General features: G+C 45.4%; 3 protein-coding genes across 3 annotated transcripts; all 3 read right to left on the bottom strand.

The window, feature by feature from the left end:
• Positions 1-176,446: 176,446 nt before the first annotated feature.
• On the bottom strand, positions 176,447-271,648 carry LOC138568755 (mucin-3A-like). Its single transcript, XM_069646541.1, has 11 exons — positions 269,457-271,648; positions 266,565-266,693; positions 262,666-262,784; positions 251,874-251,932; positions 243,607-243,746; positions 197,612-197,671; positions 195,587-195,776; positions 190,698-190,865; positions 187,001-187,098; positions 186,333-186,409; positions 176,447-178,598 (listed from the first exon to the last, which is right to left on the bottom strand). The coding sequence occupies exons 1-11, from the start codon at positions 271,585-271,587 to the stop codon at positions 178,563-178,565; spliced, it is 3,207 nt and encodes a 1,068-aa protein (XP_069502642.1). The 5' UTR covers positions 271,588-271,648; the 3' UTR covers positions 176,447-178,562.
• LOC138473456 (mucin-3B-like) lies at positions 271,614-310,461 on the bottom strand. Its single transcript, XM_069612124.1, has 3 exons — positions 292,424-310,461; positions 271,818-292,330; positions 271,614-271,705 (listed from the first exon to the last, which is right to left on the bottom strand). The coding sequence occupies exons 1-3, from the start codon at positions 310,459-310,461 to the stop codon at positions 271,614-271,616; spliced, it is 38,643 nt and encodes a 12,880-aa protein (XP_069468225.1).
• Positions 310,462-310,561: 100 nt separating this feature from the next.
• On the bottom strand, positions 310,562-510,243 carry LOC138473414 (pneumococcal serine-rich repeat protein-like). Its single transcript, XM_069612086.1, has 3 exons — positions 509,765-510,243; positions 310,692-318,359; positions 310,562-310,602 (listed from the first exon to the last, which is right to left on the bottom strand). Exons 1-3 carry the CDS (start codon positions 509,844-509,846, stop codon positions 310,562-310,564), a joined length of 7,791 nt encoding a protein of 2,596 aa, XP_069468187.1. The 5' UTR covers positions 509,847-510,243.
• Positions 510,244-576,716: the final 66,473 nt, after the last annotated feature.

The raw sequence follows: 576,716 nt of genomic DNA, 5'->3' as shown, positions 1-576,716 counted from the left end.
TTTTAATTGGTGGGAAGCTGCTATCAAGACGAGCTTATCCTCACCTTGTTGTTCAGTCTGAGTACTGCTCATACAGGTGGAAAATTACTGACGGGGGTTAGAAGCCAACCAATTGTAGGGGACCACACAGATAGGGGTCCGATAGTTTGTGTAGCCAATGGGACGTCGCACATTTAGTGATGTTAATAGTGGCCATTTTGGAGGGAAGGCTTAGTTTCCCCACCTGATGTTAGCTATCCTCTTACCTTTCTCTGTCACTCCATACAGATATCGTACCTATGCTTAGTTATTCACTTAGACCCAATCCCACTTCCCGATAAGTTTCTGTAGTTTGCCACGTAGAATGATGTTGGTAATGGCGCAGGTCAACATGTCAGCTATGCCCAATTATGGGTATAAGAACTCAACTTTTTTATGAAGTAGTTAGAGTCAGAGTATCAAGCGATTACTGATGTTCGTTGTACTCCCTGTTTTAAGACTTGCATTAAAACTGACAAACTTTGCCAAACTATTTGTGTCATCTTGATTATTGATGTATGAGTAGAATCTGCAGCCCCACCCATCTCCAGGGTATTGCTACTCATCGTACAGGGCTGGAAGCCTCCATTTGAGTCCTCAAATCAACAAGACAATGGGGAAAGAGAGTCCTGCTTGAATTTCCTCATAATCATTGAAGTAGGGAGATGAGGAGCAAATGGTAAAGAGAGTGAGATGTTAAAATGAACAATGTAATGATCAGATGGAGAGGAGCAAACATCTGTGCTCTTATTCTCACCACCTCCTCAATAGTCCTGATTTCCAGCAGAAATGCTTGTTCCCATATGGACTCTGACAGAGCACAATCTTTGATTTGATCATCCTCCATCTGTTCATCATTATTTTATTATTGTCTCGATTATTAGTAGATGGGGTGGTGGAGTGTCACAGACGGCATAAAACACTCCCAACCTTAAAGGCCGATCCAGGATATTTATTGATATCTTAATGGGCCTTAGAGCAACCCCTCTCTCTAATCTTGCTCTGACCTTCCTCCCTAACTCAGGCAACCTTAACCTCTAGGTTAGTACTTGGTTAGTACAATCAACCTTAATTAGTACTATCAGACCTTTATTACTCTATTAACTTTGTCCTCTGGAATTTCCGTTTGCCCTGTAATAAAGCCCACCGAGTACTTGACATGTTTTCCCGCTTTCACCTCCACATTTTATGTCTCACTGGAACCTGGCTCTCGCCTTCTAATAGGTCCATCCCTGCTGCTTTATGTTCTTTATCTTCCTTTGTCCCTCACACCCACCACCCTTTGGGGGCGTGGTGGTGATGTTGGTATTCTTCTACTGCCCCATCTTGTCCTCCTCTGATTTCCCTTCCTCTTACTCGATTCTTATATTGCTTTCTTGTGTTCTATCGTCCCTCTGGTTCTACTCTTTCCTTCCATGATGATCTTGATACGCTTTTGTCCCTTGAACCCCCTTTTGACTTCCCTCTTTTTCTTATGGGTGACTGCAATCTCCATCTTTCATCTTCGCATTATAAGGTTCCTCGCCTAGCCATTCTCAACTCTTGTTCCTTAATACAAATTCCAATCCTTCCCTCTCATGCCTCTGGTTTGTCCCTCATTCTAATTATTTCCAGAATCCCTATTTTTTTTCTGTAACTTCACTACCAATCTACACGTCCAACCATTTTCTTCTCTCCTTTTCCTTTTTCCCCTATTCGTCTACCTGCCCTATTCCCCATCATCTTCCTTTCATTGTCATGATCTTCGCTCTTTTCAATTACCATCTTTCATTTCCATGGTTATATTTCTTCTTCTCGCATGTATCTCCTGTGTTTCCCTTCCTATTGATGTCTCTACATCCTCTCTTATGTCCAATTTAACTGAGTCTTTCAATCTCCTTTTTTCCCTCTTCACCTTTTTCCCCCACAACTGCTCTTGCTTCTATAATGTATTCCTTAGGTTTCACCTCCCTCCATATTCTACTTTCTTTGTCTTCTCTGATTCGATTCATTCCTCTGTCTGCCTGTCTGTATTTCATACAATCTTGAATGTCGACTCATTACTTCTACCTCAATCCCTCCTCAAGACTGAGCTTCTTTTCTTCCTAGCTTCTACTATTCCCCTTCGCACTCCCCCATTGTCTATTTGTGTTTGCCCATCTTCCATTCTCATCTCTTCCTCTGGCCGCAATTTTGGGCATAATTTCTGATTCAGCACTTTCCTTTCCTCCCATATCTCAGCTACTTTCTGTTCTTATTGTTATCTTCTCTTTAATATTCGCAAGGCCTGATGTTTCTTCACCTCTGAGGCTGTCAAAGTCCTTGTTTCCTCCTTAGTTTTTTCCCATTGTTTGTACTATTTGTCCCTTCTTTTTGATCTTCCTGCTTATTAACTCTCTCCTCTCCATTCTATCACTCTTCGATCCGTACTTTATGTAATTTAACCCCACCTCGTGATTCCATTTCTGCTACCTGGCACTCTTTACACTGACTTTCATTCAAATCTCACCTGGTCTTTAAATTGCTCTGTCTGGCATTTAAGTGTCTGTATGGTCTTACTCCCCTGCATCTTTGTGTTTTATTTCCTTTTGCTCTCCGTCTCGTGCTTTTGGTTCCCAATCTCTTGTCCTCCTGTCTGTTCCTCATCCTTCCTTGCCCACTCTGGTTTTTGCTCATTCTTGGCCTTGGCTCCCAAGCACTGGAATTTTCCTCCTCTTCCTCATCCTTCTATCGCTGCCCTGCCTCTCTTCAAACTGTCTACCTGATTTATCATCATTTATTATATGACCCTAATTGCTCTGTAATGTTGTTTATGTAAAGCGATTAGGCATTAAGTGGAATATCATTTCAATAAAAATACAAATATCGAATATTGACCATTAGTGTCTAACTGCTGACTTGTACCGAGGATGAGTTTCAAATATCGTCTATCTAGTCTCCCTCAGGGACATTGTAACTGTCCCTACTCTATCCAATGGTTAGTGACCTAATGTAAGTTGGAGATTGTGCCTCTAAAATGCCCTGTTTGATTAGGCCATATCTAAAACGCTCCCTCTCACCTCTCTCTGTCTACTCTCTACTCGCCTTCTCTCCTCCCACCAATCTTCTGACCGTTTGATATACTCATTCCTCCTAGCACTTGCCTATGCTATTTATTGATACTCCTCCTTCCACTATCTCACTACTCCACATTATTACTCCCTTCTCTACACTACTCTCTCCATGTCCACCACTACTACTCCTCCACACTCCATTCTACTCAGTCACCCTCCTTTCACCCAGTAATCATTTGCTTCACAATCACTCCTTACATTAGCCTATCTGCACACATGCCACACAGCCACGCACACTCAGACTGTAGTAGCACTTCCACTCTCTAGCCAATATCTCACCTTTTCCACAAATTGTTTACACAAACCGCCGCCTCCTTCCTGATGGTCTCTTGATTGTCCTCTGCCTCTGACCTCACTTGAATAACCCACACATTCTGCTTCTTGTTTATATCCCCCTGTCCTTGCTAGGATTGGTTCCCTTTTACTTGCCAATTTGGTCCTATTTCCCCACCCAAGAAGTATCGAAGAAACAAAATGTTTTAAGCAATGGGCTAAGCCCTGTCCACTTTTCAGCACAGGTCTGTCCCATAAGCATGGTGGCCCATGGTGGTAACTGTTCATTTTTGTGCCGGGGGCTTTTTCCAAATAGCCCCATGGTGGGTCCCATGTGGGTGGTTGTTCTCCCCACCCAGTGCAGTTCCAAGTGGTCTAGGGCGTCTACTTACTACAGGCCAGCCCTTGCCACTTCCTACCGGGAGTAAAACAGAGTGTTGTCCATGTAGGACTGTGGCACCACTCCCTCTCTCACCCTTTAAAAAAAAAGGTTATTTAGCCTTTATTATTAATAAAGAGAAGAACACATACCATACAACCACACCACATAAAACAATTGTTTTCATATTTGCCCCCCACACGCACATCCCTATCCCCGGTGCTTCAAACCATGGTATTCATTTCCTCAGAGATATTTTCCTGGCATTACCTACAAGTGTATGTGTCGGTGAGGTGATGAAATTGATCAAATATCCATCTGTGTCTCTAGAAAGGCAAAGATGTCCCAACCACAGGACAACCTGTGCTCCTAAATAGCTTTGGCTTTTTCACAGTCATTATGGAGGGGCTACTGCCACCCCGACAGTATATTTTAGTGTGAATGGATGGGTGCCCTAACATCATGCAACACTCCTGTAATGTTCTCCAAGTTTTATATCTCCCCTGCCTTCCATGCATTCCATGCATTTGGCAGTCTCCCTCTTCCATGTAATTGTCAAACACGAAGTGAATCATATGTGGGACGGGTTGTGATGAATTGCCATCTGGCAAGGGTGTTAAAACCCCGCGCTTTTTTTGATTTTGATTAATTAATCAAATGATGCAGGTAGTTCCATCTCTGAAAGGGTAATCTGCTGATCAGGTGTCCCTTTCATAAGCTCAATGCCAAAAGCATAGAGTGCACCTGTGCCTTCCTGCATCAGTCGCCTGATCTGCGGCTCCTGCTCTCCAGTGGCACAGAGCATTTGCATAGGCCACAGTTGCCCATTTGACAGCTGCAGTGACTGCCAGGTGTTTGCAGCGCAGGGGCTGCATTTAAGATATGCCCCACTGTACCAATACTATGATGAACATAAGAAGCCCGATATGGTGGCAGGGTTTACTCTAAATATAGGCTATTCCTCGGTTAAGACATGGTGCATGGCACTAGGCATGATCATTACAGACCAGAAGAGGTTAATGTAGCCCAGAGTGACTTACGCTAGAACCTTAAGAGGTGGTTGAGCCCTGTGGGAGAACCCAAGAAAGTTAGTGGGTGGTTGGGCCCTTTGAGAGAGTGCAAGAATGTTATGGAACTGCTGTCCCGAACCCTTAATGGGCGGTCGTGTCCTGTGACTATGGTCTAGAACAGGAGTTGGATGATGCTTTCATTTGACTACATGGAGTTCAGGCATCCTCAGTGCAAACAGAAAATGCAATGACAAATGGCCTGTTTGGTTGCTGCTGATATGTGTTTCTGTTAGGACTGATTTTCTATATTCTGGCCTGGTGGACAGATGTATAGAAGGCCAACCTACATTGTGACAGGGACAACTCTGGGAAGCTGTAGCCAAACCAGTTTAGGTAGCTGTGACAGGCGGTCTAGGCTAAGTTGTTCAGAGGTGGTGAGCTTGTAAAGGGTCACACAATGGGAATCACAGATTACACTTAGACAGAATGTATAAAAAATGCAGTTATTTATTTATGGCCAAAACACACTATAGAAAAATGACTACTAGCAGATAGACGTTTAAAACAACACTATCAAACTAAATACATATATGCATTCACTTTGTTATAGGGCATAAAACACATCAGAAACTCCTGCAAAGGAAAGGTTAGATAAGTAGTATGCACTTGTGGTCCACAGAGAGGATATCTAACTAAAATTGTCCAGCCCTAAATTGTCTGGGGCCTTTTGCCCAATAGTTCAGGTTAAAGTTCTGCAGAAGTTAGGAGGCAGGATAAAATGCAGGTAAGGTCTGTGGGGTCCAGTGAAGGGTTCTTAGGGTTAGGGTTCCAGTTAGACTAATGCCAAATAGTAGCCCCAACAGTCAGCTATCTCATGCAAGCAAGTAATGGCACAGCCAATATAGTTATAAATAAGTTTTATTATAATCCCATTGACTTAGAATGGGAGGATAGGGGTAAGTTAGAAACTCTGTAACTTACCCCCCGTAGTCCGATTCTTCCCCAGACTTGGCAGAACAAAGGAAGATGGTCTTACGTTGCTTTTCCCGCTGAAAGTCGCAGTCCTCGATTCCCAGGGGTTGCAGGTTCGGGCTAATCTCCTGTTAGTGTATTTCACTGTTGCAAGGACTCTTGATTGAAGAATGCAGCAAAACTCGATGTAGCACCCCCCTCAGGACTAGACTCGTATCAGGTAAGCTATTTTGGATGGTGGTCACTGAAGAAGGGTGATGCAAAAAAAGGACTCGGCACCCGCGGTCAGACATTCCCTCCTATTTCGAGTCTGCTCGATGCTAGCAGGAGGCAGTCTTGTAGTCTTGTAGGGCCAGATGAGGATCCCCCAAGTTTCAGACCGAAACTCAGTATGGTGACGCCAGCAGCATGGGAGCCCAAAAACAAAGCTGGTCAACCGCAGGACATTTCCGGGGCACTTTTGAAGGCTTCCTTCAGCGGGGCAACGAGCAGACGTCAGGAATGGATGGCCCCTCCACTCCAAGGGTTGTAGCTCCTTCGCAGGAATATAAAGATCACAAGCAAGACAGGGCTCCTAAAGGACAGCAGCAGAAGTTGGTTGCCAGGCCTCCTTCAGTCAGGTCTCAGGTTTCTTTGTGGGATTCACAGCTGGACAGGATACTTGGCTCCTTCAGGTTTCTCCAGCATCTCTGAAGAATGGGTGCAGGGGTCCTCTTCTTATCTTAAAAGCCAGGTAAGAGCTGCTGCCCTCACTAGTCAATATCAGGACAGGCCCACACACACACCCCAGCAGTGCTCCAATCAGGACCTCTGGCGGTAACATTCATGCATACTACTCAGACACACTGAAACCAGTTTGTGGATTGGGGTCAGATAGACCCAGCCCACATCCTGCCAGCAAACGCACACAGCCTTCGAGTAGCCCGCAAAGATCTCCTGCTTTCCCGGGCACTGGAATTCCTCATAAGGATTTTCCTGGCCTCTCAATCCATCAAGAAGGCTAAAGAACAAGATGGCAAAAGGACAGGCGAAAAACCATGTGGCACGGCCATGTTTGAACACTAGCCACAGTTAGTAGCCAAACAAGGTAAACACGGTAAGGCTAAAACGAAAACACCCAAAAAGTGGGAAAAAGTCACTGCTGCCACCAGTTTATCTTTTTAGCACACCTAGAGTAACCAAACATCCTCTGAGTGTTAGTCTAGGGCAAAACAAAAATGTACCCCATTGTACTGCAGGGTAAGCTGCATTGTGCAATGATAAAAAGTTACCACAAGTGATAAAAAAGTAACCAAAATTAGTACCATAGTAACATGACCCAGTACTGACAGCCGGAAGGACATGTCAGATTCTCCATGACATATGAGCAAAAGCCAGTGCAGTGAAGCTTAATGCTTCACTGCACAGTGATATGATAGGTTATTTATAATACGCTTAATACTCAGAGGTTTCTAAGTGTGGACACAGGGATCGAACCTGTGTTGCTCTGTGTTGTCTTGCTTACAAGGCGAGCATGTTGCCCCTGAGCTATCCTCCCGAGAGGTGAAAAGTACAGGTCACATGAAAAAATAAAAGCAAAATGTTTGTGGGTTCCATAAAGATGGAAGGAAAGGTGCAGTAAAGAGAAATCTTTCCTAATAGGTTCCAAATCTGTAGTCCACTCAGTGAGTGCTGTGTCAGCCGCCGCCCGAATCTCAGCTGCTCCCTACTAGCCCTCAGACTGCACTCCTGAATGCCCGGCTTCGCCTGTTTCTTTCCCAGGTGTTCACCAATGGCATGCGTGTCCACTACTCACCTCAAGATACCGACACTGAATTTGTGTGTCACCTGGCTCCCCAAATCTCTGGTGATGGCCCTTGTTTTGTTTTATCCCATGAAGTAATTCAATGCATCACATAGCGCTGTGTAAGCAAAATCAAGCATACACCTAACCCTCTGCCTTGGTACCCAGTCTCTCCAGTGGTCGAAGTGGGCGGGAGCGGTTGGGAGCAGTGCTCCTCTACTTTCTAAAATTAAGTGTTACTGTTCCTATACTTTTATTTTAAAAAGAAACCGTTCCGGAATGGTTTAGTTTTAAACTAAAACTATAGGAAGAAGTTGAAACGTGCACTTTTAGTGCACTACACTGAACGTTCCCTTAAATAGCAGGTGCATGTGTTTGGTGGTGTGTATTGTATGTGGGAGGTGGCATGGCAATGGGGTTTGTGGGGAGTGGGTGCAGGCCAGCAGGGAAAATAGTTCCACTACTTCTTTTTGTACACTTCGATCACTGAGTCCCTCACTTCCTCTCTCCATCCTACTCAGCTACTTTTAATGCCCTGTTCTTTATTAACCCTTCACTGAAAGTCTCCAGCAACGCCCCCTGCCTCTCCGTAAACTGCATGAGACTGAAAAGGCGTTACAGTCATGTATCCTCCTTTAAGCCACGTGGTCAAACTTATCAAAAGGTTTACTTGAGGTTCAACCTGGTTGAATCACGTGGAACTCGGGCAACGAATTGGTTTGTTTGTGGCAGTTTGTTCAGGCCTAGGCTCAAGGCAGTATTAAGAGCGATGCACAGACCATACGCTTAGTTTTTTCATCGAGACCAAGGGGAGGGAGGGTGTATGCGTGTACAAAGAGAAAGCAGTCCAGATGGTAAGAAAGGGAAATAAAACAATTGAACAGGTCTGGAAGGGACCCGGAAAGAAATGACAGATGAAGGAAGTGAAGGAATGTCCTTGATCCTTCGCAGTGGTCTGGCTTGCTGCGTAATTTCCGCTTTTGGGGCCTGTCTGTGAGATTCGGGCGGTGTTATGCCAGACCTTCTCCTTTTGTATGACTTTGCTGCTCATATCTCTCGTTATCTCTCTTTATGGCTGAATTCGTACAGTAGTCGTTGTTCTGTGAACACGTCATCATCCATGTCTTGGATGGGTGCCTTAGATCGTTATCTTAATGAAAGGGCTTAGAGCTGCACTAGGTTCTGGCGTGACGTCAATTTCAGACATCGGATGTTGTTGCATTGGTGGCGAGCCATACTCTGGGACGCCAAGGTCGAAAGGCTGCCTCTATGACTCAACAAGTCACCAGAGTGTCCTTTTAAAAGTCCCCTAGGAGAACTGAAGCATGTGTGCTGTTATTAGCAGTTTCACCAGAAACATCTTTTCTTTGGATGCAGGAGAAATCATTGGGCAGCCCCATTTGCCCATTATTGGTGAAACACGCATTGGCAAGGGCTGGCTACGTTGTTATGTTACACACATTATTTGTTTAAATCCAATCATAATCCAATTAGTCTTTGTGATTGAAACACGTGTAATGCTACAGGGGTTCTTTTCTCTACGCAGCGCCCCTAATTATGTTTAGCCTCATGGACAGACTGCTAAAGTGTGGATGTTGCAGGCAGTCACTTGCATTATAATCACTGGGTGAAGCACAAGCACTACCTGCCCCTACCATACACATTGGGTTAGAATTCAAGCTATAACTACTATTCCTGCATATGTATAGGACGAATAAGTCCCGGATTCGGACTGCAAGCTACAGGAGGGGACTTGAGATGCCCTGGTCCACGAATCGAGGGGGGCAAATAAGTGAAAATGATGGACCTTATCTCTTGTCGACCCCCATGCCCCACCCCAGGAAGGAAAGATTACATTTACAATGACAAAAGTAGGCATATTAGTTACCAGAAGGGCTTCTCCATCAGACCTCAGCAACATCTTCCAAGCCTTACAGGATAATCCTGGTTCACCTACAGGCCAGTCGACCCATCACTCCTTCCAATAGGCCAAGCTGGTATCCAGTCAAAATATCTGAAAAATAACAGAGTGGTACATTTCAGAGTGGACCAAAACACAGAAAAAACACTGCGACCAGTAATTAAATAAATAAAGGGTAGTGGTGGTAAAGGTGTTGAAATGGGTCGGGATGGGGTTGGGTTGGCGTTTTAAGGGTTAAAACAAGGGGTTTCGGGGGGACACCTCTCCCCCAAATAAACCAAAAAAAATTGGTGTTTTGCTGTATTTTTTCCACAATTAAATGTACCACTCTGTAATTGTGGTTTGTAAAATCACATATAACCGGCATAGCCATGTCGTCCGCAGAAGCCAGCACATGCGGCGCCTTTCTGCAGAGGCAGCACGTCAATTCTGTGCTCGGTGACGTCATAGGCAGGGGCAGAGTCCATTGGCACATTGGTCTTCAGCCTTCACCCACCTGTGAGTCGTCGTATCATTCATGGGAGGTGGCAGGCCAGCTGGACTTTCTTGCGGTGGGCAGAGTGCCAATGATTAACAGTGTCCCGGCAGTGTGGCCAGCACCTTAACCAGGGTCTGGCCATTACATTGGCAACACATCCCCGTTATCAGCAGCACCTGTTATTTTGCAGGAATTGCAAATGGATTAGAACTGCGATGGGACATTTACAAGTGCAAACCTACTTATTTTATGTATGTTTTTATCTATTTATTGATTTTCGGTATCATTTACTAAAACCTTTGACAATATGCAATACATCAACATGAAAGAACAAAAAAAGGTATAAAATAAGTTCATCATTTAACATTACAAAAAACAAAGTTCTTCACTGGATAGACAACTCCAATTCATCATTCATCATCGTTAGAAAGAGAATAACAAGCATATCTAAAAACCATTCCCATAAATTCTTACAGTTCAATTCAAGAAAACAGGTCTAAAATAGGATCTCTCAATTGCCAATTCAATACAGCGCAGTTACTCATCCAAATTAATCAATTTTATCACAGCAGAATGCCATATATTTGCCCTAATCCTAAAGTGCCCCGTGCTAATGGAGAAAAGTGCCCCCTGCTATGTAAAAAAGTGCCAGCTGCTAATGGAGGAAAGTGTCCCATGCTAATGGAGAAAAGTTCCCCATGCTAATGGAGAAAGGTGCCCCATGCTAATGGAGAAAAGTGCCCCGTGCTAATGGAGAAAAGTGCCCCGTGCTAATGGAGAAAGGTGCCCCGTGCTTATGGAGAAAAGTGCCCCGTGCTATGTAGAAAATTGCCCCATGCTATGGAGAAAAGTGCCCCGTACTAATGGAGAAAAGTGCCCAAGCTAATGGAGAAAAGTGCCCCATGCTAATGGAGAAAAGTGCTCTATTCTATGAAGAAAAGTACCCTGTGCTAATGGAGAAAAGTGCCCCGTGCTATGGAGAAAAGTGCTCCGTGCTAATGGAGAAAAGTGCCCCATGCTGATGGAGAAAAGTGGTGCCACGTGCTATGGAGAAAAGTGCCCCGTGCTAATGGAGAAAAGTGTCCTGTGCTAATGGAGAAAAGTGCCCTGTGCTAATGGGGAAAAGTGCCCTGTGCTAATGGAGGAAAGTTCCCCTGCTAATGGAGAAAGGTGCCCCATGCTAATGGAGGAAAGAGCTCCGTGCTAATGGAGAAAAGTGCCCCATGCTATGGAGAAAAGTGCCCCGTAGTGATGGAGCAAAGTGCCCCGTGCTATGGAGAAAAGTGCCATGTGCTAATGGAGAAAAGTGCCCCATTCTTTGGAGAAAAGTGCCCCGTGCTAATGGAGAAATGTGTCCTGTGCTAATGGAGAAAAATGCCCTGTCCTAATGGAGAAAAGCGTCCTGTGCTGTAAGGTACGAGATGCTCCATTGGTCGAGTACAGGGACTATAGTCAGAACATTTTCATCGATTCATATATCAACGCATAAGTCCTCCAGGATCTGCCAAAGTGACATAAGCTAAAACGTGCTCACTGCATCCTGGATCCAACAGTGCTGAACTCTGCACAGTTCTACTAAACATGAGCTTTGAAATACTCGATAGACTTCATACATAGGCATAATTCCATAATGAATCGTAAAAAGAAACATCTATTTTAAGATATGATTTATATAAACAAACTCCGTAAGTGTTGGGTATAATGAGGAATATTGGTGCAATCAATAAGCTCCTATTTCCACCCTTCAATGGGGTGCTCGTGTTCCTTCTCCACAAGACAGTGTTATGATGGTTTGACTATAATACACTGCAAATGACACCACAATCAATTCAGGGAGATGACTATTCTGAAGAGTGAGAAACACGTTGTACGTCCAAGAGGGGTGCTGATATGCGCCCACTCTTAGCTGGTAATCCTCTGTTCCCCAAGGATCTTTACTATTTCCTGTAAGAAGGCAACCAGGGTAAAATGTTAAAAATACAATATGCCCAAAATTCCTCACGTCTCGAAGAAGCCTCGTTCACACCCGACAAAGGGCGCTCAGCCAATCAGGTGGATGGAACAGCGTGCGAGAATACACAGTCTCTGCCTGATGTTTCCAACCACCCGAGGCCCTTCCCCGGGTGGCGCCATCTTTTATTTTTAATGAGGGGAAGTATCATGGAGCCTCTCCGTGTTGCCTCCCCACTGCCCAAACAAACCCAACCACTACCCCAACCCCTCCTCCACTTCCCACTAACCTGCTGGACCGGAGCTTTGGGCTCCGTTCCCGCTGCTCCTACTGCTCCCGGCCACCATAGAACGTAGTCCCTCTTGTGGTGGCGATCTGTGTGTTTTTCTTGAGGGTGTGAGGGTTCTCAGGAGATTGGAATGGCGCAATAAGCGCAGCCAGTCTCGCAAAAATAAAAATAAATCTATTTGCCCACCAAGCAAACCCCTGTGCAAAGCGTACGTGGCCTAGAAGTAGGCCGGCGGGTCGTTAGCGGCCATGTACGCCCCTGTGCTGGGGCGTGATTGCTACATTACGTACATATCATAGGAAATGCCTTATTCTCATGTCTCCAATCGCCCCACAGTCTATTACAAGATGTTTTAAAGACTCTGTGATATCAGGTCTACATAAGATGCACAAACGAATCATTGGTTCTAACTTCCTTCTAGGCACAAAAGCTTCAAGAGTGTTTAGTATGTTGAATCGAAATCTAAAGAAGCAGTAGTGGTAAGAAGAACATGGCCATGTTTTTCACATTCGCCATAGGTGTGCGCAGAAGGGGAGGGTATTTCATATATTCTTTGCGACGTTGGTATTTTGAAAGATGTGACCAACGTTCGGTCACATCCACTCTTTCAGTTGAAGCTCCACCACGTTGGGCTTTTCAAAAAGAAGGTTGGTTTCAATACTCAACTCCTAAAGAGAGCCTTCACAGGCCTGCATGTATGACTGTAAGCCTAAAACATTGTCCTGTTGCCTAGTCACTCTTCCAAACTAGTAAAATAGGATCCTAAGATATAGGTTCATCGTATTCCATTTCACAATAAGCATCAATTAACACAACCCCTGTTATGCTATCTTATTTATTTATTTTGCAATTTGTATAGCGCACCCAACCCGAAGGCATCTGGGCACTGTTCTTAGTAAAAAAAAGCATCAAGGTTACATAGTTGCGTATATACATAAACAGTGAAATTAATGTACAAGATACTTGGTTGAAACGTCATCTTAAATTGTCTTGATCCTAGTTGAAGATACAGTACTGTACTGACTCCTGATCATGACTAATCTAGTAATTCCTGTGAGAAGAGCCAGGCTTTCAGCTGTTTTCAGAAGGTCCAGAAGGAATTAGCTATCTTAATTGGACTTATGCAGAACACCTTCCGCCATGTTCATGGTCTCTTAGCACTTTTGGATTTGCAAGAGCAGGGAGACGGGTGGGGACTAACCTAGGCATAAAGGAAACGGGAAGCTAGCTTTGCTGCAATGCTAATGTGTGAAGAGGTCGAGCTCTGCGTTGTGCGTACATTCCAGGTGTTTTGTGAGTTATCTGGGGCAGTAGTTAATATGCACTCCAAGTCGGTCATGTAAATCACTCGCGTGGATGTCGGCGGCGTCTGGCAGAGGTGTGTTTAATGAGTGTGGAGAATTGTGTTGATGTATGTGTGGTGGGTTGGTGTGGTGCTTATGAAAATTTAGCATCGATATGTGTCTTGGGGTGCTGCATGTTCCATTGTGTCACCTGTGTTGTTTCGTTGCTGGAGTTGTGTGTCAGGATGTGTTGTCAATGAAGGCAGAAGGTTAGATGAGGTACTGCCTATTACATGACTTGGCCAGCAAACTACCAACGTGGCTTTGTCCATGGTTGGCGCCATAAGACCTACACATGTATATAAATAATCTATGCTATGGCATCTAACACTATATCAGCTATGCATTTAACGTCGACAATTACTCAGGCGCCCAATCTTACTGTTCACTAACTCCTCAAAGATGTTCCATCCGTGGCGCAGCACCATTCGGGCTTTCTTGGGGTTATGGTACAAAGCAGCAGAACATGCACCAACAGGTCAACCACACAGCACATCACAACTACTGCATTACCATGTTGAAAAGTACCAACCAAACTGTGCACTCATCTGATGTTTCTGGACGAGATCACAGTCCCAATGTTAATGTGGTACCAATGTGACCTTTGCCATCAGACGCCTAGCGCCCCCCACTCACTCATCCAAAGCAAAGCAATACGTGCTTCCCTTTGTGCCGCAGTTTACATGGAGGATAACCTGCGCTGCTACTAGTCTGAAGAAGAGAGACATGGGGTATAAGCACATGAATTCATGCATCCAGGATCAGGCCATCTGACAGGTGGGGAAGCACTACGCCGTGCTAGTTTCATAAGCATTAAGTGACCTGACGGTGGTTGTGCCATGGGTCTGCACAGCACTGTTATTGGTGTGCACATGTCACCACAAGGAAATCAATGAGGCCAGTGCTGTGGCCTGAGCCGCTAATCAAAGGCATGCTCCAGGGTAGTTTATATGGATGTATTACACTGGCACACTTCAGGGACACAGCATAAGTGTGCTGCATAATAGTCTTAAGTCTCTGAGATGTAGGGAGCCAGCAGCACCAGCATTCCTACTCTTGCTCTGCTCCTCTCTGACTGCCGTGCCCCAGGGCCTCATCGCTCGGGTTCCTCCGAAGTCTTGCAAGACTAGGACTCCACATACCGCCTTTTCTTTAGATGATTTGCTGTCGTCACTCCATCACAATGTCACTACAACATGCCAGTCTTTTTTCACTCTTTGTGGCAAACTGGTGTCTCGCCGTCCTCTCTTCTGATTTCCTTTTCCTCTGGAAAAACTTGCTCTGGTGATACAACTTGGAGGACCCTCGATTCTTCTACCTGGTCTTCAAACTCACAGACCTGTCGATGACCGTCAGTTCCTCTCCATTCTTCTCGATGCCCTCTGGCCCATACTCTCTCTTCTCCTTACACTGGGACGCCCCATTGCTTTTGCCTAGTGCACCTTTTGAGAATATGGGTAATATCTCCAAATTCCATTTCTTGATATCTTGAGTGCACACATGGCTTGTGCCCCTCACCTAGACCTTCTGAGGGTGAGTGTAACAGGACCCCATTATGCTATCTATTTGTGGAAGTTTGATTTTCACAGTATCTCCTTCTTGAACTTCAGTACAGGGAACTGCTCTGTACTGCCCCACGACTGCCATACCATCTCTGTATTATGTCTTGAATATCTTGACCCTCCACACCACATCTTACATATTGGTGGTTCATCCATACTCACCTTGGAGAGCCACAGGGCTGTTAGCGTGTATGTCGCTCTGAGACGAGATCAAGGTGGTGGCATTTGAGGTCAATCTGTGGGCTGCTACAGCTTCGTTGACGGCATCATCTGAGTTCATGCCCGATGCCTTGGTGAGTTAGTTTGCTCCTTTTATGAATCAATGTGTCCTTTTAACTATCCCATGGGCCTGTGGGTAGTACACGGCTGCCTTGCTTTGCCTTGTGTTGTGCCTTAACAGGAATCTAGTCTATTCTGTCAACATAAGTTGGACTCCATTGTGTTTTATCAGCTCCTTTAGTAATCCTTCCATTTGAAACAGTCTCTTTAGTGTTGGGACGAATACTGTTTTGGTCCATTTGGACAGATCGACGACTATCAAAATGCCACTATTATTTTCCATGTTCCTAGCTTCCAATGGACCTATGAAATCCAATCCTCATTTCTCCCATGCACCTTTGACATCTCTGCGGGCAAGGGGGTGCTTGTCTCACCTTTAGATGTTGCATCGGGGTCCATACTGGTCCACCAATCTGATTATCGTTTTGTATGTCTTGCGATGGTACCCTGAGTCATTTAGTAGAGTATTTCCCAACACCTTGGAAGGTATCACCTTGTAATTTCTGAATGACAGACCAATCAATTCATATATTTTGACTGCTTCCTGCCAAAAATGTTGCAGGCATTCCAGGACTACTCTTTCATCTGACCAACCATTGTTTATTCATTTTCCCATTGTGGACATGGTCTCATCTTTGGCACATTATGCCATCCAGTGTTGCTCACTTATCTCTAGAAACTCCTTGCCTCCTAGGTCCTTCAGTGATGCCACTCTACACTCATCATGAAAGATTGAGAGATTTTCTTTATCCGATTCTGTCATTCTGGACATACAATCAGCCTGTCAGTTCTTTCATCCAGGGATGTGTACTATTTTGTGTGTGTATTCCTGTAGTTTTTCCCGCTAAGCGCACCAACCTCGGAGCTGAAGTCTTAGTGCCCCCTTGGGGCACAAACTAATGGTTTGTGATTTCCTACAAAATGTAGCTTTGTTCCTCACACATACGTTCTGAAATATTGCATGGACAAGCAAGCATATCCTTCTCAATCATGGAAATTATCTATTTCCAAAAATGCATTTGCAGGAAACACCACTACATGATCAATATCAGCCTTTTTCTGTGCCATGGTTACTCTTAGTCCAAACGCAATGTCATGTGCAGTGATCTAGGTATTCCACAGTGGATTGAACAGATCTGTGTGATTTTACCGCGGGTAAGTAGCCCGTGACGGAAATGACCGCATGGGAAATGTACGCAATACAAAAATGTCCGTACATTTCCCATTCCGTCATCGATAGTAAAACAAACCCCAAATACATACAAACACACACCCACACCCCCACTGTCAACAAACCCCCAACAGACCCCAGCCCCCTACTTACCTTTCATCCTGGCACGCTGTGTCCCTGTGGCGCCGGTTCCCTTTCACTTCCGTGATCGGGAACCAGCGCTGCAGGGTCCTTTTCCCTTTTTTTTCTTTTTTTTTCTTCGGGCAGCTGCAGGGGTTTCCCCCGCAACCCCCGCTCACTATACCTTATAGTGTAGTGAGCGGGGTGTTGCGGGGGACACCCCCGCAGCCCCCGGCCTTTTTTCTTTTCTTTGTTATCGGTCGAGTGAGCTGCGGGAGTGCCCCCTGCAACCCTGCTCACTATATATTCATAGTATAGTGAGCGGGGTGTTGCTAGGGACAACCACACAGCCTTTTTAAAAAAAAAATCTTTTGACCGACCTCACCAAAAGACTTAAACACATACCAGAAAAAGTTCAAACTTTTGATAGTTCGAACCTTTCGTGGTGTGTGTTTTAGTTCTTTTGGTGAGGTCCGTAATTTTGGATAAGGTAATTTTGGCATATTCCGATTGAACGGTTGTAGACATGGGGCTTCACCACTTTTTCTTTTTACTTCCTCAAACACTACCTTTCGAGCAGGCACCCAGACATATACCGTTTCCTTTTTCATCAGTTCTCTCATTTGTGCCGTTAGTTCTGAGAATCATGGCACAAACTTTGTATAGTACTCTGCAAGGCCCAAAAAGGACCTCAGCTAGTCTTTGCTACTCAGTGTAGGTGCACACACGATGGCTTGTTGAAGACTCTTCTTGAACTGATGTCCTCTGGCGATATCTTATACCCCAACTACTCAACTTCCCTTGCTTTGCTCTTGCACTTATCGTACCTCAACTTTACCCCTGCATCTTGAAGCTTTCTGAGCAAATTTCTCAGCACAATGTCATTCATCTTTTCATCCTTTACATATGTGAGGACATAGCGGGTCATTACAAGGTTGGAGGTAAGGGATTACCGGCACCAGTAAGGACACCGGTGCCGGTAATCACTTACAACCCTATTCTGAGGTCCCTTAGCGGGTCCCTTCCTTAACACCTGGTTTTACCAGGCGTTATGGAAGGGACCCATTAAGGGACTTCAGAGCTAATAACGGTACCGCAAATTGCGGTACCGTTATTAGCTCCATCCCCATTCCCATTGAGCCCTATGGGTATGCTTGCTGGTACCATTGTCACCAGACCAGCAAACTCTGAGTTGTGCCACGGGTGCCTTTCATTCTGCCAGGTCTGCCCTGGCGGAATGAAAGGCACCCGCGAGCACAGCATGCCTGTAGCACCAGCACTGTTATGAATGGTGCCTGTGCTACAGGCATCCCTATTTCCGGGTCCAGCAGGGTCGGAATACCCTGGTAATTGCCCATTCGTGGGTGCCGGACTTTCATGCCGGTATGGAGGTAGCCTTGCTGCTCTTACCACCAAGGCTACCTCCAACCTCGTAATGAGGCCATGAGGTGGGAGTTTGTCTTTGAGCGGGTTAACAGTTGGGGTGTCATGGTTGTACATGCCAACAATATCCATTTTATCAGGAGACACTTTTCCAGGCCTGCTTTTAACTTTGCAGTTTGGGACTTGTAGTCCTTCATTGCTCCATTATGAGCCCAGGACTACAAGTCCAAGAATGCAAAATTAAAACTAGAACAGGAGTAGGGACTCTGGAATTAAATGGCTAAGCTTGGCATGTATGCATATGGGGTGGGGTGGGAGCTGACTGGTACTGCACCTGTTCCGATTCCTCTTAGGGATTTCATATATGGACTTTTATTCGTCTTCTCCGGGGGACTGTAAAGTTACATGACGAATTTTGCTCTTTCTTGGCAGGTGCGGTATTACCGCTCTGCGGCATACCAGAGATACCAAGGCCTGTGCCCTTACAGCAGCATCAGCGCTACCTGCTGATCTGGTAGACACCTTGGAAACAGTGATCGCAATTCTAAGCCGGGCAACGTTTACCTAGTCATGTAGTTTTTTTGGGCGACTGCACCTGCCAAGAAATGTCTGGTGTGTTTTGCAGATTACGGTAATTAAGTTTGTTGTGACATTTTCTGATCACGCACCCATGTGATAACAGTTTATTCCTGCTGCTGCAATTACAATGCACATTGAAAATAAACTCTGGTGCTTTCCAATCCGTTCTTGGTCACGATTTTGACGATTGACTCTGTTGCAATGTGACAATTTGATCTGATATCACGTGTCCTTCTGTTTGATGCATGAATTGCCTCTTTTGACCTTGTCTTAGTTGCATATGCTGTGATGGTGGGCTCCATTCTAAAAAACTCTTTTGAATGTAAGACACTTTTGTTTGCCCAAGGAGGTCAGGATCTGTTTAGTATACCTCTGTAATTTGTCTTTGCTTGTGGAGCTTGTCCTATTGCGCCCTTAAACTGACTGGTCCACGGACCGCGCATTATACATTTATAAAAGTAAAGTACATAAAAGCTGGTATTTTCAGTTAGCACCACATCATGGGAATATGGACTGTGTTGCAATGAAGCATAAGACTAACAGTTTACTTAATCTACTTATACCTCTAAACTACTTCCCTATCCCCTGACTAATGTTCAAGGTCCTGTGTGCAAAACATTGGTGCAGGATAATGGTACAAGCCAATAAATGTGCAGAATGAAAGCTGCTTTCTTGCAAGGAAGAATTGAGGAATGTAAAATCAGTTTTGCTCAAAACAGGCTTATTTATTTAAAGACTTTCAGAGCAGGAACCAGCAAGAAATGTAGATATTTGCATTCATTGCCTGCTGCCTTAATCACGGTCAAAGATGCAGGCTGAACACGGGTTCTCTTGAACCTTCTGGTGGGTTGGTTGGTTTCACAAAAGGAGGTGGTTTTGATTGGCACATGACATCATGGTGAAAGGCAGGCATTATCTTACACTTTGGGCCTCATTACGACCCAGGCGGTAAGTTACCGCCTGGGCCGTGACTTTACCACCATGGCGTAAACTACGTTTACGCCATGGTGGTTGGCGGACTTACCGCCCCATTCCGACATTGGCGGGGCGGTAAGTCCCCAATCCCCATTTACCCTTCCCCATTCCCATTTTTGCCCCATAGGGCATAATGGGAGTGGGGAAGGCGTTAAGTACGCCACCGTAAATTACGGTGGCGTAATTAACTCCATGGTCCCTTAGCGCCATGGATTTTAACACCCGCCAAAAGCGGGTGTTAAAACCTCCATGGCGCTAAGGGACCTCGTAATTGGCGGTAAGGGGTCGGCGCAGCTAACGCTGGCGTTAACCCCTTACCGCCAGGGTCGTAATGAGGCCCTTTATGTAGGCCAACATACATTTGTGGGCAGATCACACAGAGATTATTTAAAAAGGCTGTCTGACAGAGAGAGGGGTTGATATGACATAATTATATGATAGTATATTTATATAGCGCCTATACACTATGGGCCTCATTACGACCCAGGCGCTGGACCATGGTGCTAATAGCACCGGTCTCTGGCATGGTGGATGGCGGAATTACCGCCCCCATCACAAGGTTGGCGGGGGCGGTAATTCCCCATTCACCATTTGCCCTTCCCCATTCCCATTTTGCCCCATAGGGCATAATGGGGATGGGGAAGGCGCTAATTTCGGCATCGTAAATTACGGTTGCCGTAATTAGCTCCAAGGTCCCTTAGCGGGTTGGATTTTAACGCCTGCAAAAAGCAGGCGTTAAAGCCTCCAGCCCGCTAAGGGACTTTGTAATCAGGTGCTAATGGTTTAACGGCGCAGACGCTCTTTACAGCGCCGTTAAACCATTAGCGCCAGGGTCGTAATGAGGCCCTATGTGTTTCAAAAGCGCTTCAAGGCAAGGGAGGGAACAAGGGAAAATACAATGACATTCTTACAGGTCATGAACAGTAAGGATGTGAAATTAACTATCATACTCGGCTTGACAAAATTTCAGATAGTGAAAGAGCTAAGACATAGAAAAGGTAGGGTGGGGGAGAGTGGGAAGGAAATGGAGACAGACAGGCGACTACCATACTAGACCTGACAACATTTCTGGTACAGCCAGAGAAAAACAAAAGGTGAGGGAGGGGGATGCAGAAAGGGAAGGGAGAAACAAAACAAGCGACTATGGTACTAGGCTTGACAACATTTCAGATAGCGCTGGGTGGGGAAGGAAAAAAAACAAGTAAGGAGTTCTCTCTGGCACTCGCTCTGAGTGTCCTATACTTGCTGACGGCAAGCAGGCTGGATGTCTCTCTAGGAAGAGTGTGATGATCTGTTCTGTCGAAAAAAGGGGGAAGCAGATAAAGAACATTTCTGTGCAGGCTCTGTCCAGGCCGATGGGGAAAAGAGATTCTCGCCAGTCCCAGTGGAGGGGTTCCTGCCTTTGAAGTCTGAGGGCACACAGAACCAAATATTATTTAGGTAAGATCCCAGTACAAGCGAGGTGTACGATGTGCTGTTTGTGAGTGCATTTTACAGCATTTGCAGACTGTGGAATTCTGTGTTACAATAACAAACATGGGTAATTCATTGTATTTGTATTATACACTGTCCTGGAAGTAGGTTTTAAGTAAACCAACTGATAATTGTCAAGGTCAGTTTTTACACGACTTTTGGCAGGACCTTTGGCATCTATCACAAAAAGGGTGTTTGAAATCTATTGTGAAAAATGTTATATACTGTGGAGGAAACTTTGCAAATGGAATGTGTTCGTAGCTATGTTAATTTTCATTTCTGAATTGCAGGGATGTCATGTAAAAACTCAGTACATTGTATATGTGATGTGTACTTTTCATAAATCTTAATTACTGATAAAGCACAAAAAAAGAAGTAAGTCTGCCTCGGTTTGTTTATTATGTGAATGGTGATAGCATACAGACATTTGGGTAGATATTGAGGTGTTTTCATTCAACCGCATGTGGTAAAATTCAAGGTGAAACAGGTCACTGTGAAGTGGCTCACATCATAAGGAGCTGATTACATAGGTGACAGTGTCCAGGTGTACTAGTAAGTATATTCTGGAAGGCATAAAGGACAAAATACCACATGATAGTGAAATTATGACTTAGTGCGCACCAGGTCAGGTTTTGGGTAACCGTTTATGATCCCGGTATAAGAATAATATCAGATAGTCTTATGTATTTGGGGCTCAACAAAATACCACAAAATACCCTAGCATATTTATGGTGCATTGGCCCGGAAGCAGTAAAGCAATTAATGGGCATGGCCTTGCATAAACTAGCATAACCATATTGTGCGCTCATTCTCTTACCTAGAGTGCATTATGAGGGAAGTGGCAGCTACTGTGCTGTCTGCACAGCCATTTTATTTATTTTGTAGTTGGCACTAGGTCCCACCATGTCAGACATGGAAGCTGAGTTTTCTGAATGATCTTCTTACCTCAAAACATAACTCTTTGCTACATGACCATCTGAGAATCTGGTAACTTAGAAAGACAGGATGAATACCGAAGTGGGGAAAAGAGTCTGGAAAAGATTTTTGAAAAGGGAAGTATTGTACAAATGTGCCTTATCAGACTCTTTCAAGCAGAAGAATGGAAACATGAAATTGATCTTATCATTGGGTTATGGGCCAAGTTGTCGTTTTCGCTACATAAGTTTACAAACTGCAGGGAAAAGATGCTGATGTCATTACCGAGTTGCAGTGTAGTTTAGATGGAGAACGTGAATGAGAGGGAATCAGATGTGAAACATAGGGAGCTGTACACGGAGCTTTAAAGTAAATGTAACAATCTTAATGCACATTTGGCTCAGAGGGACAACCAATTTGCATTAAGCATAGAATAATTAATACAATTGAAAACTGCATCGGACAGCGTATGAAACAATAAAGATGTGGCCATTTCAGAAATTCAAACACTTCAAAAGGATAGCATTGAAAAAGATAAGGAATTGTGTGCAATGGAAAATGAGATAGTTAAGCTGTTATATGAGAATGAAGAAAAAAAAAAGCAGTTGATCATTACCAGACACAGATTAATTAATTGCAAGGAATAATCATTAAAGTGAGGAATGAAAATTCTGCCCTTTGCCATGAAGCACAACAACTCAGTGCTCAGTGCAGCGATTTGCAGCAGCAAATCTCTAGTTTTGAATCTCAAGAAAAGCAGCAGTTCACCACGTTCACTGAAGCAGAATGTAATAGCCCTAGACAGGGAAGCTTGCCAGCATCTGTCCACACGACAAGGCCTGGCTATGGTCCAGTATTCAAGGCTGAACCACCCATAACTGCTCACCCACATGCTTACCCACAAGAGAACAGGGGTTAGGGAAAAAAGGACACATCCCATAATGCACCATGTATTGCCTTAAAGATTCTATCAAGGCTTTAATCAAACCATTCAAAAAATGTGGAGAAGGTTGTATCAAAGATCATCTCAAAGATATGTCTGATATCTTTAAGATGCTTCAGATTACTAGGGAACAATATGGGTGGGTTTTTCATCTCATATTAGACTCTGCCAGAATCATTTGAGGTCTGAATGAGCAGCAAAAGTTGTCATGGGAGGACTTTGAAAAGAGATTAGATACCAATGTACACCCTATCAGTCTATACAACAAGCCTAAAAGGCTGCTTACAGCATGTCTGCACAGCCAAATTAATCCTCTCACAGATTATTTCAAAACCTAAAAGGGCATTCTCATGTTTTGATGTGACATTCAACCCTCATTCAGTAGAATTCAAGACTGCTTATTTTTATGGGCTTCAGAAAGATATTGTAACTCAGCTAATCTTTGAATTTGACAGAGATAAAAAACACTAGAATGGACCATTGAACAGGCAACTAAGATCAATGAGGTAATATCTAATGAGAAAGAAGAGACAGCTAAGAGTAGATAATCTAAACCAAAAGCTAAAGATTCCACGCCAGCAGATCCAGAGGTAAAGTCTGGAAAGATGCTACTAGAACAGCCCAAATGCAAGCAAAGAATGACACACCACGCAATCAAAAAGGTGTAGCGGCACACAGAACACTGCCCAAAACCCCTGTTTTCCAATCCATAGATCCCAGTGACAGATGTCCATACATTAGTCCTCGGTATCTTGGGCGTTCTCCAAAGGTGGGATTCCACAATGATATGTGAAGGAAAACAATAACCATAATCAGATGTATAGCGACCCATACTCAGCATTATGGGCCCAGAGTAGATTTGACCATAACACAATGGTTCATGGACACCAGAAAAGATCAAGGTATGTGGATTGATTAATTGAAAATGAAAATCAACACAGGGATCAATTCCCACCACATGAAAGACAAAACATGAATTTTGAACCTCACCAATACAGTCAGTCCCCACCTCAGGTTGACCATGGTCAGAGGTGGTCACCCCACGTTCCCCACCTCCTGTGTCATGAAAATTCTGGAGAATCATAAACAGAAATCAATCTCCTGAAAGGTATCTGAACTGGCCTCACCAGGGTGAATTCAACTATTACCGGCCTAGACCACAAAGGGATGAGTTTAGGGACATGGACAGGTTCCACTGCTTAGAGGCCCAGGTCAAAATGTTGTCTGAGCAACTAGGCAAACTATATGCAGTGCAAAAACAGGGACCAAATGAAAGTGCAGAAGGTCATAGGAGTGATTTTGCATGGGGTGAAAACAAGTGACTAGTTATTAATTTCTGCAATGATGTGAACATAGATGCCCATGAATTACCTTTGAATGAAAACACTGTTGTCTAGCGATTTAAAAACAAGAATCGAATGAATGAAATTGAGACCGGGAACAGTTACACGCACAAAAAGGGGGTATGGTTTAACTTATATTTGAATCAGACCATTCAGGTGTGTGAAAATAAGAAGCAAGGAATAGGAAATGAACAGGAAAAATCTAAAGAACAGCATGATAGATGACAATTTAAAAAGAAAATGCAACATGAAAATGAAACCCAAAATGAGAAGTCAGAATCAACTGACAGTCTATCCTTGCTTGATAACCAAAACACTGTTGAAACCTCTGCAGAAATGAAAGGTTACCCAAAGGACAGGTGCTTGTCAGTCAAGTGAAGGGTATTTTGAGCCACAGATATCCCAACACACAGGAATGACAGGTACCGTGCAAAATGCAGGTAAGTGTCACACTCCAAAAACGGACAACTGTCACCTGACACTTGTGAAAATACACAGTCAATAGGTTCCAGAATGGAGGTAAGTGTAAAGGACCCAGATAATGGAGAAAAACCAATGAAGGGATGGGTTTGAACACTAATGGTCCCAAGTCAGAGGGGCAGTCAGTGGCTATACTTCAAATGGGTTCTGAGTCCAGGAAAATAGACAAAGAAACTGAATAAGACATGGGCAAAAGGGGGGAAAAGCTAGGCTGGCCTAAGAAAAGTAAGCCCTGAGATAAGCAACAGTTCACATTTTCTATGCATACTAGAAGAATGTTAGGACGTGTATTATGCATTAAATGCATCTGCAATGATTGACACAGGTGCCCAAGCAACAATAATGTCAAGGGAACTAATGCAAAGCATACATGAGCAGAGATCCACCCACAGCTGTTTAAAGTTGAGGCAGAGTGGATGGTGTCACTGAGGTTGACAAAAAAATAAGGAAGCATAGGATGAGACAGAAAGTGTTGGTCACACCCATTAATGAGATGCCATTCCTTATAGGAATGAATCGTCTGTAGAGGCTGTCACCCCTCATTGATGGCTTGAATGGGGTGTTTGGTCCTTAGCCAAAAATACATGGAAACCTATGAAAATAAAAACTCAGAGAAAAAGCGCAAAAGAATGACACACCATTGCTAAATCAGAAAGTGCAGTGTAAGTATATCTTCAGAATTGTTTTGTGCTTAGTGTCACTGTCATTCTCATGGGTTAGGATGAAATGCGAGGAGACAATGAGAAACAACTTTAGAGATATATTTGTACCCAAAGAAAAGACAGACACAAATAGATGAAAACACATTGCGTTTTTATCTAAATTAGGAAAATTGTAAACCAAAAATGTCTGTAGAGTCAGATCAGGAAAAATACATTTCAACAATTGCAGAGATATGCATGGGAGAAGGACATCCATGGATCCCTTATCCATGTAAATGGGCATCCTGAAATGATTGAAGCCACTTTGGCACTACAGCAGGAAAGAGGTTTCATTAATGAAAAGGTCTTTAGAAAGATACTTGACAAAGAAGAAAGAGCACATAAAACATTTTTGGGCTGGATGACCCTGAATTGGGCCCAGGAACTGTAGGGAAGATGCATGCTAAAGATTACAATTGGCTCTAAAAGCATTAATTAAAATGTATGGATTGAAAGCGGAAACCAAAATAAATTATAGATCAGTAATTACATCATGCACAGAATGTGAAGGTCTTGTCTAGACTGGGTGGAGCGGAACCTGAATTTGAAACCAAAACACAAGCTTATTATTGTGCCCAAATGATCCCATACACAATTGAGCTTCAGGTAAAATAGGATGTCACAATTCTGGATTTTACCAGATAGTTTGCAATAGCATTTCAATACAGAAAGGGACAACAAATGAAAGGGCCTGATGCAGCCATGAGACAGCAAGGGCTAGAAATTAAATTTACACCATTAGTAGAGATTTGGGATGGCCTCATTCGAATACTGGTGGATAACAGATGGATGCCAAGATATTCAATTGAAAGAAAATACAGCATTAGAGATGGCAGGGCAGGAACCCTACTACACTGCTGATTTAAGCAACCGAGTCATTGGGAATATCCTGAAAGGTATGTGACTTCACAGGGTGAATTGTCTGAATAATTGGATTCTAAACCAAAGGGAATTTTTAAAATTCAGTCTGAATATCCCTCTGAGCCTGATGAGGTGATATACTGTTATCGAGATAATTGTGTGCTATTTGAAGTGGGGGAATTTAAAAGAGAAAAGCAGCTAGGTAAAACACAGCAAATTGGGAAGGAGGTCAATGTTCCAAAATATCTGAGGGTGGTGGCTCTCCAAAGAGACACTGCCACATAATTAGAGGAAAGTACAGAGGTTCCCCCTTTGGATGATTTCCCAGAAAGTCCTGAAATGGTAGAGGAACAGATTCAAGCTGTGGGTGCTTGCAGAAATGAATCGGAAAAAGATCAGTTGAGGAAGATTTTCATGGAGTACAAAGAGGTTTTTGCCAAATATGCCTATGATTGTGTGCTGACTGATTTACATGTTGCCGCACTACCAGAAGGATATGGTAGGGATCCAGTATGTGTGCAACAATATAGGTTACCCCAGGCCTGCATGGAGTCCCTGGCAGAAATAATTAAATATCTGGAATCCAGGGGCATCATTATGCCTTTTTGGTATTACTTCAAATACTCCCATATTAGGTGTATTAAAGCCCAATAGCCGATGGCACGTGCATGCAGACTTAAGAATTGAACAAGAGGGTACCTGTTTCAAGGTGGCCCCTTCCATTTATTGATCAAGGCCTTGCACAGGTTCAAGGGCCAAAGGTGTTTACCATTTTGGATCTTACTATATCAATAGTGGGAGTGGTTTTGGAAAATTCCCGAGCAAGGCACTGCCAGATACAGCTGAGAGAGGTACCATAGTTTGTGCTCAGTCCATTACAAAAGGCTGGGGCAAAGTTATCTTTACAGAAAGCACAGTGGTAGAAAAAGGGTAAACCTTCTAGGCCACGAAGTGACAGAATGTGGGTTAAATCTGAAAAAGAAAAAAGTGGAAGCAATTCAGAAACTAAAAGATCCCAATCATTTGAAAAGTCTAAAGAGTTTGCTAGGAATGACAAGTTACGACAGGAAATGTACTCAAAATTATGCAGAGATTACACAGCCTTTGAACAAATTGCTGAAACAGGGTGTAACCTGGAAATGGGAAAAGGAGCAAATTGAGGCAGTGTGCAAGTAAAAAAATGTTTTTGATAAAAGCGCCATGTTTAGCATATCCAATAAAAAAAAGATTTCTTTGTAGAAGTATGATTCACAGATAAATGTATGTCAGCAGTACGATACCAAAAACATGATGCAAATTAAAAAAAACATTGCATATGGCAGCAAAACATTGTCACAGGTGGAGACCAATTTGAGTGAATGTGAAAAGGCACTTTTGGCCACTGTCTGGGCATTACAACATTTCCATCCCATTATTCGAGTGGGAATTTGGCCCAGTCAAGAACTACTGCATGGACGTTAGCACTGTGGATTCCCAATGGAAGTGAGATATGGACAGAACAAAAAGAGCCCAGTCGCTCAAGGGGTAGCAGATTTACATGACTGTGAAGCTGTCTGTGCGCTAAAGACACGGAACTAGAAACAAATTTAGATGAATTTGAGCAATCCCCACAGAAGTCGTCAAATGAAGAAACGTGCAGGGCTCTTCCAACTGTGTATGTAGATGGATGCGCATAACACGTGGGAGATGATTCTGAGAAAGAATTAGTGGCGGGAATAGGAAGCTGGTGGATTAAATGCAATGGAATCCCAAGAGTAAGCATGAGGTTAGGACCCGAAAGCAGTCAAGTTGCAGAATTCGCTGCCATATATAAGGCAATATCCACTGTAGTAGAAAATCAACTTAAAGAAATAGTCTTAGTTACTCATTGTGATTATGCCCGAAATAGTTTTGTGGAATATTTTCCAGGGTGAAAATTGAAAGGAATCCTCATATACAACAAGCAACCACTTAAACATGGCAAACTGATAAACCATAGAAAAACTTGTTTCAGAAAATGACATGAACATTCATTGAAGGAAGATTCAGGGTCATCAGAAAACGCCAGGGAAAGACAAGGAAGGAAACGAAAAGGCAGATTTTTTAGCCAAACTTGGAGCTGCTATGTGGGAATTGATTTCTTTTGAGCACCTGCTGGGTGAAATCCAGGTGGATGCGATAACACGCTCCAAAACTCAAAAAACAGTTGATCAGCCGGTGGCATAGTGGAGCTTTGACACTCTTGATCAAGACTTGATTAAGGCACAGAAAGAAGATTTTATTTTAGGCCCATTTTATAATCTCTTGATAGATGCAGAGCAAAATGCTCTGACTGAGGAAGATTTCTGAGGGAATTAAGAGAGTGTTGTTAAAGAAAAAAAGAGAATTTGATTACAAGATGGACTGATGCTTCAGGAATCCGTGTCAGGCCAGATCCAATGGGTAGTACCTTTGTCATTTCAGGGATTGATTTTGCATCATGCCCATGTTGCCATAATTGTAGGTGACAGGGGTTCACAGAAGATTTTGGAAATCCTAAAATATTATGCCTACTTGCCACACATGTCCCAAGATTTAGAGCTCTATAAAAGGGGATGTTTGGTGTGCGCACAGTTTCAACCTGCTTCCCCAACACATAGGGCACTGTTAATGAAAAGAGGTCTCACACTCCCATGGTCAGATTTACAAATAGACTTCATCAGGCCCATTCAAAGGTCAGCACTGGGAAACATGTATTTGTTGATGGTCTCTTGTTTGATGTCCAAGTGGGTGGAATGCATTCCGGCCCCTGGCTGCAGGCTGCAAATGGCATCCACTTTGCTGGTCAATCATATTTTTTAAAGATTTGGTTCACCTCAGAGAATAGAATCAGACCATGGAAGCAATTTTATAAGTGCAGTAATGACAAAGATGTGGCAAACCTTGTGCGTGAAAAGAAAAATGCACATTTCATACTGGCCCTCTTCTTCTAGGGGTGTGGAACATTGCAACAGGCCAATTGTTGACATATCAAAGAAGTCTGTAGCGAGGCAGGATCCAGTTGGGCTTTGCGACTCTCTCTGGTGCTAATGGCTATTAGGTCAACACCACCTAGATCAACATATCTCAGTCCATATGAGATTTTGACAGGTAGGAAAATGGTTTTGCCACAACACCTGCTTTACAGGACCAATGAGCAGATCCTGGTAAATACAGCCACAATCCACAAATATGTGGAAGAACTGAAAAAGCACTTGCAACATGCTTTTGTATTTGCAGAACTGGAAAAAGCTGCTAACAGTGCAAATCATATTATGACAGGAAAACATCTGTGAAAGAATATGAAGTAGGAGACACAGTTTATTACTTATTATTTGACTTTGGGAACGGTAAGCACAAAAATGCCAAATTCCTTTCATCATGGCGTGGGCCATTTAGGATTGTGGTTAAGGTTTCACCTGTGGTTTAGTGAATCGCTATGAAGGAGGGAGAGTTAACTGTGGAACAATTTGCCCATGTTAACCAGATAAAACCATATCATCCAAAGCATGAGGTAAGGAGATTAGAACAGTTTGGAGAAACCATTAGGGATGAAACGTGTAGTCATGTCTTAAAAATGAAGTAATTTTATCTCAAGGAGATTCATCATAGCAGGTAAGTAGGTATGAATAATATTTAAAAAATATCAAGTTGAAGTGTAACAAAGTGGGGTAAAAGGAGAGATAAATCAGGTAAGTAAATGTGAATACATTTTAAAATGTATAGGAAAAGGAGTAAGAAAAACAGGTGAGTATATATAGGGAAATATAAGATCAAGGTGTATCAAAAATAATATATATATATATATATATATATATATATATATATATATATATATATATAGGAAAAAGGATAAAAATAAGTAAAGAGTTCCAGATTGGCATTTGCTGACTGGTAAGTTTTACAGGTTGATGTATAATTAAGATAGCAGATTTTGAATGGATGCTAAATCTTTGTATCAATATTTCATTTGTTTTTATTGTCCCTTGGTAGAATATATTACCTGTACTTTTGCTCTCTGTCAAGCATCCAAGGAGATGGTATGGTTTCCATCTGTGATCCATGTCTTTATTTCCAGCTAGGTTTGCAGTTTTCCATGCATGGTCAGGCTTATATCTAGGTCATCGTAGAACATTGATGACTAGGTTACAGTTAATACGGTTGTATATATTGTATGATATTCAAGTCAGGAAAGCGGAAATGCCCTTAACATCGGCTGTCTCTCATAGAGATTTGGATATGGACTATAGGAACATTATCATCACCAATGTTGAAAAGTCAGAGAGAGCTGAATCTAGAGAGGTGCTCAGGAACAAGGTTTTGTTTTGGCTTAATTCTAAAGTTGGCTCTGGCTATGTAAGAGGTCGAGATTTCAGACTTCTGTGAAGGACATGCATTAAAGAATAGTGCACTAAGACCAATATTGACTGTATTGTTATTGGCTGTAGCCAGAGTAGCCTTCCTTCATGTTTGAGGCTTTGTAATAATTTGACCGATGTTCCAATCACTTTGAATCTAAGAATTGTGCTCAATTAATTTTAGTCAATAGTTATTTGGTGTCTCTTAAATGCAGATCATAGTTTATATTTTCCTAATTAATTGTTTTGCTCATATAACTTACTCCTGATAGTAGGCCATTTTTGTTATCTGTTGTATGTATTTCTCTGTGCTAACATGCCTAAGGGCTCTGTTCCAGCGTGTTATGAATAAATAAATACAATGAAAATAAAAAGTATATTTTATGTGCATAGGACACATTTTGATTTCAGGTGATCTCCAAAGGAAAGGGAAAAATGAATGAATCAGTGTATTTGGTCACTGCTGGCCCTCTGGGAGTTGGTGGCAGCTGGATTCCGAAGGGGTGCTGCCAGATGAGCTAGTGTCCCCAGGAAAAAAACATTGGACCTAAGAAGGGTGGAGAAGATGGTGAGCCCTGAAGGAAGTCCTGCTTGCAGAGGATGGAAGCCTACTGCACATTAAAGACAGCAATGGCATGGACACGAGCCTGATTGGGTGTTCAGTGTTAGGCTTGTGAAGGCCACCACCAAGTTAAGAGAGCTGTTATTTTGCACTTGGTATTATGCATCCTTTACTGGTCTTTGCTTTGATTCACTGATATTGGGAGTAAGATGTTTTAAACAGAAACATTGATTTCAATTGATTATTTTTGAGAGTTGGACTGATACCATCGAACAGATGCGATGAACATAATGGAAGAGTTCATATTTTCATTCTTGTTTTCTCAAGCAATGGGACTTAATGTTACCTACAGTCTAATGATTTATTTATAAAAAAGGAAACATTCAAAAAGAAAATAAAAAAATATCCAAACGAATTTCAAAAGAATCTCAAAAAGAAAAGAAAAAAAATCAAAGATCACTAAAATAAAAGAAAGAGACAAAAACAAGAAAAAGTGATCAAAAAAATTGAAAGATAAAAAAGAAAATCTAAATCTCAAAAAATATATACATTCAGAGATATATGACATGTGAAGATCTTTCATTTCCAATTGCTTGATTTTTGATGTTATTAAAATTCATGTATGATTTGGCGTATACAATTTTTGCACAAAATCACACATGTGTATAGAACTGTAGCCGGGATTACTGCATGTATCTGCAGTGATTCTTTGGTCAGGCTCCAGCAGAAACAAAGGGGGAGTATGTTGGAAAAAAGGATGCTCCGAATTTTCGCCAGGTCAGCATTTCACTAAAAGATTGAAAACTGATACCATTTACCAACAAGCGTGACAGATTTGTGTGTGAGACTCGGGGACTGAATCTGGTGTGAGTCAGCATTGTGAGAACAAAGAAACATAGAAGGTAAAATGGGGTTTTGAATTTGTCATTACATAAAAGCTGGCATTTCTAGTTAGCACCACACCATGGTAATATGGACTGTGTTGCAATGAAGCATAAGACTAACTGTTTATTTAATCTACTAATATCTCTAAACTAGTAACCTATCCCCTGGCTAATGTTCAAGGGAGCTCAGGCTATAGTCCTGGGGTGAAAAATATTGGTGCTGGATAATGTTCTAAGCCGGCTGGTTTTAAAAGAGAATAAACGTGCAGAATGAAAGCTGCTTTCTTGCAAGAAAGAGCTGAGGAATGTGAGCTTGTGGCCCTTAAGTAACGTGCATGCAATGGATGGGATCGCAGAGAATTTGGAATCCAAATAACCTAACCAACTCCGGAAGATGGCAAAGACACTGTTTTTATTAACAATTATCTAAAACAGGGAGTTTACAACAATCATCAACGGACGTTCGCTCAGCTCTCAATGGTTTCTTCACAAAACATAGACTTTATACTGAAAATACATCAGAGGTGACATCATACTACGTGGCAAATAATGAAAAACATACGAGGGATTGTAATTGGTTCAAGGGGAATATCTAAGTATACTTTCTATAGGAGCTAAGATTGTAATTGGCTGCCCACTGTCAGGTGGACAATATATGCCTACCTCTAAAACATGTCATCATAAAATTCATTAAGTACACAGTTCTAAATTGGCCTTCAAACTATAACCATGTCTTGAACATTCGGTTCGCTTAGCAGCATGTACGCCCAAACCGAGGTACAGGCAGGTGGACCTAACTTTACCTCCCCACCAAATTAACCCAACATCTCTCATCACTCAAGCCTTCTGCCATGGAGATTGTCTTTGAACTTGCCCAAAGTAGCCTTGTCTCTGGGAATATTTTATTTATTTATTTAATTTATTTGCATTTGTATAGCGCACAACTGCTCTCGGGCATCGTGGCGCTGTTAAGAAAACTTACTTAGTTACAAAGTGCATGTGAAGTCTTGGATACAAAGTGCTAGCAAAGACATAGGGCCTCATTAGGACCCTGGCGGAGAGGGTTTTACGCCAGCGTAGTGCATGGCGTACCTCTCCGCCATACTACGAGTTCCCGTAGCGCCATGGCGGCCTTTTCCGCCTGGTTTTACCAGGCGGAGAAAACCATGGCGCTACGGGACCTCGTTGTTAATTACGCCACCGTATTTTACGGTGGCGTAATTAACTCCTTCCCCACTCCCATTATACCCTATGGGGCAAAAATGGGAATGGGGAAGGGCAGAATGGGGATTGGGGATTTACCGCCCCGCCAAGGTCGGAATGGGGCGGTAAATCCGCCAACCCCCATGGCGCTATCGGCGGCTTTCCGCCATGCTTCGCGGTGCATTTAGCACCGCGAAATCCGCCTGGGTCGTAATGAGGCCCATACAGTTTGCGTGGCCTCCTTTTGAAGGGTGGCACCAGCATACAGTGATTGCAGATAGTCAATATATGTGGCACAGACATGATATGCAGCCCCATCTTGAAAGGTGGCATCAGCATACAAGGCAGAAAGTCAATAAACGTGACACATACATGATGCGCAGCCCCATCTTGAGGGTGGCATCAGCATACAATGCAGAAAGTCAATATATGTGGCACAGACATGATGTGCAGCCCCATCGTGAGGGTGGCATCAGTATACAATGCAGAAAGTCAATATATGTGGCACAGACAAGATGCACAGCCCCATCTTGAAGGGTGGCATCAGCATACAATGCAGAAAGTCAATAAACGTGACACATACATGATGCACAGCCCCATCTTGAAGGGTGGCATCAGCATACAATGCAGAAAGTCAATAAACGTGACACATACATGATGCACAGCCCCATCTTGAAGGGTGGCATCAGCATACTATGCAGAAGGTCCGTTTTATGTGGCACAGATGGGGGGGCTCATAGACACACAGGCGACCAGCGGGATGGGGCTTATACACACACCCAGGCGACCAGTGGGACAGGCGAGCTCATACACACCCAGATGACCAGTGGTATGGGGGCTCATACACCCAGACGACCAGTGGGATGGGGGGCTCATACACACACAGGTGACCAGCGGGAAGGGGGGCTCATACACACACTGGTGACAAGTGGGCTGGGGGGGCTCATATGCACCCAGGCGACCAGTGGGATGGGGGCTCATACACACACAGGCGACCAGTGGGCTGGGGGGGCTCATACACACACAGGTGACCAGTGGGGTGGGGGGCTCATACACACCCAGGTGACCTGCCGGATGCGGGGGCTCATACACCCCCAGGCAACCAGCGGGATGGGGTGGGGGGACCCATACACACAGGCAACCAGCGGGATGGGGGGGCTCATACACAACCAGGCGACCAGCAGGATGGACAGCTTATACACATGCAGGCAACCAGCGGGATGGGGGCAAGGAGGACGAGAAAAGGAGGGTCTTGAGGAGCTGCCAGAATTTAGGGAGATATGGCTCAAGCCTGAGAGGGTCAGGGAGGCTATTCCAGTGGGATGCACCTGCGGAGGAGAGAGATCTAACCCCACTCTCTGCTTAGAGAAGCATCTGATCTGCAGAGAGTTGGAGCTAGAAGACCGAAGGGCTCTAGCAGGGAGGTATTTAGGGAGAGAGTTGGATGTTGCGGGGACCAACGCACCAGAAAGTCTTGAGGATGATGCAGAGGGTTTTGAACTTGATCCTTGCAGCAACCGGGAGCCAGTGGAGAGATTTGAGGGCTAGGGAGATGTGATTGCTGGGCTTGAGGCCAAGAACCAGTTTTGCAGTCCTATGCTGGATTAGTTAAAGCAGGGTTGGATTGGTCCCTCGGCCTTTCGGCCTGTAGCCCAGCCGAAGTCGTCCCTGAGGAATGGGGGCCGGGGGCTGGCCGTGCCTGGGCCGGTTTGGAAGAAGACATTTTTTTTTTCTCCGAAAAGCCTTTGATCTTTCTTAGGTCTGTAAATGAGTAGCAACACAGGTTGGGTGATATTGTATGCATATTATTTCCATAAAAAAGAGTTTAAGCATAAGTGCTATAACATATTATCATTTGGCCTTGGACGTCTGCTTGGATTCATAGTAATTTAGTGTATTTAGGGACAATGCTATTTGATGCCTCTTCCTGTTTTGTCAAGGGGTGAAAGGTTGTGTTTCATCGCTTCCCGGAATGTCACTTTGGGGTGGGGTCAAATGACATCACTTCTGTTGATGTCATCAGAGGTCAAGGGTCGTGAGGCGGGGGGTGGGCCCTTTTTTGAGGCGAGGGTAGGCCACTTTTTTTGGGTGACTGGGCCTATTTCTTGTCCCAGTCCGAGCCTGATTTGAAGAGGGCGAAGGGAGGAGTTAGGAGTTAGCAATACACCCTGGAATACCAGGGGATCTTCATGTCTTGGCTGGCAAAGCTCAACAGAATGCGCTATGAGCATTACTATATCATCTCTCCGAGTGGCCCAATGAGTCTGCAGAATAATTGAGGAAAATTGCAAGCTCTGCACATTTTCAATACAATGTTGCAGTTGTCCTGCTGGTTAATGCTACTTTTTGAACGACATTCAAGTGAAAAGCACCAGTCGTTGTTTTTAGTCTGGCGTTTTTATTTTTAATGTTTTTCTAGGTGTCAACATGATTATGTATCAGGGATCGAAACTGCGAGGGGATAAGCAGGAACTAAAAGTATTGCCTTGGCATTTAGCAAAAGCCAGTGACCAGGAGCTACCTCTGGGGAATGAGGAGCTAGTACATAGCGTTCGTCAAATAAGATGCAAACATTTAATTGTGTTCATTATTTATGACCCTGCATGCTTTATCCCAGATCCACAGAGTCAAATTGACATGTATGTTCGACATTAGGATGCCAGGCGAGCTAAAAATAGCTTGTGTGGATGATGGTATGAAGCTAACCACGCACTTCTGGGCAACAAGCACAAGTTCAATACCTCCAAGCACCCCTCAATTTCCAGCCCTGTATATCTATAGTTTCTCCTATTATAGGGCCATATGCCCTGCCTACCATTGCTGCCATGCATGTTTTCGAGATGAACCTAAGGGCACTGAATTTGTAAACGCAAGCCCGGGGCGCCTTGTTGCACCCTCAATGTGTGTGACCTCCAGGCCCATGGAGAGACCAGCTTCCATAACTGGTGGCCATCACCTTCATTTCTAGGATACAGACCTAGTGGATGTCCCAGCCTTGTGTCCCGGCGATATGCAGGATGCAGTGACGCTATCAGTCATAGCGCAGTGATATCATTTCCATGTGCCATGCAGGTGAAGGGCCAGCTGTGCGAGAGCAGGCTTCTTTCGATCTGCTGGTCTAGCAGGGAAAGTTTTAACCACTCACCTGCCTTAGAGTAAGAAGGGGTGCAGCAGTGCCAAGATAGCGGGTAGACGGTACTAGATGGGCCACCTGGTGCCTGGTGGCACCACCGTCTCCATCGTTCCGGGACCTCGGATTTATCCTCCATCTATGGTTGGGCAAAGACATGCAAAACAACAAATACAAATAGTTCATTGGCAGGGTTGGTTGATGCAGACTAGGACCAATGCCCAAAAATGGGGTTGCATTGCTTATTATTAAAAGGCTCCAGCACCACCTGCTGGTGATTACCAGCTGCTGTTTAGATGGTATGGATTGGTAAAAGGTTTTCCAGCGCGCTTAGTCACTCAAAAACAGTATCATTTTACTGAAGTAAACTGAATGAGCAACCGAGGAAGGTCACAACGTGGGCTATGAGGGAGTAAGTGCCTTTTAAGACTGCAGTAAAATAGTAAATGGTCTTTTATGGCTCTGATTGCCAAGAGGGTAGATTCCACAGTGATTCAGCTCGGGCTAAAGAAGCGTCGAGCTCTCCACTTTGACAGTCTTAAACCTAGGAACCATCCATTTCTCGAAAGAGCCACCCCAAAGATGTCGTGGTGGAATAAAGGGCAGGAATCTTTTCGGAATCTCTTCTATGCGTGTATTCTGATCGTAAGAGGGCTTGTCCCTCTGGGCTTCTAAATTAATAATAACGAGATGGTTACAGCCTTTTGAACCCAGGACAAGTGTCGTGTCTTTATTGCATAAATGCGCAGTTATTTATGGCTCAGGTTTAGAAGGTTTTGAATTAATGTAAATGTCTGGCAATGCCCCACCCCGATGATTTTGAGCCTGGCGTGCATTAGAAAAAGGGGAAATAGCCTATGCAATGCAGACTTCAGCTCACCCTGCAAGGGTCAGTCCACCCCAAACTGCAGGGTTACGTTCCTTCTTCACGAGACCACAGGCAACCCCAGACGATTATATGTGGTAATACTGTTATGAAATCATTGATTGTGAAATATATCTAGTAATTAAACATTGTGCCTAGAATGTATACCTTTTGGTCAGTGCCCTCCCTTGGGGCAATACAATACGGGGGGGAGGCCCCTCCCTGTAACCTCCCTTCATACTACTACCTCTTCCAGAACCCCACTACCCTCTGCTGCTTCTCCCTCACTGGATTTTGCTGTTTATTCCTCTGCCTCCTTTCCCCCCTTCCCTCTTTCCCTACATGTCCCCATCCACTTCTGCTAGAAATCCTTACAGAAAGGACTTCTGTCGTCTCTTTGTGGCCACAGTCCCACCACTCCAACTCTAAACTTCTGAATGGTACAGCAGAAAAAAAAGAAATGTAATAATGCGATGTTCAACAACACAATGTCTAATGAAAATGTTATTGTGTGGCTGCTGTTTCTGCTGCACCAATTTATTTATTTATTTATTTATTTATTTATTTCATTTGTATAGTGCCCATACAACCCAGAGGCATTAAGGCGTTGGCACAGGAGAAAGACTAATAGTCAAGCTAGTGTCATACAGACACATTTTTCATCATACAATATCAATGGTACCACAGGTACAATTATCATACATGAACAACAAGCAGTAATAGGTGTGGCATGGGGAAAATCCTGGTGAATAGAGGGGAGATAAGGTTTCATTGAAAAGCCAAATTTTAAGCGCTTTGCGGAAGATCCAATAAGATGTCTCTGCCCTCAGGGAGGGTGGGCGGTCATTCCAAAGTTTGGTGGCAGGTATGGGAAGCTGGAGCCTCCGGCTTTACATCTCTTTACTTTGGAAACAATTAGTCGATCAGTGTAGGGGTCCTAGTTGGTCTAGATGAGTGATCTTTGGTGATTCTTTAGGAGAGGTAGGGTGGCGCTGTTTTAGAAAGACACTTATGGGCAAAGGGCAGTGTTTTGAAGGAAATGCGCTCCTGGGTGGGAAGCCAGTATGCTTCTCCTCTGGCTGTTGAGATGCGCTCTCTTGAGGATATTCAGGGCTGCTCTGAGTGTGTTACTGTGGATGTCTTGGAGTTTGTTGATGTTTCTGGATGAGATGCCATTGAATAGGACATTACAATAATCGATCTTGGAGCCAATGATTGCACGGGCAATGGTTAGGCAGTTGTTTTTGGAGAGGAAGGGTCTGGCCGCTTTGAGGGCCTTGGTGGCGTAGACTGCGGAGGAGGGGTAGGCTGCGGAGGACACAAGAGTGCTTTCTTGTCTGTTCATAGTGAGCCTTAACAGTGTTTGATATTGGAATAGAACAATTGTCAATTTGGAAGGCAGTATATTGGACCGCAGACAAGGCAAGGGAGGAGGTGTTGCACTTATGTGTATATCAAGTCTTAGCTGTCATATATTGCCCCACACCTCACCTGACGGATGTGAATCTCTATGGGTCACTATTAAAACCACCCCTCACACATCCTTAAAGATGCTCACCATCTATCGACCACCTAAGGACATTCCCCTCGTCGAGGAACAACTACTCGACTTGATAGCAAATATTTCCAAATCAAGAAGCCCTATCATCATAATGGGCGATTTCAATCTTTGGGCATGATAATCAGTCTAACAAAATTGGTACCAGGTTATTAGACACCATTGGTTCCTTAGGTTTAAAACAAGGGGTCAACATACCCACACAGAAAAGCGGTCACATACTCGACTGGCTAATTTCACAAAATACAGACATTTCCCAACTGACAGTGGTCCCATGTATTGGTCTGACCATTCTTTGATCCAGGCGCAAGTTACTCTTCCTAATCCACCTCTCAAACTCATTTCTTGCCCACGTATTCGTCAACTGACAAGGAACTTAAAAAATATTACCACCTCCAAATTCTCTAGTATGTTATCATCTAACCTACATTCTTTGGCTACTTTTTCCAGCTCCTCTACACTAATTGACTACCTCACTCAGACCATCAAGCAAGTGGCGCCAATGAGAACGAAAGATATCAAACCAGAAACCTTCAAAAATACATAGTTCTCAGAAGAAATCATTTCAGCCAGACAATATAAAAAGGGCCCTGGAAAGAGCCTGGCAGAAAAACCCCAACGCAGATACTCTGTCTGCCTACAAAAATCTATACAAGAGTTTAAAGCACTCATTATCTCTACTAAAGCAACTTACTACAAAAAAAGAATTATAAATATCCAGTCCAATGTAGGTGAATTGTTTAAAATCCAGGCAGAATTCCAGGACCGGCCCACGCCTTCTAACAATCTCATCAATGACTCAGCATTGTGCCAAGATATCCACAATGGATTTATATCAAAAATCTCAGTTCACAAGGAAAACCTCAATAATTTACTCAAACACCAAGACCCCTTACTCTTGCCTCATAGCGCAAAGTCTCCCATTAATCATCCAGATAATATCCCACAAGTCTCATTTTCCCACTACTCAGAGAAACAGGTGCTTAAAGTGATTCAGGATCTTAAAGCCATATCCTGCCTTGGGGACGATTGCCCCACCAGCATCTTCAAAGAATCAACTGATCTCCTCATTCCTTATCAAGCTGATCAATGTATCTTTTGATGAGGGCATGGTTCCAGACATCTTGAAATCAGCTTGGATAACTCACTTACTGAAAAAGGAAAACCTTGACCCCAATAATAAAGATAATTATCGACCCATCACTAATGTCCTGTTTATTCTGAAAATCTTAGATCAGCTAACTTACAATCAACTTCAAGATCATGTTGAAAAGCACAATATCTTGGGGACTCGTCAATCCGGCTACAGGGCCCGTCATGGCACTGAAACTGCCATGCTTGATCTTAAGTCCACCTTGGCTGGCTCGCAGACAAACACCAAGCTGCTTTGTTGATGTTACTAGACCTCTTCGCAACCTTCAATCCTGTTGATCACATCTTACTAGTGACAAGGCTCAGAGAGGTCGAAAACTGTTCCATGCTCTAGTTTTGACTCTCAGGCCCCTATGCTCGGGAACCTACTACCAGCACCCATATGTCAAATCCAAAACTACTCTCTCTTCAAAAAGGCTGTAAAAACCCATATTTTCAACCTTGACTAAGATTCTTTAATTTTCACCCTCTTTGCTGCTTTATATTTTAGTGTGTCTTGTGTCTTGTTCTGTGTGCGCCCTGAGGCCCATGGGCATGTTGCCGCGTTATAAGGATTAAAATAAATAAATTGATTGTTGAGGTGTTTTAGGGTGCTTGGAGGTCTGTCAATTAAGATTTCGGTTTTTGCACTATTGAGTCAAAGTTTATTGCTGCCATCCAGGTCTGTATTGTAGAGTAGATCTTGTTAAGGGTGTTGGAGCCATCAGTGTAGTTGCCTGTTAGAAGGATCAGGATTTGGGTGTTGTCACCATAGTTGGTGTAAGCTATGCCGAGGCAGTCTAGGATGTTCAATAGGGGCCTGGTAAAGATATTGTAGAGTGTTGGGGTGATTCAGGACCCTTGTGGTACACCACAAGTGATGGGGGAGGCATTAACAATCTCTGAGAAGAATCTCATGACTCTCCCTTCCAGGAAGGAAGTGATCCAGGCCATTGCTGAGGGTGAGAAATGAGTGTGAGTGGAGAGGTGAAGCAACAGAATTTGGTGGTTGATCAGGTTGAATGCCGTTGATAGGTCTAAGAGGAGGAGCTGGCTAGATTTACCCCCGTCCCTGATCTTGTCTAGCTGGTTTTTCAGGTTGAGAAGGACCGATTCAGTATCATGCCCTCGGCAGATGCCAGATTGTTGTATTACAAGGATTTGATTGTCCTCCAAGGACTGTTGGGCTTGCAGGTAGGCTGCTGGGTCCAAAATGTCTAGGAGGAAAGGGACGGGACGGTCGTGATTGGCCTATAGTTTGAGGGAATGGCTGGGTCAAGGGATGTTTTTTTTAGGAGTGGGAGGACCCAAGCTTCTTTGAGACTGGCTGGAACAGAACTTTAGGCAAAGGAGGCGTTTATGATGGCTGTGATGATGGAGGTTAATATGTCAGCGCAGTTTTTGATGAGGGATGCAGGGCAAATATTGCCTTTGCATTTTGACGGTTTTAGAATTTTTTAATCAATTCAGTGACTTCTTTTTTGGAGAGGTCTCTGAAGAAGAACTGAGACGTGGAGGTACTAAGGGTGAGCGAGCTGGTGTCAGTGGCTGTGGGGTCTTTTTTGGATTTTGCTTGTTGTTGGAGGATTTTTATGTTCAAGGTGTCAATTTTGCCGAACAGTGCTGCTTGGATGCTTGTGCACCAGGGCTGGTCTTTCGTGAGGGTTGTGGGGGGTGCTGCTGGGGATTCTAATTCTCTGTAGATGGAAAAAAATCTCTTTAGCGCCTGACTTGGCATTGCTAATTCTTGTACTAAAGGAATTAGATTTGGCTGTGATTATGGCCGATTTGTAGGGTTTGGAGATTTTGGAGGAGTCCTGTTTTGCAGTGTGGTGGGATTCTTTAGCCACATTAGCTGGGCTTGTCATTTCAGGGTGCGTAGTTCTTGAAGGTCGGGGGTAAACCAAGAGTTAGAGTGTCTGACTGTTTTCGATTTGTGAGGAACTAGTGGGGCTAACGTGTTCACTGTGTGAGAAACCTGAGGGTATTCTCCCAAGCGAACCTCGAGGAGCCCTTAATCAGGTGGCCAAAGTAAGCTTCAAATGCTCATATCCCAGCCCTGTAGGCAAAAGGGCGAAAGGGAATCACTCAGGTAAGGGAATCCGGGGTTGAGCTCGGGGAAATGCCCCAGGTGAGGCGTGGTACAGTGCCAGAGAAGGAGAGGATGAGATATCTGAGGCAATCATGGGCCATATTGCATCTGCCTCCCTTCCTCCCTTTAGATCTCTCCTGCTCAGATCAAAAAACCCCTTCATACATAATCAAACCTCCTAGGTCCCAAATCCGCTTGCACCCAAAAAACATAACTACCATAATCCTTGTTTCACTGGTCTCCATTCAAATACTCTCCATTCTTCGTCTTCCCATCGCCATTTGATGATTATTTTCTGCACTCCCAACTTACTCAGGCAAAATACTACAGTTCCCCAACCCCTCTTCTTTATTTCACAGTCCCAGCTATTCCTGTTTGTCTCACAGACCCTACCAATCCCGTCCCTCTGACTGTCCTTTTACGAACACCCAATCCACTAGGACAGAACACTACTGTTCCCACAACCCTCACTGTTCTGTTCTCCATCACGGTCATTCTCGTCCATTTAGCAAACCCTCCAAAACCTACCCTTCCGAGATCACCCCAAACCCAAATACGAAGGATATGATTCTATATAACACTTATTTTCCTTCTGACTCCTTCACACCTTCCCCTTTTCCGACACAAACACTTTCACACATGACAAACAATGGTCAAATAAAACTGTGTACCTCACATGTCCCAACCCAAGGGTCAGACAGAGTTAAATCACACAAACCTGATGGCCCTTCCTTTTTCCCAAAGGGATAAAAGGTGGATCACCAGAGCACAAGGGGAGCAAGGCGAGCACAGCAGACAGCAATGCGAGACGAGTAATCAGGTGTGGCAGTTCAAGAGAAGGAGAAAGGCGGCAGGAATTGAAAGGGTGGTACGGATAAAAGTGAACTTGCCATTTTTGTCCCAGACCTGCGGAACCTTTGAGTAAGTAAGCCTAAGACCGTGAACAATAGCACAAGTGTCTTGCAGCAGATGTCAAGCATACATGGGAAAAGCCTACGCTGATAAGCAGGAGCGAGGGAAGTGGTAGCGGCCTTGACTCCTATGAAGAGGAAAGCCAAGCAGTTCATCACAGCCAGTGGGTCGAGGGGAAAGCCGATACGAATCGGGCGGTATTCATTGATAATAGCCAAGTGGCAAGTTTGAACCAAGTTCGAGGAACTGTGAAAGAACTGTAAAGTGTTAAGGGGAGACCAGCTGCAGAAGGGAACTAGCACCAAACGGGTGTTAACTCAAGAGACTCTGGTCAATTCCCATCTGAGAGAAACTATAGATACCAGCAGGTCATAGGAGAGCCCACTGAATAGGTCAAAGTGGTCATATTGAGGGTCAAGCAAAATCCCTGTACAATTGAAAGCCTTTAATCTACAAACTAAATTAAAGAAAGGGAAGTGATTCCCGCTGTCAGAGGAAACCTGGGAAGCGAAACCCAAGAGGGGCAAAGTCTAACGTCCCAAGAAAGATAGCGTTGACAGACGTAAATCCGGCACCGGGGTGTCCACTATGAACTGTTTGAAAAGTCATTGAGAAAACAAGGGAAGTGAATCCCGCTAAAGAAAAGAGAAGCATCTGAGCCCGACCGAGGGAGATCCAGGGGTGAAGCTATCATCCAAACTTTAATTGAGAGAAGAACTGAAATATATAATTGTGAAATACGATATGTGAGGGGTCAGCGCCCAGAAGAGGGGGACCCAGGGCTGAAGCAATCCTCCCATGTGAACTGTGGTAAACAATATAAAGGGGTCAGTGCCCAGAAGAGGGGGGACCAGAGGTGAACCCATCACCCAGCGAACATTGGAAACTGTACTTCATTTGTTTGTTAAAGGGACTTTTGTTTTTGTTAGTTGAAGACCTCAGGTCCTTGGAGGCAAGAGACTTTCAAAGGAAATGAGACTTGGCCATCGACGGTCCAGAAAACTGCAATTAGAACGGTTGTCTCATGCTGGAGATGCCTGAGACTATACTATGCTCCAAGATCCCCTCTGACCCTGTGCTCAAAACCTGTGGAAGGGAGACCCAGGCTACCATATCATGACATATTATTTGAGAACACTGCTTTCTTTTCTTAAGAACTATCCTATACACGTTTTTGTATTAGTTGTAAGGTTTGGCAGTAGCTTAATATAAGCCTTTTTATATGACACAACGCCACTAGGATTGTCTTATTTTCCATTTGATGGTCGGCACTTACTCCCATCTTAGATTTACGTATAGAATAGGCTTTTTTCCAACCTGGATACAGAATTCATTGTTCAATAAACAACCTTGAATTCTGATCACTTGTGGCTGTCTTTCTTGTTGCCACCATGAGTTTGTCACAACTGCTTCTGTGAGGATCGAAAAGTAGGTGTCCACTAGAGATTTGGTATTGGAGGTGAAAGGGTGCTGGAGGCAAGGATTGTTGAGCAGAGGAAGGATGTAGTCTCTGGTGAGCGTCTGTGTGCTCTGTGTAACAGCAGGAGGAAGTGGGTTGGGTAGTGTTTTGGGGTTTTTAGGCTGCGGGATAGAGAGGTGGATAATATGATAGTCTGACCATGGACAGGGTGAGTTGGCACTGGAGGAGACTTTGCAGTTGTGATCGGCAATCCACTTTAAAGCGCGTCCTTTACTGTGGGCACAGTTGGTGATGCGTTGCGTGAAGCCCAGGGTGTGAAGGACGTCCGATAAAGATTTAGCGGATAGGACATTGGGGTCATGGAGGCCCAGGTTGAGGTCTCCTAGCAATATGATTTTGGAGGAGGCTTTTAAGTTATCTTGGAGAATATGAAGTAGGTTAGCCTCAAAGTTTAGGGAGGGGGCAGGAAGATGGTAGATGAGGTGGATGGTGATTGTGCATGTGGGTGATGGTGAGAGTTTGAGTGATAAGAGGTCTGTATTCCCTTCAGTGGATGTGTTAAACTGTCTGAGAGGAATGGATTATTTAGCAATCAGGGTGACTCCGCCACCCTTGTCGGAGGGTCTGTCTTTCTGGGAGATAGTGTGCCCTGTGGATATGGCTAGAGATAGGACCAAGTCAGAGGCTTCATGAAGCCAGGTCTCTGTGATGGCTAGCATGTCCAGGTTGTGTTTGGTAAGTAGGTCATTGATATCCGGTGCATGGGCCTGAAGCGATTGAGCGTTGATAAGGGCGCAGGTCATTGGGGGTTGAGTGACTGTGGGCAAAGTAATGGTGACCGAATGAAGGGGTGTTTCCCGATTATGAGAAGCTGTGTGGGTAGGTGGGTGAGGTAGCTGGTATCTGGGAAGTGCTTGGTTCCCAATGTTGGGGGGAAAGAAAGGAGTTGCAGAAAGGTATGGGGTCAAGTGGATGGAGTTAAGGGGAGGGCTAGTGCCTTGAGGGTGGGTTTGGCATTCTGATTGCTAGGGGTGGTGAGGTGGTGGGCTGTTGTGTACTGAGTAGAGACTGTTTTTAGGTAGCGTGCAGGGGTGAGAGTGCAGCCTGGGTGGTTGTTGGTTGCTTGTACACTGCATATCTGGGTGACTTTAGAAATTAAATGAGGGAGTAGATTTGCCATGGGATTTCTGTTGGAGCGGTTAGTTGCTGTGCTTAGGGCTGCGGTTAGATAGCCAGAAGTGAGGTGTGAGTTTCTGATTCCTGTATCCTGAGGATTAGAATGGTGTGGTATTCTGCTGAGGCAGGATCCTAGTCTGAGATTTCTATGGAAAAGCAACCCTTCTGTTAGAGTCGGAGCATATGACTAGGAGAGTGGAGGGGACTTGCTCTGGGGGTTTAGCCAGGCAGTGGCTGTGGGAGTTGAGCTCCGGTTGCTTGTGGCACAGAAAGTAATCCCGAGAGGGGCGAGTGAGTAGGCTGCTGTGCGAACCCGCAGCGCGTGTGTCACGGCCCGAGCTGCTCTTCAGAATGCAGTTTGTTTGTACGTCTAAGTGTAAATTGGGAGTGGGTTGCGTCATAGAGCTTGACATGGAGAATCTCAGAGCGTCCGCTAGTGACTTGATGATGGAAGGCACGCTCATGAAGGATTGTGGTGGTGGGGGTGGTAGTTCCTTCAACAGAACAGGCGCGCCGCGTTCGTTTTCTTTACGGGGTGCGCTTGGCAAGAGAGTTCAATTGTTAAGTATGTGAGCAAGCTGGGCATGCGCTGGGCATCTATTTCAGAAAGATGCTTATTTTGGCCTGGGAAGAGGGTGCCTCTTGGAAATAAGGTCGTGCATTTGAAGGGAGCCACCGTGCAGTTAGGAAAATCAACCACGTGGGATACGAGAGATTTGTCTATTGAGACTGTGGGTGACAGTACATCTACTGCTCCTCTCAGTGTATAGCAGACTTGAGGAAGGTGCTGGGAGGGGGCAGAGGGATCCTTGAGTGGCAAAATAGGCAAACATGATGTCAATTAATAACATTTGCCTTCATACCTGATAGCTCAGAATAGAGTTCTTCACGTGCATTAGCAACGAGACTGGTGGTGCATGATATGATTGTTAGAAGTGGTTACTTAGGTTGCTTCCCCGAACTACATGTATATAGTTACTTCAATGTTTACTGTGTCATAGTTACTGTTGCCATATATCTTTATGACAAGCCTCAGGTTGTGGAATGAGAATCTTTACATGTGTTAAGTTCCATGTGTGTCAGTTGATTGTTGTTTCCCTGGCTGGGGGTTGTCACACTTATGAGCTCAATAAATCATCTCTTCTTTTATACTCAGGCTCTGTGAATATCATTCACCAATCATAACAATTACATGATATGATTGGCTATTTATAACGTTCTTAATACCCAGAGGATTCTAAGTGCGGACCCGGCAATCAAACCTGTGTTGCTCCTTGTCATCTTGCTTCCAAGGCGAGCACGTTGCCCCTGTGCTATCCTCCTGAGCATGTGTAGGATAGTACCTTTCTCCTGCCAGCACAGGGGGTTGGTTCACCAGCCAATCATGGTGCTGCAGGCCCAGGGCAGCCTGGGAGCCTGGTGTGCACCAAGGCATGGTGGTGGCCATCTTGGATGTTTCGGGAGGGCCTCCAAAACCAGTGCTTCCTCAAGGGCAGATGGCTTACATGTCTCCCTGTGAAGAATGGGTCTTAATGTTTGAGGAACACGTTATTTTGTTACCACTGTTTCTGCTAATGCTGTTTTTCTCTACAATAATATCACTGGCTACAACCCCTGCCATGTTTCGGCCTCATTGGGCTTCATCAGTGAGCCAGTTTGGGTCTCCTGGAACAGCATGCCCTGAACCCACGCCGGGGCATTCCTGTCTCACACGGGGGTGACATTTTCTAAACAGAAAGGGAACCAATTGCATCTCACTGATTAGGCCAAGTAAAGGCAGGACATTTATGGGGCTGCTTGTGTTTCTGTGAGTAATGGACATGGCTTAACTGATCTTCACGTGGCTGGTCCCTTTCTACAATGGTGCAGACATGCTGAAAGTCTATGGTGTGGAGGGTTGCCGCGAGCAATGGCAGTGGTTAAGCTTAATTCATAACCTTCCACCCATCACAGTTTCTGTCTGCACATATAACAATCATTTTTACATAAGATGATGATATGGTGCCACCACAACTCTCTCCACAAAATAAGGCAGTAGCGGCATCATATCGACAGAAGAGGCGCTCTAGCTGCCTTTACATATTCAGCCACACAATATTTATTGACGTGTAAACATTATTATATGAGGAAGAGAGCACCTCTGAAATGATCAGGAGGTTCCAAAGCTTAATGATGGCACTTACCTCCACCCCTGACTAACACCTACCCTCGCCCTCACCCAATACCCGTGTCTTGTACCACCTTCTTTATCAGCATCATGCCCCATGTGGGGGAGGGGGTGTAACAATATTAGTTCTGCCCCACTGGCATTGTTGCTGTGAAGGAAAAGTAGGAGAAAGGGATTCTGCTCCCAAAGCCTTCTGATGGCATATGGGTGGGGGTGGGGAGTGGAGAGGTATGTTCTACGCCTGTCTTTGTTGGAATGTAAAACGCCCAGTAAGAGCTGCTAATTTCAGGGCGTTTCAAGACCGCTTTTCAGATTTCGAGACATTACAGTCATAAAGTAGCGAAAATGTAACTAAGATGATCAGTGTGTGTCCTTGAGCTGCTGACTTTTACTGTGTGTTATTCTAAATATGGGTCCTGAAGGCTGCCAATAAAAAGTTAGGAGGAGGCAAAGCGGGTAGCAATAAAAGCTTCTGAACTGCATGTCACCTTTCAAAACACCTTGATATGCGAAATGTCACTTAACTGTCGAATGAAACCAAAACAAGCCGAAGACACTACACTGCAAAACCAAAGAAACAGAAGACCACTTAATGACAAACAATACAATGCTTCACCTTCTAGAAAAACAAAACAAAGCAGTCTTCCCCTCTAGCAAAATCATGACAAAACGGCTCTTTAGCTTCTAGCAAAAGTAAAACAACAAAAAAACAATGCACCTTAGGCCAAAATATCACAAAAAAGACTGCTTCATCTTTTAGATAAACCAAAACAAAGAGGACTTCACCTTCTAGCAAAATCATGACAAAGGGACACTTCTCCTTTTAGCAAAAGTAAAACAACAAAGAAATACTGCACCTTCTGCCAAAATATCACAAAAAGTCTGCTTCACCTTCTAGATAAACCAAAACAAAGAGGTCTTCCCCTTCTAGGAAGATCATGACAAAACGGCTCTTTACCTTCTAGCAAAACTAAAACAAGTAAAAACAAATACACCTTCTGCCAAACCAAGACAAAAAACAGAATCACCTTCTAGGAAAATCGAAACAAAGACGACGTCCCCATCTAACAAAATCATGACAAAGGTAGCAAAATCAAAACTACAAGAGACCACTTCAACGTCTGACAAAACATTACAAACAAAAGTCTGTATAATCCCTCAACAGCAATATGCATCTTGAATTCTTTGTATTTAGTTTAATTGTATCAAATTCATGACTACTGATTAGTGCAATCATTTTTATGGAAAAAAGTCTCAATTTAAAAATAAAAATAAATATTTCATAGGAACAATACAACTTCATGGGGATAGAAAAGATTTGTTGAAAGAGTGAAGTGATGTGCCTATACATAACTCGAACACGTGCCCAGAAAACAGAATAGAGACAATTACATCATAAATATTGAACAGTTAAAAAACCTGAATTCGGGGGCATGGCCAAGATGTCGGGCTGAGTTGACATGTGTTGGAGGAGCTCCGTCCAGACCTGCAAAACCGACGAGAATAACTGACATCCGGCACCTCAAGAGAGCAAGGAAACAGTGAGCCGCAGCGGGAAGAACCCTGTGAGGGAGCAGAAATAGTGAAAACTACCCCGACAAAAGAGGCAGAGAGAGAAGCGATTGAGGCAGCAGTGGGAGCATCGGAAGAAAATGGCACCTGGCGTCTGAAAGCTCGGGAGCGAAACATCAGACCCGGTGTGTGAGAAAGTGGAGGAGGCGGAAGATCCACGGAGACGGTCAGATAGATGTAGGATGAGGACCGCAGGGAAAATGGATCTGAAACAACACTCTGGTGGGAGCCAAGAGGTGCAGAGCCGAACGGGGTGAGAGGACACAAGATTAAGGCGGCAGGAAGACCAGAGCAGAGTGCCCCGGCACTGCGGCAGGGGGCCGAGGACAGAGGAGGACAAGGACTGGCACCAGAGAGGGAGCAGAGACCATGCCAGACCTTCGATGGGCAGATACAGAATGGAACAAGAGAGGGAGGGAAGGAACTGCCATGAACAGTAAGAGGCGGAGACACCAACACAGACGAGGAACAGTAACACAGACTGCAGGAAGGGCCTACAGAGACCCGCAACTGGAGCAACGGGGTCCGAATTGAAAAGGGAAGAGGCAAGAGGGAGACCCAGCCGGCTCATCAGAGACCTACATAGGCTGCACAGAAGGGCGGTCGGGAGGAAGCAACAGGATCCGGCAGAGAGCCTCCAGCCATACAGCCACAGCCTGAGAAGCGCAAGGTGACGGAACGTTGAAATTGGACCAGTGAGGCGGCGGGGAGAGATCCACAGGAAAGAAGCAGGAGCGCTGCAGTGACCAGGGAAACCAGCCACCCCGGGAGAGGAGGAAGAAGAAGCTGGGCACAACAAAGGGGGAAGCGCAGCCGGCAGGTACCCCACATAGTAGGCCTAGCATAGCAGAGCAGGAGCAAATCCAGTAGACGCTAAGACCGGCAAGGCCTGCAGAGAGGGGCAGAAAGGAGCCAGACATAGGCAGCACAACTCCCCAGTGTACAAAGGACACAGCAAGCAGGTGAACAACTAGCTCCAAAGCAGAAACCACCCCAGTACAAACCGGGGGAACGACCAGGAGAGCATCTCCTGTGGGGCCAGGGAGGGACTATAGGGGCTACACAACATAAAGCCCCTGGAGGAGAAACAGCCCTCATGGTCAAGGGGGCATAGAAGGACCAATGGAGAGAGAAAGTGGTAGAGCCCCGGAGGCCCAGGGAGAATGTAAATGTGCAAGCCCTGGAACCACAAAGACAGTGCCCAGAGAACATAGGGGAGCTAACCCTAGAGCACACCGAGGGAACATGCCTGATAGGGAAAGAAGGGAGTGAAGACCAGCAAGGAATGAGCCACGTAAGCTGTGAAGCAGGCCAGCCAAAACAGACGGCTGAGGACTACAAATCACCGTGGCACGGAACATTATAGAAAAGCCGGAGACAACAGTATCCGGCGGGCAGGGGAACAGACAGCAAGGAATAGTGGAAAACCGATGAGACCAAAGAAGAGGAATCCTAATCTGGGAGAGCGAGAACAGGAAGGACGCAACACGGGATACATACAAACAAAGCTCTCCTTTGGCAACCCTGCAGAGCAGAACGAAGGAGGAATGGCACTCACCGAAGAAGATATACTCGCTGCATTGTACAAATTCAAAGTCGAACTCACTGAAACCATCAAGACAGAGGGGGCGAGCATAAGAAAAGAACTGTCACAAGCCATCACAAATAATCAGAAAGATATTGACTCACTGGAGAGTGGGTGATGGTAATGGAAGAGCGGCTAGCTTAATGGGACAAGAAGAGGCCCAAATGGACACTACAAGGAAAGGAAACGGAGGACAGACTATGGGCACTAGAAGAGAAGTGCGAGGACCTGGAAAATAGGTCAAGAAGGGAAAATATACAGATCAAGAATCTGGGGGAAGGAGCGGAAGGCCCAGACTTGGAAGCCTGGATATGAGAAATATTTGAGAACTTGGTTGAAGGAGTAGCTGAAAAATGGAGCCGGGGCCGAGACCCCGGGACATATTGGTCAAAATGCACAACTACAAGGACAAAGAGCAGTTGATAGAGGGAGCCAGGTCAAAAGAGAAGATCCGAGAGAGAGAATGCAAAGTGCAGTTGTATGAGGACCTATCCCAAGTCACACTGGTGAAGAGGTGCTCATTCGAGCGACTCACAGAGGAACTGAACAAAAGGAGGCTGAGATATCGATGGCTCTTCCCGACAAAGATCCAATTATGCATGGGCAATGAAGAAAAGACTGTCACCCAGGGAGAGGACGGACTGAGGTCTTTGGGGATGGCCCCAAAGGAGACGAGAAGTGACAGCATAGAAAACAACTCAGGAGAAACCATGTCCAAGACCCGGCACGGGCTGCAGGGCTGGACCACGAAAAAAAGCGAAGAAGACCTGAGGAAGAGCAATGTAAGATAAACCAATGATCACAACTATAAGAACTTAAGGACTAGAATATAGCCTGATGTGCAGTAGGACATTGAGGGGAAAGGCGGGCGAGGGGGCAATACCTTGCACAGGTCACCAAGAGGGGACCACGCCAAGAACCTGGACACGGATCCAGGGACTTTTACAATAAGGGTATAGCAAGTCCAGGGGGCGGTAGTGAGCAAGGGGGCGATGACTCAATGACTCGGAAGAAACGTAAGGTGCCAAAGCCAACAGGGGAAAATGTAATCAAGGTGGGGTGTATAAACTGAAATCTTGGAATGTGAGGGAACTGAACAGCCCCAACAAGAGGGTGGCAGTTCTGAGAGAAATCTATAAGGAGGGGCCTGGAATAGTATGCTTACAAGAGACGCATCTAATGAAGGAATATGAGGGCGCCTACGTAGTAGGAACTACCCACTGCAATATCACGCTATGGCAAGAGCCAAACGTGAGGGGTGGCAATCCTATTCCACAAATGTATACGAATTGAAGGAGCCAATATTAAGTGGGACACGGAAGGGAGATATGTGATGGTAAAAAAGGAGAATGAGGGGCCAGACATACACATGGGTGTCAGTCTACGCTCCCAACCAGGGACAAGAGGGATTCCTAGGAGGATTCCTGGAAGAGCTGAGCATATTCGGGGAGGGAGAGATGATCATATCTGGGGACTTTAACATAGCAGCAGATCCTGTCTGGGATAGGTCTGGGGGCTTGAGGGGGCATGCAACATGGACAATGTCCAGGCAACTGGTGGGCAGGTTCCAAGAGGAGGGAGTCTGTGATGTGTGGATCATGTTTGACAACATAACAAGGGTACTACATGTCATCGACAGTGCGGAAAGAGGGGGGACACCCCTACTTGCTTGATGATGCTAGACGCCGAGACGCCTTATTCGACCGTTTCAACTGGGCCTTCACGGAGCAACTGAAGGTGGGCTTGGACCAAACTTTGTGAAAGTGATACAGGCAAACTATCAGCACCCGCAAGCCAAGGTGAAGGTTAATGGAAAGCTAACAAATCCATTCTCAATAAGGAGGGGGACAGAGCAGGGGTGTCCACTATCGCCACTTCTCTACGCGCTAGTTATTAAGCCCTTTGCGCTCCACATAAGGGAAAACGGGGGGATTCGAGGGGTTAAATGGGCAGGGACACAACGTGAAATAGGACTATTTGCCGACGATGTGATCCTGATGATCCGGGGAAATTGCGGGCAGCAATAATGGGAGAGATAAAAACGTATTCAGTGGTGTCAGGCTTCAAAGTAAATTTTGGGAAGTCAGACATTTGTAACCTATCCATAGGGAAAGTGGAAAGAAGCCAATTGGAGTGAAACAAACCTTTTAGATGGACATCAGGACCAGTCAAATACCTGGGGGTGAACGTAACTGTGTCTATCAGACAAATAGTGGGGAGCAACTATCATCCGTTGATGAAGCAACTCAAAGCAGACCTAGCAAGATGGAGGGGGCTGTACATATCGTGGTTCGGAATGGTGGCTGCGATCAAAATGAATGTACAACCCCAATTACTATGCATGCCTGTTCTAGGCAATTCCCCTAGCAAGCCCCGTGAAATTCATGAAAGATACTCAGGAATGCATCATGAGCTTCATCTAGGGAGGAAAAAATCCGAGGATAGGAAAGAAACATTATTTAGGAATAAGTCACAGGGGGGAGTGGCCTGCCCCAACATAATGAAATATTACCAGGCGACGCAGCTGAGGGTACTGGCAGAATGGGGAGAGGTGGAGAATCAGAAACACTGGATAGGCATGGAACAAGCAGTGGCAGGGGAGCACCTGTGGAAAGTGACAGGATTAAGGAAAGGACACAGGCCAATGGGACTATTTGGGAACCCAATCACGAGCAATACCTTGAGGATCTGGTAAAAGTTGAACGAGAGGCTCGACCTATCGCCTTGGCAACCATCGCACACACCCTTATTTGGGAACCCCACCTTCCCACTGGGCAAAGAATATGGTAGGTTCAAATGATGGACAGAAGGGGGGATGAGGGTGATCAGCGACATCTATCAAGGGATGCAATTCCGGTCATTTGCAGACTGCAAACGAGAAATAGGTCTTAAAGAAGAGGACCGATTTGCATACCAACAACTGAGGCATTGGACGGGAACTCCCACAATGATGGAAGGGGCCTCGAGTGAACGCATAGAATGGGTAAAACTAATGTCATCCGCAGAGAACAACAAGGGTCTGATCTCAGCAATATACAAGATCCTAATACGTGGGGAGAAGGAGGAGGGAAGGGCTTTGAGGGATAAATGGGAGAAGGTAAAAGGGAAGGCGCTCAATGACAAACAATGGGACAGGGTGCTAAGGAACTGGTACACTTCATAAACCTTGCTACAACACCAAGAATTACAATATAAATTTTTACACCACTGGCACTACACTCCTGAGAGGCTCCACAAATTGTTTCCCATGAGGCCCGCAGAGTATTGGAGGAGATGTGGGGGGAAGGGAACGATGGAACATGTACAGTGGGGATTTCAGCAGCTTAACGATTTCTGACAGGAGGTGAAATCCAAGGTGCTGGAAATAATGGAGAAGGATAGTGAGTTTGAGGGGACGGAGATACTCCTAGCACCTTATTTGACAAGCAACAAAGTGTAGTGGGGGAACGCTGGAAAATTGTGGTCAAACTTAATGATGGCAACAAAGAGATGCATAGCAAAACAGTGGAATCAGAAAGAACCCCCATCCATCATACAATGGTACTTTGGAATATGGGACACGGTGAATGTGGAAAAGATGACAGCGGCAATATGAGGGATGCTGAGGACATTTGGTAGAGTTTGGTCCCCTTCCATAAACTATGGAAGTAGGGACTCATTGTGTGAGGTATATGTACAGGCACTAAAAGAAATCCTTCACCTAAAAACCACATTTAAACATTGTCACGAAAAATTGCTGTGTTTTGCTCTCCCTGGCACATGTGTGGCAAGCATTTGAACCCTGCATTGAAAAACGGCCCTGAGTTTGCTTCTCTTTCATCTGCATAATAAGAAGATATGCCCTGCATTCAGAACGGCTCTGCGGTTGCTGTTCTAGCATCGGAATAACAAAAAGTATGAACAACATCCAAAATGGCTTGGTTTGATTGTTAATTCACATGAGGGGCAAGGATTTCTACATTGCAACCCGACATGGCTTTGTTTTCCCTTTCATGTGAAACACAGCGCTCAAAACACTGCAGATAAAAAAAGGCTTGGATTTTCCTTTGTATCCCGTGTCAAATCAAAACAATCCTGTGAAGGGGGCCTAACCCTCCGTGCCCATGAACCAACAGTAAAAACAAAACCACTCAAAAAGACAAACTAAAGGAAAATCCCATGACCTACAGAACCGCATTTCAAATGTTAAATGAAATACGGCGTGTACATGTGTGAAGAAAAATAAGGAAAAATGTCATTTAAAAGCCAACGTAAAATGACAGCTTGTGCTTGCACAGAAATGTTAGTGCATATATGTGGGTGGGGGGGTTGGCTAAGCACATTATGTTTGTACACACAAGATTGCAGTCACTGTGGAAAAAGGCTCAGAATACCAGTAAAACCAGTTTTGGGCTCAGGCACAAAACTCAATTGAAAGCCTGGCCTCCCCCTGGAAGTCACACCAATAAGTGAACGATTCTGCATGTCATGTGATGTGGCCAAGAGTGTGAGGATTATCTGCTCTGACAGACTAGAAGGCAGCACTGGCAGGGATGACAATGAATGCAAGTGTGGCTGCTGCTTGACCAAGAAGTGCAAGTTCCTCCAGCACCCGCTCCAAAGGCCAAACTGACAAGCTTCATAGGGTGTGATAAAAGTATTTTATTGCAAGCTGAGCCAGGGGGAGACATTTGGCTGTGGGAGACATAGCACCACCATCACATATGCTACGGATCCTCCAAATTAACATTAAAGGATTTATTCATTTTAAGCATTTTTCCCAGTGCTCAGATTGAGAAATAATTTTGTTTTATGATATTTTTCCATGGATTTCCAGGCGGATTTTTAGAGACTTAGGGGACGATTTATGGAACAAATGTGTGCCGAAAACCGTGGCGCAAGCGTGAAAAAGCAAGCACACTCGCATGCGTGCGATTCATGGAAGGCCCTGCGTGTGTTTCCCCCGAGAAGTGCGCCAAATCCGTGCGTGGCGCACACAGGCGGACACGTCATTGCAACATCCAAAACGCCGTGCGCGAGGTGCACAGCGAAAGCGCACAACGTCAGCGCACACACCAAAAAGGGGGCGGAACACGGGGCATAACGCACGGAATGGGGAACAACGCGTGAAAATAAGGGCGTAACTGGGGATGTACTCCTGGGAAGTACACGGAACGCTCACACGCACGCAAACCACACATATTCATGGAATCGAATAGGTGAAAACCTGCGCACGGCCCAAGACACGCACAGGCCTAAACACGTCCGCCACACGAAGGCAGGTGGTTGCGTCCCTCGCATTACAAAAGTGTGCGCAAACAAAAAACACGTATACACAGCTACGATGGATGTCCCATTCTGTGGACCCCTAGGAGAAATGACGTTTCACGCAACGCACAGGCATCCCAGAAAAGCAAGAAAAAGAGATAAGCGACCCCTGTTGCCCATGTGCGTGTAAAAAAACACATGCAGTACGCTGTGGCAGCCAGGAGCCCAATAAATACGTACGTGATCAACACGCAGTCTAGTATGCCCGTAAAAAAAGGGGTACGTGACAAACATGGACACCTGCAGTTGGGAAAAAAGCGTGTGCGACTCACCGTCTGCCTTGCGTGTAGAAGAAGAACGCAGAGCCAAAACCCACCCGCTATGAAGTAATCGTGTGTGAACCCCAACGCCTGGAAAACACACGCACTGCTTTCCACAAAAAGCACGTACATAGCGATGGAAACCCATGTGGGACCTACAACCCGTGCCAGGGGAACGCCCGCACGTGTCAAGTCACAGACACGCTTACGCACTAAGGGCCTTTCCTCCAATTACACACTGACGTGGAGTTTTTTCATGTGCAAAATCACTCCGTATCAAGCTGGCTACGTGACAACACACGGAAGACCACACTCCTGCCCAGAAGGCCATTTTCTTGCCCCCCCAGAGTAACGAGCACGCTCCCACCTGCCATCTGCTGCTGCCTGTCTGCCTGCTGGCCACATGCCCTGCTATTTGGTGCCTGCACGTCAGCCATCTGCAGTGGTCCAATTTCTGGGACCACCCCTGCTGGAACAGAAGACTGCCGGCTGGTATTCCATCACTCCACAGCCCAGCCCCAGGGCAGAGTTGTCCACCCACACCTGCCTCGGGGGTTGCCATGTCCAACACAACACCATCTGGCACCAGTGGCAACCCCCCGCAGAGAGGCAGAGGGCTGCCAGCTTCAATGCCAATGAAGTTGGAATCCTGGTGGGGCAAGTCTTGGGGCATTATGATGCCCTCTTTAAAGTTCACGCGCCGACAATGAAGGACATCGTGGCTGCCATCAATGTGGAAGGGGTGGCAGCCCGGGGCATGCAACATGTCCGGAAGCGCTGGGAGGACTTCAGGTCCAGGACCCTCAGCAAGGCCCGGCGCCTCTTGAAGGCAAAGCATGCAGAGGGGTGCCGGGTCTGCCTTAACAACATCCAGATGAGGGTCCTGGAATGCATACATCCAGCGCTCCACCTCCAGATCCTTCAGAGGCAGACCCGTCCAGAGTCGAGCAGTAAGTGTCCATGCGTACTGATTGGACGCTGTGCATGTTGAGGTGTGGCAGGAGTGTGCAGGTTGCACATATGTCTTGGAAAGCCCATGTATGGATGTGTATGTACAGGGACATGAGCCTGCCACATGTGAGGCCAGTCATGTGTGAGGCACATCAATGGTGTATGTGTTCAAATGCATGGGGCCCAATTGCATGTGTCTGTGCACACATGTTTCAATTTCTGTGTATGTACTGTGGCATGGTTGTGGTGTGACACATGGATGCTGGTTCCACCTTCATGTATGTGCACAATGCACATGTGCGAGTGTGTGTATTTGGCATGTGTACCACTGTGATACACCATGAATGCATGTGACACCGACATGTAGGAGGCAGATTGGCAGATGTGACATGGATGGCGATGATTTCACAGCGACAGGTGGTGGAGATGTACAGATGCATGTATGTCTTGTGGCATGTGTGCATGTGTTCGGCACTCCCCGTGTTGCATGTGACGTCATCCTAACCTTCAGATGCTCATGCTGTTGTATGTGTATGGATGGTGCTGCCTGCTGCAACATTCCTGTGAATTTGCGCATGCGTGTGGGTTCAAATGATATGTGTGTTGGGGAGTGTGATGCCATGTGTGAAGTTTGACACTGTCACTCATGTGCAACTGTCATGTGTGTATCAGACCATTGTACAGTGCCCTGATGCCTGTGTTCTGTCTCTCCCTGTCTGCAGCGTCAACTGATGAAGAGGGTGGAGGCGGTGCTGTGGAGCACAGCGGCAGGGATCCCACCGCCAGCCGGAGACGCAAGGCCCAGCTCCCCTCCCAGGTTGTCATCTCGTCGCGGAGTGAGGAGTCTGGTGCCACATCTGTGGCCGCAGCTGCCGAGGGTAGGTCCAAGAGGCGGAGGTCGGATGTGGACTCCTCGGCAGCAGAAGGGGCAGCTGAGACCCCACAGGGGCCTATGGAGGAAGATGGCATGGAGTCATCCAGGTCGGTGGGGGGTTTGGTTGAGGAGGAGGCCGTGGAAGGGCCACACACAGGGTCTGGAGGGGGGATTCCACTGGTGCTAGTGGTGCAGTCCAGGGGCAGGGACAGGAGGCAGCACAGGCGGCCGCGGAGGTGCCTGTGTGTAATCCTGTCCCCAATCCTGTGACTGCATCATCCCACACCAGCAGGGATGCTTTCATCCAGACCCGTTTTCAGGGAGGGGATCCACTAACAACAACTGGCCTTCCTCTCCCTGCGGACGTGGCAATCTGGGACCGTGTTGAGCATGTCCTGGCTGGGGTGGCATTGCGTCAACGTGGCATCCGGGATGATGTGCAAAGTTCTCGTGAGGACTCTGCATTGACCGCGTTGACCTACTAGGATGGGTCACCAGTGATGGGTTCCTCCGTCTGCTGGACCTTCTACCGACCCCCTCCTCAACTTAACCCCCTATGCACCAGTCGTCCTCCGTGCCATCTTCCTGGCCATGTATCACCTGGCCTCCCTGTGGAGCTGCCCCTGACCCAGTGGCCAGGCTGGTGGAGGACATATCCCTGCCACAGTCAGGAGTCGGAGGTCCAGCAGGAGTGGCCACCCCAACAACTGGACCCCAGCAGGAGGAGGACATGCAGGCATCAACAGGCAGGGTACATGCACGGCAGCAGCAGGCTCAAGGTGGGAGCAATGATGGCTCAGGGCCATCAACATCAGAGGGGCAGGCATCGGCCCGAGGGCAGGAGTTCTCTGGATTGGGAGTGTCTTCCGTGTGGCAGCGGTTGGGCCAGCAAATAGATGCGGAGTGGCGGCGGGCAGAAACGGCACGGCTCACTATGGTCAGGGCGGAGAACTCCATGTGCAGGGCGTTGAGGCGGGCTGAGTGCCTCGAGGAAATTCGCAGGGAGTTGGAGGTGGACATGGCTTTATCCCTGCGAGACCTCGGTGCCAGGGAACAGGCCCGCCTCCAGGATATTGAACAGGAGTTCAATGATGCCCTGGCCCGGGAAATCAACAAGCCGTAGGACTCGCCCGCCGCCTTTGCATATAGTTCATTAGTGTTAGGTTTCCTTTCTATTTTTCTTTCATTTGGGGTGCATGGACTATGCCCCACCTTTTTGTATATAGTTATTTATTAAGCAGGGTTTTTTGTAGGTTTCCTTTGGATTATTGGGCTAATGGACCCTTGGATGTTCTTTTGTAAATAGTTTTCGATGTGGATTTCATTTTCTTGGACCCATGGTGGAATGCTTTGCTTTTTTTGAACTGTGATTTTTTTTATGGACAGACCCATAGGAGCCATTTTACTTTGGATTTTATTGGTTGCAGAATTGATTTTTTTTATCAATTTTGGAGTTCCGGCCTTGGATTATTTCTTTTCATTATTGTGTGATTTGGTTTTATTCATTTCGTTGATTCTTCAATACGCATTTTTCTTTACTTTACTTGTGTGATCTTCTATCATTTGTTTTGTGTATGTCACAATGTTGTTTTTCACAGTCATGTCTCACCATTGTGTGAGTCTGAGGGACATGTATTCATGGGCATGCTGGTTATGTATTTTCTATCATGACTTTGGGAATTCAATGTGGGGTGTTTGGACTGGGGTGGCCTGGGGTGGGATTTGGGTGGCCATAAGGGCCATGGGTCTGGAGTGTGATGACGTGTCGGGTGGGGGGACATGAGTCAGGGCCTGCTGGCAGGTGCCTGTCAATGGTGGGTGGGTGAGTGGGTGGGGGACATGAGTCGGGGCTCACAAGTGTGCTAACAAGTGCATGGTGCAATGTGGGCTCCCTGCAGGGCATAGTGAGGGTTGTAGGGTAGTCCCCTGTGGGGTGGACTGCCGCAGGGCATGGGGAGGGGGAAAACCGCACTCCTGCGAGGGCCCGTGATGCCAAATAGCATGTTAAACTCCCTGAGTCCCCCCTAAATACACGTACCCCGTTCGCACCAGGTCTATCGGGTGTAAATCTCCCCACGCACCCCCCGGAATACACGTACCCCGCTCGCACAGGGCCTATTGCGTGTGAAACTACCTGCGCACCCCCAAAATTTGCGCAGGCTGCCAATCCACCCTCCCCATGCCCCACGGGCAGCCCATCCACGCTGGCCATGCCCCAGAGGCAGCCCACACAACAGGGGGGACTTTTTCCACCAAATTTACCTGGCACGAGCGGGGTACGTGTATTCCGAGGGGTGCGTGGAGAGTTTTACATGCGATAGACCTGGTGCGAGTGGGTTACGTGTATTCCAAGGGGTGCGCGGGGAGTTATACACGCGATGGGTCTGGCGTGAGCGGGGTATGCATATTCTGGGGCGTGTGCGGGTAGTTTTACATGCGTTTTCGTGGTTGGGGGGCTGTATGCTGGTCCACTGGCCTTTGCACCATGTACTGGATTTGTGCAATGTTTTTGGCGCATGGGGTGTGGTTGGGGGTGTAACTGGCGCTGCTGCAGGGTCGCTGCGCCACTCTGCGCCATGGCTGCTTATGGATGTATTAATCTATTAATACGCTGTGGGCCTGAATGGGTTTTGGCACACGCGGCTGGTGCAGACTGCCACACGCGCACTCTGTGTGCCAGCCGCGTTTGCCACTTGTGCACCGAATTCTATGAATTACCCCCTAAGTGCATGTTCATAGGACTTTGTGGACTAAAATGGCCAGTAAATACTTGTTTCTGGCCGATTTATAAATGGGACCAATATGAAAATTGCCGAAAAGATGGAGCTGTACATTATGAATATGCTTAATCATTTGCAGAGTTATGATTATTATGCATTTCATGAAAAGGACAAAACGGTGCCAGGGGGCCATGCTACCTCACACAGAGTCGGCGATCGGCTTGTCTAATTCCCAATGACCACTTGAAATCACCTATCTATTTCTTATAGCCGTGTCTAGTATAAGTTTGAAGTTATGATACATTACTCAGTTTTGCTAAAAAGTGGGCAAGAGAACAAAGAACTATAATAAATGACAAAGAGACAGATGATGCTCCCTCCCCTTGAACCAATGATGCAGGGGGCGGAGGGAGCAATGGTAGGCTGTCCTATCCCAGGGTAGGGGTAATTCTTCAGTACTTCCCCCAGATTGTAAAATGAATGATGTAATTTGGGCTATATGAGTGGGGACTGTACTAGACACAGGGACACACAGAGATGAAAGGGGACACACAGACAAGAATCCAGGGAGACAGAAGAAGCAGGCAGCTGATCCCATCCAAGAGAGTGCAGAGACCAGACCCTTGCCTAGCCGATTCCATCCAAGAGAGTGCTGAGACCAAATCCCTTGTCTAGCTGTCCAGATAGTCCTGAAATCCAGTTGTCTTTCCAGAATCCCATCAAGGAAAGTGCGAAGACCAGACCCCTTGTTTAGCTGTCCAGTGGGTCCAGAGATCCAGCTGAATTTTTCAGAATCCCAAACTAAGGCTTACTTTGTAAGTAGCAAATAACCCCATTTCCAAATTGCATACCCCTTTCCTTTTTGCAACCTAACCCCATTGATAATCCCATAGAAAATCCCATTGAAAATTCCAAATTGCCAATATAATTCATTGACCTTTCCATAGAAGAATCTGTATTAGCCTGTGTATGTCGGCATATTCCTTTGATAAATCTTTCAGTTGTCTGTATAAATCCTTAGTATCATTTTGAAATAATTCAATTAATTCCCCAATTGAAACTCGTGCTCAATATTGTTGCCATTCGAAAGCAACAATTTTTTTGAGTATTTTTTCTAATTATAGTCATTAAAGTAGCGCCTCTAATGGATTAGTCTCCTTGTCACTGAAAACTGAATTTGTCAGTGTATTCTGTGCATTCACCAGAAATTCCTATTTGGATCACAACTATTGAAAACCCCAAACCGTAGTCCCATTAAGAACAACCTCTTTTGCTAGCATCGTACCTGTTATGTGCCTCTGTTCTTGTCTGTGCAAACCAATTTCCGATTTTGACAGCTGAACCCCTTCCTTAGCTGCCTGTCATTGCACACCCGTGTGAAACGAATTTCCATTTGCCGTTTATATTTTTCTTTTGAATGTGCTTTCTTCCCCAAAATCGTTTTTCCTACCTTATTTCCACGTTGCCCTGGTGTGCTGATTAATAGTCCTTAAGCTTCATTATCTCCTTAAGCTTAGCAAAACGAATTTCCTCTCTATTTGTCCCATAGCAGTTGTGCGTTGCTATGCAAGTAATAAGCAAAATCCGATAATGCTGTTTTGATTCTAAAACGGGTTTTCATTTTCTTTTCTGACCTCCCATCTTGAGGTGGCAGGCTTTATTCCAAATCAAGCTTTTCTCCCTCTATCCTTACTCCTTGCCACTGCCTTCCTCTCAAAGAGAATTAAGTTAGCTGATGTTTGGGGGAGTGTTGCATAGGGCGTGCTATCTATTGCTTTAAAACCGTTTTTCCTGTTTTGTCATTAAAGATCCATGTGAACTGTGTTAAGATTTTGAACCCATTGTTCTGTAGGAATCACTGCATTTGTGTTGCCACAATATTGTGGCTGTTGTAAAATTGCATTTTGAATATTTTTCCTTTCTCATTAAATGATAAATTAATAAATATGTTATTGATCCATACCGGCCTGGTCCATTGTGACACAGGGTGGTTGTAAAGGTGGGTGTGAGATGGGTTGGTGGCCTACTCAAATAAAAGAAAATGTGGTTTATTAAAGATTTTAAAAAGCATTTTCATTGTGTGCCACATTCATTGTCAGGGGAAGGAGCCCTTGGCTGGAGTGTGCCATGTTCTAAAACCATTACAATTGCGTCTATACCTCCCGAAGAGACTGCAGGCACTGGGAATTCTAGAGGAGGAGGAAGAATGAGCCGATAAATGAGCAACAAGACTGAAAGAGTTGCCCGTAAGGGCTGGAGGGAGGACGGTGGATGGCGGGGGGGGGAGTTCTTGATTACATTGTATACTGATGTTTAAGTTTTAAGAAGATTCCTACAATGTAACATACAGCGTGATATAAAGAGATGCACGTTATCTGTAAATGCAAATCGAGCTGAGAAATAAAGATTTGGTTAAACAAAAAAAATACAATAATTCTTTTTTTTAACTTTACATTTTTTATTGTGTTTTGATGTCAATAAAACCTTTCACAACAATCTAACATAATAATTAATTTAAAATTATCTAAATAACAAGGATATACAAAGTACAGCAATACATGATTTTAAAATACACAGATTAAAAAGTATCAATTCATTATTGTTGATTATAAAATCAAAACACAACAAAGACCATAACTAGTTGCTCAGGCTCAATAAATTCATCAACAATGCGTGGATGTCTCCAAGGAGAACCATAATTTATTTTTAAATAGTTAATAGTGCAGTAGAATGGGACAGCTGACAAGTGCTCATTAAACGAGACCACATATTTTCTGGAAACATATCATCACTTGATTGTGATTAAAATCGATTGAAATAAAAGGTTCTTCTCGACTGGAGTGCTTTAGAATATCAAATCAAACTAGACCATTTTTCAATTTCCCTGGTTTTACAGAGTCTACATGAACGATTCACCAAACTAATGCGGGACCAAAGTCTTCAAGTGTCGGATAACAATTCATCCTGAATATAATCACCCTCTCTCTGTATGATCGCAAAGGCGATTTAAGTAAGTATGGTTGCGGCTGTACGTTTGGGTGCAGCATGAAAAGAACATACAATTTAAATAAGGTCAACTTCTTAAGGTGATCCAAAGCCTCACATCTATCCAGTGCATGCAATATTTCTTTCACTTTTTGGTATCAGTATCAAGCGAAACATTGATCTCTTCTAAAAACCATTTGCACTCCCCCAAAAACAATGATAGAGGCTTGTACAGTTTCACTGTAATAGACTTTCTTATCTTTGGCAAGTTCATATTATTCCCTTCCTGTTTTTTAGGTTACAATAAAGATTTAAAATTTTCCATTTGTAGTAAAAGCACCATGAAAGTAGGCCCAGTTTGAGTCAAATTGCTTCCATCGGAACGTGAGAGGGTAAATTCAGAATATTGCACCAAATCTTTCCTTCACAGATACCCAACTCATGTTTAATTGATATAGTCAGCAATTCACATCCATAAAGTACTGTAGGGGCACTTTTGCTTTATAACATTGGATCACAGTGATAAATAATAAATACAAAACCTCCTTTTCAAATATCTTCATCTGGGTAATCTAAAGCCTCCACTTTAGTCTTTAGATGACCCTTCACCAAATTCAAGTGTTTTTTAGAAGCAAATAAGTAACCCAGATAAATTATACTATTAACCTGGGGGATGGCTTTGCTCTTGATTCACCATGCAAACTAATGAATCCATTGGTGTCAGTACCCACACCATTCCTAAATCCATTCTTGTATAGACTTAGCCATTGTGTTCCCTCAACCCATTTATTCAAGTCCTTTAGAACAAAGCTTGCCAGTACTTTTGATGAAGAATCAAAAAGGGAGATTGGCCTGTAATTAGATGGAGAGGCCTTATCTATTTATTTTAAAAATTGGAATGACAATAGCAACCACCCAGGACTCAGGTAATTACATTTTATGGGTACTTTGATAAAATAAACACCAGAGGGTGTTGCCCATAAACCTCGGGTACTCTTCATAATGTAATTTGAGATTCCATCCGGGCCACAGGCCTTAGAAGGCTTTAAATTCTCCCTCGCATTCTGCCTTTGCCTGGCATCAGTCATGACGATGGTTTTACACCCAGTATCAAAATACCCCAATGCTGCCACACTCGCAAAGACATTCCTGATGTTCTCAAATTCCCTCTGACACTCAGCATTCCAATTAAAGACATTATTTTTCTTGCACAGCTACCTAATGGATATACATCTGTCTGCAAAGTGTCTGACAAACTTAGAGAACTATTCAACCATACCCAAAAATAACATAACACTGTGTCTGTCTGTGGGCTCTTCTAGTTCCAAAATAGCAGTCACCAACTCACCTTTAAGCTCCAATTCTCTGTCCAAGATAATCTATGGACCCTATTCGGAAGCAAAACCTGTCCTTGCGAAGTGTAAGACCAACATTGGCTAGGCACCTGCAAAACCCTGGAGAGTCTTTGGTCATACTCATCCACACTTGCACCAGTGGCAAGGATATCATCCTGGAAGTAAACAACTGACATTCCCTAACATGTTTTGCATCACACTCTAAATAGAACAAAGCCACTGAAACAAGGCCTAAAAGCATTCTCTTGAGCCTCTACGTGCCCTCATGTGTGATAAACGTGGCGAAATCCCTCGAATCAAGGTGACGCTCACCTGATGGTAGACTGAGGCCAAATATTGGGTGCTGAACAACCTTGCACCAGCTCCCCTATATTGGTAAGAGGAAACCTATCTACAACCACACTCAGATTTAAGCCACTGAGGTCCACACACAAACTCACTTGGCCATTGGATTTCCGGACCACCATGATAGGAGACATCCACTCCTATCATGGTGGTCCTTAACAACCTCTATGACACCTTCACTTTCTAGTGTCTTGATTTCCAAGTAATCATCTTCCCTCAATGGGCATGCTCCTAACCTTGGCTGCATCTGGCACAGTATCCACCTTGATGCGTATACAGTGCTGGAAGCCATTTACTGCTTTGGTTGTTCTCCGTCCTGGTCCTATACACGTGGGCGGAGCCTATAACAAACCACTGCACTCCTTCTCTGAGCCCCGGCAGCATAAGACACAGCGTCCAGGGCTCCTGGTAGGTCTTGTCCCACGCCGCCATCCGGTCTTACCCTGGGGTGAGAGCAAACTCCACTGGTGCTAGCAACCCTACTCTCAACACTGGTGCAAGAATCCAATCTGAAATGGGCTTGCTGAATAACCCCCTTTATAAAGTGTTCCATGCTAAAAGCATAGTATATATTGGGACTCGGCTGGGACTCTCCTGGTTTCCCGAGCCCTTGCGTGCAGTGTTGTCAAAGACTCCCCTTTCTACTAAAGGAGGACTGTATGTCTCAAAAGAACCTGGTGGCAGGATAAACTGTACAGATAAGCCCCACCTGAATTTGCATGGTGGCTCTTCAGATCATACAGTTGCACAGCCACAAAGCAATAGTCATATAGTTGTCAACCTGGACCAGAATCTTATTTATGGTAGGGGTATGTGGATAAAGCTTGGCTGGCCTGGATCCCATCTATGCATCCCTGAGTGGAAGTCAGAAGCTTTCCCCCTGTTGATTTTTACTTTGAAAAGGTGTAATCTCTTTCAAAGGGCAGCAAATATCCACAGGGGATGGCCTGGGGACCTTTTTCAAAGACATGCCTGCTAGAATACAGTACGTGTTCACAGCAGGGTGCCCATGGCCAGAGGCACTTTCAAGGTAAGCAAACGGGGGAGGATGCAGAATTAGAATAGCCTGGGGTGACATTTATGTCACTGAGGAGATCCACCATTATGGTTATTTATGTGGCTTTTTTAACTAACTGCCCCTTCCTTCTTCCTGAAGACAGAGAAGCCTGCATGTGATATCAGAGGGCAAAGGATACTTATTACAGCTACCCCAATGCGACCCCTGAAAACAGGCTTGCTTTGGCCCAATCAGCTGCAGTAGTTTGCCTGTATAAGGAGAGGAAACCCTGTCCTTAGTTGATCGATATTTGAACTCTTACACTAAGAAGGATTAAGTGGAGGTCAGTTAGGAATGTACCCTATCCCAAAGTCATGTTCCAATTCCCAGGTAACAGTGGAGTGACACTGTTATATATTAAGATATCTCTGCTGGCTGTGCACTGGAATCAGGTCTCTTCAGACTGGAGCTGAAAGACCCCTGTTGTAGGTGCTAGATAACTTGCTGAAGTGAAAGTGCAGAACTAAGGACTCACCCTGGAGACCCTCGGCTGGACCTCCCAGAAAGAGAACCTGGATTGGACTTCGCAGCAACCTAAAAGTCTAGAAGAAGGTGGACCATATTTCCTCACCTCATGACATCTTTGAGCAGCATGTTTGACCATGATCGATACACTTCAAGCTGCCACAGGCACTGCAGTGCTGCTTTTGGCACTATATGCACCATCGAACCACTTGCTTGCCTTTCAGGCTCGACCCATTTAAGCGGACGGACTCATCTCAAGCCGATTGCCAGCTAAACTCCATAGAAGAAACTGATTAGAATGCTGACTCAACCATCCTAAGGTCATTAACTCGCTCTTTTTGCACGCTGACACAATCAAGCCGAAGCATTCATTCGCCACAGAATCAACTGTCTCCTCAACTGTTCAAAGTCATTGACTCGACCACCTTGAACGCTGACTTGACCTAAAAGGAGTTTTCACATTGAACTGACTTGACTAGCCAGTGGAACCACATGGCGCGAACATCTCGACACTGGCTCAATCACAGTAAAAGTGCCAAGATACCCATCTCTGTGTTGTTGATCCCCAATTACAAGGTACAAACTGCATACACCTAAGCCCCCCTTCTCTGCCTTAAAGACTTAGGCCTTTAACACAGACATTGTTGCTGGAATCCTGCTGCCTGAACACCATTTCCAAAAGTCTGTATTCTCTCTGTTTCTCTTGAAGGGATGGGAGTTTAGTGTTTTTGATTAGTTCATATGCATTGATTGTTTTATTAAAGCCCCTATTTGTATAGAACCTTAATTAGACATTGTTTTATTTGGAAATGGCCCATGCACTCCAAACCATTCCATGTAAGTCACGCAATTCTATGCGCTCCAGTCTGCTCCATGCGCTCCAGTCCACTCCATACGCTCCAGTCCGCTCCATGCACTCCAGTCTGCTCCACGCACTCCAGTCCGCTCCACGCACTCCAATCCGTTCCATGCATTCGAATCTGTTCCATGTACTCCGATCCGTTCTGTGTATTCTAAGTTGTTTTATGCACTCATCCACGTATTTCACCCGTACCATCCACATACGTCATCCGTTCCATCCACATACGTCACCCGTTCTAATCACATACATCACTTGTTCTATCCAGATACGTCACCCGTTCCGTCCACGTACTTCACCCGTTCGGTCTGCTGTACGCACTAAGTGGCTCTACGCACTCATCCACTCTACGCACTCATTCTCTCTAGGCACTCATCTGCTCTACATGCACTCTGCACGCATCCGCTCTACGCACTCATCCGCTCTACGCACTCATCCGCTCTACGCACTCATTCGTTCTAGGCAACTCATCCACTCTACGCAACTGATCCGTTATACACAGTCATCCGCTCTACACATTCATCCGCCCTACGCACTCGTCTGCTCTATGCACTCGTCCGCTCTAGGCACTCGTCCGCTCTAGGCGCTTGTCCGCTTTTTGCTCTTGCATGCTCTACACATTCAACTGCTCTACTCACTCACCCGCTCTATACAGTCATCCGCTCTATACACTCATCCGCTCTGCACATTCATCTGCTCCTGCGTTCTACACACTCCTCCGCACTTCTGCACTCATCCGCTCTACACCCTCGTCGACTCTACACACTCATCTGCTCTACACTCATCCGCTCTGCACATTCATCTGCTCTATGCACTCCTGCGTTCTACACACTTCTCCACAGTTAGGCACTCATCCGCTCTACACACTCGTCCGTTCTACACACTCATCCGCTCTACACACTCATCCACTCTATACACTCATCCGCTCAGCATACTCATCCGTTCTATACACTCATCCGATCTACACACTCATTTTCTCAACGCATTCATCCACTCAGCGCACTCATCCGTTCCATGCGCTTCATCCATTCTAACGATTTCATCCACTCCATTCACTTCGTTCATTCATCATGCATTATCGATTCAGGCCATGTCACTTGTCATACGCACTGGATCCGTTCCGTGCACTCTATCTATTTCATGCACTACACCCGTCACATGTACTTGAATCGTCTATTCTGTACTTTCCATTTATGCCATGCACTCATACAGTCGGAGTCATCTGTCTGTGTACTCATCAGTCTCTTGTATTCATCTTTCCATCCTCTTCTCTTTATTCATTTCGTCCATTTTGTTCATTTTGTCCATTGCACTCATTACATCCATTTCATTAATTTAAACCTCATTACTGTTTTCGTATGATTTATTCTTTTTATCCACTTCACTGCTTAGATCTATTTTACTCGTTCTATTCTGTTTGTCCTTTTAGTTTACATTAGTGGTTATTAGTTGTCGATTTCTCGCATGGATCTTGATGTTGTATTGTTATTTGTCTTATTGTTATTCAAGATCTAGTAGTTTGTTGGATTGGTGTTATTGAGATGCTGATATTCTGTTTGGGTTAGTTTGCGTACGGGTTAGTTTTAGGGGAAGAGCCATGTTTTCAGTAGTTTGCGGAAAGACATAAGATCTTCAGTTAGGCGGATGTGGGGTGGGAGTGCGTTCCACAGTGTGGGGGCCAAGGCTGAGAATGATGATCCGCCTAACCTGACTGAGTTTGTTTTAAGTATGACTAGGAGGCCGGCTGAGCTTGATCTTAGAGTACGTGGAGGGTGATAGGGTTTTAGCTTGTCTTGAAGATATTGATGTCCGGTTTTATGCAATGCTCGATGAGAAATGCATAAGGTTTTGAAAGTCACCCTTCGGGCCACTGGAAGCCAGTCCAGAGTCTTAAGGGCTGGGGAGATGTGGTCTCTCGGGCCGAGCACAAGTAGCAGTTTGGCTGCAGCGTTTTGTGCCCTTTGAAGTTTATTCAGTTGGTAAGCATGGACTCCGAGGTAGAGGGGGTTTGCGTAGTCCAGTCTTGATTTAACAATTGATTGGACCACGGAGAGTCTGTTGGGAAAGGAGAGATATGGAAAGATGCACCTAAGAGTTTTAAGGTGGTAGTGGCAGGCCTTTGAGACATTGTTGACTTGACGCAAGAGTGTTAGATCAGAGTCAAGGGTGCATCCAAGGTTTTTTACTGATTTAGAGGGAGTCGGTGAGTTGCCCATGGCGGATGGCCAGGGTAGTGGGTGTGGAAGAAGTTTGGATTTGCCACATACCATGATTTCAGTTTTGGAGGGGTTTAACAAGAGGTGGCTTTGGGTCATCCAGAGCTCTATGTGAAGGAGGCAGGAGGCGAGGTCAGGTCGGCAGTTGGGTTTTGAGTTCAGGAGTTTAAGAATTAGTTGAGTGTCATCAGCGTAGTTGCGGCACAGGATGTCGTGTGTATGAATTATTGGTGGGAGGGTGATCAAGTAGAGAATGAACAGGAGGGCAGATAGGCATGCTCCTTGTGGGACTCCTGTGTCGACTGGTCGGGCTTGGGAGGAATAGGTAGAAGTAGCTTTATTTGGTACCTATCTTTGAGGAATGAAGCTATCCATTTGAGAGCGGTTCCACGAATTCCTAGGGAGTGGAGGCGGTCATGGAGGATTGATTGATTGATTGTGTCGAAGGCGGCGGATAGGTCAAGAAGGATTCATGCGGCGCATCCCGCAGAGTCAGCCGTGATTTTAAGGCCATCCCAGATTGAGGTTAGGGTGGTTTCAGTTCCGTGACGGGCTCTGAAACCTGATTGTGCGGGATCTAGGAGATTGTTGGCTTCGACAAAGGCATTTAGTTCGGAGTAGGCGGTTCGGTCAATGAGTTTGGCAAAGAACCTGGTGTTTGAGATGGGGCAGGAGTTTTTGGGTTCGAGAGGGTCGAGGGAAGTTTTTTTTATTAGAGGTATGACATGAACCATTTTGAATGCGTGGGGAAAAATACCTGAGGAAAGGGAGTCCTTTATGATGGATCTTGCGTGTTCTCCTGCTCAGGTAGAAGCAAACATTTCTTTGAGGGTTGTGGCCGGGCAAGGGTCTAGCGGAGAGCCGGATGGTTTGTGGGCAGAGAGAAGTTTGAGAAATTCGTTGGGTGATATTAGACTAAAGGAGTCGAAGATTAGCTGCGTAGAGGTCGCAGGCGGTGGGTTGGCGGTATGGGGGAAGGATTGCCTGGTGGATGTGAGCTAGTTTGTTGGGTAGAGCATTTGTTCTTTCGAGAGCCGTGGTGTAAAAGTGGAGAGAGAGTGAGTCGCACAGTGATCGTGAGGGGGTCAGGACGGTGGTAGTGCATGCCGGTTTGGTGAATTCGGTGATGATTTTGTGAAGTTCTTTGCTGGGGTTTTTGCAGTTTAGGATTCAGGAGTTGTAGTGGGCTTTTTTTGCTTTCTGGATTTTGGCCTTGTACTGATGAAGGTCTCGGGCCAAGGTGGCTCTGCTCTCTTGGGTTTTGTCTTTCTGCCATTTACATTCTAGGTATTTATATACTTGTTTAGTGGTCTTCAAATCAGGTGTGAACCATCTAGGTAACAGGCCACGGCAGGCTGATGGTTTGCAAGAGGGTGTGAGCCGAATTAGTGAGGTGTTGAGCCATGAGTCGAAGGCGTCGGGGGGTTAGTTGTTTATTGAGTTAGCAGGTAGGTGGAGGAGACTTGAGGAGTGTGTCGGCTAAGTCAGGAACGATTATTTGTTTTTTCCAGCATTTGCATAGATTCGGAGGTTCAGATTCGAGTACGGGAAGCGGGTCGGGTGAGTGAATGGCGAAAGAAACAATTAAGTGATCAGACCAGATGATAGGGGTGGGGGGGTTTAGATGTATCCGGTTGTGGAAGCTAAAGACGGCATTAAGAGTGTGTCCTTTATAGTGAGTCGGGTCGTTTATGTGGGGTTGGAGCTAAATCGCGTCTAGACCGTCAACCAGAGAGTGTGTCATAGGGTTGGTGGGGATGTCGAGCCATATGTTGATATCTCCAAGAAGGGTGAGGATGGGAAGGTTTAGTTGAAGGGTGGCAATAGAGTCGCAGAGGTTATTTGAGAATTGTCTATCGTAGCCAGGGGGTCTGCAGATTATTAGGAAGCTGTGTGAGAACGACGGGGAGAGGGATAGTTTAATGAGGAGTGATTCACAGGAAGGAATGGAAGGTTGATTTCGATGATTGAGGCGTGGAAGTGAGACTTGAAGACCAATGCTATTCCCCCACCTCTAGAGGGACGGTTCAGTGGGATGAGTGAGTAGTCAGGGTGGAAGGCTTCATTGGCGATTGGGGCGAAGTCGTCAGAGAACCACGTTTCGGTGATGAAAACCAGGTCTGGTTTGTCGGAAGCGAGGAGGTCAAAGATGCTGTGTCTGTTTTTTGCTACAGATCGGGCATTAAATAGGATGCAATTCACTGTGGTAGGTGAGGTTGCTGTCGGAGCTGCAGCGGAAGGGGGTGGTGGGGAGAGAGTGGAAACTGGAGAGGGAGAGGGGTGGGGTGGTTGATGATCGATGGGAAAAGTGGGCGAACAGAAAAGTTGGCGGGTTTCGGGTGGGAGTGGATCGGTGTGTGTGTTAGGGTGATTGGGTTTGGCACGGGGGATTTGAAAGTGGGGTGTGGGCGGTTAGGAGTTTCAGTTGCAGTCGGTGAGAAATCGAGGGTGAGGGGTTTCAGGAAGGGTGAAGTGAGGGGGGATGGTGGTGATTGGGGGAATGAGGTGGTGGGTCGAGACAGGGGAGGTGAGTGCTGAGAGATTGAGGGGGACCAGGTATGTTTCCTCTTTAGTGTCTTTGTTGCGATTGGTGTGTGAAAGAGGGTGGGGGGTCCGAGGGGAGACGGATGAGGCTTCTGTTCTTGCTAGGGCTAGGCATGCAGTTTTTAGAGAGGGGAAGGGGTGCGGTCGGGAGGATGATGGTGGGGGTTACTGGGAAAAGCGGGGGGTGCATGATTGCAGGGCGGGGTGCACCCGGTATGATAGTGAGGGGAGCGGGCATGATCAACGTAGACTGGTCGGTGGTGGGGTTCGGGGGAGCAGTGGTCTTAGGGTGGTTGACTCGCCATCGTGCCCCTCTGGCTTGGTGTTTGGAAAGGGGAAGGGTAGGGGATGTGATGGAGGGTGGGATGATTTGGGAAGGGGGGAAGGGAGGCAAGGCTGACTGGAGAGTGGAAGCGGTCCACGGTGGCCGTTTCCGGCCGACTCTGTTGGAATGGGTGCCCTCATGGTTAGTACGTGCTATTAGGTGTAGTTTCAGGTGCAACTTACACTTTATTGGACTTCATAAGTTTGGCTATATCACTCGGTGAGATTAGTATTGGTTTCAGGGTTCCACTAAGCAGGGTGATATTATTCACTTATTCTAGGTTTTAGTGTACTAATTGTAACTAGGCTGCAGATATTTCACCGTTTTGAAGTGTAGCTAGACCTTAGGATATGCTGTTAGGCGGCCTATTTAGTTGCAACTACAGCACAGTTATGTTGTTGGGTAGACTTTCTTCTAGCAAGCTGGAATATAGGTAAGCTATTAGGGAGAAATTGAATGTAGAAACGCCACAGGTATGCTTTAGGTGGACTTTTAAGTGCAGTTTAGGAGGACTTTCTAATTGTAGTTCTAAATTCAATCGGGGCACGCTATTAGGCACACTTCTAGATTCAAGCAAGGGGCGCTATTAGGCCCACTTCTAAATTTGAGTTTTGTACAGATAGGATATTAGGGATGCTTCTATATTCAACTAATAACTCAACGCTAATGGGCACACTATTGGAGAGGGATATTATGTACACAGAGGGGATATTAGGCACACTTCCAAGTTTAATTTGCACAGAGAAGGTATTAGGGATACGTCTGAAATCAACTAGGGCACGTTATTAGGCACACTTCTAAATTCAGGCAAGGTGCGTTATTAGGTCTACTTCTAAATTTAGCTTTGCACAGAGAGGATATTAGAGACACTTCTAAATTCAACTTCAGACAGAGGGGATATTTAGGCACACTTCTAAATTCAAGTATTGCACAGAGAGGCTTTTAGGCACACTTCTAAATTCAACTTTACACAGAGATGATATTAGACTATTAGGCACACTTCTAAATTCAACTGTACACAGAGATGATATTAGGCACACTTCTAAATTCAACTTTACACAGAGATGATATTAGGCCTACTTCTAAATTCAATTTTGTACAGAGGGGATATTAGACTATTAGGCACACTTCTAAATTCTACATTACACAGAGATGATATTAGGCACACTTCGAAATGAAAGTTTGCACAGAAGGGATATTTAGGCACGCTTCTAACTTCAAGTTTTGCACAGAGAGGCTATTAGGTATACTTTTAATTTCAACTTTACACAGGCCGGAAATTAGGCACTGTTCCAAATTCAACCAGGGTGGACTATTGGGCGCCTTTCCAAATTCAACCAGGGCAAGCTATTAGGCACACTTCTAACTTCAACTTTGTACAGAGAGGCTAATAGGCACACTTCTAAATTCAAGTCTTGGACACAGAGGTTTATTAGGTACAGTTCTAGATTCAACCAGGGCAGGCAATTAGACACACTTCTGAGTTAAGCTTTGCACAGTTCTAAGTTCAGCTTTGCACAGGGGGATATCGGGTACACTTTAGGTTCAGGTTTGCATAGGTAGGATATTAGGAACACTTCTAAAATCAGCCAGGGCACATAGAGGCTATTGGGCACACTTCTAAATTCAACTTTCAGAGAGAGGCTATTGGGCACACTTCTAAATTCAACTTTCCATAGGTATAGGACAGAGTTTCTAAATGCAAGTATGCCACAGATATAGCAAGTTTAAAATAGTGGGGCTTCCTTAGTTGAGTGGTAGGGTAGTATGGCGTGAAGTAATTGCTTCTGGCCCCGCCCTTTTCACACTTACTTATTGTTGGCTTCTTGCTTCGCCTGCGGATACCTGCAGATACGATCTGGAGTCATCTCTGAAGGAGTCGTCCTTTGCCTCAGGTCCTTAGCCGAATAGGCTGCCGGGCAGAGGGCTGCCCTGGGAGAACTGATAATGGATGGGAATCTTTTTGTCTGGACCAATCACAGTACGGGGGCGGGCTGGGAGGAGGGTGGGCTCACAGAGTCAGGAAGCGGGAGTGGGAGGGAGAGGCCGACAACACAGGGCTTAAGGGCTTTAGGACACGGATCAAACAAAAATATATTCAAATTTTAGAGAGCTGCATAAAGGCCTGAGCTCACAGTAGGGAGTATAGCCACCATTCTTCCCTGTAATGCTGCAGAGAACAGTAGTCATTTAGTCACAATTTGAATGTGCACATTCAAATGCTCTCGTCTACCCCCTTTACACATTTGCGTAAATCATGTGGGTGTTACTGTGCTTATTAAAGTGCATTAGGCTTTAATAACAGGGTGCTTAAAAAAAAATGTACAAATAAAAAACATTCCCCTGTTAGATGGAAGAGCAGTGATGTGAACTGCTGCGTGCCTACTTGCATTTCTATCCCTTAAACAGGGTTAGAGACTTTTTTTCTTCTTTTAGCATTTCAGGCCAGTCACTGTGAAATGTGCTGCAAGAATCCACCCAGACACTCGTGTCAGTCACACATTAGTATCTGGAATGGATAGGGCAACTTTTGCTCTGCTGTCCAGCCTCCCTGAAATGGGAAAGACATCAGCGAATCTCTAAAACTAACCCAAAACGTGCATTGTCTGTGATTTCCTTATTGTCATTACTTTATGAGAATTTGCTCCATTGTGCTCCCGTGTAGCCCAGCAGCAAGTGGCAGATGATACCTGTGCTCCAAAGACTAGTCTAACCCTCAACCTCCTCGCTTCACCATCCTCTCACATCCATCAGTCGATGTCACTTGACCCCACCATCCAACCAACCAATCCCCTCATCTCCGCTTCCCATTGGGATCGGCATCACCCTCCTTGTGGTGGCTGGAACTCTGCATTTCCTGAACCCCATTTCCCACTCCCACTCACCTCCTCAAACATGAACAAGGTGGGGGCAGAGTTGCACAAGCCCACTATGTGGAATATCCTCACAATCGAGCGCAAATCAAAAATGCACAGACAATGCTCTATTTTGATTTTCGTGAGTTTTAGAGTTCCGTACAATTATTAATTGGAAGTGTAATTGTTTATTAATTTATAGTGCGCCCCGGGCCTGTAGGCATCTGGGCGCAGTACAGGTTACATAGTTACATATGACAAGGACATAAAATACAGGATGTAGGGAGACACGAGCATATTTCACAGCGACAGGCCCATGAAATGCTAAAAGGTGTAAAAAGCATGATTGTTCCCTATTTGAGGGATAGAAATGCAGGTGGGATAGCAGCAGTTCATACTGCAAAAACAAAGTCAGGAATAATTCTTATCCTGTCCTACGATACACCTCCCCCACCCCTGTTCCAAACAGCTGTAAAATGCGCAGCAACGCCCCTTGACTTGTGTAAATGTGCAAAGGGTGTAAAAGAAAGAGGGCGTTTGAATGTTCACATCGATGATGTGCACAATCAAATGACTTTTCAGAATGGGGGCAGAGAGGACGGCGAGTGTGATAGCTGATCTAGTCCTCTAAGAAACGTTTTTAGAATGTATCCCTATATGTTTATTTAGCGCTGGGTTCGGATATAGAGAGCCCTGTCCTAGTTGAAACAAGTGTTTGGTATCAAACTCGGTGACTCAGAATTGGAACGGGCAGAAGTAAACACGCGTCAAAGGTGACGCTTTGGACCCGTGAAACCTTTGGTGTCATGTGCGCAAGCGCACCATCACAGGGACTAAGACGTGCGCAATGACGTACGTCTCACACTCCACCGTGTCCTTGCGGGACGGCCACCGATGCCAGTTGACGCTTGCTAGTTTTAACGTGCAGAGTGCAACAAAAAGTGTAAGAAGAGATATTGTTAGGAAAGTTCCTGATAGATTCTGGCAGGAAAAGAGCACAATAGCATGCCAAGGGCACAGGAAGATAACGCGCCCCGTCACAGAGGTCCCCTGCGTCATTCGGCAGGGAATATGTAACCTCACACCAACGAGAACCGTACAAGTAGTCGGTCGAAGTCCTAAACAATCTCAAGACTCCATGAGTAATAGCTTTGGCATCTATTTATTTTTTAAGGTTTGACCTTTCTATATAATCATGCCTCTCTTACCTAGGGAGAGGTAGGGGGTGTAATGTGTTACCCCTTTAAACGGGGGCGTGTTTGGCCATGACGAGAAACGTGTCATGACCGTGTCATGCATGTTAACAAAAGGGGCCGCAGCAGGCACTTGCGGCACTGCAGTGGAGACCCAGTTAGTGGCAACTCCTGGCTCCTGTTGTCATTGGTGTGTTTGATTTCCATGTGGTGATCACGGCCCTGGGTTTAGCCTTGGCCTGTGTGCCCACAGTGTCGAAGCGTCATCGTGCTGGGTGCCCCCAGCACAGGAATATCCGCTGGTGACCCAGCTGATAGAAGGTGCCCCCTCTGGTCCCACATACTGCGTGTCTGCAGTGAATCCAGGTGATCCTGGAACTCGTGTCCTGCTCTGGTGCCCCGGAAGCGGGACATAACAGGGGCGAATACCCAGATCAATTCCTATTGTCTGCGCTACCCCAGTTGCTCCCATCCTGCCGTGTGATTTTTTGTTTGAGCTATTGGGTGTCGCTTGCACCACCTATAAGCCGAAACTATTGCATTAGAGTACAGATAGGGAGGAATGGCATATGAGGAGGGACACACAGCCTGTAGGTGTTGTTATGTTATTTACCCACCAATTGACAGCCCATGTCCATGCTAATCCCTTTGGACATTCCTAGCCAGTTCCTGCCCCTTCCCTCCCAAAACACCTCCTCATGGGAACTCATTGAGTTTCCTTTGATTAAGCCTGATCAATAGACTTTGCACTTCCAGTGTTTTTTTAATGCAGTCTTCTGAGAGTTAATGAATTAGTTGGAGATGTAAACCCGCTACTGGTCTAATGAAAATCTCAACCAGGTCTGCCTTCAGCCACTCGATTTATAAGCACTCTGTCCTTCACTGACGTCCTGTTAAAAACAAGCATTGGCAAAGCCAACCGTTTTGGCTCGTGCATAAGTATTAGGCATCTGCCAGGCCCTGCAATTAGAGGCCTAGGTACACGCACCATTTTGCACCTGCTACCTTGCATGGCCACTGAATACCACTACGGCAGACTCTGGCAAGTGCCTTTTCCATGCCTACACAAAAGCCCAATTGTTGCTCTACTATTTTTTGAGCTAATGTACTGATTCGTTTCAGCGTCAGGTCCTTGGTTTGATGCCTCGTCATCTTTAGGGTCAATAAGAAATCATTTTCTTTAAGGAACCTTCATTTTCAACTATTACATACATTCTTGATATCTGGATAACCCCTTTGCTTTAATATTGTAATCCTCTGTCCTATAGTGTAGAGCTCCCCCATCAATGGGTGTCTGTGAGTGGTCCATGTGACTGCTTCTTTTCCATTCATTGGTCAAAAAACCCAAGTGACGTACATAAGAAATCTTGTTTGTTTACATAATACTGGGCAGTTCATCCCAGAATTCACTCTGCCTCACTCAGTAAACATCTCTCCGGCGCTCACAGGGGAGAATGGTGAACCTCACGTGAAACAGTGAACGTGTCAGTGCACCACTGGTACTAAGCATAAGCCCACCCACACTCAGACCCATAGCTTGAGGAGGAGGAAGAGGGTTTAGGGAACGGATGGGCTAGTCACAGAAGAACCAACTCATACAGAGTAGGCATTAGTAGGTTCTATGTTACAATATCCTATGAAAAATCACCCATGTTAAAAATGAAGGTAAATAAAACACGTGTTTTATTCAAATCACTGGAAAAAAGTCATTAGTAAAAATTAAGAAAATAATAAAGAAATGTACATCTGTCCCTAAAACTCCAATTTAAAAACATTATTTCTGTGTAAACCATTATGTTTAAAACAAAAAGGGGAACACATCCAACGCAAACGGCCATGTTATAACCGGGGGACCCCGTACCGCGAGGACCCTAAGTGTTAGGCAGAATTGCATGCAGTACCCTTTGGGATCACCACATACATTTAGGACTACAGGTGTAAGCAAAACCAACCTTTGGTATAAGTCTGTACTACACAGTTTTTGGTAGCGAGTTGAGCAGCCAGGCTTATCTCAAGAGGGAATGTGAGCAGCAAAAGGATGTTACACAAGGTCTTACAATCACAGTGGTTCAAGTAGACACTTAGGGCCTCATTACGACCCAGGCGGTAAGTTACCGCCTGGGTCGTACCTTTACCACCATGGCGTAAACTATGTTTACGCCATGGTGGTTGGCGGACTTACCGCCCCATTCCGAGGTTGGCGGGGCGGTTAGTCCCCAATCCCCATTTACCCTTCCCCATTCCCATTTTTGCCCAATAAGGCATAATGGGAGTGGGGAAGGCGTTAATTACGCCACCGTAAATTACGGTGGCGTAATTAACAACAAGGTCCCTTAGCGCCATGGATTTTAACACCTGCTAAAAGCAGGTGTTAAATCCTCCATGGCGCTAAGGGACCTCGGAATCAGGCGGTAAGGGTCGGCGCTGTTTACGCTGCCGTAAACCCCTTACCGCCTGGGTCGTAATGAGGCCCTTACACTCAAGGATTCTTGGTAAAACACTTGTTAATGTATTACACAGTCATTTAGAAAACCTTCACTAGAAGGAGGCAACTTAATATTATACACAAACACACTTCAATACCAAACCAATAATCTTCTTAGTAAATTAGGCTCCCCTGAAATAGGAGCAAAATGGCATTTCAGACACTTCAAATAAGTACAAAGACACAAGTTAATAAAATAGATTACAAATATTTTCTTAGGCAGTGCAAATAGTTTCAGTTCACTTCAGGACTCGATTCAGTTCAATAGGCCTAGGCCAAAGTCAATGGGCTAGTGTCTTGGATAGGAAAGAGCAGTTCTTGTAGTAAACGGTAAAGTCTTTGCCAAAGTTCTCAGAAGTAGTTTGTACAAAAAAGAATCATATGTTGGGTCACAAGCTGATTAGGCCTGCAAATTGGAAAGTTTCATGAACTTAATATGAAGTAAATATGCAGCTGAAGACGTTGGCTCCTGGTAGTTCCTGCAGATTTCGCTGTTCCTGAGCCTCAGTCGTGGGGACAAGAGGGTGGATGTCGAGGGACTCCTGCACTGCACAGGGATGGGTCAAACAACCTGGCAAATGGAAGATCATCGGTTCGAGTAGCTGTAGTCAAGCAAACAAACTGGTGTCCTTCCCCCTGGTTAATCATAACCAGTGCTGAGAATGGTATCCAGGTGGCTTACGAGTTGATTGGTCCCACCAACTCAAGGGAAGAAGTTGTCCTTGAAGGGGCTTCTCTGTCGAGATGAACTTGGAAATTTGGACCTGCAGCAGGGCTTCACCGGGCAAAGCAACGGTCCAGAAGTTGCAGCAGCCATCCTCTTCCAGCTCGTTCTTTCATTCCAGTGGTCGACTCTGGCTTTCAGTCCAAGAGACTCGCCTTTTAAACAGTTTTCTCCCTTTCATTCCAGCCAAGCTGTCACTCACCCAGCAGGGTGGCTGTCCTTGCCGGACAGTCAGCCAGCCAATCACGCCAGAGTGCATTTACGTCTCCTAGGAGACTAAACACAGGAAGTTTCGGGCACCTCCCTCACTTCCTGCCCACCCCAGACACTCAGGCGCCAGAGGCGGTCTTCAGTCCTGAAGCCCGCCAAAAGCATACAAAGGGACCAAACCTGGTTTGGCGCGCAGGGACAAACTCTAGAAGGACCTTTCCAAAAAGAAACTGCGAAAAAAGAAGACCGGGACCTGTTTAAACAAAGGGGCTTAATGCGCCATCTTGAAAAACATGACTCCCAAGATTTCTAGCTACCGGTTTTCGCAGTCGGGAAAAATCATGGTAGTTTGTTGTAAAACCACTGCCATCAGCCATTTCGATAGGAAAGGGTATCATTTGACTGCTACATGAGTTTCTAGACACAGGGGACACTAGGTAACCTCTCCAGCACTCTATAGGAAGATAGTGTGTGCTGGGTCTAGGAATTTTAAAAGACTAGTAAAGCCAATTTAACCTTACATTCTCTGGGAAACAGTGGTTTATCCCAGAGAAGGTATTTAAACCTTTGGGAAGTGTAAAAGACATCCCTGTGTCACTGCACTGAAGGTGCTGTGTAACCGACAGAAAAAGACGATGCCTATGGAGTTATCTAAAACTCCATAATCAAAGAACACAAGAGTAAAACACACACCAAAATACATGAAAGAGTGGGGGGAAAAAGGCTCACACTCTTTCCAGGTAAAAAAAATCAAGCCCTCAAAATCCAGCAGAGTTGCTGGGGTCTCTAAGGTGAAGGGAATTAGCAAATGTTTGAGAATTCACCCTAACACTAAGGCTTCCCTTTAACGCTCTCTCATACAATATTGTGTGCTTTATTTTGAAAAAATAACACCAACAGATTTTATACAAATTTGACTGGATAACCACTTTGGAAGATATGCACAGGTATGAATCCCTGAATCGCCTGACCCTGGAAGATAAGCGAGTGGGAGTTTTGGCCTCATATCTGGCCATTTACCCAGCTGAGAAGACCAGTCGATCTTTTCTGAAATTTTGACGAAATATAGTTCTGACTGAGGAGGTATTGGCTAGATATGGGTTAATCCAGCCGGAGCAAGTGGATTGCAGGTTCTGTAAACCTATTGACCAAAGAGAGACAGTGATCCACTTAATAACATCATGTACTGCAGTGCAGGGGAAGAAAGTGATATATTTTAGAAGGTTTGAGAGTTTGTTTGGCCGGGTTGATCAAGGAAGCTTTCTGGAATTACTGTTTGGCAGGGCAAGCGACCCCAATCGTGCTGGCGGGATTCTCTTTCATACATGCACTGTTGCCTTAATTTGCATATCGTTTGTACTTATGAATTTGTAAAGAAAAATGTATACATTTGGGGAAACCACCAGAGATGATTGAGAGAGGTAGCCGAGCGAAAAATGCATGATTAATAGCAGCCGCTTGTGTCGGAAGCCATGGTGAAGAAGCAGCCTCGAAGCCATGAATTAAATCCACGTAATATCGCTGAAAATCGAAGAGAAGCCCATCCCCCAGCGGTGCTTCAGAAAATGGTGGCCGGCTCGGTGACGAGAGGACTCGGCCGAGGCTGTGCCCCAATGTAAAGACACGAGAGAGGGGGAAGACGGATGAGACCCCAGGCGTCTCTCAGAAATGGGACACCAAGCAACTGCACCCCCCCCCATCACTGGCACTGTGAAACAGAGTGCGGGGCCGGGGTGAGTTGCGCTCTGTGAAGGGCTGGCGAGCTGAACCGACGAGGCACACAGCCCTGCAGTGGGCCACCCGGAGAGGATCACTAGGGAGCCGGACGATGCCCATCCTGTCGACGGAGAATCCATGTATGGGGATGGCGTCTAGATCAGCCAGCCCCTGCTCTAAAGAGCAGCACAGCGAGGGCATCACGCAGCGACCCAAGAACGAGAGGCTGCCAAACTGCCTAGGAACCACGGCACCAGGAGAGCGGAGCCACAACCGGTAAGGAGTGCATCTGGGTGGGGGACACTGATGTAGGTCCCTTCAGCGCCCCCCCCCCCTGGGCCTCGCAGAAGAGGAGCCAAGGCACCATGAAGAAGGGGAGCCCAGAAGGAGACGCAGAGGATACAGTGAAACCCAGGGCCAGGACAGTGGAGCTGCCGGGGAGAGGGAGGAGGTGCGACCATCTCTGAGAGAGGAGAACCAGTCAGAAGAGGAGTCCCGTAACGTGCAGGGCCATCTCTCAGGCAGTGCCTTCCAAGCACCGAGAAGAGAGACACAAGGAAAGAACCACTAAACAAAGAAGAGGGCTGAACCACCAGCGGGGGTCGGAGGAACCAAGGGAGTCACACATCAAAGAAACAAAGTAGGAATCAGTGCTGGGTCGCTGTGGCATACCGGGAGAGACTGTGAGCACACGGGAGGACAGGGGAGAGGCCCTACCCAGAAAGACATGGAGAAAACATAAAGAGCAAGTCAAACTAAACCATTGAGCCCGTTGCGCAAACGAAAGAAGGTTGAGAGAGTGGGGGAGGAATACCACATCGGCACCATTACTAGACTCTGGGCTGTAAGCGGTAATGACCTGCTGGTTGCTCAGCAGGCACCTAAGTGACACTCGGCGGGGCGGAACCTACTGTGAAGTTCACAAGCGAGGCGCTGCATAAACGAATCGGATAAAGGAGTGACAGGCTCGGTCCAGGAAAGAAAGAGTGCCATCTCCTGACTAAGGCGATCCAGAAGCCCTTAGGGCAGCAGTGTAATAGCAATAGACCTGGAAAAGGGGAAAAGCAGGGGGTGCACCCAGGCAGCAAAGGCTATTGAGAGACTCCAGCAATACAGAAGGGAAGGTCAAGGATTCCGGGTGCAGGCAGAGTCCGAGAGCATCACGATGGCCGCAGCAGCCACGAAGGACGATATAGCGGGGATCATGGCAGAAATCAAGGCACTCAGGTCAGATATTCAGACCTCGATCACCGAAATTAGAAAAAAAATTGACAGAATAGAAGGGAAAGTTGAAAACCTGGAGAACAACCAGCTCAACGTCGACCTCATGGAGATGAAGCTGGGGGCCAGAATGACCGACATAGAACTGAGAGAGGAGGAAATGGCCAGGAAGATGGATGACATGGAAAACAGGGAAAGGGAGTCAAACTTACGCTTCCTGGGCCTGGCAGAAAAAGATGGGGAAACCCCTCAGCAGGTGGAAAATAAAGTGCAGGAAATAGTGGACCTACTTTTCAAGGATGAAGGAGGCAAACAGGTGACAATTGAAAGGGCCCACAGGGGGGGAAGAGCCTTCGGTGGAGGTCCCTGCTCGATTTTGGTCAAGTTCTTGAAATACAAGGAAAAGACGGAAATCCTCACCAGGGCAAAGCAACAACAGGTCACTGAATTTCAAGGGTCACAAATCAAAATATTCCAGGATCTCTAAAGATTCACCCTGGCTAGGAGAAGGGCGTGCAGACCCTTCACTGTGTGGCTCCCGGAACAGAAGATCCGATATGGAAGGGGCTATCCCTTTGACCTAACGTTTGAGCACAAAGGAGAATACTATAGAATCACTACACCGGAGGAAGCCAAGCAAGTCCTAGAGGGCCCACACGCCAACCAGAGGAAAGGCTATGCACCCCTCAAATGCAGAGGAGGGCGAAATCCGGAAGGAAATATTTCAAACCAAATCCCATCTCACCACAGCAACCGCCATGATAAGGTAGGAGAGAACGGAGCGCACAAGAAACAGAAGTGCAGGCTCCGACCAACACACATACTCGCACATAAGGGTACTCACAAGTGGTGGGAGAAATGATCAAGGGTACAACAATTGTATCCCTACGGGGCCAGGGGCAATAAAACTGGGTGGCCCTCGAATTAACAAGGGCATCTCATACTCGAGTACCTGAGCCCACTGTTAGGGCTGCGGTCTGCGCCAGGCTGATGTTTTTCTTATGGGGCTAGTTATTGTTACTGTTTTTGGGGAGGGGTTAGAGGGAACCGAACGGGAAAACATTACAAACCATGATAAATTGAAAGCGAGAAGGCGGCGTCCTCAGCGGGATGACTGTGATCTCTTAAGATTAAAATGGGAACCAACATAATGGGAACGGAGGATAGAGGTCCGCTCGGTGGTAAACAGTGGAAAAGGGTGGGAACCCTGAACGTGAAGGGGCACAACTTGCCAACAAAGAGATCACTACTGGTAAAGGAATTTGAGAGGGCGGAGCTAGATATCCTTTTTGTACAAGAAACCCGGCTCAAGAAGGGAGAAGAAAGGCCACAGAGAGGGAGGACTGTGGGGAAGGTGTATTGGGCCTCAGGAGAGCAGAAAAGGGGGGGAGTGGGTATCCTCCTAAGTAAGAAGCTATGGCTAGAGAACCAGACCATAGAGCCATCAATGGAAGGCTGACGCCTAATAGTCCAGGGAAGGAGAGCCTGCCCGCCTCGTACTAGCTGCAATATACTCCCCCAACCAGGATCAGGGCCTGTTCAACCAGGAGGCTCTACGCAATCTGATGGGCAACGGGGATGATATGATCATAGTAGGGGAGACTTTAACGCTTGGGCCGATCCACAAATGAACAGGCAGCAGACAAAGCTAACGACCAAGAGGAACCCGAAGGAGGAATCTAGTAGATTCTTGGCGACTCTGAGGGAAGAGGGGCTGATAGATATATGGAGGGCCTGCAATCCCAGGAAAAGGGATTTTACCTTCAAATCAGAGGTACATAACACATACACAAAGATTGACTATCTGTTAAGCAACAGGGAGAGCGAAGTTAGTATACAGGAATGCCAAATACGCCCAGTAGCATGGTCGGACCATTATATGGTAATTGCCACGGTAGACATTGAGGGGATAGGCCACAGAGAAACTAAATGGAGATGTAATGAAACCATAGTGTGGGACAAAATTTACGAACAGGATCTGCGATCCGCAATATACGACTACTTCCAAATTAACAATAATGGGGAGGTGGAGTCCAATATGGTGTGGGAGGCGGTTAAGGCGGTTTGGAGGGGGCACATCATGAGAGAGGGGGCGAGACGCAAAAGGGAACGTAAACTCCTCAAAGATAAACTAAGGGGAGAAATTGCACAGCTAGAAGGGAGAGTGCATGCTAAAGGGGTCTATTGGGAGGAACACCTAGCTATCCTAAAAAAGAAGCGGGAAGACCTAAAAGCCATGGGTGAGGTGAGGTTGTTAGAAAATTGAAATTCTTGAAGCAAACTTTCTATGAAAAGGGGGACAGGGCTGACAAAAAGTTGGTGACCAGACTCAGGGCTCAAAGAGAAGAGAGGTGGGTAGAGGAGATCAAGACAGATGGGGGGAGAGGCTGCGCACACCAGGGGACATAACGAAGCAGCTCGTCGACTTTTATGGGAACCTCTACACTTCAGATGTTGGCAGGGCGGACAACCGGATGGAGGAATACATAGAAGCAGTGGGTTTGACTCGCCTTAGGAAACCCTGGAACTGGACATCACGTCAGATGAGGTTGAGACAGCAATACAAAGGCTCCCCACGGGAGGGGCGCCCTGGGGAGGATGGTTTCACCATGGGTTTTTCCAAACACTTCGCAGGCAATCTTGCACCTCACATGGCCTCTCTCTTTAACCACATTAGGGTATCGGGACATGCCCCCCCAATCATTCTCAGCAGCACAGATAATAGTCATCCCCAAGGCAGGAAGGGACCCCACAACTTGTAAGTCATACAGACCGATATCACTCTTGAATGCAGATACGACGATATATGCCAGAATGCACGCCTCCCGTATGGAAAACATTGTGCCCCGCCTGGTGCATTCCGACCAGGTGGGTTTCATAAAAGATAGACAGGGGGAAGATGCGATGAGGAAGACGCTGGTCATATGGAGCACACTGCAGTAGTCAGGGGGACCCATGCCCTCCTCAGCATGGACTCCAAAAAAGCGTTAGACAGGGTGGAATGGGACTTTGTATGGGCTGTATTGAGGAAAATGGGATTCGGGAATACCCCAATATGAGGTATATAAACTCTATATAGAAACCCAAGGGGAAAAGTCATGGTGATCAACAAAACCTTGAGAGAGATCGTCCTAACACGGGGGACCAGACAAGAGTGCCCCCTCTCCCTGCTCCTGTATGTGCTCTCCATCGAACCGCTAGCCAACGACTTTAGGAGAGAGAAAGGAATCTGTGGGATAACAATAGGAGAAGAGGAGTATAAACTTGCAATGTTTGCGGATGACATCCTCCTATAGCTGTCAAACCCGCACTCCGACATACCAATAATATTGCAGTTGATTAGAAAATTCGGCCAGTGGGCCGGGCTAAAAGTCAATGCGCACAAATCATCCCTCGTTCTCTATGAAGCAGCGGAACAACAAGGCCAGAGGGCCATGAACGGCATCCTGATTGCACATGACTCGATTAGATACTTGGGAATGAACATCTCAAGATCACTGGAGGGGCTCTACTGATCCAACCTGCCACCCCTGCTCAGACCCGCACTCCGACATACCAATAATATTGCAGTTGATTAGAAAATTCGGCCAGTGGGCCGGGCTAAAAGTCAATGCACACAAATCATCCCTCTTTCTCTATGAAGCAGCGGAACAACAAGGCCAGAGGGCCATGAACGGCATCCCGATTGCACATGACTCGATCAGATACCTGGGAATGAACATCTCAAGATCACTGGAGGGGCTCTGCCGATCCAACCTGCCACCCCTGCTCTTGGAAATAACCAAGAACTAGGAGAGATGGGCCAAATTAACAATTTCGTGGCTGGGACATCTGAGTGCCATAAAAATGGTGGTGCTTCCAAAACTGCTCTACCAGTGTCAAATGCTGCCCATCACTCTCCCGGAAGAACATTTTATAGAAATAAAAGGGATGATACTTAAATTCCTGTGGATGGGTAAAAAAGCAGAGGATGGTATACTCCACGCTCACTCAGCCAAAAGAAATTGAGGGCGCTGGTATTCCAGATTTATACGCCTACTATGGAGCATCACAATTCAGACCTTAATCCCACATCTGAGGAGAGACAAACAGAAACAGCGGGTAACCATTGAAAAACATAGAATGAGACCGGTTACCTTGGAGGAATGGTTGTGGGCCCCACGGAGATCCTTCCCGAACAGTGTCCTCAATCATTTCGCCATGGGGTCAGTGCTGCGTTAGTGGTGGAACAAAGGAGCAATGAAGGGCCTCACCACTTGGCCTTCCCCCATGAAATGTATCTGGGCCCACCGATCCGCAATGACATAGCAGAACCCCTGAGATTCCAGGACTGGTATGATGCGGGGCTTGAAAGAGTGGGCCAGTTTATAAAGCCACAGGCATGCATAGAAATCCAGGACCTGGAGGCCAGCCTCCAAATAGGGTCACTGGGAGTGTTTAAATTCCTGCAATTAAAGGGAACCATAACTGCAAGGAAATGGAAGGATAAACTGTTGCGCGATCTCTCCCCCTCTTCTGAGCGAGTCAGTTCACACTAAAGACCTTATATCAAAGTTATATGCAGCAATCCTCACCGAGACTCATCCCAAAACAGAAGGGCTTCGCAGAAGATGGGAAAAGGGCTTAGGACCAACATTGACTGATGACCTGTGGTCCAAGATGTGCATGGCAGCGCACAAAACGTCGATCTCAGCACAGTATAAACTCCATGGGCTGAAACTGCTGCACAGGTGGTAGTTCGACCCGCTAAGACTCTCGGCGATGTTCTCTCAGACAAGTCCCATGTGTTGGAGAGGCTGTGGAAGTCAGGTGGATTATTGGCACATGAGGTTGGCCTTTCGCAAGTCGCATGACCTATTGGGCTGGAGTTTCAGGAGGATCATTGGAAGAGAGTACCCCACATGACACACTTCCTGCTGCTGTCGGCGAGGGCCTGCATGACAATTAGATTGAAGCGACCGGACCTGCCTTCGGAGGCCACCTGGGCAGGAAAAGCCAGGGACCTGTACGACATGGAAAATATCACGGCTCTCCTGAAAAACATTGCACAGAAATGGAATGGGCCCCCTTCTTGGAAGCATATGGAGATCGCATGCTTTCCCGATAAGCCGCCGATCCCGACTGAACTCGCTTGCTCTACAGAGCCTAATGGCAAATGTTTCCCGTTGGAACTTGGGGGGCTTTTGGAGGATGGCTGGGGCGGAGGTGGGGGGCGAGGTTTGGGAAGGGGACGTTCTTTCATCATTGTTGCTCGTTGAATGATTCTGTCGCTTATTTGGAAATTGTACAATAAAAACAAATACAAAAAAATGTATACCTTTTAGCTGTATTTATTAGACATTTGTAAGGAATAATTGGGTGAATTTTAATATTTTAAAGGGTATATGAACTGTGTTTTATTGAGTAAAGGTTTATATAGATATGAATGTATTTTAAATTCATGCAATATGTTTCTTCTTTCTTCTGTATGAAACTTGAGTATGCTAAAGGTTATTGTATAACCGTAAAACATGAATAAAAACATGTTTAAAATAAAATAAAATAACACCATTGCATTCTCCATTGTTAATCTCTTTGTTTTAAGAGAACAATATAGTCCTTTGTGTATTTCTTTCATATTAGGTGGTGTCTGGTCCAGCTGGAATAACCACTAGTCTAAACTATTTGCAGATCCAGGTGATCCAGTGATAATGGACAACGAGGGCAGTTCCTCCCCCTGAGACATCCAGGTGGGGAGAGACGATCTAGGTACTAGAATAAGAGGGCTCAGCATGTCGAGAGCAGCTGGCCATACGGCATCTCAAACCAGTTACTCAAACAACAACCTGAGACTGGAGCCAGTTAGATTTCTTGATTTTTAAGCAAATCTTTACGATGAAACGAGTCCCATCCAGCTGGCAGGAGGCGATCATTGTTCCCATATACAAGAAGGGCGATCGAGCTGATCCTAAGAACTATCGGCCGATCGCTCTTCTTGAGTCTATGGGAAAACTGTTTGCCTCTATCCTCTTACCTGATCTCACAAGGTGGGCCTTGAAGATCGGAATGTCTGACCCTCAGCAAACTTTGTGAAGGGTGTGGGCACTGGCCTGAACTTTTTTATTCTTGGAATACTTAAACAAGAGGCGTTAAAATCTGGAACTTCCATGTATATGACCTCGATGGATCTCGAACAGGCATTTGATTGGGTTAACAGGATTAAACTGTGGGTGAAATTGAAACAATGGCGATGTCCCCCAGATCTGTTAAATGCCATTTGAGCCTTATATTTTATGACATCTATTCAAATAAGGCTGAATTCTACAGGTGTTCTGTCTGAGAAAATTTCAACCCATCAAGGCCAAAAGCAAAGTTGTCCCTTGGCCTCGTTTTTGTTGCATCTGTTCATCTCGGATCTTGGTGTTTCTCAGAGTGAGGTCAGAGCCTTCCCACCCATGATAAATGGAGTCCACTTTCCCTGGATCATTCATGCGGACTACATCATGTTCTAGACATGAAAATAAATGTCTTAAAATCCAAAGTCCTGAATATGTCGTCCACATTAAAGAAAATGCCAACTGATCCAACCTGGTGGGTGAAAGGTGTGAGACTTGAAGTGGTTCAATCATTAATATTTTTGGGCATGGTAGTCAATAAAAATATCGACGACTGCCTCCATTACCTTTCGCAGCGAATAAAAGTCATTCAACTGGCTTCCCAAGCTTTGAAAATTCTGTTTCTGTGTTAGCCTTTTATAGCCAAAATGTGATTCCTATTCTCACCTATGCCTCAGAAGGCCTGCTCAGTCTATCTGGGAAGACATGGGACTTGTTAGAAGGGCTTTTTTGGCAGAAGGTGCTTAGATTGCCCAAGTCTCTAGCAATAGCAACCATACAACATGAACTAAGATTACAGTCTCTTGAGTTGATGGGTGATCAAGTAAGTATATGCTTAGCTGTACTCAAATTCCTTGAAAATCTTTTGTTAATTGACGAAATAAGTGAATCTAGAGGGAAATGAGCAATTTAGTTGTCAGCTCATGATAATATTAGTTGAGCAAATGATGATTATGAATGTGTAGCAAGATGATTCTACCGCTGTGAGATGTCTTCAAAAATTTTTTACTTTCTTCTGATGAACTGAAATCTGTTTTTATGATGTGTGAGAAATTGAAGTGGTTTTTAAATTTCCAATGTAAATGGTTAACTTACTTAATTTTCTTGGTTAAGTCCAACCAATAAACATTATTAAAAAAATAAAAAATGCAAATTGGGTGGTGTTTGTCTTGTGGCATTCGATATGAGTGTCAAAGAGTAGATGGCCAGCTCTTGGGAAGGGAATGGGTGACTTCCTCCCTCTGTCTTCACAGCTTTCAGGCTCCCTACCTGAGGGAAGCACACGCAGAACACATAATGAACAACCCGCGGAAATGGAGGCGCCTTCTGCTAACATCACATAATTGCTTTTTGGCATGCCTGAGCCCTTCTATGACATTTTTTATTTTGACTAATAGGTGGCAATAGCCTGTTCTCGTCCAAATATCATCAGCTCTTTCCCAAAGAATAGCTGCTAGGAGACACTTAATATCAACGTTTGCTTGAGAATTTCCCTCTGTCATTTTCTCTAATTCATGAATCCATTTACCCACACCCGCCATTAAACTAGGGAGTTTGCATCTTAAATGATCCTCATCTATTTGTGGCCATGGAATATACTGCGTTCTGGCCCCTCCTTTCTCCAACAAAGGGAACTATGTGAATCCCAATCGGCAGTCGGCTCCCATCGTCTGCCTATCCATAGTGGCGACAATGGTTCCTGATCACTTTCTACCTTGCAATGACCTCAGCCTACTCACATATGGCGGTGACTCTCCCTTCTCACTATATGATTGTCTGCTATCACGCTCTGGATATGCTACAGGATCTGACGTCCTATGCTTAGGTTGCTCTAAATCAGACCAATTTTACTTCCTTGTCTGTCTGCAAACATCTCTCTGGGCCACATGCACTTCCTCCCTCCTCCCCATGGAAGGTTTATCTCTCTTCGTCTAACACATCTAGCTCCCAGCTGGTATGGCTCTCATCCCCTTCACCCTTATCTAAAGTCAGCATGTGTAAGGACAAAGCTCTATGCTCGAGAGTGAACAGGCCTGTTTCGTTGCTTCATGATTGCAAGATGTGGGATCGATCCCCCTTCCCTTGGCTTCCCAATTTAGTCCCTTCTCTTAAGTCTTGATAGGCCTTATTGATCCAATCGCCAATGCTCCCTATGTCAAAATTCTCTTCTAGGCCTACTCTAGATGGCTCTGGTATTGCCTCCTTTAACAGAATAAACTCCTCTATATCGCCCCAGTGTATTACAGGACTCGGTTCCATTAACTCCTTCTGAATGCGATCAATATCGCGCTTCCGCTGCCTCCTTTTTCCTTCCACTTCTTTGTGTAATTCTCTTCGCTTTCTCACATCCCATCTAACTCTTTCTTCTTCTTGTCTTTTCTCCTCTCTTCTTTTGTTCGCTCTTCACTCTTCCTCTTCCCTTTGTCTCTGCATCCTTTTATCCCTTAATTTCTGTGCTTCCTTTTCTCTTTTCCTTTCTTGCCTATCTTGTTCTTCGATTGCTCTCTGCCTGTTGTCATACTTTCTTTGTTCCTCCACCCTTTCTTCCTTCCTATGCTGCTTTTACTGATACATTTGTTCTCGCATTTCCATCTCTTAATCTCTCGTTCTATGTTTGTTGTCATAGTCGATCGCTCACTTTTCTCCTCCTTGTTCTGCATGATCTAAAAGATCTCCTTTTTTCCTTTGCTCTCGTCTGGACTATCATCACTGCTATAAGCAGGTGGTTCATATATCGGATTACTATACTCTATCGCCTCTTTCAGTTCCTTTAACGCATACAATCCTACGTCTTCTGTGCTTTCGCTGTTCACTTCTGGTGAGGTAAGGGGAGCAGAAGGCTTAACACCTTCCTCCCTGCACTGAGTAAGCATCTGCTCCTGGAGTTCTACTTAATCGATTGGTCTTGAACCATCCGGCATGCTACGACTTGAACCATTAGGCCCTTTTAAATGTGGTACCACGTCATTAGATGGATGGGCAGCACCTGCAGTCTATTCACTACGTATGGCCAGCCTTCATGATTACGTAGTCTACTTGCATTGCAGGATCTGTACAGTTATAAAATGACTTATATTTTCTTTGCACGTGCAATCTTCATTACGCACATGAAAGGTTACTACATTCTTTATTTCGTCATCAGATTCCATAAAGTCTATACATTCTCTTCCTTGATCATCCTTCTCAGTGTGTCACTCTCATCTCTTGTGATGTCACCAGCCTCTCTTGTTCACATCTTAACACTTCTTTGGGGGTCTTTTTCAAGAGACCGTCATCTCTCAGTGAGTACATCTTATAGGGCTTTCTCAATGGATACCTTGTTTTGAAGATCTTTCGCGGTATCGGTATCATGAATGGCGTCACAAATTCCGTCTTCCAACATATAGGCAGAACAGGGGTGGGACTTCTGGTAGAAGCATTTGGCTCCTCTTCTACAGTTTAGCATCAGCCAGCAGTTCATATGTATTCTTGTGCAACTTGTGGTTACATAGCATAGCAAGAGTGTGTCTGTCTTCTATCTAGGTGGGTCATAAGCATGTTATTCATCTCAGTCATGAAATCCTCAGCTTCTGCATGGTCATAGTCAGTCGACCTGCTCCGCAAGTGTATCTCCTTAGTTGCATCATCAGGATATGGTGGCTGTCTGAGTAAAGAGCGTTTTGCACACCTGCAGTACATCGACGATGGAGATGAGGGAGCCAAGAACGATGTACACCTTTCATTTCTCTGCCGCTGGGACGAGAGTGGGATACGTGCAACAAGTGCCACATATAGGTCATATAGGTCTCCATCTTCAATCGCCCCTGGTCGACATATTGACCAAACTCCCTTGTATGTTCTCCCTGTTCATGTATGGCTTCTGGATCCACACCTTCATCACTCCTCCCAGGTGACTGTGAAACTTAACTTGTTCATCTAAACTCCAGGTCATATAGCAGCAGTCTCTGTCTAGCTTGCACCATACCCATATTCCCATATAGTTGCGTGGATCTGAGGATAATGAGAACCTTGTACCTGGAGGAAAAAGGAGATATTGCGTTAGGTGTGACTGTAACACTTTGAAAGTCTGTGTCTCTCTGTCTGCTTTTGTCTCTACGTCCAATAATATTTTCATCCCTATTGTCTTTGCGGTGGTCTTCTTGTACTTTGCTATAGCTACTCTATTAAAAGAGAATGCTAGCAGTGCAAGCACTAAGGCAGCTATGAGTACCTATAGTCTGTAAGACAACCATGGTGGTTTCCAGGAAAATATATATGTCAGACAATCTTCATCTTCTCCTGCTAGGCTCGTTATTGGATTTGATTTGATTTATTGATTTATAGAGTGCTTTACACCAAGGCAGTGGAACAACATTATACATAACAACATCAACAATGTAACAGATGAAGCAAAATTATATCATGAATCATTCGATAAAACAGTGACAAGAGCAATTGACTGAAGGGGAGGGGGAATAGGGAGTGGGATTAGGTGGGTGGGAGAGGGCGTGGTGGAGAGTTAGAAGAGGGAAATTGAAGAGAGAGAGAGAGAGGAGGGTAGGAGAGAGGAGAGGAAAATCAAGGGGAAGAAAGAGGGGGGAGGGGGAAGCAGAGAGGGTAGAGGGGGAGGTTTCAAGGAGGGGAATGGAGAAGGAGGGATTTAAGGGAAGTGCGGAAAGAGGGGAAGGACGTAGAGGAGCGGATAGTGAGAGGGAGTGAGTTCCAGTGTTTGGGTGCAAGGAGTTGGAAGGAGCGGAAACGGGAGGAAGCACAGGGGGATGGAGGTACAGTGAGAAGGAAGTGGTCAGCAGAGCGAAGGGAATGGGAGGGGGAGTAGAAGGAGAGAAGGGAGGAGAGATAAGGAGGAGCAAGACCATGGAGGGATTTAAAGACAAGGCAGAGAAAGTAAAATTTTAGCTGGGAGTGAAATGGTAGCCAGCCAAGGTAAGAGAGCGAAGTAGAGATGGAGTCACGGGAGGTGAGGAGACAAAGGGTGCGAACAGCAGAGTGGTAGATGGATTTAAGGGGGGCAAGATGAGATGCTGGTAGTCCAAAGAAAAGAGATGAGCAATAGAAGAGCTGAGAAAAGATGAGAGAGGAGATTAGGAGTTTGGTAGCGTGGAAAGTGAGAGAGGGACAGATTTTGGGAATATTGTAGAGGTGTAGAGGTTATCACCTCCATCTTGGCATGTAGGTCTGATAATTTGCATGATTGCTTCTGTGAGTGTTCCATTCTCTCCATCGTGGGAGGGCACATATGTGCAGCAAGATGGTCCTATCTTTGTGCACACACCTCCTTCCATGACTGCGAGAAGATCCAGAACATATCTGTTCTATGGTGTCATCAGTTGGTCAGCTCTGAGTACTTCTTTGATAGTGTTCAACCCCTTCACCCTTGACTGTTGGGGTTTTTGTCTTCAACAGTTCCTATCTTGTGATTTTGAGCCTTTTAGCGTTCAAGTTGGCCTGATTTCTTGGAATGACTGATGTAAAAAAAGGTTTCAGTTCTTTTGAACAGTCTGTGCTTCTTTGTCAAAATGTAGTTTCCTCTATTCACTCTTGTCAGGTCTGCTGTCCTTTTCTTCCTCTGGTGTGCCTCCATTTTGGGGAACCCATCTACTTGTATGTCTTTTCGAGGCACCACTAAAGCTGGTGTGTTCAGCTGTAGTAGAGAGCATATTCCTCTCCAGTTCCGTGGTAGTTGCATGTAAGCCTTGGAACCACAGGCCCAATAGTGGCCCATTATTACTGAAGTTCCGACATTCATACCCCGATATCTTTGATTTTTTTTGCATCCTTTGTTCACTCCAATTTTTACTGGTCTGTCATTCTGGAAACACAAGGCAGCATTCTTGAGTGGTATGATTGCCATAGGACCTGTTTCATTCTCCACCCACGTGAACAACATGGGGCTTGCCGCCCAATCCTTGAGATAGTCATCATTTTCCTTCTGTACCACTTCTACTGGGACCGTCAGGAGAGCCTGTGCTTTGCACCCCACCATCCCTTCCATGAGTCCTCCTCCTGTGAAGACTTGTCCATACACCAGCAGTTGAGGTCTCTCGCAGCATCCTGACAGCCCTCCTGTCTCCTTTTTCCCTGTCTTCGGACATTGCAACTCCTTTTGTGCTACTACCCTTGCTTCTCCTTTGTTTGGGCAAATAAAATATATTCTATTGTTTTGTCTGAACTCCAATTATCGTCTAGCATTGCTTGAACCTCGATATAGCTGTCTTCATATGGGAACGTCTTATGTGATATCCATTGCAGTGTGGCCCATTTTCCTTGAAATTGGCCGCTTGTGGTACAGAGCGCTAAGTGCAAAAGGCATTGTGCTCTGTTTATTGGAATTTCAGTGGGTATGAATGTTCTGGAAACACTCATGGCATAGGGGATGGGAGAGCATAAATAGCACCTCTCCTTCGTGGCTTCTCTCCCCATATTGAACATGGACTGATACCACACGTTATTGGACATGTGGGCTGAATTAGCTAAATAAGCATTCAGATGCTCAAAATCAATGTATGTGCTTCGCCTGAGTCCTTTTACTTCTTGGGCAGCACTGGTGACCTGGTCAGATGTAGCTGTAGAGATAGTGGGAATTGGGGTTGTGCTAAAATATGCTTCAGTGTGTGAATGAGACAATGCCAACCCTCTGCAATGCAAAGCGGGTAAGGAGATAGAGACAGCAGAATGCAAAAAATATCAACACAACGGCACTGGATGTGGCTTCCATGCCTTTTAGAGCTGTGGCTCCTGGCTTTATGCATTAATTTGACACAAATGCTTACCAGCTCTCTTAAGGTTCAACATTACCATTGTTGGGATAATCAGACTCTTCTGTGATAATGCTGTGCTAATGCAGCAATAAACAGTCATTCAAATAAATATGAATTGGACCTTGGAATGACCGCACAAAGTAATATAATGGGCACTTCTTGTCAGTGTGGGATAGGTGTGTGCAACGTAAAGAAAGAAAGCATAGACAAACACCTTTGCCGGTATCATTTGTTCTGAGGTTACTATGAGTTCATAAAGTGCATTTCAGTTGTTCATGCAAGTGTAAAATTACTCGTCAAAAATCTGTTTGTATATGTGCAATGGACACCTAGTGTGAAGAAAAGACAGTCTGCCTAATCTAGCATTCTATATTTTCTTGTCTTGCTCTGTTTCTTGACCATGTCTGGATCTGCCAATATTCTTCTTCCCCTTCTTCGTGTGGTTTATCGTTTACGAGTTTGGTCTGGGGGGTCTCACCTCTGCAAGGCTTGATGTCTCCTAGATATTTCCAAGCTTTTTTCCCTACCAATTTCACAGCCTTGTCTGTTGCTTGCTCTACGGTGTCGAGATCTTGAAAGCGAGGCGTGTCCCACGCCCTAGTAATGTTCTTTAGCAACACCTGGTCCACAGGGTAGAGAAGAGGTGTTCTGAGCAGTTAATATTGTTATATTGGTGTGCCATCTTCCCCATGCTTCTTCGACCTCCCTGGCATCGAATCCAGCTGTTGACATATACAAGACACACTAGCCATCATCGAAGTGAGATATTCATACATTTCATTACCAAGAACAGTAGCAACATTTTGGGAGTCTGTCAGGACTTTAGTGGGAGGAGCAAGTGGAAGACGCATGCGTTGTCCTGCCACCACCTCAGGAGGAGTTAAATGACAGTCAGATGCAGGCTGATTGTGCAATGTGAATAATGCTATGGGTAGGCAATGAAGCCATCCCACATTGCACAATGCTATGGTTCGACAATGAAGCCATCCCTTTTTCAGTGTCAGTTTTATTTTTGCAATTTTTACTTTTGGCAAGCCATTGAGACATTCACAAATTCCATTTGCTTGCGGCTGTTAGGCACTAGAAAATGTGTGCTTAATCCCCAGCAGGACTGGGATATGCTTGAATACTTCACTTATGAAGTGAGTTCTATTGTTGGATCGTAGGATCTCGCAACATCACTGTCAGGATTCAGGGCTGGCAAAGACGAGGAGTGTTTAGATATGCCTATTAAGCTGGGAAGGTCTAGAAACTACAATTCCCAGCATTCTCTGGGTCTGCGTGTAGTTCAACAAGTGCGCGCTTGACCAGCTGTCTGGAATTAAGGACAGTATATCAACTGATAACAGCAGCGTGCAGGTGTGGCTTATTCTGATTCAGCGGGGAGGCAGGCAGGCCGTGTGCGGAGAGGAGCGATGAAGAGCAGGACTGCATGAACTACAAATGGCCGCATTTCGGAAGGAGCAGGAGAGTGCAGATAAGGATCACGTCTTTACGGTCATTGTCTTGGAAGTCCCGTGGGGCTCCCCAGACCAAAGATAAGTACGGGGAAATGCACAGTGATTGCTTACATTGTTGGGAGTGATTTACAGCGAGTCACATTTTGTCTGGGAAGTCCCGAGGGACTCCCAGACATAAGATAAGTAGCGGCAAACGTTTTTGGAATGTTGTGCTGAGAAAACACAGTGTATGCGCTCATGTACTGCTGCGTTGGGAAATCCAGGGTGTTCACTCATTTACGGTTGTGCTGGGCAAACCCAGTGTGTATCAAGAAATAGTGAATCTGCATCTTTAATGGGTGTCTATGAGTAATGAACTATTTACTGACAAAAGACTCAATATGATACATGGACATTACGTTTACCAAGTTCACCAAATCTTCACTGGTGCAGTAAACCAGTGTAGGAGGGGCATTATTTATGTTATATGTTGCTTTGCTGCCCAAAGGGCCATGTGTCTTGTCTATCATGATGGGAAGTTTTCCTAATGTTTGTTTTCATCATGTTGCTTGCTTATGTGTTTTCTCTTGTGAACCAACAGGGGTTAGTACACGTATTAAGGTGTACTAGGTAGGAAGTCAGGTTATATGCTAGACAGAGTAGGGTTCTTTCCTGGTGTTTCCCCTGTCCCATCCAAAGTAGGAGTTCCTTACCCTTTTTCCGGTGTTCCTAAATTCCCCATCCTATCCACAACCTCTCCCTAACCCCCATTGTCTGCCACGTGGCGACCTGTTTTATATATCAGGCATCTGTGCCAACCACGGTGGGAGGGTCAAGTTCATTCGGCTTCCGTGGTTCGGGGGAGAGTGTCGATCTCTCTTCCTTTCCTTTAAAGTGTGATTGTGACATAATAAGCCACCCCCAGATTGGGATACTCACAACCACCCAAGCCAAATGGACACGACACCTCCACCTTTAGCCGACGTGCTAAAGGCACTACAAGATATCCAAATGGAATTAGCGCATGCTCGGCAGGAAACTACCACTTTGAAGGCACAAGTACAAAGATTGGTGGCCCAAGGTACCCCTTTAGAGGGCACTAGTACAGCTAATACTGGGAGCGTTTCCACTAGTAGAAATCCCACTGTCATTGTGTATCCTCCTAGTAACGTACCCCTGGCAGCACCAGAGCATTTTTCAGGGGATCCTCGAAAATATATGACCTTTCTTACCCAATGTAGACTTCATTTTCTGTGCAAGACTGCGGCATTTGAAACTATCCACGCCAGAACTGCCTTTGTAATATCATATTTAACAGGCGATGCCGCAGCATGGGCGATGCTTCTGGTACAGAAAGATGATCCTTTGTTATATAATTGGGATCATTTCTTATCAGAGTTCGGCAGACTGTTTGATAGACGGGAAGTCTCACTGGCACAAGACAAAGAGTTGTTAGGTTTAAGACAGGGGTCACAAGATCTGGTAACATATGTGACACAGTTTAATAAACTAGTGACTGAAACAGAATTGCCAGTGGCTAAACAGACCGTATTGTTTTATCAAGGTTTACGGGAAGAACTAAAAGATGCAATTGCGCAGGTAGAACCGCAACCAAGCACTTGTACGGCCATGATAGATCTGGCCCTTAGGCTGGATCACCGGATGAATGAGAGAAAAGGAGATAAAAAGAAACCAGAAACTGTTCCATTTTTTAGATTAGAAAGGATTAAGGGAGGAAGGAGTAGTGAGGTAGAACCAATGCAGATTGGCAGTGTGAGAGGACCATTATCAGAGGCAGAAAAAGAACAGGGAAAGCTTAACAAATTGTGTTTGTACTGTGGACAGGCAGGCCATTTTATACGCACTTGTCCTAATACTCCCCAGAGGAGTATAGGAGGGGAACGGAGCAAAAAAGAGGCAGGAAAAGAAGTGGGCCGACCTTAGGGGGAACTCAGGTGACAGGCCCGAAGGAATTAAAGTTCCCCAAATTGCTGGCAAATACAGTTGGGAGTAAGACATCTCATTTGTATATATTAGTGACGTTATGTTGGGCAATATCCAAGCAGACAGTACTGGCTATGATAGACTCAGTGGCCACAGGTAATTTTGTGGACATTACATTGGCCAAACAATTGGGCCTTCCTTTACAAGACAAACAAAGAGTGGAAGGGGTGCGGTCGGTGGATGGGTCTCCTTTAGTTTCAGGGCCTATAAGACAACAAACACAAAAGTTGCGGATGACATTTACATAAGGTCACAATGAAGACATTACTTTTGATTTGATAGCTGCACCACAGTTTGGTTTGATTTTGGGAATGCCTTGGTTAGTGCAACACAATCCAAGGATTGATTGGGAAAAACAGACAGTAGAGTTTGATGAACAGAGGAGTAAAGAACACAGGTTACCAGAAGTTGGCCCCACGGCATGGTTAGTTGAACAGGAAAGCAGAGAGCAATTGGTGGGAGCCGTGGAAGCAGAACTTCCCCTGCAATACCGAGATTTCACCAAGGTATTTGACAAAAGAGGGGCAGAACAATTACCTCCCCATCGACCTTATGATTGTGTCATTGAATTGGAGGAGGGGGCGAAGATACCCTGCAGTAGAATCTATGCCCTTACAGAGACAGAAAATAAACACTTAAAAGAGTATTTGGATGAAATGTTAGAGAAGGGGTTCATTAGACATTCCACGTCCCCGGTCTCTTCTCCTTTGTTTTTTGTTCCAAAAAAGAGGGGACATTACGCACTTATATTGACTATCGCGTATTGAACAAGGTAACCATTAAGAATAGGTTTCCATTGCCTCTAATTTCAGTGTTACTGGATCAGGTGCGGGCGGCAAAAATGTACACTAAATTGGATTTAAGAGGAGCATACCACTTGATAAGAGTAAAAGAGGGGGATGAGTGGAAAACGGCATTTCGGACAAAATTTGGATTGTTCGAATACTTGGTTTTGCTGTTTGGATTATGCAATGCTCCTGCGGCATTTCAATTCTTTATGCAAGAAGTGTTGAGGGACTTTATTGATGTATTTGTTATAGTGTACATTGATGATATTTTGATTTATTCAGTTTCAGGGGAACAGCATGTTCAACACCTGAGGGCAGTGCTTCAGAGGCTGCAGGAGTATCAGCTTTGTGTAAAACTGGAGAAATGTGCTTTTCACACTAGGCAAGTGGAATTTCTGGGGTTCATACTAACTCCAGAGGGTGTAGTGATGGATGCCAAGAAGGTACAGGCTGTGACAGATTGGCCATCACCACAATGCATCAAGGACATACAATCATTTTTAGGATTTGCAAATTTCTATCAGCGTTTTATTAGTAATTTCTCAGCACTAGCAACACCGATTACTCGACTTCTCAAGAAAGCAACACCATTCATTTGGGTTCCTGAAGCAGAAAGGACTTTTCAGGAATTAAAGATTGCTTTTACTACTGCACCTGTGTTGAAACACCCAGACACAAATTAAGCTTTTCAAGTGGAGACAGATGCTAGTAATCTGGCAATAGGGGCGATTTTGTCACAGAAGGATAAGGAGGGGGTATGGCACCCAGTGGCCTTCTATTCTAGAAACCTATCAGGGTGTGAACAGAATTATTCTATCACGGACAAGGAATTGCTGGCTATCTGATCAGCCTTTTTAGAATGGAGGCATTACCTCTTGGAGGCTAAGCATCAGGTGGTGGTGATAAGGTATCACAAGAATTTGCAATACTTTAAGACTGCTCATAAACTTAGTCCCAGGCAATTAGACTGGTCTCAATACTTTAACGAATTCAATTTTGTGGTAACATTCAGACCAGGAAAGAATAATGGCAAGGCAGACGCATTGTCTAGGCAGCAAAATTTGGAGAGTGTGGTGAGTGAAGTAAGAGCAATTATTCCTCCAGAAAAAGTCATTGGAGCTATTACAAAAAATGTAATTGATGAAGTCAAGAAGGCTCTTCCCCCCCGGCAAATCCATAAGTGGCAGGCCAGTCATCCGGCAAGGAAGGTGAGGCAGGGGTTGCCGTACCATCAAGATCGATTGTTTTTACCTAATAAGGAAATACAGGGAAAAGCCCTATATTGGTGCCATAATTCTCCATTAGCGGGACACGCTGGTCAAAGGAAAATGCAAACCATGTTGGAAAAATACTTTTGGTGGCCTACTTTGAGGCAGGATGTGGGCAAATATTTATTACAATGTGAAAATTGCATGAGGAATAAAGCAGATCATGTAAAAAAGAGAGGGTTATGACAACCATTACCCACACCTGAGAAAGTATGGACACACATATAAATGGATTTTATTACAGACCTTCCACCTGATCAGCAGTTTGACACCACTTGGGTAGTGGTGGATTTTATTTCCAAGCAAGCTCATTTCATTCCTTGTGAAGCAATACCTGGAGCAGGCAAGTTAGCAGAGTTGTTCCTTCAACATGTGGTTAGATTACATGGGTTGCCCAAGAGTATTGTCTTGAACAGAGGACCACAGTTGACATAAAAGTTTTGGCAAGCTTTCTGTCGCATGTTGGGAATCAACTGTGCCTTATCTACCAGTTACCACCCTCAAACCGATGGGCAGACAGAACGAGTAAATAAAACACTCGAACAATACTTGCGGGCCTATTTAGGGAATGGCCGAGAGTCTTGGGTGCAGGCATTATGGTTGGCAGAGTCTACTTATAACAACACGCTGCACACTTCTTTGGGTATGTCCCCCAATGAATGTTTATTTGGACAGGAGCAAAACATGATACCAGAACATTTACCTGAAGTAGATAATGTACCAGTTTTACAAGGACGTAAACAGTTGCTTCTTAAGATCAGAAGGAAAGCTTGCACGCATTTGGAAAAGACTAAGGAAACCTATAAAAGACACGCTGACAAACACAGACAGGAGAGTCCTCGCTATAAGGCAGGAGAAAGAGTTTGGTTATCAACCAAGAATCTATCTATAGTAGGATCTCGTAAATTTATGCCTAGCTTTATTGGACCGTATGAAATCGTTACATGTGTGTCATCTACAGCTATGAAATTGCGTTTGCTAAAGACTCTACCTATACACCCGGTGTTCCATGTGTCTTTGCTTAAACCTGCAGCTCCTGGAACGACGACGAAAAAACCTCCAGCCATAGTGAGAGAAGGACAAACGGAATATGAAGTAAAGCGCATTGTGGATTCCAGAAGAAGACCTCAACAATTATGGTATTTGGTGCAATGGGAAGGTTACGGGCCTGAGGATTGTTCTTGGGAACCAGCACGAGATGTCCATGCTCCCAGGTTGGTTAAACAATTTCATGTACGATATCCGGGTAAACCAGGTCCTGGGAGGAGCCCTGGAAGTGGAGGTAATGTCAGGACTCAGTGCTGGCAAAGACGAGGAGTGTTTAGATATGCCTCTTAAGCTGGGCAGGTCTAGAAACTACAATTCCCAGCATTTTCTGGGTCTGAGTATAGTTCAACACGCACGCGTTTGGCCAGCTGTCTGGGATTAAGGACAGCATATTAACTGGTAACGGCAGCGTGCAGGTGTGGCTTATTCTGATTCAGCGTGGAGGCAGGCAGGCCGCGTGCGGAGAGGAGCGATGAAGAGCAGGAGTGCATGAACTACAGACGGCCGCATTTCAGAAGGAGCAGGAGAGTCCAGATAAGGATCATGGCTTTATGGTAATTGTCTGGGAAGTCCCGTGGGGCTCCCCAGACCAAAGATAAGTACGGGGAAATGCACAGTGATTGCTTACATTGTTGGGAGTGATTTACAGTGGGTCGCATTTCGTCTGGGAAGTCCCGAGGGGCTCCCAGACATAAGATAAGTAGCGGTGAACATTTTTGGAATGTTGTGCTGAGAAAACACAGTGTATGCTCTCATGTACTGCTGCGTTGGGAAATCCAGGGTGTTCACTCATTTACGGTTGTGCTGGGCAAACCCAGTGTGTATCAAGCAATAATGAATCTGCATCTTTAATGGGTGTCTATGAGTAATTAACTATTTACTGACAAAAGACTCAATATGATACATGGACATTACGTTTACCAAGTTCACCAAATCTTCACTGGTGCAGTAAACCAGTGTAGAAGGGAAATCATTTATGTTATATGTTGCTTTGCTGCCCAAAGGGCCATGTGTCTTGTCTATCATGATGGGAAGTTTTCCTAATGTTTGTTTTCATCATGTTGCTTGCTTATGTGTTTTCTTGTGAACCAACAGGGGTTAGTACACGTATTAAGGTGTACTAGGTAGGAAGTCAGGTTATATACGTGGACAGTGTTACATGCTGGACAGAGTAGGGTTCTTTCCTGGTGTTTCCCCTGTCCTATCCAAAGTAGGAGTTCCTTACCCTTTTTCCGGTGTTCCTAAATTCCCCATCCTATCCACAACCTCTCCCTAACCCCTCTTCCCCCCATTGGCTGCCACGTGGCAACCTGTTTTATATATCAGGCGTCTGTGCCAACCATGGTGGGAGGGTCGAGTTCATTCGGCTTCCGTGGTTCGGGGAGAGTGATCTCTCTTCCTTTCCTTTAAAGTGTGATTGTGACACCCACCACACGGTGGCAAATCTTCTCTGATGAGGAATTTCACCACCCAGAGGCATCCGGTTGTGAGCATGGACCTGCTTCATCCAGTGATAAAATGGGCACACTACTAGAAGCATATACCTGTAGCCATTACACATTTGAATCATGTCTAGATAATCGATATAAAGGTGTTGGAAGGGCCCATTAGGGCACAGACTTACTCCTCTCACTACACACACTTGTGTTCCACTGCAAACATCTGACACACAAGGCAATTATTTGTAAAGGCAGCAACGTGCTCCGCCCGGTTGGGCAGAACCAGTCTTCTGCTCTCTGTTGCTGAAAGAAATTCTTTACTAAGATGGCTCAGGTAGTGTAGCTGCATAAGCATTATTTGCAAACATCTATGGGAAATGTCTGGCTTTCCAGTGCTCTCCTGACACCACATTGCATCTTTGGTGGATATTTAACACCCTCTCCCTATCCATAGCTCCTTCACCTCTGCTGGTGCCCACCCCTGGGTAATGGGCAATGAACTATATCCTTCCAACAATATCAGGCTGAGTTTCCTCCCCCCTCGTGTGGGCTTGGCATCACTTTCAAGGTCTTGACACCGTAGAGCAAGCAACAGACCTTAACGGCTGCTGGGAGCTGTAGTGCTTCTATGAGCCTGTCCAATAAGGGTGCATGATGCTGGACTGGTGTGCCATCAGAACGTCAGAAGCCCCTCCTTTTCCAATGTGACAGTCCTGCATGTACGGTTGATGTCATGTAGGTAGAGTCGGAGTACACTGTGATCGCCCTCATCCTCATTTATTTCTAGCACTATTATAAGTGCTACTAATTCTGCTGCTTGCACTGAAAAATTAGAGGGTAATCTCAAGCTCTTCGATACTTCAAATGTCCCGCTCTGCTCTAACTTCATGACTGCTGTTCCAGTATGTCATTCTCCCGTCGCCTGGTCAATTGTTGAGGAGCCGTCAATGAAGAGTACCTACCCTCCACTGATGGCATTCTCCAGTGCTCTAGAAATGTTGTCATAATACTCATTATATGTAGCACAGTCGTGTTTACAGTCTCCCTCCTCTATTAGTTCTGCTATGAATGTCGCAAGATTTACAACTCTAAACCTTACTACCTTTATCGCCGGATTCAAGATAATTACCTCATATCCGGATGCTCTCTGTGTGGTCAACGTGCTCTTGGGCTTTTCAAGAATGAAAAGGGCATGCTCCATGTACAGGGTGCTGCTACAGCCCACTGTGACACTTACTGACTTCTCTACTGCAAATGCAGCAGCAGCTCTTGCTTGTTTGCAAGGATAATGGCCTCCCATCATTGGGTCTAAATAACCGCTGTAATCGTTTTGTGCCCTAAGGTAGTCTTCTGTGTGAACACTGCCGTCATTACTGCTTCATTTGTGTGTGAAAACAAATACAATTCTGCACCATAATCAGGGATCCCTAAGAAGGCTTCCATCATCTACCCTGTCCATGTTAGTTTGCCATCTCCACTCTGAGTCTCCTTAAGCCTGTTTAAAAGAGGCCTAGTGAACGTACTGTAGTCGAATACCCAAGTCCTGCAGGGGTCACTTTTCTGCCTTTCTGGGAAATCAGATGTCCATTGTATTGGACCACCTTCTGGCGATACTGTAATGTTGCCCTGTCCACCTTGTAACTCTTTTCTGCCAAAACTGTCAACAGCTGTGTCGAATACATTTGACACGGCTCTTCTGTCCTGCTGCATATTAAGATGTCTTCCCCGTATTGAATGACTGTGCTGACTAAATTTATGTTCCCCAGGTCCATTTGCAAGGCCATATTAAATATAGAAGGTGATTCACAGTACCATTGCGGAAGTCTTTTGTGTTCCTACTTTTTATTTCTATATAAAACAATGTCAAATCCTGAGATTCTTCGTGGAGTGTGATAGAGAAGAATGCGTTCTTCAAATCTATCACCGTGAAGTGAGTGGCCTCTGGCAGGATACTACATAATATTGCCTCTGGATTGGGAACTAACGAAATTCTGCTTCGACAATGTTTTTAAAGGGTGCAAATACTGAGTAAAACACCATGATCCCCCTGTCGCCTTCTTCACTGGGTACATGGCGTGTTACATTGAGATTCGGATGGTACCGAAATTCCTTGCTGCACTAGTGCAAAAATTGTCTAAAAAATACCTTCATCTGCCTCCCAAGATAGAGGGTATTGTTTTTCCCTCAGTAAAATTGCTCCTGGCTTCAGCTTGATTTTATCAGCTACTACCCCTTTTAATAGGCCATCGTCATATGGGCTGTTGGTCCACAATATGCTCGGCACCTGCACCAGATCTTCCTCAAGAAAGGTCTGTGGTGCCTTTTTCCTCATGGCAATTCTCTGTGGGGGTTCCCTGTAATGAATTCTCACCCAGTAAGGGTTGCTCATAAAAACCAAAGCCTCACGATCTGAATAGTCATCCCGAAACAGTTCTTCGTCTGTTAAGTCAGTCATCTGTGCCAACTCCTACTGCAATTACTGCTCACCACGCTCGCCCTGTATCATCGGTCCGTATAATACTATTCTTTCACCTCTTACTATAACTGTCTTCAACTCGAGTGGAAACACTTGCCCTTCTCCCTCGTCTAAGGGAATTTCTGGTCTGAACAACACTTATTTAGGCAAGCAAAGCAGCTTGCCCTGTATCTCTGGAAGCCACGCTAACAGCACTTCCACCCCATATTGAAATAGCTCTGGTCTAATGGCACCCCCCTATGCAACTCTGACGGCAAAATGCATGATACATTCTCGTGCATTCATATAGTGGATTCCTGGGGTAGAACACATTTTCCCTTGCTCAGTGAATGAGATGCTCATGTTGAGTTTGCTCTTCATGTCCCTTCACATTATGTTAACTGGCGTCTGGAAGGAATATGACAGTGGCATGGTGAGATAATGCTCCCCAATGAAGATTAGCGATTTGTCAGTAAACAGAACTAAATCTGTAGCCCCAGAGAATCATTGAGCATTCATGGCAATGCCTGACATCGGGTATCTCCCTTCCCTAATACAGGATCTAGTCGCCCCCACATCTAGGAGAAAAGACAAAGTTGTGTCCCCTATCGTTACCCCTACATGGGGATCCTCATTCGGATTGGGTGTAACAGATTGGATTGAACACATCAAGTCAGCCTGTAGGCTGCCCTATTATGGGTTTAAAGTCATCCCTGTCCCTGTGAAAGCATTCCCTCCCATTAGAGTCGCTCCCCTTAGTCTCTGTGCGAGAGTCTGAATTACAGTGTCAGCGTGTCTCGTGGTTACAGCATTCTGCTGGGTCGGTGCTGGTGACGCTGCTTGTGATAGCTGAGTGTACACCTGAGCCTGCAAGGTATACGTCATGGCTGTTGTGACTGGGCCTGTGCATGTTGTACTGGCGACATTTGCGGCAGATATGTCTGCGTCATAGTGTAATCTTGGGCATAGTAGTCAGGTTGCTCAGTATTGTGTGTTGGGGGTATGTCACCTCCACACTCTGCTGCATTCCCTCCCTGTTTCTACAAACGCGGGATATATGGCCTATCTTCCCACACGTCATATATATTGGTGAACTTTCCATGTGTCTTGGCTATCCCTGGTTAAACCTGTTTCCTGGATGCTGTGCTGGGTGCACTGCTCCTCTCCCCCTGGGCACACCTCCTCTTCCCTATGACCAATAGTTAGTGTCCTCCCGTCTTCAGAATCTTCCCCCTGCCATTTGCTGCTGATACTGAGTGTTCTGGGCAGCCACTCCCTTTCCACGGGTCAACATCACCCCTTCCATTGTATACTTTGACAATTTATTCTGATCTAACTTTTTCCTGTTTTCTATCCTCACGTTTCTTCCTTACGTTCTCCTGCATTAGCCGACAATATTGCACTATAGTCAACTGAATTTCTGACAATGGCTTTGTGTCCATCCCCACACATTTTTTTCAATTGCTTCTGCACCTGTTCGGGTATTCCCTGGCTTAGTTTGTGGTAAAAAAAAACACCATTTAGTCCCACTGTTCACGCATCTCATGACACCAATGTTATTGTATCTCCTGAATATATTGAAGTGGATCACCGTCCTCACGCATTTTGCATACAATAATTCAGCTTATGTCAGATGTGTCTGGGTACTCTACCCTCAGAGCCTGCCAAACGGCTGATTTGCAGTTATTGAACAGTGGCCCATTGTGCGCTGTGTTCTTTGCTGTCACTCCGGCATACCCTGCCCATTTCATACCTTGTCAGCTACCTCCTCAAGAATGGTTGAAAGTAAACTTTTCATGTCACCCACTGCCAGTGTCAAACGTGATGTCAATCTCTCTAGCTCATGAATCCATTTCCCCGCTCCTGCAGTCAACAATGGTAGCTTACACCTCAAATTATCATTGTCCATCTGTTGCCACGGTATGTATTGCAGTTGTCTGCCACTGTTTTCTAGCAATGGAAGCTGTGTCAGCCCCACACCTCTGTCATATCATCCTACGTCTTTCATAACTGTAAATGCTCTCACCATGCTAGTTCTCTTTTGTCCTGGTAAAGCTCTCAACCTGTGTGCATATGGGATAACTTTGTCTGTGCCATGTGATCTTCCTTTGGAGCGCTCAAGGTACCACTCAAGTTCCAGCTTTCCCCTTTCGTTTCTTTCCCTTCATCCCACAGTGTCTCCCACTCTGGGCTTATCCCTCGGAGGGGCAGTGTAGCCTCCTCCCTTCGTCATCATTACTCTCCCCTAATTCTTCATCTGACCCCATTGTCCATAAGCTATCATTGCTGTCTTCACACCCATTATCCTCAAAGTTGAGCCTCCTCAACATGTTCTTCCCTTGTTGTCTCCCCACTACTATGTCCAGTGAGTCGCCCCTCCCTCCTTGGTGGGGACCCCACCTTGTTTTTGCTTGCCTTAGGAGAAGAAGCGCTATCTCTTCTGCTACTATACAGTATCCCAATTCTCCTCTCTATTCCCACTCCCCATTATCGTATAAGCATTTCGGTCACGTCATTATGGCCTCTACCTCCTTGAGGCATCTCTCTCTACTTCTCCTCTCTCGCACTCCTGTTTTTTGTCTCTCTCCTAATACTCTTTGCATCGAAGTGGACCCCTTTGCTCTCTGTGCTCAGAGAGGCACAGCTCCACCTCACTGATTAGGCCCGACAAGGCCAAAACACGTGTCTGGGGTTGCTGTTGGCACTCTTGACTAAAGGAGGTTTGCCAGGCATTTTGGTGCAGAACTGCCTTTGTGGGCAAGGCAAAGACGGATATGAAAATAATATTTCTCCTTTGTGAAAAGTCCATTGAGCAAAATGCATTGGCTGCAGACTCTCAAAGTGGGTAAAAATCACAGAACAGGTTAGCATGCCATGTTCTTTCTAGACAGGGGCACATGCTACCTTTTTTGCATGTAAACACATGTTTGATTTATGCTTTGAAATAAGTGATAACATGCATATTCATGCACCCAGATGTTGAACTCCGCGAGTGGGCAACAAAAACATATTATCAATAATAGTTCCTTATCAGTTAATGGCTGAAACGTGTGACAGAAATCGATTTTAGAACAAAGCAATTTGCAAAGCGTGTCACCGCTGCGCAGCAGTGGCAGCTGCAATTTTGCAATGTGCTGGCTCAAGCAGCAGGCATTGTGATGTCACAACTGAAGCGTAATATCTGATTGCAGAGCAGTTGTGATGTCATTTTCTTATTACATGTCAGCAGCAATGTCATAACTAGCCTGATACAAGAACATATTATTTCCAGGATTTTATACTGGTATTGCCTGCTTCCATGAATGATAGCTGCACTACTTCCAGTTTGTGATATGGAGTAGAGTAGTGACGTAATTTCCGCTACCCCTGGTATTTTGTTGAAATGACGTCCCTGTGACATAAGGCAAATAGTGTGAGCAAGCACCATCGCTAAAACTTACTAAAATTTCAATACGCTGATTAAAAACATTACCATAGACAATGATGTACATGTTCATGCCTTGCTTGTCAGATATTTGGGTAACCATTGAAGACCACTGCATGCACTTCCTAGACAGCATGTAAAATTGCTCTGCTTAATTGCTTGATTAAAATAATCTATTACTTCCAGGCAAAACTGCACAGTAGCACTATGGTGCTGCCTCCTGGCCAATGTCAAGTGGAGGAGGGACAGCGCATCCTTAAGCTTATGCATGCCCACCTGAGTCTGCTGAATAGAGGCTGCTCGCCTCTCAGAACTGCACAAGCATCTTCCCGTTGGAGCCCCTGGCCCAAGGAAACAAACTTGCTTTAGAAACAAGTTTGTTCCAAAGACAAGGTCAGAAACCTAAGACCACCTCTATCTAGTGACTCTCCCCGGAGAGGGCTTTGCCTCCTTATCCACCCTCTTAACCTACCTATCACCTGCCTTAAAGTTAACATGTTTCCTTCGGCCCTTCTCCACTAACCTGCTTCTTTCCCTCACTTCCTCCGCCTCCACTCTAGCACTTCACCCATCATGGTGACATCCCGCGCACAGCTGGCATACGGCCTACCTGCACTTAAAAATGTCTAATGTTGGGTGGCCTTAATGTTTGTAAATCCACCCATGTATTGTCCGAAATGACTGTTTCCTTTGCTCCCCTCCAACAACCTGGTCAGAATGTACCTCAAACTAACCACATTGTGAGAAGCTCACTGCATCCCTTCAAATACGATTTCGTATCTATTTTACACTCTTTTGTGATGAATAAATCATTGTTCCTTCTGTATATATATATATGTATATATATATATATAAAGTTACCCCCAGCAATGCTTAACACTCACCACATCTCAGCCTAGACACTTAGGTGCTCAACCCCACCTTATCACATCAACAACCCTAGTTTAACAAAGAACCCAATTACTCATCCCAGCACCACCATCCACCCACCGTAACTCACTCTGGCTCCACCACTAGCTGCACCAATCCCCCACCTTAACTCTAAAACCCAGGCCTCAATAAGTTTTCTGCTGAATGGATATCTCATGCCTATGCAAGAGCCGGATCCGTTAGCATTGCAATGAAGTATTATTGCCTGGAGTGGCAGGAAATAAAACAATCCTATTAGCCTGGATGCCTGACTTATGAACTTGAGCGTAGCGAGTGTGCACGAGGAGGGCCTAGGGATTTTAAGATACTGTATTGTCCTGCAGCTCCTGGCCATAATTGCCAGAATGAACAGTCTGGTATGGCAGTCGAGCAAAGGGGGCTCAGTGTCCTGCTGGCGAAAGCCTGCTCTCTTTTTTGACTCTATGCCAGAGCTGGAGGCAGCTGCCTGTCACTGGCAACTTTAAGCAGGAGCAGGGCCCCAGCAATGACGAGTGGAGAGGCCAGTAGGTGAGCAATGAAGGAAGCCTTGGGGTCAAGGCAGAAGCCATCCACCAGCATGGAGATTGGAGCAGAAGCAGTTTAAGGGGATTGGCAGAAGGTAAGGGGCGTCAGGGCTGGGGTCGAGAGGTATCATGGCTGGAAGTTGCCTAATTCCAGGACTCCAGAGCAGGATCTTTGTATGCAACCTTATCTGATGAATATTAATGAGGGGTATCCTGAAAGCCCAGCAAAACACTTCTAGAGATCCCAGGAACTTTTGTTTGTGCAGCAGACAGGTTACACTCGGTAACTAAAATTTACGAACACTTGAAACCTGACTGGCTGCTAGAAATACGATGCTATAGACATTCGTTTTACTCATATGAATTTTAATTAGAAAAAAACAATTGAGCAGATACAAGAACACCATTGTTTAAGGTTGAACAAAAAAACAGTAAACAAAACCATTTAGACAACATAAAAATCAATATATACTACAACGCATCCTAAAATCAATCTTAAAGTCTTGTGTGCTATAATGTGAAAGTGCTTCATCCTAAAACATCCTCATTCGTATGTACAACAAATCTTCATAAACAATTCACAAATGTTACTAAAACCCCATACATGGATCTACTTAAACAAAAAGAAAGCCCAACATGTGTTGTCCTCTCACCATTGGCAAACATCCATAGAACTTCATCAGGGACTACAGCTCCTTCTGCAACCTCACATACAATCTGGGTTCCCTCTCTCCAGAAATATGCTGTTTCCTATGCTGCTTAGAACCTTACAATCTTCCAATGTTTACTGTTTTGTAATGCTTTTAACTGAATGTTCCCCCTGTCATATTTTCTACAGGGCTTTTTGTTCCCCCATTTTATTGAATTTGGAATAGGCAGACAGTCTTTAATGCTGCAGGTCTTGTCTTCTTTTTCTGGGGCTCTCTAATTCAGCTCTACAACTTTACGTGACACCTTGCTTCTAGCTATACATTTCCCTCCATTTACTGCGGAAAAAATTAAAAACAGGCATTAACTATCTCAAAAATATGAAATCTGTGCTATCTCAGAACATCATTTGTTGGATGCTTATTGATTTACCTGCGTATACTTATGCCTGTTGTTGTGCTCCCATTTAACATCTTCTGTTTGTCTTTGTAACGCAAGTGCTGTTGGTTCTGTTAGTTGGAAACAAGAATCAAGACTGGCTTAATGACAACACACGATGTCTATGAACAAAGAAATACAGCATATGTACCAATCTACAGATCTTCCATTAGTGTCTAACTCCCCTAAAGTAGAGGTATACGTTCCCACACTTACTTCAGTATTTCGTGGAGAGGATATCTCTCTCCCACCTCTTGATTAAACTGAGGCTCTATGTGCGCCACCTGGAAAACACACAACATCTAAATGACTATATTTCTCTTTCTGCGTTGCAACTACTGCCGTTTATAAGTGCATATGGGTACACAGAAGCATCTTATTTGACCTTTTAGTTATAGCATGTTGTTCGAATTGCGACAGCATCTGCAACAATATGCACTGTGGACGCTGCCGCTCCTTGTGTATGCTTCTGTTTGTGTGTCGCTTAGCAACCAAGCCTCGGCCCTCGTTAAACTCCATTCAGTTACAATAGCAAATCGAAGAGCACCATCATTTAATGTTTAGGCGCCACAGCAAAACACTTGCTTATCCAACATGTTGGGCTGTGAGGCTTGTTTTTATTTATTTATTTTTGCATTTATTACACGCCCAAACCCGGAGGTATCACAGCGTAGATTACATAAACTTGCTTCTCTGGTTACAGGTAAATATAATACAGGTAGGATAAACTGTGGAAACATGTGTTGCAATGCAGAGGCTGGTAAAAAGGATTAGACTAGATGGTTACAGTATGAGCAATAGCATGAGAACAGACAGCCGGTGCCGAGTATTCATTGTGGCATGGAGTGGGTACAGCTTATTAGAATTTGTTGAAAAGCCAGGTCTTGATGAGGTTCTTAAAGCGCTGGTGGGAGGGTTCATTTCTGATATTCATGGGGAGGGAGTTCCAGATTTGAGGTGCCGCTACAGGGAAGCTGACGTCCCCTGCTCTAGAGCAGTTAAACCTTGGGACAAATAGGTGTGTGTTGGAACCCAATCTGAGGGATCTGGATGACTTTTTTAAGGAGACACATTTGTTGATGTAAGATGCAGCATCATTGGTGATACATTTGTGTTTGGTAATCAGTGACTTGAATAAGATTCTGGCTTGGATGGGTAGCCAGTGTACGTCCCTCCTGATGTGCGAGATATGCTTGTTTCTTTTTAAGCCAAAAGCTGCTTTTAATGCTTTGTTTTATAACAGTTGTAGTTTGCCCAGATTCGTCTTAACGGTTCCTAAGAGGAGGATGTTGCAGTAGTCCAATTCCGATAGTATGAGGGCATGAGCAATGGTGAGGCAGTTTTGAGGGGAGAGGAATTGGCGACTAAGTGCGATGAGTTTAGCAGTGTATGCTGTGGAGGATGAGAGGGTGCTAATATGTTTGGTCATCGTGAGGTTGGAGTCTATGTAGACACCCAATGTGTTAACCTGATTGAGTACTGAGATGGGTGTACCATCAATGGAAATGGCTCCATAGTCAGCATGAAGTGAGTTTAGTCAAGAACGGGGACCTACAATGAAAATCTCAGTTTGTTCATCGTTGAGACATAACCTGTTTGACGCCATCCAGTTTTGGATAATGGCATAGATCCTGTTGATGGTGTTGGAGTCATCATCATGGTCACCTGTTATGGGGATAAGGATCTGGGTGTCGTCAGTAAGGTTGGTATAAATGGCACCCATGGAGTCAAGAGCTGCAAATAGCAGTTTAGTATATGCATTACAGAGGGTGGGAGATAGGCATGAACCTAAGGGAACCCCTAGGGGGGAGGGTTGGCAGCTTCATCGCCTATGGAGACTCTAGAAGTTTGTTCAGCGAGGAAGGACTTAATCCACAAAGTAGCCTCTATGGAGAAATTGAAATTATCTGATAGGGCCTCACAGAGTTTGTCATGGTCCACCAGGTCAAAAGCTGCAGATCAAGTAGAAGGAGGATGCACAATTTTCCAGAGTTTCTTATGGGGTCCACTTGGATTTTGAGGTCTAGTAAAGCTGTTTCTGTACTATGCTTGGGATGGAAACCTGACTGGATCCAGGAGGGGATTGCTTTCTAGGTGTTCTTGAACTTGAGTGTAACAGGAAGGGCACTGTGGTAATGGGCTGGTAGTTGATGGGAATAGCGTGGTCCAGCACAGGTTTTTTATGGAGTGAGGTTACCCAGACTTCTTTAATGCTAGCAGGGACCATGTTGGCAGAGTACGATTCATTATTGAAGTTAGTAATGATAGGTGCTAGGCTGGGAGCACAGAGTTTAACTAGGCGTACAGGGAAGGTATCACCTTTACAATTGGATGGTTTCAACGTGGCAATGGTATTCAGGACCTGGTCTTGGGATACAGCTGAGAATCTGGATTGGGTGAAGGTTTTTTCAATGCCAACATCAGGTGCCATGGGCGGCATACTCTTCCCTGCTAGTAGTTTCCTTTTCAATAGAATTTACTTTTGTAGTGAGAGGATTTATGAGGCTAGTGCATTCTGGATAGTCGTGCACCAGGTTTTACTTGAATTAATAGGGGTGAAGGAGGGGATGGTGGCTTCCAGTTCTCTATGTATCGAGAATATTTCTTTGGTGTTGGAGGAGGCGTTGGTGATGCGCGTAGTCAGGGAGTTGGCTTTGTGCATTATGACCGCAGCTTTGTAAGTTTTGCTGGCTGTCACAAATGAGTTTGCAGAGTCAAGAGTAGGTGCCTTTTTGTGTGCGTGCTCCAGGGCTCTCTTGTTATGAGGAAGGACAGTGAGCTCCTCTTTGAAACAAAAGTTTGTTCTTTTGGAAACTCAGGGTGTTTTAAGCATGAGCGGGGCTACTTTATCGATGGTAGATTTTAGACAGTTGTGATAGAAGGAAGAGATACTCTCTGGATTGGTGTTTGTGGCTGGAAATGCCGTGGGGGCATCAGACAGAATAGGGGAGAGAGTTTCTACTGTGAGTTTACGGGTGTTTCTACACACGAGGGGCTGGGGTGTGGGAGGAGGAGGGGTCTGAGCGGCTCTCATGCAAATATTGAAGCTAATAAGGTAGTGATCTGACCAGGACATTTCAGTGGTGGATTCAAGTGAGAGGTTAATGTTTAATGATAAGATCCAGTCCAGGATTCTGCCTTTGGAGTGAGTAGGGGTGCTCACGATCTGGGTAAAGTGCATTTCTTGGAGGGTCATGTAGAAAACTGTAGCTTTGAGCTCAAGTTTATAATTAAATCTGAGGTTAATGTCACAAAGAATAATGAATTTAGTGTTAGGTTTGAGGAGGGGGGTGATAAGTAGGGGGGTGCCTGATTCGGGGTGGTTGGTATTATTTGGAGTTCTGTAGATGATAAGAAAGATAATTGTGGTCTTGGGGTCGGTGGAGAGTTTGAGTTACAGAATTTCGAATCTGATCACTCGGTCTAGAAGGCAGGATCTTAAGTGTAGAGTGGTCTTAGCTATAATAGCTACTCCTCCTCCTATGGTATCCTGGCGGTCTGCCCGGAGGATGGTATAGTCAGGAGGGATGGCCAGCTCCAGTAGAGGTCATGAGGCTTGGTGTAGCCAGGTTTCTGTAATGCCTAAAAAAGCTAGATGTTGGTCGAGGATTAAATCATGTATGTCTCTGGCGTGTGCTCGTAGGGAATGCACATTTAGAAGGCCGCCTTTAAGGCCGGTGTTGGCCATAGGTGGTGGTGCAGTGATATCAGTGTGTGGCTTGCGGGTGTAATGCGGGGTGTGAGTTTTGGGCCAAATGTGAGCTTGGTCACACTGTATAGTGGTGGTAACTGTGGCTTGTCTCTTAGGCTCTGTATATTTCTGGTGAGAATGCAAAGAAGGATAGGGGGTGAGGGGTGGTGAGCCTGCCATGTGCTGCCTAGGGTAGTAGTGGTAGGTTTGTGAGGCTAATCTAGCAAGCCTTGTGGTCCCGAGGATGGGACGGGTAAAGGATGGATGGGTTTTTCATGTTCTTGGTCTAAGGTGCTCGCGCCGAGATATTCCTACACATGGGGTCGAGGACTCTGGAGGGGTTGCAGAGTGGGAGGATAAGGTAGATTTGCAGGGGTTGACTGGGTGTTTGGGGCTTAAAGCAGCTCTAGGCTGGGAAAAAGTTGTTAGGTTATTGTGGGGTCAAGTGGCTAGGGGTTGGGAGGGACAAGCTTTGGGTAGTAAGGGTGTTAATCATGGGAGAGGGTGGTGCCGGTGGCGCCCCAGTCGAGTGAGTTCATTTCCAATCTGGACGATAGTGCCTGTATTGCGGGACAGTGGGTTAGACATGTTGAGAGCAGGGAGGAGTCTGAGAGTAGTTACCTGCACTACGTTCTTGTAGCGATGAATAGTAAGACTAGGTAGGGCTGGGCTTCCTGTTAGTGTAGACATAGTGAGGATCTAAGACTGAGGTGGCAGCAGTTTGTTGAATGTGGAATATGCTGGAGCACTGTGATTCGCAGTGTGAAAGGTGTATGCGGCTGACCTTGGCGAGCAAGTAGCAACTCGATTCGAGCTCTTGGTGAGAAAGTGTGCAATACCGTAACCTGGATTATCTTAAGCGAGCAGGCTAGGGCCGTGGTAGAGTATGAGAGTGGACGACAAAGCAAGATAGCATGGAGTTGGCATTTGTACATCAAGATTTAAGTGGTCAACAGTAGGCTAGAAGCAACCTGAAACAGGCTGGTGGTGACAAGCCCATTGGTCAAGGTAGGTTTCGTGCTAGTGAGCAATGGGAAGCCTGTTTTGGGGTGCAAAGGCCTGCACTAGCATTGTACGCATACTAGCAGTGGCAGTACCGGTATAACTCGAATAAAGTGACCGCTAATGAGAAATATGTGACATAATACACAGTTACTGGGTCTTAATTGGGAAAAAAAAGGCTAAGATGGAATAGGCGGCGGTAATCTAGGCAAATACATGCAGCAGGTTGGTGCTAAGAGACAGTATAAAATAAGTTATACATTGGCGGCAGTAACACACTAAAACTGAGTTGGCATAAGCATGATCTGAGAAAGGTATGTAGTGGAATAATGATGCAGGACGGTGCACAATATATTTTACATTGGCAATGGTAAAACAAGAGTTAATAGGCCCGCTATGGGTATCGGTAATAAATACAAGCAAAACTTAGGTTAGCAAAGTCGTGCACGGCACAGTATGATTTAAAGTAGATGCAGCTGTGACAAGCAGCATGAAACTGTTTATAGGTGGCGAGCACAGGTGCATTTGCTTTGAGAGGATTACTGTGGGCATTAGGTAGTATGTGCTGATATTGCGGTAGTGATGGAGCCAAGAGGGAAGGCTGGAATGCACGTGGGCCAAGCTGGAACAAATCAAGTAGGGTGATGTGAAGTCAAAATTGCAGGGAAGGAATAGTGTAGCTGTCGGATTGACTCAGATAAGTGGTGGCAAGCCGTTGTTCTGGACTAAGTTAGTAGCAAGAGCACCAGTGTGAATAGGAACGTAAGGTCAGCGGTATGTTATTGCTTACTGCTGAGGCTTGATGCCAAACTCTGGGGCTGGTAGGGTGAGGGAGGCTCAAATGCACATCCCTGCTGCAGGATGCTCCCTGCTCCGACAGGCTTAGACAGGAGCCTTTGTTGATGGCCTTCATTGGGGGCCATCTTCCGCCTGCCGGTGATGTGGATAGGCCGATAAGGGTTGTGGCATCCAATCAGCTTATTCGTCGGGTTCGGTCTCCAGTGCTGCTTTCGAGGTGGAATCACACACTGGCCATCTTAGTGCTAATGCAAATTAGCGCGGTTTCAAGGGGATTGGAATGCAAAGCGGGTAGAGAAGCTCACTTTGCATGTTTAAAATATATTTGAAAGATAAGTGAGTTGCAGTAAGTAATATTCACATGCATTGCTCGCGATTCCTGGTGATGTTCCTAAGGGGTGGATGGACCACCGGAAGTGTTGCATAAGCCAGTAGGCTTACCTCTGATACTACAGGATGAGCGCAGCTCCTGCCACGCACAATGAGGAAGGGCTTCTCTGACCAGGCTGTGATACAGGTGTAGATAAATGAGCAGGCTCAGAAAGGAGCCTTTGTTGATGGCCTTCGTTGGGGGATGGCTTCCGCCTGCCGGCGATGTGGATAGGCTGATAAGGGTTGTGGCACCTAATCAGCTTATTGGTCGGGTCGGTGTCCAGTGCTGCTTTCATGGTGGAATCACATGGCGCCCATCTTAGTGCTTGTGGAAATTAGCGCAGCTTCAAGGGGATCGGATTGCAAAGCGGGTAGAGGGGCTCATTACGCACGTTTAGGATATATTTGCAAGATAAGTGAGTTGCAGTATGCAATACTCACATGGGTTGCTCGCGATTCCTGGTGATGTTCCTAAGGGGTGGATGGGCCATGGGAGTTGTTGCATAAAGCCAGTAGGTTTAGCTCTGATACTGCATAATGAACGCAGCTCCTGCTGCGCATGATGAGAAAGGGGTTCTCTGCCCAGGCTGTGCTGCGGGTGTAGATAAATTACCAGGCTCGGACAGGAGCCTTTGTTGATGGCCTTCGTTTCCACCTGCCAGCAATGTGGATACGCTGATAAGGGTTGTGGCACCCAATCAGTTTATTGGTCGGGTCTGGTCTCTAGTGCTGCTTTCGGGTTGGAATCACATGGTGGCCATTTTAGCGCTTGTGGAAATTAGCACGGCTTCAATGGTTTCGGATTGCAAAGAGGGTCTCACTTTGCACGTTAAAAATATTTTTGCAAGATGAGTGAGTTGCAGGTGATGTGCATAAGGGGTGGATGGGCCACCGGAGGTGTTGCATAAAGCCAGTAGGCTTACCTCTGATACTGCAGGATGAGCACAGCTCCTACCATGCACAATGAGGGAGGGCTTCTCTGCCCATTCTGGGCTCCCGGCTTATGCTCATCAATCAAATTATTTTCACTATACCATAGATGTAGCAACTCAATTCTATCTTAACTTCTTAATATCGTGTTGATTACTGTTTTGTATCTTGCATGTATATGTTTTAACCCCAGTTGGCAATTGGTAGATAATCTATATTAACGTGTTTTCCTTTGAGGCCCGGACTTAACTGTTGGTAGGTCTGTGTCATACAGGTCATACAGACTTCACTATCTTTGATTAGTCACTTATGTATTACAGATGTGCATGTACATATATGTCCACAGCCACGCGGGGCGGACCTGCATCTGTTATCCGATCTTGTGCCAATCGAAACTATCATTCAGCCCTATCTGATCGCATTTTGTCAAAAAAATGAGTTCTTGTTGCTTTCTAATGAGCCATGCTTTGTCTGCATTGTTATGCTTACCTCTTGGTAGTTTATACATCACTGTCCTCTTTAGTTGTTCCCAATTGTGTATTGACCCATGGGTGCCTCCATTACTTTATAATGGATACAGCTTTTGTGTTCACTTACCCTCGTTTTGATTTTCCTTATGGATTTTCCAATATATAACAATGGGCACGGGCACCATATAGCGTATATAACCATCTCTGAATTACATTTGGTCAGTATTTCCTGCTGCCACATTGTGTGCAAGCCTATATCCGCCTCTTTTGAATTAATCCTATTTACATCTGGCAAGGCAGCACACCCCTGCATGCCCCTAGGTATAGTGGAAATGAAGTACACTCACTCCTATAAATATCTTGGAGTAGAATTTGACAGCAAAGGTAATTACTTTCTATGCATGCAGGCACGTAAAGTAAAAGCAGCACAATTAACCGCTATGATATATCTGTGTACGTGTGACCACAGGGGTTATTGTATCTGGGGTGCGCGGCAACTCTATATCCAATGTTTTGTGCCTATGGTTACCAATGGTCTCGAATCCCTGAGTAATATGAATCTAAGATGGTTACAGATTCTAGAGGGAACATTCTGGAGGCGAATTCTGGGACTCCCCCAATGCATACCTGTGGCTATCTTGAGATTAAAGCTAGAGATCATTTCCCTTAAGACTATTGTGCTGTGTAAAAGAGCGGAGTTACACATCAAAACTCAGAATAATCCCTCAAATCCCCTGCTGATGTGTGTTATGGAGGATATGGGAGCCATTAAGCAGTCGAAACTAGAGAAAGACATGGCAATTCTGAGTGAAACAATTGGTTGGACCCCACGATGGAGACAAGACAACAAATGCATGTTTTACCATCTTCATGGCAGCCTTACTTTGTGGGATTGGCTGAACAACTATGTGCATTTAGAGAGCTTAAAAAATTACAGGTTTTTGACATATGTCCTACACACATTTAAAAAGAGCCAATTGTATTTAAATCTGTACCCCTCTGCAGCATTGAAGCTATTTATCCTGCTAATGCGTATTAACCATCTGCCCACACTAGAGATCCTTGGGTTGGAAGGTGAACTCTCGGGATTAGTAAAACATTGTAGAATATGTGGGAATCCAACTGAGCCAGAAACGGCGAGACACATATTAACCCCATATCTGAAGATGAGTACTAGCTATAGCAAATACCTCGGGGAATTTGTGCACAGCCTCGAACATGTGGGGGCAAATGAGTTCTGGCACCAGTGTATTAGCACACTTAATCCTAGGCTGCACTTAGCACTCTTTAGAATATGGTCGGATGAAGAAAAACTAATGACCACTAAGGGGTAGCTAGTGTATGCTCCAACTACTGGGGGAGGGAGTTAATTCTGGATCAAGGTAAAGAAACACAAACAATGACATCAGGAATCTGTACTTAAGTTGTAATATACAGTGGAACTGACCCTGACTCTGATGGTAAATGATTTGATCTGTAGGCCTATGCTGATTCTTTTTTCTTTTTCTGCCATACCAGAGAATTTGCTGGTTTGTCTGTGAATCTGCTAATTTGTTAAACTGTGTAATACATTTTATCTATGTATGAATCGATAGTATGTTTTTCTATTTATTTATTGTATGACTTGATCTGTATTGTGTATTATTTGAGTTCTGAAATTATGATTTGTTGAACTGAATGTGTAAAGTTTTATTTTTATAAAACTGCATCACATTAAACAAATAAGTTAGCACTAAGTCAGTCTGGATCGCTGTTTCCAACTAACAGAACCAACAGCACTCGTGCTACTAAAGCAGACAGAAGTTGTTAAATGGGAGCACAATAACAGCCAAAAGTATACACAGGTAAATAAACCGACACCCAATATAATTATGTTGCGAGATAGCACAGATAACATATGTTTGTGGTAGTTAATGCCTGTTTCTTATTTTTTCCGTAGTAAATGGAGGGAGACATATAGCTAGAAGAAAGACATCACCTAAAGTTGTAGGGCTGAATTAGATAGCCCCAGAAAAAGAAACAAGACCTGCAGCATTAAAGACTGTCTGCCTATTGCAAATTCAATAAAATGGGGGAACAAAGAGCCCTGTAGAAAATAGGGCAGGGGGAACATTTGGTTAATAGCATTACAAAATAGTAAACATTGGAAGATTCTAAGGCTCTAAGCACCATAGGAAACAGCAAATTGCTGGAGAGAGGGAACACAGATTGTATATGAATTGTCAGAATGTTAATGTTAAAGGTATTTGTACTGTGCACTGTCACCAACGGAATTGGTCCCCAGTCCTTAGATGGATCAGTAAACAAGAAGGTAGGAAGGAGGTTTAGTAGAGTGAAGAGGGCGTAGGAAAGTGAGAAAGGTGATGTCCTGTTGGCAGCTTCAGTTCGGTTTTCGCTGTCCGCTGAGCTTGGGTGTGCATATCGGATTGTGTGCTGTTGGTGTGACGTATGTTTTGTTTGTTGTTGCGGTATGGTGAAGTGCGTGCAGTTTGCTGTGCGAGAAGGTGATTGTGTGGATTTTTGTGTGAGTTAAGTATGAATAAATATAAGCTTTTGGGTTAGTGGGTTTGTTTTATCCGTATGTATATAGCGCGCAACAGCCCGAGGACATTGTGGCACTAGTTACAGTACAAAGCTTAGTTACTTAGTTACATGGGATTATATGTCTCTTAGTCCATATAATTCTTGTTCTATTTATCTGGTTGTCCTATGGAGTAGAAGGATGGAGCAGTAGTAGCAGTAGCCCCTGATGAAGTTCTATGGATGTTTGCAATGGTGAGAGAACGACACATGTTGGGCTTTCTTTTTGTTTAAGTAGATCCATATGGGGTTTTAGTACCATTTGTGAATTGTGTATGACGATTGGTTGTATATATGAATGAGGATGCTTTAGGATTTAGCACTATAACGTTATAGCACACAAGATTTTAGGATTGATTTTAGGCTGTATGTTGTATCTTTTGATTTTTCTGTAGTCTAAATGGTTTTGTTTACGTTTTTTTGTTGAACCTTAAGCTACAATGGTGTTCTAGTATCTGCTGAATTAGCAGTTTTTTCTAATTAAAATTGAGATGAGTAAAACGTATCCTGATAGCACGACATGGATCTGGCTCTTGATGCCTAGAGTTGGACATCCCTGATGGATCTATTGCTACACTAACAATTAACACCTAGAAGGATTAAACAACGCCAGGATGTTTTAAACAAATCCATTGTGGTTGTTATATTTATGGTGGCATGTATTCAGCTGGGCAGTTCTTCGTGTGTTACTGTTTTAAATCGTGTGGGTGCTTTGTGTGCCCTCCCTGCTGAAGGTTACTCTGGTGGGTAGCCCACTACTGAAAGGTGAGCAGGATTTGGCATGAGAGGGGCAGAGCACCTACCTGTGGGCTCCTCACGTCATCATGTGAAGAGGATGAGGAGTGATTAAGCAGCGAGAAGGCCGTGACTAGGTGACAGGTCATTTGGATGGGCGAGTATATAACACGAAGAATTATTAACTTCGTGCAGGGGCAATGTTCACTAATGGGAAGTAATCTGGCCCACGTGACGTGTCCTCTGTAAAGGGAAGATTGTATGAGGAACAGAAGCAGGAATCCCCCTCAGTTTGTAGATAAGTGGGGCAATTTGTGACACTGTAAAGACAAGGAAAGGCAGGGGAGTCGCACGCCTTACTGAGTCAGTGCCAGGAAAGAAGGAATTGGGTGCACGTATGAGGAAATACACTACAATTATTTATACACTACGGTTATAGTAATGACCGCTTAGTGGGGACAAATAATACTGGCGTGACTGTGCAATATCTGCAACTTTGCCTCGTCACGCAGTGTGTGTAAGTTTCTGTGTGTGTGCTTGTTTGTCTGTAGCCCCCTCCCAGCCCTCCACTTGAGGGGCATGGACTGAGGAGGACCCTTGAGCCTGCTCAAAGTGTACAAGTGGCAGAGTACACAGAAAAATCCACCAATGGAAGACTGGCTTTGGCATAAGGACAATAGGACCAAGGAACCCCCACGCTTTGAAACCTGGTAGCTCAGGGGTGACTCTGGGGTCATTACTTGGGTAGCAATAATTGTCTAAAGAGATGTGCCATTCGTTACTATCTGAGCTGGTCGCGAGAGTGTGATGGCCGCGAGGACAGTTTGAGCGTTGTCCAGAATGTGGAGCCATGCAAAGAAAACACTTCTCTATTTGTCTTTTCTGGATTGCAATTATGTATCTTGAGTCTTGCCTGTGTGTAGCTTCGGATGGGGCAGGATCATTCCCATATTGATAACTGGAGTTTTTAGGATCAGTCCTAGATTGACTACTGAGGGTTATTAGGATCAGTCATAGATTGGTGATTTGGGTTTTAAGGATCCGTCCCAGGTTCCCGACTGATGCTTGTTAGGATAACTCATACATTGGGAACTGATTTTTTTTTAGCATCAGTCATAGATTGAATAGTGAGGTTTGTTAGGATCACTCATAGATTGATGACAGAGGTTTGCTGGTATCAGTTCCACTGTGGAACTTCCACATACATTGAAGGTTATGGAAAGGGATGGCATGAAGATCTGGCTAGTCTGTTGGTGCAGTGTTGAGGCAGGCTAGTATGGCAACGGCCAATAATAAGATGTCTAGGTTATTGTTGTTTGTGTGGCTGTGTTTGGTACGCATGAGATGAGGTTTGGTGAGGTAAGAGTTGAAGGAAGGCTACTATCATGGGTTTCATTTGGGTCTCTTTGTAGGGTGAGGTTCCCTAGGAAGAGATGGTGGGTCCGGGGAATGGTTGCAGTATTGTTTGTCGATCCCTAGTCGTCAGTAGATGAGGTGGAAGGTGGTGGAGTCTGACAAGGAGGGCGATAGAAGTGTGAAGAGGGCTCCAAAAGTTCTTAGTGGGGAAGATTTAAGTGACATTTAATGGCTAGGTGCATTTATTAATGACTGCTCGGCCATGTTCTATCATGTGGTGGTGGTTCTAGTGTGTGTGTGTGTCCATGTGTGTGTCTTTATCTTTTATTTAATTATTTATTGGTCATTTGTTAGGCACTTATACAATTAGCAAAAACTGTTTCAAAGAGCCCACAGGGCAATACGGTGGGGACAGGGGAAGGAGGACATGAATTTATAACATCAATAAATAAACAATTGAATTAATATTTGTTCTGTGTGCGCACAGGAGCAGGTTTGGGAGTTGGTGAGTCTGAGAGGGCTGGCACTGGTAAGCAGGTCTTGCTCTATCAATTTAAAACACAGAGTGCTTTCACAGTCCTTTCTTCGTCTGGTGATGTGACATCACATGACTCACCTTAACCCAATCAGAATCAAGAAGATCTTGTGAAAGGAGAAATGTCTTATATGTATCTCAATGTCAGCAGAACATTTGCCCCTGATCTGGCAAACTCGTGGATGCCGCGCAGTGTCATTTTATTCTTTTTAGTGAGTGCTTGTTCCTTGTTCCTGGTGGCAAGTAGCAGACGTCTTTTTGTTACCATTTTGTATTTTGGTTGGTGAAGGCAATGGGCCTCATTCCGAGTACGGCGCTAACCAATGGCGCTATTAACGCCTTGGTTGACGCCGTACCCGGACCGGCAGCGCCTTGGTGGTTGGCGGAATTACCGCCCCATTCCAAGGTTGGCGGGGCGGTAATTCCCCAATCCCCATTTACCCTTCCCCATTCCCATTCTTGCCCCATAGGGCATAATGGGAGTGGGGAAGGCGTCAATTACGCCACCGTAAATTACGGTGGCGTAATTAACATCAAGGTCCCTTAGCGCCATGGTATTTAACGCCTGCTAAAAGCAGGTGTTAAAAGCACCATGGCGCTAAGGGAACTCGGAGTATGGCGGTAAGGGATTACCGCCACCGCTCTCGTTAGCGGTGGCCGCTATCCCTTACCGCCATACTCGGAATGAGGCCCAATGACCATGATCTCATACAGAACACCCTTCGACGAAGTAGTGATAATCAGAATGATGGTGACTGATGTGATACAGGTAGATTATTACAAAGTCTTGGGGCCTGAAAAGTGAAGGACTGACTACCTTTACTGAGATTACTAAATCTTAACATGAGAGCTGTAAACTGATGGGCCTAAGGGCTCCATGTGTGGAGAACCGAACGAGTTTCAAGAATAGAGGAGCGAGGCCAAATAAGGCCTTTAGACGAAACATGGTCCTTTAAAGAATGTTTCTGCTAAATTCTCAGATGATGAAGGGCTCTGAGCTGAGCAGCTATGGCGCGCTTTCTACCACCAATGAGTGCACGATCAGCGACCATAAACCTTCCATAATACAGTTAAATAGTGAATTCATGGCTCCATTGATACTTGCAGTCATATTTGTTCTTATTTTTTAGGAGATTTAACTTCTTAACATAGATGTCATCGCATTGCTCACCTACATTGCTTTAATTTATTCAACACATACTTTTTAGATTATAAATAGGTATTGTTCAGTAAAATAGATCTCCTCTACATGAGTTTCTTTGGAAGGTATATGATATGCTGCTAAGAACCCTTATCAGTAATAGTTATTGATATAGCTCCTGCTTTTAGTAATCTAAAGTGGGTCAATAGAGTAGAGTCAAAAAGCCTTCTCTCCTTGGGACTTCTTTAGGCAGCCCTGTGTCTTAGTGGGTCAATGGAGTAGAGTCAAACTGCCTTCTCTTCTTGAGTCTTCATGACGGAGCACTGTATCTAAGCGGGCAAATGGAGTAGAGCCAAAACTCCTTCTCTCCTTGAGACATCATTAGGGAGCCCTGTGACTAAGCGGGTAATTGGAGTAGGGTCAAAACTCCTCCTCTCCTTGAGACATCACGACAGAGCCCTTTGTCTAAGCGGGTAACTGGAGTAGGGTCAAAACTCCTTCTCTCCTTGCAACTTCATTAGGAAGCCCTGTGTCTAAGCGGGTAACTGGAGTAGGGTCAAAACTCCTTTTCTGCTTGTGACTTCATGAGGGCACACTGTGTCTAAGTGGGCAACTGTAGAGTCAAAACGCCTCCTCTCCTTGAGACTTCATGAGGGAGCACTGTGTCTAAGCAGGCAATTGGAATAGAGTTGAAACTTCTTTGCTCCTTGAGACTTCATGAGGGAGCCCTGTGTGTAATTGGGTAACTGGAGTAGGGTCAAAACTCCTTCTCTCCTTGAGACTTCATGAGGGAGCCCTGTGTCTACCGGGGAACTGAATAGGGTGAAAACTCCTTCTCGCTTTGAGACTTCATGAGGGAGCACTGTGTCTAAGCAGGCAACTGGAGTAGAATCAACCCCCTTTCTCTCCTTGAGACTTCATGAGGCAGCCCTGTGTCTAAGTGGGTCAATGGAGTATCCTTTTCTCCTTGAGACTTCATGAGGGAGTGTTGTGTATAAGCGGATAACTGGAGCAGGGTCAAAATTCCTTCTCTGCTTGGGGTTTCATGAGGGAGCACTGTGTCTAAGCAGGCAATTGGAATAGAGTAAAAACTCATTCTCTCCTTGAGACTTCATGAAGGAGCCGTGTTTTTAAGCGGGTAACTGAGTAGGGTCAAAACTCCTTCTCTCCTTGAGACTTCATAAAGGAGCCCTGTGTCTAAGCAGGCAATTGGAATAGAGTCAATACTCCTTCGCTCCTTGAGACTTCATGGGGGAGCCCTGTGTCTAATCGGGTAACTGGAGTAGGGTGAAAACTCCTTCTTTCCTTGGGACTTCATGAGGGAGCCCTGTGTCTAAGCGGGTAACTGGAGTAGGGTTAAAACTCCTTTTCTCCTTGAGACTTCATGAGGGAGCCCTGTGTTTAGGCAGGTTACTGGATCAGAGTCAACATTCCTTCTCTGCTTGGGGCTTCATGAGGGAGCACTGTGTCTAAGCAGGCAATTGGAATAGAGTTAATACTCCTTCGCTCCTTGAGACTTCATGAGGGAGCCCTGTGTCTAATTGGGTAACTGGAGTAGGGTGAAAACTCCTTCTTTCCTTGGGACTTCATGAGGGAGCCCTGTGTCTAAGCGGGTAACTGGAGTAGGGTTAAAACTCCTTTTCTCCTTGAGACCTCATGAGGGAGCCCTGTGTCTAGGCAGGCAACTGGAGCTGGGTCAAAATTCCTTCTCTGCGTGTGACTTCATGTGGAAGCACTGTGTCTAAGCAGGCAACTGGAGTTCAGTCAAAACTCCTTCACTACTGGAGGCTTCATGAGGGAGCCTTGTGTCTAAGCGGGGCAATGGAGTAGGGTAAAAACTCCTTTTCTCCTTGAGACTTCATGACGGAGCCCTGTGTCTAAGCGGGCAACTGGAGTTGAGTCAAAACTCCTCTCCGTGACACTTCATGAGGCAGCCCTGTGTCTAAGCGGGCAACTGAAGTAGAGTCGAAAAACGCGCTGCAGGGCCAGAGGACCACTCCAAGGGTGATAATGTGCAGTCCAAATATACTTTAGCATTCACTCCTTGAGACTTGATGAGGCAGCGCTGTGTCTAAGCGGGAAACTGGAGTAGGGTTAAAACGCCTTCTCTCCTTGAGACTTCATGAGGCGGCCCTGTGAAGGCCAGGACAAGGCAGGACAGTGGGACCCACCCCCATCTCTTTTAGTATGAGCGCCATGCCTTTGCACTGTTTGCATAAGCAGCTGCTTTATGGACATCTTATGAGTCTGATCATAGGCAATCATTACTCACAAGAAGGTGGAACTGAGACAATGCAATGGTAGTAAAGCCTTCACAAGCCTGGGCGTTGGCACTGCACGACCACATATTCTGCATGTCTAAGCCTTTGGTGCCGTCCAAAGAATGTCACGGAACACTTCTGCAAGTCAACAAGTTACAACATCATATGAGCTGTAACGAGGTCTTTGATTCACTGCAACTTGGGTTGAAGGTTTGTGGAATCTACAAGAATGAGCATATAAAGGGAAAGGTCCTATGAAAATGCTCACTCACAAACATCAACACCAATCCTCTCACTTTCTGCCATTGGTATGACTATGTCAATATCACTTGGGCTTCTGACTAGCGCAGGCAAGCAAAGAAGGTCTACACCGGCCATTATGAGCTGGGTGGAACTGCACTGTCAGGGGTAACTGAGATCAACACCCTGAAGTACAGACCACCAGGCTCGGAATGGCCTATAGGGCAATAGGGCAATGTCCGAACCAAAAATGCAAAATGCTAGTGTGGGCCAGTTTTCTGGTCGAAGTGGGACACTTTTTTGGCCAACATGAGCCAGTTTGATGAGTTACTTAACCATGCGTCTAGTAGTTTTGACCAGTGTTGCTGAATACATAGGGCCTGATTCATGGAATTATCTGCACGGACAAGAGGGTACTTGCGCGCGCAACTCTATGTAAATCCGCCTTCATCGATTCATGGAACCAAATGTGCGGTACTTTCCCTGGACAAACGTGGATTTCCAGGTCCTTGCGCGAGACTCTTAGCAGAGCTTTGCCATGGCCTGAGCAGAGGCCTGGGATGGGGGAGGAACACCAAAAATGGGGAACTTGCGAAAAAGTGGGCATTCCAAGGGACGACCTGCAGGCAGTCCCTTACACGCCTACAATTGCGCGGCACGAGATGTATTCATGGATTTGATCGCGCAACATCTCGGCTTGGAATTGGCCATGCAAGTCCTTCATATGATCTGCCATCTGAAGGCAGGCGTACATTCACTAGTGCGCAGGGTTTCCAGTGCGCAGGTGCGGTCACATGTTGGATTTTGGGGTGCTTGTATGCAATCAGGCGTCTGATGTAACTTATGGGTGTGCGTAAGCAGTGTAGCGGGGTGCAGGATCGTTTTACGTGGGTTTGCACGCAGATTTTCGGAGTTATATCCAAGTTAAAATTTTTTTATACACATGTTGTCGGGGTGCCAGATACAGTTACTTGGGAACCCGCGCAGGGGCCCCGAGTCACAGGCCTTCTTACGGGGGACCCCACGCACTGTTTGAAGGGTGTGTGTTTTCGGGCCCAGGGGAGCACGCAAAGTTAGCTGTTCTGGCTGTTAATGCTTTGTGTGTGAGCGTGTCGTGGGCGTTCCTGGTGCGACTTGCGAATATGGTTACTTTGCGCTGTCAATTCCAAGAACAGGCAGGGCGTACATTTTTCTTTCTGAGCACAGGCTTGTGCAGTGTCCTTCTGAGCGCGCGGCCCTTGCGAGATTTCTGCCCCCATTTCCATGAATCGGGCCCATATTCTTTAAAATGCACAATTTGCATCACATTTTATCAAAAAACACCCCCTTCGGTACTATTCCAACAATCTGTCATTAAATGAGTGAATTGCCATTTGCAACTGTGGAGCACTTTTTCATTGGTCTCTGAGACAATTTGATGCCCCAGTCCGACCCTGCAGACCGCCAGGTACACACTGCCTAGTGCAGCCCAGCAGTGTTCACTGACGGCAGGGCCCAGTCGTCTGCTCCGCCAGAGGCAGGGTTTTCACAACTGTTTGCTCAGCCAGTGCAGACGAGCAAAATGTCACCATGGGCCCATCAGAGTGAGGCCACTTCCTGGATTTCACACTGCCTAGAGCAGGTTGTGGGCGTGAGAGTCTTCCTCTCACGCACCAGTGCGTGCGTGAAGGGATGCTGATTGCCACAGCCCCCCCCCTTCCCCCGGGGAGGAGACACAGGATATTTATTTATTTGAATTTATAAAGCGCCCAGGGAAATCGCGTCGCTGTTACAGTGAGCTTGCTTGGTTACGGTTTACATGGTGGGTGTGGAGAAAACGTATAGCATAACATTACATTTAGATAGATCCAGTGGAAACATATACCCTCCACGATGGAGGGGCTGGAGGAGGATGAGCACTCACTGATTGTTGCAGATAGAGGACACAAATGTCACATTTGACATTATGTCGGCAGATAATGGAAATTACAATATAGTGGCCATCCTTTAAAATCTTTTAATTCCCAAAATAAACCTTGTTGAGATCTATTCGTCCTTGTGTTTGCTTCTATGTAATGCCTGACCTGAGTGATCTTTTCATTTTTCTTCAGATTTTATTATTATTATTATTATTATTATTATTATTATTATTATTATTGTTGTTATTATTATTATTATTATTATTATTTTTATTATTATTGTTATTATTATTATTGTTATCTTGCTGTTGTTTATTATGTGATTGTTTTTACTTTCCTGTATTTTGCTTTATGGCAGCCCATGCGCCCCATGAGAAAGGTTCATGGATCATAAAATACTGTTAATAAATACATACATTTTTGTGCAATCATTATCTATGTGGAGGTAAACCTGTCAAAAAACTATGGATAAGCAAAAAATCAGCTCTTTAATAATTTCTATCTCTCAAACGATATCAACTGAAATGTTCTTAGCAGGACTGTATTTTCCCTTATACAAACACATTAGGTTATTAAATACCTATGTTCTGTTAGGTGGCATTTGTAAAGTGCTAAGTTTACTATTTTAAGGACTCTGGCTACTGACGGCTGTCTAGATGAGCAAAAAGGTGTTCTCTCTAGGGCAAGATACCCTCTGGTCTGTTCCCTAAGGAGGGAGCAAAAATAGCAATGCCCTACGACCCTTAAGCGGGCGTGAGGAAAGCTGGTTGGCTCAGGATGGGCACGCTTTAAGCAAGGCCTTCGACAGCTCCTTGATATCAGTTCTAGGCTGGCATTGGTCATCAGTGTGGCACCTGAGTGTGGTCTCTTAGCTCAGAAAGGTCTGGCTTTGAGGCAATACTTTGAGGAGAGTGGGAGTATAAGATTGTTCATATATGAGCTTCAGTAGGTGAGTGTGGCCTCTTAGCTCCGAGTGATAATGCTTTGAGGCATTCTGCACTACTTTGAGGACAGTAGTAGTATAAAATTGAACATAGGTGAGGTTCAGTAGGAGAGTATGGCCTCTTAGCTCAGAATGGTCTGGATTTGAGGCATTCTGCAATACTTTGAGGAGAGTGATATTATAAGATTGTTCATATGTGAGCTGCAGTAGGTGAGTGTGCCTCTTAGCTCAGAAAGGTCTTGCTTTGAGGCATTCTGCAATACTTTGAGGAGAGTGTTCGTATAGGTTTGTTCATATGTGAGCTGGAGTAGGTGAGTGTGGCCTCTTAGCTCAGAAAGGTCTTGCTTTGAGGCATTCTGCAATACTTTGAGGAGAGTGGTAGTATAAGATTGTTCATATGTGAGCTGCAGTAGGTGAGTGTGCCTCTTAGCTCAGAAAGGTCTTGCTTTGAGGCATTCTGCAATACTTTGAGGAGAGTGGTAGTATAAGATTGTTCATATGTGAGCTGCAGTAGGTGAGTGTGGCCTCTTAGCTCAGAAAGGTCTTGCTTTGAGGCATTCTGCAATACTTTGAGGAGAGTGGTAGTATAAGATTGTTCATATGTGAGCTGCAGTAGGTGAGTGTGGCCTCTTAGCTCAGATTGGTCAAGCTTTGAGGCATTCTGCAATACTTTGAGGAGAGTGGTAGTATAAGATTGTTCATATGTGAGCTGCAGTAGGAGAGTATGGCCTGTTAGCTCAGAATGGTCTGGATTTGAGGCATTCTGCAATACTTTGAGGAGAGTGATATTATAAGATTGTTCATATGTGAGCTGCAGTAGGTGAGTGTGCCTCTTAGCTCAGAAAGGTCTTGCTTTGAGGCATTCTGCAATACTTTGAGGAGAGTGTTCGTATAAGATTGTTCATATGTGAGCTGCAGTAGGTGAGTGTGGCCTCTTAGATCAGAAAGGTCTTGCTTTGAGGCATTCTGCAATACTTTGAGGAGAGTGGTAGTATAGGATTGTTCATATGTGAGCTGCAGTAGGTGAGTGTGCCTCTTAGCTCAGAAAGGTCTTGCTTTGAGGCATTCTGCAATACTTTGAGGAGAGTGTTCGTATAAGATTGTTCATATGTGAGCTTCAGTAGGTGAGTGTGGCCTCTTAGCTCCGAGTGATAATGCTTTGAGGCATTCTGCACTACTTTGAGGACAGTAGTAGTATAAAATTGAACATAGGTGAGGTTCAGTAGGAGAGTATGGCCTATTAGCTCAGAATGGTCTGGATTTGAGGCATTCTGCAATACTTTGAGGAGAGTGTTCGTATAAGATTGTTCATATGTGTGCTGCAGTAGGTGAGTGTGGCCTCTTAGCTCAGAAAGGTCTTGCTTTGAGGCATTCTGCAATACTTTGAGGAGAGTGATATTATAAGATTGTTCATATGTGAGCTGCAGTAGGTGAGTGTGCCTCTTAGCTCAGAAAGGTCTTGCTTTGAGGCATTCTGCAATACTTTGAGGAGAGTGGTAGTATAAGATTGTTCATATGTGAGCTGCAGTAGGTGAGTGTGGCCTCTTAGCTCAGATTGGTCAAGCTTTGAGGCATTCTGCAATACTTTGAGGAGAGAGGTAGTATAGGATTGTTCATAGGTGAGGTACAGTAGGTGAGTGTGGCCTCTTAGCTCAGAAAGGTCTTGCTTTGAGGCATTCTGCAATACTTTGAGGAGAGTGGTAGTATAAGATTGTTCATATGTGAGCTGCAGTAGGTGAGTGTGGCCTCTCAGATTGGCCAAGCTTTGAGGCATTCTGCAATACTTTGAGGAGAGCGGTAGTATAGGATTGTTCATAGGTGAGGTACAGTAGGCTCCCTGTACTTTACTAGTTAGTGATAGGTGCAAGCAATCTTGACCCCTTGCGCCAAACACCTTCCACTTGACGTCATGTACCTTCCCACACCACCCCACAATGTCACCTAATGCAGGACATATTTGTGCTAACCACCAGAACTTTATTCACTTGCCAGTGGCCGGTTCCCATGAGACCAACAATCCAACCTAGTTTTGGCAATTAAAAATCATCCACACGGCATCCTAACCAATGAGGTGCCCTGCTGACATCTGCAAGGACATACACGCTGATGCACTCTTGGTACACAGAAGCTCTCAATCTGATTTTTCACCTCTCGGCTCATCCCCTCGCCCAACAGCCATCTTGCCAGGCCCATCTGCCAAGGGGCGATTCAAAACCGCTTATCCCACCCTGATCAAGCTCTTGTTTGTTCGAATTTATCAGCGAAATGTCTTCCTTTCCCAGCGAGTGCCCAGGTGCCTAGCTCTCTGATCTCAAAAAAAGTGGCATCGCCAGGAATCAAATTTAGGAAGGGCACAGAGAGGGCCAAAGACAAGAGTAGGGGGGCCACAGACAAAAGTGTGGGGGGCGCCTATGAAAGGAAATGTGTGACGTCACAAGCACTCCTGAAAAGAGGCTTTTGTACACAACTACCCACACCCCACTGCACCTCCCCTCCCATCAGAAAGTAGGCGCAAAACCATTCAGTGGCTAATGGCCCATCATTAGCAGTTTCGTGCTCTATATTCTGATTGCAGGGGCTGGTCTTAGCTGCAGAGGGAGGCAGAGAGTCAAGCCGAGTGCTTATAAAGACGTATGACAGCCTCCGTTCACTGTTTCTGCACAATGCTACACTTTCCTGTTGTTCAACTCCTGTGTTGTGTTGACAGTGGAGATACAGCAGCCCAGCTGAGGTAGGAGGGCACACGGGGAGCAGGATTTCTGCCCCCCCCCCAGCGACGACACTGCTCAAAAGTATCAGTTGAACTCATCTCCCAGTAGCTCCAGTCGTTCATAGTTGTCACCATAACGTGGACACATATTTCAGAGGAGCCCTTGGTATGCAATATGCCGGGTGATCTTCTGACGTCAGTTTTTATTGCCACCAATCTCGTACTCAATAAAGCGGATACATACATTCTTGGATGAGTTGGCGCACTGAGGAACGCGTTGATGGAACATCGGGTTCCTTCCCTGTACACAGTGCAGAAATATCATATTGACTCGGACCTACGCGTTCTATAGGCGGAACGAAGTAGAGTGAAGGTAGCACTCGTCCCTCCCTTAGGCTCGGCTGTTCCCATGTCGTGACCATTGCTTGACTGATAAGAGTCTTTAGGCCACATCAAGGATCAATATCAACCAACTGACGGAAATGCTTTTCTATAATCGGGGACTGCGTCAGGGCCTTTCGACATATTCAAGAGAATGGGACATCGAGCCTCAGAGTGGCCCCCAGCATCTGTCGCCATTTCTTTATATATTTCATTCTCGGGCTTTAAATGTGCTTTTCCAGCACTAGCTTAAGAGCTGTGTTTGGCTGCAATGTCCCTCAGGGTATTCAAAGGCATTAGCACCTGGTTCCCTTTTAACACTGGCTCCTCAACCTAAGCCAATTGCAAATAAAAGGATGTATTGCTTTTCAGAGAGAATTTAGAGATAAACTCCACGCTGGCTGGCCGTCTTGTGATCTTCGCAGCTATTACCCTTATCTTTCTCGCCATTATAATTTATTCAGCCCATGTGTGCCTCAGAGTGTTTTCGCTCTAAGGAGTTTGGGGGGAGCCCAACCATCTTCTTGAAATTCGGCCCCACAGACCTTCAGCCGGGCCTGTCCATAATTGAAACGTGGAGTTATGAGCGATCAATAACCTTCCAATTAACAGACATGTCTATGATAGAGATGTGGTGCGTGTGAAGGCAGACCCGTTCACTGGGGCGGGTGAAGCGGGCGGCTGCCTTGGGAGCAGAGCTAAGGAGCTCCTGGGGCGGAGGGCATAGGAGTACAGAGGCAGGCACAGGAAGGGGCCCAAGCAACGAGCTGCCTCTGAGCTCGCGGCTGGAGAAAACCTTAAGCATTCCTTGGAGACACACACTCTGCACCCCTCGCTCTTTGGGTTGACAGCCTGTAAAGCGGGGGCAATTCATATGTGATGGCACATTCAACAAGCCATTCCTTTTACACAGTATATGCTTAAGAGTTCAGTATAAAGAACTGCACATGGGACATTTCTATTCTGAAGGCCAGCACAAAGAATCAATAAGCTGACGCAATCTGGCATTGGTCCAAGAGAATTAACGTGCCACACAGAAAAAGATTTAAATTATGTTCTTTATTTTCATGTCTATGTTATATATGGCGCATGCCTGGGAAGGTTGTCATTTTCTTGCTTAAGTATTCTAGTGGCTTCTTTGGGACATTGGCCCTCATTACGACCCTGGTGTTAGGGGGTTAACGGCGCCGTAAAAGGTGTTGGTGCCGTTAAACCCTTAACGCCTGATTACGAGGTCCCTTTGCGGCTCCCGACCTTAATGGCTGGTCTGGACCAGCCGTTAAAGTAGGGACCCGCAAAGTGACTTTCGAGGTAATTACAGTATCGCAAATTACCGCCTTCCCCAGTCCCATTGAGCCCTATGGGGCAAAAATGGGAATGGTAAATGGGGAATTACCGCCCCGCCAACCTTGGAATGGGGTGGTAATTCCCCATTTACCATTGGCGGAATCGGTAAGTTACCGGCGTTAACAAATGACGCTATTAGCACCATTGGTTAACGCCGGAGTCGTAATGAGGGCCATTGACTAAATGCGTCTGCTCAGTATCAAAGGTCTTCATTTTCTTAACAAGCCAACCATTACCTGGCGCACATCAGATGACTCTTCAATGTGACTTGGCACCTTGATTAGGAGGGTTCATTGTGTGTCATCATGCAGACAGTAGTCCATGGAAAATCAATGCCACTGCATTGCATGTGTTCAGCAATGATTTGTGCGCTGCCCAAGTCACCTCCCTGCTGGTTAATGGCGTCTATGTGGTGCGGAGTAGAGCCACTGATAAAGATCCAGCGTAATTGGCCGTCCCTATAATAGATCCTTCCGCTCGCTGGTGATAAGATAACTTGTCTATAATCTTAACAGCTCGAATTACTCACACTCCCTGATAAATTATACACATCCTCTGGAGAAACTATGCCTCCATGCATTCCCTATGGCCATAAAGTACCAGCCACCACTATGCACAGCGGTGTGCAATGGATTCCCTCACCCTGGACTCCTTCTCAAGTACACAGCTCTTTGGCTAAATGGGCTACCTGCTGGGGCTCTTCATATCTAGAGCTAGTCGGAGGGTCGTGGGGATCCCTGGCAGGGCCCGGCTCGGGAGTCCGAGCCCCGGCTGCATGCGGGAACGGGAGCCTGTGATTAAGAAACAAAGGGAAGGGTTGGGAGTTTTAAAGGTATAATACCAGTGTGTCCCAGCTCTACTTTTGTTTCTTAAAGGAGGAAGCTATCACCCAGCAGGCAGCCCTTTCATTTGAGGAGCCACGTTGTTAAAGGGCTGTCTGCAGGGGGTCATTAACATCCATAGGCAGCCCTTTAACAATGCAGCTCCTTGACTAAAAGGGCTGCATGCATGGGGTAAGCTCCTCTCACAGGAAAACAGGAGAACTGGGGCGTTCAGCCTCTCTTGTTGTTCCTCGATGAGAGGAGCTGACCCCCAAAAGACAACCCATTTTGCCAAATAGCTGAGCATGGTTAAAGGGCTGCCTGCGGGTGTCACAATTCTGCTTACGAAAAAAGGAGAAGCACCTATCCCTTTTCCTAATGAAAAGCGCGACACCTGCAGGCAGCCCTTTTACCATGAACAGATCTTTGTCTAAATGGTCTGCATCTTTGTCATTGGCGTATCTGGAGCGAGTTGGGGTGCATTGGCAGGGCCCTGGCTCAGGAGTCCTTTAAAGCCCTCTTAATGCCCTGGTGGTGGCGCACAATGCCTACGTGAGAGGGGAGTCCATCCACATGCTGACCTGCATGGAAACATGCCATCATGTGGTTATGCAAGGCAGCGTCACCATGCATAATAAAAGGCATGGCCTGTGCACACAGCTGCAGTGCCGGCGACACCAACTATCAGACTGTATTTGTATTTTATTTATTTGTAAATCGCACAAGGCCCAAGGCACTGTGTCCTCCACTCATTGCTGTTTCAGCACAGCCCAGACAGGGCCCCTTATCACCATGTGCACTACTTCTAGAGACACTGCCCTCTCACTGCGTCCGTGGTCCCTGCTTCCAGGGCCACATTCAACTCCCTCCTAGGCTCCCGCCTGACTGCTACGAAACCAGAGAACCTCTTATCAGAGGACTCCCTTTAAGGCCTCACAGCTGCAGACAGAATTAATCATACACGCGAGACCCGAGACCTCTAGGTCAAGGTGCTGTCCTCAACCAACGGACACTCTCAGGCAAGCGTATACCGTTCTTTCAACGACTGACCTTTTTTTAATGTTTTTTTTTAATGTTTTTTTCTCAAAAACCCTCTGAAAAATATAGGAGGATGGGGAGGTGCCTGGAATCCATAAAGAATAATATGGGAGGGGGGGGGGGTTGGTGGAACGCCCGCAAAAGAAAAAACAAAAAAAATGTTGAGTTTTGTAAAAAAAAAGTAAATCGAAAAAACATCAGTCAACGAAAGAACGTAGAACCCAGACAAGGCTACACCGGTAGCATTCTTTTAGCCTTGCTCTAACCCTGCCCTAGATAAGCTAATCCCAGATCAAAAAGTAATCAATTTCTATGGCATAGGGGTGCAAATACTTTATCTTGTGTCTCTACGGGAGACCATTACAATTATTGATGGACTATAATCCATTTATCCCCATCTTTAAAGGGTCGTCCCTTCGTCCGACCCCGTGTATCGAAAAAGTTCAAGAGTTTAAGTTCATGCGAGAATACTAGTCCACTGGGTCAGGAAACCCAGTGGGCTTTCTCTCACGGCCCACAATTAAGGCAAGGAACGCAGTCAACCTAGAGAGCCATATGAACATGATAATATCGAGCACTGCCACCTAGCGAGATCAAACTGGCGACAGACCAGGATGAATGTATGGGCGTAATCAAAAAGGCACTGGCATCTGCCAAGAGGAACGGATTCCTGAACACCCAGCTACATCACACAACGTCTGCCCAGAACCCTCTCCAGAGCCTCTACGAAGAGTAACTGCCACAATGGGGCTCACTAATTGTAATCCCAGCCTTCCTGGCCAACACGTAGACCATCTCGCACATGCATGACACCATGGACTGTGCACGATCAAGTCACGCCTAAGAGAAACAGGATGGTTCCACTGGATCCAGTTGTCGAAGCACTTATTTCCAGATACATATGGGCCTCATTACATCCCTGGCGTTAAGGGGTTAACGGTGCCGTAAAAGGCTGCAGCGCCATTAAACCCATAACGCCCGATTCACACTTTAACGCCTGCTTTTTGCAGGCATTAAAGTCCAACCCGCTAAGGGACCTTGGTGCTAATTAAAGCACCGTAATTTACGGTGCCGTAATTAGCGCCTTCCCCATTCCCATTGAGCCCTATGGGCCAAAAATGGGAATGGGGAAGGGGCCATTGTGAATGGGGATTTACCGCCCCGCCAAACTTGGAATGGGGCGGTAAATCCGCCATCCACCATGGCGGAATCAAGCATGGACCATGGTGCTAATAGCACCATGGTCCAACGCCAGGGTTGTAATGAGGCCCACACTTCCAAAGAACCTGGGCCGCTTTGCCGCAAGTCCCCCTCCACTATATGCCTACAGGAGAGAGACCCTAGGAAAACCTCTCCATGGACTTAGACTCCTTACAAGATGGAAGACACACGCTTGCAATGATGGATGCATTTTTCCCCTACCCCAAGGTGGAGATTGGTGCCTCCATGGTAATAACAATACTGGAAAACATCTTAGCCAAACACAGCCTGCCTGTGGCCCTCAAGCCGGACAACAGACTGCCATTTCAAGAGAACAAAATAAAGACATTTCTGAGCGACCTGGATATCCAGCATTGAAGGATTACACCATGTTGGCCACAAGCGATTCGAAACGCAGAGTGCTTCATGCACACCCTCAACAAAACCCTCAGATTACTGGTGGAGCGTCAAGAGGACAGAGAGAGCGAGAGATAGTTTAGTTCTTGTGGGACTACCATTCAACACCCCATAGAACTACATGAGTAGTGCCATGGGATCTCTTGCTAGGAGCAGCGCCCAGAACCAACATTGCAATGATGTTGAGGTGGGAGTCCGCTGCTACAGATCCACAGAGATGCCCTGCAAGTAGAATCGTGCACAGTAGGGTCGAAAGCACATACTGAGCAGCCAAGGAGCCCAAACTGGGTGTAGGAGACACAGTTCTATGGAAGAACTCACGTCCGGAAAGCAAGTTCAACCTACCATTTGACCCTCAGGTGCTCATAGAGACCGGAGAAGAAGGTATGATGGTGACCGCTTGCTGCGTACAGTTATCAATCAATATGAGCTCCTTGCATTTCAAGCAAGTGAAGAAGGCGGGAAACAATGGAAGCATCACTGATGACTTGACTCATGCGAGAAATTAACAATTGTGAGAGAAAAGGGAAGCACCAGATATAGAAGACACGATAGAGGACGAAACAGCTAATTGGATGCCCGAGAATAGAAATGTCCTGACCAGGAAGAACCCCCAAGAGAGGCAATACACAGAGAGAAGAACCACCAAACTACCAGAAAAGTTCAAGAGCTTCATTATGGGGTGAGGACGACGACGACAAATTAGCACATGGAAACTGTTATTGAAGGTGGCGAGGGATGTGGTGGCCCACAATGCTTATGCACAGGAGGTGCACCATGCACTGGCCTGCGCGCCAACCTACACACACACACACACACACTCTCTCTCAAAGGCTGCTGTATGTTGCACTGTGCATGCGGCGTGCACCGGAGGACGAGTGCAGTTGCCAGCAGCCCTCTCATTGTGAGCCTGTGTTGCTGAAGGGAGTGCTTTCACTGCAACAAGTTCTTCCTTCCTGGTGCGGAGTGCAGTACGCGGAGGACGCGCGCACTTGCCAGCAGTTGGTGGCAGGTGGGGCAGAGTTGTAATGAGGTGAGACTGTAGCATAATACACACCTGCTCATAATGTACAATCTTCGAGCAAAAGCCCCTCAGAAGATGGGCAATTTATCCGCCCCCGGCCCAATGAAACCTGCATCAGTTAATATGGCAGCACAATGTAGGAAAAACAGTGTTGACTACTCGGGATATAATTCCCAAGCACCCAATACCTCCTCCACAAGTGTTCTGGGCCATAGAACGAAACATCACACATTGCCATCTCGGCCATTGCCGAGAGAATAAATTCAATCTGTGATCTGGCCAGGGTCATTGATTTGGACCCTACGATTCTGAATCCCTCTGGTGGAGAACAGGGGGAGTTTATAAGCACAGCCATTCGGATTTTTCTCCCTCGAACACTCCCGCGATATTCAAAGACAGACTGGCTGAGGTTCCATAACGCATTTTGAGGTTCAGGCAACAGACGGCACTGACCTCGAGTAGGGTGCCCTGCCCGCAAGAAGGGAGTTGTCTCTAACAGTCATGCACTAGATTGACTTCTTCTGTCTTGATAAAAACTCAGTTAAGTTTAGAAGCAGGGGGGCGGAGGGTGGGTTGGTTGGCGGGGCAGAGGGTGGGACCCAATCACGGGTGATCAGTGTTCTCGAATATTGAATGTTGGACAATGTATTCCCCCTTGCCTTGGTGAAAAATCAATAAAAAACGTAATTTTAGAAAACGACCGTCTGGGAGACTATGTAACCATGGCCCCACGCACGTAAGTGGCCATCAGCTTGATCTGGTCTTCTCTATTATTCCTGACTTCCTAGCATTTGGTCCATTACCAGTGCTTTGGTCTGATGATTATCTGATCCCGTTTGCTTTTCCCTGCGCTCAATCAAAAGTTAAACCTATCCATCCCATGAAATTTCAGCGTCGCTGGTCAAAGGTTCCTATTGACTCCCTTTTTGATTCTATTGACACAGTAACCCAAGAGAGTAGAAATAAGGGTATGAGTGCCTGTAGTGCTTTAGTGGCAGCCCTAAAGCACTACAGCTGACAGCCTGGCTCCCTCTCAGTTACTGCCCACTCGTACCGTACCTTGGGCCCCTTGGTACTCTTCGGAGCTGAGGTTGTTGAAGCAAAAGTGCCGCCGCTTTGAACAGAAATTGTGCCTTTTGCCTGACTCCTCTACGAAACTGGCCTACACACAAGTACGGAACACTTATCGTAGTTCCATAAAAATAGCTAAGGCCCAGTACTATGCTAACTGTATCTTGAACGCCCCTTATTCATCTAAAGGGCTTTTCCAGGTAGCCAAAGAGCTGTCCACTCCTGTTCCTCCTCCTCCATGGCTTCTCACTCTCAAATCCATTGGGATCACATTGCTTCTTTTTTTCAAGAAAAGATTTGCGTTATAGGTGTAAAGATATGTGCGGAAAGATCCACTTCTCTTAGTACCACGGACCCGGCTATCTGTTTGATTGAACAATCTTTTAACACGTTCAATGTTGTGACAGTTACAGAAACCATGGTTACACCAGCCCTATCTTCATTGAAATCTGCATCTCTGGCCGACCCAATTCCGCTTTATATTCTTCATGATCTCTCTGAGCATCTTGCTCCCCTCCTCGCTGAAGCACTTGAATACTTGTGCACCAATCGATCTATTCCTAAGTCTCTCAGACATGCCATGATCTCTCCACTGCTAAAATTAAACCATCTTGACCCCGCAGTGACTGAAAATGATCGCCCAATCTCTGGTCTTCCTTCTATGATGAAGCTGCTTGAGTCTATTGTTACTCCTCAGCTCCCTGCCTACTTTGAGACCAATCAGATTCTCCATCCTCTCCAGGCCGGCTTTCACCCTGGCATGGGCACTGAATCTGTGATGGTTGCACTTCATGATAACATTGCAATGTTTCAGGACCACGGAGAGGCGAGAGCTCATATTTTGCTCGACCACTCCGCTGTTTTTGACACAGTTGACCATCAGAGACTTCTTCAGTGCCTCTCTGATGCTGGAATTTCAGGTGTCCCTCTGAAATGGTTTTCTTCCTTTCTTTCTGCCTGGACACAGGCGTTGTCCATTCCCCCCTTCACCTCACTCCCTATGGTTGCGTTGGAAACTCCTCTCAAGTTATGGTGTGCACTTTTTTACCTATGCTGATGATAGCCAGATTCTCTTCCATTTAAATGCCCTCAAGGAAAATCCTCCCCAAATGCTGAAGGAGTCTCTTTCAGCAGTAGGGACGTGGGTGGCCAACAATTGGCTCAAGCTAAACGGAGAGAAGACTCAGGTCTTGGTAGTTGGCCCGGTTTCTGCTGGAGCTTGCTGGACCTCAGAATACTGGCCTTCATCTCTAGGTCCCTGTCTGGAACCTTCTACTGCTGTCAAGAGCCTAGGTATTAAAATCATGGCCTCTGGTTCTAGAGAAGTGCAAATCTCTTCAGTTTGCCAAACAGGTTTTTACCAAACTTAAAATCTTGAAGAAGGTTCTTCTCTTTCTCCCAAACGATGCCAGGGCAAAATGTGTGACCGCTTCCATCATGTGATCAATAGATTATTGCAATGGAATCTATCTTGGTCAACCAGAGGCGTTACTTCAACCAAACTTTCACTCTACCAACCGAACAGACTTCTTGCTGTCTGTCCCCCACTTTTAGCGTGCACGAACAGGTGGCAGATCCTTCTCTGTGCAACCTCTGTCCCTGTGGAATCCCCTTCCTCTTCACATACGGGGCATCCCGGTTCTTGCCACTTTTCGCAAACAGCTTAAGACACTTCTGTTCTAATGCTTGTTGCTGCCTCGCCCTCACGGATTAGCGCCTTGATGCCACCAGGTCTCTGTTGCGCTTTGAAAATCCACATACAATGCAATACTTACTTTTGGAAAATTACTCTATTGCTTCATCTGAATGTAGACATACCTATATGGAAGATGTAATTCCTGGAGATATTAGGAATTTGGGCTCCACTTCCATCCATGCCCTCAATCTAGTTCTTACATCTATAAAAAACCTCTATTAGACTATTAGAACCGAGGTGAAATCGTACGAGCAGACAAGCTAGCCTTGATTCACTTCAATTTGGTCAAGAATTGTGCATTTCTTCTAGTGTGTGGAGCTCTAATCAAACTGTAGGATACAGTAAATCACTTCCCTCTGCACCTTCCCTAATGGATCCACAAGAACAACCAGGACTTTCTCATGAAAATAGCTCAGAATCAGTGGTCCCTGTTGAAGACTCAGAGGCAACTATTGAGGACCTTTTGTGAACTGATACCTTTACCTTCACCTGAGTAGGTTCTTGTTTTCTAAAGGTAAAGGAGTGCAAAATGGGAGGAAATAATAAAAGGAAAGAGAACCGCAATAGAAAATCATCACAAACGTTTGTACGATCTTTAATGATTGAAGAAGCATGGGGTCATATGTCTACGCTCAAAGCCAAAAGCGTGAGAAGAAAGGTACAAATAAATAAAAGAAGATGCCTATGGAAATGACTCCCTCTTCCACTGTGGTGGATAGAGGCTCAGCAGTTGACCAAACGGTTGCTGAGGTGAGTCATCCCTGAAACTCAGAGTAAGGAACGTGTGGGTATATCCTTAAATGAGAGCATGTCTACAGCTAATCTGAGGGATATTAATCTAAAAGGAGCTGCAATTCCAGATTCCTCTTCAAACATGCGCTTAGACCAAGAAAACAAACCCACTATGGTGTTACAAGCAGAGAAATTACACATTCCGGGAGGGCTAATCAGATATGGCTTGTTTAATTAAATAAGCCATATTCTCGCTAGGCAAACGCTAACAAGAGGCCAATTTTGGCCTAAATCAAGACTAAACGATTATCTGTTAGATCATCTGTTAGCTCTAACCAGTCCAGCAGAACAGCCATGCATTCTGTACCGAAACCAATCATTGAATACATACTACAGCACAGTAATGGACCGGTATTTAACTGATCTAACACCCTTGCAGTATTGTGTGATATTCCAAAATAGAGACTAATTACTTTGCAGGATATAACCTAGGTTGAGTTTCCAGAGGATGACTGTATGGACTTGGTGTTACTTGAAATACCTTCAAGACTCATAAGAGACATCTAACTCTCCGCCATTGACATCTTCAGGTCCATGGGATATGCCATTCCGCTCTATTTGGGGACCACTCGGCGTATGTCAATGTTGCATCTAGAGTTGGCGAGTAAGATTGCGAGCCTCTTAGGACTGAAAGATTCGACAATCACTTGTCCCCCGGCTTTGGGACTGAATAGCAATGGTTGTAATGTCAAAAACTCTAAGAGTGACTTGGGGAAGTTTGGGGAATGGTTCTGGCTCCCTGTGGCCCTAATTGATTCCGCTAAGCAGACATAGGTAGACACGATCAGTCTTTAACATAGGGCATTTTCTGAAAGTGTTGTCATGAAACTCTAAAGGGCATAGGCACCTTTGCTTGAAATTGGATCTTTGCAGAGTTCTTGAAAAGTATAATATTATACTGCTGTTAAGGGACCACTGGGCGGAGGTCTCTTGAGGTGGATTATATGGGAATACCACTACCAGGAGTTTTTGGTCATTCAATTCAATCTGCTGATAGGCACTGATAATCTCTCGATTCTTGTCTTGAATGTGCATTGGAACTCTAGGAAATATAACATTGACTCCTTCCTAGCAAATATTACCCCAATACTAGAGGAAAGGGTTTTGGGACCTAATCAAGGTTTGGTCTTTTTAGTGGGTGACCTTAATGCTGTGTTCTGTTAAGTAGGTTTGGATGGGAGGAGTCGTAATATTGACATTATATCTCATGGAAATCATAAATGATTTGATATGGTCTACTCTTCTTCATAAGTGGGATCTCACCAAATTGATGGGGCTGCCACCTGGCGGCGTGGTGGCCTCTCATCATGCATTGATTACATGGACGTGAGTCCAGGCTTGTTAAAAACATTGTCATCGTTTTTATATTATGGAGACTAATTTAATTGACCACAATAAACTCTCTGCTTGATTACAGCTTGAAACGGAAATTGCTGATTCGATGGGAACAAATGAAATAGTTAGTAATCTTGTAGGCAATCGTATTAAATGGACCACTAATAATATATGCACATGTATTTTCTACATATATGAACTAGCTTGTTGAAAGCTATAATGTACATGAGATGAATAGAGCTTTTTCACCTCAATCTATGAATGCATTTTAAAAAGAGAATGTAGGCTTAATTCAAAGGGAAAAGTTGCTGTGCAACTTTGCAATCTACACATCTTTGATAAGAAAGTATCAATTAGGAAAGGAGAACTGTGGAGGGAGTTCTGAGCCATTAAATATGGTACTGTTAATGAAGAGACAAAGGTCAACATATCAAAAGCCTGCAAACAGAAGTACAGGGCTTCCAGGGCATTTACATTATATGTTGGTAGTAATGTGATCTACTCAAGAGCTTAACTTCTAGCTGACGATTAATAATATGCACCATACTCAGATAGAATCACAAATAAATATGATGATTGAAGAGGCATTGGTCCAACACTTTCTTAAGCATTGTACTGGTGGAAACCCAGTGCAAGTTACATCGAATGATTACCCCAGATACCTGGAAAATGTCCTTTGTGATCCCTATTTATAAAAGAGGGAACTGCCTGGACCCATGCAACTATCGGCCAATTATACTATTGGATACCGAAGGCAAAATCTTTTCAGTATTAATTCTGAAAGAGCTTGAAACCTGGGCCATTGGGACCGGCCACCTTACTAGATTTCAGTCAGGCTTTCGTAAAGGGGTTGGGATATCACTGAGTGTTGTGATGGTAAACACCTTTACAGGTTATGTCCATCAGGTCCCACGCCTGAGCCTTTATTTGGGATTCATCAACTTCTCCCAGGCTTTTGACATTGTCAATAGACAAAGGTTGTGGCATAAACGTTCACTCGGGGGTCTTCCTCAAAATGTATTGAATATCGTAATCTACCTCCACACGGTTCATTGTTCCAGGAAGGTGATGGTGATAGAAAAATGAACACATGTTTTCAGTGACACCATTGCACAAAAAGGGATCCTGTTACAATAACCATAGTGCAAAGCAATCAGTTGCTTACAAGGAAGTCAAAGTTAAATGTCACTGCCTCAGAGCAATTACCTTTTAAGAGAGTGTCGCCATACTTTATTGTAGTCTGAGTTTACTCTGAGTCTAAAAGTCGTTGGACGTGTGGAGCTTTCATCACTGAAATATTTTTATCCTGATTTCCTTGTTTCCCAAATTTGCCAGGCAGCTTCTGATCCTAAGCAAACTGAGAGACTGGAATATCTGATGCACCCCGGGCTAATGCGGGCAGAGTTATACAAGCTCCCTCTTTTTGCGCAAATGAGCACCTGTATCTGACTGGGTGCGTGGAGGCTACCTGGTTGTTAGATGTTTTAATAGCTATTCAGGTACAGTTTACAGCTATACTGGGGCGATGCCTACCGTTAGCCCATAAAAGGTCAGTCAGCCCAAGCAGTCAGACCATGCTTCTCCATTGCCATGTAAGCTGCTGGCGTTCTGCCAGTAACTAATTTGTAAGAAAATAAGTGCCAGGGCCAAAATATTTTCTAGGACACTTGTGACACGGCGGGCGGTCTGTTTCCTCGCCATTGCTGCCACCACCCACAGCTGAGCCCCACAGAGTCAACACATTTAGGGTTGAACTACAGCACGCACCTCATTAGGGTTGAGGGATGCTCTGACTATCATCACTTCATAATCAATATGAGTCTGAGACAATAAGTAACAGGGCGCAGAAATAAGGGCCATGGCTGAACCCTGGCAAACACCCCCACGAATTAAGCAGTGCGTGTTCTCTGTCTGGGCTTGCTAGTAGGATATTCACTCGCGTGTATGCCAAGAGGCCCTGCGGGTTTGTGTGATAAGTGCAAATGGGATACATTTGTCCCTGAGTCCACAGGACCCTAAAGTTGGAATGTGTGGATCAGTGTGATTGGGCTTTCCTACCTCAAGACCCTACAAGTAGCTGAGTTTTAAGTGTGATGAATCAACTTCCGGGGCACCATTGGTCCAGGAATAAATATCGGTCTCTAAACCATAAATCAGCCCCACACCTCTAGTACACCAGAAGGGATCCAAACAGATTAGAACACAAGTCAATTCTAAACCTCTTTGTCCAATTTTGGAAACATGGACTGAGCGGCAGGCTTATCTCCGCAAGGTCGTGGATCATTGGTTAGTTGCAACACAGCTAAAATACATTTATTACCCAGTGATAAAATGGACTGTCCAATCAAGGCTGTACTAGCATATCCACTTTATTTTTACCACGACAAACAGTTCTAGCACACTACAAAATACATCCCACCCTGAAAAGCAACACAGAGGACAGACAGTTTCATGAAGGAAAGGGAAGCTCTCTGGATACTGGCAGGAGTGTAGTTGGTAAAACAATCAGTCTTAACTGTTTAGGGTTATTTGGTTTCATCACCAAGGGAGCAAGGGGTTGTATATGTCACTAAGGGCCTTCGGAGAAGGACCAGGGAGACAGAACCACAATATACCTAGTGCCTGCAATGTTCTTGATGTTTGACAGCATTGAGTCAGTTCCAGGACGCTTTTGCAGCTCCTGTAACAGAGTTCAAGATGGTAGACAGTTGCAGGTATCACTGCAGGCAGTTCGGCAAGCGAGGCTGGATGGACGGCTGCAGGCTGGCCTACACGGTGGCCTGGGGTCAAGAATCGTTGTCTCTGTGCTGGTTGGTGGAACTGGAGCGCTGGTTGGATGGCTTTAGTGACTTCAGTATGACAACAGTCATTGGTGCAGTCGGTTGCGGTTCAAGGGCCCGACTGCCTTGAAAATGTCCTTAAAAAACTGACACTGGCTAATTCTTGTGTGGAACTTCTTCTAGTTTCTTCGCAGGGCTTGTGGTGTCCTTTCACGGTGGAAAGGCCAAAGCTGAGGAGAGTGTTTGCAGGCAACAGCCTTGTTCATTGTTCAGAGACTCTCTGGCACTTCCCACCTAGGAAGCTTGCTGGCAGAACCTAGCAGGGCACGCTGTGTGCTGGCTGGGTACCGGTTCTGGAGCTGCTGGACAGGTCCTCTGAGTCCGGTATCTCCCTCTGTTCCCCAGGAGATGTTTAGGGGAATGATCTTGCTTCCCTCTTGGAAATCCTAGCCTTCCTTCACTGCCGAAAGATGTAACGTAGACTGTACCTTCAGCCAGGGTCCAAATAAATCCTTCTTCTTACTCCTTTCAAAGTCATCAGATGATCTGCTATGTCGTGGGTTCAGCCCTCTCTTAAAGCGTGATTGGTGCATGCTAAGCCTACTTTAATGAATCAATCCTGGGTCCCCACCAACAATCTTCTGTTATGCCTGCGGTCAGACCAGAGTGCTCTGCAACAGGAAAGGTAAGGGGTGACAACATATACTTCTAAGTCCCACCCATCTTCCTGTCTGTTGTAGATCAAAGTGTCTCTCTGGTTAATTGAGCCCTCTGTGGCTCTTGATCAAAGTGCAGGTCTCCCTTGAAGTTTGTGATGAGAGCAGACTTCATGTCTCCCTTTATTCTCATACTTCTCCCTCTGAAAGGGGTCCGCTCTGCAGAGGTTACCTATGGTTATGGTGGACCCAGAAATGCCATACCAAACGAAAAATGAGCCGGTTATGGGGTCGCAAATTTGGTTTTGTTTGTTCAAGGAGATTCTTGAGAGACGTCTATTCCCATTATCTTGGAAGACTGCGTTGGTTATTCCATTATTCAAGAGCGGCAGCTAATTATCGACCTATTGCTCTGCTCAACATAGAAAGCAAGATCTTCATGAAGCTCGTACTCAGGGAGGTGACACAGTGGGCAGAAGATCGAGGTATCCTGTCCCGCTACCAAACAGTCTTTAGGAAAGGCATGTCAACCACTGTAAATGGCCTGCTACTAAATTTAATGAGTCAACAGGCAGGTCGGCTATGGAAAAGAGCCTTAGGTCTTCCTGCCTGCACACCCAGTTGGAGTATTAGATTTGAACTCGGATAAAATCTCTGGGATGCATGGCGAACTGGAAGTTAATCCGGGAGATTATGATTGGTAAAGAAGTCACTCTTTATAGTGACATTAAGCATCATATGTCAAACTCCAAATCAGCAATCTTACTGGTATTGGAAAGCAAGGTAACAGAGTGCCTTTCCATGCTCGACCTTGATATAGACACACTCATCTCTAATCCCTTGAAAATTAAGAAGAAATTAGAAACTATGGATTGGACAAGAACAACTGAGAAAGTGAGAATGGGTTCTCCTGTTAACCCCTTTTTAAGGGATGAGAAAAAGCTAGGCTGCCTTTCAAGCTACATTATGAAATTTCCGGACAGCATATTATGTAACAACATCTGGATGAGGTTAAATCTGGTTCAAGTATTTCTTAAACGGAAGCAGGGAGACAGAGCGAAACAGTTGTGTAAAGTGTGTGTTATACCAGCAAAACAATCACTCATACATGTATTAATGGAATGTGAAGGGACCTGGAACTTGCACCTAGCACATCTTAGGAGTTTTGTGAGAAACAAAGAAATTCTTATCACAGAATTCTTTTGGGACAGAATAATCTCAGGTTGTAGTGCGACATTAGCATCTACGGTGGTACATCTCCTAAAAATCAGTGAAATTATTACCTAAGAACTTTTGTGACCATTTAAACAGCATTGGAGGCGAAACTAAAAAGACAGGACATGGTAAACATAACACTGGAAACTTTAAATGCAGAGAAATATGGATTGTAAATTTATGAATTGTGTTTCCTTTTGTTGTATTATTTGTTATATTAATTTTGTAAAGACGTGCGAGTCATAAACAAATAAATTAAAAAAAAATTAAAAAAAGAAATGCCATTCACTGCCTTTCATACCAAGGGGTGTGAACTAGCTTCAAGTTGACATATTGCATTGCAAAAGGTGTGTTAGTTCTGCCTTTCTCTTGTCCGTCCTGCGACATAGCTCTGTCACAGGTTGGTCTTAATTATTTCTCATTAGTATGCACTGCCACCAGCTGAACTAGACAATAAGGAGGCAGATCCGTGGGGCCTTTGATATTTAATTAGGCTGCTCATGGCTGGAGGAAGGCGTGCCTTCCCCCTTTTTGATATGCTTTGATGTACCCCTGGCTCTCACATTGCAGCTGAACATGATGGGGGAGGATGGCACCTGTAGCCTGTGTCCTCCCGGAGTACATGTGACTATGCATTTTATGCATTGAGCAGGGAAAACATGTGCGCAATGGCATCACACATTTTCGGAGGTTGATCTCCCATCATTTATTTTTATTACCAAAAAATCAAAAAAGCCCAGGTGAGTGCACACTCCCAGTGTGGATGGTCGAATTCCTCACACTAAGCCAGTGGGGATTCCCGCTGCCCATCACGGCGAAGACCCTGTGAAGCCAGCCTTACTGTGACAAGTCCACACAGACCATGAAGAAATCAAACACACAACTACACACTCAATCCGAGAGGATGGAGTAATGAGGCTCAAGCCTCGGTATCCGATAATCACTGCTGATGAATAAAATCTGTCAGCAAGAAGAAGAAAGAAGAGCAGTGGGGATGCATGAGGAGCTCAGAACAAGGACCTCCCGCTGCTGGAGCTGAGCAGAGCCGCCTCCAATATTCACAGTAAGAAAAGCCTGGGCCACATCTCTTGATCTATGGAGACTGTTACTGCATAAATGTTGATCAAAGGTAAGGTCCCCTTCCAAACGAAAATCCTGCCCCATGGGTCACAACTGAGCCCCCTAGAATGAGAATCACCTTAGGGGAAGATTCAAGGCAACAAATGCTGGAAACCTGTGCTGTGGGCTCAGCAGCAATGCTAGAATAATTAAACAATGCAGCAAAAGCACCGTTTTAAACAATGTTCTTAATTTGATTTCAAAGTAGGTAAGATAATTAGGTCCATTGGTAAGATTTTTAGAGGTGCGGGGGAGAAGTGCTCAGCCTTGGTATCTAGGCTGGGAAATAAGTCAGAGAAAAGATGATTTCCTAAATAGGAAACCCATGTCCCCTGCACATTCTCAACAAGGCCTAGGCCTAAATGGGTTTTTTAGAGGTTGAAGGATGGTCAACTGTTCGGGAGCCCCACTGGGGGAGCCACCAAATAGGACAACCTTCTATTTACTAAATATTAGACATGTTATGCTTTAGACATTTTTATTGTATTAGATTCAAGGCAGAAAGAGCCATAAATTATACTTGACAATTTTTGGATTAGTTTCGAATACACCATTTTGTATTTATACAAATGATGTAAGAAGGCCCAACGCGTTTCGAGTTTCTATCACTCTTCATCAGGGACATATATTCATTTTCATATACATTTCTATGAGAAAAGAGAACACTTCAATTATTTAGTAGTTTTCAATACGAACATAGATTCAACTTACAATGTTGTTATTACTCAATTCATATGCATACAATCATTATTCATGGACATTTGTTACATTTAACCAGACCCAAATAAGTCATAGGTAATAGTGTTCTGGGTTACCCTTAGTAACATTAGAGAAAAGCTCCTCCCCAGAAATGGTCTTTCTTTTAGTAGCCGTAACAGGAATGTGAGTCTCTTGGTGGGTTAATTAATTGTTCAATAATGGAGTACAAAGTGAGATGCTTACCAAAAAGATCAAAGACTAACTGATTCTTCTCAAGGTAGATTTGCTGAAATATGGAGGTACTTGACTCTCCAAGAGATTGGATCAAGTTGTTTACCCGACCTGAAATAGTAAGTGTTATATTTGTAAACTCATTGGAATCCTGTTTTTATAAAAAATAAAATGGGCTAAAGTTTATTAAAGTAATCTTACCCTGTCTTAATGTGGTAATAGATTTCAGCTTTCTGGTTCACCGGAAAGGCGGGGCTAGGGTGCATGTCCTACTTATTTATAAAGGCTGTTTGGAGTTAGCTTCTGGATTTCTGTCCTAACTGAATCACCAGCGCTGGAGGCTGAAAAGAAGATTAAAAAATATCTATTGGCAGCTCATAATTACCACTATTGTGGATATGTATCCATAGTAAAATAGTGATACACTTACTTAACAATAAAATACCTGCTGTCCCAATGGTGCTATCAAGCGGGAAGTGTTCCAGTTTAATGATGGTCTGCTCCTGGTTGAGAGTTTCTACATGGAGGGAAGACTCTGTGTCTCAGCCTCTGAAATACGTTTCCTATTTGAGGTGGGATAGATAAGGTAAGTATCTAGTAGCTGTCTATTTTTCTAAGAGCTGCTAATTAACTAAATTAACTTACTTGCTTTATTTTCTTGTTGTAGGTCCACTGTGGGAGCTGGTTCCATCGTCTAGAAGACTTGGAAGCAGGAGCCGCGTCTGCCATTATGCAGCCTATTGCTGTTTTTATATGCAGATGAACGGGTGACGCCACACGTGTCTTCAGAGAATAGTCATAGTGGCCCAAAGAAGGTACTGAGAAGGAGTGGCAGAGTATAGCAGTCACCCTTATGTCATATAATGTTATGTTGTTTTGTATGTGTTGTTTTTTTTATGGGTGATACATATAACGCTAGTCTTACTCTGGACTCCAGAATTTTGTCATCTACGTCTCACCTATTCCCTCATCAGACTAAGTCGAAAATAGAGAGAATGGGATGGTAAATTCCATCTCCAATTTACACTTCCACACGTCTTACAACTTCACATGAGAGGTCTTTAAACATGCAAGCCGGATGGCCCTTTTTCTCTAACCTCCTGCTTCTCACACTCTGTGTGTTACATCTGGGGCTAGAGCCAAGATGATCCAGGATACCAGAACAGGTCTTCTGCTTTCCATGCCTGCTATCCTATCCCCCATACTCCTCTACTCAAGAGGGAAGCCTGAATTTCACAGGACGTTTCTTCTTCACAACATTGCATATCTCGCTACCATCAGGCTTGTTGTGTACTATAGCTGAATCTCTTACAAGAATGTTCAATAAATAACTTCGCAATAGCATGTAACAAGTGTCATCTTTATTTCTTATTTTACAGGTGATAGTTATATGTTATAAAAGAGAACCGGGGGCTCAGTTCTGCTTCCTTTGGTTCCTCTCCTCACAAGGCACGCATAACGCGCCTCCGGGACCCAGACTCTGCCTCACAACCCCCGACCCTCTCGGCTGGCATCCGTCATGTTGCACTTGTATGTGCTGCATGTGATGCCACTACAACTTTTGTAACCAAAACAAATAAATGTGTCCAATGCATAGTCTTTGTACCTTTCAGGAACTCTTCTCTCACTAGCTGGCCTCCTTGGGCTTAGTCTATTCATTGTTCCTTCTCAGCCCTCATTTTCTGGTATATTCACATCTCATGTTTCCCCTTTTTTGGATGTATTCATAGTGACAGGATCTTCCTCTCCCGAGACCCCAGTTTCAGCGTTTTCTGAGTTTCTCATCTAAGGCAATGATTCTTCCCTTTCCATAATGCCTTTGTTTCTAAAGCATCCGAGAGTTTAGTTGTATTTGGGTCTTCATGTTTTCTTTTTCCTGCTGATACAGTCCGTTTGTCTTTCTGTTTCAATTTCTCCTATTCGTGGTCCACGTGTGGTGTGCTATTTCCTGCATTGGGCGCTGTAGCAAAATTGTGTCTCCCTGTCTTTGTGTGGTATTCACTTTAACTCAGTCCGCACTTCATAGCTCATGTGTCCTTACAGTTCTTCTTACACCACAAATTCCTATATTTACCACTACAAGTCCTAGACTCACCTCTCGGTTTCTCTTACGCTGGTCCTTTATTCTTTGCTTTGTCAATCGAAGCAGGTAATAATTTAACGTTTGCTTATCTCTTCCACACCAAGAAGAACAGCTGCACGCTGTTACACTGTTAGAAGTGGTCCTGCAGGCTGCTACTTCTTTTTGAGCTTCCTTTTCACAGCCCAGCACACTGCCAAATGCTGCATGGAGTATATCTATTAATAATTTCCACCTGCCCATTTCCTTGTGGATGATAAAGCACCTCCATCAATGAGTGCAAGAAAAGGAATGCCTCTCTAACTCTGCCTAAAACCCTTTTCATCAAACCCCTTGTCAGTCAAGAGCACCTCCCCTTGACCAGATCTTCCCACTAAAATATCAGGCGATTTCCTATGTGCCTTCCCAATTGTGCAAACTGCATTGCTTAAGAGAAAAATTAGACATCTTTCTTGCACTTCTAGCTCCAATACAATGCCATAATTTTAGTACAATGGATCTTCACATTATCATCTTACAACACAGATCCAGTCTGCAGGTTTAAATCATTTTTCTTTCCCATTTTCAGAGCATCATGCATTTTGCTCAATCTGCATTCAGTTTATTTCATGGTCTAATTTACACTAAATGTTATTAAGGGAATCTGTTACATGTTAAATGGGGTTGGGTTAATTAGTATATTAGATTCATGTTAGTGATATTTTTTAGTGAAGCTCAGCTCATTAAAACAGCATCATGGAGCCAAAAGATAATTTTCTATTATATGCTCTGTGCATTGGCATCTATTTAAATTCAGCCTGAGACTCATACCCTTGAGTCCAGCAATGAGTCTCACACCCTTGGCCCTAGTTGATATCCAAACCTCGCTAAAATGTGCATGATGAAATGCAGAGTCTAAATGTTGAAATGCAGAGCCTACATTCTGACTACAAGTAAGAGTGTGGGGGTGTTAAAGAAGGGGGGGACGAAGCAGAAAGCACACGAGCTACAGACTCTAATCCTGTGGCCGACCGCGCAGGGCAAGTGGTACGGGCCTGCTGCGGATTGGACCCGCGGGCAAAAGAGGGAAGCGGAGAGTGACGCTGTGAACAACCCTGCTTGGTATCTGTGTGTGGGCCCCCAAAGAGAAGCTCCTGTTGAATCAAACACTGTCCGTCCCACAGCGATCGTCCCACGCACAGTGCCTTCCTCGGACCTGTGGCCCTGTGGCAGGCGGCGGCCTAGTTTCACACAGCGGCTCCTAGATTGACTACCACAGCAGGCCTCCTCACAGTCCGAGGTGAGCCGCCCCCCAACGGCCACCTTCGATCCTCGCTACAACGGATATTAACATTTGGTGCACCCGTGGGATGCCTGGGAAAAACGCACTCAAGGGCAGGAAGACCGGGCCGATGGACTCTTTCACAAACTCACAAGCAATCGTAGAGGCCTCTGGCCCTTCGACAACAACTGACCTCCCTGCCACGGAAGACTCCAAGTTCGACCATCTGTTGACGACGGTTCAGAACGGATTCCGGATATCAAGCTGGACGATATTGTCTCCACGATAGAATCCCTTAAAGCCAGGGTAGGTAAGGAAAGGTCCAGAATCACTGATGCCGAAAACAGAATAACTGCAAACGAAGACTAGACTCATCAAAATACTCAAGACATAGCTGGCTTGAAAAGCGAAATGAATAAGCTCCGTGATAAGTGTGATGATTTGGAGTTGAGGTCGAGAAGGAACAATATACGTATTGTCGGCTTGGCAGAATCCTTTTTCAAAGGCCCGATGGAAACCCAAATCAAAGCACTTTTGAGGTCCCTCCTAGGTGCTGACTCCTTCTCTTCACAGTTCTTGGTCGAGCGAGCACATCGCACCCTGGCTCCACCGCCCAAACCGGGGGCCCCCCCACACGATAGTGGCAAAACTTCTAAATTACAGAGACAGAGACGCGGTTCTGAGGCTGGCAAGGGAAAAGGGCCCTTTGAGACATGGCAACGACAACATACACATATATCTGGACATCTCTGTGGGAGTCCAAACCCAGCGATGTTCCTACGAATCCATCAAACTACAGCTGCGGGTGAGACAGGTTCCGTATGCGCTGTTGTTTCCAGCAAAGCTACGGATACAACATGGTGGACGTGCGCACTTCTTTGATTCCCCGGCATCTGCGTTGGCCTATGTGGAATCTGCTATTCCTCTACCTCCTGGTAGGAACGAAGATGATCAAAATCTCCTTCAGCAGCCGGTATATTAATCTACACAGTACGATGTCCGACCGCAGCTATGATCCACCCTGTACCTACAACGAATCAGATATTCTCGTCTCACCAAATACAGGCAGAATTGTTCTATTTTTTGTTCTTCTAATTATTCTTCAACATTCAAGGACAGCCGGACGAGATGCGCTCGGCTACGAAGGCGGTGTTGCAGCACTCGCCCCCCTCCACAAGTGAAACCACAGGGTTTTGAATGGGGTTCATCATCAAGTTGGGCCAGATGGTGTGGGTGGGGGTGGGAACCGGGAAGTTGGCTCTGTTTAACCGGCCAGAGGTAAGGTCGAAAGCCCCAGTTGGGCAAGTTGCGAAACAGTTTATTGTAGTGTTTAAAGTTAAAAATGCAATCACAAGTCATGCGCTGATTCCCCCAAGTCGTCATCCTGCTCTCCCAAGATTGTCTCTACACCAATTGACATGGCACATAAACCTCACACTTCCAGCGGGTTGTCGCTTAAGCTGCTAACTTGGAACATCCGGGGTCTGAACAATAGAGCTAAATCCAGCAGGGTGGGGCATACATCGACAGGCACCGTCCCCATGTGGTAATGCTTCAGGAGACTCATGCTCTCCGAGAGACTAACGAGAAGATCTTGAAACAATGGGGTAACAACAGGTATTATACTGAATACTCGTCGCAGAGCAGGGGTGTCCTCACACTAATACATACATCACTGGGGTTCATCCCTGAAAAGAGTAGATCCGACCCGTTGGGTAGATACGTGGTGGTATGGGGCACATTGGCTGGGGAAAGATGGGTGCTGGTCAACTCCTATGGTCCAAACACGGACCACCCCGAATTTTATGCCCATCTCCTCACAGAAATAGACGTGATATCTGACACATAGGTGCTGTGGGGTGGAGACTTTAATACTATCCTAGATGTGCTACTGGACAGGTCTTCCAGTCGACAAAGGTCACTCACCAGATCCGCTAACACTATCCACCAGGCCCTATAGGATAGGGCGTTGACCGATGGCTGGAGAGGGATACATCCCACAGACCGTCAATACACTTTCTATTCGTCAGCCCATGATTCTGAATCTAGGATTGACTATTAGTTCATATCCGCTCCCCTGGTGGGCTGTGAAATCCTCCCCCGTACATTTTCTGATCATTCCCCAGTTACGCTCGAGATGACGCTCCACAATATTAAGCTCCCGTCCCCGCGCTGGAGAATGCCCCCTAACATCCTGAAGGACCCAGCGTGGTTGAATCGTTGCAAACTGAGATGGAGGAGTTATTTCGGCTGAACACGGGGTCGGTGAGGGATTGGGCTACGGTGTGGGAAACGTTTAAGGTCTGGGTGAGGGGTAATCTTATGTCAAAACCACTGGCCTCCTAAAGAGTGTCAGGTCCAACCTCAATATGATCGAAACACAACTGAAAACTCTTGAAAACAACTATAGTGTAACGCATGACAAGAACACATTGGCGGACATCAATGCACACCTCCTCAGATTTAACGAGCTAGCAATCCAAGAACTACAATACATGTCCACTCCGACCAGGGCCCGTAGATACGGTGAAGGAAATAGAGCAGGACATCACTTTGCACGCATATTACGTAACAAACACAATCATCCCCCATCGCAAGCATAATGACAGACAATGGTGATCCCGTGCACACAGAGGAAGAAATCAACGCCGAATTTGCCAAATATATATACTATATATATATTATATATATATAATATAATACACCAACCTATGCGCAAATCATGATACACGGAGTCTTGTAGACATAGCGACATACTTGAACGAGATAGATCTCCCTACCCTTTCACCTGAGGACAATGTTGTCAAGATATAACCAAGGAGGAGATCACTGAGGCAATTAAAGCATTGGCGGCTGGAAAAACCCCAGGCCTCGATGGCCTAAACTCGGACCTCTATAAAACATATACAACAATACTATCCCCTATTCTAACTCATGTATGGGAGGAAGCTCTGAGCTCCGGCTCCCTCCCAGATTCCATAACCGACGCAGTCATAACGGTCCTATTGAAGCCTAGACGTCCGGCCCATGACCGCTCGTCCTATCGTCCACTCTCCCTAATAAATACAGATGCCAAGATATATGGGAAAGTGCTCGCGAATAGACTCCTCCCTAAAATGACTTCCCTAATACACCCTGATCAATGTGGCTTCATCCTGACGAGATCCACTGCCCGAAACCTACGTAGACTGTTCGGTATTATGGCCCAGATCAAGCCTGATGCGCAGGCAGTGGCCGTCTCGTTGGACGCCAAGAAGGCATTCGACTCCGTCTCATGGGCATACATGTTCGAGGTCCTCAAAAAATTCGGCTTTGGCCCGTATTTCACACACTGCGTCAGACTGCTCTACACCTCTCCCAAGGCTAGGGTCCTAACAAATCGCACCCTCTCTACCCACTTTACCTTGCATCGAGGCACCAAGCAGGGTTGCCCCTTGTCCCCCATCCTGTTCGCACTCACTGTCGAACCAATGGCGGCTGCAAGCAGAAGAGAACAAGAATTGAGGGGCATCAAGTTGGCCGGCAGCTACCAATCTATCTCATTATATGCGGACGGTGCTCTATTATATATACGTAAACCGGAAAACAATTTAGAGCCCATATTGGCAGTAATACAGGACTTTACTCTTCATTCAGGGTACAAAATCAACACAGCTAAATCTGAAATCTTCCCATTGACACAGTCCACCTCCTGCCCTTCACGTACACACGGTCTGCAATGGTCCCCGGATTACATCAGATATCTGGGGATCCTTGTATCTAGAGACAAACAGTCGCTATATATAGATAATTACGAATCCACTTTACAGACGATCCATGCCAAACTCCAGATCTGGACAAAGTTGTCCATATCACTGGCCAGTCGGATAGCAGTGCTCAAAATGGGGATCCTCCCCACACTCTTATATATCTTTAATAATGTCCCGATATGGCCAGGCAGACCCTTTTTTGAAAACCTGCGATCCCTGTCAACTACCTTCATTTGGAACGGTGGGGCCAACAGGTTCAAATGGGAAAAAATGGTGGAACCCTACGAAACGGGGGGCTTCGCCGCGCCCGATTATGAGCTGTACTATCTTGTATCTCAGGCTCATTATGCCAAATACTGGCAGAATCCTATTTCGGAACCACCTCATGTCCCCATTGAACGCCACTCGGTCCGCCCTACGGACTTGCGATCTATTATTTTTGCGACATCTTATAAAGACGATTGTAAATTTGACCCAGTGGCTTGCACAATCGCAGCCTGGGCTGCAATCGTCAAGCGCCTCCACATTGATATTCCCTATGACTCCCAAGCTCCATCGTGGAATTTTATGGGCATAGCCCCCTCGTATGACCCCAGTATACAGAAAACCTGGATCACGAACTATGACATTACAACGAAGGCTATGTTCCCAAATGGAAGCTTTGTCACCCCCGAAGACTTCGCTGACAAAGTGGGGAGAGGCCAACTTGTCACGCTACAATATCATTGTATGAAAGCGGCGTTCAAGAAACGCTGGCCATCATTCCCAGCTGAGCCACCCGAGCACCCTTGTTAACAGGCGCTCCACTCACAGGTTCATATAGGCGTCTCCACACTGTACAACATAGTCCAGACACATACGAAGTCCAACAATATAAAGTCCACCTGGGAAGAAGACATGGGTACAACAATAGAGGAAGGAACGTGGTCGAGGTACTGCCTCCTTACAAAGAAGGTCTCCCTCAACGCGTGGCTCAGACTCATACAATTCAAAGTACTCAATAAACTCCACTATACCCCTGTTAAGATGGCTAAAATTAAGGTGTCCACAAGAACGAACTGTCCCAAATGCAATAACCCTCAAGCTGACTCATGCCATATGTACTGGGCCTGCCCTGAAATAATTGGATTCTGGAAGACAGTAGTGAATATGCTGGAAGACATTACGCACAACTTACCCCCAAGAAATATCTGTTTGGCGACATCGGTAAATTCCCAGAAAAAACCAGGAGACTATTCAACGTTGCTTGTGTGGTGGCTAAAACATGTATCTTGCAAAAATGGAAGAATCCCCACGCCCCCTGTGCAGAACAATTCCTAAAATCACTGGCATATGTGCACGAATGTGAAGAAACATACATAGGTCTGGTCCCCTCTCCTCGCAGACCTAAAGACATTTGGTCAGCGTTCAGGTCTTACCTTCGCACCACCCCACCTAATTCGGAAGAGGACGATGCTGATTGAAATGTGTGCCTTCATCCCGCCAACAGATGTTTAATATCTTTAATTGTGATGTTGTTTTATATAGGTATATGTATGGGAGAAAACAAAGTGTATAACATGTATATCCAGTGCCACGGAGTGGTTCATGTGTGTGTATTGTGAACTGCAACTGAAAAATAAAGTTTAAAAAAAAAGAATCGCTGCACAGCCTAAGATCCACTGAAATAATTAACCAGTTACACCTAAAAAGGATCCCATTTGACTGGTCGTTTCTGGTTTGGGAAAACTTAAAATCCCTTTCATTCTTGACTCTGTAAGAGTTCTACTCCCAGCTGTTATATCGTGTACAAATAATGAACCTTCTCCTTACATCACTCATTTTTGCTTGGAAGCCTTGTGTCCCTTTTTGACTGAGGCTGTTAATAACAACAAGTCTTGTTTGCAGGCTTCATAAGAGGGCGATGCAGTGATGCGACCACCAGGTTGTTTACATATGGTACCAATGTTGAACCTCCCAGGAACTTAATATCATCTAGATATTTGTTCAGGGCTTGTGAAAACCACATTTATTTCTAATGATATTCCTGATTCCGCTTCAGTTTCAAAGTGTATTGGGGTTTATGGGCAATGGTTTTGAGGTATCTACCTGAATATATAATGGTTCTATCTAGCATATTATCGCTACTTCAATAACATGCTGCAGCCACAACTCTTAGCGCTTCACTGACAACAGTTGCTCTACATTTCTTTGCTTGTTTTCTTCTACGTTTCTTTCTCATTTTCATACTCTGTATGCAACATAGCTGTCGCTACAGTCTCATGTTCATTTCGGATGTCAAAAAACTATCCATCCAGATTACAATACATAGAATATCATAACTTGGACAACAGGTCACACCCTAACAAATTGACTGGCAACAATGGGCTCAAAGGACATGAACGCTTAGCTGAAATTGGTCCAATTGCATGAGCATAATTATAGGGGGGAACAAGGGGTTTTGTCCCCCCAAACTTCTGTGGTATGCCTTTTTGTCCCCGCCCCATCTTTTGGAGGGAGGGCAAGGGGGCTGTAATCATCAATTATGTAATTGGACAGCGCAAGCCCGGCTGGGGTGCTCAGCAAGGCTTGCCATGTCTCATTACATAATGCACAGATGCCTGTCAGCCGGGCTGCAACACATTCAGGGCTGGGATGCCCTGCGTGTCTCAGTCCCTCACCCTGGCTGGCCTGACTCAAAATTCGCTCTGTCAACCTCCAAACTTAAGGCACTCATCAGGACATTTTGGCCACTGGTCCAAATGAGTCTGCCCGTCGAACCTAGACCCAGGATGGCACTCAAGTGCTCAATAAACCTCAAAGATCTACTGACTGATGCCAGAACCAGCAAGAATACAGCACGTTCAACTTTATGAAACATGGGGGAGATCCGCGGACATTACCCCTGCTGCAGATCCACCGAATGTAAACAAACACGCAAAATCAACTCCTTCTCCATTGATGGCAAAGAATGACAGCTGAAACATTTTTCTAATTGCAAAACAGCAAATGTGATTTATGTGATACAATGCCCCTGTGGACTACGCTACGTAGGGCAAAGCTCCAGACCTATTCACAAACACATAGGAGAACACAAATCCAGGATACGATGTAAGAACTTCAGGGCTCTTTGGTCAACCATTTCCATGAGTTCAAGCACGGCCGACTCTTTCTCTTGGTGGGTGGTCGATAAAGTTCTAGACAAGGTGAACACTGCCAACTCATTGAACTTTAAAGAAGCATGGTGGATGTTTAGACTTAAATCTACCACAAAGGGCCTAAACGAGGCCCAACCAGGCCAATTCAGCACTCATTTCTCCTAGGACCCCTCCTATTCCATTACCAGTCTGTTCCCGCTTTGTCCCACCTGCCCCTGTATCATTGTGAAGACAGAGCACTCCTTAGCTCACCTTTCCTGATCCGCATGACATCTGTCCCCGGATATGGCTGTACAAGGCCACCCTCCCTAGTGAGACCCTTAAAGATACCCACAGCCATTTAGTAGCCCATTCAATTAGACCCCTATAGGTTCTACCTAAATCTGTCATCTTGGCCACCTGTAATTAAGCATTATTCACCTTTATACAGCGGTGGAGATTATTTACTTGCATGAACTGTGGTTATTTATTATCTTGCACACATGCAAAATACTGTTCCATCTGATAATTATTTGTTCGTCTATCCATTTGCCAGTTTCCTATCACTGTTGTTCTTATTGTTTGAAGACAGTAGGAGTATATACATTCTCTTCCTAGAATCATCCTATGTCTATGTGTTCCTGTGCACAGCCTGCCGCCATTAGTTGACCTCACACTTCTATGAGATGCAGTTACACATGCTTAGTAACGGGACTTTGTCCTGATATGTTACAGAGATGCCACTATGGCCGTGCCCTTGTACACAGTACCCATGCTTGATTCATCTCTTAACACCGTAGTGAGTCTCTACAGATGCATCATGTTGATCGGTCTGACTATTGCCTATTGCTCTATTTATTTGAAAGTTTGTAATCACTAACGTGACTATTGCTGGGAGATAGTAGTGGCTCACACAGCTTCTTCCTAGAATCATACTCCTGTCAATGGGTTTTCAGTGCACTGTCTGCCGTCATTACCTTGCCTAAATTTGGAATGCAATGGATTGATACTTTTTCCAGCAACGTAATTCAGGCCCATATTGCTACATTTACGGCTTTGCCCCTGCATACATAATCTCCCGATGCTTCACATTTCTTGCTTGAGAGATTATCACCATCCTGGACTAACTCCCCACACGCGCCCACGCGCCCGATGCCGGGTCACCATCCCCGGATTCATGCGCACGCTTCTACACCAACATTACACACACGCGCATGCGCTAGGCATGGGGACACTACACCAGGACGCCTTCACGTGAGCGCGCTCTTTCACCAAATATAGCACAGCCACAGCTCGATTTCAGAGCCAGCACAGGCTCCCACAGAGGACACTTGCCTCGACTCTCAGCGCCTCGATTTTTTAGGTAACCTTGCTGTTCGCACTCTTATCCACCGGCCCCTCGCTTTCAATGGGCTACTCCAGCTCAGATTACATTGGACACAGCCTTTTGTGTACTAATTACTTACCCGTACTCCTCTTCTACTCTCAGGAGGCGTCTGCATCCCTATCCTTCTCCTTACCAGCCAGATGGACTCCCCATGGGCAGCCAAAACGTCGATCCAGACACAAGTTGTTGATCTAAATTCATGTTGGGCTACAAGGTACGGGTATCATTTGTATCATGATACTACACCCAGATTGCTTCCATCATGTGGACCCCAGGATTGAGTTTGATTTTCACTTTTCAGGGTTCCTGCCTCCATCCAAGTACTCATAGTTTTCTGAGATCATCCTGCAGGACCCCCTCCATCTCCCAGGGAACCCCTTCCATTCCAGACGAGGCCCAGTACTCATGCTGTGGTCCGCCTTCAAACTTCTGCTACACCACCTGCTAAGCCACATCCCCTCCCAAGCTAGCTACCAGTGGTTTTCCCCAGCTCTAGGTGACTGGGCTTGTATTCTGGAACTGCATTGGCTCAGTCACCATATGTATATATTTACCTTTGACCCCCCGAAGCACCCTGCTGCTTTTTTAACACATTTTTATTTTTTACTTGTTCCTCACACAGAGTGACTTGACTCTCATGGCCCCAGAAGAAGGCTCCCATCATCTTAGCAGCATCGATGCCTACCCCTGTGGGCACTTATAAACGGCTGTACCGATATCTCTAAAATAACAGTTAGACATAGACCTATCACGAGGTCAGATTCGACCAAGCACAAGGCCATATTTCAGCCGGGCACAGCAGATCTTGAACCTAAATCTCCCACTCACAAAACTCATTCAGACTCTGAGTTCATAGAACTGTTTCTTATGATGTTCCCACCTATGGATGAGTCATGTTGTCTATATGCTTATGCTTAGTCATAAAGCATTGAAATAATTATGGTTGTGGTTTGCACTTTGGGCACTACTGTTTATTTGTTGACTTGTTGTAGAAACTTTAATTGATTTGTTGAAAGAAAGAAAGTCAAATATCCAGATAAAAAATAAAAAGCTGTGTCAATTCATCTGAAAGTATATGTGTTTTCACAAGTACCTTGCTAAATGGAAAAATGCCTTAAACCCCAATTAGATGTGTCCTCACTAGGGTTTGAACCTACTTGCATCGAATCATTGCATAGATTTAAATTCCAGAGGGTAGGACCAACCCCCAGTTTCAGTGTCTTTCCAGCCTGTTTGTCCTCCCCGTTCTAGGGCTGCCCCTCCTTGTCTCAGTGGCCTGACTCAAAGTCAGCAGCCAGGGTGCTGAACTGGGTGTTGCAGGGCCTGGCGCCTGTGCTGTCAAGCTAGCAGCAGCAATTCCGGGGGCCAGCGGCACAGAGCATCGCTTTCCTGCTTCGTGTTCGTGCGACACCCAGACAGGAACTAGGAAGCTCATTCAGCTTCCTGGTTTCTGTCTGTAGGCGCGTGAGTGCAAGGAGGTTAGATCGGTGTGACATGAGATGTGGCCCGGGCAGCATTTGAAAGCAGAGCAGAGGTATTTCCCAAAAAATAATTTTTCATCGTGTTTCTGTATGTTTGTTGGGGAGCTCTGTCCAAGCCCCCTGAGGCAAAATACATGCAGACATCCTAATTAGCATATGGATTGCACCAACAGAAGTGACTTCACAGAAAAGGACATTGGAAGGTGCATCATCAGTCTTTGATACTTGGAGGCACCGCAGAGTGACTTTAGAATAAGTTGTCATAAATAAGCCAAGTGACAAATAACTTTGTGGTGCAAAATACCGAAATTGCACTATTGTTCCATTATAATAGCATGATACTTTAACATAAGCTTTGAAGTGAATCAGAATCGCTTACAGAGCTGTGGATAAGGCACACTGTGATTAAATAATTTGCTCAGGATCACACACTTGGTAAAATGGTGAAACTGGGATGTGGACAATTTAAGCGACCGTGCGCATCTTTCCAGGCTTAGTTGATATAGATATTTATTAAGGTTTTGCTTTACATTTCATGTGCTTATTATTTATATAATACATATAACATATAATTATTTATTGCAATGCATTGGAACCAAACCACATTACATAATAAACTAGCCTTTCATAGTAAACTAACCATACACTATATACATTGTCATAGAAATATGTTGAGCAATGGGAGTATGGCTTTAGTTTTATTCTCCCCATTCTGCATGGAAAGTCACAATAGCATCATGCAGATTAATGTGAGCCTAACAAATCCTCCCTGGGTTTTAAAGCCACAGGGCCTCATCACGAGTTGGGCGGTAACGCCGGAGGTATTACCGCTGGTGCTATTAGCCCTACCGCCAAACCCCCTGGCCCTATTCGCACCGGATCACGGGTTTGGCGGACCGGTTAGTGCCCTTTTGGCATTGGGCCCATTCGGGAATTTCCCATTCCCCATTGGGCCCAATGGGGAATTTTCACTCTATTACCGCCGGCAGATTTCCCACCCGCAGTGTTAACGCTGAAAATCGGCCAAATTGCAGTGGATTTTCCCCCAGCTCAGAGCTGGGGGGAAATCCGCCAAGGCTGTGATTTGGCGGACCCTTAAATGTGGCGGTAATAGCGTTACCGCCGCATTTAAGGGTTACGGCCAAACTCATGATGAGGTCCATATTCATTATTTCATAAAGCATACAACAGCATGGGCGTAATTTTGGGGGGACAGGGGTGTTTGTCCCCCAACTTTCTTGGCACACCATTTTGTCCCCATTCATTTAGCTGGGCACCTTTTCTTCAGATATCATGTCCCCCCCAACATTTTCAGTAAAGTTACTCCACTGTCCAATTGAATCTGTCAGGGGTTTGGTAACTGGGTGAATCACTGGATTGTTTGAGATTCCTACACCTCGTGCTGTCTCTGAAGACAATGGATCCTTCATATAATCCTTACTCTTAACAGCAGACTGATTGCCCCTGTGTCAGAGAGACATGCCACACCATTTCTATTCATCTTGAAATCTAGAAAAGGTACCTCCTGATTAGTTGGTGATAGAGTTTTCATAATGATATAAAATGGTCTTTATTTTTTGTTTTATGCATGGAAGGGTTTAGCATTCATGTTTGGAAAAGGAATGTCCAAGGAAACAACCACTCCTCCATTTGCATCCGGGGCACTCACACTTCCAATGTCCTTCCTGTTTAAAATTTTACCACACTGTGTTACTTGTCACAAAACCACTTACATAACCCTGTGAGTCGGTGTCACCAAACCAACCCCTTCCAATTCCTCTGGGTCGTCCTGTTCCTTGTGCAGCCACTGGGTCCCCTGACACTCGTATTAACGTGCACTCCCCTCATCCGCTGCTGCAAATTCTGTAATTGAAAGTTCCTTAATTTACATTTGTCAGTTTCTTCCATTTGCTCCTTGCATGAAAAACAATGATTTTCAATGGAAACCAGCCCCTTAAGCGGCTTTGTTTGCCGCCCAGACATATATTTTTAAGTTAAGTCTGAACCTTGGGCACTCATTCTTGAACAAAATCAGCTACTGCCACTTCCTGTACCGTCTCTTTTGGTTTATTTATACCAGCATGATCTGTAAAAACCACATTCAAACAAGAAGAGTAATTAATGCAGCGGGCGAAGTGAGCGCGAGCGGTCGGGAGCGGTGCTCCTCTACTTTGTTTAATTACGTTTTACAGTTCCTATACTTTTATTTTAAAAAGAAACCGTTCCGGAATGGTTTCGTTTTGAAATAACAGTGTAGGAAGAAGTTGAAACTTGCACTTTCAGTGCACTGCACTGAGCGTTCCCTTAAACATCAGGCAAATGTGTTTGGTGGTTTTTATTGTGTGTGGGAGGGGGCAGGGCAATGAGGTTTGTGAGGAGCAGGGCAGGCTAGCAGGGAACATAGTTCCACTACTTTTTTTCTTACACTTCGACCACTGAATTAATGATGGCCCAGTCAGTCTTCCGTGGGCAGACTTTGACAATCTTCTGTTTCAATTGATCTCTTGCCTAAACCAATTGAACACTATGGCCCATATATTCTTTATGCTAGCCAGCCACCCTCTTGAGCCAAACACTGGTGCGCCTCTGCGGGCATAATCACCCCCCTCAGCTGATTCATATCAGCCCCAGAGAAATGATAGCGCTGAATCACAAACTTCTCTGGTTCATCTCTCACATGACTCACCCCACGGAATTCCTTTCACACATTCTTCAAATCTGCAGGTGCCCATAGGGCCTGCCTCATTACCACGTTACCTGCACTGTCAGCAGCCACCCTTGGTGACAGTCTCAGTGGGGCTTGTAGGTCTTGTGCTGAAAATCGTACCTGGGTATGGGATGGGCTAATGGTGACACGTTGGCTGTATGCTCATCCGGGGCTTCAGCTTGCTGCTGTGTGCTTGTGTTTGCTGTATTCTGGGAAGGCATTTGCTGGGAGCCTTGGTGGTGAGATTTCGCGTTTTGCGTTTACTGCATTGCTTGTGCTGTGTGCTTAAGGTTTAGCCCTGGGCTTCCCAATGCCCTAATATTATCGTATACTCATGTTCCCTACCATTCTCCAACGTTGCTCATTGTGGGTATACTTTAGCTATCACCGCTGGCAAACTAGACCTCGCTATTCGTCCTGTGACTTTCTCTGTTTCTGTATTCTGGCTCATTTACTTTTCAGCCTCCCATTAGTATCTTCTAAGCCCCTTATTGTTCATTTCCACCTTGTTTCGATGCCTCTGAAAATCAGTTTAGAAATAAATATACATTGCTGCGGCTTTATGTGTTTGCCCTGGTCTTCTCAGTTGCCTCATAAATAGAAAGTTGTTATGAACTGATGTGCACCGTCTACCAGAAACTGCCACCGCCCATTCCCCTTTAGTTAGAGCACCACTTCACCATATATTTACAGTTCTCTGGACAATAAATCCATGAAGCAAAGAGATGTTCCGCAATCTGGGGCACTTAGCTCTTAAGATTGGTCCCATTTTGTAATATGTCTTCTACTAAATAATTACATATCCATTACTACCTGTTTTCTAGCAGTTATTCCCAGATTCCGTATTTTCTTTTCTGATCCATCATCATAAGTTGTGGCTAACTTTAATTATTTATTTTTGAAAGTACTGCCCTTCCCCAATGGCCCTGCACTCAGTACTCATCTTGCAACCGTTTTATACAATTAGCCTTATACAGAAAGGCCAGAATAATACATTTAGTCTATTGCATTAATAATGAACTTCCTAACTGTACATGCTTCAAACTTGGGGGCATGGTGTCAGTACCATTTTAGGCCTGTAAAATTCCTCTTGGCCTACCCTAGTGATAAAACCCAGTCTTTAGCAGATCTACACAATACAGCCTGATCCAGCATCTAACACCCATTTGACTCTCGTTCCGGTTCTCAGGTGGCGTGGCACGCCTTCAATGATGATGCTGAGCTGGGACCTGGGTGTAACTGTGCCCTGGATAGAGCATTTCATTTCTTATTTGTTTATTTATTTTATTTCTTGTATGGCACCACATGCCCATGGGCCTCATGGCGCAAGCAAGAGTATAGACACAAGAACAATGCACACAAAACATAACAACATGACACAGAGTGGAACAAGAATGGTCATTAAACAGTCCATGGTCAGATACATAGAAGAAGGGATTGTTGAAGATAGTTGAAGATACAGAGAGAACTGGGAATATCAAGCATTAGCCAATAGTAAGCCCAAAAATATAGGTTTTCAGAGCTTTTTTTAACCCTGACATAACATATGCACCGCCGTTTGGGCTTTGGCATGCGTGCCAACCAATCCTAATTCTCTCTGCACTATCCTCCTTATTGTGGCTGCAGTTACCGCGTCATCTGCTATCATGACTGTGGCTTTGCAATGTCACAGCCTGATGTGCATCCATGGCTCATGCAGACACACAATACTGTCGGCTTTCACAACACTATGGAAGCTCTCTTACCTTTTGAGGGGGAGGAGGGGACTACTTTTGCAACACTAAGTAAGAGGTCTCCAACAACAAATAATGAATTTGTGAATGTCCACAGCAATCAGACCATCTTCCTGTCATGAATTGGTCACATCTCACGATTCCTCATTCAACCAACATGAGATAAATCAGCATTAACTGTAACCTGAGCCACCACAGCAAGGGCCTGGGTTAAGTGAGGAGTTGTTGCCCCTCTCATGGAGCGTATTCCGAGTGCAGTAGTGACAAGTAGAGTGCAGTGGCCCGGAGGCAAGTGCAGGACTGGATGGGAGACTGGGACCTGTGAGGCTCTGGAGGTGCACCAGGCGACCAGTCAGTGAACTGAGTAGGTTGGCAAGAGATATAAGGAGGGGAGCAGGGGAGAAGAGAAGGAAGTTAGCAGGGGAGAGGGAGAGAGAAAGAGGAAGAGAAGAGGAAGGTCTTGAGTTTCCATAATTTAAGGAGGTCCGGCGCAAGACGAAGAGAGGGAGGGAGGCTGTTCCAGAGGGAGGCATCAGCCGAGGATAGCGATCCTCCCCCAGATCTCTGTTTGAAAAACTACTCACCCGCAGAGAGATGGAGGAGGCCAAGCAGAGGGCTCTAAAAGGAGAGTATTTAGGAAGAGAACGTTGTAGGTAGTATGGGTCTCGGCCCCAGATGGCCTTGTGGATTATGCAGAGGGACTTGAACTTGATCCTTACAGCCACAGGCAGCCAGTGTAGAGATTTCAGTGGCCGAGAGATGCAGTACCGGGGCCTGAGACCAAGAATAAATCTTGCGGTTCTGTTCTGGATACGTTGAAGAGGTCGGAGCGTGGCAGTAGGAAGATTGAGAAAGAGACTATTGCAGTAGTCCAGTCTGGAGAGAACCCAGGTTTCTGGAGACTGTGAGCCTCTGGCGGAAGGTGAGAAAAGATAGAATGCGTTTGAGGAGGTGCAGCTGATAGTGGGACTTCTTGGAGATGTCCGCAATGTGAGAAAAGAAGGAGAGAGTCGAAGATGACCCTCAGATGTTTTGCCTCACTGGTCGGTGAGGGCACAGGACTAAGAGAGGCCGGTCAGAGTGAAAGTGGGAAAGCGGGAGCAGGGGATCCAGTAAGGACGATCTCTGTTTTACTATCATTAAGGCAGAGATCATTAGTAGCACAGCAGGACTGAATTGCGGCCAGGCAGTCAGGAGTGAGCGAAGAGGAGGAAGCCGGGGCTAGCCTGAAAGAGAGCTGTGTGTCACCCGCATAACACTGAAAGTTGGAGGTGATGACAGAGGTCTGTGGGCCACAGGGGTCATGTAGACATTGAAGAACCCGGGGGATCGATTAGAACACCACAAGTAGAGAGTTCATTACTTTTTTTTAAAGCCCACTGCTCTTTTGTCTTGCGCACTTTCCGCCACAACTCCTTCTTCTAAGGGCTAGGTCAACTGAACTGCATTTGTATATTTCACTTTCAAATATATTCACTACTTATGCTTATATATATGGGTGCCAGCTTTTGATTTTAGCTATGGGGCAAATGTTCCCACATAGAGTGAAGAGAGGAAGCCGTGCTCATCCCCAGTCAAAACAACTAATTTTACAGGACATGTTGCAGAAGGAATACGAAAAATGAGATATGATTTACAGGAAGGTATAAACATATAACATCTCAGCAGTAATCATCTAACCTGCTAAGTTGTCTTTGCAACATTCTGCGCTATGATCCCCTGATATTCCCGTAACCGGGCAACAGTTTTGGCCTGCTCACCCCCTCCAATCAAAGCTCAGGGGGTACATTAATGAGACTCCCTTCTCATTTTCTAGTGAGCAGCACTTGATAAACATAGTTATTATCTGCTTGGAGTTGATTTCTTTTGACAGTCAAAATAATCCTTATCTCCACCAAAGTCTGTGCTCCCTGGCAAATCCTTTCAGCACACAATGCCTCATCTGCCAAAATTAGAAGTCTCTACAATGTGCAAAGGTTGTTTTCACAGATCAAATTCTTCATGGGAAGAAAAGAAAGTGCAAGGAAGGGAAAACAGTCCCTGAAAAAGTATTGTATGATGTACTACCATATTTTTGACTTGTAGAAATGTTAGATATTACTGGATTAACACATTCATCTTTATTCTCCAGAAAGTGTTCATAACATCTCACTTTGAGAGATATTACCCTGCTTATGCACGCAATGAAACAATAAAAATGTGTGTGTTTACACTGGAAAAAAATGTATCTGCAATTTTTTGAAGGGAGCCAATGGAAAAACACTGATAAACACAGATCCTGAACATTTCTGAAAGCACTGAAAAAACACCACTGGAAGTAAAAACAAACACTGAAAATAGGAAACCCTAATCATGATGTAGGTACTATAGAGCTGGAGGTGTAAGGAAGCTAGGAGGCCTGAAGGACCCAAGGGGACAGGAAACCGAAGAATCTGGGGTTCCTGGAAAAGCTGGTAAGTTGAAACTCACTTTTGAACCTGAAAAAGCTGGACACAATACCCGCCGCAGAAGTGAAATGGCCATTGTATCCCTTAGAATTTCCCTAGGCACTATATCTCTGGGATCCTTGGTGCACGAAGAGGTGAGCCTCAGGCTTTCCTCCTGGAAGGATTACACATAGCGTAATGTCCCTGTCACTTTGATTGCACCAAAGAAGCAGAATGGGAGCTATATTTTCCATATGCATTCATCCCAACCTCATCCTGGCAAAGAATGTGTTGAAACTCACACTTTTGTGTCACTTGTTTTGTCGGTGCGCCACAACTGCAAATAAATACATGTTGCATATCACACGTACTGGTGTTGGTGTATTTTACACTAGAGTCCAGCTTACTCCTCAGACCCCACATCTATAAAGGCGATCAATATATATGTGGATGAAGGCACTTAACTAAATCTAGTTGCATTGTATGGGAGCAGGGCTGATAGTCACGCACTTGGGCTGATGACGCAGTCTCATGTGCACATGTCAAATGTCACTGTGAGAAGGCTGAACCATATAGTACAAAGCCATTGCCTTGGTAATTTCAGTTACTACACCATTCCCTTCGAGGCTATCTCTACGGTTCCATGTGATAATAACCCTGTTAAAATATCGCCATACAAGAATGGCGCCTATTTTTGTGGCAATCCTACCCCATGGAACCTGCAGGGGACACCCCTGCAACTCCCATATATTTTTTAAAAGGAGCGGGGTACACCCCTGCAGACCCCGCTCCCATTTGCCCCATAAATTATCCCCATAAATGATGTTGCCTATGCTGTTTCCTGGCGACTATATGTATGGCGACATTATTTATGGAGATAATATTACCCGATACCATCTCTATGCAACAGCCCATACGGGCATGAGCCATCAAGCTGTTGAGTGGTGTGTATTCGGTTCATATCTTTGTGATTGAAAAGCACACCAGACTGCAGAGGGAGGGAAAAGGGGTGGGGAGTCCTTCCTTTTCCCTGGAAGTGTGAACACGATGCAACGATGTACCGAGAGGAAAGAAATGTGCTGAGGGCTTTGGTGTAGGTGTGTGTGTGTGTACGTATGTGTGTGGGGCATGAGACACTTAAAATCTGTCTGTTTTTTCCTTAAGATTTCTGCTCAGTGTTTCATTTTGTCTGAAGCAAAACAGAACTGGAAATGTTGGATATTGGCATGGTAGGTGAGAAGGAGGATTGTTTACTTTAGTGCATTGGGAAGACATATTTCCAGTTTTATGATGTAATATGCTCTTATATTATATGAAATCACCACTGCAGTAGTTTCACAGCAACTAAGAGCCTCATAACACGGTAGGCAGTAAGGGTTTACCGGGGTTTACCGGTACCGGTAAATCCTTACCGCCTTACTACGAGGTCCCTTTGCGGGTTGGGGGATTTAATGCCTGCTTTTTACACCAATCCAAGTCGTTCATGGGAACAAGCAGATACCATTATTATCTGTCCACCAATTCCAGGGTAGTGATCAATAATGTTACATTAGCCATTGGGCCTCATTACGACCCAGGCGGTAAGGGGTTTACGGCAGCGTAAACAGCGCCGACCCTTACCGCCTGAGTACGAGGTCCCTTAGCGCCATGGCGGATTTAACACCTGCTTTTAGCAGGTGTTAAAATCCATGGCGCTAAGGGACCATGGAGTTAATTACGCCACCGTAATTTACGGTGGCGTAATTAACGCCTTCCCCATTCCCATTGAGCCCTATGGGGCAAAAATGGGAATGGGGAAGGGCAATGGTGGAAGGGGGAATTACCTCCCCGCCAACCTTGGAATGGGGCGGTAATTCCCCTTTCTGCCAGGGCGGTGCCGGTATTTTACGGGCATGAACCATGGCGCTAATAGCACCATGGTTCTCCGCCATCTGTGTAATGAGGCCCTAAATCTCCTTCCTCATTTAGGCCTCATCATTGTACAGTTCTATCGTGACTCTTAGCTTACCTGAAAAACTTTCTAAAAACGTTCGTTTTTCCCGGTATGCATCAGTGCCTACAGTTCCTTCCCTCCCACGAACAACTGCATATAAATGCATTTGGAAAATATGTTTGCGATATGCTGTTCAGTTCTGCTTATCTGAATACCTTTTGAACAAGCATTGGCAAAACCAATGGTTTTAGTGTTTGTATAAGTTTATTGCATTTTACATTTAGCATGTAGGGAAGGAATGAGGAATGACAGCACAGGGAGGAGGAAATGACAGCATGGGAGGGGATGAAAGGCAGCACCAGGAAGGTGAGAGGTGCTGTACTACTGATAACATACAGATATCCTCATAAGAAATCAAATGCTAAGGAGCTCATTTTGCTCTGTGGCGTAATGTGAATTAAAGGTGTAAATGGATGGGCAGATCATTTCCACTCCGTGCTGCCCAGATGTGGAACTCTCTCCCTGAGAACCTAAGGCAGGGAAGAAACGTTTTACATTTCAGGAAAATGTTGAATACAATACTTAAATCAACCTCTTCCTACCTGACAGTACCTGCTGTCTCGTTTCTCTGCCTATGTTTTAGCTGCTGTTCCAGTGTTTATGTGCGCCCCGATGCCTGTGGGCTGCGGGCGTGTTAGAAATGTATAAATAAATAAATAAATAAATGCATTGCCTAAACCCTTTTCACCTTTCATTCAGGCCATGCCACATTTCATTTATTTGTATGGCGGAGAAGAGGGGCGGAGTGCAACTTTTGTTTCTGCTTCTCCCTCCATCTCCACCATACACATACTCCAGGAAGGGTGCCTGCAAGCATTTTCAGGCAGGTGCAAATGCTTAGGACCCCTATGGAGCCCAGAGGCTTTTTGCACCAGCAAAATGCAGGCAGACTCCATGGGGATCCATTGCAAACTCTGCCTACCATGCGTACTTGGCGGATGGCGATTACTTCATTTGCATGGCGGAGTTCAAAAGTGCAGGGCACAAGGCCACCATTTTGTACTCTGCCGTACATACAGCGTAAACTTGGCGGCAGTGAGCCTTTTACATTACAGTGTTAACATAGCGGCTACCCGTCGCCAAATTACAGGCTCCTAAGTGTTTTTATTTGAACAGAATGTGATTTTCCGAGAGGTATTTAAACAGAAGGTATTTTTCAGATGGTATTTTTATGTTCCCATGTAAGCCAACGTTGCAAGCAATGGTGCGCCTTACGCTCCCCAAAACATGAAAGCATGGTGCTTGAAGACATATATACAATGATATACACTGAGGAGGGACATAAACACTGCAAAGCGAGAAATGCAACAAGGAGAGAAGTATACACTGAAGAGCGACATGTACACAGATCAGTGACGTATACGCACAGTACATGCGCACCCACAGAAGAAGGCCACTTACATAGGAGCATATATATATATAGTGTAGAAACAGAGACATGTACCCTGATGAGGGATTTACCAATCACTGAGCAGGAATATATTCTCTCAACAGAGATAATTGGGATATGCACACAGTGGAGGAGCACATACATTAAGGAGACACACATAAATGGACAAGGAGGGAGATGTATACACGAAGGAAGAATTACATGGAGGAGCGGCATGTGCGAGCAGATACATAAATACCAAAGAGCGACATATGCACTGAAGATGGCCATACCCTGAGAAAGAATATGTCCTCATGCCGGGGGGAGGACATATACAAAGATCAGGGACACCTCTCCCATTACTTCGCATCCTTCACTGCTAATCATCCTGAGAACCATAATATGGGTTCAACTGCTGTGCAGAATACTATACAAACTAACATAACATGCCTGCGTACCATCTTAATCCTCTCTCCTCATAGTCCCATCATCATGTAAAGTGCAACACAGTCAACCAACATAACCTTACCTGAAAAGAGCAGCCATGTCCTGTATGGCCAAGACATCCTTTGGTAGTTCAACAGAGCTGTTTGGGGCTTTTACAAATTAAATGAATGGAAAGGTAAATTAGCAAGACTCTGCTTCCATGACAGAAGCAAAGCTTCAGCCGTCCCGATCTGCAAAAGATCATACTCACGACGAGAGGGTCTCGCTTCTTAGTATGTTTTCACCCTTTTATTGACAGTGTTGCCTTACAAAAGCCAACATGACTGACATTCTAGTAGCCGATGGTGGTCGGTGCTCTCAGTAACAGACTATTCTTCGTGCTCTAATAAATTATAATTTACAAATTGAATAATTACAATGTTTATTTGTCAGGAAATACATGCTTGAATCACGTAGACTATTCCACACCTCTGCAGACTAGCAACATGCAGAATTGCCTAGAAGCACCTAATCTTTCCAACCTGAAGACCCCTTGCCCTGGTTTGACGATGGATGCTTGAAATTGGTTAATGCTGATTTTGTGTCTTTTCAGAGAGACCGGTTTCTCTTTCTTGAGTTTGTAGAGATGTATGTGTACACTGAGAGGCAACTCGACTCAGTTGTCCTTTGTCACGTGGGCCTGCAGAGACTGTATTTTCTCATGAATACAACTGCATATGGAGAGATCAGGAAGCTTGTATTGTTTTTCGTAGAAGGCCTTTAGAGTGACATCAAGAGGATTGGAATGTGATTATTATGTTTGTAGAATCATGAAAAGTTTTTTTTTGTCTTTTGTGGTACAATAAAGCAGCTTGGGATGTTCTCATTATCATGGCTATCATGCCACGAAGCATCCTTGGGATTTTCCATCATCGGAAGTGTCCATAGAATAAACAGACAAGAATCTCAATAGCGTTCACTGCTGTAAGTCATGATGGAACGAACAATCAAGAGTTGTTTTTTTCTGGTCACTGTTAGTCTCAAGAGAACAAATGTGAAGGATGGGAAATAACATCATATTAAGGGACTGGTGAACCACTGAGAAGCTTAATGTCCAAAATGATCAGTGTCGCCCCCATAACTATATCATATGTTTTCATCGCTGTGTCATAAGAATGTAGAGAAAGCGTGTATGTTTACCTATAATGAGTACAGAATCAACAGAGAAGCATTGCATTTCTTCAACATATGCCAAATATCAAGAGAATGATCCAGTGGATTGATATACCTCATCGTTATATATGGGATAAAGGTCCCCCACACCATAAGTCATATGGAAATTGCAAGTCAAGAAGGAGTTATGTGACCAAATAGAGGAATGTGGCCGAAGACTTATAAGATCACAGAAGTCTGAAGTCACTAGATGGTTTAGGGTGATTTTATCGAATACATTTGGTTGGAGGAGAATTTGTCAAATTATAGTTTTTTTGACAGGTTGAATTGCTGCATATATATATGTTGGGGAGAACCCCTTACAACCCCTTATTTCCCTAAACCAACACCCCCACATATATATGCAGCAAAATTTGCCAAAATAATTCTCCTTCAACCAAATATTCTGCACAGTAATCTGCCGATCCACTTACAATATGCTTTTTACCTATCGTAGCGGATATTTTATTTTTATAATACATGGCCATACACTGTCATCCTCTTCAATACCTAGACTCCTGCTTATCTAATGCAAGAGATCTCCAACTTGATGATACATATAATCAATTTAGAATCTGTTTGAATAAAAAAAAATATGTAGCTTCTAAAGTGTCAGAGAAAAATAGTAGTGTAAGCAATTTTATAAAATGCCAACTCATTTAGTACCACTGTATGTAAGAATAGAAAGATTAAAAGGCTTGGTGACTTCATGGCTCTATGTCTTTATGAAACGATCAAGATAACTGATGTGTTGCTGCGTAATTTAGGTCTCAGCAACCCCGTTGAGATGTCTGGAATGTTCATCAGAATTGTGAAGTTCTGCAAGTGTCGTAAGAACATTGGAGAAGGCTTGGTTGAGCCTTGTAAGTACATCCTGAAGGACTGGGAAGCTTCCTACTCTTTCATCACTGTAGGTACACCACAGTCCAGCATTAGGAGCGTGTGGAGTGGTTAAGGAGATCCATTTGCCCGCTCACTGTATGTGTCTACGAAATGGTAGTGCAGCACAGACCGGAGAGAAATAATTAGCATGTGCTCACCTCTGCCAGTCTCCAGAGAAAGACAGACATAGTTTATGTGTAGTTTACAACTACAGACAGGAAAAGGAGACTAGGTCCCTGCAGTCCAGGGGGCCCTACAATAAGAGCAGACCAGCCCCTTTCTAGACCATCCAAAATATGTGTGCGCCATGCCACCTTTCAACAGGTGTGGCGCTGGTCGTGCCAGTCCATCCAAAGCCACTGCAAGTCCCATACAAGATGTGTATCGGCCACTGGAACCACATTTAAGTCTCTTCCGTAACTGTGATTTTTCTTAGTTTTCCACGACTCAAATCGCTGTTACCTGGGGACGTCCAATTCTCATCTGTGAACAAGAAGAGAAAGAAGCAGCATTAGGCAAACCTCTCCCTAGATTATGATACGATATATGATATGATATGATGGTTTATTTATATAGCGCCTATACACAATGTGTTTCAAAGCACTTCACGACAAGGGAAAATACAAAACATTCTTACAGGTCATGAACAACAAGAATGTGAAGTAAAAAAAAACGATCATACTCGGACAAGAGCTAAGACACAAATAGGAAGGAAATGGGAAACAGACAGGCAACAATCGTACTAGGCCTGACGACATTTCTGGTAGTGCCGAAGAATTATAAGAGGGTAGGGAAAGTGGAGGAGAATGGGGAGAGGAACAAAACAAGCGGCATTCGTACTAGGCCCAACGACATTTCAGAAAGTGTTGGAGAGGGGAGCAGGGGAATTAACAGGCAAGGAGGGCAGGAGGAGATAAACAAGCTACTATCATAATAGGTCCAGGAACCATTCAGATAGAGTAAGTGCATAGAAAAAGAAAGAAGGGGGAGAAGAGGGAGAAAAAAGGGGAAGGGAGACGAGATGAGAACAGAGAATAAATCAGTGATAAGAGCAGAGAAGCAAAGGGGAGAGCGAAAACAGTTGAAGAGGTCAGTGAGGCACATAATGTTACAAGGGAACAAAAAATGTAGGCACAGAATTTTACGAAGACAAGGGCACAGCATGATTCTGGGCTGACCTGAGTTGGAGATCCAGGGAAGGTCCAGCATGTGAGTTATGGGGGTGAAGCCCTAAAGCCCCAAGAGTCAACCCTTTACAAAAAATGTAGGCACAGAATTTTACGAAGACAAGGGCACAGCATGATTCTGGGCTGACCTGAGTTGGAGATCCAGGGAAGGTCCAGCATGTGAGTTATGGGGGTGAAGCCCTAAAGCCCCAAGAGTCAACCCTTTATGGAGAGCCAAACACAACAGTACTGTAGTCCAGGGGCATGTGTGATGTCCAGAAACACATGCGCAATTCCACTGGTCTCCAAGGCAGCTCAAGAGGCAAGGCACTGAGGCGGCACAAAAGTCAAACGCTGCAGCCACAGCTCGCAGGTCAATGATGAGTGGCCGGGCCTCCATCACAGATAATAAGATGTCAGAGTCGCTCGTACGATCTCCAAGTCGGGGCTATGATTGCGCCAACACCACGCCAAGCGACGCCGGGTAGGGGAGAGAAGGAGCCGAGTTTCATTCTGAAAAGGGTCAGCTTCGTGTGTGTTCTGTAAGCAATATACAGGTGAGTCCACCTTCTCATGCATATCACTCACAGACACTGGAGATGTGCATCTGAACCAATAATCTGATAGCCTCTAGTCACTACCACTCACCCGAGAACATCACTGCTAGGAGCCATAGATGCAAAGATGAAACGCTCATGTGATGGATATCACCACCAGACTCTGGAGGTGTACAGGTGAACCCATCATATGCAGCTATTGTTACTAGAGGCTGGAGATGTGCAGGTGGGCCATCATCTCAGTACATCACTAATAAAGAATATAGAGGCAGGAGATGTGCAGATAAACAAATCATGTGATGGTTGTTGCTAACAGATGCTGGCGGTGTATTGATCAACCAATCCTCTGCTGGGCATCACTACTAGAGACTGGATATGTGCAGATTAACCAATCCACTGATTGCCGTCACTGCCAGCAGCTGGGAGGTGTGCAGATCAGCTGATTATCACATGGTATCCTTACTAGAGACTTTAGATGTATGGGTGAACCACTGAAATGATATTTTATTTGTATCGCGCTCATACACAAGTGTTTCAGAGCACGAAGCCCTTCACCTTATGAATAGCACTACTCAAGAGGTGAGCCAGTCAACTGTTGGCGGTCACTACCAGAGGCTGAATTTGCACAAATCAGTTGATTATCTCATCGAGGAAATCCAATCACTTGAGGGATAGCACTATCAGAGTGTATAGTTGTATTATTAGAGACTGGTGCAATCCATTTGAACCAATCATCTGTGGGTATAACTACTAGGAAATAAAGGATTCTCCATGGGATGAACCCTATGGATAATGTTCAACAAAGAGGTTTATTCTCAGTATTGGCAGGTTTCTAGAATAACATGGACTGATTGGCAGGTAATAATTCAACAAGGTGTTCTGGGGCAAATGCCAGGCGGGTCTCTCCCTGCTGTCACTCACAGTCTCTTGGCACAACTTGGCTTGCAAGGTTATTGCCCTAGAGTCCATTGATGTTCCATCTTCGGCCACAGGGTAATGAAGGCCTTTAAAATAAGGGAAGCACTCCTGCTGAAGTGTCACCGTGTGATGGAGCAGGGTCAACAGTGTGTCCCACAGGTGAGGCAGGCCAGGCGGTTCATCCAGTGTCTGGATGTTAGCCTGCCATCTGGGTCCCAGGACCCGATCCTGTCACCTCTTCCAAGCTTACTATCCTCCTCGCCAATCCAAGATTCACCTGCTCCCTTGGACCTGTCCGTCAACTTGGACACTGGCTCTCGAGATTAAATCCTCCCGGTCTGCCTTGTACTCTAACCAGCACCAATTTTGCAGGTGCTGCCTTGCTATCCCACTGTGGCTGTCAATCTTGCTTGTTTAAACTATGAAGTGCAAAAAATGGATGTATATCTGGGCAGACCCAGGTTTACAGCATTTATTTACACTTTGTAGCACAAACAAGTATAAATACCTGCCACCATGGACGCATTTAACATGGATTCCAAAGGAGGTATCTGCCAGCTTTGAGCAAGTGCTAAAAGCTGGCGGATTCCATATGAATTCTACACATCAACAGCAGCATTAAAATAAGATGCTGGAGTAAATTCATAAAATTAGATGCTGGCGTAAATTCATTACTTTTTGGCAGAGTGGGTGGGATAGGCAGATGCGTAGATTCTGGTCGGTGACCCACTCTGCCTGTCAAGAAATGCACACTTCCCCGGAATGCAAAAATAGGCCTAACACCAAACATAATAGTTGTGAGCCATATTTTACACCTATTTTGCACCTTCAGGGATTGGAAAATAAATATATTTATGTGTTTATTAGCCTTCAACAACAAATTGTCATCACCAGCATACAATGTTGCAATTCAGTATCGCTGTAGAATAACCATAAAACCTTGGCAACCAAACCCCTCCTTACCCCCAAACACCCTCACCCACTCATTCTCCCATTACCCGTTACACCCAGTCTATTACTCTGTAGTCTGACACTTTTTAGTCTCCCCAGTTAATCTTGTACAGCAATCTGTTTGGGATTTCTGAATATTTTAGCCTTCCCACCATATGTAAGAATCTATTGTGAGGTTCGCATGGGGGTCCAACGTACGAGGGTTACAATAAGCTGTCGAGTAAAATCGCCCATTCGGTTCTGTTTAAAATATTAACGTTCGTGTACAAAATCTCCAATCTGGCCAGGATTGTTAATTCATCTCCCGCCCATTTTGTCAGGTCTTTGTTCCAATCCTCTATGTTGGGTCCCTCTGCTTTAAACCAGCACATTGCTATCCAAATCTATGTTAAAACCAATCCTAGATTCACCATTTAATTCAGCTGCTGTCTCTGTTTACCTCTAGGGAATGGTCCCAGCAAACATTGGCATGTAGTTTGTCTACCACCGCATCCCAACATTCCCTTAGTTGCCCTCAAGACCAGATCACGTGTTGGAATGCAGCTTCCGCCCTCCCACATCTCTGCCATCTTGTGTCTCTATGTGGATGCATTCTATGTATCCCTTACCGGTGTTAAGTACACTCTATGTAGTACATTGTATTGTATTAGCTTCAGTTGAGCATTTATCGACACTGAGTTCGTCTACATGCATATTTTCTCCCATCGCTCGTCCTCCATGTGTATACCCAAGACCTTTTCCCAGTCTTTCCTAACTTTAATTGTTCCTCTTTTGCCATTCTCTTGAAGTACGTTGCACAAAGTGGAGACCAGTCTGCTCCCAACCTTCAACCCTATAGACATTTCAACCCATATAGACATTTTAACAACGAGCTGTCCTCTAATTCTTCTGACAGAATCTTCGATGTCCCTCGCGCCCTTCCTGTGAATCCTGCATAGTGGAGGAAATACACTTTATGTCCCCATTCCCTGCAGAGATCTGAGTATGGTATGAGCTTTCTGTTTTCGAATAGAACTCTCCAGGTCAACAATCCATTGCTTTCCCATGTCTCCATCCAGTTCTTCTTCACTACTTTCCGACAATTTGAACTCAGTCCCAGTGGTATCTCACCCACCAATTTACATGCCCTGCCCCAAAGTTGTTTACCCAGGGCAAGCATGTATACCTCTTTTGTGTCGCATAGTGTTTGCCACGACATTTCTTTGAGTGTGTAAGGCCTCGTCACCCCAGCTAGCAGTCTTTTTTGCAGGTGTGATCTCATCAGACAGACGTTGAGCTACAAACTGTAGCTGAGCTGCCAAGTAGTACATTTCGAGGTTGGGTACTTGTAAACACCCTTTTTGCATCTTATTTTGCATTTTATTTAATGCCACTCTGTTGGGGAGAATTATCATCTTATGGCTAATTTCCCTTACCTACAGAGTCCCCCAGCAGCTTTTCTGGATTTGAAGGGTTTGTTTCTTTTTCCTGCTAAGAGTGAGACTCTTTTTCCCACTATTAGGCATTTTTGCTATTTGTGTTCTAGGCCTTTTTTGTGTTTAATGTCTATGGGATTTTCTCACCCCCATAGGAACCATCTTTATTCACATGTGTTACACAGCACCCTCAGTGCAGTGACACAGGGGTGTCATAGCAACCCCCAAACAGAGACTCCATACCCTGGGACTGACTACTGTCTCCCAGGGCATGTAAAGTCCCCATTGACTTTACTAGTCCATTTTTATGAACTAAACCAGTACAAACCATCTTACTATGGAAGTACTGGAAAGGGTTAATAGTTTTTCCCTTATGTTCATTTTCGAGAGGGTACCGTACAGTCTCTCTCTCAAATGTTTCTGTCTGGTGGCAGTCGTTACTACCATAAATATTCGACTGCAAATATTTTCCTATGGGATTTTCCCATTGTTCGAGGCTACCACTTTTTCTGACAGCCTCTAACATACCGCCGGTGCATTTTAATATTAACTTGACTCTGGTAGGTTTTATTTGCCAGAACTTTAACATAACTTCTTTCTCGTGTCTTTCTCTAACTCCTAACTCAGGTCAGGGATCCTTTGTTCGTCCTTTTGGCTGGCTTCTACTGAGAAGCCCTCCTTTCGGCGCCACTGAATCTGGGATTGGGTCCATTGTGTGGTAGGGGGAGTAGAACCCCTGGACAGGGTTGCCTTAGCAACCCATGTTGCACTCTATCCTGATAGGCTGGAGGGTCTCCCGCCAAGATGACCACTCCACTGTGTGAGTGATAGCTAGGCTGTATGAATGGGGATCTTTTTGCATAAAAGCAGGGTCCTGAGGACTGGAAGAGCAAGATGTCACCACTGGAAATAAGAAGCCGAAGAGGAGAGGAGCCAAAGACATCTGCAACGACTGAACCACCGGTGAACCCCTGCTGCAGCCACTTTTCTCCACATGACGAGAGAAGTTCTTCATCTGCAAGAGCCTTCTTCCCTTGAGCTGGTGGGGCCAACCAGTTTGCCAATCGCCTTCCCGGACCTGCCTTGGTCGAATCTCCCGTACCCTATACTCGGAGGCCGGATAGCCAGGCACCAGTCCACCCAGGCTGCGATTTAAAGGAGCGTACCTTTTATTCGTCGGGCAGGCGGCTGGTTTCATCCCTGGGTAGTGCAGTAATTCAAACCTTCCTCCATGACGAGAGCCTCTCTTCCTCTGCTGGATCACCCGAACTGCAGGAACTACCAGGAACATCCGCCACCGCAGGAGCCACTTCTTCATTTTAAAGGTACATTGTTCAGCCAGGCCGCCCTTTCTTCGCGGTAGCACTAAAGGTGTTTTAAAACCTTTACCTACCTGCTGGGTCAGCCGCACCTCTCTCTTAACATTGCTTTTCAACTTCTGCATCCACCTTTTCAAAATCGTTAACCAAAGACTTGACTGCAGCTACAAGAACATTTTGCTCCTGGGCCCTTGCCCTGTACCACTGACTCTGGCACAGGCCTACTCTCTCTGGCTACATTTCTTAGACCTGCCTTCTTTGGATTGATTCTCAACTAGAACTGTGTTGGTGCACCTACTTCTGATAACTATCCTTTTTCTTTCCCTTTTTAAACCTTGTGAAATGCCATTTTGCTCAGTTTTCAGTATTGCCTATACTGATGCACTGTCTTGCTTAATCTGGTTCACAAATCTATGGGAAGTGTTGCTAGGGTGTCTAAGAAGCTATTTCTATATAACTTGTGCTTTCCCTCCCTTGTAAGAAATTGATAGAGTATCCCTTGTGTGTAGTTTTCACTGTGCCGTTTTGCTCAGTTTTCACTCTGATTCACTTGGTCTACAATTTAACTAGGGAGTGTGTATATTTTTTCTTTGACTTAATTTAACTTGCTTGATAACTGTGATAAATGTGTTTTACTAGAAGTGTATAAAATAAATATATATCTACTTCTTAATACAAAGCTTTGGTCAGTGTTTCCTTGCGCCATAGTACTGTAGGCCTATTGTGTAAACCCTGAATACTGCTCATCTCCCTCTTGAGATAAGTCTGACTCCTCAGCCACAGCTACCAATCAACTCTTTGTGGTACAGACTGATACCAAAGGGGATTTACTGCTCTCACCTGTAGTCTTAATCTTCTGTAGTGCTCCCTAAGGGAACTGCACAGGATTCTGCCTAACACACTCTCCTGCACCTTCATGAATACAGCAGGCGGGGTAATATAATCATCTTTGTAAGTGACATCCTACCCATTTGAGAAAGGGGCAACGTGCTCCAGAAGGCTACTGATTGCTCAATCCCCTTAATGTCGCTAAGTGTATTTTCCTTGTGTGTGTCCTGGAAGTCCCACCTAATCTGAATACCCAGATATGTAAATATTTCAGTTTCCCAGTAAATAGTCATCTGCATCTTGTTGCTAGCGCAGCCCGCAGGTAAATACAAGATTACATCGTGTTCACTTTAATTCCCGACAATCTACCAAAGGACTCCAATTTTCCCATTACAATGAGCACATTGAATTCCCGGGTTGGAGACATATAGCAGCATGTCATCAGTTTATAGAGATAGCACATGCGTAATCCCTCCCAGTCGTATTCCCCCTTCCTACATATTCAACCTAAGCACACATGCCAACGGTTCCAATGCCATCCCAAACAATTGGGGCAAAGGGACATCCCGGTCTCGCCCCTTTTCCTACTGCCCACTGTTCGGAAATCAACATTCCCAGTTATGGAAGGATATAATAATTTGATCCATCTTAGCAGTACTGGCCCCACATTAAATATATCCAGTACCGCCCACATCCACTGCTTAACTGAGTCAAACGCTTTCTCAGCATCTAATGTTACTACTGCACTGGCCTGCTCATCATCTCTCGTTTGTGCGATGACATGTTATAAACGCTGTAAAGTACATTAACTTGTGAAAGTGTCTAAATAAAAGGTTTCAAACAGTAAATATCACTAGAGAACCAGAATACATTTCATTCTAATCATTCCAAGGATCAAGGAAAGTGAAGTCCAACAGCTATTATTTTCCTTCCATATTGGCACACTGTTCGAAAACCTGCATATTATACATAAATTCAATAACAAAAGGAAGGCATGGTCGATTCAGAGAGGATTGTCAATTTTCAAGTCATAACTTATTTATTGTTTCCCAGTGATTCTTACCTGTGCAGATGTATCCACCCTGTCCAGCGATGGCCGGAATAAGTCTCTACTCGTTGAGGAGCCGCCACTTTCAGACCCTGCGGAACAAGACGTAAGAGACTCAGAAATCAAGGCGCGTGACACAGTTCTTGGAGCGATGGGTACACCAGATTCTATGTGCCATTGCCACAAGCGAATGCCTCTGCCAATGTGCCTGTTCTCTGTTCACAATGAATCCTTCACCGTTCACTTAGCAATCTATGCCCTTGTAAGATGAGTTTAGAACTTCAGACTAATGAGTACTTTATGTACTAAAAAGGCACTTTCCGATTAAAGGTCATTGAAATGCAGTGTTGAGCTGGGAGAGATTTACAGTGGGGTCATGCCAGTGCTGGTATCCCCTTTACGTAAGAGGCTTTGGCTGTCCAGTGAGCATTTAATCTGTCCCGCACCCATCATAGTTACTAAGTAATGTATCCAGACTCTGGGACAATGACAAAGATGTTACTTCTACTTAATCGATAAAGCCCTCTGCCTTGGAAGATCTTCCATTCATGATTGAAGGGTCTTTTGAACATCTCTATCCACTTCACCACATACTGGAAATGGTTGCCCGAGAGGCAGATTGACACCAGCTCCCAGAGTTTTATAGTAGCCTATGCTAGAGTGAGGTGCACTAACGGCCTTACCTGCCCAGCTCACTGACTGCGGGTTTCTGGCTGTGAACCCCTGGGGAACATTGGATTCCCATCCTTCCTCATACCATTTCTCCTCTGGGTTTGTCGCTCTGGAAAGAAAATGCGTATAGAAGTTGTCAACTTAGAACCACCATTGCAATAGATCACAGAATGAAGGACCAATGTCACCATTTTACTGCAAAGATTAGGTGATCGTGGATGAAGATGCTCTGTCAAGGGGGGGTTGTGTTGCGGTGATGACAGATGCTGTACCTAAATGATGGGCTTGCCTTTACCTATGATTACCCTGAGGGCTACACCTACAGTAGTCAGTGGCCTGTCGGCTGAGAAGTGGGGTGTTGAAGTGTATGCTTATGTCAGCAGATATCTCTGCTATTGGGAATGCTGAATGAATGAGTGGAGAGAGAGTTATGCTGCAATGGGTTGTGTAAAGGGAGTTTTTTGTCTCAGGCTGGTACCCATTTTTGCCCTTAACATGCAGTGGAAGCAGGACGCCTCCCAGGAAGGTTATGCAGGGAGTGAGGCCATTGTACATGGATGTGGGAATTGGTGGATGAGGCCAATGCAGAGGGACGGAGAAGTTGAGATTCAGGAGTGCATCCATGATGATATGTGATTGGTGTAGATTAGGGTCCCTTGAGGTAGAGTAGATCATAGACATGACCTGCACTTGGGAGGAAGCGGTGTAGAATGGCTTCCCTTGCTACAGCAAATATAGAGGTTGGTAGTGTCGTTCTGTATATTGTGTTGAGTTACAGGGAGTTGGGTTTTGGGAGTTGCTGCGTCCAGAAGAAGTGCCACATTGAGGGTATATACTGTCGGTGATGAGAGAGGTGTTGGGGTTTCATGCTGGCTGGATGTTTGGAGCTGGTGTCTACTAAATGGATGGTGTTGTGCCATGAACATGTCATATAAGGAAAGAGCGGAAGATTATCGGATGAGTTCAATGAGATATAGTTTAAAGTCCGAGATTTGTTTGATTTCGACTACCTATGGAGTGGCTCACTTACTTGAGTCACCTGGAGACTGATTCTCATAGATAGTCATTACAATTTGTCAACATGTAGATATAGTGCCACTAAGCACTTAATGAGTGTATGCATTTAGTGGAGTAATGTATGTGGGCTGTCCATTCAATTAATCATGCTTGAATAAGTAATGATCTTTATCATAGCAACTCTATCCTTCCTCATGGAAGCACCTGGGTTTGCGGTGGGTGAATTAGTGCAACGCATTATAAAGCTTTATAGAAATCAAATTAGCAATAATATTTTTCACAGTGCATGTGAGAAAGACATGTGCTTGCCAGTGCTATGCACTAGAATAACAGTAAACTTAATGGAAGAGAGTGTCCTAAAATGCCATGTCTAAAAATTGAGACATCATTCCTTCTTAGGTAAGTTTACATGCAACCCTACTTAGATCTCTAACTAAAGAAATGGAAGACAATATAATATTTAAGAACAGTACCAGGCGGATCCCACTGCCTTCTGTTTTTAAAGTTACAGAACAAAAGGTAACAGGCAGCTAATCTGATTTTGAATAGCATTGATTTCAGCCATGGAAGTGGGTGGGGCCTTAAGGAGACATTCAATGGCAGTCAGCCATTTAAGGACGACCTCGAGGGCTCCACTTCTGGAGAGATAATAAGACAATGAAATGAATGCAACACTTTGACTTCCCGACTCCACCTTTTCAGAGTCTCATGTGATTTTTCTGGCCTTCAAAAGCTGTACAAAAATGGCGGTGCCCTAGTTAGCGGTGCTGGAAGGCAGCTCTGCAGCTATGGCCCTAGCTGCTGCTCTGAATTTAGTCCTGGTCCACATGAAAGAACTGATCTGGCCGTGGTGAACCTAAACAGCTCTTCTGTCCGCTGTCCTTGTCCCGCTACAAGAACTTAGTCTGTGTGGGTATGAGGGATTTGTGGCGTGCGTGCAACCTCTCTTACCACAAACACGGTGTGGCTTGGCACTACCCGACTATAATGGGAGGTCTAGAGCTGCAGTGAGTTTGATGTGTGGTAACCCTCCCAGAGAACCCATGTAGGCTGGATGGATCTCCCTTAACCTTAGAATTCATATAGTGTGAATAAGGGCCTCTGCCTATTGATTCCAGGGCAAAAGGGCCTTCACCTTTTATCTTAACACATGCATTAACTCGTTTGCACACTACCCACTAACAACACATGAGATGTGTACAGTGTCTACTTTCAGATGATATAAACAAAAGGAGCATTACATTGTAATGCAGGTAACTTATTTACAAAATCATAGGCTCCAGGATATAACAGTGCAGTTCTAGTTCCATGGTGATGTGCCCTTCTCAATGTAGCTTTCACGGGAGTTATGATATAAATGTTGCTCGCCAAAGTAATAACCTATAATATTTCACCTAAGACGTATAAAGGTGCTCAGATAATTGGGTTACCTGTGGCGTGACACTTTCCCAGGCACTGTGGTTATCCAGGGGCAGGCTCCTACTCCTCAAATGTTGTGATGAGGGGTAAAGCACATACTAGGCTAAGGGTTGCAAGTTAGCTGCCTGTGAGACAACCCTCCTGTACCAAACATGTACCAGAGTTCCTTGATCAGATGCACTTTAAAGTGAGTGGCTGGCTGGCAACCATCTCTCCCATTCCTCTTATGCCCTATCCAGACTTCACTCTGTCTTCTTTGCAAGCTACTTCGAGAAGGCAACGGAACTCCCCTGGTTACAGTGTTAAAGCCACCCCTAATTTCCTTTCTCCTCACATAGTTTGAATTGTTCAATATTTTCTTCAGTCTGTCCTCAAACCAGAAACGTGTCCAATGCCTTTCTTGGGTACCTGACTCATGCCTAAGCACATAGGCAGCCCATCTCCAGGGACCTCTTTCATTTTGGCTCTGCCACATAATGGGACTTTTGCTCTTTTTTCGGGTTATGATTCCCCCGCTCCACACAATGGGACGATTCTGAGGGAATCCTAAGTGGAGTCCCTCTCAGTCAAGGGCCCCATTCACAGCATCACTCACTTGCAAACACTCTGTTCCATTACACTACCTCTCACCTTTTGCAGTCGGACAGCTCCTGCTGTGCTGTCCTGTCTCAAGTCCTCAAAGTCATTGGATCAGCTCACTGTCAGTCAAGAAGTAACCATGATGCATTTACTCCCTTTCTGCTACTCTGGAGATACCATGCTGCTACGTACTGCCAGATCCTTGACACCGCAGTGCAGAGCCATCCCACCAACGCGCCATTAGCATGCCAGCACACCTACCAGGAACTACTAATCTGAAGCCTAACCCCTTAGATCCCAGTAAGCATGTTCCTATCTACTGGCCACACACAATAAATAACGATAAACATTTTTAGTGACACTTCAATAACGAAAAAATGTATTCTTTTTTTATTTTATTTGGAGGGGTCCCCCACAAGCCAATGTTTCATCCACTTTACTAACCTTCCCCAATCCTTTTTTATCCCTTAGTCCACCCCCCACATATACTTTTATTTAAAAAGTCAACATTTTTTTCGCAATTTGGTTTAAGTGAAAATGTTTGTCTTTATTTATTTTTCGTTATTAACACTGTATACTGTCATGTTATGGAGTTATTTGGTGGAATTGTTCGTGCACCGTTGTGGGTGTTAGATCATCTAATGGCAATGTTTGAAGAAACAAGTACTTAAGTCGTGTTATTAGACCTCTCACCTGTGACGTTCTCTCCTCTTCCTATATCTGTACAAGAGAAGAGCCAGGACTAAAATGATAAGTAGAAGCACAGCTAGTCCCAGCGCTACGCCAACTCCGACGCCAACCTTACTGATGGCTTGCTGACACCGTTCTCCGGTGTACCAGTACCAGTAAGAATACTGGCAGCTGTGGAAAAAAAACACAAGGACATGGTCATAGAAATGAAGGAAACAAACTGCACCTTTAAAGCTAACTCTACGCCACACAATAAGCCACTCGAGTGATGGGGTACCCAAACTGCCACATAAGAGCTACTCTGTGAACACTTTGCCCGCAACCCAAAGCCGGGAACCTGAGATTGCAGGAGTTGCCTTGGCCTATTCTGCAACCATGGGGAAGACAAGACATCTAGCCAGCTGATGCAACAGCTACTCTGCGTCGCATCACATCCCGTAAAGCTAGGAGAGAGAAGGCTACCAAACCGGTGAATTTTACCATGTATCCTGTGCCCATCCTGCATTTTTGGTGGGGGGACAGAGTCGAACCTGCCACACTGTGAGTTACCTCGGAGGAGGAAGCAGCCCAACCTGGCATGGTAGGAGTTACTGTGTCTCTGCTGCAGATCATTGGGGGAGAGAAAGGATCCAACCTAGTACGGTAAGAGTTACTCTGGACTTGACACTGCACAGCTGGTGGAGGGATGGAACCCAACCTAGACCTGAGCAGGTCCGCCTGTACCCACCAGGCCCTTCTAAGGGCAGAGATGGAACACAACCAGTGATTGTGAGAGTTACTCTTTGTCCAGCATGCAGCTTAGGGGGAGGAGGGCACCCAAGATGGCTATGTAGGAGCTACTCTTTTCCACACCCTGGAGAAGAGAAGGAACCCAGCCTAGTAGTGTGATATGTGCTCTATGCTCTTCTCCTCAGAGTGAGAGACATAATCCAATCTGGGAATGGAAATGTTATTGTGTGCCATACCTAGTGCCACTTAGAAAAGTAACAATGGACTGCCAGAGGTACTTGGTACTACACATAATGCTACTTAAAGAAATAGCCAGCCCTGGAACTGTAAAATGTATTCTGTGCCACACCCAGTAGCAGCAGAAAGAAACAAGGAAACCTAGGCCTGGAATGAAATAGTAAAAGATTTGGAACACCCCGAGGAAGTGAAGGAGCCTAGCCTGGGACTGCAAGAGTAGGTCCATGCTGCATCCTGAACCTCCGCAGCAGAAAATGATGCATGCCTAGAACTTTAAACAAGTCTAGAACTTTAAAATGTATTCTGTGCTGCACTTAGCATTTCCAGAAAACAGTTACTCTGTGCCTCATCTTGTACTGGGGAGAGAAAAGAGTGCAAGAGGTACTCTCTGTTTGCCCTGCACCCATAAGGTACAAAGGAGCCCAAACATGGCCAGCAGTCGCTATTAGGTGCCTTATCCTACACCAATAGGGAAACAAAGGGAACACAGCCTGTGAGTGGACGAGTGGCTTCGTCCCCCAGCTAGAGTTCTTCTGTACCACACCTGGTGCCACTAAGGTGGAGAAGGTGCGTGTACTGGGTCTGGGAGAGATGGTCTGTGCCACCCTGGGACTGTCTTAGTAAAGCTTTGCCACACTCTGAGGAAGAGAAAGGACCTAGCCTGAAAGGGCTGCTTTATGGTGTACAATGTAACCATGAGGGAACACCACAAAGCAAACCTGGAACTGTGAAATATATTCTCTGCCAGATCAAAAACAAGGTGTGAACTCAAATCCGGACTCTAAGAGTAACTTTGTTCCACATCAAGTAGAAGTCTAATTTAGAGTGGTAGGAGTCACCCTGTAGCACATCCTAGTGCCTCTAGAAAAGCGAGGAAACCAAACCTGTCCTTTTATGTGCTACTCTATGCTCATCGAGTCGTAGGGAGAATAGAATGAACTTAATCTGGACTTGTAAACTTACACTGTGGCACACTCTGCATCCCAGGAAAGGATAGGTAGCATATCTTGCACCTGTAAGAGTTACTCTGTACCACACCCTATGTCTCTTGGCATCCCAGGTGAGGAATTTGAGCCCATCCTGAACATGTAAGGGTTACTCTGTGCCACATTCTGCAAAACTCTCATCCCAGGAAAAGAGCATGAGTCCAGCCTAGGACTGTAACAGTTACTCTATGCAACAATCTCTGTGACCCAGGTGATATGATAGGTTATTTATAACACGTTTAATAGACATAGGTTTCTAAGCGCAGACCCGGGGATCGAGACTGTGTCACTCTGAGTCATCTTGCTTCCAAGGCGAGCATGTTGCCCCTGAGCTATACTTCCGAGACCACTGAGGAATGCGAGTCCACCCTGGACATGCAAGGGTTACTCTGTGCCACATTCTGCAACACTCTCATCCGAGAACAGCATGAGTCCAGCCTAGGATTGTAAGAGTTACTCCATGCCACACTCTCTGTATCCCAGGTGAGGAATGTGAGTCCACCCTGGATATGCAAGGGTTACTCTGTGCCACATTCTGCAACACTCTCATCCCAGTAGAAGAGCATGAGTCCAGTCTAGGACTGTAAGAGTTACTCTATGCCACACTCTCTGTATCCCAGGTGAGGAATGTGAGTCCACCCTGGATATGCAAGGGTTACTCTGTGTCACATTCTGCAACACTCTCATCACATGAGAAGAGCATTTGTCCAGCCTAGGATTGTTAGAGTTACTCTGTGCCACATTCTGCAACACTCTGTATCCCAGTAGACGAGCATAGGTCCAGGCTAGGACTTTAAGAGTTAATCTATGCCACGCTCCCTGTCTCTCTGCATCCCAGGTGAGGAATGTGAGCCTACCGTAGAAATGTTATGTTGACTTATACCGTGCACCACTAGTACCCAGGGGCAGTCTCCAGGCGCTTATGTGGCTCTGCAGGAAAGACAGGGTCAGTTAGTGAGGGTAGAGAGATAGGATAGGATAGGTCCAGAATCAGGAGAAACTGGCATCTGTGTGTGTTGGGTTGCAGATAGGTTGTTTGCAAGCACTGGATTTTTGTCTCTGTAAAGTTGTGGCCCAATGCCTGGGCTGTTTGTTGTATGTGAATGTATGTTATGTTGGGTGTGTGTACGTGTGTGTGTTTTAGGTGCACATTGGCTGGTGTTTATGGTTATGGTTGCGCGCACTGGCTTGTTGCGTCTATAGGGGTAAGGTCCTGTGCCTGGGATTGTTGTTGTATGCAAGTGTTAGTTATGTTGGGTGTGTGTTTGTGTGTACTTTGGCTAGCTTATGGGTGTGTATAGTACAAGGGATGTGTGTAGGAGGAGAGCATGAGTGGTGGGGTTAATACATTGTAGGGGTGCAATGTAAGAGTTACTCTGTGACACATTCTGCAAAACTCTGTATCCCATTAGAAGAGCATGAGTAAAGCTTAAAACTGTGACTCTATGCTCCCTCATTATCCCCCCCTTTTTTTAATTTTTTATACTCAATTGATCTGAGTTATTCGAGCACATAAATTACTTTTATACTAACTTCATTCCAAGTTAATGTTATACATTTCTTAAAGTTAATGAATTTCACCCTATAGCTGTTCCTTAATCATTGCTGTACAGATGCATCTATATGAGCTTGTGTACTTTGTAATAATGTTGATGATATTTCATATATAGTCAGGCTGTAAATGCTTACCCTTATTAAATAAATAAAAATCCTTTAAACTTAAAAAAAAAGTTACTCTATGCCCCGCTCCCTGTCCCTCTGCATCCCAGGTGAGGAATGTGAACCTACAATAGACATGTAAGGGTTTCTCTGTGCCACAGACGGTATACCTCTGCATCCCAAGAACAGAGTGCAAGTCTAACCCAGGCCTGTAAAAGCTGCACTGTGCTGCGGCCCAAGAATGTGAAGGGGCCGACCTGGCCCTTTAATAGCTACTCTAACGCTACTTGCAACTCTGGGTGCTAGAATGAACCCATTTTATGACTGCTCTATGCCACGCCCTTAGTAAGAGAAGACACCCATTCTGGAACTAGAATAGCCTGTCCCACATTGTGTGATTCTGGGCGACAGTTAGAAGCATCCCGTCCTGAGTCTTTAAGCGGTAGTATGTGCCACACTACATACTAGGGGGAGAAGGAACCCATCCTGGAACTTTAAGAGTTACTCTGTGCCACACCCTAGGAAAGGTCAGGAAAATAGCCTGGGACTGTAAGAGCTCCTGGGACCTCCACTGCTGCTTTGACTAAGAGTATGAGCCCAACATTGTCTCGGGAGGATAGCTCGGGGGTAACGTGCTCGCCTTGGAAGCAGGACGACACTGAGCAATACGGGTTCGAACCCTGGGTCCATGCTTCGAAACCTCTGGGTATTAAGTGTGTTATAAATAACCTATCATATCATATCATAACATGGCCCTCTACAAATTGCAGAGTTTAAATCATGTAACCCAGCAGCTAGGGAAAGAACACACACTAGACCTGACCTAAGCTCTAATAGAGTTATGCTATGCCATACCTAGGGACAATAAGCAAGAGAAGAAAACCAGTTCCAATTGCATTGCAAGACACAGCAGGTGTATTTGTGGAGCACAGATTCACTCCCAGCCAGGTCTCCTTGAACTATAACAGGTACGGCCAGGGATAAACACACCACTAAAAACACTAAGCTTGGACATTTCTAAACGATAACCGGGATATGAAACATAACTTTGTCCAAAACATTAATTAAAAAATCATACAATATCAAGGGGAAGAATTGTAAAAACACAGAAATAGAACAGGTAGTCTCCCTGTTCTGTGTAGTTCTATAATTCAACAAAGCGCAACCAGAATATTCTCTGGGACCGGGAAGACAGAAAACGAGAGAGGAGCCCACCCTCTAAGATTGGGTAGTTTATTTGCCCTCACTTAACACTTGGGAAGGCGCTGCACTCTGACTTACAAGCATGCGGGTCCCTCTTGGCCGATGGAACATTCTCCGTTGTAGCAGTTGTAGTAGTAGGGGTTTCCGTTGGTGCAGTTGGACAAACAGACCAGGCTTGTACTGGCTTGTCCAGACTTGTCCAGGGTTGTCCTGTTAACACCATAGTAATACTGGCCATAATCATGTTTGATTTCGGTCAGACATGCCGCTAATAAACAGAAACAAATTTGCAGTTATTATATCAGTTATTATATCGTATATGTTTTTTTTATAACACACGGTTTCGCGATTCGAACCTTTGTTGCTCTGCGCGGTCTTGCTTCCAAGACTAGCACGTTGCCCCAGTGCTATCCTCCTTTCACATGGAAGTGTGTATAACCACCCACTTTGCAGTCCAGTGACCCAATGGCCAAGCTGATCCCACAGTCCCGTTACAACTGCGTGAGCCCCAATATCTACATCCACCGTGAAGGTGCTGGCTCTTGAAGCAGCAATGGCGGGATGGCAGTGTTGACCTCGCAGTTCTATGGCAATAATGGTGGTCCTCATTGCAATGTTCCATGTCCAGCATGACAGCCATACGTGCACAGTGCCATCATAGCCATGGAAGCAATAATACCAACATTTGAAGGCCACCACGATAACCCTGAATCCCCAGCACTATGGTCACCAAGGCAACCCACAATCCAGAGCAGCATGGCTACTACGGCAAATCTGGATCCAGAGCACCACGGCGGCAAACCCAAATCCGCAGAGGCAAGGCCTCATGACAACCGTGATTGCATAGCACTATCATCGCCATGATGGCCCAGACCGCTTACGTCCATAATAACTGTGACAGCCCTTGATCATTGCTCCACTGCCACACAGCCATCATGATAGTTCTGACTCTGCAAGTCAGTAGCTATGAGTTATGACTCCACTACTCCAAACCCAGGGCATCCCCTCACTCCTCAAACAGGGCAACCCCCATTCGCATAGATCTACGTCCCATGGCAGCTCTGAGCTCACATCAACTTGCTCTGAATTCACAGATCCATTTCTGCTTATGACAACATGGCACCAGAACACACATGAAAACCGAGGCCACCAGGAGTCATATCTATTTTGCCACTTACAACACAGCCCCATGATTGCCCTACCCCTGCTTTCCCAGTCCTTCTATATCACCAATGAAAGCCCTGGCCCTTCAGCCTCTTTTACAACTGAAACCCCCAGTTCTAATGACAGCCACATCCATACGGCCCCCAGTGTACGGAGAAAGCGACTCCAGAGACCATCATGACAATCCAGAGCCTGCAATGTACGCTGCTCTGAGTCCGCAGCTGCAGGGCACCAATGATAGCCTTCACCCCACATCCCTCGCCATAAGCCCGAGTCCATAGTCTAAACAGACAGCTTTTTACGCTCCTAACAGTAACTATCCATGGCAGCCTGAAGGCCAGAGACCCCATAAAAGCTACGACCCTGCACTCACAGGGTAGCCCTAATCCTATGTTCCCATATAGCAGTACTGTCCCCTATAGTCTTCCAAGCTATGGCTCTGCAGCCCCAGTTGCTACTTAAGCCTCATAGTCGTGACAGTGTAAACATCCGACCCATAACGATAATGAACTCACAGCCCCCCATGACCACCCAAAACCCACTCCCCATTGCATCCCATCTTATAGCCTTCCGTGAAATCTCATATTGCACAGATCTACAGCCACCACAAGAGCCAGGACCCCCCACACCCCTCACATACACGATAATTAAGCATTGGTGAATAGGGCAGGCCATTTGCAGAATAGTCATTTGCATGACTGTGGTAGGACTCAAAGAGAGAACTGATTGTGGACTCGGCAGAGCAGAGGGAAGGCGTTGATTAAAAACCAGAACCCATGGGTCCCACAGATAGTGAAAGGGCCCACTGATCTTTTACTAGGGAAGTTTCCCCACATGCCTTAACAATCCCCATTCCCATTGGCTGCAAGCATGGTGCCAAATTTGGATGCCAATGAATGTTACGCCAGATGACAGGAGGAACCCCGCGTCATGCCTCACCTGCTACGTCCAGCTTCGTTGAGGTGACGAGGGCCGCACTTGGTTTAAAATGTAGAGTATCTGAAGAAAGACCAAGAGTGCATTAGACATGAAGATATTCTATACATTTCACAGCATGCAGACGGGATAATGGTGAGGATATAAAGTGCCTGATGAAGGTCAGGGGGCAATGTTCCAAGAACATGGGATTACAAAGGCAACAAGGATAGAGCTAATGACAGGATGATATAATCCAAGGGGAGGACCTTCAAACTATGGGAGTTGGGTGAAGTTCTAAATATGGGGTTCTAGAAATTAGGGTTAAATGCCCAGCGGGCTGATGTAATGCCGATGCGGCCACTATCCAAGGATGCAGGCTTAGAAACAGTGGAGGTGGTGGGGAGGACTGATGCTCCTAAATTAGGCGATGGACGACGTGGCAAGGGAGAAGATTGTATAGAAGAATACGGCCATAAGCACAACAGCAACCGTGTTCCAAGAGTAGGGGCTGAAAAGGGACAGGGACATGTCGCGCTTCCCCCTTTTTTTACCCACCTGCAGACAGTATTACCTCCATCAAATGCCCCTTCATCTAAAGGGTGAAAAGAATCCAAGGTCTTCCTGTAAGCATACAGGTAAGAGCCCAACTAGAAAGTCTGAATCGGCCACTTTCCACAGAACCACAATCAATTAAATATCATTACTACCCCTTTGAAATGTGGGAAATCAGGAGAGTCAACCTGCCAAATTCCTGCAACCAATAAATAGGAGCTTGTGGAGAGGAAAAAGGAAGTGGTACGAGTGAGTTGCTTTAAGGAAGCAGGAATGGCACATGCAAAGTACACGCAAATGATGTGGTAATCCTGACAACACAGACACACCATGATGTTTATATTTCCGATGAAAACCTGTTATGAGGAGGCCCTTTGTACTAAATCGCGCCCTATTTCTAGTGCGATTTCTCTCTTAAAATCTGAATACTTAGGCACATGTAAACTGTCCAACAGCATCTTCTTGAATCTGTTATAACTGAAGCATCGCACCTCAGGCTGTGGGAACCAGACAGCTGGCCACACAATACGTTCATCTTCAAAGATGTTCAGCTCGATACTAGGAACTATGGGAACACCGGAGCTAATGATTTTAAAACACTGCGGCAAACAAATGTTCCCATTAGCAATATCTGTGACCAATTTTCTACGTGCATATTAATAAAGTCGTATGGTATTATTTTAGCATTAATCCACGGATTCGGGGGCAGACATGGCAGTCTGCTAAGGCATACCTTTTCTGCCAATGTTAAATTTGACAGGTGGCCCGCCCTGTTTCCCACCCCTAACCACGACCCTGAATCCCTATACATTTTATTGACACCCAACATTTTTATATCAATATGATAATATGATATATCAATATCTTCGACGCCACACTCTCCTTCTCTCCTCACATCTCCGACGTCTCTAAGAAGTCTCAATACCAGCTGCACCTCCTCAGAGGTATCATTCCTTTCCTCTCCTTCCCCAGAAGCTCACTTTCTCCAGAGCCCTGGTTCTCTCTAGGCTGGACTATTGTAACAGCCTCTATCTTAACCTGCCTGCCTCTACTCTCCGCCCTCTGCAACTTATCCAGAACAGGACTGCGAGACTTGTCCTTGGCTCAACCCCAGGGATAGTATCTCTACAGGAGTTAAATCTCTTCATTGGCTCCCAACCTCTGCATTGTCCACAAGGCCGTCTGGGGCCTTGGGCCAAAATACCTTCAACTCTCTCCTCCTAAATATCTTACTTCTCGAGCTCTTCGCTCATCCGCATCCAACTCCCTCAGGGTCAGTCACTTCGCCAAGCAACGAGTTGGTGGCAGATCTCTCTCTTCGGCAGGGGCCTCCCTCTGGAACAGCCTTCCTGTCTCCCTGAAACTTGAGGATTCCGGAAGCACCTCAAAACCTTCCTCTTTGCCTCTGCTTTCTCTCCCCTTATACCCTGCTAAACTCTTGTCAGAAATCGGCACCGGTTACCTGCCCACCCTTTCCAATTCTCGGGCCCAGGCCCCACCAGTTGCCCACCTGCACTGCCTTCCTTGCTACCCCGGCACCTGGGGACTGTTTTCTGTTTCCCTACAGTCCCCCTACCAGCAATTATGTCTGCACTTACCTTGCATTTGCCACCAACGGCCGTTTTTCTTTTCTTTTTATATTTATCTTATTTATTCTACTATCCCTTGTACTGCACTTTTCCCCTCTCCCTTCCCTGCGCACTTTTCCCTCTCCCCCTCCCCATGCACTTGCATGAGCTGAATGACACCTGGCCTAGTAGGATTGTTTTCCGTCCTCCCTTTGTTCCTCCCCGCCTCATCGCGCCTTGAAACACCTGTGTATTAGCGCGTTATAAGTGCCTTATCATATCATAAGAGCCCAGATACGGCTATAAATAGATGATATATTGAACAGCTATAATTGTCATGAATCCCCAAAATTGTAATAAAACCCCTAATCTTTTTTATATACATTTATATTAATTTTATATAAATTGGATATAAAATTAAGGCTATTATCGTAGTGTATTAATAGATGGTGTCATGAAGCCCATGCATTTGATTGCACCCAAAATAACCCTACACATTTGAGATGACTTTATCAAATCATATCAAACCTTTACATACATTTGCTACAAAATAGATAAGCCCATCACCCTAGGTTATAAATAGATTTTGTCATGAAACCCATATGTTTGATCATACCCTATATATTTCAGATCGCTTTACCAAATCATAACATCAAACCTTTATATAAATTGGATATAAAATGTATAAGACTAATATTATAGTGTATTAATAGATGGTGTCATGAAGCCCATGCATTTGACTGCACCCAAAATAACCCTACACATTTGGGAACGCATTATCAAATCGTATCAAACCTTTACATACATTTGATAAAAAATAGATAAGCCCATCATCATAGTGTATACATAGATGACGTCATGAAGCCCATACGTTTGATTGCATCCAACAATATCCCTATACATTTGAGATTGCTTTATCAGCCAGTAACATCATACTTTTCCTGGCACACACCTGCCCAAAAGCCCAAACCGCCAGCTTTGGAAATGCTTGTTCTTTCAGGATCCGACCCCACCATCTCCTCCTGGGATGCTGTGGTCCAAGTGGACGTAGCACAATGCAAATTCAATTCCCAGCTTCCGTACTTAACTATAGTGTGTGATCTTGAGCCAATCCCCTCTGCCCCCAGGAGCGCCATTTTGCTTTCTTTCAAAACACAACGATCCAACAAGTAAGCTGTAAATTACATGTAGGCACTACATGAAGCCGGGGGTGGACACACACACACACACATATATAGTTTATACTATGTTTTACCTCCTGAAGGGGTCCGGCTAAATGTTTCTAAATTAGATTGAATTTCATTGCATTTATGACATGATATTACTGTTTCAAAGCCATCGTAGGACCTACAGGTTATCTGAACAGCAGATGTGCACTATACAATCAGCTGTGAGCTTAGTATAGAGTAAAAAAAGAGCTGTGGACGGCGGAAAGCTTTGCGCTTAGGGTTTCAGATGCCTATAATTATCTGGGAGTGCGAAAGTGACTGCTGTATATTACCCATGCGGTAGACACTCCCCCAGGTCACCAGTGTTTCAGAAGCACCTTCCTTTTTTCTTACAGGTTGCTGAGTCTACACCAGCCCTCCCGATGTTTTCCAGAGCAGTCTCTTCTCGAGTCTTTCCGGCGTCTCAGCATGTCAAAGCATATGTATTTTGCGTTATAATGTTGGCTTAAGCACGTACACATTGAACCGCGCCATCGTGGTTTCCGAAAACGTCATCTTGGCTGCTTTGCTTCCATTTCCGAGTTTTCATTCTGAAGCGCGGTGAGAACTCAAAAAATCACCGCTTCGGAAGCTTCACTAAAATATGCCCCTGCACAGGAATGTTGAAACTGATGAGCACATTTTCTGTCTTTTAACTTAGAGCCTTGAAGTACTGGCACGAACGTAGCTAATCTGTAAATTAGGTGCCATCCAGCCTTCCTTGATTCTTTCGGCCTTTCCACAGCTAATTGTGTCTGTGCATCCAGACAATTAAAGTGAAACACAATTCACTGCATATGTTGTTCTCAAGGATCAAGCTACTGAGTAAAAATACAGACTTACCTTTAAGTCTTGTAATAATATAGATAAAGTAGCGCGAGGAATGTTACCTTGTGTTCAGAATATGATACACTCCTACACCCCTCTCCGCTCTGCTTCCCAGACAGTGAATTGTCTGGGAAGTGACGTTGAGTGTTCTAGCACAATTTGCCATGGTAAAATGCCCACGTCTGTAGGTCTATAGGTCACGAGCAATTATCACGTGATGAGCTAGCCCAAATTCATCATGGTATTCCAAATGTGTATAAAATACATCCACTCCCCCGTGTCTTAGCTCAATTTTTTATGCCTGTACACATTCATTTTGAAACCTGAGACCACGAGTGCGAATAAACTGTTGTTCATATATTTGTTCCTCGTGACTGGTGGGTCTTCATTTCTTTGCAGTAGCCTCATAGCTTTGGACTAACCAGCAGACAATTACTCTGATCTATCTTTAGCTGTGTGGAGTGCCCTGTTATATGCAGCCTCGGATGCAATATAATGACTTGTGGTATTAGGAAGGAAAGGAAGTGGCTGTTTCATAATGTCTGTTGTCATTTGAGCATTCTGAAGCGTTAGCAGAAAACACCTGTTGCTGCTGATAACACTTTAGAGGAAGGGATTGTATTTTGAAAAAGGAAGCATGGGGTAGCTAGATGTCATTCTGAGTTAGCTTGGGACGACAAGACAGTTGTTCTGCGATCCTCTGTCCCAACTGAGTAAACAATGGCATAGGAAAACACATGTGTAATCTATCTTTAGCTGCTTGGGGTGTCCTAATATTTTTAGCTTTTGATACAATGACTCAGGGTGTTAGGCCGGGGAATGGAAACAGATATTTCATAATGCATGTTGATATATTGATCATCTATTTTCATATATATATATATATATATATATATATATATATATATATATTGTGCATTCTGCAGCATCGGCAGGAAGCACATGGGGTGCTGATAAGAAGGGGTATATTTAAAAAAAAAGAGCTGATGCCATGCTTCTGTGACCAGGAAGCACCTGGAATCTAGACAGGACACTGGAACCGTATAAATAAGTTTTGGGGTTTTAACTAACCGGGGTTAAAAGAACATCCGGGGTCATGTTCTGGTCTACATATGTGCACGCCTCATGCATCCTGTCAGAACATCCTCAGCCCTGGGCCCATAGATAATTTCTGGTGCGACCTTGGTACCTGTCTTTACCCCTTAAAAGCAGTGGTTCTGCCTGGTATGGTATCGTCGGGCCCCATTTGGATTCAGTACTTGGAGCAGGAGTTGGATATTTGGCAACTGAAACCACTGACGGCTTTAACATTTGAAAAACCTGGGCTGGATTCTCATACTGGATGATTGATTAGAGCTGCTTGCAAGGACTGTGGCAATACTGCTGTGCTGTCTTGGAGCTAAATTGACCTCTGCACTGTTCAGAGGCCTGCCCACTGTGGAGCCTTGATGCAGGCCCGGGGTGTTTTAACAGGATTACTGAACACAGATTTCAAGAACATTAAAGGTAAGTGGATATTTCATTTCAAACTAAGCATGTATATGGTTTGGAGCAATTTAAGACCTGTGCTTTAATGACAAGTTTAAAATATGATATTATACATTAGTGCTTTCTCTAGCATTTAGTGTGTATGTAAAGAATTCCTCAAAGCCATGACTTTGCATCCTATCTTTGACTTCTGCCATCCCATGTACTTTGTTTCTTGATTTTCAGCCAGCTAGGCATCTATTACCCACATCTAAATATATGATACATGTCTAATAGGTGTGACATACGGATTCACTAAGGACTTAGAGGCTGCTGATTAGTTTAACTGGTTTGTATGCAACCATTAAATACATCCTACAGATGGACCATTATAAATGGAAACACGTGCAGAGGTGAAAATGGCAATGTAAGGCAGAACTTCATTAGATTAACTACAAAATCCTTGGCAGACAGTTTGGGGTTGGGGTGGGGGACTGACCATATTTAGTGCCTGCAATTCTGTTCAGCTATTATTGCCAACTACATTTTTCTATAGCTAAAAAGACAGCCATCTTTCTGAACGTTTGCTTAAAAGTGCTCTAACATGGTAGGTCCCTCTGCGTTTAAAATATATATATTTCACATTTTTAAAGCGCTCACACAGCCTGCGGGCATCGAGACGCTGTTACAGGAATTGTTTGTTTTGTAGTTGCATATTGTGTTTGTCCTAGTTGTGTATTTATAACGCGCTTAAACACCCAAAGGTTTCTAAGCACGGACCTGGGGATCGAACCTGTGTTGCTTCGTGTCGTCTTGGTTGAATACATGTATTTATTTTTAAACAAAGCACGTGTTTAGAACATTGGGCATTTTCCACAACATGGAGGCTTTTTGTTCCCTCGCGAAAGCAGCAAGATCTCCAGGCACAATTAACAGGTTCTCGTGTTTTCTTGGGGTAAGGTCGGTTTCCAAATGAAATAATTGAGATACTTTAGAGAGAGCAGAGTGAATTCAGAATGACCCACATGTTTGAAAGTACCCCATGGATACCTGTTTCCCCACGGTAGTGCCTTTGTTCCCATCTGTCTGTGGTGTTTTATGGTTGTGGTCTGGCTGGAGACTGCAGAGTTACCTAGTTCTTCAGCTTGAGTAACGTTTTGTTCTGTTACGGAGTTGGTGGATACCGAGATGATTATTCTTAGAATTTAGGTTGGATCGAGAGGCAAATAACTACAATTTCAGTGGGTTTCCAGACATTTACAATTCAAGATAGTAAAAAACAAACATACCATCCTAAGCCAGTGAAGGCAACATAAACATTTTTGTTATAAGTGAACTATACTATAATACAGCTGGTTGTAAACTAGACCTGCCTTTGTTAACCATTCTAACCAGTCGGGCCTTGAAACACTTGTGTATGGGCCATATCATATCGTCTCATACATTAATTTCAGCTATACCCGTGTCATGCAATATTTATGCACAATGCCTTATTACACACGTCTTTAGCTGCTGACCAGGCAGTGTGGAGACTTGTGAGATCAAAACATGTTAATGTATTCCATAATCTTGACATTTTGTGCTTAGCAGGTACATGTTTATGAGAAATACGTTAATCATTGCACCGCCCCACACATTTTTGAATGGTCATAAATAATTCTGACTGGGACATGCATGAAAATTCTGACAGGCCGCCCTCTCCTTGAAAATCGGCTAATCGTGCCCTAGTCGTAAACCCGAAATGCACTTTTCGAGAACAGCGCTTCGACAATATTATTTTTCCTAACTAGGAGCTGATCTGCTGCTTTTGATACAGACCAGAACACTTTTCCTGCAATGCAGAGGGTGGCTTCCTTTCAAATTAATATGAGCACTGCCCCCTCCCCATACTCACCAGCTGCTTTAAACAAGCCCATTGCCAGTATATTGCAAACACGAAGATTACTGACTACACCTGCAAAGAGCCGTGGGTTACGGTAGGGTGTGATCATTGCACTCTCAGGGATCAACATAAATATAGGATAAGTTGGAGATAAAAGAATCTTTACTAGGCATCATCCAGTAAGCAGGAACCTATGATGGAGGGCAAGGAAGCCCTACTTACTGTATCACAAATCTAACATCCACATTATATTCAAACTCTAGATTTTTGTGGAGCAATGCTTCCTGGATGTCCAAATTCACATTTCTACAAATTCCAAACAACAAAAGGGCTGACTCACAAAATGTTTTACAATGGGATCAACCCATTGAAAAACAGTTGTGAATGCGTCGAAAACTGCTCGTCCTAGAGGTAATCCCACCTAATCATCACTACAGTGCTGTTGCTGCCTCTATTTTATACATAGCTAAGAAATCCAACAGCACAACACAGGAAAATAAAGACATATTAACCAAAACACTCAATGATCTCTTCTCAAATATATCGATAAACTAGGCTAGCGTATTGTTTACTAGTTGGCCTCCTTTTCCACGGCTTGTGGAAATGGGCGTGGATGTGCCATCTTGTGATTGCACTGCACTCTAGCCGCACTTTGGACTTTATTCATCAGACCACCTGCTAGTTGAGGTCTATGAGCATTTTAGCACACACATTTTATACTGTAGACATACTTTCGGCAAGTTATAATTGTATGAAATGTATGTTTATTTGTATGTGTATTGATAAAGTGTGTGTTTTTGTTAGAACAGTGTGAATGCATCTACTGCATTGTAAGGTCTCTGTTAGATGTAGTGATAGGAGTTTTTTTTCCTCCTATTAATTACTTTTTACAACGTAACTAAAATTATGCATGATACAAAGACATTTAGGAGATGGCTGGTGCAGTATCAATGTGCCGGTAAATCTGTTTACCGCCACGTTACCAGACCGGCCAACTCCAAGTTTGGGTGGGGTTGCAGAATTACCACTAGCTCGTGGCTGGAGGTAATCCCGGCAACCCACCAGCAAAAACTGCCAGTAATACAGGTAACTCCCCTCATGGAGTCTTACTGGACTCCCTGGACTGAGGAGTAACTGTCCTCACTGGCACTCAGAATCTGGCAGTAATTCCACCAGACCGAGTGTCGGTAAGAGTAATTCTGTTTGGTAGTATATCGCCGGATTGACCATCGGGATATCACCAAACTTGTAATGACCCCCATTGGGTTTTAAACATGGCTAGGTTACCTTAGGGCATGTGCAGGAAGCTGCCTGTGCTGTGAACACTGATTCATCAACTTGTAGCCATTCTACTTAGGATGATCAAGAAAGTCGCCTGATTGAACACAAAATCATTTCCATAAAGCTCTATATCGATACTTGAATCCCAACAGGAACAATAACGCAAACTTTGCACGCAGTGTATATAAAAGGGAAAATACTTTGCTATTAGACAAAGGAAAAGGTAAGATCATTATTGCTTTCTTTTAGTCCTGTTTTCTTTTAGCAGGCACACAAAAGTCACATTTCTTCAAAACACAATTCAGCATCAACTAAGAGCATGCCACATGTTAGCGTTGCACCTAGCTACAGGAAGCAATCACAGGGGGAAGACAGGGTGAGGGAAGCTGCAATGGGATTAACCCATTAATACATATCAGATGCAGTATATTATCATAGGGTAGGTGCTGAGGTGTTAACATTGGATTTACGATGCCGACACATACTTTGCAATATGCTGGGTATTGGTGAGGATAGACATTGTATTTGAATATTTCAATGAGGTGATTGGCACTGTGTAAATGATGTCATATTTTGATTCTATATTCTCTTTGTATTTATTTAGAGACACCATGGGTGTCATTACGATTTGGGCGGTAGGGTATACTGGGCACCGGTAAGGAGACCAGTGCCGGTAATCTCCTACTGCCCGATTACGAGGTCCCCTAACGGGAACCGCAAGGGATGTGTGGTCGGACGGTTTAGCGGCTTGGTCCCGTTAGGGGACCAGGCCGCTAATCAGGCCCGTAAACAGCGCCTTCCCCATTCCCATTGAGCCATATGGGGGCTCAATTGGGAATGGGGAATGGTTGGTGCAATGGGGACTTACCGGTCCCGCCAGGGTCGGACTAGACCGGTAAGTCCCCACTGCACCACACCGGACTCGGTCCCGTTATTGGAGGCAGTCATGGCGCAAATAGCGCCATGACTACCTCCAATCTCGGAATGAGGCCCCATGTATTCTTTTGTTTTTAAACTTTTCTTTATTGGCATGGTGAGAGAACAGACAAACAACACAATGTACAGCATAGCAAGGGTATCAGATACATAAATGGTAATGTAATACATGGGAAATGCCAGCAAAGGACAGATAGGACCATGATTCGGATTTATGCGGCGCAACAATGGGTTAGTTTACTTCACAAGGAGGGGGGAGGACGATAGTTCTAAGTCATCTTTGTTATTCAAATAGGTGCAAAATTCCGTCCATACATTCTTGGGTCGAGAGGTCAGCAGGAGGGTATTGATATATTCCTCATCGCACGCTTGAGTCCAGGTGTTGGGCCCCCAACCACATCTCAAATGAAGGGGGGGGGGTTCAGCGCTTCCAACATTGTAATATGCATGTTTTGGCTATTATGGTGGCAACATTCAGAAACCTAGACATCTTCCTCAATTCAGGGCTATCCCACAGGCCGAACAGTATAGCTAGGGGTTCTGGAGGGATATGGAACGCTGTAATATCTGAGAGAGCTTCAATTATGGCTTTCCAGTATGGGCCCAGCGCATCACAGGACCAGAACATATGAGTGTGATCTGCAGCAGGAGCCCCGCACTTAGGGCAGGTGCGGGCCTGGGTGTGTGCAAACCTACCATGCCTCAATGCCTACTACCTGCCTCAATGCATACAATACAAGCTCCTGAACAGACTATACTACATGCCTCAATGCCTTTGAGGCATGTAGTATAGTCTGTTCAGGAGCTTGTATGTTATGCACCTATGTCTGGCATTCAGAGAGGTGGTTTGGGTGTGTATGCACATTTTCCCCCACAATGCGTCAGTGATGTTGAGGCCCAGCTCCTCACTCCACGTATTCCGTGCCTTGAGTGGCATGTCCGTGGGGTCGGCCATCAGCAATTTGTACAGCGAGGACACTATCCCCCTAGCTCCAGCCGAGTTGAATATGTAGTGAATCTCAGGTGAGTCTGGGGCTCATCAGGGTATGAGGGCCACCAGGCGCGGAACACCGCCCTCAACCTATAGTATTGTAGTAGTTCCAACGCAGTACCCAGGTGTCCGGGGGAACCACGTCTTCGGAGTGATAAACTTCACGTCGGGGTAAAAGTCGGTCAGGGCCCGGTAGCCCAGGTCTTGCCAGTGTTTCATTAAGAGTTTATCATGTGTAGGGCTGAGGCCTGGGAACTGCCAGATGGGCAGCCATTTGTAATATGGGTGGTGGTCGGGTTGTGTCTGCAGGATATATTTCCAGGCCCTGATAGTGGGCGCTACAGGGTCTGACGGGGCATCGGCGTGATATGTGTGATGGAGAAAGAGGGAGAGGGTGTTGACACTCTCGCTTGCTAGTTTCTTGAGCTTCACATGCGTGGGGGGGGACGGAGAACGTGTACCAGTATGTGGCGTGTTGGGCCTGCGCGGCTGTCCAGTATTTAGCAAAGTCGGGGGCGGTGAAACCCCCGTTTCCATAGGGAAGAGTCATGTGCTGCCATTTGTTACGAACCGCACCCGAGTGCCATAGAAATTGGGCACATGCAGCGTGCAGGTTCTTGAAATATCGCTTTCCGGGTCAGATCGGCACATTAGTGAAGACGTAGAGAAATTTAGGGACCATAATCATTTTGATTAGAGATAGTCTACCCGACAGAGAGAGTGGAAGACTGCGCCATTTCAACATTTGAGCCTCAGCAAGCTGCGCCACAGCTGCATAGTTGTCAGCCAACAGTGATCTTTAGTGAGGGACACCTGCACTCCAAGGTATCTGATGCCCCTCGGTGACCATCGGAGGGGGAATTCGCAGGGCGGTTGTGTAGTGGACGGGGTGAGCGGGAAGATTTCAGATTTGGAGTAGTTTATGGTGAAGCCCGAGAAAGTGCCAATTTTGGTTATGTCTCTCAATATCGGGTCCAGGTGGGCAGCCGGGTCTCTAATATATAGAAGCATGTCATCGGCATATAGTGAAATGATCTCGGGTGTGTCACGAAGACGTATACATTTACGTGTGTGTTTGTCCCTAACGTTGTCAGCCATGGGTTCTATAGCGAGCGCAAAAAGTATCAGAGAGAACGGGCAGCCCTGGCGGGTACCCCTGTGGAGAGCGAAGGGGGCCGAGGCCCTGGAGTTGACTAGGACTCTGGCTGCGGGGCTTGTGTAGAGAAGTTTGATGTACGATCTCATGCGTGGACCAATTCCCAATTTGTGGAGCACCAGCCACATATATTGCCATGACACCATATCAAACGCCTTCTGGGCATCGAGGGTGACTACCACGGCCTGTGAGTCGGGGTTAATTCTAGCCAAAACATTGAACAGACGACGGATATTGAGGGCGGTGGATCTGCCGGGCACAAAGCCACTCTGGTCGGGGTGGACTAAGTGGGGCATAATGGGGAGAAACCTATTGGCAATAATCTTGGCAAATATTTTCGTGTCAGTGTTAATCAGGGAGAGGGGTCAATAGGACCCACATTCGTCCAACGGTTTACACGGCTTGGGTAGTACAGTTATAAGCGCCTCATGCATGGATTGGGGTAGGATGTTTAACTTTAAGGATTCGTTCCACACCTCCAGGAGTCTGGGTGCCAGAATGGCTACATGTTCCCGATAAAACTCCGGGGTTAGGCCGTCCGGGCCTGGTGCTTTGCCCCTAGGGCAGTTTGAGATGACCGTGGTTATCTCATCGAGGGTGATAGGGGCTTCAAGTAGGTCGCTGGTCGCGCGGGAGAGCAAGGTCATGGGGATTTGATCTAGCAGGGTGTTAGTGTCTTGCAGGCTGTGTTCTTGCTGGGGGCCATACAGGGTCGTGTAGAACGCGGTGAATGTCCCAAGGATGTCATGGTGGGACCAGCACAGGGTGCCTCCTGTGTCTTTGACGCAATCAATGCGGTTCCTGCCCCACTCAGTGTGGACCAGTCTGGACAGTGTGCTACCCGGCCTATCCCCCTCACCATACTTTCTGGCCGCTACGGGACGGGCGAAGTACCGAACTTCTCTTAGAGCATGAGACTCAAATGTTTCTAATTCCGCTCTGATCTGTGCCAGTATGGTCGGGGAAGGGGTGGTGGCATTTGCCCTCTTAAGCTCCTTTAATTTCGCTTCCGACTGCTGCAAGCTATTTTTTATGGCTTTGAGGACCCCAGCCTCCCTAGAGATGCACATCCCTCTGATGAAGACCTTGAATGCCTCCCATCGTACTCCATCGGAGGTGTCATGCCTGTTATTGCAATCAAAGAAGGTGTTGATGTCAGCTAGGATATCGGCTTTGAAGACTATGTCTAGGAGGGTCTCCGACTTAAATCTCCAAGAGGAGCGAGGGGGCTGGTCGTGTCCCAATGTTATCTGAAGTGTTACCGGTGAATGGTCCGATAATGTGCGCGGTAATATCTTGGTCTCTGTGACCCTGCCCATCATGCAGCTCGATATGAGGAAAAGGTCGATCCTGGAGAGGCTATCATGTACCGATGAGTAAAATGTGTACTCTCTAACCTGTGGGTTGAGAGCTCTCCATACATCTCTGAGATCAAGTGTGTCTATGTGGCCATGTAACCTATGGGCTGTGCGTGATGGGGCTCTGCGGGCCGTCCCGGACCTATCCAGGTCTTTATCTAAGATCAGATTCATGTCCCCGCCCCATATGATGGGAATACCAATGTATTTCAGAAGCGTGGTGGTGACGGCATAAAAAAACTCAGGGGCGTCAAAGTTAGGAGCATATGTGTTCACTAGAAGGCATTCCATATTAGCGAGTGAGCAATGGAGGATCACGTATCTACCCTCAGGGTCAATATGGCGGAACGCAGGGAAAACTGGACTGACTTATGGATTAGAGTTAGAACCCCCCTGGATTGGGTGGAGTACTTCGTATAGTATCTATTGTTGCCCCACTTGGGGGCGAGACATGTTGCTAGGCGCCCAAGGGCATGGGTCTTCTTGGAGAAAGAGGTTTTTGGCGCTGTGTCGCTGGGCATAGGCAGTTATCCTGCGGGCCTTAGTGAAATTGCTTAGACCACGGATATTCCATGTTATAATGTTCAGAGCCGTAGTGTCACATTATGGAACATCCCAGTGGTAGTATTCGTTAGCATTCCACCTTTTGCATTTGCCGTGTGCACAGTAGTATTGAGTCGAAGCCATGTATCTCTCAGCCATGTTTCTAACTGTTAACTCAACCCCAACTTCGCCACCCCCCACCCTCACTGCCCAACCCCAACATGCTGTGCAGACCTCCCACCCCAGAACACACATGACTCCCTTTGGATAGGGCCACATACCAGCCCAACAGGGGCCAGTCATTAAAAAGAACAAATTAAAATCAAAAGCAAACATTGCAACTGCAACGGGGGCGCTGGTGCCGTGCGGCTGGCATCTGGAGCTTGGTGTGGGGCAGCAAATGCTGTCCCGAATGTGTTGCTGCGGTAAACGGGTATCACAGACAGCCTCTGAGACCAGAGAGTGCCCTCTGGTAGGTTGACATCGCAGGAGAGAGTAGGACACAGGGATAGCTCTGAGAACCAAGTTGGGGAGGAGGCAGAGTAAGCAGTTCAGGAGCTAGCCTGTGGCCGGCATACATATGATAAGAGGCCGCAGTTGCTGAGTGGACACGGTGAGGTTCCCATCAACACATCATAAGGCATGGATCTGTGGACACCTTATAACATCGTGGGCTGTGCAGTCTATGGCATGTGGTCACCTCGCGGCCCAGGAAGAGGTATATGTAACTCAATGAACTTCACCGCTTCGTCAGGGACAGTGAAGAAGAAGATCTTGCTATCATGAGTGATCTTTAGCCGTGCCGGGAACAGGATGGCGTAGGGGATGTTGCGCTCCCTGAGCAGCTTCTTGACGCCTAAGAATTGGCGCCTCTCCTGCTGCACCGCCAGTGAGAAGTCTGGGAAGATTCTAATGGTATGGGCCTCAAATCGCAGGTCTCCTTTTTCCCACGACAGGCGGAGGATGAGATCTCTGTCGCAGTAATTGAGTATCTTGGCGATAATGGGTCTGGGGATGTCGCCGGGTCTGGGACGCGGCGATAGGGCCCGATGAGCCCTCTCGACTGTGAAATATGGTGATAGGGCAGGGTCATCCAGCAGGTCTTTGAGGAGTTTCTCCACTGCATCTTCCATCCGCCCCTTGAGGGCATTCTCCCCAATGATGCGCAGGTTGTTCCTACGAGAGCGCGATTCCAAATCGTCACATTTCGCCTTGACACTTTTCATGTCACGCGTTAGGGAGGCCACAGTGTCTTGGAGCGCGTTAATACCATCTTCGTTTACCGAGATTCTATTTACAGCCTCAGTGATCCTCGATCCCGCCTGATCTACTCGAGTCTTTAGTGAGGCGACATTTGCGTTGATGTTGTCTAGTTTTTCATAGAAGGAGGCAACGTTTTTAGCGATAGATTCCATTAGTAGGGTGAGGTCAGGTGCTCCGACCACTTGGTGCAGGGTCAAGTCTGGGTCGTCCTGGGGTGATGATGTGCTGGCTGGCTCATCTCGGGGGACCGCTTTAGTGTACTTGTCCATTGCACCTCCTCCTTGGGCCCCCGCCTTGTGTCTGCTAGGCATTGTCCCTGTAGTGAACTCGGTTGCAGAGAGGGCTCACTTAAGAGTAAAATGAAAAGCTGGGGAAGGCAGGGGCCGACAGGCGCAACCGTAGTGTCTTTTTTGCCGGCAGGTGCCACAAGTCGGTTGCGGGGCCACCGCAGATAGCAGAGAGTTACCGGCGGAGCAGCAAAGCTGTGATGGCGGGCGTTCGTGGCCTCCACATGTGCTCAGGTTGCACAGGGGGGCCAGCGGGATCTGTCTCAAGAGGGCGCAAGCGGGGGCGGCGACAATGCCAGCGGGAAAGTGGGCAGACAGTACGGTAAGAAACGCTTCCTTATGGCAGTTCTGGCACCCAGCAGGGGCCCTCAAAGTCACACACAGTAGGCAGAGGCCTTGCCGCCCATGCGTTCCAGCCCCTGCTCACCTGGTTCGCCGCGGCAGCGGGGCAAATAAATCCTCTGTGTTGTCATCGCCGGGGGAGGCCGTGATGATTGCTGGCGCAACAGGTAGCATTCACAGAGTAGCGGCGTCCGCAGCGGGACACCCCAGGGAGCCGCAACAACTCCACAGAGCGGCGGGAAAGAGGATCGGGGGGGATCCGGGAGTCAGGCTGGCCAGAAGGGGGACCGGATGTTAGGCAACCGCCGAGGCCAGGGGGAATGCTAGTCCCAAATACAACAGAGGTGCCAGCTGAGTCCCGGGTGGACCGATTGAGTTCAAAATCGCACAAAATGTCCAGTGCAGTGGCGGCAACAGCACGGCCAGCCGATAGTCCTTCACAGTGTCGGGGACCGCAGATGTGAGCAGATGAACGCCGAGGCCGCATGGAGCTGAAAAGATAGGCAGCCATCTTGGGCTGCTCCACAGCGCCACCGAGGCCCCATGTATTCTAATGGAAATGCGCAATTGTCAATGACGGATCTAGGATTGCCATTGGGTCTGGAAAGTGGAACCTGGCAACCGTCAAAATGATGTAAATATGGAATTTTCTGCATCTGGTTCAACAAACCACAGTGCTTAGGGAGGGGGGGACAACAAGATCTATTGGATGTTGGGCCGTGGATGGGTCCAAATGTTTTATGTGATTCAGCAAAGGGCAATGCTGGATTGGGGCTCCCAACAAGGGTCGGTGGAAACTTTGAGACCCCAACGACGAGGCCCAGCGGTTTCTAAACTGTTTCAGTGATGGAACTTGACAATTGATAACGTGGGGATGTCTCGGGCAAATGGGCAGCAGTCCTGTGCCCCTCAGCTACCCACAAGAAACCATGTGGGCAACGATGCCCATTGTTTTACCATCGCAAGGGGCCAGGCACCGGGACAGCACGTTTAACAGGCCGCCAACCGTGGACCGCTACAGGGGATGATTAGTGATGACAAAGATGCTGCATTAGTCAACTAATCGAGAGAATGTAGTCAGTGTTAGTTCTTAAGAAAATAATACAGCTAGCTGTGCAGCTGGATATATTTAAGATAGCATTGTCAACTCAGCTGTACATGTAACATATATTCAACAGTGTGAGCTTGCACCGCCTCAGCATGAAGAAGACATTAGCATGGCATGAGGGTGACGGGGTGTGGGGTATGTGTAACCATGTGTTACCCATGTTAATCATATTGACAAGCTGAATGAATTAGATGCGCTGATGGCCACTGCGCAGGCTGCTGAGTTACAATTAATTGCCAGGACATCCCCCCCAGGACACTGCACACACTAGCTGCTATACAGGCCTATTGCCATTTCTTAATGACCGCATTACAAATGTACATAATGATGAAAATGTTGCAAGTGATGGTATTCCGCCCAATGTGTTTTATGTTCCCCAGGCAGCTGACGTTGCTGGCTTCATTAATATTGTTGCTGTAAATGAAATAGTTGAATGCATTTATGCAATTACTGACACTCAGAAGGGTGGCTTTAATGGTGTGGGGGAGCGGTATAATAGTTGGACCCCGTTAACATTTCAAATGACCATGTGGTAAGTGAAAGTGATGGTATTCCACCCTAGGTGGTTCATAGCCCTCAGGAGCTTTCACACCTGTGTGGGGAATCCTGCGGTTCCCTCACCAAAACCGTGCCGAAAGTCTTCTCCCAGGTGGCCAGGAGAGGGCAGACACTTCCTGATCCCAATCCTGGGGGAGGTGCACTGCAGGAGGATCGCCAGGGGGGAGACAAGCCCAGGGTAGAGAGGAGAGTCTGTGGGATAAGGCACGGTATCTTTCCTCTCAGAGGGATACTTTTAGAACTAGGTCAGAGGAGGTTTTGGCTTCATATATATCAACCTCATATGAAGACTGAGATGGCGAGCCTGAAGGTTGCAATTCCTCAACCTATTACTTCAACAGAAGCAGTCGTATGTATCCCTGAAAATAAACAGTGTCCTCAATACCAAGGGTGTATCTGTCTCTAATAAGGTTAAGCCCCATAATTTCTCTTCTAAAAATATTAAGGGCAGTAAAACCACCCTATAAAATGTTAAAAAAGTGGAAAAACCAAATTTCCTTAAAATAAATAAATAATGTGTCCCAGAATCCCTCAGGGACTGTTATGAAAAAGAGGGCTGAGGGGGCATGCAGAAGGAAAGGACAGGCACATAGACCTAATAGCCTTTGCCAGGGTAAAGCAATTAACACTAAGGGCCTGCACCTGAAGTCAATTGCCCCAACTGAGAAGCATAAAAGGCTGCAGCAGGAAGGAGCAGTCGGAAGGAGCTGGAAGGTTGGCAGTAGTAGCAGAAGAAGAGGAGCTCAAGGCTGGCAGTTCTCAAGGAAGTGTGACTACTTAAAGGATGCCTAAATGAGAGAAAAACATATTTCACCTGCAGGTTCTGAGTTGCTCTGTGCTCAAAAGCCCTGTCTGGCTGTGACTGCATGGCAAGAGAATGGAAGAAGTTAAGAGTTTACCCAGGTGTGCCCAAAAGTCGTGACTGCAGAGATGAGGTTGTGCAGATACCCGAGACCCGTGTGCAGAAGCAAGCAGAGAGAAGGAGACTCTCTCGTCTGCACCCATGATGAAGAGGGATGTGGGTCCCAAGAGTGCCAGAAGTCATAGTAGCAGGAGGAAAAGTCAGGAAGTGGAAGTCGCACGCAACCGCTGTGTTGTGGAGACGGTGAGTGAAGCTCTGTACTCCAATTCACTAAAAACTCCTTGACAGTAACTCTAACCATCTCTAAATCAACTTGCGTAGCAGTAGAAGCGAGTAAATGTTGTTCATTCCCATGGGAAGTCTTTTTAACAAAGGAAATGTATCACGCACACATTCAACACAAGTCAAAGTGCATGCGTGTGAAACACACCTTTTATTTTCCCTTGTTACCTTAAATAAGTGTACCAGAGTCGTTGCGTGTCTCCAGTTAAGAGGAGGAACATTGATTGATATCACTCGCAATGGTAACAACTGACTTTACCCACATTTTTACAAGAACATTACATCAAAGGAAGGTTGCGTATGAAGGATGGTGATTCTGATCAACATTAAAGCAGCATTCTACGGGAATAAAATGGAACGCAAGTTTTACAGTCCTTTGAAGTGGAATTCTCCATCACAGAGTGGTTGCGTCGACCTAATTCTGTTACCCTTAAAAAACTTGAATCTTGTAACATCTCGAACAAAGTACTTTTTAAGTTGTTACAAATCCAGTGTCCTCTGATACAAGTGTGACAAGGTTATCCAAGACTGGAGGCGTGGCAATACAGCTTTGAGGTAACTGCAGAATCAAGAAGGTGTACATAAAGCTGGGGAAAGGAGCTTGGTGCTTGTTAAAAGAACCAATTAACTATCGGTAGAGCTGAGACTGTTGAAGCAGAGAGAGAGAAGTAGTCAAGATGCCAAGGCAGATTCTAGTGGTAGCTGTAATACAGACATTAAAGGCGAAGAGGCTGCCCCTTTCTTTTGGCCTAGGGAGGAAAAGTGTCTTGCCTACCTGAGAAGGTTGAAGAGTCTTGTCTGTAGGTTTCCTAATAAATCCATAAAGTACCATGTTGCAGCAGAGTTAATAGAACTGTGGTTGTTTTTAAAGTTATCAGAAGAATATTACAATGAAGGTGTTCGAAGCAGTAGTACACTTTAAAGCTAAGGAGCCTGCTTTCACAGTACCAGTAGCAGAAGGGAGTTGGCACAAGGAAAGCAACACCCTTTAAAGAAGCAGCCTGACAAGTTATAGCAAAGATGCTGCAGAGAACTGTTGTTGAAGAAGAAGTGGTTCTTTTATTTGAACTTTGTCAAACTTATCTTGGAAGGAGGTTATCCAGGATTATCATTGGTGCGGTTTTATTTGTGAAAATTGGAAAGGGAACTTTTCAACAAGCGGAGAAAGAACTGTTACCAGTGGATTTTGTTTGGGTGAACTGATTCAAGACTTCATTTCTTTGGGAGAGATTGACCTCGGACATTCTTGGGAAAGGGATCTACCCAGGTCAATTGGAAGCTATCCAAGTCACTGGTTGTTATTTATTTATGTTGAATGTTTTGTTGTTTAGTGTAAGAGCCAGTTTTGTGTATGGTAGGAGATTGTCCCTTAGAACCTATACTAGGTAGGGAACTCCCTGGTAGAGTAGGCTTGATTAGGTTTAATTTGCATTTTCTCATATTAATAAAATGGCAAATACTGAGAAAACTACAAGCAGTTGTCCGCCTCACGTTACTGACCCCTCACACCAGTCACACACTACCTGCGATACACCTATTGAAACATTGCCTAATGATCCTCAGCCAATTATGTAGAGTGATCCTAATGGCGCAACTATGTGATATTTCTGCCAATTTGTTTGATGTTCCCCAGGCCGCTGGTGTTGCTACTCAAGATGCTGGCATCATTAATACAGCCGGTGTGAGTGAAACAGGTGCATGTGTTGTTTGCGCTGCAGACACTCACAGCGGAGTGGTAATGATGCTGGGGAAGGGTACCCTGCTAACATTTCAAATGACTTCAAGACCAATATTATTACTATGGCTACGTGTGAGCGTATATTAGTTATTAGAGTTAAAACACCCATCAGCTCCAACTAGAGATACGTGGAAGACTTTGAAAGAGGAATATAAAGCTAAAATGTTTACAGCGAAAAGGGATTTCTTTAATGAAGAGATTACAGGGGTTGAGAACAAAACTAAGACGCTTTTTGAAATCCTGAAATCTCTTGAGAAACCCAAGCACTGATCCAATCTTTTTATCCTACGGAGGAAGACTATAATGACGTCCAACGGGCATTTGCAAACAAACTCAAAACAGCGGGGGATAAAACCGAAAGCAAGTTATGCAATAGTTCAAATGTCCGGCTGGCAGATGTCCATAATAGCTAACGGGACAACCAAACTTTACTTTCAAGCACGTAACCTCTCCGGAGATAGAATCCATTATAGCCTCAATTCACCACACCTCCTATAGGGAAAATATCATTCCAGTGAAACTGATCCTGGAAATGGTAAAGAATTTGCTCCTTTCTTTTCCAGGTATGTAAATTCTTCCTTTGATCACATCTCAGTCCTGGATAAAATTAAGGTGGTCGCCACCATCCCTCTGGTGAAGAAAGTAGGCCTGAATCCGAAGCATGCAAAAAATCTAAGGCCCATTACCAAATCAAATTTTTTGCTGAAGATTCTAGTCTGAGTGGCCACAAAATAGCTTCAAACCCACCTGGAGTCAGCAGTTATTTTTCACAACAAGCAATCAGGGATCAGATCGGATCATAGGCTCTCCTGGATCTACAAACCAACATGTTAGAGCTAACGGATCAAGGAAATAATTTACTTCTGGTCCCTCTCAACCTGTCTGCTGCTTTTGATTTGCTGATTCATGACTGCCTGGCCGACAGCCTATCTAACACTGGGAATTGTGTTCCTCAGGCCATAAATTGGATTCAATACTTTCTATCCGGGAGACAATCATCGGTCTGTTGGGAAGGTGCTTCATCTCGTTCGGCTCCCATCCCTTGGGGAGTTCCACAGGGAGTATGTACCTCCCCAACACATTTCAATCTATATATTAGACCTCTTTGTAGCCTGCTGGAATGATATGGTGTCACATTTTCCAACTATGCAGACCATACCCAGCTGATCCTAGAAATCAGCGGGGATTATGACACTGACACTAGGAACCTGACTCGAATCTATGGGGTGATAGAGCAATGGACGACTGAAAACTGGCTTTGCCTCAATGGAGCAAAAACTGAACTATTATTGTTTGGTAGCCCTGGGGCATGAGCAAAGTTTGGGAACAAATATCAACAATTTCTCATCAAAGACAGTCCCATTTTTCCAGCGGAAAAGGTGAAAGCTCTGGGGGGTTTTTTTAACGCCTCTCTCAGCACTGAAACACAGACTAGTTACCTAGTAAAAAACTGTAACTATAACCTGAAACCTATTAGGAATATTAAACCCTTAATTTTACAAGTGAATTGTGGCTCGATTGGTCGAGCCATTATTCTCTCATGACTCAACTACTGCAACTCTCTGTGTATTGGGGCCCAAATAAAAAGTATCCATCGTTAGAAAAATTCTCCTGAATTAGTAAGTCCAGATTATCAAGGGTACTCCTGGCAAGAACATATATCATCATGGAGGGAATCCCTTCACTGGCTGCTTATTTCAGCCTGTATCCACTTTAAAACTGCCACTCTAATGCACAAGTGCTTATTTGGAAAAGCATCAATATACCTAAAGGCCCATACGTTCCTTCATAGCCCCAACCATGCCCTCAGGCGGGCTAATGCTTGAACAATTAGATCTCTTAGGTTTAACAAGGCAGAAGAACTTGGCAGGGCCTTCCCTACGAGGGCTTCCCATGTGTGGAACTCACTCCCAAGCATGAGTCACTTGGAAAGAAATGTAAAGATATTTTGTGCCAAATTAAAAACCCTACTTTTCAAAGAAATGAATTCTGACCAAACTAAGAAAAGGTAGATGTCTGTTCTTTCTATGTTTGTCCTGTCTTTAGTTTGGTGTCCTGCGTGTATATGTTGGCACCCTGATGGCTGAGGGTTTTCGGCACGGTATAAACAAATAAATAAAATTAATAGAAAGAACAAGAATAAAAAAGGTGCCAATAGAGTGAGAAAGAGCAGTAGAAAACCGATGAGTACACCTGCTTTAAAACAAAGTTATACAAACGTTGGCCTTGGTCAAAACTCTAAAGCCTTACTGTAAGGAGAAGGAAATTGTGAAGGATGTTATCAAGGTTGCTTTTGAACACGTGGAAGGGGTGGTGCCCACATTAATAAAACAACTGCCTGAGGTTACTGCAGCCTTAGCAAGAGGGTCTTGTGTGGCATCCATGGTGGTGCAGCACTCCCCCAAATGTTTAACATAACACGCTAGCCCCTAGAGGACCCATGGCATTGGTAAACCACAACACCACTTCTGATCCACAGATACCCGATGGTCCTAGTACTGCCAGTCCCCAGTCAATACCTTCCCCAGAAATATCACAATTATCAGATATAGCCGGGGGCAGTAAAGGCTTATGACTAGCGACTAGCAAACTCTCGAGATCCAGCCCTACTACAAAACAGCAAACCGCTCAAGCACAAGCTCCCACCCCCGGTGCAACGAGGAAAAATTAAAAACACAGACATTGTTACCGACATGGCACCTGTCCAGAGTGGGGGTGGGTATCGTTTTCGGACAGCCCCTAAAGGCACTGAGTGAAATATAAAATGGGGCAGGCCTCGAACTCAGAAAGGTCAGCTATTCAAAATCTTGAAAATGGCCAGGCTGGTTATATCCAGACGTGATCGCCCTCGCACACCACAACCCCAGTACCATGAAGAGGGTAAGGACCTATCAAAGGACTTATAAAACCTTGGCAGCCATGGAGCATTATGAGGAGTTTATATTTATGAACCTGGACCAACTGTGCTCCTGCTGTGATATATACTATAAACTGTTGGCCCAATGACTTTATCCAAATACGTATGGCTGCAGAGGGCTCGACCAGACCCATGTTTACAAAGCGCTCTCAGCACAATGTTTTTTGCATTTTACAATTTTTTCAGAGTTTGTGGATGCTCCTGCAGAATGGGACCGAGATCATGTGTTTTGCACTACTGAGAATCATGGCGCTAGTTGTCAGACCACGCTCATGAGGTGCTTATAAACCTTTAAGCAAAGTTATCCACAGCCATATCATAAAATCCAAAAGCAGATGGTTGTTACATTTTGATCAAAGACCCTTAATTCTTTTTCTGGCGTGCGTCTAGTCTCATGGGTTTAATTGAGCCACGGAGCATAACAGATGTCGATTTACGTGCAAAAGCTTTGAAAGCCCCCAAAGAGCTGGGTATTCCGACGGACACCCCTGTAGGATTTTGACAGTTGGCTCTCTTTCAGTATTATTTAGATCGACCCATCAAAATACTCTAACAACGGCGGTGGCGGTATTTCCTGCTAACGGATAAAAAAGCCAGAAACACTCTGTATGTTTTATACCAAAATGCCCATTTCTACGTTATAATCCATCTAAAATGTTTCCTGGGGTAAACACTGTTACCACATTTTCAATAACAAACAGTCAAGCGCTTAAGGAGAAACGTTCAAAATATCTGCAATGTCATGCCTTTGCGAGGTTCTGCGCATGTCTTGAGACGCACATTCAGAAAGTGGAAGTGGACGCTGTTGTGTGCAAGCCATGCATTGACTGCTCCATGTTCAGGAACTTTCTCCCCAAGAGTCACAAGTGTCGCAGGATAATCTGGAGGGTGGTTAAGTACCATTTGTCAACACAGATTAACACATGTGCTCTATGGCGTATGGACGACCGCAGAATAAAAGTGAGGTTTATATCGTGTGTGACATGGAGGCCCGACAGGAGAATATAGCTCACCAGCCAAAATACATTTATCTTTGCCATCTAACAGGCAACAGCTGTTGGGGATTTGTGGGCGATTTGGAACAAGTAAATACAAAGGCTACATATTGTTAGCTCATAATGCCAAAGGGTACGATGACTACTTGATACTCCAACAAATGGTGAAGGAGTGAATTAAAGTGAAACGTATGCCACAGGGTGCTCAGCTTATTGCTGTCTTTGTGGTACCTTTACAAATACAATTGATCAAGTCCTTGAACTTTCAGCCCATGAAGCTCAGCAAGCTCCCAAAAGCTTTTAATTTCCCTGCTTCAAAGGACTACTTTCCACATCTTTTCAACATGGCGGCTAATCAGATCTACATAGGCCTGATCCCACCCCTGGATCAATACACTGTTTAGTACATGATGCCTAGTGACAAAGAACAGTTCATGGCGTTGTACAAGTCGAATGAACGGGGCATGTTTGACTTCCCCAGGAGTTATGGGCTTATTGTCAAAAAGATGTCAACATTTTAAGACAAGCTTGTTATTTGATCAGGGATGGGATCCTAAAAATGACCCGTCGTGAAGCACCTGTAAAGGGAGTCTTACACATGTCATATGTCGATCCTTTTAAAAGTATCACGCTGGCTAGTTGTTGCATGCAGATCTAAAGGCAACTATATCTAAAACCTGAAATAATCGGGCTGCTGCACCAGGTTTCATACCATGGGCAGAAGAAACGTTTTTCCAATGTGCCTTTTCAGTGGCTCTTATAAGTCGCAGAGACAAAGAACATTGCTATACAACATGCCCTAACTAGCTGTGGTGAGAAGCGCTACGGTAAATACTGGCCGGACGGCTATGCTCTTGTTCAGGGCGTGGTAACAGCCTACGAATTCAACAGCTGTTTTTTTATCATGATGTTTCGAATGTTATCCATCCGTGGGTTTTAATACTTTCATGCATACTACTTATGAGCAGCTGTATAGACATAACCTGTTGAAACAGACTTTCATAGCTAGTCAGGGGGATTCGCGTCGTCAGTATTTGGGAGCACAAGTGTCACGCAATGGTGCATGACAATGTAAAAGTGGGCCGTTTTCATAAAGTAAAGAAACTACCTGACCCCCTACAGCCCTGAGATGCATTGTACGGCGGTCGTACAAATGCTTTAAAGTTACACCATTGCATCTCAGAGGCTGAGCAAACACACAACTTAGATTTTACCAGTCTATACCCTTCTGGGAATAATGACAAACCATATCATGTAGGGCATCCTGAGATCATATGTAACAATTCTGGGGATATAGACCAGTATTTTGGTCTGATCAGGTGTGAGGTCTACCCACCCCAAGGCCTTTACTTACCCGGGTTGCCCTATATATGCGTCGGCAATCTGATGTTTCCCGCCTTGTCGTTAATGCATTGAGACAAACCAGGCAGAGTGCGGGCACTCGGATGAAGAGCGAAGGCTGACAGGTACTTGGTGTGGGATCAAATTACAGACAGCTTTAAAACAGGAGTAGCACCTTAAACCAATCACCCTTGAGTTCTTCTGTGGTTTTAATCAGATTTTCTCACAGCAGAGACAAGAGGCCTTTGGCTTCCGGGCATGGTGTGAGCGATAACGCTAAACAGGCCTATAAAGATGATTATTTCACACATCAGGGCATAGGCTTGCATATCAAACACATCGACAACAACCCCGCCTGATGTCTATTGGCAAAACTATGCCTTAATTTTTGTTGTGGGGCAAGTTTGCACAAAGAGTCAATTGGGCAAACACAACCATCGTCACAGACACTGATGTGCTTCAAGCTTATCTATTCGATAATTCTTACGACGTGAGCAGTTGTGTGTTCATAGACTATTAAACGCTTGTTTATGTTGGCGATACTCTATGGAATATCCAACAACTTCAGACAAGCGCTTGAGGCTCTACACTGTGACAAAGCAATTGCAAGAGGGGGTTCTGTATCACGATGATAGCATTATCTTTGTCAGTCACCCCTGGGATGTCAACCCGCTCACTACATTTTATCCAGGGGATCTAACTTCAGAGCTAGCCCCTGATGAATACATTGTGGAGTTTGTATCCGTGGTCCCAAAACATATGCCTATCACACATCTATAAGCACTGTTAGTAAGAAAGTAAAAGGCATAACGCTGAAAGTTACCAAAAGAGCCAAAATAATTGTTGACAGTTTGAAAGATCTGGTACAGTCCTTTGTACTGGGCTATGCGTTGTTACACAGCTGTGTATCGTGCGCCATAAAATTCAATGTGAAATTAGCATACTCTGCAGAAGACACTCAGCATCATGTTTGATAAAAGGACGCTGGCACTGGGAGCTTGACACGACCCTTCAACTATTAAGTATTTGGTGTTAATCTTTACCCACCGCACACAATTCTATGATGACCTCGACTCCTATAGATCAAAACCCTTTTACCTTTCTGTATAAATATTTTGTCAAATAATAAAATGGACTGGTTCTTTATTACGTCCTATTTATTATTTATTAACATGGTTCTTGTTGAATTTAAAAAAAAAAAGGTATTTTATTCATACGTGTAACACTAGGTTGTAGTAGCTACCGCAACTCGATATGGGCTACAAAAGCAGTTTCTATGTTGTTTAATCACACTGTGGAAGTCAAGACACAAACTAGGACTATCTTTCCTGCATTGTTTCAAATGTTGGCTATTTTTTTTATTTGTGATGCATTGTTTTCCAGATATTGAACCAGTACACGTTTAGCCGGCCTGGTATGTTTTTCTGTCAAGCAAACTCAGCCCACACCATGATTTCATTTGGTCAAGGTTCTCCCCCTTTGGGGATGCCTGCTACTAAAAGATTTCCCTTACCCCTCCTTATTTTAAATACTCCATTTGTTTAACTAGACATTATTTGTAGACCATAGGTATAGTCATACAACATTTCTCAGTTTACGATACAAGCTCTTAGCCCCTTCGTAACTACCAACGCCCCTTCATCGTAATATATTTTGGACAGCTTTACACCATACATGTTTACCCCATAACTGCTGAACATAAAGACACAACTAGATTTTATAAACAACAGCATTTAGACCATCAAGTTTCATTTGACTTTTATTCACATTAAATAGTTTGGGTTATCAGATGCCGCACTGTGATCCTTTAAGCTACAAATTCTTCAGTATCAGCAATTATTTCATACACAGACCGCTGATCGATGTGCCTAGAGGTGGCTGACAGAAAGTCATAAAGCTCCTGGACAAACAGCCAATGTCCTTTAACGCATCTGAAATGCTGCTGCATGTTGTCCACCTTCAGTCTCAATTAGGGGTCCGTGTGCGGCCTTAAATCGCCAAAACCTCTTTGTAGTGCTTTCGCCAGTAGTTTTCCATTCGAGGGTGGCTGCTGTTGGAGCATATGTTTGCGATATGAAAAAGATTGTTATATTTACGTTTGTGTACTCCGGTGGTGTTTCCAGATAAAACAACATCCTTGGACATAAAGGTCCTCATCACGATTTGGCTGGTATCCCAGCATTAAATGCGCCAGGATACCACCCAACGCTACTAGCGTTACTGCAACTCGTTCTGTAATTCTGCAATTTGTGCCAGATTGTGAGTTGCAGTGGCGCTGTTAATCCCCAGTTATTTATCTGTTCATAGGACTGATTGTCCTATTATTCATAGGACTATGGGCGGAAAGCTGGAGATTTACTTCCAGCTCAAATCTAGAGGTAAATCTCCAACTTGCAGCCCAAGCTCGGGATTGGGCAGAGCAGTAATAGCGCTGCATGTTTGCTGCTCCGCCCAACCCGTGATGAGGCCCAAAGTACTTAGATATTGATATTTTATTTGTATCGCGCTCGTACACAAGTGGTTCAGAGCGCGACAAGGTAAGGGATGGGAACAAAGGAGAACAATACAACAATCTTACTAGGCCCAGTAACATTGAAAACGTGCAAGTGCATGGGAGAGGGAAAGGGGAAAGGACAAGGGAGAGGGGAGGAGAAGTGGAAAGTGCTGAGCAAAGCAATACAAATAAATAATAACAAAATAATAAAAAAGAACCAAACAGTGATAGTGCAGCCAGCAAGTGGCAAGTGCTAGGTATAAGGCAACCAACAGGGTGTGTCTGATAAGTGCAGAAAGAAAAAGGGGAGGGGGGACTGTAGGGTTACAGATACAGGCCCCAGTGAAACAGGCAGTGCGAGTGGGTGGCATGGTGTGCAGGTACCTCTGCCCGAAAGTCAGATTGTACCAGGTGCACAATGCTGAGACAGTACAGATCAGCAGGGGAGAGGAGGAGCGAAGGCAGAAGCAAAGAGGAAGGTCTTGAGGTGCTTCCGGAACTGGAGATGGTTTTCCTCAAGTGTCAGGGTGGCAGGGAGGCTGTTCCAGAGGGAGGCCCCAGCCGAAGACAGAGATCTAACCCCAGCTTGTTTCTTTGAAAAAAGACTGTCCCTAAGGGAGTTATAGGTGGAGGAGCGAAGAGCTCGGGAGGGAAGGTAAAAATGCGTGTTAAGTAAATCCAGAAATAATTGTTGTATACATCCAATGGTGGGTTTCACATTAAATTGATTGCTTTCCATCAGGTGTTCATTTTGTAGTTATTTCCTGCAAATAGGCACTAAAAGCATCTACATTCTCAACCTTCATTGGTCAGGTTATGGGGCCCGAGCACGTTGCTCTACCATACTGTCTTTGATAAACTTTAACTCCCCATTTGCAAACTGTTTCCTCAATGATAATTCTAACACACATTGGGCACCCACGTCTAAACTGCTTCATTTTCAAAAGGGAGTAATTCGCTGATTGTATAGCCCACAATGTTTTCGACATGCTCAGCATACGACATATTTTATGTAGCAAAATAACTGTGCAAGTTATTTCCAAACATTCGTGAGCATCCTGTTGGGGATCATCAATTTTATGTCCAAAGCAAGATCTGTGAAAGTGTTGTTTTAAACACGTTTTCACCACTATGCTATAAAACACTGAATAGCCAGAATATCAATACAGGTCACAGCCGATGTGTCCACATCGTCTTTAACTCTATCATCGACATTAATAAATCACATTCCTTACATAGCGTGTTATGGCGATTCCTCTGGTTTTCAATTTGGTTCGATGAGCACACACAACAAATACAGATAGTGCCTGCTACAGATTGGCTGTCCTCACTGCCATTCACTTGATCTGTTAGAGGCTGTAAACAAAACAGGGAGGCAGGGTTTTAACTATGGTGAGTTCTCACACCCCTACAATACAAAGGCTGTCCAATATCCACTCCACATGAACCCCCGTTTTTTCCTGAACTCCGAGTGGAGCGGGGTCACTCTCCGTCATCATGACTGCTTCATTCTGCAGAACCATAGATTTGTACCCAGCTGTCTTTAGAGCCCACTTCGCCTGCGGATGGTTGCCCTGACTCCACGAACTGTGGCTGCACCAGAACCACGGCGTCATTCCAGGTAGACATTTCCAGATTAACCGTAGTTATGGGTACATCCTCCTGAATGTTTTTAATGAAATCTCCAACAGACTGGCACATAACCGTGACAATGAGTGGCGACTCGCTGGTGACAGAGTGGAGCCATGTTCTCGCAGAGCTCACCGGTTTTGCAGTCCGCCATCAAATCCTGAGCGTCCTCCATATCATCATTCCCCAAAAGACAATAAGGGGTATAGCTATGATTGGAATCACCAGAAATTCTGCGTGCTGTCTTCCCATTGATGTAACGGTAGTGGTTCATAATCGCAGTTTTCTACGCATCCTGCTAAATAGCCCCTAGAAGACAGAATAGTGCAAGTGTTTTCCAGGCCTACCAGAAGCTATATAGCTTGTTGTAAGCCCCTCCACCCAAAGCCATCATAGCCTTAAAATCACCCTTAGACTTATTTATAGCCCATCCGTTGAAGGTCTTATCCAATTTATATCAAACTTATATAAAAATGATATCAAACATTGTTGGGATTACTAGCATTTTATATGCCTGATTAGGCATTAGGGCGAGGTTGCTGGCACACCATTTTTTAGATCCAGATACTAACTCAAATACCTGATGCCGTCACACAGTAAAACGCAGAAGCCGCGTTATAACCTAAGGAAGGGGGGTGTTAAACAAGATGCCGCTCGTAGGGTACGATCTGGAGGTCCTAATCAATCTAAAAGTAACAACATAGAGACTTCACCAGTGCAAAAGGGCATGATACCAGCATTTTTTCTTGCTCAGAAAGTTAATGCAAAATATCCACCGGTGCAGGAGGTGGCGGAATGTTCTCACCTGGATGGGTGCATATCGCAGGGCTCCTTGAACTTTGAGGATATTGATAACAATTCACTACTGGATCTATGCCTATCCATTCAAAAGTCTATGACACCGCCGGTGAAAGTCTTCCAGTGTGTAAAAGAGATCAAGCAATCATATGTGCACAAGTACTACGCGCCGAAGAGAGCTCTGCACCTATAATGCCCTTGGGACGACTATCTGCATCCCCTAATCTAGTGATTGATTCAGAGGGAGCGGTGCAAATTGAGGAATGAATCTCTAGGAAAGCTTCTCTCAATAATCCAGCGATATTTGCCAAACTACAATCATCTATGGCATCAATTCAGTTTGCAATGAAGATTCTACTTAAATTATGCGGGCGCATTCATGAGAACGTTCAACTGACCTCTAATGTAGGAAGGAAGAACTGGTAGGAAATGTATCTTCGCTACCCAATCAGAATCTATCGGTTGCTTCTCCCATCATATAAATTAATTAAGCCAATCCTGATATTTCAGCAATGCATTTTTCGAGGAAACAGCATTGATTGGCAAAAACGTGCTGCCTTATGGAATATTTCCTGTGAAGTGGCCTCATCACTTCCGAATACCATCCCTCCCGGGAAAAAACCAAAAAAGAGCAGAAAATGGCAGTCAGCACAAAAAAACACTTAAGCAAAGGGATTGGTAGCCTAAAAAGCTGGATAATCCCAGATAAAATCAGAGGTATTTCTAATGCTTGTATGGACCATCATGAATCTGATTTGTCACAAAATATGGGGCAGTCGGTGGCTAATTATTCTACTCCCAATAGGGGAACGAAGAGAACAGCACCTAGCGCTCCTGTACACATAGATTCTCCATTAGGAACTGTTCCTCTTCCTAACAGCAATCCCGAAACTAAGAGCTGCATTATAAAAAATGTAAACCAAAAATGTCGAAAGAAATCTGCCTTTCTAGCCCAACTTCTTTCAATTCCTCAATTACGTGTCTTGCTCACTGAGGATTTCGAGTTCTGCAAACCTTTGAAAGGTAACAATCCCAATGGCTCGGCAATCAATTGCAAGTACTTGGCCACAGCGCAAATGCTCAGCAAACACAATGACTCACTGCTGTCAGTAGAGGTGGAGATAGATGTGGATCATGAACAGATGGACTCATTATTACCGATCAAGGTCAGTTGTTTGGGTGACAATTTAAGAAAGCCACTTCTGTCGGCTAAAGGTGCAGTCCAGATGTCAGATATACAGTCCATGTTAAAGTGGCTTGCAGAATCATTAACTACAGTTATACATGAACAATGAGATTGGACGCTGTTGTCCTGGAATACTCTGGGCTTTACCCACTTTCATCTACTGGATCACTGCCCTATATTACTAACCATAAGTTCTTCTTTCTCCAGGAAACATGGTTAACTGTGCCTATCGTAATAGATGGGTATACTATCCACCAATCTTTGGGTATAAAGGGCCCCTTGGGAAGACCCTTTGGGTGGCTTATCACAGGGGTGATCCATTCCTTGAAGTCTAGTAAGATTGTGACTACTCGAGGAGAATGTTTGTAGGCGGTTGAGGTCATAATTTCAGTTAAAGATCAATGAAAGAAATTACTTTTGGTAAATGTGTATAATCCTCCGGGGGCCGTACAGAGAGAACAGCTCCAAGAGGAGCTGCAAGACGTATTTGTCAACTGGGCTGATAGTCTAACTAATAAACAAAGGGGTAACACTCAAAGCACTTTAGATTATATATTTATAAACTGTGAAGTAGCTTCTAAAGTGGAGGATTTGTTTATCAGTCAAGATTTTGGAGTGACCATGAGGCTCTTATTCTTAGCCTTAGTTGCTCTGCTATAGGTCCCTATATTAAATTATTACGTGATTTGGTGACTAACCATTCAGCCAACAGAATAATCTGGTCCGAGAGAAACATTCTTAATGCTAGCAGAGCCATACATCATCTGACTGCCTTAAACTTTAAGATTTTTGAGTAAATGCCTTCAGATGACATTGAGAGGTGGCTAACCTCTTTTTCTGGCTTTCACGCTACATCGAAAGTCAGATTGACATCAAGTGAACACAAGGTAGGGAAAGCGTAAGGATATTTGGCGTGTTACAGCACAGAGTACAGCACTACTACACAGGTAGCAAACAGCACAGAGTACAGCACTACCACACAGGTAGCAAACAGCACAGAGTACAGCACTACCACACAGGTAGCAAACAGCACAGAGTACAGCACTACTGCACAGGTAGCAATTTTTTTTTGCAGCACCACCACAAGGGTGCGGTGCATTGCTATATGTGTTACCAGATTAACAAGAAAAGACAGGCTATTCAGTCAAAAACGATTTTAACATATAAGATGCAAATCTATTCTTACAGTTAAAAGCACACGTGCTCATTTAAAAATGCACACTATTTTTCACCTGAAATGCCTATGGTGCGAGAGACACATTTGAAAATAACAACTAACATAACTTATTACTAACCTGACTAATGAAACATAATCCACTAATAAAAATGTGTCTCCACTGCAGAATTAGGCCTATTCTGAAAGTGAACTTTTAAACGCACATCCATTTTTTTCTGTTCTCTCTGCTGCCCTGTCCACATAAATACAGGAAGCAAATGGGTTCGAAAGAACAGGAAATCAGTTGGTTACAAAGTATTACTATAAAAATGAGCCATTGTGTAGAGAAGGAGGAGATGGCGTGATTAATTCTGATTGGAGCAGCGTCATAGCAAGTATCATGCTAGAGGGAGTGATCAGGTTTTTGCTGGGGGAGTTTGAGGAAGAAGAAAGGCAGTCAAGATTGGGGAGAGCTGAAAGAAGGACCTTTCCACTGTCTGAGGCATTCCTATCTGCAAAAGCTGAGAATTCCAGGCAATGACCCCAGTTTGAGAAGAAAAGTCGTTCGCTTTCACTGGGGTTAATCTTCAAGGGAGCCACATTCAGAAAGAGAACAGCTGAAGAAAACTCTGAACAGATAAGGTAATTACATAAGTGTGGGAGCTGGGTGTGCACGAAAATATGCAGTCAGTGTAGGAAAGGGGATTCCTGTGCGTGCCTTAATCAAATGCTAATGTTGCAATTTGAGTTCTGTTCTCCGCCACTCTCTTTGCAGTGTGTCATAGACAATGCTTTTACTGTACCATTTTATTTATTTCTGTAAAGAATGAGATCGTGTTTAATTGCAACTTTTATAATACAGAAAAATATTTGAAAACAGACGGGTGGTGTATTTACTATTTACCATTACAATGCTGATGATGTGGGGAGATTTTAAACAGTGCAATGGTCATTTTAAGACAGATGTGTGCATGTCGGATTCAGTATGAACAGTTGTGAGTGACTGTAGCATAGCTCGTTGGAGGTACATGAGCCAACGGGAAGAGAGACTCTCTGAACATAGCTCCCTACCGTATATAAGGTAGTGGAAATTACCACAAGATTACCATATATAGCTCTCTGTCGTAAATAAGTCAGTGAGATCGCCCATGGTGGCACACTAACACTAACACTGAAAAATGTGGTATTCCTAAAATGTAGGTCTGAGGTCTCTCTAGTGATTACACGAAAAATCTAAGCAAAGATAAGGGATTCTGGACATTGGGGCCACGAATAAAACAAGGGAATTATGCTCACCAAAATACCACCAACCACGCCTACCACCCACGCATACCAAATATGCATGCCTGGGTGCTGAAATAATGCATGTCCACTGTATTATTGTTGTACAGGGCCCAATCTGAATACGAGGAGTGATTATTGCTAAGTTATTTTTCGGCGGTAATAAAATACCGTCAGGCCCCAAATCTCCACAAAATACCCTACATATTTATGGTGCATTGCAGGCCGGGAAAGTGATCATAGAGTACCTACTGGGCGTGGCAAGCGTGTCTCACACTGCCATTTGCACATTAAAGGGAACCCATTTTATAATAGCAGTGTGCCACTAAAAACGAATTTCAGAATGTCACAAAGGGAAACCACATTCTCAGATCTAGTGCAATATTTAGAGGCAAAGTTATTTGCACATGGGAATTGGTCATCGAATAGCACGTTGGAATGGAGTAACCGCATTCAGGGTGAGGTGCAGAAAGAAAAATTAGACAATATTTTTGCAGAAGGCAGCATAATTCAGGTCTGCCTTACAAGATTATTGAATGCAGCCGATAAAAGTGCAGAGAAAGACTGTTTAATACGGCTATGCGTCAAAATATGGTTTATTTTAAAAAAGTCCCTGCGAATGCAAGAGAATGATACTCAGCTAATTAACAGGTTAAAGACTGAATTAGAGGGGGCAAATAAAAATCAGGAAATGTTGAGAGCAGAATTGGATGTATGCCAAAAAGACATGCAATTAAAATGCAGAGACTTTGATACTCAGTTATCCAAAAGCAAGAAACAATTTGAAGATAGTGAGCAAGAATTGGCACACTTAAAAGCCTTAGTGGATCACATTAGGCAGGATAAAGATGAGGTTGTTTCAGAAATGCAGATTTTACAAAAAGAACATTGTGAAAAAGAAGGTGATCTCCAGAGTGCAGAACAAGAAATGATTAAAATGATCCAAGAAAGAGACAAGAGAAATAAAGAGTTCAATGAATGCCAAATGCAAATGTGCGAAATGCAGGAGGTGATTAATAAAATGAGTGATGAAAATAATTATTTGCAAAATGAAGCAACCAGACTCCTTAAAAAGTGTAAGGACTTAGAACAGCAAATGTGCATTCCCAGGTCCCAGGAGAGGCGGCAGGGTACCACATTCAATGGAGTGGAGGTGAATTCTAGCTCTGCCCAAAGAGCTAGTGCTCCAGTGACTGGGCCGGTGACTGAACTTGGCTGCAGCGCCCTTGGGGGATTTGATACTCCCATTGGGGGCAGCCACCAATATCATACACCTGAAAACAGGATTGAATCACAAAATAGTGCAATTCCATGTATTGCAACAAGTAGCCCCATAAAAATAATGAAATCCATTAAAGCCCTGATCAAACCATTTAAAAAGGGAGGTGAATGCTGCATTGAGGATCACTTAGAAGCGGTGCATGACATTTTTAAAGCACTCCAGATACCTAAGGAACAGTACAGACAATATTTTCATTTAACTTTAGATGCCCCGACGGCCAGCATCATAAGGGGATTAAATGAACAGCAGAATATGACATGGCTGGAGTTTGAAAAAGAAATTAGGCGTCATTTTTCTCCTTTTCAGTCATTGCAGGAGGCAAAGAAAGTCGCGTACACAATTACTGCTGGACCTAATACATCCCCTCGCCAATTTTTACAAGACTTAAAAAGAGCATTCTCTCGCTTTGATGTATCTTTTGACTCAAATTCCAATGAGTTTAAAACTGCATACTTCTATGGGCTACAGAAAGACATCATATCCCAATTGGTCCGTGAATTTGACCGTGACAAGTCCCTTGAATGGATTGTACATCAAAGCACAAAGCTATATGAGGTACTCTATTGTCAGGGTAGAGAAAGTGATAAAATGAAAGATACTAGGCCTAAATCTAAAGAACCCTCAGCCACAGTAATGGAAATCAGGTCAGCCAAAATGTCCCTTGAGTCTGCTCAAAGCCAAGGTAAAAATAATGGGACACCTGAACAAAGGGGTAATCAACAAAGATCGCCATTCCCTGTACCAATGTTCCAATCACATGATCCTAGTAATAGAGAGAGCTACATCAGCCCTAGGTGTCAAGGGGACCGACCCCGGGTAGGATATCGGCCTGATATGGCAGGTATGAACAATAACCAGAGACAAAATCAAGATCAAAGAAATGATGGTCCCTACCAGTCATTGGGGACACAGAGTAGGTTTGATCCCAACACCATGATATATGGTAATCAGGATAGGCCCCGATATGTGGACCGATTTACTGATAATGGAAATCAACATAGGGGCCAGTACCCACAATCTGAGAGACAGGACATGAGGCAAAACGTGAACTACAGTCCACGCCAGTACAATGATTCCCCACCAGGGGACTATAATCAAAGGATGGGTGCAACCCGCTCCCCTCCACAAATGAATCAAGAGTTCAGAAACCATCCCAACCGACATCAATCACCTGAGAGGTATCAGAATAGATCCAATCAGGGGGAAAACAACCAATATCGACCTAGGCCACAGGAAGAGGATCCTAGAGAGATGGAAAGGTTCCAGTGCCTTGAGGCCCAAGTGAAAATGTTAGCTGAGCAAATAGGAAAGCTCTATACAGCGCAAAAACAACCTTCCAAAGAGGGGGCTGATGGCCATAGCAATGACCGGGGGGCTTCCGAAAAGTGACTAAGTACTCATGATAACTGCAGTGCCAAAATGACAGATTGCTCTGATATAATTTTGCATAACGACTCTGAGATGCCTAATGGATTAAAAATGAAAGTACCAGTAAATGAAATTGTGACAGAAAGTGCAAATACTTCTAAAAAAGAGGTACGGTTTAACTTAGAGCTAAATAAAACAGTAAAGATTTGCACAAATGAAAAAGAAACATTAGGAATTCCAAAAGAACAAAGGGACAGATTTAAGAAAAATGACTCATGCATGGGGAATACCAGTGAACAGGGAGTAAGTGGGGATGCTATAGCTCCTTCCCTGGGCAAGCTAAACAATGACCAAACACAGACAGAAAAAGGAAATACTCACAAGGAGAGTACAAGTCAATCACCTGAAGAATTCTTTGAGCCACATATTTTTGAAGAGGCTGAAAGGGCTGGTATTACACTAAATGATCGCAAATGCACAGAATTAAAAAATGACAAATTGCTGAATGATGTTGTTACACATGTTCAGTTGGAGGATTGTAATGTGGTCTCTGATGTTACCCAGATGGATGGGCGAACAGTGGCCACACTCCAAAAAACCTCTGAACATGGAGAAATGAATAAAATATCTCGCACAGAAATGGGTAAAAAGGAGGGAAAAATGTCTTTTCATTTACCAATGTGCTTAGCCAAAAGTGAAAAAGACCTGAGAAAGGTGAGCCCTGAAATCAGTAAGAATTCACATTTCTTATGTGTATTAGAGGAAGTTGAGGACAGATATTATGCACCCATCACTGTAGAAGAAAAATGCCACACCTTTGCTATGATTGACACTGGCGCACAGGCCACAATTATGTCCAAGGAGCTGGTAAAGAGTATCAATGAAGGGAGACCTCCACAGAGTCAGATCACAGTGAAGGAAAATCAAGGCCCAGTGCATAACTTTAATGGGGAGGAGGTGCCCATCATAGGTGTAACTGAGGTTGACATAAAAATAGGAAAGCACAGAATGAAACAAGAGGTATTGATCACATCTATTTGTGAAATTCCATTTCTGATGGGGACAGATTGCCTGAAAAGATTGTCTCCTCTCATAGATGGGGTGAATGGAGTGCTGTGGTCTTTAACCAAAAAACCATTGAGGCCTAAGAAACTAAAATCACAAAACAGCAATATAAATGAATGTCACACCGTTGCCAAAACAAATGATGCTGTGGAGGTATATCTCCAGAATAGCTGCATACCTAGTGTCACTGTCATATTAATGTGTGAAGACAAAATGCAGAGCGACAATGAAAAACTACCTGTACAAATATACTTGGACCCAAGGAAAGATTGGCAGACTGCCATAGATGAGCACACATTATGTTTTTATCTAAAAGAGAAAACGTGCAAACAGAATATTGCTCCTAAAACAGATTCAGAAAAACACATTACCACTCTAGCAGAAATACACATGGAAGATGAGCAACCATGGGTTCATGTTGGTATAAATGATTATCTTAAAACAATAAAAGCCACTTTAGCGCTTGAACATGAAAGGAGTTTCATTAATGAGAAATTGTTGCAAAAAATAATGGAAAGGGGAATAAATCCCGAAATTTAGGATTAAAAACCAATATGTTTCTGGGTTGGACAGTCCAGACTTTGAAAACCGAATTGCAGGCAGATGCATGCTTAAAATTAGCATTGGGCAGAAAACAATTTACCATAATGTCTGGATAGTGAGTGGAGCACAAAATGAATTTTACATGGGAAATGACATCATGCACAGAATGTGTATGGTGTTAGATTGCCTTAATCAAAAAATATGGTCACGCCTAGGTGGTCCGGCACCTGAATTTGAAGACAAAAGAAGGGCTTATCATTGTGCACAACTGGTTCCTTATGCAGTCGAATTACAAATGAGGAAAAATACTATTATTCCTGCATTTACAAAACAGTTTGCAATAACACTGAAATGCAAAAATGGACAGCAGATGAAAGGCTCTGATGCATTTGTATGCCTGAATGAATCCATAAAACAGCAAGGCCTGGATTATGAATACATTCCATTGGTAGACATTGGTGAGGGATCTGTAAAAATCATGGTAAATAATAAAGGTTGTCAGGATATTCATTTAGAGGAAAACTCCCCATTAGGAATGGCTATACAAAAATCACATTATACGGCAGATTTAAATAACATGGTGATTGGGAATATTCCTGAAAAATATGTAGATGCCAAGGGCGAGTTGCCAGAACACCTGGACTCTCAGCCCAAAGGTATATTTAAAATTCATTCTGTGTATCCTTATGATTCAAATGAGACAGTGTGCTGCCATCAAGAGGATTGCATAATATTTAATTTAAATGAAAATGAAATAGGAAATCAGCCCATTGAAGTGGAAACTGATATGCCAAAATATTTAAAAGTGGCAGCTCTACAAAAAAACAGCAGCCACATTGCTGGTGAACCATGTGTTCTCAAGGTTTGGGTTGCCACAAAGAATTGAGTCAGACAGAGGAAGTCATTTCACAAGTACTCTAATGAGTAAGGTATGGCAAATACTAGGTGTGAAAAGGAAACTACATATCGCATATCGGGCGGCGTCTTCAGGTACAGTTGAAAGAAGCAATAGGTCTGTTGTGGATATTTTAAAGAAATTTGTGGCAGAAGCAGTTTCCAGCTGGGATTTGCGTTTACCATTGGTTTTGATGGCAATCAGGTCGACTCCTGCCAAAGCAACAGGTGTTAGCCCCCATGAGGTCTTAACAGGTAGGAAAATGGTGTTACCACAACACCTACTATACAGAACACATGAGCAAACCCTTGTGAGTGCATCCACAGTTCATGAATATATTGATGAACTGAGGAGGCATTTGCAACATGCATTTGCTTTTGTGCAGAGAAATCTGGAAAGAGCTGCTGACAGTGCAAAGTCATATTATGATAAAAATACATCAGTAAAGGAATACAGTGTAGGGGATCAGGTGTACAAGTTTCATTTTGGAAAAAGTAAACAGAAAAATTCTAAATTTCTAGCGGCCTGGCAGGGGCCATTTCGAATTATAGATAAGGTCTCTCCTGTAGTGTATAAAATTTTGAAAAATGAAGGTGAAACAGCAATAGAGCAGTTTGTCCATGTAAATCAAATCAAACCATGCCATCCCAGACATGAGATCAGGCAGCTTGAGCATGTAGAGACAGATAAAGTCCCTTGAACAAAGAAAAGAGAAAATAAATGTGTGTAATCAGGAGGCAGTGACAAAGAAGTTAAAAAAAAAAGTTGATTGTTATGATGGTACATAAACATTGTAATATATGTAAAAATATATAATATAAATAAATAAATAAATAAATAAATAAATAAATAAATGCACATATAATGGAAGCTCATTGTTGGTGAGCAGAGAGAAAGCGTGTTAAATATTGAATATCTGCTTGTTTTCTTTTAACTTGTGTTTAATTTCAGAAAAAAAAAAAAAAAAATGAAATATTTTTGCCAAGCATGTTTTATTTTTGGCAAAAGGATGAAGTTAGTATTACGATATGTACTTAATTTGTTATTTTCTATTTTGATTTAGACAATTAACATTATTTGGTCGGAGGTTCCGAGATCAGAGCCCACGGGAGAGACGATGGAGTCCTGGAGTCCCCTGGATGAAGACCAAAAGATGCCTGCCTCCAGGTGGAGGTGAAGACAAGATAACCAGAATGCTGAAAAAGATGACTCCTATGGACCAAAGATTGCCAAGATGAAAGTGTACTCGAATGAACCAAATAACATCGCTGGTCGGGACATATCAGAGACAGACAAGAGTGCTGACATATGGAGTTCCACGTATTTATTATTTTAATTATTTATTTTAATTTGTTATATTAATTATTTGTTTTAGTTAGTTGTTTTATTTCTTTGTTTTTAATTGACTTGGAAAATCTAAACTTAAAGTAATGCCACTTCAACTGAGAAGGCAAATGTGGAATATTTTGTAAACTAATGAACTCAGATGAATACTGTGTTGATTGCAAATTTTTCATTGATGCACATGAATATTCATTTTGTTGGATTGCTATATTGTAAAAAAAAAAAAAGAGAGAACAAATTGTTTTTAGGAATTGGCTTGGATTATAGCCAAGTTCTAAAAACAAAAGGAGGGTATGTAAGGATATTTGGCGTGTTACAGCACAGAGTACAGCACTACTACACAGGTAGCAAACAGCACAGAGTACAGCACTACCACACAGGTAGCAAACAGCACAGAGTACAGCACTACCACACAGGTAGCAAACAGCACAGAGTACAGCACTACTGCACAGGTAGCAATTTTTTTTGCAGCACCACCACAAGGGTGCGGTGCATTGCTATATGTGTTACCAGATTAACAAGAAAAGACAGGCTATTCAGTCAAAAACGATTTTAACATATAAGATGCAAATCTATTCTTACAGTTAAAAGCACACGTGCTCATTTAAAAATGCACACTATTTTTCACCTGAAATGCCTATGGTGCGAGAGACACATTTGAAAATAACAACTAACATAACTTATTACTAACCTGACTAATGAAACATAATCCACTAATAAAAATGTGTCTCCACTGCAGAATTAGGCCTATTCTGAAAGTGAACTTTTAAACGCACATCCATTTTTTTTTCTGTTCTCTCTGCTGCCCTGTCCACATAAATACAGGAAGCAAATGGGCTCGAAAGAACAGGAAATCAGTTGGTTACAAAGTATTACTATAAAAATGAGCCATTGTGTAGAGAAGGAGGAGATGGCGTGATTAATTCTGATTGGAGCAGCGTCATAGCAAGTATCATGCTAGAGGGAGTGATCAGGTTTTTGCTGGGGGAGTTTGAGGAAGAAGAAAGGCAGTCAAGATTGGGGAGAGCTGAAAGAAGGACATTTCCACTGGCTGAGGCATTCCTATCTGCAAAAGCTGAGAATTCCAGGCAATGACCCCAGTTTGAGAAGAAAAGTCGTTCGCTTTCACTGGGGTTAATCTTCAAGGGAGCCACATTCAGAAAGAGAACAGCTGAAGAAAACTCTGAACAGATAAGGTAATTACATAAGTGTGGGAGCTGGGTGTGCACGGAAATATGCAGTCAGTGTAGGAAAGGGGATTCCTGTGCGTGCCTTAATCAAATGCTAATGTTGTAATTTGAGTTCTGTTCTCCGCCACTCTCTTTGCAGTGTGCCATAGACAATGCTTTTACTGTACCATTTTATTTATTTCTGTAAAGAATGAGATCGTGTTTAATTGCAACTTTTATAATACAGAAAAATATTTGAAAACAGACGGGTGGTGTATTTACTATTTACCATTACAATGCTGATGATGTGGGGAGATTTTAAACAGTGCAATGGTCATTTTAAGACAGATGTGTGCATGTCAGATTCAGTATGAACAGTTGTGAGTGACTGTAGCATAGCTCGTTGGAGGTACATGAGCCAACGGGAAGAGAGACTCTCTGAACATAGCTCCCTACCGTATATAAGGTAGTGGAAATTACCACAGGATTACCATATATAGCTCTCTGTCGTAAATAAGTCAGTGAGATCGCCCATGGTGGCACACTAACACTAACACTGAAAAATGTGGTATTCCTAAAATGTAGGTCTGAGGTCTCTCTAGTGATTACACGAAAAATCTAAGCAAAGATAAGGGATTCTGGACATTGGGGCCACGAATAAAACAAGGGAATTATGCTCACCAAAATACCACCAACCACGCCTACCACCCACGCATACCAAATATGCATGCCTGGGTGCTGAAATAATGCATGTCCACTGTATTATTGTTGTACAGGGCCCAATCTGAATACGAGGAGTGATTATTGCTAAGTTATTTTTCGGCGGTAATAAAATACCATCAGGCCCCAAATCTCCACAAAATACCCTACAAAAGTTTATGACAAAACAATCAGGGAGGCTAAACATAAATCAAGGGGTGATCTCCAGAAAGCAGAGTCAACAACTCGCTCGTATGCGTCCTTCTCTCAGGAATCAAGAAAGCTAAAAAATCAGTATCATAAAGGGCTTAAACAGTGGAGACTCTCTGGCAAAGATACCCTATGGCAGCAGATGGTAATGACACTTTGTAGTGGCAATTCCCATAGTATCTGGTCTCTACTGGGAGAGGCAAAGGGAAGTCGGGAGCAGGCCCATTAGTGCGCACACATGGACGTCATTTCTGATTAAACATAAGATCCCTGAGCTTTCCCACGGATCCACTTTGATTGACCTTAAGCCTGCCTGCTCTCCTTTCATAGTAAAGGCTGACGATTTAGCAAGGAAAATTAAGAATCTTAAATCCTCTGGGGCCCCCAAGCCGATTGTGTTGGAAAATGTGGTCCTTAAGAACAACCCCTGTTTTGGTCCTATTTACTTAACATTCTTTTTGACAAAGTGCTCTTAGAGGGGAATATTCCCAGTTCAAGGCAAACAGCAATCCTAGTTCCGGTGCTAAAAAAAAGCCAATAAATCAGAGCCTGGGAATTGTTGGCTCCTCTCCATGTTGGATTGCTCTGGGAAACCCTTTACCTCACTACTCCTGCATGAACTACAGGTTTGGGTGGACAAGGGGGGGGCATACTTGACAGATTCCAGTATGGATTTCGGGGGTAATGGCCCAAAATGTCGCCCTCATAATTGCGACAGCCGAAATATCCGACTTTTTAATTACTTTTTAACACCCCCTTTACACCACATATATATATATGTGGGGGGGTTCTGGGATATTATAGTAATATGGGAGGCTGTGGGGGGGTCTTCCTCGCACATCTATGTGGTGTAAAGAGGAATACTGTCTTACCTAAAACTGTTGCATAAGAACACCACAGTGTGCCTAAGACCTGATGCACAGGGAACTATGACGGAATCCATCCGTTAGAATTGCGGGGTAAAACAGGGATGTCAAACGGCACCTTTGTTGTACAAACTATTTGCATCAGACCAGAATTGTCCCCACATAAATTGGCCTCATGCATTGCACAGTACTGGCTTATGCCGACGATTTAGTGATCCTGGATCACACGTTTAATGGCATAGAGATTGGCTGAGGCACTGTGGGCTTATGCAGACACCAATGATTTGATTATCAATGGGGCTAAAACCCTACTGATGCTATTTCTGGTAAAATAATTCCTGGGACTCGCCTTTATATTCAGGCCGCTGAAATTACACCCTGTAATGTAAATAACTAGGTGGTGAATTTGATTCCTGTGGAGACTATAGCACTTGCATTCAGATGCGTATGAGGAAGGCAGCGCAGTTGACACACACTAGTGCATTCATCAGGCAACATCCAATCAGGCTCACAAGCATTCAGGCCATTCATCCGAAACAGTGAATGTGTATTGGAGGCAACACCGAACCTTTCAGAATACACACTGCATTCATTCCAGTTTCAGTCAGGCTCGCTCAAGCAGACAACAGGCATTGTGGCGCACAACCAAAACCAGACACCCACAACACAGAATGTGATTTGACTCCTCTTTCCATTCATACAGGTCCCACTGCAAGTGTGTACCCACAACAAGCAGTCCCTGGGAACGCCCAGCCAATCTGGCTTGGGCAGCCGCAAAGCCATATATGGTCCTTCCACCCAACAGCCATTCAGGGGAAGGGAATAGAGTTAGGGCTTCTCCTGACTTTCAGAAACATGGGGTAAAGGCAAAGGAAACCAAGAGACTACAGTGGCCATCTTGCCTTTGTGTAGCAATCCATTCATTTCTATGGCAGGGCCTGGGTATCCCAACAATGGAAGATATCAGAGCCACTGTCAAGTCTGCATTTAGCTGCCACCAGCCCATACCCTGCTCTGTGGGGAACACACTGGTGCCCAAAAACATACACTTCGGGTACTAACGTGTAGCCCTACCCATGTCTGCCATAGTGCTGTCCCATGGGTATTGTTCACTAAAAGGAAACGATGAAGAGCTGCATTGCCAGGGGTCCAATCTAGACTCCTGTGCAGAAAACAAACAGAAAACACATATAGGGAAGAGGTAGCACAAAGACGAGGAGACTCTGTTCCTCCAAAAGCATTTCCAGCATCACACTCAATGACTCAAGACATAAAATATATGACCCTGAAGATATATTTTAGTGGCCACTTCTCAACTCATGGGCATGGAAAAATTCCTTATCTAACGCCACATGCAGAATCCCTGGTTCTCCAGTGTGAGTCCTCTTTTCTTCCAAACATTGTGTCAAAGTTAAATCAATCACTCAAATTGTTACCAAAAACCGTCCTTTCCTTAAAAGGCACCATGGCACAATCTTGACAAGAGGGTGTTGCATACATACCTGGACAGAACAAACCCCTTCAGGAAATCAGAAAGGTTATTTGTCACCCTTGGTTACTCAGTTGCTGGGAGAAAAGCATCTATCCTGTTCAATCAGCAGACTGATTAGAACAACCATCTCCATGGGATACGCAGAAGTGGGCATTCCTCTACCGGCTGAACCCCAAGGGAGATCAACAAAGTGAAATGGCAACCCAATGGCCAGATGCAGGACAAATGTAGGCAAAAACCTGGCCTGATCCAAACCCGTTCACAAAATACCACCATCTCAACTTGGACTGCTGCGGGACTAGCACCTTTGGCGCGAGAGTAGTAGGGGCTGGCATTCACCAAAAAAGGGTGAAGGTTATGATGTTTCTGGGTATAAGAAAGTGGTGATGGGGAGTGCATGCAGCATGCGTAGTACTTGTAGCTTCTCATAGGCACCTCCATCGCTCTCTTTGGTATTCCCCAAAGACAAGTACTTGGAAAAGGAAGAGAAACGTGGAGGCAATGTTTTGATTACTAAACAGTAATCTTGATTAATCCTACTCCTTCTCTACCACATCACAGTACTTATGAGCTGCAGCACCATCCCCATCTCTGATGGATGGGCTAATGGTAAGCACGGTTAAACATAACTGATGCATGCTGGGATACTAGAGGTATTATACTCTCAGGGGAAAGGGGCGGAAACAAAAAAGTAAAATAAAAATGGGTTCCTGTCATGGAGGGTGATGTCTCAAAATGAAGTACAGTGACGAAACAGAGAAGGGCTGGGTGTAATACCAACAAAGATTGAGGCTTGCATATGACGCAGTACATGCTTGTATAAATGCAAGGATGGCAACACAAAGAACACTGAAAGATGTGTAATATCCACCAGACACAAGCTATAGAAGCAGGATGTATTCAAATGTAAATTTCACCTAATGATGGTAGTGCACAATTTCACAAAATCTTACAGATTCAGTTTGTCAGACACATTGCCACTTTTGTTTAAACCTCACTGACATAAGCTATATAAGCTGTATTGGATACTATATCTGCCCCCACAATTGCAAGCCATGCCATTCCTTGGAACCTACCTGGGCCAGCGGGGCCATTGGAATAATTTTTATTGTGAAGAATTCCCTGGACCTGTTTCACGGCAGTGCTGTATTCCTCCGTGTAGTTGGTGAAGTTCACACTGAGTATGACTTTGTGGTTCACGATGATGCTGCCTTTCCTATGATCAGAGAAGGAGAAGCAGAGAACATGTCATCTACCAAGAAATATGGGAGGCACACTCAGCACACAAGCGGGGGCAGACCGTGAGAATGGAATGCGTTAAGATCTCACGAAAAGCACTTCTGTCAAATGTTTTTCAAACATTGGGACCTTTGCCCTGCAAGGGAGAGTGGCAATTAGCATGGACAGCACAAATCCAGGATATATCTTTTAACTCAGATTTCCTAATGAGCACAGACTTCAGAAATCGACATCAGATTTGTACATTACCCTTCGATTTTGGAAATTACCCGCTGACTTTCTATGAAATGTCTCTGTTTACCTGTCCTCCCATGCCGAGAGAAAGCATGATAACGGAGCAGGAATGACTGGGCCTATGTGGTGAGGCTGCAAACATAGACTAGCAGCAAGGATGGCAGTGACTGAAACACTCATTTATTGCCATTATTTTCACTGTATATTTGGAATGTAATTGAATTGACCATGTATGTCACCGTCTCCTAATGAGGCGGTGGACACAATGTGTTTATCTTCCTGTGGATGATGAAGTAAAGGGGGGCTTCTGTGCCAGGCCAGGGCATTCAGAGACTATTCTTCTGCCATGGATGGGTACACATCAGGTCTAACCTGGCAGGCTGACAGGCACCCGCTCTCAGACCTTGACGGATACACCGGATCCATTCATATATAGTGCCGGTGCATCCGTCCTCCCCATTCCCATTGAGTCCAATGGGACTCGAATAGGGTGTAATCCATTCCGGCGCCCGGTAATGGGAATTACCAGGACCGCCGGGGCTGTATTGGCCCAATGCCTGTGGTTTTGAGTACTTCAACAGCTTCCAGCTATCATCCTCTAATTTCACCAAAAGAATGAGTGAAGCACCAGATTAGAAATACAGTTTGGCCTCTGTTTCACTCAACAAAACCTAGAGAGCTGCAGCTTGTATATCCCCTGTTTCGCCAAAGTGGCTGGTGGTGAAAAGCGGGTGGAAATCACATCAATACTGGGCGAGGCACACCTTACTTCCAGGCTATGGGGTTGCAATACCAACCTCTGTTTCTTCTATGAACTATTTGCTGGTGCTTTAAAATCAGAACCATTATGTGCCTTTTCGGCCAAGACACCCACACCCCATCATCCAGACTGCACCATTTTTCTAGGCCGTCCATCACACTCCGCCTTGGAAGAGCCCTTAATCTTAATAACAGAGTTCAAAATGTAAAGTTACATGCCCTCTTTTATACTATACCAACTGTTTAAATTTGTTCCAGCCATTAACTAGGAGTTGAATGAGGTTTTATTTCGACCAATCTGCTCAAAGTACTGTGTGCGGTCAAAGACGTAGGGAGCAGCGCGCAAATCACAAAGAAGAAGCTGATTCATCTGATGTCTTTCATTGAGGGCACATAACAAAAGCTGTGCCATAGAGCTCGCGGCCACGCTGGGCCATCAACAAAGCCATGTCCACAGCCGTTATTGACTCGTCCCATGACTTTTACGGAGGGAACATTAAAATGGTGTGCCATGTGCAACGGAGCACATCAAAGCCGCGCATGGGATACTTTCTACATTTTCTAGCACAGAAAATTTGCAGTATTGCGTACTTCGGTATTTTTTATTCTACATTTTAGGATGATACCGTTTTACACAGAGCACACATCAAAACAAGGAAATGAAACACAGAGGGGACAGCAGTAATGACTGCTGTCGAAAGTATTTCCATCAGTGTAAAAAAACAAGTCAGATGCCTGTTATTCAAAGATGGCCGCTAGATTCTGTTTGTTTCCAGAGAGCTTCCTCAAAGACAGTCATCCAAGATGGCTGCCTCCATGGAAGAGCTCAAAGAGTTCCGAGATGGGCAGGAATGGGCGGGATTTGCCACAGGGAATAGCATGGCTATTGGCAGGGAATGGGAGGGATTCAACAGCATAACAACGCTGTATCCCTCATCAAATGTCATCTCCATCGGAAAAGCATTACAGACCCTGATTCAAAGCCCCTATTTGAAGCTCTTATATTAAAGCTGTTATGTTAGTGACAATAGATATGGCGCCACCTAATAGCCCAAACTAAAAATGGTAATGAGCTACCTTCAGACATTTTGCGTGCATGGAGCAAATTAACATGTAAGGGCTGCCTTCCAGTTCTCCCCAAAGAATGTTTAGGGACATAAGTGTCAAATTAGCAGTAAATGATGCAATTTAAAGCACATTGGGCCAGTAACATTGCACATTCGAATAGTACCTACCAGAATGGGAATTCATCAGTTGTGATGTGGTGTGTAGTAGGCATGCCCAGCTGCACTGTACCATACCCCCATGAACAATTCAGTGATGCTACAGTTGGAGTGTCTTTAAGGTGCCAATGGTCAGTCAGAAGAAAGGTCCTGGGCAACGGCCTGGAAACTGTGGGCACTGAATCTATGCCATGGCATTGTGTGACATGACATTGCATCACTTAAGACTAACATCACATAAGCTGGCATGATTAGGCATAAAAGCTGGAGAAAGAACGTTATGCAAATATGAAAAAATGCAACCAACTGGGATGCTCCAAAGTGAGAAAGGTTGGACCCGCTGTTTATGGGGTGATCTGTTGGGCAAAGTATTGTAGCAATAACTATCTCATAATAATTCTACCTCCCACCCTCACTGACAACACATCTAGAGGCACACAGTTTACACAATGAAATATACACCACATGAAGACATGGATCAACACTGAATTCCCCTTAAAACCTCACTATCCCAAAACAGATGCAACAATACAACTCTTCACACCACACTGATAGACACCACAGAAAACCCAAACTAATAATGGACATTGGCAGCCTGGAGCACACTTAAAAATTGCTCCAGACAGCTCCCCAAATATCCAAAACATACCCACCATATAGGCAAACCAATTTTTGCAGGTGATCTTATTACATAAATTCGTAAAGCATGTTACAAAGTTCCAACGTTTTGTTATGCATGCTAGGAACATGTGCCTATCCACATAAAGGCAAATACTGTTTTGCCTGGCTGGTAGACATCATGAATACAAAAACGAATCTATAAAAGCGAGATTTTCATGTTATGTTCTTGATTGGTCTTTTCTGGAGCTGTGTGGGGTCTTTCAAGTGGAAATGTCGCATTACGGTTCCAATTAGGCTGTTAAGGTGCTGGTTGCACATCCCCAAACGCTGTTTATCATCTGCATTTGGTCCTGTTCATGACAACTCTGAAGATGAGCACGTTGTTGCGTCTTGCTTTTCCCTGCCCCCTGCTCTGTATGCATGGAATTCTAGAATTCACTTACTCTAACACTGCCTGTTGGTCACTAGTCCTCTGCCACTGAGAACAATCATGCTCCAAGAATAAGGGAAATACTTTGAAGGGATTGGGACTTCTGCCTAGAAAAGAAATCAAGTGTTTTAGTTACTTGAAAAGAGTTGGTTGGTAACTGTAATTCTGAGTGAACAGTTACAAAAGTTCTTGCTGATCTTGAATGTGTGATGCAGTATTCTTAAAAGTATGGTTAACATCTTTTCTTCCTTAGCCACTGTTTTGCCAGTCTAATGGAAAGTAGATGTGAAGGTATTTTACTCTCCTGTGATTAGGTTTTGCCTCTTTACAAAAGTAATGTGTTGATTTCACCAGATTATTCCTGTAGGGTAATTGTATGAGTGTCCTCCAACTGTTGGTATCACCAGGTTAGTCCTGTTAGGATAGCTGTATGAGTGTCCCCCTACTGGGTCTTGCTTCCCCTGACTTGCTGCTAGCCTGTCCTTAATAAGTCTATATTAGGTTGTTGCCTACCTAGAATAACTATTCAGTAAAGTGTGACATTGGGCCTCATTACGACCCAGGCGGTAAGTTACCGCCTGGGCCGTGACTTTACCACCATGGCGTAAACTATGTTTACGCCATGGTGGTTGGCGGACTTACCGCCCCATTCCGACCTTGGCGGGGCGGTAAGTCCCCAATCCCCATTTACCCTTCCCCATTCCCATTTTTGCCCCATAGGGCATAATGGGAGTGGGGAAGGCGTTAATTACGCCACCGTAAATTACGGTGGCTTAATTAACTCCATGGTCCCTTAGCGCCATGGATTTTAACACCTGCTAAAAGCAGGTGTTAAATCTGCCATGGCGCTAAGGGACCTCATACTCAGGAGGTAAGGGTCGGCGCTGTTTACGCTGCCGTAAACCCCTTACCGCCTGGGTCGTAATGAGGCCCATTGTGTTTTACTTTCCCCTTCATTGTGAAGTTAAAGTATGTGGGTTTTACTTACCTTGTGTTAGCTGTGTGCCATCCAAAACAGGTTGCCAGAGTTATTGCTTACCTCAATCTGGGGTTCCCTGATTTCAAAAGCATCTGTAATTGTATTTTACATCCTTAGGTTTTACTCACCTGTTATAACTGTGTGTTATGACAAAGGTAGGTATAGGTTTTTACTGCGCCTAAGATAAGTGTTTCACTATTTACCAAAAGTATATTGTCTAGTTGACTGTTTATGTGATTTGTTCCAAGAGCCACTGTACAACTGGAAGGGCCTATTGCCCTTGTATTACTGAATGTAATCTGAAAGTAACCATTGGTCTATTACTCCCAAAGAATAGGCTTGACCTATACTAAATGTGTATAACAAGGTTGTGACTTTCCTAGAACTACCGTTAGGTGTTCCAAATAAGGTCTATACTTGAGTCTGTGGATTTCAAGTATAGTGTTGTGCTTTTATACTGTGATTTCTTATAATGTTTTAGTACTTACTTACCCCCTAGATTTATCTGGGCCTACCTGTATTTAAATAAATCCTTTATTTTTACAATACACAGTGTTTCAGTGTTTCTTTGGGTAATTTGTATTACAATTTCTCTTGTGCTGTGTCTACTGCCCTCTCTCCCTCCTAAAATAAGCCTGGCTGCTCTGTCTACGCTACCATATACTCATGTTGTACAGCCATATACTAAGAGGGGTGTCTTGTAATGCCTCAGTTGAATGGTTTTGCTAAGCCCTTAGTTGGACTTCAGAAAGTCGTCCTAACATGCATCAACCTATCCACCCACCCGCCCAGCTAAGAGGAAGAGGGAGTGAACAGAATGGGGAAGGAGGAAGGAAACAAATGCTATTGTTACATGGGCAGTGTGCAAGCGGCCAGTATAACTAGAAATACAGAGAAACCAAGCTTTGTGAGAAATGAGGGTGGTGGGTTCGCCCCTCCATGGTGAGGGCCCCCATGAGGCCAATTGGCAAGGGTGCACTAATAACATGAATGCTTGTTTACTTCAACCCAGAATGAACGGCGCTCCTTCCAGCCCAGGACAACCCACAAGGGTAGCACAGTTCTCTCAGACATATGGCTGGGGAGTTTTGGCTAAGTGTGGATTTGTAATCGTTTGCTGTGAATATAATGTAGGGGAGGCATGGTATCAGAAGTACGACACTGACACACAAGGTACAATTTATAAAACCTTTATTAAGGTTTCTGGGTTTGGAAAAACTTCTACTATGCCCTATAACTGGGATTGGGGCGTTCCTCTATCATCAAGTAATAAATAAAACAGTCTTAGTTGAGTCTGTCAAATCAAAATGGCCTATACTTACAAAACCTAATGCCTGCCCTATCTCTTGTACAAAAAGTGCGTAAAGTAGATTTTGTAAAGGAAAATCAATGTTCAAATATAAAGAATAAATGTGGCTGAATCAGCTCTCCTCCCCAGGGAGTAAGGTGGTCCCCGTAGGCAGGATGACACACTTTGGCTTGGGTTCTTAACACAAAAACAGTTCAAAACGTGGATCGAGGCCCATCCTGTCTTCCACGTTAAAGTCTCTCTTTCCAGTCTTCCAAACAACATTCAACAAAAAGTTCATGCCGGTTACCCTCTGTCGGGCTCAGACCTCAAAACAAAAGTTCATGTCGGTCCACCTCAGTCAGGCTCAGCCCTTTCACAACAAAAGTTCAAGAATACCTGCAGCGGGCTCCCTTCCCCAAACTTATTTCATGTCCTTTAGGGGTTCTCTGCCCCAAACTTATTACACTTTGGGTCTCCCTCAGTCGGGCTCAGACTGTTTCGGCAAGTCAAAGACTTTTGAATGTGCGTGACTTTCTCTACAGACTTCCGCAGGACTACTTCGACTCAAATTTCAACGTTCAGCTTTTTACTCTCCCCTTCTCTCTGGGTTAATTTTGATCACTTTGCTTTTACAGTTCATTCACTTTATCGCTACAAACAATTCAATGTTCACAGAAACTTATGAGAGGGCTTTTCCCTCTCCCAGGACCACTTTGTTACTCAGTATTGCTGGTTTCACAGCTATTCTTACTTCGAAGTTCATTCACAGGTTTGCCTTTCTTCGTGTCTCATTCACACATGTGCAGCCTTCACTTCTGATATAATGTTGCAACTTCAATCTTTCCTTAACACATACTGGTCTCTCAGGTCGCTTGCCAACTCTACGGCTGTGTGTGTTTCTTTCTTGTCTTTACAGTTTTCCAATTCATGAGTCAAGGTTAGTACCACAGGCTTGGCCTCACTTCCCCAACTCTGCCGTTCACTCGCGGGGGTTGCTGGTGTCTTTGAAACACAATGCAGTCTTCTGCTTTGGAATTTGGCCATCTGAATGTGTCTTTCGCAGCCTTTCGGAAGCAACAACCTCCTGTAGGGAACTCCTGGGGTTCTCGACCTGTAGCTCTCGTCCCTTGGTCCATCGCTCTGCTCCAGTAGGTTTGTCTTCGCACCAGAAGTTCTGCTGTTCTGCTCTTACTCGTGTTCCAACTTGCTCTGAGTGTGTGTCTATGTACCGTACTTTATCGGTGTGAGGAGAGCTAACTGGTATCAGATGTATGCACTTAAAGTCAAGTGCCTGACTTTGCCTGACCTGATTAGCGGGACATGTCCAGTGCAATGTGTAAGAGTTTTTGTCTTCAGTCTACCTCTTTCTGTGTTTGTGTAGAAAGGGGGGTGGTAGGGTCAGGACATCAGAGAATGCTAAAAAATAGGATTGGGTTAGGTGTACAAAAAAGGGGGGGAATACTGTGTCTCACCATTGGCTGCCTCACCCGCTCTCCCTGAAGACCACTCACCCAGGTGATCCTCCTGCACTGGTCCACCCCCGGGAACTGAACCCAAAAGCGATGGCCCTGTCCTGGCCACCTGGATGACAAGTTCCTGAGGACTAGCGGGTGAGAGACCCTTTGGTTTCTCACAATAAGCATGAAAGTACAATGCAGAAGTAGTGTTTGCAGTGTGAGAAATGGAATACTGTGGCCATGTAAGCCACAAAAAGAACTGTCCCTGCTTAAAAAAATAAGGTAACAAGGAAAAGCAGGTCGCAGGGATATGTGTTTGCTAATGTATGTTGGTGGGGGCGCAAGGAAGTGGCCTAGTGCCACGGTTATGGATATCTGTGCAGCATAGTATAAACATAACATGGGGGTATATTCAGAGGAACAGGAGCCTCGCTGTAAATCTCAGTGTAATCAGAAACAGATGTCTCTGAATAGAGGCACAGTTGCTCTGAGTCACATGGGGGTATACTAAAGGAACACAACATCCAGTGCTTTAAGTGGGGTGGTAAATAGAGGGGGGATCTTGTTAGGGGGCATGGCTTAAGGACAAGCTCTTAGTCCAAGCCCCCCAACAGGAGCCCCTCCCCACCCCTTGCATTCTAGGAGCTGTGGTTAAAGAATTGCCTGCAGGGGTCGCTGGCCCTCTCAGGCAACCTTTTATCCACACGGGTCCTTGAATGCAATGGGCAGCCTGCTGCGTGATGTCTCCTTATTCCGAAACAGGAGGGCACGGTTGGCCAGCCAAGTATTGTTAATGGGCTTCCTGCTGCATGTAAGCTCTTTACTCAGTAACCAAAGTGGCAGGCCAACCCAGCCATCCTCCTGTTTCTGCATAAAGAAACATCACGCAGTAGGTTTAGCCAAAGCGCTGTTCGGTTACATGGCTGCCTTGGAAGGTCGGCGTGGCTGACGCTAGTCGGGCTGAGCCCCGACAGGGCCCTGGCTCCGGAGCCCATCTCAAAGACTGCCGGCTCACTTAATGCCCTGACAACATCCTTGGCAATATTCTGTTATTATTTTACAATGAAAGACAATTACGTGCATCACTAATAGTCACAATTGTGCACTTACCTTATTGAGAGAACTTCCACACCTTTATATCCGATCACTTTCGCGTAAACGATATTCATCTGAAAGAGAAGATAGTCGAGAGATAAACGATGAATGACAAAATTCCCTAGCGTGAGCAGTCAAAAAACGAGGGAAATGTATGTCTAGCTCAAGATTACAAACAATCCTGAACTTCTGCAAGTCGCGGTCTGGGCCTCCTCATTTATGAAGCAGTGCGCAACCTTTTCTATTCACGAAGCGTGCATGCTTTGCTGAGTGAGGATTTACGGTTGGGATAGCGTCAAACCCTCAGGACTCAAACACGGTAAATACCTTGAAGTGGGACCCTTAATCTTTCTGAAGGCCAAAGTTCATTTGTGACACCCGTCGGTGCAGTGCGAGAACGAGCATGCGGGAAGACGTCATACGTTATGTCCTCTTTCTCGTCCGAGCACCCTGTGTTTCTTTTCTGACTCGACGTCTGCCCAGCTGAACAAGTGCGCAGGCGTGGATAGTGACCCTGCAGACCAGCGTTAAACATGACAGCCACCGTGCATCCGGCCTCAGCAGAAAGCACAGTATAATTACAAATAAAATCGATAATGTTGCACCTATAAGCACCACAGAGTGAGTGATAGATCTGCAAGATCCAAGAATGGGTTTATGACTTGGCCAACAAAACCGACGTTCACTGAGTGGACGTGTTACATTTCCTCTTTGGCGTACTGAGGTCCCCTCTGCCTAATTTTTCTCATTGGAGTGCAACAGGGGAGTGTAAAATGGTTATATGTTAAATGTTAATGTTAAATGTATTTGTACCGCGCACCGTAACCAACGGAGTTGGTCCCCAGGCGCTCTGGCGGATCTGCAAACGAGAAGGCAGGATGGGTTAGTAAGGTGAAGAGGGAGTGGTGGTCTGTTGGCAGCTTCAGCTCGGAATACACTGTGCGCTAAACTTTGGTGCGGGTATCGGATCGATGTCAGTCCTCGTGTGCTGTTGGTGCAGTTTATGTGTTGTTGCGGTGTGGTGAAGTGCGTGCGGCTTGCGGTGCGAGAGGCGGTTGTGTGAGCTTTTTGAGTGGGTTAAGTATACAGAACGTTTGAGTTTTTTACTTAGTGTGATATGTGTTTTGCATCTAATCTTCACAGTATGGCTAAATGCCTAGATTTTGGGAATCCTGCATGGTGGGGAGAGGCCCTGGTCCCACAGTACGCTCCGTTTCAGCATACAATGGACAGGTGTGTATGCCACACCTAGATTCGAGTGCCTCGCAAAGTCGTGAAGAAGGCTGGGCCTCACAATAAACTATGTTTCACCATACAGCATGCAAGCTATCCCCAGATACGAGAATCCTGCACAGTGGGAGAAAGGTCCAGGCTCTACAATAGGTGAGCCTCAACATACAACGGGCGGAGACGGATGCCACATCCAGGCTTGAGGGTCCAGCCGAGTGGGAGAGAGGGCCAGGCATCACAATCCATTTAATGCACTTGCTAATATTCATAAATCTGTCTATATGCGACGCAGGCCAGCATCCACAATTCCATCCCAGTATCCATCTAATGTTGTACATGCTAATATTCACATCTCTAAGTGAGTGACTTGCTAACCCTCACAATTCTATCCGAGATGCGATGCAGGCCAACACTCACAACCCCATCCAAATGTGGCACATGCTAATATTCACAGTTCTAAGTGTTTCGGTTGTTGATTTTCACAACACTAATCTAGTGTGGCACTAGCCAACATCCGCAAACCCATCCAGTCATTAAGCAGGCCAACATTTAACAGTTCCATCTAAGTGAGGCACTTACTAACCTTGACAATCCTATCCAGATGAGAAGCAAGCTAATATTCACAATTCTTTCTAAATGTGGCACATGCCAATAATGACTGATCTGTCTAGGTGCGACGCAGGCTAACTTTCGTAATTTTATCCAAGTGTGCTGCTTGCTAACTTTCAAAATTCTATCTAGGTGTGGCACATGCTAATATTCACAAATCTGTCTAGATGCGGCGCAGGCTTACATTCACAATTCTGTCTAAATGGGGCACATGCTAATATTCACAGTACTCTCTAGGTGCGACGCAGGCTAACTTTCATAATTCTATTCAACTGTGGTACCCGCTAATATTCCCAAATCTGTCCAGGTGCGACGCAGGCTATCTTTCAGAATACTTTGTAAGTGTGGCACATGCTGATATTCACAAATCTGCCTAGATGCGACACAGGCTAACATTCACAATTCTGTCTAAGTGTGGCATATGCTAGTATTCATGAATCTGTTTAGATGCGGCACAGGCTAACTTTCATAATTCTATTTAAGTGTGGCAGATGCTAATATTCACAAATCTGTCTAGGTGCGATGCAGGCTAGCTTTCATAATTCTATGTAAGTGTGGCACATGCTAATATATCTAGATGCAACGCATGCTAATATTGAAATTCTACCTAATCGTGTCGATTGCTAATCTTCACAATTCTGTCTAAGTGTGCCACATGCTGAAATTCACTATTCTGTCTAAGTGTGTGGCTAGCTTACATTTACAATTCCATCTAAGTGTGGCACATGCTAGCATTTACAATTCTGTCTAAGTGTGGCGCATTCTAATATCCACAAATCGTCTAAATTTGGCACAGGCTAATATTGAAATTCTATCTAAGTGTGTCAATTGCTAATCTTCACAATTCCGTCTAAGTGTGTTGTTTGCTAGCATTCATAGTTTTGAGGTAACGTAATGCAGGGCTTTCTGGGATAGTGTGATTACTCTACCCCCCACACCCATGCCACACTTACTTTGCTGGTTGATGGCAGGTTGCTGGCTTAAATGGCTTCCCCTGCTGATACCTGCAGACACACCTTGGAGCCGCCACTGTAGGAGCTGCCCTTTGCCTCTGGGCCCTTAGCCGCAGGGGCTGCCGGGCAGAGGGCTGCCCTGGGAATGACTATTAAATACTGGAGCTATCCAATCAGGGGGAGGGACGGGTCAGGGGCATGGAGGGAAAGCTCGAGGCCCATGATACAAGAGCAAGTCTCTCGTCGTGTTTGGTGCGCAGAATCACCAACCAATCACGGGTGGAGGGAGGGGTAGGAGGCGGGCAGGCGGGAGTTTCAGGAGGTGGGTTGGGGGTTCAATGGGAAGGTGCCGAGTGCGCCTGTTTAACTACTTTAAATGGGCCAAATGGGTAATATGCCAATATTTTGCAGCACCTGTGAGGGAGATTCTGCTACTAAAAGCAGGAGAATTGAATCATCTCTTTGGATTTTGCGGGAGACAGTAAAAAACTGAAACATTTTTTATGAAAAAAATTGGGAGTCTCCGTCTCAATCAGGAAGGTTGGCATGTCTGTCATCTGAAATGACAATGGATCTAATTCATACATGCTAACACTCCAACGCACCTGGAAGGGAGATTTTGTCAGAGAAATCAGGAGACATACATTTTCCCATAGGACGGCATGGGGACTCGAAATATTTTCGTCTGTAGAACGTAAAAAATAGCGATGTTTTTCACTGAAAAATAGGAAGTCTCTGGACTAAATAGGGAGGGTTGGCATGTATGCTAATTTTCGAGTCTCCGGATAATTAGGCGGCAGGGACCTGTTACGTTTATACTTTTGTGTAAACAGCTCCCAGGTGCCTAATTGTCCTAATTTGCATGGTGGATTGCAACAGGGGACTGTCAAAAGGAAGTGTCCATGCTTATACACCGCCCTTTTTTCAATGGTTCATGCAAATTAAGTCAACTCTGCTTACCATCTACTCATGGTAGGCTGCGTTTTCAATGGATTCCTATGGAGTCGGTCTGCTTTTTGCTGATGTGAAATGCATTATACAAAAAAGGGGTGCCTGATTAAAGTCCCTGGTCCTCCAGACGTCATATAACAATAATATAATATTGGACCAACAGAACAGGGAATAGCTATTCACAACATTTATTTATTTATCAATACCAATAAATGTTCAATTTGTTGATTTCTAAAAACCTTTATTCTCATATCAAAAATTCATAAAAAATATATAAAATCAAACATAACAAACAAATATCTGCATCAAGCATTCATACTGATTCACTCCTACCAATCTTTCCACTCTTTATTTTGTTATCACAGTATATATATCTTTTTGTCTTTTGGCCTCCAAAATCGACAGCCTCCAATTTTTGTTTACACAATGATCAAAAAAGTCCTCTATCCACTCCTTTGATGGTACTGCCTGCGTGTTCCTAATCACACAGGCCTATGTCTACACGTGTTTCGGTTGTCTTTTTGGGACATCCACATTCGTAGCCCCTTGGATCTTGCAACCTTCTTCAGGACAGAAAATCAGGAGTATCCTTGTTCCCGTAAGCCTCAAGTAGGGTGAGTATCACCACCTAAAATACAATACAGAATATCAACAGACCTGACTAACCATCACTCAAACTTTCCTATATTCTATTTCATTATTATAAGCTATTCCCTCTTATTCACGTCACATTAAATGTGTAGAAAAAATGATTCTAACAAGCAATCATAGTATCAATATTAATGAGCGATGAACTTCTTAACACCCATTCAATCGATTGTCGGATGTAATCCTATCTGCATCATTGCATAATGGCCACCCTAATCTGTCCACATCAAAAGATGCAAATAAACCCAAACTGAACATAATTTAATTCATGTACTTACTCAAATTAATTTGTTGTATTCAAACATCAATGTATTTAATATGGACTCTTCAAGAGAGGTTCTTCATGTTTTAGGCAGGGCTATCAATTGCAAAATAGCTCCTACAAGGAAAAGGGGATTCATTGATACTCTTCATAATTTATACATAATGAAGTGGAAAAACTATGATTAGTGGTGGATTGAAAATACTTACACCTGTTGTAGCGCATTCTCATACAGGGTTTTTTTTTATCCACCTGCAGCCACAAAGTACCGCTCTGGTGATGATCCTACAGAAGGATCTGAAAAAATAGATTACAGGAAGCTGACTGAACAACTGGCCTTTTTACAAACTTATATCGTAATGATACACACATCTTTCTAGGTAACTATTCAAAAATAGACATTTCCGTTATAGCTTGTCACCACTTTTCTCTGTTTCAGTTCTCTGCTAATTCCCATTTCAATACTAGCCCTAAAGAGCATTTTTTGTTAGTTTAAAAATGTCAAATGCCTATCTTTAAGGTTCTTGGGTGTTGAACCCACTCCCTCTGTTCTATATTCCACTTGTTTCCTCCCAGACTGCCACTCGCCCTCTCCTGCTTACCTGATTCATTCTGCTAGCAGAGTCCATCTACGTGCCGTGTCGCATTCGTCTTCCAGCGCCGATCTGCGGGTTTGATCGTAATGTCTCTTCGATCACACAAAACTCTCAACGACTCTCTTTCGTAGGTACTCAAATTGTCTGGTGTGTAGTTCTTTATTTGGATGGCTTTCAAAACTTCTTTAGTTACCCGATTCTCAAATGTCACAATTTCCGGTGGACAAGCATATATTGGAGGATTGAAGCCAGATTTGGTTTTCAGTCCAGTCACATTAGGCACACTTTCAGCTTGATTTGTGGATTGGTTGTCTTTCTTTCGAGACTCAGATCTCTTTTATTTCTCGAAACAGTAGGCAGTCAGTGTCAACTTATCCAGGAAGAGAGTTTTTTTTTTCTCTCCTCTTTGATGGTTACAAATAAAGGAATGAGTCCCATTTCAGTGTTCACACATGGATGATGAACGATAGTCCTCTTTCTGCTTCCATGGATTTGCGAGCATAAATAAACACGCGAGACAGGCATTAAATCGGCGCCGGAAGACGAATGTGACACAGCACGTAGATGGACTCTGCTAGCGGAATGAATCAGGTAAGCAGGAGAGGGCGAATGGCAGTCTGGGAGGAAACGAGGGGAATATAGAACAGAGGGAGAACACCCAAGAACCTTAAAGATAGGCATTTGACATTTTTAAACTAACAAAAAATGCTCTTTAGGGCTAGTATTAAAATGGGAATTAGCAGAGAACTGAAACAGAGAAAAGTGGTGACAAGCTATAACGGAAATGTCTATTTTTGAATAGTTACCTAGAAAGATGTGTGTATCATTACGATATAAGTTTGTAAAAAGGCCAGTTGTTCAGTCAGCTTCCTGTAATCTATTTTTTCAGATCCTGCTGTAGGATCATCACCAGAGCGGTACTTTGTGGCTGCAGGTGGATAAAAACAACCCCCTGCATAAGAATACGTTACAACAGGTGTAAGTATTTTCAATCCACCACTAATCATAGTTTTTCCACTTCATTATGTATAAATTATGCAGAGTATCAATGAATCCCCTTTTCCTTGTAGGAGCTATTTTGCAATTGATAGCCCTGCCTAAAACATGAAGAACCTCTCTTGAAGAGTCCATATTAAATACATTGATGTTTGAATACAACAAATTAATTTGAGTAAGTACATGAATTAAATTATGTTCAGTTTGGGTTTATTTGTATCTTTTGATGTGGACAGATTAGAGTGGCCATTATGCAATGATGCAGATAGGATTAAATCCGACAATCAATTGAATGGGTGTTAAGAAGTTCATCGCTCATTAATATTGATACTATGATTACTTGTTAGAATCATTGTTTCTACACATTTAATGTGACGTGAATAAGAGGGAATAGCTTATAATAATGAAATAGAATATATGAAAGTTTGAGTGATGGTTAGTCAGGTCTGTTGATATTCTGTATTGTATTTTAGGTGGTGATACTCACCCTACTTGAGGCTTACGGGCACAAGGATACTCCCGATTTTCTGTCCTGAAGAAGGTTGCAAGATCCAAGGGGCTACGAATGTGGATGTCCCGAAAAGACAACCGAAACACGTGTAGACATAGGCCTGTGTGATTAGGAACACGCAGGCAGTACCATCACAGGAGTGGATAGAGGACTTTTTTGATCATTGTGTAAACAAAAATTGGAGGCTGTCGATTTTGGAGGCCAAAAGACAAAAAGATATATATACTGTGATAACAAAATAAAGAGTGGAAAGATTGGTAGGAGTGAATCAGTATGAATGCTTGATGCAGATATTTGTTTGTTACGTTTGATTTTATATATTTTTCATGAATTTTTGATATGAGAATAAAGGTTTTTAGAAATCAACAAATGGAACATTTATTGGTATTGATAAATAAACAAATGTTGTGAATAGCTATTCCCTGTTCTGTTGGTCCAATATTATATTATTGTGATGTGAAATGCAGGCGGGCTCATAGGAATTTGCATCAATAGTGCCAGCATGAAAATCCATGCAGGTGCAAATGCTGCAGTATTTGTATGGTGGAGAAGGGGGCGGCAGAATCGCTATGATCCACCTCTCCTCTCCACCATATAAATGGAAGAAAATGGGGTGTGACTAGAATTAAAGGCGTAAAAGCCTTACACAAGGCTTTTATGCCTTTCATTTAAGTACACCTATCTCAGTGGCTCATTTTATTGACCCGGTACCTGTAGACATACACGTAGGCGGGTCCCCACTGCCGGAATTTGGTCATCTGCACGCAGGAATGCATTAGTTCAGGGAAAAAGGCGGCATACACGTGTGTATGCTGCCTTTTGCTTTGCACTCTGGAGTCCGCCTGCTTTTTGCTGGTCCATAAAGCCGTCGGGCCCCCATAGGTTTCCTGAGCATTTGCTGCAGCATGAACATGCATGCCGCCATGAATGCTGGTGCATTTTCTACGGCGGAGAGGAAGGGAGGTTGCAGAAACACACGTTGCGTTCTGCCCCTCCTTTCTGACATGCAAATGGACGAAAATGGGGCGCGATGCTAATAAAAAGCACAAAGGGCTTTTACACAATCCATTAACGTCACGGCAGTCACTAAAATGGGCCCCATAGTGTGTACAGATTCTCAAAGCTTTCATCACTTGCACCAAAAAAAGGAGAAGTGAAATGTGGTCATCTTGGATATTGTGCATTTCTACTTAGTTGCACCTGCAAAAACGTGTCGAATACGATGAAAAGAATGTGTGTTAGTGAAAGTACCTTAAGGGTTCGGGGAAGAGTAACGATTGTTATCTGAAATGACGAATCAGCATGTTTGAATGTAGGAGGCTTTCCTGAATGAGCCTCAGATGTGGGTAGCTGGGAGTGTGGAGTAAAAACAGACTTTGAAGTATAACATGATGTCAATTTGCTAGGAACATGTTATCAAAAAGCACAAGGCCCGACTGAGTTGGAATCCATCTTGAATTAAAATACGATGAGAAAAAATGTATTTACTGAATCTTTTATATACTGTTGCTTTTGCACATATAGATCTGTAGACCGCTGACACGCCATGACTTAAGTAGGACGTATAGCAGGGCTCAAATGTTGCACTGACCACTAGCCATTGGCGGGTGATAATTGACTCATGGTGAGAATAGAATAGTGTGCTGTGTGCAGTGCTTTAAGTGGCCTGCAGAATCCTGGCACACTGAGCAGTTCAGCGCTGCAATCAATAGTCAACACTTACCACACCTGAATGCTGCCTGTTATGCCACGCCCCGGTAAGAGCCCTGGCTTGATTTGGTAAAAGATGCGTGGTCTAACAGGCAGCATTCAAGTCAGGTAAATCTTGCCTCTTAATCGCGGCACTGACACCCTGCCAGGCACCCCTTTGCATCGATCATCACCCTCTCACCTGGGGTGCAAGCGTGCTGATCCCAGCATTTCCAATGAAAGGGCTGTCTCGCAGGTGGTCAGCGACACAATGAAAATGCTACTTCTTTTTGTAAAGCCTGAAGCTCTCACTCATACGCGAAATTGTCAGACTTTCGACAACATTTCTTGGCTTCTAGCGGTCTGGAGTTAGTAGGGGACAGTAGGGAGCCCCAGCAGGGCCCCATCTCAAGACACAATTTTCTGAGCCTGCCGGGAGTCCGCTGTTTCTGAGCCTGCCGGGAGTCCGCTGTTTCTGAGCCTGCTGGGAGTCTGCTGTTTCTGAGCCTGCCGGGAGTCTGCTGTTTCTGAGCCTGCTGGGAGTCCGCTGTTTCTGAGCCTGATGGGAGTCCGCTGTTTCTGAGCCTGATGAGAGTATGCTGTTTCTGAGCCTGCTGGGAGTCAGATGTTTCTGAGCCTGCCGGGAGTCCGCTGTTTCTGAGCCTGCTGGGAGTCCGCTGTTTCTGAGCCTGCTGGGAGTCCGCTGTTTCTGAGCCTGCTGGGAGTCCGCTGTTTCTGAGCCTGCCGGGACTCTGCTCCAGCTCGGCTAGCCTCGGCCCACTTAAAGCCCTGGCTGCGTCCATGCATAGAGTTGAGGTGGTGAGTGACATTTTATGCCTGGCTAGTAGCTTTCAACTTGAGATTTTGACCCCAGCATATAATGTTAATGTCTCCCGGTTCTTCTAGTTTGCATGGATGGGCCAAAGGGCATTCTGTAACTCCCTTGCGCAGCCGCAAGAGTCATCTATCCACTGGCTGTCTTTGACTTTGGGTTCCTGGGTTTGAGTGGCACACACAATGCATTACTGAAAAAGTTAGTTTCACTTTGATTAATGCATAATAAATGCCACTCAGTTGCACTGAATCCTAAACTGTCATGGATGTATACAAACTATTTGGACCGTGAGGGAGGGCCTTTAATTTGTTCTGAGTCTGTCTCTTGCCACCTGTGGAACCAAAGATTCTCCTGAATCTGTCTGACCTAAAATGATCTCTGCTTTCGGTTTACGCGGCATGATTCCGGATTGGTCTAACTGCTACATTACTTTCCATTTCGACTGTTAGGTTATTAAGCATTTATATTGCACCCATCACCGCTGTAGTAGAAAGGCGTTTGTGGAGTTAGATGCGATTGTGATGCTGTGTAAAGAATCGTACTACATTCCACCGTGATCAGCCTTGCTATGTCTGAAGCCCAGCCCTGGCATGCCGGCGGCCCAACCATGTGGCCTCAGCCCAATTCTAACAGCATGTTCAGTGCTTTAGACCCGCCGGAAGGGCCTCTCTTTCTGCCACCATCCGAGACTGCAGCTCAGCACTACCCTCGCCTGCTCAGCTCATTTACGCCTATGGGCACGCTTGCCTCATACATGCAATGAATTGTATAGTGTACTGTACACGTACATGTTCAAAATATAGTAGTATTTATTAATAGACGTTTTAGCTGCACTTAGTTGGTGCGAAACTGCAATGAGGCGTAATAATATATATTTGCCTGCCTGGTTTGTTGGGTGATTTGACGCGCTGCTTGAAGTTGGGTGGATGACGTGTATGAAGTTGACGTGAGCGAGTTGACCTACGCAAAGCAGTGTTCGAAGTGAGCAGGAACGGTCGGGAGCAGTGTTCCACTACTTTTATATTTTACTGTTAACAGCTCCACTACGTTTTTGGTAAACTTCTACCACTGTCTAGAGGAACCCTTCACTGCTGTTTGGTAAACATCTCATAAGTGTCGTGTAAAGGTGACTGGACGTAAGATTATAAACAGTTAAAACAGTTAATCAACTCCCTTTCAATTCACAATCCTTTCACCAGATTTCCAAAGCCACACTTAATGTGAAAACTATAAAGAGGAGGAGATTCCAGAGAACGTAAATTAAGCAAATACACATAGTATGGAGTACCCCCCAAAACAGTAAAACTGAGTTAGTGAACCCTTTTCCAATTACAAACATGAAACATTATAAGTTAATAGCTCTTTGCGAAGCATATTTAGCAATGTATGTTTCACACAAATGTGTCATTCCGGAGGGCAGCAGAACCTACAGCGTGTTGTTCTTGAATTGAACTTCACGCAGACACCTCGTCGTGGCTGCGGACATGGCAATGCCCCCGCGCTTGTGAACAGTGTTTTAAACCGTACCTGCTCTTGGAAGCGCAGCACAAACGCCTTGTAGTCAATAGAGACGGTCTGCGCCAGGCTTGAGTTGTAGACTGCATTCGTCACCGTAACGGTCACATTGATGCTCACTTTGATCGTTTCTGTGGAAAGAAGAAAGGTTCACTGACATACTGTGCATGACACGTCTAACTGGGACATCCCGTCATGCACCTGTGGCGAAGGAGGACTCCACCTATTCACGGGGTCCCCAGATTGGCCCAATAGGCTTGTACTTCTTGGGTGGCATATATGGGGCCCACGCCCCACGGTGGCGCTTTCTTTATATCTGATTCCATTGTGACGCTGGGAAGGAGGGAACACGGGCCCTAGGGTGGAGGAGGAACCTCTTCTCTGCTGCGAGAATATTCGGTTTGGGAAAAGGAAGGACGGCAAGGAATGGCGCACCAGGGGTCTGCTGCGTCTCTTTACAGCTTGTAGAAAGGATGTGGTGTGCGGGAGAAGACCAAGGGAAAAAACACATGTAGATGGCCATGTCCCCCAGAGAAGTACAAAGAGGGGCTTTTGTCAGTAAACTAGGAGAGGCTGATAGTAGCAGTAGAAAGGGGCTAGAGGATAAACAGAGGAAAAAAAAACGATATGCAATCTCTGTAGCAACGCAGAGGAGCATGGCAACATTCAACAGCAGTGAGGCAATGTGCCTGAGCCGCTTGGCAGGAAGCTCGCGCTAAGGAGGAGCTTGTGGACGGGGTGTGTGTGCCGCCCTGTGGTGTAGACCTCAGAGTTAGGCAGCTGAGGTTGGCCACTGGTCAGGCTAAAGATCAGGTACTGGGTTTAGGGCACCAGTCGCTGGCATTGAAGGAGCAATTGGAAGGCAGGACATAGCCGGTCAGTGGAAGGAAGCAAGGGGGAAGGCCAGGGCGCTGCTTCTGGGAACTAAGATGTGGAACGATTAGCCGGCACCTGAGGGCTCGTGAAAGACCAAAGGTCAGGTTTGCGACAACTGCAAGGAGTTATAGTGATAGGTCATCCTGTAGGGGGTGGAAGCACATTTAGGGGGGGCAGATTAGGGCTGTACTAGGAGCTGGAAAGACATGTTAATTGCAATCTGTAGAATTGCTTGAGAAGTCTATAGGGGACACAGAACATCTAGCGAAGAAGAGGGCATCTGGGGTCATAGAGCATCGAAGATTCCAACATGGATGGGCTTCTGCGGGACGGGGTGACCCAGATTAGTGTTCTACATCCATAAAGAGTTGCTCCAGTGAACTGAGCCCCAGTGTCTGGAGGGAACCCTTGAGTAATGAGAACTGTTTTGGGCGAAGTAGTATTCATGGTGCAGAGCCGGCTCGGTGACATATGAGCACAATGTGAACTAAACACAGAGCTGTGTCACTGACATATATGTTTGGTGATAGCCAAGAGAGAGGAAAGCTAGTAGTCAAGGACAGCTTGGTGACTGCTACGAGGGTTTATAAAGAAAACGAGCGACACATGGCTTTGTTTGATTTATTTGGATGGAGATAAAATGGAGCTTACGGAGTCAAGTTAGCTGCAGTGAATTCTTCCTGATATTGGTGGGACTACTTGAGTCTGGGGCAGAAATGAGTAACGGAAAATAGATGGTTGCCGTGGGCCACAAATAGTTCATAGTGGTGGTGACCAGACCAATATGTAAAGAGTTGTGTGTCTTGTGACTGTTATGAAGAACAGTGTTGCAGGGTCTTGGTGATGAAAATTGAGCCTAGGGCCAACCTTGTCACTTGTGTGGACAATAGGTAAGGGGTTTAGATTGTCAACCTTATGCAAAGGGCGCACAGGTTCATTTCCAATGAGGAACACGAAGGGAATGCCTGTGTCTGTTAGGATGGTGAGGACCCAATGAAAGATAGGACAAGTGCTTGGGATGCTGCAGAAGTGTATGGGCCAGTTGGGTTTGTCCCTGAGCAGATATGGCCCACAGTTGTTCTGCAGGTTGCATCGGAAGGCGTGGAGAAGAGTCTCAGCCGGATCAGCTTGAAGAATGGAGGCAGGTGTAGCTCTGTTAGGTATTTGGGTTAGGTTCCTCCTCTGGGGAAGAAGGCTGGTGACAGCAAAGGTATCTAATATGCCCCCTTGTTTATTTTAGAAATACTGGCTCTGGAGTGGTCTAGGAGGCAGAAGTAAGCATGCTATTGTGAAATGGGGGTGCAGCCATGGAGAGAAGAAGCCTCGCAGGAGACAGCTGGGGTTGTCTTACACAGCGACAGAGGTTTTGTGACCTGGAAGAATTGGAGTTTTCGACTGGGTTACACAAAGACAATTTACAGACATTGATGAAGGTAGTAGAAGGGTGCTTGTGGGAGGCTAGTTGATATTGAAGAGAAAAAGAGAAACACCATCTGGTGGTGGTTGGGCTCCTCTAGGTGCTTTTATGTCAGCTAAAAGGGGGTGTTGTTAACTTTCTGATAATTTTGTTGACTTGTGTCGAGGTTAAATTTGGTTTATAGGTGCAGGAAGAATGGCTACCGGAACTATGAACGAGCATGGTGAAAACGGGAGAATAACTGGAAAAATGGGAGCGGAAGCAGTTTATTTATGGGTACGGTGAGGACTGTGATATTGAAGTACACACAAATGGAGAGGGTTTCTTAGCACAAAGGGGATGGGTCCAAGGATGTTAAAACCTACGCAACGAACCAGCCTCATGAAAAAAACCTTTTATCATATAAATGTGTATATTGTGAGTCTTTGCTCTTTGTCCCACAAAATGGTGCTAAGCAGTGTTGGAGAAATTTCCTCCGTGTCTCAGGGACATTGGCGCGAGTAAGAGGAAGGATACAAACTGCGCAACAACACATCTTTTGATCTGCTGGGGTTTCACATCTTTTGATTTGCTGGGGTTTCACATCTTTTGATCTGCTGGGGTATCACATCTTTTGATTTGCTGGGGTATCACATCTTTTGATATGCTGGGGTGTTTGTACTGCAGCGATCATTACACGTCAACAAAAGAAAACTATTGCTGTTCTTGTTGGAGCTCCATAAGAAATAACCTTTCTCCCTCTCCCCCGGATATATATGGATTTGGGGGACAGGAGAATTTCTAGACAGAGTCTTTAGGTCATCTGAAAAAGAGGGGTATGGTTAACATTTAGTTGTTGACCATTGTTGGTCACTTAAATGTCTTGTGTTGTGCTACTAGTAGTTCTAACCAATGTTACTGGTACAATGAAGTTTAAAACCCACCAGACACGTTCTCTACAATTCCACCACTAGGTTCTACTCAAGTAATGTGTTGTGAAATGGCACAATGTGTCACAACTCAATTGTTGTGAGCCACTTTTCGGGTACCCTGGACTATTGTCCAAAAGGCAGTTGAAGTCTGTTGAGTGTGAGCAGAGGGGCAGGGAGAGCTAAGGTATGAGTTGGGTAATCTCTTGACACTTGGGACAGGCCAATGTGACTGCGTGTATGGCTTCATTAAGAAGCTGGTGCTCAGAGCTGCTGTGGAATCCAGTGCCTAGAAGTGTCAAGCTCTGTGGGGTTACGGCAATGAGTGTTCGCATCTTGCATGCAGTGTAGCAGCGGAATTGACCACTTGCCTGTCTTGGTTGAGTACTGGTTGGTATTTTGGTCCTCGTTTAGAAAAACAATGTGAATTGCATGGAAGGTGATCATTGACTCTTGGCGGTTAAGCTTGTGGTGACACCGAATTGCTGTTTGTTTGTTTGTTTGTTTGTTTGTTTGTTTGTTTTATTCGTATTTATATAGTGCACAGCAGCCCAGAGGCATCATGGCACTGTGACATCCCGTGGAGGTCATAGAGGAGTGGGAAGGTTTTTGTGGAATGCCCAACACTGCCTTCAGGCCTAGGACTTCGTGGATGAAACTCAACTCTGAACTGTGCACAATACAGTAAAGAAGTAAAGTCAGCAACTTACCATAGGTAATCACATTGACAGAATATTGACAACGGTTTCCATGGAAATCCGCCAGGCAACTGCACTGGTTGGTGCTATTGTCAACAGTGCCCCCATTCATACACATTGGCCGAACCACAGTGGTGCTTGCTGGAGAGACATGAGAGGGTGAAAGAAGTCATTAGGGGGGAGAGATGAAAGAGAATCAGGTTTATAGATAATTATTACAGAGGCATCTTCTGAGAAATGTCTCAATATCTTAAATCGGTTTAAAATAGTTCTCTGCAATATTTTGGCATCTTGATTTCAATATAATACATTTCGTTATGCTTTTTGACACCAGAATTCTTATCGTAATTATTCCAGGTTCCTCCTATTCTGTAGAATAAATAGCAGATTGTCCCTTTATTCTTATGAAACTTGGTTGAAAGGTGAATCCAGGGTCAGGTATTGCTAACCATACACCTTTTTTCTTGTTCAGAAGTTGGACAGTAATATCTTGCTCAACTGTAAGTTGGTTCTGTGTTGGATAGACTTCCCACACCCAACTTCTTTAGAGGTACACAAAGACTCGCCCGCCCTAGTCTGCAGAACAGGTGAAATCTTCAGCGGTCATTCCCACACAGCTCACCCACCTTCATTAGAGGTACACAAAGACTCGCCCGCCCTAGTCTGCAGAACAGGTGAAATCTTCAGCGGTCATTCCCACACAGCTCACCCACCTTCATTAGAGGTACACAAAGACTCGCCCGCCCTAGCCTGCAGAACAGGTGAAATCTTCAGCGGGTCATTCCCACACAGCTCACCCACCTTCATTAGAGGTACACAAAGACTCGCCCGCCCTAGTCTGCAGAACAGGTGAAATCTTCAGCGGTCATTCCCACACAGCTCACCCACCTTCATTAGAGGTACACAAAGACTCGCCCGCCCTAGCCTGCAGAACAGGTGAAATCTTCAGCGGGTCATTCCCACACAGCTCACCCACCTTCATTAGAGGTACACAAAGACTCGCCCGCCCTAGTCTGCAGAACAGGTGAAATCTTCAGCGGGTCATTCCCACACAGCTCACCCACCTTCATTAGAGGTACACAAAGACTCGCCCGCCCTAGTCTGCAGTACAGGTGGAATCTTCAGTGGTCATTCGTTTCATGAGCTTGCCTGCCTGTACATTCCCATATAAAACTGTGAAAAACATGCCACTAACTCTTAACTTAAGTCCTTCAATCTCCCTGATAGAGATCTAGCAAACTTAGGAACAAGCCTGGGTACAGCCTGGCGCCTTGCACCAGAAAGTGCTCTCCATGTAAAGGCCTTCATAACTCGTTAGTGCACATTGTGAGGTTTCTGTGCTACTCCTGCATAACAACCTACTAATTACAGCTCTGTGTAAATTTAACTGTCTTCCAGTACTAGACAAACCTCGATCACCACCAATTATTGATAGTTCACAATTTAAAGCAGACTCTTTAAAGCAACTTCAAATCTTAGACAAGTAAACATAACATAAACCACATGTCATCACAGCTCACCACCAGGCCAGGTGCCTTGATTTAATTCAACCTTAATTTACGGGGCTCGAGATTAAAATTGGATAAGCAGGAGTTAAAACAGCCCCTGGGCCTCCAGCATTGACCTGTGAGTAGGAGCTACTAATGGGGAACTACGAGCTAGTACACAGCGTCTTCACAAATCTAACTTCCACATAAGATGGAAACATATCATCGTGTACACCATTTCTTACCCCTTATGCTTTAAATGGCCTATAGTTGTGTCCTAAAGTCCAAACGTGCAGAGTTGAATTCATATGGTTGTGTTTGCTTGGCATCAGCTGGCCTGGGGAGCCAAAAGTAGCTCCTGGTAGCTGTTGGTGCAAAGCTAACCAGTCTCTTCCCGCTACAAGCAGGAGCTAAATAGCTCCGCTCAATGTCCAATCCTGATTTACCAACATCCACTACTAGACAAAACTTTTATCAGAACCAATGAATTATAGTTGATCACTTAGGGCAGGCTCTTTAAAGCAACTTCGAACAATGGACTGTTTTTCTTAGCCACATTTAATCACAGCTCACCCCCCCCGGGTGGGTTCCTCAAACCAACTTCCTATAATACAATTCTTCATAATAACTAAGTTATCACAGCTCGTTCCAGGGCTGCACTACTCTTTGTAGTCACCATTACTAGATTAGCGCTTAGGTCATGTTGCACAAGGAACCTTCTGTGCTATCCATCTAAGTCACCACTTAAAGCTCATCCTATGAGCAGGTCAATTATATATTACTTCCTTCACATTGGATCAATTCAGCTCACCTTGTAAGGAGTATAAACAAATTGTTCTTATTATTACTGTTAGGGTATTTATTGAGCGCAGACCTAGCTTTGGGACTGCACAACGGAGCACTTTGCAATCATAGGGTGAAGCACATGGTGAGGGGAGCAGAGAACAAGAGCTAACAACAGGGGAGGGGGGATGAGGGCAACTTGCCAGCAAGTCATCTACAAGCAACCAGGGCAGGAAACCGGGGAGATCAGATCACCCAGTCCCAAGTATGGTAGTGAGAGAAGGGTGCGCAGACCTAGGTGTTAGGGAGGAGCCGTATACATCTGCATAAATCATCTACAAAGTTAGACCTTCATTCATACCCATAGACTACGCCTCATCCCAGAGAGTATAAACCCTGACATATCATCAAGTGCCATCATTCTTCAAAACCTGCGAACTCTGAAAGCACACTGCTTAAACCACCTTGCGCCGTTCTCCATAGCTCCAGGTGACAGCTCAACCCTCAAAATAGCTTCCTTGCTTTCTCTCCTTCATATGCACTGACTACAATGCACTGCTGAAAGCAAGTGTGCAGCTTATACCATGTTTTCATACCACACCATAACATCACACCCATAAATGAGAGCACGTACCTGAGGTTTTCTCAGCTGATGTACGATGGAAGGTTGTTGAAGTTGCAGTTGTCTCTCTAGTGATTGGATGGACGCTGGAAGATGTTGCGGTTGTCTTAGTTACTGTAGAATGGATAATGGTTCGGGTTGCAGGAGTCTGAGTGGAGGTGAGAGGATAGGTGCTCATGGGCAAAGTTGAGGTGGCCTTAGTGTGTGTAGGATAGATGCTGGTTGCATTGTCTGTTTTCTTACTGGTGACAATATGGGAGCTGTGGGATGTTGATGCAGTCACAGTTGTGGAATAAAAATGTGTTGAGGTTTCAGCTATCACATTTGAGATTGGATGGTGGGTGGAAGCGGTTGAGGCTGTCTTAGTGGGTGTAGAATGGAAAGTCGGTAAAGTTGCACTTGTCTCACTTGTGAATTGATGGGTGGTGGGGGAAGATGAGGTTGTCTCAGTTGGTGTAAAATGGATGATTGTTGAGGTTTCTGTTCCTTCACTGGTGTCTTGATGGGTGCTGGGGTGAATTGAAGCTGTTTTGTGTGGTGTAGAATGTGTCATCTGTGAAGTTTCAGTTTTCTCACTGGTAATATGATGTGTGCTTGGCGAAGCTGACATTGTCTCAGTTGGTGATGAATATTCAACTGTTGGTGTTTCTGTTTTCTGACTGGTAGTTAGATGGGTGCTGGGTTGAATTGAAGCTGTCTCTGGCGGTGTAGAATGAGTCAGTTGTGAAGTTTCAATACTTTCGCTTGTTCTTTCATGGCTGCTTTTGGAAGTTGACGATGTTGCTGTTGATGAAGTCTCTGCAACTGTTGAGCTTCTAATTTTCTCACTGGTGATTTGATGGGTGCTGTGGGATATTGGGACTGTCTCACTTGGTGTAGAATGACCTGTTGTTGAAATTTTGATTTTCTCGCTGGTGACTGCGTGGCTGCTAGCAGATGGTGTGCCTGGCTCAGTTGGGGTAACATGGACTATTGTTGAGGTTTCTGTATTCACACTGGTGATTGGATGAGTGCTGGGTGGAGTTGTAGCTGTCTCGGGTGCGGTAGAATGGGGAAATTGTGAGTTTTCAATATTCTCACTTGTTATTTGAGGTGTGCTGTGGGAAGTTGAGGGTGTCTCAGTTGTAATTGAATCCACCATTTTGGATGTTCCGGTTTTCTCACTGGAGATTGCATGGGAGCTAGCAGAGGTTGCTGTCCCAGTTGGGGTAGAATGGACAATTGTGGAAGGTTCTGTTTTATCACTGGTAATTTGATGGCTGTTTGGAGAAGTTGATGCTGTCTCAATAGGGGAAGAGTGTACAAATGTTGAGCTTTCAGTTTTCTCGCAGGTGATTTGATGGGTACTGTGGGATATTGGGACGGTCTCACTTGGTGTAGAATGGCCTGTTGTTGAAATTTCCGTTTTCTCGCTGGTGATTTCATGGCTGCTAGCAGATGGTGTGCCTGGCTCAGTTGGGGTAACATGGAATATTGTTGAGATTTCTGTATTCAAACTTGTTATTTGATGAGTGCTGGGGGGAGTTGAAGCTGTCTCAGGTGTGCTAGAATGGGGAAATTTCGAGGATTCAGAATTCTCACTTGTTATTTGATGGGTGCTGTAGGAAGGTGAGGGTGTCTCAGTTGGCATTGAATACGTCATTTTGGATGTTTCGGTTTTCTCACTGGTTATTGCCTGGGTGCTGGCAGAGGTTGCTGTCCCATTTGGGGTAGAATGGACAGTTGTGGAAGTTTCTGTTTTCTTACTGGTAATTTGATGGCTGCTTGGAGAAGTTGATGCTGTCTCAGTTGGTGAGGAGTATACAAATGTTGAGCTTTCAATTTTCTCGCTGATGATTTGATGGGTGCTGTGGGATATTGGGACTGTCTCACTTGGTGTAGAATGGACTGTTGTGGAAGTTGCTGTTTTCTCGCTGGTGACTGCATGGCTGCTAGCAGATGGTGTGCCTGGCTCAGTTGGGGTGACATGGACTATTGTTGAGGTTTCTGTATTCACACTGGTGATTTCATGAGTGCTGGGGGGAGTTGAAGCTGTCTCGGGTGCGGTAGAATGAGGAATTTGTGAGGTTTCAGTTTTTTCACTGGTTATTTGATGGATGCTGTGGGAAGTGGAGGGTGTCTCAGTTGATATTGAATACGCCATTTTGGATGTTTCGGTTTTCTCACTGGTTATTGCATGGGTGCTGGCAGAGGTTGCTGTCCAAGTTGGGGTAGAATGGACAATTGTGGAAGTTTCTGTTTTCTCACTGGTAATTTGATGGCTGTTTGGAGAAGTTGATGCTGTCTCAATTGGTGAAGAGTGTAAAAATGTTGAGCTTTCAATTTTCTCGCTGGTGATTTTATTGGTGCTGTGGGATATTGGGACTGTCTCACTTGGTGTAGAATGGACTGTTGTTGAAATTTCAGTTTTCTCGCTGGTGATACCATGGCTGCTAGCAGATGGTGTGCCTGGTTCAGTTGGGGTAACATGGACTATTGTTGAGGTTTCTGTATTCACACTGGTGATTTGATGAGTGCTGGGGGGAGTTGAAGCTCTCTCGGGTGCGGTAGAATGAGAAAATTGTGAGGTTTCAGTTTTCTCACTGGTTATTTGATGGGTGCTGTAGGAAGTTGAGGGTGTCTCAGTTGGTATTGAATTCGCCATTTTGGATGTTTCGGTTTTCTCACTGGTCATTGCATGGGTGCTGGAAGAGGTTGCTGTCCCAGTTGGGGTAGAATGGACAATTGTGGAAGTTTCTTTTTTCTCACTGGTAAATTGATGGCTGTTTGGAGAAGTTGATCCTGTCTCAATTGTTGAAGAGTGTACAAATGTTGAGCTTTCAATTTTCTCTCTGGTGATTTGATGAGTGCTGTGGGATATTGGGACTGTGTCACTTGGCGTAGAATGGACTGTTGTTGAAATTTCAGTTTTCTCGCTGGTGATTGCATGGCTGCTAGCAGATGGTGTGCCTGGCTCAGTTGGGGTAGTGTGGACGATTGTAGAGGTTTCTGTATTCACACTGGTGATTTGATGAGTGCTGGGGGGAGTTGAAGCTGTCTCAGTTGGGGTAGAATGGGGAAATTGTGAGGTTTCAGTATTCTCACTTGTTATTTGATGGGTGCTGTGGGAAGTTGAGGGTGTCTCAGTTGGTTTTGAATAGAACATTTTGGATGTTTCGGTTTGCTCACTGGTGATTGCATGGGTGCTGGCAGAGATTGCTGTCCCAATTGGGGTATAATGTACAATTGTGGAAATTTCTGTTTTCTCACTGGTAATTTGATGGCTGTTTGGAGAAATTGATGCTGTCTCACTTGGTGTAGAATGGCCTCTTGTTGAAATTTCCGTTTTCTCGCTGGTGATTTTATGGCTGCTAACAGATGTTGTGCCTGGCTCAGTTGGGGTGACATGGACTATTGTTGAGGTTTCTGTATTCACACTGGTGATTTGATGAGTGCTGGGGGGAGTTGAAGCTGTCTCGGGTGCGGTAGAATGAGAAAATTGTGAGGTTTCGGTTTTCTCACTGGTAATTTGATGGCTGTTTGGAGAAATTGATGCTGTCTCATTTGGTGAAGAGTGTACAAATGTTGAGCTTTCAATTTTCTCGCTGGTGATTTGATGGGTGCTGTGGGATATTGGGACTGTCTCACTTGGTATAGAATGGCCTGTTGTTGAAATTTCGGTTTTCTTGCTGGATACTGCATGGCTGTTAGCAGATGGTCTGCCTGGCTCAGTTGGGGTGAAATTGACTATTGTTGAGGTTTCTGTATTCACACTGGTGATTTGATGAGTGCTGGGGGGAGTTGAACTTGTCTCGGGTGCGGAAGAATGAGGAAATTGCGAGGTTTCAGTTTTATCACTTGTTATTTGATGGGTGCTGTGGGAAGTTGAGGGTGCCTCATATGGTATTGAATATGCCATTTTGGATGTTTCGGTTTTCTCACTGGTGATTGCATTGGTGCTGGCAGAGGTTGCTGTCCCAGTTGGGGTAGAATGGACAATTGTGGAAGTTTCTGTTTTCTCACTGGTAATTTGATGGCTGTTTGGAGAAGTTGATGCTGTCTCAATTGGTGAAGAGTGTACAAAAGTTGAGCTTTCAATTTTCTCGCTGGTGATTTGATGGGTGCTGTGGGTTATTGGGACTGTCTCACCTGGTGTAGAATGGACTGTTGTTGAAATTTCTGTTTTCTCGCTGGTGATAGCATGGCTACTAGCAGATGGTGTGCCTGGCTCAGTTGGGGTAAAGTGGACTATTGTTGAGGTTTCTGTATTCACACTGGCAATTTGATCAGTGCTGGCAGGACTTGAAGCTGTCCCGGGTGCGGCAGAATGGGGAATTTGTGAGGTTTCAGTTTTCTCACTGGTTATTTGATGGGTGCTGTGGGAAGTTGAGGGTGTCTCAGTTGGTATTGAAAATGCCATTTTGGATGTTTCGGTTTTGTCACTGGTGATTGCATGGGTGCTGGCAGAGGTTGCTGTCCCAGTTGGGATAGAATGGACAATTGTGGAAGTTTCAGTTTTCTCACTGGTAATTTGATGGCTGTTTGGAGAAGTTGATGCTGTCTCAATTGGTGAAGACTGTACAAATGTTGAGCTTTCAATTTTCTCGCTGGTGATTTGATGGGTGCTGTGGGATATTGGGACTGTCTCACTTGGTGTAGAATGGTCTGTTGTTGAAATGTTGGTTTTCTCGCTGGTGACTGCATGGCTGCTAGCAGATGGTGTACCTGGCTCAGTTGGCGTGACATGGACTATTGTTGATGTTTCTGTATTCACACTGGGGTTTTGATGAGTGCTGGGGGGAGTTGAAGCTGTCTCGGGTGTGCTAGAATAGGGAAATTTCGTGGTTTCAGTATTCTCACTCGTTTTTTGATGGGTGTTGTAGAAAGATGAGGGTGTCTCAGTTGGCAATGAATACGCCATTTTGGATGTTTCGGTTTTCTCACTGGTGATTGCATGGGTGCTGGCAGAGGTTGCTGTCCAAGTTGGGGTAGAATGGACAATTGTGGAAGTTTCTGTTTTCTCACTGGTAATTTGATGGCTGTTTGGAGAAGTTGATGCTGTCTCAATTGGTGAAGAGTGTAAAATTGTTGAGCTTTCAATTTTCTCGCTGGTGATTTTATTGGTGCTGTGGGATATTGGGAGTGTCTCACTTGGCGTGGAATGGACTGTTGTTGAAATTTCAGTTTTCTCGCTGCTGATACCATCGCTGCTAGCAGATGGTTTTCCTGGCTCAGTTGGGGTAGTGTGGACGATTGTAGAGGTTTCTATATTCACACTGGTGATTTGATGAGTGCTGGGGGTAGTTGAAGCTGTCTCGGGTGCGGTAGAATGAGGAAATTGTGAGGTTTCAGTTTTTTCACTGGTTATTTGATGGGTGCTGTGGGAAGTTGAGGGTGTCTCAGTTGGTACTGAATACGCCATTTTGGATGTTTCGTTTTTCTCACTGGTGATTGCATGGGTGCTGGCAGAGGTTGCTGTCCAAGTTGGGGTAGAATGGACAATTGTGGAAGTTTCTGTTTTCTCACTGGTAATTTGATGGCTGTTTGGAGAAGTTGATGCTGTCTCAATTGGTGAAGAGTGTAAAATTGTTGAGCTTTCAATTTTCTCGCTGGTGATTTTATTGGTGCTGTGGGTTATTGGGACTGTCTCACTTGGTGTAGAATGGCCTGTTGTTGAAATTTTGGTTTTCTCGCTGGTGACTGCATGGCTGCTAGCAGATGGTGTACCTGGCTCAGTTGGCGTGACATGGACTATTGTTGACGTTTCTGTATTCACACTGGTGATTTGATGAGTGCTGGCAGGAGTTGAAGCAGTCTCGGGTGCGGTAGAATGGGGCATTTGTGAGGTTTCAGTTTTTTCACTCGTTATTTGATGGGTGCTGTGGGAAGTTGAGGGTGTCTCAGTTGGTATTGAATACGCCATTTTGGATGTTTCGGTTTTCTCACTGGTGATTGCATGGGTGCTGGGAGAGGTTGCTGTCCAAGTTGGGGTAGAATGGACAATTGTGGAAGTTTCTGTTTTCTCACTGGTAATTTGATGGCTGTTTGGAGAGGTTGATGCTGTCTCAATTGGTGAAGAGTGTAATATTGTTGAGCTTTCAATTTTCTCGCTGGTGATTTTATTGGTGCTGTGGGATATTGGGACTGTCTCACTCGGTGTAGAATGGACTGTTTTTGAAATTTCAGTTTTCTCGCTGGTGATTTCATGGCTGCTAGCAGAGGGTGTGCCTGGCTCAGTTGGGGTAGTGTGGACGATTGTAGAGGTTTCTGTATTCACACTGGTGATTTGATGAGTGCTGGGGGGAGTTGAAGCTGTCTCGGGTGCGGTAGAATGAGGAAATTGTGAGGTTTCAGTTTTCTCACTGGTGATTTGATTGATGCTGTGGGAAGTTGAGGGTGTCTCAGTTGGTATTGAATGCACCATTTTGGATGTTCCGGTTTTCTCACTTGAGATTGCATGGGTGCTGGCAGAGGTTGCTGTCCCAGTTGGGGTAGAATGGACAATTGTGGAAGTTTCTGTTTTCTCACTGGTAATTTGATGGCTGTTTGGAGAAGTTGATGCTGTCTCAATTGGTGAAGAGTGTACAAAAGTTGAGCTTTCAATTTTCTCGCTGGTGATTTGATGGGTGCTGTGGGTTATTGGGACTGTCTCACCTGGTGTAGAATGGACTGTTGTTGAAATTTCTGTTTTCTCGCTGGTGATAGCATGGCTACTAGCAGATGGTGTGCCTGGCTCAGTTGGGGTAAAGTGGACTATTGTTGAGGTTTCTGTATTCACACTGGCAATTTGATCAGTGCTGGCAGGACTTGAAGCTGTCCCGGGTGCGGCAGAATGGGGAATTTGTGAGGTTTCAGTTTTCTCACTGGTTATTTGATGGGTGCTGTGGGAAGTTGAGGGTGTCTCAGTTGGTATTGAAAATGCCATTTTGGATGTTTCGGTTTTGTCACTGGTGATTGCATGGGTGCTGGCAGAGGTTGCTGTCCCAGTTGGGATAGAATGGACAATTGTGGAAGTTTCAGTTTTCTCACTGGTAATTTGATGGCTGTTTGGAGAAGTTGATGCTGTCTCAATTGGTGAAGACTGTACAAATGTTGAGCTTTCAATTTTCTCGCTGGTGATTTGATGGGTGCTGTGGGATATTGGGACTGTCTCACTTGGTGTAGAATGGTCTGTTGTTGAAATGTTGGTTTTCTCGCTGGTGACTGCATGGCTGCTAGCAGATGGTGTACCTGGCTCAGTTGGCGTGACATGGACTATTGTTGATGTTTCTGTATTCACACTGGGGTTTTGATGAGTGCTGGGGGGAGTTGAAGCTGTCTCGGGTGTGCTAGAATAGGGAAATTTCGTGGTTTCAGTATTCTCACTCGTTTTTTGATGGGTGTTGTAGAAAGATGAGGGTGTCTCAGTTGGCAATGAATACGCCATTTTGGATGTTTCGGTTTTCTCACTGGTTATTGCCCGGGTGCTGGCAGAGGATGCTGGCCCAATTGGGGTAGAATGGACAGTTGTGGAAGTTTCTGTTTTCTTACTGGTAATTTGATGGCTGTTTGGAGAAGTTGATTCTGTCTCAATTGGTGAGGAGTATACAAATGTTGAGCTTTCAATTTTCTCGCTGGTGATTTGATGAGTGTTGGGGGTAGTTGAAGCTATCTCGGGTGTGGTAGAATGAGGAATTTGTGAGGTTTCAGTTTTCTCACTGGTTATTTGATGGGTGCTGTGGGAATTTGAGGGTGTCTCAGTTAGTATTGAAAATGCCATTTTGGATGTTTCTGTTTTCTCACTGGTGATTGCATGGGTGCTGGCAGAGGTTGCTGTCCAAGTTGGGGTAGAATGGACAATTGTGGAAGTTTCTGTTTTCTCACTGGTAATTTGATGGCTGTTTGGAGAAGTTGATGCTGTCTCAATTGGTGAAGAGTGTAAAATTGTTGAGCTTTCAATTTTCTCGCTGGTGATTTTATTGGTGCTGTGGGATATTGGGACTGTCTCACTTGGTGTAGAATGGACTGTTGTTGAAATTTCAGTTTTCTCGCTGCTGATACCATGGCTGCTAGCAGATGGTGTTCCTGGCTCAGTTGAGGTAGTGTGGACGATTTTAGAGGTTTCTGTATTCACACTGGTGATTTGATGAGTGCTGGCGGGAGTTGAAGCTGTCTCAGGTGCGGTAGAATGGGGAATTTGTGAGGTTTCAATTTTCTCACTGGTTATTTGATGGGTGCTCTGGGAATTTGAGGGTGTCTCAGATGGTATTGAAAACGCCATTTTGGATGTTTCCTTTTTCTCACTGGTGATTGCATGGGTGCTGGCAGAGGTTGCTGTCCCAGTTGGGATAGAATGGACAATTGTGGAAGTTTCAGCATTCTCACTGGTAATTTGATGGCTTTTTGGAGAAGTTGATGCTGTCTCAATTGTTGAAGACTGTACAAATGTTGAGCTTTCAATTTTCTCGCTGGTGATTTGATGGGTGCTGTGGGTTATTGGTACTGTCTCACTTGGTGTAGAATGGCCTGTTGTTGAAATTTTGGTTTTCTCGCTGGTGACTGCATGGCTGCTAGCAGATGGTGTACCTGGCTCAGTTGGCGTGACATGGACTATTGTTGACGTTTCTGTATTCACACTGGTGATTTGATGAGTGCTGGGGGTAGTTGAAGCTGTCTCGGGTGCGGTAGAATGAGGAAATTGTGAGGTTTCAGTTTTTTCACTGGTTATTTGATGGGTGCTGTGGGAAGTTGAGGGTGTCTTAGTTGGTACTGAATACGCCATTTTGGATGTTTCGGTTTTCTCACTGGTGATTGCATGGGTGCTGGCAGAGGTTGCTGTCCAAGTTGGGGTAGAATGGACAATTGTGGAAGTTTCTGTTTTCTCACTGGTAATTTGATTGCTGTTTGGAGAAGTTGATGCTGTCTCAATTGGTGAAGAGTGTAAAATTGTTGAGCTTTCAATTTTCTCGCTGGTGATTTTATTGGTGCTGTGGGATATTGGGAGTGTCTCACTTGGCGTGGAATGGACTGTTGTTGAAATTTCAGTTTTCTCGCTGCTGATACCATCGCTGCTAGCAGATGGTTTTCCTGGCTCAGTTGGGGTAGTGTGGACGATTGTAGAGGTTTCTATATTCACACTGGTGATTTGATGAGTGCTGGGGGTAGTTGAAGCTGTCTCGGGTGCGGTAGAATGAGGAAATTGTGAGGTTTCAGTTTTTTCACTGGTTATTTGATGGGTGCTGTGGGAAGTTGAGGGTGTCTCAGTTGGTACTGAATACGCCATTTTGGATGTTTCGTTTTTCTCACTGGTGATTGCATGGGTGCTGGCAGAGGTTGCTGTCCAAGTTGGGGTAGAATGGACAATTGTGGAAGTTTCTGTTTTCTCACTGGTAATTTGATGGCTGTTTGGAGAAGTTGATGCTGTCTCAATTGGTGAAGAGTGTAAAATTGTTGAGCTTTCAATTTTCTCGCTGGTGATTTTATTGGTGCTGTGGGTTATTGGGACTGTCTCACTTGGTGTAGAATGGCCTGTTGTTGAAATTTTGGTTTTCTCGCTGGTGACTGCATGGCTGCTAGCAGATGGTGTACCTGGCTCAGTTGGCGTGACATGGACTATTGTTGACGTTTCTGTATTCACACTGGTGATTTGATGAGTGCTGGCAGGAGTTGAAGCAGTCTCGGGTGCGGTAAAATGGGGCATTTGTGAGGTTTCAGTTTTTTCACTCGTTATTTGATGGGTGCTGTGGGAAGTTGAGGGTGTCTCAGTTGGTATTGAATACGCCATTTTGGATGTTTCGGTTTTCTCACTGGTGATTGCATGGGTGCTGGGAGAGGTTGCTGTCCAAGTTGGGGTAGAATGGACAATTGTGGAAGTTTCTGTTTTCTCACTGGTAATTTGATGGCTGTTTGGAGAGGTTGATGCTGTCTCAATTGGTGAAGAGTGTAATATTGTTGAGCTTTCAATTTTCTCGCTGGTGATTTTATTGGTGCTGTGGGATATTGGGACTGTCTCACTCGGTGTAGAATGGACTGTTTTTGAAATTTCAGTTTTCTCGCTGGTGATTTCATGGCTGCTAGCAGAGGGTGTGCCTGGCTCAGTTGGGGTAGTGTGGACGATTGTAGAGGTTTCTGTATTCACACTGGTGATTTGATGAGTGCTGGGGGGAGTTGAAGCTGTCTCGGGTGCGGTAGAATGAGGAAATTGTGAGGTTTCAGTTTTCTCACTGGTGATTTGATTGATGCTGTGGGAAGTTGAGGGTGTCTCAGTTGGTATTGAATGCACCATTTTGGATGTTCCGGTTTTCTCACTTGAGATTGCATGGGTGCTGGCAGAGGTTGCTGTCCCAGTTGGGGTAGAATGGACAATTGTGGAAGTTTCTGTTTTCTCACTGGTAATTTGATGGCTGTTTGGAGAAGATGATGCTGTCACAATTGGTGATGAGTGTACAAATGTTGAACTTTCAATTTTCTCACTGGTGATTTGATGGGTGCTGTAGGATATTGGTACTGTCTCACTTGGTGTAGAATGAACTGTTGTTGAAATTTCAGTTTTCTCGCTGGTGAATGCATGGCTGCTAGCAGATGGTATGCCTGGCTCAGTTTGGGTAAAGTGGACGATTGTAGAATTTTCTATATTCACACTGGTGATTTGATGAGTGCTGAGGGGAGTTGAAGCTATCTCGGGTGTGGTAGATTGAGCAATTTGTGAGGTTTCAGCTTTCTCACTAGTTATTTGATGGGTGCTGTGGGAAGTTGAGGGTGTCTCAGTTGGCAATGGATACGCCATTTTGGATGTTTTGGTTTTCTCACTGGTTATTGCCTGGGTGCTGGCAGAGGATGCTGGCCCAATTGCGGTAGAATGGACAGTTGTGGAAGTTTCTGTTTTCTTACTGGTAATTTGATGGCTGTTTGGAGAAGGTGATTCTGTCTCAATTGGTGAGGAGTATACAAACGTTGAGGTTTCTGTATTCACACTGGTGATTTGATGAGTGCTGAGGGGAGTTGAAGCTATCTCGGGTGTGGTAGAATGAGGAATTTGTGAGGTTTCAGTTTTCTCACTAGTTATTTGCTGGGTGCTGTGGGAAGTTGAGGGTGTCTCAGTTGGTATTGAATACACCATTTTGGATGTTTCGGTTTTCTCACTGGTGATTGCATGGGTGCTGGCAGAGGTTGCTGTCCCAGTTGGCGTAGAATGGACAATTGTGGAAGTTTCTGTTTTCTCACTGGTAATTTGATGGCTTTTTGGAGAAGTTGATGCTGTCTCAATTGGTGAAGAGTGTAAAAATGTTGAGCTTTCAATTTTCTCGCTGGTGATTTGATGGGTGCTTTGGGATATTGGGACTTTCTCACTTGGTGTAGAATGGACTGTTGTTGAAATTTCCGTTTTCTCGCTGGTGATAGCCTGGCTGCTAGCAGATGGTGTGCCTGGCTCAGTTGGGGTGACATGGACTATTGTTGAGGTTTCTGTATTCACAATGGTGATTTGATCAGTGCTGGCAGGACTTGAAGCTGTCTCGGGTGCGGTAGAATGGGGAATTTGAGAGGTTTCAGTTTTCTCACTGGTTATTTGATGGGTGCTGTGGGAAGTTGAGGGTGTCTCAGTTGTTATTGAAAACGCCATTTTGGATGTTTCGGTTTTCTCACTGGTGATTGCATGGGTGCTGGCAGAGGTTGCTGTCCCAGTTGGGATAGAATGTACAATTGTGGAAGTTTCAGTTTTCTCACTGGAAATTTGATGGCTGTTTGGAGAAGTTGATGCTGTCTCGATTGGTGAAGACTGTACAAATGTTGAATTTTCAATTTTCTCACTGGTGATTTGATGGGTGCTGTGGGATATTGGGACTGTCTCACTTGGTGTAGAATGGCCTGTTGTTGAAATTTTGGTTTTCTCACTGGTGACTGCATGGCTGCTAGCAGATGGTGTACCTGGCTCAGTTGCCGTGACATGGACTATTGTTGACGTTTTTGTATTCACACTGGTGTTTTGATGAGTGCTGGGGGGAGTTGTAGCTGTCTCGGGTGTGCTAGAATATGGAAATTTCGAGGTTTCAGTTTTCTCACTCGTTATTTGATGGGTGTTGTAGGAAGATGAGGGTGTCTCAGTTGGCAATGAATACGCCATTTTGGATGTTTTGGTTTTCCCACTGGTTATTGCCTGGGTGCTGGCAGAGGATGCTGGCCCAATTGGGGTAGAATGGACAGTTGTGGAAGTTTCTGTTTTCTTACTGGTAATTTGATGGCTGTTTGGAGAAGATGATTCTGTCTCAATTGGTGAGGAGTATACAAACGTTGAGATTTCAATTTTCTCGCTGGTGATTTGATGAGTGCTGGGGGGAGTTGAAGCTGTCTCGGGTGTGGTAGAATGAGGAATTTGTGAGGTTTCAGTTTTCTCACTAGTTATTTGATGGGTGCTGTGGGAAGTTGAGGGTGTCTCAGTTGGTATTGAATAAGCCATTTTGGATGTTTCGGTTTTCTCACTGGTGATTGCATGGGTGCTGGCAGAGGTTGCTGTCCCAGTTGGGGTAGAATGGACAATTGTGGAAGTTTCTGTTTTCTCACTGGTAATTTGATGGCTGTTTGGAGAATTTGATGCTGTCTCAATTGGTGAAGAGTGTACAAATGTTGAGCTTTCAATTTTCTCGCTGGTGATTTTATTGGTGCTGTGGGATATTGGGACTGTCTCACTTGGTGTAGAATGGACTGTTGTTGAAATTTCTGTTTTCTCACTGCTGATACCATGGCTGCTAGCAGATGGTGTTCCTGGCTCAGTTGGGTTAGTGTGGACGATTGTAGAGGTTTCTGTATTCACACTGGTGATTTGATGAGTGCTGGCGGGAGTTGAAGCTGTCTCGGGTGCGGTAGAATGGGGAATTTTTGAGGTTTTAGTTTTCTCACTGGTTATTTGATGGGTGCTGTGGGAATTTGAGAGTGTCTCAGTTGGTATTGAAAACGCCATTTTGGATGTTTCCGTTTTCTCACTGGTGATTGCATGGGTGCTGGCAGAGGTTGCTGTCCCAGTTGGGATAGAATGGACAATTGTGGAAGTTTCAGTATTCTCACTGGTAATTTGATGGCTTTTTGGAGAAGTTGATGCTGTCTCAATTGGTGAAGACTGTACAAATGTTGAGCTTTCAAATTTCTCGCTGGTGATTTGATGGGTGCTGTGGGTTATTGGGACTGTCTCACTTGGTGTAGAATGGCCTGTTGTTGAAATTTTGGTTTTCTCGCTGGTGACTGCATGGCTGCTAGCAGATGGTGTACCTGGCTCAGTTGGCGTGACATGGACTATTGTTGACGTTTCTGTATTCACACTGGTGATTTGATGAGTGCTGGTGCTAGTTGAAGCTGTCTCGGGTGCGGTAGAATGAGGAAATTGTGAGGTTTCAGTTTTTTCACTGGTTATTTGATGGGTGCTGTGGGAAGTTGAGGGTGTCTCAGTTGGTACTGAATACGCCATTTTGGATGTTTCGGTTTTCTCACTGGTGATTGCATGGGTGCTGGCAGAGGTTGCTGTCCAGGTTGGGGTAGAATGGACACTTGTGGAAGTTTCAGTTTTCTCACTGGTAATTTGATGGCTGTTTGGAGAAGTTGATGCTGTCTCAATTGGTGAAGAGTGTAAAATTGTTGAGCTTTTTTGATGGCTGTTTGGAGAAGTTGATGCTGTCTCAATTGGTGAAGAGTGTAAAATTGTTGAGCTTTCAATTTTCTCGCTGGTGATTTTATTGGTGCTGTGGGATATTGGGACTGTCTCACTTGGTGTAGAATGGACTGTTGTTGAAATTTCAGTTTTCTCGCTGCTGATACCATGGCTGCTAGCAGATGGTGTTCCTGGCTCAGGTGGGGTAGTGTGGACGATTGTAGAGGTTTCTGTATTCACACTGGTGATTTGATGAGTGCTGGCGGGAGTTGAAGCTGTCTCGGGTGCAGTAGAATGGGGAATTTGTGAGGTTTCAGTTTTCTCACTGGTTATTTGATGGGTGCTGTGGGAATTTGAGGGTGTCTCAGTTGGTATTGAAAACGCCATTTTGGATGTTGCGGTTTTCTCACTGGTGATTGCATGGGTGCTGGCAGAGGTTGCTGTCCCAGTTGGGATAGAATGGACAATTGTGGAAGTTTCAGTTTTCTCACTGGTAATTTGATGGCTGTTTGGAGAAGTTGATGCTGTCTCAATTGGTGAAGACTGTACAAATGTTGAGCTTTCAATTTTCTTGCTGGTGATTTGATGGGTGCTGTGGGTCATTGGAACTGTCTCACTTGGTGTAGAATGGCCTGTTGTTGAAATTTTGGTTTTCTCGCTGGTGACTGCATGGCTGCTAGCAGATGGTGTACCTGGCTCAGTTGGCGTGACATGGACTATTGTTGAAGTTTCTGTATTCACACTGGTGATTTGATGAGTCCGTGGGGGAGTTGAAGCTGTCTTGGGTGCGGTAGAATGAGGAAATTGTGAGGTTTCAGTTTTTTCACTGGTTATTTGATGGGTGCTGTGGGAAGTTGAGGGTGTCTCAGTTGGTATTGAATACGCCATTTTGGATGTTTCGGTTTTCTCACTGGTGATTGCATGGGTGCTGGCAGAGGTTGCTGTCCAAGTTGGGGTAGAATGGACAATTGTGGAAGTTTCTGTTTTCTCACTGGTAATTTGATGGCTGTTTGAAGAAGTTGATGCTGTCTCAATTGGTGAAGAGTGTAATATTGTAGACCTTTCAATTTTCTCGCTGGTGATTTTATTGGTGCTGTGGGATATTGGGACTGTCTCACTTGGTGTAGAATGGACTGTTGTTGAAATTTCAGTTTTCTCGCTGCTGATACCATGGCTGCTAGCAGATGGTGTTCCTGGCTCAGTTGGGGTAGTGTGGACGATTGTAGAGGTTTCTGTATTCACACTGGTGATTTGATGAGTGCTGGCGGGAGTTGAAGCAGTCTCGGGTGCGGTAGAATGGGGAATTTGTGAGGTTTCAGTTTTCTCACTGGTTATTTGATGGGTGCTGTGGGAATTTGAGAGTGTCTCAGTTGGTATTGAAAACGCCATTTTGGATGTTTCCGTTTTCTCACTGGTGATTGCATGGGTGCTGGCAGAGGTTGCTGTCCCACTTGGGATAGAATGGACAATTGTGGAAGTTTCAGTATTCTCACTGGTAATTTGATGGCTTTTTGGAGAAGTTGATGCTGTCTCAATTGGTGAAGACTGTACAAATGTTGAGCTTTCAATTTTCTCGCTGGTGATTTGATGGGTGCTGTGGGTTATTGGGACTGTCTCACTTGGTGTAGAATGGCCTGTTGTTGAAATTTTGGTTTTTTCGCTGGTGACTGCATGGCTGCTAGCAGATGGTGTACCTGGCTCAGTTGGCGTGACATGGACTATTGTTGACGTTTCTGTATTCACACTGGTGATTTGATGAGTGCTGGGGGTAGTTGAAGCTGTCTCGGGTGCGGTAGAATGAGGAAATTGTGAGGTTTCAGTTTTTTCACTGGTTATTTGATGGGTGCTGTGGGAAGTTGAGGGTGTCTCAGTTGGTACTGAATACGCCATTTTGGATGTTTCGGTTTTCTCACTGGTGATTGCATGGGTGCTGGCAGAGGTTGCTGTCCAAGTTGGGGTAGAATGGACAATTGTGGAAGTTTCTGTTTTCTCACTGGTAATTTGATGGCTGTTTGGAGAAGTTGATGCTGTCTCAATCGGAGAAGAGTGCAAAATTGTTGAGCTTTCAATTTTCTCGCTGGTGATTTTATTGGTGCTGTGGGATATTGGGACTGTCTCACTTGGTGTAGAATGGACTGTTGTTGAAATTTCAGTTTTCTCGCTGCTGATACCATGGCTGCTAACAGATGGTGTTCCTGGCTCAGTTGGGGTAGTGTGGACGATTGTAGAGGTTTCTGTATTCACACTGGTGATTTGATGAGTGCTGGCGGGAGTTGAAGCAGTCTCGGGTGCGGTAGAATGGGGAATTTGTGAGGTTTCAGTTTTCTCACTGGTAATTTGATGGGTGCTGTGGGAATTTGAGGGTGTCTCAGTTGGTATTGAAAACGCCATTTTGGATGTTTCCGTTTTCTCACTGGTGATTGCATGGGTGCTGGCAGAGGTTGCTGTCCCAGTTGGGATAGAATGGACAATTGTGGAAGTTTCAGTATTCTCACTGGTTATTTGATGGCTTTTTGGAGAAGTTGATGCTGTCTCAATTGGTGAAGACTGTACAAATGTTGAGCTTTCAATTTTCTCGCTGGTGATTTGATGGGTGCTGTGGGATATTGGGACTGTCTCACTTGGTGTAGAATGGACTGTTGTTGAAATTTCAGTTTTCTCGCTGCTGATACCATGGCTGCTAACAGATGGTGTTCCTGGCTCAGTTGGGGTAGTGTGGACGAATGTAGAGGTTTCTGTATTCACACTGGTGATTTGATGAGTGCTGGCGGGAGTTGAAGCAGTCTCGGGTGCGGTAGAATGGGGAATTTGTGAGGTTTCAGTTTTCTCACTGGTAATTTGATGGGTGCTGTGGGAATTTGAGGGTGTCTCAGTTGGTATTGAAAATGCCATTTTGGATGTTTCCGTTTTCTCACTGGTGATTGCATGGGTGCTGGCAGAGGTTGCTGTCCCAGTTGGGATAGAATGGACAATTGTGGAAGTTTCAGTATTCTCACTGGTAATTTGATGGCTTTTTGGAGAAGTTGATGCTGTCTCAATTGGTGAAGACTGTACAAATGTTGAGCTCTCAATTTTCTCACTAGTGATTTGATGGGTGCTGTGGGTTATTGGGACTGTCTCACTTGGTGTAGAATGGCCTGTTGTTGAAATTTTGGTTTTCTCGCTGGTGACTGCATGGCTGCTAGCAGATGGTGTACCTGGCTCAGTTGGCGTGACATGGACTATTGTTGACGTTTCTGTATACATACTGGTGATTTGATGAGTGCTGGGGGTAGTTGAAGCTGTCTCGGGTGCGGTAGAATGAGGAAATTGTGAGGTTTCAGTTTTTTCACTGGTTATTTGATGGGTGCTGTGGGAAGTTGAGGGTGTCTCAGTTGATACTGAATACAGCATTTTGGATGTTTCGGTTTTCTCACTGGTGATTGCATGGGTGCTGGCAGAGGTTGCTGTCCAAGTTGGGGTAGAATGGACAATTGTGGAAGTTTCAGTTTTCTCACTGGTAATTTGATGGCTGTTTGGAGAAGTTGATGCTGTCTCAATTGGTGAAGAGTGTAAAATTGTTGAGCTTTTTTGATGGCTGTTTGGAGAAGTTGATTCTGTCTCAATTGGTGAAGAGTGTAAAATTGTTGAGCTTTCAATTTTCTCGCTGGTGATTTTATTGGTGCTGTGGGATATTGGGACTGTCTCACTTGGTGTAGAATGGACTGTTGTTGAAATTTCAGTTTTCTCACTGCTGATACCATGGCTGCTAGCAGATGGCGTTCCTGGCTCAGTTGGGGTAGTGTGGACGATTGTAGAGGTTTCTGTATTCACACTGGTGATTTGATGAGTGCTGGCGGGAGTTGAAGCTGTCTCGGGTGCGGTAGAATGGGGAATTTGTGAGGTTTCAGTTTTCTCACTGGTTATTTGATGGGTGCTGTGGGAATTTGAGGGTGTCTCAGTTGGTATTGAAAACGCCATTTTGGATGTTGCGGTTTTCTCACTGGTGATTGCATGGGTGCTGGCAGAGGTTGCTGTCCCAGTTGGGATAGAATGGACAATTGTGGAAGTTTCAGTTTTCTCACTGGTAATTTGATGGCTGTTTGGAGAAGTTGATGCTGTCTCAATTGGTGAAGAGTGTAAAATTGTTGAGCTTTCAATTTTCTCGCTGGTGATTTTATTGGTGCTGTGGGATATTGGGACTGTCTCACTTGGTGTAGAATGGACTGTTGTTGAAATTTCAGTTTTCTCGCTGCTGATACCATGGCTGCTAGCAGATGGTGTTCCTGGCTCAGTTGGGGTAGTGTGGACGATTGTAGAGGTTTCTGTATTCACACTGGTGATTTGATGAGTGCTGGCGGGAGTTGAAGCTGTCTCGGGTGCGGTAGAATGGGGAATTTGTGAAGTTTCAGTTTTCTCACTGGTTATTTGATGGGTGCTGTGGGAATTTGAGGGTGTCTCAGTTGGTATTGAAAACGCCATTTTGGATGTTGCGGTTTTCTCACTGGTGATTGCATGGGTGCTGGCAGAGGTTGCTGTCCCAGTTGGGATAGAATTGACAATTGTGGAAGTTTCAGTTTTCTCACTGGTAATTTGATGGCTGTTTGGAGAAGTTGATGCTGTCTCAATTGGTGAAGACTGTACAAATGTTGAGCTTTCAATTTTCTTGCTGGTGATTTGATGGGTGCTGTGGATTATTGGAACTGTCTCACTTGGTGTAGAATGGCCTGTTGTTGAAATTTTGGTTTTCTCGCTGGTGAGTGCATGGCTGCTAGCAGATGGTGTACCTGGCTCATTTGGCGTGACATGGACTATTGTTGACGTTTCTGTATTCACACTGGTGATTTGATGAGTCTGTGGGGGAGTTGAAGCTGTCTCGGGTGTGGTAGAATGAGGAAATTGTGAGGTTTCAGTTTTTTCACTGGTTATTTGATGGGTGCTGTGGGAAGTTGAGGGTGTCTCAGTTGGTATTGAATACGCCATTTTGGATGTTTCGGTTTTCTCACTGGTGATTGCATGGGTGCTGGCAGAGGTTGCTGTCCAAGTTGGGGTAGAATGGACAATTGTGGAAGTTTCTGTTTTCTCACTGGTAATTTGATGGCTGTTTGAAGAAGTTGATGCTGTCTCAATTGGTGAAGAGTGTAATATTGTTGACCTTTCAATTTTCTCGCTGGTGATTTTATTGGTGCTGTGGGATATTGGGACTGTCTCACTTGGTGTAGAATGGACTGTTGTTGAAATTTCAGTTTTCTCGCTGCTGATACCATGGCTGCTAGCAGATGGTGTTCCTGGCTCAGTTGGGGTAGTGTGGACGATTGTAGAGGTTTCTGTATTCACACTGGTGATTTGATGAGTGCTGGCGGGAGTTGAAGCAGTCTCGGGTGCGGTAGAATGGGGAATTTGTGAGGTTTCAGTTTTCTCACTGGTCATTTGATGGGTGCTGTGGGAATTTGAGGGTGTCTCAGTTGGTATTGAAAACGCCATTTTGGATGTTTCTGTTTTCTCACTGGTGATTGCATGGGTGCTGGCAGAGGTTGCTGTCCCAGTTGGGATAGAATGGACAATTGTGGAAGTTTCAGTATTCTCACTGGTAATTTGATGGCTTTTTGGAGAAGTTGATGCTGTCTCAATTGGTGAAGACTGTACAAATGTTGAGCTCTCAATTTTCTCGCTGGTAATTTGATGGGTGCTGTGGGTTATTGGGACTGTCTCACTTGGTGTAGAATGGCGTCTTGTTGAAATTTCCGTTTTCTCGCTGGTGATTTTATGGCTGCTATCAGATGTCGTGCCTGGCTCAGTTGGGGTGACATGGACTATTGTTGACGTTTCTGTATTCACACTGGTGATTTGATGAGTGCTGGGGGTAGTTGAAGCTGTCTCGGGTGCGGTAGAATGAGGAAATTGTGAGGTTTCAGTTTTTTCACTGGTTATTTGATGGGTGCTGTGGGAAGTTGAGGGTGTCTCAGTTGGTACTGAATACGCCATTTTGGATGTTTCGGTTTTCTCACTGGTGATTGCATGGGTGCTGGTAGAGGTTGCTGTCCAAGTTGGGGTAGAATGGACAATTGTGGAAGTTTCTGTTTTCTCACTGGTAATTTGATGGCTGTTTGGAGAAGTTGATGCTGTCTCAATTGGTGAAGACTGTACAAATGTTGAGCTTCCAATTTTCTCGCTGGTGATTTGATGGGTGCTGTGGGTTATTGGGACTGTCTCACTTGGTGTAGAATGGCCTGTTGTTGAAATTTCAGTTTTCTTGCTGCTGATACCATGGCTGCTAGCAGATGGTGTTCCTGGCTCAGTTGGGGTAGTGTGGACGATTTTAGAGGTTTCTGTATTCACACCGGTGATTTGATGAGTGCTGGCGGGAGTTGAAGCTGTCTCGGGTGCGGTAGAATGGGGAATTTGTGAGGTTTCAGTTTTCTCACTGGTTATTTGATGGGTGCTCTGGGAATTTGAGGGTGTCTCAGATGGTATTGAAAACGCCATTTTGGATGTTTCCGTTTTCTCACTGGTGATTGCATGGGTGCTGGCAGAGGTTGCTGTCCCAGTTGGGATAGAATGGACAATTGTGGAAGTTTCAGCATTCTCACTGGTAATTTGATGGCTTTTTGGAGAAGTTGATGCTGTCTCAATTGGTGAAGACTGTACAAATGTTGAGCTTTCAATTTTCTCGCTGGTGATTTGATGGGTGCTGTGGGTTATTGGTACTGTCTCACTTGGTGTAGAATGGCCTGTTGTTGAAATTTTGGTTTTCTCGCTGGTGACTGCATGGCTGCTAGCAGATGGTGTACCTGGCTCAGTTGGCGTGACATGGACTATTGTTGACGTTTCTGTATTCACACTGGTGATTTGATGAGTGCTGTGGGTAGTTGAAGCTGTCTCGGGTGCGGTAGAATGAGGAAATTGTGAGGTTTCAGTTTTTTCACTGGTTATTTGATGGGTGCTGTGGGAAGTTGAGGGTGTCTTAGTTGGTACTGAATACGCCATTTTGGATGTTTCTGTTTTCTCACTGGTAATTTGATGGCTGTTTGGAGAAGTTGATGCTGTCTCAATTGGTGAAGAGTGTAAAATTGTTGAGCTTTCAATTTTCTCGCTGGTGATTGTATTGGTGCTGTGGGATATTAGGAGTGTCTCACTTGGTGTGGAATGGACTGTTGTTGAAATTTCAGTTTTCTCGCTGCTGATACCATGGCTGCTAGCAGATGGTGTTCCTGGCTCAGTTGGGGTAGTGTGGACGATTGTAGAGGTTTCTATATTCACACTGGTGATTTGATGAGTGCTGGCGGGAGTTGAAGCTGTCTGGGGTGCGGTAGAATGGGGAATTTGTGAGGTTTTAGTTTTCTCACTGGTTATTTGATGGGTGCTGTGGGAATTTGAGAGTGTCTCAGTTGGTATTGAAAACGCCATTTTGGATGTTTCCGTTTTCTCACTGGTGATTGCATGGGTGCTGGCAGAGGTTGCTGTCCCAGTTTGGATAGAATGGACAATTGTGGAAGTTTCAGTATTCTCACTGGTAATTTGATGGCTTTTTGGAGAAGTTGATGCTGTCTCAATTGGTGAAGACTGTACAAATGTTGAGCTTTCAATTTTCTCGCTGGTGATTTGATGGGTGCTGTGGGTTATTGGGACTGTCTCACTTGGTGTAGAATTGCCTGTTGTTGAAATTTTGGTTTTCTCGCTGGTGACTGCATGGCTGCTAGCAGATGGTGTACCTGGCTCAGTTGGCGTGACATGGACTATTGTTGACGTTTCTGTATTCACACTGGTGATTTGATGAGTGCTGTGGGTAGTTGAAGCTGTCTCGGGTGCGGTAGAATGAGGAAATTGTGAGGTTTCAGTTTTTTCACTGGTTATTTGATGGGTGCTGTGGGAAGTTGAGGGTGTCTTAGTTGGTACTGAATACGCCATTTTGGATGTTTCGGTTTTCTCACTGGTGATTGCATGGGTGCTGGCAGAGGTTGCTGTCCAAGTTGGGGTAGAATGGACAATTGTGGAAGTTTCTGTTTTCTCACTGGTAATTTGATGGCTGTTTGGAGAAGTTGATGCTGTCTCAATTGGTGAAGAGTGTAAAATTGTTGAGCTTTCAATTTTCTCGCTGGTGATTGTATTGGTGCTGTGGGATATTGGGAGTGTCTCACTTGGTGTGGAATGGACTGTTGTTGAAATTTCAGTTTTCTCGCTGCTGATACCATGGCTGCTAGCAGATGGTGTTCCTGGCTCAGTTGGGGTAGTGTGGACGATTGTAGAGGTTTCTATATTCACACTGGTGATTTGATGAGTGCTGGCGGGAGTTGAAACTGTCTGGGGTGCGGTAGAATGGGGAATTTGTGAGGTTTTAGTTTTCTCACTGGTTATTTGATGGGTGCTCTGGGAATTTGAGAGTGTCTCAGTTGGTATTGAAAACGCCATTTTGGATGTTTCCGTTTTCTCACTGGTGATTGCATGGGTGCTGGCAGAGGTTGCTGTCCCAGTTTGGATAGAATGGACAATTGTGGAAGTTTCAGTATTCTCACTGGTAATTTGATGGCTTTTTGGAGAAGTTGATGCTGTCTCAATTGGTGAAGACTGTACAAATGTTGAGCTTTCAATTTTCTCGCTGGTGATTTGATGGGTGCTGTGGGTTATTGGGACTGTCTCACTTGGTGTAGAATTGCCTGTTGTTGAAATTTTGGTTTTCTCGCTGGTGACTGCATGGCTGCTAGCAGATGGTGTACCTGGCTCAGTTGGCGTGACATGGACTATTGTTGACGTTTCTGTATTCACACTGGTGTTTTGATGAGTGCTGGGGGTAGTTGAAGCTGTCTCGGGTGCGGTAGAATGAGGAAATTGTGAGGTTTCAGTTTTTTCACTGGTTATTTGATGGGTGCTGTGGGAAGTTGAGGGTGTCTCAGTTGGTACTGAATACGCCATTTTGGATGTTTCGGTTTTCTCACTGGTGATTGTATGGGTGCTGGCAGAGGTTGCTGTCCCAGTTGGGATAGAATGGACAATTGAGGAAGTTTCAGTTTTCTCACTGGAAATGTGATGGCTGTTTGGAGAAGTTGATGCTGTCTCAATTGGTGAAGACTGTACAAATGTTGAACTTTCAATTTTCTCACTGGTGATTTGATGGGTGCTGTGGGATATTGGGACTGTCTCACTTGGTGTAGAATGGCCTGTTGTTGAAATTTTGGTTTTCTCACTGGTGACTGCATGGCTGCTAGCAGATGGTGTACCTGGCTCAGTTGGCGTGACATGGACTATTGTTGACGTTTTTGTATTCACACTGGTGTTTTGATGAGTGCTGGGGGGAGTTGAAGCTGTCTCGGGTGTGCTAGAATAGGGAAATTTCGAGGTTTCAGTTTTCTCACTCGTTATTTGATGGGTGTTGTAGGAAGATGAGGGTGTCTCAGTTGGCAATGAATACGCCATTTTGGATGTTTCGGTTTTCTCACTGGTGATTGCATGGGTGCTGGCAGAGGTTGCTGTCCAAGTTGGGGTAGAATGGACAATTGTGGAAGTTTCTGTTTTCTTACTGGTAATGTGATGGCTGTTTGGAGAAGATGATTCTGTCTCAATTGGTGAGGAGTATACAAATGTTGAGATTTCAATTTTCTCGTTGGTGATTTGATGAGTGCTGGGGGGAGTTGAAGCTGTCTCGGGTGTACTAGAATAGGGAAATTTCGAGGTTTCAGTTTTCTCACTAGTTATTTGATGGGTGCTGTGGGAAGTTGAGGGTGTCTCAGTTGGTATTGAATAAGCCATTTTGGATGTTTCGGTTTTCTCACTGGTGATTGCATGGGTGCTGGCAGAGGTTGCTGTCCCAGTTGGGGTAGAATGGACAATTGTGGAAGTTTCTGTTTTCTCACTGGTAATTTGATGGCTGTTTGGAGAATTTGATGCTGTCTCAATTGGTGAAGAGTGTACAAATGTTGAGCTTTCAATTTTCTCGCTGGTGATTTTATTGGTGCTGTGGGATATTGGGACTGTCTCACTTGGTGTAGAATGGACTGTTGTTGAAATTTCTGTTTTCTCACTGCTGATACCATGGCTGCTAGCAGATGGTGTTCCTGGCTCAGTTGGGGTAGTGTGGACGATTGTAGAGGTTTCTGTATTCACACTGGTGATTTGATGAGTGCTGGCGGGAGTTGAAGCTGTCTCGGGTGCGGTAGAATGGGGAATTTGTGTGGTTTTAGTTTTCTCACTGGTTATTTGATGGGTGCTGTGGGAATTTGAGAGTGTCTCAGTTGGTATTGAAAACGCCATTTTGGATGTTTCCGTTTTCTCACTGGTGATTGCATGGGTGCTGGCAGAGGTTGCTGTCCCAGTTTGGATAGAATGGACAATTGTGGAAGTTTCAGTATTCTCACTGGTAATTTGATGGCTTTTTGGAGAAGTTGATGCTGTCTCAATTGGTGAAGACTGTACAAATGTTGAGCTTTCAATTTTCTCGCTGGTGATTTGATGGGTGCTGTGGGTTATTGGGACTGTCTCACTTGGTGTAGAATGGCCTGTTGTTGAAATTTTGGTTTTCTCGCTGGTGACTGCATGGCTGCTAGCAGATGGTGTACCTGGCTCAGTTGGCGTGACATGGACTATTGTTGACGTTTCTGTATTCACACTGGTGATTTGATGAGTGCTGGGGGTAGTTGAAGCTGTCTCGGGTGCGGTAGAATGAGGAAATTGTGAGGTTTCAGTTTTTTCACTGGTTATTTGATGGGTGCTGTGGGAAGTTGAGGGTGTCTCAGTTGGTACTGAATACGCCATTTTGGATGTTTCGGTTTTCTCACTGGTGATTGCATGGGTGCTGGCAGAGGTTGCTGTCCAAGTTGGGGTAGAATGGACAATTGTGGAAGTTTCTGTTTTCTCACTGGTAATTTGATGGCTGTTTGGAGAAGTTGATGCTGTCTCAATCGGAGAAGAGTGCAAAATTGTTGAGCTTTCAATTTTCTCGCTGGTGATTTTATTGGTGCTGTGGGATATTGGGACTGTCTCACTTGGTGTAGAATGGACTGTTGTTGAAATTTCAGTTTTCTCGCTGCTGATACCATGGCTGCTAGCAGATGGTGTTCCTGGCTCAGTTGGGGTAGTGTGGACGATTGTAGAGGTTTCTGTATTCACACTGGTGATTTGATGAGTGCTGGCGGGAGTTGAAGCAGTCTCGGGTGCGGTAGAATGGGGAATTTGTGAGGTTTCAGTTTTCTCACTGGTAATTTGATGGGTGCTGTGGGAATTTGAGGGTGTCTCAGTTGGTATTGAAAACGCCATTTTGGATGTTTCCGTTTTCTCACTGGTGATTGCATGGGTGCTGGCAGAGTTTGCTGTCCCAGTTGGGATAGAATGGACAATTGTGGAAGTTTCAGTATTCTCACTGGTAATTTGATGGCTTTTTGGAGAAGTTGATGCTGTCTCAATTGGTGAAGACTGTACAAATGTTGAGCTTTCAATTTTCTCGCTGGTGATTTGATGGGTGCTGTGGAATATTGGGACTGTCTCACTTGGTGTAGAATGGACTGTTGTTGAAATTTCAGTTTTCTCGCTGCTGATACCATGGCTGCTAACAGATGGTGTTCCTGGCTCTGTTGGGGTAGTGTGGACGATTGTAGAGGTTTCTGTATTCACACTGGTGATTTGATGAGTGCTGGCGGGAGTTGAAGCAGTCTCGGGTGCGGTAGAATGGGGAATTTGTGAGGTTTCAGTTTTCTCACTGGTAATTTGATGGGTGCTGTGGGAATTTGAGGGTGTCTCAGTTGGTATTGAAAACGCCATTTTGGATGTTTCCGTTTTCTCACTGGTGATTGCATGGGTGCTGGCAGAGGTTGCTGTCCCAATTGGGATAGAATGGACAATTGTGGAAGTTTCAGTATTCTCACTGGTAATTTGATGGCTTTTTGGAGAAGTTGATGCTGTCTCAATTGGTGAAGACTGTACAAATGTTGAGCTCTCAATTTTCTCACTGGTGATTTGATGGGTGCTGTGGGTTATTGGGACTGTCTCACTTAGTGTAGAATGGCCTGTTGTTGAAATTTTGGTTTTCTCGCTGGTGACTGCATGGCTGCTAGCAGATGGTGTACCTGGCTCAGTTGGCGTGACATGGACTATTGTTGACGTTTCTGTATTCATACTGGTGATTTGATGAGTGCTGGGGGTAGTTGAAGCTGTCTCGGGTGCGGTAGAATGAGGAAATTGTGAGGTTTCAGTTTTTTCACTGGTTATTTGATGGGTGCTGTGGGAAGTTGCGGGTGTCTCAGTTGGTACTGAATACACCATTTTGGATGTTTCGGTTTTCTCACTGGTGATTGCATGGGTGCTGGCAGAGGTTGCTGTCCAAGTTGGGGTAGAATGGACAATTGTGGAAGTTTCTGTTTTCTCACTGGTAATTTGATGGCTGTTTGGAGAATTTGATGCTGTCTCAATTGGTGAAGAGTGTACAAATGTTGAGCTTTCAATTTTCTCGCTGGTGATTTTATTGGTGCTGTGGGATATTGGGAGTGTCTCACTTGGTGTAGAATGGACTGTTGTTGAAATTTCTGTTTTCTCACTGCTGATACCATGGCTGCTAGCAGATGGTGTTCCTGGCTCAGTTGGGGTAGTGTGGACGATTGTAGAGGTTTCTGTATTCACACTGGTGATTTGATGAGTGCTGGCGGGAGTTGAAGCTGTCTCGGGTGCGGTAGAATGGGGAATTTGTGAGGTTTTAGTTTTCTCACTGGTTATTTGATGGGTGCTGTGGGAATTTGAGAGTGTCTCAGTTGGTATTGAAAACGCCATTTTGGATGTTTCCGTTTTCTCACTGGTGATTGCATGGGTGCTGGCAGAGGTTGCTGTCCCAGTTTGGATAGAATGGACAATTGTGGAAGTTTCAGTATTCTCACTGGTAATTTGATGGCTTTTTGGAGAAGTTGATGCTGTCTCAATTGGTGAAGACTGTACAAATGTTGAGCTTTCAATTTTCTCGCTGGTGATTTGATGGGTGCTGTGGGTTATTGGGACTGTCTCACTTGGTGTAGAATGGCCTGTTGTTGAAATTTTGGTTTTCTCGCTGGTGACTGCATGGCTGCTAGCAGATGGTGTACCTGGCTCAGTTGGCGTGACATGGACTATTGTTGACGTTTCTGTATTCACACTGGTGATTTGATGAGTGCTGGGGGTAGTTGAAGCTGCCTCGGGTGCGGTAGAATGAGGAAATTGTGAGGTTTCAGTTTTTTCACTGGTTATTTGATGGGTGCTGTGGGAAGTTGAGGGTGTCTCAGTTGGTACTGAATACGCCATTTTGGATGTTTCGGTTTTCTCACTGGTGATTGCATGGGTGCTGGCAGAGGTTGCTGTCCAAGTTGGGGTAGAATGGACAATTGTGGAAGTTTCTGTTTTCTCACTGGTAATTTGATGGCTGTTTGGAGAAGTTGATGCTGTCTCAATCGGAGAAGAGTGCAAAATTGTTGAGCTTTCAATTTTCTCGCTGGTGATTTGATGGGTGCTGTGGAATATTGGGACTGTCTCACTTGGTGTAGAATGGACTGTTGTTGAAATTTCAGTTTTCTCGCTGCTGATACCATGGCTGCTAACAGATGGTGTTCCTGGCTCAGTTGGGGTAGTGTGGACGATTGTAGAGGTTTCTGTATTCACACTGGTGATTTGATGAGTGCTGGCGGGAGTTGAAGCAGTCTCGGGTGCGGTAGAATGGGGAATTTGTGAGGTTTCAGTTTTCTCACTGGTAATTTGATGGGTGCTGTGGGAATTTGAGGGTGTCTCAGTTGGTATTGAAAACGCCATTTTGGATGTTTCCGTTTTCTCACTGGTGATTGCATGGGTGCTGGCAGAGGTTGCTGTCCCAATTGGGATAGAATGGACAATTGTGGAAGTTTCAGTATTCTCACTGGTAATTTGATGGCTTTTTGGAGAAGTTGATGCTGTCTCAATTGGTGAAGACTGTACAAATGTTGAGCTCTCAATTTTCTCACTGGTGATTTCATGGGTGCTGTGGGTTATTGGGACTGTCTCACTTGGTGTAGAATGGGCTGTTGTTGAAATTTTGGTTTTCTCGCTGGTGACTGCATGGCTGCTAGCAGATGGTGTACCTGGCTCAGTTGGCGTGACATGGACTATTGTTGAAGTTTCTGTATTCATACTGGTGATTTGATGAGTGCTGGGGGTAGTTGAAGCTGTCTCGGGTGCGGTAGAATGAGGAAATTGTGAGGTTTCAGTTTTTTCACTGGTTATTTGATGGGTGCTGTGGGAAGTTGCGGGTGTCTCAGTTGGTACTGAATACACCATTTTGGATGTTTCGGTTTTCTCACTGGTGATTGCATGGGTGCTGGCAGAGGTTGCTGTCCAAGTTGGGGTAGAATGGACAATTGTGGAAGTTTCTGTTTTCTCACTGGTAATTTGATGGCTGTTTGGAGAAGTTGATGCTGTCTCAATTGGTGAAGAGTGTAAAATTGTTGAGCTTTCAATTTTCTCGCTGGTGATTTTATTGGTGCTGTGGGATATTGGGACTGTCTCACTTGGTGTAGAATGGACTGTTGTTGAAATTTCAGTTTTCTCGCTGCTGATACCATGGCTGCTAGCAGATGGTGTTCCTGGCTCAGTTGGGGTAGTGTGGACGATTGTAGAGGTTTCTGTATTCACACTGGTGATTTCATGAGTGCTGGCGGGAGTTGAAGCTGTCTCGGGTGCGGTAGAATGGGGAATTTGTGAGGTTTCAGTTTTCTCACTGGTAATTTGATGGGTGCTGTGGGAATTTGAGGGTGTCTCAGTTGGTATTGAAAACGCCATTTTGGATGTTTCCGTTTTCTCACTGGTGATTGCATGGGTGCTGGCAGAGGTTGCTGTCCCAGTTGGGATAGAATGGACAATTGTGGAAGTTTCAGTATTCTCACTGGTAATTTGATGGCTTTTTGGAGAAGTTGATGCTGTCTCAATTGGTGAAGACTGTACAAATGTTGAGCTCTCAATTTTCTCGCTGGTGATTTGATGGGTGCTGTGGGTTATTGGGACTGTCTCACTTGGTGTAGAATGGACTGTTGTTGAAATTTCAGTTTTCTCGCTGCTGATACCATGGCTGCTAACAGATGGTGTTCCTGGCTCAGTTGGGGTAGTGTGGACGATTGTAGAGGTTTCTGTATTCACACTGGTGATTTGATGAGTGCTGGCCGGAGTTGAAGCTGTCTCGGGTGCGGTAGAATGAGGAAATTGTGAGGTTTCAGTTTTTTCACTGGTTATTTGATGGGTGCTGTGGGAATTTGAGAGTGTCTCAGTTGGTATTGAAAACGCCATTTTGGATGTTTCCGTTTTCTCACTGGTGATTGCATGGGTGCTGGCAGAGGTTGCTGTCCCAGTTTGGATAGAATGGACAATTGTGGAAGTTTCAGTATTCTCACTGGTAATTTGATGGCTTTTTGGAGAAGTTGATGCTGTCTCAATTGGTGAAGACTGTACAAATGTTGAGCTTTCAATTTTCTCGCTGGTGATTTGATGGGTGCTGTGGGTTATTGGGACTGTCTCACTTGGTGTAGAATTGCCTGTTGTTGAAATTTTGGTTTTCTCGCTGGTGACTGCATGGCTGCTAGCAGATGGTGTACCTGGCTCAGTTGGCGTGACATGGACTATTGTTGACGTTTCTGTATTCACACTGGTGATTTGATGAGTGCTGGGGGTAGTTGAAGCTGTCTCGGGTGCGGTAGAATGAGGAAATTGTGAGGTTTCAGTTTTTTCACTGGTTATTTGATGGGTGCTGTGGGAAGTTGAGGGTGTCTCAGTTGGTACTGAATACGCCATTTTGGATGTTTCGGTTTTCTCACTGGTGATTGCATGGGTGCTGGCAGAGGTTGCTGTCCCAGTTGGGATAGAATGGACAATTGTGGAAGTTTCTGTTTTCTCACTGGTAATTTGATGGCTGTTTGGAGAGGTTGATGCTGTCTCAATTGGTGAAGAGTGTAATATTGTTGAGCTTTCAATTTTCTCGCTGGTGATTTTATTGGTGCTGTGGGATATTGGGACTGTCTCACTCGGTGTAGAATGGACTGTTTTTGAAATTTCAGTTTTCTCGCTGGTGATTTCATGGCTGCTAGCAGAGGGTGTGCCTGGCTCAGTTGGGGTAGTGTGGACGATTGTAGAGGTTTCTGTATTCACACTGGTGATTTGATGAGTGCTGGGGGGAGTTGAAGCTGTCTCGGGTGCGGTAGAATGAGGAAATTGTGAGGTTTCAGTTTTCTCACTGGTGATTTGATTGATGCTGTGGGAAGTTGAGGGTGTCTCAGTTGGTATTGAATGCACCATTTTGGATGTTCCGGTTTTCTCACTTGAGATTGCATGGGTGCTGGCAGAGGTTGCTGTCCCAGTTGGGGTAGAATGGACAATTGTGGAAGTTTCTGTTTTCTCACTGGTAATTTGATGACTGTTTGGAGAAGATGATGCTGTCTCAATTGGTGAAGATTGTAAAAATGTTGAGCTTTCAATTTTCTCGCTGGTGATTTGATCGGTGCTTTGGGATATTGGGACTGTCTCACTTGGTGTAGAATGGACTGTTGTTGAAATTTCTGTTTTCTCGCTGGTGATTTCATGGCTGGTAGCAGATGGTGTGCCTGGCTCAGTTGGGGTAGTGTGGACGAATGTAGAGGTTTCTGTATTCACACCGGTGATTTGATGAGTGCTGGGGGGAGTTGAAGCTGTCTCGGGTGCGGTAGAATGAGGAAATTGTGAGGTTTCAGCTTTCTCACTAGTTATTTGATGGGTGCTGTGGGAAGTTGAGGGTGTCTCAGTTGGCAATGAATACGCCATTTTGGATGTTTTGGTTTTATCACTGGTTATTGCCTGGGTGCTGGCAGAGGATGCTGGCCCAATTGGGGTAGAATGGACAGTTGTGGAAGTTTCTGTTTTCTTACTGGTAATTTGATGGCTGTTTGGAGAAGGTGATTCTGTCTCAATTGGTGAGGAGTATACAAATGTTGAGGTTTCTGTATTCACACTGGTGATTTGATGAGTGCTGGGGGGAGTTGAAGCTATCTCGGGTGTGGTAGAATGAGGAATTTGTGAGGTTTCAGTTTTCTCACTAGTTATTTGATGGGTGCTGTGGGAAGTTGAGGGTGTCTCAGTTGGTATTGAATACACCATTTTGGATGTTTTGGTTTTCTCACTGGTGATTGCATGGGTGCTGGCAGAGGTTGCTGGCCCAGTTGGCGTAGAATGGACAATTGTGGAAGTTTCTGTTTTCTCACTGGTAATTTGATGGCTGTTTGGAGAAGTTGATGCTGTCTCAATTGGTGAAGAGTGTAAAAATGTTGAGCTTTCAATTTTCTCGCTGGTGTTTTGATGGGTGCTTTGGGATATTGGGACTTTCTCACTTGGTGTAGAAAGGACTGTTGTTGAAATTTCCGTTTTCTCGCTGGTGATAGCATGGCTGCTAGCAGATGGTGTGCCTGGCTCAGTTGGGGTGACATGGACTATTGTTGAGGTTTCTGTATTCACAATGGTGATTTGATCAGTGCTAGCAGGACTTGAAGCTGTCTCGGGTGCGGTAGAATGGGGAATTTGAGAGGTTTCAGTTTTCTCACTGGTTATTTGATGGGTGCTGTGGGAAGTTGAGGGTGTCTCAGTTGTTATTGAAAATGCCATTTTGGATGTTTCGGTTTTCTCACTGGTGATTGCATGGGTGCTGGCAGAGGTTGCTGTCCCAGTTGGGATAGAATGGACAATTGAGGAAGTTTCAGTTTTCTCACTGGAAATGTGATGGCTGTTTGGAGAAGTTGATGCTGTCTCAATTGGTGAAGACTGTACAAATGTTGAACTTTCAATTTTCTCACTGGTGATTTGATGGGTGCTGTGGGATATTGGGACTGTCTCACTTGGTGTAGAATGGCCTGTTGTTGAAATTTTGGTTTTCTCACTGGTGACTGCATGGCTGCTAGCAGATGGTGTACCTGGCTCAGTTGGCGTGACATGGACTATTGTTGACGTTTTTGTATTCACACTGGTGTTTTGATGAGTGCTGGGGGGAGTTGAAGCTGTCTCGGGTGTGCTAGAATAGGGAAATTTCGAGGTTTCAGTTTTCTCACTCGTTATTTGATGGGTGTTGTAGGAAGATGAGGGTGTCTCAGTTGGCAATGAATACGCCATTTTGGATGTTTTGGTTTTCCCACTGGTTATTGCCTGGGTGCTGGCAGAGGATGCTGGCCCAATTGGGGTAGAATGGACAGTTGTGGAAGTTTCTGTTTTCTTACTGGTAATTTGATGGCTGTTTGGAGAAGATGATTCTGTCTCATTTGGTGAGGAGTATACAAATGTTGAGATTTCAATTTTCTCGCTGGTGATTTGATGAGTGCTGGGGGGAGTTGAAGCTGTCTCGGGTGTACTAGAATAGGGAAATTTCGAGGTTTCAGTTTTCTCACTAGTTATTTGATGGGTGCTGTGGGAAGTTGAGGGTGTCTCAGTTGGTATTGAATAAGCCATTTTGGATGTTTCGGTTTTCTCACTGGTGATTGCATGGGTGCTGGCAGAGGTTGCTGTCCCAGTTGGGGTAGAATGGACAATTGTGGAAGTTTCTGTTTTCTCACTGGTAATTTGATGGCTGTTTGGAGAATTTGATGCTGTCTCAATTGGTGAAGAGTGTACAAATGTTGAGCTTTCAATTTTCTCGCTGGTGATTTTATTGGTGCTGTGGGATATTGGGACTGTCTCACTTGGTGTAGAATGGACTGTTGTTGAAATTTCTGTTTTCTCACTGCTGATACCATGGCTGCTAGCAGATGGTGTTCCTGGCTCAGTTGGGGTAGTGTGGACGATTGTAGAGGTTTCTTTATTCACACTGGTGATTTGATGAGTGCTGGCGGGAGTTGAAGCTGTCTCGGGTGTGGTAGAATGGGGAATTTGTGAGGTTTTAGTTTTCTCACTGGTTATTTGATGGGTGCTGTGGGAATTTGAGAGTGTCTCAGTTGGTATTGAAAACGCCATTTTGGATGTTTCCGTTTTCTCACTGGTGATTGCATGGGTGCTGGCAGAGGTTGCTGTCCCAGTTTGGATAGAATGGACAATTGTGGAAGTTTCAGTATTCTCACTGGTAATTTGATGGCTTTTTGGAGAAGTTGATGCTGTCTCAATTGGTGAAGACTGTACAAATGTTGAGCTTTCAATTTTCTCGCTGGTGATTTGATGGGTGCTGTGGGTTATTGGGACTGTCTCATTTGGTGTAGAATGGCCTGTTGTTGAAATTTTGGTTTTCTCGCTGGTGACTGCATGGCTGCTAGCAGATGGTGTACCTGGCTCAGTTGGCGTGACATGGACTATTGTTGACGTTTCTGTATTCACACTGGTGATTTGATGAGTGCTGGGGGTAGTTGAAGCTGTCTCGGGTGCGGTAGAATGAGGAAATTGTGAGATTTCAGTTTTTTCACTGGTTATTTGATGGGTGCTGTGGGAAGTTGAGGGTGTCTCAGTTGGTACTGAATACGCCATTTTGGATGTTTCGGTTTTCTCACTGGTGATTGCATGGGTGCTGGCAGAGGTTGCTGTCCAAGTTGGGGTAGAATGGACAATTGTGGAAGTTTCTGTTTTCTCACTGGTAATTTGATGGCTGTTTGGAGAAGTTGATGCTGTCTCAATCGGAGAAGAGTGCAAAATTGTTGAGCTTTCAATTTTCTCGCTGGTGATTTTATTGGTGCTGTGGGATATTGGGACTGTCTCACTTGGTGTAGAATGGACTGTTGTTGAAATTTCAGTTTTCTCGCTGCTGATACCATGGCTGCTAACAGATGGTGTTCCTGGCTCAGTTGGGGTAGTGTGGACGATTGTAGAGGTTTCTGTATTCACACTGGTGATTTGATGAGTGCTGGCGGGAGTTGAAGCAGTCTCGGGTGCGGTAGAATGGGGAATTTGTGAGGTTTCAGTTTTCTCACTGGTAATTTGATGGGTGCTGTGGGAATTTGAGGGTGTCTCAGTTGGTATTGAAAACGCCATTTTGGATGTTTCCGTTTTCTCACTGGTGATTGCATGGGTGCTGGCAGAGGTTGCTGTCCCAGTTGGGATAGAATGGACAATTGTGGAAGTTTCAGTATTCTCACTGGTAATTTGATGGCTTTTTGGAGAAGTTGATGCTGTCTCAATTGGTGAAGACTGTACAAATGTTGAGCTTTCAATTTTCTCGCTGGTGATTTGATGGGTGCTGTGGAATATTGGGACTGTCTCACTTGGTGTAGAATGGACTGTTGTTGAAATTTCAGTTTTCTCGCTGCTGATACCATGGCTGCTAACAGATGGTGTTCCTGGCTCAGTTGGGGTAGTGTGGACGATTGTAGAGGTTTCTGTATTCACACTGGTGATTTGATGAGTGCTGGCGGGAGTTGAAGCAGTCTCGGGTGCGGTAGAATGGGGAATTTGTGAGGTTTCAGTTTTCTCACTGGTAATTTGATGGGTGCTGTGGGAATTTGAGGGTGTCTCAGTTGGTATTGAAAACGCCATTTTGGATGTTTCCGTTTTCTCACTGGTGATTGCATGGGTGCTGGCAGAGGTTGCTGTCCCAATTGGGATAGAATGGACAATTGTGGAAGTTTCAGTATTCTCACTGGTAATTTGATGGCTTTTTGGAGAAGTTGATGCTGTCTCAATTGGTGAAGACTGTACAAATGTTGAGCTCTCAATTTTCTCACTGGTGATTTGATGGGTGCTGTGGGTTATTGGGACTGTCTCACTTGGTGTAGAATGGCCTGTTGTTGAAATTTTGGTTTTCTCGCTGGTGACTGCATGGCTGCTAGCAGATGGTGTACCTGGCTCAGTTGGCGTGACATGGACTATTGTTGACGTTTCTGTATTCATACTGGTGATTTGATGAGTGCTGGTGGTAGTTGAAGCTTTCTCGGGTGCGGTAGAATGAGGAAATTGTGAGGTTTCAGTTTTTTCACTGGTTATTTGATGGGTGCTGTGGGAAGTTGCGGGTGTCTCAGTTGGTACTGAATACACCATTTTGGATGTTTCGGTTTTCTCACTGGTGATTGCATGGGTGCTGGCAGAGGTTGCTGTCCAAGTTGGGGTAGAATGGACAATTGTGGAAGTTTCTGTTTTCTCACTGGTAATTTGATGGCTGTTTGGAGAAGTTGATGCTGTCTCAATTGGTGAAGAGTGTAAAATTGTTGAGCTTTCAATTTTCTCGCTGGTGATTTTATTGGTGCTGTGGGATATTGGGACTGTCTCACTTGGTGTAGAATGGACTGTTGTTGAAATTTCAGTTTTCTCGCTGCTGATACCATGGCTGCTAGCAGATGGTGTTCCTGGCTCAGTTGGGGTAGTGTGGACGATTGTAGAGGTTTCTGTATTCACACTGGTGATTTCATGAGTGCTGGCGGGAGTTGAAGCTGTCTCGGGTGCGGTAGAATGGGGAATTTGTGAGGTTTCAGTTTTCTCACTGGTAATTTGATGGGTGCTGTGGGAATTTGAGGGTGTCTCAGTTGGTATTGAAAACGCCATTTTGGATGTTTCCGTTTTCTCACTGGTGATTGCATGGGTGCTGGCAGAGGTTGCTGTCCCAGTTGGGATAGAATGGACAATTGTGGAAGTTTCAGTATTCTCACTGGTAATTTGATGGCTTTTTGGAGAAGTTGATGCTGTCTCAATTGGTGAAGACTGTACAAATGTTGAGCTCTCAATTTTCTCGTTGGTGATTTGATGGGTGCTGTGGGTTATTGGGACTGTCTCACTTGGTGTAGAATGGACTGTTGTTGAAATTTCAGTTTTCTCGCTAATGATACCATGGCTGCTAACAGATGGTGTTCCTGGCTCAGTTGGGGTAGTGTGGACGATTGTAGAGGTTTCTGTATTCACACTGGTGATTTGATGAGTGCTGGCGGGAGTTGAAGCTGTCTCGGGTGCGGTAGAATGAGGAAATTGTGAGGTTTCAGTTTTTTCACTGGTTATTTGATGGGTGCTGTGGGAAGTTGCGGGTGTCTCAGTTGGTACTGAATACACCATTTTGGATGTTTCGGTTTTCTCACTGGTGATTGCATGGGTGCTGGCAGAGGTTACTGTCCAAGTTGGGGTAGAATGGACAATTGTGGAAGTTTCTGTTTTCTCACTGGTAATTTGATGGCTGTTTGGAGAAGTTGATGCTGTCTCAATGGGTGAAGAGTGTAAAATTGTTGAGCTTTCAATTTTCTCGCTGGTGATTTTATTGGTGCTGTGGGATATTGGGACTGTCTCACTTGGTGTAGAATGGACTGTTGTTGAAATTTCAGTTTTCTCGCTGCTGATACCATGGCTGCTAGCAGATGGTGTTCCTGGCTCAGTTGGGGTAGTGTGGACGATTGTAGAGGTTTCTGTATTCACACTGGTGATTTCATGAGTGCTGGCGGGAGTTGAAGCTGTCTCGGGTGCGGTAGAATGGGGAATTTGTGAGGTTTCAGTTTTCTCACTGGTAATTTGATGGGTGCTGTGGGAATTTGAGGGTGTCTCAGTTGGTATTGAAAACGCCATTTTGGATGTTTCCGTTTTCTCACTGGTGATTGCATGGGTGCTGGAAGAGGTTGCTGTCCCAGTTGGGATAGAATGGACAATTGTGGAAGTTTCAGTATTCTCACTGGTAATTTGATGGCTTTTTGGAGAAGTTGATGCTGTCTCAATTGGTGAAGACTGTACAAATGTTGAGCTCTCAATTTTCTCGCTGGTGATTTGATGGGTGCTGTGGGTTATTGGGACTGTCTCACTTGGTGTAGAATGGACTGTTGTTGAAATTTCAGTTTTCTCGCTGCTGATACCATGGCTGCTAGCAGATGGTGTACCTGGCTCAGTTGGCGTGACATGGACTATTGTTGACGTTTCTGTATTCACACTGGTGATTTGATGAGTGCTGGGGGTAGTTGAAGCTGTCTCGGGTGCGGTAGAATGAGGAAATTGTGAGGTTTCAGTTTTTTCACTGGTTATATGATGGGTGCTGTGGGAAGTTGCGGGTGTCTCAGTTGGTACTGAATACACCATTTTGGATGTTTCGGTTTTCTCACTGGTGATTGCATGGGTGCTGGCAGAGGTTGCTGTCCAAGTTGGGGTAGAATGGACAATTGTGGAAGTTTCTGTTTTCTCACTGGTAATTTGATGGCTGTTTGGAGAAGTTGATGCTGTCTCAATTGGTGAAGAGTGTAAAATTGTTGAGCTTTCAATTTTCTCGCTGGTGATTTTATTGGTGCTGTGGGATATTGGGACTGTCTCACTTGGTGTAGAATGGACTGTTGTTGAAATTTCAGTTTTCTCGCTGCTGATACCATGGCTGCTAGCAGATGGTGTTCCTGGCTCAGTTGGGGTAGTGTGGACGATTGTAGAGGTTTCTGTATTCACACTGGTGATTTCATGAGTGCTGGCGGGAGTTGAAGCTGTCTCGGGTGCAGTAGAATGGGGAATTTGTGAGGTTTCAGTTTTCTCACTGGTAATTTGATGGGTGCTGTGGGAATTTGAGGGTGTCTCAGTTGGTATTGAAAACGCCATTTTGGATGTTTCCGTTTTCTCACTGGTGATTGCATGGGTGCTGGCAGAGGTTGCTGTCCCAGTTGGGATAGAATGGACAATTGTGGAAGTTTCAGTATTCTCACTGGTAATTTGATGGCTTTTTGGAGAAGTTGATGCTGTCTCAATTGGTGAAGACTGTACAAATGTTGAGCTCTCAATTTTCTCACTGGTGATTTGATGGGTGCTGTGGGTTATTGGGACTGTCTCACTTGGTGTAGAATGGCCTGTTGTTGAAAGTTTGGTTTTCTCGCTGGTGACTGCATGGCTGCTAGCAGATGGTGTACCTGGCTCAGTTGGGGTAGTGTGGACGATTGTAGAGGTTTCTGTATTCACACTGGTGATTTGATGAGTGCTGGGGGTAGTTGAAGCTGTCTCGGGTGCGGTAGAATGAGGAAATTGTGAGGTTTCAGTTTTTTCACTGGTTATTTGATGGGTGCTGTGGGAAGTTGAGGGTGTCTCAGTTGGTACTGAATACACCATTTTGGATGTTTCGGTTTTCTCACTGGTGATTGCATGGGTGCTGGCAGAGGTTGCTGTCCAAGTTGGGGTAGAATGGACAATTGTGGAAGTTTCTGTTTTCTCACTGGTAATTTGATGGCTGTTTGGAGAAGTTGATGCTGTCTCAATTGGTGAAGAGTGTAAAATTGTTGAGCTTTCAATTTTCTCGCTGGTGAGTTTATTGGTGCTGTGGGATATTGGGACTGTCTCACTTGGTGTAGAATGGACTGTTGTTGAAATTTCAGTTTTCTCGCTGCTGATACCATGGCTGCTAGCAGATGGTGTTCCTGGCTCAGTTGGGGTAGTGTGGACGATTGTAGAGGTTTCTGTATTCACACTGGTGATTTGATGAGTGCTGGCGGGAGTTGAAGCTGTCTCGGGTGCGGTAGAATGGGGAATTTGTGAGGTTTCAGTTTTCTCACTGGTTATTTGATGGGTGCTGTGGGAATTTGAGGGTGTCTCAGTTGGTATTGAAAACGCCATTTTGGATGTTGCGGTTTTCTCACTGGTGATTGCATGGGTGCTGGCAGAGGTTGCTGTCCCAGTTGGGATAGAATGGACAATTGTGGAAGTTTCTGTTTTCTCACTGGTAATTTGATCGCTGTTTGGAGAAGTTGATGCTGTCTCAATTGGTGAAGACTGTACAAATGTGGAGCTTTCAATTTTCTTGCTGGTGATTTGATGGGTGCTGTGGGTTATTGGAACTGTCTCACTTGGTGTAGAATAGCCTGTTGTTGAAATTTTGGTTTTCTCGCTGGTGACTGCATGGCTGCTAGCAGATGGTGTACCTGGCTCAGTTGGCGTGACATGGACTATTGTTGACGTTTCTGTATTCACACTGGTGATTTGATGAGTCCGTGGGGGAGTTGAAGCTGTCTCGGGTGCGGTAGAATGAGGAAATTGTGAGGTTTCAGTTTTTTCACTGGTTATTTGATGGGTGCTGTGGGAAGTTGAGGGTGTCTCAGTTGGTATTGAATACGCCATTTTGGATGTTTCGGTTTTCTCACTGGTGATTGCATGGGTGCTGGCAGAGGTTGCTGTCCAAGTTGCGGTAGAATGGACAATTGTGGAAGTTTCTGTTTTCTCACTGGTAATTTGATGGCTGTTTGAAGAAGTTGATGCTGTCTCAATTGGTGAAGAGTGTAATATTGTTGAGCTTTCAATTTTCTCGCTGGTGATTTTATTGGTGCTGTGGGATATTGGGACTGTCTCACTTGGTGTAGAATGGACTGTTGTTGAAATTTCAGTTTTCTCGCTGCTGATACCATGGCTGCTAGCAGATGGTGTTCCTGGCTCAGTTGGGGTAGTGTGGACGATTGTAGAGGTTTCTGTATTCACACTGGTGATTTGATGAGTGCTGGCGGGAGTTGAAGCAGTCTCGGGTGCGGTAGAATGGGGAATTTGTGAGGTTTCAGTTTTCTCACTGGTTATTTGATGGGTGCTGTGGGAATCTGAGGGTGTCTCAGTTGGTATTGAAAACGCCATTTTGGATGTTTCTGTTTTCTCACTGGTGATTGCATGGGTGCTGGCAGAAGTTGCTGTCCCAGTTGGGATAGAATGGACAATTGTGGAAGTTTCAGTATTCTCACTGGTAATTTGATGGCTTTTTGGAGAAGTTGATGCTGTCTCAATTGGTGAAGACTGTACAAATGTTGAGCTCTCAATTTTCTCGCTGGTGAATTGATGGGTGCTGTGGGTTATTGGGACTGTCTCACTTGGTGTAGAATGGCGTCTTGTTGAAATTTCCGTTTTCTCGCTGGTGATTTTATGGCTGCTAACAGATGTTGTGCCTGGCTCAGTTGGGGTGACATGGACTATTGTTGATGTTTCTGTATTCACACTGGTGATTTGATGAGTGCTGGGGGTAGTTGAAGCTGTCTCGGGTGCGGTAGGATGAGGAAATTGTGAGGTTTCAGTTTTTTCACTGGTTATTTGATGGGTGCTGTGGGAAGTTGAGGGTGTCTTAGTTGGTACTGAATACGCCATTTTGGATGTTTCGGTTTTCTCACTGGTGATTGCATGGGTGCTGGCAGAGGTTGCTGTCCAAGTTGGGGTAGAATGGACAATTGTGGAAGTTTCTGTTTTCTCACTGGTAATTTGATGGCTGTTTGGAGAAGTTGATGCTGTCTCAATTGGTGAAGAGTGTAAAATTGTTGAGCTTTCAATTTTCTCGCTGGTGATTTTATTGGTGCTGTGGGATATTGGGACTGTCTCACTTGGTGTGGAATGGACTGTTGTTGAAATTTCAGTTTTCTCGCTGCTGGTAGCATGGCTGCTAGCAGATGGTGTTCCTGGCTCAGTTGGGGTAGTGTGGACGATTGTAGAGGTTTCTGTATTCACACTGGTGATTTGATGAGTGCTGGCGGGAGTTGAAGCTGTCTGGGGTGCGGTAGAATGGGGAATTTGTGAGGTTTCAGTTTTCTCACTGGTTATTTGATGGGTGCTGTGGGAATTTGAGGGTGTCTCAGTTGGTATTGGCAACGCCATTTTGGATGTTTCCGTTTTCTCACTGGTGATTGCATGGGTGCTGGCAGAGGTTGCTGTCCCAGTTGGGATAGAATGGACAATTGTGGAAGTTTCAGTATTCTCACTGGTAATTTGATGGCTGTTTGGAGAAGTTGATGCTCTCTCAATTGGTGAAGACTGTACAAATGTTGAGCTTTCAATTTTCTTGCTGGTGATTTGATGGGTGCTGTGGGTTATTGGAACTGTCTCACTTGGTGTAGAATGGCCTGTTGTTGAAATTTTGGTTTTCTCGCTGGTGACTGCATGGCTGCTAGCAGTTGGTGTACCTGGCTCAGTTGGCGTGACATGGACTATTGTTGACGTTTCTGTATTCACACTGGTGATTTTATGAGTGCTGGGGGTAGTTGAAGCTGTCTCGGGTGCGGTAGAATGAGGAAATTGTGAGGTTTCAGTTTTTTCACTGGTTATTTGATGGGTGCTGTGGGAAGTTGAAGGTGTCTCAGTTGGTACTGAATACGCCATTTTGGATGTTTCGTTTTTCTCACTGGTGATTGCATGGGTGCTGGCAGAGGTTGCTTTCCCAGTTGGGATAGAATGGACAATTGTGGAAGTTTCAGTATTCTCACTGGTAATTTGATGGCTTTTTGGAGAAGTTGATGCTCTCTCAATTGGTGAAGACTGTACAAATGTTGAGCTTCCAATTTTCTCGCTGGTGATTTGATGGGTGCTGTGGGTTATTGGGACTGTCTCACTTGGTGTAGAATGGCCTGTTGTTGAAATTTTGGTTTTCTCGCTGGTGACTGCATGGCTGCTAGCAGTTGGTGTACCTGGCTCAGTTGGCGTGACATGGACTATTGTTGACGTTTCTGTATTCACACTGGTGATTTGATGAGTGCTGGGGGTAGTTGAAGCTGTCTCAGGTGCGGTAGAATGAGGAAATTGTGAGGTTTCAGTTTTTTCACTGGTTATTTGATGGGTGCTGTGGGAAGTTGAAGGTGTCTCAGTTGGTACTGAATACGCCATTTTGGATGTTTCGTTTTTCTCACTGGTGATTGCATGGGTGCTGGCAGAGGTTGCTGTCCAAGTTGGGGTAGAATGGACAATTGTGGAAGTTTCTGTTTTCTCACTGGTAATTTGATGGCTGTTTGGAGAAGTTGATGCTGTCTCAATTGGTGAAGAGTGCAAAATTGTTGAGCTTTCAATTTTCTCGCTGGTGATTTTATTGGTGCTGTGGGATATTGGGACTGTCTCACTTGGTGTAGAATGGACTGTTGTTGAAATTTCAGTTTTCTCGCTGCTGATACCATGGCTGCTAGCAGATGGTTTTCCTGGCTCAGTTGGGGTAGTGTGGACGATTGTAGAGGTTTCTGTATCCACACTGGTGATTTGATGAGTGCTGGCGGGAGTTGAAGCTGTCTCGGGTGCGGTAGAATGTGGAATTTGTGAGGTTTCAGTTTTCTCACTGGTTATTTGATGGGTGCTGTGGGAGTTTGAGGGTGTCTCAGTTGGTATTGAAAACGCCATTTTGGATGTTTCGGTTTTCTCACTGGTGATTGCATGGGTGCTGGCAGAGGTTGCTTTCCCAGTTGGGGTAGAATGGACAATTGTGGAAGTTTCTGTTTTCTCACTGGTAATTATATGGCTGTTTGGAGAAGATGATGCTGTCTCAATTGGTGAAGATTGTAAAAATGTTGAGCTTTCAATTTTCTCGCTGGTGATTTGATGGGTGCTTTGGGATATTGGGGCTGTCTCACTTGGTGTAGAATGGACTGTTGTTGAAATTTCTGTTTTCTCGCTGGTGATTTCATGGCTGCTAGCAGATGGTGTGCCTGGCTCAGTTGGGGTAGTGTGGACGATTGTAGAGGTTTCTGTATTCACACCGGTGATTTGATGAGTGCTGGGGGGAGTTGAAGCTGTCTCGGGTGCGGTAGAATGAGGAAATTGTGAGGTTTCAGTTTTCTCACTGGTTATTTGATGGGTGCTGTGGGAGGTTGAGGGTACCTCAGTTGGTATTGAATACCCCATTTTGGATGTTTCGGTTTTCTCACTGGTGATTGCAAGGGTGCTGGCAGAGGTTGCTTTCCCAGTTGGGGTAGAATGGACAATTGTGGAAGTTTCTGTTTTCTCACTGGTAATTTGATGGCTGTTTGGAGAAGTTGATGCTGTCTCAATTGGTGATGAGTGTACAAATGTTGAACTTTCAAATTTCTCACTGGTGATTTGATGGGTGCTGTAGGATATTGGGACTGTCTCACTTGGTGTAGAATGAACTGTTGTTGAAATTTCAGTTTTCTCGCTGGTGAATGCATGGCTGCTAGCAGATGGTGTGCCTGGCTTAGTTTGGGTAAAGTGGACGATTGTAGAATTTTCTATATTCACACTGGTGATTTGATGAGTGCTGAGGGGAGTTGAAGCTATCTCGGGTGTGGTAGAATGAGCAATTTGTGAGGTTTCAGTTTTCTCACTAGTTATTTGATGGGTGCTGTGGGAAGTTGAGGGTGTCTCAGTTGGTATTGAATACGCCATTTTGGATGTTTCAGTTTTCTCACTGGTGATTGCATGGGTGCTGGCAGAGGTTGCTGTCCAAGCTGGGGTAGAATGGACAATCGTGGAAGTTTCTGTTTTCTCACTGGTAATTTGATGGCTGTTTGAAGAAGTTGATGCTGTCTCAATTGGTGAAGAGTGTAATATTGTTGAGCTTTCAATTTTCTCGCTGGTGATTTTATTGGTGCTGTGGGATATTGGGACTGTCTCACTTGGTGTAGAATGGACTGTTTTTGAAATGTCAGTTTTCTCTCTGGTGACTGTATGGCTGCTAGCAGATGGTGTACCTGGCTCAGTTGGCGTGACATGGACTATTGTTGACGTTTCTGTATTCACACTGGTGATTTGATGAGTGCTGGGGGTAGTTGAAGCTGTCTCGGGTGCGGGAGAATGAGGAAATTGTGAGGTTTCAGTTTTTTCACTGGTTATTTGATGGGTGCTGTGGGAAGTTGAGGGTGTCTTAGTTGGTACTGAATACGCCATTTTGGATGTTTCGGTTTTCTCACTGGTGATTGCATGGGTGCGGGCAGAGGTTGCTGTCCAAGTTGGGGTAGAATGGACAATTGTGGAAGTTTCTGTTTTCTCACTGGTAATTTGATGGCTGTTTGGAGAAGTTGATGCTGTCTCAATTGGTGAAGAGTGTAAAATTGTTGAGCTTTCAATTTTCTCGCTGGTGATTTTATTGGTGCTCTGGGATATTGGGACTGTCTCACTTGGTGTGGAATGGACTGTTGTTGAAATTTCAGTTTTCTCGCTGCTGATACCATGGCTGCTAGCAGATGGTGTTCCTGGCTCAGTTGGGGTAGTGTGGACGATTGTAGAGGTCTCTGTATTCACACTGGTGATTTGATGAGTGCTGGCGGGAGTTGAAGCTGTCTGGGGTGCGGTAGAATCGGGAATTTGTGAGGTTTCAGTTTTCTCACTGGTTATTTGATGGGTGCTGTGGGAATTTGAGGGTGTCTCAGTTGGTATTGAAAACGCCATTTTGGATGTTTCCGTTTTCTCACTGGTGATTGCATGGGTGCTGGCAGAGGTTGCTGTCCCAGTTGGGATAGAATGGACAATTGTGGAAGTGTCAGTATTCTCACTGGTAATTTGATGGCTTTGTGGAGAAGTTGATGCTGTCTCAATTGGTGAAGACGGTACAAATGTTGAGCTTCCAATTTTCTCGCTGGTGATTTGATGGGTGCTGTGGGTTATTGGGACTGTCTCACTTGGTGTAGAATGGCCTGTTGTTGAAATTTTGGTTTTCTCGCTGGTGACTGCATGGCTGCTAGCAGATGGTGTGCCTGGCTCAGTTTGGGTAAAGTGGACGATTGTAGAATTTTCTATATTCACACTGGTGATTTGATGAGTGCTGAGGGGAGTTGAAGCTATCTCGGTCGTGGTAGAATGAGCAATTTGTGAGGTTCCAGTTTTCTCACTAGTTATTTGATGGGTGCTGTGGGAAGTTGAGGGTGTCTCAGTTGGTATTGAATACGCCATTTTGGATGTTTCGGTTTTCTCACTGGTGATTGCATGGGTGCTGGCAGAGGTTGCTGTCCCAGTTGGGGTAGAATGGACAATTGTGGAAGTTTCTGTTTTCTCACTGGTAATTTGATGGCTGTTTGGAGAATTTGATGCTGTCTCAATTGGTGAAGAGTGTACAAATGTTGAGCTTTCAGTTTTCCCGCTGGTGATTTTATTGGTGCTGTGGGATATTGGGACTGTCTCACTTGGTGTAGAATGGACTGTTGTTGAAATTTCAGTTTTCTCGCTGCTGATACCATGGCTGCTAGCAGATGGTGTTCCTGGCTCAGTTGGGGTAGTGTGGACGATTCTAGGGGTTTCTGTATTCACACTGGTGATTTGATGAGTGCTGGCGGGAGTTGAAGCTGTCTCGGGTGCGGTAGAATGGGGAATTTGTGAGGTTTCAGTTTTCTCACTGGTTATTTGATGGGTGCTGTGGGAATTTGAGGGTGTCTCAGTTGGTATTGAAAACGCCATTTTGGATGTTTCAGTTTTCTCACTGGTCATTGCATGGGTGCTGGCAGAGGTTGCTGTCCCAGTTGGCGTAGAATGGACAATTGTGGAAGTTTCTGTTTTCTCACTGGTAATTTGATGGCTGTTTGGAGAAGTTGATGCTGTCTCAATTGGTGAAGAGTGTAAAAATGTTGAGCTTTCAATTTTCTCGCTGGTGATTTGTTGGGTGCTTTGGGATATTGGGACTTTCTCACTTGGTGTAGAATGGACTTTTGTTGAAATTTCCGTTTTCTCGCTGGTGATAGCATGGCTGCTAGCAGATGGTGTGCCTGGCTCAGTTCGGGTGACATGGACTATTGTTGAGGTTTCTGTATTCACACTGGTGATTTGATCAGTGCTGGCAGGACTTGAAGTTGTCTCGGGTGCGGTAGAATGGGGAATTTGTGAGGTTTCAGTTTTCTCACTGGTTATTTGATGGGTGCTGTGGGAAGTTGAGGGTGTCTCAGTTGGTATTGAAAACGCCATTTTGGATGTTTCCGTTTTCTCACTCGTGATTGCATGGGTGCTGGCAGAGGTTGCTGTCCCAGTTTGGATAGAATGGACAATTGTGGAAGTTTCAGTTTTCTCACTGGAAATTTGATGGCTGTTTGGAGAAGTTGATGCTGTCTCAATTGGTGAAGACTGTACAAATGTTGAACTTTCAATTTTCTCACTGGTGATTTGATGGGTGCTGTGGGATATTGGGACTGTCTCACTTGGTGTAGAATGGCCTGTTGTTGAAATTTTGGTTTTCTCGCTGGTGACTGCATGGCTGCTAGCAGATGGTGTACCTGGCTCAGTTGGCGTGACATGGACTATTGTTGACGTTTCTGTATTCACACTGGTGTTTTGATGAGTGCTGGGGGGAGTTGAAGCTGTCTCGGGTGTGCTAGAATAGGGAAATTTCGAGGTTTCAGTATTCTCACTCGTTATTTGATGGGTGTTGTAGGAAGATGAGGGTGTCTCAGTTGGCAATGAATACGCCATTTTGGATGTTTTGGTTTTCTCACTGGTTATTGCATGGGTGCTGTGGGAATTTGAGAGTGTCTCAGTTGGTATTGAAAACGCCATTTTGGATGTTTCCGTTTTCTCACTCGTGATTGCATGGGTGCTGGCAGAGGTTGCTGTCCCAGTTTGGATAGAATGGACAATTGTGGAAGTTTCAGTATTCTCACTGGTAATTTGATGGCTTTTTGGAGAAGTTGATGCTGTCTCAATTGGTGAAGACTGTACAAATGTTGAGCTTTCAATTTTCTCGCTGGTGATTTGATGGGTGCTGTGGGTTATTGGGACTGTCTCACTTGGTGTAGAATGGCCTGTTGTTGAAATTTTGGTTTTCTCGCTGGTGACTGCATGGCTGCTAGCAGATGGTGTACCTGGCTCAGTTGGCGTGACATGGACTATTGTTGACGTTTCTGTATTCACACTGGTGTTTTGATGAGTGCTGGGGGGAGTTGAAGCTGTCTCGGGTGTGCTAGAATAGGGAAATTTCGAGGTTTCAGTATTCTCACTCGTTATTTGATGGGTGTTGTAGGAAGATGAGGGTGTCTCAGTTGGCAATGAATACGCCATTTTGGATGTTTTGGTTTTCTCACTGGTTATTGCATGGGTGCTGTGGGAATTTGAGAGTGTCTCAGTTGGTATTGAAAACGCCATTTTGGATGTTTCCGTTTTCTCACTCGTGATTGCATGGGTGCTGGCAGAGGTTGCTGTCCCAGTTTGGATAGAATGGACAATTGTGGAAGTTTCAGTATTCTCACTGGTAATTTGATGGCTTTTTGGAGAAGTTGATGCTGTCTCAATTGGTGAAGACTGTACAAATGTTGAGCTTTCAATTTTCTCGCTGGTGATTTGATGGGTGCTGTGGGTTATTGGGACTGTCTCACTTGGTGTAGAATGGCCTGTTGTTGAAATTTTGGTTTTCTCGCTGGTGACTGCATGGCTGCTAGCAGATGGTGTACCTGGCTCAGTTGGCGTGACATGGACTATTGTTGACGTTTCTGTATTCACACTGGTGATTTGATGAGTGCTGGGGGTAGTTGAAGCTGTCTCGGGTGCGGTAGAATGAGGAAATTGTGAGGTTTCAGTTTTTTCACTGGTTATTTGATGGGTGCTGTGGGAAGTTGAGGGTGTCTCAGTTGGTACTGAATACGCCATTTTGGATGTTTCCATTTTCTCACTGGTGATTGCATGGGTGCTGGCAGAGGTTGCTGTCCAAGTTGGGGTAGAATGGACAATTGTGGAGGTTTCTGTTTTCTCACTGGTAATTTGATGGCTGTTTGGAGAAGTTGATGCTGTCTCAATCGGAGAAGAGTGCAAAATTGTTGAGCTTTCAATTTTCTCGCTGGTGATTTTATTGGTGCTGTGGGATATGGGGACTGTCTCACTTGGTGTAGAATGGACTGTTGTTGAAATTTCAGTTTTCTCACTGCTGATACCATGGCTGCTAGCAGATGGTGTTCCTGGCTCAGTTGGGGTAGTGTGGACGATTGTAGAGGTTTCTGTATTCACACTGGTGATTTGATGAGTGCTGGCGGGAGTTGAAGCAGTCTCGGGTGCGGTAGAATGGGGAATTTGTGTGGTTTCAGTTTTCTCACTGGTAATTTGATGGGTGCTGTGGGAATTTGAGGGCGTCTCAGTTGGTATTGAAAACGCCATTTTGGATGTTTCCGTTTTCTCACTGGTGATTGCATGGGTGCTGGCAGAGGTTGCTGTCCCAGTTGGGATAGAATGGACAATTGTGGAAGTTTCAGTATTCTCACTGGTAATTTGATGGCTTTTTGGAGAAGTTGATGCTGTCTCAATTGGTGAAGACTGTACAAATGTTGAGCTCTCAATTTTCTCGCTGGTGATTTGATGGGTGCTGTGGGTTATTGGGACTGTCTCAGTTGGTGTAGAATGGCCTGTTGTTGAAATTTCGGTTTTCTTGCTGGTGACTATATTCACACTGGTGTTTTGATGAGTGTTGCGGGGAGTTGAAGCTGTCTCAGGTGCGGTAGAATGAGGAAATTGTGAGGTTTCTTTTTTCTCACTGGTAATTTGATGGCTGTTCGGAGAAGTTGATGCTGTCTCAATTGGTGAAGAGTGTACAAATGTTGAGCTTTCAATTTTCTCGCTGCTGATTGGATGGGTGCTGTGGGATATTGGGACTGTCTCACTTGGTGTAGAATGGACTGTTGTTGAAATTTCGGTTTTCTCGCTGGTGATAGCATGGCTGCTAGCAGATGGTGTGCCTGGCTCAGTTAGGGTAACATGGACTATTGTTGAGGTTTCTGTATTCACACTGATGATTTGATGGGTGCTGGAGGGAGTTGAAGCTGTCTCAGGTGCGGTAGAATGGGGAAATTGTGAGGTTTCAGTTTTCTCACTGGTTATTTCATGGGTGCTGTGGGAAGTTGAGGGTATCTCAGTTGGTATTGAATACGCCATTTTGGATGTTTCGGTTTTCTCACTGGTGATTGCATGGGTGCTGGCAGAGGTTGCTGTCTTAGTTGGGGTAGAATGGACAATTGTGGGCGTTTCTGTTTTCTCACTGGTAATTTGATGGCTGTTTGGAGAAGTTGATGCTGTCTCAATTGGTGAAGAGTGTACAAATGGTGAGCTTTCAATTTTCTCACTGGTGATTGGATGGGTGCTGTGGGATATTGGGACTGTCTCACTGGGTGTAGAATGGACTGTTGTTGAAATTTCAGTTTTCTCGCTGGTGATAGCATGGCTGCTAGCAGATGGTGTGCCTGGCTCAGTTGGGGTAACATGGACTATTGTAGAGGTTTCTATATTCACACTGGTGTTTTGATGAGTGCTGGGGGGAGTTGAAGCTGTCTCGGGTGTGGTAGAATGAGGAAATTGTGAGGTTTCATTTTTCTCACTGGTAATTTCATGGCTGTTTGGATAAGTTGATGCTGTCTCAATTGGTGAAGAGTGTACAAATGTTGAGTTTTCAATTTTCTCGCTCGTGATTTGATGGGTGCTGTGGGATATTGGGACTGTCTCACTTGGTGTAGAATGGCCTGTTGTTGAAATTTTGGTTTTCTTGCTGGTGACTACATTCACACTGGTGTTTTGATGAGTGCTGCGGGGAGTTGAAGCTGACTCGGATGCGGTAGAATGAGGAAATTGTGAGGTTTCTGTTTTCTCACTGGTTATTTGATGGGTGCTTTGCAAAGTTGACGCTTCAGTTGGTGAAGAATATGCAACTGTTGGCCATTCTTTTTTCTCACTAGTCCTTGTTGATCTTGAGGTTGTTGTTGTGCTTTTCTCATTAATGTTTGCATGGCTGAGAGAGGTGGACACTGTTCCAGTGAGTGCTGAATGTTCAATTGGGGAAGTTTCATTTTTCTCACTGGTTACAATACTGATGCTTGAAGAAGTTGATACTGGGCGAAAAAAGAAAGAAAATGTATGTTATAAGATGACAATGTATTTCTGCTTCAATATTCACATCAATATGTAGGCTGCTGTAGTAGTTAGACCAGGTCAATATAACTTCGAACTGGCTTTGTTAGATGTTAGACTCCATCTTGGAACTGTCAAATGCTTGCAGACATATGTGTATTTTCACTTGGCACTCACAAGTAAGAATTGTTTGTTTCACATTACTCAGACCCTATACAGTGAAATTGTTTTCTTAAATGGCGTCCACTTATTAAACTAAATAAACTCCAGTAAATCTTTTATAATAAAGCTATGGCCGCAGAATGGCATGTGGGATATGTCGCACAGGGCCTTGAGAAAAGAGTTGTTGTTCAGCTTTGAAGTTCTCGTGATCAACAGGAAACTGAAAGACCTCCTTAGGGCTGACCTAATGAGTGTTTAGGTTCACGCCCTTCTCATTAGTTTCAATGTATTCAAAGGTCTATATGAACTGCTGCAATCTGGGGGATTTTGTTTGTTGAGCCTGTAATGTTGGTGTTTGTTATAGCTTTTTGCTTTTCTGCTATTACAAACATTACCAATTCTACCTCATTCATTATTCGGATCATTTGTCATCAGAGAGCAGATCATTAAATTTGGGATGTCCCAGGGACCTGCGAACGTGCTCCTCAGCTATGACCCGTGGTCCAATTTTGTAAGGCAAGATGCTTGTCCTAGCGGGGAGTTTGTCCCGTAGATTTGAGAAGACTCAGAAGTTAACTCAGAAAAGAACTGCAGTGCTGTGTACATTTCCCTGTCTAGGAGGCCTGTAAATGATAACTGGTCAAATGTATTAAGGAAAAGCTACTCTTTTCCGTTTAAAATCCCTATCTGCTAAAAAGAAAGCTTGGCTACTAAAAAATAAATAAACTGCAACAGTAAAGCATCTGCAACCATGCAGTACATTTAAAGGGAAACATTTTAGTATATGGTGAAGCGTTTCTCCAAATGGGTACTTTTGATAAGGTATGAATACTATACTTATGAGGAGCTTTATAAACGAGGGATTTTAAGGTACACTAGCAATAATGGGACTCTTTCTTTGACTGGTATAGGGAAGCGGCTAAACAGCAGGCCAAAATGAAAGACACCCAAGAAAAAACTTCAGGAACACTTACAAAATTAAAAGGTGAGAAAACTCATATATGAGTTTCAATACAAAATTGGATACAATTGACTGTATCCAGTCCTTCAGATGGCATCCCCAACAAAGGAAACATCTCAGGATATTTTAGATTCATACAAACCTGCTATTTTGAATTTTGTACAGATCAGACAGCTGACTGAATTCAGGCTTCTGCTCTGTCTTTATGGCATGGATGTCATGGCGGGGTTGATAGACCCTGACTTCAGGGGTGAAGTGAAAAATGTTGTTATATAACACTGGGAATAACCGGTACACAGTTAAGGAGGGGGAGAAAATAGCCCAATGGATTTTAGAACAGACCTTATTCCCTGTTCCCTAAGAAGTTGAATTCTTACAAGAGGCAGACAGTGGCTCGAGGGGCTTTGGAAAAGCAGACATCCCCACAGAAGAGATTTACTGAGAAGACACAGAGAATCCTGCCCCACTTCTCGATCTTGCTTTTGCCCAACAAAATGATCCAGCCCTTACAGAGGCCTTTGGCAGGGTGACCACGGAAGAAAGGTTTAGCCAGGCTGGGCCTTTTTGCTTCCTGAAGAAGGATGTATTGCACTGGGATGACTTAGGGACATATAGTGAGTTGAGCAGCATCCATTTTGCCTAGTACTTCAATTCACAATGTATAGTAGTGATTATATGTCCCTGCATTAACAAGTCATGTGTCTCTATCACAGGCCAAATTAAACAGCTGACTGTATGGATATGGATTCCCTAGGTGTATTATGGAGTTTCCAATATCATGTGAGGCACTGCAACAATATCTTAGCTCTAATGCATGTGATTTCAAATTCCAGGTATATATAATTGACCGGAGTGTTCGTTGAAAGATGAAGTAGCCTCTTCAGGGTTGAGTGCCCAACCATACAATAATATAGGAAGGCTCTTTACCAAAGATAGCTTAATATTTGTCCTGTTTGGTATATCCTCCACATTGGTGAGCAAATCCACTGATTGCCCTCATTAACTGTGTCAACTTGATCTGTATGCTGTTTATATGTTTCCGCCAATTGAGTCTGTCATACACCATTAACCCCAAGTATCGATAGACCTTTACTTCATCCGCTGTTACTTGGTTCATTTTCCAGATGTAGTTGCAATATGGATGTGCACCCCGTGGTCTAAACACCATAATTTTGGCTTCCCCAAGGTTATTTTAAGTAAATACTGTTCTGCATATTCTAATAGCTTAACAAGTAAATTCTGCAGACCGTTGGGGGTGCAGTCCAATATGGCAACATCATCTGCATATGTGAGCCATTGAAGCTTTTCATCTCCTAGTGTAGGTGGTATTGACTCTGGACTATGCAATACGTTTCCCAAATCAGCCAGGTATAGATTGAATAAGGTGGGAGCCAGGATACAGCCTTGTTTAAGGCCAGTGTTAGTGTTGATCCAATTAGTGAAAGTGCCATGTTGATCGGTTCAAATTCTCACACGAGTGTCTGTGTCGAAAGCTGTTACATTATTAAGGAGGCCTGCCAGAATGTTCCAGACTCCTCAGTTCTTCACGAAAATCATCTTGAACCAGTCAATATTTGCTATTGTAAAATTTCTGAAATAGTGGATGGCTTGCCTGACACTGAGACGAGGAAAGCCTTAAGAAACTGTGAAGATAACAACTTGCCTGACAATGTGACGAGGAAGTTGAAAGAACTAATAAAGAATGAGAGTCAGATATCTAGAAAGGACTCCTGTTATGTACTGAGGAAGCCTTACAGTAGCGTAACAAAAGGAGGAGTTGAAAAATGATGGAGAGGGACCCAGAAAGTTCAAACCTGCGACTTGCCAGACGCAAGTACAAACCAGGACATCCTCTGTCATGCGGATCAGCATTGGAGATAGAAGACAGAGAGGACCGTGTAATGCTGGGGAAGCAAAACTAGAGAACAGTAGCAGCAGAAGAGCAGTGGGGTGACCTCAGGAAGATGAACATTGCAGTCTGTGACAGACTCTGAGACTTCTCCAACAGTGGAACTACTGAGCCACAACGGAGAGGAACAGAGGACCGGAAGGGATACAGAACTTCTTCCGGAGCAGATGGATAATCCAGTTCCGAGCAACCAACCGGTGTCACTAACCCGTATGGAGAAAGGTAACAGGAAAGGCGGCAGACCCGGGGAGGAACACGGGAGGAAGGGAGAGAGACATCCTACTCATCCCAGTGAAGCTTTAAGTATTTTAAAGTATGTGAATGAATGCAGGACACAGCCTACACATCCCAGAAAAGCAATAACTATTCTGAAGTATGTGAATAAGTTTGGGATATAGCCTGCTCGTCTCAGTGAAGCAGTAACTATTCCGAAGCATGTGAACCAATACGGGCCACAGCCTACTCGTCCCAGTGAAGCTGTGACTGTTCAGAAGTGTGCAAACCAGTGTGGGACACATTCTACTCATCCCAATAAAAAACAGTTACAATTCCTAAGAGTCTGAATACATATGTAACTAATCCTAATACTTCCGTGAACAGACAAGAACCAAGGGAAGTGAATGGTGATATATAGAGAATCACAGTATACAAACTTAACTGAAGAAAATAGCAAAGAGATACTGCAAGTTGCTATCAAGGATAAGGGTCAAAACCCTAAATGTAAAACCAAGTGACTTTTTTCCACGATGAAAATGCGATACCCGGTAGCTGGAAAATACCTCCAGCAGAATTAAAAAAAACTGATTGAGAAAATTAACAAGAACTATTTACGAATATCTTATTAAATCTGAGAAGGCTTGTCCAGAAGAAGGGAGTCATTCTCCTAGACCTTTGTGTAATTTTACTTAGTTGTAGGGTCAGTGTAGATTAACTTTGGGATGAGAGATGGACTATTGTTTTGGACTAGACTATTGACGATGAGCACCCGAGTACGTTTTTTGTTAGATAGTGCAAACCCTTAGGATAGGGACAGAGAGGCCTTTTCTTATCATTTAAATAAAGAAATACATTTTGGAAATGTCACCACTTGGTCTGTCTCATTCTCTTGACCTACCACAATTTACACAATTTGCATACCATCGCCTGTGCCTTCAGAAAAGCAGGCTTGATGGCTAACCCAAGTGTAAAGACTGGTAGAGGGTGTCTGTACTTCTGCTCTCTATATGGTAGAGGAGAGGCACAGAAGACCCCAGCCAAGATTCTCTATAAGGTAGCAATGGACGAGCAATCCAGGCCTAGCTTCTCAGGAGATGATGCAGGTTGGTTCTTAAGTACAGTGTAGTCCCCGAACCCCCTCAAAGGAATGTCCACACACTGTATTACTGAAAACACAGTCTTTATATAATTAATGTTCAAGGGTATGTACACGATCACAATAACACACTTTGTACTTGGAAGTCAATAATGATAAATATATACAATTCTAAAGTGGTACCACTAATGTTATCCAATCTCATTAAAGTGCATGAACTGTACGGTTAAAATGTCACACAGATTAATAACGAGGAGACCAGCAATAGAGATAGGAAGGAACGCAAGTTGGTTGAAACAATAGGCAGAATGCTGGCCCCTACCACGAGGCACAGTTCTGTGTGGAGATCCCCCCACCTGGGCAACCTGTAAATAAAGATATATAGCACAAGCCCAGTCCATATGTTCAATAGTCTCACTTCTTCCTATTAATGTTTTACCCCCCCAATGTACCTGGTGGAGTAGAGTTCTCCGACGATGCGTCGACCGATCCTTCTTGAGTGCCTCCCTTTCAGACGGGAGCCACGGATTGTCGAGAAGTGTCGGGGAACTTGGCGTCTGGCCAGGCCTTCACAACAACACCATATATGGCATTTCCAGCCAACAGCCAGTCAGGGGAAAGGGACAGAGTCAGGGCTCCCCAGGACTTTGGGAAAACAAGGTAATGGGTAATAAAAAGCAAGAGGCCACAGGGACCATCTTGTTTTCCATCAGGAATGAACTGATCCCAATGGCAGGACCGGGGTATCCCAAAATGGAAGATACTCTGCGCACCTGTCAAATTCAGCATGGAGCTGCCACCAGCCCATACCCTGCTCTGTGGGCCACCCACAGGTGCCCAAAAACATACACTAGGGGTACAGGGTTGTATCCCCAAACATGGGTGCCATAAGGGTATCCCACGGGTCCGTTCACCAAACCAAAAGAGAGAGAGCTGCACCGCCAGAAGTCCCACATGAACTCCTGTGCGGAAAACACGACAGAACACGCGATAAAAAGCAGTAAAGGACAAGGATACGGAGGCCCTGTCCCTCTGATGCATTTCCAGCATCACAGTCGCCTCCCCCAGACTGAGGTGGAGGGTGCATAATCTCCCACGGGATAGACACCATCATCCAGACGGTCAACATACCTTCTGGAAAGGCCATCTGCATTATCGTGACTCTTCCTTGGTCTGTGCTCTATGGCGAAGTCTAGCCCTTGCAGGCTAATGGACCACCTGAGCAGTTTCGGGTTTTCACCCTTGATCTGCATAAGCCACTTCAGGGGCTTATGATCTGTTTGGACCTTGAAGGTAGACCCCGTAAGGTAGGGCCTAAAACACCTAAGGCTCCGAACTATACTAAAACATTCCTTTTCAACAGTAGCCCACCTAAGTTCTCTACCCTTGAGTTGTCTACTGATGAATATGATAGGATGTTCTCTCCCTTTGTCATCTAACTGGGACAAGACAGCTCCAATTCCTGTGTCGCAGGCATCCGTCTAGACGATAAAAGGTCGGCTGTAGTCAGGCCACACAACACGGGTGCCCTACACAGACTTTCTTTCAAGCCATCAAAGGCCCTCTGACAGTCTTCAGTCCAATTAACCTTCCTAGGCTGTTCGGGTGAAGTCAGAGCTGTCAGTGGTGCAGCTATGGTTCCATAGTCCGCCATGAAATTGAGATAATACCAGGTGAGGCCCAAAAAGGCTCTCACCTGGGTTTGAGTAGTGGGAGTCTCCCAGTCCTGTACATCCTGTACTTTACTGGGGAGAGGTTGGATTTTACCCCCTCCTACCTCATGACCAAGATATGTGAACTTCCCCTGAGCTATCTAGCACTTGGTGGCCTTGATAGTGAGGTTAGCCCTTTTTAAGGCCTGCAACACTCTACCCAGATGTGTCAAGTGCTCTTCCCAAGTGGAACTGTAGACGGCAATGTCGTCTAAATAAGCCACACAAAAGGCTTCCAGCCCACTGAGAGCATGATTGACCAATCTCAGGAAGGTGGCAGGTGCATTCTTCAACCCAAAAGGCATGACCCTAAACTGGTAGATTCCCTCTGGTGTTGAGAACGCCGTCTTTTCCTTGGCATGGTCCGTCAGAGCTATTTGCCAATAGCCTAAGGTGAGATCAAAGGTGCTCACAAATTTGGCAGCACCTATGGTGTCCACGAGCTCATCAGCCCTGGGGAATGGGTGCGCGTCAGTTTTGGTGACGGCATTGACTCCCCGGTAGTCCACACAGAACCTCCAATCCTTGGTACCTGCCTGGGAACTTGCCTTGGGGACAAGGACCACGGGACTGGACCAGGGACTGGTTGAGGGTTCAATAACACCCAGATCCAACATCTTGGTGACCTCAGCCTGGATGTGGTTCTTAACCGTATCTGACATTCGGTAGCTCCTGCTCTTGACAGGCACGCTGTCACCAGTGTCAATCTCGTGCTTACACCACGGTGTAAGGCCTGGCGTCAGCGAAAACAGAGAGGCATACTGCTGGAGCAAAGTCCTGCAGGCCCTCTGCTGCTTGGTTGTCAAATCTGGAGAGAACTGCACTCCCTCCACTGAGCCATCCTGAGGGTTACTATGCAGCAAATCAGGAAGGGGCTCACTCTCATCCTCTTCTTGTTCGGAAGCTAGCAAGAGACATGAGACTTCTGCTCGCCTGTGGAAAGGCTTGAGCCTATTGACATGGAATACCTGAGGGGCTACCCCTGGGACTCCCATGTCAACCAGATAGTTGACCTCGCCCATCTTGGAAATTATCCCAAAGGGTCCAGACCATTTATCTGCCAATGCCCGTGGCTTGGTAGGCTCCATCACGAGGACCTTCTGTCCCGGAGTCCAATCCACTTGCGATGCTTTAAGGTCATGCCAGTATTTGTTCAATTCCTGGCCGGCCTTGAGCTTGGCTGTTGCTTAACCCATCATCTGTGTCATCCTCCGTCTGAGGCCTAACACATAGTCCCCCACTTGCTTGGCGGGACCTGGAGGGGTGGCTTCCAAACCTTCTCTGATCAAGGCGAGGGGCCCCCTCACGGGATGTCCAAAAAGTAACTCAAAGGGCTGAAACCAACGCCCTCTTGAGGTACCTCTCTGTAAGCAAACAGCAGGCATGGCAGGAGGAGATCCCATTTCCTCCTTAGGGGCTCTTCCAAAGCACCTAGCATGCCCTTGAGAGTTTTATTAAATCTCTCAACTAGACCATTGGTCTGGGGTGGTAAGAGGTGGAGAACTTGTAGGTTACCCCGCACTCTTTCCACATGGTTTTCATGTAACTAGACATGAAGTTGGATCCTCTGTCAGAGACAACCTCCTTGGGGAATCCAACACGGGTGAAAATACCCAGGAGAGCCCTGGCAACCACCTTGGCAGTAACAGTCCGAAGGGGTATCGCCTCAGGGTACCTGGTGGCCTGATCTACCAAAACCAGGATGAACCGATGTCCACCTGACGTGGGAGGGTCAAGGGGACAGACGATGTCGATGCCCACCCTCTCAAACGGTGTGCCAACCACTGGCAATGGCTGCAGTGGGGCAATGACACTGCCTCCAGTCTTGCCAGACAACTGACAAGTTGGGCAGGTCCTGCAGTGGGACTCCACTTCTACTCCCATCCGGGGCCAGTAGAAATGGGCAGAGAGCCTCTGCTTAGTCCTCTTGGTACCAAGATGACCAGCCAAGGGCACCTCATGTGCCAACTGCAGTAGGAAGGGCCTATAAACCTGGGGTACCACCAACCTCTTGAGGGCACCAGGTTCAGGCTTAGTGGGCTCACTAACAAGGAGCTCACCCTCCCAATAAATCTGGAAAGTCCTAGGCACTTCTCCTCGTGCCTGGGACAGGGCCTGGTTCCTCAGACCCTCGAGAGAGGGACACTCTCTCTGCCCTTTACAGAAGTCTGCCAGGGAGGCTCCTCCTTCAGCTAACAAGCATTGAAGATCGGGATGGTCCTCCGGGTTGAGAACCTCTCCCACAGGAGAGTCTTCTGGCTCTTCTCCCACAGGAGTTGAGACGGGGTTTACCACTGGACCCAGCCCGTCCGGAGCATGGATCCCAATGGGTGCTGTAGGAACAGCAGGAAGAGAAGGAGCTCCCTCCATAGAGGCGGCCTTCTTGCTCTTCCTTCGTCTTGCCTTAGGCCGTGCCTTCGGCTCAGGTACCTGACTCACAGCCAGACCCGGTGTCACCGGTGATCTAGTGACCGCAGCAGCAGTCATGGGAAGACCATCCGTGATCAACCCCAACTCTACCAGATCGTTACCTAACAGTATGTTAGCAGGGACATTGTCCTGAACCAGGACAGGAAGCTTTGCTGTCTTGTCTCCAATTACGAGTGTGACTCGGGCTACAGGTGATAATTTGGGAGGCCCACCAGCTAACCTGGCGGTTCTCAGAGGAGCATCTACATAGTCCTCTTGTCAATCTGGAAAAGTGAATACCCCGAAGGCCAACCGTCTTATGCACAGAATTATAGAAATACTGACTGCTATGCTTGACCAACAAGTGGCCATTTTAAACGTAGCAAGAATCGCCATTTTGCTTGTTAACCATTGCTCATTGCTTTCTGTCTAAACTGCTTTGCAGCTTGTAATTCTTGCGAATTCTGCTTACTCTGCTCAACTGTTAACATTGTTGTCTGAATATGAAAGGGCAAGGCCGCAGGACTGAGGAGTTTGTTGAAACTCCTCTTGAGCAGCCCGGAAAGGAATGCCCATGCTCCCTCTCTGTAGCCTTGAGGGAGAGCTGCAGGGCATTTAATCATTTCACAGCTGCCAGCCAGTCTCGTACTGTGGTAGAATATGTTAGAATAAAGCAGCTAAAGGCTTGAATTATGCTCTTCTTACGGCCCCTCTTCACAAAACTCTTTAGAACGTGTCGGCTCCCAGGACACGAATAGCACCTCATAGATAGCAAAGCTAGGAATGTGACTCTTCCCCCGTGTGCAGCTTGCTTCCAAGAACAGAAGCACCATGTTCTGTTCAACAACTAGAAGATGCCTCTGCACTTTCTAAATTGCACATTGTTACTAGAATAGACATTGAAAGTGTCATAATTGTCTCGTCGGAAATGTCCATCATCATCCCGAGTTCAAAGAAACTCAATAAAAGGCGGGTGTTAAACATGTCATAGCTGATTGTATGATGTGCATTTTGTATATATGTAACTGATGTACGTAATTCGCTCTCTTGCGTCCCTCGAGGTCTAGAGAATACACGTCGCGGGGCGTGAGACCATAGTTGGCCAAGTGGGACTATTTTGCTTGCAATAAACCCTAGCATTGGGAATTTTAACCTTGTGTCTGGCGCATCCTTTCGTGTATGGTTATTGCCTTGTTTCCATTTCGCGAGGGCCCCCTAAGGGCCCCTTTCAAGATGGCGCCCGAATAGGGACCCTCCCCCACTTGCCCCTTCGTAGACGTTGTAACGGAGTAGAGGCGGAAGAACGGTGTGGGCGGGACGATCAGGCCGGTATCAAGAGATGTACGGGGCGCCCTGTAGAAGTGAGGAGAGATTCCTTCGCAGATCTGCACACATCTGATCCCTGATCGACGTACCTGGCCAGAGGGCAAAGGAGGCGAGGGTCGTGAAACGAGGCAGAAGCCAGAGAAGCGCAGACACGACGTTGGGAGGGGTTGCATCAGGACACAGGCGACTTGTTTTATCAGATGAGTCATTCCCAGATTCAAACGAAACCCTGATTATTGGTAGAGTGTTGATTTTGCAAATTGAAACATCCAGAGTAAGGTTAGTTAATCAAGGGGAAGGTTAAAAACATGCCTGGAGTACTATCCACTTTAGCGGGGCTTTTCCGCTGCGGTAGACAGTCCTTGGAAAATGGCCAAAGTGCACCGCCTGGGGGAACACCGGCTTATGACATGTATGCAAAATATGGTGTGGGTGCGATAATATTTCGTGAAATTTGGCATAGGCAAACTAGAAAGCAACAGGACCATCAGTGGCCGATTAATGGTAGCTTTGAGATCGCGAGGATAGATAACCTAGAAAGGGTTTTGATAAGGAAAAAGGCGCAACCCGCAGCTTTTGACACTATCAAAGATTGGAGGAGGGAAGCAATGCTCCTACTTAGGAGTAGAGAGAAGCATGCGCTTAGGCACAAATTGAAGCTTGAGGTAGCAGAAGAAAAGGAGGAGGAGGAGTGGACGGCAAGTCTAAGACAGGAAGGGAGACGTGAGCAAATGAACATAGAAGGAATATACCTGCAGCGGGAACTACACATAGACAAATTAATGGAACATTTGTTAACCCATACGGGTCGAGGCCCAAAACCAGGATCAAAACCAAACACGCCAGTAGTGACTGCGCAGGCCCAACCAGTAGCTCTCATAACCACTCCCGCAGCCCAAGCACTTCCCCTCACGCAAGCATTAACCCACGCCCCTCCCACAGCTCGAGCCCTCCCACAAGCGCAGACCGCACACGCGCAATTTCCCTGAACCCAGCAAGGCCCTTCACAGATGCCACCTGTGTCACATGTCCCATCTGCACCTCCCGCTCCAGAGACAGATTCAGCAACATCCGCTCCTCCCGAAGTCGAAATTGAGACCGGGGAGGCGAGAGGCGGGGCTGAAGGAACAGGATTTGGACGGGTAACTCGCAGTGCGATCAGCAAAGAAAGAAAGGTTGAATTACAGCAAGAGGCAGAAATGTACATAGAAGGAAATGATGGGACGGCAGCATTGGCCTCATTATATGGGTACCGAAGAAGCAACGAGAGACAGGTAGTCTTGGAATACATGGGGGAATTTTTAGTGGGAGAATGGAAAAAGTTACTTGGGAATTTACCGCCACAACGATTGTTAGATTTGAATAAGTTAGCACGCAGTGAGCAAAGAGATGAAGATGTAAGAGAACATGTGTACAAACTCATTGAACTGAAAAATGAAATGGAAGATAGATATTCTGAAATGTTTGCTACACCTGAATATAGTCATGAGTGTATTAAGAAAGGTAGGAAGGAGGCGTCGAGGTTGTATATGAAAAAATCGTGGCTGACAGTTTTTCCAGGTGGTGCAAAGCATTTGCCGGCACCGGGACAAATAGGTGATAAACAAAGATTGCAGGCATGGGTGGGGGAAACAATGCGATGGATGTCGAACAAATGAACGTCAGTGGAGGAAGTAAGTGAGATGTGTAATGGGTACCCATTGGAGAAGAGAAAAGAAGCAATGTGAACGATGGTAGGAGAGTAACTGCAGCAGGTAATAGGATACAATAGAGGTAGAGGAAATGCACAAGGCAGGGGAAATTTGAATAATATGCACGGGGTGTCATTGGGATTAAATCAATGTGCGTACTGTAAAGAGGAAGGACAATGGCGAGCGCAATGCCCGCACCTACAGAATAGAGGTGGGTTTGGCCAGAGAAGGCCTCATAGAGGACATCAGGGGTCAAATGGCCCAAGCAGAAATAGCATGCAACAGCAGCAGATATATACCAATGGAGGTAATCAAAACCAATCCCATGGTCAAAACCAAGCTCACAGAACCAGGCATTGAACCAAAGTGTTCGGAACCAAAATCAGGGTGGGCAGGGCCAACAGAGAAATGATCAGAGTGGAGGACAACGAGGGGGAAATGGGAATATTTTTGATACACAGCCAAACACGTATTATAGCAGCAGCGGTGACTACACATCGGACGATGTGTTATTCTTGCAATAGGACAGCCCACGGCAGGGGTGGGAACCAGTGTCTATTCCCGTGAATCAGAGAGGACCCTACGTAGAAATGAGAGTCGGGAATGAGGAGCAGCGTTTCCTTCTAGATACAGGGGCACAAAAGTGTTCTATAGACTACCACTTGGTTCTGGAGATCCCACTGTTGGGGAAAAAGAATGTTTCTGTAGGGTTCGCAGGTACACCAGTAATTAACCCTGTGTCCGAAGCTGTCCCAATTACAATAGAACCATTTACGGAACAGTGTCCATTTCTTCTGACAGAAAATTGTGGGAGAACTTGCTAGGATTACATTTGTTGAGAAAATTGGGGGCAGTTATACATTGTACGGCAGATGGGGTGTTCCTCACGATTCGGCCTCACGATGCACCGGCGAGGGAATTTATGTCAGAAGCATTACCAGAAGAGCTAAGTAGAGTACCAACCTGTCTATGAGCAATGCATGCTAACGATGTAGGATGCTTGAAAATAGAGCCAGCAAACATAACTTTGAAAGAAGGTGTTACATTACCACGAATTCCCCAGTATAAAATTTCTGTTGAAGGTGAGAAGGGATTAAAGAGTATTGTTACTGACATGGTGAGATTGGGGGTGGTTGAAGAAATTGCAGGTAGCACGTGCAACTGCCCGATTCTTCCAGTTTACAAGAAAGGAGGCGATGAAGTACCATATCGTTTCATAATTGATCTGCGAGCATTGAACAAAGTGGTAGACCCACAATTCCCTTTGGTCCCAGATGTCACAACAATACTGACAATGATACCGGCCACTGCAGAATACTTTAGTGTAGTTGATTTGAAGAACGCGTTCTTTAGCATTCCAGTGGATAAAAGCAGTAGATATCTGTTCGCGTTCACGCTAGGATGTCGATCATTCACATTCACACGCATTCCACAAGGATACACAGAAAGCCCGAGCATTTACAGCAGGGCACTAAAGGAACAGCTAGATATGCTAGAACTACCAACAGGTTGCACACTCTTGCAGTACATAGATGACTTGTTACTAGCTGTTGACACAAAAGAGATCTGCAAAGAAAGTACTATATTACTATTGACACACCGAGCGACCCATGGTCACAAGGCAAGTTTGAAGAAATTCCAGTATAATCAAAAGGAGGTGTCTTATTTGGGTTACCTACTTTCGGAAGAAGGGAGAAGATTAACACCAGAACGCATAGAAAGTATTTCTAGTATGCCTATTCCAAAAACTCAAAAAGGAGTGAGAGCTGTAATACGCATGGCCTCTTATTATCGGTAGTGGATCAGTAATTTTGCGTTGATTGTGAAGCTGATGATAAAATTAACTAAAAAGGATGCAGTGATGCCTTTGCAGTGGGATGAAGAATGTCAGAAAGCGTTTGATCAGTTGAAAATGGCTTTATGTTCTGCGCCAGTTTTAGGCACGCCAGATTATGCTAAATTATTTAGACTGTTTATAAATGAGAGTGAAGGATGTGCGTTGGCGGTTTTGACACAGGAACAAGATGGGAGAAATAGGCCGTGTGGCTATTTTTCTTCTGCGCTGGACCCTGTAGCGCGCGCACTACCACAATGTTTACGATCTGTTGCAGAGGCTGCTGCATCAGTGAAACAAACGGAAGGAATGGTATTGGGGCACACTTTAATTCTGATGGTGCCACATGCTATAGACGTTCTATTAAATAGGACCCAGACGCAACACCTCACCTCCGCGAGATTAACAAGATATGAACTCATCCTGTTTGCACCCCACATCCAAATTATGAGGTGTAGCGCATTGAATCCTGCAGAATTAATGCCATTTCCCATAGCAGAAATTGGTGACAATGAATCACCACCCCATGATTGTTTAATGGTCACCGAGGAAGAAACAAAGGGAAGAGTTGATCTGAGTGACAACCCACAAAAAGAGCCAGATAGGGTGTTGTTTTGTGACGGCTCTTGTTTCAAATTACCAGATGGCACGTCAACTGCCGCATATGCTATTACTACTCTAGAAAGGGTTGTGGAAAGTAAAAGAATCCCATATAATTCAACACAAGCCGCGGAAATTATAGCCTTGACTAGAGCTTGTGAACTCTCTGAGAATTTGAACGTGAATATTTATACTGACAGCCAGTACGCCTTTGGCGTGGTTCATAACTTTGGCCGAATCTGGGCTGAGAAGGGCTTCTTGACATCACATGGGGCCAGGATTCAGCATGGCCCTTTGATTGTGCGGTTGTTGTCTGCACTCACGTTTCCAAAGCGCCTGGCAATAGTAAAATGTGAAGTGCATAACAAAGTGACATGCAAAATAGGAGAAGTTAACGCATTTGCAGACAGGATTGCGAAACAAACTGCCACTGACCTACATAATAAGATGATGACAGTACAAACAGAGGAAGTAGCTTGTAAGATAGAGAATGGAGTTGCCGCAGTCAAAGAAATGCAGGCTGAGGCCATGACCGAAGAGATTCAGGGGTGGGCTGAGTTAGATTTGGAAGGATGTTGGGTGGACAAAGAGACCAAGAACTGGATGTTGCCAAATTGTTACGTAACCGCAATGGTTACAATGTCGCATAGCCTTACCCACATTTGCACGAAGAAGATGGTACAGCATTTATCCACAGTATGGAAAAATGAGCACATAAAAAAGAATGCAGAAAGGCTAGTGCAGAATTGTATTACGTGCCTGCAACACAATGTAGGGAAGGGAACCGTGACTCCAGTAGGTAGTTTTGGCCCACCCTCTATGCCATTTGAGGTGATCCATTTTGATTTCATAGAAATGGAAAGGTGCCAGAACTACAACTATGTGTTAGTGGCGATTTGTGCATTTAGCAAGTGGGTGGAGGCATATCCTTTAAAAGACTGTACTGCCATGTCAACGGCAAAAGTAATGTTGAAGGAGTATTTCTCCTGGTTTGGGCTGCCCCGTGTCCTGTGGTCAGATAACGGCCTACTACAGATCTGTGCAGGTCTGCAGATTAACAAGCGATTCCACAGCTCCAGGCATCCGAGTTCCGCCGGACTTGTTGAGAGACATAACGGCATCCGAAAAGCCAAGATGGCAAAAATATGTGCCGGAAGCAAGTTGAGTTGGGTAGATGCATTACCTCTAGCACTTTTATGCATGCGCACATCTGTACAGGCTAAAACTGGACTCTCTCCCTATGAAATTATCATGGGGAGGCCGGCAAATGTATGGTGCGCAACGCAGCCCAAAAGATTATGTGAGGTCGAGCATCCTGTGTTAAGCACGTACTGTGGCCTTTTAATGCAGAAGTTGCGTTTGATTCATCATCAGGTGCAGGAGGCGTTACCAGTGCGATACACCGGACTGGGGCATGCGCTGGAGCCTGGAAGCTGGGTCCTGATTAAAAACTTTCAATGGAAGACGTCATTAGCACCCAGGTGGCGCGGCCCCTACCAAGTACTTTTGGCGACACAGACGGCCATTTGAGTGGATTGTCGCAAGGCATGGATCCATGCGACACATGCCAAAAGATTCCCAGGACTGCTGACAACTTCCGACGACCAGAGAAAGGAAACGTTCTCAGAAACGAAAGAAACTGTTGCCAATCGAATGACACAGCACCAGCCTGAGCGAGAAGTGAAACTCGAAACAAAGCCTGAGCAAGAAGTGAAACAGAAACCAGAGCCTGGAGAAACTGCCAAAAAGGGGGAAGGGCGAAAAGGGCCCCAACGCTGCCCAGCAGAAACAACATCATTGTTGAACGACACAGAATCAGCATTGCAAACAGCTGCAAAAACTGAGCATGTGCCCCTTTGGCACCCATCAGATCTTGTAACCGCACCAGAGCCAAAAACAGAATCTGCATCATTGCCGTGGTGCTCCGCAACATCGATCATTGCGCCGCAGGCTGACACTGAGCCTGATACTGGAAGTGCATCGGCACTGTTCCCCGATCACACAATACCAGGAGTAAAACATTACGATCTCAGACCTCGAAAGGCAAAGTGATCCACTGATTCTTGGTACTTCTTGCCTTTGGTTCCACTCACGAACGGGGGAGGAACCAGGGGTGTAGAGGAGAGAGGTGTGAGAATTGTGCAATCAGACAATTCAAGACTCACGGCTCCTCGGTACGTTTATAACAGAGTACGTGTGTCAGAAGCCAGAGTGGGACAAGCTGGATGCACATAGTACTCTGTCACTAAAAAACTGTTCAGAAATCGTCTGAGCAGTGGGAAAAAAGGAATACTACTAATCTTGCCCAAACCAATGGTAAAGGCTGTGAAGGGCTGGCAGACTGAACTATGACATTTTTCCGTTGAACTTTGGCATCAGAGCAAGTGTAACAACGAGAGATATCCACAAAGAACTTTTCCAGTAAGAAGAAGGACGATGGAGAGCAAATCGAAACTGGTTCCAGCTTCCTCCTGCACCGCTGCTGAGAAAATGATAGTTATAGAGACTGTAAATTCAGGGAAAAGGCATGGTAAAAAAAATGGTGTACTAACTTGGACACTGGTTCTGTGTTTCATAAGTATGGTAGTACCAATGACAATAGCCATTGTATTATGGTGCATGGAGTCAAAGCACCCATTAGAAACACTCTTACCAGAAACAAATGTGTCCACTACTGAAAGCCAGGTTCATGTAATCACTGGTACATTGTCCCCAATTGAAGAGAGACATAGAGAAGGGTATGGCAACAGCACGTTGTTGCTAATAATGAACATGAGCCATGCAGTTTCAAAGAAAAGAAACTGCTGGGTGGGTGCACATTTACCACAGCATGGTGGGAAAGGGATAGGATGGTATGTACAACCGTTGCCATTAGTTCTGCATGCAGAGCATCTTTGGGTGCAATGTTTTTCGGGAAACGGAACAGAAGCAGTACGGGTCAATTAGATAAAACAAATATGAATGATTTCAAGGAAATTATCATGAGACCTGTGGGCTGCTCCATATTCCATAAAACACGTGTAATAATCCAAAAACCCACGCCAAAGAGTACACGAAAAATAACAAAACAATATAGGCAGGATAGATTGTCCCTGCCAGAAAAAACATCAGTAATGACGTTCCGCATGAGAGAAGAATGGAACAAAGACGCTGTGCCACCTTCCTATGCAGTGAATTACAGCCCAAGAACTGTCCCGTTATGCCTGAAGAAAAAAGGTACCTACTTAGTAGGCACATCCTCTGGGTGCATGAATACAGTGGTCCTAAAATATGAAGTTGAACCAGTATACGTAGGAGACCCTGTTTATTTCATATGTGGGGAAAGCGCATATCCATGGTTACCTAGAAACTGGGAGGTACGTGTTACCTGGGTCTACTATTCCCAGGAGTGTTCCTCTTAGAAACTGCAGAAGTAGTGAGGCGATTAAAAGGTAGAACCCGAAGGAGTAGTGAAGATGGAATGATAGCAATGGATGTAGCCAAATCGTTTATACCATTCTTGGCCCAAATAGAAAATTCCTATAATATAAGAAAACTGTCTAGAATATTAAAATTCAACAACGGAAATTTTATTCAATACGACATTAGAAGAGAAAGGAATAAGACTAATGGCACTACAAAACAGAATGGCTCTTGACACAATATTAGTTGATCGTGGGGGAGTTTGCAAACTCGTAAAAACTGCATGCTGTGTGTTCATAGATGACTACACCCCTACCAAATTCAGAGCCATCAGGAAACTACATGTCCTTAGTTCCACACTCTCTACTGAAGAATGGGGTTGGGGGGTAGGATCCTGGTTTTGGGGACTATTGCGGTCCTGGGGATAGAAGCTAATTTCGATACTAGTGGTGGTACTTGGTATATTCATAACATGTTGCTGTTGCATACAATGCCTACCAATAGTTTGCACTGAGATAACTGAGGGATGTACTAAGGGATGTATGCACATGGTATCGAGAGGTAAACAAACGCATGGCCGAAATAACAAAGACACTGATGAAACAAAAACAGTAAAACAATTCATGGCTATAGACATTAATGATGAAGATGATGCTTATGATAGCATGAAAGGTTCAGACATAGATACCCCAGACTTATCCTCATCAGAGGAGGATACAATGAATGAATAAGACGCTTGGCATACGGCCAAAAGGAGGGTTTGTCAATCGGGAAAAGTGAATACCCTTCATTTGGATGATAGACGTATCTTGATGGCCGAAGGCCAACCGTCTTATGCACAGAATTATAGAAATACAGACTGCTATGCTTGACCAACAAGCGGCCATTTTAAACGTAGCAAGAATCGCCATTTTGCTTGTTAACCATTGCTCATTGCTTTCTGTCTAAACTGCTTTGCAGCTTGCAATTCTCGCGAATTCTGCTTACTCTGCTCAACTGTTAACATTGTTGTCTGAATATGAAAGGGGAAGGCCGCGGGACTGAGGAGTTCGTTGAAACTCCTCATGAGCAGCCCAGAAAGGAATGCCCACGCTCCCTCTCTGTAGCCTTGAGGGAGAGCTGCAGGGCATTTAATCATTTCACAGCTGCCAGCCAGTCTCGTACTGTGGTAGAATATGTTAGAATAAAGCAGCTAAAGGCTTGAATTATGTTCTTCTTATGGCCCCCCTTCACAAAACCCTTTAGAGCGTGTCGGCTCCCAGGACACGAATAGCACCTCATAGATAGCAAAGCTTGGAATGTGACTCTTCCCCCGTGTGCAGCTTGCTTCCAAGAACAGAAGCACCGTGTTCTGTTCAACAACTAGAAGATGCCTCAGCACTTTCTAAATTGCACATTGTTACTAGAATAGACATCGAAAGTGTCGTAATTGTCAATCTCGTCGGAAATGTCCATCATCATCCCGAGTTCAAGGAAACTCAATAAAAGGGGGGTGTTAAACATGTCATCGCTGATTGTATGATATGCATTTTGTATATATGTAACTGATGTACGTAATTCGCTCTCTTGCATCCCTCGAGGTCTAGAGAATACACGTCGCGGGGCGTGAGACCATAGTTGGCCAATTGGGACTATTTTGCTTGCAATAAACCCTATCATTGGGAATTTTAACCTTGTGTCTGGTGCATCCTTTCGTGTATGGTTATTGCCTTGTTTCCATATTGCGAGGGACCCCTAAGGGCCCCTTTCACTCTGGCTTGAGCAGGGTCCTGTCCACCACTGTCATGCTTGCCCCAGTGTCTCTCAAACCAGTAGAAGGCTGGCCATTCAGGAGTACACTTCTCAAAAATCTATGGGTGTTCTGTGGGATAGTCGCCAGTACTTCCGCGTACTGGTCCCAGGCCCCAAGGGACACTAAGGAAATCTCTACGGGAGCACCAAAGGTGATCCCTGTAGAGGAGGGGAGGACAGTGGCCTCCACCTCAGACATGGGGTAAGGGTAGGTCAGGCTGACAGCCTGTACTCCGAGTGCCTTACCTTTACACTTGGAGTCACCCCTTTTGTGATCCAGAGCCCCAAAGTCCCAACAAGTGCCGGGAGTGCGGGGTACGGTACTGGAACCACTGGGAGCCTCCTTTGCAGCAGGTGGACCACTACTCTTATTCCCACCGACAGATGACTTATCCCCACTAGTTTTTTGGGTTTAGGAGAGGAGGGTTTAGGTTTATTCGACTGTGACTGCTTTTGGGACTCCTCAGCTTTCTGAGAGGCCCAGTTTCTTTGTCCTTGTCCTTCCGACTGGAGTCCTTAGGGGACACCCGGTGGGAGACCCACTTGTCAGCCAACCTAGCTAGCTTAAAGGGATCCAAAATGTTCTGGTCAGCGACATACTGACGCAGCTCTGGTGAACAGGCTTCAGAAAAAAGCTAAAAAACAACAGGTGGGACAATTCAACAAAAGTTTTCAGCTTGTAACCATCAATCCACCCCATCATATTCATGTGCGCAGCACTCCCCCAGTCAACCCAATACACATTCTCTCTTTTCTTAAAATCCCTGAACCTTTTAAGGTATTGGGTAGGCGTCTTGCCAAACTTGGCAATCAAAGCAGATTTCATACACTCATACTGACCCCTTTCTTCCACACTCAGCTTCAGAATACAGTCATATCCAGTTTGAGGCACTCTGCTTAGCAAACACTTAGCCCAATCTATTTTGTCAACATCATGAATTGCACAAGCCATTTCAAAAGCTTCAATCCATTGGATGATATCAGAACCCTCCGAAAACACACCAACCAAATCCTTCATAAATTTAGTTGCTGGGGACCTGACACTCTCACTGGGTTTCGCTGAAGTCTCCACTCGAGCTTTCTCTAGCTGGATTCTCTGACATTCAGTGTCCTTGTCTTTGAGTTCAAGATCCCTATTCTTGAGTTCAAGATCCCTATTCTTGAGCTCCACTTGTTGAGCCAACTCCTCCTTCTTAAGTTCTGCATCTATTTCCAACTTGCGATATTCAAAGGCCAATTTCATCCTTAATAACTCAAGTTCCAAGGTATTGCTGGGGTTCAGAGCAGAGGCAGCAGGAATGGCAGCATTCCCAGAAACAGATTCAGTAGAAACCCCAGGGGCAGAGTCCTCATTGGTTGCATTCCCCCCCTCATCAAGAGTTTCACCATCGGTCTGGTAGTCCACCAGGGCAGCTATCAGCTCAGCCCTAGACTTATCCATGAAGTCTAACTCCCTGGCTTCACAAACACTCTGGAGAGCCTCTAAGCTCATCCGAGTCAATTTACCATTCGCAATAGACTCCATTGCTTGTAATGCAGTTATTTTGTACACACCCAAACCTTAATCTAATAAAGTGCAGATATTTTGTAAGTGGCACGGTTATGCACTGAGTCTTAAAACCATAAGCATCCCACCGCTGCCACCAGTGTAAAGACTGGTAGGGGGTGTCTGTACTTCTGCTCTCTATATGGTAGAGGAGAGGCACAGAAGACCCCAGCCAAGATTCTCTATAAGGTAGCAATGGACGAGCAATCAAGGCCTAGCTTCTCAGGAGGTGATGCAGGCTGGTTCTTAAGTACAGCGTAGTCCCCGAACCCCCACAAAGGAATGTCCACACACTGTATTACTGAAAACACAGTCTTTATATAATTAATATTCAAGGGTATGTACACGATCACAATAACGCACTTTGTACTTGGAAGTCAATAATGATAAATATATACAATTCTAAAGTGGTACCACTAATGTTATCCAATCTCATTAAAGTGCATCAACTGTACGGTTAAAATGTCACACAGATTAATAATGAGGAGACCAGCAATAGAGATAGGAAGGAACTCAAGATGGTTGAAACAATAGGCAGAATGCTGACCCCTACCGCGAGGCACAGTTCTGTGTGGAGATCCCCCCACCTGTGCAACCTGTAAATAAAGATATATAGCACAAGCCCAGTCCATATGTTCAATAGTCTCACTTCTTCCTATTAAGGTTTTACCCCCCCCAATGTACCTGGTGGAGTAGAGTTCTCCGACGATGCGTCGACAGATCCTTCTTGAGTGCCTCCCTCCTTTCAGGCGGAAGCCACGGATCGTCGAGAGGTGTCGGGGAACTTGGCATTCGGTGTCGGGGAATCGACGGCCCTTCTTGAGTACCCTCACTTTAAGGCAGGAGTCACGGGTCGTCGAACGTCCGACAGGGAACAGGGTGAACTACGGCAGGGAAGTGGCAGTTTTGTTCCTAGCGGTGCTCGTCGATGACAGAGCGTTTGCGTCCTGCAAGGAAGAGGCGTACGGGGCACCTGGTGACGATAGTTCTGGACCGCAAAGAGATGATGAAGAACTGCGGCCAAGCAAGGGTGTCGAGTCATTGGCGTCTCTGTGGTGTTTAGGTGGCGGGAAACCCACCGGTGGATGCTCCTCAGCGCGTTGACGGTCGGGCCTTCTCCAGCGGGAGACAAGCAGGTGACGATGCAGACGAGAGCTTCCGATGATCAATTGAAGTTCTTAGGCAAACGGGAGCACGGCGGCTCCGGTCGGCAACGGCGGTCGTCGACAGTGGCGGACAACAGTTTGAGTGCTTCTCCTTGGAGTTCCGCAGCAGTTCCCGTCTCGGGTCGGCAGCCTGTCAAAGGTCTGTCTACCAGGGAGCTTTGGCAAAGATCAGCTGTGCACGGTAGTCCCTCGTAGCTCGGGAATAGGGCGCCTTACCAGGTCCTCTCTGGGTCAGTCCTTGGAGGCACAACAGCTTTCAGATTGTGAAGGAGAGCAACAGCAATTCTTCTCGTCCAGCAGGGCTTCAAGGTCAAGCGTCAGTTACTCCAGTTACTCGTTGTAGTGGACTTCAGCTTCTGAACACGATTCCTAGCAGTGAGAGGTCCCCAGATATACTGTTGATCTCCCATTCATTCCGCTGGGTCACACCCAAGCATCCAATCACGACTACGGGCATTCATGCAGGCAGGCAGCCAATCAGGCACACGAGGTATTCAGGCCATTCACGTCTCTCCAGACACTCACAACAAGTTATGTGTATTGGGACAAGTACCGAGCAATTCAACACTCCAAGCCGCATTCATACCGGTTTCGGGCAGGGTTGTCTCAGTCATTGTGTCAACCACCAGATACTAGACATCCACAACACAGAATGCATATTTGTCACACACTCTATTCACCCAGGTCCCACCCACAGGAGGTACCCACAACATACATCACCGGGAAGGCTCCAGCTAGTCTGGCCGGGCCTTCACAACAACACCATATATGGCATTTCCACCCAACAGCCAGTCAGGGGGAAGGGACAGAGTCAGGGCTTCCCAGGACTTTGGGAAAACAAGGTAATGAGTAATAGAAAGCAAGAGGCCACAGGGGCCATCTTGTTTTCCATCAGGAATCAACTTATCCCAATGGCAGGGCCGGGGTATCCCGAAATGGCGGATACTCCGTGCACCTGTCAAATTCAGCATGGAGCTGCCACCAGCCCATACCCTGCTCTGTGGGCCACCCACAGGTGCCCAAATACATACACTAGGGGCACAGGGTTGTACCCCCACCCATGGGTGCCATAAGGGTATCCCACGGGTCTGTTCACCAAACCAAAAGAGAGAGAGCTGCACCGCCAGGAGTCCCACATGAACTCCTGTGTGGAAAACACGACAGAACACGCGATAAAAAGCGGTAAAGGACAAGGATACGGAGGCCCTGTCCCTCCGATGCATTTCCAGCATCACACCAAGAAAATGACATTTAGCTCAATCAGCTGTTAAACATGTTGTGGCTTATTTGTCAGAAATGGCCTCATCCAACCCCAGACTGATAAAGTGAAGGCGGTGCAACAAACACCAACCCCTAAATCGAAAAGAGATCTTCGAGCCTTCCTGGGATTAACCAGATACCACTGCAGTTCATTCCTAATTATTCCAACATGGAAGCTAATCTCATGAACAAACTTAAAAACTCACAACCTCAAAAGTTGACCTGGGATTAAGAAGATGAAGATAGTTTAGAGGGCCTAAAACACATCCTCTGTCAGGAGCCAGTATTCAAAATGCCAAAAGTCATTTTAGAGTCAGTACTGTCTCAAGAACATGATGGTATCGAGCATCCACCAGCAGTCAGTTCTTTCCACAGGAACAATCCTATGCCATAGTGGAGCTTGAGACCCTGTTTATCAAATGGGCCGTAGTAAATCTGAGGTATTACCTGACAGGGAGGAAGTTCAAGTTAATCACCAATCATTCACCCTTAACCAGTCATGAGGTGCTTCCTAGACCTACAAACCTTTTGCTTTATGGTGGAACACAGAACGCTGATTCTGTTTTGGGGGCATCCCGCCGGAATAACTCTTGGATAGCACCAAACTCGGAATGAGGGCCTATGTCTTAGCTTGTGACAACTGCCAGAAGACTGCAGTTACTCCGGTTCCACCAGCCCCTTTACAGCCATTACCGTTTACCAAAGTCCCTTTCTCTTGAACAGCTATGGATATAGTTGACCCGCTCGAAACATCCAAGCTAGCGAACAAATTTTATTGATTGTGGATTATGCCAACCGATATCCGGAGGCATTTCCCCTTAGAAATAACACTAGCCACAGATCTTAAAACAATTGTTGTCATTTCTATTTAGAGTACGATTTGCTAAAGAAATCCTTACTGACCAAGGCACCACATTCATGTCCTGTATCATGCAGGAGGTGAAGAAGTTACTCCACATGAAAACACTGCAGACATCGTTCTATCATCTGCAAACTGATGGATTGGTGGAATGATTCAGTGAGACTCTAAAAAGAATCTTGCACAAACTAGTTGAAACTAACAATGAAACTGGGATATTATGATACCTTTGTCCCTATTTGCTGTCTGTAAGACCTCTCAGGCATTCCTGTGATAGGGAGCATTGAGATGTACTAGACATGCTAAAGGAAACATGGGAGGTGAGGGAAGCGGCCACATAACCAATTTCCCAGACCACCCAAAAATGCCAAAAAAGAGCAAGGAAATGTGCACTTTATAAGCAGATTCCCACTCAAAACTGATGGAAAAGCCACACACTTAGGAGGAAGGGTATGTGACAAATCAAATGTATTCGGCACTACTCCCCAGAGGGGAACCATCCCCATTGAGGATCGGGAGGTGAAGCCTCTCCGCAAGACCCTCTCTAGGAGTCTGGGTATGTGGAACATCACTGGGAGGGACTCCCCCTAGGTGACAAGGACTCTAATTCCTTATGCAAGCGCACCTTATCAGCATATATGGGACTGCCTTCTGTAATGGAAAGCATGCCCTCTTCTTGTTTGGCTGTAGGCAATGCTGGATCAACTCTGATGCCTGATTGAAAAGAGAATATCCCTTTAAGAACAAACTATTATGTAACTATGACGAGTGGAACACAAGGGAGTCGAGAGAGCCATATGTAGGGGAAGCCCTCTGATGTAGCTACACCTTGGAGGGGCAGAGCAGAAAGGAGCCACAGAGCCTCTGGCAATCCGAGAAGTGGAGAATGTCAGACTGAGATACCGGAGACCCAGCAAGCCAAACGGCAGAAGACCTGGTGTCAGGACAGAGTGTGGAGGACTCTCCAATGTGGTGGCATAACCAGGGATGCACCGTTGTGGGCCTGGGGCCTGTCCAATGAAGTTGACACATGCAGAGGACCTAGAGATGAAAGCTCCCATCGGCAAACCATCGCAGAGCGTGGCAAGCCACAGAAGCACAGAGGGTGGAGCGGTTAGGCAGTCTTGAGTGCAGAGAGGACCAAGCGCAGCAGGAGACCCGAACGAGAGGCAAAACCTGAAATGCCAACCACTACGAATGAAGGTACCGTGATGGAACGAAGAAGGGGGATGCTGCCGGGGAAGCTTATCTTAAGTAAAGGAACGTGTGAAAACTATGATATTGATGTTGGGACATAGAAAATGTATAAATATATATATTTCAAGAAGCCAAGGAAAGTGAGTGGTGATATTAAACATGATGCTTTGAGAAGGCTGGAAAGAGCATCCTATGAAGGATGGAAGAAGTGGCGAAAGTGAAATAATGAAGAGTTGGGGAATCCTGTATTGAAAGACTTTGAGAAGCAATGTGAGCAGTGGTTAGAGTGAATGAGAAGAAGTAGTGGTACTATGTTCCCTGCTGGCCTGGCGCTGCTCCCCCCAACCCCCACTGCCACGCACACTCCCATGTACAATACAAACCCCCAAACATCTGTGCCTACTGTTTAAGGGAACGTTCAGTGCAAGTTTCAACTTCTTTCTTCACTGTTATTTTAAAACGAAACAATTCCACAATGGTTTCTTTTTAAAATATATATATATAGGAACAGTAAAACTTAATAAAAGAAAGTAGAGGAACACTGCGCCCAACCATTCCCGCCCACTTCGATCACTGAATGTGACTCAATGTTTTATGTTACGCCCAGCACTCAGAGAAAGAGCCTATCAGAAACATCCCAGGAGTGATTGTGTCCCACTCATAATTAGGATATAACAAATACAAATACCAGAATGATTGAGTGGAAAAATAATTAAATAGTCAGAATCAGAGGAAGTACTATAAGAGACTATCTTAAGAAAATCATTCCGAAAAATATTGAGAATACTGATAAACAGTACCTCATCAGGAAAACCAAACCTATGAGTAGTTGGCAGGAGCTACGGGAGCTCATAAATCAGACACTGAAAATCAGAACAGACCATCGTAATGAACTTGTCCTTTTTTCATCAACCACCACAAAAACCATCTCTGTCACTTCCATCGCACTGCTCTTCACCATCCTGCATCCATCCCACTTCCTGTCCCCTTTGCTAGGCCAATGGGCTGCCCATTTTTTGAGGAATATCCAATTCATCCTACATATTTTCTCTTCCTTCATTCATCGTGACAAATTCCATGCATGGTTGCAGCATCACTCTAAAACTGAAGGACTGGTCCCACATCAAAACCTGGTGATCTGTTGCTGTTTGTGGTAGGATCGGCCACATTTAATTTTGGACTGTGTGAGAAGAGTTTGGAGCTTGTGGGAGACAGCAATGTAGACCTCTGGGTAAAATGCAAGGGGACTGGCCCCTGCACTGACCAATGCCCAGGAAATGCCTGACAAATGCCTTGCCCTGCCTCGGCAGACACACGTGCCAGCATGCCCCTTTGAACAGTACCTGAGCATGTTAAAGCGAGTTTTGAGGCAGCTCTTAACCTGTTAAACAACATACTAAGGAGGGTGCAATGGGTGACTCCTGTCCTCAAATGTCAAGCTGTCCTTCCACTGAACCTTAAATTCTTGCCTCCCATAATGCTTATGGAAATGTCTGAGTTTCCACACCACCCTTTCCCTCATCTGCCAAATTGCAGATGCTTGTTTTGATCCTCATGCGGTACAATGTATCTATTTGAGACAGAGCAATGGCTAGGTTTTCCTCTTTAGCTATGGTGCACGCTCCCACCTACGCGGCTAACCAGACCCAAACTCCGTAGCCAAGTCTCTATGTATAACATTCTCCCATGTGTACTTCTGGCCTGCACCCATGAACGCCAGAGGCTTCGCATCTGCCTTTCTCACTGTCCCATTAATTAAACCCATCCCCTTTTACTTACAGAGAAAAACACACTGAGCCAAGCACTATACAAGACTACTTACATTACATTACTTTTAACACCACCTGTTATGAAACACAAGACCCTAGTGCACACCCTTAGGTGAATAGTAAAAACACTTTACTTCATGAAACCTGCCAATACGCATGCATTCTGAATATTTCTGACTGCTGGGTCTGCAATCACTTACCTCACGATCTTGCCGCTGGATTTTCTGTAGCCCCTGTCCCTTTTAACTGAGGTTATGTTTGCAGTCATCTTAGTCTGGTTTCTGGCACCTGAAGCTCCAAACCCATCATTGGTCATCATTTCCAGATGGGATTTACTGGTCCTCCAAAATATCCATCCCCTGATGAGCATCTAAGGAAACCTGCTTCTTTAAACATGCCCGCTCCTGGTACAGGTCTTCTCTGTTATACTAAGCAGAGTTCTGTATTCATGAGTATTAGCCGCTTCCCCCACTACAAGTGTGACTATTAATAGTGTTACCTTTTCTTTGACATGGGCTTCACTTTTGTCGACTCGGGTTACGCCTTATATCGTGGAACATATTTCATCTGTGGGATAAATGCATATTCGTGGTTGCCGAAGGACTGGATTAGGTGATGTTACATAGGCAAGATCCTGCCTGCTTTCAGACATTCTTCTAAATTTCAGCCCCCGGATGAAAAAGAGAATCTGGTTGAGAAACCTTCATTGAAGGCATGGGATACATAATGCCCGGTGAGGGTTTTAAGCTAAATCCTGATAAACACTGAACGCTGTCCCTATTGCTGGAGAAGGTAGCCAATGACACTATAATTTCTCTTCACCTAGGAACTCATGAATAGGTAGCTATCTGTACTATGGTAGTACAAAATGTAATGGCGCTAGACACCATCTTGCCTTCAAAGGTGGTGTTTGTGCGCTGGGATCAGATTGTTGCATATGTACCCTAATTGTTTTAGTTTTCTTGTCTTGTGGCACCTTCAAAAACCTTTTTCTGTATAGGCGCTTTATAAATACTCAATAAATAAAAATAAATAAATAACATCATTGCCCACATCCACAGAACTGTAGTCATAGCTTCCGGATGGGCTTTACAGTACTGCCTGACTGGTTCCGATGGTTCACCATGTAAGGGGTCAGTAATACGGGGCGGACATCTGCTTGTGTTTTCATCGAAATTAAACATTTTATTAACGGTAAAAAGTGCAAAGCAATGTCTAATAAACCTACTTCAACAGGGAGCCCCCTACCTAATCTAAAGTCTAAGGGTGTTACTCCTAGCATCAACAAAACTGGCCCTCACACTAAACAACAAAAGCATTCAAAGTAAACATAAACAATATACATAATAAAATAACTAACGACCAGTAATTAGGATGAGCTTCACCTGTCTTGGGTAGATCCCTTCCCCAGGATCGCTAAAAGTCGATTTCTCCCAAATGTTCAAAAGGAAAAGGAAAGTCTTGAACCAGTTCTTGTAAATTCAAGTGAAACAAAGGTTACCAACCAAAAATCCACTGGTATCAGTTCTATAGATTTCTGTTGAAACGTTCCCCTCTACCAATTCCAGCCAAGAAAACAAACACCAATTGTAATCCTGGATGCCCTCCTTACAGGATTGGGTTGCCACAGTACAACAAATAAAGAAAACAACTTCTGCTTCAAGCACTTCCCCTGTAATTTTGACTTCTATGGTGTCTTTGGTATACTTGTGTCAGGATGCTTCTTCTTAGGATGTTGCTTTCCTTTTGACAACCCCCTTCTACTACTGTTACTGTGGGAACAGGCTCCTTTATTCCACATTATGCCTACTACTTCAACCAACTTCCGGGTAAGATGCACTGACAGTATTATACACAACCACAGTTCTAGAGGTTCTATTCCAACTGGATACTTTAGAATTGTACTATGTTTTAAAGACAAGACTCTTTGACCTCCACAGGTAGGCAAGGCACTCTTCTTTTATTTGCCTCTTCTGTCTGTCTTATTGCCACCACTTTAACCTGCCTCTGCTTCCAGACTGCTCCTCTTTCAACTTCAACAGTATCAGCAGTACAGATTGTTGCCTTAATCTTCTTACAAGCACCAGCTCCCTTCCCCAGCTTCATTCACACTGTCATGGTTTCAGTAGCTACCTTGAAGCTGTATTGACACACTTCCAGCACTGGATAGCAATGCCAAACTTATATGAGAGGACACTGGACCTTCAACAACTTTAACATGTGGGTGAATAGATCTTAATAGGGCTGGTTTCACCATAGAAAGGATTTGCCTACTGGCTTGCTTGTTCTTTTAGTCAGTTCAACCACTTTTACATTTATTGAAGACTTGTTCTGGATGTTACAAGGATTAATATTCCAAATAGAAACAGATTAAGGTACACATGACCATTCATTAAAGAGGGTCTTTAACTTTAAAGACCCATAAAGAATTTAATTCCCCTTTAGTAACACAGATTTATACTCTGGCTCCAGTCGAGAATCACACTTGATCGCACGCAACCCCTCCTAGATGGTTTATACCTTGTAACACCTTGTGAAAGTCAGATCTAGGTTTTCAGAGTGATTTGGAAAGCATTCTCCTTCTTAAGTGCAGACACACGACCACTTCGGTGACGTTCAAACAGGTCAACAATGGAAACTGAAATCTTTCTTTCAAACGCGAACACTCCAACTTGCATTAGAAGTGCGTGGGATACATTTTAATTGTTAATAGGACTCTTCACAGCGACAAGCAACCTCTACTCGCTTCCACTCTTACGCAAGCTATTCAAGGGCCTTTTAACAGTTACCGGCAAGGGATTTAAAGTGAACCTGCACACGGATGTTCACTCACTGGCTCTAGGAACACTGTGCTTGGGGCTGCTTCGACTTCCCAACTTAATTTGCTTCTGCTATTGCACCAGACACTCCTGGGACCCACACCCATCGGCAGCACAGGTGTCTTTGGTCTGGCCATAACCGTGGAGAGTCTCCTGCTCCACACTGTCCCTCAGCTTGTTTCTGTACATGGGCCTCGGGTTGCAGCATGGTCACTAGACACACCTGAGAAGACTTTCAACCTCGGCACGTCACTCTCAGCGCAGCCACGACAACCCAGGGTTTGTGAACACAGGACAGTCTCAGGACTTGCAGAGCGGTTCATTTTTGAGGTTTCCGTTTACTCACTGATTATTTGATGGGTGCTTGCAGAGGTGGATGCTGTCTCACTTGACTTTGTGAAGAATGTGCAAATGTTGTGATTTCTGTCTTGCCTCTGGTGATTTGTTGGGTTCTTGGAGAAGTTGAGGCTACACGAATTGGCTGTTGTGGACGTTTCTGTTTTTTAACGAGTCATTGCATGGGTGTTTCAGAGTGTGCAGAATAGACAATTTTCGAAGTTGCAGTTATTTGAAGAGTGTTTGGGGAAGTTGCTGCTGTCTCAGTTGATAACTAGGCAACAGTTAAGGTTTCGTTTTCTCACTTGATATGAGCTGCGGTGTCCTGAAACTATCCCAGCTTGTCTAGGATGGGTAATTTGTGAAGTTTTAATCTCCTCGCTGTTTTTTTCACGTGTGCTTGGGGAAGTGGATGCTGCCTCATTTGGTGGAGAATCAACAGTTGTAGAGATTGGCCCTCATTACGACCCTTGCGGAAATCGGAAAACGATGGCGGAAATGCAATACCGCCATCGAATAGCGCTCGGTGCGACTATGACCCGTCACCGCAAAGTACGAAGCCATTAGCGACACCGTAGTGAACGCCAACGCTAACTGCACCAAGCACGCGCGCGCGCGCCATGCGAAACCGCAAACACCACCATGGCGCAAGGGTACGCCAATTCCGACCCTAGCGGACATGTACCTAACGCCATCAGGCATGGCGTAATGTACCATTCCGCCATGGTGAGAAGTACGGCATCGCGAATCAACCGTAAACGGCCCCACTGAGTGCCTGTACACCGCTCCCTGCCCACAAAGTACAACTCCCCGTAGGTGCAATGAAGTCACAATGCAACCATTGAAATGTACAAGTCACCCATGCATGGCAACGAACAAAAGAAACACAAGAGGGGCCAATGGGAGCTGCAGGGCACAGATGGCACGAATACAGAAGCCATCCCAATGGACATGACCACAGTCCCCCACCAAGAAACGCACGCAAACACAGGCACCTGTGACCAGCAATATTCCGAGAATCACATCATTCCACCAGTCCACCTGGCTGACCGGCATCTGTTACACAAAACCCAATCCCCCGCCCCTGAGCATGACAACATTCAAACTGTCATATTGGCAGCCCCCATCCCTGACCTCACGGGCTTAGTAGGCAAACGCGCCCAGTACACTACCACGCAACTAAACTCCGAAGCTGGAACCCAATGCAGATCTCCTCACAATACATCGCCCCCCAAATAGGCATATGCCACATCACTTGCAAAGAAAAACGCTACACGGGCCAAATCAGAATAGAAATTTTATGCACATCAAAGTCACCAAGCCCATACCGCCATCAGGCCATGAACTCCAAAACACTAATCACCATTGTGGGCTGCATCCGCAAGAAATGACCAGCCACTACTTGTGTGTCGCCCTGTTCCCCAATGGTACACAGAGCCACATTCACGTACGAAAAGGCAACATGGAAGCGCACAGAACCGCAGGGCCGTCCCAATGGGGAGGCACTAGTCCAGCTGAAAGGCCGAAATGTTGCTCCGAGCCACCAGTACTGCGTAAGGGCATGTGGGCCATTGGCGATCGTCCCATAAGATCGTAATGCTGCTCCACTGATTAACACGAAGCAGCAGGTGTCGGGAGTAAAACCCATCTGCAGGAGTGGCATACAGATGGCAGTGGCAAAAGGGGAGGAGATACCTGTCAACCAAAAGAAAAGAAAAAGAACAGAATGGCCATCAGAACTACATTCCAACAACTCACTTCAATGATCACACGAAATCCACAGCCATATGCATGCTAGCCCACTCCAAAGGATCATCACCACCCCAAAACCACTTGCGACTCATAACCATCTATATCAAGGTGCAAACACCATCACAAACGAGTGTACCTGTGCATGCGTCTGTCAAAACAGAATCCATCAGATGGGAATGTTAACGTGCATGGACACAAGTGTCTGAGGGCGCGTCGAGACAGGGAGGGCTCAACAAGGCCAGATAGACGATGGTCCCACTATGGCAGCCCTGCATCACATAGCGTAGGGGAGGCGGATAGATCCCAAGAAGCCCTGTACATGGCAAACTCTGTATCAAATCACCTGCCCATGCATCCATTCATCATTCCCTCATCCCGGGATCAAAACGCCTGAATAATTACTCACATAACATTAGAAACATCCATTGAGTCTGTGCGTTATGCAGCCTGCAAAATCCACAGTGCCCCAGCCCGTAATTCCAGTGTTGTGAAGTAACATGTATTTGGGAACGGCCGGCCTCATCGCCCACGTAGCTATTGCGCATCCCAAACTATTCATATCAATCATTGCTTCCTCGCCATGGGCCCTGTCTCAAGGACATTGAACAATAGAACGTTATATTTGCAGTCAGACCTGTGGGCATCTCCTCGCCGCTAGCTGGAAACCGAAAGCGCCGCCCTTCGAATTCCTCATTTGCAACATCACGTCGAAAAGGCATCTGTGGCCGTTTGAAATCACTAATTATTCCATCGAGTGCGGCTGTGTGTGAAAATGGCAACTGCCTTCACCCACAAATGGGACGCCCCGCCCGTCGTTGCAACTCGGTACAGTGATGCATGAGGGCCCACCGTTACTCGAGTACTACGTTCCACTGACCCTTCACAAGTGTGTTCGCGACTGCACAGATAGTATGTGAAACAATGGGACCACAGCAGAATGAACATATCAACCAATCTTACACGGCCATCGGGTACAAATACATGATTGCAATAGCAAGATGCCATTCCCCGAATTGCAGCGTTGTGCGCGGGACGTGCTCGGCCAAAGGGGAGAGCAGTTTGCACAGGTGGAATTAATCACCACAGGTGGAGGCCATACAGCCTGAAAACACATAAATTGCACAGCCAGTCTCCTCCCACAACCACACCGAAATGCTACCGGCAGGACTCGCGATGTTGGCCCTGGGGGACCTGATAGCACTGCAAGTGCTCCAACTCCAAGAAGAAGACGAACACCAACTACAACCAGCCGCACGGAGGAGACGCAGGAGGAGGAGGAGGCCAAGGCAGGGCCAGCAAGGCCCACCAGCACAGCCACTACCACCACGCAGGCAGCCCGCAATCCCACGCCTCCGAGCACATCCGTTCAACCTCACTGATGAGCAGATCCACACCCTCTACCGTCTGGACCGGGACACCATAGCCGCCATTGTGGACATGACACAGGCTGACCTTGTCAGCATGATAGATAGCCCAACCGCCATCCCACCCCTACTGAAGGTGGTGTCTGTACTCCACTTCCTGGCCACAGGCACCTACCAGCACACAGTCGGACAGTTGCATGGCATTTCTCAGCCACTGTTCTCACGGACACTATTTCAAGTGCTCGATGCCCTCCTGCAGCACGCAGACGACTACATCTCTCTACCACGCTTGGAGCAGGAAATTACCAACACAAAAGTGGGATTCCATGCACTTGCCGGCATACCGGGTTGCATTGGTGCCATCGACTGCACCCATGTGGAATTGGTCGTCCCACATGCCATGGAGGCCCAGTACCGCAACCGAAAACAATTTCATTCCCTGAATGTACAAATGGTGTGTGACTCCAACAGGATCATTACACATTGTTGTGCCCGATTCCCTGGATCAACCCATGATTCTATGGTCTTGAGGAACTCTACAATACCACGCTACATGGAGCGACACGCAGGGAACAGATCCTGGCTACTCGGTGAGTCTCATTACATGCATGATTATGTGGGGTATGTGATTTGGCAATGACCTGGCAGGAAGGGGGGGGTGTGCGTACGTATCAATGGCATTCCACATCATACGTTTCTCGTCCACATACAGGTGATGCTGGATATCCACTGAAGAGATGGCTCCTCACACCAGTCCGGAACCCACGGGACCAGCATGAGGAGGACTACAACCATGCCCACTCACGTACCCGTGTAGTCATTGAACAGGCATTCGGCCTACTGAAGACTCGTTTCCGCTGCCTCAGCAGGTCTGGCGGGGCACTCCTGTACCGCCATGAGAAGGTTGCAAAGATGGTCATGGCATGTGTCATGCTCCACAACATGTGCGTACGTAGAAATGTGCCCATGCCCCCTGACGCAGAACTGCAAGCACCTGATGATGGTCATGATGAGGGTGGGGATGTGGCTGCACCTCATGGAGTCTGCGAGGCACCGGAGGCCCGTGACATTCGTCAGCATCTCATTGATGCATGCTTCTAGTACTCACGCCTGGTGGCTGATACATGGACACGGGACTCGTGGCACTGCGTGTGTCTGGGACATGCACAATATGGACTGTACGCCTATGATGGCCTAGTACACAAAGATCAATGTCCACACATCTCATTGGTTGATCGTGCACTTTTTATGGCATATGTGATGTCATGTTGAACACCCTATCGACCCGCCACCCAAGTGAGCCCAACACACCCCCTCCACCCTCCTACCTCCCCCCCGAACACCAGTGTCCAAAGATGCTCATTGTCAGTGGGCTGTCGCTATTGCAAGCCCCCTCTGCGGGTATCAGGGGCACCCCTGCCTGTGGAGCGCAGGTTCCTTCCAGATCTACGTTGGGGGCTGCCCTGGACGGAACTTGCAACGGATGATGTGTCTGCCTGCTCACGTCCATGCATGTCCCTAAGGGTTTGCGAGAGCTCAGTGAGCACACGGCGCACTGCGGCAAGTTCGGCACATACGTCTTTGGACGTCGCATGCAGTTCCCCCCTCAGGCTCTCGGTGCTTCTCTCCATTTGGACTCTCAGGCTCTCGGTGCTACTCTCCATTTGGACTCTCAGGCTCTCGGTGCTACTCTCCATTTGTGCCCTTAGCGTCTCTGTACCTCTCTCCATTTCTGCCCTAAGTGTCTCAGTTGATGTTTCTATGTCTGCCTTAGTGCCCCCACATTCATCGGCATGGTCCTTGAGGAGTGTGGCCAGTTGCTGCTGTTGTATGATTAACTGGTCGAGGGACTGTTGCCTCTGCTGGGCCATGGCCATTTGCGGGGGTGCCACAGAGGGGCTGTTGTCCTCATGTTGCCTTGCCACAGGGCTTGTGGGGGATGGCCAGTCGTCGTCTTGTGGGTGCCCCTGCGTGGTATCCTCATGTTGTACGGGATGGGACAGACAGGGGGATTGGGACAGGTCATGGATGGATCTGACTTCGACATCCCCGTTTTCTGTGTCCGAGCATGCTGCCATCAATGGGGTGTCACCTATGGTGCTGCTGCCACCAGAGGCAGTGCCTTCTGTGGCATCCATTGGGGGGACCTGTGGTGGTGGTGTTGTGGGCATGCTGGCTGCTGGGGTGCCTGTTGATGTTCCCTCCTCTGTGCTGCCACCTGATTTGTGCTGCTGCCGTGTCTTGATGCGTGCAGCTGAGGTGGAGGGTCTCTGGCCGTTGGTCTTGGCCCTCTTTGCAGGTGTGCTGGTAGGGGTGTCCTGTAGCTCGTCGTTTGGATCGGACCCTGTGGTGGAGTAAAGGAGGGCGAGGGTTATTGATGGGTCTGTGGGAATTGGAATGGCATTGTATCACATGCTTTGGGGTGGTACCTGAGGGTGATTTGGGTCGGGGCCTTGGAGGTGCTTTAATTTGTGTGTGGAGTGAGGGTGCAGTTGTTTGGCAGCCTGCAGTTAGGGTGTGCCTGCTGCACGTGTAGTGCGTGTATTAGGGGTTTTTAATTATTTATGTATTTATTGTGGGTTTTAACGTGCGCTATCAGGCCGATGTGTGTGGACGTTCTCCTGGACATGTGTTTCTGTTGCACTATGTGGACGCATGGTACTTCACATGGATGGACTGTGTGGATTTGGCATTGTTTTATCTGGCCCACCTACCTGAATCTTCGGATGTCTGCACTCCTTTCTCCATCCCTCCGACTCCCTCTATGCTCTCCATTCCGATGGTGGAGGCACAGATTTCTTCCCAGGGGGTCAACTTGATGGGTGATTCAGGACCTCCCCCGGTGGCTGTGGCAATGTTGCAGTTGGCAGAGAGTATGCTGCGGACGCGTATCCGCAGGTCGTCCCATCGCTTGCGGCATTGCTGTGGGGTGCGGGGTGCGGTCCCCACCGCACTTACCCGCTGTGCCACCAGAGCCCATATGGTCTTCTTGTTTGCAAGTGCCGTTCTGGTCATTTGCGTGGAGAAGACGACGGCAGCATTCTCCTGGAGGGTCTCTGTTAGCACGGTGAGTTCCTCACGGGAGAAGTGGACCTGCCGCTTGCGGTCGCACGCTTTCTTCGCTACTTTTCCCATTTTTCTTGGTTTCGCTAGGGTGGGTGACGGGTTGGGGTGTGTTTCAGGGTAGTGATTTTAGTGGTTGTGTGGTTTTAGTGGTTTTATAGGTGTACGGCGGGATGTTTCCCGTTCCGGGCCCATGTTTTTACTTCCGTTTCCGTATATTTCCAGTCACCGTACTTTCCGGTAGGCGCACACTGCGGTGACCGCTAAGAGGGGTGGCGGTATAGCACCTAGGGTGCCGTACGGGGGCGGTGTGGGCCGTTTTGGGGTCATTTCCGCCATCGCGGACTTTGCACTTCCGCCGTGGCGTGGTGCTCGTGCCCGATGGGTCGGAATGGGCCGCACTTTGCTCCTTCGTGCAATGGCGGAAACGCTATTTACGCTGTGGCGCTCCGGTCAGTCACTTTCCGCCAGGGTCGTAATGAGGGCCATTGTAATTTATCTCACTGGTGATTTGATAGAGTCTTTGGGAAGTTGAGGCTGTCACTTTTGGCTTAGAATGGACCGCTGTGGACATTTTGGATGTCTCACTGGTGATTGCCAATCTGCTGACAACATTTGAGGTTTCCTCAAGTCATTGTGCGAGTTTGCTTTTTCTCACTGCAGATTTGCTGGTTATTTGATGAGTGCATGGTGACTTGAGACAGTCTGTGGTGGTTTAGAATGGGTGGCTGTTGATCTTTAAGTTTAGTTTTCTCGAAGGTTATGAATGTGGGGGGTGAGTGGAGGCTGTCACACTTGTTAAGAATTAGCGGTCATCGGATGAGTGCTGATTATTTTGATGAATGTTGTTTTCATAGTTGTTTCAGAATGGGCAATTGTGAGGTTTTTACTTTTTACCACTGATGGTTTTAAGGGTGCTTGGGGAAGTCAAAGCTGCGTATGCTGCTGTAGACTTAACCATTGTGGAACTTTCAGTTTTCCCACTGGTTATTTGACACAGGTGCTGGGGTGAGTTGAGGCTGCCACAGCTGTCATAGAGGGAGCAGCTTTTGAGGTTTCCAAGTTCTCTCTGATCATTTGATGGGTATTGTGGGAAGTTGAGTCAGTCTCAGTTTGTGTATTATTCACAATTATGGAGGTTTCAGTTTTCCAATTGGTTATTAGATTAGTGCTGGGATGAGTCGAGGCTGTCTCTCTTGGTCCAGAATGGGTAATTATTGAGGGTTCAGTTTTCTGGGCTTAGAGTTCATTCTGTCTCATTGGTGAAGAATGTGCAATTGTTGAGGTATTCATTTTCTCAGTGAATTAATTGTGCTGAAGGCTGATCAGGCTTTCTCGTTGTGTGTAATTGACAATTGTTCCAGTTTTCCCACTGGTGATTGGTGCGTAGGCTGGTTGAGGCTGCCACAGTTCCTGTACATGGGCAATTATTGAGGTTTCAGTTTTCTGGCTTCTAATTAGCTAGTTGATGTGGGAAGATGAGGCTTTCTCGTTTGGTGTAACATGGACATGTGTGTGGTTGTACTTGTCGCATTGAAGATTTGATGTGTGTTTGGTGAGGTTGAAGCTGTCCTTGTTATTGTAGAATGGACAATTGTGTACGTTTCAGTTTTCCCACTGGTAATTTGACGGATGCTTGGGTGAGTTGAGGCTGTATCAAATGGGGTGGAATTGGCATTTGTTGGGGTTCTTGTTTACACACTATTGATTTGATGAGTGCTGGGGAAAGTTAAGGCTATGTTATGTTGTGTAAAACGTACATATATTGTGGCTTATGTTTGTTCACTGGTGATTGAATGGGTGCTGGAGATTGAGGAAGCTTTCTTAGGTGGTGTAGAATGGAGACTTGAGGAGGTATGATGGATGCTGAGGTGCATTACGGCTTGCGCCATTCGCGTATAATAGGCAATTGTTGACGTTTCAGTTTTCTTAACTAGATGATTCTGATGCTGCCTCAGTGGGTGCAGATTGGACATTGATTATGGAGATGGGAGTCTCACTTGCGGTGATCTTCTGGCTGTTGTGGAAAGTTGAGGTGGTCACTGTGATTGTAGGGTGGATGCTGTTTGAGTGTTCTTGTGTTAAAGTGGTGACTAGGTGGTAGCAAGACAATGTTTATTTATTTATTATTTATTGTCCATTTGTAAGGCGCTTTTAGATCAAGTAAATTGTGCTTTAAGCGCCCACAGGGCGTCAGGGAGGGAACATGGGAATGAAATGCAAATATAACAATGAACGATAGACGCGGACCTATTAGGTCTTGTGAGTATTCAGAACGAGCAAGTGCAGAGAGAGAGAAGGGATAAGGGAGTAGGGGTTACGTGCTAGGGAGTGAGCAGCAGCTAAGGGACTTGGTGATTGAGGTCAACTTCCAATAAATAAGTATTTGTGGCTGGCTGGCTGGCAAGTGCTGGGAGCGGACGGTGGCTCAAGGCAATTGGGTGTGGGAGGCCAGGACCCAGGTGGACGCATAAGGGCCCTGGCCACCAATCTCAGCAACTGTGGGGTTTAGCAGAAGAGGGAGGGAGGGAAGAGGAAGGTCTTGATGAGCTTCCAGAATTTGAGGAGATCCGGCTCAAGACAAAGAGGAAGGGAGAGGCTGTTTCATAGGAGATCGGCCCCCAGCTCGCTGTTTAGCGAAACGCTGGACACACAGAGTTGGAGCCGGAGGAATGTAAAGATCTGGAGGGAGTGTTTTTAGTGAGAGGCAACGGTAGAAGCTGTGGCATTTCATACAGAATAGACACTGGCTGAGGTCATCTCATTGTTGATTAGGTGTTTGCTTGCGAGGCTATATTTCATTGTAGAATGTGTGCTTGTAGAGACACCATAACTCATTTGTGCACTGTTTAGGTTTGTAGATGTCTTGCTGCTCAGCGATTTGGAGTGTTTTGGGGTTTCATTTGTCCCACTGGTCCACTTGAAAGGATTGTGGAGGATATTGCAGCAAAGTCTTGGTTGTTGAGGGAGGTTCGTTCCGTCTCACTGTTGCTGGTGTATGTCATGGCCGTCTCACTATTGCTGGTGTATGTCACAGCCGTCTCACTGTTGCTGGTGTATGTCACGGCCGTCTCACAGTTACTAGAGCAGGTTGCAGCCATCTCACTGATGCCGGAATAGTTGTCCACTGCCTCACTGGAGCTAACAGAAATGTCATCTTTCCTTCTAGTGGTGAGGGGAGTCAAAGCAGTCCCATTGTTTGCAGGCCATGGTGTCCATGCACTTTATGTGGGAACATTTTTTACTGTATATATCATGTTTATTGTTTTTGGAACAAGTGAAGGGAATTATTTACGTGTATACATACAAAATGATAAGTACCTCATCAGTTACAGAATCATTTTAAATTATTTATAGATATAGTGAAAACTTGAAATCTCTGGGGTTACGTTTTTAGCACCTGGGACAAAGGCCCCTTCCTTATCCTAGGGACTTCCACCTGAGTGACCAAGGGGCCATGGAGTACCCTCACATAGTGGGAGTTGGCTCCCGGGACGTTATGGGGGATTCCCCTGGTCAACCTCACTTATCCCATAGTATTGGGTAGGAGGCAGTCACATGCCAGTCAAAAGTGGTACTGGACCTTTCATGGCCTTGACGGGAGATCTGCAACCTCAGGAAATACAGTGCAAACCCTCATCAACCCAGTCTCAACAATATTCTGGCCCTGATCTCACCCAATAATAACTCTAATGGAATGACAGCACTTAACTCAGGTCCTACTGCCTACATGGCTTAGCTGCCATCTGTGGCATCAGCAAGCATGTGCAGACTCACCTAAAGAAGAAATCCTAGATGTTGGACCAGCTCTTGTAGCCATGGTGAAACTGAAGCTGGGATTAGACCCTAAAACATGCGCTACAGCTGTGGGGGCAAAGAAATCCCACGGCACCAATCAAATTTCAGCACTAATAAAGAGGCATCCATGCAGCTGCTAACATCCATCCCGTCCTAATGGGAGGACCTGCTAGAATATAAAAGAGGCTTCCCATGAAGGGGAGCTGTCAGCATTTGCGGAAGGAGGTTGTGGAAGGAATTCGGAGGGATTTGCCGATTTCGGAAGGAGGCTGAGGAAGGGGTTTGGATAGAAACAGGCAGGAACAGAAAAATCTGGACACAAGAGCAAGGAAAGAAATATGACTAGGTGGCAAAAAGACAATAATTTGGCCACATCACGAGTTGGGTGGTGCTGTAAAAATGCGGCAGTAATAGTGTTACTGCCGCATTACCGCATCGCCCAATTACAAGTTTGGGGGAAAGTTGGAGGATTCACCACCAGCTCTGTGCTGGAGGTAAATCCGCAGACGTTCCACGCATTTTCGGTCCAATTACTGCAGCACAATTACCGCCACCGTAATTTCGCCGAAAATGCCCCATTGAATCCAATGGACTCCAAAGAAATGGGGACTTACACCGCCACCGCCACTTGTAATCCGGCAGGAATACTGCTGAACCCAGTGGCAGTCACGGTAATTGCATTGGGCCGTATTCCGCAGATTTACCACTGGGATACTGCCCAATGCATGATGAGGCCCATATCAGAAGGTGGTAGGAGAAGGACCAGTCCTATATGGAGTCCCCCATGTATCATGTATCCCCAAACCCTACAATGGCCCTCATTACGACCCTGGCGGAAAGTGACTGACCTGACCGCCATAGCGTAAATAGCGTTTCCGCCATTGCACGACGGAGCAAAGTGCGGCTAATTCCGACCCATCGGGCACGAGCACTACGCCATGGCGGAAGTGCAAAGTCCACGATGGCGGAAATGTCCCCAAAACGCCCCTCACCGCCGTCTTACGGCGCCCTAGGTGCAATTCCGCCACCCATCTTAACGGTCACCGTAATGAGCGGCAATCGGAAAGTACGGTGACCGTAAATATACGGAAACGGAAGTAAAACATGGTCCCGGAACGGGAAACAGCACGCCGTACACCTATAAAATCAGAATTCCCACACAACCATAAAAAATACTACCCTGAGACACATCCCAACCCGTCATCCACCCTAGTGAAAGCAAGAAAAATGGGAAAAGTAGCGAAGAAAGCGTGCGACCGCAAGCGGCAGGTCCACTTCTCCCGTGAGGAACTCACCGTGCTCACAGAGACCCTCCAGGAGAATGCTGCCATCGTCTTCTCGACGCAAATGACCAGGACGGCACTTGCGAACAAGAAGGCCATATGGGCCCTGGTGGCACAGCGGGTAAGTGCGGTGGGGACCGCACCCCGCAACCCACAGCAATGCAGAAAGCGATGGGACGACTTGCGGATACGCGTACGGAGCATACTATCCGCCAACCGTAACATTGCCACAGCTACCGGGGGAGGATCGGAATCACCCATCAAGTTGACCCCCTGGGAAGAAATCTGTGCCTCCACCATTGGAATGGAGAGTATAGAGGGAGTCGGAGGGATGGAGAAAGGAGTGCAGACATCCGAAGAATCAGGTAGGTGGCCCAAATAAAACAATGCGAAATCCACAATGTCCAATCATGTGAAGCACCATGTGTCCACATAGTGCAACAGTAACACATGTCCAGGAGAACGTCCACATACATTGGCCTGATAGCGCACTTAAAAACTAACATTAAATACATAAATAATTAAAAATCCTAAAAACACCCTCTACACATGCAGCAGGCACACCCTAACTGCAGGCTGCAAAACAACTGCATCCTCAATCCAAACAAAAATGAAACCACCTCCAAGGCCCTGACCCAAATCACCCTCAGGTACCACCCCAATGCATGTGATACATTGCCATTCCAATTTCCACAGACCCATTAATAACGCTCGCCCTCCTTTACTCCACCACAGGGTCCGATTCAAACGACGAGCTCCAGGACACCCCTACCAGCACACCTGAAAAGAGGGCCAAGACCAACGGCCAAAGACCCTCCACCTCAGCTGCACGGATCAAGACACGGCAGCAGCACAAATCAAGTGGCAGCACACAGGAGGGAACATCAACAGGCACCCCAGCAGCCAGCATGCCCACAACAGCACCACCACAGGTCCCCCAATGGATGCCACAGAAGGCACTGCTTCTGGTGGCAGCAGCACCATAGGTGACACTGCATTAATGGCAGCATGCTCCGACACAGAAAACGGGGATGTCGATGTAGGATCCATCCATGACCTGTCTCAATCCCCCTGTTTGTTTCATCCCGTACACCATGAGGATACCACGCAGGGGCACCCACAAGATGACGACTGGCCATCCCCCACAAGCCCTGTGGCAAGGCAACATGAGGTGACCAGCCCCTCTGTGACACCACCGCAAATGGCCATGGCACAGCAGAGGCAACAGTCCCTCGACCAGGTGATCGTGCAACAGCAGCAACTGGCCACGCTCCTCAAGGACCATGCTGATGAATGTGGGGGTATTAAGGCAGCCATAGAAACATCAACTGAGACACTTAGGGCAGAAATGGAGAGAAGTACAGAGACACTAAGGGCACAAATGGAGAGAAGCACCGAGAGCCTGAGAGTACAAATGGAGAGAAGCACCGAGAGCCTGAGGGGGGAACTGCATGCGACGTCCAAAGACGTATGTGCTGAACTTGCCGCTGTGCGCCGTGTGCTCACTGAGCTCTCACAAACCCTTAGGGACATGCATGGACGTGAGCAGGCAGAGACATCATCCGTTGCAAGTTCCGTCCAGGGCAGCCCCCAACGTAGATCTGGGAGGAACCTGCGCTCCACAGGCAGGGGTGCCCCTGATACCCGGAGAGGGGGCCTGCAATAGCGTCTGCCCACTGACAATGAGCATCTTTGGACACTGGTGTTCGGGGGGAGGTAGGAGGGTGGAGGGGGTGTGTTGGGCTCTCTTGGGTGGCGGGTCGATGGGGTGTGTAACATAATTTCACATATGCTATAAACAATGCACGATCATCCAATGAGATGTGTGGACATTGATCTTTGTGTACGAGGCCTTTATAGGCGTACAGTCCATATTGTGCATGTTCCAGACACACACAGTGCCACAAGTCCCGTGTCCATGTATTAGCCACCAGGCGTGAGTGCTAGAAGCATGAATCTATGAGAATCTGACGAATGTCACGGCCCTCCTGTGCCTCGCGGACTCCTTGAGGTACTGCCACATCCCCACCCTCATCATGACCATCTTCAGGTGCTTGCAGTTCTGCGTCAGGGGGCATGGGCACATTTCTACGTACGCACATGTTGTGTAGCATGACACATGCCATGACCATCTTTGCAACCTTCTCATGGCGGTACAGGAGTGCCCCGCCAGACCTGCTGAGGCAGCGGAAACGAGTCTTCAGTAGGCCGAATGCCTGTTCTATGACTACACGGGTACGTGAGTGGGCATGGTTGTAGTCCTCCTCATGCTGGTTCTGTGGGTTCCGGAGTGGTGTAAGGAGCCATCTCTTCAGTGGATACCCGGCATCACCTGTATGTGGACAATAAAGGATGTTTGTGGAATGACATTGCTACGTACGCACCCCCCCCTTCCTGCCAGGTCATTGCTGCATCAGATACCCCACATTATCATGCATGAAATGAGACTCACCGAGTAGCCAGGATCTGTTCCCTGCGTGTCGCTCCATGTAGCGTGGTATTGTAGAGTTCCTCAAGACCATAGAATCATGGGTTGATCCAGGAAATCGGGCACAACAATGTGTAATGATCCTGTTGGAGTCACACACCATTTGTACATTAAGAGAATGAAATTGTTTTCGGTTGCGGTACTGGGCCTCCATGGCATGTGGGATGACCAATTCCACATGGGTGCAGTCGATGGCACCAATGCAACCCGGTATGCCGCCAAGTGCATGGAATCCCACTTTTGTGTTCGTAATTTCCTGCTCCGAGCGTGGTAGAGAGATGTAGTCGTCTGCGTGCTTCAGGAGGGCATCGAGCACTTGCAATAGTGTCCGTGAGAACAGTGGCTGTGAAATGCCATGCAACTGTCCGACTGTGTGCTGGTAGGTGCCTGTGGCCAGGAAGTGGAGTACAGACACCACCTTCAGTAGGGGTGGGATGGCGGTTGGGCTATCTATCATGCTGACAAGGTCAGCCTGTGTCATGTCCACAATGGCGGTTATGGTGTCCCGGTCTAAACGGTAGAGGGTGTGGATCTGCTCATCCGTGAGGTTGAACGGATGTGCTCGGAGGCGTGGGATTGCGGGCTGCCTGCGTGGTGGTAGTGGCTGTGCTGGCGGGCCTTGCTGGCCCTGCCTTGCCCTCCTCCTCCTCCTGCGTCTCCTCTGTGCGGCCGGTTGTTGTAGTAGTTGGTGTTCGTCTTCTTCTTGAAGTTGTAGTACTTGCAGTGCTATCAGGTCCCCCAGGGCCAACATCGCTAGTCCTGCCGGTAGCATTTTGGAGTGGGTGTGGTTGTGGGTTGGGTGTGCAATTTATGTGTTTTCAGGCTGTATAGCCTCCACCTGTGGTGATTCATTCCACCTGTGCAAGCTGCAATCCCCTTTGGGCGAGCACGTCCCGCACACAACGCTGCAATTCGACGCATGGCATCTTGCTATTACAATCATGTATTTGATCCCGATGGCAGTGAAATATTGGTTCATATGTTCATTCTGCTATGGTCCCATTGTTTCACATACTATCTTTGCAGTCGCGAACAAACTTGTGTAGGGTCAGTGGAATGTAGTACTCGATTAACGTTGGACCCTCATGCAGCACTGTACCGTGGTTCACCGACGGGCGGGGCGTCCCATTTGTGAGTGAAGCCAGTTGCCATTTTCACACACTGCCGCACTACATGGATGAATTTGTGATTTCGAGCGGTCACAGATGCCTTTTCGACGTGATGTTGCAAATGAGGAATTCGAAGGACAGCGCTTTCGGTTTTCAGCTAGCGGCGAGGAGACGCCCACAGGTCTGACTGCAAATATAACGTTCTATTGTTTAATGTCCTTGGTACAGGGGCCATGGCGAGAATGCAGTGATTGATATGAATAGTATGGGATGCGCAATAGCGTAGTGGACGATAAGGCAGGACGTTTCCAAATACATGTTACTTCACAACACTAGAATTCCGGGCTGGAGCACAGTGGATTTTGCAGACTGCATTACGCACAGACTCAATGGAAATTTCACATGTTATGTGAGTAAATAATCAGGTGTTTTCATTCCAGGATGAGGGCATGATGTATGGATGCATGGACAGATGATTTAATGGAGAGTTCGCCATGTACAGGGCTTTTTGGATTCTATCCACCTCCCCTGCGCTATGTGATGCAGAGCTGCCATAGTGGGACCATCGTCTATCTGCCCTTGTTGAACCCTCCCTGTCTCGACGCGCCTTCAAACACTTGTGTCTATGCACGTTACTAATCCCATCTAATGGATTCTGTTTTGACAGACGCATGCACACAAACACTAGTTTGTAATAGTGTTTTCACCTCGATTTTTATAGTTATGATTCGCAAGTGATTTTTGGGTGGGAATAATCCTTTTGAGTGGGCTAGCATGCATATGGCTGTGGATTTAGTGTGATCATTGAAGTGAGTAATTCAAATGAAGTTCTGATGCCCATACTATTCTTTTTCATTTCATTTGGGTGACAGGTATCTCCTCCCCTTTTGCCGCTGCCATCTGTATGCCACTCCTGCAGATGGCTTTTACTCCCGACACCTGCTGCTTCGTGTTAATCAGTGGAGCACCATTACGATCTTATGGGACGATCGCCAATGGGCCACATGCCCTTACGCAGTACTAGTGGCTAGGAGCAACATATCGACCTTTCAGCTGGACTAGTGCCTACCTAATGGGACGGCCCTGCGGTTCTAGGCGCTTCCATGTTGCCTTTTTGAACGTGAATGTAGCCCCTGTGTACCATGAAGGAACAGGGCGTCACACAAGAAGAAGCTGGTCATTTATTGCGGATGCAGCCCACAATAATGGAATATATTTTGGAGTTCATGACCTAATGGCTGTATGGGCTTGGTGATTTTGTTGTGCATTAAATTTCTATTCTGATATTAACCGTGTAGCGTTCTTCTTTGCAAGTAATGTAGCATATTCCTATTTGTGGAGCGATGTATTGTGTGAAGATCTGCATTGGGTTCCGGCTTCTGAGTATAGTTGCGTGGTACTGTACTGGCCGCGTTTGCCTACGAAGCCCAGTGTGGTCAGGGATAGGGGCTACCATTATGACTGTTTTAATGATGTCATGCTCAGGGGCGGGGGATTAGCTTTTGTGTAACAGATGCCGGTCAGCCAGGTGGATTGGTGGAATGATGTGATTATCAGAATATGGCTGGTCACAGGTGCCTGTGTTTGCGTGCGTTTCTTGGAGGGAGACTGAGGTCATGTCCATTGGAATAGCTTCTGTATTCGTGCCATCTGTGCCCTGCAGCTCCCATTGGCCCCTCTTGAGATGAGCCTGGCTGCTCAGTCACTCTGCCAACTTGTGTGGTACATGCTTATGCTGATGGTTGGTTTGTTTACTGGCAGGAGTACAGGGCTGGTGCAGTCTCACTCAGGATACTGCTTTGAATGTTGCCTTACACTGGTGTCAAGCGATGGGGGCCTGTTGTTGTTTTGTCTCATATTTCAGTTCATATTGCTGTACTTGGACCTTCACATGCCTGTGCTGCATCAGTACGGCAATGGTGACATGGCAAATATGGATGGCCACTCACAAGGCACTTGGAGCCCCTAGATTCATTTGTTCGTTGGCATGCATGGGTGACTTGTACATTTCACTGGTTGCATTGTGTGACTTCATTGCACCTACGAGGAGTTGTGCAATGTGGCCAGGGAGTGGTGTACAGGCACTCAGTAGGGCCGTTTACGGTTGGTTCGCGATGCCGTACTTCTCACCATGGCGGAATGGTACTTTCCGCCATGCTTGATGGCGTTAGGTACATGTCCGCTAGGGTCAGAATTCGCGTACCGTTGCGCCATGGTGGTAATTACGGTTTGGCATGGCGCGCGTGCGCGTACTTGGTGCAGTTAGCGTTGGCGTTCACTACGGTGTCGCTAATGGCATCGTACTTTACGGTGACGGGTCATAATCGCACCGAGCGCTATTCGATGGCGGTATTGCATTTCCGCCATAGTTTTTCGATTTCCGCCAGGGTCGTAATGAGGGCCAATGTGTTTACAAAGCCTCTCTTCGATATCCTCGATCATTTGGGTATCACCTACACAAATTATGCCGTTGACACCCAAATACTCATCCCCATCACCGGAGACCATAAAACAGGCTCAAAAGCACTCAACGACATTTACGTTGTCATTTGGGCTTGGTTGGCACAACACAGGCTCTGTTTTAACCATGATAAGACAGAGTTCTCCTCCTTGGCTCACAACCTAGACTCAAGAAGTTAAAACCAGACTTTGACCACTTCACCATTGATGGTAATACCATCAAGATATCCAAAGAGGTAAAAACCCTTGGGATATACCTCGATTCCACAATATCATTAGCAAAACAAACAATGCTATAACTTCCTCAGCGGCCTATACATGCAAACTCATCGCCGCTTGTCGACCCTTTTCGAAACCAGCATCAACTGCACTACATTAGCCAGAACTTTGGTCCTGTCGAAACTCGACTATTGTAATGCGCTCTACTTAGGGACTTGCCAACGGAATACTAAACAAGTAACTAAAAACCACACCATTAGGGAAGCACTGAATATCCCTAGATCTCATCATATTTCCGACTCCAGACGCAGCTTACACTGGCTACCAGTCAACCACAGAATCACCCTCAAATCATTGTCCCTCACGCACAAATGCCTTGCAAACCGTGCACCAAGCTACCTATCAAATCTATTCATTCAGAACACTTCTGACCATCCCCGCAGAGTGGCCCAAATACACTGCCTCACAATATCAAGATTCAAGCTCCAGTAGGCCTGAGGCAGCAGCTTCCCTGTGCTTGCCGCAAAGCTTTGAACACCTTACCCATCTAACTCAGAACTGAACCCTCTTTCAACTCCTTTAGAAGTAAAGTCAAAATTTGGCTTGCAGCAAAAGACCACTAGCCCTGTGCATTAGATGCCACCTGCATGCCCAACCTATCTATATGTAATTATGTAAACAAAACTATTCAACAACACATCTTGGCCCTATGCTTAGTATATGCTATTTGTAATTAAGGTTTCCTTCTCTTCTCATATCTGTGTACCACGACTATGTATATATTCTCGCTCATGCACTCCATTGTTTTGCACAAGTGTAACTGTAACCATAACCATGATATTGTATATATATTACTGTAACCTCCGGAAGAAATGCGCTCAGATGCCCCTGGGTTTGGCGCGCTATACAAATAAATACATACAAATACAAATACATCAGAAGGTACTAGTAGAAGGATATCAGGAGATGGCAGAAGGAGGACATCACAAGTTGATAAAATTAATGCACCAGGGAGTGGTAGGAGAGAAACATCAGAAAGTGGTAGGATAGAAATATTAGGTGGTAACTGGAATATATCAGGAGGGGATAACCGGAATACATGAGGAGGCGGTCGAAGAATGTAGTAAAAGGTGCCCACCGGTGGCATTAGGGAACCAGGAGAAAGTACGAAGGGATAGCGAGATGGTAGCAGAAATTATCAAAAGGTAACAATAGAGCATCCTTAGCTCTCTTAGCCCAGGGACGGGGCTCGGGGTGAGACCCAGATCTGAAGAGAGAGGAGCAAGCATGTGAATGTCAGTGAGGAATAGCAGAACCAGTGGATGGTGATAGAGAGGTGTTGAAGAGGAACCTAGAAATGAGAAGCAATAAGGCCATCTGAAGCTCCTCTGTGGAAACTGAGAAAATCAAACCCTGCTGGCTATGTCATCAAGTGAAAGCAAAAATCCACTTGTATGTGCAACCTGTGGCAGTGATACAGCACCATCTACAGGACCTAAACGTACTTTGACCGACTACAAGATGAACTGATGACTTGTGACCTTAACCAGAATTTAGCAGCTGGCAAAGGGGTACTCTAGATAGATGGAGAGGGGGCGAGAGGAGTAGGTAGAGAGACAGAGCGAGAGAGAGACAGAGAGAGAGAGAGAGGGAAAGAGAGGGAAAGAGAGAGAGAGAGAGAGAGAGAGGGAGAGAGAGAGAGAGAGAGAGAGAGAGAGAGAGAGAGAGAGAGAGAGAGAATGAGTAAGAGAATATAAGAGGGAGAGAATATGAGCGAGTGAGAGAATGAATGTCACGTGTTTGATTACATTCCCACAGAAGAGGGAAGGAGAAATCATGCTCATCATTCTAGGGAGTACATATGTTTGTTGGAGACTGTTAATCATTGTGAAGAAGAAGTCTAAAGGACCTTTGAGGATGGCTGAAATGGCCAGTCTAAAACAACCTTAGGAGAGGGCTGCAAAATAGGTTGAGTTCTGTCCAAGTCACTGAATGGTTTGTTTTTTTGTACAGCAATCTTTGAGAATAAGACTAACTTTACCGAAGAATGGTGTAAAGTCTGTTATGAGTATAGATACAATTGTATTTAACATGAATAGGCTTTGAAAATGTAAAACCCTATAAGCATCATCCCCTTTCCCCTTTTCCTGCCAGTGCTGCTTTCTCTGTCATTTCTCAATGTTACCCCAGTTTCCAAAGCAAAAGGAAAATCAGCATTACCAATTCTCTAGCGATCTTTTATTTGTTCTCTTTCATCCAGTTTAGCTTGGTCACCCCGTTAACTGTAAAATGACCTTTGCCAGATTACATCTCAAATTAGTCTCAAATACGGATTTTAAAAAATTGGATTATTGAAGACTCCCCACAGAGCAAATCAATGAGCAAAACAAAGGTTTCAAAATGGATGAATTCCAGCATCTCCAGCTCACATTGATATTGTTACTGGCATAATCATGTTCCACATTGTTTAGCTGATTCGTTTTTTTCTCGTACTCACCATTTGGACACATCACTCTTTTTTATCGCCTAAAACAGTGTGACAAATCTGAGGATGTCGTCCCTTCTTCCGTAGAGGGAGACCTTGACCGATGGGGCCAGGGCGGTGTGTCCACAGTAATATAGTCCCCTTTGGGTGGTGTACTGAGGCGGGATTGCATGGGGAATGAAGCACCCTTTGGGATTGGGGATGACTATTCTCAAAGCTAAAAACCAAGGGGGTGTCCTGGGAGTCCCTCTGCCGGACATTAGTCTCGGTTACGAGAGACATACCCAGAGTCTTAAGCTCACTAACTTTCACAGAGGAGTAATATCTAAAACATATCAGATTTTGTCCTGCCCTAGGGCAGTCCAGCACCGAAATACAAAGCAATTCTCCTATGAACAAGAGTACCAACAGCAACCCCAGACACGTGTTTCAGTCTGGTGGTACCGCATCAGTAGGATGGAGCTGTGCCTCTCTAAGAATAGTGAGCAAGGGTTCCACGTCTGGATTCCCCCAGTAACGTAGGGTGAGACCCAAAGTTGCTTAAATATGCAAAAAAACAGGGGTGTCCTGGGTGTCCCTCTGCTGGGCATTAGTCCCAGTTATGAGAGACTTACCCAGAATCTTTAGCTCACTATCTTTCACAGAGGAGACATATCTACAATATATTAGACAACCTAATATACTTGACAAGACAAAAATACCAAAGAATACCAAGTATGTTATATCTGGTTTTAAAATAAGTACTGTGAAGGAGAATGTCATGATCTCTGCTTCCAAAGGATCAGGACTTGCCCGACTCCCTTGGAAGCAGACCCATAACCCCGGTTCCAAGTGCCAGCCAGTCCCAATTGGGACCTTTTGGACCCTGTCCTGGCGCCAGTGGCACCAGGCTCATAAAGATGCCCAGTCCCAGCGCTGGAAGCGCCGGGCTCATAATGCTTGGGTGGACTTACCTGCAGCAGACCATGCTGCTTACATACCTGCCAGTTGAGCCCCCGATCCTCTTCTGTTTGGGACTACTTTTCCTGTTGGGTGGGGCAGGAGCCACTCCCTAGGTTCAGAACACTGGAACTCTTCTGGAAAGCAGGAACTCTTTTCTTACCTAGGCGAGGCTGTGGAAGGAGACACCTAAGCACTACAGGAGGCTATTTAAACCACACCCGATGGATGAATCTTGCTTTGCGTTATTCTGCATTCTCTGCAGCAGAACGCTCATCGTGTCTTCTGCTTCTGATCCTGGGCCTAAGGAAACAAAGGCTTACCATCCTGGAATCCAGTCTTCAGCAGCACCTGTAAAGACAAAGAAAGAACAGGTTAGCACTACGGTCTTGAGTGGCAGCGCATCTCTTACCTGGTCCATCGGCTGTCACCAACGCCTCGCGCTGCATTCCGGCATCTGAAAGACAAAGGCTTACCTACTCTTCGCATGCTCCGGAGGTCTTCGCACTGCATTCCGGCATCTGAAAGACAAAAGCTTACCAGATCTTCACACGCTCCGGAGGCCTTCGGCGCTGCATCCCGCATCTGAAAGACAAAAGAAGGTGCGTTTAAAGACATTGGGCAACTTTATTACTCACGTGCCATAACTCCTTCCCACGCCGAATCCAGTGGGTATTCCAGCACCCTTCAGCTTCTCTAAAGCTCCGAACTTGTACCTGCAAGATAAAAGGGACAGTTAGTGCGCATCGTGAAGCAGGCTACAAGCGCTTACTTACGTGCTTCCAGGCGCTTCTATTCCTCACGCGGGTTCGATCCTCAACTCTCATCAGCCCGCCATCCGCCATCGCCGGAACCCTGCAAAACAAGAGATATCATTACAAAAGACTTTTAAGACATTTGAAGTGCCCAGAACTTACCGTTCGTGCAGTTAACGACGGACAGCAGTCCTCTGAGGTCAAGAGGCCTGCACCCTTATCCAGTGAAGAAACTGGTTACGGCACCCTGCCCCGAGGCAGATGGAGAGCTCGGCGTTCACTTACCTAAGGTGAGGGCGTTAACCTTTGGGGTTCTACAGGTGAAGAGAAAGGGAAGAGGAGAGAGGCACCCAATAACCCCAGTTCATTAATCCCATATTTTCTATCTGCAGACATCTTACTCTTCGAGTGAGACATACAGTGCACAGAGATCCAGCCCAAAGAGCCAACCGTGTGTTACACATCACCTTTGAAGATATGGCATTCACCCAGTCAAGACCGGCGCCTATGCGGGAATCAGGTGTGCGTTACAGAGAAGATGACAGAGAGTCCGAGCATCACTTTAGTAAACCAGAGTGAGCGGTCTAGCTTTTCACGAGAGTTGGTCGGCCCAAACGAATACAACAATCCTGCGTGGGTGTTCAAAAGGATCTCAACTGGGATGCTAGAAGAGAACTGTCCTCTGTGGGAGGAACTGTGGGAGATGTGCACAGGGAGCGAGCAGACGAGACCCGAAAGGGAAGCTGTGAACGGAGGCAAAAGAGAATCCGACTGTGCTCCAAAACAGAAGGACTACTTGGGCCACTGCCGAGACAAACCTCTGGGTGCCCCAGGCCCTGGCAAAGCATCTGAGCGAGAGGACATGCAGAAGGGAAAAGTCAGACATCTGCAGAGCCGCTGCAGACCCTGCCGACAACCTGAACGTTACCAGAACCTCAAGAAGCAACGCAGATGCTCAGGAAATGCTGGTACATGCAAGAAAGAAATAAACAGGTAGCCGGGTTACCCGAGAGACGTTAGAGGTCTGCGAAGGCAAGGGAGTGAAAGCAGAAGCTGGAACAAGAGGGTCTGGGACCCTACCCAATATGAAAGACAACGTATAAGTAGGTCTGGAACCCTGAGAACAGCCAGGATAGAGAAAGAGGAATGTTTGGCAGGAGAGTGAACCAAACTGTAACGCTCACCTGATTCCCGCAGAGGCGCCGGTCTTGACTGGGTGAATGCCCTATCTTCAAAGGTGATGTGTAACACACGGTTGGCTCTTTGGGCTGGACCTCTGTGCACTGTATGTCTGACTCGATGAGTAAGATTTCTGCAGATAGAAAATATAGGATTAATGAACTGGGGTTATTGGGTGCCTCTCTCCTCTTCCCTTTCTCTTCTCCTGTAGAACCCCAAAGGTTAACGCCCTCACCTTAGGTAAGTGAACGCCGAGCTCTCCATCTGCCTCGGGGCAGGGTGCCGTAACCAGTTCCTTCACTGGATAAGGGTGCAGGCCTCTTGACCTCAGAGGACTGCTGTCCGTCGTTAACTGCACGAACGGTAAGTTCTGGGCGCTTCAAATGTCTTAAAAGTCTTTTGTAATGATATCTCTTGTTTTGCAGAGTTCCGGCGATGGCGGATGGCGGGCTGATGAGAGTTGAGGATCGAACCCGCGTGAGGAATAGAAGCGCCTGGAAGCACGTAGGTAAGCGCTTGTAGCCTGCTTCACGATGCGCACTAACTGTCCCTTTTATCTTGCAAGTACAAGTTCGGAGCTTTAGAGAAGCTGAAGGGTGCTGGAATACCCACTGGATTCGGCGTGGGAAGGAGTAATGGCACGTGAGTAATAAAGTTGCCCAATGTCTTTAAACGCACCTTCTTTTGTCTTTCAGATGCGGGATGCAGCGCCGAAGGCCTCCGGAGCGTGCAAAGAGCTGGTAAGCTTTTGTCTTTCAGATGCCGGAATGCAGTGCGAAGACCTCCGGAACATGCGAAGAGTAGGTAAGCCTTTGTCTTTCAGATGCCGGAATGCAGCGCGAGGCGTTGGTGACAGCCGATGGACCAGGTAAGAGATGCGCTGCCACTGAAGACCGTAGTGCTAACCTGTTCTTTCTTTGTCTTTACAGGTGCTGCTGAAGACTGGATTCCAGGATGGTAAGCCTTTGTTTCCTTAGGCCCAGGATCAGAAGCAGAAGACACGATGAGCGTTCTGCTGCAGAGAATGCAGAATAACACAAAGCAAGATTCATCCATCGGGTGTGGTTTAAATAGCCTCCTGTAGTGCTTAGGTGTCTCCTTCCACAGCCACGCCTAGGTAAGAAAAGAGTTCCTGCTTTCCAGAAGAGTTCCAGTGTTCTGAACCTAGGGAGTGGCTCCTGCCCCACCCAACAGGAAAAGTAGTCCCAAACAGAAGAGGATCCGGGGTTCAACTGGCAGGTAAGTAAGCAGCATGGTCTGCTGCAGGTAAGTCCACCCAAGCATTATGAGCCCGGCGCTTCCAGCGCTGGGACTTGGCATCTTTATGAGCCTGGTGCCACTGGCGCCAGGACAGGGTCCAAAAGGTCCCAATTGGGACTGGCTGGCACTCGGAACCGGGGTTATGGGTCTGCTTCCAAGGGAGTCGAGCAAGTCCTGATCTTTTGGAAGCAGAGATCATGATAGCACCCCCCCTCAAGGCCCCTCCCAAACCGGGCTTCTCCGGGGGTTTGGGCTTGTTAGGAAATGTTCGATGAAATCTTTTGATTAGACGAGGCGCGTGGACATATTCTGCAGGTTCCCAGGATCTTTCTTGGGGACCGTAGCCTTTCCAGTCAATCAGGTAAAATAGTTTAGATTTGGAGATCTTGGAATCCAGGATGCTTTTGACTTCAAACTCGAGTTCTCCATCAACTAGAATAGGTTTTGGAGATGTAGTTAGTCGGGTTTGAGGTTGCACGGGTTTTAATAGAGAGACGTGGAAGACCGGATGTATCTTCATGTGAGGGGGCAAGTCCAACTTGACCGCTACTGGATTTACTATGGTAGTGATGGAATAGGGACCAAGGTATCTTGGGTTGAATGTGCGTGGTCCTTTTAGAGGTAGATATTTGGTGGATAACCAGACTTGATCTCCTACTTGATATTGGGGGGCTTCCTTCCGATGTTGGTCTGCTCCTTTCTTGTATTGTTCTTTAGCCCTTTGAAGGTGAGAAACGGCTCCCTTAAAGGCTTGGGTGATTGTAGAATGCAGGTGGTCTACTGCTGGTGTTCCAAGATCTTGGAGTGGATCCAACTCCGAGGTTCGAGGGTGACTACCGTATAAAAGAAAAAACGGGGTCTTCCCAGTTCCCGAGTGGACAGAGTTATTGTAGGCATATTCGGCTATCCAAAGGATATCTTTCCAAGTTTTTTCAGTTTGTTGTAGCATGCAGCGCAAATACTGTTCCAGAGTTTGATTGGTCCTCTCGGTTTGTCCGTCGGTTTGAGGGTGGTGGCTGGTCGAAAGTCTCACATCAATTTGAGCCAACCGACAGCAACTTCGCCAAAAATGAGAAATAAATTGACTACCTCGATCCGAAATTAGAACTGAAGGAAAACCGTGCAGTCGGACGATGTTTTCGAGAAATTCTCGGGCCAGAGTTGCTGCTGTTGGTAAGCCTTTGAGTGGAATGAAATGCGCCATCTTGGAGAATAGGTCCACGATTACTAGGATCGTATTGTATCCGGAGCATGGAGGTAGATCGGTGATGAAGTCCATAGAAAGCGTATGCCAAGGGCGAGGCGGGATGTCAATAGGGCGTAAGAGGCCGGCTGGTTTTTCCTTTTGACTCTTGTTTTGGGCGCATACTCCACAGGACATTATAAAGTCTCTGATATCTTTTTTCCAAGACGGCCACCAGAAGTAGCGCTTGATCTTTTCCGAGGTCTTGGTCATACCGGGATGTCCTTCCATTAAAGAATCGTGATAACAAGAGATTACCTTTTTCTGTAAATCTGTGCTGGGCAGGTATAACCGTTCTTGGAAATATAATAGGTTGTCCTTCACCGTAAAGTCCTTTCCCTGCAGATGCCAATTCTGTATGTCTGCTGGAGTTACCAGTAGCCTGGCTTTATCCTTAACTTCCTCTATGGATTGTGTGGCGATTACACCTAGAATTCTTTGTTCGGGAATGATAGGTACAGGTTTAGGATTGATCAAATGTTCTTCCACTCCCATCCGAGAAAGGGCATCAGCTTTACCGTTTTTTGTACCAGGTCGATAGGTAATTATGAAGTCAAACTCGGCAAAGAATAGTGCCCAACGGAGTTGCCTAGAGGATTGAGCTTTTGCGTTTTTCAAATATTGCAGGTTTCGGTGATCTGTAATCACAGTAACAGTGTGTCGGGCCCCCAGAAGATAATGCCGCCAAGCCTTAAAGGCGGACTTGATAGCTAGAAGTTCCTTATCAGTAATAGTGTAATTGATTTCAGGAGGCGAGAATTTGCGGGACCAAAATGCCACGGGATGCAACTGATTGGTTACTGGGTCCTTTTGTGATAGAACTGCCCCCATGCAAGGCTCGAAGCATCAGTTTCAACGATGTAGGGGAGTTATGGGCGAGGATGTTTTAAGATCGGTGCAGAGATAAATCTAGTCTTCAAATTCTGGAAAGCTTGTTCCGCCTCGGTAGACCATTCAAAACGTTTGTTTTTCTTTAACAAGACGGTGATGGGCTGGACTATTCGAGAGAATTCGGGGATAAACCTGCGGTAAAAGTTAGCGAAGCCTAACATGCTTTGAACACCTTTTACGGAGGATGGCGATGGCCATTTGAGAATTGCATCGACCTTCTTTGAATCCATACGCACTCCGCTAGGTGATAATATGAATCCCAAGAATTCAACTTCAGTCACGTTGAAAACACATTTTTCCAACTTAGCGAAAAGTTTGTGTTGACGCAATCTCTCGAGGACCATTTTCACGTGTTTCCGATGTTCAGTTTCCGATGAAGAATAAACGAGGATGTCGTCAATGTAAACAACAACACACACATCTATGAGCTCTCTGAGGACATCGTTCATAAATAATTGAAAGGCGGCCGGGGCATTGCAAAGTCCGAAGGGCATGACCTGATATTCAAATAGCCCATACTTGGTGCGGAAGGCCGTCTTCCATTCATCGCCCTCTTTTACTCGTACCAAGTGGTTGGCTCCTCTAAGATCCAGCTTTGTATATATGCATGCTTTTCTGACTTGGTCCAGGAGTTCAGGGGTCAAAGGTAACGGATATCTATTCTTAACGGTGATCTGGTTCAGGGCGCGATAATCTATACAAGTTCTAAGGTCCCCTTCTTTTTTTGGAACGAAGAACAAAGCTGAGGAAGCAGGGGACTTGGAAGGACGAATAAACCCATTCGCTAGGTATTGATCCAGGTATTGTCGGAGGTGAAGATTCTCAGGCTCGGTGAGGGCATAAATTCTACTACAAGGAGGAGTAGATCCAGGTATCAGGTCTATCTGGCAGTCATAAGACCTATGAGGAGGTAGAGAGTTAGCCTGAACCTTCCGGAAAACATCTTGGAATTCTAGGTATTCAGGAGGTAACTGGGGAGCCTCTGAGGAAATTGCTGCCAGTGCAACACCAGGTCGAGGGTGACAAGTAGAGACACATTCTGGAAACTGAACCGTTCTTGCTCGCCAATCGATCTGAGGATTGTGCTTCTCTAACCAAGGAATTCCTAGAATAATCTGCAACTGAGGGGACTTGATCACATCGAACACGATCTTCTCATGGTGTCCATCTTGACTTACTAGCGTCACTTCTTGGGTGGTATGCGTTACTGGTCCGAAGGCTATCTCCGTACCATCCACCGTAGTAATGACGTCCTTTACAGCCTTTGGACAAAGAGTCAGATTCATCCTCAAAACTATTTCATGATCCACATAATTGCCAATGGCACCACTGTCGACGTAAGCTTCAATCGCATGTAATCGATCCGGATGTTCAGGGCTAATGAGGACCATAGGTATCACGAAATGCGAGGTCACGGAACTGGTTTTAACGCTCGGCAAGAGGACCTCTATTCTTGTCGGGCGAGGTCGTTTCCCTGCTCAGAGTTTGTGACCCTGGTAACTGCAGCTCCTACTGCCTTCTTGGCTGGTTTCACCGGACAGTCTCGAAGAAAGTGCCCCGAGTTTCCGCAATAGAGGCATAATTGCAGCTGTTTTCTCCTTTCCCGCTCCTTTTGTGTTAGTGGTCCTTTCAGGCCCCCTATTTGCATGGGTACCCCGGAGTCTACTCCTTTGGTAGGAGTTGGTGGTTTGGAAAATACTCGAGCATCAAACTTGGAACGATCGGCCTTCCTGTTCTGCAGTCTGTGGTCAATTTGAACGACTAAGTCAATATAGTCCGAACAGTCTTGCGGGGGATTCACTACTTGGGCTAACACATCTTTGAGCTCTCCACGTAGACCTCTATAAAACAGTGTAATCCTTTTGTCCTCAGGCCATCGAGTTTCCACTATCAGTCTGTTGAAAGACGCAATATAAGCCAAAAGGTCTTGATTACCCTGTCTCAATGAAAGGAGCTCATTGTCCAAGGCCTGCCCCTGTGAATGTCTTGCAAACAGTTTTTCCATACTGAGCTGAAAAGCTTGAAAATCATGGAGAACCGGATCATCTTGATTAACTAGAGGGATCGACCAGTCTGCCGCATTGCCACTAAGGTACGAAAGCACGAAAGCTACCTTAGCTTGATCAGTTGGAAAGGCTGCTGGCCGGCATAAGAAGTGCAACCGGCACTGATTAATGAATACTGCAAACCTCTTTGGGTCACCAGAAAATCGTTCGGGCGGAGCCAGAGGTACATTCCCAGGTAGGTTGATCTGCACTGGGTTCGTAGAGGATGTTGAAGGAAGATTTGCCCCTGATGCGGGTAATGGAGTTTGTCCGTCTTGTGACTGTAGCAATTGTCTAGCGAGATCGTCTGTTCGCTCCTTGGAAATAATCAGTTCCCTTCTTAGAGCATTCGTTTCCTGACGGGCTGCATGCACTTCTGCTCTTAGTTCCCCAAGTAACTGGGCTAGTTGGTCGGTATCCGAGGTTTCCATAGCGCCTGGGTGGGAGTTTTGCGGTAGGCTTTGTGTTCTGTAACGCTCACCTGATTCCCTCAGAGGACTGCTGTCCGTCGTTAACTTCACGAACGGTAAGTTCTGGGCGCTTCAAATGTCTTAAAAGTCTTTTGTAATGATATCTCTTGTTTTGCAGAGTTCCGGCGATGGCGGATGGCGGGCTGATGAGAGTTGAGGATCGAACCCGCGTGAGGAATAGAAGCGCCTGGAAGCACGTAGGTAAGCGCTTGTAGCCTGCTTCACGATGCGCACTAACTGTCCCTTTTATCTTGCAGGTACAAGTTCGGAGCTTTAGAGAAGCTGAAGGGTGCTGGAATACCCACTGGATTCGGCGTGGGAAGGAGTAATGGCACGTGAGTAATAAAGTTGCCCAATGTCTTTAAACGCACCTTCTTTTGTCTTTCAGATGCGGGATGCAGCGCCGAAGGCCTCCGGAGCGTGCGAAGAGCTGGTAAGCTTTTGTCTTTCAGATGCCGGAATGCAGTGCGAAGACCTCCGGAACATGCGAAGAGTAGGTAAGCCTTTGTCTTTCAGATGCCGGAATGCAGCGCGAGGCGTTGGTGACAGCCGATGGACCAGGTAAGAGATGCGCTGCCACTGAAGACCGTAGTGCTAACCTGTTCTTTCTTTGTCTTTACAGGTGCTGCTGAAGACTGGATTCCAGGATGGTAAGCCTTTGTTTCCTTAGGCCCAGGATCAGAAGCAGAAGACACGATGAGCGTTCTGCTGCAGAGAATGCAGAATAACACAAAGCAAGATTCATCCATCGGGTGTGGTTTAAATAGCCTCCTGTAGTGCTTAGGTGTCTCCTTCCACAGCCACGCCTAGGTAAGAAAAGAGTTCCTGCTTTCCAGAAGAGTTCCAGTGTTCTGAACCTAGGGAGTGGCTCCTGCCCCACCCAACAGGAAAAGTAGTCCCAAACAGAAGAGGATCCGGGGTTCAACTGGCAGGTAAGTAAGCAGCATGGTCTGCTGCAGGTAAGTCCACCCAAGCATTATGAGCCCGGCGCTTCCAGCGCTGGGACTGGGCATCTTTATGAGCCTGGTGCCACTGGCGCCAGGACAGGGTCCAAAAGGTCCCAATTGGGACTGGCTGGCACTCGGAACCGGGGTTATGGGTCTGCTTCCAAGGGAGTCGGGCAAGTCCTGATCTTTTGGAAGCAGAGATCATGACACAAACAGATAGAGAATAAGAGGGTCTGGAACCCTGATTGGAAACAAGGAAGAATTGTATGCTTGGCAGGGGAGTAAACCAAGTGGATACAACCTGCCTTGCGAATCTGGGATCGCACCCATGTGAAAGGCATAAGCCTAATGTAGCAAAGAGTAAGACCCTATGAGAGAAAGAGACAATATTTACGGGAGTCATAAGAGGACACTAGCTGGCACTAGCTATGAGATAACACTAGCTATGAGGACACTAACTATGAGAAAACAATTGTGAAGTGATTCATTCCAGACATAAATGAGAAGCGTAGACAGAACTTGTTTTTAATGGGAGCTATTTGGGTTTGCTTTATAGATAGCCACGAGTACAAGAGAGTCTAAGCAGAGGGGCATAGTACAACATCCACTACTGTCCTGAAGGAGGCTGGAGCACTGAATGGCCACAGTGCAAGGCTCATATATTCAGGCTGAAACATGTGTCGAAACAGGGAATACAGCTAGACTGCTGCAGAAGAATGCAGAGTAGGAAACTGGAAACCTTGGCACAGAGGAAGGAAACACGTAATGGACGTGTTTCCAACAACACCAAACGGACCATTAACTGTAATGGAATGTACCAGTATGTCCCTGCATGAGAGGCTTGAATCTGAGTTTCCCTGGAAGTAACCTGTGGAAGAGACGCACCAACCGTGGTGCATGAACATGGGCTGCAGGCTTCCATGTGCGATCCGAGGTTCCATAACCCTTCCAATCCACAAGGTATTGTAACTTGCCCCTGAGATAACGAGAGTCACAAATGCTGGAAACCTTGAATTTGAGTCCTGTGACAATGTCAATAGGAGGTGGTTGAGGTCTAGCATTCATCTTAAATCTATCAGGAACATGTGGTTTAAGTTGAGAAACATGAAATACCTGATTGATTCAGGACCAGGATGGAGGTAAGCGCAATTTGTATGCAACAGGTCCTTTATGAACCAGAATCGTGAAGGGACTAAAACACCTGGGAGAGAGTTTAGATGGAACCAAATGTTGGGGAAGAAAACGAGACTCCAACTAGACCAAATCCACAGATTGAAGAGCAGGTGCAGGAGAGAATTTCAGATCTGCTTTATGTTTGGTTGGAAGACGAGCAGCATTGAGAGAAGTGAGAGCTGCCTTATGACCCTCCTGGATGTCGGACATAAGGGCTGTAACTGAAGGAAATTTAACTTTAGTCGGTATCACAGAAGGAAAGCAGGCAGGATCATAACCATAGGTACAGCGAAATGGACTCACCTCCAGAGCGGACTGTGGAAAATTGTTATAAGCATATTTCGCAAAAGTGAGGAGCTCTGCCAAGTTGTCATGTGCGGCCTTAACAAAACAACACAAGTATCCTTCAAAAGTCTGATTGAGTCTCTCGGTCTGGCCGTTGGTCTGTGGACGGAAGTCAGAACTAAGGGCTCTACGAATACCCAGAGATTTGCAAACAATGCACCAATAAGTGGAGGTGTACTGAGGTCCTCGATCCGAAATAATGAACTCAGGAAGACCATGATGAGAAAAGACAGAGCTGAGGATTAGCCACGCCATCTGCGGTGCAGTAGGAAACCGGGGCAATGCCAAAAAATGAACCATCTTTGTGAAGACGTAAATGTAAATGGACGCGCCTCTAGCGGCTTCCAAATTGTCAGTAATGAGAGGCATGGGATAGGGGTCAGGCACCAGGATCTTATTAAGCCCTCTGAAGTCAATATAGGGACGTAATTCTGTAGTATTATTCTTAGGAATGAAGAATAGAGATGTGCCGGCAGGTGACTTCGACTCAGTAACAAGACCATTTTCGAGATTAGTATGTAGATATTCTTTTAGAGCTGCCTTTTTTTAGGGTTCAAACAAAATATACATGCGACTGAAAGGAACTGGCTTGTCCGGCTGCAAAATGATAGCGCATAAGGAGGTAGCATTTTGTATTGTAGATCCAAAAAGACATCATGAAAATCCCGATAGGGTTCGGGGTTGGTAACAACATTGGGCCTCATTATGAGGATGGCGGCCGCGGAATGAATGAGGGTCCAGCACTGTTGATTCCGGGCTGCCACATTACGAGTTCTGCAGTGGGTCCCACTCTGGACGCCTGGCCAGACCAGACGTGCAGAGCGAGACCCGCTAGCAGTACAGGATGCTAACAACGGGCCCGTCATTAACGGGCCTGTTGTTAGCATCCTCCCCATTCCCATTGAGCCCTATGGGGGCTCAAATGGGAATGGGGACGTACTGGGTCCGGGTCCCGCGAAAGGGAATTACTGGGCCCTCCAAGGTCAGAATGGCCCAGTAAGTCCCCTTTGGCGGGACCCGGACCAAGACCCGAGTTTGGAGGTAGCCATGCCGCTAAAAACGGAATGGTTACTTGCAAACTCGTAATGAGGCCCATTGTCTAACAAGGTGGCAGTGGTGTTTGCAGACACTGATTGGGTAGAAACCTTTAAACCCACTGAACCTTTAGCTAGACTAGAGAGACACAGAATTCAGACCCAAGAAATAACGAACCCGCACTCAAGTTAATAAAGGGGTCATGGCAACGTAACAAGGGTAAACCCAAGATCACCGGATAATGTTCAGCCTTAATGAGATCCAATGAAATTTGTTCTTAGTGTGAGGCTATAGACATTGTTAACATAGAAGTATGTTCTGTAGTGGGACCGGACACCGAAGGGGACCCATCCACCCCTTCAATGGAAACCATAGTCTGGGGTATTCCCTTCGCCTTGGCCTATTTATCATCCATAAATACGCCAGCGGCCCCACAATCTACTAAAGTGGGCACAGTAATCAAAACTAGATCAGACAAGAGGAACAAAACTATGATGACTACCATGTATTGAGCTGTGTTAGGAAGATTCTGTGTTGGGGAACAACACAGACTTTCCCAGAGCGTGGTTCCATCTATGACCGAGAGCTGACGTTTCTCGATCGCCTGGGTGTGGCAATCTCAGATTAGATGGTCTTTTGAGGCGCAATACATACAGAGCCCTTGCATGCGCCTTCTCACCCTCTCATCAGTGGAGAGGGGACCACAAGCCATACCTAGCTGCATAGGTTCTTCTTGATCGTTACCTTTGACTAGGGAGTGAGATACATCAGGGTTCGGACGTACAGAATGGTTCTTTTTGCGCTCTGTTTGACGTTCTTGTAGGCGATAATCTATTTGCATGGTTAATGTAATCATCTCTGCAAGGTTAGCTGCTCTAGGAGCCCAAGAGTAATTGTCTTTCAAATCCTCTGAACGCCCGCTTTGAAACAGGGTAATAAGGGCATCATCAGGCCATGCTGTATCAGTTGCTAACAGTTTAAAGCGTGTTACATATGTCAATATGTCAATTGCACCTTGTTTGAAATCAATAACTGCTCTTGGGCTGACACTGTGATTTCCTGTGGACCAAACATAGGGTGGATGCTGTTAACGAAGGCTAGGTAGTAATCTAATATTGGTTTGCTAGTGGTCACCAAAGTGGTGGCCCATGTTAAGGCCCCACCAGCAATGTTTGATATCATAAAACTGACCCTGTCACGATCCATAGGGAAATAAGTGGATTTCAATGTGAATTGGACTGTACAGGCATCCAGAAATTCCTTTAATTTGTTGAGGTTTCAATCAAACATGCATCCGGGCAGTGGCCCAGGTTGAATATCCATAGGGCCAGGTGCCCTCTTCATCTGTTGGCGTAAAGCCGCATTCTCTTGCTTCAGAGTCTGGACCTCAACCGGGAGGATCTGGACCGCAGCAAATAGTATACAATTCTGTCTGCACTGACCTGATATAAATACCTGCATCAACTGAAACTAATAAGAGATTCCCCCAAAACCTCTTTTCTCCTGGTTAGGTAAAACAGGAAGAAAGAAGTCTCAGGGAAACCCTATGGAGGAAAAAACCCTGAAGACGGAAAGACATTGTCAATCCTCTTCAGTATCAGCGGCTCAGCAGTTCAGTAAGTGCAGCATGATTCAGGGAATGCAGAGACAGGTAACGCCGCATTTGACAGAGAGAAGGCAGAGCATTACCATTAGCGAAGATAAAAGAGGGAAAAGAAGTAGTGAGGATAGGTAAGCAGAAGCACACACGTATAAAGCATCAGTTGCTGAGACGTAGCTACACATCAGGCTGCATGACAGCACAGCCTTTGTTGATTCCTGCAAGCAGAGTTCGGTGTCCTGATGAAGTCACCACGTTGCTCACTGGGTGTAGCAGGATGGGAAACAGCTAGAATGCTGCAGAAGAATGCAGAAGACGTAACTGGAAATCTTGGCACAGAGGAAAGAAACACGTAATGGATGTGTTTCCAATGACGCCAAACAGACTATCGGCTGTGTTGGAATTTAACACTAAACAACAAATATATTAATAAAAGGTATGGCAATTCAACAGAATAAATGTGCATTTCCTCAATTACCTTCTAACGTCCTTGGAGATTTCCCTTCCCCCAGAGATTTCCCTTCCCCAGGATTTAAAGTCACTTCAACAAAATGTTTGACCTTGAAAAGGAAATGTCTTGACTCTGTCCTTAAAGATGTAAAGTTAAGGCATAAATGAATTAATAAAATGTTCCAATGGTAACAATCTCCTCCTTGTGACAAATTTTGTACATTGGGAATCCTGGCCATGATGCTTTGTCAATCCCACAGGAAGATTTGCCACAGTTCAAACAAAAATGCTGCATCCACTGTTAATGGTACACAGTTTCTGATCAACCGTTAGGATTCCTTTAAATATGGTTTCAACAGTCAAAATGGTATAATTGTCAGGATGACTTCTTACTGCTGCTTCTACTATACTATATTTGTTCTTAGTTTTACCATGAGTCACTTTCATCCCACAGTAGTTTACCTTGGTTTTGACAACTGCAATGTATCATCTACTATGTATCCCAGGAATGACTTTGGACTACTGCCACAACTACAGACTAGGAACTCTCCCTTCAAACTGTTCTCTTCAAAGGGGCAGCTTCTTAGCCTCTCTTGTCTAAATGTCAACAATGGTAAGCTGTGTTTGCCTTCAAGACCCCATTATTTCTTGCCTTCACAGTCTTGGCCATCACAAGTTGAGACTACTTCAAAATTGTTCTTCACAAGCAGCCAATCCTCCTTCCCCAATTTTACCTGCACCTTTCTACCAGCTTTCTGCCCAAAAATTACCCAGAAGCCTTTGTGCTACTCTCTTAGCCTCCGGTAACGGTTGCAAACGTGCTGGTTTATGCCAATGAATTGTTAATAACTTCATTGTATTGCTGGATTGGTTTAAATTTTAAGAAATGTTCCGCTTCACAGTTAATAGGGGCACCTCTTGGGTTGAGGTATTGCGTGTTCTCTTCTTCAGTCTTTCATACTCTCTTGAATTAAAGGTATGCCACTTATATTCAGAGTAAAGGGTACAGTCTTTCAGGAGAAACCACAATCAAGCACACGTGACTACTCAAGCTTTAAAGGTGGTTGTGAAATTGTGTTCCCATAGAAGTAAAGGATGGAGTTCAGGCTCCTTGGGGAATCACAATAAGGCACATGTGACCATTCATTATGTAGTTTTTCCACAGTAAAGGTTTAGCTTTAATACTGTCAGCGGTAAGTGTTCTGTGATGGTATTCGCAACGTTCCCTTCTTCTAATTAAGGACACGCGACCAGTCTTTGAACAATTATAGTCTTCGGTTATTAGAGCAATGGGTGTAACAGCGTTAGCTTCCTACGCGAATAAGAAGACTTTTACGTTATATGCATGTTACAATTCCATTGTTCAAGAGATTGTGAATACAGCTGTCCACTTCTACTCACTGTAAGTCTTCCAGCAGTGGCAAAGGAGCTGTTACTGTTACCGGCAGGGTTTACGCAATGCTTTAGAACGCTGTGCTTCACTCACCGGCTTCTGAAGCATTTCCTATGTGGGTAGCACTGCTTCCCCGACTTCAACTACTGGTTACCTTTTCACTCCCAACTCAAATTTAATTTCTTTGTTTTGTTTTTAAATCCCTCTATGGGCATGTCCCTGATTACCTTGCTGCACTTGTATCTTTCTATACCCCATCTCGCACTTTCTGTTCTTCTTCCCTCTTTAGACTCAACGTTACCCATCCTCAATGTGCCCAATCTGGTTTCCGATCTTTCCATCTTCTTGCTCCTCTACACTGGAATGATCTCCCACCCTCTCTCTGCTCCATTACTGTTCACTCTCTTTTTCGTCTCTCCTTGAGAACTCACCTTCTTCAATATCCCTGATTGTTTGCTACCAGGATTGATGTTTATTGCCTATCATTCTTTTGTACCGCAATTTGGTTTTAAAATGTACAGCGTTTTGGTTTAAGGTGCTATACAAAATATAAATAAAATACAAATACAAAATACAAACGTGAAATGCAGATTAAAATATATCCATCCCTTATCTCTTCAGATGTACTTTGTGCCAGAGTTTCTTGACATCCTATCTATGTGATCAGTTCTAAAAGTCATCCATCACCATAGGACGCATTGCTGGGGAAACCTTTGCACGCGCTACATCCTCACCAATAAGGTCATTTTGACAGTGAGACATAGCACAGGTTTCACGGATTATGGTTAAGCATTAGCATGGATAATGAACTTGGACAGAACAGATATTTAAATCTGGTGCCGCTAAATGAATGGGCACATATTCCAGGAATATTCTGTTTTCATGGAAATTCCATATTATAGGTTATGAACAGTTATTGTGAAATTGATGGGGCAACACAGTCTTGATATGCACACCGCATTGCAAATTTGTTTGGGGTAAGTGTACCCAAAGACATAAGCGGCAGAAAGAAGGGCTCATACCACTATGGGGCTAAACTCTGCACTTTTTTCAACAGATCAGATTTCAAGTGAAGAAATATTTGGTAAGAGACTCGCATATCCTTTGTACTAGGGCCAATGGGAGGATAACCAGCACTCCGCCATACCTTATTTTGGGTGCTGACACCCCTATAGCTCCAAGCATGTGCATTCTTTAGTGTTTACTCACACGTTCTGACAGCACCAGACTAACCGATTATACAGGGTTTAATGTCACATGTACAAGTCACACTGGCATGGTTCCATGGGGTGTAGTGCAACCACCCTATGTGCACATGGTTGCCTTTTGTCAATGTGAAAGTACGGAAAACTTGCAATAATGACCTAAAATGCACTATGTGATTATTTTTCAGATGAATCAAAGGTATATAAACCTATGGAATTCAGCTAATTATATTACCCCTATCCACATGTTTCATCATCCAAACCCCGAATGTCCACTGATCATGGATAAAAAAAATTCTTTCATTTTTCTCTAATGACTATTCTTACCTCACATGGGATGAAAATAATGTATCGTATGTATGTATGATGTTATGAATGATGTATTCTGTAATGGGATCGTGCATAGTACAGCCTTGAGGATGACCTGAGGGTCGAAACATGTGTCGGCTGTTACCGAGCACATGAATAAATAAAACTATCAAGCGTTGTATCTGCAAATTATGATATGACTTTTATGTAAATGATGTCTATCTTTTTGGGTGTAGCACAAGCTGACAGGCGCACATTCTAAGAACAAGGGGCAAGGCTTAGGGCCATTTCAACACCATCTCTTTACACACTTTAGACAGCCTTAACTTAAGGTCCCCATTCCGACATTCTAAATGCGGGCAAGAGCATGGGTGCCAACCACAATGGAACTGTTCAGTTATTCCTAAAGCTTTGCATACTTCTCTAATAACTTGACCAGTAAAATGGGTACCTCGGTGACTGTATATAGACTGAGGGGCAGTCCAAACCAAGGTATCTTCATCTTTTTCGATCACAGAGAAATAAAGCTTACCGCGGATGGAAAAAGTCTTTCTTCTAGTAACAAAGACAGGTATAATTTGCAGGTAAAATTGTATAATAGTTCTTGGATTTAGACCAAGAAGAAACACTTGAATAATTGCATCTCTTTGGCTTCGTCAATCCTGACAGAATTTATGGTTTTAAAAGAACTTCAGTGGCCTGAGGTCAGGAGCACTGATATAGTTGACAAAGATCCCTCATTGGGGTTCTGTCCTCCTGAGATTCTTCCCACAGGGTGTTTGGTATCTGCTTGAAATGGGACACGTTCCTGGTGACGGTCTCTGACCCTCGCTTTGTTAGTCTAGAAAAATACCCTACCATAGCATAGACGGTATATTATGTTGGCCGAAAACCAACCGCATCATATGCCCAGCATCGCCAGTACAGAATCATCAGCATAACCATAGAGCATTCATTTTGTACCAACAGAATTTGCCATTTTTGCTTTCCCTTGCTTTTCTGTTCAAACGCTTTGTTAAAATGGATTCTATTTCGTTCTGCCCTGCACAGGGCGAGGCCACAAGTAACATGCTCAGAGACTAGCCCAGACAGAATTTAAAAAAAGTAAGCAGAAAGGCATTTAATCATCAAGCAGGTGCCAGCTGGTATCGCTGAAACGGCAGAAACTGTAGAAATCAATCAATCAATCAATCAAATAGCCAGCTAGAGGCATGAATTATACTCTCTTTCACGGCCCCCCTCTCTGGGCCCCTTTAGATCAAGCTGACCTCTGGGCCCCTTTAGATCAAGCTGACCTCACAAATAGAAACTAGGAGATAGCAGGTCTTGGAATGTGTCTCTCCTACAAAACAGCTCGCTCACAGAACAAGAGCATTATGTTCTCTGTAACAAAGAATAGTGCCTGCGCCTTCGCAGATTGTAACTGTTGCTGAATAAATGTCTTAGAAGGTGTCAATCGCGTCATAATTGTCAATCACTGAACCATTGCTAAGGAAGATACATTTTGGGCGGTTTTGATGTGTCTCTAACTGATAATATGATGGTCTTTTTGTATATATGTTACTGTTGTAGAATGCTCGCTCTCTTGCATCTCACGAGGTCTGGGTAACAGACGTCGCGAGACGTGAGATCCAGTCGGCCGACTGAGACTATTTGCTTTGCAATAAACCCTAGATTTTGGGAATTGAACCTCGTATCTGGCGTATCAGTTTGTGTATGGTGATTGTGCCTTGTTTCCATGTGTGAGGGTCTTCAGGACCCATCAAAATATGGTGCCCGAATAGGGACCCTACCCCATTTGCTCCATCGTGTACGTTGAAATTTGAAGAAGGCGGAAAAAACGAATCGAGGACGAGGCCGTCGAGCCGGGATCGAGAGGTGTTCGGGGTGCCTCTGTGAAAGTGATGAGAGACTCCTTTGCAGATCTGTACACAACCGGTCCCTGATCGACGAGTCCGCCCAGAGAGCAAGAAGGCGAGGGTCCTGAAATGAGGCAGATTGGGCCAGATACGCAGACACGACGATCTTTGGAAACTGGCCAGGCTGCGCCCCCAGTAGGGTCACCATCGTTCGAGATGTATGTGAATTATGAAGTAGGGGCAATAATGTTTTGTGAAATTTGGCATAGGCACGCCAGACACGTAGAAGATTTGCAATGGCCGAAAGATGATAGTTTTGAGATGCACAAATAGAGCATTTGGAATCAGTATTGCTGCGCAAGAAAGCACGCCCTGCGACATTTGACGTCATTAGAGACTGGAGGAAGGAAGCTAACCTCAGCTTAAGAAGCAGAGAGAAACATGCGCGTAGGCACAAATCTAATGCAGATAGAGCACTAGAACAGGAAGAAAAACAGTGGGATGAGGATATCAGGAGAGTGTATAGGAGCCTTCAATTAGGCATAGAAAAAATACATCCTCAACAAGAGTTGCATGCATCAGATGAGCTAATCCATAAGATCTTAAATGAGAAAAGGCAAGAACGCCCCAAAAGTAAGTCTGACACAATTGCATCAGTGCCCATTGCTCAACCAGAACCCAGGTTGCCACCCACCCTTCCAGTTGTCCCATCGGCACCAGCCCCTCCTGAACACCTGATCCCACTCCCCCCCACCTACCGAGCTTGAATCCGCAGCTATCAGAGAAGGCAGCGTTGGAGAGGCGGGGCCTGCACAAAGCGTGTACGCTAGAATAACCCGTAGTGCAATTAGCAGGGAAAGAAAGAGGGCGTCAAAAGAATAGGCAGAAATATATAACGAAAGGAAATGATGAGGCAACAATGCTGGAGTCGATGTATGATTATAAGAAGCTCAGTGAAAAACAGGTATTGTTGGAATGCATGGGAGAATATCTTATGGAAAGATGGAAGCAATTAACTGGTATGGTGCCGCCGCAGAAGTTGTGGGATTTGAATGCCTTTTCACGATTGAAAGTGATTCAGAAATGAAGGAGCATGTGGACAGGTTATTCAAGTTTAAAGTTGAACTTGATGAATTATATTCAGACATGTTTTCTGCTCCTGGGTTTCGGTACAAGGAGGTGAAGAAAGGGAGACAAGGGTCGGTAACATATGTACAGCAGTGATATTGCCCGCCATCAAAACCGGTTAGTGAAGAAATGAAAATATGTACGCGAGAAGCGCTTAGATGGATTATGGATGCTAGTTTTCCTATATTGGAGGTGTATGAAGCGTTTGAACTATATACAATAGAAATGCAAATGAAAGCATTACAAGAAATGATTGAATATTTGCAAGATAAATATGTTGAGCATATGACTGCTGTCCCTCTGAGTTAAGGACAGTATATAAGAGAGTGTGTCCGAAACTGGAAAGACTGCTCTATCCCTTGATCTAGCTATAGTACCTAATAGAAGAGAGAGAGGCGGGAAGCTAGTGCGATATTTCCAATGAGAGAAGTCCCTCCCACTTTTGTGCCAAAAACAGAAATCCCAGGTGTTGATGGAACTCCAGCGCAGGGAACAGAGGCACACTACACAGCACAATATGTACATGTCCCTATCTCTAGACAAGAGGTGAATAATATAAAACAAACAATCCCTGATATAAGAAAGAATCCGGTGGGATTCTTTAAGAAAATTGAATCGTATTTGAAATCAGCAATTTTTAATATGAGCGAAATTGACCTATTATTCCCTGTAATTCTCCCAGCAGATATATGGAAGCAAATTAGGAATGTAGATGATCATGAAAGTTCGGGTGCTACTTGGGAAAATTTTATAAAAGAGGATGCAGACAGAAAAGCTGACGAAAAGCCATCGTCAAATATGTCAGCGGCACGAATAGTACAGAAATTGAAGGTTATAGTGCCTGAAAGAAGAATCATATGGGACAAACTAACTAAATGTGTGCAAGGCAAAAATGAGTTGGCTACTGACTATTTCAATAGATTTGAAGAAGTGTTTACAGATTTTAGTGGTCAAGATTTAAGCACTGAAGCCGGTAAAATATGTGAGAGGGTTCTTACCTCAAATCCAAAATTTGATAATGACATCTGAAAGTGCTTGACAAGCAAAATCACAGAGTGAGGTATTACACATGGGCCAGTACTATGAAAATAGAGTAAATACAGAAAAAGAAACAGAAATGAAAGATAGAGTGAATCTAAAAACAATAGTGTTACTACAGCAGGTAGCGAATAATAATAGGGGTCGAGGAAATACACAAGGAAGAGGGAATTACTCCAACATGCATGGAGGTCCACTTGGATTAAATCAATGTGCATACTGTAAGGAAGAGGGTCTTTGGCGAGCACAGTGCCCACATTTGCAGAATAGAAATGGGAATGGGCTGAGAAGACAGAACAGAAGTCGCCCGGGAGCACAGGGGCAAAATAGAAACACTAGTACACCACAAAATCAGAATAATCAAGGAAGTAGATATCAAAATCAACAGATTGGAGCAGGGGATGGAAATATTTTTGATACTCAATCAAATACATACTATTCTGGTGACTTTACATCAGATGATGCATTGTTCCGCTAGGACAGCGAAAGACAGGGGTCGGAACCAGTGCCTATTCCCGTTGACCAGAAAGGACCCTACGTAGAAATGAAAGTTGGGAATAAGGAGCACACTTTTCTAGTGGACACAGGTGCACAGAAGTGTTCAATAGACCATCACTTGGTTCCAGAAATACCACTGTCAGGGCAAAAGAACGTTTCGGTAGGGTTCGCAGGCACCCCAGTAATTAGCCCTGTGTCACAATCAGTACCGATAACACTAGGACCATTCACTGAGTCTTGCCCGTTTCTGTTAACACAAAATTGCTGCGAGAATCTATTAGGTTTAAACCTGTTGAAAAAACTAAGGCCCTCATTACAACTCAGGCGTTAAGGGTTAACGCCACCGTTAACCCTTAACGCCTGATTCCCACCTTAACGCCTGCTTTTTGCAGGCGTTAAGTTCCATGGTGCTAAGGCACCTTGGTGCTAATTACGGCACCGTAATTTACGGTGCCGTAATTAGCACCTTCCCCACTCCCATTATGCCCTATGGGGCAAAAATGGGAATGGGGAAGGGAAAATGGGAAATGGGGATTTACCGCCCCACTCACCTTGTAATGGGGCGGTAAATCCGCCATCCACCATGGTGTAAATGTAGTTTACACCATGGTGGTAAAGTTGGTGCACTTAGCACCTCAGTTGTAATGAGGGCCTAAGTGTGGTTATTCATTGTTCTCCTGATGGAGTGTTTTTGACGATCTCACCACAAAAAATGCCAGTTGTCCAGTTCCTGTCCAAACCCCTGCCAACAGAGTTAAGTAAGGTACTGACTTGAATATGGGCGATGGATGATAACGATGTTGGTTGTTTGAAAATATAGCCGGTGAGAGTTGTTTTGAAAGAGGGAGTAACATTGCCGCGTATCCCCCCGTATAACATTTCGGTGGAAGGAGAGAAAGCATTGAAATGCATTGTTTCAGATTGGTTAAAAGAAACGCGATTGAAGAGATTACTGGTAGCACTTGTAACAGTCCCATTCTTCCAATTTCTAAGAAAGGAGGTAATGAAATACTGTTCCATTTCATAATTGATTTACGCATGTTGAATAAAGTAGTTGATCCCCAATTTCCGTTGGTTCCAGATGTCACTACCATTTTGACAATGATTCCAGCTTCAGCTTCATATTTGAGTGTAGTTGATTTTAAGAATGCATTTTTTAGCATTCCAGTATACCCAGATAGCAGATACGTATTTGCTTTCACACTAGGAGGGGGTTCTTTCACATTCACACGAATTCCACAAGGTTACACTGAGAGCCCAAGTATTTATAGCAGAGCATTAAAAGAACAACTAGACATGCTAGAGCTATCAGCGGGTTGTGTACTATTGCAGTACACTGATGACTTGTTGATTGCTGTAGACTCAGAAGACATTTGCAAAGAGGGTGCCGTCATGTTGTTGACACATTTAGCATTGCACTGTCATAAAAGGTCTTTAAAAAAATTCCAGTATTGTCGAAAGGAGGTGGCCTATTTGGGCTACCTACTTTCGAAAGAGGGAAGAAGACTGACACCAGAAAGAATAGACAGTATCTCTGGTATGACTATTCCAAAGAGACAGAAAGGAGTCAGAGCCATAATAGGCATGACTTCATATTGCCGGCAGTGGATAGCGAATTTCGCAATTATTGTAAAACCAATGGTGACATTAACAAAAAAGGATGTTGCCCTACCTTTGCCATGGAATGAGGAATGTCAGAATGCATTTGATCTGCTCAAAGTTGCTTTGTGCTCAGCTCCAGTTTTGGGCACACCAAATTATGAAAAGGCTTTTAAATTATTTGTGCATGAGAATGAGGGTTGAGCGCTGGCTCTTTTGACACAGGAACAAGGAGGAAGAAATAGACCATGCTGTTATCTTTCTTCCGCGCTGGACCCTGTAACATGCGCTTTGCCGCGTTGTTTGCGAGCTGTTGCTGCAGCTGCCGCGTCAGTAAAACAAACCGAGGGAATGGTTTTGGGGCACGGCAACACCTTAATTTTGATGGTGCCCCACAGAGTAGACGTTCTTTTAAACAGAACGTAGACGCAACATCTCACATCAGCTAGATGACTAGCTATGAAATTGTCCTGTTTGCACCACATATTCAAATTCAGAGGTGTTGCGCTTTGGATCCTGTAGAATTAATGCCCCCTCCTAATGAAGAAGTGGGTGAAAATGAATCCCCTCCCCATGATTGTTTGATGGTTACTGAGGAAGAAACAAAGGGAGAATTGATCTAACAGACACCCCACAGAAAGAAAGAGCCAGACGGAGAACTGTTTTGTGAGGGTTCCTGTTTTAAATTACCTGATGGCACGTCAACTGCTGCCTACGCCATCACAACACTAAAGAGTATTGCAAATAGCAAAAGAATTCCATACAATTCAGCACAGGCAGCAGAGATAATAGCATTGACAAGAGCATGTGAAATTTCTGAAAATCTAAATATTAACATATATACTTCAGTCAGTATGTATTCAGGGTGGTGCACAATTTTGGCCGACTCTGGGCTGAGAGGGGTTTCCTAACATCACATGGAACTAAAATCCAACATGATTGTTGTCTGCACTTACGTGTCCAAAGCGACTGGCAATAATGAAATGCGAGGTGCATAAGAAAATAACATGTAACGTTGGAAAAGGAAACGCATTCGCAGACAAAATTGCAAAACAAACTGCTACTGATTTACACATGAAAATGTTGATAGTATAGTCAGAAGAGGTGCCCTGCATGATAGAAAATGGGATTGCCACAGTCAAAGAGATGCAGGCAGATGCAACTGCTGATGAAATAAAAGGGTGGGCTAAGGGCTCCGCAGAATTGAGACTTCGAAGGTTGTTGGGTGGACAAAGAAAGTAGAAAGTGGATGCTGCCCAACTCCTATGTAACTGCAATGGTCACCATGGTGCACAGCCCCACTCATATATGCGCGAAAAAAATTATTCAGCATCTGGCCACAGTATGGCAGAACCTGCACATAAGAGGAAATGCTGAGAGACTAGTTCAGAATTGTATGATGTGTTTCCAACACAATATTGGAAGAGTAACAGCTACTCCAACAGGTAGTTTTGCCCCCCCCCATCTATGCCCTTTGAAGGTATCCATTTTGATTTCATATAAATGGAAAGATGTCAGAATCTAAAATACATCTTGGTGGTAGTGTGTGTGTTCACTAAGTGGGTGGAAGCATACCCGCTAAAGGACTGCACAGCAATGAGCACGGCAAAAGTGATGCTAAAAGAATATTTTTCCTGATTCGGCCTGCCACGGGTCATATGGTCAGATAACGGCCCACATTTTTTGCCACCGTAATACTCCCTATTAATTAATAATATTGCCTAAACATCCCCAGATACAAGCTCCAAAAAGCAGGAGGCTCAAGCTTCCCTGTACTGGCCACCAAACTCTGGAACTCACTACCCATTGATCTTAGATCCAAACCATCCTTTTATCGATTCAGACATAGTGCCAAAACTTGGCTTTTGGCCAAAGAAGCCTAGAACGACATTTACTACCTGCTAATGTGCTCATTGCTTGCACAATCTGCACAATTTCAATCCTTGTAAAATTTGTCATGGTATGCACACTAACAGCAATTGTCCTATAATGTTTATATTACCTGTATTGTTTATCCATTGACCATGTTTGTAATATACTGCTATGTTGTAACCATACCAAGCGCCTGGATGCCCCAGGGCCAGGCGGCGCTATACAAATAATAAAACAAACTAAACTAATTGATGGTTGCTCTGGAGTCTTTTGAGCAATGTGCATGAGCACGATAATCTTGCCTTACGCTTAGTAATCCAGGCTGCCGAGAACAGGCCTAAACACTTTGTTAACATTTTTGAACTTGTTGGCGTTTCAACAGGTGCTGCTGCGAGAAGTGTTCACGACGAACATTGTTGGAGAAGAAGAGTCACGCATGATGCCCATACCTGCTTCTGCCCCCTCCTGCACCAAAGCTGATGATGTAATAAATATAGAGACTATAAAATCACCTAGAAAGAATTGCCGGAAAAAATGCATGCTTGTTGTTACAACATTTTTGTGCATTTTGAGTATACCTGCGCCAATATCGGTTCTACCAGTATTATGGTATTTGGAGGAGATAAGTCCATTAGGTGCATTTTTGCCTATTAGTAATGCCTCCGTCACAGAATACCCCGTCCATGTAATCTCTTATACTCTGTCCCCAATGGAAGAAAGACACAGGGAAGGTTATGGTAATAACATGTTACTTTTGCTAATGAATATGACACACTCAATCCTGAACAGAAGCAACTGTTGGGTGTGCACGCATTTACCGCAACATGGTGGAAAAGGAATGGGCTGGTATGTAGAGCCATTGCCGCTTAGTTCAGCATGTTATGCATCATTAAGCGCACTATTTTATGGGAAATGGAATAAGAGTGAAACGGGTCGATTAGACAGGACAAACATGGATGAATTTGAGAAAGTGATAATGGAACCTGTAGGTTGCTCCATATTTAACACAGCAAGGGTGATAAAACCAGTAGTAATGCCACGAGACAGACTGTATGTGCCTTATAAGTAATCTGTAATCACGTGTCACATGAACCCAGTAGGGAACAAAGATGTAGTGCCTCCCTCGTATACAAATTACAGTCCTCGCACTGTTCCGTTTTGTATATGTAAGAAAGGCTCCTATTCAGTAGGGACATTCAATAGATGCATGAATGTTGCAGTACTCGGGAGAGAGGAAGAACCAGTATATGTAGGTGACCCCGTCTATTTCATATGTGGGGAGAAAGGTTATCCCTGTTTGCCTAGAAATTGGGGAGGTACTTGTTACTTAGGGATCATTTTTCCAGGAGTATTCCTTTCCAAAACATCAGACACAGGGAAATTATCCAGATCAAGCCCGCGGCAGGATGAGGAAGCAGGATTTATTTCAGGAGACACAGCAAAATCATTTATAACATTTTGGGGCCAAACAATAAACTCTTATAGTATAAGACAATTGTCCAGAATTTTTGAGAAAACAATAAATGGAACAACGGATTTATTGTATAATAAGACCCTGAAAGAGAAGGCAATTAGATTAATGACATTACAGGATAGGATGGCTCTTGATATAGTTTTGGCTGATCGCGGAGGAGTTTGCAAAATCGTGGGGTCAGCGTGCTGCGTATTTGTAAGTGACTCTTCCCCTATGATTTGTGAGGCAATAAAAAATGTACACGTTCTGAGTTCTGACCTTCATCTCCCAACAGGTGGTTGGGAGCTGATTATAAATTCCTGGTTTTGGGAATTAATACACTCATGTGGATGGAAGCTCATTGCACTTTTGGTAATGATACTCGGGATTGTTATAATGTGTTGTTGTTGCATACGTTGCTTGCCAGACATTTGCTCCGAAATAACTGAGGAATGTGCACACATGATAACAAAGAAACAAACTCCCAATGTGTATACGTATACAAATCACGAAATGCAAACTATGAAAAAGTTCATGTCCATTGATATTAATGATGACGATGATGATTACAGTAGTATGCATAGTTCAGCATTAGATACATGGTCAGAGGAAGACGCGATGTATGGTTGATGCGTTTGGCTTACGGCCTAGAGGAGGGTTTGTTAGTCTAGAAAAATACCCTACCATAGCATAGACGGTATATTATGTTGGCCGAAAACCAACCCCATCATATGCCCAGCATCGCCAGTACAGAATCGTCAGCATAACCATAGAGTGTCCATTTTGTACCAACAGAATTCACCATTTTGCCATTTTTGCTTTCCCTTGCTTTTCTGTTCAAATGCTTTGCTAAAATGGATTCTATTTCGTTCTGCCCCTGAGACTAGCCCAGACAGAAATACACTGTTTTCCTCCTTCAAAAGTCCTTGAAAATAAGCAGAAAGGCATTTAATCACCAAGCAGGTGCCAGCTGGTCTCGCTGAAACTGCAGAAACTGTAGAAATAGACAGCTAGAAGCATGAATTATACTCTCTTTCACGGCCCCCCTCTCTGGGCCCCATTAGATCAAGCTGACCTCTAGCTCACAAATAGAAACTAGGAGATAGCAGGTCTTGGAATGTGTCTCTCCTATGAGCACAGCTCGCTCACAGAACAAGAGCATTATGTTCTCTGCAACAAAGAATAGTGTCTGTGCCTTCGCAGATTGTATCTTTGCTGAATAAATGTCTTAGAAGGTGTCATTCTCGTCATAATAATAGGAAGATACATTATGGGTGATTTTTGATGTGTCACTAACTGATAATATGATGGTATTTTTGTATATATGTTTCTGTTGTAGAATGCTCGCTCTCTTGCATCTCATGAGGTCTGGGTAAGACTGAGACTATTTGCTTTGCAATAAACCCTAGATTTTGGGAAATGAACCTCGTGTCTGGCGTATCAGTTTGTGTATGATGATTGTGCCTTGTTTCCATGTGCGAGGGTCTTCAGGGCCCGTCAGCGTGGTGGTGGCCAGCTGTGCTCTCGGTGGGTGATGGTCCAGGGAAGAGATTCAAAGGGTAGGGTCATCTTCCCGTGCTTCGTTCAGTTCCTCACAAGTGCTGTGTCCCCTACTTGGAGGTGGCTGGGTGTGGCTCTTCTCAAGCTATCTTCTTGTTAATTGCTTCTGGTCTTCTTTGTTCAATTTGTTCCAGGTCTACTTGTGGATGGTGCCAGGAGTGGTGAAAGAGGAGTCCTGCTTGGATGGGTACCCTGAACTTCAGGGCTGTGGGGCTGACCTGGTGGCTAAGTGAGGGCTTTGTCAATATGATTGATGAAACCGGTATAGTTCGGGTAGCAATGGTCGTCCCTTGCCTTTGACGATTCTTAAACACTTTTTGATGGATGCCATAAACAAGGACTTCATTACGGAATGTGCACTTATCCACAACCGTTTCTTGTCAAGAGGCTATGACAGCAGCCTACTTGATAAGGCACAACTGGAGGTTAAGTCTATGAAGAGAGAGGATCTGCTTACTCCCAAAGTACGTCCCCATAGTACTCACAGTAACAAATTGAAATTTATTACCAGGTACAATGCAGATAGTTCTAGTCTGTACAAGATTGTAAACAAACATTGGCATATCTTACAGCTTGACAGAGATATTGGTTCCTGGGTAGATGACTCACCCAACTTCATATACACCAAGGCTAATAACCATAAGAGCATCCTCTCACCTTCTTGCATGTCTAACCCACAACAAAAAAGTACTTGGTTACACCAACCAGACAACAAAGGCTTCTGGAAATGTGGGGGATGCTCTATGTGTGCCTATGCACACGAAACCTGCACAATTGATTTTGGTCATTTGGGCACAGAATTCAATCTTTTATTAATTGCAATACTAAATTTTGTGTATACTGCATTACATGTGTTTGTGGACAGTGCTATATTGGCAGTACAATTCGACCGCTCAAGATCAGGATAAGGGAACACTTAGCATCCATTTCCCAGGTAGATTCTAAGTACCCACTGTCGGTACATTGGCAACAAACTCATCAAATGGATGACAAGGCGCAAATCAAATTTACTGGTATGGCGAAAGTGACCCTGCCACAACGTGGGGTCAACTTAGTCCTTAAACTGAGACAATTAGAGGCTCGCCTCATCTGCCAATACCGTACTGTAACACAAGGCCTCAATACAGACCATGAATTATCTGTATTTTTATGAGCACTGTGCTTTTATTGTGGATTCTCATGTGCAATTTGCTTCATGGACAACAAGTCAGGTTGTCATCATTTTTTGATTTAATGTTGGCTACACAACTAGTTTTCAGTCTATTCAGACTTTAGAAATTCAGTATGCCCGCATGAGGTGGGGATTAAAAGGTAGATGCATTGGGGCATACTTGCACCCGCCACCCATTAATGTGGAAGACATTCACCCTTGCATTTAATTCACCAAATTGGCTCAGGCGCTGAGTTTACAATTGCACGTTCCTTCATATCTTTTCAAGGGCAGCACGGCCCCTATTCAGCCATCCCCTTCGTTCCCATGCGCAAACACTCTTTGATGGGGGACTATCATTCCCCCACCAACTTAAACCCCCTGACCCCCCTCCTTTTTTAATTCAAGGCCAGTATATTGTTCAACGCTTCATGGTCTTTCGCGTAAGGTTGCCTACCTTAATTAAACACCTTCGCCGTATTTCCTTTTCTTTTGCAAACTAATAATTTCTGTGCATTGCCCCATTAGCCTGCCAGCGCTTCTCAGGCTTTTAAGGTTTACTCACCTAAGATGGCGTCCCATGCCTGCCACTCAGACCTTGTTACAACGGTCGGACCTACATCTATTAATGAAAACAGGAGCCACGCACGCCTGGCTCCTGTCCTCATACACAGCGGAGACGCTGGTAAGAACAGTACTTGCGCATAGACCCCTAGCTCTTCAGAGGATCTACGCGCCTTGCTAATGATCAGCTAGACGTGCACCTTTGACCACTTTCTAATTGCCATTTATGCCTTTTTTTTCGTTCTTCCTCATGCTGGGCCCGCACTCCCACGTTCGTTTTACTTTTGTGTTTCGTGTATCCAGTCTCAGCGCGAACTCGCTTTCAATTTGTTCTTGCAACTACATCTGAAGGTATGTAGAATTTTTCTACCGTCGCATTAATGATAATTACTCAAATGTCATCAACTTAATTTACCGCTTCTTTTAAAAGTTATCATTGAATCACTGTATGTTATTTTTACAGTGGAGCCCGCAGTCCTATATTTTGCTTCTATACTGATCACATACCTTTGGTAAATTCAGTTCAAGGCTATTACTCGTGGCATTATGCCCCGCTCTGGGTAAATATCTCCTCTTTTCACAATCATTTCTTTTTCTTATTGCCTGCCTAGTTTCAAAATTAAAGGGAACCCCATTAACAGGTACCTAACCTAGTTTTCGTTCAAAGACCAACTAACTGTGTGGCCAACCTTGATCAACATTGTTAACGTATTCTTCTGTTATTTCTAAACCCTCTCCACCCCTGCCCCTCTTTTTCCTTTCAATATTTTTACGCTCCATCATGACATTGGTTGTTTGTATTATATTGTTCATCTCCCTACGAATTGTGATATTTTGTTTTGCAAATGCATTACTTGACACCATGCATTTTTGGCTGACAACCCCTGCCTTCAATGTTTATTTTGTTTTGGTGTGTTGACTGTCCTCTTGCCTTTTTTCCTCCTTGTTTGGGTCATTCATATATATTAAATTACATGTACTGGTTTATCTCCCATGTACACAAACCTGTAGCCTCAGTAGAAGAGCATGTTGCTCGAAACACGTGTCAGGCTACCTTTTTGAAGATTAAATATACACCAACTTTAATTTAATCTGTGTGTGTGCGCAGTGTGTTTGTAAAAACAATCCTTCTCTGTTCCTTTGTGGTAGGACGTGGCAAGTCACCACCCCTACATTCACCTGCAGCGCTTTTCACACCACCCCATACTATGTAGGTCATTGCGCTGAATCTCGCTGTCCTTCATTTGCCAACCCTGTCTCTGTCTCATGCCATAAACCTCTCTGCATCACCGTTGGCTTGTGGCCAGTATGGTGTGATGTGGTGGTGGCGAATTCCCATGTTATCAATGAAGCGTTTGAACTCCTTGCTTTTAAATGGGGGACCATCGTCACTTTTAATCGATGACGGTATGCCGTGTACAGCAAACAGTTTTTCTAGTGCTGTCATGATGGATGCTGCATCAGTGGAGTTGACTGGCTCGACCTCTGGGTACCTTGTATATTTGTCTACTGCTACCAGGAGGTAGGCTTCGTTGGCGATTGTGCAGAAATCGATGCTCACTGTGTCCCAGCTGCGTTCGTTTCTTGGTGGACAGGCCATGGGCGTTAGTGGTCTGGGTCTGCAGGTGGCTAAGCATGCTGCACAGGTTTCGACAAGGGCAATGACTCTGCTGTATCTGCAGCATCCATACTCTCGATTTGAGGAATGCTTGGGTCTTCATGATCCCCTGTTGCCCTTTGTGTGCAAGTTGGAGCGCTCTCTCAAGCAGGGTGGAGGGAATTAGGATGCAGTGTCCCTTAAGGACCAGGCCTTCCAGAGACATGAATAGTTCATGTCGTATCCCGAACAGGGCTTGAATCATCTATTGTGCCCGGGGCGTCCGGTGCAAAGTTAGTATTGCTTCCTTGGGGATTTGAAGGCAGGGGACTTTGTCTGTTTCTTCTACTATTTCATCTAGCTTCATTGGATTGCGCTTGGAAGGAGAGAACGGGGCCCACCTCTTCAGATCTGAGGTATTAGAGACCATGCCTTCCCAGTACGCCAAGTGAGGTTGGAGGAGATCCACTGCAAGGTCAACAAGGTCAACAGCCCCTTAATTTGGAGGAATCAAAAACCTCCCTTGTCTATGTCTGAAGAGACTTGGTTCAGGAGAACCCTTCCAAGGCTGAGGAAAGAGAGGATGAGAAGAAGAAAAAGAAGAAGAAACATCATTGGCCTTGAATCTAGTTCTTCGCACATGCACCCTTCCTCATCCAGGAAAGGGACCATCTTTTCCAACCTTAGCATCCCCTCCAGAAGAGTGGGAAACCATATGATTTGCCATGATGAAGATGTTCCTGTAAGGCCATTCTTCTGTGACTCTGGCTTTAATGGCTGCTGCTCCTCCCATGGGCAGCACAAGAAAGTCAGATTCTCAGCAGCTGAGGCCTGAAAGCTTGTTTCTGACTTCTGCATTGGCAACGATATTGCCTTCAGTACCACTTCCTTTGTAGGCAGAGCTGGCCAGACATTTGTTTATGTTTATGTTTATATATTTCTATAGTGACTTTGGCGCATAGGCAAACTGGCGCACAACTATGACAAACACACCCAAACACAGCATAAAGGCATAAAAATGTAATAAAATAACAAGGGATATAAAAAGGAGATGAAGTAAAATATGGATGTAGTAATAAAAACATGATCATAAGAAGAAATCAACCAAATAAAACGAGAAAAACCAACAGACAAAGTAAAAAAGAATGTTTTCAAAGCTTTCTCAAAAACCTGCAGAGAAGTCTCAAGTCTAAGTGAAATTAGCAACTTATTTCATGTGGACGGAGCCAAAAAGTCAAAAGCACATCTGCCAGCTCTCTTCACCTTTGTACGAGGTATCACACGAAAATTACTATTACAAGATCTGAAAGGCAGAGTGAAATGTTTCACAGAATTTCTTTTTGCAAGATAACTGGGGCATTTCCCAAAAAGACATTTATGTATGAGGGAGAGAATGCGGAATGTAAGACGTTCTTGCACAGGGAGCCAATGGAGGCCCCCCTGGACCTCTGTGATATGAGCCCTACGACTGATATTGGAAACTTTGCGAACTGTGCTATTCTGTAAAACGTCTAGTTTTGCCAGTTATTTCTGTGTTGCTCCCAAAAGAAGATGTCCGCAATAGTCAATCTTTGCTTCTATAATGGATCGAGACACAATAGCACAGTTCTCGTTGGATAAGAAAGGTTTAATCCGACATAACAACTTTAGATAAAAGGATGCCATGGAACTGATGGAATTGACTTTATCTCACATAGAGAGGGACCAGTCATGGATGACACCAAGGGATTATACATTAGCACTGGGATGAGACAACCTGCGATGGTAACATTTGTGTACGCATCAGACAATCTGCTTCGATTTTGCTGAGTTCATACTAACAATAACTCTGTTTTTGAGTCATTAAGTGCCAAAGAAGTATGTGCCATCCAGCATTGTCTGAGGCTAAAAATCTCATTTACTCTCGGTGGTGTAATATCCACTGAGGTGAATAAAAATCTGCTTGTCATCCGCATAATTAGTGTACAATACACAATGCTCATCTTAAATGTCAAAAAGAGGCTTCATAAATAAGTTAAAAATAGTGGGTGAAAGGCATGAACCCTGTGAAACCCCACAAGGAAGCTCCACAGGGGAGCACTGTGGGTATTATGGAATACTCTTGCCTTGCAACCAGAGAGAAAAGATAAAATCCAAGATGCTGATTGAGACCTAAAATGTGCTATCAACTGAACTCTGACATATCAAATATTAAAATCAACTCAATCGAAAGCCGCCGATAAGTCTAATGAAATAAGAAGTGCCATCTTGCCCTTATCCATCATCTGGTACATAGTGGCCTTTAAGTCTAGGAGGGCAGTTTCTGTGCCGTGGTAGGCACCCAACCCTGATTAACTTTCTCCTAGGAGATTGAATTCTTCTAAGTGCTCTTGGAGCTGCAAACAAGCCAAGCAATCCAGAATCTTAAGCAAAAAGGGAACTCAAGCAATAGGTCTGTAGTTATTTGGGACATTACAATCCAAAGATACTTTCTTTAACAGCAGCGTTTTCTATGCTTGTTTAACACAAGATGGCACAGTGGCTAATTAAAATGACAAATGTACAAGCTCAGAAATGAAAGGCGAGAGAATATTAGCACAAATCTTGACTATCCTAGAGGGACAAGGATCTCCTGGGCGGTTAGTCAGTTTTAGGGTTGGAATCACATTCGGTACCTCCAAAGCTGTTACTGATCTAAAGTCGAAAGGTGAAATTTCTTGTTTGAACACTAGAGTAGAAAGAGTCAGCAGGGATAGAGCTAATATTTTCTGGACAATATTCTCCTTAAATTTAGAAATGTTATCGAACAAAGCATGCTATATTCTAGTACACCAGTCAAGATCTTTGATGTCTATATCAGTGTTCTTGGCCTCAGGGCACTTTTAAAACCAAAAATATTTCTTTCGGGCTTGAAGAAGCCAAAGAGACGCTATTATTCAAGTGTTTCTTCTTATTCTCAATCCAAGTACGTATATGCAATTTTACCTGCAAATTATACCTGTCTTTGTCACTAGAAGAAAGATTTTTTCCATCGACGGTAAGCTTTATTTCTCTGTGATCGGAAAAGATGAAGATACCTTGGTTTGGACTGCCTCTCAGTCTATAGACAGTGACAGAGGTACCCATTTTACTGGTCAAGTTATTAGAAAAGTGCAAAGCTTAAGAATAACTCAACAGGTCCATTGCGCTTACCACCCGTGCTCTTTCCTGCATTTAGAATGCCGAATAGGGACCTTAACTTAAGGCTGTCTAAAGTGTGTAAAGAGATGAGGTTGAAATGTCCCTAAACCTTGCCTCTTGTTCTGCTTGCCTTGCACAAAAATCCACAGCATAAACACAAACTATCTGCCCATGGAATCCTCACTGGTCACCCGATGAGAATGGGAACTGCACGCCCAGCAGTTACCCATATTCAAAGTCTGCCATTAGAGGATGATACACTGCTCCAATATTGTCAATATTGACAAAGCTTATCCCTGGCTACCCATTTATTGAGGAGATCGTTGTTACATGGGGTGCATCCTGCACACAGTTCTTTATACTCCCAACTTTCCTGCCCAGTCCTGCCTCAGAAGTACAACCTGGGAAAACCTTGTTGCAAATATAGTATATCTTATACCAACCCTTGGGACATGAATTGGCACAAGCTAGAAGGACACATATGGAAGATGGTCCTTGGTCTCCCACAGAGTTTGTCAACATCTAGCTTGAGATATGAGTTAGGCTTGAGGTCACTCAGATCTCATGTAGAATGGAAGCTGGTATCCCTGTATCTCCTGATAATAACATCACAGGCGCATTCATCATATTTAGATATCAATGACCATTTTAAGCACTCTAAATCAGCTGTACTATCTAATCTAAGTTATTTGGTACTTAGAATATTGAATGAATCAGATAAGGATGTGGTTATGCTCTTGTGTAATCCACTGAAAGTCAAAAAGGCAATGGAATGAACCGACTGGATCAACACAATTGAAGGAATGCGGAAAGCAGTTCTGGCGAGATCACATTCAATATTTGATAAACTTGGTTATCTTCTGAAATATCTCCCACACTTCCTGCCTGCACACTTGCACAACTTTGAATGCACTAGGCCTAACAAGATCGTTTGTCCTGTCCTCCCTTTGTCTCCCCTCCCTAGCTTGGTTGCACCTGAAATATGTGTACATAGGCATATTATCTATGCTGACCTATCATCAATCAAGCTGAATGTCCACATACCTAGTACGGTAGTTTATTTTTCTGTATGTCCTTTCCTCCTCCTTTTCTCCATACCCCTTGTCATGCACTTGTACTATCTGACAAGTCATTAGGCCTAGTACGGCAGTTTATTGATTGTAGGTCCCCCCTCTCTCCTTACCTCCTGTCATGCACTTGCACTAGCAGAAATGCCTCAGGCCTAGTATGCTAGTTAATTTTGTTAGATCATTCGGAAACTTCAAGGCCTAAGTATGACTATTATATTCCTTTGTTCCCTTCCCGCCTTCAAGCGCTTTGAAACACTTCAATTGCGTATAAGCATTTACAAAAACCAATTACAATTACAATATTTCAACCTCCACCATACACCAAGGAGGAGGGGCAGAAAGGAGTCAGACAGACAGATGATGAGAAAGGAGCACACATCAAACCCAGACAAGCACCAAGCAGGGGCTAGAGTGCATAGCATCAAACAAATGGGTAGGAGGGTAGATACTTCTGAAATTGGATAGGAAGACAACGGGAGAATCAGCAGGGGGGAGTAATGAAATAGAGTGTCATAAGGGGAGCAGCTAAGAGCGAAAATGGGCAGTGATGATGGAGGAAGTGGAAAGGCGAGAGATGGAAGAGAAGAAGAGCGCGAGAGAGTGTGGAGGGACAAGCAAAGGGAAGAATAGAAGGAGCAGAGTAGCGAGAGATGAGGAGGAGGAGGGAGTGTGAAGAGTTAGAGAGATGAAGGCAGGAAGATGAGATGGAAAGGCAAGTTTTATTAAGAAGGGAACAGAGAAAGAAGGAAATAGAGCGACTTGTGAGAGAGCGCAAACGCAAGGAGGAGAAGGAGCACACAGTGAGAGCCATAAGGACAAAGTGGAGAATGTGTACGATAATTGACAAGGTGGAAAGAGATAGGTGAATGAAGCAAGACGCACCGCCACACAGCAGGATCCTCTGGGAGAAGGCATAGGGGGGAACTTTATTGACTTTAAGGGTAAGCTAAGCGAAGACACGAGCTCAAGGAGGCTCAGATTCGTAGACGATATTGACAGTGACATGGGGGACACCGAATCAGATGAGGACGCAGAAGGAAGTGAGGAAGAGGGAAAGTGGTGACCCAGGCATCGATCGACGGGGAGAAGCACAGATGGAAGCGTTACATGTGAAGTAGGAAGGGACACAGAGAGATCTAGGGGTGACAAGGATGACAGATCACGGCAGTCCAGCAGGCATCACACAGTATGAATGGCCTAATACCATATGTGCATAGGCTTAGGGGCCTTCCTGGACAAAGGAAGGGAGAACCGGCAAAGGCATGTACGGACAGTAAAGAAGCCAAGAGATCGGATAGGCAGATCAGGCTGATACGAGGAGCAAATGTGGAGATCGGGTTTACACAGCTGTACTTACTGGAAAAGGGAGGGGGAGACCTCAATACATACCATGGAAGCATATAGATAAGGAAAACTTGAGGTGTAGGCTACCCTCGTTAACCTCAGTTGCGGGGAAATGGATATATAAAATTAAAAGGATGACAGCTGGAGAGAAATTAGCAGTGGGGGATGTAAATGGTCTATTAATGGCGATCCTTGTTGAAGCCACTGATGATGTATGGAAAAGGGCGGGGTACCCAGGAGTAACCACCCAGGACCCGGCGTACAATGACGCACCACTTGCTAACTGCTGTGTGGCCATATCGCAAGGGCTACGGGACAGTAACCAGACACATCAGACATTAGTGCGATTATGGCAGGCAAAATGGGGAAGACGAAGACCCCTCACACTACATTCAGACGATTCAAGAGCTCTGGCGCCTTGAAACGCGAGAACTATGGGATAAAATAGTGGCACTATTCTATCATATACTATGCCAGGGGCTACCAGAACAGGTGCAAAGGCATCTAAAGGAGTTGGTGGGGATGGAAGCCAAACCTTGGCCAGAAATACAACTCACGATAGTGCATTACTGTACAAGAGAACATGAGAAAAAAATGAGGAAAGAAAGCAGGAGGAGGCGGAGTTAGTACAGAATAAGCTATCTAAAAGCACCATAGAAGGGGCAGTAATAACAAGCATGGGAGAGTAAGGGACACCACAGATGCAGCATGGGCTCCGAGGAAGAGGGGGGCTACCAAGGGGATGTGGGTACAGGCATCGTATGCAGCAGAATCAAGGGGAATTTCCAGGGGGGTGTTGAGGGTATGAGCAACAAATGCAGCAGGTCCCAGAAGGGTTTTCTCAGGGGTTCAGAGGCAAGTGAGAGAACCACCTCAGTGTTCGGTGTGTGGACAGATAAGGCATATCTCAAGGGTATGCAGAAGCAGGGGAGGGGCACAACAAAATGGGGGAATGCAAAATCAGCCAACATATTAAAGAGAAGAGAATTAAATATATGGCCAGGACCAAATCCACACTGAGGAAAGACACTGAGCGCATACCAACAGACACACCAGCCCATGATACAGGCACCACAAATGCAAGCACCTATGCAGTGGTATTCACTGGCACCTCAGATACCACTGATGCAAAGTAACAAGCAACACATATACACGGCACAGCAAATACCACAGGTGCTGAACAGCATACAACCAAGTGACAGGACAGTGGCATGCACGTACTCCATGACAACGACTCCCATTAGGAAGTGGGGGGGGTCACTGTAATGGAGGGCAGCCCATTCTTGAAAACAGAATGTCATCTTACCCTCAATAGGACAGCCCACAGATGGATTTGATATGTTCCATCCTATCAATTACACCAAACTCTGCGGAGGAACCACGTTTAGGGGGTGACGATAGGTGACAAAACCTTTTCCTTTCTTGTAGACACAAGGGCGTCTAAATCCTGCATCTGGGTAGGGGAATATAGTATGTCAGGGGATGCCATAAATGCTCAAGGATTCTCTGTGAATAAAGAAGTGGTTCATTTTACAGAAGATATTGCACTTTCTATAGGGGAGCATGACTTAACTCTGCCCCTTCTTTATTCCCGACAGACACTTGTAAACAAACTGGGGAGAGACATCATGTATAGACTTAACATGACCATTTCATTCACTGACCAGGGGATAGTGTGTTCCACACCAGGGCTACAACTTCTAAACTTGAGGGATAATCATGAGATACCATTAGATGAGAAGGAAGGGACAAAAGTGCCACTAGAATTAGAGACAGTGATAGTGGGGGATGAATGGATAGCAGTGCATGGGACAGACGACGCATGGTGACCATGGCGAGCAGTGATCGCCGCGGCAGAAGAATACATGTTGACTACAGTTACAGTCGAAGAACTATTCAAAGACAACAGATTAGACCATGAGATGGTGTTCGAAATGAGAATCACATATTGGGTGAGGATACATTACAGAGAGGTACCACAGAGAATTGTGTTGACGCTGAAAGCACTGCAGACCTTTCTCGAGGAGGACTTGGCATGGGTCCCCAGCATCTTATGGAACACAAGTCCCTATGATGTGGGGCTTCTGAAGGGGATAGGAGCAGTGGAAATAAAGCTGAAGCAAGGAGCAATTTTACCATGAGTTAAGCAATACCCACTTTTGAGAAGGACGGACAAAGGCATTTATGAGACCATTGCAGCAGTAGTGAAGCAGGGCATCCTAGTGCCATCATATCACCATGCAAAGTGGCGGTGTACTCTGTCAAAAAGATGTCAGGGGGTCATGGCATTTTATATACAGAATGTGCACCTTCTTAACCACATTGTAAAAGCAGAACATCCTTTATTTCTGAATCTAGCAACAATTTTATGTAGCATCCCCATGGAAGCTGCCTACTTCACAGTCATAGATTTGAAGAATGCATTCTTCTCTATGCCACTACACCCAGACTCATAGGACTTAATTTAATTTCTATATAGAAATAAGAAGTGGAAACATACAAGACTTCCTCAGGGGTACTGTGAATCGCCTTCCATAGTCAATAGGGTACTCCAAATGGACCTAGGCAATGTACAGATGGAGAGCATAGTTATACATTTTGTAGATGATATATTAATTTGCAGCAAGACAGAAGAACATTGTAGAAATTACTCAGTACACATGTTGACAGTACTCGCAGAAAAGGGGTACAAAGTAGACAAAGCCAAGCTACAATTTAGCCAGACAGTAGTGCTGTACATTGGGCAGATGATATCCCACAATGGCAGAATTGTGACACCAGAAAGGGCGGAAGCAATATGCAGGACAGCAAAACCCATAACTGTAAGACAAATGCAGCAGTTCCTAGGACTGTGTAATTACTACAGGGCATGGTTATTCGACTACAGCACTTACACTGAGCCCTTATTGAGTGCACTGAAAGAAGCACAAAGTGGGGAGAAGACATTGCAGTGGACAACAGAAATGACTCAGGCATTTGACGAGCTGAAGGCTACAATATGCACAGATCCAGGGTTAGGGATCTCAGATTATCAAAAGGAATTTTTCATATTCTCATACTCCGCTGTAATGGTTATGACCGCAGTACTGACACAGAAGACAAGCATGGGGCACAAGCCTCTAGCATATCACAGTGGAAATGTAGACCGAGTCATGAGAGGACACTAACCATTCAAGCAGGCACCAGCCGCAGCCATATTCGCAGTTGACAAATCAGCAAGTATTACCATGGGATGCAGCACCACTCTCTAAGTGGAACATGCTCTCTTTTCAATACTGGAATGATGTGGAGCACACTGACAACACAGAGAGCATTGGGGTATGAGGTGTTACTATCTGACCCGGCTCTCAAGATAGTGAGATGCAGATTTGTCAACCCACCAACCTTTCTCGCCAAAGTTTTACAAAAGGGCGTCTATGGACATGACTGCGCAGCAAACATAGAAGAATTCAGTGACACTTGTAAGGTACAGGAGGACGTACTTGAGGGCATAGAAGTGCTCTACATTGACAGGTCATCAACAATTGACCAAACAACTGGGGAAAGGCATACTGGGACAGCAGTCATGAGACTGAGAGAGGACGGACAAGTGAGGTAGTGGCAAGCACACACCTGCCGTCACATTACTCAGTGCAAGCAGCTGAATTAGTGGCCGTAATATTGGCTTTGGAGCACAGCAGGGAGAAGGATGTGATGATTTACTCCGATCCAGCCTACTTGACATCCACAGTGCATTCTGGGCTTTCAAGTTGGATGAGGAGTAGCTTCAGGCATGCTGATGGGTCACTGGTGCAGCACACACTCCTATTGGGCAGACTGATATAGGTCATAGATCTCCCAGAGAGAATAGCAATAGTGAAGTGCCAAGAACACACAAATGGGGAGGATCCCATCTCCAGGGGTAATGAAGCAGCAGACCTGGAAGCAAAACACACTGCCTATTTTGGGGACATTTTAGAAATGGAGTTCTTATCCCACTCACATAGTTATACAACTACAAGATGGGTACAACACATTACCAGTGACACAGAATATGGAGCTGCAGGGAGCATTGTCTAGTGTGTAAACAATATTGTGCAGGTCATACATTGAGAGTAGTGAGAGGAGGCATACCTCACCCAGTGGGTTAATTTTAACACCTGCACGTTGACGATGTCGATATGATCCAGGTTTGCCAAGGGTACCGCAACATGATAGTGGTTGTGTGTCCATTTTCCCGCTGGATCGTGGCCGGTCCTTTTTCCCACCCTGATGCCCTTAGAACAGTGAAATACCTGGCCCTTGAGATATTTCCACGCTGGGGTGTGTGTGAGGTCCGCAATGCGTCACAAAAAGGGGTAGCCGCCTAGCAAAGTTGAAACATACTATAACTTCTGTATGGGTTGATTATATTGAGAACGGTGGTGTATATAAATTCACCAATGATTCAGCCTAGTGATGTAATCTAAACCCCCTGGGGGGTGTACAAGACAATATAAATTGTATTGTATGGGTATGCTCTATGTTATTACGAGAAACCACTTTTTTTGAGGTGCAGTTTTTATTATTATTGCTGCACTCCACTTTCTTTATCAAAACAGCAAAGACCAAAGTACAGTGTCCTGATGATATGGAAAAGCAAAAAATACAGGCAGTTATAGAGCATAAGTCTCAGACCTGTTCTGTATGCAAAGGAATAGAGTAACCAGAAAGCAAAATAACTAGATTATGATAATAAACTTTTGACCAAAATTCTGCATACATCATCACTTGAGTGGTAGAATTCTTTACCAAAAGCAGCAGAGATACATTTGCTTTAATTACAAAAGAGATTTAAACAAATTATTTTCCCATTCGGGGAATTCTCCAACAAGAGTAAAGCAGGACAGAGTTGTGAGTGTTAGTAAATAGTGTACATAAACATATAGGCAAGGAGCAGTTTTCCTTGCAATGTCAATTGTGAGTCATATATAGTTGTACACTGATTTTTTGAATTATGAGTGACCAATCCTCAGTCGGTCTACGTGTGTGTGAGGTCCTGCGGTCTGACAGCAGCCCTCACTTCACCAATGAGATGTTCTGGCACATCACAACCTTGCTCGGATCCAACACAAATTGTCCTGTGCCTATCACCCGCAAGCAGACCGCGTGTGTGAGCGCCTCAACGACTTGCTCAAGGAGGCTATAGTCAAAACCCAAATAAACCTGAATAAAACTGGCTCCATTGCCTTCCCCTGGCTTTATTTGCACTGCACAATAAGGCCGGGTCCGACCACCATTTAAGCTCACATGAGGTGGGGACAGGACGGTGCATGCGACTTCCCCTGGCTCCTCCTACTAGGGCAATCAAAGATGCAAAAAATGTGTCTAATGTATTGGGTCAAGAAATGTACGAGTATACAACTTCCTTGATTGCTAGTGCCTCTTTTATTTCTCTGCAGCTTCAAAGACAACATGAGAGGCCTGAAGCCTAAGAAGAGAGCGACAGCACGGAAACGAAGGAGGACTTACTTAAGCAGCCACATTTGTATCCTAGTTATTAGGTTCTTTTGTGTAATTATTCCCGCAAATGGGATGTCCCACGGTTCACAGGCTCGCACGTGGTTGAACTAGTGTCTGAGAGAAGAGTGAAACCCGTTGGGAAGACCACTTGCAATCACCTCAGCGACATCAAGCACTACAAAGCAGTGGCCTCTCCTAGCACCGACATCGACAGGTCAAACAATCCACAACAAGAAGAGCAAAACAATAATCTGGCATTAGCACAGCCCAGAAGAGGTCACCCAATGGTTACTCACTCATGGGCAGGAGTTAGGGCAAGGACTTCCTACACCGCCAGAGTGAGGGTACACTGTCTGTTTGTTATTTTTATTTATGCGCACCTTCATCTTGAAAGTGCAACTGTTTTTATTGCATTTCTTGCATGCTTCCCACTGATACCCATCCTGAAACCTTCCAATGCCAGTTTGTCCAATTTGTAGGAGATCCAACAGAACCCAGAGACGTCACCCTAATGTGTATTTCTGTGTCTTCACAGCATATCTGGCCTAAGTTTACCCACAACTCAAAAGAGGAAACCCATCAGTACTTGGCACTACTCTGCAACCCTTGAATTAAAGCTGTGAGGGAACAACTGTTTATTTTTGCTATGGCAGACTTCATGGTCTGCGGGGCTTGAACTAATACAATACTAATTTGATTGTTTTGCGCTTTGCAGGCAGGCAATTGATATCTTCAAGCTGCACCAGGATACAAGCAGCAGAGGTGATGGAGATGGTTATTAAAAAAGTGCTAATCTTGTCTTGTCCCTTATTTCCAAGTGGTGTTTTTGCTTTAACTTTTTGGGGAATATCCCTTGTATCTAGTGCTACCGCTATATCCTCTACTAACATTACCCCAACTTCAGCAGGTGGAACGACCATTTCAGGTGGACAGGGGCGCACTGTAAGCCAAGTAAGTAAAAGTAAGCGCAGTGTTGATACAGAAATGGGAGGGGGATAACCCATATCTCACTGATACTGCTTGAGTATCTAACAACACGTGGTACAAGCACATGGCCAAAGTAGGCAAAGAAACCACTGGGGAAAAATGCTATTTCTGCTCATTAATCTCCTATGCAATGAATGCCTCCAGAACTTTTATAGACACTGAAATACTGGCAGCAGGATCACAATGCCTTATGTACCTATCCATGGTTACAAACCGAGGAAGGCTCCAAGGGAAAACAGCAACTTGGAGATGGATGTCCAAGGCAACATTTCCCTATGAAGACAACTATATAAAGACACTTGACATGATGGCAACTGGATCAGGCCATACAATACATAACTGATGGCCCACAGAAAGGAGAGACAAAAACAATAACACCTAAGGAATTGCCTTGCCTGAAGAGGGGGTTCAAGGAAATAGGAGGAGAACCAGGATGTTAGGAAAGACAACCAATGCATGTGTATGGCCAGGCATACTCTGCGGAAGGATGGAAGGAGGGATGAAGTGGTAGGTGGCAAGGCACACACCCTAGAACAAGCACCGGTAAACACAGTATAAGGAGAAAATGACAAGTAACTAAATGAATGAGACACAAGCACCAAGTTACTGACCTGGGTGGACAATGAAGCTGGACCAATGCCCATAATACCACAAAAGAAACCAGCATTATGTTTTCCAGAATTATGGTGCAGTGAAGGTTGGAGAAAACACAGAGTGCAGGTACACAGAAAAACATCCAGCAATGAAGGTTGGTGCAGCAGTATTAATCAGCATGCGTATCCAGGGCATACGAGAAGCTGTCACCCAACTAGGGAGGAGTTTGCTCATTGGTACACATCAATATGCCAGCACTGGTTATGCAACAAAAGGACATCAAGATAGATGACTTCCCTAAAACGGATGACGACAAAAGAAAGAAGAGATCCGTGGAAGTAGAACAGAAGGGAAGAAAGAAGAGGTCAGTAAAAGTGAGTAGAGTGAAGAGAGACAACTATTTCTCATCAGAAGCATCACTGGACGATGTGCCACCTGAACAGTGACTGTTCAGTAGGACAGAAATGTGTTTCGCGTCAGTAGCTCCAGCTGTGAAAATTTACACAAACGTGAAATGATTGCAGATAATAAGATGGGAGCTGATGCTCAAAATAAACTCACAGTAAATGGCTTTGATGGAATAAAAGAAGAGCTCCGAGCAGTAAGGTTGATGGCTCTCCAGAACAGATATGTTCAGGACCTTCTCATAGCAATGGAAGGAAGGGTTTGAGTCAAGATTGTGAGTTCCTGTTACAGGTGCGTGCCTGCAAACGACAAGAGAATGGCACATTGGCAGAAGCAGTGACAAGATTAGCGAAAAAGCTAAATAAAATGGAGGAGGAATCCAAAGGAACAGGAAAAGACCAAAGCTGGTTGTTAGGATATGGTCATGGATGCCAACATGGCTGTCGGAGGGTCTGAAAGCCTGAAAGTATTACTAGGGGCACTAATATTAGTACCAGTAGGGCTATGTGTGATGAAGATCTGCATTAGAGAATCTCGCAAAACTACTGAGAAGACAATAGGGGTGAAAGTGTTAGTGGATGTAAACATGGAAGAAGAAAAGGACAAGATAGAAGAAAGAAATAACCTCAGAGCAAAGATAAAGGAGTGGCCACTGTTCTCGACTGCGATGATAACATTTGATAATCCATGAGACAGCATCAGATACTGGGAGAAATGGGTATGGTGCAACCCGGAAGCGGACTGCAGTTATATGACCTGGAGTTTCGATGACCATACAAATTACAATGGACTTCTTGGTGGAATAACGAAGATATGGCTACCGAAAGCAAGAGTGACGAAGTATGGTGGTTTGGTCGATAGGTTGACCAGAGTGGGACTGAAGAGAGGGTCCCTTGAATGCCTCTCCTCATCCCCATGAACATTACGACCCGAAGAATTAAAAATGCACGAAGCAATGAACTATTCGGACAGCCCCCAGGAGGGCCAGTGACATCTATATATGCAAAAAGATACCCTCTTAGACAACTATTCACACCTTATCCAGCTAATTTGTTCTTGGACACAGGTGCCTCAACACTGGTCATGAACCCAAATGCCTCGATGGATGACAATGGCTAATAACGAGAAACCAATGTGCTGACATCATTAGTGACCCCACAACATAGCCACATTAGTCACGAAGTACAATCGCAGCCATGCACAAAGTTACACAAACATACACATGAACACACAAAGAACATGCTTACACAGTTCTATAGATAGAGGACAGATACATAAACATACTGTCAAAAGCTTTTATTATTTTTCTCATTAGCCAAGTGCAGAAACACTGAACGCAAGGCAATTGAAGAAATGCATAGCAAGCTTGCAGATGCTTATTGCAACTAACCCTATGGAACCACAGGACCAAATAAGTAGCCTGGAAGGACCAAACAAAATGAACCTATGGGAAACATAGCATGGCATAGATATGTAGAAATCATAGTATAAATATAATGAGGATTTCATGAGGCCACAAGCTGCACGACGAGAGATGAGGGAAAGTAGAACCAGGCTGCACACAACAGCAGGCCAGGGCTTGCAGCCAAGGTCAGAGACAATCAACACATTTCAAACCTAAAACGACAATGGGCCATCTGCAGAAAAACAGAATAAATTCTCATAATTTGCAGACCAGAAGAGCTTGATTTCGTGGTCCTCTACCACGTGATGCAGCCGAGCTAGACAATGGATATTCACCCGCGGTGGGAAGACAAACGGTTCTCAGCAACACAGTCATGAAGTGAAACATAGAAGCGTTAACGTTGCAATGCTGAGGGCACTATCACAGGCAAAACTGGTACTACTAACAGTTACATTGGGAGCACATAGCCATTCTCATCACCTTGAGAAGGTGCACAGAGCACTGAGAACAGAGCTGGGTCCTAGGCCTGGGGAGATCAGATCCAGCCAATCAGGGAACAGAAGTCCAGGGGTGGAAGGCAGAGGGCAAGGGCCAATGGTTATCCTTCGACCTTGCTACAGTGTAATAGACAGTTTCTTGGGGGAGGGGCAGGCCAGCCACCTGACATGCGAGGGCCAATCAACCAAGATCTATAGGTGCTATCCATAAGTGATACCACTCCAATCACCCAACCAGAAGGACCCGTAGGTTTTTCAGGAAAGGTCCCATGTTGTGATGCAGAGGGGAAACAAAATGGCATCAGGAGTGGTGATTATGGGAATTTTCGAATTTCCTGTATAATCCCTTTCGGGTTGTGTAATAAACGACAGTTCTAACTTGCCATTGGCTAAGTCCTCCATTTGTATGCAGGGGGAGGGATGTTGGGGCCTGGGAGCTGAATGGGTACACTCGTAGTAACCTCCAGACCTCTGGCATACCTAAGCCAACTATTCATCCGGTACAGGAAGTATTGAGCATCTTAACTGTAAGTCACACTTAACCTTTTTTGCTTTCTTATGCTATGCTGATGATACTGTCATAAAGAGCGCCATACACAATGACCTCTATCCTACTTTTAAAAACCTCTCAACATTACTGTAAACATAACAAGCTTGACATTAAATACAGTGGAACAGTGTTATGATTTGTATGATTGAAACTCAATTGGGGCATTTTCTAAATACTCTATCTCAGACTTATGGATAGTCATTTGGCATAGATACTGCACTTTAATATGCACTGTTTAATCCAGTTCAAGCGCGGTTGGGGTGTTAAGGCTGATTAATACAATATCTGGCATTTTCAAGTTGTCACTTTTCACACTTTGAACACCATTCAGTCCACATTGTAAAATACTGATTTATGTTTCAACTTAGCTTCAGATAGGGTAGCTAAAGCTGACCCTCTACAGGTTGAGAGGAAGCTGGGTTTAGAGATAAGCGGTGTGAGGACTCTCTAAAAGACCCTATTGTGGGTGACTGCTACACAGGAGCAATACCTTCCATTCAGAAGCACCGTCCACAATCTAAAACGTTTTCAACCTATAATTGTTAAACATTGTACTACATTGGATTATGTAATGTTTATTATACAATATCGATTAGTGTCTCTTGTGAAAAAAGACATTTAAAAAACGTTTCAGCTTTCAAGATTTTCAGGAACAATTACATTTGCTATATTGGCCACCTATGCAACTTTGCTCGCATGTGTTGCCCTCTGTACTTCAGAATGAGGCTTCTCAGGAGTGTTTGTTTACCTATTCCAATCATGTACCTAATGCATGTCTATACCCTTGTATGTAGCACCCCACACCATGAGGCGTGCTTTAACAGACTATGCACCTAGCTGATTTTGTCTTAAATGTATACCTGATGTAGCCCCTGCACCATGAGGCATGCTTTGCAAGACTATGTACCTACCTGATTTTGTCTTAAATGTATACCTGATGTTGCCCCGCAATATGAGGCATGCTTTGCCAGATTATACAACTACATGATTTTGTCTTAAATGTATACCTGATGTAGCCTCGGCACCATGAGGCGTGCCTTGCTAGACTACGCCTACAAGAAACTACTGCATGCTGTAACCTACCTGCATGGTCTCCCATCTTAAAGATTATCTTTTGCAATTACTGTAACTAGTGCTCTGATGCCCGAGGTTTTGGTACACTGCTATAAATGAATGAATAAATAAATAAAATATCTTGGTTTTGGTGCACTGTAAAAAAAAACAAATCATTTCAGGGAGCTCCCCATGCCCCATCTTCCAGTTTCAGTCATATAAATAACTAATGTATTCCTCAGGCTAGTCTCACTTCCTGCTGTCTACGGCAGTCAAATAACTTGCATGTGTTGACTTCAGGGCCTCCATTCCTGAGCAAAGGTTCCAGTGGCTGTCACAGCAGCACATCTGAAAGATAGAACACAGGCACTGTACTTGTACGCATAAACGTATATCACTTTAGCGTGATATGCCAGGATTCAAAAGAGAGGCAAAACTAAAAGTCACAAGTATTTCCAATCCTTTGTGGGCGGTGGTCTTTCTCCTAAAAGCCAAAACCCATATCAATAACTTAGAATGCTAATCATTCATTGCACTCTAGTTTTGTGAACAGGGAGGAGAGGAAGTGGCCCGTTGACTTCTATAGCACTCTTGCCTAGGCTCTAAAGCTCTCTGCCACACGCAGTGCTGACAGGTTTGAAGTGGCACCTATCCATGGACAGGTCCGCTTCTGAAAATGACTCACAAACAAGTTTCATGAAACAGGTTCGATGCTGAAACTAAACCTGGCCTACAGACAGTGCAAGAAACAAGGGTGGCCACCTTACTACTGTGGCTTAGCCATACCAAAAATGTGACCTGTGCAGGAGACAATATAGGATACAATTGTCGACACCTTACTGCTAGAACATTCTCTTTGTGTCTCTGTAATGTCAGCATTTAACATGCTTAGCTGAACACCCCATTACTATGGTCTTGCATTAAATGTGTTTTGGTTGCACCTACTAGTTAGCCCACTGGTATGGTGTTGCACATGGGCACTGATGCCATTCAACCACACTCTACCCCCCACAACCATGAGGGTATACCACTTAACAGAATTTGATTGCTCAGTTTAATTATGAAACTTTAATATCCTAGATTATAATTGTATGTCGCATGCATAACACAACTATGCACATACCATCATGGTGTGTACACCCCTAGTCCTCCCAAAATGTAGTAATCTAGTGGGCCTATAATCTACCTGCCTAGTACTAGGACGTGCTGAGTATCAGGGTCTAGCCCACTGCTAAGTGTGCCACTCCGCCTCTCTTTCATGCCTTGGCTCATTGCACTTATTAAAAATAAACTCTATTGTTGTTTGCTTTGAAAGAGGAGATGCTCAATGTCTCCACTCTTTTTTAGTGCTTACAAGTATTTGATGCCTGTGCATATAAGGTCATTTGAAAACTGTCCTTTCTCCCAAAGTGCACAACTAACGGAGCTGTGACTTTTTAGTTCTGAGTGCGAGACCAATATACCACTCCCAGGATTTTGATTGGTCTACTGGGCATACTTACGTAGTGGTAGCAAGTGATTAGATAAATTACATTGGAGGGATTGCAGTTGTTTAACTTCCTCTGTGTCCTGTAATCCCAACCAACATTTTTATGCAATTGGGCAAATTAGCTCTCACTAAGGACTTCTTTTTGTATGATGACCAGTCCTACATGTAGATTAGTGGGACAGCAATGGGTACTATATTTGCCCCTGTTCTTGGGAATTTTTACATGGATCGCTTTGAGACAAGTTTTCGTCAGCCAACAACCCCTAATATTTTTTTTAACTGTTTTTATTAGCATTTATAAAACAAAAACTGAATTACAACCAATCACATACTGCCACTGCTTTCCATGTTTGCAATATCTGTTTACAATAACATAATAACACATTAACAAACAAAAACCATCTTCACATGTTGGATGGAGGGTCGCTACCAGTGTTTACTTGCCTCTGATGGTTGGGGGAATGGTGAACTACTATTTTTACTCTTCGGTGGGGTATGTAATCCCCGGGGGAGCACAGCTAATTTATAGCTTTCCACAGTTTTTAATATGTTCCTCATATGGGTAGTGTGTATATTCAAGGAGGTTTGTCATCAGACAGGTGAAACATGTCCCATATCAAAGTTTTTTCCAGGCATTGTATGCAACACTCATGCTTTCTTCAGACCTGGATAAATGCTCCCCCCATAGCCCGTCTCTGCCTCCGTCCAATGTTCAAACTCCCTATGCCATCTTGCGGAGTGTGGGCCCACAGCAGCTTTCCACGCCATGGCAATAGTTCTTTTGGCCAAAATGCATACCATGTCCATAAACTTAACAACATTTTTGATTTGACTCATTCTGAGGTAGATGCCAAGTAAGCATTCACCTGGTGTCCACTTGTATCGCATTACTCCAGCCTTTCTGCAGGCTTGTTCTATTCATCCCAAGAGCTGTTGGACCTGCCCACATTCCCAGAACATGTGTATTAGCCCCGCGGCTTCTGCGTTGGACCAAGGGCACAGTGGGCGAGCAGTATTGCTAAACTTGGCCAATCTGAGTGGTGTCATATACGTACGGTATAAAACATTAAGTTGAATCAATCGAAATCTAGCATTTCTAGACACTCTGCGGGGGTACATCAGTGCTCTCTCCCATTCTTTCTCAGTTATATCTCCTCCCAGATCAGTTTCCCACCCGGATTTCAAAGACATGCTCTTGGGGTTGGGTCTATCTGCCAAATGACTGTATATTCTGGACACTGGTCTCCAGCCGTCACTCAAACTGTACATTAGGGTCAGCAGGGGGCCACTTCCGGTTCTTCTGGCCACTTATCACATCTCTTTTTAGCCACCTGTTGGTACCATAGAAACTGCCCCCCAGGCAACCCCTTTTTGTCCCGCAATGATTCAAACCCTCTGAACACGTCTTCATCGTGTACATCTCCCCAGGTGTAGATACCCCACCTTTCCCAGTACCTGCCACTTCTAAATCTGTGTCAATTTTGCAAATGTCAGTGGCTAATGAGATCTCAGGTTTGTAGGGTTGCCTAAACTGCATTAGCACCTTGACTCTATGCTACACTTGCCTTCCCAGTATTTCAATCATGGGGCACCCCGCAGGCATTGCAGCGGCACCCACAATATTGCCTTTAGCTGTGCTGGAGCCACTAGCTGCCGCAGTAGTGCAGTCTCCTATGTGGTCTCATCTGAGAGCCATCTGGTCACAAAGCTGAGTTGTGCCGCTAGGTAATATTTCTCTAAGTCCAACAGTTGTATCCCTCCCTCTATGGGAGAGTCAGCATGGCCAGAGACAGTTTGTGTTGTGCAGTACCCCACATGAACTCCCGCAGTAGCACTTCCAGTAGTCGAAAGAATGAGGCCCTGATAGAACAGTGCACATTGTGAAAGTAGTATAGAAACTGCGGCAAAATAATAATCTTGGTGATGGCTGTTCTGCCCATTATTTATACAGTGGTAGTTTAGACCAGAACATCATAGATTTCTGTATGCTTTTCACCACAGTAGCAGTGTTGCTTTCATGCATCAACTCTGGTGTGTGTCTAATGTTCACTCCCAGGTATTTAAACACTTCTAGCTGCCATTTTAGTCCCACCTTCACACTTTCCCCTCAGTCCCGCCAGCGGAAAAGTGCATGATTTCTCTTTGCTGAAGCAGATTCCTGACACTTTTGCGTAGTTATCCAGCACCTCTATTATTACCGGCACATTGAGATGTGGGTCTTTCAAGTACAGTAGTACGTCGTCCACATATAATGAAATCAAGTGGCTGGATCCACCAACCCAAATTCCCACCTCAAAGAACTGTTTCCTAAAGTAATGCTATTGGTTCCAATCCCAGCACATACAATATAGGTGACAGCGGGCATGCTTGTCATGTTCCTCTCTGAATATCCCACTGCGGTGAAACTACTGTTTCCAACTTTAACCTCGCCACTGGTGCGGTGTATAGTATATTTACCCACCTAATAAAGTATTCTCTAAACCAAAATTCCTTAAGCATTGCAAGTAGCCATTCCCAGTATATTGAATCAAACATCTTTATTGCATCTAATGAAATTATTGCATAGTTTGCCTGTGAATCTGCCGTTTGTGCCATAATATGCTGCAGCCTTCGCAAGTTTTGGGCCTTGTTACAACCTGGTATGAAACCATTCTGTTCTTCATGCACTATTTCTCCAACAACCTTCGATAGTCGCTTTGCTAGTATGGTCGTTAATATCTTGACATCATATTTAGCATTGCTAGTGGGCGGTATGAATCACACTCGTCAGTGGCTTTTTCTGGATTGGGGATTGGGATCACCAGTGTTTCCCTCATGCTCTCTGGTAGCATCCCTTTATCGTATGCTTCCTTAAACGCCTCATGTAGGACTGGGGTCAGGGCTGGTGCATATGTTTTGTAGAACTCCGATGGGAGTACGTCATTACCAGTTGTCTAGCCAGTGGCCAGTGTTTTAATTGCCTCGCTCACATCCTCAGCAGATATTTCTCTTTCTAATGTCTCACACTGCGTTTTGCCTATCTTGGGTAGTCCTATTCCCTCCAATGTACCCAATATGTCCTCCTAGGGAACCTCAGTGCCATGGCTGTACAGGCGGGAGTAGAATTCCATGAAGACTTTGTTAATCGCTTGCTGTGTTCTATGGGTTGTGCCTTTGGTGTCCTTAAGTACCATTGTTAAGTGTCTCGGGTGCTGCCTCCTGCACAGCCATGACAGCAGTCTACCCAGTCTATCTCCCTCCACATGTGCCCTGGTGGTTTTTTACAACATAATCAAAGTCCCTGCTAATTTCAATTCCTACTCTCTAGTTCCATGGGTGTTAGCCTCCATTTGCTGGATTTCCTCTTCCCACCACTCCAGCTCCATTCTCAATGTTTTCCTAATACCTCCTGCGCTAGAAATTACCTCCCCCCTTACCACTACTTTCAATGCCTCCCTCACTGTGCTGCAGGTCTAGACACAAACCCACGTTCCTTTCTGTGTGTTCATCTAATTTGTTTTTAAGATTTTCTCTGAATGCCCGGTCTGTAAGCGCATCTGTAGGCATGCGCCATTACGGGATGGGGCATCTGGGCCCCTCTATCCTCCATTCCAAGAGGAGTGGGGGGTGGTCCGAGACTGATCTTCCTAGATATTGGACCGATTCTATTTGTGTCAGATGGCGTTTGCTTGTAAATACATAATCAATTCTGGTGTATAAACCATGGGGTAGAGAAAAATAAGAATAGCCTTGGTCTGTGGGGTGCAGCTCTCTCCATAAATCAGCTAAATGTAGGTTCTCTATTATCGAGTTTAGTGCTTCTGAGGCCGTTGCCACCTGGCTCATTAGTAGGACAGATCTGTCCAGGTCTATGCCCCAAACACAGTTAAAATCTCCCCCCCCAAATGAAAAAAACATTCCCGGTATGGGGCTATCTTGGCGTGCAACCTGTTGAGGTGAGCTGGGATCCTATGATTGGGGTAAGTAGGCGTTTACTATACTTATTTCAGTTTGTTTAATGCAGCCTCTCAGTATCCGATATCTTCCCCCCGTGTCTGCCTCCATCCCCAGCACCGGAAGAGTACTGTAGTATTTATCCAGGTAAAGACGCCACAGCCATATTTGGAGTACTTTGCTCCGTATCCCTGTCCCACCCAATATTCTATCACCTTGGCCATAGTATCTTTCGGGAGATGTGTCTCTTGCAATAAAGTGATCAACACTTTTTTTCCGATTCTAGAAGGATTTAATCCGGTCTCTCCTCAAGTATGAGCCCAGCCCTCTGATGTTCCATGTTAGTACCTTAATATTGGTAGCCATAGTCCTGCAGTATCTCTTCTCTCTGCCTCCCCAATTCATTCTCTGTCCCCTCACTGAACACACAGCCGTCTCCCTCCCCCGTTCCAGCAAGCCAAACCACCCTCCGCTGATCACTCTCGTAACTGACCATTTCTCCACTTCTGCCGTTTCATGTGAAGTGCATATAACATTCCTTACAACAAACATAACTGAACAACTGCACCCAACTGCAGCCACTCTCCTGCAGCGCTCGGGTGCTCCTGCACCGCTATTGCCCATCTGGGTCTTTGTGTGCGAGTTGTGTCATGCTGGCAACAGGCCAGCAATGATCTCATTGTGGGTTAGACCAATAAGCCCATGTCAGCTGGTCCAACGGCCCTCTCATCAAACTTAATTACTTAACACATCTACAGTGTACATTAGGACTTTTTCAGTTAACCCCAAACAGCCATTTCTAGGAGATTTACCATGCACCCCAGTTTTCTTCTCCTCCACTGGACTGGGTGCGTCTCATGTGACAGTTTCCTCCCCTCTGGCCATGTTGTTGTGCTCCAGCCACATGTTGGCTGCTGCCGGAGTTTCCAAGAAAATAGCCCTTCCCTTATATATCACCTTCAGCTGGGATGGGTGCATCAGCATGTATTTAAGTTTTAACTGTCTGAGTCTGGCCTTAATCGGGACAAAAGAGTTTCTCGCCCTTTGGACTGCCGGTGTATAGTCTGGGTACATAGCAAATATGGAATGGTCTCGGCTGATCTCCCCACCTTCTCGAGAGAATTTTAGTATAATTTCAAAGTTCAGAATATTTGCTACCATTGGGTTGGGAAGTGATCCTGGCGGTGGTCTTTTTTGTAAGGATCTGTGGGCCCTCTCAACCACAAAGCCCGTGAGAGTTTGCTGGTGCCAATCTCTTGAATTCTGTAGGGTTTGGGCCTTCCATCCCCTCAGGAATTCCAAGCAAGCACACATTATTTCATCGGGGCCCGGCCTTCCGCTTCCTCCGACCTTGTTTCCAATGCTGCAGTTCTCTTCTCAAGTTCCTGCACTCTTAATTTCAAATCTTCCGTAGTCTCTGTTGTTTCCTTCAGTACAGCCTCCATGCCAGCTCCTCTTTCCGCCAAATTGCAGATATCTTGTCGCATTAGCTGCATATCCGACTTCACCTCTCCAATTTTCGTGTCTATAATGGATCGCAGCGCTGCTATAGCTTCGAGCAGTTGGTCTTCTTTACTGCAATCTTCTCGGGCCATCCGGTCGCTCTGTGCCCCAGCGTTGCCCAGCTCAGGATCACCTGACTTGGCTGTGGTGAAGGAGTCCATTATCATAGCCTTCCTCTTCCCTTTGGGTGGGGACATGCCCCTTTCCGTTGATGCCAGGATAGGCTGCTAACTGCAGTCTGTTGCCTATACTTCTTGACGATGCATAGTTTTGTTTCTAGGCGTGCGGGAGACGAGCACCAGCCGTGATAGCTCTCTGCCAGGTCCTCAGCGTCTGTGGTTGTGTTGGGTTGTTTGTGGATCAGTGCAGCAGCAACTGTGCTGAGGGCAGTGGCACGCATAGTTTTGGCTTGAGGCTATGTAGCCTTGTGTATTAGAGTCATGCCTGCTCAGCGACCCTGGGCGTTCTGCATGTGGGCGCAATGCTGCGCTATTTCCTGTGAGTTTTCTTTTTGCGCCATTCAATACCTGGATCGTCTATTCCAAGTGAAGGTTCAGCGGCCCACCTCCTGTAAGTCCACCAACCCCTTACATATTGATGATTTGGAATAGCTCTGAGTCCTTGCTGCAGGAAATTCTATGAATTGTTGAACTAAATAACTGATTTCTTAGATTCCCATATACTCAGAGCACATCCCATATGAACTTTCTTGATGTACTGCTCAAGTCAAAGAATGAACAATATTAATTATCTTATGTTGTTTGGTAGTTATCAGAGAAATATTTGAGAATAATTCACTTTTTGGTGTTTTTTTGGCCTTTATGCACAATTGGTTGTCCATCCAGGAATCTGATCACCAGTCAATGCTTTTGACACAACAGTTGTGGAAATGATGTTCCCCATACAGATAATTGAAAAATGCTTATAAAAGGGCAAGAATGACTTCAATAGAAGTTACACAGGAATCTAAAACTGGGTACTATGGCATGGACACATTAACATAAGCATTTTGATTTCCTCTTTTGTTAAGATTGATAGCATACATGGAAACTGGCACATATTGAATATAGTGTCCTACGCCTTGTCTGTGCCAAGGTTTGCCTTCAAAAGAACAAGACAGATAAGAGAATACTTGATCAAAACTATAACTTAACTGTACCTTGATGTATCCTTCATACTTCCATTAACAAAAAACAAAACAAGGAGATCGATTTGGAATTACCGACTCTGCACAGACAGGAAGATAACCAACACAAATACCTCTCATGTCATTTAGATAACTACTGCACCTCTAAACTATGCTATGCAGGTAAGACCAGGTAGCCAATACAAATCCAGATGGGGTACACCAGCCTTGCCTTTCAAACAGAAAAGTTACAGCTCCATTTCAGAGAGAGCAACAATGTATTTTTCAGAGAGGCACAATGAGACCAAGCATGGATGAAGAGGTGAAGTGGCGCTGCCTAGTTTAGGGGAGTGGTACATTGTGTAAACGCCATCTGTGCCCTTGTCCAACAGAATACCAGTAGGCTGACTAATAAGTGCCTCTTAATAAATTTGATGCATTGTAAAATATTTCACCAGGTAGTGCCATCTGAGTTTTCTTTATAAACACTCAACAGGTATTAGAAAATCTCAGTTAAAAATACAAACATTTTAATAGTCACTTCTCTTCATTTCTGCCATAACGTTTGTATCCAATGTATTAATTATAGTCAATTTCTATGATTAACCCATAGACGTCATCAAGGCATCTTGATTTCAGTGTGTCATAAATGTTTTTACCATTACTTAAAACTTATTAATGGTAAATAACGCTAACATTGTATGTGTCCAAAAAATATATCATAGCTTATTTCTGTCGATGTAAAGTCAACAGAATTTGAGAAGTGGCACAAATGTTATGCATGTCACCTTGTGCAATGATGCAATGGCTGTCACTGTGTTGCCAGTTTCTATGTATAACTCAGCTGTATATTTAGTTATGCACTTTGTTTTAACTTTCCTTTCCTAAATTCCATAGATGCGCATGTGATCTGAGTAGCTTATTGTCTGGGACAACACTTTTCTTTAAGTATTTTTGTTAGTATTGTGACACGGCCACTACACTGGCCTTGTCAAGAGGTGAATGGGATGGGGTATGTTCATGGAGGAAGCCAGAGCTAACCCTGACTCTGAGGGCTGAATCTGATGACAAGACAACAAAACCACCCCAACCTTGTGCCAGTATGTGTCTATGCAGACCATTTTCTCCAGCCTTATCTCAATACCACTTAGCTCACTAGAGTTTCTCTGTCTTGTCAAGAATCTCCATAAATCTGACCAGGCAGAGCAAGAAAGATCATGTGGCGCCCCACGAGAGCCACAGCCATGCAGCAGAAATCTGCATCCCTTTATCAGAGGACAACCCTTCCTCTACAGGCACAACTGGCGGAGAGATACAAGCCAAGAGGAAAACTGTGAGGGAGAATGTCAGGAGTCCACTACTACGCAGCCACGAGAGAGATTGTGCTCTGCTCCCGTGCAGCAGTGAATAGCAGCTTCAGGTGAAAGGGAGCCCTCTAAACCATGAGTGACTCATGCTAGGGACCCAGGCACTCCTTGTGGAAACACTTACATAGGGGTAGGAAAATATAATGCCCCAAACACTAATACGGCGGCTCAACATTGAGATACTGGGTGTGGCTCAGTCCCCCATGAAAGACTTCCCCATGCACTTACACATCCTGGAAGGGTAAGACAGGACTTGATTGGCCAGCAAAAACTGTCCAATCAGCACAGAGGGAGGGACATTTAAGCGAGTGACTGGAAGCAGAAGGTGGGTGTTATTCAGGTGAGGTCAGTACTGGAGGTGGAGGTGGGCCAAGAGAGCAGGAGAAAGAAATGAGCAGCAGCTTGTGGAGGAGATAGTTTGAGCAGGTGAGGTATTGGCTGAGGAGTGAAAGTTGTGCTGCAGTTTGAGTTTGTGTGTCTGTGTGATGAGTGAGTAGAAGAGGGTGGTATAAGGAGCTGTGATGCTGGAAATGCCTTGTGGAGGAAAATAGCCTCCTAGTCCTGTGCTACCACTTCTCTGTGTGTGTTTTCTCTATGTTTGCTGTCACTGAGGTCCAGCCTGGACCTCTGGCAGTGCAGCTTTTCATCTTTTCCTTTTGGTGAACAACACCCATGGGATACTCGTTTGGCACCTATGAGTGGTACACCCTTGTACTCCTTATGTGTGTTTTTCTGTCACATGTGTTTTGCACACAAAGCAGGGTATGGGCTGGTAGCAGCTACATGCTGACTTGGCAGTGGCTCTGAGTGCCCTCTATTTTGGGCCGCTCTAGTCCCGCCATAGGAATCAATGGATTCCTGCAAGAAGGCAAGATGGCCCATGACTCTATTGACTTTTACATTGTTTCCCAAAGTCCTGGGAAGCCCTGACTCTGAACCCGCCTACTAACTGGCTGGTGGGTGGAAATACCATATATGGCTTTGGGGATACCTCCTGTCAGACTCACTAGAGCGTTCCCAGAAGCTGTGTGTTGTGGGTACACCCGAGGGCTGGGACATGTGTGAATAGAGTCTGAAGTTAACTCACATTCTGTGTGTGACACAATGACTGAGACAGCCCTGACTGAAACTGACATGAATGCAGTGTAGTGTGCTGAAAGGCTGGGTAGTTACCCAATTCCCATTCTTTGTTATGGGTGTCTGCATGGAGTGAATGGCATGTGAGCCTGATTGGCTGCCTGCCTGCATGAATGCCATTCTGCATGGTTGGTTGACTGAGCCTGGCTAGGCCTGAGTGAATGGGAACTAATGTGTATAACAGGGGGCCTCTCACGCAACAATGTGTTCAGAAGCTGAAACAAGTTGAAGCTGTTCCTTGAAGCCCAGCTGGAGGAGGAGTCTGCTGCCTCATTTCTTCGTGAAATCCAAAAGCTGGTGTGTTCTTACAAGGACTGATCCAGAGAGTACATGGAAAGGAGACCTCTCCCCGAGCTACGAGGGAGCATCATGTAAACTGCTTCTCTTCATTAGAAGTGAGTCCATTGTGCCAGTCATTTGGAGAAGGGGTCTTCAATAGTCCTGAACAGGAGTGTCCAGACATCTTAAGTCAATGAAGTCTATTGGTGTCGCCCAAGGCCCGGAGGTGCATTTCGTAACCGCTGGAAGCCGTTGTTGTCTACAGCCAAGAAGAGGCGGTACGCTGGCATAGTGCTGCTGGACACCCGGAGATGAAAAAGTTCCAAACTGCCTAATAATATTTCAAGGGAAATCCTTGCCATCATTGCTGACCACTTTTTCCCACCAGAGAGAGTCCAGAGTAGCTGAGTGCAGAGGAAGGGCTGTCAGTGGATTTCCTGTTACAAGAAGCTAACAAAGATGTCCCGAGGGTCTAGACTTGGTGAAAGTCTGTGGTACACTGCAGTGGTCGAGTCCAGGTTGCCAGAAGCTGTCTAGAGGTCTGTGCTGTGGCTGCAGCACTGAAGAACCGAAAGTTGGAAAACCACGATATTCCGAAAACTGACACCAAATGTGACCTCTGCATCTATCGCTGTCAGAAGTCATTGAAGGGTCCCTCGGGTCTTACTCTCATCTGCCAAGCCTTTAAGGAGCCCACAGCAAGTTTCACAGGACTTCTACAGTTGATGAACTCATCGACCAGAGGAAAGCACTGCGAAAAATAAAACTGCTGCACTTCAGAAAGACTTTGGTTCCATTTTTCTTCTTGGAATCAGCATCTCAGTGGCTCCTTCTTCCAAGGGGGGTCCATCCTCGATGGAAATCATTGCGTGAAACCGAGAAACTCTGCCACTTCATCTGCCAAGGCACCAAATGTACTGTGTTGAGGAAGAGCATCTTCTAGCCTCAAGAGTTGTCCAGGGGTCCCAGATTCATCTTGGATCCTGTTCTCCTGTGGCCTCTCAGGTACGTTGGGGTGGTACAACCTTTTAAACGAAGCAGAAGGTTTTTGAACATTATTGGACTGGGCTGTAAAAGACAAGATAAGCTACTCTCTAATTGTTCTATTACAGGTTACCCAGGTGGGGGGATCTTCACATGGAATTGCATATGTAGCCTAAAGAAAGCAGTCTGCCACTGTTCACAACTAACTAGCCTTTCTTCCCTAGTCTATTAGTTTAGTTTATTATTTGATAATGCGCTCAAAACCCTGGGGTAACCGGGCGCAGCGGTAACAAAGAATACTTAGGCTTGTTACATACAGTGAATGCATTACATGTTATTACAGTATTTACAGTATTTACAGTACAAGTATATGAGCTGTCAGTACATCACATCACACTAGTCTATAGTACAGGTTTCTATAGATACACCTCATTTAATAATTCCCATGCCTATTTAAAACTGTCTGCAGTTAGTGCATCTATTACCAAATGTAAGTACTGTGCGGTACCACATAGAGTGTATATATTTGCCATTCTTTGAATACGTTTTTCCATGTACAAAGTGTTATTACTTAAATTGATATATATTCCTTAATCCTATTATCCTGAAGCTGTGTTATCAACTAACATAGTGTGTGGACGCTCCTTTGTTGGGGGCTTGGGGACTTACTGTACTTCAGAAACTGTCTGCATCATCTCTTAAAAGTTTAAGCCTAGCTGCTCGCCCATTACTACCAAATTGAGAGCCCTGGCTAGGGTTTACTGTGCCTTTACCCTTCCATACAGAGTGCAGAGGACAAATACCCCTCTCCAGTCTTTACAGGAGCTAAAGTGAATTGACTGTTACATAGTGAAAGATGGATGTTTGTGTAGTTTGGGGGGTGAGGAGAGGAATAGGAGAGTAGCAGTTGTAGGAGGAGAGTGGTAGTAGCAGGAGGAGAGTAGTAGTGGTGGGAGGAGACTAGTAGTTTCGGAGGAGGTGGAATGGTAGTGTGCGAGGAGGAATAGTGGTGTGGGTGGAGGGTGAGTAGAAGAGTGGAAGGAGGAGTAATAGTGTGGGAGGAGGAGTAGTAGTGTAAGACGATGAGTAGTAGAAGTTGACATTAAAGGGTGGAGGCAGCAGACAGGAGGAGTGAAGCATTAGAGGGACAGAAGGTTGGTGGGGAGGAGTCAAGGGAGAGGAAGTAGGTAGAGTAGAATGGTAAAATTCTAGTGATAATGGGTGAAACCAGCTGAATCATACGGGGCAATTGCAAAGCACAACCCTTTCCCAATTAGAACATTAACCTTTGGTCAGAGTAGGGACAGTTAGGAAATCCCTGAATGAGTCGTTGAAACTTAATGCAGGGAAAACATCATTAGACTAAGCCACAATTTAGATAGTAGGTTTAACAATCGATAGCACTAACCAGGGTTACGGACTCCTGGTTTAGGGCAGAGGGTTATGGCAAAGAGAGAGAGAGAGGAGAAGCCATAGGCCCCACAAAATCCCAATAACCATCCTCGAACTGTCCTTGAGTGTTTTCTGTGGCATTTGTGACAATATTTAATTATTTAAGTATTTTCCAATAGGAGAAGTGGAAGAAAATACGTCATTGGCAACACAGGCACATTGACCCGACCTCAGTTGTGTGGAAATTGATGGAGTCATTACATATTCTGGATCATCTTGAACCCAATGGATTGTACCATTTGAGATAAAATGGATTTATCAGAGGGAGGTCCTGCCAAGCAAATCTGGTTGCTGTCTAAGAGACGGTAACAAGGAATTTCAAACAAGGAGTGAAATGGATGCGATCTTCTTAGATTTCTGCAAGTACTTTAACATTATAACACACACTAGACTAATAAAACACAGACATATCCATAAAGAAAGTGGAGGGTGGTACATTGAAATGTTTCTATCTAGCAAGTATATTGCTCAGTGCTCACATTTCACGTGTCACATACTCAGCCAGTCTTGGCTGTGTTGGCATTTGCTGTTTCATGCTGTTATTTGAAGGATCATCTTAGAACTGGGCAACTCACATTGGTAAAGTATCTGGATGCCTGTGGTAGGTATTATGCTTTCCACCACTATAAAGAGCCTTTCAAAAGTTCTCAGACTGGAGAAGGCTCCCTCACTTGCATTGACCATCAGCTTGTGTGACGATGATTTGATTTGATTTTAGTATTTCTAATTCGTGTATCCCGAGGGGAACCTGGCAGAGGACTGCATCTAGGAACAGATGGAAATGAATCAAATATGGTGCCTGTTTTAAACTAGCCACAGAAATTATTTAAACCGATACGTTTTCAGTTGCTTTTGGAACCTGTGTAGGGAATTGATTGCGGATCGTGGGTAGGGGATGGAGTTCTTGCTTGAAGTTGTTCTGCATACGGATTGCCCTTCCTGAGGAACGTCTGGTGTAGTAGTTGTTTGACTTGCCTCCTATTGCCAATCTCCGCCAGGACAAGGACCACACACAGTCCCAACTCTCGCAGTAAGTCAGAGAGAGTCTTTACAATACTGCTTTGATCGCGGCATACATCAACAGCAGCCAACTGTGACATGCTTACTGTCTCAGCTTGACACCGGAGTGCATGACACAACCAACCGATTGCTGAAGCATGTCAGTATACTCAGAGACGTTTTTATGGGAGGGCAAAAGGGGCACTTGCCCAGGGCCCCCATCTTGGAGGGGGCCCCACAAGGATGCCTGATCTAAAGAAGTAAGATTCCTTTGTTCACCAGACTTAAATAGCACACATCAGGATATTTTATGGCATGGTGCAGAGGCTCTAAACCTACTGCCTGTCTCTTTTGGCAAGTACATTCTGCCTCGAATAATTCCTCATGTAATGCTTTCTGTGTTCACTTTGGTATATAGAGTCTGTGTGTTCTTTAAGGCACAACTCCTGTAGCATTATTTCCTTCCTGTGGGAATTATGTTGATCATGTGCAATAGCCAATTTTGAAATGCATATTGGTAAATTGAGTGCCACAATTGTTAAAAGGTTAGCACAGTTTGTTAAGCACTCATTGCAGAGATGTGTTCCTGTGCAAGATTAGAATAGCAGATTCCTGTAAGGCTGGCTGAGCCTTTCCTATGTCTGAAGTTTATAAACCTGCCTGCGTATGTACTTGGTCTTGCAGCACAACCGGTGCTATTATCAGCAATGTACCTGCAACAGATAGGGGTTACTATAAAGACGAACATGTCATCCTTATGATGAACGTCTAGAAATTGGTTTGTTCAGATGGGGTGTTGTAAAAACCTAGGCAATCACATCCGACGATGAGCATAAACTGTTAGTCCAAGAGATGAATATGTTTCCAAATGTGGAACCAAAGCATTCATGCTTGTATCTTGGCTTTGCCAGCAGACAATACAGTGACCCTGTTCAAATCATCTACTATCTAGTATATTACTGTCTTCTGTGAAGTTTGCCTCCTCTCATGCTGGTGGCATTGTTTAGCCCATTACTTGGTCTTTCTTCTTATGTAGGCCATTTGAGTGGAAGGCGTGGTAAACAGAATGGAGCGGACCAGGTGGTGCAGGACTCGTGGAAGCATATTTTAAAGTCTGCCTATTTGACACAAAAAAACGCTTTGCATTTTTGTAAAAGTGAAAGGTTTTTCTGCACGTTTATACATGACAATTTCACAAGCCAGTGTTTTGGAACTATGTAAATCTTTAAAATGCAAAAGACGAACCCAGATTAAAACTGTTAAAATCACACTGATTGGTATGTTGGTATGTATATACTTCTCTTGATGATGGAAGAATGAACCTAGAATCATTCTGTATTACACCCTTCTATAATTTGTTTTTAAAAATGGTCATGCTTGGTAATGTGATTGGTCTACTTTCCAAGTCAGTTTTATAAAATGAGATTGTTTTAGTTCATAGTAAGAAATGGTAATGAAAGTGTTCCAATGCAGAAATTGCAGAGTTGGCACACGTCTGAGATTCACCCCTTAACCAATGTGTGTAATGCTGGGCATCCATCTAATGTAATCTTGTATTGCCTAGCCCCTCGAAATTGCCAGTCCCTAACCCTTTCAAAATTGTCAGCCCTTCAGAGAGATTTCTTTCCCAGGGTATGATCTTCAAAACAGCCTCACTCATGGTTTCACTGGCTATAGTGTTGCTTCCACTATAATAGTGAGCATTCATATATTGCACACCACAGGCACTTTATTCTTTTGATCTCTAATGGCAACACTATTTGAAAACCCTGTCCGATTTATAATCTCAGTCTGTCTGGATACAGACACCTTCTTGGTAGCATCTAATCTGCATCCACTATCCATGGTATGGTATGTGTAACTTTCTCCTTTCTACCAATTGGTCTCCTCTATCAATGCTTGTGCCTGTTTGCGTTCTGTGGGGCAGCAAATGTGAGTTCTCTGTCTATTCTGGTTTACATGTATCTTTTACATAAGGTCCTGTATTAATACTACAGGCTGCATACCTTCCTGGATTCTATTGCTAAAAAGTCTCCTGAATCTATGCTAGAACAGAGGTAACCTCTTCGTAGACTGATAATGTTGGCACTTGTTAATCATTCTGATTAGAGCAAGAATGAAGAGGGTAAGTGGACTTAAAGGTAGTACACATCCTTATTTTTAATGCTGTGAGGCAGCATATCAACCTTTGGGTTGTGATTGTGGCGGGGGCAGGTCGGGGGGGGCATTGCAGATATTCTTGATCACTTAATTCCTTTGGTTTGGTGGAGGCTGGCCCCAAAGATGCCCATACCCAGGCCCCCTAAAGTGCTTAAGATGGCCCTGAGTATACTGCCCTGGCGATTAACAGGAATGCGTGTTCCATTAATGTGCTGCTTTACTATTGGTTGACACAATACACAACCAGTGAAGGGCGGGGAATGGAAGCAACACGTCCATTCATGTGTAAGCAGTCAACTGCCACACACTCTGCTGCACTTGGCCCGAGTTTTCCTTCAGACTTCCACAGGTGGAAACGTATTACTTTTGCAAGACAGTGTTGATCAAATTGAGTGCCAGTGGGCTCTGACTCCTGCATCTGATTGTATTGCCACTGCCTGCACGCTACTTTGGGTGTCAAGATCAAACTCTGGTAGGCAATCTTGGATATAGAACAGTACTTGGAAAGTTATTTTGTTTGTGTCATTGTTTACCTTAGCAGTGGGGTAAGTGTTATTTAGTTACATGTTCTGGGTACTCAACATTCTAAGAGAAAAGTGTTCACTACTTGCCAGAATGTTCATGCCCCCATTGTGTCTTTTCTGAGGGTTTGCCACATCTCCCACACACCCCTGAAGAGAGGTAAATGTAGTGTCATCAAGAGCGGGTTTCCCTAACAGCTATGAAAATCACACAGTGATACAAGAGTGAAGTGTAGGATTATGTTATGATGCACGTACAACATACCTAGTGTGTCACAAGTCAGGGAACAGGGCGCTGAGCTGGAGAAGACATGCGTGACAACCCACAATGTAGATATGGTCCTGAGGTATAGATACACAGGTGAGAGCACGGTGATTGTGAAGAATAATCACACATGTAGCAATAACAATGGTATATGTCCTTTTGTTTTATTTTTATTTTTTAGAGCGCATGTGTGCAGGCTTTTATTGGCACATATGTACATAAGGGTTTGCTTATTGTTTAACTTTATAAGTATAGGTGGAACACAATTTTTGCTGTTAGGTTTTACATTGTTTTTTCAAACACATGATGGTGAGCACCTTTATATTATTGTATAGAAATAAGTAGTGATAGCAGCAAAATAGGAGACCACAGTTCCGCTAGAAGAGCTGACAGAGAATACCATTGTGACCCGGGGCATGGTTTATTTGCGAACCATGGGGAAAGAAGGCTGTTTTTGACTGCCAAGGGCTGACGCTTCCCCAGCCGCTCCGGCTGCATCCATAACATCGGGAGCCACAAACGTATAGCCCTATAGAATGGATTCACCGATTTGCCACGACATCCACACCCTGGAACCCATACCCAGTGAAGGACAGAAACCTGAGACTCGGCGCCCGGCTTCCTCCTCGCAGGCACTCAACTAAAAAGGCACGCTTCACCCATCTCCTAACCAGCCACCAGCTAGTCTTAACCTCAACACAGATAAAATCGTAAAAGCTGCCTTCAGCATAGCTGAACGCCCCTTGATTAGAGGCACCCTCATCAACGCTCTGTCACTGGTCGCAGACGCGCTCGACATTGCAGACCTCATCTCCTCCAACGACCTACACTTGTTGGCTATCACCAAAACCTGGCTGCTCCAGGCAGCAGGCCCAGCTCTCTCCCTTGCCATCCCAGACGGTTACTCAATAGTAAAGAGCAATAAGGAAATGGGCAAAGGAGGCAGAGTAGCCTTTATTGCCAAAACATTGCTAGGCCTCAGAGTGACCCTGTTGACTAGCATCCGGGCCTCTGAACTCCTGACAGTTAAGATCCCACTCTCAACATCTCAAACAATTCTCATGCACCTTATCTACAGGCCTCCAGGCCACATCTCCACATTTGAGGAAGATATCTGTGACTTCCTAACTAACAACACCAAACCAGGATCTCAAATCATCCTGCTTGGGGACTTCAACCTAGGCCTCGGGAATCCCAATGATGCTAATGCCCTATCTCTAGAAAATACAATCTCCCAACTTGGTCACAAACACAGGGTCACAACCCCAACACACAATAAGGGCAGAACCTTGGATTGGGTGGCGGACTATAACTGCACCACAACCATCCTTAAAAATGAACCACCACATCATCTCCTTCTCCATCCAAGGAAATGCGCAGGCCAACACCACTCCGGCCACCGTCCCACAAACCCTCTCTAGGAATACCCGCAACATTACGCTGCAAAACCTCTGCCACTAATCCACAATATCCTTGTCCCAATAAACTACACAGACCTAGATGCAAATAAACTAGTCGACCTCTACAACAAAACACTTGTAATAGGAGAAGACAACATTGCTCCCATCAAACTTACCAAAGCTAAACCGGCTGCCCACCTCAACAAATGGTTCACCCCGGAACTAAAAATCCTTTGGAATGCCAAACGTGCGGCGGAATCCGCATGGAGAAAAACATCTAATTCATCCAACAAAGCACTCTTCGTTGCAGCTGCTACCACCTATAAAAATGCTATCCTCACTGCCAAAAATGAGACCTATGACAACCAAATCTCCAATGCCAAATATAGAACAAAAGAGCTTTTTATTATCCTTAGGGAACTTGAGTCACCGGCTACACCAGCAGAATCCTGCGTAAAAGATGCAGACTGTTGCGAAAGAATCCAATTGCAGACAAAATTGCCCTTCTCCAATCTACAATCGAGCAAAAAAAGAACTGCTTAGCTAAGAATACCAACTCTCCTCCACCACCTACTCATAAAACCCCACCTGCCCACCCTTCTCCTTTGCCCCAGTATCGGCCAAAGAAGTAGAAAACATCATGAAAGGCCCCACGCCATCCAGGTGCCAAGGGGATCTCTGTCCACCCACCATCAAGCAAGAATGTGCCAACGATTTGGCCCTCTTCATAACAGTCTTAATCAACTCATCCTTCGAAACAAGTTCAGTTCCCAACAGCCTCAAGGAGGCTTGGGTCATGCCCCTCCTAAAAACCTAGACCCAAACAACCCCACCAACTATAGGCCCATCACTACTGTCCCTTACATCCAAAAGATCTTAGACAGAGTGGCCTATCTGCAAATTCAGAAAAATCTGGAAGATAACAACCATCTGGGCCTCAGACAATCAGGCTTTAGGCCAAGGCATGGAACGGAAACAGCCCATCTGGGCTTAAAAATCCAGATGGATGAGGCAAAGGGCAACGGCAAACTAGCCATACTCCTGCTGCTTGACCTCTCGGCAGCTTTCGACCTCGTCGATCACCAGATCCTCACCAAACATCTGGCGCCAGCAGCTGCCTCCTCTAGCGAGGCGACCGCTTGGGTACAATCGTTCCTCTCTAACCGCACCACCAGTGTCTTCTCCCCAGTGGCATCAACTCACCCTATCCCCATCCACAGCGGCGTCCCTCAAGGGTCATGCGTATCGCCAATCTTATACAATATCTTCACACAGCTACTGTTTGACCGCCTTGACAACCTGGGTGTCACATACACAAACTATGCTGACGATACCCAGGTTCTCATCACTCTAACAGGATGCTACGAAGAGGACACCAAACTGATCAACAATCTTTACCTGGAGATCCAGGCATGGATGGCTAAACACGGTTCATGCCTCAATGACGAGAACACTGAGCTTCTTCTCGTCTTCTCGTCAGTTCCCAACCACGACTAAACAAACTTGACCCTCGCTACGCCTCAATCAACAGAGATGGTAACCTGATCAAAGTTCACAAAGAAATCAAAACTTTAGGGGTTTACCTGGATTCCACACTCTCTCTCTCAAAAAACAAGTAAATGCCACAGCTTCCTCCACAGCCTGCAAAAATAAGCTCATCAATGCTTGTAAGTCATTCCTCTCACCCAATAGCTGCATCAACTTAGCCAGGGCGTTAGTGCTCTCAAAATTGACTGTTGTAACACCCTCTTCCTTGGCACGTCGGAGCGCAACCTGAACAAGCTCCAAGTGTTGCAGAATAATACCCTCAGAGCTGCTCTGAGCATCCCACGGCACTCCCATATTTCCAGCTTTAGACAAGACGCCCACTGACTCCCAGTACGAGACAGAATCGCCCTTAGATCACTAGTCATCATTCACAAGTATCCCAAGTATTTGGCAGATAAATTCAACAAAGGCCTATCATCTAGACCTACCAGAACAATGTACTCTCATTGCCTCACCATTCCCAAATTCACACTAAAAAAAGTGGGTGGTTCTAGCTCCCGGTCCTAGCAGCTAAACAATGGAACGCTATACCCCTTAACCTTGGAATAGAATCATCGTTCTAGACCTTCAGAGCCAAAACTAAGTGCTGGTTTGCTAACAAGAATTGCTCATCTGTTTGATTAATCACTGCCACTCACTTGTACTGTATTTCACCTGTTATCAATTCTACGACCATCATGTGACCTGGTCACTTGCACCTATCGTTATTGTCTTGTATAGTATGAAAATGCATGTAACTTGTTGAACTCGCTCTAAGCCTCTGACGCCCAGTTACCTCAGGGTTCAGCGCGCGATATAAATAAAGAAACTAAAATAAACTAGGTTTGTATAGGCCACAATTGGGAAAAGCAGCATCCTAGCCAGCCCACAATAAAAGGATGCAGGCCTCATTTTTCCTGTGTTATATTTTTTGAAAACTGAGCAGTGAAGGTCAGGATAACACGTGATGCTAAATTAATGTTGTAAGATTTTCGTAAGAAGAATATACTCCAGCTGGAGTTGCTTCATGCAATATCTTGAAGGCCACTGTGCTAGGCACCTGGAAGCTCAAGCAAGCTTGGGATGCCAGAAAATAATTAAATATAGTACTTTCACTTTCCAGCACAGTGCCGTTGTTTTTAAAAAAAAATCAAAGATGGCACAATGGAAGGGAAAAGATGGGGAGGACTGGCAGGGGCTGTGGGGTGAGGGACAGGGGCCAATCAGGAGGAAAGAACTGCAATACTCATGGCCTTACTCCCCTCACGTTTTCGTCAAACATACCACAGGGTCCAAATTAATTTGTAGCTGTGTATCTATTTGTATGTTGGACTACGCCAGCCTATTAGAGCAAATAGTTTTTCTGCAAGTCATCATAGTGATGTGAATCAGGGGTAGGATTATGATGTTGAAGGGGTCTTGATGTGTTTTGTACCAGGACATGTATTTGCCCAATTGAAGATAAGCAATGTATGTATGTAGCCCTATAGGGCCTCAGGATGTTTCACCAACCATTTCTTTTGACCTGCCCCAAGATGTAACTAACGTGTTATGGAAATGTGTTTTTTCCTTAGAAAATGTGTAACTGTAGTGGCAGAGTTTATGAACTTTTCAACCAGTTCAACTTGCAAGACTGCCTGAATTGCTTTTCTCCTAGCTGTGGGGAGTTAATAAATGTGTGTTTTTTTCTGCACATTCTCACTTTTCTATGGTGTACTTTTTGTACCTTTTTTCAGATTACTTATGTAAAGTAGTCCCTCTTTGCACCCCTCTCTTCTATAGTTCTCTGAACTACCTTGAAGTGAAGTTTGATGCATTACAAAACACCAATTAATAACCAATGTTAGATGCATGGTGTCATGGTTTATTGTTAATGGAATCTTTTTGAGGCATTTTTCAGTTTGGTTTGCTGCTTTGTGGATTTGCATGGTGTAAAACAATCATTAGCACTTCAAAGCACACTGTGGGGGCCCCTCACTTGAATTTTGCAGCACGCTTTGTCAGGCAAGGCTCTGTTAGTTTCAAGTTCTGCATTAGGTAACAACCTGTCCCTTTAAATGTAAACTCCAAGTTGAACCATTTATTGGCCTTTCTGTTGTGAAAGATGGCCTGAATGAAACAGAAAGTTTGCTCCTATTTCAAGGGTTTTTATTATTATCGTACACAGTAGAGCTAGGTTTTGGTTCTTTGAAGCACCATTTCGAATTGCAGAACAGACAGACATTGATTATAACAAGGCATACTGGCTAGAAACGGGGTTTGGGAAGGTGTCCCTAGGGCTGTCCCTCTCTCTCAAACACTCCCCTGGGATTCCCACTCTAGCGCAGGCATCCGTAGCCCCGGTTAGTTTCTACAGATCGGTAGCCCCTACTGTCTGTTCACTAAATCGCTCTAAGGGGGTGTCCGTGAGACGTTGGCTGTCTACTCAGGGAATTCATACCAATTTCTACACTACTACAGATGTTAGTTCTAGAGGGTGGTGTATGTATGCCTCCTGATCTTATCACCCCCTTCTGTTTACTACTCTACTCCTCCCTCCTACTCTCCTCCGTCCTATCAAATCTGCCTACCTACTCTTCCCCACAACACTTTACCTTATCCACGCTACTTCAAGTCTTCCAACTCTACTCCTATTACAACAACTCACAAAACTCAAGGATGTGGTGCGCTGCTCACCCCATTACTGTACAAGCAACTCGGGCATATGGGGCCCTGTTCACCCATTCACTATAAAAGCAACTCAGGGATATCGTGCCCTGTTCAGCCCTTTTGCTATTAAAGCTCTCACTGCTCTCAGCCACTCCCCACTTCCCTAATGCATTGCACTACTTGCACCCCACTTCTACACCCTTCCTACTAGACCCACCCTCTAACAATCACTCATTCTCATTCTAACAACTATCTCTTGCACTTTGTTCAGTTTTTCTCTCTCACTCCCAACTCCTAAACTCCCTCTCCCCACTTCCTGAACTGCAATACACTACACACCACTGATAAAAACTCTCTCTCAAATACCTCACCTGTGCAAAATCCACCTCTCCAACACTCTGATCTGCCGTCCTTCCTCCACCTGATCTCTTGGTCTTTCTCCAGCTCAACCTGTGACCTCATCTGTACAGCCCACACTGTACCTCGGCTGCTGTCTGCTTATTTAGTGCAGGACTCTGTATGCAGGTACTTTCTCGACTCCGCATTGGTTGCAATGCCTAGCTGATTTCCTTCACCAATTGTTGCCTGCCTTTTCCCCTGGAGGAGGGCTACCCAACTGGTAGGCTTTAGAAATCTCTTCTAAGCCCCCCCCCTTTTCCAGCGCGGTTTCACAAGCAGTTTAGTGTTTCTCTGCCATGCTTGTGGCTGAAGGTTTGCTGTTCGGTCTGGAGGGTGCGTTGTCTGCTCCTCTGAGGTGTTGGGTGCGGTTTGATGGTGTTGCCATTTCACAGTATGCTGAAGTTACTGCATTTCGGGACTTTAGGATGTATGCTTCCAGTCTGTGTTTTCCTGGCTGCTTGCTGATGCATGGATTTATTTATTTACTGCATTTGTTGACAGCCCCCATACCCGAAGGTATCACAGTGATAGTGCATAGTTGGTATAAAAAAACAGACAAATAAGTATAACAGGTAGGCAGATCAAAAAAACATAGATAAGGAGGATCCTTAGTCATATTTGTTAAACAGCCAGGTGTTTAGACGTTTCCTAAAAGATAAGTATGATGTTACTTCTTGAATGCATGGTGGTAGGGCATTCCAAAGGGTGCGTGCTGTGACATGAAAGCTTGTTCCAGCTGCTCGCTTTCTAGTGTACCTGGGTGTGAAAAGGGCCAGGGCGGCAGTGGAGCGCAGACAGTGAGGTATATATTTTCTGGCTATGTGCTGGTTCAGGAATGCGGGTGCAGCATTGTGAATGCAGCAGTGAGTTATCAGGATCTTGAACTCAATGCAGGCTTCGACGGGCAGCCAATGGGCCTTCCGGCTGACTTGCAAGATGTGATCAGTTCGCTTCATGCCCCCAGGCAGCCTGTCCCAGTTGTAGTTTGAAGATGTTTTTGGTGGAGGTGCCAGAGAGGTGGGCGTTACAGTAATCCAGTTTGCTATCAGCGATAGCCCTGGCTAAGGTAAGGCAGTTGTCAGAGGACAGACATGTTCTGCTAATGTTGGAGCTTGGTGGAATATGCTGCCGATGAGGCAAGGACAGTGACATGTTTGTGCATAGATAGGTCTGCATCTAGGTACATGCACATGGTTTTCACGTGGCTAGAGACAAGGGTGGGGTCACCTTCGATTGAGAAAGATGTGAAAGCAGGGTCCAATAATTTGAGACGATGGGGGGGGGATCCCACAATGAGCGTTTTCTAAGATACAGGTAGGTGCCAAATAGCTCTCAACTCCCAGTAATTGTTGTTGCTGTTTCACAATCATTGCAGTCATCATGCATGGCTCTAGAGCTGCTTTCAGGGACCTGCCAAGAGAGAGAGAGAATTCCTAGAGAAGCATTCAGCCACTCGTGGGGACACTGGGAGGAGAGTAACTTCAGTATGACTCTTGACAACAACTAGCTTCTAACTCTGACCGATAAGGACTGTTTAATTTAGACATGGTTGGAGCATGCCATAGGCTCAATGCTTCTATGGTTCTATAGTGGGTTTAAAACAGGGCTGCAAAGTTGCTACTTGGGACTCTGAATAGGGCCTGTCCTGTACTGTGAGACTCATTAATGGTTTAAGCATTTGGCCTACTTGGGTAGAACCCTGGGATGAACTTTATGGAAGAGGTACTGTAGTAGGAAGCGAGCAAAGAAAACACACAGACACATACATACACACACACACACACGCCTCACAGATTGTTAAAAATCCCCCTAAACCCGCAGGGCAAGTTCCTTAGATTAAATACTTGACCTGCGATATATGCACTTGTCCCATGGTAATAGGTGACAAATAATTTACCAGTGCTTTCTATAAAATGGTGCATGTCACCATAAATACACTTCATATTTGGTGCTATACTGCCACCCAAAGACTATCCATGCACTGTGGAAAATGTATTTGCCATTTACTGCAAAATTTGCAGTAAATGTCAAATAAAGGTTTCAAACATCTCCACATGCAAATGGTGCTCGCCCTTTATAACGTCTTCTGACCAATGCGAGGGGGCTAGTAGATTTTGCGAGCCCTGCACACACACATGCACACACACCCACACAGACCATCCATACTTTCATGGATATACCCATTAACCCATCTGTGCGATAAAAAATGAAACCATAAATCTGTCCACCAAGCTTTACACCCAAACATGAACTTCCCCCTCCATTCACGCACTAACACAACCGAACAACCACACACATACCCATCAACGTACCATCTACCTATACACACAAATTAATTATTCACCCACATACTAACGCGTCCACAAATCTATGCATCCATCATTTGATATTACAGCTCACACATACATCGAACCGCACATAAACAAACCTGCCATACATCTGTCCACTTACACATACACACAGCTAATAGCCACCCACAAACTCACCCTTCCATTCATCTACTCCTTGCACAATCACACAATTAAATACCAATACATGCCCTTCCTCATCCACACACCTATGTATCCACACAAGCACATCCATCCAGGACCAATATTTCATCTCTGCGCCCCTGCCACGAGGAGCAGGACGGAGAATCCACCTTTTACAATGTTAAGGTGAGGAGAAGGCCCAAGAGGGAGGAGTTCACAAAGGCAGTTGTCAATATACCACAGAAGCATCTACAGGCTACAGATCCCTCCAGACCCAGAGCTCCTTCAGCCTTGAGACTTACTGCCAATAACACTGAGACTAGCGGGAAAGGCTTATGGGGACAAAATACCAAATCACCACAAATTCTGGTGTGTTGCTTGCCTCCTGACTAACACTTTACTTGACCACCTCACCCAGGAATGTTATTCACTTGCAGCCATGTTAGAGACATCTATTTCATCAAAGAAAAGCTGAGAAAAATCAACATGTGTTCCAATATGAATGTTACGCTCTCCTGGTATCCACGGGGACGCCACCCAGCCTTGGTTGGATGATTTGCACTTCCGAACCCTCTCCCGGTCCCTTGGTAAGGCCTATGGTTAAAGATGGGTCTGCAATATAGGAGAGCTGGATTCAATACCAGATTGTCTTTATGTTTTCCCACCTCCCTTGGCCTCAACTCCTCCCTCTTGGGCCTTCTCCTCACCTTAACATTGTAAAAGGTGGATTCTCCGTCCTGCTCCTCGTGGCAGGGGCGCAGAGATGTGGGGGGCGAGCAGCAACCAAGTTATTCACTGGTGCAAGCCCCCCCCTATGGGAATCCAGGCCTGCTGCGACTCCGTAGGTTTGCTGCTTTACAGTCTTTATATGCAGTTCTTATGTTCCTCTTAGTTCGAATAATCATGTCTTGCTTCTTTACTTTTAGGTATGGAAAGGTATTTTGGTGTTGTCATACAGTTTGAAGATGAGCATGGGCCGGTAGGCAAAAGCGTGGTGTGCGCGATGCTCTCTGGTGAGTAATGCGCAAAGCGCTGCGCTGTTTCGCCTTTTATATTGCTAACCTGTGTCTTTTCTCTCCTTGCAGGTTGTGATGTTCCTCGCTGAGGGCCGTAATGTTCCAGCAATGATACTGACCATGAGATGACTACCCAGGTAAGAATTGTGTGGCTTTCTTCATTTGGGAGAAAACGTGAATAAATGCTTACTAATGCTGTCTTTCTTTCTCCTCTTTCCAGGTTATGGTATTCCAGGATGCATGCAGTGCCGGATGATGGAGTTCGTACCTTCAGATGAGTGGAACTGAAGTCGGCGATGGATTGAAGACAGGATACTGTTCCAGGAAAATTTCGCAGTGTTCTTTCTCTCTCTGCAGGTCCTTGGTTTCAGGTAAACTGGCATCAAAGAACTGGATACGATGAGCGTTACGCTGCCCACAGCAGAATAACGCAAAGCATGTTCTGCTGTTTGGGTGCGGTTTAAATAGTCTCATGTAAAGTAGTCCAGGTAAAATAGTCCCAGGCCTGCCACACCCAAAGTAGTCCAGGTAAAGTAGTCTCAGGCCTGCCACACCCAGAAGACTAGTCCGCATAGCTCAGTTCCTTGTAACTGAGCTATGTGTGTGCCTCCACGTTGGCTGAACCCCCCAAGTTAAATAGTCCCAAGTAAATAGTCCCATTTTAATGTTGGTCTTCATGATGGTTATGAGCCTGGCGCCAAAGGCACCAGGACTGACTCCAAGAGAGTGTTGGATGAGGTTTTAAGGCCTTTGATCTGGCCCTAACTGGAAGGCTGACTTGCTAGTGAGGGCCATGGGCAAGGGTCATGACAGCGAATCTGTCTTTCAGTTCTGACAAACTCCTTAGATTCCTGTGACCCTCTTCAGCAGCCGAACAATGGCCATGAACTGCTTAGCAAATCTTGAATGAATCTTCAAAAATAATTTGCACATCTGGAAAAAGCTCTGTGTCTCTCTTATGTTTGTAAGAGATAGCCATGTTTATAGACTTTTGAGTGTGCATCCTGAGATCTAATGTGCAAATCGCGAATCGCACAAGCTCAACTACCTCTACGTGGAATTGATTTCTTTCTAGTTTTGCATAAAGATGATGTCCTGAAGCTTTCTCAACACTGACCTCCCATGATTTTGCTGTTGTTCCAGATTTTGCAGTTATATTAAGATATCATATATTTACACAACTAAAAAAACATAATTGAATTCCTGAAGCACTTTCTTTATAAGTGTAAGGCAGAGGGAGCATCGCAGAGCCCTAATGACATCACTTGATTATTTTATAACTGACACTTAGTTATGCAATCAGCCTTCCGTTGTTCTCCCTCCCCCGTTCTACAAGATGGTAGGCTCTTCGCAAGTCCATCTTTGTAATTAGATGACATCCTCCCAGCATCCATCCTCAAGACCCTCCCCGCAGAAGCTCTCCTTCCCTACCGGGAGATCATGAACAACTTCCTAACTCAAGGCACCTTCCCTTCGGCCCTAAAGACTGGACAAATCCTCCCTCTAGTAAAGAAACCCACTCTGGATCCAGACAACCTAGGTAACTATCTCCCCATCATCCATCTTCTGTTCCTAAGTAAGATAATTGAGAAAGTGGTAGCCACGCACCTGAAGCAACACATCAACACAACCAATCTCACCCAAACAGACCAATCCAGGTTCAGACCCAGGTGCAGCATGTTGACGGCAACCATACAGGTGGTTGAAAACACCCTCAACATCCTTGATGACGGCCACACCTGGGTCCTGGTTCCTGATAGACCACCAGTAAACCACCAGGTGCTCACAGACACCCTACATTGGTGCATGGGGATCAGTGACCTTGTCCTATGCTGGTTCAAGTTCTACCTCATCAACCACCAACAGATTTATTCAGTTTATTCAGATAGGTCGGCATTGCTACCCATCACCTCTGGAGTCCCGCAGGGTTCCATCCTCTCCCCAGTGATCTTCAATCCATACATAGAGCCGATGGAAGCCTTCCTAGCCACACACCTCAGTACCCTGACGACACACATGTATACCTAAACAGCGACTCCATCAAGGACATCCATAGGCTCAAAACCTTCCTCTTGCTGATCCAGTCTTGGATGTTCAGTGCATACTTGAAGCTCAACCCTTCCAAGACTGAATTCCTATTCCTCACCAACAACATTAAAAACCCAGACATACAGAGCTGGCTATGAACCATAAACCCTGAGGGCGTCGCACCCGAGCTAACCTCCTGTGCCAAGTAACTTGGGTTCCACAACGACAAACACCTCTCTTTCAAGACACACATAGCTAAGAAAACTCAGACAGCTTGGTATCAGCTCTCCCTCCTGTGGAACGTCAAGCCCTTCCTCCCTCCGGAAAGCTTTAGTACCACCGTTCAACCACTGGTCCTATCCCACCTGGCTGGGGGAAATGTCCCCCTCGAAGGCCTTCAGTCACCCTCCTTGAGAAATGTCCTGCACGTCTCATCAAGGGTCCTCACAGATATGACCACATCATGCAAGCCATCATTGACCTTCACTGGCTCCCACTGCACAAACGAATCACCTTCAAGGCTTGCTCATCAATAAGATAGTCGTCCTCAAGTCACCCAGCTACCTCGCGGAGAAACTCCGCATTGCTGGTGGACAGTGCCCCACTGCAAGCCAGGACACATGCAGACTTGAAATCTGATGCTGCAAAAAGGAAAGGACCAGAAAACAAGCCTTCTCTGCTTACTCCCCAAGACTATGGAACCTCCCCATCAGCATCAGACGTTCCCCCACGTTCCTACAATTCAGAAAATAACTCAAGAACCACCTCTTCAAGGAGTCTGTCCTCCTCAAAACCTAGGCTGTCACATCGCCCCCTCCCATCTGATTTGCTAGACGCCGTCCGCCCCTCTCCTCCCCACCACCCTGTACAGCTGTAACCCTCCTCTGTGCCCCTCTGTATCCTACCTCCGCCATATATCGGTTCTGTTGTTGCCTCTGAAAAGTGCTCCGTTATGCCTGGGCTCCAAGGGAATTTCCAAATATGCCGTGGTTTAGGTAGGTAAAATCTGACAAGGCAAGATTATGCGCCATAGTACTCAGAGGATGGAGTGAGCACAAACGTCCAGGGTGCTTCCAGGGTGTATGTCGAGTTTCAAGTATGAATTAAACATAACAAAAAGATTAAGTAAGTAAAAAACTAGATAATTTAAATGAATCTAAGCTCTACAATACAGTACACATTTCCAATGTTTGTATCACTTTCCACAAAAACTGTGCTCACACTAGTATGCACTTAATGCAATCACAAGTTAAAAAACTATGTACAAACTAACTTGTACTGATTATAATCACAATAATCACATTTAGAAAATCTACAGGGAATTACTGGCATACACTATTTCTGTATTTGTATACAATTTTCCATGTAGATGTATTATGCTGAGGTAATTGATTTATTCGGTAAAGAACACAAATATCTTTCTGCTTATTTACATTGTTTAACATTCTCTACCTTAGGCATATAATAAAATAATAAAATACTTCCTATGTGGAAATCTATAAAGGTGACAGAAGAATTAAACATGCATTCGGTCCTCTGCCTTCATCATACTACAAGGGCCATTAAGCTGCTTAACTTGAATGTGGCTTTCATGCCCGCCCAGGAGGGTGGACATGGCCGGTAACAGCCGCCAGCCTGAGCTAAGCCGGGCCTGAGCGAGGTGATGGCCTCAGCCAGGCTGTAGGCCATTACCGGTAGGCCATTACCGGTAGGCCATTACCGGCCATGTCCACTGTGCTGAGAGAGCAGGAAAGACATTCACCCCCCCTCCGGGGTTCATCCTGGATGTGAATGGCTGTCAGTATTTTTCCCCTGAAGATTCACGCTGCTTGCGCAGCCAAGAACCTGAGGAAACAATAAAAATAAAATGAACAATAGATGGCCGTTGCCATATGGAAAAGGGACTAAGGGCCTCATCACGAGTTGCGCGGTAGCCGTTAAATGCAGCGGTGACCCTTTTACCACTTCATTTAAGGGCTGGCGCTATTATGTGTTGTGCAGTAAGTTGGGTTTTTACCGCCAACTAAAATGTCCACTTACCGTCCGTTATTGTTAATTTTTGGCGCTTTTACTGCTGGTGGAAATAGCACCGCCCCCAAACCCATTGAGTCCCATTGGGTCCTATTGGGTATTACCTCGGGGATACCGCCAGACTCGAGATGAGGCCCTGAATCCTTTTTTCATGTATATGGTGGTGGCCGAGAGACGGGGGGAGTGCTGGGACCGAAGGTAAGAGTGGATGGAGGGAGGCAGTGGTAAAGGGGATCAGGGGATTTTGGGGGACCATGAGGGGGGGTGGAGAGGCAAAAGGGAGAGGCTCCCTGTTGCCTCCCCATATTAACAAAACAAAAAAAATGGTGCCACCTGGGGAAGGGCCTAGGGTGGCTGGAACAGTGGGCAGAGAATGTCTATTCAATGGCTTTCAAACCAATGAGTGTAGTTCTCAGTTAAAGGGCACAGCTCTATATTGAGATATTGCTTGATTGGTTTCTTAGTCTTTTCTCCATCTAATCTGCGCCAGAATTTACATCCAAAGTAGGTCCCAATTAGTGTTTTAAACTATTTGTCCTACATATAGAGCTCTCGTGGAATATTTGTGGGCAGTCTAAAGAGGTTAGTGATTTTTAATAGCTTGCAGCCATGGGGCTACATGAATCCACAACTCAGGCCACCAAATCCTGGTTCCAAATATCTATGTCTCTGGGCTGGTCAGTGGGGTAGGCATGAGAGCATGGAGTAGAAAATGGAGTGGGCCACCCCACATTAGCATAGGAGTGCTAAGAGCATTTTACTGTGGGTGGCACATGCTATTGCCTACTCCAATTACAATGTATTAATCCAAGTTTTGGAGGTCACGTGAAAGGTTCATGCAGTGCGAGTACACACATGAATGCACTGGCGTAACAAAAAATGTGGGGGCCCTGTGCAAGCCCTGCTGAGGGGGCCACCCACTGCCACTGAACCCTCCCCTCCCCCACATGGCATGGGCAGCATGGGGCCCTCGTTACGCCAGTGCATGAATGAGGCATGTCTGAAGTGGGATGTTTGTGGAGACTGTGTGTGTGCGTGTGCCTGTTTATATTGTCAATGCAGTTTGGAGCTCACTTGAAAGGTTTAATGCAGTGTGAACTTGCACATGAATGAGAGATGTTTGTATGTAGCCTGAAGGGGAATGCATGTTTGGAATGTGTATATGCAATTGTGTCAATGCAGTATGTGTGCTTGCTTAGTGAATGACATATGTGTGAACGTTAGTATTGATGCATGTGTGTTGTGATGAATCCAAGGATGTCATCACTCTTTTCCCTGGGGAAGCCTTCCCACTATGTGGCCTGGGGATGGCAGCCACTACCTGATCCTGACCCTCGCTCTATAAGGGAGGACCAACTGTGGGGAGGTGGACTCTCAGGGAGACCAGGTGACATCAATGGAAGAAATCACATACCCTCCTTTTTCCTTAAAGGATACCTCCACCACCCCATGCCCGCCCTCTGCCCTAATGGCATATTGCTACCCTCACTGCTGCCATCTGTGTAAAGTTGGTGTATCTAAGCTCCAAATTCCTACAAGAGAGGATATGCGGGCCACTGAGATGAGAAAGAGACAAGGAATAGTGAAGGTCACTCGTCCGGTAACTCCATATCCATTCCCTCCGAGTGATCTGAAACTTAATTTGTCATTTAAAACTGTTGACACAACGTCTTCAAACTCTACATACAAATCATCAAAATCATCAAAAGTGTCCTTTTAAACTGCTAAAGATGTTTCTTCAAACTCACCATACAAGTCATCAGGTTTGTCATCCAAAACTACTGACAATACTTCTTCAGACTTTACCTACAAGTTGTTGCAAACTGATTTCCCTTTTTGCCAGTGAAATTAATACTGCCACAAGAAAGTTGAGCTGAGTAATGAAGATCAGTGATGACCGAGAACGCAAGTAGAGCTCTAGTTGTTGCAAGTGCATATCAGCTGGGGGGACATTTAATCTGGGAAACCAGCTGACACAGAAGAGCTCGTTTGAGAGGTTGAGTCCACTCTGTGCTGAATGAGGGGCTGCGGGGCGAGCACAAGATCCTTGTAGCCGGCCAGCTCCTGGGAGAAACCAAAGAAGACAGATTGTGGAGGTTGGTACGCCGCAAGATCATCAGAGGAGGAAGGACGACCTATTGACGCACAGTGGTACTGAAGGGTCACCTCCACATCACGGCAGCCCAGGGAAGCATGGAAAAAGAAAGTGAGAGACGAGAACCACAAGGCAGAGGCAGCGAACCCGAAAAAGGAAATCGTGGCATGAGAGAACCGCTGCAGGTTCACTGCGGGGAAAGTAATACCTGATACTGCAGACCAGTGAGTCCATCTGAGAGAGAAGGGAATACCGGGACATTTTGGAAATGGAAAGGAAAGCAAATAATGATGTAGGATGAAAAAGAGACAAAGGTTGCCATATTTCTTAAAGAAACAGAAGAGAAGATGCATATAAGGAAGCCCTGGTAGGAGATTACACCAGAAATGTCAAGACATTTCAAGCCACAAGTATTTTCTATATGAAAAGAAGTTTTTACTTATTTAGAAAGCCCTGACAGAAGAGCATACCAGGCAGTTCAAGTCACAAGTGTGTTGCACAAGAGAACAAGTGTCTGCCTGTAAAGGAAATCCCTGGCAGGAGAGTGTACACAGCATTGCAAGTCATATTTACGTATGAGAGTTTTCCCAGCAGAAGAGTACATTGGGTAAAAAGAGATTGAACAATCTTTAGAATAGGTTACATGAGAAATTCCTGATAAGGATACATCAAGAAAATAGTCAAAGAGTATAATTTAGATATCAAAAAGTAAGAGGAATCCTGGCAGGAGAGTACACCAGGTAGTCTATCAAGAACCAGACTGTCAGCCAAGCTACTTTGTATATTACGTTTATTTTGATCCAGTGGAACTCAAGGAACCGAGATAAAGCTGAGTGAAGAGAGAACCTGGGGAAGGGATCTACCCTCTGGATTTGTGAACTTTATTTTCATGGAACCTTTGTGTTGGAGTTAAGCTTTCTTCTTTTGGAACATGTGTGCACTTTCCATGGCCATTTCCCTTTTCCCCTTATAGTTGATTTTTAGAATGTGGGGGTCAGAATAGTACTTTGGACACAGGAGAGTTTCCTTTGGACATCTTGACAAAGGATCAGCCAATTAGTTTTGTTTTAGGTAGGGAAAATGTGTCTTAGAGCAGAGACAGAGAGGCCTTTTCCGAACCCAATTCTGTTAAATAAATCTCTATGGGCAAAACCATGAATCGCCTATATCCGAGTTGCATTCCTGACTCCTCACAGTGTGCACCTAAATTGTGTATGATATGTAAAAGTGTTAGTGAATTGTGTAAGTGTAGCATTAATGAAACACATGTGCATGTTGTACACATGTTAGTCAGTCAACATAACTTTATTCACCCAGGAGGTCATCAAAGCAACAAAATACATCCTAACACAAACATGTCCTTAATTTCCCATATGCATTCCAGGGAGTATCAAACAGGAATAGAAAGGAAATAGCAAAGAAGAAATAGCCTGCGGCAGCACAATAATTCAAGAATAAGAGAAAACCCTTACATGATCAGGGCTCAGATCAATGCCCCACAGTCTCAGACCCAGAAAACGTCCCCGTTGGCTTTGACCCCAATAGTGTAAGGTTTTCACCCGATAGTACATGGTTAGTTGACGTGCTTCCGAGTAAGCCTGCAATTCCAGGGTGGGGATGTGCTGATTGCAATCCCACGTTTGCATTCCGGACATAATTCCCCAAGCTGCCCAAGACTCCTCTGGACACACTCTGGTCGCGGATGACTAGTTTTATACAGTCATACGAGGTGTCACCCTTGATGAGCATTCTATAACAACCCAGCAGAGTTTCCCCGGAGACAAGGGTACAACCCCTGGTCATGCAGAGCCAGTGTAGGCATTTATTAAATAGAGCATCCATAGGTTTTCGCTTGTTGGCATGTAATTTAGGCATCTCCATTTTAGCTGCTCCGGGGCTGGCCAGTCAGCATCAGTGGACCTCGAAACCAACTGTAGCTCACCTTACTTTCACCTCGGGATAGCTTTCCAGATGGCGACCGTAGATCTTCCTCCTGATCACTTAGAGACGAAAGTGAAGAAAATGAAGATGGCCCCAATGCAGCCTGCTGTGCTGAACACTTGCGGTGCCAAACACTGGGCCCTTGCCTAGCTGGGGGCTTCGCCTCGGCTAGGCTAGCAGAGTTGTTTTAAATCCAGGGGGCGTGGCCAAAACAGGAGGCAGGAGCAGAGGAGACCCAGGTGCGCCAAACACTGCGCCCTTGCCCCGCAGCAGGCTTCACCACTGCACGGCTATTGAAGGTGTTTTAAATCCAGGGGGGTGCGGCTGAAACAGGAACAAGGAGCAGAGGAGTCCCAGGAGAGCCAAACACTGTGCCCTTGTTCCACAGCTGGCTTCACAGCTGCAGGGCTAGTGGACGTGTTTAAAATGCATGAGGGCATGGCCAAAACAGGAACATGGAGCTGAGGAGTCCCTGGAGTGCCAAATACTGCACCCTTGCCCCACTGCCAATGAAAGAACTATGTGTGATATAATGATGTAGGGGTGTGTGCCTTACAAGTGTGACCAGGGGTGTTGCTAGGGGGGGCCTAAGGGGGCTATAGCCCCTGATCTTTTGGTTGTAGCCCCGGATAGAATCTCAGGAGCTACAGTCAAATGACTAGCTAGCCCCCAGTCCCAACAGTTCCGACATCAGCTTAGCCCCGGGTATTTCCAGACCTAGCAACTCCCCTGAGTGTGACTACATTTCTTGAATGGCCAGAAAATCGAACACTAGGTGCATGCATGCCAGAATAAATTGAGTGATGATTTGATAACTACCATGTACAGCACCATAATAAATATAACTGTGATGGACTATTTAATTGCAGCATTTCGATGGTCACTGGCTAAAGTACTGGTGGAGCCATCCCGCTATGCACGCGTGGTTTGCGTCCCATCCTTGTCACCACTGTGATATTGTGAAGCCTGGGATGTCCACGTATGAAAGGGTTGCACAGAGAGTGGCCCTTTATTGGAGAGACTGGGATCATCCGGGCAGGCAGGTAAAGTTAGTACAGTGGAAAAATAACCACTCACGATCCTGGTGGATTGATGAACACTTTATTAGTAAAGCAATAGCAGGCACACAACCAATGGCAACACAAGATTTCGCTGCAAGTGAACTCCCCTCCCTCCTGTGGCCCGCTCTCTTATACTCACACAAATGCATGGGATTCACTGGCAGGGAGGTGGTCCCAACCTGGCAAGGTCACAGCTTGAAACATTAGGGCTGACAGAGAACAAAACCCTCATTGTTCGGCCTTTGATTCAAGCTGCACTCTGCCGTGCTCGTTAGTGTTATCAGTAAGGATAGCATAGCGTAATACATTTCTACAAGATGAATACACTCCCTAAAGCTTTGCACCTGTTCTGAGGCAGACGAGAGTCCTTGTAATATGATGACTTCCGCCCGCTAAAGCCGCCTTTCAGCAAGAAAGCGAGAGCATAGAACACGCTTAGCTATGCCAAAAGGGATGTACGTCAGAAGCGTCAAGAGTGAAGGCGAGCAATCTTTCAGGATGGCAAAGTGCCTTCCTAACTATGTCATGCGCAGTGCATTCTATCATCTCGCTTTATGCAGGCTAGAGACAGTGGTTTAAACATGGCGAGTGGCAAACAGAGTATAATGGTGCACAATGACATTATGGCAGCGGGTACATAAACGAGTATGCCTTGTTGCTTATTGACCTCCACATTAGCTATCAGGAGGACAGAGCCACAAGGCATCCAAACCAAAGACAGCCGACCCTAACAAACACTGAACACTTTGGGACAGACTCCTCAGGGAACATTCCAATGGACCACATGGTAGCCAGGCTAAGAGCCGTGACAAGCATATACCAGCGACACAAGGAGCCTCGCTTTTGCCCAATCACAAAACTAAAGGCTAGGATGTTTCCCCCATTAAGAAACGGTTGCATATGTTTTCCTTGCATTTCACACTGCAGATCTGTATGGCTTTCAATACTACCTCTGCTGCCCTTACTTTTACTTTTTCTCCATACCTGCTGGATCCTTGTCGCACTGGTCGGTGACTATTTTCTGAGCTCGTTTGCTGTTCCTCGTTTCCTTCTAACACTCGAGATCTGCTTGCCCATACACATGGCCTTATACCCCATAGCCACTTGGTCCAGGAACACTGCTGGCTGCGCTTCATTAGTTACTCAGTGATGACAAGTAGTGCTGCGTAGGCCAAATGGTGAACAATGCCTTCAAATCTGGTGTTCAATAGGAAGAAAATCCCCATCTGGCAGGCCACTGTACCTATTTGGACGGAGCGTGTTCCGCATGCGGTTTCACTTCTCTACTTCTGTGTATGGGAAGGATGGGCAAATCCCTGTGTAGTGTTACTGGGTTACTTGTAAAGGAAGTGGCTCTTCTGCTAAGCTTTCCAAAGAGTGTTGTTTACATTCGTTGTTATATAGGTTAGCAGCAAACACTCTTATTGTTCGAGTCATGTTTACTAATCTGTTTGGCAACTTTTTCTGGAAGATGAAATTCATGGTTCAACTTACTTTAAGAGCGGGATGGTGTCTGGTGGCAGCTGCAGTGCATTAAGGCAGCCTAGTTGCCCTCGTCTCTGATGTGACAGTGGTGTGCAATCAGAGTGACTGAGTGTAAGCTACTGTGACTTCACAGGAACACGTTGGCCCTGAACATCCTTTCTCAAAGCTCAGTACACCCTAATCTCTGACACCTCTTCATTATGACTGCTGCAGCAAGTGGATGAACCTCGATTGGACTACGCAAAAACCTTCATTTTCAGCCCTTAACATCCAAAACACAATTCTATGGCAAGACCGGAGAAACCCATCTTATGCATTCACACCTGGGGAAGGGAGCTCAGCTAATCAGGTGGCTGGAAAAACGGGCAGGAACACACTGTGTACCACCTCCATTTTCCAGCAACCCAATGCCTTGGACAGGTGGCACCATCTTAATTGTAAAATTGAAGCTCGCGTTGCCATGCCCTCATCCCCCACTCGACCCCCAAAGACATCCTGCACTCTTCTATCACCCACTCCCTTCCCACTTACCTTCCAGACCAGGGCACTGTGCTCCAGTCCCGGCTTGCCTTCCAAAAAGCGGCAGCCACCATAGAAATAGAAAAGGGACTAACAGTCCCTTTTCTATTTGCTATTTGTATTTGTATTTGTTTTATTTATATAGCGCAGCCAGGCCCGAGGCAACCGGGCACATATCATAACAGTACATTACATAGCAATGACATATAATCACAGTGGTAAAAACAACTGTGGCAAATTTACAATTAGCGTTACTAATATCATATGCATCAACGAGAGAAGTAATGTGCGGGAGCTATACAGTATCCCAGCAGGCACGTAAGGAGTCAAGTTATACATAATCCAGAAGATGGTTGTTATTGTGAGGTAGCTAGCCAGAGCTTGGCTTTGTGTTGGAATAGGTTAAATGAAGGTAGATTTCTAACGGTGAGTGGTAGGGTGTTCCAAAGCTTGGCACTATGGCGGTTGCCATCTTGTTTTTTTCCCCACAGGAGAATGGACTTGCGTTATATGCACAGAGCTAGTTGTAAAAAATAAATATATAAAAAACTAAACAACGGTGAGGGAGCCCAGCAACTGAGAATGAACATGGGTCAAATATCATGTTCTATGAAATTTATCCCACTCAGGAAGGTCTACAACCACGTTTTAGCTCACTGCACGCTTCACAAAGGAGAAATATCAATTTGCATATGAGTGCCACCCACAAGGGCAGCCAGAACAGAAATGCTAAGCAATTCTCCTCTGAACAAGAGTATCATCAGCAACCTCAGAAATGGGGTAGCTGGTAAGATAGCTCCGAGGGTTGAGCGCTCGCTGCTGAGATCTGAGCATGATCTGTAGGGTCCAATCCCGGCAAGGCCAACTCAGCCTTTCATCCTTCCGAGGTCAATAAATGAGTACCAATTTCGGTTGGGTGATATTGTATGTAAATATGTGCTCTTTAAAGCGCTTTGGATAAAGGTGCTAAATAAATAACACATCACTATCATTAAATGTGTTTTAGCCTAGTCGGGCCTCACCAGTGAGGTGAAGCTGAGCCTCTCTAAGGGACAGTGAGCAAGGGGTCCACGTCTGTGTTACTTAGGGTGAAAGCCTAAGTATAACAAATTAAAGAAGGGTGCGGAAACACCTCTACTGAGAACGAACATGGGTCAAACACCCTGTTCTGTGGAATTTCTCACACTTAGGAGGGTCTACAACCACATTTTAGGGCGAAACATATGTCTGGGGTTGATGATGGTACTCTTGTTCAGAGGAGAATTGCCAGACATTTCGGTTCTGGAATGTCCCTGTGGGTGGGACCAGACTAATATGCAAATGGAGTATGGCATGCAGGTATGATGATCCTTGCTAGTTCCCAGGCCGCTCCCATTTTCCCTATTGGCTGGAAGCATAAGGTGTTGTGTTAAGATTGAGTGTTCCTGGCGGTGTCCTCTTCCACTCCTGGTTTCCCTGCACCCTCACACTGGCCTGGCTCCATCTTCCTTTCCCTTTGGGCCCTGATCTGCATGCAGCATGGGAAGGAGTGGGTTCCGGGTCAGCAGGAGCTCACGGTTCTTCTCGTTTGGTTGTGTGTATGCATAGTGATTTCCCTGGAAACCTCTAGGTGGTGTGGCGCATTGAAAATCGCGAGCCCAGAATGTCCCTCTTTTGTCCAAAATTCTTTTGTTTTCCTTGCTTCCCTGTTTGGACTTGTTTTCCTTCTGACTGTATACCCCCCTTTCCTCGAGCCCTGATTAACATACTGAGGGTCAGTGGTGGTGCTCCAGCTGGATGATGATGAGGGCGGCTTTGACTTTGACTTCTCAGCGATTGAGGGTTATTACCCTGTGACTGTCCTGTGATCTAGCAGTTGGCGAGTGTGAAAGCAGGTGTGACTATCGCTAACATTAGAGATACTCCATTGCCCGGTTCCCCACTCACCTGGTGGATTATTGAAGGCCTTAAATAGTACCATATTCATGATATTTTCACTATCTGCTCGCAGGTAACACTCTCTATGGTAGAAGAGTTTGAGGATCGGCTTGCTCCGTTCTGAAGATAGGAGGTTTTCTTCTTCTACAGTTACCTTGCCATATGTCTGGTTAGCACGGAGCACACCACACCCTCTTTGATGCCGTTAAACTATATGTCTGTTTGTTCATAGAAAGGATCCTATACCCAGTGGGATAGTCGGGCATCTCCATTTCCCTACGGTAGGCTCATATTAATGTGAAGGGGATAAGCATTTCTCTACAGCAACCCCTGGGCCACATCACCCTTTAGGGTTAAGCACACAAATGTATTGCCGGCTCGGTATTGCTTGCCTTGGCATCCCAGTTGTGACATTGAGGGATTGGGTGCACTCGCCAGTCGGTTTGGCTTGGTTCAGCTCTCACTGCCAGCCACTACCACAGTGTTCTACACCCTGGCATCATGCGCGCCTCCATTTCCGCGGATAAGTATTTCCTTATTTCAAGGATTATAATGGGAATAGTTTTTCCCTCCAAAACCTTTGCGTCTTACTGCTGCGTGACATTGCGGTTCTATGTGATTTCATCGAGGAGATTTGGTTGATCCAAATCCATCACATTTTTTTCCTTCTTAAAGCCATTTGGCTACAAATATATACGGGGTGGGGACTCAATCATCCCCCCGCTTCTCCCACCACCTTAATTATTACCCTGACTCACTCCCCACGTATATTTGCGCCAGATTCGGCCAAATAAATTCGATGGATTCGGATTCGACCAAATCTGCTGTGATGAAACCTCCCCATCCCGACATCTCATAGGCAGGCAAGATTCAGTGAGTGATATCTCACAGGCAGGCAAGATTCAGTGGGTGACATCTCATAGGCAGGCAAGATTCAGTGGGTGATATCTCATAGGCAGGCAAGATTCAGTGGGTGATATCTCACAGGCAGGCAAGATTCAGTGGGTGATATCTCATAGCGAGGCAAGCATTGGTATTGCTACTCGACCCGCCCCAACAGTCCTGTCCCGTCCCTCATATACCTTCATGAACGTTCTTTCTTAGGAAGGCGCAGGGTAACAACACTCGCCCTTCTTCTTGCTACTTCGTTTAGGCGGTGCTCTCATTATTACAAAATGTTTTCAATCACTGCCCTTGCAGCTGTTCATGTAATACACAGCTCCAGTTAGAAGTCAAACGTTGCTCTCCTGCCGCTGTTTGTGAGGGGGTTCGAGTTGACTGCTACCTGTATTGCAGCATAGTTGGAGCCCATGCCTTTTCAGGCCTGGTCACTTATCTATGAAATGAATGTGCCCTTTCCATGTGTTCAGCCCCACGGTTGAAGCACCTAAGGGAACAATCAGAACCACACCCTCTCAATAAGCAGAAGTGCATAAGCACATTCAAAAATGTCACTTTGAATTTGGGACTACTGCTTTAAACTTGCATAATAAGACGCCTCCAGTCTTGACACATAAAGACTAACCCCCTTCTTTATTGTGAGTAGGAGTTTACATTCTATTGAAGACAGTGAGCTTATATCACTCCCTCCCTCCTGGTTGGAAAACTAATTTAACACCTGGGATATTACAGTAACAAGGGGTAAAAGGCTGTAGGTTCTATTCTCCCGCACAAGTCCCTGTTCACGAAAGATATAAATATGCAATCTCCCAAGAAATCGTTTTTTTTTTCATAATGGACTCCGTCGTGATTTCTCTCAAGAGCACCATACGACTCATCAGAGGCCAGGATTTGCCAAAAAAGTTCTGGGCTGTGTACCCTGCATAAGAGGTTTGTGATGCTCACGGAGGGCCTCAGTGTGCTGATTAGCAGACGCTAGCATAGCCTTTCTGTTGCCACGTGATTGTCCTGAGCACCTTTGATGCATAGGCCGTATGCCATCACCCCTCTTTCCACTCACCGACACTTGTGAGAATTGCTTTCAGGTAAGAAGTCCATTGTGTGCACTCTGTGATGGCATGCATTTCTGTGCCAGTGGTTCATTTCACACATATGGAGCAGCTAGGTATGCAAGTGCTAGAGTCCCATGACGCGCAGCAGGGCCGTGTTGCGCAGGATCATTGAGCCTTGTGTCGCCCCTGGGAAGCATGCACAAACATGTGTGCGATCCGTTCTGTGTCGCAAGCCGTTTGCATGCTGCTGCTGTGCCGCACGAGCCTGTGTCTGTGCATGGGTCCCTTCTGGAAAACCTGCTTTCGTGCCCTGCGTGGTACAAGAGACATACATGTGTAGTCCACAGCCTGACCATGCTAGGGAACCAAGGTATCTCATAGAATTTAGATTGCATCTCACTGAGAGATGCAGAGTCTGTGGTGGGATGTACGACTCAGCGCTCCTATACCTTTGGGTCTTGTTTCCGCACTCTATAAATAATAAATAAATAAATACATCATGGCGGCCAAAACCTCTCAGTGGATCTGGGAGAAACAGGGGACATCACGTGCAAGTGCCACAGTGCACGGGGGGTATGGCAGTTAGGAGCTCCCTGTTTGCATCGTTGCATCCTAGATTTTAGCCAGAAGTAACTATTGAATGCCCCGGCGGTAGGTGGAACATACACAACCACATTAACCTACTAATCAGTCCAAACGTAAGCTTAATCGATGAGTAATCATGACTGTGCTGGTGTTTCCTGGAGAAAAACACACCCTTCGTTTATGCCCCCAGACAATGAATAGTCCATTCTGATGCCGTAAGAAGCGGGCAGATTTGTATTGCCAGTGTGCACAGCTGACTTTGATTGAGTTAAGGTTTAGGCTCAGTGGCTATTTGTGGCAGGTGTGTATCATTTTGAAGATATGAAATTGCATGTGAAGCAGTCCTTCGTAATGATGTGTGGAACATTGCTCGGATTGATTTTTAAGTTTTGAATAAAGAGTGTATCTGGCTGTGGTAAAGTTAAATGAAAAAGGAGGATGGTCCACCTAGAATTAGGTGGGCTAACACAGGGCACACTTTTGTCTGACTACCATCAGTTTTGACCTTAGAGGCATTCACGGCTGGACAATTATAATGTCAGTTTGATTAAGGATGCCACAATGGTAACGTACTTGTAAATATATATGTATATTTCAAAAAAATGTACATTTCAATTCGAAACAAAACCTTACAAAGTAATTATAAAGTAAATACAATTTGATTTGAAATTTTTAGATGTGAACGGTTTCAACATTTGATCTTCATTTTTTTGTACGTAAAACACTGAAAATTAATTTCATTTTCAATATAAACCAATCTCTCTTGATTTGAAATCATAAAAATGTACGACGCGTTTCGGGACTAGGCCTTCATCAAGTACAGTTTCCAATTTTAGCTCTCCGAAAATAAACAAAATAAATCGATTTCAGTCTGGAATTGAGTTTCAATATTGTTCATTAAGTTGCTGATTCTATTACGAAACCAAAGAATTGACCTGCGTCCTTTAAATATCCATTTGTGACTGGAAATAATTCAATAGAGTGTGATGCACTCTTGGGTTATCTGGGGCTCCACAGTATGTCAAGCTAACACCTAGTGGAGAAATGCATGTTTTACTGATATTTGTCATGATCTTCAGTTTTCTAATACCGTGTGTGGGACACAGTCGCTCAACAATAAGCGCTAGGTCCCACTCCATGATAATTACATCTGTGTTTGCAAAGTATACAGTTCTATCTACTCACTGTCTTTGCGGTGATTCTGGACTTAATATTGTGTGTTGATTTGCCCTCGTAGATGGATGTCTGGTGCTCAATTATATCGGTTTCACTTTCAGTGATTTCTATTTGCTGCCTCAAAAGGATATCCCATCTGTGAATAATTGTATATCAATTAGATCATTGAAATGCTTTATCATAGTTCTTTTGTCTTGAAGGCGTGATGCCATTAGCATTCTGTCAAAAATGCAGCGATACAATCGGAAGATCGATTCCCCACCGGCTTACTTGCTGAACTCCGTCTGCAGGCTCAGGATGTTCGTCTTGTTCAACTTCGTGTGGACGCACAAATAGTGTTGATATTTCGGTATCTTCTATTCTTTTCCTTTGGCATGGTATTCGTGCATCGTGTTGAAAGAACTGAGTAACAGCCTCTGTGTGTTCTGAAAGCCAGACGCAAGTCTCCTCGGTCTGTATTACTCTTGACAACGCCGTTGTCCGGGAAACGGTTGTGGCTCATGGGTAATGCGGACTTCACTGTATTTCCTGTTTGTTCAGGACGCCATCTTGGAAGGCTGTCCAAGTTACTGGTGTTGATCCAGTGACTGAAATCTTCACTTGTTTTAATGTCTGTGACAGTTTGTTCATCGGTTTGATATTTGTTAATACATTGTTATACTATAGATAACATGAATCTGCAATTTATTTTTTTATTGATTTCCAACTTTGGGTCACTGAGATGGCGTTGTTCGCCTCGTAAAAGAGTGCAAGCTGGTGCGTATCTTGTTTTATTATTAAGGAAACACCGAATATGTTAATTTCTCATTAAATTGTTTGTTTGTGGGTGCTGAAAGGCAGATATGTAAGTCGACTATTCATGAAGTAAAGTCACCAGTTTTAATAAAGTATACCTTGTAGCCAATTAAAGTTGAAAACTCATATCCCAATCCGCATTCATTCCTGTTGGATGCATGGAGTTCAATCGGTCAATCCAAAATAATTCCCGTTGTAACAACAATTTTGCCATATTTCCTCCTCTTCTTGACAGTGTTACATGTTCCAAAATGACAAACCGGATTTGAGCTATTGAGTAAATGCTGGGCTACTGGTGAGCGGTCATTCTTTAGTCTAATGTTTGACTTGTATTCGGACCAGCACATTTTCGCTTTTCTAGTTATACCTGCGTAAAAAATTCCGCAGGGACATTTGATTCCATAGATTATATTTTTGGTGTCACAGGTAGATGTGTGTTGTAATTTGATCTTATATCCCCTATGGGGATGGTTGATGTATTCTCGCTTTATCAAATGTTTGCAATTATTGCAATTATTGCATGCATCTGTTCTCTTGTATTTTGGATTTGTGGTTCTTTTTGCTAAGAAATCTGCTCTGATTAGATTGTCTCGTATAGTGCTGCTTTTGCTGTAGGCAAATAATGTTGGAGTTGGAAATAGTTTTGCCAAAGTTGGATCCAAAGGCAGGATTTTCCAATGTTTTTTCACAATCCTCTTTATTTTGCTGCTCTGGTTTGAGTAAGTTATCGCATATACAAGATTGTCAGTCTTTTTCTTTTCTTTAGGGACTAGAGCTTCTTGTCTTTGGATCTGTGTGGCTTTGCTTGCACACTGTTCGATTGTCAAACAATCGTATCCTCTCTCTTCAAATTATTTTGATAAAGTTTGAGTCTTGTTAGTCTAATCCATATTATCTGAGATGATCCTCCAGTATCTCGGAAATTGACTAAGTGGAATACTGGAGAAGGTGTTTTTTGGGTCAAAACTTTTTGCGTGTAGAAGGCTATTTCTATCTGTTTCCTTTGTGAAGATTGTGGTCTGCAGATTGCCTTCTTTTGTGTAGACTCTTACATCTACGAAGTCAATGGATGACTTGCTCACTTTCGAAGTACATTTTATTCTGGGAGCCAGTGTATCTATAAACTTGAAAATTTCGTTGAGTTCTTCGAGGGTGCCTTCCCAAATGCCAAATAGGTCATCGATGTACCTTACCAATAATTTGAGATGTTTATTCCATTTGTTGTTGTTGATGACATTTCACTCTTCTAGATATGACATATATGTATTAGCATAAGTTGGGGCCATTGAGGCCCCCATTGATGTGTCTTTAATGTATGTTGTAAATTTCTGTGTTAGTGGTTGAACTGCTCTGTCAATATATTGGGCTAAAGGCTCTAGCAAGCTATTGGTTGCCGCTATAATCGGCCTCCTCGGTGGATTCAATGGGTTCTTATGTATTTTAGGCAATGTATAGATGACTGGCATTATTGGATGTGAATTTGTAAGGAATTGTTTTGTCAGGTGATTAATGAAGCCTTCAGTTTCTGCTTCTTCTAGGACCAATGCGTTTATGCCTCTTACTGCTTCTGTTGGATTTGTAAAAACTTCTAAGTATGTGTCTTGGTCACGTAGTTGGTTCTCAATTTCCATTTTATATTTCTTAGTGTCCATCAGGACCAGTGTACCGCCTTTATCGGCTGGTTTTATCGTTAGTTCTGGATTACTCCAAAGTCGGTCTAGTACCTGTTGTTCTCGGTGGGAGAAATTGATTTGAGATTTTCTCCGAAAGTTGATTTTAGATAAATCATTAAGTACTTGTTTCTGAAATGAATCTAAAATGGTGTTTTGTATCTGAGGTATGAAGGTACTTGTTGGTCTCATTTCTAACTATTCTGGTTCAATTGTCTGTGTTTCTTCGATTTGATCTGATGCGAAGAATATACTTTCAAATTTTCTCTTTTAGCAGTGAACTGTTGTATTGAGGTACAAAGGACACGCCTTTTTGTAATGTCAGCTTTTCAAATTGTCGTAAAGTTAAAGCCATGTATAGTCATGACGCGTCATTAATTGAACTATGGTGATGACAAGAGAGAGTTTCAATGGGGGTGTGTGTGTTGTAGAGAACAGGGTCCTTCTCCTGGTGATCCTGGTGTGCTGTCTTCTGGGACAGGGTAGGTTGAAGGTACATGTTGGTCAGTCATCTCTAAGGGATAACACGTGGGCCTGTGCACAATTCACATGCACAGCCCTCACACTCTCCTATCTCTCCTCCTCTACTGGTGCTGATGCCTGCGGCACTGAGGAGCTGATTTATGGGATGCCCGCTGTGGTGGGTGCTGGGTGCTGGGTGCTGAGCATGGTGTTGGGCTGCCTGTTTAGGGGGATGTACTGCTTCATGAGGGAGACTGCTATCGGTAGAGGAATTTACCTCAGGGCAATGAAGTGGTGTGGTGTTTCATCATGGTGCTGTATTTCTCATTATGTGGCCTTTTTGCACCCTTTATGTAGACCCCCACCGCTGATTTGTGATGGTTACAGGTGTCAAATGTTTACGAGGCTTTCTGTCCACCCCCAACCACTGATTTGCACATTCAGTTATAAAAACTTTGACTGATCTTGTATATCATTAGAACATATATATTTGAAAAACCTTTTTAAATAGCTATGGTTAATTTAACAAAGCATAACATTTAAAACAGTATGAGTAAGAATGTTAAGGCGCAAACATGGTACACTATTACAAATTCAACCATACAACTAGCACTCACTTCATAGCACTAAAAATCCAACCTTAACATTCACTTGAAATATGGTATTGATGTGCGCGCATCTAGCAGAGTGCACTAACGGGTGCTGTTGGCTGACCGCTGGACCATGGGACCCGTTGGACCTGTGAGTATTTTATTCTACCACTTGCTGTGGACACTTGGAAAATAACAAAGGTACATCTTGTATTGACATGGACATGGCCATAGACTCCTAAAAAGCCCCTATTTACACATAAGAACTAAAATGAATCTCCTTCTCTGCTTTTACTTTAGCGTTCGTGTGGCCATGTCCCATTTAGCCAGAACCAGCAGAAAAAAGCATGCGCGCATCTCTGCGCGTGTGTCTTGCAGATTGCACTAACAAGTGCTGTTGGCTGTTTGCTGAGTGCGGATAAGTCATTGGGTTGCATAGTGTAGGGCACCCTATGTGCACAAGAAAAAGGCATTCTACTGGGCTAAACAGAGGCTGACCGCCGACTTTCCTGGCTTTGGACTGTCTAGCTTCTTGATTTCCTCACAGTTATCTTTTTGCTGACACCATTCTCCCTATTTAAACTAAAGAATATGGGCCCAAAGCTCTGCTCAAAAAACGCAAAAAAGAAAAATGCGAGATCAGAGCGTGACCCCTCCAGACTCCCCTACTGCCTCGAGCTGTGCCCAAAGGAAAAAAGTGCTGTAGTACCAGCAGTATAAGGAACTTGGGAAAAGAGAAACTTGTATAAGAAGAACCAAAAATATCAAGTTTCATGACAGTGTGGCAAGACAGAGTTAGGAAGGAGGAAATAGAGGACCTGAATGAGGAAGGTTTAATGGTGCCTCAAGTAAAAGAAAGATGTGGCGAGTGGGGCATTGAATGAGGAAGATCCAACTCCTCCCAATAACAGCTCCATGATTGACAACAATTAATTATGACATAGGTGCCATGAATTCCGTAGACAATCGCTGAGAATCACAGCAGCATCTCTGCAAGAATTGACAGACAGAAGTATGGAACTATTGCAAAATATGGATAATGTTATCGGATCCAATCTATCTGGGAAACCAGACTTGGAAAAAATGACACAGGACGACTCAATAACAGAGGACAATTCTTGGGAAGACACTAAAACACACATAAAGGGTTCATGAATAGCGCAAGTAAATTGGAGGCAATAGCAGTAACCTTGGATGCTGTTTTTGGCCTCTGCTCCAGCCTTATGAAAGAACACTGAGAGCTGAATTAACTGGTGCCAAGGATTGCCGATAATATTGAAGATAACAGTAAACGAGTAGAAGAGTGTATTGTAGGAAATGTGGGTCAGGAGGGTGAATTGGAAAATAATTTGAGTGAGTTCTGCTTAGCAATAGCAGAGGATGAGTGTGGTGCGGTGACTGAAACAGTGGTGAATGAAGAACAGATCACTGGTGAGAGCTTGAATGTAGCTATTACCTCTGAGGGTGAACAAAGTACAACGTATGGGAGTAAATAATGCGCTCGCCAAAAATGAAAAAAATAAAAACTGGGCAAAGAAAATGTGCAAACCTGGTAGAATTGGTAAGAAAGCCCAAAGCAAAATGAATAGTGCCTTATTAGCCGAGACAGAAAAAATTGACATTATATGTGTGGTCATAGGCAACAGGTTTGATCTGAAAGAGGTCAATAATAATAAGACTGCATCAAGGAAAACCATAAATAATTATTATGGGTTGATGGATAAATGGTTGAATGGGATAGAGAGTAAATTAAATAAGAATGTTGCAGTAATAGAAATGCAAACAGGGGATAGATCAGGAGATGAGGTCCTGAGGGAAATGCATGTGAACTATGTGAACATACCCACAAACAAGTTGGTAGAATCGGCTCTCCTCTAGAAAAAAGGAGATCTATACAGTGGAAATGGAAAGGTTAGCGATGTGTAATATTAATAAGGATTACACTGGGTCATGTTCACCTGAATGTAATGAAGGTGAAGGGGTGACCTTGAGCCTGGGTAAATCCATGAAAATCATAGAGATGAATACATCTGGGCAGAGCCCATTTTTAAATCGGAAGTGGATCCTGGAACGTTTACACACAGTTCCACAACTTTGTGGTATTACTAATGCTGATATTGCGATAGTGACACTCCCTGAATATGGCAGCTGGTAAAATTGGGCAATTGCCAGTCATTGTTAAACTCATTAGCATACTCGCAGGACCACTGTGGTGGAATGGTTATAACATTGTGATTTGTAACAAAGTTATGGACAAAAGGTCTAATAATGTAAGACTAATTAATAGTGGACAGAAGAAAGATACATCTGGATGGGGAAAAAAGAGCAGGGATAAGTGAATCCCGGATGTGGATTTTCTTGAAGAGAATTGAGAATTGGGGTCGGCACATGAGCCGTTAATCATCTCCTGGAACACTAAAGCATTCCTTCCATTCTTTCTTCCACAAAGATGGTAAGTGCTTTGTTGACAACTGCAATATAATCACATTCCAGGAGAACTGGGTGAGCAGTACCATTCTGATCAATGGGTTTAATATATTAGCGAATCCTGCAGTATGCAGAGGGGTTGGTCGCCCGGCAGGAGGATTATACATTGGTGCAAAGAGCCCTGTGACCATCAGGGAGTTTGATACATTTGGCAATTCCCCTATGTGTTATGTGCCACTGTAAAAAACCTGGGAAAGCTCAATGAATTATTAATGATTAATATGTACTCCATATGGAGGCAGTGGTTAAAATGATCTTAGACACTATCGAAGGCAGGATGCTGGAGTCACCTAACTCTGAGATTATGGTATTAGGAGACTTGAATGCGTACTGCGATAAAGCCACAATTATCAGGGATGAATGGGAGGAATTATGTGGTGAATTTGATACAATGATACCATCATAATTGGGCTGGGGTGGGAAATATAACACCTACCTGGCACACATCACTAATGGAAGCATATGGCTAAAATTATTGCAGAATTGGGGACTCGCTTACTTAAATATAGTCAGCACAGATGAACAAGTATCCACATGGACCAATGGAAAAATTGGTAACTGAGTGTGATGCTGGAAATGCATTAGAGGGACAGGGCCTCCCTGTCCTTGTTCTGTAGTCATTTTCTGTGTATGTTCTGTGTTATTTTCTGCTCAGAATTCCACGTGGGACTCCTGGCAGTGAAGCTCTTCCTCTTTTTGGTTTGGTGTACATACCCTTGTGGTACCCTTATGGCACCCATGGGTGGGAGTACAACCCTGTACCCCTAGTGTATGTTTTTGGGCAACTGCGTGTGGCCCACAGAGCAGGGTATGGGCTGGTGGCAGCCTCATGCTGAATTTGACAGGTGCTCTGAGTATCCTCCATTTTGGGATACTTAGGCCCTGTCATTGGAATAAGTTGATTCCTGATAGAAGACAAGATGGCCCCTGTGCCCTCTTGCTTCTATTGCCTGTTACCTTGTGCTCCCGAAGTCCCGGGAAGCCCTGACTATGTCCCTTCCCCCTGACTGGCTGTTGGGTGGAAGTTTCATAAATGGGATTATGGGGAATTCCAGGCCAGACTGACTGGAGCCTTCCCAGTGACTGTATGTTGTGGGTACACCCTTGGGGTGGGACCTGGGTGAATGGAGTGTGTGACCAATATGTATTTCTTGTTATGGGTGTCTGGTTTCTGGTATGTGATACAATGAATGTGACAGCCCTGCCCACAACTGGTATGAATGCAGTGTGGAGTGCTGAATGGCTGGGTACTTGTCCTAATACACATTCCTTGTTATGAGTGTCTGGATGTAGGAGAATGGCCTGTATGTACTGTGAGCCTGATTGGCTGCCTGCCTGCATGAATGCCCTTCTGAATGATTGGTTGCCTGAGTGTGACCCAGCAGAGTGAATGAGAGACCAAACAGTATATCTGGGGACCTCTCACTGATGGAAATTGTTCAGAAGCTGAAGTTGATACTTGATGCTTAACCTTGAAGCCCACTGGAAGAAGAAGAATTGCTGCTGCTGTCCTTCGCTAATATGAAAGATGCGTGACTGTCAAGAAACTGATCGAAGAGAGGATCTGGCTAGGAGACCTCTTACCGAGCTATGAGGGACCATCATGCACCAGCTGATCTTTGCCAAAGCTCCCTTTATGTCAGACACTCGAAAGGCTGCTGACTGGAGAAGGGGACCACGTGTAATCACAAAGTGAAGACCCGGACATTGAAGTCCATCACTGTCGACGACCGTCTTCGTCGACTGGAGCCGCAGTGCTCTTTTGCCAAAGACATTTGATCCAAGGACTCCCTTGCTCATCACCGTCGACAGCTTTCATCCTGCTGGAGAAAGTCAACGCTGCTGGCATCCAAGGAGAATCTGCCGGTGGGTTTCCCACCACCCGAAGACCACAGAGACGCTGATGACCCGATGCCCTTGCTGGGCAAAAGCTCTTCATCGACTCTTTGCGTCAATGAACACTCGTCGCAGAGGTGTACCACACACCTCAGCTTGCAGGACGTTTTTGACCGATCGTCAACAAGCACTGCAAGAACCAAAGCTGCTGCCGCAATGACAGTGTTCACCCTTTTCTTCACCGAATCATGATGACCCATGGCTCCTGCCTTAAAGGGAGTGCACTCAACAAGGGCCCGTTGACGACTCATCAAAGAACTCTGTGAAATCAGATACTTTGGGGTCATTGAACCTTTTAGAAAGGACTTGAGAAGCATAATTGGACTGGGCTTGTCAAATATGCTTTATTTACATGTTGCCCAGGTGGGGGGATGCTCGCACAGTACTGTCTCATGGTAGTGGGATAGACTGTTCTGTCATTGCTTGATTTAACTTTCCTTCTTTCTGTGGTCGTTGATTCATTTTATAATCCGATTTGCATGCTATTTGGAGCTGTTAGCCGTGGACCCATTTTAAAGGAATGGATAGTAAGAGTGGTACCATGTAGAGGTGTATATATTTGCCATTACAGTATTGCCAGAGTACAAAGTGTGTTATTGTGATTGTCTATATAACTTTGAACCTTATTTATATAAAGACTGTGTTTTCACTAACATAGTGTGTGGACATTCCCTTGTGGATGCTTGGGGACTACACTGTACTTAAGAACCAGCCCTCATCCCCTCCTGAGAGCTAAACCTTGATTGCTCGTCCATTGCTACCAACAATAGAGAACCTTGGCTGAGGTGCTCTGTGCCTCTACTGTGCCATATAGAGAACAGGAGTACAGATACCACCCTCCAGTCTTTACACCGAGTTGATTATTTGTTTTTTAAGGGCATACGTGTACAGTTGAAACAATTTGAACATAGTCTGACCCCTCACAGTGACCATATGGTGCTTAAATGTAAATTAAATAAGGCAGATAATAAAAAGACCCACAACATAGGTGTACAAATGAATATCCAGACCTTAGCAGGTGGGACTAGGCTATTATGGGCCGATAAAAACATAATGAAATTGGATGAAATGTTTAACTTCCTTTCTATTGACAGCAAAGACATGGCCCGATCAGGAACAAAGGGGCTGTGTGCAATGCTTTGCATGATATTAATGACTACTAAAGATTCAGTGTCACACAACAAACAGGGAAGAAACACTCTAATATATACAATAGCAATGTACATAACGAAAAAAAAGATTGATTTAGGGAATAAGGAAAATAAAATATGCCGCTGTTATGGACTGGGAACAGAAATGCAAAATGGAAGCTACCCTACGCATGAAATATAAGAATTGGCTAAGGCCCATAAATATGATACTAGAAATGCAAACTGGAGAAAAACTTTCAAGCTATGTAAGAACAATGATTCAAAGAAGTTTTTGGACCTGTTTAGACAACATCTGATTGAGGATGGTAATACAGATGTAAACCTTATACCGGTGGAGGAATGGGTAGAGTATGTTAGCCAATTATATTATGAGAAGCATGAAGAGCACTGTTTGAACATAAAACTATGGGGGGATAACCAGCTAGAACCCCCGCTCAGCTATGTAGATATCCTGAAAGTAATTAATAAAAATAAACACGACTAGAGCCCCTGTGCCAGATGGGTTAGCTAATGTAGTCATCAAACGAAAACCAATAAAATGGGCTAAACTATTCCTAAATATGTTCACTAATATCTGCTGAAGTGGGGACATTCCAGAAAGCTGTAGTAAAGCTATACTAGTACCTATCTTCAAAAAGGGAGTGGGAATGAGCCTGCATAACTATCGTCTGCTGGCCATGGCAGATACCAGAAGTAAGCTCTTTTGCACTCTCTTGCTCAAAACCATTAACACGTGGATTAATGAAATAATTTACCCCTTGCTCACTGTGTTTAGAAAGGTACAGCTTTACTTTACTGATGAGGCCCGACTAGTCGAAAACACCAGTCTGGGGTTGCTGTTGGTACCACTTGTTCAGAGGAGAATTGCCTAGCATTTTGGTGCTGGACTGCCTAAGTGGGTGGGACCAAACTGATGTGCACATGCATATTTCTCTTCTGTGAAAGCTACAGTGAGTTAAAAGGTTGTTGTAGACCCTCCTATAGCCTGTCCCAAACAGCCCTTTAGCATAAGGAGTTGTAGAAGGTTAGCCAGAAGCCTAATTACCTCCATAGACCACAGCTGCTCATGGCATGAGCGATGCTCGCCCATGTCCACTCACGCCCACATAGCTGGGCACAGACAGCGTTTGGCTGCTGTATACCTCAGGCACAATGGGGTGTTGTGCCAGGCTCGCCATATGCCAGTGTCAAGAAATACAGCTTCATGTTTTAAGCATGGGCTGTTTCTACATATTGGTGTCATGCAGTGGTGTTTTTCTCATGGTGTTTAATTTTCAGAATTAACCTTTTTCCCAGAGGTTGGCACCCACACCCCTCCATCGAAAGAACAGCCTTTTGAGACCAGGAGAGCTAGCACTGGTGGCTGGCATAGGACTTGAGAGGTCTTCTGCTAAGAGATGTCCATGGACAGTGCCTGCGCCACAGAAATGCAAATCACAGATTCCTTATCAGGGCAGATTCCCCACCCCTCCCGACACGCAACCGCCCGCTGCGCCTGCACAGAATTGGATGTTTGTTGTCATGACACCTCAGAACTCGGAAGCCTGTAATAAAAGGAACATTTTTAATTTTGATCTCACCTGCTTCTAACCCTTCATCCCACGATGAGATACATCACTGCACTGCTAGGCATCACAAAATCGTTGCCAAGAAATTCAGTGTAACCTTATGTTAGATCAAGAGCTATTTACTTTGCTCCAAATCTCAGCATGTTTCTGCAGCGTACCATTTCATTAGCAGAGACCAATTGAAAGGTGAATCCGTGGAGGTGTTTATTACTGCACAACGTGAATTAGCCCATAAGTGCACATTTGGTCTCACATATGAAGAAAGACAATGGAATCAGTTCATGATCAAGGTGAAGGAAAATAAAATCAGGGAGGAGATATGGACTAAGGGCAATCCCCCACTGGAGGAAGTCCTAGACATAGCTAAACATATAGAACACACCATAGCGTGTGTAAAAGAACTTGATCTGAAATTGAATAGTGCACAACCGCTGAGTGATGTGAATGTTGTTAACAAGGGCCTTCAAGATGTGTCTGGGAAGAAACCTCAGGTCACAAAAGAATAAGGCCAACAAATACAGTGAGCATAACAAACCAAAGTAAGGCAACTGGGGATATCCAGAGGGAGGAAGTGTTTTAGGTGTGGAGCTTTTCACACTATGCAAATGCTGTTGACAGTCCCGCTTTAGCTGTGGTGTGTCTTAAATATAATAAGAATGGTCATTTTGCCAGATGTTGTAAACATTTTGCTAAAGGCATGGTTAGGGAGATTTCCATTTGTCAGAATGGAGAGAGTAGTGAAGAGTGTGATGAAGCCCGAGATAGAGTTGTCTGGTCCGTGAGTGAAATTGGGGGGAAAAGTAAGAAGGGGCGGGAAACTCATGCTAACATACTCATTAAAGGCAAATCCTTTAATATGTTGGTTGACTCTGGCTCAGATTACACAATCCTGGATTACAATCTATGGAAGGAGAATTTCAAATGAGTCTCGCTCTCTAAACACTGAAAGATAAAGTGAGTGCACATGGAGGTACACCCATTGAATTTTTCGGATATTTCAAAGCTGACATTAGTTGGCTTGGGAAAGGTACTGCAGCTGACATGTATGTCGCTAAGAGAGGTGGCAGTCTACTGGGCCGGTTTGAACAGTCAAATTTAGGAACTGCAATAAACCCCAAAGTACCTGGTCTCATAGATGCCATTACATACGTTCCTCTCAAGCCAGAAGATAAGTTTGAAAATATGTTTGAGTAATGAATTGGCTGTTTGAAGGGTTTCTCCCACAAGATTACACTTAAGCGGGATTCCATCCCTGCTTCCGCCAAGGCTCGCTGAGACCCTATTGCACTGAGAGAAGAAGTGTGTCATGATGCCTACCCCCAGGCATCCGGACCAAGCCCATCAGCCCCGGGAGCAGGCATCCAGACATTTAGTAAAACCTCAGCAGCCCCGGCTAGGGGCTATCTGGGTTCAGTCCTGGCACCTTAGGCGCCAGGCTCATAGTAGAAATCAGTCCTGGCGCCTAAGGCGCTAGGCTCATAGTCATTACTTACCTCAGGCAGACCATGCTGCAAATGACTCCAATCCAACATGAAGCCTGAAAGGGACTATTTTTCTAGAGGGACTATTTTTTACTCAGGTGTGGTTCTAGGGACTTCTTACCTGGGACTACTTTTGAGGCTGTTTAAACCACGCCCGACCAGCAACACACGCTTTGCATTATTCTGCATCCAGCAGTGTAACGCTCACCGTGCCTGCAGCCTGCATCCAGTCTTCTGCCACGCCCGCCTCGAATCCGGAGCTCCTAAAACAAAGAGGAAAGAAATGGACAAGGTTAGAAAATGAACTTATTTCTATTCCACACCTGATTCTGGATCCATCTCGTCTCCGGACCTGTAAAGAACATCACTTATGCACGCGCCGCACCTCCATCTTCAGCGCCGCGCCATACTCACAGGATCCTTCGGGTCGGCGCTGCCTCCATCATTTCTTCGCCGAACTCCGACACCTAGGAGACAAAAGAAAAGCACAAGGTGAGCCAAGGGAACCAACAAATATAATTCTTACCACCATAGACTTACCTGATTTACCACCGGAGGAATCCTTTTGTGACTCTCCATATTTTCACGTGCCGCATCTGTAAAGAGAGACAAAACAACACGTTTTCCACATGCAACATTTACTGTACAGCGCCGGGTAATACAGACTCTTACCTGAGCGCCACGAGCTGCCACAAGAGCATCTTTTCACGAGCCAGCTGCAAGACAAGAAAGGAAGGGGGGAACAAGAGTGAACATCGGACACATTGAACTCTATGAACTTAATACTTACTGGTCCTCACCAGGAACCTCAGAGTCAATACTCTCCGGAACTCTCCCGAGCCTTCAAACCAGTGAAGTAACTGGAATCGACGTGCCCCTGCAAATCCACTCAGGATGGAGAGCTCATCTTTCGGGAATATAAGGTGAGATTGCTGTGAGGGCATTACAGAGGTGATTAGTTGGGGAGGACTCTGGGGGTGCCATCACTTGAATCCACAAGTGGCTAAATCCATCTCTCCACTTGCAGGAGAATATTTCTACGGGTTAAGCAGACAGGATTAGGAGGGCAGATCCAGTCAGTCATCGCTGCACTACACATCACATGGGTGGAGACCGCAGCTGTCCGGGTCCGACCGACGCCCCTGTGGAAGCCAGGTGAGCATAACAAACTGCCCAAGGACATACTATTAGCTCAGGCTATCATAGTAGCAGTAGAAGCCTCAGAGTGGGTCTCCCCAGTGGTCATGGTGCATAAGGGGAATGGCAGTGTTAGGCTATGTGTTGACTTAAGAGCATTGGTAGTTGACAGGAATCCTCTACCCAACATTGGGGAGATGGTAGGAATGATGGCTGGTGCCAATGTTTTAGTACCTTGAACCTGGCCTCTGCCTAACACCAGATCTATTTGCACCCATCTTCCAGGGACTTGACCACTTTCACTATGCAGGAGGTGTGGTCTGGTTTTGGCCGCAGCATTTTTTCAACGCATGATGCATAAAGTATTTGGGGAAATTCATGGTGTTTGGTTTTTCCAAGATGATATCTTGGTCACAGGGAGCTCAGTTTAAGAGCATGTTCAAAGACTCCTGACTGTCCTGGAAAACTTAGCAGTGATGGGTTGACCTTACTAAAGAGCATGTGCAGATTCAGGTCTTATGAGATTGATTATCTAGGGTATAAACTCAATGTGCAGAGTGTTGCACCTAAGGATAGCTTGGTTGCTCCCATTGTAGGCATTGAAGTATCTGTTGACAAACAAGGGGTTTTATCATTCCTAGGATTAGTTGAGCATTATGCAAAATGTGTGGATGGGTTTGCAGACAAATCTAGACACATAAGAGAATTGTGTAAGAAAGATGTCCTCTTTGAATGGTCTAGCGAATGTCAAGAGGAATTTGTTAACTTTAACAGCAGTATTGTAAATGCTCCCCTTTTGAGAAATGTTCATAATGTTAGTGAGACCTTTGTGCGAAAAAATGCTAGCAAAGCTGACCTTGGTGCAGTTCTTCTGCAAAAGCATAATGGAAGTGAGAAGATTATAGCGTTTGCCACCAGATGCCTAAAAGGAGGAGAGGAGAGACACTCTGTTATAGAGAAGGAGGCCCTGTGTGTTGCATGGTCGATTAAGAAATGCAAGGCGTTTCTGTGGGCATATTTTTACGCATCACAAATCGCTGTTGAGTATATTCAACTCTAAGGGTTTGGATGGTGAATCGAGAAAGATTATGAGGTGGATCACAGCATTGCAGAGACATCAATTTGCAGTAGAACATATTTCAGCAAAGGATAATGTAATTGCAGATTATTTTGTCTAGAAATAAGAGTTGTCTGGTTGAAGGAGAGACCATCCATGAGGAAGAGGCGGAGGGTGAGATATTTTGGAACTGTGGGCTCTCCATTTTGGAAAATGAGCGCAAAGAGGCTGAAAAAAAGATTCACAATTGTGCCAGGTGAAGGACTTTGTTCAGAATGATTCGGCTAATTGGACAAATGAGGATGGATTAAGTGAATTTAACAGATTTAAAGATGAACTCAGTCTATATTGGGGGGGTCTCTTCTGAGATCAGGTTGTATGATTCGCCCGTAAGACTTCAGGTACAAACTTTTGGAAATTGCCCATGAGCCTCATCTGGGGATGTCTAAGACCAAAGGGCATTTGAGAGCTGACTACTGGTAGCCGGAACTTGACAATCAAGTTGAGAGATTAGTGAAAAAGTGTATCTGTTGTGGGGATGCTGACAAAACTTTAAGGTGCTGTGTTCAGCCATTGAAAGTGGTAGAGATCCCAATATGCCTTGGGAATTAGTAGCTATTGATATCTAAGGGTCCATAACAGGAGCTCATGGAGTGAGAACATATATTATTGTTCTCATGGATGTGTTCTCTAAGTGGGTGCAGACATTTATTATTCAAAGAGCGAACTTGAATGCTGTGGTGACATTTCTTGATCCAGTGTTCCAGAGGGAACGGTTTCCCAGCAGAATGTTGTCTGAAAATGGAGTGCAATTTACATCTCACATAATCAAACAATTTCTTTTTACATAACAATTGTTCTTGTTTTTATAAAAATGGTAACATAACAAACAAACATATGCCATTGGTTAGTTACTCACCACTGGAGACAATAAGGAATTTGGAGGCTCCCCAGCAGGGGGAAATCCGGCGGGTTAAGATTCAACAATGCGTTAGGTACAGAAGTGATGAGGGGCACCAATGCCACTCCGTACCCACCCAGCCTCCAGGGATGTCCTGACATCCCCTCCTCCAGACTGGGAAACGGTAGGATATAGTTTCTCCCATTGTTCAAAAGTCCATGTGATGGTGGATGTAAGCAGATTAAATAAATATGCTCACAGCACGAAGGTATCACGGCATCCCTACCCCTACATCTCTTCTCTGCTAAGACATTGAATTTGTGTCCTTACCAGTTCTCATACATTCCATAATTCTGGTAAATGAAAGTTGTGCCATAAAGGTTGGCCCAATGCCAGTTTCTTCAATATATTGATGAGCTTCGGCCCATACCTGTCGAGTGTGACGTATCATCTGAGGGATGGCCGTCTCCTTCCCATAGAGCACCTGCTTTTGTGGCCTCCCTCCCATCCATCCCATTTCATTTGCAACATGTGGAAGCCTTGGATCCCCATGCAACCAGTCATTTACCACACTTAACTGTGAAGCCCAGTAATATCTACGTAGACATGGCAGGCCCAAGCCTCGCTCCCACATGGAACACTGTAATGTTTTAAGGGCTATGCATGGTTGTCCCTCCTTTCATAGGAGTTTGCGAAGAATACCCTTGATCTTAGAACAGAGTGACTTGGGGATTGGAAGTGGAGCGTTCTGCAGCACGTACAAAAACCGATGGAGTGCCAACATCTGCAAAAGGGCCACCCTATCCATGAGAGTTAGTGGAAGAGCTTGCCAGTGGACAGTATTTAGGGCAAATTTATCTATTATCGGGTGGAGGTTACGCCAGAGAAAACCTGTTGCCCTCAGGCTCACCTGGATATCGAGGTATTTAAATCCTGAGGTTACAACTTGATAGGGGCAGTTCTGGGGAACAGCTCCTTCACAGCCACCTTGCAGGGGGAAGAGCACTGACTTGAGCCAGTTAACCTTTAGCCCGCAAAACCGTTGATATTCCAGCAGTGTTCTGGTCACCGCCCGGAAGGAGATCTCGGGGTCACTCATACATATCAATAGGTAATCCCCATAAAGCAAAACCATATCCCCCCAGGCCATTTAAAACCGTTCCAATCAGGATCCGCTTGCAGATTAATCGCGAGCAGTTCAATAGCCAGAATAAACAGTAGGGGGTAGAAGGGGCACCCATGTCACGTCCCCCCTCCCAGTGTAAAGCTCCAGGAGAATACCCCATTAACTTGGACCACTGCCTCAGAGGATGTGTAGAGTAGGTGAACCCACTTAAGGAATTTCTTCCCAAACCCTATATGCCCCATAATTTCCCACAAGGAAGTCAAGGTAACTGAGTCGAATGCCTTCTTTAAATCATTCGCCAGAAGGGCAGCTGATTCAGGCAGCACTGAGTCTCGGTCAATGGTGAGTTGGATGCTGCAGAGGTTCATCCTCGTAGATCTGCAGGGCATGAACTCGCTTGGATGGTAAAGCGAGTCGATTACCCCAACAAGGCGATTGGCGAGGATCCACGCCAAGATATAAGATTCCCCGTTAATGAGTGATATGGGCCTGTAGGAGGCACATTTCCTGGTCCTGAGCCTCTGCAGAACCACAATGATTGTTCTCATCAGATCCGGAGGGAGGCACTCATCTGTTATGCATTGCTGGAATAGACGATGCATGGGCCCAACAAGTGCCGCCCCAAGTCGCATTCAGACATCTTTCGGGAAGCCATTGGGTCTCAGGGTTTTACCGGACTGCAGTTTCCTAATCGCTGCTGCTACCTCTCTTCCATTATATCAGCTTCTAACCCTAGCCTCTGTTGTGCCGTAAGGCGGGGAAGTGCCACCTGCTCTAGAAAACGCTACCTGCATGGTGTTCCAGCCACCCGTGGGTGGAAATAGAGTGATTAATTGAAAGCTGTGACTGCTTCAGCAATATCTGCAGCTTACATAACTATCCTGCCCAGAGAATCCCGTATCTCCCACATATATCTTGACCCCTGGCCTCACCTCTCCAACCATGCCTGTGCCTTCCGGATTTGACCCCAGTCTCATGAATTTGCCTTCTTCTCGCCCTATGGGGCCGGCTATCTAGAGCCGTGTTCCGTATAACCTCCTGTGCTGTGACCAGCATTTCTTGGGAATCCCAGGAGCCCGAGGCAAGGATGTCCTCCTCTGCCCTAATGGCATTTGCCTCTGCTTCCTCAACCTCTTTCACATGTTTAGTCCTTATTGTGACTAGTCACGATAAGGACTAAACACACAAAAGAGTTTTAGGAAGCAGAGGCAAACCATATTGCTTCCCCGGAGTACAGTTTTGTAACCTTCCCATAGTGTAACCAAACTGTCCACTGACTCCTTATGTAGCTGATAGGAGCCTATGAGTAGCATTCTGGGGGATGAAGAAGTAGTCAATGCGTGACACAGAGCCATGCGCATTAGAGAAGAATGAATAACCTGCTTCAGACCCATGCAACATTCTCCAGGCATCATCCAACTCTGTTTACTGCTGGAATTCATATGTCTCTACTCTGCCCTGAGTCTGAGGGCTCCACAGAGTGCTTCATCCGTAACTTGTATATTTGTATATTATATATTACTGTATCTATATATCTATATATCCTCTATACCCGCACCCCGTATTGTGTGCTGTATCTACTGTAATTACTATTATTATTGCATTTTTGTTTATATTGTATAACTCTGTAAGCCTTGCAACTTCATATTGTGGCGCCCTATTACCTACGGGTCTGGAGCGCGTAATAAGTGAATAAACAAACAAACAAACAAACAAACAAACAAATCAGACTTAGTGCATTGGCAAAGGAGCAAAGTTTGCTGGTCGTGCATGGATTCCTATTTCCTATGTGTATACAATCTAACCCTGGGTCCATGACCTCATTAAAGTCCCCTCCTACTACCCATACATCAGCCTGGGTTTACAACATTAGAGCCTGAATATCATTTAATAGATTAAGCGTGAGCGGTGGTAGAGCATAAACGGCCATAATGTCCGAGGTGACCCCTTATAGTTCCCCCCTAACCAAAATATATCTACCCCTTGAGTCAGCTCCTACCTGGGATCCCTTTGTGGATAAGTATCAGCGTGCCTCTTGCCCCTCTCGAGAATACCACATGAAAGGCGATTGCATTGTTGTCTATTTTTAAAAGGTGGTACTCTGTTCCCACCAGATGCGTTTCAGTTAACAATGCAATGTTTCGAGTACATCTGTTAAGGAATTGAAGCACCAGACGCTGTTTGATACTAGAGCCCAGCCTGTGGACATTCCATGCTAGGAAGGAGACGACCCCTTCATGTGACCCAGGTCCCATTATTATGTAGTGGAAGAACGTTTGAGCTTGCTGCCCTCCCCTCCAATCCACTGGATCTGGTTACCCCGACTGTTCTACAAAACACCAAGCTAGGCAACTCATTGAATTATCCCCCCTCCACTCTGGGGAAAAACCACCCTTCCAACATATCGTACCCAACAAGAACTCCTTTGTCCCACCCCGTACTCCACCCCCGCCGCAATGTGAAGCACCAGTCGCCCGAACATTGCACCAACTGGTCACGGAAAACCAATGTCAAACATTTACAGGGTGTCTCTTGTTGACACCTGTGTGAGCCTCCCTAAATGTTCTGCGACTGCCAATGATCGATTCCCTGTTTCGGCCAGTTCCAATTTCAAAGCTGGGGCCAAGGCCATCACAGCTGCCCCTCAGCCATTTCCCACAGACTCATTCAAAGGGCCTACTGCGTGGGCGGTCCGTCGGTTGTGATTCAGACAGGTCTGAGGACTGGCCATTGTCTGGGTCTTGGCATTGACGCCCCCCTGTCTTTCGCAGCATAGGTAGTGATAATATTTGAGTTTCCAACCATGTCCATGCCTCACATGGGCTGTTGGTGCCCTGATGGTACACCTTAAACTGTGCCAGGAAAAAGAGGGTGTATTTTCTCTTCAGCGAATGCAGCTTCTTTTTGATGGATTCAAACGATTGTCGTGCCCTCTGAACCTCCCTGGTGTAATCGGGGAAGAATCGGACACAGTGGCCATTGTATGTAATGGGTCCAGTGGTGCGCCCCATCTGCAGTATGGCACCCTGGTCGCAGAAGTTCAGGAGTTTTGGAAGGATCGTGCGTGATGGCACCCTGGGGTAGGGTGACCCATTGGGATCCTGTGCACCCGCTCAATAGAAAAGAAATTTGAGAGTTTCTTGGGGGCGCACAGTTCAGTCAGCCATTGCTCCAGGAAGAGCTCTGTACTGGGCCCATCTTCCTTCGCTGGCGCCCAAAAATGCGTATATTAATGTGGCGTGTCCTTCCTTCGGTGTCCTCCGCTCGATTCTCCAGTTGCGTAAGCTTCTGTGTGTCTATTGCGAGCTGCTCCTCCATTTGTTTGATTGCGTCTTCCAAATCCAGGATTCGTTGTTCTGTTTCCCCCACTCTCGAGGCCAGATTCCGTAGGTTTTGCTGCAGGAAGGATATTTCTGAGGTGAGACTACTGTAAGTGACTTCAATCCAGCACTCCAACCAAGTCAATGCTTAGTATGGGATGCCCAATGGAAGCCCTTATTTATATATTTTTATGTCAAAGTTCTTTAAATCTGGATGATTAACCCTTATATATCGCCCCTCTCTTTGAATCTCCCCGACCTCACTGAGCCAAGAAGTAGGTTTGTTTTGCAAATTAAAAGGTTTATTTGAAGAATTGAACAACATATATATATCACACTTTTATGAATAAAATAATATCTGATTAGCACACTTATGAATATGAACGGTAATCAGCAATGGGTAATATTACAATATCAACAATCTCTTTAATCAGTTAGGAGTAGGAATAGGAAGGATAATGTAGCAGAGAATACTTTATATGAATTCAAGGAAATGCAATAATAGGAAAGAATGGAACACAGAAATAAACTTGATATGATTTCAATCAAAAGATAATATGATCACTTTTTCCCCTGTTATTACTCACTCCCCCCACTATGCAATATGAAGAGGTGGAAATGAGGGCACACAGGTTTCAAGAATACAATCAATAATGCAGTTCAATTCCAGTTCCCCCAGCAAGCTTAGAGAAAACAGGTATGATTTTGAAATAGGCAAAAATAGTTTTGAATGTGATTGCAATGTAAGGGAAAATATCCTAAAATTATTTTAATTCACTAAAGGAGATTCAGGATAAATGATATTTACTTTGGATTGGTTCACATCAACACTAGCAATGGCTCATGAATGATTATCGATTGAAAACGAAATTCAGCAGTTAAAAACAAGAAGCAGCTATTTTGACAGGGGGTGAAATGGAGCTAAATTGCAATTCGCTGCAACTTTCCCGTGTGCGGGAATCGCGATTGAAGAATAACTATTGGAATTTCATTTTAGGTTTGTTAGAAAGCTTAGGATCTTAGCTTCAAAATGACAGTTTCGGTTCTAGGACGTGCGGTTCAAAAGTTACAGAGGTTTTTGTGAAGGTAGATTTTTCATAAATTAAGTCAAGATTTCAAAAATGACAGATGCGCTTCAAAGATTTACCAACAAGGATAGGCTTATACTAAGGAGCTATGAAGAAGCAAGACACTCAATGGGCAGCCACCAGAACAGCGGCGCCTCCGCTCTGATCTCTGTCCGTCAAAACACTTGTCCCTCTTCAGAAATATATCAGCGCAAAGATGATTATTGCTACAGTTATCACAGACAATATAATAAGAAGAATTCAGGATGGACACAAGTTTCTATTATGCAGTTCTGGACAGATGGAATAGAATTACTTTAAACTAAGAGATTGATTCTGTACAGTTCTAGACTGGATGCTCACTCCTATGGTTTGGGAATGGAGTGGGCCCCGTCAAAGATCTGGTGAAGGGTTTGGCTGGGAGCCTCTCTCGCCAGCGGACAGGTCTCCGGCACTCTGGTCTCAGCACAGCATTGCGGTCTGCGCGGCTCTTGGACTGGATCTGCCGGGTCTGGGTTACAGCTCTGCTCTGCGGGTCTGGATCTTGGTTCTAGCACAGGGTTCTTGGCTAGAATAGCAAAACAGCACAGCCTGGCTGTTGAATGTGAGAGCCCCTTGGAAGTTTAGGGGTTAGAATCAGGTTGCTAGATTCTGAAGGCCTGCTGAAAAGGGTTCAGCTTTTGGGATTGGGCCTTTCTGCTTCAAGTTCTGGAGTCTGGATTCTAAGTTCTGCTCTATGTCTGGAGCCTGGATCTTCCTGAAGGATGCATCGCCAAGAAATCAGTTGAGAAGTGGAAAGTGTGTGTGTCCTATCTGTCCAAAGCAGTCTCTATTTATGTATTTCCAAAGTGGGTGGGGAGGCTGATTCTACAATGCCCAACCCTCTAAAGATCTGATAGGTTAGAGGATTTCCTTTCCCCTGATTGGAGAAAGGAGCAGCGTGTCATCCTGTGTCATCATGTGTCATGTGTAGTGCTTAGGGGAAAGACCCTCCCCTTTTCTCTGTACAGTATATCTTATTTTTCATAAAAAACACATTTACAATATACACAACTTGTTAATACTACATAAATTACATAACAGATTTACTAAGGTACATTTCTGTTCAACTCGCATCTTCCTAAGAGCTTTGGTTCAGAAATGACCACTTTTTGCACTCTTTTTCTCAATATTATTTCTGCACCAATTTTTATCCATGCATGCACACCCCATCTGAGCACATTTCTGTAATTTTTGATGTTCATAGCATAAACACAGTGGCTACAACATGAATAATTCCAGGGTTTGGTCTCAGAACATCGCACAGAGTCCAGCTTAGTCTTAAACTGTGAGTGAATTTTTCATTTTAGCAATCTCAAAGTTTTACAGTTTTGTCAATTCAGTGCAATTTGTTATAAGCATTTTTCTAAAACATACATTTGCTGTGCTATCTGAATCCACACAATGGTTTGTCTCCGCCTCCAAGGTCTGGACCGACTCAGAGGTCACATGTCTCTCCTTCCTGTTAGCAGTTTGTTGTCAGCCACACCCGAATTAGCATTTTCTATTCAGCCCAAGGATTCCTTTGTCTGCACTGAGAGCAAGAGGCCAGGGTGCCACTCCCAGTTGCTTTTGACACCAGCCTGTCAATCTCTTAGCCAAGGGCAGGGGGAAATCTCCTTTGCCCTGGGAGAAGGTGTGGAATTCGTGTGAACACAGTGTGGGAAACGTTTAACTCTGAAACCCAATGTCCAAAAATTGTCTTATCTTATAATATAAATCACATTTTTAACACATACATTAAACAATGTGTTGCTTCAAGCCTTTTCAGAATATAGTTTCAAATTGTATCCACCTCTTAGGTTTCTGATAGCAAGTCTTTTTTTGGCATAGTTTGGGCTCAATGGACAACTTTACACAAAATGCTTTTAAAACGCTGGCTTCTGTTAGAGGTGAGTAACGGTATTACACCCATTCTTGACAGGTTTCTTCCAGCAAGCAATCCTCAAAAATGGACTTTGTTCAGATATAGATACACAATACTTCTATGGACCTTATATTTATGTAGATTCTTGCGGGAGAATGATGTTGACCACCCAACAAGGAGGTTGGATCTTTTTGGGTGGTTAGTGAGCCATGATTTGTGCAAATCTGACACCAAATAAAAACAGATTTTTGAAACCAGCTCAGTTTCTTTGGAAATGATTTTGCTCTGTGAGCAGCCAAATGATGGGTTTTGGCAGTGGTCTCCTGTGTTACCACTGACATAGGCAAATGTAGATGGTGGCCTATTTTTCAGGTTTTCACTGCTCACTTTCTGGTGATTTCTGGCGAGCAGCATACTTTCCGGCGGCCATCATGATGTTGCCAGCAATGCACAGTGATGTTGCAGGGCTTGGATTAGTGGGTTAAGACATCCCACACCACCAATCTTTTCCTCAGCAGATGACCTGGATTCTCCTATGGCCCCCAAAATGTCCGGAAGAGATATGGGGGTCTGATGCTCTGTCCTGCATGCCTGCCAGTCCCAGAGCTTGAGTCCGTGGGGGTCTGTGGGGTTGCCACCGTATATTGAACAATCTTGCTCTGGAGCACCCCCTTTTTGACTTTGGGCCTCATTACGACCCAGGCGGTAAGTTACCGCCTGGGTCGTACCCTTACCACCATGGTGTAAACTATGTTTACACCATGGTGGATGGCGGATTTACCGCCCCATTCCAAGGTGAGTGGGGCAGTAAATCCCCATTTCCCATTTTACCCTTCCCCATTCCCATTTTTGCCCCATAGGGCATAATGGGAGTGGGGAAGGTGCTAATTACACCAACGTAAATTACGGTGGCGTAATTAGCACCATGGTCCCTTAGCGCCATGGATTTTAACGCCTGCAAAAAGCAGGCGTTAATATCACCATGGCACTAAGGGACCTTGTAATCAGGCGTTAAGGGTCGGCGCCGTATACGGCGCCGTTAACCCCTTAACGCCTGATTCGTAATGAGGCCCTTTGTCTTTAACCATTGTGGTGCTAGGGCTGTCCCCTAAGGCAGGCACTCCCCCATTCACTTGTGCGGGCCAATACACTAAGACTTGCTGGGACCCTCCCAGTTGCTCTTCAGGGGTAGGTGCTCCTCTCTTTTCCACTTCCACCTATTATCACCAGTCCCGTGGCAGCCCACTTCCTCGCCCATCCTACCTCCCCTGGGTCCAGCACAGGAGCCACAGTCAGGATCATTCTCTCCAAGCCTCCGATTTCCCTCTGGATCTTGGAGCTCCTCACCACTTGTCTCTGTGAGGGGCTTTACCCGTTGGTCACAGTGCACAATATCTACTACATGTACTTCAGCAGGGTGAGGATTGATCACAAGGTTGGCAGGTTCCTGGGTCGTTGCCGCATATGTGTGTCGTCCGCTCGGTGTAGCCAAGTCTTTGCTCCACCCCAGTGCCTCAGCTGCCTCCCACTTGCAGTTATTCTCCCTCAGATAACTCAGTAAGATTACCTTGCCTGCATCTCCCAGCCCATCATTTCCGTCTGTCCTAGATCCATGGGGTCATCTGTGTATCAGGGTCCTTGTGACAGCGCAGTTCCACAGCTGGATTCTTGTTTTGCTGCAGCAGCCCCCTTCATCCCTGCATGTCCCACAGCGTGAGTCTCCGCTTCCGCGGCAGGGTGCCCGTCCTTCTCCCTCCTACCGGCTGTGTCTGCTCCCCAATACAGTGCATAGCCCCTGCTGGATCCCTGCAAGACAAAGAGGGGATGCCGGCTCCCTCTGACTTGACTTGATTCCGGCAGGTCCGCCTCCTGGCCCTCACTCAGGGGGTAGCGGTAAATACGATTCATCTCGCGCTACACGGGGGCGATCAGCACCTTTGGCATTGTCTGGCATCTACATACCCACCAGCAATTTTTAAAGGCAGACGGTTTTGCATCGCTGCAAGCGATCCTCCGCTATCGGGCCGCCTGGAACCGCACAGTTCCTGGCTCTTTTATTGGTGGCCTGCTGCTTAGCCTGCGGATGGATTACGGGTGGGTTTTTTCGGATTTGGCAGTGTTTCGAGGGGTTTCTGGCATTGATTTTGCACAGGGCTTAGACAAACGCTGGCACACACCTTCCACCACCTGGGGATGTGGGAGACCTCCATGAATCAATGGCATATCAGGATTCAGTTTGCAGGATTTTGCGCAACAGTGCCGCCAATCAAACAATTCATAACAAGCAATGGCGTCATCCATCTCAAGTCATCTCTGATCCATCCAGAGACCAGTGGGTTGGTTGAGAGATTCAACAGTACGGTCATGCAAGGTATTTACAATGCAGTGAGTGAAGGTAGAAATTAGAAGGGGGAAAGTTGAGAAGAGGGAGTACACCTACAGGTTGGCTCCACATGCCACATTGGGGTTAGTACCGTTTGAGATACTTCGGAGAAGCTAATACTCTACTCCAAGGTGTCCGCCATGGATGTGTGGAATATGACCAGTCTGCCTTGAGAGAAAGGGTGGAAAGCATGAAGGAGGTCATGAAAAAATATATGATGCTCAAAAAAGGGCCAGACTTGTTAGAGTGTCTGAAGGGGACAGGGTTTGGATCCACAAGACAGGATTTGTCCCCAAAAGAGAACGTGGGTATGAAGCTCCTGTGACAATTACAAAAAAGATTTGAGTGGTGCTGTGATTTTGGAGGATGGGAGGATGTTTATCAAAGCCACGGTGGCATGTGAGAGGTGAGCTGTTGTTACTACTTATGTTACATTGTGTACTTGCAATGTGTTACAGTGTTTACTTTCAAGATGTTCTCAAGTTGCATTCACTGGACATGTTAGTGCATTTGTATCTGTTCAAACATGTTTGCTTATCTTCAGTCTGGGGATCCTGCTCAGCTTGTTGCAATAGGACATATTAGAATGTCATGCTTGCTTATATAGAGGCCACCTGATGAAGCTCGGGCATTTGCTGCAGCCTGATAGTGGAAAGGGGCATTTGGATGAACCTAAATACGTCATCTTGTGCTACAGCATTAATGTGCACACCTCATTTCAAGACACCACATATTGTCATTGCAAAGGATTCTGGTTCAGATTTTTTGTTTTTGCTAAAGTAATAATGTCAAGGCCCAAAGTAGGCTACGAAAAGAGATTATTCAAGTTATTGCCCTGGCATCCTTCCTGGGATGGGCGTTTGTTTTACGCTGTGTGTGTGTCCGATCATGGCAGTGGAGCCATTTTAAACCATCTTAATGAGAATGGTGAAGGGCAACCGGCGACCTTTCTCCCTTACCTAGAGCGACGAGGTGGGCCACAATATCGAGGGAGAATGCATCAGATTTATTTGGAGTTCAACGGAAGTGCGACCCTACCCATTTCACTACGCAGAGTGACCGGAGGCCCCTGAAGTGGTGTGTGTGCATTCACCTCCAGGCGCTGGCAATATAGTGGGGCACAGTGAAGGTATGAGCAATTGAAATTCAGACGGCTTGTCTATAATTTATTTTACAAATGTATTTTATTGTGCATGTGTAAGGCGCTTGTACAACAATTAAATTGTGTTTCAAAGCGCTCACTGGGCAACAGGGAGGGCACATGGGAGTAATATTAGATATAACACTGTAAGATAGAGGCAGGCCTACTAGGCCTTGTGAGCATTCAGAACGTGCAAGTGCAGAGAGAGACAGAAGGGGTGGGGGAGAAGAGGGTAAGTGCTAGGTGTACCAAGGTGGAAGTGCTAGGGAGTGAGCAGCTGTAAGTGCCTAGGTGGTGTGGTCAACTACCAATAAATAGGTAAGTGCAAGCCTGTGGTGGCACAAGCCAGTGGATGCCGAGGCAAAGTACTGGGAGAGGAGGAGGCTCTAGACGATTGGGTGTGGGACGCCAGGACCCAGGAGGACACATAAGGGCCTTGGTTACCAATTTCAGCAGCTGTGGGGTTTGGCAGAGGAGGGAGGAAGGGAAGGTGGAGGTGAAATGGAAAGTCTTGCAGCACTTCCTGAATTTGAGGAGATCCGGCTCAAGATGAAGAGGAACGGGGAGGCTGGGAGGAAAGAGATCGGCCAACAACTCGCTGTTTAGTGAAGCGTTTTTTAACACACAGAGAGTTAGTTCTGGAGAGCAAGTTGCAGATAGCGTGGTCCTCAGCTCCAGGCAGCCTTGTGGCTGATGCAGAGGGATTTGAATTGATCCTTCCAGCAACCGGGAGCCAGTGGAGAGTTTTTAGCGCTGGAGAGATGCAGTCCACTCACTATTGAAGGTAAGCAAAGCATCTATACCTATGATTAGCTGCAAGGGAGATCAGACCTGAATAACCTATTCGAGTAAGTCCAAATAATAGCATGTGGTGGCATGTCTAAGTAAAAGCCGTATAGAGGATGCCAGGTTCTGTAGCAACCGGGAGGGATTAGTACGTATTGGGACCGAGTCTCACAGCTACCTGCTAGAATGAGAATCTTGTAGGAGAATGAGAATGATTGTACGCCCCTGATGAAGAAAGTTTCTCAAAACGTGTTGGGCCATATGAACAATACATTTTGTTTGAATTACTGATTGAATTGTGAACTATACATAGATTGAAATATTACAGATGCAATTAATTTGCTGATAAGAGTGTAAACTAAATTAGAACCCGGCGGGGCACAATCAGAATGAAAGAGCCATTCTGATTGGCCCTCGCCGAGGCATTATCCGGCCGGGAATCCCTCAGTCGGGATTCCACTGCCATTGTCTCCAGAGGGGGGGTGGCAGCCCCTCAGCCAATGAGGAGGCTTGAAGCGGGGCCATCCCCGCTCCCAACCACCCCACGGCTGAGAGGCTGCCTTCGATCCCCGCGGGGGACCCAGGTAAGGCTTTTTTTTCTTCCCCTTTCCTCCTCCTCCCTGCCCTCCCCACCCCACTTACCTTCTTGCTTCTTTGTCCCCGGTGGGGGACGATGGCAGCCTCCAGCCATGTGGAGACTCAGAGCAGGCCATCCCCGCTCCGCACCTCCACACGGCTGAAGGTGTCCATCGTCCCCTGCTGGGTACACAGGTAAGTTTTCTTTTTTCTTTTCCTTCCCTGTCGCACCTCCCTCCTTCCCAACCCCACTTACCTTATGTCTTCTTTCGGGAATGGACGCGCTGGGAACACTTCTGTTTCAGCGCATCCGCTCCCAATGGCCGCCATAGGAAGGGAAAACAGATTTTGTTTTCCCTTTCCCGGCGCTCATTTTCTTGGTCGTTTTATTTTTTTTTGTCCCGAAATGCTGCAGCGTTTTGGGGCAAAAAAAATGCTTTTAGTGCCCCGGTCACGCAGATATTGCAGGCCGGGGTACTAATAGCAATATGCCCCTCGTGGCGGGGGCATTACCGACTCAGGTAATGCCCCAGGACCTTCGTTAAGGCCCTCGCTTCGTTCGGGTCTATAAATATGGGCCCCGGGGCATTACCTGAGTCGGTAATGGCCCCACCGCTCGGGGCATATTTCTTAAAGACAACCAAATCTTCATTAATAGGCAATTTGTGTCCTATATAGAAGTGACCATTTGTTACTTAACAGTTTGGCTTACTCATGAGCCCTAGAAAGTGTGCAGGGCACGGGAGTTCCCTAACTGGAAATCTTTTCTCTCATTGTTTCATAGGCAACCCATATGCCAGGGTTGATGCTTTCTCCTCTGCACCTGAAACTACAATATCTATTTTGAAAAAAGTATCCAAATAAGACTACAATCTCTATAAAACACATTTCTTTTACCACAGGGGTGCTTGTTGTTAGGATTTTGGATTCAAAGTATAAATGGTTCTCACCTTTTAAACTCAATAATGAAATATTCTAAGCAAAACAAAATCCAAACAGAAGAGGTTTGTTTGCTTTAATGACACTTTTATGTGGTCTTGTGAGTAAGTGTATGCACTGGAAATATGGCAACCTGGGGTGAAATCTTAGTAGCCGAGGACTTGAGCAAGCAAACCTTTTTTCAAACGCTGGCCTCAGCGTCCGCCCTCTGAAAAAGGTGGCGGACGCTCTCCACACATATGTATCCTTGACTTGTGCCCTGAAAATCAGCACAGGACCAAAATCAGAGAAAATAACCCCTCCAGTCTCTAGGACCGTAACCTCTCCTGCCACATCGTGGGCAAATATTCATGAGTCACTTGCCCCATCATCCTTTGCCCTCAGACTGCCACTTTTGGCTTTCAACAATATTCTTCTTTAAAAAGATAACTTAAAAAGTAGACAACCCATGGTAAATAAATCATACAAATATATAAATCCTTATAGAAATATGCTAGAAAAAAGAGCTTTACAATTGTGGCATTATTCCCCCCACCTTGAATAGAAAACTACTTATACCAGAATGCAATTCTGCAGAAGGCAAAAAATGGCCTGTGGATTATGAAAGTGTACTTTCAAGACGTAAAGACTCATGACCAAATGTAATGTGTGAAAAGGGTACCTATTTGTGTGTTTCAATGATTGACAAAGGCATGCTTGATGTATAATGTAAGAAAAATGTTACATTCTACCTAAAATAAACACTGTAGCATCTGTTAAATATGAACATGTAAGAATAAGGCAGATGGTTTAAAAACGGGTTTGTGTGATATGTTTGTCTTGGAGTAGGGCACAGATTTTAGGCAGCTAACCGGTGCTTTGTGTGTGCTTTAAAAATAAAAATGCACCTTTGCAGTTCCTAACAAGGAAACCGTAAGAACATCTTGTCAGAAACCATGGTCTCTTAAACGGGTCATCACTTGTAAATCTCCCCCATTTAAAATGCCCTCCTTAAAGACAGAAAGTGATGTGCGGTACTCAGAGCACCTTCACCGTCTGATGGGCTGCTGGGAGGGGGGCATTTGTCAGGAGAGCGTCGCAGCAGGAGGTTGAGAGGTGACACATTGCCTCACTAGGGCAAAACAAAAAGGGAGCCTCATACAGTTAGGCAGCAGCACAGGCCTTTCTGAAAACAACATTCATTTATATGCTGAATGCAGGCATCTGGTGATGGGGGCCCCTATGACTGCAGGGCCCTGGTCAGCTGCACAGACTACCCATTCCTAAGGCCGGCCCTGCCTGCACCCACAACTCTGCAAGTCTCCGGGACCTATGCATTAACACTCCACGGTTGGACTCCTGTGCCCCTCTGTTAGAAACAAGCCGCTGCCTGTGGGGCAGTGGGTGGGAACTTTCACCTAAACATCCTTACTTTCCCCTCTATTGCCCCCACCACCAAAAGCCACAAGAGTGAAGAGCCGTGGGTCAGTTCCCCCGGACATATTCCTGTATAATTCCGATACATCCTCAACGGCAGCCATGTCTTTGGCGCCCCCTTCCACGCCCTGGGATTAGAAAGACATTCCGTGTGCAGCATTTGCCACAAACGCGTGAATATCAACACTTCAATCTGTTTTGGCTGGACATCAATTTTTCTTTTACCTCTCTGAGCCTATCTGGGTGGCGTCTAAAACATACGGTTTGGTTAAACATAACCTTCCCCTTCATTCCCCAGAACAAGAGAGCACTGAGTTCGGAATCTGCCACCTCAGCATGTTTTACCCAAATGCCAAATTCAAAGCCTCGTTCCCACGTTGCCATGGCGGGACGGCTGATCACCCTGCCTCGGCAGAAATCCAGGACTTCGGGTCTTGAAGCAGCTACCGTGTCTTAACGCAGCCCCCAGAGTACTCATTAGAACACTGACATGGCGCCACGTCTCTCCCGCCATATTTACATGGGCCAAAAAGGGGCTTCGGCCAGAAACACTTACAAGAGAAACAACTGCTATTGGTTCATTCCTGTAACAGGTGCCTCACAATAGAGGAAAGGTAATAAACAGAGGACTGGTCGATGGTAGGTAACAAATGATGCATGATAGGTTGATCAAGGAAGGGGCTGATGGGTAGGTATAGGGTGATCAAGGAAGGGGGTGGTGGGGTGATCTGTAGGGACAAACAAAGGATTGTGGGTGCACTCCTAATTTCAGTAGCTAAATTCTTAAGGCAAAATTAAATCTAATTTTCTTCAATTCTTAAGGTGCAGGGAAGAAAAAATGGACCTGACACAGAACCACGTTACAAACATGAACAAAGAAAAGAGGATCCAAAGTTGGAACCCTCCCGTCCCCTGCACAATATCAATTCCCATCATAAGACGGTTACGTATTCCATTCGTATATCAAACATTCACATACATACTTTATTCAGAAAAGAGAGATTTTTTTGTTTTTTTGATTAAGAAACACAGAGGTTTAATCAATGAACAATATTCTCAACAAGAATATATAGAAAGTCCAAAACAAATGGCTAACGCGTTTCGAGATTATTCTCTCTTCTTCTTGGCTCAAGAAACGCTTGAAACGCGTACGCCATTCGTTTTGGACTTTGTATGGTCGGGAAAACAGCATAATATATTGGTCCCAAAGAGGTTGGCTCTGAGCTAATGCAGCCCATGGCCCAATTTAGCCCATCTACAATTGGCTTCAAAGCTTGTCCCCTGGGGGAAATATAGAGTTAAAAGCCACAGACACCACGGTGCAGGAAAAATACTTTATTTAGTGTTATGTAGTGTTTGGTGTAAAGGACCATCCAGCCCACCATGATGCTGGATGGAATATTAAAACTTTTTTTTTTTTTAAAGACATAGCTCCCCTACCCAAGAATGGGCTGGGCAGGGGAGTCAAGAGTCTAAAAGAAACCGTTAAGGGAACGGGGAGAACCCTTGAGAGAAGGAAAAGGAGGCAGGGGAGACAGCTGCTCTATGGGGGCTTGTGTCCTCGAGCGGCCCCTAAGGGTCCAATAACATTTGAGGGCATAACATTAAGATCCTGGAATACACATGGCTTTACTCACTTGTTTAGAAATGAGCAATTTAAGTTTGAGGACTTTGATATCCTCTGCCTACAAGAAACCTGGCTAGGTGTCTCCCCGATGTTTAAATGGCTATTTCATCGGTTTGAATCCCACTGTTAAAAGCTCTAGAGGAAGGCCTATTGTTGGCTTTTAGAAGTGGTATGGGATTATAGGTTGTAGAGGTAAAACACCCCAACACCTACATCTAGATGGTCATTATACGTGGCAATACAATGAGATTGACATGTGGAAATCTGTTGGTAGTATTTAATTTGCACTTGAACCAGGCGGCTATAGGAGATGGTAAATTTGTAGATCGTGTCATGGAAATGATTAGTGAGTGCTATACAAATATGACCAACCCAGTAATTTTGATTTGCAGTGATTTAAATATGACTTCTAAGGATGAAAAGTGTCACATGTTGGATGAGGAGAGACCTTCTACTAAGATCTCTCTGAAAAGCGGTCTATTGTGGTTAATGGAAGCTCATTTTAGGGATCTTCATCTATTAAATGGGCAGGTCAGGGGCGATATCCCTGGGCAATCAACTTGGTTATGGGAAACTCAGTCCGAGATTCATCATTATATGTTTGCCTCAAGTAATTTACTGTCTTTTATAGGGAGGTTTGGGATTATCCCATCCTCCAGCAGTGATCATAGTATTTTAAAAATGAATTGGGGATTCTTGAAGAGATGTGATGAGGAACATTATGAGATGCAACTAGAAATCTCAGAAGGTCGGAATAGACTGAGGTTGAAGTCCAATGATATAAGATTATTGAAGTTTGGATACGATTGTATAAGAAATTGGAAGGACCATGATGAACAAATCATACTCAGTTACTCCTCAATCTTGTTGGATTTCACTGAGCTGCATACAAAGGAGGGTAAACAGTCCTTTCGATATAGGCATGTGTTTGACAGCGAGGTAGTCATGAAAAGGAAACTGCTTAGTGCAGATATTAAATGAATTAAAGGTTGTCCCGAGTTAGAGATGCTGTATACATAAGACTTTGATTATTCAGCATTATGCGGAAAACATGTTAAAACTAATTTGTAAAATATCTACTGGGGAAGTCTGGCAATTAATAAATAGTATAAATACTCTGCAAATGGCTCTACAGACGTGGTACCAGAAGAGGCCTGGGTTGCCCACTTGGGAAATGTATATGGTGTCTTAAATAAATCCAACAATGTAGTTGGGGCTAATATAGACAATGAGTGGTCTATCCAATTTGGAAAGGAGGATATCATCACCCTTATAAAGAAGGCAAGCAACTCCTGAGCTCTGGGCCCAGATGTGCTGATGGATGTCATGTTGAAAGAGGACCCAAAACTGTGGGCTGATTATTTACTCCGGTTGTTTGGTGAGATAAAAAAGTTAAGGGAGGTTCCACAAACATGGAACACTTCCGTCATTGTCCACATTTTTAAAAAGGGCAATACGGCTGATCCAAAACATATAGCCCTATTTCCCTTTTGGATAAAATGGGGGAGATATTTGCTGTATTGATTTTAGATGGTCTTGCGAAATGGGTAAAGTCTTCCAACCGGTACGATATCCACCAGTCTGGATTTGTTAAAGGAGTGGGCACGAGTCCGAATGTGTCTATATTAACCATTATGAAAAGTTAAACGCTTAAGAATAATTCGAGGCTATGCCAAGCATTCATCGACTTAGCCTAAGCTTTTGATAGTATATACAGAGAGCTCCTATGGACAGAAATATTGAATTGCGGATGTGCTATCAATCTGCTACAAGCGATTAAGGCTCTATAAACTTTAACATCACAAAGAGTTAGATTGAATTTGACTGGTAGCCTCTCAAGACCGAAAAGAACATTTAAGGGCTTGAAGTGGGGATGCCCACTGGCTCCAGCCCTCTTCAAACTCTTTAGCTCAGATCTGGGTGATAATTTGGGAAGAGCATGATCCTTTCCACCGAGAATGAATGGCATGGCTTTGGGGTGGATGCTGTACGCAATTGGTTTGGTCTTTTTGGACCAGACACCGGATAGTTGGCAGTGAAAACTTGAATTACTTCAAGTTTATATCAAAAAGAATGGTTTGAAGATAAACACAGCAAAGTCTCGAATTTGTATTTTTTCAGTCATTTCAGGGCAAAATAAGATGGGCATGGAATGGCGTTTAAATCAAGAGTCCTTAGAGAAGGTGGAGACCTTCGTGTATTTGCGTATATGCCTGAATGCTAATTTGACAGACACGAGAGAAGGGGCCTCATTACGAGGTTGGAGGCAGCCATGGAGCTATTAGCTCCATGGCTGCCTCCAAAACCCTACCGACTTCGCCCTGGTGAATGGAGCAATTACCGGTCCATTCCAAGGTTGGCGGGAACGGTAATTCCCCATTCACCAGGGCCCGTCCCCATTCCAATTTGAGCCCCTATAGCCCCCATAGGGCTCAATGGGAATGGGGAAGACGCTAATAACGGTACCGCAAATTGCTGTACCGTTATTAGCTCCAGAGTCCCTTTGCGGGTCCCGTCCTTAACGCCTGGAAAAACCAGGCGTTAAGGGAGGACCCGCAAAGGGAACTCGTAGTAGGGCGGTAAGGGATTACCAGCACTGGTGCCCTTACCGGTGCCGGTAATCCCTTACCGGCCGCCTCGTAATGAGGCCCAAGGTCTTAAGAACAAAGGTCAAAAGACTGGCAGCTCAAGGGCTTGCACTGCTGAGGTGGTACTGTCCTTACCCCTTGCTCCCCATCTTGAATTTTTACAAGATGAAAGTTGTGTCTACATTGACATATGGGGCTGAAGCATCATTTGCACTGCCATTCAGAATATGTCCGATTTTGGATGGAATGTTCTGGAAGAAAGTGCTGTGCCTTCCTAAAGGAGTCCCGATTCAGGTCCTATGTCATGAGTTGGGGCTCCTTTCACTCTATGCAATGGTAGTTAGGAAGTGCATAGCCGAGGATATACCATTTGCTTTTCTATTTTGCATTAAGGAGCACATCGGCAAAGGGTAATGAAGGGATCCTTAGGGACTGGAAACATGCGTGTCAAAATATCCTTATGAAATGAAACTCAGTGGAGGATGTACTGGTGGCAAACCCTGGGGCTGTAAAAACAAAGCTATGGAGGAAAGACTGGATCCAAACTCAGGATGAGATGATCAGAATATAAGCTATATCATCGATGTGAGAACATATAACGTGCCACCTAGGTATTTGATTAAGTTCCCCAGTAGTTTTAATCAAAATACATGTTTGCGCTTTCGCTTGAATTTGTATCATATAAAGGACATTTTGGCTTCAAGAAATCTGGGTGGTATAAACATTTCGATGTGTGGGCTCTGTACAGGGAATGAAGTAGAGACCCTGCAGCACCTTTGCGTTTCTTGCATGGGGTTCACAGAGTTGAGGACGTTGCATTGAGGGAGGTTTATCACTGAGGCAAACAGCTTAAGGCCAGAAGACGGTGGTTTCTTAGGTGATCGAAAGACTACCCTTGGTTTTTAGTTTTAATACATTTTTAGAGGATGTTTTTAATATGCCCTCGATTAATGTAAATTCAAATGGAAGTTGAGTTTAATTTTTATAAGTCAGATGCTTATTTTTAAGATGTTGAATAGTATTTAAGAATCTGTGTGAGGAGATGGAACTTGATTGTTTGGAAATCTTCTACTTTTACATTTATATAAGGTGTGTTTGTGAATGGAAATGGATTTGTTTATATTTTTGTATGGATGGTGGAAGGTTTTTAATAAGCTGAACACCGTAAATGCATAAATAAAATAAAGAACTTTTGGAAACTGTGCATTGTGTGGGGAGTGGCACAGGATGATACGTGAAGCAGCCTGGGCACTAACGTGGCAGTAAGTAGATGGCAGCCCGCCCGGGGCCAGACTGGGCATGCCCAAATAAAAAGTCCTGGACTTCGTGCACAGTCCGCTACATGTGAGTCATCCAGTCCAAGCTGAGTGTGTGGGGTGGCCTAGCCCTGCACACCCTGTTGCTCCCCCCTCCCCAGAGACCAGGGAGGGCAGGCCCAGCAGATAAGCCAGGTGTGGCCCTGGAATAGAAGGAGCGAAGGGAGGGGGGTGGTCAAGTCCATCCAGCCCGACTAGTGAAGCAATGAAGGTAGACCAACAAGACCCAGGCCACACTGTCCATGCAGGCCAGGATGAAGCAATGAGAGGAAAGAGATGGAAGTCCTGTCTGCCCACCGAAGAAAGCCACAGGCTGCCTGTGCGCCCTGAGTGAATATGAGTCCTGGGCCACTCTGTCATCGCAGCCCAGGTGATGTGAATAGCTCCAGTACGCCGGACTGATCCCCAGTGAGTGTGTGGCCCTGCCACTGTGCCAAGTGGGTTCAATGAAGACAGGGAGTGGGTTGCAAGACCTTGCAGTGCACTGTGGAGTAATATCATACCTTGCTAATGGCCGACCAGTTTTTACACATGGATTCCTCCAGATCACCAACTCGACCCATCTCCTGTGGAGTCCCACAAGGATGTATCCTCTCCCCCATGGTCTTCAATCTTTACATGGAACCGCTCGGAACACTCCTCCTGCAACACAACATCCACATTCACCAATACACAGATGACACACAAACCTACCTCAAGATATCCTCCATCGAAGACATCCATGGGTTCAAGACCTACCAAACATTGATCCAGTCAAAGCTGTCCAGTGCTTACCTGAGGCTCAACCCCTCCTAGACTGAATCCCTACTCCTGACCAACAACACAGAACACCTGACATCCTGACCTGGCTCTCTGCTATACACCTCAAGGGCTGAAGCTGGTCACCTGTGCAAAGTCCCTTGGGTTCGACATCGATAGACACCTCCCCTGCAAACAGCACATAGCAAGGAAGCTACAAACGGCTTGGCAGCAACTTTCTCTCTTGCGAAAAATCAAGCCCTTTGTCTCAGAATTGTACTGTCCCATCACAATGGTTGCAATGCTCTTTTGGAATGCCTTCCGGCAACTACCCTGGCTCCCCTCCTGAGATGTGACATGCATGCTGCAGCACGACTCATCAAAGAACTCCAGATATTCAACCACATCACCCCAACCCTCATCGAACTGCACTGGCTCCCGCTGCACGCCTGTATAATTTACAAATCCTGCTGCATCATCTAAAAGGCTGTCACCCTTAAGTCTCCAAGTTACCTCACGGAAAAACTCAGCATCTCTGGAGACCTGTGATCCACCAGAAGTAAAGACAAGTGCAGATTTGAACTCCCCTAGTGGAAGAAGAAAAATACCTTGAAGACAATCTTTCTCTGTCTACGCCTTACGACATGCTTAATTGTAGATCCATTACTGACTATTGCCCTCCATCTCCTGTTGTTAGGTCCTCACTCCCTTGTTTCTCTGCTCCCTAATATTATCCTTCCCGCTATGATTGTAGAGCGCTCTGTTGTGTCCTGAAGCTACGTCTGCGCTTAACAAAGCTCATTTTAAGGATCTCAACGCGAGGAACAAAACTTGTTTCAAGGCGCTAGGACTCACCGTTTTTGAGAAATTTGCACCGTGATGCACCACAGTGCATTGCACCTCTGTAATAGTTATTATTTACAGAGCATTTTAATAGTAAAGTAGGGAATATATATAGTGTTGTGTGTAAGGTGCGAAGAAGGGAAAAGGTGTTGTGTCTAACTGGGTGTGAGACAGGTAAGGGACATCTTGGCTTGCCAGAAGCCACCTTGGGGGTAGGACCACCCACTGAGACCATCTAATGGTCCTCCTCTACAAGGGGTAGTGCCAGGTATAGGTTAGGGGTCTTTTCCGTCCGGTCCACCCTATGGGTCTCTCTGTGACCACTCTAAGGATGCACTCATGGGGCAGATCACTTGAAAGGACTCCCGCCAGGGGTACAGACAAGGGGGCTAATGTTAGGAGCGAATGTTTAGGAAAGTTTATTAACAAATATTGTTTTTGTGAAAAAAGAGGGACCCCTGTTGGGATCCTTGAACATCCCCCTTGGTGTCTATGTCTCATTAGATTAAATAAGGTATGGATCAGGGCATAGCCCCTCTCCTGTTTAATAACAATTTTATTTGCAGGTTGCAATGCGCCCTTTCCTGGAGGGTGGGGGTGGTTGTTCTCATGGGAACTGCCCTGGCTTGGGGTAAGAGCGGCTAACACCCTTGCTCTGGACCAGGGCCAGAAAACAGAGGCTACACTGAGAAACCTGAGGGTTTTCATACAGTGTCACACAATGAACCGCATGAAGAAAATTCAGTAAGATCCAGTCAGGCTTCTACATACATTGACAGTGGACTTTCTAATGGTAACCTCTGAGGGTGTGGTTTACAGGACAATCAGTGTCCGATGCAGCACTGCTTGGCCCACGCATATGACACAGACCACCTCCTCTTCGGGAGCTTTTCATTACAACTAATGGTAGAGAACTGTGGACTCAACATTCATGTGATCAGCAATACTAGTCCAGGTAGCTAACGCTGCCATCATGTTCTAATGTTGGGCGTGTAGATAGGCGGACCTGCTCTTCGGACCGTGGCTTGCATTAATTGTGAATGGCTTTGAGAGCCAACATGCCTGCTAACAAGTCGCTATTCATTCCACACATCCTCCCCTTGCATGCAGCTTCATCATCTATGCCACTATGATGGCTGATATTCACCGTTTGAGGGTCATGTACTTCCACATACCTAAAGTGAAATAACATCACCTGCCACCTTGCCTTGCCAGTGTTATTTCAACAAGTTGTCTGAGCTTTGCAGGCTTACTTGAAGTTGTAATTGGGTCTTGGTGTAATAGAAATGTCTTAACCAGTGTGTCTTTAGCCACTTGATTTATAAACAATATGTGTGACCTCACGTATGTCCCTTGCACTGAAGTCCTTTTAGAAACAAGCATTGGAAAAGAAAACAGTTTTGCCCTGCATATAGGCATTATCCAGACTCAGATATGTTATGTCCAGGTACTCACACCAATTTCTAACTGTTGCCATTTTATGGCCATGAAGTACTATGATGGCAGCACCTCGCAAATGCGTATCCCATGTCTATACAAAAGTCAAAACTGTTGGCCTTGCAACTGCTTGTTTTCCTTGTTTGTTGCACGGGAACACCCCTGTAACTCATAATCCTTTTTATTTTCGTTTTGCTTGCACTCATTTTCTCTTTTTTTTTATCTTAGACTGCTCCACCATGCAGATCACTATGCATCCCAGCCGCCAGAGGACTGCCTCAAAGCAAAGAATGACACGTGAGTGCAATAAATTGACCCTCTTTTTTTCCAATGGGTGGCCCAATATGATTTTTCTAGTGAGTAAATGGTACACGCCAAATGACTTCTATGTTTCACTGAATGTTGACAACAGTAAGGGTGTATGTGCTATAAAACAAAAGGGTGAATGACTTTACCCTCAAAAGCTATGAAGTGTGACTAGGGGGACAATCCTCAAAGTGACCATGGTCCAACAGGGAGAAGATGAGTGTTACGGTCTCAGCGAATCTCCGAAAGCCGATGTTAGGTTTGTGGTGGAAGCTAAGAGAGCTCCCGGCGGTGGAGCCGTGTGAGTGGAGAGATAGGGCAAACACAGTGGTTGGCAAGTATGTGCCAGGAGGACTTGCTTGGGTGATTGGTTGGCCCATAAAGGCAAGAAAGACGGTATAGATGTTCTGGCGGCCATCCATGATCACACGCAGGGATATGAGCAGAGGCCCCTTTTCACCACCCAGGTAGACTCTTGGAATACACTCCAGGAACTTGAAGTACTGAGAAGGAAATAAGAGAATGTCAATAAAGGAAGACGTGCATGCCCAAGAGAGGGTATTACCCTTGCCATGAGGACATTGCATGGGCTTGATAAGGATTTAGGTGGTTATGCAAGCGGCTAAGACTATCCCCCAATGTCTCCAATTCGGCAAGTCTCAAAGCATCTGATCAATTGCAAGGCTCTGTCTGTCTGATAGTCAGTATAGTTCTACTGAACGCTCTCTAGACGTGGTTACCGCTATAAAATAATTGAATTTGGTGGTGTTTACTCCACAGAATAACTATTTGACATACTTCTTCAACCTCTTGCAGAGAGAAATATCCCAGCATTATATCACGCCAAGTGCTCATTGGATTTACTTTTTCAGGATCATGTGCTGTATGCGGGCACACTTCACCACACTTCCTTTTGAAGTGTGGCGTTATGGAGAATATGGGAGGCTCCTAATCCTTTATTGGATTGGATTGGGAGGAGGAATTCTGAAATACGATCTGCTAGGAGAGGATGTATGGAATAATGCATTCCTGTGTTACTTCTGATTTCCTTTCCTTGCTTGAAATTGTGGGATGGAAATGAGTATATCCCCCCCCCCCCAGGCACTTTCATGAGAGGCGAATCCCCTATAAAATAGTGTAGCGTGTAAAGAGGGAGAGAACCACACTATGAAACTCTGTGCAGAGGTAATATAGCGTGAACAGCAGATGCACAATATTTAGTAGTCACATAGAAAGGAACGCCATTTTGTAATTATGACAAAAGCACAGGCTTGCAAGGCCACACTGCACTAGCCGAGCTCCATGGAAATATTTCACCAGGCCCAACATCATCAAGGCAGAATAAACTTGCACCGTCAGTACTCACGGAAGTTCACTTCCCCATATCCCTTCATTGTTGCAAATATTTGGTATGTCTCAGAGGAATGCGCCCTGCAGGGTCGTGAGACAACACCAGGCTCAACAGTGCCCATTCATCAAAATTAAGCTGCCAGCAGGCCTCTAACCGCCGCCCAGCAAGCCCAGAGCCAGAGCCCACACCACTGACCCGGCGCCCCACATCCCCGCATTCCATAATAAGCGAGCGACCCCCCTGTCTTAACATAAACCAAGTGACCATGCGTGACTGTTTCACCCCTCAGCAAAAATACATCCTTTGTAACATGAGTTACAGAGAGGGAGAAATTATAGATCAAACCAGGGAAAGACTTTGTGTGCGTGAGGAGCCGTATCAACGAAGCCCAGAATGTGTGGATCAGTAGGACTGTATTTTATCCTCCCTTCCCCCTGGCACCGATCCCCGAGCCGCCCAGGTGCATGCCAGAGTGATGTAGTAGTAGGCTTAATATGCTAGCTTAGATTTAACACTGTATCTCATGAGTGACCTGACCTTCACCACACGACGAGATGAGCCCAGCTGACCCACTTGGACCCTGACTGACAGTGAAAGAACCAACCATTTCTAGCCTGGCATCCGATATGGAGCAGGATCATGTATACTGTCCACCCAATGAACTGCGTCGGTTTAGACCCTATATGTGATGTCATCTGTGACGATGTGGCGCCTCAAAAGACACTGACATGCATTCTGAAGACAGAACGTTCTCGAGCAGCAGTGTCCTTTGCTGTTATTTTGTATTCTGCACGATTAAACCTTGTTATCCTTGCAAGCTATCTCCTGACTTATTTCCCTAGTGGGTTGTCTTCACTCTGGCGTGTGCGTTAACAGGGACTTCCCTTCAAAATGCATGGACGTAAAGGCCAAAGTAAATTTATTCTTTTGAGGGCAGGGCTAATAAATGCTTTCGCCACAAGCTATTTAAAATATTATCCAAAGAGGCTCTTGTTCTTTCTGTACTTAAAATCAAGCCAAGCCAGAAGTGAGCCCTATTCATATTATAGCATAGGGAAGCTGAGATTAGCCAATGTTACACATTGAGAAAGCGCTGCCGCTCATTTGTCGTCTGATGCGCATAAATTATATGTACATCTTGATGCATTGACAAGGTCTTCCGCCTTGCTCTTCTTTTCTAGATTGCATTTTCTTTTTCATTTAAGTATGTCTGTAAATGATGGTTGGATTAAAAAATGTGTCGAAGCTTTGTAATGTTTTTTTACCTAATCAATCATTTCTGTCTTGAATTTTTGAAATTGAACTTGACAAGGCAAGAATTTGGAACAGTTTTAGATAAGAGTGATAGAGGTACCAACACTGGGCAGCAGAGCTCAAACCATTGCTAAGCATGACCTCCTAGACAGGCTCTTTTACTTGGTAGTTAGAATACATTGGCTTTACAACTTCAGGGAAGTTAGTCAACGGGACACATGGGATTCAAAGCTCCAAAAAGATCTGTAGAGACCAGACGTCCATCAATAATCCGAAGCAGATGGTTGGTGAGCCAATGGCGTTATATGAAACTTAAAGAGAACACCATTATCACGAAATTAGGGTTGTCCGAAAGGGGCCAATGATGTGTTTTCCTTCAGTAACATAGAAAGAAGACAAATCTCATTTGCAATATGTACATACTATGTTAGACCCGGGAGGATAGCTCAGCGGCAACGTGCTCGTCTTGGCAACAAGACGACAGGAAGCAACACGGGTTTGAACTCCGGGTCTGCGCTTAGAAACCTCTGGATACCGTCTTGGTGCCCCAGGCTGTGTGAAGTATTCAAACATAAATGTTCAAACATATGTGTGGACGTAATTTGGTTTAAGGGGAACTGTAGAAGATCAGGCTCTTCTCTCAAACCAAGAGTTTCTTTCTCTTAATTGGGGGGGCCTTTGTTTTTTTTTTAAAGAAAGATGCATCTTTTTGTGGCCTGTGGCTGCCTACTGATCTTATTATTAACCTGGATCTTGCGTTGTGCTGTAATTGTCAGATGTTTTTAGGGGACAGCCGGAATAACTCAAGTGTCACTTTGGAGAATAATTTTAGGGGGGGGGGGCAGGGGTGTTTGTCCACCCCCAACTTTCATGGCACACCATGTTGTCCCCATTCATTTGGCTGGGGCACCTTTCCTTCAGATGTCATGTCCCCCCCCAACATTTTCAGCAAGGTTACTCCAATGCTTTGGAGTGTGTTCCCTTTCTTTCTAACTAAAAGATGTTCTGCCCGTTGAAGAGGCTTAAATTTGCAAGTCGTGTTTGTTGGCTCATGGGCAGAAGTGGTGGGCAAGCTTGCCCACAAGGAATGGTGCTTCATCCCCCAGTTGCTATTAAATATGCATAGCCCCCACCCACAGATGCTTGAGTTCCCATGACATGATAGGTTATTTATAACGCGTTTAATAACCAGAGGTTTCTAAGGGTGGACCCGGGGATCAATCCTGTGTTGCTCCATGTCGTTTTGCTTTCAAGGCGAGCACGTTGCTCCTGAGCTATCCTCCCGAGACAAACCTGTGTTGCTCCATGTCGTTTTGCTTTCAAGGCGAGCACGTTGCCCCAGAGCTATCCTCCCGAGATGGTGGCTCCTGTACATTGAGATGATGCAATGTCCTCATAGATGGTTTGATTTTCTTTTGCCAACAGCCAATCCCTTCTTTGAGGGGCCAGCTGCTGTGTTTCCAGGTGTATCCTGCACAGCTAAGGGTGGAAGTCCTGCACTGGAGTATTTATTCGCTTTCTGAAAAGTATTGGCAGGACATCGGGGCGGGAAGCCTTTGAATCGCTGCTCTAATCCCAAGCCTTGGTGAACGCCTTTGAAGAGTCGAAGGTTTGTAGGGCTTACTTGAATTTCAGGTATCTCCACTGTTCTTGTTCATTGTAAATGGATAATGTAAGTTAAAAAGAAAGAATTTCCGTTTGTTGATTGGTTGCGCTCGCAGTGACCAATGCTTTACCTTTTCGAGTCCATTGGCCGAGCTCCACCATAGGATCTGCATGGAGATTTGTTAAGTTCTGTACGGCTCTCCTGATGCTGAATAGAGCCTTGAAGTCACTGTACTTTTGGGTGGGTAAACAGCAGTGAGTGGGTATTGTCCCGGAAATAAGGTCTTGATTGTTAAGACCTTGGCCTAGGCGTGCTGCCAGTTTTCCAAAGGCCTTCAGTTTGCTCATCTCTGTTGTTAGGAGACCAGTACACATTCTTTCAGTGCCGGCCACAGGTCTGCAAGCGAGCTTTGTGAGATTTTTCAGTGCGCCCTAAACCCTGCCTGCCCAGCCATCCCACCACAAATGCAGAACAGTAGGGGGCTCGGTTCTGTTGTTTGGCTGACTCTTGTTCTCAAGTATTAGCCAAACAACAGAACGGAGCCCCCTGCTGTTCTTGTAAAGTGTGTTTAAAGGCCAGGCAGGTGCAGCGTGATTCTATAACAGGCGCTGGCCGGGTTAGGCCGATACTTAAGTTTATATGACACTGAGCTGGAGCCTCCAGCTCAGTGTCATGTAAACTGGAGGCAAGTCACCCTTTATTTGCTGTGCGCCCTTGTGCGGCCGCATCCCCTGAGAGCACCTTGAGCCGGCTTTGCATACCATTACAGTGATGCAGTCTTGATAGGCCCTGGTTTAGTAAAATGATAAGCTACATGTCGATGGATGGTAAAAGCTCTCTCAATAAGTGCAGTTGGAAGTGGCAGCTACTGGAAAGTGCTGCTGTTGGCCTGAGATGATTCCAAGCTCGGTCCGGAATCGAGGCGGGTCTGGATGTTTAGCCAAAGCATAGAAATTCCCGGTGCTTGGGCGGGACCGCAGAGCAGTATTTCTGGTTTTGTTGCACTTAGGCGTAGGGAAGCTGGCTGTCATCCATTGTTGTATGGCTGCTAGCCCGCTCCCTATTTTGGCAAATATTTACCAGGATATTCTTGTGGTGTTTGATTAGCCTGTGTTAAATGGACTTCTTTCTATGACTATTTCCGAATAAGCTCACCACCATCCCTGAAGTGGTGAAGTAGGCGCACATTCTTCCTGTAATGCAAGTGCATGAAAAAGAATTGGCAGATGTTCAGTCCACCAGGATTGACCTTAAGAGCACAGGAGGAACAGCAAGTGGACCAGAGCAGAGGCGCTTTCAGATTCAGTAATCCTGCAACACCCCTATAAAAGCCTGGACACTGTTTTCAGACATCGCTGCTGACCGGAAGTAAGAAAATGACGTCACTGCCGGTATCTATGTGTTGTGACGTCACAATGCCGGCTGCTTGAGCCAGAACAGCGCAGACTTCCAGCTGTCACTACAGCCGTGCAAAGCTTCACTTTCCTTTCTTATTAAGTAGCTTTCTGTGACACTTTCCATCGCTGTATGGAACTGCTTAGCATGTCTATGTTGCGCGCTGCTGGAGTTGAACACAAGAGAACAGGAAGCTTTCCGCATCGTTGTACGGATTTCACAGTACAGAATGTTTTCTTTGCATGCTTTTTATTGAACGGCTTGAATTATTTTTCCTGCAATGCATTGTGAGCTGCCTATCGCAGTTCATAGAAAATCCAAGCAGAATCTACACTCATGATATTTATCTGCAGATTAAAGTTCTCTTAAATGTAGTCAGTCAGCCAGACAAGTTGGTTTTGGATTATTTTTCATCTCCATTAAACCAATGCACTCAACGTAATAACCTACACCAAAAAACCAGTACCAAAAAAATATCAAAAAGAAACAGAAACAAAATTGCCAACTAGAGTGATTAACATCCTTCACATAGCAACATTTGCATAGATCCAGCTTTTGCCAGCGCTAGGATATCCCGGACATAGCTACCCACAGTTGACTTCCTCGCCATCATGCCCTCTTTATAAAACGGGCAAGAGCAAACATACCAACTGGCTGCGTAGAGCTTAATGAAAACATCAATGCCAGACGATGTCTCCTAATTCTGCTTTCCCTAAGAATATTCAATAGAAACTTTGCATCAGAGAATAACACAAAATTACTAAGGGCCGGATTCACAGAACGTTTTGGGGGTTTGCCATTAGAAAACGCTTCTGTGAATTAGTCCCTAAGTGTTTCAAAGGTCCCACACACATACAATTGCAGTTACAATTCCACAACTGGCAAAATATTAAAACTGGCCTCTGCGATAAAAGCCTGTTGTAAGGGGATAGACACCTTCATCCGATATTCTGCATGTGAACGGAGGAGAGCACAGGGGCAACGCGCTGGTCTTGGAAGCTAGACCAAGCGGAGCAGCAGAGGTTGGAATCCCGGATCCACGCTTACAATAATACATTCTGCCGGACCATCGACCGGAGCTAACGTCATATATGCCCTGACTTGTGTCTTTAACATTGCTTCATCCTCCCTGACTGGAGCCAGATAGTGCATAAGAGTCTTGGGGATATTTCCAATGCTTTGTGGGTCCTCAATATAGGATAGCCAGGAAAGTGTGTGTAGTAATGACTTAATGTTTACTAACCCGTCAACTTTGTAGGAACCCTGTCTAGCAAGCCAATTCAGAGTCACATCTTTGGCGACAAAATCTGGTTGTGAACCGACAATGTAGCCCAAAATATATATTAAGCAAGAGGCCAGGTATTAAAGGGGGTGACAGGGTGTGGCAATGTTTCATAAGGAATAAAATCCTCCCCACCGTATGTAAACAAGGATATTGCAAAAGTCACTCCTCGGTGTCTTGCACTATGATCATAGCATATGGTGGGTGGCCTTTATCCCATGAATCACTCTTTCCATTGAATCAAGTCCCAGAGAGCCTGAGTGCTGATGGAGCAGATCCAGCCATTAGGTAGAGTGCCCATTTCCCTTCTGCAGCATGGGAGTCGTGAACTGAGCAGTAGCGGAAACCTCTTTCCAGCACATCTGCTGAAATCCTTCTACATCTGGTCCGTTTCCTTCAGTTTTGCTGTCTGTATTCTTGACAATTTGCAAACCTTTCCCGTCAATCTAAGTTTAGCCATCACTTGCTGCTTAGAAAAAGGCACGACTTTGTTCAATGTTGTTTTTCCTTTCATCAGTCCTGAAGTACCAATATTACCTTCCATTGTAATCATTTTAATGGTAATTTCTGCTTGAAATGTAGTGTCAAGGATCCAGACATCGGATATGCAAATGGACCCTTTTTGTTTTCACACCTTGTAATCCTAAAATAAGCATTTCCCACGCATGATCCCGCCATATGATTATTTTTTAATTTAAATAATACGATGTGTTTCTTTTATTTTGATTTTGATTTGTATTGCACCAGCATGCATATTAGTAGTAACTTCAGGGGGCGATTGATCTTTTGATCCTGCAGATTACCAAAACAAGAATAGATCACTGGGGTAAAAGGGTCGCTGTCTGGTCTGGATGTGATGCTTAATCGCAAAATGGGGATCTATGGGTGAATAATACAGAAAAGGCCAGTGATTGTGAATCAAATCAAGTTCATATATCAGACCTGCCCTTGACAGATCTTGCATTAATAACTGGTTGGTAACCAGAGCTCACTCTACCCATCCTTTCATTTTGTTTGTGTGAGTTATGGAAGGAATAAGCACCTTTTCTTTGCACTAAAACCACCTTCCTTACTCTGCCTTCTACCCAATTTTCTTAGAAACTAAACCCATCATTTTATAAACTGTGTTATATGCATTGGTCTCTGTTAGGGAGAATTCTCTGTTTAGGCTAAATTTCCTAACCTAGTGAGTCCCCCAGCAGATTTGCTGCATTTCTGGAGTTTGTTTTTTCCATCCTGCCAAGAGTGAGATTCTTTTTCTCCCACTCTTGGACATGATTTGTGGTATTTCTTTGAATGTTAATGTGTTCTATGGGCTATGGGGTCTTTTACTCCATAGGGTCTCATGTGTTTTGCTATGTGTATTACACAGCACCCTCCGTGCCGTAACACTGGGGTGTCCTAGGTGACCCCCACCATAGACTCCATACCCTGGGACTGACTACTGTCTCCCAGGGCATGTAAAGTCACCATTGGCTTTACTAGACCTACATTTATAAACAGAACCAGTACAAACCATCCTATTGTGGACGTACTGGTAGGGGCAATTCGATTACCATTGGGTCTGTTGTTCGAGGGGGCACTGTCCCATCCCCCCTCGTCGAGTTTTGGCTGGTGGCAGTGGATACTACTTTTTATATTCAACCACAAATATATTCCTATGGGATTTTCCCATTGGTCGAGGCTAATACTTTGTCTATGTAGCCTCAGTCATACCACCGGTTTATTAAATTAATATAAATTCACTGGTTGGTATTTTCTGCCAGAACACGGTTTTTAAAATGGCGTATGTGTTCGCCTCTGTAACTCCGAACCAAAGGTTGAGCCCTTTGTTCCACTTTTGGCGGGCTTCTGCACAGAAGCCCTCCAGAGTGGTGCCATTCTGTCTGGGTACCACAGGGGGTGTGGGAGGGGGTTTAGGCACCCTGGACTGAGTTGCCTTGCCAACTCAAGTCACACTCTGGTGTGATTGGCCCAAGTGGTGAGCCGCCCCGCTCACCACTTAGCATGTTTTATTGACAGCTAGGCTGAATGAATGGGGGTTTTCTGCATAAAAGCAGTGCTTTTGGGACTGGAACTTCAGAGGTCGCCGCAGGACCTAAGAATCCGACGAGGGTAAAGCTGAGCCGACCTGCAACGACGACACCTCCGGTGGAGCCCTGCTGAACCGACTCACCACTTCCCAACGACAGAGGAGATCTCCCCGCTGGAGAGACTTCTTCCCTTTGACTGGTGGGAACAACCAGTCCCTTGCTTTTTCTTCGCATCCAGGACGTCTAGTGGTTGAATTTCCCGTGCTGAGCACCCCGGCAACCGGATAGCCACTAACCACTGTACCGCGACCAAAAGGTGGTGCCTTGTGACTGAGCACTCCGCGGCTGGTCTCTTCCCTGGTGGTGCAACGATCTTCAACTTTCCTCTACGACGAGATCATCTCTTCTTCTGGCAAAGCCCCGACTTGCATCCACCACCAGGAACAACTGCCCCCGCCGGAGCTGTCTCTTCACTCACAAGGTACTGTTTCCGTCTGGCTTCCCTTGTGACGGTTAGCTTGAGGTGTCTTAAATCCTTACCTTTCCATTGGGTCGCCTCCAGACCTTCTTAACTTTTGTTCTAAAACTGGTCCAACCTTTCTGAGACATTTTGCTACAAAGACTTGAAGCGCATTTCTACTGTGATAGTTTTGGGTCATACCGCCTTGCCTCTCTCCGAGTGGGCGTGGCCTCTGAACTTTGTGATCTACAGTAGACCCTGCCTTACTCGCCTTGTATTTGCTTCGTAAAAGTGTTGGTACTGAGTTGGTTTCATACCCTGCCTTTTTCTCTCCCTCTCTAAGGAATACTAGAGTGCCATCTAGGTTAAGCATTCACCTCTGTCTGCAAATAAGTGGTGCCTTTGAACCTAGACTTGTCGAAATATTGTTATGGGATTGATATATACCTATAGTAACTGTGATTGAAGTTGTTTGCCATATTAGTGTCAGTGTGTTTCCCATAGATGTGTTTTTAAATAAATAACTATATATCTTTACACCCAAGCTCTGATCCGTGTCTGCTTGTTCTACTGTGTAAATTGCCCTATCTTGTATACTCCACATACTGCCTAACTCATCTTGAGAGAGGTCTGACTGCTCAGCCACAGCTACCAGGTAAATCTGGGTGGTGCGGACTGCTACCAATTGGGTTTACTGCTAACTCCTGTAGTCTTAAACATTTTGCAGTGGTCCCAGAGGGAACTGCACAGGTTTCTGCCTAACAGTCTCCAGGATCACTTTGAAATTGACATTAAAATAGATCCCCTTCTCTCTATTCCCTCCCATTGATGAACTAGGATGCTGCTTGCCAAAGAACCATCCTTTTGTAGTGAAATCCCTTTTGCACTGTAAGGGTAGCGACAAGCTCACAAAGTTTCACAGGCAATCCCTTACCCAACTTCTTTTAAATTGGCATGCGTTCATACACCTTCTCTACTGAATTGCTTCTGGGATGTATGTTGTTACTGACATGTATGCTTCATCATTATTTCAACTGGGTAGTCCATACATTAAGCACTTGTCTCTGACTTGGGCCCAGCCTGCACATTACAATTTTAAATCAACACTCGTCCCCGACCTACAACCTTCCGAGGTCGAAAAATGGAGTTCCATGAAATTGGCAATAAAAGCGAAGTGAGAGCAATGTGACCTCATAACAACCTGATATTGTTACACACAATAAACTCTTTCTTAATCTTAACTATAGCAGCACATGCAAAGGCTACTTTTGTTAACATTGTATATCAACAAGACGCCACTGGTTCAGCAGAGAACCTCATAAAACGATACAGAGCACCACAGGCTCGATCCCCGGGTCTGCGCTTAGAAACCTCTGGGTATTGAGCGCATTATAAATAACCTATCATATCATATATAATAGACCAAGATCAATATATTTGCATTACAGAAGTCAACTAATGTTGGCACGCCTGAAACTAGATCTGAGTGTATCTGGCATAATGAATAATTGAATGCAAAAGTACTTTAGTTTTGTTCTTTGACATACATTGTCGTTAGCACACAAGTTATGCCAGGGCATCACTGATAACTGCACATTCATAATTAACATTATACCCTTGACAAGTACCATGAAAAATACTCACTGATCACTGCCTCACCGACCACCACATCCAGTATGAGGCAGAGCCCCAGGAGGCCCCCATTGATCCAGTCTTTGTGCTTCATACTCGGTAGTCGTGTTCTATGGTCTGCATGGCGGAGAAAAGACGGATAGGACAGAACCGCCTTGACAATATGTCACTTTAGAACTTGGCTTCTCACCCTTAGATGTACTATGTGGAGGAAGCTCTTCTTTCTCTGCGGCAGTCAACCCTGTTTGCAATCCACGCCAATAACCCCTCTTTGTGACAGCCTGCACTTTTTAATAAAGGTATGTGCGCAAGGCTCCTCCACTTCTAATCTGTGCAGAAGGTTCCTCTGTGTGGCAGTCCTTTGTCACTCTTAGTCTGTGCAGAAGGATCCTTTGTCTGTCAGTCTTGTGGTCCCTCTTGATCTGTGCTGAAGGCTCCTCTGTGTGGCAGTCCCCTGTCACTCTTACTCTGCACAGAAGGCTCCTCTGTCTGTTCTTCCTGTGGTATTCCTTAGTCTATGCTCAAGGCTCCATGCTATGTCAGTCTTTGGTGACCCTTAATGTGTGCAGAAGACTTATCTGTGTCAGACCTGGGTCGCCTGTAGTCTGTGTGCAAAGCTCCTCTGTATGGCAGTCCTATGTCCCTCGTAATCTGAGCAGAATGCCGCTCTCTAGGTAGGACTCCTTAGTCTGTGCCGAAGACTCCTCTGCGTGGCAGTTCTTGGTACCTCCCAGTCTGCATACAAGTCTCCGGTTTGCGTCAATTCTTGGTCAGATGCTGTCTGTACAGAAGTCCCCTCAGAATGCCAGCCTTGCTCACACAAGCTTCTAGTAAAATGACTGGCTGCTTTCCATTGCAAAGTCTGTGAATCTGTCTTCTGCTCAGTCATGAAGTCAGGATCAAACTGCAATAGTTCCTCATTCCCTTCAGATTTCATGCAGTCAAACAGTACAATGAAGCGGCAACACCCCAAACCAAAGCAAACATCCCTGATAAGCAAAAGGCGTGATAAAAAAGCCTTGTTAAAATGTGCCTCCATATCAGCCGCGCTAATGCCTCTGAGGGAGCGCGGCACACTAAGCAACACGTTCTATTGATATTTCTTAAATTAGACCAGGGCGTCACTAACATCAATCACATTCAACGGGTTAGTAATCCAAGAGTCCACTCACTCTACGACAGAATCTCGGCTGAGTGCTCTATATTTTGATAAGGTAAGATCTCATTACCCCCAACCTCACTCCTCCACCAGCGGTCAGGAAATCCTCTGCCGGGTCCACCCTGCCTCATTTCTGCAACCTCTCGGTGGGCAGATAACCCCTAATTACCGTAATGACTGTAAACAAAATATCACTGAAGTAGGATACACCAGCAGGCAGAGTAAATGGATTAAGCATGCAAGAATATATCTCTATTTGCGCAGCTCGCCACCACTGCAACCTCTTCATCATCCAGCTCCACTCAACCATCCCCTTGGCTCCTCATATTCCATCTTACCTAACCTGGTCCCAAGCTAGTATGACCAATAGACGAGCCCGTAATTTCTCAACAAGGAAGTGTGGGGGAAAGACATGGAATGTAGGATGTATACAAAGTGAAATACACTTCCCATCTTGAAGGTTAAACCCTGAAATAAAACAGAACAATGAATATACTAAAGTGATAATACTCCTAACAATAAGTTGTATAATCCTGGTACATACTTGTTATCTTATGAGTACATTTCAGGCGGGTTAGGGTCACCCCAATTCCATATGGACCCCTCCTCTGCCCTGAGAGCTTTGGAAAAACCTCCACTACTTTCCTGGGCTCTGAATATTTAGAAACACTGTTAGCAGGCTGATTCATTTGCACTTCTGATCGCCTTCTTTGATACTCCACTAACGGCTGGTGAACAATAGCGGGATAACTAATACCTTTCCCCCAATCAAGTTGACTCATGATGGGTTGAGCAAAGAATTAGCAGATCTGCCTTTCATAATACCAAATGGAAAATCCCCTGTAGTCCTTTTAGGTGCAAACCTGCTTCTCCAGATCACTTTTTCCATTGCTTTTATTACACTCATGATATTGCTATATGCTAGTATAATGGTTACTACTGTGAGTCTATTAAATCGTTCAACTAACCTATTGATCTCTGGGTGATAATTAGCAGTACATTTCCATGTAACCCCCATTTTCTTGGCATATGCCAACCATACCTCATGTCTGAATTTGAGGTCCTTTATCACTAATAATTTCCATGGGGTACCCCTCCATACGAAAAACCTTTTCCAAGAAGGTCTACACTTGCTCCGAAGTGGCACGTGTTACCAATTTAATTTCAGTCCATTTTGAAGGTGATTCGACCATTACTAGTATAAATCGTATCTTTGACCCTAAGCTGAAATATGGGCCAACCGCCCCCCTCGGTCCTCACATTCCACGTTACCTCACCTGGTTCCCACCTAGACGCACCTATAGCTGTGCTTGCAACATTCCAACAAGGAGGTCAGGAGGAGAGAAGACATGGAATATAGGATGGCCCATCCAGGAAATATACTCCACTTTTACAGACCGAATTCTTTATTATTTTATTTTGTATTAGTTTATACAGTTAAAACAAATCAACTTTTAATATTCCACATAATAATTGTCCAAATAAAAGAACACACTAAAAAGAAAACCAATAACAACATATATGCATATAAATCCTTTACACCAAAATAGCATAACTGTCATATCAATAGGTTCAACATCGTCATAATGTTTTCCCAGAGAATTGTAATATATATACTGAAGGGTGAAACCCCTAGTCTGTGGGAGACTGGGGAAAGAATGCAACAAAAATCACAAAATGGTGTCCCCACAGGGAATAAAGTAATGGTGATGCGGTATATCCATTACCGATGCTCACCTTATTTTCTCTAACCTCAGTTTGTGTGTTAAACTGTTTTAAGCAAGGATTACCACAGACTAAATCTATTGCTCCTAAGTTATGTGTGTTAAACCTCTTCTTTCCATATAATTATGTCATTAATGTTATCAGAAGATCATTGCTTTGAAGATATACATTTGACACAATGCAGAATCTTGATCATACATAAATTAATATTTCTCGTTATTTTAATGAAAAACATAAAACAATCTTTTGTGCATGAGCCTCAATGTCATTTAACAAAATATTATCTGGAAGCAGGTTCAATTTTGAATACATAACATAGTATAATCATGTTAACGGCATCAGAATAAATCATGCACCGTAAAAAAACAATAATAATTGGAAACAGGTAAAGTAAAGAAAATATACAAAAAATTAAACAATTCAAAAGGACAAACCACTGAAAAAAAGACTACATTTAAACAAAACAATTCTAAATATCACAGGACATTAATTCTATCCTTATAGGCAGAAAAATATTATAAAGTTATTTAGTTTTCACCCTGTTTTATTTATGGGAGTCCACCTGTGCACATTCCAAGGAAAACCAAGGAACGAAAGAAACAATTATAATTCCTAGTGGGGTGTGGAGATGTATGGTTAGTGTAAGCTTGGTTTATACATTCACACTTGCCAACCGCTTCTTACAATGCTGCTCAGGTCCCAGAGAATTGTAAGGCATGTAAGATATGTCTCCTGACAGCCATTCATAGATGTATGCCAAAGTTTTTCTCTTGAGAGGGTAGCGTCCATTCCTGCAGCTCTTACGGCTGTCCGCCTCAATTGCACTAATGAAGTTCTGTCAATTCATAGGTGTTTTGCAGTTTCCAATGAATTGTCTTCACATAAACGACATAGTCTGCCTTCTCTAGGTATGTTCAGCCAGGCACCTGTTATCTCTAGAGTTTTACGACGTTGAACTTAATTTTAATGCAGTCCCACACTAGTGAGTTGCCAACAAAATTATTGGCATAACTAGGAGAGATCACCCGTTCATGAGTATACTCAATAAATGATGTGGAGTTGCTTTTAGTAGCCAAGTTAATAGTGAGTTGGTCACAACTATTTCTGATAGTATGGACTTCATAGTTTCTTTAAAGGTCTTGAGTGGCAAGTTAATGATATTCTCAGGTGACACATCAAGTCATCTATCAGCTATTGACTTAATTTTAGAGATATAGCTTAACTGCATTTGAACAATTGTATGCATTACCCCATCATAAATCAACCCAGACTAGTTATAACTAGACCCATTGTTCAACTTCCAGTAAGTATTTAGACAGGAGAGACATGAACTCTACATACATTGGGTCAGTATCAAATTCCAAGGACATCAACTCAGAGTAGTCTATTTAACAAGTTATGCTCCATCAGGTTAATCTCTGGAAGATTTTCAAAGGCCCACATTTCAGCACCATACAATATGGTGGGTAGAATGGATGTGCAATAAAGATGGATTAATGTTCCCACAAATAGCCATCACCCTTAGAAGCAAAGGAATTAATGCCTCCACTGATACGGGCAGTATGAATCATCAGTTTTTCAAGATGCCTTTTACCCCTCATTTTAGAGTCCAGACTGATACCCAGATACTTGTATTCTGAGACCACCTCAAGAGCTTTCCCGCCCATCCGCGAGCCCATCCTTTTCACCTTTTTCAAGCAAGTTGGGGAGAACATCATGACCTAAGGTTTAGTTGTGTTTACTACCAATGAATGAGATTCAGTGTACCCTTTAAGACAGTCCACATTTGCCTGTGGGCCGCCGGGAGTAAGATTGAGTAGGACTAGGTCATCTGCATATGCCATTCATTGCAGTGGGGTTAGACCTAGTTTCGGGAGGTGGCCTGTAGGTTTTGTAGGGCCTCATCTAGGTTTGACAGAGAAAGATTAAACAGCCAACAGATTAAAAGGAGCCACGATACATCCTTGTTTGAAGCCCTTACATGTGTTGAGCCAACCTGTTGTCCTGCCATGCTGATCTATCCGGACCTTGACTGTGGTATTCTCATGGAGTTGCATGATCATCTTTAATAAGGCTGAGTCATACTCCAATCAGTCGATTTAGACCATAACATACCCCTGTCAATGTTATCAAATGCTGCACTAAGGTCAATAAGTGCTGCATGTATCTGATTTTTCTTAAGGCCCAGGTCTATTGGATGGTAGTGACGAGGGCCAGTCCATTTACAGTGGTGTTTAAACCCTTCCGTAATCTTTTCTGGTTTATGGGGATGATGTTCTTAGATTCGATCATGGCCCCCAGCCAGGACACAAGCAAATATATTAGCCGGGGTGTCTAACATTCTAACATTGCAAAAAGACGATAGTTACCTGGACCCTGAAACCTTCCTTTTTAAACACCGGGAAGATTATGCTGTCTCTACAGGTAGATGGAATAACCTGAGTCAGGCCAATCCAGCGAAAGAGCAGGTGCAATAACTGGGCCCATAGATCTGTGTCTGCTTTAATTAATGCACTATGGATCCCATCCGGTCCAGGGGCCCTGGACGACTTGCTGCTGGCAAGATTATGAATATCGCATGGACTGTTCGTAAATGTCCAATTCATATCAAAAGAAGTACTCAAAACAGGTCCCCCTTCTACTTGCCCGATGGACCTCTCCACATGGGAGCCCATACTTGTTCAAAAAGGCCATTTATGGTATTTGCCAGTGGATTGTTTGAATTAATAATTTTCCAGAAGCCAGCCGAGTTCTTTGTATTAGACATATGCACTAGGTCTCTCCAACAAGAACATTCAATCTGATATTTGTGTTGGATATTTGTGTTGTTTTAACCACTGACGATATTTTGTTTTTAGTTGTTTAACTTTGTATGTATGGTCGACCAAAGGAATATCCCTAGAGGTCACATCACATAAAATCCTACGTAAGGCCCTCTTTTTTTCTTGGATGTGTCTATCGAAGATGTGCCGATGTCTTAAATTGAAGCCTATATCAGTTCGATTGTTAGAATTAACCCTAATGAAAGCTTTGGATTTAATCTGCTCTAGGCGTTTTTCATGATCTAGAGTAGCCAGTTTAGCTACAGCCATGGTGGGGGTCTCTATTGGCAATTGATGCTTCCTCAAAAATTCACTTATTTGTACTTGTGCCACAAGGTTCGTATCTCTCATTCTGCTGGCACTCCATGTGATCAGATTCTGTGCCGAATGAATACTTGTTTGCCCACATTGAGATGGGCCATTGGATTGATTGGGCAAGTTCAAAACTGCTATTAGTGGAAAATGGCCCCTCTCCTCTGGCTGGGCTGAACACATGTACATGATTAGAGTTGTTGGATTAGCAACACAAATATATGTATAGTGCTGCCAATGTGGGTCCCAATACGTACGTGCTGAGCTGGCATATCTGTAGGAAGAGCCCCATTAACCATGCTAAAGCCTCGCCCAGCTTAACCCTCGCTTACATGTGATTGAAAGACCACTGTTTTTAACAGGCGACGACACGTCCTCCTTCCCATTCATTAAAATGTACATACAAAGGGATTCTGGAATTCATATCCCCACAGATCAAAACAGGAGTGCTACCGGAGAGGTTATTTATTAGTTGTTCATCCTTTTTGAGGATCTCTTCATGTTCTCTCTTGTAAGGAGGGGTTGTATATGTTGACGACAAACAATTCCTTCTTTTTTGTCTTATTATTCTCCTGGGGGAATATTATTTTTCCAACTATTACATATTCTGCCCCAGAAGAAATTTCCAAGAGATCAAGGACATTTTTGACCCCCTAATATCAATCCCTTTTATGACGGCCCCTAGGTCCCTGTATTACTAGAGAAGAAAGAACATGCCAACCATCTACTTATCGCGGGTCTGTGAGCCAGGTCTCCTGGAGCACTATGACTCCAACACTGTCAATGCTGCAGAAGTCCATCCTGGGTGAACAGATGTAAGTGGCCGTGAGTGTTTCAATTTAATAGCAGAAATGGTTTCAATGCATTGCTATTAAGGAAACTACCTCCCCGCTGCTCCACTAACGTTGCCAACCATTCCCAGTGAGCAACTCTTCCTCTATCTCGCTGGTCCCTACATCCATTTACCCAACTTTCCAGTTTATAATTCCCACTTGGCCCAGTCCCATTATGTTGTTTATGTCTGTGGGTCCTATCTGCAGTCCTCATCCCTGTCCCTCTCACACCTTTTCCTTGTGTTCTGGGTGGATAGTTCCCCCAGGGCGCTTCAGTTTCAGCCACAGAACATACATAGCCCAGTCTATGTATGAAGTACAAAGCTCCAGAACATATTCTAGATGTCCCTTGGCTGACGTTTTCGCGAATGTCGACTATTTTAATATCACTTCTTTTTTAAAAAAAAGTGCAGAGCGATAACAGATTGCAAGAGCTCCAGAATCCGTGTTGCATTTAAATACAGCTTTTTCCCATCTTGAAAAAAACAAACTTTGGATTAGTAGCACCTTAGCTTTATTGTTAGGCACGTATATCGGGGAAGGTAGCAACAGGTTCTGTTTGTACCGTAGCATTATTCAGGTCTCGCCCCTTTGGCTGTGTCTTTGGCACCTCCTCCCTTGCGAACAATTCCTCAAGATTAATCTCTGATTCTTCAGCCCATGCACCCTTCTTGCTCTTTTTGTTTGTTTGTTTCTTTTGATTTTGTTCCTTTTTTTCTTTTGTGTACCAGAAGTTCTTTTTTCACTGATTTCTTTTCCACTATTTTTGATGAATAAAACAGATGGTAAGCTGCAGTAACATATATATGGGGCAGGGAAAGAGGGATGTAAGAAGGGTGCGGGCTCTCTCACGCTTCATATTGCGATGCAACAGTGAAAAAATCAGTAAAAAAAAAATCAGCAAAAGTGTGAGTCAGCAAATAATAATCGACAGACATTCATGGTCATTCATGGTCACAATTATGCCACTTTCGGTGAGGACCAAAGTCTCGTCATTACCCAGACTCTGGGTCTGCAACCATCCGCTCTTCAGATGTTTTGGACTACAAATCCCATGATCCCTCTCCATGGAATAAACTAGCTGGGGCTGATGGGAGTTGTATTAAAAATAATTTGGAGAGCCAAAGGTTGCAGATCCTGCTTAGTCTGTCTCAGCTCAGAGCCAGTTTCTCCTTTTAACTTCAACCTTGTTGAAAGTATGGTCTTCTCCTTACCCACACACTGGCCAGGAAAATGTCTCCTCATTAACTTACCACCTGCTAGCCATGCACCTCTTGGTTGCCCCAACCGTTGTGGCACAATGAATGATTCGTATTAACCCAACCCGGTCAGAGCATCATATATTAATGTCCCTAACCTTTGTTCGGGCACAGTCTCCTCATTGCCCAAATACTTGACATGGCAGCAGCTCTTTGTTACTCTGTCTGGGCAACATCTCCTGAGTACCCCAACCTTTGTCAGTACAGCGCCTCTTTATTAAGTGCAAACTTGCAGTGCCCCAACCAGTGTCCGAGTCTTATTACATCATTCTGTCAGTGCAACATCTTGCAACTAGCCCAACTTCTGTCAGAGCCACGTCTCCTTAATACCCCAAGTCTGACAGAGCAAACCATATTACCCCAACCTACTTGAAGGTAAAGTCTCCTCATTAACCTAATTTCTGGCAGAGCAATGTCTCAACAGTACCCCGACCCTTGTGGGTAAAATCTCCTGACTACCCCAACCTCTGTCAGAGCATTGTCTCCTCATTATGTTAGTATTTTCTAGGATAATGTCTCCTCTATGTCCAAACTCCTTTCGGGGAACATCTCATGACCACCCCAACCTCTGTCAGAGCACTGTCCCCTCCTTACCTCAGCCCTTTCTAGGACAATGGGGGTCATTACACGGAAGGAGGTAACCATGCTGCTATTAGCTCCATGACTACCCCCTTACCGGGTACCGGGTCCGGGTCCGGGTTCCTTGAATGAGGAATTACCGGGCCATTCTGACCTTGAAGGGCCCGGTAATTCTTCATTCAAGGAACCCAGACCCTGAACATCCCCATTCCCATTCGAGCCCCCATAGGGCTCAATGGGAATGGGGAGCATGCTAACAACGGGCCCGTTAATAACAGGCCCGTTATTAGCATGATGGGCTGCTCGTGGGACCCGCTAAAACCACCTGGTAAAACCAGGCATCCTTAGCGGGTCCCGCGAGCAATACTCGTAATGATGCGGTAAGGGGTTGACGGCTCTGGCATCTTTACCGGCACCATTAACCCCTTACCGCCAGGGTCAGAATGACCCCCAATGTCTCCTCATTGCCCAAACTCTTGTCAGGGCAACTTCTTCTGACTACCCCAACCTCTGTCAGAGCACTGTCTCCTCATTGCCTCAGTGTCTGCTAGAGCATTGTCTCCTTTTTGTCCCAACCCTTGTGGGGGCAAGGTCTCTTTATCTATCCAACCACTCCAAGGGTAAATTCTTCTTATTTCCCCAACCTTTGTCATGTGAAACTCAGTTATAGGAGCAATCACTGATAACGCCAAACCATCTTTCCTGCCACTGCCAGGCCCTGTTCACGAATTATTTAGCTGACCAGTGGCATGACTACAATTGTAAATCCCCTTGTGCTTCTGCAGTCCCTCCCCACAAGGCTTACTGTGTAAATCAGACTTAAGGATTCGGTGGCATGAACCTATTTAGGTCCAGCTCAGCTTTATCATGCTGGACGCAGGCGTCCCCAGCAACCTTGGTTCAACAGCCTCTCAAGGGTCTCCAACCATCCTCTGTAACATGAAGGCATACCGTAATTAGTGAATATCTAGCAAACAGTCACTGATCACTAGATGATGTACATTGTTTAAAGAAGGCATTTTAGATCATAATGTTGCCGTGGCCATGTTGGCGCAGGTTCTTTGACACTCATTTGTGAGGTTGTGTTAAACACCAGAATTGTGTGTTTATCCGACTGGATCTTGCATTATTTTATTTTATTTGAATTGTATTGCCTATAGTGCAAACCTAGCTCTGGATCAGCGGATTGTGCGTGGCATTTTATACACTAACGCAGTACTTGTGGGAGAGAGGGATTTGTATTCATCTGGCAGATATCGTTGAAAAAGCTATGTTTTTTGTGTTTTGCAGAAGTGAAGGATAATAAAGGCATTTCGAGCGTCTACTTCGATTGAGTTCCAGGTGGTTGGGGTGTGGCAGAAGGACTGCTTGGAGTCTTCTATTTATGGGATAACTTTGGCTCCAACCTTTTGATAATTTTGCTACGTATTGTGCACAAATCTCCAGATTTGTGAATGTTAGCTGGCAAGTATGTTGGTGTTCCGTTTGTGATGGCTTTGTAGGTGATGCATGCAGTTGTGTATATGTTCCTGGCAGGGAGGGGCAGCCAGTGAAGCTTGTGCAGTGTTGGAGAGATACAGTTGAATTTGCGGGCACTTGTAATGAGGTGGGCTTCAACGTGGTGTGCTGCTTTGAGGGGGGCCAGGTGTGCGGCTATAAGTACAGTAAGCAGGGCAATTCTTCCCTTGATGTGTGAGATAACGAGGGCTAGCACCAACATATGGAAATTGTTTGGGGAATGACAGGTTAGATTTTGCGGAGTGTATGGATCTGTAGCCATGCACTTTGCGCCTTTTTGGCTACGTGCTTTTGAAAATCAAGTTTTATTAAGTTTCGTACATGTGATGCAACAGTACATAACACGTATGAGCATAGATGAACAAAATACCAATCGTAACACGCCACCCCCCCCATTTTCCTCCCCCCAGCCCCCTACAGTTCAAGTTTACAGTAGTTACTTGTTGCTTGTTTGACAGGCTCTTAGGAAACATTACAATGTCATCACAAAGTGCGCTTGGTACGCCGAAGTCATGAGTCAAACTGGGAGAAATTCAAGTTCAAGTCAATGGGCAATGGGATAGTGCCCCTGAGAGAAGATCCCCAGCCTAGGCGTAAGAAATTAAACTGGCCGGCCATATTTGTCAAAAAAGGGGAGCCAGATTTCCTCGATATTGGACTTGGACTCATCGAGGAGGTGTGTGAGAAACTCCATGTCATAAATGGCCCGCACCTTGGTCACCCATGCTTTTTCCCCGGGCATTCCAGGGTTCTTCCATTTTTGCGCCAGGCAGCATCTGGCCGCCACCAGCATGATCTGGAGCATATGGTCTTGAGCGCCCTCCTGTCCATCCCCGATGTCAATTCCAAAAAGGAGGAGCCAAGGGCAGGAAGACCGTTCAACCCTGTCAACCCCCTTAATCCAGGCCAGTACCCTTTCCCAATAATTCTGGACTACTGGGCATCCCCACCACATGTGGATATAGTCCCCCCTCTGAGTCCTGCATTTCCAGCAGTGTGGGTCGTATCCTGGTTTCATCCTAGCAATCCTCTGCGGGGGGTAGTGCCATTGATGTAGTACCTTAAGGGCTTGATGGCGATATTGGAGAGAGGCTGTGGAGCAATTAGCCCTCGATTAGCCCTCCTGCACATTTCCGCACACCTTTCGTCATCAATTACCTCTCCTAGGTCCTTACCCCATTGTGTGCGTGTCGGTGGAGGATCTCTGGGGACAGAGAACAGGAAGAGCTTGTAAAGGCGAGATATTATCCCCTTAGAGCCCCTTGCAGATAGGAGAAGCTTTTCGAAATCCGTGGGATCCCTCCGGAGGGTGTCACCCCAAGATGGCGCGGTAAGGACACTTTTGAGTTGGAGGTAACAAAAGGGGGACAGGGTACCTATTCCCAGGGCCTCCTCCAGGTCACTTAAGGGCAGGAAAGAACCCTCCACCCAAAGATGACCAGTCCTGCTAAGGCCTGCCTCAAACCAGGTCTGGTATGCTGCTGGCTCTGCTATTTTGGCCAGGAAAGGGGGGGCCCAGATGCAGCTCAGTGGAGAAGGCCAAGTTGTAAGCCAACAATAGTATCCTCCTTCCCTCCACAAGGACCACAGAACCTTTAAAATCGGGTGATTCAGGACGCTTCTGGGGATCTTTTTCCTTGGGACCCAAAGCCATTCCTCTATTGTAACAGGGTGAAGGGGCCCATTATCCGCTGTCCGGTCATTTGGTCGACAGACAGTTGGTCGACAGACAAATGGTCGACGCAATTTGGTCGAAAGACAAATGGTCAAATTTTTTTTTATTTTTATATATATTTTTCAGGTTTTCGTTTAGGAAAAAAAAGGGTTTTTAAGCAAAAAAAGGAGGTTTGGGGGGACCCCCCCAAAAAAAAAAAAAATGTGAAAATACAACAACAAAAAAAATTCGACCATTTGTCTTTCGACCAAAATTGCGTCGACCATTTGTCCTGTCGACCTTTTTTTTTCGACCAAATGACCTGTAACCCTATTATCCATGGCCACCCATTGTTTTTTCGTACCTGGGGAGAAGTGATCAACCAAGACCCTCAGCTGGGATGCTCTGTGATATGTCTCCAGGTCGGGGTAACCCACCCCCCCATCCTCCTTAGGCCTGGTCAACACCTCGTAGGAGATCCTATGCTTTTTACCCGACCAGAGGAAGTTCAGAAGGACCCGTTTCGTTTCCTTAAAGAATGTTTTAGGGATCAGTATCGGGAGCATTTGGAAGAGAAATAAGAACTTGGGGAGGAGAACCATTTTTATGAGATTGAGGCGTGCCATCCAAGAGAGACCGACCCCGCCCATCTCTCTACATCTCTCCTGATTGCCGACCAAAGGGGGAGGAAATTGGCCACGTATAGTTCCTCAAGGTCGCGTGTGACCTGCACTCCCAAATACCGGAATCCCTCCTCCCTCCGTCTAAAGGGGAGTCCGTTCACAAAGGCCATCTCCAGGTCTGACAGGTTCCCACCTATAAAGGCCACCGATTTGTCCAAGTTAACTTTGTACCCCGATAGCTCTCCATACCGCGAGAGGCCCTGTAACAACCGGGGAACTGTTTGGGACGGTCTGGTGACGTAGAGTAGCGCATAGTCAGCGAAAAGGCTAATTTTGCATTGTATGTCTCCCATCTCTACTCCCCTAAAGGCCACGTCGTTGCGGACCGAGATCGCCCATGGTTCCATTACCAGTGCGTAAATTAGCAGGGACAGAGGGCATCCCTGACTTGTACCGCGCTCGAGGGGGAAAACTCTCGACTCTGTCCCGTTAGCCACCACCATAGCCGAGGGGGAAGAGTAAAGTGCGGACATCCATCCCAACCATTTTGGGCCTATCCCCAGAGATGCGAAAACCTCCCCCATGAAAGCCCAGCTGACCCTGTCGAAGGCTTTCTCCGCATCGAGGGGCAGCAGGAGTGCACCCTCGTCCCGGACCCCCTTGAGGCAAGTATATGGAGTGTCTTCCGCAAGTTGTCTGAGCCTTGCCTGTTTAGGATGAATCCCGCCTGGTCAGGGTGTATCAGGCGGGGAAGGCAGCCCTCGAGTCTAGAGGCCAAGATTCTGGCAAAAATCTTGGCATCCAGGTTAAGGAGCGAGATAGGTCTATAGGACCCGCATTCCGTCTGGTCTTTACCGGGCTTGGGTATGATGGTGATGAGGGCTTGCAGAAACGTCGGTGGAATCGAGTCTCGGTTTCTGATCTGATTAAATATTTTGGCCAGGGGTTTCAGCAGGGTCGCTTGGGTCTGTTTGTAAAAGTCAGCCATGTAGCCATCCCCCCCGGGTGCCTTTCCTGCCTTCAGTCTCTTGATAGCGCCCTCCACCTCTTCCTCAGATATCTCCCCCTCGAGGGTCCATAGGTCCTCGTCAGACAGCTTAGGGAGAGGGTGTTCCGCCAAGTAGGAGGAGATGTCTTCCGGTGATTCACCCGCTTGCCTGGGATAGAGTTTGCTGTAATAATCAGCAAAACACTCCGCTATTTCCTCCCGGCCCCCGTGAACCTTGCCCTCACAGTCCTTGAGCTGGGCAACCCCCCTTTCAGCCCTACAACCCCGGGCCCTCTGTGCCAAAAGAGTCCCCACCCTATCTCCCCGTTCGTAGTATCTCTGTTTGGTATACCTCATTTTCTTAATAACCTCACCTATGAGAACCGTGTGGAGCTCTTGTCTTTTGCCCTGCATCTCTTCCAGTAGAGCCTCTCGGTCTACCCCGGGAACGCCCAGTCTGGCTCGCAGAGCACCCAATTCCATGCAGAGCTTGCCCTCAATCAGACCCCTTTCCCGTTTACGTCTCGCACCCGCAGCTATGAGGAGACCTCTAAAAGTAGCCTTCGCGGCTTCCCATACCATGGACATGTCGGTCTCCCCATTGTCGTTAGTCTCAAAGTATGCCACCATTTCTTGCTTCTTGAAATCCCAAAATACGGGGTCCCTAAGAAGCATATCGTTGCACCGCCAACGGGAAGATCTTGGGGCGACAGGGAGTGACCAATTAGCTACGAGCAGTTCATGGTCCGACCACGTTATGGCCTCAACCTTCGGCTGTTGAACCACCCCATTTCCCTCTTCCAAAATTAGCAGGAGGTCAATTCTGGTGTAGGTACAGTGCGGGGGGGAGAAGAAGGTGTAACCGCCCTGGCCCGGATGTGCCTTGCGCCAGACGTCCACCCAGTAATGGTCCTTCAAGAGGGTCTGCAGGGCCGGATTGTCTTTGGTAATTCCCTTGGGTGTCCCCCGCCTCGCGGACGACCAGTCCAGACGGGGGTCCGCTATGAGGTTGAAGTCCCCGCCTAGTATCATGGCCCCTTCTGCCCATTCGTCCATGACGTTAAAGATCTGAGTGAGGAACTGCATTTGACCTGAGGTGGGTGCGTACAGGGTGGCCAGGGTGATGCGCTCTCCCTCACAGAATCCCTTGACACCCAAGATTCGACCCCCAAACCCCCTCTTAGTTTCTACCCCCGTGTGATGAAACGCCCTACCCAAGAGAATACCCACCCCCTCCTTCTTGGAGCTCGCGTGTGAGGCCCAGTAGTTACAACCAATCTCCTTCCCCTTAATTCTCGATTCCCTTCCCGGCCTATAATGCGTTTCCTGTAAGAAAAGGACTGTTAGGTGTTGCTTGCGGAACATATTGCTTGTGAGGGACCTCTTATTTTGAGAGTTAAGGCCCTTGACATTGAGCGTGCCTATCCTCCCCTCAATCATTATCGTCTTTTAGTTTGCACACCTTGAGCACCGCATATCGTCCATTTTTCAGAGCCCTTTGCCGAACAAGTGTCTGTGTTTTGAACTGGTTTTCCCCCACCCCTTTACACCTATAAGAAACTCCACCCTCCCCTCATCCCCCTCCCTTCCCCTTACCCATTGTGTAGGGCGTTCGCCGCCGAGTCCCCTATCAGGGTTGTAAGTGGCTACGAACAACCAGGGTTGCTGTCCCTGCCCCGGGAAAAAGGAGAATCTTAGTATAGCGCTTTTAGTCATGCCTTTCTCTATTTGATAGTGGCCCTTCATGGTTGGTGGCAGAAAGCCGGTGGTGGTAGCCCCCCTTTAATGCACCCCCAAACCTTTGCACATGGTCGACACCTAACGCCCACCCCTCAGGGGACACCGTCAGGTGGGGCCAAAGGCCCCTATCCCTTCATGGTAGGGAGTTATGAAGAAACACTTCTGTAACGAAAAGAAACAGGCTTGTTGCAAACAACATTTCAACTCTGACTTAAGCCAGTTGAACAGTGAACTCCCCATAAGGTATGGGAAAAACATAGGACCTTCTGCGAGGTCCGTCCGGACACTGCGGGCTCAAATGGGGGCTTGAATTGGACCCTGCCCCAAAAAGTAAGCCTTGATTGCCATATGTGTGATCATGTGGGGTCCCCCCGGTCTGTGGAGGGGTGTCTAGTTTTCCGGAATTTGCGTGGGCCTTTGACCTTTAACTTCCCCTGGGAGAGGTGCGGGCCCCGAGGGACATGGCTGTGGTCTCCGCTAGCCGCAGCCCGATCTCCCGATGGTCCCGCAATGTCGCCCGCGAGTTCCTCCGTGACTCTGCGAATGTCAGCCTCGTGACCAGCTGGTATCTCTGACTCTGCCATTCGAACGCCAGGTGGAATGGGTGCCCCCAGCGGTAACGTATCCTTTTCTCCTGCAGCCATCCGGTGATGCGCCGCACTTTTTCCTCATCTGAAGTGTGAAGGCTGAGAGGTCCTGGTATATCGTCACCCTGGAGTTGCCGTGTTGAATGTCACGCAGGGTCCTCACCCTCTCCAGCACCCTGGCCTTGTCTTTATAATAATGAAACCTCACCAGGACCGAGCGCGGGCCACTGCCCCCCCTCCGGCCCGATGGACCCTGTCGAGCAGGAGGCCTTCGCCCGAGTCAGACCCCAAAACAATTCGGATGATTTCTTGGACTTTACTTTCCAGTCCCACCGGAGTCTCTCCTTCCGTTTCCTCAAGGCCGAAGATTCGCAAGTTATTCCTCCTCTCCCGATTTTCCATGTCATCAACTTTAAGGGGAGATCTTCCTTGCGGCGGTGAAGTTCCCGGAATTTGATGTCCATTTGCGTTTCGAGGATGTCTGTCGACGCCTGATTGCATTCGACCCCTTCAATTCTGTCTTCTAGCGTAGAGACCTTCGCCGTGAGGTCGGCCAGTTTAGCCCCCATGTCAGTCCTCATGCCTCTGATCTCCTCTAGAATCATTTGGATGTTGCACTGCATGGCGTTCATGTCTGGGGGTGGTGTGGCGGTGGGGCCGGTTTCCATTGTGTGGTGTCTTGGGGTGAACTGGTACTTCGCAAGAGTTTCCCTCCAGCTCATAGGATGTCGATCTCCTTAGGGTGCCGCAACCTCTTGGGGTATTTTCAGGAAGGGTCCCAGTGCCCTGACTTGCACGCCCCATCGTATTGGCTCAGGTCCTCGTGATTGTCTTCAGATGGTGGCGCTATATGCCAGTGTCAGAGCCCCGGTATGTGGAGTGCAACTCCCGTTTCGCCTGGGGTGCGGCCTCCCTTGGCTTGGCCCCAGGCCACTGGGTTCCCGGGTCCACTATGGTATCCCTTCCGGGAGGTCCAGGCAGGTCGTGGCAGTTGGCTGGAGGCTTGGTGTGTCTGGCCTGGATTGCTGCCCTGTGTCCCCTCGATGCAGCAGGCCCCTATGCCGGTGTATTGGTTGCAGGGGAGTGCTGGTGATGGCGCGGGCTCTAAGGGGGCCCCCTGGATAGAGGACGGCGCTGTTTCTCACCTGGGACGGCTCCCACGTGGCAGTCAAGAGGGAGAGCACCACAGCGTGGGACAAGATGGAACTAGTGAGCAGGGGGCCCAGCACGGCTCTGCAGCGTAGTATAGAGGTGGGGCCAAGGGGCCCAGCGGCCGGACTCCTACGGGTGAAGCCTGTGTTGAACGGCGGACAGGCTGTGATGCTGGGGGCCCAGGCGCGCTCCTGCGACGGCCTGAGCCCGCCCCGGTGTTTTCGAGGGCACCTCCGCTCGTTGTCGATGCCCCCCGGGCGGCGATGCAGGGAGTGGCACTGGTCAGGGGTGTAGAGCACCGAGGCGGGTCCCCGCTGCCCTTATGGCGGTGGTGGGTTGTGGGCGAGAAAGTCCCTGAAGTGAAGTGAGGCCCAGGCGCGCTCCCGCGTCGGCCCGGGCCAAGGTATGATTATGGCTGTGGAGTCGATGGATGGGACAAGGCCCTCCGAGTGTTCCGTGAAGCAGAATGCCTACTGCGGCGCTTCCACCGATCCTCCGCGGCTGGCAGCCGCATGCTGTGTATCTCCTGGGGTGTGGGGGCGGGCTGCCAGCGACCGGCGAGGATCCTCTGAGGGCCCGCCCAGCCCCGTAACGTTGTGCCGGGGTGAACTCGCTTCGCCGGGTGAGCACAAGCAGGGGGCTCGGGTTCCTCCTTACTCGGCGCGGGCGGCCGGCGCTCGATTCCCGCTGCGGAGGCTTCACAAGAGCGCCTGGGGGAGGGGGAGGGTCGCGCTCCACGAGTGGCCAGCCGGAGATCGCAGGCACCCCCAGAGACCGCGGTAACTTCTGCAAGTTCCGCTTGGATTCCCCTTCTTAAATTGTGTCGGCAGTTGAGGCTCAAGTAGTTTTAAGGCATGGCTTTTAGCATGTTTCCCGGGGCCATGTGGGGAACTCGTAGTTCAGGCAGCCATCTTGCCTGCGCCCCATGGTGGCCTCCCCGGCTACGTGCTTTTGGAAGGAAAGACTACAGTCAACACTGAATGGCTTTGATAGCTGAGGGGTGAATCCTTCCAGACACATGTCATTTTGAAATTGTTGCATGAGTTGTTATTTGGTTGGGAGATCGATGCAGTCAAATTCAGACCTGGTCAGGTTCAGTTTAAGGTAAGCATATAACATCCATGTTTGAAAAGTAGCCAGGCATTCGTGGAGGCCAAGGACCTTAAGGTACAGCTGAATGCCATCAACGTACTGATGGCTGGCTATGTTGGGGTCATTCAGGAGAGTTCCCAAGGGTTTCATGTATAGATTGAAGATGATTGGGGGAGACTAGAACCTTGAGGGACCCTACACACAAGTGCCTACTGGGTAAGTGGGATTCAAACCATTTTCCAGAGAAGCCCATCCTGTTGGCAAAAAAGAGAGAGGTGTATTTGGGGATCAACTGTGTCGAAGCGAGCTCAGAGGTCTTAGAGGACTAGTCTCCAGTATCAGTGATTCTGAGTGCATCATCCACCACTTGGATGGTTGCACACTCAGTGCTGCATTTGGGTTGGTAGCCAGACTGGTAGTTTCAGAGGAGGTCAAGCTGGTTCATTTTGGCAAGCCATTGGGTTGCAACTACTTTCCTCGAAAAGCTTCCCAATGAACTCAAGGCTTATGATGGGTCTGTAGTTGGTTAGGTCCTCTGAGTCAAGCAAGGGTTTTTTGAGGAGGGGGTCTTATGAGACCTATCTTCAACATGTCTGGGAATGCACCTTTTCTGAGGGAGGCATTCACAATACTGACACGCGTGTTAAGTGCTGGGCCAGTGAGTTGTTCAATGAGGGAGGGTGGAAGGAAGTCGTCAGTGTAAGTAGTGGGTTTGAGTGAAGCAAGTCTGTCTGAGAGATTCTTAGGTGAGAAGAGGGTGAGGTCTGTCCAGGAGGGCAGCAATGCCTGTAGAGATGACTACCAGGACTCTGCCTGGTTTTGAGGCATCAATGTGACCTCTAATATTATTCATTTTGTTCATAAAGGAGCTGTTTATTTTGTTGCATTTCTCTTGTGAAGCTGGCATCCCAGGTACTGGTGTGGGCTTGGAGCAGTGGCTACTTGGCTACATTGAATAAGGCTTTGCTCTTGTTAGAGGCTGCCTCAATGGTGAAACTGTAGTAACTCGACTTAGCCTCAGAGATCATGGATCTACGTTGGGTATGCAGGGATTTGAGGGATGAGAGATCCTCTAGGCTGTGGTACTTGCGCCACTGCTTTTCAAGGGATCTGATAGAGCATTCGTTTTTTGGTGAGCTTGGGTTTGTACCAGGGTTTAGCCACATTGACTTTGCTGTGACTAGACTTTAGAGGTCCATTGGAATCCATTAATTCTTTGGCAAGGTGATTAAATGTATCCAGAGGTGGTGAATGTTGTGAACATTGCCTTGTGTGTCGGAAATTTGTGAAGGATTTGTGCTCAATAGCTGTGTGTTTGGCCTGACCTCTGTTGTGCAGCCTTGTTTGTAATATGAGAAGGGGGTTTGCGGCATGGTCGGTCCGGCTGAGTGTAGAGGGTTTGAGCATGAGAGGATCGGGCAGGAGGTGAAGACTAGGTTGAGTGTGTGTGACCTTTGACAATCATGGGGGAGAATATTCTGTTTAAGGTCCATGGAGTCAGTCAGAGAGAAAAGGGAGGAAAGGGAGTCTGGCAGGCTTTTTGCTGGTTGGTACTCAGGGATGTTGAAATCTCAGAGGAGGATATTATTACAGTAGGAAACTGTTGCACAGGAAAGTTAGAAAGGTCACGGATGAAGTTACCACTCCATTGAAGTGGCCTATAAATAATCTGGACTGTTACTGAGTCATTGTTTGAGAACCAGCGTGACAAGGATTCAAAGGAGCTGTGTGGGGGGAGGGGGTTTGGATGTTATGGATAACTTCCACAATACATCAAGTTTTTCCTGCGCGGTTACTATGTTGGATACTGTAGCCGATCTTGTTCTGTTGAAATCGTGACCTGGCACTAATAACCCAGGGATTGCTGGTGGTTTGGAATTAATGACTTTTATTGAAAATGTAACAAGGATTTTGGCAGATAGCAAAGAAATAAATCATTAAGAACTGGAATGCTGCAAACAATCGGAAAAAGGAACTCTTAGGGCCTCACTTAGAATTTGGCAGTATTTCCTTTGAAAATACCGCCAAACTCAAATATTGTTACTGCATGTGGTAATGGGCCCCATGATTTAGAGTCATGTGGACTTTTCAGTTATTCCACATTTTGGAGTTTCATTCCATTCTATTCCCTGGGGATTATAAATATATCACGGCATGCAGTAATTACCACATGTGGTAATGGTTTTGTGTGTACAAAATGTCCTCCAAACGAAAACAAGTTGGCTTTTCTACGTTTAGAATATAAATTCTAAACTGGTTGATGCAGTAAAAGTGCCGGTAATCTTTTACCGTCTTTCAATATTCCACAGCCAAATTCTAAATAGGGGCAATAGTTGCTGAATATAAACAAACATGGACCAATTAAATGAAATATATTTTCAGAAATAGAGGGTTATTGGGCAAATGCAAAGATACAACGATACTTGCTTCTATTTTATGGATTTATGTTATTAAATCAATGTTCTTATATGTCTAATGTGTGTCTTAATTTATTTCTGTATTTTCCCATTGAGTCATTTTTGTTACATTTCTAATATAAAATACAAAACTATCTTTTTATTAATTAACCTGTAAGCATTTTTGGTTAATGCAATTTTAATTGCCTCTTCAGGGATTAAGCTTTTCAGTGATGGCAGGGTCTCCTAGACATGGAGACATTTAGTGTTGGTCCTTGACCTGTAGGGGCCACTTTAAAACACCTCCTTTACAAGTACTCCAAAAGCACCTCACAATTGAGGCGAGTCCTAGAAAACTATAAATTACTGTCAGCCAGTACATCCACTCACACGAAACCCTGCCACCAGATATCCCATCCCCCTCCCACTGTGGCTGTTTTCCTGGGGTTGCACTCGTGGGGTGGGGGGATGGTGGTGTGTGTGTTGGAATATCCTAAACACAAAGGAGTTACATCATAGATTTACAAACAAGTCCCACAGTACACAAAATACTTCATTTGCATGCAGTCGCTGTTAGTGGTTACTCAAACAGTATGAGGTAATCAAGTCAGTACTTGCAGTCTGAAACATGACAAGTTCTGGCACGGCAGGCTAGGTTTCCACACAAGGATACATTCTATTTAGCTCGGAATTCCACCGGTAAGTATACATGACAGGAAGAGCTGGAAGTGGTCTGTTCTCTCCTCCCTAGCCTCGGCATTTTCAGGTATGGCCTTGTTCCTAATCAGTCAGGTGATGCTTGGGTCTCTAGGTGTAGCAAGCACGACACCCACCCCTAATCATATACACTGTCACTTAGGGAAACAAATTGAAACCAACATTGCATTAATTGGTGAAGACAACTTTTTTGGGGTGTAAACAGGCATGGAATATGCATTTGCCAGGCAATGCCGTAAGGGCACCATCTGGCTATAAGCTGGTAGCAACTCGTAAATGGTGCCATTCCAAAGCTCTTCCGCAATTGTTTTGCTGTGATTTTGACTTGAGTGTTGCCTGCCGTGATATTTGCACCTACTACAGGGATCTCTGTGGCGCTCCCCACATTGACTCCGATCTAAGGTGAACATCTACTGAAAGGTACGCATGGGTACACTGGTTAAGATACTTAAAATGCCTATGGTGTCCTGCACTGCCTTCTCCTCTCAACAGCACACTAGAATTCTTCTTTCTACCTCATAATAAGCATACTGACCAAGTCAACACATACAGCACTGAAATACCCTCACAACACAACACAAAACTATTACTTCTTGGCCATCACTGAATCGTGGCTACATGCCGCTGCAGGCACAGCCCTCATGCTAGCTATTTCCAATGGCTACACCATGTTAAGATCAGACAGAAGTGAAGCATGCGGAGGAGGCATAGTCCTTATTGCCAAATCCAATCTATCTATTAGACTAGCTCCACCCCTTGTAATGAAATCATGTGAAAATCTCACAGCCAAGCTATCATTAATAATTCCCAGACTCTCACTATCCACCTTATATACAGGCCTCCAGGGCCTATTGGAACCTTTGAGGAGGATAGTTCCACCATTCTATCCAACAACTTAAAAAATGTCCTCCCAAGTCCTTTTATTGGGGGACATTAACCTGGGCTTCAATGACCCTAAAGGCCCACATGCATCCAGTGTGGCCAATATTTTGACTGAACTCGGCCTTACCCAGAGAGTGTTCCACCCTACTCACAACAAAGGGAGAACACTCGACTGGGTGGCGGATTACAACTGTAAAGCCGTCATCTCATCTATCTCCCCCCAGATCTGGACAGACGACAACCTTGTGGCATTCTCCCTAGCAACTAAAAGACCCACATCCACGCCCACCCAGCCTGCTCCGCCCATACCAACAAGGAATAAAAAGAATATTACCGCTGACAATTTACTCCCTCTCATTCACCCTACACTCAACTCTCTTCCGGAAAACTTGGGGCCTGATGCATTAGTTAATGAGTATAATAAAATGAATTCCACCTAACTTGACTCAATCGCGCCACTTATAATAAGACAAAGCAAGCCCAAAGCCCACCTCAATTCATGGTATACACCACACTTGAAATCAGTACGAATTAAAAAAAGACAATGTGAGGTATCTTGGAGACTACTACCCTCCGAGGAAAATAAAATCAACCTCAGTACCATAAATGCTCTTTATAAGAGTGAAATACTTCTGGCTAAACGTGAAGCCTATAACTCCAGAATATCACAGTTCAACCCAAGTATGAAGGAACTCTTTATTATCTTGAAATAATTAGAAGCTCCTATCCCAGTGCTAGACAACTGTGTAAAAGATAGACCATGGTGCACCAACATACAACAAGCATTAGCCAATAAAGTCACAACTCTACAAGTTAAAATTGCTAAGAAAAAAGCTTCACTAACCCCTACTACTTCTCCTAAATTCTCCCCACACCACCCAAAAATACTGTATGTCCCCCACGCTTTAAGTTTTCTAATGTCTCTATCATCAACACTGAAAAAACTATACTATCGCTCAAACCCTCAAATTGTCAGGGTGATCAATGCCCTGCCCAACTCAAAGGATGCAGCCAGAGACCTGGCCCCCTTTATCTTAAAACTTATCAACGCCTCATTCTCCTTGGGAATCATCCCAAGCAACCTCAAAGAATCTTGGGTGCTCCCCTTACTTAGAAAACAGACCTTAGACCCAGCCATACCCACTAATTACCGACCGATCACCACAGAGCCCCATTATTCTAAAAATTATAGACGAGATGGCCTATTTACAAATACAGAAACATTTGTAATCCAAATTTTTACTAGGAGCACGCCAGTCTGGCTTTCGGCCCCAGCATGGGACTGAATCAGCTTTAATAGACCTGAAGGCCCAGATTGACAAACTCAGGGATAAGGGGAAATCGGCCCTAATTCTCCTCTTACACTTATCTGCTGCATTCGACCTTTTGGACCATGGGGTCTTTGCAGCCTTCTGGACTCGGCTGCTCACTTCTCAGAAGAAGCTATAGCATGGATACAATCCTTTCTAAGCAAAAGGACCATGAGAGTCTTTTCCCCCACCCATTGCGGCTGCGGACCCTATCCCCATCACTTGTGGAGTGCCCCAGGGATCATGCGTCTCACCCACCTTATATAACATTTTCATGAAGCCCCTTTTCGATGATCTGGACCATCCTGGTATCACCTGGTATCACCTACACAAACTATGCAGATGATACTCATATCCCCCTACCACTTAGTGGTATTGGCCTTGGATTTGGCCTTGGTGAACAGGCTATATCTCATCATACAGGCATGTATGGACACCCATGGACTATGCCTGAATGATGATAAGACTGAGATCATCATCCTGGGCACTACCTTGACCCTCAAAAAACTGGGACCCAAATATTCTACTTTCAACATTTACAATAAACCTATTACTGTCGCTAATGAGGTGAAAACCTTGGGTTTCTACTTGGACTCTACCCTTTCTTTCAATAAGCAGGTCAATGCCATGGCATCTGCCACTGCATAAACCTGCGAATTGATCAAAGCGGGTAAACCTTCCTGTCCAACAACAGTTGTATTACCCTGGCCAGAGCGCTTATCTTGTCGAAGCTGGACTATTGTAATTCTCTTTACATAGGGGCTAACAAGAAACTCCAATACCTCAAGAACAATGCCCTTAGAGCAGCACTCGGAATTGCCAGGAGAGAACATATCTCAGAGACCAGAAGATTAAATAACTGGCTCTCAACACATGAAAAAATCCAGCTAAAATTTGCTTCACTCACATATAAATGCCTGAACAACGCTGCGCCCTGTTATCTGACAGAGCGAGACTCACAAGAAAATCCTCTACAAGATTTACCAGATTATCTAGCACCAACTTCCTCTCAGTCCCAAGATTTAAACTCTCCAGAGATGGAGGATGCAGCTTGCCGGTCAAGGCAGCTCAACTCTGGAACTCTGTACACCCTCCACTGCGAGCAGATCAATTTTACCCAAACTTTTATCCTTCAAATTGACCCTCTCCTCTACATTGTAAATACATTCAGATAGAGTGTCCTCTAAGCAGTCCACTCTACCTGCCTGTGATCTTTGAACCTTTCCAGCCATACTTCTGGCTGACTTTTGTATATTTCTATATATCTTGTATATGCTATTTCATTCCTTGTTGACCTATCTATATCTACAGGATGTATATCGCTTCTATCCTGAATAATTCATATGTATGCGATTGTTCTGATGTGTAACTAAGCTGTAAGTTGTCTTATGCAATGAGCCCTGATACCCAATGGTCTGGTGCGCAATACAAATAATAAAAAAATAAAACACATGCTAGAAATCCCACCACTGCACCTCTCCCATCAACTTGTATATCACAATTCAAAACAACACACCCACCATTTACATCCTGTCTGCGCGCACTAACACCACCTGAAATCTATCTTGCACTTTTTCTCTATCATTACTAATCAAGACACTTCGTTATCTTATAGTGTCATGAGACATTAAAAAGGGCAGCACACTGCTGTGTATAACCCAATAACAATGTATTTCACTTTCTTGTTAGGCGAGAACCATGGCTCATGTGTGATGTTGCCATGAGCAATAAGCCAGCAAAGGCGTAATTCAGACTATTGCATGTAATATAAGTTATCATTTTAGTTTGGGCTGCTAGGAGGTGCTTAAGCTCTAACTATTGCATTGGAGTTCAGTTAAGAGGGTGATGACATGTAAGGAAGGGCACAGAGCATGAGCCTTGGTTTCAGAGAATTGCGGAATTGGGACATGGTGGTTGCATTCTGAGCTCCAGCGAGTGGGTGCATGACAAGATAAGGATTGTTTGCAAGTCCTGTATTTGTCGGCGAGTTCAGATTCAAGCTGGTTGGTGGATTTGCTGCATGAGGAGTGTGTGCCACCAGATATGTGGAGTTTAGCCTCCAGGTAGGCTGGTGTGCTACTCGTCATTGCTTTGTAGATGATACATGCAGTCTTGAACAGTATCCTGGTTTGGAGTGGAAGCCAATGTAGTTTCCATAGGATGGGGGTAATTCAGTCAAATATCCATGCTCCCATAATAAGACGGGCTGCAGCATGGTGGACTGCTTTTAGGGGAGCCAAGTGAGCAGCTGGGAGCCCTGTCAGAAGAGTGTTTCCCCCATTGATGTCCGAGAACACAAGGGCCTGCACTATGGTCCAGAGGTCCTGCAGCGGGATGAAGGATTTAATTTTTCCAAGGGTAGAGATTTCGGAGCAGGCTATTTGGGCCTATGTGTTTCTGGAAGGACAGTCAATAGTGAAGGCTAAGTATTTTGCTGAGTCTAAGAGTTGTGGATCAAATTCTTCTCGCCACATTTCATTTAGCTATTGTTGGACAAGTTGTTTTTTAATGCGCGGACCAATGAGAATGAATTCAGTCTTGGATGCGTTTAGTTTGAGGTAGGCAGGTGACATGCAGGACTTGATGATGGCTAGGTAATCGCACAGATGTGTCCTGTGCGCTATTTACTCTGACGTACAACTGAGTATCGTCTGCATCTGGTGGAGTGCTATACTGGGATCTTTTAGGGGAGTGACCAGATGCTCCAGGAAAAGGTTAAAAGGGGTTGGTGAGAGGATGGAGCCTTGGGGGACTCCGCAGGAGACCTGGAGTCAGTTGGAACACAGCACCTTCATCTGGACAGCATCACCTGCTGTCACAGAACGAGATGTCAGACTGGGATTCTGGTAGAGGAGAGGTCAGTGATCAGAAGCATGGGGCATGGGAAATTAGTACCATGGGTGCTCACAACTCCCTCTTAGAGTCTGAAGGATTTCTGTACAGCACTTTCCTTCTCACCTGACTTAATGTGAGTCTCACAGCAGTGCATGCTGGGGTTAATCACATGACTGAGACTGAAAGCCTCATGAGAGCTCTGGAGGGGAGTGGTGGAGTGGCTTTTGCAAACGAGTTTCTGAATGATAGTTTTTGGAAAGGCTGACTACTTGGCACATTCCATTTTTCTTTGTCCTCTCTGTTTTTGCAGCATTGCCCACCTAATGAGTAGAATGTAACAATATATTTAGAGACTACCCTTAACATGGGCAGTTCGCCCCCCCGCCCAATTAAAGCACAACTCAATATATAATTTGTCTGATTCAGCCTATAACTGTCTACGACTCATATAGAGCCACGTAGATCCCTCCCCTTGTGCCACAGGTAAGCCACGAACAAAGCCTGGTACATAAAGAATATGTATTTATTAAATAATAGGTTCAATGGATATTTGCACCAAATGATTACAAACCTTCTCTGTGGCACAAAACAAAGTTTCAAAACAAAAACTCACTTTTTGGGATTTCATTTTTGGGTCTCATGTACATGGGACACAGACGAAGTAAACAGTTGAACCCTCCCATCCGACAAAAAAACCTGAATGTCAATATTAAACAATACCTTCGGACATTACAAGATCATGAGCATTAGCATCCCTTGATCGGGTTTAGATTTAAATAAACTACAACCTTTTCTATTTTCAAAAGCAATTTCCTTTGTATGTTTAATTTCCCGGCACACTTGAAAATATTAGTGGTTTTGAAAGCACAACAGACTTTTTATAATATTTTGAATTGATAGTGTAGAGAAGCAGCTGCATGCCTCTGCATGTAACTCTGCCTCCTACCTCCTATATGTTGGAAGCCTGAGATTGTGCTGTGTTTGACACCAGCAGTTGGGCCAATACCGCAGCGTATATTCGAAAGAAGATACCCATTGAGATAACCCTTTCGAATGTATCCCTGAAGAGATGACAATCTGAGGGAGGAACTTCCTGAAGGAGCATAAAGAAGAGCAAGGAAAGAAGCCTGTGACGTCATACAAAAGTATGAACAACGTCTCAGGATATTGGCGGTAGGAGATGTATGGATCCTTTAGAAACTAATGAGGAAGTAAAGAATCGAGTGAACTCTTAAAGGAATGGTTCGGTCAGAAATATTATTGTCCCTATGGTTCGGCCATGTGTTTTTAACCATAAGTCGATCGATCGTACAAACATTTCTTATGCACCTTACCCGAGTTTTCGTCTCTTGAACACAAGCGAAATCAGGCATCAGGGTGCGGCCATCTTGTGATAATCTTATCATTTGCCGTATTGCCCTGGGTGACCTGCATTTGCGGCACTAAATCATATCCCCCGCCCCAGAGCCTGACATCACTAGACGCGTACCGCCCATTTCACAACGCCAAAGCACGTCTCGTGTCAACATTCTCTGCACTTCAGCTAATGACGTGAAAACGGCAGGAAGCCTCTTTCCTCGATAAGTATAAACAGACCGTTTCATAACCGCAAAAGCAGATTTTCTTTTACATTCCTCTCAGTGTATTTCTTTGAGTATTCTGTGACTCGTTTCTGTGCTCTGGTCAGCTACCTTCGTTGCTTGTAGCCCGTGTGAACAGATACCAGCACCACTGCTATAAATTATGTTTGTTTGTTTACCACACAATGGCAACAATAATGCCCTACCTGTACGAGCCCGAGTGTTCTGAGGAGGAATTACTGGAAACAGAAAGCTGCGTAAACGATGGGCCTTTGGACGACAGTTGGGCAGACGTTTCAACAGACGAGGCACCTGGGCCTAGTCACATGGACGGTGTTTCCACCTGGTGTACCTGCAATCGGTGCACGCTAATGTCAACCGAGGAGGAGAACTGCTGCTGCTGAGAAAACTCAGGATGCTTGTCCTACATATCGCAAGGCGATCCACAGACGCAATGCATTACCGAGCTGCCAGACTTCACTGCAGCCTGCCTCACACGGTCCGTGTTGAGGATTTTGATGGTGCTTATGCACGAACTTCGTGCAACAGTTCGCCCTCGTAATCCCAGTAATGAGTAAGTATAGTCTGGTTGTGATGTCAGTTAGGCCACTACTATTTCATGGTTGTCCCCTATATTCTCGTAACTTCAATATATCATTGTCATATCAGTTTAGTCTTGCAATTCTCTAGTAATAGTTGCATAAAAGTCGTTCAATATTGTGCAATGTCTAGTTAGCATTTGTCCTGGCAAAAATGCCATTGCATACAAGAATTGTCATTGAAAACTAAGGTGTAATACACTTATCTTGGTCATTTAAAAACAGTTTGCACCTTTCTCTTTCACAGGTGGTACCGGCTGGTGGCCTATCGTTCGTACACATGGTGGCTTCATGGGAGGCTTGGACACCGCGTTAGACGAGTAGTACCCGCCTGTGTCGTTGGTGCCATTAGACAAACTTTCCCCAGTGACAGCGGTCAGTACAGGGGATTTTCCCTCGCTGAGCTGCAACCAGACCTTTACAATGTGTAGTATTTTTGTGCCATCAAAATAAGAAACCAAATAAAACACAAAATATTTTTTATCAATTGTTGTTTCAGTTTTTAAGTGAATCAAGTGTGTTACCATTCAGCAGTGTTCCGGTACCTTGTCTCCACGCCTCATACCCATCCATCCCCCCTCCACTATCAAAGGCAGTTCGCACCAGTGGATGTGCGCTGCCAAGGGGTGCTGTCAGGGGCGTGAACGGCCAAGGTGCCAAACAACATGTACACTTCAAAAGGTATCTTACGCCCTGGGGCCATTATTCACATGGCCTCCTCAGACCCCGGGTCTCCAGGCAGGCTCCCCTTGAAGCAGGGCGCTCCCCGGCAATACACATAATACCACGACATATACACGTCATTCATTCACAAACATAGCCATTTTTGTTATTCTTTATAAACCACTTAATATTTACCATGAGAACATCTTTGAGCACTGCAAGTCAACTCGTGATCTTGCTACTCTGTGACTGCTTCGAGTGAACTCGTCAGTGTGCTACCTGTGAACATCTCCCTTTTCTACTGCCACTAATTAATCTGCTTGCTGAATCCAACTGTTTGTTGCTCACGGTAAGGCCATGTATCCTAATCATATCTCCTTCATTTGTAAATGTATATCTATTTTGAAGTAACGTACTCAGTAGTGCTATGTTAATTTGTCTTATTGCTATTGATTTGAGTTTCTTTTTGTTATGTTATGGATATATCCATTTTTATCAGTATCAATTGGCATCGTATTGCATCCTTCGCGGACCGTGTATATAGTATAAGCATGTTTCCTCTTCGTGCATGATAGAACATTCAAGGGACGAGTAACATGTTCTGATTTTGAACACATCAATGAATCGTTTGTGAAATGTATCTTATAATACAGCCGCCCACACTGCATTGGTTTTGCTGTGGTGCCCAAAAGAAAGCGGGCAATGAACAATGTATGGTCCAATTCATTCTTTCTCACATTTTTATGCAAAATAATTTTCTAATAATGTTGACCTTTATTTTGCAGAATTTACAACAATGCCTGCATGTTCTATTTTCGGTTGCCCTTCGAAGACCCATGACAAATCCAAAGGCATTACAATGCATGTATTCACTAAGACTGTTGATCAAATAAGAGAATGGGTAAGATATTGCGGATATCCACCGGAAGAGCTTGAAAGTAGAGTCAAACAAGTCTTGGAGGACAAGAGGGGTCATCGATACCGCATCTGCAGCCTGCAATTCAACCCAGATATGTACTACACATCCTTGTACACGAAGAGGAATCAACTGAGAACAACTCGGAAATTGCTCCCAAACGCTATTCCGACTTTATTCGTGAAAATGCCGCTACAGGTGAATCACGCTTCCAGATTTAGCTTTACGCCTGTATTTTCGGATGCAAATGTAACTTACAATACTTTCGATATTTATGTGATTGAATAGCTGTTTAAATAATGACTATTTTGCTAAACATCAGTCCTTGTTTTTGAGAATCCACATAGAAAATTGATTTATGGGGACAGATAACTATGCTATATTATGCATTTACATAAACATAATTTTCTCGTATTCAGTCTCCAAACATGCCACTCCTTAATGTTGGAATTTCTTAATGGAATAATACTTTCCCTTTACAACTCCATGACTATCCACCGAATATGAAGCAACAAGATTCAACATCCATGTCTTGCCTGGAGTCATCAACCACTTCGAGTGTGTATCAGGTAATCTTACCTAGCTATTCTGTTCGAGACTGGTTTCATGCACGGAATTCTAGATAATGTGATAATATTTACATATCATGTAATTGTTTTACACAATGTTTCATTTGTACTTTACTTTTCGTATGTACCTTTGTCGTCTTTCCAAATTGTGTGGCCAGTTTCCAATATTTTTGTCCTTACTAATGCAAGTACTGTGTTTCAGGGAGATGCTGAATCGTCCACTACAATTACAACATCCCTCGTAGTAGATCCGGTGCCATAGGTATGGATCTTCGCAGTTCAATTGGATGAGATAATCTGATCATATTTACACATCGTGTAATTGTTTTACACAATGTTTCATTCATACTTTACCTTTGATATGTACTGTAAGAGGATTCAATTCAACACTACAGCTAAATCAATGCCTAGTCTGGGATACTGAATGGAAACCCTTATTGATATATCTTTATGTCCAGTTCATGAGTTCTGGATGACTACCCCTATATAACACCCCTCTCTTGGAATCCCCCTCACCCCACTGAGCCAAGAAGTAGTTCTGTTTTGCAAGTTAAAAGGTTTATTTGAGAATTTAAACAATATATATATATATATATATATATATATCACACTTTATAATAAATTAATAATTGAATATCACACTTAATCTGAGCAGTAATCAATACTGGATAGTCTGGCACTAGCACACTTTATAATCAATGATGAGTGGTTATAGGATGGATAAGATAGCAACAATACTTTTATGGTTTCAAATGGATGCAAGGTGGAATGAAAATGCAGTACAGAAAATAACTTGATAGGGTTTCAGCAAAAGACAATGTAATCACTTTCTTGGACAATTCACCCCCCCCCAGCTTATACAACAGATAGGAGTCTTGAAACACAGGCAAAACGCTTTGAATATGGTGACAATGCAGTGAGAAATATGCTGAAAATGCTTTTAATTCCCTTCAGGAGGTTCAGGGTGAGTGGTATCTAGTTAATATGAGTTCAGGCTCTCTCTAGCAATGATTCAGGGATGGTTCTTAAGAGACAAGCGAAATTTAGCAGTTCATGCAAAAGCAGCTATCTTTTTACAAGTAAAGAAATCGGGCCAAATCGCAAATCGCGGCAAAATTCGAGAGTGCGAGAATCGTGATTACAGCAGAAGTATAAGGAGTAGCAAGTAGGTTCTAAGCTTGTTGAAAAGCTGAGATTCTAAGCCTTCAGAGGAAAGATAAACCAAGTTTTTCCTAGCACAAACGGTTACGGAGTTATGAACGATTTTGTGAAGGTTGTTTTTCGGATTTGAAATTTTAAAAGTTCAAAGCGACAGGTTACAGCTTGCAGCTAGAAAATGACAGGTGACAGCTTTGCAAATGACAGGTGACAGTTAGGAGGCAGTTCTGGTTAGATTAAAATAGATTGAATTATATTATTTTAACTAAGAGATTGGTTCTGCACAGTTCTGCTAGGTACTCACAATATATTTTTGAATTAGGCCTCGCCACGGATCTGGTCAGATTTTGGACTGGACTCCGGTTCTGGTCTCGGCACTTCACAGTGATCTGGATCAGCTCTCTGGTTCTGCTAACAGCGGTCTGGGTCACTCTGGATCTCTGGCCTCTGGTTCTGGATACTGCTCTGCTTTCTCTGGGTACAGCACTGCTTCTGGATCTTTCTGCACAGGGTTTCAGGCCAGAATCAACACCTTGGTCCGGCTGTGAATAGTCTGCAAATGATTTTTGGGCCTGCTGACAAATACTTTTGCTTGCAGTGGGCCTTCTTGGTTCAAAGTTCTGTAGTCTCTGTTTAGCTTGGAAGTCTAAGTGTAGGATCTCTGGATGTGAAGTCGTCGGTCAGCATGCTCCGCAGCAAATGGAATTGAATGTCTCTACCTGTCCCAGCAGTCTCTTTTTATGTGTTTTGAAAGTGGGTGTGTGCCTGGGCCTAGCTAAACCTGCCCCTTTCTACTTGTCATTGGCCCAATTCTCCCCTCTCCCATGATTGGGGAAGGAACTGTGAGTCAGACTGATGCTGTAGGTTTTATGGGTCAGAGGATCCTCCCCTGTTCAGGTTGCCCAAAAATCTATATTTGATCAAAATACACATTTCTCAAATACATAGTGGTTTGTCATTGCATGTACATATTACCTATCGCATGAGGTATACTCTGTTCAAACTCTGATGTTTCTAAGAGCTTGCATTCAGAAAAGGCAACATTTTGCGTTTTTTAACTGGTTTTGCAATATTGGTTTTTCATTAAAAATTATACACATATACATGGCCTGTCCATACATACTCCAGTAAATTCCCATGTCTCTAGCTTAAACACAGAGTCTGTAGTATACATAAATAGCAGGGTTTTGCCCCAGAACATCACACAAATTGGAGTTTGGGCTTGAATCGAAGGTACATTTTTTAAATGAAGGCTCTCAAAGTTATACATTCCTGTCATTTGATTACAAAGAGTTATCAGTGTTTCTGTAAAATATATATTTTGCTTTCAATTCAGTTCTCAGAGTGTTGGAGTCCGCCTCCAAGACTTGGGTGGGTCAGTGATCACATGTGTCTTCTGGCAGGCAGGCCTTTGTTGACAGGAAACAGTCAAAATCAACATATTCTATTCAAGTGCATGAGCCTATTGTGTGGTCTCCAGGAAGATCCCAGCCAGTCTGCCTTCTATCAATCAAGAGGTCATGTGAGATTCTAACGCCTGGTGTGAATCTCTGGAGGTGAGAGGTTTCCCAGCCTTTGGCCTGTTAATTAAATCAGATTGTCTTCTGGGAACAGCATGTGGTTAAGATTTTAATTAACTCCCAGCCTTTGATGTAAAGGCCTCTCCTGCAACTCCTGACATGCAGTTTCCCTGTCAGAGTTTAGACCGCTAGCGCCGCCCTCAGTCAAAAGCGGGTACTGCATGCAATTTTTTTTGGATCAGTCTTGAATTCAAGCATTTCAAACAAGAGATATTACATGGAAGTATATTGTCCAGGTTCAACAAATGGCATTGGTGTAGTTCTGCAGTAAAATAATTTTGTGCCCATAAATTAGCCATGTTTGACCTGAAGAAAACGAATTCTCACCAGTTATGGGTTGCTTTTGGCAATCAGCATTGCCCCTTTTACAATGGTTTTAGGCTCTGTGCCCTTCTGTGCTCACAACATAGGCGAAAATGGGTGGCAGCCTATTCTTCATGCATTTCCCTGTGCCTTTTCTGGGAAGTTCTGGCCATCATGATGTTTTCCATGCCGGTACTGCACAGTTTTTGTGGTAGGGCTCGGATGCATGGGTAAAAACATCCCACAAGCCCCCCTCTTGCGATGGCCATTCTGTTTCACTGATGGAACTCGCAAGATCTGGGATGTTCTCCTCATCTTCTTCCGGTAGATGGCACAGTTCAGCATCTTTTCCTCCATCTGGTACTGATCGATCGGTTCTCCTCGCCGGTCCTGATGGGAATATTGGGCGGTACGCCGGGCCCCTTGCGTCTCTGCTCCCAGTCTCTGGATCGTCCTCCTGGGCCAGTCTCCAGGTTTTCTTTCTCCTAGGACGACAAAGGAAAAGCAGCAATACCTATTCATGGACATTTCTCCCCCACCATTGATATAGTGGGGTGGCATATATATTTTAGAACTCAACAGATATGAACATGCACATTTTTTTAAATTAAGAGACAGGAACACATAAACTTGAGAAACACAGAATTTGATAGGCTATATGTAGGATCTTTTAGGGTTGGAATTGAATTACTCTGGAGCGGTACCCTCTGGGATTGCAGAGGACTCCTCCAGTTGTTGCAGAGTGTGCCTGGGATGGCAACACTTCAACTGGTTGATGTGGACCCACTTGTCTTCCCCCTCTGCCAAACCGCCTTTGGGGATGCGGATCTTGTAGGCCACAGGGGAGATCTTGTCTATAATCTCAAACGGTCCCTTCCATGTAGGCAAAAATTTTCGCTGTTTGGCCTGGTTCCTTTGGAAATTGTATAAATAGACCCGGTCCCCCACCTGATACTCCTTCCTGGAAGTTTTCAGGTCATAGTGGGTCTTCATACTTTCAGCTGATCTTTCTAGATTCCGCTGAGCATAGGCAAAAGCATGTTGAAGGTGTTTCCTTAAATTCTCCACATACTCATGAGTTGGGGAGGCATTTATTAGTGTCTGCTCTTGGGTCCTGTAGAGCAAATGCTGCGGAAGTACCATCTTGCGTCCAGTCCTCAACTCGAATGGTGACATTTTGGTTGCAGATGAAGGGGTAGATCTGATGGCCATTAGGACCAGAGGTAATCGGATATCCCAACTTGGCCCAGAATCTGCCACAAACTTCTTTAATATGCTCACAATGGTTCGGTTATATCTCTCTACTGCCCCAGAAGAAGCTGGCCTGTAAGCAATGTGTAGCTTTCTCTTGACCCCCAGTATCTGCCACATCTTTGTCATTACTTCACTGGTGAAGTGGCTACCCCTGTCTGACTCAATCCTTTGAGGTAGACCAAAACGGGAAAAAATGTGGTTAATCATCAGGGCAGCTGCAGTTTCTGCCATGCAATTTGGGGCTGGGAGACATTCCACCCACTTGGTAAACAAGCATGTAACGGTCAACATGTACTTGTTTCCTCTAGACGAGCGAATCACAGGGCCTACAAAGTCGATTTGCAAATCTGACCATGGCAGTGTCATCCCCCTCTTTTGGAGGGGTGCACGGTGCGTGAGGGATGATGGCTGAAATTGTGCACACACAAGACACCCCTTCAGGTACTGGTCAAGGTCCTGCCCCATGTGTGGCCAGTATGCAACCTCTCTTAAGATTTCCAGTGTTGTGTGAAACCCCCAATGACCGGCGGTGGTCGCATCATGGGCGTGACTTAACATCAGGCTTCGGAATGAGGTAGGAACCACCCACTGATCGTGGCCAGCTTTGGATTTCCTTACCAGCAAACGGTCTTGGATTCGGAATATTTTTGGACATTTCATCAACACTCTTAGGTCCTCTTTCCCAATGTAATCGGTATCCGTCAGGGGAAAGTTCTCAGGGTCCTCAAGGTGTTGGTAAAACTTACCGATAATTGGATCCCCCTTCTGAGCGGTAATCAAATCAGCATCAGGGGTCTCCTTGCTCCATTGGGCAGTTGAAAGATCATTGTGAGCATTTGTCTGGGACCTAGTGATAGCAGTGACCTGGATTTCCCCCAACAGGGACTCTATTTCTATTAGATCCCCTTGGATGGCCCCGGTTTTGGCCAGCTGATCAGCTAAGTCATTTCCAGTTTTGTCTGGTCCCTCTACTATGGAATGACCCTTGATCTTTTTCCAGTAGATGGTCATCCCATTCGATGTGACCAGATCATTAATGTTTTGGATCAACTTCCCTTGTTTCAAGGGTTTGTTGTTAGCACATAACATGCCTCTGGTTTTCCAATTAACCAGGTGCTCCACGAACCCGTTCCGTACATAATCCGAATCTGTGATTATGACCAGTTCGTGGAGTTGATGCTGGACAGCAGTGAGGATGGCCTGATGCACAGCCATCAATTCTGCCACCTGACTACTTCAGGGACCAATTTTGTATCCAGCGGAGGGTTCTGGGGACTCATTCACCCATGCATTCCCTACGCCGGCCACCAGTTCTTTCTCCCCGTTGTTGTCAACATGGTAAGAGCATCCATCCACATAGACCGTGGGCATTCCCTCACACTTGTCCTCTTCAAAGACTTTGTGTGGGGAATTAAGGTATGCCTCTGTGTTGTCCTTGATTTTTAGACTTTTGTCCTCGAGACAGTTTTCTCTGGCACAATCATGCAAGTCAGCCAGACCTTGCGCGAGGGGACTCTTCTTGTTTTGGCCATATCTGACCTCCACAGGAAAGCCTTGCATTGACAGAATCCAGGAAGTAATTCGGGAATTACTCACTCACATTTCCGGCCCGGATTCTATCACTTTGGAGATATTGCAGAGGCTGGTGTGGAGTCTCCACTATTATGTGTTCCCCCTGGATAAACGGGCGGTAATTCTTCAATGCCCACACCGTTGCCAGGAGTGCCTTCTCACAATCGTTGAATTTTTCCTCCACAGAGGATAAAGTTTTGCTCGCATAGGAGATTACTTTATTGACCTTGTCATGCTTTTGGTATAATACTGCCGTCAAGCACGTATTAGAGAACCCCGTCTCCAGGAAGAACTCCTTGTTTCTGACAGGGTAAGCTAGGCAAGGCGCTTGTGAGAGGCTTCTCTTGAGTTGTTTTACCACCTCGGCTTGTTCTGGACCCCATTCCCACTTGACCCCCCCTTCAGGAGATGAATCAGGGGTCTGGTGATCTCTGCGTAGCCCTCAATGAACTTTCTGCTGTAATTAGTCAGTCCAAGGAGGCTCCTTAGTTCCCGCAGAGTTGTGGGGTCTTCCAGTTTCTGAAGTGCTTCCACTTTCTTTTCCTGGGGACAGAGACCCTGAGGAGTAATCTCATGCCCCAAGAAATTAACACGGGTTCTACACCACTGTGCTTTCTGAAAGGAAAGTTTTGCTCCGGCGGCCCTCAACTGGGTCAGAACATAACGGATCTCCGCTATGTGTTCCTCCACAGATGAACTTTTGATGAGGACATCATCTACATAAGCCAGGTTACCCTCGCACCCAGGTCGAGCATGGCCTTATGTAGGAAAATGTTGAATTAATTGCCGGAGTTGAGGTATCCGAAGGGAGTCCGGGTCCATGTGTACTGCTGGCCCCCAAATGTAAAAGCCAGCTTGTATTGGTCCTCCCTGCTGACAGGCACGGTCCAGTATCCATTGGTCAGGTCTATTGCAGTGAATACCTGTGACCCCTGGATCTGGGCCAGCCCTTGGTCAATGTAGGGCAGAGGCCATCGGGAAGTATGGACCTGTTTGTTGAGCTCCCTGAGGTCGGCGCAGAGTCTCCACTGGCCGTTTGGCTTCAATATTCCCAGCACCGGATTATTGAAGGTGCTGTGTATTGGACGAATTATTCCCCGGGACTCAAGGTTCTTAAATATTTCAGTAAGGGACTCCATGGATGCGAGAGGCAAACGATATTGCTTCACTAACACTGGAGTCATGCCAGGGTCCGTGGGGATTGTTGTTTGTGTATGTCGGTGCGACCACAGTCATATGAGTCTACTGCAAAGAGATCTTGGAAATCCAAGAAAACTTGTTTCAACTTTTGCTTTTGTTCCAGAGTCACACAGGCATCAGCTAGGTTGACTCTCTCTTCCACCATCTGCCGGAAGCCTGGAAAGACTTCTGGTTTGGCTATTTCACCGGCCTCCTCCAGCTAGGTGGAGAAGTCCCTGGTCAGAGTGCTGATTTGGACTGGAGGCTTCAGGTGGGAAAGGCAGCCCTCATGGACCTGGAAAATCACCTCATCCCTCCTGAAGTCACAAGTCACATCTTCCTTACCATAAGGGCAAGAAGTGTACACCAGGAAGTTCCCCCCATGCCGGGTAAAAATCCTGTCTGGTGTTGTATTGTCATCACTGTCACTGTCAAAGCAGTCGTTGGGGATTGGTCCTAACAGTTCATTTCCTAAATCAATGGAAAAATGTCGGTCATCAACCGCCATTCCAATAATGGTGCCTGCGGCTAGAGTAATACTCTTTAAGTCGCTGTTATCCACCTTTATTGGAATGATGTCATGTTCTATGTTGACTAATGGAGTTGGGTTTACCCCCAACCCTTGCTGTTGGAGAGAAGCATTTAGATGTATATAAGCATCAGGGTTTTGCAATTTTTGTCCTCTTTTAACTTTCATTCCAGGGAGAATTGTCGGGTCCTTTCTGGGATGGTGACTTCCTCTTTAATCTGAATTTCAACTGCATAAGGTAGCAATTGAGCTGACCTGAATGCTTTTTCTGGATCATCAAAGCCCATGGGATTATCCGCTAATCGGGACCAAGCTTTGAAGTTTATTAGGTCCAAACTAATGGCAAAGCGATTGAGAATGTCACTGCCTAAGTAAAAAGCGTCAGTGACGTCTCGCACGACCCAACAATTGTGGACTATGCTCTTGTTGCCAATGGAGATTTTGAGCATCCACCTGCTTGGCAGGAGATGTTTGGAATTGGGTGCTTCCAGGTCCATTTCCCATTTGTCTATCAGTTTGAATGTGGGAATGGCTGGATCTTTTGGGAGTTGGTGGAACATGGCTTCGCTGATGAAGCTCTTACCGTTGTTCACACACACTCGAGCGAGAACAGAGTCCTTCCCATCATTTAACTGAACAGGGATGAACAACTGCTCTCCAATTTGCTGAATATCAGCCAGGCTCTGAGCTGATTTCACATCTTTCTGGACTATAGGAGTTATAGGAGTGGGAGTTTCTGATTGTGGATTAGTAAAGAATGTCAAAGTGTTCCCTTCCAGCGTGGAGTACCACTTTAAACTGGAAGGAAGGTTGATTTTCAGAAATAGAGATGACCCCCCATCACCAGTCTGTTGTCCTACTGCGATTACTGTCACTTCTGGAATCTGGTTGTTCTGGAAGTGAAATTCTACTTGGTCAGATTTTTGTTCAACCACGTGGCAGGTGCCGTTTAAACTAACATGGTTGACACTCTGTTTTAATTTTATTGGTCGGCTAGTCTGGGTCCAGAGGACCTTGTTTACACAATCTATTAGGGGTGATAACCTTCTCAGGAGGTCATTCCCTAGTAAACAAGGGGTGCCCTCTGGAGTCACTACTATGACCGGGTGTTTCACCTTGTGTCGCCCAATTTTAATGTCCAAATCTGCAGTCCCCTCGACAGGAATTTCCTTCCCGTCAAAGTTCTGCAGTTGTCCAGGAAGAGAGGTGAGAGGAATTCGGTAATTCTCCCCCCTTCCTGCATTTAGTTCCTCAAAGGCCCTTTTGGACAGAAGGGTAGCTTGGGATCCAGTGTCCACCAGTGCCAAAATTGTACCCTGCCCCTGTACTTGTACCGGGGCATAGTATCTTCCCTCCTTCTCCTCAAGGGGGCACAGATAATGCACATTTTTGGACAACTGGTGGGCTAACTTTCAGGTTTTGGACCTTGCTAGCGAAGAGATTTGGGCAGAATTCTGTGGAGAGCCTTGGGAATCTGAAAGAAAAAGTTGGCAACTGGAGATCAGAGCCATTGTGGGTTCCCCTGGTTCCGGTTCTGGGCCGCCCCCCCCTTTTTGGAGGCAGTCACCAGGATGGGTTTGAACCAGGGGATTTCGGTATTGTGGGTTCTGGGATGAGATGATGGGCGACGGTAGCTCAGTCTCCATATCTCCCCAGTCTGGATTGGAATCGCTTGGGACCCATTTTTCCTTGGGAGGAGTTCCCCCATCTCTGAAGGAGAAGATCCTTTTCCCAGGATCTTCTGAGGATCCCTCTCCCTCAAATTGGAAGACCTGTACCTCCTCCACAAAGTGGGTCTGTTTGGGTCCTTTGTTTCTCCTACCCCCCCTCTGCTCCTTTGGAGGCAGGCTTTCAGGGGTAGGAGATTTTGTTTCCGGTTCCTGGTTTTCTAGGAGCTGTTTACAAGTTGGGAAGGAAGCTTCCTCCAAGGTTTTACACCCCCCTTCCCCTTGTGCCTCCTCCCTGGGAACCGGTGTGTTATCGGGGTGCTGCCCCCGTCATTGTTCTGGAGCACCAGGTCCAGAGTTTGGGGCATTCTGCGGTGGCATGCTCATCTGAGGGTTCTGTTGAGCCCTCAGTATGTGACCCAGATCCCGTGCCATATTTTGGACCTGGCGCTCTAACTGGGAAACCTGCTCAGGCTGATACGGGGCTCTATGTTCTCCCCTGGGCTGATCCCGGGAAGGGTAGCTATCCCTTCCCTGGTAGTACCCCTGGTTGGGAAGATTTTGGTACCCCTCTACCCTTGGCCTCCCCTCTCCCGGATTAGGTTGTCTGGGCTCAGGGAATTGGGGAAAGAAGGGTGGAGGATTTTGGGGCTGGAAATTGGGTGGATACCTGGGGAAAAAGTTCTCCTCAGGATTTGGAGAATTTCTGCCCTCCTGGGGGAAGTTAGGAAGGAAGTTCCCCGGGTCAGGTGCTTGGCTGGACCCCCCCCCCCTTGGGCTGGAGGAGTCCACACATAACCCAGGATTGGTCGGTTTCCCTTGTAGCGGGGACTTACATAGTCAGGGGAACGGGGGACCCCATTTGTGGGACTACCTCCTCGACTCCCTGTCTGTGACTGGCCAGAGGGCCTTCTGGGCTGTGAATTCTTAGGTGCAGGTAGGTTTTTAGGCCCCCCCATCTCCAAGTCTAAAACGGGGGCAACCTTTACCTCTGCCACCTTGGCAGCAGCAGGGGTGCTGTTGGTTTTGGGGTTTTTGGGCGCATTATTTTTATTTTCTATGGGCTTCTGCACCTCATAGATCCGGGAAGCCTGTTCAATGACCCAGTCTAAAGATCTTTTCTCGGGAAAATCTCTCACGAGCTGGGTCATGATGTATTTGGGCAAGGCATGGAAAAATGTATTGACAAATTCTCTGCTGTCTGTGCGCACCCTTCTGGTGGTCTGCGCAAAGGCACGTTTCAGTTCTTGCACAAATTCTTGTGGGGCCTGATCCTCCCCACATTGCAAATTGTAGGCTGCCTTGCGAGCCTCTTGAGGATTTCTGTGAACAGAAAAATGTTTCAAGATGGCCGCCTTATAGGTAAACCATCTTAAATGATTTTGGTCCTCCAGCCGCGCAGAGAAACTGGAGTATTCTGGTGAGAAGGTCCACTTTACATATTGAATACAGCTTTGGCTGTCCTTCAAATGGAAAGTCTCCATCATTTGCTCGTAAAGCTCCAAGTGTTCCCAAACAGAATACTTGGCGTTCTTGTGATAAGGCGTGATGACACTCCTTATTGCCTTTATTTGCTTCAATGGGTCCTTAAGCAAGGCCCTTTTTGCCTTATTGGCCTTGTTGGTTCGGGTAACCCTGGTCCATTCATCCTCTGACTCAGAGGCACTGCTCCCAGAGGTTCCTGTCTGATCTTCCAGGTTTTCCCGGATTCTGCGAGCCTGGGAATGGCTGGCAGAATGTGGGACCTGGTCTCCTGTGTCCTGCGCCGTTCAGAGGAGTCTTCAGATTCCTCCTTGCTGCCAGGATTTGATGGGTACCCCCCCCCCCACTGACCTAACTGGGCAGAAGTTTTCAGGATGCCCTTAATGGGCCTATTCTCCTGGGGTTCCCCACTAAATTGCACTGTGCTTGGGTGCCCATACCCGGATGCCCGCCCATCCATTCCTGGGAGGTACTGGCCTATGAGCCCCATGCTTCTGGCTGGATAGTAATCTGCCATCCCTGTGGCCCGGTGCTCATGTGCGCCCGGGGACATGGGGGTAGCAGAGTCCAGGGACTGAGAGAGATAAAGGCTTCTGGTACTAGGGCTCCTGAGGTTATGCTCAGGAGTTTCCCTTTCCCAGCGAACCTGGTCTCTATCCGCCCCTGCTCCCTGTTGCAATGCAAGGGCCTGCGCTTTCAGTTCCTCAGTTAAGGACTTACTAGACTCTATCAGTCGCTCCTGCATCGCTACCTGTTGTTGGAGCCTATCATTGTGCTGACAGAGAGCCTCATTTTCTCTCTGTGCCTCCTGATTGGTCCTGGAGTACTGGGCCAGTCTCTGCTGCAGGAGGGTTACCTCCTGAGCTGTGTCCCTATTGGCCTGCTCCTTTCTTGCCAGAGCATCCTCCACCCTCCTGGTGTGCTCTAACAAGTTCTGGTGTTCTTTTTGGAGGTCACCCAGTCCCTGGAGGGCCAGGTGATTTTCTTCCATTTTCCTTTTTAAGTGGCAGACTTCCTGGCCTAAGGTATCCCTTTCCTGACTCAGAGCCTGCATCTGTGCCGCCAGGTCGTCCCTTTGCCTTTGGAAGGCACCAGTTTTCTGGCGCTCCTGGTCAAACTCTGCCTGGGTATCCAGGTCTTTCAAAATCAGTTTATTGCTCTCTGCCTTCTCCCTATCTAGGTGGCTTTGCAGGGTGACTACCTGCTCAGCACATGCCATATTGAAGTCTAACTGTTGCTCCAGCTTTTTCTGGCTCTGCAGTAGGGAGTCCAAACCTTCTTGGTACTCCTTCTGCAAGGCCAGAAATCTGGTATCCTGGTCCGCCTTTTCCTGTTGCAGCACATCCGTATCCTCCTTTATTTTAGTGATGTACCGTCTGCTGTCATTTTCTGACTCCTGGCTCCTGAGCAGCCTCTGCTCAGAAGAGTCCAGATCAGATTGGGCCTTCTGTAGTGCCAGCAGTTGCCTACTCGCCAGATCTTGGCCTTCAGCACATTTGTCCTGCATGGCTCCTATATGTAAATATAAATATGCCGCTACCCTGGCAATCTTGTGGTGCTCATCCTTGGCCTTAGGGGCCATATATAGTTCACTCAGGGCCACATGTAGGGGACCCTGATCTCCCCATGTATCTGACCCTGTTTCAGTGACCTGTTGCGCGATTGCCTGCAACCAGACCGTTTGGTCCTGATGAGTCCACTCACCTCTCACAAATAGCTTATGTAAGAAGTGTTCTCTGGCTATTTTCATATCTACCAAGGTCGTCATTCTGGAATTTGAGTTCCTTCCTGACTTCCAGAAGTTTGTATTTTATTTTTGCAAAACAGACCTTTTCCTTAGAGCGTTCCTTTGAGGAGTGCTTTACAGCGTAACACAGCGTGGTGATCCGACCGGATATGTGTATCTGGTCAGCTGGCACACTGTATTAATCTGCACAAGTGATAGATCTAACCCAAACGTCCGGCTCGAGCCCCCACTTTGTAAGAGGATTCAATTCAACACTACAGCTAAGTCAATGCCTAGTCTGGGATACTGAATGGAAACCCTTATTGATATATCTTTATGTCCAGTTCATGAGTTCTGGATGACTACCCCTATATAACACCCCTCTCTTGGAATCCCCCTGACCCCACTGAGCCAAGAAGTAGTTCTGTTTTGCAAGTTAAAAGGTTTATTTGGGAATTTAAACAATATATATATATATATATATATATCACACTTAATAATAAATTAATAATTGAATATCACACTTAATCTGAGCAGTAATCAATACTGGATAGTCTGTCACTAGCACACTTCTTTATAATCAATGATGAGTGGTTATAGGATGGATAAGATAGCAACAATACTTTTATGGTTTCAAATGGATGCAAGGTGGAATGAAAATGCAGTACAGAAAATAACTTGATAGGGTTTCAGCAAAAGACAATGTAATCACTTTCTTGGACAATTCACCCCCCAGCAGCTTATACAACAGATAGGAGTCTTGAAACACAGGCAAAATGCTTTGAATATAGTGACAATGCAGTGAGAAATATGCTGAAAATGCTTTTAATTCCCTTAAGGAGGTTCAGGGTGAGTGGTATCTAGTTAATATGAGTTCAGGCTCACTCTAGCAATGATTCAGGGATGGTTCTTAAGAGACAAACGAAATTTAGCAGTTCATGCAAAAGCAGCTATCTTTTTACAAGTAAAGAAATCGGGCCAAATCGCAAATCGCGGCAAAATTCACGAGTGCAAGAATCGTGATTCCGGCAAGCGTATAAGGAGTAGCAAGTCGGTTCTAAGCTTGTTGAAAAGCTGAGATTCTAAGCTTTCAGAGGAAAGATAAACCAAGTTCCTAGCACAAACGGTTACGGAGTTATGAACGATTTTGTGAAGGTTGTTTTTCGGATTTGAAATTTTAAAAGTTCAAAGCGACAGGTTACAGCTTGCAGCTAGAAAATGACAGGTGACAGCTTTGCAAATGACAGGTGACAGTTAGGAGGCAGTTCTGGTTAGATTAAAATAGATTGAATTATATTATTTTAACTAAGAGATTGGTTCTGCACAGTTCTGCTAGGTACTCACAATATATTTTTGAATTAGGCCTCGCCACGGATCTGGTCAGGTTTTGGACTGGACTCCGGTTCTGGTCTCGGCACTTCACGGTGATCTGGATCAGCTCTCTGGTTCTGCTAACAGCGGTCTGGGTCACTCTGGATCTCTGGCCTCTGGTTCTGGATACTGCTCTGCTTTCTCTGGGTACAGCACTGCTTCTGGATCTTTCTGCACAGGGTTTCAGGCCAGAATCAACACCTGGTCCGGCTGTGAATAGTCTGCAAATGATTTTTGGGCCTGCTGACAAATACTTTTGTTTGCAGTGGGCCTTCTTGGTTCAAAGTTCTGTAGTCTCTGTTTAGCTTGGAAGTCTAAGTGTAGGATCTCTGGATGTGAAGTCGTCGGACAGCATGCTCCGCAGCAAATGGAATTGAATGTCTCTACCTGTCCCAGCAGTCCCTTTTTATGTGTTTTGAAAGTGGGTGTGTGCCTGGGCCTAGCTAAGCCTGCCCCTTTCTTCTTGTCATTGGTCCAATTCTCCCCTCTCCCATGATTGGGGAAGGAACTGTGAGTCAGAGTGATGCTGTAGGTTTTATGGGTCAGAGGATCCTCCCCTGGTCAGTTTGCCCAAAAATCTATATTTGATCAAAATACACATTTCTCAAATACATAGTGGTTTGTCATTGCATGTACATATTACCTATCGCATGAGGTTTACTCTGTTCAAACTCTGATGTTTCTAAGAGCTTGCATTCAGAAAAGGCAACATTTTGCGTTTTTTAACTGGTTTTGCAATATTGGTTTTTCATTAAAAATTATACACATATACATGGCCTGTCCATACATACTCCAGTAAATTCCCATGTCTCTAGCTTAAACACAGAGTCTGTAGTATACATAAATAGCAGGGTTTTGCCCCAGAACATCACACAAATTGGAGTTTGGGCTTGAATCGAAGGTACATTTTTTAAATGAAGGCTCTCAAAGTTATAGATTCCTGTCATTTGATTACAAAGAGTTATCAGTGTTTCTGTAAAATATATATTTTGCTTTCAATTCAGTTCTCAGAGTGTTGGAGTCCGCCTCCAAGACTTGGGTGGGTCAGTGATCACATGTGTCTTCTGGCAGGCAGGCCTTTGTTGACAGGAAACAGTCAAAATCAACATATTCTATTCAAGTGCATGAGCCTATTGTGTGGTCTCCAGGAGGATCCCAGCCAGTCTGCCTTCTATCAATCAAGAGGTCATGTGAGATTCTAACTCCTGGTGTGAATCTCTGGAGGTGAGAGGTTTCCCAGCCTTTGGCCTGTTAATTAAATCAGATTGTCTTCTGGGAACAGCATGTGGTTAAGATTTTAATTAACTCCCAGCCTTTGATGTAAAGGCCTCTCCTGCAACTCCTGACATGCAGTTTCCCTGTCAGAGTTTAGACCGCTAGCACCGCCCTCAGTCAAAAGCGGGTACTGAATGCAATTTTTTTTGGATCAGTCTTGAATTCAAGCATTTCAAACAAGAGATATTACATGGAAGTATATTGTCCAGGTTCAACAAATGGCATTGGTGTAGTTCTGCAGTAAAATAATTTTGTGCCCATAAATTAGCCATGTTTGACCTGAAGAAAACGAATTCTCACCAGTTATGGGTTGCTTTTGGCAATCAACATTGCCCCTTTTACAATGGTTTTAGGCCCTGTGGCCTTCTGTGCTCACAACATAGGCGAAAATGGGTGGCAGCCTATTCTTCATGCATTTCCCTGTGCCTTTTCTGGGAAGTTCTGGCCATCATGATGTTTTCCATGCCAGTACTGCACAGTTTTTGTGGTAGGGCTCGGATGCATGGGTAAAAACATCCAACAAGCCCCCCTCTTGCGATGGCCATTCTGTTTCACTGATGGAACTCGCAAGATCTGGGATGTTCTCCTCATCTTCTTCCGGTAGATGGCACAGTTCAGCATCTTTTCCTCCATCCGGTACTGATCGATCGGGACTCCTCGCCGGTCCTGATGGGAATATTGGGCGCTACGCCGGGCCCCTTGCGTCTCTGCTCCCGGTCTCTGGATCGTCCTCCTGGGCCAGTCTCCAGGTTTTCTTTCTCCTAGGACGACAAAGGAAAAGCAGCAATACCTACTCATGGACATTTCTCCCCCACCATTGATATAGTGGGGTGGCATATATATTTTAGAACTCAACAGATATGAACATGCACATTTTTTTAAATTAAGAGACAGGAACACATAAACTTGAAAAACACAGAATTTGATAGGCTATATGTAGGATCTTTTAGGGTTGGAATTGAATTACTCTGGAGCGGTACCCTCTGGGATTGCAGAGGACTCCTCCAGTTGTTGCAGAGTGTGCCTGGGATGGCAACACTTCAACTGGTTGATGTGGACCCACTTGTCTTCCCCCTCTGCCAAACCGCCTTTGGGGATGCGGATCTTGTAGGCCACAGGGGAGATCTTGTCTATAATCTCAAACGGTCCCTTCGATGTAGGCAAAAATTTTCGCTGTTTGCCTGGTTCCTTTGGAAATTGTATAAATTGACCCGGTCCCCCACCTGATACTCCTTCCTGGAAGTTTTCAGGTCATAGTGGGTCTTCATACTCTCAGCTGATCTTTCTAGATTCCGATGAGCATAGGCAAAAGCATGTTGAAGGTGTTTCCTTAAATTCTCCACATACTCATGAGTTGTGGAGGCATTTATTAGTGTCTGCTCTTGGGTCCTGTAGAGCAAATGCTGCGGAAGCACCATCTTGCGTCCAGTCATCAACTCGAATGGTGACATTTTGGTTGCAGATGAAGGGGTAGATCTGATGGCCATTAGGACCAGAGGTAATCGGATATCCCAACTTGGCCCAGAATCTGCCACAAACTTCTTTAATATGCTCACAATGGTTCGGTTATATCTCTCTACTGCCCCAGAAGAAGCTGGCCTGTAAGCAATGTGTAGCTTTCTCTTGACCCCCAGTATCTGCCACATCTTTGTCATTACTTCACTGGTGAAGTGGCTACCCCTGTCTGACTCAATCCTTTGAGGTAGACCAAAACGGGAAAAAATGTGGTTAATCATCAGGGCAGCTGCAGTTTCTGCCTTGCAATTTGGGGCATCAGGCTTCGGAATGAGGTAGGAACCACCCACTGATCGTGGCCAGCTTTGGATTTCCTTACCAGCAAACCGTCTTGGATTCGGAACATTTTTGGACATTTCATCAACACTCTTAGGTCCTCTTTCCCAATGTAATCGGTATCCGTCAGGGGAAAGTTCTCAGGGTCCTCAAGGTGTTGGTAAAACTTACCGATAATTGGATCCCCCTTCTGAGCTGTAATCAAATCAGCATCAGGGGTCTCCTTGCTCCATTGGGCAGTTGAAAGATCATTGTGAGCATTTGTCTGGGACCTAGTGATAGCAGTGACCTGGATTTCCCCCAACAGGGACTCTATTTCTATTAGATCCCCTTGGATGGCCCCGGTTTTGGCCAGCTGATCAGCTAAGTCATTTCCAGTTTTGTCTGGTCCCTCTACTTTGGAATGACCCTTGATCTTTTTCCAGTAGATGGTCATCCCATTCGATGTGACCAGATCATTAATGTTTTGGATCAACTTCCCATGTTTCAAGGGTTTGTTGTTAGCACATAACATGCCTCTGGTTTTCCAATTAACCAGGTGCTCCACGAACCCGTTCCGTACATAATCCGAATCTGTGATTATGACCAGTTCGTGGAGTTGATGCTGGACAGCAGTGAGGATGGCCTGATGCACAGCCATCAATTCTGCCACCTGACTACTTCAGGGACCAATTTTGTATCCAGCGGAGGGTTCTGGGGACTCATTCACCCATGCATTCCCTACGCCGGCCACCAGTTCTTTCTCCCCGTTGTTGTCAACATGGTAAGAGCATCCATCCACATAGACCGTGGGCATTCCCTCACACTTGTCCTCTTCAAAGACTTTGTGTGGGGAATTAAGGTATGCCTCTGTGTTGTCCTTGATTTTTAGACTTTCGTCCTCGAGACAGTTTTCTCTGGCACAATCATGCAAGTCAGCCAGACCTTGCGCGAGGGGACTCTTCTTGTTTTGGCCATATCTGACCTCCACAGGAAAGCCTTGCATTGACAGAATCCAGGAAGTAATTCGGGAATTACTCACATTTCCGGCCTGGATTCTATCACTTTGGAGATATTGCAGAGGCTGGTGTGGAGTCTCCACTATGATGTGTTCCCCCTGGATAAACGGGCGGTAATTCTTCAATGCCCACACCGTTGCCAGGAGTGCCTTCTCACAATCGTTGAATTTTTCCTCCACAGAGGATAAAGTTTTGCTCGCATAGGAGATTACTTTATTGACCTTGTCATGCTTTTGGTATAATACTGCCGTCAATCACGTATTAGAGAACCCCGACTCCAGGGAGAACTCCTTGTTTCTGACAGGTTAAGCTAGGCAAGGCGCTTGTGAGAGGCTTCTCTTGAGTTGTTTTACTGCCTCGGCTTGTTCTGGACCCCATTCCCACTTGACCCCCCCCTTCAGGAGATGAATCAGGGGTCTGGTGATCTCTGCGTAGCCCTCAATGAACTTTCTGCTGTAATTAGTCAGTCCAAGGAGGCTCCTTAGTTCCCGCAGAGTTGTGGGGTCTTTCAGTTTCTGAAGTGCTTCCACTTTCTTTTCCTGGGGACAGAGACCCTGAGGAGTAATCTCATGCACCAAGAAATTAACACGGGTTCTACACCACTGTGCTTTCTGAAAGGAAAGTTTTGCTCCGGCGGCCCTCAACTGGGTCAGAACATAACGGATCTCCGCTATGTGTTCCTCCACAGATGAACTTTTGATGAGGACATCATCTACATAAGCCAGGTTACCCCTCGCACCCAGGTCGGGCATGGCCTTATGTAGGAAAATGTTGAATTCATTGCCGGAGTTGAGGTATCCGAAGGGAGTCCGGGTCCATGTGTACTGCTGGCCCCCAAAGGTAAAAGCCAGCTTGTATTGGTCCTCCCTACTGACAGGCACGGTCCAGTATCCATTGGTCAGGTCTATTGCAGTGAATACCTGTGACCCCTGGATCTGGGCCAGCCCTTGGTCAATGTAGGGCAGAGGCCATCGGGAAGTATGGACCAGTTTGTTGAGCTCCCTGAGGTCGGCGCAGAGTCTCCACTGGCCATTTGGCTTCAATATTCCCAGCACCGGATTATTGAAGGTGCTGTGTATTGGACGAATTATTCCCGGGACTCAAGGTTCTTAATTATTTCAGTAAGGGACTCCATGGATGCGAGAGGCAAACGATATTGCTTCACAAACACTGGAGTCATGCCAGGGTCCGTGGGGATTGTTGTTGTGTGGATGTCGGTGCGGCCACAGTCATATGAGTCTACTGCAAAGAGATCTTGGAAATCCAAGAAAACTTGTTTCAACTTTTGCTTTTGTTCCAGAGTCACACAGGCATCAGCTAGGTTGACTCTCTCTTCCACCATCTGCCTGAAGCCTGGAAAGACTTCTGGTTTGGCTATTTCACCGGCCTCCTCCAGCTGGGTGGAGAAGTCCCTGGTCAGAGTGCTGATTTGGACTGGAGGCTTCAGGTGGGAAAGGCAGCCCTCATGGACCTGGAAAATCACCTCATCCCTCCTGAAGTCACAAGTCACATCTTCCTTACCATAAGGGCAAGAAGTGTACACCAGGAAGTTCCCCCCATGCCGGGTAAAAATCCTGTCTGGTGTTGTATTGTCATCACTGTCACTGTCAAAGCAGTCCTTGGGGATTGGTCCTAATAGTTCATTTCCTAAATCAATGGAAAAATGTCGGACATCAACCGCCATTCCAATAATGGTGCCTGCGGCTAGAGTAATACTCTTTAAGTCGCTGTTATCCACCTCTATTGGAATGATGTCATGTTCTATGTTGACTAATGGAGTTGGGTTTACCCCCAACCCTTGCTGTTGGAGAGAAGCATTTAGATGTATATAAGCATCAGGGTTTTGCAATTTTTGTCCTCTTTTAACTTTCACTTCCAGGGAGAATTGTCTGATCCTTTCTGGGATGGTGACTTCCTCTTTAATCTGAATTTCAACTGCATAAGGTAGCAATTGAGCTGACCTGAATGCTTTTTCTGGATCATCAAAGCCCATGGGATTATCTGCTAATCTGGACCAAGCTTTGAAGTTTATTAGGTCCAAACTAATGGCAAAGCGATTGAGAATGTCACTGCCTAAGTAAAAAGCGGCAGTGACGTCTCGCACGACCCAACAATTGTGGACTATGCTCTTGTTGCCAATGGAGATTTTGAGCATCCACCTGCTTGGCAGGAGATGTTTGGAATTGGGTGCTTCCAGGTCCATTTCCCATTTGTCTATCAGTTTGAATGTGGGAATGGCTGGATCTTTTGGGAGTTGGCGGAACATGGCTTCGCTGATGAAGCTCTTACCGTTGTTCACACACACTCGAGCGAGAACAGAGTCCTTCCCATCATTTAACTGAACAGGGATGAACAACTGCTCTCCAATTTGCTGAATATCAGCCAGGCTCTGAGCTGATTTCACATCTTTCTGGACTATAGGAGTTATAGGAGTGGGAGTTTCTGATTGTGGATTAGTAAAGAATTTCAAAGTGTTTCCTTCCAGCGTGGAGTACCACTTTAAACAGGAAGGAAGGTTGATTTTCAGAAATAGAGATGACCCCCCATCACCAGTCTGTTGTCCTACTGCGATTACTGTCACGTCTGGAATCTGGTTGTTCTGGAAGTGAAATTCTACTTGGTCAGATTTTTGTTCAACCATGTGGCAGGTGCCGTTTAAACTAACATGGTTGACACTCTGTTTTAATTTTATTGGTCGGCTAGTCTGGGTCCAGAGGACCATGTTTACACAGTCTATTAGGGGTGACAACCTTCTCAGGAGGTCATTTCCTAGTAAACAATGGGTGCCCTCTGGAGTCACTACTATGACCGGGTGTTTCACCTTGTGTCGCCCAATTTTAATGTCCAAATCTGCAGTCCCCTCGACAGGAATTTCCTTCCCGTCAAAGTTCTGCAGTTGTCCAGGAAGAGAGGTGAGAGGAATTCGGTAATTCTCCCCCCTTCCTGCATTTAGTTCCTCAAAGGCCCTTTTGGACAGAAGGGTAGCTTGGGATCCAGTGTCCACCAGTGCCAAAATTGTACCCTGCCCCTGTACTTGTACCGGGGCATAGTATCTTCCCTCCTTCTCCTCAAGGGGGCACAGATAATGCACATTTTTGGACAACTGGTGGGCTAACTTTCTGGTTTTGGACATTGCTAGCGAAGAGATTTGGGCAGAATTCTGTGGAGAGCCTTGGGAATCTGAAAGAAAAAGTTGGCAACTGGAGATCAGAGCCATTGTGGGTTCCCCTGGTTCCGGTTCTGGGCCGCCCCCCCCTTTTTGGAGGCAGTCACCAGGATGGGTTTGAACCAGGGGATTTCAGTATTGTGGGTTCTGGGATGAGATGATGGGCGGCGGTAGCTCAGTCTCCATATCTCCCCAGTCTGGATTGGAATCGCTTGGGACCCATTTTTCCTTGGGAGGAGTTCCCCCATCTCTGAAGGAGAAGATCCTTTTCCCAGGATCTTCTGAGGATCCCTCTCCCTCAAATTGGAAGACCTGTACCTCCTCCACAAAGTGGGTCTGTTTGGGTCCTTTGTTTCTCCTACCCCCCCTCTGCTCCTTTGAAGGCAGGCTTTCATGGGTAGGAGATTTTGTTTCCGGTTCCTGGTTTTCTAGGAGCTGTTTACAAGTTGGGAAGGAAGCTTCCTCCAAGGCTTTACACCCCCCTTCCCCTTGTGCCTCCTCCCTGGGAACCGGTGTGTTATCGGGGTGCTGCCCCCGTCATTGTTCTGGAGCACCAGGTCCAGAGTTTGGGGCATTCTGCGGTGGCATGCTCATCTGAGGGTTCTGTTGAGCCCTCAGTATGTGACCCAGATCCCGTGCCATATTTTGGACCTGGCGCTCTAACTGGGAAACCCGCTCAGGCTGATACGGGGCTCTATTTTCTCCCCTGGGCTGATCCCGAGAAGGGTAGCTATCCCTTCTCTGGTAGTACCCCTGGTTGGGAAGATTTTGGTACCCCTCCACCCTTGGCCTCCCCTCTCCCGGATTAGGTTGTCTGGGCTCAGGGAATTGGGGAAAGAAGGGTGGAGGATTTTGGGGCTGGAAATTGGGTGGATACCTGGGGAAAAAGTTCTGCCCAGGATTTGGAGAATTTCTGCCCTCCTGGGGGAAGTTAGGAAGGAAGTTCCCCGGGTCAGGTGCTTGGCTGGACCCCCCCCCTTCGGCTGGAGGAGTCCACACATAACCCAGGATTGGTCGGTTTCCCTTGTAGCGGGGACTTACATAGTCAGGGGAACGGGGGACCCCATTTGTGGGACTACCTCCTCGACTCCCTGTCTGTGACTGGCCCGAGGGCCTTCTGGGCTGTGAATTCTTAGGTGCAGGTAGGTTTTTAGGCCCCCCCATCTCCAAGTCTAAAACGGGGGCAACCTTTACCTCTGCCACCTTGGCAGCAGCAGGGGTGCTGTTGGTTTTGGGGTTTTTGGGCGCATTATTTTTATTTTCTATGGGCTTCTGCACCTCATAGATCCGGGAAGCCTGTTCAATGACCCAGTCTAAAGATCTTTTCTCGTGAAAATCTCTCACGAGCTGGGTCATGATGTATTTGGGCAAGGCATAGAAAAATGTATTGACAAATTCTCTGCTGTCTGTGCGCACCCTTCTGGTGGTCTGCGCAAAGGCACGTTTCAGTTCTTGCACGAATTCTTGTGGGGCCTGATCCTCCCCACATTGCAAATTGTAGGCTGCCTTGCGAGCCTCTTGAGGATTTCTGTGAACAGAAAAATGTTTCACGATGGCCGCCTTATAGGTGGACCATCTTAAATGATTTTGGTCCTCCAGCCCCGCAAAGAAACTGGAGTATTCTGGTGAGAAGGTCCACTTTACATATTGAATACAGCTTTGGCTGTCCTTCAAATGGAAAGTCTCCATCATTTGCTCGTAAAGCTCCAAGTGTTCCCAAACAGAATACTTGGCGTTCTTGTGATAAGGCGTGATGACACTCCTTATTGCCTTTATTTGCTTCAATGGGTCCTTAAGCAAGGCCCTTTTTGCCTTATTGGCCTTTTTGGTTCGGGTAACCCTGGTCCATTCATCCTCTGACTCAGAGGCACTGCTCCCAGAGGTTCCTGTCTGATCTTCCAGGTTTTCCCGGATTCTGCGAGCCTGGGAATGGCTGGCAGAATGTGGGGACCTGGTCTCCTGTGTCCTGCGCCGTTCAGAGGAGTCTTCAGATTCCTCCTTGCTGCCAGGATTTGATGAGTACCCCCCCCACTGACCTAACTGGGCAGAAGTTTTCAGGATGCCCTTAATGGGCCTATTCTCCTGGGGTTCCCCACTAAATTGCACTGTGCTTGGGTGCCCATACCCGGATGCCCGCCCATCCATTCCTGGGAGGTACTGGCCTATGAGCCCCATGCTTCTGGCTGGATAGTAATCTGCCATCCCTGTGGCCCGGTGCTCATGTGCGCCCGGGGACATGGGGGTGGCAGAGTCCAGGGACTGAGAGAGATAAAGGCCTCTGGTACTAGGGCTCCTGAGGTTATGCTCAGGAGTTTCCCTTTCCCAGCGAACCTGGTCTCTATCCGCCCCTGCTCCCTGTTGCAATGCAAGGGCCTGCGCTTTCAGTTCCTCAGTTAAGGCCTTACTAGACTCTATCAGTCGCTCCTGCATCGCTGCCTTTTGTTGGAGCCTATCATTGTGCTGACAGAGAGCCTCATTTTCTCTCTGTGCCTCCTGATTGGTCCTGGAGTACTGGGCCAGTCTCTGCTGCAGGAGGGTTACCCCCTGAGCTGTGTCCCTATTGGCCTGCTCCTTTCTTGCCAGAGCATCCTCCACCCTCCTGGTGTGCTCTAACAAGTTCTGGTGTTCTTTTTGGAGGTCACCCAGTCCCTGGAGGGCCAGGTGATTTTCTTCCATTTTCCTTTTTAAGTGGCAGACTTCCTGGCCTAAGGTATCCCTTTCCTGACTCAGAGCCTGCATCTGTGCCGCCAGGTCGTCCCTTTGCCTTTGGAAGGCACCAGTTTTCTGGCGCTCCTGGTCAAACTCTGCCTGGGTATCCAGGTCTTTCAAAATCAGTTTATTGCTCTCTGCCTTCTCCCTATCTAGGTGGCTTTGCAGGGTGACTACCTGCTCAGCACATGCCCTATTGAAGTCTAACTGTTGCTCCAGCTTTTTCTGGCTCTGCAGTAGGGAGTCCAAACCTTCTTGGTACTCCTTCTGCAAGGCCAGAAATCTGGTATCCTGGTCCGCCTTTTCCTGTTGCAGCACATCCATATCCTCCTTTATTTTAGTGATGTACCGTCTGCTGTCATTTTCTGACTCCTGGCTCCTGAGCAGCCTCTGCTCAGAAGAGTCAAGATCAGATTGGGCCTTCTGTAGTGCCAGCAGTTGCCTACTCGCCAGATCTTGGCCTTCAGCACATTTGTCCTGCATGGCTCCCATATGTAAATATAAATATGCCGCTACCCTGGCAATCTTGTGGTGCTCATCCTTGGCCTTAGGGGCCATATATAGTTCACTCAGGGCCACATGTAGGGGACCCTGATCTCCCCATGTATCTGACCCTGTTTCAGTGACCTGTTGCGCGATTGCCTGCAACCAGACCGTTTGGTCCTGATGAGTCCACTCACCTCTCACAAATAGCTTATGTAAGAAGTGTTCTCTGGCTATTTTCATATCTACCAAGGTCGTCATTCTGGAATTTGAGTTCCTTCCTGACTTCCAGAAGTTTGTATTTTATTTTTGCAAAACAGACCTTTTCCTTAGAGCGTTCCTTTGAGGAGTGCTTTACAGCGTAACACAGCGTGGTGATCCGACCGGATATGTGTATCTGGTCAGCTGGCACACTGTATTAATCTGCACAAGTGATAGATCTAACCCAAACGTCCGGCTCGAGCCCCCACTTTGTAAGAGGATTCAACACCCACTCCCTCCTTCCCTGTAGCTCTCTGGCCATCCTCGCTTGGCCCTCCTCCTGCTCCTACCTGCAAAGCAAAAAACCTCGGGGTCATCTTAGACTCCACACTCTCCTTCTCCCCTCATATATCTGACGTCTCTAAGAAGTCACACTACCAGCTGCACCTCCTCAGAGGTATTCTTCCCTTCCTCTCCTTCCCCCAGAAGCTCACTGTCTCCCGAGCCCTGGTTCTCTCGAAGCTGGACTACTGTAACAGCCTCTATCTTAATCTGCCTGCCTCCACTCTCCCCCCCTGCAACTCATCCAGAACAGAACTGCGAGACTTGTCCTTGGCCTCAAGCCCAGGGACCGTATCTCTCCAGGACTGAAATCTCTACACTGGCTCCCAGTGGTTGCGAGGATTAAGTTCAAAACCCTCTGCATTGTCCACAAGGCCTTCTGGGGCCTGGGGCCTAAATACCTTCAACTCGCTCTTCCTAAATATCTTCCTTCCCGAGCCCTTCGCTCATCCATCTCCAACTCCCTCAGGGTCAGCCGCTTCTCGAAGCAACGAGTCGGGGGTCGATCTCTCGCCGTGGCAGGGGCCTCCCTCTGAAACAGCCTTCCTGCCTCCCTGAAACTTGAGGAGAACCATCTCCGGTTCCGGAAGCACCTCAAAACCTTCCTCTTTGCTTCTGCTTTCTCTCTCCCTCTCCCCTGCTAAAGTCTCGACATGAATCTGCACCGAATCTGCAACTGGGCCACTCTCACCGACCTCGGTCCTGGTCCCAGCCACTCTCCTCTTGCACTGCCTCCCTGGCAACCCCTGCAACCTCTGCATCCCTACAGCCCCCCTTTTCCCAGCACTTGTCTGCACTTACCTTGCACTTGCCACCAGCTGGCCCTATTTATTTACTTATTCTACTTACTTGTACTGCACTTCCCCCTTCCCCTTGCACTTTTCCCTTCCCCCTACCCCTGCACTTGCGCGGTCTGAATGTCACCTGGCCTAGTAGGATCGTTGTCTGTCTTCCCCTTGTTTCCACCCCCCCGCCTCGTCGCGCCTTGAAACACTCGTGTATAGGCGCGTTACAAATGCCATATCATATCATATCAATTCAACACTACAGCTAAGTCAATGCCTAGTCTGGGATACTGAATGGAAACCCTTATTGATATATCTTTATGTCCAGTTCATGAGTTCTGGATGACTACCCCTATATAACACCCCTCTCTTGGAATCCCCCTGACCCCACTGAGTCAAGAAGTAGTTCTGTTTTGCAAGTTAAAAGGTTTATTTGAGAATTTAAACAATATATATATATATATATCACACTTTATAATAAATTAATAATTGAATATCACACTTAATCTGAGGAGTAATCAATACTGGATAGTCTGGCACTAGCACACTTCTTTATAATCAATGATGAGTGGTTATAGGATGGATAAGATAGCAACAATACTTTTATGGTTTCAAATGGATGCAAGGTGGAATGAAAATGCAGTACAGAAAATAACTTGATAGGGTTTCAGCAAAAGACAATGTAATCACTTTCTTGGACAATTCACCCCCCAGCAGCTTATACAACAGATAGGAGTCTTGAAACACAGGCAAAATGCTTTGAATATGGTGACAATGCAGTGAGAAATATGCTGAAAATGCTTTTAATTCCCTTCAGGAGGTTCAGGGTGAGTGGTATCTAGTTAATATGAGTTCAGGCTCACTCTAGCAATGATTCAGGGATGGTTCTTAAGAGACAAACAAAATTTAGCAGTTCATGCAAAAGCAGCTATCTTTTTACAAGTAAAGAAATCGGGCCAAATCGCAAATCGCGGCAAAATTCACGAGTGCGGGAATCGTGATTACGGCAAAAGTATAAGGAGTAGCAAGTCGTTTCTAAGCTTGTTGAAAAGCTGAGATTCTAAGCTTTTAGAGACAAGATGAACCAAGTTCCTAGCACAAACGGTTACGGAGTTATGAACGATTTTGTGAAGGTTGTTTTTCGGATTTGAAATTTTAAAAGTTCAAAGCGACAGGTTACAGCTTGCAGCTAGAAAATGACAGGTGAGAGCTTTGCAAATGACTGTTAAACGAATCTTCACGGGATCATGTTTTACCTCTTTTTCCTGTAGACCGTGGAGTTGAGGTTGCCAGTCTGTCGAAGTCTTGATAGCCGATGAAAGAGTAACGCGAGAAATTAGCCCAATCCCCTCCTGACGGTATATGACAGGATGGCACTGAACCAACTCCCAATGCCACGGGTGGCACTTCTCAGGATTAGCGTGACGTCGGGACAGTGTTTCCACTGGCTGAGAAGGCTTGATGAAATCACCAATGAAAACGGGGAGGAACTCAGGAACTTCCAAGGCAGTAAGGCACAGGTACCGGCAGGGCACAAGACAGGCAAAGGAAAGCAAACTGCAAGAAGAAGCAGTACTGACAGGGGTCCCCACTACTACTAGGAACCCAGACAAAACCTCCTCCACCCTGAACCAGGGACTGGCTAGTAACGAAATAAGGGAAGAAAGGGTAGGAGGACCAGTAAGCAAGAAGAAGTAAAGAGAAGAGGCAGGACTGAGCAGGAAAGGTAGACCTGGAAACTGGAGGACTGAAAACCGAGCACCAGGACTCCAGCAGCGCATACACAGTAACAACCGCGTTGAGACGCGTTGTCCCTGTGTATGCGGTGCCTATTTATGGTCCGGGGTCAAAACGAGGCTTGGAACGCATGTTCCGATGCTGCGCATGCGCGGGACGTCGAATACTGACGATCCGCGCATGCGCAGATCCTCGCAAGATGGCGGCGTCCACGGCGCCCATCCGAACCGCGGGTCGGCGTGAAGAGAGTCGCCACCGCGGGTACAGCCTCCATGAAGGAGGAGACCGCTGTGGCCGTGGACCAGGGACCCAGGTAAGTGGCGCCGACGCCCGCGAGCGAGCGCGCGGCGTGACACCATACCCCCTCCCGGACAACCCCGGAGCACCGGGTTTCCAAGGAAAGCGGAGATAGAAATCCCGAACCAGGCGCGGTGCATGCACGAAGGAGCGCGGTTCCCAAGTGCGGTCACAAGCTGGATAACCCTTCCAGCTGACCAGGAACTGCAGAACACCGCGCCAAATTCGTGAATCACAAATCTCCTGCACCTCAAATTCAGGGACCCCCCGAACCAATATCGGAGCAGGACGGGAACAGGTACGACCCATAACATCGGGCACATAGGGCTTTAAAAGGGAAACATGAAAGACAGGATGGATCCTCCAAGAGCGAGGCAAAGACAAACGAAAGGCAACAGAGGAAATACGCTCAGAGACGCGGAAGGGACCAAAAAAGCGGGGGGCTAGTTTCACAGGTAAGTTGCGTACTGGTAGATTCTTGGAGGATAGCCAAACCATGTCCCCAACATGAAGGACAGGCTCCGGGCTCCGTCTCTTGTCAGCCTGCTCCTTCATATGTGCTTGTGCCGCTGCCAAGGTACTGGCCGCCAGACGATGTTGATCGCGGATCAGGGACACCAGGGCATCTGCAGAAGGAACGGTGCTGGAATACGTTGGATGAACAGGCAGCAGGCGAGGATGAAGACCAGTAGAGCAAAAAAAGGGGCTGAGTCCAGTAGCGGAATGAACAGCGTTGTTGTAAGCTGCTTCCGCGGTGTCCAACCATTCCGACCAGTTGTCTTGGGTAGCATTGGCATAACAACGTAGGTATTGCTCAAGGGTCTGATTGGTACGTTCTGTCTGTCCATTAGTCTGCGGATGATAGCCGGAACTCAGGGCTCGCTGAATGTCCAAATGTCGACACAGTTGACCCCAAAAGGAAGAGATGTATTGAGAACCCAGGTCTGACAAGATCTTCTCCGGAAGACCATGAAGGCGATACACCTCATGTAGAAAACATCGTGCCATCTGAGATGCAGTGGGCAGCTTAGGAAAGGGCAAGAAATGAGCCGTCTTGGTGAAACAATCCACCACCACCATTATACAGGTAAATCCACCGGACAAGGGCAGGTCAACGATGAAATCCGTGGCGATGGTATGCCAAGGGTACGGAGGCGTAGGCGTGGGTTTCAGAAGGCCAATTGGCCTTTTGCGAGGAATCTTGGTCTGGGCACATACAGGACAGGAGTCCACGTATTGCTTTACCAGTGTAGCCCATCCAGGCCACCAGTACTGTCGTGCAACCAGTTCTTGTGTTGTGCGGACTCCACGGTGACCGCAAACGACGGAATCATGGCAATTCTGTAGAATGATTTTCTGGAGTTCCAATGTGGGAACGTACAGACGATCCTTGAAGAACAACAAGCCGTCACGTTCCTTAATGTCGGCACGTTGTAGTATCTGTGCTCTTGTGGGATCCGTACGTGTGGCCTCAACAAACTGTTGGAGCCGGGGAGTCAGCATCAATAGAAAATGTTTGGATGCTGTCAGAGGTTCCGGTTCATTGACACCTTCAACGTTGTTTTCCAAAGAACGAGACAAGGCATCAGCCTTCGTGTTCTGGGAACAAGGAATGTACGTGACAGTGAAATCAAACTGTGAAAAGAAAAAGGCCCAACGAGCATGACGGGAAGTTCTGCATTGCAAAGAGCGCAGGAACTGTAGATTGCGGTGATCTGTGCGAACCACCACCGAGTACCTCCCACCCAGCAAGTGATGTCTCCATTCCTCGAAGGCAGCTTTTATTGCCAGTAGTTCCTTTTCTATCACTGCATAGTTTCTCTCGCTCACTGACAATTTCCTTGAGTAATATGCCACCGGGTGCTCTGTTCCTGTGACTGCATCTTGCTGTAGTAAGACCGCACCGATTGCGTAGTCAGAAGCGTCTGTCTCAACCACAAATGGTTTTTCATCATCTGGATGTCTAAGAACAGGAGCCGACATGAAAGATTTCTTTAATTCCAGGAATGCCTCCTCGGCCCGCGTGTCCCAGATAAACGGCACCTTGGTACTGGTCAGGCGAGTTAGACTGTTGGCCAGTTGAGAAAAGCGTGGGATGAAACGCCGATAAAAGTTGGCAAAGCCCAAGAACCTTTGAAGCGACTTCACGCCATGTGGTGGTTTCCATTCTTGTATAGCTTGCAGTTTTGCGGGATCCATCTGTACTCCTGTGTTGCTGATCACATAACCCAGAAACTCCATGCTTTCCTTATGAAATTGACATTTTTCGATTTTGGCATACAGGCCGTTGTGTATTAACCTCCGGAGGACTTCCTGAACATGCGCTACGTGTGCAGTACGAGAGTCAGAAAAAACCAATATGTCGTCAAGGTAAACCCAGACAGAAATCCCAATAAGGTCAGAAAAGACATCGTCCATGAACCGTTGAAAGACTGCCGGGGCATTGCAGAGTCCAAACGGCATCACCCTGTATTCGAAGTGACCAATAGGCGTTTTGAAGGCCGTCTTCCACTCATCTCCATTCTTAATCCGCACCAAGTGATAGGCCCCTCTTAGATCCAGTTTGGTGAAGATCTGTGCTGATTTCAGAGATTCGATGATGTCCCGGATGAGTGGTAACGGGTACCTGTCTTTCCTCGTGATTTCGTTTAATTGACGATAGTCGATACAAGGGCGCAAAGTGCCCTCTTTCTTCTTGACGAAGAATAACGGGAATCCCGCAGGGGATTTGGAGGGTATAATGTAGCCTTTGTTCAGGCAATCCGTAATGTACTCCTGTAGGATGCCTTTCTCGAGTTGAGTCAACGAATAAATCTTGCCGTGGGGAATGATCGCACCAGGCAGAATGTCAATGGAACAATCAAAGTACCGATGAGGTGGTAGTGGTATGTCTTCAGGCTTGGAGAACGCCTTGTGGTAGTCAGCATATTCATGAGGTACCGATTGAGTGGCACATAGACGAGTAGATACGTCAGCAGGATTGAGGGACTCCATAACTGCAGGAAAGGTTTCATGGATTACGCAATCACTAGGACAACGTGTCGAAGTAAACATCAAAGAGCGAGCGGTCCAGTCGACCTGGGGATTGTGATACAACAACCATGGTAACCCCAGAACCACCGGAAATGAGGGGGATTTGATGACGTCCAAGGAGATACGTTCGAGATGCCCTTCTACAGAGAGCCACAAGGGATCAGAGTGTTGGCAAACAGGACCCGAAGACAAAGTAGAACCATCGATCACCTCGACCACTGTAGGTCGTTCCTTGTTATGTAAACGGATCCCATTGGCAATCGCAAATGATGCATCGATGTAGTTGCCGGATGCTCCGCAATCCAAAAGGGCCCAGGTCTGCACACATTTTCCAAGCCAGGCAACACCGATTTTCAGGATCAACAAAGATACTGAGTTCATGGGAGGAAGGACGGAATCAGAAGGGCGGCCCGTTGCTGCCTTCGCCTCAAACAACGGGCCTGTTAGTTTTCCTGTTTCTTCAGCGGGCGCAGCGGACAGGTGCCTAAAAAGTGGTCAGAACCACCGCAATACAGGCACAAATTCTTCTGTCGTCTTCTTTTCTTTTCGGTCTCGGACAACGGACCACGGACGGCACCCAACTGCATGGGTTCTGGACCTACTTCAGTAGAAACAGCTGGTCCGGGGTTCTGTGCAAGAGGAATCGGTTGATACCTGGCAGACCTGCGGCGTTCACTCCGTCGTTCGGTCAACCTGTGGTCAATGCGTAAGACTTGTTCCACCAAAGCAGGCAATGTTTCTGGCTCCGGAATGTGCAGTAGTTCATCCTTGTACTCCTCTCGTAATCCCCGACGAAACAAGGTTTTTTGAGTAATTTCAGGCCATTGTGAATCAGTTGCTAATTGTCGAAACCGACTGATGTAGTGGATTATGTCACCTGACCCTTGCTTGATCTCCATTAATTGATTCTGAGCCATGGCCGCCAAATTGGGTGGTTTAAAGACGTCCAAAAAGGCTTTCTCAAAGGCAGTGAAATCACCCAACAGAGGACTGTTAGTAGAGACTAGAGGTGCGGCCCAGGCGAGTGCATTGCCGGTCAGATTGCCAAGGATGTACCCGATCTTGGCCTTGTCTTGAGCAAAATGAGTCGATCTGAACTGGAAATGGATCCGACAATGAGTACAGAACTCAGCCACTCGACGCGGATCACCATCATACTTCATCGGAGTCGTGTAAGCCATGGAGTTCTCTGGCGGTGTGACAGGTTGTGCGGGACTAGCCAAACACCGATCCAATGCCTGTCTGAGGGTGTTGTTCTCCTGGCGGAGAGTGGTCATTTCAAGACGCATGGCACGCATTTCTTCACGTAGTTCCTGTATGTCGTCCATGTCGGAACTGGGGTTCAGGCGTCTCAATCTGTTAAACGAATCTTCACGGGATCGTGGTTTACCTCTTTTTCCTGTAGACCGTGGAGTTGAGGTTGCCAGTCTGTCGAAGTCTTGATAGCCGATGAAAGAGTAACGCGAGAAATTAGCCCAATCCCCTCCTGACGGTATATGACAGGATGGCACTGAACCAACTCCCAACGCCACGGGTGGCACTTCTCAGGATTAGCGTGACGTCGGGACAGTGTTTCCACTGGCTGAGAAGGCTTGATGAAATCACCGATGAAAACGGGGAGGAACTCAGGAACTTCCAAGGCAGTAAGGCACAGGTACCGGCAGGGCACAAGACAGGCAAAGGAAAGCAAACTGCAAGAAGAAGCAGTACTGACAGGGGTCCCCACTACTACTAGGAACCCAGACAAAACCTCCTCCACCCTGAACCAGGGACTGGCTAGTAACGAAATAAGGGAAGAAAGGGTAGGAGGACCAGTAAGCAAGAAGAAGTAAAGAGAAGAGGCAGGACTGAGCAGGAAAGGTAGACCTGGAAACTGGAGGACTGAAAACCGAGCACCAGGACTCCAGCAGCGCATACACAGTAACAACCGCGTTGAGACGCGTTGTCCCTGTGTATGCGGTGCCTATTTATGGTCCGGGGTCAAAACGAGGCTTGGAACGCATGTTCCGATGCTGCGCATGCGCGGGACGTCGAATACTGACGATCCGCGCATGCGCAGATCCTCGCAAGATGGCGGCGTCCACGGCGCCCATCCGAACCGCGGGTCGGCGTGAAGAGAGTCGCCACCGCGGGTACAGCCTCCATGAAGGAGGAGACCGCTGTGGCCGTGGACCAGGGACCCAGGTAAGTGGCGCCGACGCCCGCGAGCGAGCGCGCGGCGTGACAATGACAGGTGACAGTTAGGAGGCAGTTCTGGTTAGATTAAAATAGATTGAATTATATTATTTTAACTAAGAGATTGGTTCTGCACAGTTCTGCTAGGTACTCACAATATATTTTTGAATTAGGCCTCGCCACGGGTCTGGTCAGGTTTTGGACTGGACTCCGGTTCTGGTCTCGGCACTTCACAGTGATCTGGATCAGCTCTCTGGTTCTGCTAACAGCGGTCTGGGTCACTCTGGATCTCTGGCCTCTGGTTCTGGATACTGCTCTGCTTTCTCTGGGTACAGCACTGCTTCTGGATCTTTCTGCACAGGGTTTCAGGCCAGAATCAACACCTGGGTCCGGCTATGAATAGTCTGCAAATGATTTTTGGGCCTGCTGACAAATACTTTTGCTTGCAGTGGGCCTTCTTGGTTCAAAGTTCTGTAGTCTCTGTTTAGCTTGGAAGTCTAAGTGTAGGATCTCTGGATGTGAAGTCGTCGGTCAGCATGCTCCGCAGCAAATGGAATTGAATGTCTCTACCTGTCCCAGCAGTCTCTTTTTATGTGTTTTGAAAGTGGGTGTGTGCCTGGGCCTAGCTAAGCCTGCCCCTTTCTACTTGTCATTGGCCCAATTCTCCCCTCTCCCATGATTGGGGAAGGAACTGTGAGTCAGAGTGATGCTGTAGGTTTTATGGGTCAGAGGATCCTCCCTGGTCAGTTTGCCCACAAATCTATATTTGATCAAAATACCCATTTCTCAAATACATAGTGGTTTGTCATTGCATGTACATATTACCTATCGCATGAGGTATACTCTGTTCAAACTCTGATGTTTCTAAGAGCTTGCATTCAGAAAAGGCAACATTTTGCGTTTTTTAACTGGTTTTGCAATATTGGTTTTTCATTAACAATTATACACATATACATGGCCTGTCCATACATACTCCAGTAAATTCCCATGTCTCTAGCTTAAACACAGAGTCTGTAGTATACATAAATAGCAGGGTTTTGCCCCAGAACATCACACAAATTGGAGTTTGGGCTTGAATCGAAGGTACATTTTTTAAATGAAGGCTCTCAAAGTTATACATTCCTGTCATTTGATTACAAAGAGTTATCAGTGTTTCTGTAAAATATATATTTTGCTTTCAATTCAGTTCTCAGAGTGTTGGAGTCCGCCTCCAAGACTTGGGTGGGTCAGTGATCACATGTGTCTTCTGGCAGGCAGGCCTTTGTTGACAGGAAACAGTCAAAATCAACATATTCTATTCAAGTGCATGAGCCTATTGTGTGGTCTCCAGGAGGATCCCAGCCAGTCTGCCTTCTATCAATCAAGAGGTCATGTGAGATTCTAACTCCTGGTGTGAATCTCTGGAGGTGAGAGGTTTCCCAGCCTTTGGCCTGTTAATTAAATCAGATTGTCTTCTGGGAACAGCATGTGGTTAAGATTTTAATTAACTCCCAGCCTTTGATGTAAAGGCCTCTCCTGCAACTCCTGACATGCAGTTTCCCTGTCAGAGTTTAGACCGCTAGCGCCGCCCTCAGTCAAAAGCGGGTACTGCATGCAATTTCTTTTGGATCAGTCTTGAATTCAAGCATTTCAAACAAGAGATATTACATGGAAGTATATTGTCCAGGTTCAACAAATGGCATTGGTGTAGTTCTGCAGTAAAATAATTTTGTGCCCATAAATTAGCCATGTTTGACCTGAAGAAAACGAATTCTCACCAGTTATGGGTTGCTTTTGGCAATCAGCATTGCCCCTTTTACAATGGTTTTAGGCTCTGTGCACTTCTGTGCTCACAACATAGGCGAAAATGGGTGGCAGCCTATTCTTCATGCATTTCCCTGTGCCTTTTCTGGGAAGTTCTGGCCATCATGATGTTTTCCATGCCAGTACTGCACAGTTTTTGTGGTAGGACTCGGATGCATGGGTAAAAACATCCCACAAGTCCCCCTCTTGCGATGGCCATTCTGTTTCACTGATGGAACTTGCAAGATCTGGGATGTTCTCCTCATCTTCTTCCGGTAGATGGCACAGTTCAGCATCTTTTCCTCCATCCGGTACTGATCGATCTTTTCTCCTCGCCGGTCCTGATGGGAATATTGGGCGGTACGCCGGGCCCCTTGCGTCTCTGCTCCCGGTCTCTGGATCGTCCTCCTGGGCCAGTCTCCAGGTTTTCTTTCTCCTAGGACGACAAAGGAAAAGCAGCAATACCTATTCATGGACATTTCTCCCCCACCATTGATATAGTGGGGTGGCATATATATTTTAGAACTCAACAGATATGAACATGCACATTTTTTTAAATTAAGAGACAGGAACACATAAACTTGAGAAACACAGAATTTGATAGGCTATATGTAGGATCTTTTAGGGTTGGAATTGAATTACTCTGGAGCGGTACCCTCTGGGATTGCAGAGGACTCCTCCAGTTGTTGCAGAGTGTGCCTGGGATGGCAACACTTCAACTGGTTGATGTGGACCCACTTGTCTTCCCCCTCTGCCAAACCGCCTTTGGGGATGCGGATCTTGTAGGCCACAGGGGAGATCTTGTCTATAATCTCAAACGGTCCCTTCCATGTAGGCAAAAATTTTCGCTGTTTGGCCTGGTTCCTTTGGAAATTGTATAAATAGACCCGGTCCCCCACCTGATACTCCTTCCTGGAAGTTTTCAGGTCATAGTGGGTCTTCATACTCTCACCTGATCTTTCTAGATTCCGCTGAGCATAGGCAAAAGCATGTTGAAGGTGTTTCCTTAAATTCTCCACATACTCATGAGTTGTGGAGGCATTTATTAGTGTCTGCTCTTGGGTCCTGTAGAGCAAATGCTGCGGAAGCACCATCTTGCGTCCAGTCATCAACTCGAATGGTGACATTTTGGTTGCAGATGAAGGGGTAGATCTGATGGCCATTAGGACCAGAGGTAATCGGATATCCCAACTTGGCCCAGAATCTGCCACAAACTTCTTTAATATGCTCACAATGGTTTGGTTATATCTCTCTACTGCCACAGAAGAAGCTGGCCTGTAAGCAATGTGTAGCTTTCTCTTGACCCCCAGTATCTGCCACATCTTTGTCATTACTTCACTGGTGAAGTGGATACCCCTGTCTGACTCAATCCTTTGAGGTAGACCAAAACGGGAAAAAATGTGGTTAATCATCAGGGGAGCTGCAGTTTCTGCCTTGCAATTTGGGGCTGGGAGACATTCCACCCACTTGGTAAACAAGTATGTAACGGTCAACATGTACTTGTTTCCTCTAGACGAGCGAATCACAGGGCCTACAAAGTCGATTTGCAAATCTGACCATGGCAGTGTCATCCCCCTCTTTTGGAGGGGTGCACGGTGCGTGAGGGATGATGGCTGAAATTGTGCACACACAAGACACCTCTTCAGGTATTGGTCAAGGTCCTGCCCCATGTGTGGCCAGTATGCAACCTCTCTTAATATTTCCAGTGTTGTGTGAAACCCCCTATGACCGGCGGTGGCCGCATCATGGGCGTGACTTAACATCAGGCTTCGGAATGAGGTAGGAACCACCCACTAATCGTGGCCAGCTTTGGATTTCCTTACCAGCAAACCGTCTTGGATTCGGAACATTTTTGGACA

Source organism: Ambystoma mexicanum, chromosome 1p (assembly GCF_040938575.1).
Source record: "Ambystoma mexicanum isolate Mex_15411 chromosome 1p, UKY_AmexF1_1, whole genome shotgun sequence".
Classification (NCBI taxonomy): domain Eukaryota; kingdom Metazoa; phylum Chordata; class Amphibia; order Caudata; family Ambystomatidae; genus Ambystoma; species Ambystoma mexicanum.
This window is presented reverse-complemented; position numbering and strand designations above follow the sequence as displayed.

Bases quoted from the DNA above. Each gene is read 5' to 3' on its own strand.
- LOC138473414 (XM_069612086.1), bottom strand. From the start codon at position 509,846: ATGAAGCACAAAGACTGGATCAATGGGGGCCTCCTGGGGCTCTGCCTC. The intron at 318,360-509,764 runs GTGAGTATTTTT...TTTTTCGCCCAG, and splicing joins GGTCGGTGAGGCAGTGATCA to TATCAACTTCTTCAAGCATC. The intron at 310,603-310,691 runs GTGAGACAGTCC...TCACCAATTGAG, and splicing joins AACAGTCCATTCTACACCAA to ACAGCATCAACTTCTCCAAA.
- LOC138473456 (XM_069612124.1), bottom strand. From the start codon at position 310,461: ATGGCGTATTCAGTACCAACTGAGACACCTTCAACTTCCCACAGCACC. The intron at 292,331-292,423 runs GTATTCATTGCC...TCCCTATTCTAG, and splicing joins ACCGAAACATCCAAAATGGC to CACACCCGAGACAGCTTCAA. The intron at 271,706-271,817 runs GTGAGACAGTCC...TTCTCCAAACAG, and splicing joins AACAGTCCATTCTACACCAA to CCATCAAATTACCAGTGAGA.
- LOC138568755 (XM_069646541.1), bottom strand. From the start codon at position 271,587: ATGGCGTATTCAATATCAACTGAGACACCCTCCACTTCCCACAGCATC. The intron at 266,694-269,456 runs GTACGTGCTCTC...ATGTCTCTCCAG, and splicing joins ATCAGCTGAGAAAACCTCAG to CAAGCACCACTGTGGTTCGG. The intron at 262,785-266,564 runs GTAAGTTGCTGA...TTCTTTCCACAG, and splicing joins TGTCAATGTGATTACCTATG to AAACGATCAAAGTGAGCATC.